Source organism: Somniosus microcephalus, chromosome 1 (genome assembly GCF_052327205.1).
Source record: "Somniosus microcephalus isolate GS21.2 chromosome 1, FLI_Smic_1.0, whole genome shotgun sequence".
Classification (NCBI taxonomy): domain Eukaryota; kingdom Metazoa; phylum Chordata; class Chondrichthyes; order Squaliformes; family Somniosidae; genus Somniosus; species Somniosus microcephalus.
The window spans coordinates 177,430,408-178,007,123 of record NC_140987.1 but is presented as its reverse complement, the minus strand read 5'-3'; the positions used below and the strand labels follow the sequence as shown (position 1 = coordinate 178,007,123).

Here is a 576,716-nt window from a genome sequence, read left to right as displayed (position 1 = left end):
GCGTTCGCTGGTGCTAATTAGCGCCGGGCGCTAAAGTTTGCGCCCAGGTGATGTTAGCGCCCCAAAATGGTCGATACCAAATTTTTCTCCCATGGTCTCTCTCTCAAGACTCTGTTGTCTTTGTGTTGCTGTTTCTCTCTCTGGATTTCCTCTTCTAATTATATCTCTTTTTCTATTCTGCTTCTGTTTCCTTGACTCCTCTTTTTGCTTCTCTCTTATCTTTTCCTCTTCTTTCCTTTCAGGTGAGCGGCCGTGGGTAGCATAGTAGGGAAAGGACTCTCCAATGGCTGCAGGTTGCATTTGAGATGGAGAATGCAGGGAAAACATGGTCCTGTTGAGATACCGCGGCAAACGTGGGAGTCGAGACCAGAGCTAGTAAAACACAACTGCTTTTATTCTACCTCATGGCAAAGAGAAACTGGAAAAGCCCACGCATCCACTTAAATACTCCCCAGACAGGAAGTGCTCCCGGCAGCCTGTCCCTGCGGGAAACAAGTTGCTGGAGGAAAGGGCCCCCGGCTGGGGGCGTCTGCTTAAACTGTCCGTGCCGCCGTGAGCGGATTATGTCCAGTGGTGGCGTGTCGCCACAGTCCTGAACAGCTCCCATTCCATCCCTTCCCTCACTCCCATCATGCCCCCTATCCTTCACTTTCCGCTCTTACCATCCCCTCACTCCCATCGCTAACCCTATCCCTTCCTCTTCAACTCCGCGCTCAGCTCTTGTAGCCTTTCCTCCCCCACATTCTGCTGTTACTCACCTCAATCTTAACTGTCCATCCATTTCCATCTCCCATTCTCACTCGCACCCTGCAAACTTGGGTGGCACGAGGCCGGAGATCCTCTCACTTCAACCTGTTTCCCTTCTCCTCCCATTCTCCCTTCCTAACTATTTTCCTCAAAGAGGCTTTGTTTGCTTTCAGAATTCACCTTACTAAGGTTTTTTTTACAAGAAATCAAATTAGAAATAGGAAAGACATTGCTTTCCTGTCCCCCTCTCTCTCTCTCTCGCTCTCTCATGAGTGCAAATTATTAGCAATGACCTTTTCTGTCAACAAAACATTAATTGGCTTCAAAAATCAACTGGTGTTTTAAAAAAAACTAAACTAAGGTTAACTTGAAGGAAGATACTTTGGGCTAATATTAACTCCACCAACCAGGCAGAAACTAGGTGGGGAGAGCATTTAAAATGGAGCAGGGGACTTGCCCACACTTTTTCTGCACCAATCTGGTCGAATGCAATTTTAAATTGCAGGTGGCAAGAACACCCGTCCCAAGCCGGCAGGGTGCTCTTTGAATATGCAGATTGGGCTCCGATGACATAATTGGGGCTGGACCTGTTAATTTTAATCTGAGGCTTGAACTGGCAAGCAGTGGTGGCTTCCTCGCCAGGCACAACCTGCCAGGAACAGCAGTCAGAGTCAGAGAGAGTAAGGTGAATTTTAAAAATAGTTTCCTTGTGGGCTAAGAGGAGCAGGAATTATGGCAGATGAGCGGGATAACTTGGAAATTTATCCACTTCTGCTCACTAATAATAGAAATGCAGGGAATTGCAGCCCTGAAAGAAAGTGGTACTCCCAATGACCATGTTTGGGCTGGGTGGAGGCTCTGCCCCAAACAAAGGCCTATGGAAGTTGTTGAAGAAGGTTGGGACCCAGCTTTTTGGCATCCTGGCATAGTTTCTGGCCTTTCTGCCACACTCTTGCCTGATTTACAGTAGGAGTGTGCCAAAATGGCCTGGATTTTTTGTCCGCAGTATGTTTGAGTACTATCTGCAAGCATGTAAAGCCCAGAGTAGACCCATAAATTATTATGTAGTTACCTAAGGGTAAAAAATAAAATCCCAGTGAGCGCACATGCTTTTAATTAAAAGCAGAGGAGAGGAATATTAAAGACTTTTTCTGTTTTGAACAGATTTTAATGACAATGGCACAATAGATCGTTCGGATCTGATCCAGTTCTTAACCATAATCACTGGAAATGAAGTTCACAGCATTCTTAATGATATGGAAATGAAGATGATTATTGACATGGTTTGTTATCTTGGATTACCTTATGGGGATTTGACTAATTTGTGTTTGACATATAAAAGATAACACTTATACAGGTCTGTGCGATCAAGCAAATAATGAAAACCATACAACAAAAAAGAAATTCAGAGGTTCAACTTGCAACAAATGTCTCAATTTTCCAATCGCCTTTTGATGTGAACTCGAATTAAATTTACACCTTGGGTTATTTTGAAGGGACATGGCCTCATTTACTTCTTTTTCACAGCTGGAGCAAATTCAGATTGCACCTTACTGATGTGAACTGAGTCCTTCATCTGGGAATTGTAATCCAATTATATGCAACAGGACAGCAGCTATAATTTGCAACAGACGCCTTAATTCCAAAATTGATCTAAATGTGTGGTGTCACTGAATCTTAACTACAGCAGAACAAATATTGAAATAGAAATTATTTTCAGTAAATAAACTAGAATATACCTGCATGTTATATGAATGATACTCACACTCATATCTTGTCCCTTTTAAGATCATAGAGGATATTGATATGGATGGCGATGAATGTATAAACCTTTCAGAATTCCATCATATTGCATCAAAAATGCCTGACTTTGCAGGGTAATACAATTAAAATGTTTTCATAAAATTCCTTTATAATTTTATGTTCTCTAATCTACTGACTGTCTACTCTCCCAATAATACAGGATAGATGTAAATTTAAGTGCAGCTTAAGATAAAATGCTTTTTTAATTGTTTGTCATTAATGACATTGTGGCTAGGTTCTGCTTTAAGTGTCTGTGGGACGAAAAGCAACTCTAACTTCTTTGAATGCAAGTATAGGCCTGATTTTATATTCTTTTTGATGGCCATTAACTCCCATTGGTGCTACATATAGGAATAAGGATTCTGCTTCTTGCTTTGTGTAAAGATGTAAATTCATTTGTGAAGATTTTGTCTGTATGATATTTTAAGCAAAATATAAATCTGTTCTTTTAGAACTTGTTCTAAGACTTAAGTAGAAATTCCAAATGGAGGAACTCTACATTAATGGGCTTACAACGCTCCTACACATAATGAACAGAGAACTTCTTTACACTTGGTGATGCACAGGAGTTTACTAGTGCTGCAGAATTATATTTATCTAAGTGCTGTCTGTGCTTGTGAGGTAGTAGAGCATTTAAAACTGTGTCAGAGGCAATATTAACAGCAGCGCGCCATGGATTATATATTTCCAGAGGATGTCAATATTGTGTCCCAACAGTGGATCTCAGCCACAGTATTGGCTCTGCACTACTTATTCATTTAAAAGTTAAAAAGTCTATAAAGGCAGGGGCATGATGATCAAGTATCTTCCAAAACAAAAGTAAAAGGATGTGCAGTGGTTTAAACAGTGATATTTTGATAGGCCTTGTGCCTCGCTTTTGAGCAAGCTGCTTCAGCTGTGGGATATGAGAAAACAACAACAACTTGCATTTATATAGCACCTTTAATGTAGTAAAATGTCCCAAGGCGCTTCACAAGAGCAATTATCAAACAGAATTTGCCACATAACGAGATATTAGGACAGAGGTAGGTTTTAAGGAGCATCTTAAAAGAGGAGAGGTAGAGAGATCTAGGGAGGGAATTCCAGAGCTTAGGGCCTTGGCAGCTGAAGGCACAGTTGCCAATGGTAGAGCAAAGAGGCAAGAATTGGAGGAGTGTAGAGTCTTGGCGGGTTGTAGGGCTGGATGAGGTTAAAACAAAGATCAAGCTCTGTGGATCTCCCATGGAAAATCAGAATGCATTTAAAAGCAGAGGTGTGAAATTGGGGGAGAATTTCCACAGCGTTCTTCCGATCCCTTGCTGTAACTTCGGTAAAATTCCATGGATTTCATAGGATATACGGCACAGAAACAGGCCATTTGGCCCAATCAGTCCATGCCGGCGTTTATGCTCCACTCGAGCCTCCTCCCGTCTTTCCTCATCAAAATCTATCAGCATAACACTCTATTCCCTTTTCTCTCATATGCTTGTCTAGCCTCCCCTTAACTGCATCTATACTATTTGCTTCAACCACTCCCCGTGGTAGCGAATTCCACATTCTCACTACTCTCTGGGTAAAGAAGTTTCTTCTGAATTCCCTATTGGATTTCTTGGTGACTATCTTATATTGATGGCCTCTAGTTATGCTCTTCCCCACAAGTGGAAACATTCTCTCTGTATCCACTCTATCAAAACCTTTCATAATTTTAAAGACCTCTATTAGGTCACCCCTCAGCCTTCTTTTTTCAAGAGAAACGAGACCCAGCCTGTTCATCCTTTCCTGATATGTATACCCTCAAATTTCTGGTATCATCCTTGTAAATCTTCTCTGCACCCTCTCCAGTGCCGCTATATTCTTTTTATAATATGGCGACCAGAACTGTACACAGTATTCTAAGTGTGGTCTAACCAAGGTTCGATACAGGTTTAGCATAACTTCCCTACTTTTCAATTCTATCCCTCTAGAAATAAACCCTAGTGCTTGGTTTGCTTTTTTTTATGGCCTTGCTAACCTGTGTTGCAACTTTTAGTGATTTGTGTATTTGTACTCCGAGATCCCTTTGTTCCTCTACCCCACCTAGACTCGCACCCTCCAATTAATAAGTGACCTCCCTATTCTTCCTACCAAAATGTAATACCTCACATTTATCTGTGTTGAATTCATTTGCCAATTATATGCCCATTCTGCAAGTTTATTATTGTCCTCCTGTAACTTGTTGCAGTCCTCCTCAGTATAGACTATCCCCCCCCAATTTGGTGTCATCCACAAATTTAGAAATTGTGTTTTTGATTCCAAAGTCTAAATCATTAATATAAATTGTGAACAACAGTGGTCCCAGCACTGATCCTTGTGCAACACCACTGCCCACCTTCTGCCACTGTGATTAACTACCCTTTACCCCTACTCTCTGCTTTCTGTCCTGAAGCCAGCCAGCAATCCATTCTGCTACTTGTCCCCTGACTCTGCATTCTCTGACCTTGTTCATCAGTCTATTATCAAAGGCCTTTTGAAAATCTAGATAAATTACAGCTACAGCATTACCATTGTCTACTCTCTCTGTTACCTTTTCAAAAAATTCAATGAGGTTGGGCAAGCAAGACTTTCCCTTTTGAAATCCATGCTAACTATTCATTACTATATTTTTGGTTTCTAGATGTTTTTCTATTTTCTCCTTTAGTAGGGATTCTATTATTTTTCCTGCCACCGATGTTAAGCTGGCTGCTCTAGAATTCCCTGGACATGTTCTATTCCCCCTTCTTAGATATAAGTATTATGTTAGCTATCCGCCAGTCCTCTGGCACTACTTCTTTTTCTAACAAATTATTAAATATGTGTAGTAATGCCTCTGCTTACTTTCCCTAGATTCTTTTAAAATGCGTTGATGCAATGCACCCAGACCAGGGGTTTTATCCTCTTTGAGTTTGATTAGTTTATTTAATATATCCCCTCTTTTTTATTTAAAATGCACTTATCTCATTACTAATCTCATCATCCAATGTCATGTCCACCTTTTCTATCTCCCTGGTAAATACAGAAGCAAAATAATTATTTAATATTTCTGCCACCTCTCTATCGTTACCTGTGGTATTATCCTATCTATCCTTTAATGGCCCTATTCCCATCCCAACCTTCTTTTATTGATGTGCCTGTAAAATATTTTACTATTTTGTTTTATGTTCCTTTGTAGGAACTGGGGATCCTAGCCGAAGAATTGAGATCGACTCAGAAAATCAAAAACAATAAAATTTAATGAACAAACGAAGCTGTACAGGAAACTGTAGGATACAATGCAAATAGGTCTGGTCTGTTTGAAAGCCTCTCTGGAAACTGCAAGAAGGTTCCGAGCTCAACTGCTAGCAGGTTCCGAGCTCAACTGCTAGCAGGTTCCGAGCTCAACTGCTAGAAGGTTCCGAGCTCTACTGCTAGAAGGTTCCGAGCTCTGACGTCATGACGTCATGACGTTCTTCCCGCCGTTGAGAGATCACGTGACGGACGGCATGACGTCATCACGCGGAGTACAGGAAAGAAGCCCTAGTACAGTTAACAGATACATTAAAGGTGCAGCCCCCAGCTATACTACATTGCTGTAAAAGGAATTATATACAATTGTCCGTAATCCTCTGGTGGTTCCGCCACATGCGCCCCCCCAGATTTGCTTTTAACAGAGAAGGTAAGGCGAGAAGGGGGTCTGACGAGTCTGTCCGACCGACTGCGATGCCCCAGCAGCTGGAACGGAGTGCTAGAAGATGAACTGGCCGTTGGCTGTGGTTGGGATGACGCCGCAGGCGGAGGAGAAGAAGAGGCCGGCTGTGGTCGACCCCCGGTGAGGCGGGCACTGGCGACTCGGCGGGTGACTGTGGCTGTACCGGACCGGCAGTCGACGGTGGACGACCACGACGAGGCGGCTGAGCGGTGATGACTGGTTCGCTCAGATCCAGATGCGCCGGTTTCAACCGGTCGATGGAGATTTGGTCAGGCTTACTGCCGACGTCGACTGTGAAGGACTTGTCACCAGACGAGATGACGCAGAATGAACCTGTGTAAGGCGGTTTGAGCGGGTTTTTGCGAGCATCCTGTCGAATGAACACGTATTCTGCGCTCGTAAGATCCACCGGGACATGGGAGCGCTGCAGGTCATGATGCGACGTAGGCACTGGGATGAAATTCCTAGCCGCTTCCTGGTGGCTGACGAGCTGCTGAGCTGGGGACCAGGGTTCCGTGTGAGGAGGAAGAAAATCGCCAGGCACTCTGAGAGGTTGGCCGTAAACCAGCTCTGCTGAAGAAGAATGCAGGTCATCCTTAGGCGCCGTGCGAAGACCTAGCAGCACCCAAGGGAGCCTGTCCACCCAACTAGGCCCACGGAGACTAGCACGCAGTGCGGCTTTAAGGGACCTGTGGAATCTTTCACACAGGCCGTTCGCCTGTGGATGGTAGGTGGTGGTACGATGAAGCTTGGTGCCCAAACCTTGAGCTACGGCGTTCCAAAGCTCAGAGGTAAATTGAGGCCCCCGGTCGGAGGAGATGTCAGCCGGTACCCCGAACCGAGCTACCCACGACGAGATGAAGGCTCTGGAGACGTCTGCCGCTGTGGTGGCAACCAAAGGAATTGCCTCTGGCCACCTGGTGGTGTGGTCTACCATGGTGAGGAGGTGAGTGTACCCGCGAGAGGAAGGGAGAGGACCAACCAGGTCCACGTGCACATGGTCGAATTGACGCTCCGGAACCGGAAAAGTGGCGACTGGGGCCTTAACATGGCGTTGTATCTTGGACTTCTGGCAACTCACGCAGGTATTGGTCCAGTCACGGACGTCGAGATGCATGCCCTTCCAGACGAATTTCTTTGCCATGAGTTGTTGTGACGCTCTCATGCCAGGGTGTGACAGCCCGTGGATAGTGTCGAAAATTCTCCTGCGCCATTCGACTGGAACGATTGGACGTGGGACGCCCATCGAGATGTCACACAGGAGTGTGGTCCCTGCGGCCTGGAAACTGACATCAGCCACTTGTAAGCTGGAAGGTGCGGTCCGGTATGCCTGCACTTCAGGGTCTGCCTTCTGTTCTTTTGCCAAACCAACATAGTCGACTCCCAGGTGTACTGCATGGAGCTGGGCGCAGGAGAGACAATCCGCCACCAGGTTGTCTTTGCCCGAGACATGTTGTATGTCGTTGTAAATTCAGATATGTACATAAGATGACGTTGTTGCCGTGCCGACCATGGTTCCGCTGTCTTGGCCATCGCAAAAGTAAGTGGCTTGTGGTCTACAAAAGCCGTGAATGGGCGTCCTTCCAGTAGGAAGCGAAAATGGCGGATGGCCAGAAACAATGCCAACAACTCCCTATCAAAAGTACTATACTTGCGTTCGTTCTTCCGCAATTGGCGGCTGAAGAAAGCCAGTGGTTGCCATGTGCCATCGACCCACTGCTCCTGTACTGCCCCGATGGCATAATCAGATGCGTCGGTGGTAAGGGCAATGGTTGCGCCCGGAAGGGGATGTGCCAACATGGTCGCAGCAGCCAAAGCGTTCTTAGTGTCGAGGAAAGGCTGGTCCATCTGGGGTGTCCAATCGATCGGGTCTTTGCCCGATTTACCTCTGAGGGCCTCGTACAAAGTTTGCATCAACAATGCCGCCTTGGGGACGAACCGATGATAAAAATTGACCATTCCCAGAAATTCTTGGAGGGCCCTGACGGTCTGAGGAAGAGGGAACGAGGTGACTGCTTCCACCTTCGTGGCCAGTGGGACGGCGCCTTCTGAGGTGATTCTGTGTCCCAGGAAATCAATGCTGTGCAACCCAAACTGGCACTTGGCCGGGTTGATAATAAGGCCATGTTGGCTGAGACGAGAAAAAAGGGTACGCAAGTGCGTAATGTGTTCTTTCATGCTGTTACTGGCAATAAGGATGTCGTCTAGGTAGACGAAGATGAATGGCAGATCGTGCAACACGGAATCCATGAGACGTTGGAAGGCTTGTGCTGCATTCTTCAGCCCAAACGGCATACGAAGGAACTCAAAGAGCCCGAAAGGTGTGATGACGGCAGTTTGGGGACGTCCTGAGGATGCACGGGCACTTGATGATAGCCTCGGATGAGGTCTACTTTGGAAAAGATGGAATTCCCTGCCAGATGGGCCGAAAAATCCTGAATGTGAGGGATTGGGTACCGATCCGGTGTGGTAGCCTCATTCAGGCGTCTGTAGTCGCCGCATGGTCGCCATCCGCCGCCCGGCTTAGGAACAATGTGTAATGGCGAGGACCAAGGACTATTCGAACGTCGAATAATACCCAGGCGTTCCATTGTATGGAACTCCGCCTTGGCGGCCGCGAGTTTACCGGGTTCCAGCCTTCGAGCTCTCGCATAAATGGGGGATCCTGTCGTGGTAAGTGGTGTGCCACACTGTGCCTCACGACTGAAGAAGAAAATGTGGGCCTGGTGAGCTCAGGGAACTCACTGAGAAGACGAGCGAACTCATTTGGAGATGGGACTGCACAGGCAACTGACCAAGACATCGCGGTGCTTCAGTGGCAGGGGACAGAGTGAAAAGTGGAGGCACTGATTAGCTGGCAGTGTCGGACGTTGACGAGAAACCCGTTTGCGCAGAAGAAATCTGCCCCCAGGATGGCCTGTGAGACTTTCGCCGTGATGAACTCCCAAACAAAACATTGGCCGCCAAAACTCAACTGGACCCTACGCTTTCCGAACGTGCGAATGGCCGCACCATTGGCTGCCTCGAGGGGGGGACCTTGACTGCCGGATTGATGATCTAGCTTCAATGCTGGTAGGACACTGCACTGGGAGCCAGTATCACAGAGAAAATGTCGCCCTGACAGGGAGTCTGTAATGTATAGGAGCTTCCCTGCAGGCCCGACGGCCATCGCAACTCCGGCGCGTCCCTTAGGCCTTATTGATCTTCTCAGAAACCGCTGGTTTGAGGTAGGTTTTTTTTTTGGTGAGAAACTGCAGGGCGGACGGCAATTTCTGGCCTTCGCGCTGAAACGAGCGTGGTATGCATACCAGCCTGCAGGAGGAGGAGTCGGATTCGCTCTTGTGGGGGAAGGGCACCTCGAGGCTGCACAACATGGCTGTGTGCAGGAGCATATTTTATCCGCTTCCGCGGCGAGTTCAGCAGAATCCGTGATCGCGGAATTGGCCAAGGCCATCTGTACTGGCTCTGGTAGTTGACAGAGAAACAGCTCGCGGAACAGAAAACATGCGATTCCGAGTCCAAAAGCGTGAGCATTTGGCTCATGATCTCTGAGGGTTTTCAGTCCCCGAGGCCGGGCATGGAGATAAGTCTGCGAGCGCGCTCCAACTTGGACAGACTGAAAATCTGCAGTAAACTTGCTTTTAAAGCTTCGTACTTGCCATCGTTCGGTGGACTCTCGAGGAGGCTGATGACCCGCGAGGCCGTGGTGCTGTCGAGGGCGGAGACCACGTAATAATAACGGGTCGAATCCGCTGCTACTCCCCAGATTGCAAATTGGGCTTCCGCCTGGAAAAACCACGAGGCTGGTTGTTGCTCCCAAAATTGCAGCAGTTTGAGGGTGACGGCGTTCGTGTCCATGATGTAACTTCAACGAAAATTGTTCAAAGAAATCAGGGTCACCAATGTAGGAACTGGGGTTCCTAGCCGAAGAATTGAGATCGACTCAGAAAATCAAAAACAATAAAATTTAATGAACAAACGAAGCTGTACAGGAAACTGTAGGATACAATGCAAATAGGTCTGGTCTGCTTGAAAGCCTCTCTGGAAACTGCTAGAAGGTTCCGAGCTCAACTGCTAGCAGGTTCCGAGCTCAACTGCTAGAAGGTTCCGAGCTCTGATGTCATGACGTTCTTCCCGCCGTTGAGAGATCACGTGACGGACGGCATGACGTCATCACGCGGAGTACAGGAAAGAAGCCCTAGTACAGTTAACAGATACATTAAAGGTGCAGCCCCCAGCTATACTACATTGCTGTAAAAGGAATTATATACAATTGTCCGTAATCCTCTGGTGGTTCCGCCACACCTTGATAATTTAATTTCATAGTTCCTCTTTGCCTTCCTAATTGTTTGTTGACTTCTCTCCTAATCTCTTTGTATTCTCCCTTATCATGCACTCCCCTGCTGTTTATGTACTTAATGTATGCCTCTTTCCTTACCCTCAATTGTTCCCTTGTGGCTTTATTTATCCATGGAGTCTCATTAGTGTTTAGTTTGTTCTTTCCTTTTTAGTGGAATATATTGTTGCTGCACTCTGTTGAACACTGTTTTAAATGTTTCCCATTGCTGTTCTACATCGTTGTTTGTCAATACTGTTGCCCATTTTATTTTCCCAAGTTCTATTCTCAGCCCCTCAAAATCAGCTTATCTCCAATCTATTACCCTGGTTTTTGTCATACTTATGCCCTCCTCAATTATCATCTTAAAGCGCTTTATATTATGGTCACTATTGCCTAGATGTTCCCCTACTTTTACTTCTCTTATCTGCTCTGGTTCATTCCCCATTACTAGATCCAACAGTGAATCCTCCCATGTTGGGCTTTTTATATATTGGGTTAGAAAGAAGTTCTGTACACATTTTTGGAACTCCATTCCCTTATCCCCTTTACCCACCTCTACTGTCCAATTAATATCGGGGTAGTTGAAATCCCCCATGATTATTATTCTATGTTTTTTACTCATTAACCTAATTCGTCTGCATATTTCTTCCTCCACCTCCCTTCCACTATTAGGTGGGCTGTAGACTACGCCTATTAGTGTGATTGATTCTTTATTATCTTTTATCTCTCACCATATGGATTCTATTTTTGTCTTGCTGATAGCAACATCACTTTTTTCTACTGCCATTATGTTATCCCTAATAAGTACAGCTACTCCACCTCCCCTTTCTCCCTCTCTATCTTTTCTAAATATGTTATACCCTGCAATGTTTTATTCCCTTGGATCCTTGAAGAAACAGTGTAAACAGCTGCTTTATCTTTTATATATATGCCTTTTCACCGGGGGGAGCCTCTGCGGAAATTCCAGATGCACATGCTCATCAAAGTAACATGCCAGTCGTGCACCTGAAAAACTGGTAAAGAGGATGCGGGGGCAGGAGTAGAGAATCTCGAAAGAACCCCGGCAACACCAAGCAGTGCAGAAACTTGAGAAACAGATATCATTTGCCAAGTGTTGCCCCTCTTACTGTCCATTATGACACCACAGCAGCATTTTAAAGGGAGTCTGGTGAGAGGATAAGAGAGGTTATGATTAGTGGTTGTGTTCATTTGAAATCTAAATCTATTTATTCATCTAAAATATTACATTAAAATCCATGAGTTTGTCATAATTGTGACAATTCATAACAATTTAGTAACACCTGAATAACACCCACATTCATTTCAATGCCTGCTATGCACACTTCCTCCACTGACATGTTGTTGTTCTTCTGTTCTGCACTGGAAGAAGCTGTTTGAAATATATTCCTGGCCAATTCCTAACTTTGCAGCTCATAGCTCCAGAAATTGAGGTATTTTGCTCCAACTTTTAAGTATTTGCCTATCAAACAAGTTGTACTATTTATACCTTCTGTTTTGCACCAGCTTGCAACTAAATAATTAAATGGCCAGTTTTCCCAGCCACCATCAGAAATAAATAAATACTCTCCCCACTTCCATTACATGTGCTAGATTATTGTTAAAAAATTAACTATAACGTATCAAAAGTCTCGCATTTAGTGCACATTTTATGTAACACATTCCTCATAACACTTAATTGATTTGACAGAATAAAATTTGACTTATTCAGTCACTGATCAGTAATTGATAGTACATTGTGCATTACATGGCATAATACCCTAATTATTATAAAACAGCAATTCTTCAACAATACCACAGATTTTCCAATAAACATTACTAACGGCACACTTCTAGTCATGTTATTTCCATAATATCACTGATCTTACTAACCTCTCATTGAATCCTTCACACTTGGTCTCCAAGGTAGGTGGTGCTGTTGCTTACTTATCTTTGAGCGCTCTGAGGTCCATCTCCAGCCTAGATGATGCTGGGATAAGGCATTTATGGTCTTCAGGTAAGTTTTGCTTCTATTCATTAAAAAAAAATTAATAATTTATTTAACAGCTTGCTTCCACTTCTATGAAGTGAGAGGATGGAGAACATTCAAGGCAGGTGGGGATATCAAATCAAGGGGCAGAATCTAGGATTTGGCAGTGCTGGGTTGCAAAGGGACATTGACCTTAGGTGTGTACTTAAGATTAGGGGGAAGCAGTAATTCTCTGTCTGGCTCATCTATTGACTCACCGAAGGGCAACTCCATGGCAGATCAACTATAATGCTTTTTTGTCACATTCCCTGTAGCACTTAATCATTGTGAGATTTTTCTAATCTACCCAAATCCCTTCTACTTACCTCTGACTCTATCACCTGATATACTCTGAGCCTTGGTCCTCCAACCGTGGAGTCCCACCTCTGTTCAGACAAAAAAACTTCATACTTCACAATTTAGTTTTTTGCATGAAATGGTAAGCATTTCTTCAATTGCAACATCTTGCATTTCTAAAGTGCTATGCCTCACATGAAAGACAAGCTCTCAGAGTGCTTTACAATAAGGAGGAAAGGGAAATAAAGCTAATTGTAGCTAGGATGGGGAACTAAATGTACAGTCAGGGAAGAGGGTTTTGAAAAAGTTTTTGAAAGGGGTGGCAAGGTAGAGGGAACTGGTGTGTAGTGCTTGAATAAGCTGTCATCAGTGGTGGAGCAGAGGGAGCAAGGGGCGTGGAGAAGTCTGATTAGTGGACGGAGGGTGTGTGTGTGTGTGTGTGGAGTGTAGGGCTGGAAGAGTTCATAAAGGTAGGTTTGGGTGAGGCTGTAGAGAGATTTGAAAACTACGACGAGAATTTTGAAATTGATGGGATCAAGGCCAGAATTGATGGGAGCAAAAGAGGATGGCTTCAGATTTGCTGATATTTAGCTGGAAGACATGTTAGGCAGGATTTTCATTGAGCCGTGGAGGTGGGATTGGAGGCGTGTGGGGGGTTAAAATACTGAAATCGGGGGGGGGGGCACGAACCCATCCCGCCCCCATGTCAGTTTCAAAGGAGGCGAGTACCCGACCTGCGCTGGGACCCGCCTCCCCGAGGCGGGAAGGGGATTAGTGCCAATTAACTGCCTATTAACAGGCAGTTTTTAGCCTAATCCCTATTTTCATAGCTGAAGTGTGGGATTCCCGACGGCTCCAAACCACGCCAAGTTAGCGAGGCGGGCCATCAGGCTGATGGGCTTGGAGGGGTCGAGATGTCTGGTGTTCAGGTGAGTGATGGGTGCATGAGTGCAGAGGTAAGTGTGTTTGGTGTGTTTAAAGTGTTTAAAGAAGTTTTACTTACCTTTACAGCCTTCCTTCCTTCAGGTCTCGGGAGTCCCTCATCTCACCGGCACAGAAAGCAGAATGACCGCGATCTGTCAAAAATTGCAGCATTCAGCTTTCTGTTCCGGGGAGATCTCCAAGTTAATTCTTTCCTCTCAGGATGATTTAGAGTACAGATTGTCAGTGTTTGACAGCTTCAAACAGCTGTGAAACACTGATATTTCATCTGTCAAAAGGTCTTGACAGATGAAATGTCAATCTGTGATGTCACCTGTTGCCAGGTGGCCCTTAATTGGCCTGCTGAGCCCGCTGGGCAGGCTCAACAAGGTCAATCAAGTCAAAATTGCGTGGGTTGGTTAGAACTCGATGGAGGCGGGACTACAACCCCGAAAGTTGTAGTCCCGCCTCCTACCTGCCTCCTCAATGAAAATCCAGCCTGTTAACTCATCAAGGTCTGAATATCAGACAGATACTTTATGAGTATGTGGCAAAAACCTTTGGGTCAATGGAGGAGGCAGTGAGATAGAGCTGGGTGTTGTGAGCATACATGCAGAAAGCTGACCTTATACTGTGAATGGCAAATCCTCCGCACTACACTCTGTACAGTGACACATATCTCAACTACTGAGTAAATGCCATCTTTCTTTCATCAATTCCTGCTACAAATGAGCCAGGCCCAGTCATGATATGTTGGCACACCCAAGCCCATTATTCTCTTTTCTCTTAATGTTGCTGAGTGCATTAGCAAGAACCCAACACTAAGCACAGCCCTGCCTGACTGCAGGATAGCACCCGCAAACTGCTTGCAGGAAACCAAGGCAATATTATACACAAATTGCACAATATTGCCCCAGCACTGGTGCCAACAACCTAGCTTAACACCGTGCAACGCACATCTTATAGACATGTCTGGATAGTAAAGAAAGAACTTGCATTTATATAGTGCCTTTATATAGCGACCTCAGAACATCCCAAAACACTTTACAGCTAATGAAGTGCTTTTGAACTTTAGTCACTTGTAATGTAGGAAATGCAGCAGCCAATATGCTCACAGCAAGTTCCCACAAACAGCAATGTGATAATGACCAGATAATCTGTTTGTGATGTTGGTTGAGGGATAAATAGTGACCAGGACATCTGGGATAACTCCACTGCTCTTCTTTGAAAATAGTGCCACAAGATCTTTTTAAGAGCTGGTAAGTGGGATTAGGCTGGAAGCTCTTTTTCAACCGGCGCAGACACAATGGGCTGAATGGCCTCCTTCTGTGCTGTAAATTTCTATGATTCTATGATTCTACGTCCACCTGAGAGATCAAACGGGACCTCGGTCTCTGTTTCGATCACTGCCCGTGGGTCTTAGGGTCTTTTACCATCCATCACCTTCTACAAGCAGAAACTCTACCTTTCCTTTTGGGCTAGTCAGAATACAATTACATACCATGATGGTAGAGTTAATATACCAGAGGGATGAGCCTCAGTGTGCCAAATTGGCTTTTTTTCATTCCTGACTTTTCTTACGTTCTTTTCTCTGGGGTTAATTGAATTGCAGATTTGTGCAAAGAAAATCCAAAACATGTCTACATAAAAAGGTACTTATTGCATTTAACCCATGAGAATGTTGGTGCAAAGTGCTCCACAGGTCACATGGTTCATTTTGTTTAACAGTAAAATGGCGACTGTAAAATCCCCAAAAAACAGCTGCTCTGCACTCAATACATACAACAGCACAATTATAAATGGGCCATAAACCCACAGCTGTCAGCCTTAGGTGACAACCTTGGCTCAATGGTAACACTCTTGCCTCCGAGTCAGAAGGTTGTGGGTTCAAGTCCCACTCCATAGACGTGAACACATAATCCAGGCTGATACACCAGTGCAGAACTGAGGGAGTGCTGCACTGTCGGAGGTGCTGTCTTTTGGATGAAATGTTAAACCAAGGTCCCATCTGACCTCTCAGAGGGCACTATTTTTAAGAAGAGCAGGGGAGTTCGCCAGTGTCCTGACCAATATTTATCCCTAAACCAGTATCACTAACACAGATGATCTGGTCATTATCACCTTGCTGTGTGCAATATGACTGTTGCATTTCCTACATTACAACGGTGACTACACTTCATAAATACTTCATTGGCTGTCAAGCACATTGGCATGTCCTGAGATCATGAAAGACACTATATAAATCTTTCCTTTCTTATAAATCATATATGATCTTTACTATTAATATCAGAAACATTTACTCTACCACAGAAGGCGGTTGAGGCCAAGTCTTTAAATATATTCAAGAAGGAGTTAGATATATTTCTTAGAGCTAAAGGTATCAAGGGATATGGGGAGAAGGCAGGTACGGGGTACTGAGTTTGGATGATCAGCCATGATCTCATCGAATGGCGGAGCAGTCTCGAGGGGCCGAATGGCCTACTCCTGCTCCTATCTTCTATGTTTCTATGTTTCTATTGTTAGAACTTCCAGTTTTTAAGTGATGTAATTATTTCAAACATAAAATTATCCAAATCTTTCAATAAACCTGTTGCCAAATGATTTTTTTCCCCTCTTAACAGCTACTTCACTATGACAGTCTATTAAGAAAGAACAAGTCAATCAGTTGGATCCATTACTGAAACTACACACTCATCAACTGCGATTGGATTCTGGACGAATCACATTTAAAACAGGTCAATAGCTGTATGCCACTTGAAATTCTCCTGAACACACATTATTAAGAGGGCTTGTCAGCACAAAAAAGAAACTTTTTAAGTGATGTAATTCTGTATCACATGCTTAATGCAATGAATTTACAGATTGTTTGCAATGAGAGCATATTGGAAATTTAAGCAGGTGTCGCGCGCATGATTTTTTCCGACCATCAATTTAAATGGTTGGAGAATCATGTGCAGCATATGGCTGAATTTCTGTTGTGTCGTATTTGGGTGAAGCTTTCCACTGGGATTCCAAGCTTTTTTCACTGGCAGTGCAAATCCAGAAAATTAGCTCTATAATTTTAACATAATGGTCAGAAAATTGAGGTAGTACACACCTGAATTGGGCAGACCATTTAAAATAGTCAGCAGGGCACCCTTATGGCAGTGGGGCCCATCGCCAGCATACATAAAAATAAAGTGAGTAGAATTTGAACCCTTTAGTGATGTAGTTTAAGAATACAACTTCTCCGCCTGCTCTTCAAGCGCAGTGTACGGCCAGATTTCCAATTTGAGCTGGCAGTGAGTGAAGCTCTGAACCAGCAGCTCTAAATCGGAAAAGTACCCTTCAACTACTTTCCCTTTCTCTGGCCAATAGGTATAATCCTGGTTTATTCTGGGGCTCACTGTTTTCTGACCCTTTTTATGTCTTCCCTTCCCCTGGGTACTAAAAGATTAATTTAGTTATATATTGCTTCCCATTGTTTAAACTATTGCATATTATTCATTTGTTTGTCAGCTTACTGATGTTTGCAATTTGCTTGTTATTCTTTAAAATAATAAAAAAAAATGTCTCCAGTCAGTTTTCTGTATTTGTTGTCACTCTCTGCCACATATTTTCCCCATAAAGGGGCAATGTTTGGTACCCTGCTCCTAAGCCTTCTTTCAATACAACTGTATAAAGTGGCATTGGAAGGTAGATAAGAATAGTCACCATATAATTCAAATATTTTAAATTTCCCCTCGAGTGTCAATGCCGCCAAATATCAAGCATAATATTCTAGGTTTGATTTTGGACTACTGAATAATTTCTAAGAGTTAGATTTCCATCATTCCCACTGCTAAGATCGGGAACTAGGCATGTGATGTGCATCCACAGACCATAGATATTGCAGCATCATTATTTACATTTCTAAATGATATTAAATGTAAAATGTACAAATGTTAAATGACTGTAATACAGAGAACTTCAGTCATTGTAAAAATCAATAGTTGGCACCAAGTGGATATTTCAAAGAGTAAAAACCAGCAATAATTCACAAAAGAACATTTCCACATCCAGCTCTATATAATGAGTTCACTTTAACCTTAGATCATGGTTCTGAGACGATAGGGTGTATTGAAGGGATGGATTACTGATAGAATTTACTGTGATAGAATTTAAAGCCCAACAGTTTTTTTTTACTTTTTATTCTTTGAAGTTATCTTTCAGAAGTTGAAGGTACTGCTTTTCTGGAATTGACAGCTTGAACGAGGAATGAAAAGCAGACTGCACATTCCACAACTGCAGGTTATCTTACAAGGACAGACACTTTACAGTATTTCAACCTTCAGCTCCCACTTGAAGGATGATCTTGTAAAAAAAAGCTCATATTTAGAAATGGCTAGTGAAATCTGAATCCATCAATAAAAGGATTTTAAATGTTCCAAGTAATTTTAGGTCTTTTCAAGACAAAAGCAAATGTAAAGCATGAGATGACTAGCTAAATCTGTAAAATATTAATGGAGGCACTACCCCAGAAATCCCAGAAACTTGTAGGCTAAATGTGGTCTTGGAACATATTTGACTTGCCATTCTAATGTGGACACAGACGACACATGTCATTCTTTGTCTAGACATTTAGAAATGTTGTCACCAGATGTTTAACCAGAAATTCTATTTCATTGAGATCCAGCTAAGGGAAATGATTCTGTTGACTGGCAAGTCTCAGCCTCTTGACTAGGGAATGATATGGAAGAGAGATAGAACATACTCACCATAATAAACTAATTTAACTAGAAATCAATTTTCATCAATTATAATTTACATCCCTAAGGTTGGATCAAAAGAGTTTTACACTTCATTTTACGCCACTGAAGATTTTTTTTTAAATGTTCATGAAAACTTATAAAGAATTGTAATTTGGATATTTATATTAAGTACTACATGGCTATTTAACATGGAGGTATTGATCATAGACATGTTCATATATATTTCAGTACTGTAAATACAGTGCTATATACAGAGTACATATCAACAATGAAAAATACCTTATCTATACAAGTTTTAATGAAGGAATTACAGACCTGATATTTAAAACTTTAAAAAAAAATTCAGCTTTATTACATCTTGTACCATGATGAGGAAATTTGTTTTTACAACAGGCCTGGTAATTTTGAAGAACCTGCAACAGCATCACGACATTCACTATAACGTGTACAGGGGTAATTTTCACTATTGTTGTCAAGTGAATAATGGGTAATAGCGACCCGGCAGCCCTTTTTACACTTCTCCCGATGTTCTTTTCCGCGACGTTAAATAACTCTTATTTGCCTGGCGATAAATGTGAAAATGACCCCCTATGTCTTTCATGGATGTAAACAGATTTTTCATTGTACAGAGGAACTTTTCTACACTTCTCTGCAGGGTTAAAATTAAGTCTTGTTGCCAGTGTTTCTAACTTGTAACTGTTTTAAGAGGTCAAACAGCTTTAATCTGTTATGCTACAATCTAGTATTTGAAGCAAAACTTTTCTGAAAATAGAAGAGGTGCAAAGGTCTGACAGAACTGTAAAGAAACACAATGGCAAAAGTGTCAAAAATTTCTGGTGAGGCTTGGGAAGCTGCTGTGAACTGAGAACAGAGCAAATCGCCCTCACAGAATTCGAAGTTGCAAATCAATTTGCCTGAATTATTTTGAAAAGATGTTTCCTGCATCATAAATTTCCAAGTTAAAATCACTTCCAATTAGTGTTACAAGTTTGTCAGCAAATGCAATACTTATTTTAAATCTACAAATGACAAATATTCATGAGAATTATTTGGTAGGTTAATGAGTGGTTCATTCACACAGGTTGGGTGATTGGGCAGATGCATGGCAAATGCAGTATAATGTGGATAAATGTGAGGTTATCCACTTCGGTGGCAAAAACAGGAAGACAGGTTATTATCTGAACGGCAATAGGTTGGGAAAGGGGGAAGTGCAACGAGACCTGGGTGTCCTTGTGCACCAGTCGCTGAAGGTAAGCATGCAGGTGCAGCAGGCGGTTAATAAGGCAAATGGTATGTTGGCCTTCATAGCGAGAGGATTCGAATACAGGAGCAAGGATGTCTTGCTGCAGTTGTACAGGGCCTTGGTGAGACCGCACCTTGAGTATTGTGTGCAGTTTTGGTCACCTTATCTGAGGAAGGATGTCCTTGCCATGGAGAGAGTGCAGCAAAGATTCACCAGACTGATACCTGGGATGGCAGGAATGACATATGAGGAGAGATTGGGTCAATTAGGCTTATATTCGCTAGAGTTTAGAAGAATGAGAGGGGATCTCATTGAAACTTATAAAATTCTAACAGGACTAGACAGACTAGAGGCAGGAAGGATGTTCCCGATGGCGGGGGAGTCCAGAACCAGGGGTCACAGTCTAAGGATAAGGGGTAAGCCATTTAGGACTGAGATGAGGAGGAATTTCTTCACCCAGAGAGTGGTGAACCTGTGGAATTCTCTACCACACAAGGCAGTTGAGGCCAATTCATTAAATATATTCAAGAAGGAGTTAGATATATTTCTTAAGGCTAAAGGGATCAAGGGATATGGGGAGAAAGCAGGGACAGGGTACTGAATTTGGATGATCAGCCATGATCTCATTAAATGGCGGAGTAGGCTCGAGCGGCTGAATGGCCTACTCCTGCTTCTATCTTCTATGTTTCTATTCAGAGTTGGTCCTTGGACTACAGTACTGTAGTGCACGGGTTCTCAGCTGGGGGTTCGCGGCCCCCTAGGGCTCTGCAACAAGGTTTCAAAGGGTCTGCCAAAAATGTGTAGAAAAAAAGATTGACATGATAATAGACCAGTCAGAATCAGAGTCTAGACAAGTGGTGGCTGAGATGCCTTGTCAATCAAGGGATGCCGCCCAATGAGAGTGAATCAGAGCTAGGGGTCTTTCTGTGTTTGCACAGGATTTCGTTGAACCGAAAGGAATAGAGAGAAAAAACCAAGCCGGTCCGTGCGTGAGGCAGCAGCGGTAGTTGGTGTTTGGACGCAGCGTGCGGAGGGAGACACCAGAGGGAGGGGGTAGGGCAAGGAGATAAGGCGCTGAGCTTTTGTCCAGCGAACAGCACTGAGAATCGGTGCTAGAGAGAGGCCGTGACTTAAAGCTTCATCTCGTTTCCCCAGTGATATGATGTGCGTCAAATCAGTTGGCAAAATTCTCCGTGTCCATGTTTTCTTCGCGCTTCTGATTTCTCCTTAGTTCCAGCCTGTGCGTGTGATTTCACTACCACCCCCCCCCTCACAATTGTTATTTTATGTTGTTCGTAAAGCAGAGCTGGCAAGGCTAGGCCTGTGCTGGGTGGTTACAGCCACTGCACGGAAGCCCAACATTTGGAAAAGTGTTTATATGTCTTTGGAGTCAGTGTATGTATGTGCCATTTGAGTGGAAAAACATTGGCCAAGACAGGGATTGTTTCAATTGCTGTGCAACTGAATTGTATTAACCTAAATCATTAATGCAGATATTGTATACGTATATTATGATTTTGTAATTCCATGAGTGAATTTACAAGAGTGGGACCGTTGCAACTGAGTTACTGTCTGCTGAACCATTGGGAAATAGAATTGCGCCCAGTACCATATTTGTACAGTATATGCATTTTAAAAAAATGCTTGTTTAAGGTACAAAGAACTTGCAAATTGAAAGGATAATTATGTGAGATGTCTCTGGTCAGTCGGAGTGTGGAGAAAAGAGAGAATCACAGCCCAAGAAGGGGAAAGACTGGAGGATAACAGTCAAGTTGTAAGTAAAACAATAATAATAAATTTGTATGTTTAATTGTATAACTCATTTTTATACAGAAAAAATACATGTGTTGTGTTATGGGGGGCCATGGAAGTTTTATAACACAGGAACACAGGAGGGGAGTCTCAGAAGCAAAAAGGTTGAGAACCCCTGCTGTAGTGGGTGGAAGGTTTCTTCAGCAATGGTGCCTGCTCTTTTTGGTAAGATTACTGTGCTCTTCTCACAAAGATCGACAGATTAGCTGGTTTAACTGCAGATTAACAGGATGGTGCCACCACAATGGTGAATTCAGAGATTTGCATTCTTTTTAAGCCACTGTTTAATTAGACCATGTGCGATAGTTTGCCGTGGTGGAATGCTAATTGGATGATCACCACATTTAATCAAGATTTCAGTGATCTGTGATATCAACAAACAAAAAAACACACATTAGTTTTTAAACTGAATTAGTTTTCTCCTGGAAATATTACTAATTTGATTTTCAGATAACAAAGCTATTTAATATTCAAGATGTAAAAAAAATAATTTAATTTAAACTCTAACAATTGGAGTTACTTTGCAATTTCATTACATACCTGCTGTGGTTCCATGCACTTCTGTAATAAGCAAGATTTATCTATACAATTTAATTTGGGTAAACACACAACCAGTTTACATAAAATAAGGATTTCTATAAACTTCAGAGAAAAATAGTCAATTAGTGAGGCTGTGGTACAAATACAGTTTTGGTACAACTAAAATCAAGAAAACAGAAAAATAATTAGCTTTTACATTGCTGACAGAATTAGTGAAATCCAACTGCTTTTCTTTCCTTCTTTAGCTGACTGTAAGCCCAGGCGTGGAAAATTAACCTGATCCAGTCTTTAATGTCAAAGCAGAAAGAGGGCTGGCTGAAGCCTGGGACCTAACAGTTGCTGAATAAGTAAACTGGTCAGTGGCACTCATAGGGTTAACACAAGTTATTTGTGATTATGAGTGAGCTAGTTCCAGCACATTCAAAACTCTGTTAAATTGCACCAACTGACCTACAAATTAATTGGTTTGATTTGGGGCTGAGAAGAAATTTCAGAGCATGTTGTCTTTAAAGAAGTTTTACTTCTGATTATCCACTTACCTCGATATTTAATGATGGAAGAGTCTATGACAGTGTAAACTGTGCACTGGCTGCAGAAGAAGTTGGTTTGATGAACCAACTTATTCGTTCTCATACCATACTTTATTATTTCACACAACTAGGAACAAAAAACAGCATCAGATAAAGTGGTTGCAGTCTGAGAGTCTGAATAGTTTGACTCACCTGCTGCCGACTGAACCAGCGGGCATCTACAATTTCCTCCTTGTCCACAGTAATTTCTGTTGATACAGCAATAGCTTGGCAACCAATCATGAGAGACGAAGGCATTGGCCAGGGCTGACTGGAAACATATTGAACATGCCCAACCTTGACCGCAGTTTCTTCTGCTACCTCTCTTCGAACAGCATCCTCTATTGTCTCCCCTTTTAAAACATAGAAATTAAAGTGCTTTACAAAGATATCACAAGGCATGCAATTTTTCCAATATCTCCCTCTGTTAATATTCAGGTTTACAAATTCAAAAAGAGAAAACCAGACATTGTCTACAACTGGAGATTTTGATACTAGATTGAGAGCTGGTGGATTTCTTCCAATCAAACTTGGAGACAGCCGAATGGATTATATATTATTTACTGGGCCTCTATTCCAGGATCATAAGAAAATGAACACAATTAGTAAAGCTGCTTTGATTGTTCTGCTCTTAAACCAATCCCTCTGTCACATCCTGAAATAAACATTAATGGATGTTCCACCAAATTTTGAGAATATAGAGTTGATGATAATTACAGTTAACAATTTAGAGTCCAAATATGTGTTGGCCATTGCCAACTAGTTTTGGACATGTAAATGAGAAACACTTCAGTAATAAAGAGTTTGTCAGTAACAGGAAACTGCTGGTACAATTTGTCTGCATTAGATTGTAACAATATTTCCCTTTACTATTATTACTATCTTCCATCCTCCATAAACTCAGCTCATCCAAAACTCTGCTGCCCATATTCTATCCTACACCAAATCTCACTTACTCATCACCTCTGTGCTTGCTGACCTACAGTGGCTCCTGGTCCACCAACACCTCGATTTTAAAATTCTCATCCTTTTGTTCAAAATCCCTCCATGGCCTCGCCCCGTCTCCTCTAGCCCAAAACCCTCCAAGAACTCTGCGTCCCTCCAACTCTATACTCTTATGCATCCCCCACACTCTTTGTCCCACCATTGGTGGCCATGCCATCAGCCGTCTAAGCCCTAAGCTCTGGAGTTCCCTCCCCAAACTTCTCCATCTCTTCACCTCCTCCTTTAAGAATGACTAAGCAACAGCCCAAACACATTCAGACTCAACGGTATTTTTGAAGTACTTTCCAGCATTGTAGTTCTTCTAATGACAAAACTAAGATAAAAAAGCATTTAAAATAAGTTTCAAAAACTGTGCTTATGCCTGACAGTAACTGCTTAAGCACACTGTATGCATGAGGTATGCCACTATATGTAGTTCAATTATATTTTAAAGCCTTTAAAAAAATGTTACTGGAGGGTGCAGAAGCCATAACTGGCTTTGACAAATCTCAGACCTAACCCCATGCTTATGCAGTCTACTGCAATCAGGGCAGGGAATGCCACTTACCTACACACTTGCAGGGTTGATGAGTTTTTGAACTTAACAGCAACAAGATGAATTCCCCAGCTATAATGCAATCTACCCCAACCTGCTGCCAACCCACCTCTTGGCAGCGTGTTGGCAGCCTGCCCCCCACCCCGTCCCGCCTGAGTGAAAGATGAAAGTGGACGGGCTGGGGTCGGGATTCACATTTTTTCAACTTTCACTTCCCTCCCCCCCACGCTCTTACCTCAGAAAATTTCGGCCCAGGTGTTATGTAAAATATCATAAACCAAAAAAGGGGGTCAATTTTATCTATCTCTAAAAAAAAATATTCATCTAGTGTTATATTGTTGATTTGAGAAGCTATTTTGCCGATAATTGTTCAAAAGATGCTTAAATTATGTCATGGCAGAAGTGGGGGACCGTGAGGTTGATTGAAGGCAGTTAGCCTGCTGGTGGCCATGTCTTTGGATGTAGATCATTTTACAACAGAGGTTATGACCATTTGGTCCATTGTGTCTGTGCTAGCTGGCTGAAAGATCAATCTACGTAGTCCCATTTCACAGCATTTTCCCCATACCCTTTAAGTTTTATGAAACATTTATCCACTTCCCTTTTAATAACCATAATTAGTTCTGCTTCCACCACTGTTTCGAGTAGGCCATCCTATGTCTTAACAACCCTCTGTTTAAAAAAATAATTCTCTTGACCTTTCCCTTTGTCCTCCAACTATTAGACTTTCTGACCAATGGAAATAGTTTCCCTCTACTTTTATGAACATCTTTCATAATTTTGCATACCGTTATCATTTCTTCTTTAAACCATCCTCATAACAAAGGCCTCTCATTCATAGTAAATCTCTTCTGTACCCTCTCCATGATGTTGACATACTTCCTAAATACTGCACCCAAAACTGGACACAATTTTCTAACTGTGGTATAACCAGTGATTTCTGCAGATTTTGCATTACCTCTTTGCTTTTGTATTCTATGCCCATGTTTATCAAACCAAGGAATCTACACTTTTTTCAAGGCTTTATCAACTTATCCTTCCACTTTTATAGATTTGTGTATTTGTACGTCTAAATCTACCTGCTCTTCTACTCCTTTTAAAGTTTCACCATTCAGTGTGTATTTCCTCTCCTTATTCTGCCTCCCAATATGTATCCCCTCACATTTCTCTGCATTAAGTTTCATCTGACATCTATTTGCCCAATCTACTAACCTGTCTATGTTCTTCTGAACACTTTTAACAGTCTTCTTCAGTTAACCAAGCTCTGGACTGAATTATATTTCATCACCTTGTTTCCACCCTAAAATGAGTGCTGTGTAAAAGACTGCAGAGTTCTGTTTTTATACTTTATTAGAAATGTAAGCTTTTGAGAAGTGAATTTCTGTGAAACACCATATTTGTTATAGGCTTTTATATCAAAGAACAAGCCTGGTAAATGTTTAAGGTTCTTTTTATGGAAAACAAATGTTGCTATCAGTTTATAGTGGTGGGAAATTAAAGTCAAAAGTTAGATCTGCTGCCATCAACTTTTGGACACTCACCAGAAACGGAGGAGTTAATTGCTTTTTTTCCAATAGCATCATTTAAAGTGGCAAACACGAGCTGAATCCCATTCTGACTACTAATGAGGTATAAACCCCTTCCTACATGATTTCTCTAAACTACTCTACCCCCTCCCACAAATATCTGCATTCTTTGTCAAACTTACACATGATCCAGATTCTCAAATATATTCCCTCAAATCATAATTTTAAGCAATAGTTTTGTGTCTACAGAATCACACTCATCACCAGGGGCATTTGTTTACAGTGAGTAAATAGGTCAAATTTACTATTCATTACATGGGATTCTGGGATTTATACTGATGTTTTGGAGGTTGCATTCAATGATTCTGTTTATTTTATTCTGTTAATATTGCAAACGAGTGACCTTGATTATGATGCATAAGCCTAGATTTTACATAGAATGTACAGCACAGAAACAGGCCATTCGGTCCAACTGGTCCGTGACGGTGCTTATGCAAGTTCCACATTCTATCCGCTCTCTGGGTAAAGAAGTTTCTCCTAAATTACCTATTGGATTTCTTGGTGACTATCTTATATTTATGGCCCCTAGTTCTGGTCTCCCCCATGAATGGAAACATCTTCTCTACATCTACACTTTCAAATCCTTTCATAATCTTAAAGACCTCGATCAGGTCACCCCTCAGTCGTCCCTTTTCTAGTGAAAAGAGCCCGAGCCTGTTTAATCTTTCCTGATAGGTATAACCTCTCAGTTCTGGTATCATCCTTGTAAATCATTTTTAGCACCTTCTCCACTGTCTCTATATCTTTTTTATACCATCGAGACCAGAACTGTGCAGGGTACTCCAAGTGTGGTCTAACCAAGGTTCTATAACATAACTTTTATGCTTTTCCATTCTATCCCCCTAGAAATAAACCCCAGTGTTTGGTTTGCAATTTTTATATCCTTATTACCCTGTGTCGCTACTTTTAGAGATTTGTGTATATTTTCTGACTGGCATTATTTTAATATTGGTGATTACTTGTTTAAAATAAATAGATTACTGCCAATGTTAAAGTGACATTGATTGGAAAACCTAGGACATTGATCATGTAAATTATATCGGTATTGGCTCAGTTAAGGGACCTATTTTCCTCGATCTGGATATTTCTGAGAAGCCTGTCATAATAATAAGACCTAGCGGTCAAATGCATCACTTTTTGAGCTTGTTAAACCATATTGCTTTTATAAAGACATCTCAAAATAAAACAGCAAAATTGATTTTCTCGCGACGTGAAACCTTCTCTCACCTGGTTCAATAAAGCCTGCCAGACAGGAAAACACTCCTGGAGGGTAACGCTTCTGTCGTCCAAGAAGGCAATTATTGCCATCAGGATGAATGACCAGCATTATTACAACTGGATCTGCAGAACATAAAAATACTCTTATAGTTTTATAAAGTGCATTCACACCTTAAAACTGATAAATGCTTTTAAATGATGTCTGTTATAAACCTGCACATTCAGGAGGATACATCAGAATACTGTATACGGTCAGTTGTACAATCCATCCTTTGTTCCATAAATTAAAATGACTGAAAATACGACAGAAGAAATTAAGAGAAGCTTAAGCTGGATAAACCACATATAGCTTGGCTAACTGGTAGCACTCTTGCCTCAGAGTGAGAAGATAGGGACTCGAGCTATACTTCAAGATTTGTGTACATAATTTAAACCGATACTCAAGTACAGGACAAGATGATGTTCTTTGGATGAGATAATAAAATGGATGAGATAATAAAATGGAGGTGCCATCTGCCTCGAGTGGTTCAGATGGATGCTAACATCTTTCGATCCATTATTTGAGTAATACCTAAAGGTAAATTCAGAAATCCCAAATTTCTAGAATTGAACCCTGCTCAAAAAGAGCATGGGTCAGAAACTAGGCTACAACACTGTAGCCTTAATTCTCTGACCTATGCTCTCTTGACATCGACCTGAAATGTTAACTCTGTTTCTCTCTCTACAGATGCTGCCTGACCTGCTGAGTGTGTCCAGCACTTTCTGTTTTTATTTCAGATTTTCAGCATCCACAGTTTTTTGCTTTTGTAATAGAAAATGAGGACCATGGTTTCTAAAGGTGTGCCCTGCTAAAATGGGTGTACAGAATTGTACGAAATATTCTACCTGCAGCGTAACCAATGTCTGGAGCAAATTTAAAATCACTTTTTGTGTATAAAACCAGGAATCCCATTTGCTTTTTCTTGTAAACGCCCTTTTCTACATGCACTATCATCTTTAAAGATCTATGTAGCTTCACCCTATATTTCTCTATTCCTGAACTTTGCAAAGGATCTGACCTTATAAGGGTATACCTCTCTTTCACTGTTCTTTTTCCCTTATATAATTCTCTGAATTGAACTACATCTACTGCCTATTTGTCCATTCCATGAACCTGTCTATGTCCTCATGCGATCCCAGTACTTGGATAGATCCGTTAGATTGGATGTACTACAGGGAGATCCATATCCTACTTCTATGGTGCCTACTTTACTAATGTGTGATACTTGCAGAAGTCTCGCATGGCAGTCAGTACATGTCAGCAAATCGCAGGCAAGCAGCCCATGATTTTCCAACCATTCATGTTGTTGGGACAGAAAATTTTGGACAGTGCACCTGTGATTTTGCAACACCTTCTGCCGATAGGTGAGGTAGTGCGCAGAGGTAAACTGGCCCTTATAACACAACACCCTACACACAGGGGAGTTAGGTACACATTTTGTAGGCGAGTTAAAACTGTACGATCATGTTTATTTAATTTTTTTTAAAGCAATTTGGGTGACTTTTTGTTGATTTTAAATGAGAAAATTTGTGGAACAAAAATGTATTGAATAGGTCAATTAACTTTTGTCATGTTCTGACGAAAGGTCATTGACCTGAAACGTTAACTGTTTCTCTCTCCACAGGTGCTGCCTGACCCGCTGAGAATTTCCAGCATTTCCTGTTTTTATGTTATATATGCAGAAGGTGTAACCATGTAGGCAACAATCTAACAGTTGGAGCCCACAGAATTCCACTGTGCTTCATCCATCCACAGCATTGTGATGCACACTGAAAATACTGACCTCCTGGGCGAGCGGACATAATTTGTGCATAGCACATGGATTGCTCCACTTTCTCTAAAATTTTGAGTACTGCTGCCGATTTGAAGATGCCACAAAACATTATCTAATACTCCTCACTCCCTTAATCAATGATCAGCATTATTGAGAATAAAAACTAATATTACTACTTAATTTTGATGATATGAAATCACTTTATTTGCTTCCCAGTCAAACGCTGATATTTCTGGGCTATGCAGCAACTCTGGCCATTCTGCTACCAGTGGCTCGATTTTAATAACGGAGGCGAGTTGAGGCCGGGCCCGCTGCTCGGCAGCTTTCGGACCCGCACCTGACTGCCGCCTCCCAGCACTTCCGATTTTAGCTTCATTGGCCTCGTTACGGCCAATGTGCGGGTCCCTCCAGGCAATTGCTTGGAGGCTGTCAGTTTCTCGTGTCTGATGACACGTTGTTTGTTTGAAAATTTAAAGGGGCCATATCATTGGGATGGCTTGGTGCTGTATTATCTAGAAAGGGGAGTTGACAGTGGCTGTTCTGAGCAAAATTTAATGAATGATATTGCTGGTCATATTATTCCAGAAAGAGATTCATGATTTTTTGATATATGACTTTATTATCTGACTAGAAACATAAAAAAATAGGAGCAGGAGTAGGCCATTCGGCCCTTTGAGCCTGCTCCGCCATTCAATATGATCATGGCTGATCCTCTATCTTAATACCATATTCCCGCTCTCTTCCCATACCCCTGGATGCCTTTTGCATCTGGAAATCTATCTATCTCCTTCTTAAATATATTCAGTGACTTGGCCTCCACAGCCTTCTGTGGTAGAGAATTCCACAGGTTCACCACCCTCTGAGTGAAGAAATTTCTCCTCATCTCAGTCCTAAATGTCCTACCCCGTATCCTGAGACTGTGACTCCTCATTCTAGACCCCCCCAGCCAGGGGAGACATCCTCCCTGCATCCAGTCTGTCTAGCCCTATGAAATGAAAAAGATGCCAGATGTGTTCCAATCATTTGCTTAGCAATATTAATGCTTTTTTCTCTTAAAGGTGCTGGGAGCTGCAGGAATGGCAGCCCCAATAACTAAGGCTGCACCCAGGTTCAATGAAGGCTCTCTCCATGTTCTTGTTGAGGGAGTTAGAGGATGTCAGGAGCTCCTCTTCCCTGGAAACAGCTTGGCTGCAAATTGCTGAGGTGAGCTCGAGGTCTGTGTGCAGACACACATGGGTTCAGTGTCGAAAAAGGTTTAATGATCTGCTGAGATCACCTAAAGTGTGGCCTCTGTGTTCTGGGAAATGGAAGTTCAAGAGTGAGGGCTCAGGGCGATTTCCATGTAGCATGTTGGTGGTGACACTGAGCGCAAACCACTGTTTATTGGACAGATGATGCCTGGGGGTTTGAGAATGTTGGACTTATATTCATCTCCATGTGCGAGCCACCTGTGGTTGAAGCGTTAGCTTATGCAAATCTGGCATGGATGAGTGCATCCCTTGCCTGACGGCCGTCAATGTGGTCGCCTGCTGCTGGATTGGCCACATCTGGCCCTGCAAGGCATCACTCCCCGTCCTCCTCCTCCTCCTCGTCCTCCTCCTCGTCCTCTTCATCTTCCTCCAAGGAGGCTGTGTGCTGAGCCACTTGTTCATCCAGCAGCACTAAGCCGCGCTGCTCTTCCTCCGAATCTGACGACCAGGATGAGAGGATGTAAATGGTTCCCATCCCGTTGTTATAGATTTCAGTTGAGGCAAGAAGCTTGCAAGCGCACACTCAAAGTGGCCTGAAATTATTCCATTCAGTTCAAACAGCAGATGTGTGTCAGCTTGACCAGTCACAAGGTCAGTAGATTTGCAAAATCTTATCCCAAACCTCCAACAACAAAGTTGTTGCATTTGAATGCCAGCCATGTTACAGGAGTGCTTTTAAAGTTCTGCACCAATAATGACTACAGATCATGTCCTCCACCAACTCGTCTCCTTGCAGCTGGACTGTTTCTGACAAGATGGGAAACAGGAGCCAGAGGCACGGAAATGAGGAACCTCTATCAAAATAGGATTATCAAGGCAGTTAACAGGCTCTTAATTGCCTTAACTACCTGTCCCACCGGTTAGAGTCGGGTCAGTTTGGGAGCAGCTGAACAGACACGAAAATCGGGTGGGGGCGGGATGGAGGCGGATTGGGTGTCTGAAGCCATTTTTTCCGATTTTCGCAGCTGACTTGCCTCCAAAGGGCTATTAAAATCGAGCCCCTGGCCTTTGCCAGTCCTGCTCTGACCCTGGTGTTAAGAAGTGTGCAAGTGCAGCCCACATGACTCTCCCTCTGATCCTCCCACAGAAGCCCTGCTGAGATTGGGAACTTTGTTGAGTGGGAGGAGAGAACAAAGCTTTTCTCTCTCTGCTCTGTGCCGCCCAACACTAGTTGTTCAATGTGCTAATCTACTGTTCTATGCTGAAAATTAACAATGTTAAATTTTATTGAAGTGCAGAATTAAGTTTATAACCTGACATAGTAAACTGAAACAAGATTGCCCGAGTAGTAATCTTTGAGCAAAACAAATATTCAGCTCAAAACTCTTGCTTTGCACATCTTTCTCGTACCTACACGTGGATAGCAAGTGTTATGAACTCCCTGTAGGCTTGGACAGTTTTCCTTCAAGCATATCCTCTTGTAACCACCATCTTTAACTTTTGTATCACTTCCACAGGTAGGACAGAACTTGTATCTACTGTGCCAGGCAAGAACTGACCTGGCCTGCGCCACCACACCTAAATAAAAAAAAGATCATTCAACCTTCGTCAACAAATATACTGTTTGAAACCAACATAAGCTCTACATAAAATGCATAATACTGCAGATGCTTGAAATCTGAAATAAAGACAGAAAATGCTGAAAACACTCAGCAGGTCTGTGGGGAAAAGAAAGTAGGGTTAGCATTCAGGTCTATGACCCTTCGTCAGAACCGTAAGAACATAAGAAATAGGAGCAGGAATAGGCCAATCGGCCCCCCGAGCCTGCTCCGCCACTCAATAAGATCATGGCCGATCTGATCCGAACCTCAAATCTACTTCCACTCTCCATCCCACCCGAACCCATGTAAGATGTTACAGATGAACAGCTTATAAAGAGGAACAGTGCAAGGGAAAAGGAGGTGGGGCAAATGAGCACATCGAGGGTTAATGTTTCAGGTCGATGGCTTTTCTTGAGAACTGGAAGATGTTACAGATGAACAGCTAATAAGTGGGTACAAGGACAGGGAAAAGGAGGCATGAAAAGAAAAAAGGAAGTCTGTGATTGGGTGGAGGACAAACGATTAACTGACAGAATTGATGATAGTAATCCCTGGCGTCTACCCACCTTTCTTCCGCCACATTCCTGGGCTATGGGAGCCTTCTCCGCTTTGCCAGATTTTCCATGCTTCCCTCCCACTCTGCTATTCTGCTGTAGCTATTCACACATCCTCTGGATACATCTTTTGTTTCTCTAATTTCTCTCGTTATCGCCTCCTTTTGCCTTGCACCCACACTACTTCTGTAATTTAATAATCTCTTGCCCTTCACCCAATCACAGACCTCTTCTGTTTTCCTTTCCCGTCCCCTTTTCCCTGGCCGTGCACCCGTAACATCTTACAGTTCTGACGAAGATCATCGACCTGAAACGTTAACCCTCTGTTTCTCTCTTCACAGATGCCACCTGACGTGTTGAGTGTTTCCAACGTTATCTGTTCTTATAAGCTTTACAGAAGGCCATCTTGGATCTAACTATAAACCAACAGTGAAAACTCACTTTTTAAATTTAAATGCCCAAGATGAAGGATGTTAATACTGATGGTGAAATTGGTCCTCGCCAGTAGCATGAAATGGACTCATAGCGAATTGGTTGTCCATTATGCACCGTGCCTGATTTTCTTTTCCATTGTCTTCATGATTGTGAGCCCATTATATCTGCCACTGTACCATGGGATGCCTGGGAAAGGATGCGAGAATGCAATGGCCCCTGGGGCAACAATGCTACTTATTTTAGGTTTTTTTAAGCGTTCATGCCTTATTGATCCTACTACTAACAACTTAGGTGTGCTACACCTTTAAAAAGCTATGGGCACCAAGATGCATTTAAGCAGAGGGAGTTCTGCAAAGAGCGTGTAATAGACCACTGAGCAGATTCCTAGTAAAGGAGACCGTTATGAATCAAGAACTGGATAAGACTGAACTTAAGCCATAAAACTAATCTTCAAAAGAGGGCCTTCAAAATTTATATGTTCTAAGTATAATATTAATAATTTACAAGGGCAGTGGATTGAATAAGGCCCATAAAAACTCTGTTAATGCACAACTTCAGACTATAAATGTAAAATGTTTCCATGAGTGTTCATGATCCCTCTTATTGAAGCAATCTTTATCCCATAACAATCACATGTAGTGGAAGTGAACTGGTTTTCATTAGCGAAAAGAGGAAATATGGGCCAGGTTTTGAAAATGTTGAACACAGATTGAAAAATAATTTCACTTAGACTGTGAATGCAGAACTGGAGGGCAAAAGTATAATGTGAACATGTCTTTAAAAACATCCAGATGAGAATCCCCTCCTCTGAGTTTTGTATATGTGGGAGATGGAATAAACTCCCAGATACAATAGTTAATCCTGTATCCATAAATGCCTTCAAATATCTGTTTAGGAATTAAGTTGAAGGTTATAAGAATAATAGAAACAAAGATAATCAATTAAGTTATAGAACATGTTGGGCCCTGGGTTTTGGGCCCATTGAAATGTCATACCAAGGAAGACAACTGGTTAATATATAACACAGAATTCAAGCTTCAAATAACTGGGGAGGGTCAGGGAGAAACTTTGCAGAACTTATCCTCAGGAGATTGAAATGGTTTGGGTTCATGGCCTTTACTTATTCTGTGCTTTTAATGTTCATAAATAAAGTTTTTTTTTGTTAATTTACAGATCAAACATAGACTCTAGACTGTAATTCAGTACTGAAATGCTTGAATACTCACCAGCTTCCTCTTCATTTAAGTTCAATAGATGTGGTATGAGTGGCTGGAGAAAGCAACAATCTGGGTATTTAACCCTAAATTTCTCTGTAGCAACACAATCTGCATTTAATGCAAACCAAGCAAGAAGCCCATCATCATCGGCGAAGGCATTGCCCACCACAGATTTAACACGAGACCCAGAATTGCTCCTCTGCAGCTCTGCTCCAAGGAAAATAGAAGTGACTTCTGGTTTGGCCAAGAGCTGCTCTACATCTTCGTACTGCAATCTACAGAGGTAGATGTCTGTTTTTCTGGAATCTTCAGATTTTGTTGAAATAACCAATGGATTTAAATTGGAAAACAAAATGTAGACCGTGGTTGGTTGAATCTGTTTGGTTTTTAACCAATTAGAATTGCTTCTTTTTTCACTTAGTCTATTGAGCAAAGTTCTGCTGAAATAGTTTTCACTCTCTTCTGGGCCATCATGCCACATCTGTGAACTAGCACCAGCTTTAGGATTTGCCAACAAATCAGCAACGTGTTTGTGTCCCCAGAATTTTGCAACATCCAGTGCTGTTTGTCCTGAATTATTTGAAATAGACCTGTCGCAGCTAGAGAAAAACAAAAAAGTGCACAAAATTAGATTTAGTATAGACAGGGCTCTGACCTTAAGTTTTCAAACCCTGTTATTTTAAAAAGTTACAAGCTAGCTTTCAACTAAAATGATGTTGCCAGCAGATTATTCAGTGGTTAACAACAGGAGATATACCAGATTTTTGCTGGTCACTGTTTAAAATGTTTTAACCTGGACTGCGTTATGCTGATTTGGTCAAAACAGCAAGGGACTATAAATCAATTAGTGTAAGCAATAATAGGTGTCTAGTCATAGAGTAGGTTGTGGGCTCCCCAATGGCTCAGCAAATTTATCTAATGAATAACAGTCTTACAAAGAAGGAAGTTCCTAGGTTTCATCCACAGTCCATGCTGAGTTAGCTGGTCTCTGCCAAGGTAGCAACAGGAGTGTTCGAATTGGCATCAGTGCACATGGGTTTGGCAGCAGCAAATTGCCCAGGGTTTCCACATTCTAATCTCTATAATGTGGAAATTTTCATTCATGGACTCAGCTGAAGACAGTGCAGCAATGTTCCCAAGACCAAATAAGCCGCCAACACTCACTGTCAAGCCTCACTCATGAATAATTGCGACCTAGGCAAGCTACTATACGGTGCTTGGCACTACTGGAAACATACCTAGTGAGAAATCAATGCCTTCAAGAGAAGAGAGAAAATTGCAAGTAAAAAAAACGCTAGGTTGTTGAAAGCAGGTTTGAAGGCCAAGATTCCAGGCAAAGCTTTATAATCAAGTTACTGTCCTGGATTACAACCTAATGTACAACTATATGCTCATTCCTGCAATTCAATTATCTTTTCAAAAATACATACCAATAGTTTGTAACTTTAAAAAAAGACAATTTTTGCATTTTATGCTCAGAGGTTGCAAGAAGCTCAGTAGGTTGTAAACTGCAGAACTGTGTACTGTAATATGATTAATATTGGATTTTTTCCAGTTTTCTTTTACATTACAAATGAGTTCCAGTACCATTAGTTAACTTGCTGCGTCAGGTTTCTGTTTATGGTTCTCTTCGCCCCTTTTCGTGCAGGTGACATTTCAGGCACTGTACAAGAACTCCATAGGAACTTCTAGGAATTAGAAAGTAAATTTCATGCTTGTGCACTCTTGGTGCAGAGCCCTGCTCTCTGGTAGCATGCATCAGAAAATTGTGCACACCTTGCCCACAAATTTTCTGTCCATTAATTTTAGTAGATGGAAAGTCATGGGCTGTGCAAACACAATTTGCCAATTTGTACTACAAACCAAGTAAAAGATTGACCATTAGATGCTGTTGCAGGATTCCTGTATCTTGATTTAATTATCACTGTCATAAAGTGAATTACAAAGTTATACAAAACCTGACTTCCTTTATCTAATGTGAATCAGCAAGCCTAGCTACCGCACACCTCTTATACTGTGTAGTGTCCGCGTATCAATAATACACGGACTGCAGGAGAACAATAATAACAGGTAATAACTGAACAGAGGGTAAGCTTAAACTGAAAGTACAGAAGCCTGCTATGGCTTTATAGACAGGTGTGGTCACTGCCGGTACTACAGTATAAAATCAGTTCTCTCTTAAAGGTACATACACAACAATTCCTCCCCTTTTAGATAAACAGTACATAACATTCATTTAACAATTAAATAATAACTAATTACAATTACAATTTTCTATGTACTATATACATCAACTGAAATAATCATTTATAAGTTCAGTCTTTGAGGAGGCTTCCTGATCCTGACTGGATAGTGCCTTTCTCGAGTATCCTGTTCTTGCGGCGGAGTCGATTCTGGCTCATTGTCATTGGTTGGTTCGTCAGCTTCCAATACCACTGATTCTGAGGTAGACGCAATCTGTACTTTGGGTTCATTACCAGGTGCACATGCTCGTGGTATGGGTTTGGCTTGTTCCTGTGACTCTAGAATCTGGTCAGCATGGCGTCTCACGATGCTCTCTCCAACGTCCACTGTGTACATTAGTGGTCCCTGCTGTGTGCATATCGTTCCTGGCTGCCATTTTTCTGTTCGGTAGTCGCGGGCCAAGACTGGTTGCCCTATCTTGAAGCTCCTGGTTGGCTTCTCATTGATGTGCTGGAATTGCTTATCCTCAACATCTCGTCTTATGTTTGGTTTGAGCAAATCCAGGCGACATCTTAGCCTTCGGTTGAAGAACATTATGGCTGGAGCTTGGTTGGTGACTGCATGTGTCGCATTCCGGTAAGCAAACAAGAAATTATCCACCTTGTGTTGTAGTGGTATGTCGTCGTTATACATCACCTTTATTGCCTTTTTAAAGGTCTGAACAAACCTCTCAGCCAATCCATTTGTGGCTGGATGATATGGGGCAGATGTGTAATGTTTCACCCCATTATTCCTCAGGAACCTCCGGAAATCCTCGGACACAAACTGTGGTCCATTGTCGGAGAAAATCTGTTCTGGCAAGCCATTCCTGGCGAAGATGGTCCGTAGGACTGCAATAGTTTTCTCCGTGGTGGTGGAGGACATTTTGATGACCTCTGGCCATTTCGAATGGGCATCCACGGCGATTAAAAACATTGAGTCCATAAATGGACCAGCAAAATCAATGTGTGCCCGTTGCCCTGGAGATCAGGGCCACTCCCATGGGTGTAGCGGGGCCTGTGGTGGAGCGTTTTGGACCTTCTGGCATCCTGTGCATCTCTTGGTCATAGCCTCGATTTCTTTATCGATTCCCAGCCACCACACAAACGCCCTGGCTAGGCTCTTCATTTTTACCCCTCCCAGATGACCCTCATGAAGCTCATTGAGCACTCTATCTCTCAACTTGGGTGGAATTACCACTCGGGATCCACACATCAAGGTCCCCCGGCACACTGACAGCTGTTCTCTCCTTGGCGAGAATGCTGGCAACAGTGAGTCACCATGTGCTGGCCATCCCTTCACCGTCAAATCATAGACCCGAGAGAGTGTCGGGTCATTTCGGGTTTCCTTCTCTATACTTGAGTTTGTAACAGGTAGACATTCGACTATGGTCGAATAGAATATCTCAACAGGGTCCACTGCAGGTGCTTCCTCCACCGTAGGCAACGGTAGGCGCGACAGCCCATCAGCGTTTCCATGCTGTTTCGTACCCCTGTACTCTATGTCGTACTGATGTGCCCCTAGAAAAAGTGACCATCTTTGCAGCCGTTGCGCCATCATCACCGGAACGCCCTTCTTTGGGTTAAAAATGGAGACCAGAGGCTGATGATCAGTCAGTAGGGTGAATTTCTGCCCGTGCAGATAGTGATTGAACTTCTTCACCCCCCACACCAGGCTGAGGGCCTCCCTGTCAATTTGGGCATAGTTACGCTCGGCTGAGGTTAACGAGCGTGACGCAAAGGCTATTGGCCTCTCTGAACCGTCATGGAATTTGTGTGACAGCACCGCTCCAATGCCGTAGGGAGACGCATCACATGCCAACCAAATTGGTAGTGTTGGATTGTAGTGGGCCAATACTTCTTTTGAAGTGATTAGGCATTTACATTTCTGAAAGGCACGCTTACACTCATCACTCCATTTCCATGTTACTCCAGTTTGCAGCAGGGCGTTCAGTGGGTGCAGAATTGTAGATAAATTCGGCAAGAACTTATGGTAGTAGTTCACCAACCCGAGGAACGACCTCAGTTGCGACACATTTTCCGGTGCTGGAGCCTTGACTACTGCCTCAATCTTGTCTGGGGACTTATGCAACCCTTCCTCATCAATCATGTGGCCACAATACGAGATTTGTCTCCTGAAGAACTCGCATTTGGGGCGGTTGGCTCGTAGCCCATATTCTTGTAATCTAGTGAGCACCTGCTCCAGGTTGGCAAGGTGTTCACTATCATTTTCGCCCGTAACCAGGATGTCGTCCAAATAACACTGGGTCCCCGGGATCCCTTGCAGGACTTGTTCCATCGCCCTCTGCCAAATAGCCGGAGCTGATGCTACCCCGAATACCAGTCGGTTGTACTGGTAAAGACCTTTGTGAGTGTTTATCGTGAGGTATTTCCTAGATGCTTCTTCCACCTCCATTTGTAGATACGCTTGGGCCAGAGCAATCTTTGTAAAGCGTTTCCCTCCAGATAGTGAGGTGAAAAAATCTTCTATCCGTGGAAGTGGATATTGTACTGTGTGCAGGACTGGGTTCACAGTTACCTTGAAGTCCCCACTGATGCGAACCTTCTTCAGCTCCCCAGGCGTGCTGCTCAATGATTTCTTCATTACAGGAACGATGGGTGTGGCCCACTCGCTCCAGTCCACCTTGGACAGCACACCCGAACGCTCCAGACTCTCCAGCTCTGCTTCAACGGCTGGGTGGATCGCGTACGGTACCGGTCTGGCCTTAAAAAATTTTGGATTTGCGTTATCTTCGATTTTTATCGTTGCCGTTACTCCTTTTAGAGTCCCAAGTCCTTGTTGGAACACCTCTTTCGCGTCAGTTAGAATTTTTGACAGTCGTCCAGGGGTGACGTCGTCATCCTTTTTGTCAGTCACAGTTAGCGCCTGAATGGAATGCCAATCCAATTGTATTTTTCGGATCCATTCATGTCCCAATACTGGTGGTCCTCCATCTTGTAGTATATATAGATACAGTTTCTGTGTTTCCTTGCCGTTGTATTTAACTGGCACCCTTATTTTTCCTCTGGTGTAGACTTTTTGCCCTGTGTATGTCTTCAATACAATGGACGTGTCCTTCAAGGGTATGTGTGAGAATAGCCGCTCATAGTCTCGTCGATTCATGACAGTTAGGGCTGATCCTGTGTCCAATTCCATCTTTACTTGGGACCCTGCTATCATGAGGGTGACCCAAATGGTTCGGTGATCCTCCTTTGCGATCACGTTGTGTAACTTTAGACAACTTAGTCTCCTGTTCCCGGAGTCATTATCACTCTCCTGATCATCTGAACTACTGTCTGTCATTTTTTTTACTTTCTTGTACTTTTCCTTAGTAGTTCTTTTAGTGTTGGTTTTCTTTCCCGACCTGCAGACTCTTGCTATGTGTCCCATTTTCCCACATTGCCTGCATACTTTGTCCTTAAACCAGCAGTCCTTCTGATCATGGGTTGTTCTGCCGCAGCGATAGCACTTTTCTGCTCCATATGCCATTTCGTTAGCGCTGTATTCTTGTGGTTTCTGTTGTATTTCCGCAGCTCCCCGTGCTGCTGCTTCGTAGGATACTGCCACGCTGAAAGCCTGTTCTAGCGTCAGGTCCTTTTCCAAAAGTAGTCGTTTCTGGGTTCCTTCACTCTGGAGCCCGCAGACAAACTTATTGTTGTGTATGTAATATGTGTGCTACTTTGAACCTATGGACAGGACTGCACTACTTGTTGGGCGTAGTGATACGCAGTACCACTCCTGGCCATAGGGGTATAAATAGTACTGTGGGTACTGATCTCCCCTCAGTTCCCGCCTGTGGGCATGAAGTAAAGACCTACGTATAGTCCCTACCTCCAACCAGTAAAGACCTGTTTTATTGTTACTGATTAAGTCTGAGTATTAATTACTTGAACAACTCACAGATTTAACACTGGCGACGAGTCTGATTCGGACCCTGCGGCAGTCACTCCACGGCAGCTTCGTCCACAGCCAGGACGTTGCAGAGAGGTTTCCACCCTCTCCACCCCACTGGAAGACATCCTGACCTCGGAGCCTCCATCGGCGACCGTCAGCTTCTTCTCCAGCTTGGTGGTGGGTAAGCCGTTGTCTGAGCCGGGCAGCGACGCGACAGGCAGTCGACCGCGTTGGCCGCACGAACGGGGCTGGGGGAGCTGGAGGAATAGGGCGCGAGAGCCGCTTCGAGCGGGAGGTGTTTCAACGGAGCGATCGCATCTCCTGATAAGAGCCGAGAGCCGCTTCGCGATCCAGCGATCGCATCCGCTGATAAGGGCCGCACTCGGGCGATCGCGGCGAAGATAAGGGCCGCACTCGGGGGGCTGAAGGGAGACGGCGTCGGGGGACGGGTGAAGACCGCCAAGCGCGGGAAAACCGCCATTTTGTGGGCGGAGGACGACGGCAAGAGCGGGAAGCCGCCATCTTTGATAACAAGTAAAGAAAAGAAAATCTGAGAAATTGCAAATCTACAATGCCTAAACACGGGAATATTAGCACCTTTGATAGTGACCTCGAAGATTGGGCCATATATGTTGAAAGAGTAAAAAATTATTGTAAGGCCAATAAAATTCGTGACCAAGATAAAGCTCTAACATTATTAAATTTAATGGGTGCGAAGACATACGGGCAATTGAAACACCTGTTATCACCAGATGAACCGGCAGATAAGACGTCCGATGAGATTGTTACTGTCCTGAAAGATCATCTAAACCCCACGCCGCTGATGCTAGCGGAACGATTTAAATTTTACGACAGAAGGCAGCTACAGCATGAAAGCAATGCTGATTATTTGCTGGAATTGCGTAAATTAGCGAAATATTGCCAGTTTGGAACGGGACTGACAGAGGCACTTCGAGACAAATTTGTGTGTGGTTTATTTAAACAGGATACACAAAAGCGACTGCTCGAGGAGAATGAGCTAACGCTTGAGAAGGCGGTCACTATGGCAGCAGCACACGAAGCCGCAGCGAGAGGCACGGCAGTAATGCAGCTACGGTCACCGGAGCTCAGTGCACACAAATTGGGTGTGAGTTCTGGCAAATGTTATCGTTGTGGAAAGACAACGCATGATCAGAACCAGTGTTGGTTTAAAAACCAAGAATGTAGAACTTGTGGTAGGCTTGGACATATAGCTAGAGTATGCAGGTCAGGGAAGAAGACCAGCAACAAGAAGTCACCGCAAGGAAAATACGCAAAGGTACACAAGGTGACCGAACAGGAGTCCGATTCAGACGCTAGCAGTAATGAACTGGCTAGCTTAAGCTGTAATGAACTGGCTAGCTTAAGAGTACTCAACGCTGGTAAGGGTGCAGACCTCCAGACAATTTGGGTCACTCTTCAGATAGAAGGAGTCCAAGTAAAACTGGAATTGGACACTGGATCGGCATTGACGGTCATAAATAAGAAAGATTACGGAAAGTTATTCCAACATATTCCCCTACAGGATACGGGGATTATATTGAAAACATACACGGGGCAAAGAGTGTACCCCATCGGGAAAATAGAGGTTGCAGTGGTCCACAAGGGCGAAGACAGTCAAATAATGGACTTATATGTGATATCTGAAGGAGGTTCTCCACTACTAGGACGGGAGTGGATTAGGAAAATGAATATGGACTGGCATTTCCTACAAACAATAACGAGTGAGAACTCAGTGAAGATAGTCGGCCCAGACTCTGGAACGGATGATGGTAAGCCCAACTCAGGTGCAAAAGACAAAGTTTCAGCACAGAATTCCACTGAGCAACAACAACATAGTTTAACTGTGGATTCTGAGTCTGGCAAGTCTACTGATGTGCCCATTTCTGAGGGACACCGGGCTCGAACTCAACTCCATTTCAAACTACAACAGCAATTAGAACAAATGCTTCGCCGTTGTGAGCAAGAGTTGAATGCAACGAAAGAGTTCTTTGATATAGAGTTGGAGAATCTGGAAAGACAACAGAAGCAGCTGATGGAGAAAATGGAGCAGGAGCACACAAAACGTCTGATGTCAGAGGAGTTAACGGTCAGCCAACTCCTGCATATGCTGAAGGACAGGACTCTGAAATGGGAAAAACTTGAACACGAACTTCAATATTCAAACGAAAGGGGTTCGGAGCTCTCAAAGGTTATTGGAAGAGCTGAGGTGGCAACACAGACTGAGATGACTGCAACAGAGCAGCCCTTGGATGCCAAAAGTACGCTGACTCACGTCAACGTAGAACAGACCGCTGAAACAGCTGCTCCGGTAGAGGGATTGAATAGTCCGATCAATCAATCTCCAAAAGAAGTTGAAGTAGTAAAATCTCAAATGAGGTCATTAGTAAACGACTTGCTGAAAGCCCAGAAAAAGCTGGATGAAGAGGTACGCATGAAGAAGTCTCTTCAGGAAAGATGTCTGGACTTGGAACAAAAGCTGGCTAACGCCCAGCTGGGTATGGAGGAAATAGAAGACCCTCTCGCTGGCCTAGATCAGGACGACACCGAATATTACTATGTCCTGTCCTGCCCAACTTGTAACTTCGACTCCCACCATACAGAAATCATGGAGGAGCACCGAAAGTCTACGGAACATCGGGAGAAGGTGGTTCTACTACGGAAAAAGGAGGGAGAGAAGGAGGAACTGCGCATGCAGCTGGCAGCTGACAGTGGAGCCCAGTCTCCAAGAAGCAGAAAAGGAAAAGTCGAAACAGAAGATGACCCATCTGAACCATTATTACCTCTACCAGATCACACACGTGGTCCCTCCGAACGGAGCCAATTCAGTTCGGAAGTTCAAACTGTTAAATCCATGGAAGGACTATTGAATGAGTCACTCCAGCAACGTGAACCGACTCCACCACAGAGATTGAATCTGTGAACTGTTTTCCGCAGAGACTGAATCTGTGATCTGTTTTGACATGAAGTTATCTATGTATCTATGTTATTCTGTTATGTAAACCTGATGTTATATATGTATATATGTTATTACGTTATGTTAAATGGGGAGATGACTGTAAAGCTAGGAAGGGAGGAATGTTGTGTATGTAATATGTGTGCTACTTTGAACCTATGGACAGGACTGCACTACTTGTTGGGCGTAGTGATACGCAGTACCACTCCTGGCCATAGGGGTATAAATAGTACTGTGGGTACTGATCTCCCCTCAGTTCCCGCCTGTGGGCATGAAGTAAAGACCTACGTATAGTCCCTACCTCCAACCAGTAAAGACCTGTTTTATTGTTACTGATTAAGTCTGAGTATTAATTACTTGAACAACTCACAGATTTAACACTTATCCCGCAAGGTGTCTGCCAGTCCTGCTCCGAACTGGCAGTGCCTCGACAACTTGCATAGTTCCGTAAGATAGTCAGCATTGCTCTCATCTTTGTGCTGGTTTCTTTTATGGAACTTGAATCTTTCTGCTATCAGCAGCGGTGTAGGGTTTAGGTGTTCCTGTTAGATATTAACAATCTCTTCAAAACTTTTCTCCCTTGGTTTAGCTGGGGTAATTAAATTTCGCAATAGGCCGTACGTTCTCGCGCCCATGAAATTTAATAATACCGACGCCTTCTTTCCATCGGCCACCTCATTTGCCTTGCAGTACACTTCAATTCTTTCCACATACGTGGTCCAGTCTTCTACCTCGTTGTCGAAAGTAGTGATACTGCCACTCTTCGGCATCTTGGGTGGTTTAAAATGGCGCCTCCCGCGCTTTTTCTTCTCCCCCAATGGATTAAAATGGCGCCTCCCGCGCTTTTCCTTCTTCCCCAATGGAATAAAATGGCGCCTCCCGCGCTTTTCCTTCTTCCCCTTGCTGCCACGCTGCTCCTAGCGTTCTACAGGGTAAGACAGCGACCCGCGGCTTCGGCGCGTCTCACTTTTCCTTCCCCTTGTTTTATTTTCCCTACGCTGCCCGGTTCTTGAGCACCGACCGCGCCCTGTGCGCTCCACCCTCTCTCTCTCTTTTTCTCCCGATGACGCTGCACGGCCCCTTTGCCGAGCCGCTCAATCGAGCTCGAGCCCGCCGCAGTCTGGAAGGGTCAGCGCACTACCTGCTACCAGCACGATTTGCTGGAACACCTCGACTGGGGAGCCAAGCCCAGCTCTCCACAGCCTCCCCTGCAAATCTCCGAACTCCGATGTATCCCTGGGCGGTTGCCCGCGGTCGACGCCCATTGCTCTGACTTCGACCTCCAAGAAGCTTCTTTTCAGGGAAAGATCCCCGTGAGGTGATGCAATACTGCAGGTGAGTTCGAACTTGCTCGTCGCCAGTGTAGTGTCCGCGTATCAATAATACATGGACTGCAGGAGAACAATAATAACAGGTATTTACTGAACAGAGGGTAAGCTTAAACTGAAAGTACAGAAGCCTGCTATGGCTTTATATACAGGTGTGGTCACTGCCGGTACTACAGTATAAAATCAGTTCTCTCTTAAAGGTACATACACAACACACTGTACTTAGCTATAATTCTGAGATATTACTCAAATTATTCATTAAAATTGCCTCTTTACCCTTTTTCAAGAAGCAGCTGAACCACCTCAAAATGGCCATTCCTGCTAGCGTACATCAAGGCGGTCCAGCCCTTCTCACCCACTTCATCGATGAGAGAGATAGAATAATTTAGCAGAGCAGACAATTTTGCTGCATCTCCTTCAGCTGCAGTCTTGTGGAACTGGGTGATCATTTCTTTCTTCGGATTGTTTTCAGCCTCCGCCATCTTTATTTTGTCTCACCTGGCAAAGTATACATAATGAGCAAATTACATTCAATACGGATAATGTAGACTGTTGTATATGAGGAATTAATGTGAGGAATATGGGAGTATTAAATACTTAAAAAATACAAAGGCTACCTTTTTTTGTTGCTGAGCAGTAATAATTATTTATAAAAAGAAAAACAGAAATGCTACAAATATGAATTAAAAGCTGAAAATGAGAAACACAAAGATAGGATATTTCAGGTGAGACCTTTCATCAGAACTATTCATCTCTAGTTATGATGACAGGTCACACACAAAGAGTTAACCTGCCCGTTCTCTTTCAAATATTGACTGACCAGCTGTGTATTTCCAGCATTTTCTATTTTTATTTCAGTAATACTCCTTGATGGGTGCTTTGTGCACGGGATGGTTTTAACACACAGACTCTGTCCTTTTTTTAAATTTTAAAACACTAATTACTAACAATGACTATTTTGCAGTTAACATTTGTAATTTGCCTAGGTGTCTGAATCAAAAGCTTTACAATAAATAGATACAAACCATCCATTAAAGACCAATATATTAAAGTATATAGAAAAACATTATAAATATCAATATTCTTTATATGGGTGACACTGTTATGGTCTCAATAAATAAATTATGTAATTTAAAAAATCTGCTGTACAAACAGAAAGCTTAGAAGAACAGGGATGTCACAACTTTAGTTACACTGGTGTGACAGGCTCCTGTAATTTGCTTACTACTTCATCACCTATGTTTTACCACTCATGCCATAAATAGCAAATGACCTCAAATATCCTTCTGGGTCAGTCAATGATTTACTTGTACTTCTTCCAACCTATTATACTGTATTCGCTGCTCGTGATGTGGTCTGCTCCACAGTGGGGTGACCAAACAAATTGGGTGACAGCTTTGCTGAACACCTCCGTTACATCTGCAAGTGCGACCCAGAGCCCCTGGTCGCTTGCCATTTTAATTATCCATCATACTGTCACTCTAAACTCTGTCCTTGGCCTTCTACACTGTTCCAATGAAGCTCGAGCAAGAGCACCTCATCCTTCTACTAGGCACGTTGCAATCTCTGGCCTTAATATTGACTTTAACAACTTCACACCTTAACCACAGTTCCCATTTTCTCTTGGAGAGCAGGGTAATGAAGGATGAGTGTATAGTGCTTTTAGGACTGATGGAAGTTGTGGGTTGGTGCATGGGATGGGGATCATTGTTCAGTATCTTACTCTACTATCACTTGTCATTTTATCATCTCTTGTTCTCACCTAATCACTTTACAGGTCATTATGTTTTGTGTATGTACTCATTTTCACCACATCCTTTCCCCTTGCCATCTTCCGGTTCTGACGAAGGGCCTGAAATGCTAATCCTAGTTTCCTTTCTCCACACATACTGCCTGACCTGCTAAGTGTTTCCAGTATTTTCTGTTTATACTTCAGACTTCCAGCATCTGCATTCATTGCCTTGAAGCCTCCTCTATTTACTCCATGTATGGGGTGGGAATGGAGAGTACAGTTTATTATCCTTCACCAGAGACATAAAAGCTGCCTGCTGGGAAGCTAAACAGAATTGAATCAGTGTTGTGTGTAATGGAGTAGGATGACAAGTTGAGTATACGATTCCCCACTTGATTCGATATGGAAGAAAAAGCCTTGCAATCACACCCACGTATTTCTATTAAAAAAAACACTTTGTTCATAATACAATTTGGCTCTTTATAGAGAAAAGGCCCGTGTCCTGCAATGCAGAAGCGATAGATGCCTTGCGTGCCGAGGATATCCTCGCCATCTCACCAATTGATTAAGTAACCCTAGTCTTAAAGGACTCCTGTTTTTATTTGATCAACCCATTTCTGCAACTCCCAAAACTTCACTGTTCCCCCCGCCGGGTTACTGGCGGTGGGATTGAATTCCTGGACTGTAATCACGCAGAAATAAGGTACTGTTTTAGCCCTCAGTCTGAGATGTTACCATCTGTGCCCTTCAAAACAATAAATAACTAACTGGCTAAAACCTAATCAAAGTGGCTCACTTGCCTTCAAGGGCACAGTGGGCAAATGGAACGCGGTCCCGGGACTGAGCCGGAGCACGAGCCGCGACTTGTTCAATGGTCACAGCTGCAAAACAAGGCGCGCACTTACGACCAAAAGCAGAACTGAAGCGTCAGGCTGGGGAGCGGTCGGTGTCAGTGTGAGACCAGCAGCTTCCCCGGGTCGCAGTTCGCAGCTCCAGGTCGGCGGACTTTGTGCATTTCGCAATAATATCTGCGGGCTGAAATTTAAAGCTTCTATTTAAATATAAAATATCGAGGTTCATCTGCACTAAACGCAGAAATAATTAAAAATCTTGTCCTCTGAAATGTAATCATTTACTACTGGGTGTTTCTCGGCCTCGTCAGTCTTTGCATTACGGGAGTTGTAGTTCTTACGATTGAACTTCCTCATTTCCATTGCTCACAGTAACAGAGACACCGGATTGCAAATTTAAAGACTAAGTTAACCTAATTTTTGAACAGTCACGTGCAATTCTTAGTATTTAGGTTAGCGGATGTCCTGCGACGTTGCTCACAGAGAGTTGAGGACAATCTATTCTATAATGTCCGGAGTGTTGTACCATGTAGCACACAATGTAGGTGTTTTTCAGTGGCATTGTTCATGGACCCCCAAAAACCTGTCTTGTTACAGCTTCTTTCCCACTCTGATTTTTTTTGTGGTACACAATGCTTTTCTTCCTTTACTTCCTTTAGAGTGCTGCGCTGTCGGAGGTGCTGTCTTTTGGATGAGACATTAAACGACTGCTCTCTCGGGTGGATGTAAAAGATCCCATGGCACTATTTCGAAGAAGAGCAGGGGAGTTATCTCCGGTGTCATAGCCAATATTTCTCCCTCAACCAACATAACAAAAACAGATTATCTGGGCATTTTCACATTGCTGTTTGTGGGAGCTTGCTGTGCACAAATTGGCTGCCGCGTTTCCCACATTACAACAGTGATTCCACTCAAAGTACTTCATTGGCTGTAAAGCGCTTTGAGACGTCTGGTGGTCGTGAAAGGCGCTATATAAATACAAGTCTTTCAAGTATTTCTTTTTACTTAATTTTCTGTTCTTTTGTTCTCGTCAGGGGAATAAAGGTGGTGTATCCCACCTTTTTTTTGGAAGGGTTGAAAGTGCTGGAAGCCTGCAAACTAAGCTGCTGGACAGAAATGAGATTGCAAACCTGTAGTAAAAACAGAAATTGCTGGAGACACTGGGCAGGTCAGGCAGCACCTGTGGAGAGAGACACTGGTAACGTTTCAGGTTGATTCTGCTTTCATCAGATCACATAGGAGTTGTTAATGTATTTTCAAATGTAATGTGACCCACCCGGCATTTTTAAAATGTGATCGTTATTAGAGCTGATTTCCCTGACTTGCAGGGTGCAGCTGGTCCTGCTCCTGTAGTAGGTGCGGGTCTATTGCTGAGATTCAAATGAGGCACACAGGATGTTCCTGGATTTGTGCCTCATTTTCCTGCAAGAACTTTCACTGAAGGCCCCTGTGTCCAGTGAAACATAGCACTGTGACTTTCCCCCAGCCCCCATTGACTGGAGGATCCACAGGAGTATGAAGACCAGCTGAAAATTGCCAGATATGTGTTTATTTTACATTTTTAATCCCCTCCAGGATATCAATAGGTAATTGCGACCTTCAGGCTGTGATCTCTATCAGCACGGGTCCCAACCTTGGAGGACCAACACACAGCCACAGACCTGCAACTGCACTTAAATATCCTGCTCTGTCTGCTGGCATTAGGCTCTGCTTGGGGTGACCCTGGGTTGCTGCTCTATTCAGCGCTGGGAAATGTGGGCAGGGACTGCAGGAAAATATGCCCTAGTTGATTCCATTTCAAGGCGACTGTGGTAAAGTGCCTTGGGAAACTTGTATTTATAGGCATGATGTTGTCATCGCCACTCATGGTCTTGTAGAATCATGTCATTTTTCTTTGGACTTGAAGTTGTCACAAAATATATTTTGCACCACTGAGCTGATTGCAGCATTTGAGTGCCAGCCAAAACCTCCTTGTGCTGGTGTGAAAATAATGAATTGCCCTGTTATTATTGCCTTATTACTTTACGCTAACTTCACAAGAACTTAAAGTTGTAAATGAGAAAAATTATTCATTCTGATTATACTTGAGCAATAAACATGCTCTGGTGTCCTGAGACTCTGAGGAGTTGCAAAGAAATAAACTTTACAAAATAAAAAGCAGGGTTTGACATGAACAGGTGCTACCATCCCTTAGGCACAAAGTACTCGAAACAGTTGCCTGACAGGCTGTCTTTATTCTTGTTCCCTTGGATGCCCAATGTGCCTGCATCCTGCTTTCATTCTCACAGGGAACAAGAAACAAGAATACTATTGGAGGTGGTGTTATTCCAGCCTGTCTTCTGCTGTCAAACCAGTAGTAGACTCTGCATCACTTTGAAGTGGTTTTGTGTTACTGAAGTGATTTGTTCATTGGAAATGGAGTCCAGTGTTGGATTAAATCACAGGGATATGAGTGGAATGGTGTTGGTAACCGGATGAAGCTGCTGACAGCCAAGTATTACTTCATCCCTTTCACTGGATTTTCAGCCCATCAGGATTCGGTGTGGAACAGCAGTCTCTACTCAGTCACTGCAGAGGTGTTAATGACTCGAGTCACTGATGGGCAGGTAGCAGTTTGCTGAAAAATCAATTATCTTGGAGGTTAATGGGACAAGGGAACAAGCTTGTTTTATGGCCCTCGCTAAAGGCAGCTGGCTGTGCACTGCCTAGGTTAATGCCAGGCATTTCTCTCTTGTATGACAAAGTCTGGACTGAAGGATGAGGTGGTGATCTGTAGAGACCAGAACACCATTGGTCAGAAGGCCAGGGGGTGTTAGCAAGGATTGGGACAAATCAGATGGTGTTTAGTACATCTTTTCACACTTTTTATTCCTTACCTCTCAGGTTGTGATGCAATTATTGTAAAACATCAATGTAGCACATTAATGGCCCACAGCTAACTAACTGCTCGCTGAAAGTCTTGAGTGCTCACATGGAATGGCTAAAATGCCAATATCGACTGCATGACTCGCTGTCTAAAGCCTGCATTCTTTACAAATCTGTCATGGCTCACTGCATTGCTAACAGGGCGGCAGTGGGGGCGGGGGGCGGTGGAAAAGGGTGAGGTGGGGAAGAGGACAATCCTTGTAAACCAAAGTAATAGTTTTAATTGAAGTGAAGGAAAATCAGAAATAATTTTGAAAGCTGGAAAGTTTCACCTCCGGTTAAATAGACGTTATCACAGGAAGAAAAAGTACTTCACTGCACATAGACCTTTCTAAAGGGCATTTTCATGAGTTAAATTTGTCCCTCTGACTTATGACAGAAGGCTCATGATCAGAGTTATGAAGAGTAAGTTTAGGAGAGACATCAGGAATTATTTCTTCACACGGGTGTTCACCATTATTGGAATGGGATGCTAAGGAAAAGTGATTGGCACTGAATGGGCCAAATCCACCTGTGTGATCTTATGATGCAAAGATTTGACTTTACAATCAATACTATAAACCCCACCTCGAGTCCAAACTAATGGCCTTCAATTTGTCTAAATGCAACATTACAAACTAGCTTTATCTTTTCATTAAAAGCAGCTGGTCCTTGCACGATGTACAGGATGCTTGTGATTATCTAAATTCATGAATACTACTTTTCGGTAAGTCCTAGAGTGGTTGGTAACTCACAACTATGCTTCCACTTCTTTCACCCCACTATGTTCTAGACTCTAAATCCAGTTTCAGTCCCATCAACAGTACTGAGAAGACACTGGTTATTTACAAACCAGCTCCTGTGCGACTGGGGCATTGATCTTGATGTCACTCTTCACCCTTTGTGACCTCTCTGCAGCCTTTGACACCATTGGCTTCTTCATCTCCCACATTATCTCCTCTGCAGTCCACTTCTTTCCTGGTTGAACTTATGCATGTCACAGCCTATGTCTCCTCCAGTGTCTGTACAGTAACCACTTGTGTACCACAGGACCCCATCCTTGGTTTCCTACTCTTCAATGTTTATATGCTACCTATCAATGACATCATCCAGAAGCATACGTCCAATTTCCACATGCATGCCAATGACACTCAGCTTTATCTCAGCACCTACTCTATTGATCCAAGGCTGTTGCTACATTCCAACTGCCTGTATGACATTAAATCCTCAATTATCTGAAGTTAACAAAACTGAAGCCATTCTCTTTGGATCCCACTAGCACCAAGGTAGCTCTCGTCTTGACTCCATCAACCTCCTCAGCTGCCATCTCAAACTAAGTCTGGAGGTGGAGGTATAAAACCTTGGAATAATACTAGATCCCAAGCTGAGCTTTCTTTCCTACACTCATTGCTAATACTGACTTCCACCACCTATGCAACATTACTCGCCTCCAACCCTCCTTTTCCTTTGCAGCCAAAACCTTAGTCAATATCTTTATTACCTTGCTGCTTGACTTCTCTTAACAATATCCTCCTCCGCCGGCATGCTTGAGGCCTTCTGAGACTGGTGGGCGCCGCGGGGACTGGAGTGCATCATCACCCTGGCCGGGGTGATTTTAATTTAATTTGATAAGTTTTAAATATTAATCTAGGGTCTTTTAAGCTTTTTTACAGTCCACTTGTTCGGTCGGGAGAGTGGGAGGCTCCGCTCGGCGATGCAGAGAGCCCTGCAGATGGAGAAGAATGTCAACCAGAGTCTGCCGGATCTGCATAAACCCTCCACTGGGAGCACTGACCCTCATCTGTGTGAATTCCTGGAGACCCATTATCCGGATGATCAAGTGAAGACGACCAAGAAGCTTGTAGAGACTGGGACCCCTGCCTTGTAGGCATGAGGGCTTGTGACTTTGTACAAAGAGCTGAGACTTGAGCTCTGTAAATGTGATTTACTGTAAAATGTTCAAATTTTAAATTAAAAAAACTGGAAAAAAAAACAATATTCTCCTCACCTCTACCCACCACAAATTATAACTCATTAACAATTGTAACAAGTTGAAGCAGGCCCGGATCCAGTGGTCCATTAGACATGCAGACCAGAGTTTAATGGTTAAAGCAAGTTAGGTTTATTCACCTACAGCACTTGTGTCTTTAAGTGCAGCAATAAACAAGACTCTATTCCCATATACATCTTCTCACTCTCAGTTCCTTCCTCTCCAAACTCCCCTGCTCAACCAAACCATTTCCCTGCCTTTTACCCTTGTTGATCCTGATTTTAGGCAATTAAGGTCAACAATTTCTTAAAATGATACCACCTTGCCTTTGGTTATTATGACATTTTATATGTTCTTAAAGTTGTACCCCTATTGCAGATACAGAGGTCTCAGAAGCGTATGACTCACATGTTGTCCCTCACTCTGTTACAAAATTTTGTGGATTGCTCAAAGTCCTGTACCCCTATCACCTTATCCTAGCCAAACTCCATGGGTACCCTGTGCAAGTGGAAGATTAACTGCCACATCTTCATTTATCTTTCAAATCCCTCCATTGTCTCCTTTCACTCTACTTCATCAGTCTTACCACCATATGGTCTAACATGCAGCTTCTCCCCCCTCGGACACTGAATTATTCCTTGTTCCTTGTGCCATATGCCCCACCAGAAGCAGCTACCCGTTCAGGCACTATGCCCCTGCCCTTTGGAACTCCCTCTCTAAGTTCTTTGCCACCTTCCATTTTCAAAAGCCTGTAAAAATGTTACTTCAACCATGCATTTGCTGTTCCAACCTTTTCACTACTTTTCCTTTTTGCCCTCTAAACTGCTCTGAGATGTCTCTCTGTACAAGAAGAGTGCTATGGAAATATGAATTGTTTTTGGGCTGTGTTATTCGAAACCTTTGCTTCAAAGCAAAGCGATTTTGTGAAAAGGCCAACTTGGCTCCCAGGTCCTGATCCACCTGAGTGCAATAAATCCTCCAGGAGGCTGCTTCCCATGGTTTGGGTTTGGTATGAAGTATAACTCCTGGGCACTTTATGCAGTTAATGTTCAGCGTTTTTATTGTTATGAAAGTGTCTGCTCCTGGACACACTCTTCTAACTTTAAAAATACAGCAGCCAGAAGAGTGGTACTCTGTGCACACGTCAGCCTGTATATGCAAACCTGTCAGGACAGTTTGCCGGAAATTTCCTTGGTGCTGTTCCCTCTTTGCCACTGTAACTTCACTGGAAGTGCAGCGGAAACACAATGCAGATGGGATTTCTACCGGACTTCTAGCGATGTTTTGGCAGTGGGCCGAGAGCAGTTCTGAGGAAATTCCCGGTCATGACTCCAGTCTTGCTAGTTACAGTTTGCACTTTGCACAAGTCTTCAGTTCGATTCACTCCATGTGATATCAAGAAACGGCTGAGCGCACTGGATACAGCAAAGGCTGTGGGCCCCAACAACATCCCAGCTATCGTGCTGAAGACTTGTGCTCCAGAACTAGCCGCGCCTCTAGCCAAGCTGTTCCAGTACAGCTACAACACTGGCATCTATCTGACTTTGTGGAAAATTGCCCAGGTATGTCCTGTCCACAAAAAGCAGGACAAATCCAATCCGGCCAATTACCACCCCATCAGTCTACTCTCAATCATCAGAAAAGTGATGGAAGGTGTCATTCAACAGCGCTATAAAGCGGCACTTACCAATAACCTGCTCACTGATGCCCAGTTTAGGTTCCGCCAAGACCACTCAGCTCCCGACCTCATTACAGCCTTGGTCCAAACATGGACAAAGGAGCTGAATTCCAGAGGTGAGGTGAGAGTGACTGCACTTGACATCAAGGCAGCATTTGACTGGGTGTGGCATCAAGGAGCCCTAGTAAAACTGAATTCAATGGGAATCGGGGGGAAACCTCTCCACTGGCTGGAGTCATACCTAGCGCAAAGGAAGATGGTTGTGGTGGTTGAAGGTCAATCATCACAGCCCCAGGACATTGCTGCAGGAGTTCTTCAGGGCAGTGTCCTAGGTCCAACCATCTTCAGCTGCTTCATCAATGACCTTCCCTCCAACATAAGGTCAGGAATGGAGATGTTTGCTGATGACTGCACAGTGTTCAGCACCATTCACAGCTCCTCAGATAATGAAGCAGTCCATGCCTGCATGCAACAAGACCTGGACAACGTTCAGGCTTGGGCTGATAAGTGGCAGGTAACATTTGCTCCACAGAAGTGCCAGGCAATAACTATCTCCAACAAGCGAGAGTCTAACCACTGCCCCTTGACATTGAACGCCATTACCATCGCCGAATCCCCCACCATCAACATCCTGATGGTCATCCTTGATCAGAAACTTAACTGGACCAGCCACATAAATATTGTGGCAACAAGAGCAGGTCAGAGGCTGGGTATTCTGCGGTGAGTGTCTCACCTCCTGACTCCCCAAAGCCTTTCTACCATCTACAAGGCACAAGTCAGGAGTGTGATGGAATACTCTCCACTTGCCTGGATGAGTGCAGCTCCAACAACACTCAAGAAGCTCGACACCATCCAGGGCAAAGCAGCCCGCTTGATTGGCACCCCATCCATCACCTTAAATGTTCACTCCCTCTACCACCGGCGTACCATGGCTGCAGTGTGTACCATGTACAAGATGCACTGCAGCAACTCACCAAGACTTCTTCAACAGCACCTCCCAAACCTGCAACCTCTTCCACCTAGAAGGACAAGGGCAGCAGGTGCATGGGAAGACCACCACCTCCAAGCTCTCCTCCAAGTCACACACCATCCTGACTTGGAAATATATTGCCGATCCTTCATTGTCGCTGGGTCAAAATCCTGGAACTCCCTACCTTACAGCACTGTGGGAGTACCATCACCACACGGACTGCAGCAGTTCAAGAAGGCGGCTCACCATCACCTTCTCAAGGGCAATTAGGGATGGGCAATAAATGCTGGCCTTGCCAGTGATGCCCACATCCCATAAACTAATAAAAAAATGATTCATTTAAGATTGGTGAAGTAAAATTTGCAATAAAAAAAAAACACTATGGTGTGACGTTTCTACTTTGGATGCAATTGACGCTATTTTTGAGAAGTATTTGTCCGCTCAAACTTATTTGCATATCACTGAACGTAAAATCTGCCATGAACCAACACAATGAGGCAGCATTTTAGAGCGTATATTTTTTAATTGTTTGCTTTAAAATATATTTCTTGATATATTTAAGAGTGGTAACTTGGTGCAGTTTGCATAATACAGCTGAAAATGGATTCATCACAAAAAATAAGCATTTTTAATCAGAGTAGCAATTCAACACCTCTGAGTAACACGATTTTAAATAATTGAAAATGACTTAAAAAACTATACAGAGCTATTTACTAGTTATATTGCTGTACGTTTGTCAGGTTCTCAGTAAATTAAAAAAATTATATTCCAAAGCTTTTAAAACGTGCCTATTCGTGTTCTTGCGTCCAAAAAAAAGCTTAATTTTAAGAGCCCCCTCAAAGGCACGCAAACGGGCACAATTAGCAGAAACTTGCAATGGTGATTAATTTGATCTGGGGGCATGGCCAGTTCTGTGCCGGCTTCCAGTGCGATGTCTTTTAAACCAGTGCAAAAGATCACGGAAACTCGATTTGTGCTGGAAGTAATTTGCACTTGAAATTCTGCAATTTTCTTTGCGCTGGTTTGGCCGATTTTGGGCAAAATACACTGAAAATACAGTGCAGCCTAATATGGCCAATAAGGTAATTCTCGTTTATATTGAGCTCTTGCTGCTGTACCTCTGGAGGTTTATCTGGTGGTTCTACTGAGCATGTGCCACTTAAGGCTACCAGATTATACTGGCAATTACATAAGAACAATGATCTTTCATAAATTGCAAAAGAAATGAAAATAGTTAATGGTGTCTATTCATTATTAATTTGGAAAGGTTATTCAGTCATTGGGAGTTGTTAGGGATTTGCCTGAGGGACAAGAACGCCAGAAGTTAATGTTCAGCTCGGTCCATATCGTACAGCGTTAAAACCACAAAGTGTTGGTTGACACTGTCTACATATAAACAGTGTTTTCTCTGATTATAGTTGTTGTGTAATGTATTCATATGTCTGTATGTCTTTTGCTGTTCAGCCACCGCTGCAACGTAACTAGTCAAATAGAAACACTCACAGCTTCCTCCAAATAGGCAATAGATTCAAAATATACAAACAACTGCAGTCACTGCCAAGGGGAAATAAATACTTATTTTAAAATGATTTTATTGCAAAGTGCTTCATCTTGAATGTTTTTCTGAGAATACAAAAATATGTCATGTAGGGAATTCATCCTCTCTCAGTACAAACTCACATTTATTGTTGGGTTTGAGCCTGTCAAAATTCAATTAACAACAAATATGAGCTTTCTTATATAAGTTTTTGAAGGCAACACAGTGCAGATTATTGGTGTGACTTTTGAAGAAAATGGGTGAATTAAACCTTTTTAATGAATCGTGTGATGAAGAAAACAGTGGATGAATGTCAATGAATGCCATTTTCATGCTGCATAATTTTGCTGAAATGTGTATTTTCTTTTGCTATTGGGATGACCTTCACAGTAGGCATTTGCAGCCATGTGTCGTGTGGGAATATCACATCTGAACAAACAGTTAGTTTTTAGAAAAACAAAAGCCAGTTGACCAATTGTGGAACTGCTTGAATTTGAACACTGTTTGTCTCAGGTCACTCACCAGCAAAGGTCTGTTTTCCAATGCAATGGGTGAGTGTCTATTCTTTGTTTTGGTTTCACTTGTTTGAAATCTCTTTCAGATAGCAAATAGTGATTTTAAGATTATAACGCTGTAGCTTGAGCTGTACTTTTGAATATAAATAATAACATTTCACAGAAAGTAATGCATTTAAATATGACTTTTACTGAGCGTTTAAGTTCAAGGAAAGGGCTGGTTTGCTTTCAGAACAGAGTTCACAGATGGTTCTGGATTAGAATGCTCTGCCTTGTGGTCTGTCTGATAATTACAACTGATAAACACGATATGATCAACTAAACAAAATGTCAATGATCTTGGATGTGTATCAAATGTCCACAACTCAAATCATATCTGTTCTATCTAGAAGCAATGTACTTCCTATGCTTCAGGAAAATTGCTTGCTGTCACCCTGACAGGTCCAAATTAGCTGGAAATGTTTTGTCCCTTGGCAGGCCATTATCTATTATAAATGACTGGTTCCTTTATTCCAGATTTATCCCAAAGCACTGGTCAAATCACTCCTATGGGTTGGCATCATGCTATGTAACATGATTTCATTTTAATTGGGTTACAGACATAATTTTAATAGCAGACATAGAAATTTCATACAACGGCAACAATTTGCAATTTTTTTATTCATTCCTGGGATGTGGGCGTGCTGGCAAGGCCCACATTTATTGCCCATCCCTAATTGCCCTGGAGAAGGTGGTGGTGAGCCGCCGCCTTGAACTGCTGCAGTCCGTGTGGTGAAGGTTCTCCCACGGTGCTGTTAGGGAGAGAGTTCCAGGATTTTGACCCAGCGACAATGAAGGATTGGCGATATACTTCCAAGTCAGGATGGTGTGTGACTTGGAGGGGAACTTGCAGGTGGTGATGTTCCCATGGGCCTACTGCCATTTTACGCTGTCATGGCAGATTTACAACGTCCGCTCGCAGAGGGAAGAGGAAGACACTGAAAAGGAAGACGCAGAAGAGGAAGACGCAGAAGAGGAGGAAGCAGATGAGGAGGGGCAGAAGGAAGGATGCAACCCAGACAGCCCCTTTCTGGCCAGGATATCTGGGATGGAATCATCCGCCTCCGGTCCCAGTGACCACAACCCCAATTTCCCTTTCAACATTACCACCACAAAGCAAACATTCCAATCCAACTTTATACTCTATCTATCCAATATGACATCAAGAAATCAACTCATCACCTTTATGTATTCCCTTAGTGACTGTCTTGTTTGTGCCTTTGCCTATCATGATGTCATGCAGTGCTACCCCAGTGGTTGCAGCATGGCTGGTGGAAGGCTGCTGACTTTCAGTGGGGGACACTGAAAATGGCTTTGCTGTTGACCTTGAGGAGCTGGTGGCTGGGAGTGTCAAATCGAGTAATGGTATTTCTTCTTCTTCACTCTCCGCTCCCTCTTCTTGGCCAACCAATGGCTGGGCAGGCTGCATTTCCTGGGTGTGTGAAATGAGGAAGGCACAAGGGTGGAGTTGTGAGGGGAGGGCGGGAAAGCAAGCGGTGCATGTGAGAAGGAGGATAATATATGAGGATACCAGCATCTTGTATCCTTTCTGCCCCGCTGCTGGCCAAGGGTTCAGCCATGCCCCTGCCAAGAATGGCCAGCACCATTTCCTCCAAGGGGGTGAGGTGAGGCTAGGAATGGGAGGTGCGCCTCGTGATTGGTACAGTTTATTGGTAGGTGCGTGATTGTGCCGGTGAGGGTCGGGGGTGGGGTGGGGGGAGTCATGAATTGAGCAGCCTGTGAGACTAGTGGTGCAGTTGGTAGGAGACAGCTTTTGAAGATACATTCACTGACCTTGACCACTGGTCTGAAGTTATGAAGCTTCTTTGGGCACTGGAGCCAGGTGGTGGGGGCAACACTGCTGGCAGTGACTGCCTCGGTAATGTGGTCCCACATCATTCTTTCTGGAGGGCCTCCTGGCCCCTGTGGATAGAGGACCTCTTTTGTAGTGTTGACCCCCTGCACAAAACTTGAGTGCTGCATGCGAGACCCTGGGTGCCCCTTCCCTGGCTTGCTGAGCTATTTATGTTAGTGCTGAAGCACTTTTCCCATTCCTTGAAGTTCGGAAGGGAATTCAGCTTTAAGAGCTGAAGACTTCCACATGGGACTTCTTTTAAATTTTTCTTAAAAAGGCAGTAAGGGCTGAAAACTATTTTTTCCACTTCATTTTAATTTTTATTAGTTCAGAAAGCATTGCCCTTTTAATTTCCCATAATGGCTAGTGAACTCTATTGCCTCGCTTCCAGAGGTTTTTAGAAGCTGGAACGCCACTTCTGGACGGCAACTTCGACTCCCATGCCTGCACTAAAACCAACAGGAGGGCGTTACATGGTAAGTTAGTGCTGGGCTAAAAATCTTTAGCCCCCCAGTGTGAATTTTTCGTCCATTTTCAGCGGCCATTAACCCGAGGCCGCGGTGACACCGGCAACTCTCGTGGCGGCCATGAATTTTTAGCCCGCTGGCTTAATTATATTTTTATATGGTCAGATCAAATATGATGCACAACAGCATAATAAGATTTTTTGAGATATATTGCTTGCTTAAGTATGAATAATGTTTTATATAAATATCACAATGTGTAGAGTTCCTTTATGAACTAGTGTATTTGTTTCCTTTAAACTGTTCTAAGATTGTATGCGTTAATGTTCATTGTCCTACCCAAAAGCACCACTGGCATTTTTTTTTTATTCGTTCATGGGATGAGGGCATCGCTGGCAAGGCCAGCATTTATTGTCCATCCCTAGTTACCCTTGAGAAGGTGGTGGTGAGCCACCTTCTTGAACCGCTGCAGTCCATGTGGTGCAGGTCCTCCCACACTGCTGTTAGGGAGGGAGTTCAAGGATTTTGACCCAGTGACTTTGAAGGAACAGTGATATATTTCCAAGTCAGGATGGTGTGTGACTTGGAGGTGTTCCCATGCGCCTGCTGCCCTTGTCCTTCTAAGTGGTAGAGGTCGCAGGTTTGGGAGGTGCTGTCGAAGAAGCCTTGGCAAGTTGCTGCCATGCATCTTGTAGATGGTACACACTGCAGCCACGGTACACCGGTGGTGGAGGGAGAGAATGTTTAAGGTTGTGGATGGGGTGCCAATCAAGCAGGCTGCTTTGTTCTAGGTGGTGCCAAGCTTCTTGAGTGCTGTTGGAGCTGCACTCATTCAGGCAAGTGGAGAGTATTTCATCACACTTCTGACTTGTGCCTTGTAGATGGTGGAAAGGCTTTGTGGAGTCAGGAGGTGAGACACTCGCCACAGAATACCCAGCTTCTGACCCGCTCTTGTAGCCACAGTATTTATGTGGCTGGTTCAGTTAAGTTTCTGGTTGTAAAGTCTGTGGGTTGTATAGCGAAGTAATACACAGACTACAAGAGTAACTTAAACAGGACTTTACTATTCGAAGGTCAGGGCGAATCTGCCCAATAAGTTCTGCCACAGCACTTATATACCGGTGTGGTCACCGTCGGTATTACAGTATACAGCAGCCAGGATAAAGTAGTGCCACACCTAAAATAGTTCTCTTAAAGGTGGACGGTTACATACAATAGTTCTCTTAAAGGTAGAACAGTTACATACACTACAATCCTCCCTTTTTAGCTTACAACATACTTATTCCCCATTAACATAACATCATAACATATCCAACTTCATGTTACAACAGTTCACAGAGGTAGTCTCTGCGGAAACAGTTCACAGATTCAGTCTCTGCGGGAAACAGTTCACAGATTCATTCTCTGATCTTCTTGACTCGGTCCGGACCACGCCTCCGTGGTGTAGTCGGGTCACCTTGCGAGAGGGACTCATCCCCTAGTCCTTCCCTAGACTTAACAGCTTTACTTCCATCACTTCTGAACCAGCATTGCTGACTTTTTAAAACAAACAAAAAACAGTTGGATTGCCTTGGGAAATTTTCCTACTTTCCAACTGATTTGGCTCCGTTCGGGGGACCACGTGTGTGATCTGGTAGAGGTAATAATGGTTCAGCTGGTTATCATCTTCTGCTTCGTCTTTTCCTTTTTTGCTTCTTGGAGACTCTCGGGGCTCCATTGTCAGCTGCCAGCTGTAACGCCACCATCTCCCTATGTTCCTTAGACTTTAAGTGATTCATCCTGATTTCGGCACTTTGGGAGTTCTCGGCACAAGCTGGGCAGACCAGGTCCTCGTAATATTCAGTGTCACTCAACAGATCATGGTAATATTCGGTGTCGTCCTGAGCTAGGCCAGCGAGAGGGTCTTCTATTTCCTCCTTACCCAGCTGGACGTTAGCCGACTTTTGTTCCAAATCCCGACATCTGTCCTGAAGAGACTTCATCATGCGTTCAGATTCATCCCGCTTTTTCTGGGCTTCCTGCAAGTCTTTTACTAATGACCTCATTTGTGATTTCAATACTTCAACTTCATTCGGAGGTTGATTGATCGGACTATTCAATCCCTCTACTGAAGTAGCTGTTTCAGTATTCTGTTGTCCCACATTGCCGTGCGTCAGCGTACGTTTGGCATCCAAGGGCTGTTCTGCTGCAGACTTCTCAGTCTGGGTTGCCACCTCAGCTCTTCCAATGACTTTTGAGAGCTCCGGCTGTTCTGCTGCAGACTTCTCAGTCTGGGTTGCCACCTCAGCTCTTCCAATGACTTTTGAGAGCTCCCTTCCCTTTGAAGATTGAGGCTCGTATTTAAGTTTTTCCCATTTTAGAGTTTTATCCCTCAGCATATGAATGAGTTGGTTGACTGTTAACTCTTCTGCCATCATCCCTTTTCCATTAACTACAGGGCTGTTTATAACCTTTCCCTGGAGGAGTTGGCTGACTGTTAACTCTCCTGTCCTCATCCCTTTTCCATTAGCTGCAGGGCTGTTTAGAACCTTGTCCTGGGGCTCCTTTGCTGCTTCTACTTCGCCATCATCCGCAGGCCCCATCCTTCGAATTTCCACAAATGAATCGTCTGGTGATGCTGCACCCAACTTCAGTAGGAGCTCGGAATTCATGGCGACCAAATCAGCCTTTTCTGCCTGCAACCTGCTAACAAGCGCCTTCAGTTGCTGAACATCTTGCTCCACCAGATTAGAGCACGCACCTTCAGAGACCGAATCAGCTTTGATTCGTTTGGCCTCCTCGTGCAGACGGTTTGTGTGCTCCTGCTCCATTTTCTCCCCCAACTGCTTCTGTTGTCTTTCCAGATTCTCCCACTCTGTGTCCAAGAACTTTTTCATTGCTGTTGTCTCTTGCTCAAGACGGCAACTCAATTGTTCTAATTGCTGTTGTAATTTGAAATAAAGTTGAGTTTGAGCTCGGTGTTCCTCAGTAATGTATATGTCTGTAAACTGGACAGACTCAGAATTCTCTGTCAAACTATGTTGTTGTTGTTCAGTGGAATTCTGTTCTGAAACTTTGTTCTCCTCTGGAGCATAAGCCTTTATGCACGCCTTCGTTTTTCCAACCTCAGTCAGCAAGTTCATTTTAGACTTGTCTTTCATACTTGGGCTGGTCTCATCGTCATCCGTTTCAGAGTCTGAGCTGATTGTCTGCACCGAGTCCTCACTCATTATTGCTTTTAGGTAGTGCCATTCCATGTCTATTTTCTTGATCCACTCCCGTCCTAGAAGTGGTGGTCCTCCCTCAGGTAGTACATATAAGTCCATTCCTGGGTGTTCTTTGCCCCTGTCTCTCACCTTGACTCTTATCTTCCTCATGGGGTATACTTTATGCCCCATGTATGTCTGCAATATGAACTTGGTATCTCTCAAGGGTATATGTGAGAATAGCCGGTTGTAATCCCTTCGATTTATGACTGATAGGGCTGATCCAGTGTCCAACTCCATTTTCACTTGGACTCCGGCTATTTTTAGCATGACCCAGATAGTTTGTAGGTCAGCTTTCTTACTCACATTGTGAATTCTCAGACTACCCAGTTCCTGGCCGTTTGGGTCTGAATCCGAATTCTGTTCGTCTGAACTCTTCTCAGCCACCTTGTGTACTTTGTTGTACTTTCCCTGTGATGGCTTTTTTTGGTTGTTGGTCTTCTTTCCTGACCGGCATACTTTAGCTATGTGACCCAGTTTGCCACATTTTCTACATTCCTGGTTTTTAAACCAGCATTGGTTCTGGTCGTGTGTTGTCTTCCCACAACGATAACATTTCGTTGTACCCGAAGTAATTTGATCCACACTGAGTACCGCTGCCTTTAGCTGCATTTCCGCAGTTCCTTTCGCTGCGGCTTCGTGCGATGCTGCAATAAGGACAGCCCTCTCAAGTGTAAGGTCGTTCTCTTCGAGTAGTCGCTTTTGCGTTCCTTCCTTCGACAGCCCGCACACGAACTTGTCTCGCAATGCCTCTGTCAGATTTCCTCCAAACTGGCAGTATTTCGCTAGTCTACGCAGTTCGACCAAGTATTCCGCGTTGCTTTCCTCTTTCCGTTGCGTTCTCGCATAAAATTTGAATCGTTCCGCCAACATCAGCGGTGTGGGGTTCAAGTGATCCTTCAGAACAGCAACAATATTATCGAAAGTCTGATCCGCCGGTTTAGCTGGTGATAGAAGATGCTTCAATAACCCGTATGTCTTCGCGCCCATCGAGTTTAGCAAGGTTATAGCTTTATCAGCATCTTCTATTTTATTGGCCTCACAATATATCTCGATACGTTCTACGTACATGGCCCAATCTTCCACCTCGGCATCGAAGTTGTTGATGTTACCATGCTTAGGCATCTTCACTATCTCTCACTATCTTTCTGCGAAACAACAGGATTTCTCTTTAACTTTTTAACTTTTTTTTTCCAAAAATGGCGGTTTCCCGCGCTTGTCTTCTTCCCCGCCTACTGGCAAAATGGCGGTTTCCCGTGCTTGTCTTCTTCCCCCCTACTGGCAAAATGGCGGTTTCCCGCTCCTGACTTCTTCCTCTGGTGGGAGGGGTAAGCTTTGCCCTCGGGCGATGACCGCTGGTTTACGGGGTTTGTAGCCTATGCGCCGGCTTCAGTTTATTCTGAAGCGCGCGCTAGAAAAGCCGATCGTGTTCCTTGTTCCCCCCCTTCTTCTTTTCGGCAGGGGCAACCGGCGCTGGGGACAACCAGTTGGCGTCGGACAGATCCAGCTCCTGGTCCGTCACGGCAGCTGCTGCAAGCCGCTGGCCGGAACCTCGCTCGGTCTCTCTCTCGGGCTCTGTCTCTCCCGCTCGCGCGGCTCTCGCTCGCTCGCTCTCTCTCGGGCTCTGTCTCTCCCGCTCGCTCGGCTCTCGCTCGCTCTCTCTCGGCTCTGTCTCTCCCGCTCGCGCGGCTCTCCCTCAGCGGCTTTAAACGCCTCTCCCAGACCTCCCGCAGTCCGGTCCTTTCCTCCCCGGCTGCGGCTGATTCTTCGCGGGTTATTTAGTTATTTATTTATTTATTTATTGCCTCCGCGCCTTATGATCCCGGTCGCAGCGCCTCGCGGCCTCGGTAGGTGCCCGGCCTTTTTCGCTCCAATCGCGCCCCCCAGCCCTCTCGCAGTCCGGTGCTTTCCTCCCCGGCTGCGGCTGAGTTCTCCGTGGCTTATTTATTTTTATATCTTCCCGCGCCTTACGATCCCGGTCACAGCGCCTCGTGGTCGCGGTAGTTGTCCGGCCTTTTTCGCCGTCGCGGTCTAGCCGTCTCACAACGCTCCCCAGCCCGCTTGTACCGCGGCTTCCGTGCTCCACGCTGCCCCGTCTCAGCGCCTCTGGGCCCGACTTCTGTCCGGCTCCTTTCCCCCTCGACCGTGGTCGAGTTCACTGCCCTTATCCTCCGTTTATTTTTTATTTTATTTTCCCTTTACTCACAGTCACCGTGGCCGACTTGCTTCTCGTGTTGATCGGCTCACTCACCACCGTGGCAGAAGGGACAATCCGTGCCTGTTGCTGATGGAAGACTTCGTGTTTGAAATCTTCCTCCTTTCTTGGTCTGCAGACTCGAGTTTTCTCTCAGCAAGACGACGAGGGCGGGTGCCTCTTCTCGACGCTCGTTTACTTCTTCAGAAGTATTGTTGCCGCAGGGTAAGATCGAACTCGTCGCCACTGTAAAGTCTGTGGGTTGTATAGCGAAGTAATACACAGACTACAAGAGTAACTTAAACAGGACTTTACTATTCGAAGGTCAGGGCGAATCTGCCCAATAAGTTCTGCCACAGCACTTGTATACCGGTGTGGTCACCGTCGGTATTACAGTATACAGCAGCCAGGATAAAGTAGTGCCACACCTAAAATAGTTCTCTTAAAGGTGGACGGTTACATACAATAGTTCTCTTAAAGGTAGAACAGTTACATACACTACACGGGTCAGTGGTGAGCCCCAGGATGTTGATGGTGGGGGATTCGGTGATAGTAATGCCATTGATTGTCAAGGGGTGGTGGTTAGACTCTCCCTTGTTGGACTCTCATTGCCTGGCACTTGTGTGGCACGAATATTACTTGCCGCTTATCAGCCCAAGCCTGAATGTCATCCAGGTCTTGCTGTATGCGGGAATGGAATACATAATTATCTGAAGAACTGAACACTGCAATCATCAGTGAACATCTCCACTTCTGACCCTATGATGGCGGGAAGATCATTGATGAAACAACTGAAGATGGTTGTGCCTAGGACACTGCTCTGAGAAACTCCTGCGGGGCTTTCCTGAAGCTGAGATGATTAGCCTCCAACAACCACAACCATCTTCCTTTGTGCTAGCTATAACCCCAGCTAGTGGAGAGCTTTCCTTCTGATTCCCATTGACTTCAATTTTACTAGGGCTCCTTGATGCCACTCAGTCAAATGCTGCCTTGATGTCAAAGGCAGTCACGCTCACCTACCCTTTGGAATTCAGCTCTTTTGTCCATGTTTGGACCAAGGCTGTAATGAGGTCTGGAGCTGAGTGATCCTGGCGGAACCCAAACTGAAAATCAGTGAGCAGGTTAATGGTGAGTAAGTGCTGATGATTGAGAGTGGGGTAGTAATTGGCCGGATTGGATTTGTATTGCTTTTTGTGGACAGGACACACCTGGGCAATTTTCCACATTGTCGGGTAGATGCCAGTGTTGTTGCTGTACTGGAACAGCTTGGCTAGAGGTGTGGCTAGTTCTGGAGCACAAGTCTTCAGCATGACAGCCCGGATGTTGTTGGGGCCCATAGCCTTTGCTGTATCCAGTGCGCTCAGCCGTTTCTTTATTTCACGTAGAGTGAATCAAATTGGCTTCTGTGATGGTGGAGACATCAGGAGGAGGCCGAGATGGATCACCCACTTGGCACTTCTGGCTGAAGATGGTTGCGAATGCTTCAGCCTTGTCTTTTGCACTCACATGCTGGGCTCTGCCATCATTGAGGATGGGGATGTTCATGGAACCTCCTTCTCCCATTAGTTGTTTAATTGTCCACCACCATTCACGACTGGACGTGACAGGACTGCAGAGCTTTGATCTGACCTGTTGGTTGTGGGATTGCTTAGCTGTGTCTATAGCATGCTGTTTCTGCTATTTAGCATGCATATAGTCCTGTGTTGTAGCTTCATCAGGTTGGCACTTCATTTTTAGATACGCCTGGTGCTACTCCTGGCATGCTCTTCTACACTGCTCATTGAACCAGGGTTACTCCCCTGGCTTGATGGCAATGGTAGAGTGAGGGATATGCCAGGCAATGAGGTTACAGATTGTGGTGGAATACAGTTCTGCTGCTACTGATGGCCCACAGCGCCTCATGGATGCCCAGTTTTGAGCTGCTAGATCTGTTCTGAATCTATCCCATTTAGCATGGTGGTAGTGCCACACAACACGATGAAGGGTGTCCTCCGTGTGAAGACGGGACTTCATGTCCACAAGGACTGTGTGGTGGTCACTCCTACCAATACTATCATGGACAGATGCATCTGCGGCAGGTAGATTGGTGAGGATGAGGTCAAGTAGATTTTTCCCTCATGTTGGTTCTCTTACCACCTGCCGCAGGCCCAGACTGGCAGCTATGTCCTTCAGGACTCAGCCAGCTTGATCAGTAGTGGTGCTACTTAGCTAATCTTGGTGATGGACATTGAAGTTCCCCACCCAGAGTACGTTCAATAAGTAGTTATCACTGTGACTTAATCAGTGTCCCTAATGAGATTTGCTAACTATTAACTAGAAAACTGCAAGAAACTCACGATGTAACTGAGCAGCAACTTAGCCCCGATTCTGACCTAACCTGCCCGGCGAGAATGGGCGAAACACCTGTTTAATCCCTCGTCCGATTTTACGACAAGCTATAAAATGAGCATCCAACCCAAACCACCAGTTGGACTAGGTTAAAATCGGGATTCCTGAATCTGACATGACCAGCTCACAATTGTCTAAAATCAGTCTTGCTTAAGAAAAACTAAACATTGAACCCACAGCTTGAGGCAGAAGGAACAGGAGAACATTTCTTCTGCAATGTGGTTGTAAGTGAGTTGAATTATGACAAATACACTACATAAATCCAGCTGTCCCATGGCTGCTTATATGAAAGGCAGCAGGAAACTTCAAACATTTATATTGCCTCCTCTTAAAAGCCATTCTTGATTAAATAGAGAGTACTTTATGGACAATCATGATATACCATTTGTATTCTATTATGGGTGAGGTGACCCAATAATTCATGAGTAGCATTAGTTTTCCACTCCAAAGAACTTCATTTATATTTATTAAGATTTATGATCAGTTTCTATCCATTGGTCTAGATTTTCCAATACCGTTATGCTCGATTTTCGAGTGAGCTTAATGGAAAAAGGGGCAGAGAGGTGTTATATCTGTTTCCCTACTTATGAAAATCATGCTAGCAAGATTCCATGGGAAGTAACTTTGACATCTCGTTTTACATCTTTCCTGATTTTTATTTCCATTGAAATAAATGGAGCGTTTTCCCCCATGTTACACACCATTTCAGCCAATAACCAATAAGGAGTAACGAGGGAAGTAAAGTACACACAATGATCAAGAAAATGGTACCATTTTACCAACAAATGCACAAAAACATTAAAGTATACGTGTATATGCCTTGCGAATATGAGCATTGAGATCACATGCCCAACAACAGTGCTTATTACTTTTTTTTTACTAATACAATTAACCACATGTGTGTAGTGGACAACCTCACAGTACCCTACGTGAACGACTATTCCAAGTGTTGATCACTTTTTGCGTGACTGCTTCTTGGACTTGTCTCCTACAATGACCTTTCAGCAGTTTTACCCTATGCCTCCTTATTCCTATATCCTGGCATACCTTGAAATAGGTTTTACTATGGCATTTAGTACCTTATATACAGTTTACTTTTCTAAGATGACCTCTCAGCCATCCTCTTTCAAGGTAAAAGAAACTCAGTTTTTCCAGGCTTTTCTTGTAACTCAGTTCTTTAACATTAGGCATCAGCCTGTGTCTCTTCCCTCTCTCACCCCCCCTTGTTTGAGCATTTTCTTGTTTCCCGGTGATCAAAAACAGTGCTTGATGTGTGTTCTAACTGGGGCACTTTACCGTTTCAGCATGAACTTTGTAGCAATTTGATTTAAGTATTTACTTATTGCTGGTTTGATGGGATCAATTTCAGTCCTTAGTGCTTCACACACCATAAATGCATATTGAGAAATGAGGTGTGTACTCTTGCAGTGTGGAGTGAAAATTTACTCCAACCTGTTAAGTACTAAATCTAAGATCACCCTAGATCCCTGTTCACGTCACCTTTAAGTATTCACTTGTAAAATCCATTTTTTCTTTTCTTTTGTAAGCTTCCTCCAACTTGACTACCTTCTCTATTTAGCAGCATTAATGAATTAGCCAACTGAATTGATCATTTGAACCTAACCTGTCTAACTGACTCAATCAGATCAGCTGCTTCTTTTACACTCCGCCTGATTTTACTTTACAATGAAGTCAATGGAGAGTAAAATCGGGCGGGGTGTAATACGGACGGACGGCCGACCTCATCCAGTCAGTTGCCCACCAGGCGGATTAGGTTAAAATTGCCCTCAAGTCAGTAGATAGCATCGAAACAGAAGCCCCAGTACTGATCCCTGGGGCACTTCTCTCACAACCTTTCCCCCTAACCCTGACATCATTCTGTACCTATTGCTTTCTTTTCTCCAGCTAAATCCTATTCACACCCAGGTTTATCTTGAATTACCACTAGTTTTCAGTTTCAGTAGTGAGGAACTTCATCAAAGGCTTTTCTCTCTTTTTTTCAAGAAAACATTTATGTTATAAATATGCTATTTCCAGTTTCTCAGTATTTTTGTTCACTACATTCCTCCACTTTTGCAGGTTTGTTTTCGGTAAAAGGAAAAGTTACGATAAATACACCACTAGGGGGCATGCAGCTACAGTGAATCAGGTCTTGCTGCTTTTAACATGGTATGGGGGAAGTAAATCTTATTTTATTGTTACATTTATATATAAGAGTTACAATTCCATAAGGCAGCAGCAAACAATCTTTCAGCCATTTCAAAGATTTTATCTTTTTTATACTCAATAAAATAGCAAATTCAACTTTACACCACTTTAAAGTAATCCTTTGATTATTTTAGTTATTAAAATTAAGACATTTCATCACATTTATTTACTTGATCTTGACAGTGATGTGGAGTGCAATGAGTTGTTTGTATATACTTTGAACCTGGGAAATCATTCCAGAAAATGGCTAGGCACCATTGAACAACAATAATGAATAAAACAAAGGGAGCGTGTTTTGACTCATTATCCTGAAAATTGTTTGATTTTTATTCATTGCACCACTGTCCTCTAGTGGAGACTAGCAGAGTTCAGTAACTATACATTGTACCGCTAGTGATGCTGTGTAATCAATTGTAAATCAACCACACCATCAAGCTAATGTTAAGTGATCTATATAAAATCATTAGTTATATATAGATCGCATTCATATGGATGTTACCATGGATGAACTAACTAAATTCTGCCTGCACAGCAAAAATACACTATACATCACTTCAGTTAACACCTGACAATATGACCTCATTGATCCAGAAATGGAGCTGTATCTGAGTAAAATTATTCTTGTATTAAACTCATGCATGTTTTTATTTGTTTTGTCAAAAATATTTCAATCAAACTCTCAAACATATAACAGTGATATAACCAAACATTTGCAGAATGGGCTTGGCAATAAATAAATTAATAAACACCTTTGCTTGTGGCGTCAGCATTCACAGAGACACTGCAAAACAAGGAATATACCGTGTTATCACTTCAGTGTTAATGTTCTTGGGATCTGTATAAAAGAATTGGAGTAACATAGAAACATAGAAACATAGAAGATAGGAGCAGGTGTAGGCCATTCGGCCCTTCGAGCCTGCTCCACCATTCAATGAGATCATGGCTGATCATCCAAATTCAGTATCCTGTCCGTGCCTTCTCCCCATATCCCTTGATCCCTTTAGCCTCAAGAAATATATCCAACTCTTTCTTGAATATGTTTAATGAACTGGCCTCCACCGCCCTCTGTGGCAGAGAATTCCACAGGTTCACCACTCTCTGGGTGAAGAAATTCCTCCTCATTTCAGTCCTAAATGGCTTACCCCTTATCCTTAGACTATGACCCCTGGTTCTGGACTCCCTGGCCATCAGAAACATCCTTTCTGCATCTAGTTTGTCCAGGCCTGACAGAATCTTATAGGTTTCGATGAGATCCCCTCTCAATCTTCTAAACTCCAGTGAGTATAAGCCCAATCGACACAATCTCTCCTCGTACGTCATTCCTGCCATCCCAGGTATCAGCCTGGTGAATCTTCGCTGCACTCCCTCCGTGGCAAGAACGTCCTTCCTCAGGTAAGGTGACCAAAACTGTACACAGTACTCAAGGTGCGGCCTCACCAAGGCCCTGTACAACTGCAGCAAGACATCCTTGTTCTTGTACTCGAACCCTCTCGCTACGAAGGCCAACATACCATTTGCCTTCTTAACCGCCTGCTGCACCTGCATGCTTACCTTCAGCGACTGGTGCACAATAACACCCAGGTCTCTTTGCACTTCCCCTTCTCCCAATCTATTGCCATTCAAATAATAATCTGCCTTCCTGTTTTTGCCACCAAAGTGGATAACCTCACATTTATCCACATTATAGTGCATTTGCCATATTTCTGCCCAATCACCCAACCTGTCCAAATCGTACTGGAGTTTCACGACATCCTCCTCACAGCTTACCCTCCCACCCAGCTTTGTGTCGTCTGCAAATTTGGAGATATTACATCCAATTCCCTCGTCCAGATCATTAATATATATTGTGAACAGCTGGGGTCCTAGGACCGATCCTTGCGGTACCCCACTAGTCACTGCCTGCCACTCGGAAAACGACCCGTTTATTCCAACTCTTTGCTTTCTGTCCGCCAACCAGTTCTCTATCCAAGTCAATACCTTGCCCCCAATACCATGTGCCTTAATTTTGCACGCTAATCTCTTATGTGGGACCTTATCGAAAGCCTTCTGAAAGTCCAAATACACCACATCCACTGGTTCTCCCTTATCTATTTTGGGTTTGGGTGGTTCAACACACACCCTTAATTGTGCAGCAGAATTATATGATATGTGCAACCAACCTTGCCACTGTCTCTCTCTTAGGCAGTCCCTTGGAACTGAGGATGACTTGCTTCCACATTAAAAATGAGTTCGCAGGTGACTGATGAGTCCAATGCGGGACCTACAGTCTCTGTCACAGGTGGGGCAGACGGTGGTTGAAGGGGCGGGTGAGTGGGGTGCTTGGGTTGACGTGAGCTCCTTGCGCTGCCTGCGCTTGGCTTCTGCTTGCTCCCGGCGAAGAGACTCGAGGTGTTCGGCGCCTTCCCAGATGCTTCTCCTCCACTTTGTGCAGTCTTGGGCCAGGGATTCCCAGGTGTCGGTGGGGATGTTACACTTTTTCAAGGAGGCTTTGAGGGTGTCCTTGAAGCGTTTCCTCTGCTCACCTGAGGCTCTCTTGCCGTGCCGGAGCTCCGAGTAAAGCGCTTATTTTGGGAGTCTCGTATCGGGCATGCAGACGATGTGACCCGTCCATCGGAGCTGATCGAGCGTGGTCAAAGCTTCGATGCTGGGGATGTTGGCCTGAGCAAGAACACTGACGTTGGTGCGCCTATCCTGCCAATGGATTTGCAGGATCTTGCAGAGGCAGCGTTGGTGGTACCTCTCCAGTGCTTTGAGGTGCCTGCTGTACCTGGTCCATGTCTCTGAGGCATACAGCAGGGCAGGTATCACTGCTACTCTGTAGACCATGAGCTTAGTGCCGGGTTTGAGGTCCTGGGCCTAGAAATTCAGTGCCCTTCGCACCGATTTTGCAGCGCTAGAGGGCCTAGCGCTGCAATTGGCGCCGGTTCCTAAATTGCCTGGGGCCCTTCCGCGGCGGTAGACCGGTAGCGCTGCGCCGGCACCGATGACGTCATCGGTGTGCGCAGCGTCCCGGTTGCCGTGGTAACCCGGCCCCAAGCCGAAATTCAGTTGCGGCCGCCTCGCCAGTGGCAGCCGCAACTAAGACTCCGGCAAACGAGTGTTGCCGGAGTCTGCGCCGGCGCTTTAAGGAGGCGCGGTGGCCGGCCGCTTTCCCGCCGGCCACCTGCCCGCAGCTCCCTCCCCGGACTTCTCCCCCCCCCCCCCGGAACAGATGCAAGCCCGGCACTTGTCCGAGGTGCCGGGCTCATTTTTGAGGAGATTTGCGCGGGCCGCGGCCGGGTGCAGGCAGCTCCTCCTTAACGGAAGGAGGAGGCCTGCACTTCCCGAGCCTGCCGCACCGCAGCGGGCGCCGCAGCGCCGGAATAGCGCCGCAATGCGGCGCGTTGCGCCAGTTTTCAGGCGCTAAAACCCTTCAGTAGCGACGGCAGCCGTTTGGGCGCGGCGCTACTGAATTTTTGGCGCGCGCAAAGGGACTTAGCGCCGGCGCTAACTTCCGGCGCTAAAGCCCTGGCACAGCGCAAACTCAATTTCTAGGCCCTGGTCTTTAAACACTCTCTTCCTCAGGTGACCGAAGGCTGCACTGGCACACTGAAGGCAGTGTTGGACTTCGTCGTCAATGTTTGCCTTTGTTGACAGTAGGCTCCTGAGGTATGGAAAGTGGTCCACGTTGTCCAAGGCCTTGTCATGGATTTTGATAATCGGGGCAGGTTGGTAGAGGACCTTTGTCTTACGGATGTTTAGTGTAAGGCCCATGTTCTCGTACGCTTCGGTAAAGGTGTTGACGATGGTTTGGAGTTCGACCTCCGAGTGAGCACAGACGCAAGCATCATCTGCATATTGGAGTTAGACGACAGAGGATGGGACGACCTTGGATCTGGACTGGAGGCGACGGAGGTTGAACAGTTTGCCGTTTGTTCTGTAAATTAGTTCCACTCCAGTGGGGAGCTTACTGAGGGTGAGATGGAGCATTGCAGCAAGGAAGATCGAGAAGAGCGGTGGTGCGATGACACAGCCTTGCTTGACCCTGGTTCGTACGTGAATTTGGTCTGTGGTGGAACCGTTGGGCAGGATCACGGCTTGTATGTCGTCGTGAAGCAGGCGGAGGATAGTGACAAACTTTTGAGGGCAGCCAAATTTGAGGAGGACACTCCATAATCCCTCATAATGCCACTGTACTAGCCTCAACAGTACCTCTCTTCACAGCTGTCATACCAATAACTCTTTTGCTTCCATCATGACCCTCAAATCCTAGAAATGCCACTGTGTGCCTCACCTATTCCCCACTCCTCTGGTCCCCTCATGCTCTGTGAATAACCTGGTGTCACATCTTCACTAACACTATCTAATTCCCCCTGGGTGAAAGTATCTGAGGTACTGCATGGGAGTGAAAAAGCAAGTGGTCCAGCAGGTGAGATAAAGGAAGTGGTAGCAGAGGAACACAGCAACAACAACTTGTATTTATATAGCGCCTTTGACGTAGTAAAACGTCCCAAGGCGCTTCACAGGAGCGTGATAAGACAAAAATTTGACACCGAGCCACTTAAGGAGAAATTAGGATAGATGACCAAAAGCTTGGTCAAAGAGGTAGGTTTTAAGGAGTGTCTTAAAGGAGGAAAGTGAGGTAGGGAGGTGGAGAGGTTTAGGGAGGGAATTCCAGAGTTTAGGGCCTAGACAGCTGAAGGCACGGCCAACAATGGTTCAGCAATTATAATCGGATGCCCAAGAGGGCAGAATTAGAGGAACGCAGATATCTTGGGGTGTGGTGGGGCTGGAGGAGATTACAGAGATAGGGAGGGGCGAAATCATGGAGGGATTTGAAAAGAAGGATGAGAATTTTGAAATTGAGGTGTTGCTTAACCGAGAGCCAATGTAGGTCAGCGAGCACAGGGGTGATGGGTGAATGGGACTTGGTGCGAGTTAGGACATGGGCAGCCGAGTTTTGGATGACTTCAAGTTTACATAGGTTAGAATGTGGGAGGCCAGCCAGGAGTGCATTGGAATAGTCAAGTCTAGAGGTAACAAAGGCATGGATGAGCTGAGGCAGGGGCAGAGTCCGGCGATGTTACGGAGGTGGAAATAGGCGGTCTTAGTAATGCTGCAGATGTGTGGTTGGAAGCTCATTTCAGGGTCAAATATGACACCAAGGTTGCGAACAGTGTGGTTCAGCCTCAGACAGATGTTAGGGAGAGGGATGGAGTCGGTGGCTAGGGAATGGAATTTGTGGCAGGGACCGAAGACTGGCTTCGGTCTTCCCAATATTTAATTGGAGAAATTTCCTGCTCATCTAGAACTGGATATTGGACAAGCAGTCTGACAATTTAGAGACTGTGGAGGGGTCGAGAGAAGAGGTAGTGAGGTAGAGCTGGGTGTCGTCAGCGTACATGTGGAAACTGATGCTGTGTTTTTGGATGATGTCGCCAAGGGGCAGCATGTAGGTGAGAGATAGGAGGGGGCCAAGGATCGATACTATATTCAAAGTCTAACGTTTTCATGCTCTTTCGGTCAACTTTTTCTATTATAAATTCCAATGTCCACATTTATAATGGAAACTGCAATAATGATACTTTCCCCCCAGTGGAAGGGTTCCTCTCGTGTGGAACCCAAAACTTCACACAGTACTCCAACTGTGGTTTTACTATGGTTTTATAGATTTCACCATTACATAGTTATCTATTAAATATCTCATAAACTTATCTTAGACAGAAGAATGGCATTAACTGGTGTGTAGGTGCCAGTGTAAAACTGTTAAAATGTTTTATTGAAGAACTTTTGTGATCTAAAAAGTCAGTTTTAAATTTGCAAGCTGTTGTTTGGCTTACAATTATATCCAAATTAGCAACAGTGCAGCAAATGATGTTACAGGGTAACAGAAGCCTTATAAAGCAGTATGGAGATAGGGGATATAATAATTCTGAAGCAGAAAAAATTATGCATTGCAGAAGATCATAGTAACCAAAAATTCACGTGTGATGTTATATTTGCAAAAGGAACTTTCTCTGGGATGTAACATTTCTTTGCAGTTTCTATCAAAGGTTTAAGGCACTAAGTAATCCTCATTTTCACATGCACTAATGTTATAAATCCTGGGCTTTACCTGCAGTGGATCATGGCACTCCTGCCCCTTCGCTTGGCAAATCCATTATATGGGCTGAAAAGCAGTCACATTGCATAAGATAGTATCACTGTTCCTTGTGATATTATTGAATAAAATTTATTCTCTTCTGCCAGCGATTACAGTGTGTAATGCATATACCTTTAAGGGGGGAACTATGTTTTACAGCTCATGTATACTGCAGTACCGGCAGTGACCACACCTGTATATAGCACTGAGTAGTAATCTGTACAGATCAGTTGCAGTGTGAGCCACGTTGAGTAAACACCTGTTGTACCATTCTCCGCAGTCTGTGTCTTATACACGGACGCAACATTGGCGACGAGGCAGGTTCGAACCTACCTGCCACTCTGCATCACCTCCCGGGGATTCGTTCCTGGAGATCAGTGGATTGGAGATCAAGGCCAGAGACTCGGGCGTCGACCACGGGCAACCGCACAGTCATCCAGCAGAGACTCGAGAATTGCAGGGGAGGCTGTCGAGAGCCAGGCTTGGCTTTCCAGTCGAGGTGGTCCAGCGAAACAGGCTGGCAACAGGTAGTGCGCAGACCCTTCCCAGACAGCGGCGGGCTAGAGCCCGACCGAGCGGCGCAGCAAAGGGCCGAGCAGCGTCGACGGGGGAGAGAGAGAGAGGGCAGAGTGCACAGGGCGCAGCCGGTGTTCAGGGGCCGAGCAGCGTCGGAGAGAGGGAGAGAGAGACGCGCAGAAACCCACGAGGCGCCGCCATTGCCACGAGGACCGCCGAGAGCGGCGTTGGCAGCAGCGCAGGAGAAGCGCACGAAACCTACAGGGCGCCGCCATTGCCACGAGAACCGCCGGGAGTGGCGTTGGCAGCAGCAGGGGAGGAAGGAAAGCGCGGGAGATGCCATTTTAAGCCATTGGGAGACGCCATTTTAAACCACACCCAAAATGCCGAAGAGTGGCAGTATCACCGCATTTGACAATGAAGTCGAAGATTGGACTACATATGTCGAACGAATAGAGGTGTACTGCAAGGCAAATGAGGTGTCAGATGACAAGAAAGCATCGGTATTGTTAAATTTAATGCGTGCAAAGACGTATGGTTTATTACGAAATCTAGTAACCCCAACGAAGCCAATGGAAAAGAGTTTTGAAGACATAGTAACGATACTAAAGGAACATTTAAACCCCACACCGCTGCTGATAGCAGAAAGATTCAAGTTTAACAAATGGAACCAGCATAAGGATGAAAGCAATGCTGATTATTTAACAGAACTGCGCAAACTATCGAAACACTGCCAGTTTGGAGTGGGACTGGCAGATACCTTAAGGGACAAGTTTGTGTGTGGGCTTCAAAGTGAAGGAACCCAGAAACGGCTTTTATCTGAAAAGGACCTTACGCTGGAAAAGGCTTTCAGCATTGCGGTATCATATGAAGCAGCAGCACGGGGCGCTGCAGAGATACAACAGAGACCGCAAGAATATGGCACAAACGAAATGTTATATGGAACAGAGAAGTGCTATCGCTGCGGCAGAATAACACACGACCAGAATGATTGCTGGTTCAAAGACAAAGGGCTGGATTTTGCTACGGGGGCGGGTTGGAGGTGGGAAACCCACATTCGGGCTTGTTGTCCCGCCTCCATGGAGATGTGGCCAACCCACTGGATTTTCCTCTGATTGACCTTGTTGAGCCCGCCCTGTGGGCTCAGCAGGCCAATTAAGGGCCACCCAGCAACAGGTGACGTCAGAGATTGACATTTCATCTGTCAAAAGCTTTTGGCAGATGAAATATCAGTGTTTAACAGCTGTTTGAAGCTGTCAAGCACTGAAAAACTGCTAATTCAGCCTCAGTCCTTTCTCAGGATAACTTTAAAATCATTTTGCTGCAGAAACCAAGAAGCTGATTTTTTTTTAAAAATCGGAGCTTCTGTGGTTCTTGCAGCCGACTCCCGACACCGGAATGCAGGACTCCTGTAAAGGTAAGTAAAAGTAAGTTAAACTTATTTAAACACTTTAAACACTTGCAAACACTTACCTTTGCACTCCTGCACCCCTCACTCCCCTGAACACTGGGCATCTCGACCCCTGCAAGACCTCAGACCCACGTCCCGCCTCGAAAACTTTTCGTGGTTTGGAGCTGTCGGGAAGCCCACAAACCAGCAATAAAAATCGCGAATAGGCAAAAAACTACCTGTTAACTACCTGTTAACAGGCAGTTTAATTGCCTTTAATCCCTTCCCGCCTCTGGGAGTCGGGTTCCAGCACTTGTCAGCAACCCGACTCCTATGAAATTGACATGGAGGCGGGTTGGAGGCGGGATGGGGTCGGGACCCCCGGATCTCTGATTTTTATCGCCCGCACGCCTCCAACCCAACTCCAGGGGCTTAGGAAAATCCAGCCCAAAGTGTGCAGACAGTGTGGAAAAGTAGGACACATAGCACGAGTCTGCAGGTCGGGAAAGAAAACCAGCAATAAGAAACCTACCAAAGGAAAGTACATAAGATGACGGAGAATAGTTCAGACGAACAAAAGAGTGATAACGACTCCGAAAGCAGGGAACTGAGTTGTCTGAAACTACATAATGTGATCACAACAGAGGATCACCGAACCATTTGGGTCACTCTCAAGTTAGCAGGAGTCCAGGTAAAGATGGAATTGGACACAGGATCAGCCCTAACAGTCATAAACCGACGGGACTACGAGTGGCTATTCTCACACATACCCTTGAGAGACACAAAAATTATTTTGAAGACGTACACGGGGCAAAAAGTCTACCCCAAAGGAAAAATAAGGGTGACCGTTATATATAACGGTAAGGAAACACCAAAACTAGACCTGTATGTATTGCAAGATGGAGGGCCACCATTACTGGGACGTGAATGGATCCGGAAAATACAACTGGATTGGCATTCCATACAGGTACTGACTGTGGCTGACAAAAAGGATGACGACGTCACACCTGGGCGACTGTCAAAGATCCTAACTGACGCGAAAGAAGTGTTTCAGCAAGGACTTGGAACACTAAAAGGCATGACAGCGATGATTAAGATTGAGGCAGTAGTCAAGGCTCCAGCCCGGAAAATGTGTCACAACTGAGGTCGTTCCTTGGGCTGGTAAACTACTACCATAAGTTCTTGCCAAACTTGTCGACAATACCACACCCACTGAACACCCTACTGCAAACTGGGGTGTCATGGAAGTGGAGTGACGAATGTAGACGAGCTTTCCAGAAGAGCAAAACACTAATCACATCGAAAGAGGTATTGGCCCATTACAACCCAGTATTACCAATTCGGTTGGCATGTGATGCGTCACCCTATGGCATTGGAGTGGTGCTGTCGCACAAATTCTCGGACAGCTCAGAGAGGCCAATAGCCTTTGCGTCACGATCACTAACCTCAGCCGAGCGTAACTACGCCCAGATTGACAGGGAGGCCCTCAGCCTAGTGTGGGGAGTGAAAAAGTTCAATCACTATCTGCACGGGCAGAAATTCACCTTGCTGACTGATCACCAGCCTCTTGTTTCCATTTTTAATCCGAAGAAGGGCGTTCCGGTGATGACTGCGCAATGACTACAAAAATGGTCTCTTTTTCTAGGGGCACACCACTATGAGATTGAATATAAGGGCACGAAACAGCATGGAAATGCTGATGGGCTATCACGCCTGCCACTGCCTACTGCGGAGGAAGCACCAGCAGTGGATCCTGTCGAAATATTCCATTCGACTATAGTTGAATACCTACCGGTAACTAACACTTGTATCGAAAAGGAAACCCGAAATGACCCGACACTGTCTCGGGTATATGATTTGACGGTGAAGGGATGGCCAGCACATGGCGACTCACTGTTGCCAGCATTCTCGACAAGGAGAGAACAGCTGTCAGTGTGCCGGGGGACCTTGATGTGTGGATCCCGAGTGGTAATTCCACCCAAGTTAAGGGATAGAGTGCTCAATGAGCTTCATGAGGGTCATGTGGGAAGGGTAAAAATGAAAAGCCTAGCCAGGGCTTATGTGTGGTGGCCGGGAATCGATAAACAAATCGAGGACCTGACCAAGAGCTGCTCAGGATGCCAGAAAGTCCAAAATGCACCACCACAGGCCCCTCTACACCCATGGGATTGGCCCTCATCTCCATGGCAATGGGTGCATATTGATTTTGCTGGTCCATTCATGGACTCAATGTTTTTAATAGCCGTGGATGCGCACTCGAAATGGCCTGAGGTCATCAAAATGTCCTCCACCACCACGGAGAAAACTATTGCAGTCCTATGGACCATTTTTGCCAGGAATGGCTTGCCAGAACAAATTTGCTCCGACAACAGACCACAGTTTGTGTCCGAAGAGTTCCGGAGGTTCTTGAAAAAGAATGGGGTAAGGCATTACACAACCGCCCCGTATCATCCAGCCACAAATGGATTGGCTGAGAGGTTCGTACAAACCTTTAAGAAGGCAATAAAGGCTATGTACAATGACAACATTCCGCTGCAGCACAAGGTGGACAATTTCCTGTTCGCCTACTGGAATGCGACACATGCAGTCACCAACCAGGCCCCAGCCATGATGTTCTTTAACCAAAGGTTAAGATCTCGCCTGGATTTGCTCAGACCAAACGTACAAAGAGATGTTGAGAGTAAGCAATTCCAGCACATCCATGAGAAGCCAACAAGGAGCTTCAATGTAGGGCAACCAGTCTTGGCCCGCGACTACCGAACAGAAAAATGGCAGCCAGGAACGATATGCACACGGCAGGGCCCACTAATGTACACAATGGACGTTGGGGAGAGCATCGTGAGACGCCATGCTGACCAGATCCTAGAGTCACAGGAACAAGTCAACCCCATGCCTCGCCCATACGTACCTGGTGATGAACCCGACGTACAGGTTGCATCTACCCCAGAAACAGTAGCATCGGAAGCTGATGAACCAACTGACGATAGGGGGCCAGAATCGCCTCCGCACCAAGAGCAAGACACTTGGGAAAGGCGCTATCCAGAAAGGATCAGGAAGCCTCCCCAAAGACTGAATATATAAATAGACTATTTTCAGCTAATGTTGCATGTTAAGAGTGTTAATTGTAATTAGTTTGATATTTAATTGTTAAATGAGTGTTATGGTACTGTTAATCTAAAAGGGGAGGAATTGTAATGTATATACCTTTAAGGGGGGAACTATGTTTTACAGCTCATGTATACTGCAGTACCGGCAGTGACCACACCTGTATATAGCACTGAGTAGTAATCTGTACAGATCAGTTGCAGTGTGAGCCCCGTTGAGTAAACACCTGTTGTACCGTTCTCCGCAGTCTGTGTCTTATTATACACGGATGCAACACAGTGGACAATATTTTTATCATTGCTTATACTCCAATATGTCCAAGTAAAGCATAATTAAGGACGTTTAGGGGTAAAAGTTGGTTATGGCCCATTTTCAGGTACATAACTGACGGTGCATGAAGGCTCATCCAAAATTGTGTCTTAGGCCTCATTTCAGTAATTTGGGCGAGCAGCTGGTGCCTTTCGTACCTCCAGAAGTGCTAGCCCATTGCCAGCATTCCAATTTTGGACCACCTGCCTCGCCGACAGTGACCCTCAGTTAGGTCCTGGAGGGTGAGATGATTGTGGGCTGGCAGCGGCCCTCAGAGCTGGGAGGAGCACTCCTACTTTTCCTGGCTCCGCAGGAACATTAAAAAAATTTGCCACCCATTTTTCAATCCACCCGATTTTCTTTTCCACAATGTAAAAGAGAATTGGGCCGAGGGTAAAACGATAGCTGATGTGTCTCTCTGTTTCGCGCCATTGCCCAAGACAAATTTAGAATCATAGAATCAGGCGGGGAGAAATTCGGTATCGCCCCGTTTGGGGCGCTAACTTTTAAAAGTTAAAAAAATAATGCTTTTCAACTTTTTAAAAATTTGGGGTTTGCGTACCAGGAAGGAACTGGAGTGCTAAATCAAGCGCTCCACTTCCTTCCTGGAGCGCAACAGGCAGCAGGCGGGGCGGTAGGTGAGTGGCGCTGCACACTGGGCCGCACTGCACACTGGGCCGCGCTGCACACTGGGCCGCGCTGCACACTGGGCCGCGCTGCGCACTGGGCCGCGCTGCGCACTGGGCCGCGCTGCACACTGGGCCGTGCTGCGCTGCCACGTTGGAAGGCTCCTTCCCTCCCTTAAAGGGAAGGGCCATCGCTGCAGGCTCTGCAAGGGGAAAACTTACCTGGTCCCTGACGGCAGCCACGATCCGGCCCGATCAGCCTGATGCACTGCAGCAGAGTGCTGCGCTGATCGATCACTGGTGAAGAGAAATGAAAAAAAAGATAAAGAGCATTTCAGAATTTTTTCCATTTACCTTGGCCACCTTGCCTTTAAATATCGCCCCCGAAGCGCATGGCCTCCTGATGAATGCCTTCTGCAGCTGTCGGTGTTGTCGCCCGGCGATGCTGCAGGGCGCGGAACCGAAGTTTGGGTCCGAGGCGCTACCGGGGTGATGAGCACGGCGATGATGTCACGATTTCTGGGCAAAGGAGATCGAGGCGCAATGCCATACCGCCGCCACAAAACTCCTGCCGAATATAGCGGGAGTCAATATTCTCGCCATGCCTGGTCATTAAGTGCTTAGTGCCCCGTTAGCGTGCCCTGGACGTGATAACAGGAGGTGCAAAGGTGCTTAATTTCTCCCCCATAGAATCATAGAATGATTACAGCATGGAAGAAGGTCATTCGGCTCGTCGAGCCCATGCCGGCACTCTGCAAGTGCACTTCAGCTAGACCCACTCCCCCGCCCTTTCCCCGTAGCCCTGCAAATTTTTTTCCTTCAGGTATTTATCCAACTCCCTTTTGAAAACTGTGATTGAGTCTGCCTCCACCACCCTTTCAGGTATTGCATTCCAGATCTTAACCACTCGCTCAGTAAAAAAGTTTTTCCTCATGTCGTCTTTGGTTCTTCTACCAATCACCTTGCAACTGTGTCCTCTGGTTCTCGACCTTTCTGCCAATGGGAACAGTTTCTCTCTATCTACCTTGTCCAGACCCCTCATGATTTTGAACACCTCGATCAAATCTCCTCTCAATCAAGTGTGGGCCTGAGCAGAAGCGGAGGCAGCGGCAGCAGCATAAAGGGAGCTGAGCGGCGATTCAAAAAAATACAAGGAGTGACGTCACAGGATAGCTGGTAACTGATTGATTGGTAAAGGTCACACCGTTTTTTTTCTCTTCAAGTTAGAGGCTGGGGTTAAATAGCTGCTTAGGGATAAAGCAGGAGCCTGGAGATTAGTAACTATTAATATTAAATTAGCAACTGTTAATACTATATTAGATGCACCTTAGTCTTAAGTTTCTGTAAAGTTAATTAATAGTCGAATAAATAAAGGCATGGCAGGGCAGCTCAGTCCAGCGGAATGCACATCCTGTGCCGTGTGGGAACTCCAGGACGTTTCCCATGTCCTGGACAACCGCATGTGCAGGAGGTGTCGTCGGCAGGAGGAGCTCAAACACTGGGTTTCGGAGCTTGAACAGCAGCTGGCTTCACTGCAGTGCATCCGCAAGGCTGAGAGCTACATGGATAGCATGTTTCAGGAGGTGGTCACCCCGCAACTAAGGAGTGTGCAGGCAGAGAGGGAATGGGTGACTGCCAGACAGAAGAGCAGGACCAAGCAGGTAGTGCAGGAGTCCCCTGAGTGCATCGTGCTCTCCAACCAGTATTCTGTTCTGAGTAGGGTTGCAAAATTCTGGGAATTTTTAAAAGAGGAAACTTTCCATGGGAATTTTCAGGAATTTATGGGAATTTTGGGAATTTATGGGAATTTTGAGTTTTTTTGCACACTGATGGTTTTTGTCTCTGACCCTTATATTATCTTTGTCGTCAAAATAGGCATACTGTTCCATACAAATAAAAACAGGCTTTCAAAACATTATTTAGGTTATAATTTTGAACTTTATTGAACCCCCACAAAAAAGACCCATCTAAGATAAAATAAAAAGAGCGTCAGCCTATTTAGCCTGTAATTTGTCCTTATTTTGTCCCTTTGAGTCTTCTACTCATGAGTCTTCTGAGTCTTCTACTCCTCATTGCTCCTCCTGATTCTCTGACTCTGGCTCTGACGTGTCCATTTCCTCCTCTGTGTCAGTGTCTAGCTGTGTGGTGGACACTTCTGTATCTGGCTCAATAAGTTGTAGGTTCACCCGGATAGCCACCAGTTTCTCCACTTTCTTGTTAGTCAGCCTGTTGTGCACCTTTGTATGCGTATTCCCAAAAAGTGACCAGTTTCGTTCAGAGGCCGCTGATGAAGGTGGGATTTGGAGTATCACCGATGCAATAGGTGACAGGGCCTCAGATGCACAAAGTCCCTTCCACCAGGTATGTGCACTGATATGCTTGCATGATTCCCATATCCCATCCCCATTCCAAAGACCTTGCTTGGTAGAGAACTTTGCCAGACTTCCCAGAACTTTGCCCACATCCAGATTGAGATGGTGTGAGAGGGTAGAAATCACACTGTAAGCGCTGTTGATCTGTTCTCCAGAAAGTATTGGTCTCCCAACATGCTTTGGGTCCAGCATGTATGCTGCAGCACGAATCGGCTTGACACAAAATTCTTGACGCCTCTGTATGAATTGAACAATTGCCTTCTCTGCTTTGAGCAGCAGGGATGTGGGTAGGGCAATGCTGATTTGTTCTTTTAAATCAGTAAAAAGCCTGAGAACATCTGACAAGAGAGCGTCATCTCCTTCAATCTGAGCAATTGCAGATGCTACTGGTGAGAGTAGTTTAAGGCTGCTAACCACTCTCTCCCAAAACACATCATCCAGCAGTATTTTCTTGATGGTGGTTTCCATATCCCCAGACTGGGATATTGCCATTTCTTGCAGCGACTCCTTACCCTCCAGAAGGCTGTTGTACATTATGACAACACCACCCCATCTAGTGTTGTTGGGCAGCTTCAGTGTGGTGTTCTTGTTCTTTGTCATTTGCTTGGAGTTGTAGGTTGCTGCAACTACCTGTTTTCCCCTGACATACTTAACAACTTGCTTGGCTCTCTTGTACAGTGCTTCCATGGTTCTCAAACCCATGATGTCCTTGAGGAGCAGGTTAAGCCCATGAGCTGCGCACCCAATAGACGTAATATGAGGGTAGGCCTTCTCCACTTGAGCCCAAGCAGCCTTCATATTCGCAGCATTGTCAGTAACTACTGCAAAGACCTTTTGTGATCCAAGATCGTTGATGACCGCTTTCAGCTCATCAGCAATGTATGTGCCTGTGTGTCTGTTGTCCTTCGTGTCTGTGCTCTTGAAGAACACTGGGAGAGGAGTGGAGACGACACAGTCTGCCATCGCTATCGTTTCTTTGAGCTTTCCTTGGACTCTGTTATACTCAGCCTCCAGCAAATAAGTAGACAAAGCATGTCTGGTGGGAGGACAGTATGCAGGGCGAATAACATTGAAAAATTTCTTCCAGTACACATTGGCTGTGAGCATGAGGGGTGAGCCTGTTGCATATACAGCTCGAGCAAGGCACTCATCTGCATTCTTCTGGCTATGGTTATCCATTGTATCAAAGAACCTTCCAAGTGGGCCAGGAGTTGCTGACGATAAGGAGCCTGTTGCTGAATGAGAACCATCATCTTCTTGAATGGAAGCAGAGGAACTCTGGGCTGACTGCTGTGAGCTTTGAGTGAAGTTGTTGCATTTGGATAAATGCTGCTGCATCTTTGTGGCATTCTTTACATATGGCTTTCTACAGTGTTTGCACATGTACACAGTCTTTCCATCTTTAATGCCTGGGGTAAAATGCTTCCACACATCCGACAGTAAACGTGGCATTGTTCTATGCAGAGAAATAAAGGGCATTCATCTCTGTGTCGAACTGCGGTCGATCAGCACGATTGCAACAGGGTGAGTACATTTTTGCTGATGCTCCATGTGATGGAAGCATGACCTGTACACACACGACGCTACATCACCAATAGTGTATTATTTTGTATATTTTAAATTGAAGGACAACAGAGTTCAACAAGTAACTGGTTTATTTGGTATAAAGTCTGATTTACTTACTGCATCATCACAGCATCAGCAGAAAACAAAATGACTTCCCTCAGGACCCCTAACCTGGATCTTAAAAAAACTATAGCAGTCTTACAGATGCCTGCAGGCCAATCACAATTCGATATGCAAATATTACAAATAGAGGGAGCTAATCGCTCATCCACTCATCCAACCAATTAGGACACATTTGTTCACAGCCACACACAAAACTTGTAATTATTAAAACAAGCCAAGTAAGAAGATAAACATATATTGATTAAGAAATTCCTTAATAATTAAGATTCCATCTCTGTTAGTAATTTTAAGAGAGGACCTGTGGGAAAAAAAAGAAAGAAATACAAAAAAAACAATATTATGCTAGCATGTGCTTTTTTGGGCAAAATTCCCAAAATTCCCAAGCTAAACTTCCCGTGGAAAATTTCCGGAAATTTACCGGAAATTTACCGGAAACTTTCCACCCCTTTGCAACCCTAGTTCTGAGTACTGGTGAGGGCAATGATTTCTCTGGGGAGTACAGCCAGAGCCAAGTCCATGGCACCATGGGCGGCTCAGCTGTACGGGGGGGAGGAAGAAGAGTGGGAGAGCAATGGTGGTAGGGAATTTGATAGTTAGGGGAGCAGACAGGCGTTTCTGCAGCCGCAAATATGACTCCAGGGTGGCATGTTGCCTCCCTGGTGCCAGGGTTAAGGATGTCACCGTGCAGCTGCAGAACATTCTGAGGGGGGAGGGTGAACAGCCAGAGGTCATGGTCCATATCGGTACCAACGACATAGGTAGAAAGAGGGATGAGGTCCTGCAGGCAGATTTCAGCGAGCTAGGAAAGAGATTAAAAAGCAGGACCTCAAAGGTAGTATTCTCTGGATTAATCCCTGTGCCACACGTTAGTGAGTATAGAGATAGGAGGATAGAGCAGATGAATGCGTGGCTGGCGAGATGGTGCAGGGCTTCAGATTCTTGGGGCATTGGGGCCGGTTCTGGGGGAGGTGGGACCTGTACAGGTCAGACAGGTTGCACCTCAACAGAGCCAGTACCAATATCCTCGCAGGGAGGTTTGCTAGTGCTGTTGGGGAGGGTTTAAACTAAGTTGGCAGGGGGATGGGCACCAGCGTGTAGCATTAGAAAGGAGAAACAAAGGGCACAAAGGATTGGGAGAAACAGATAGCACTAAAGCAAGAAATAGTAAGGTGTTAGGTGGGATCAGACTAAGAGGGAACACTGGATGGTCTAAGATAGGTTTAGAGTGCATGTATGTGAATGCACGAAGCATAGTAAACAAGGTTGGTGAGCTGCAGGCGCAAATAGCCACATGGGAATATGATGTCGTGGCAATGACGGAGACCTGACTCAAAAATGGACAGGATTGGGTATTAAATATTCCTGGATATAAGGTGTTCAGGAAAGATAGGGAAGGAAAGATCAGAGGTGGTGTGGCAGTATTGGTTAAGGAGAATGTTACAATGCTGGAGAAAGAGAGGATGTCCTGGAGGGGTCAAGGATAGAATCTATATGGCTAGAGTAAAGAAATAATAGAGGTGCCATTACACTGCTAGGTGTATTCTATAGGCCACCAACTAGTGGGAACAATATGGAGGAGCAAATTTGCAGAGAAATTACAGAGAGATGCAAGAACTATAGAGTAGTAATAATGGGGGATTTCAATTATCCAAATATAGACTGGGATCGTAATAGTGTTAAGGGTAGAGAGGCGGAAGAATTTCTGAAGTGTGTTGAGGAGAACTTTCTTGATCAGTATGTTTCTGGCCCAACGAGGAAGAAGGCATTGCTGGATCTGGTTCTGGGGAATGAGGTAGGTCAAGTGGAGTAAGTGTCAGTTAAGTGAACATTTAGGGTACAGTGATCATAGTATCATAAGGTTTAGATTAGCTTTGGAAAAGGACAGGGAGCAATCTAGAGTAAAAATACTTTATTGGAGGAAGGCCAATTTCAGTGGGATGAGAATGGATCTGGCCCAGGTAAATTGAAATCAAAGATTGGAACAATGGGCTGCCTTTAAAGAGGAAATAGTCCAGGTACAGTTGAGGTACGTTCCCGCTAGGGGAAAGGCAGGGCAACCAAAGCCAGAGCTCGCTGGATGACGAAAGAGGTAGAGAGTAAGGTAAAGCAGAAAAAGAGCGCATATGACAGATGTCAGGTCGAGAATACATCTGAGAATCAGGCTAAATATAGAATGTTCAGAGGAGAAGTGAAAAAGAAAATAAGAGGGGCAAAGAGAGGGTATGAGAATGGAATGGCAGCCAACATAAAAGGTAATCCAAAAGTGTTCTCTGAGCATATAAATAGTAAACGGGCAGTAAGAGGAGGGATGGGGCCGATTAGGGTCCAAAAAGGAGACCTATGCATGCAGGTAGAGGGTATGGCTGAGGTACTAAATGAGTACTTTGCATCTGTCTTCACCAAGGAAGAAGATGCTGCCATAGACTTAGTGAAGGAGGAGGTAGAGGAGATACTGAATGGGATAAAAATTGATAAAGAGGATGTCAGATCTGTGATTCTGAGGGTATGCTGTTATTGAATAACCACATGGATGCTGTAACTTAACAATATACAGGTATTTACTGGAGGAGGGTAGTCTCAAGACTGGGGGTACAGAGGCATGCGCAAAGCTTATATACAGGTGTGGTCACTGCCGGTACTACAGTATACAGGAGCTGTAAAAGTAGTTCTGTCTTAAAGGCACATACACTACAATTCCTCCCCTTTTAGATTAGTAGTACCCCTAATATTCAAATAACAATTAACACTTTAACATGTACATTAAACAACAATAGTCCATTTATAGATTCAGTCTTTGGGGCGGCTTCCTGACCCTTTCGGGATAGCGCCTTTCCGGAGGTTCTTGTTCTTGGTGCAGAGGCGATTCTGACCCCTTTTCATCGGGTAGTTCATCGGGTTCCACCGCTACTGGTTCTGAGGTAGATGCTACCGGTATGTCGGGTTCATCCCCAGGTACTCGAGGAATGGGGTTGACGCGTTCCTGTGACGCTAAGATCTGATCGACGTGGCGTCTCACAATGTTCTCCCCGACATCCACTGTGTACATTAATGGCCCCTGCCTTGTGCATATCGTTCCGGGTTGCCATTTCTCTGTTCGATAGTCACGGGCCAAGACTGGTTGCCCTACATTGAAGCTCCTTGTCGGCTTCTCATTGATGTGCTGGAATTGTTTGTCCTCAACATTTCTTCGCACATTTGGTCTGAGCAAGTCCAGACGAGATCTCAACCTTCGGTTAAAGAACATCATGGCCGGGGTCTGGTTGGTAACTGCATGTGTCGTGTTTTGGTAGGCTAATAAGAAATTGTCCATCTTATGCTGTAGTGGAATTTCATCGCCGCACATGGCCTTTATCAACTTCTTAAAGGTTTGTACGAACCTCTCAGCCAGTCCATTTGTGGCTGGATGATACGGGGCAGATGTTTAATGCCTTACCCCATTCCTTCTCATAAATTTTTGAAACTCTTCGGACACAAACTGTGGTCCATTATCAGAGCAAATCTGCTCTGGCAGACCGTTTCTGGCAAATATGGTCCGTAGGACTGCAATTGTTTTCTCTGTAGTGGGTGAAGACATTTTTATCACCTCAGGCCACTTTGAATGAGCATCCACTGCTATTAAGAACATTGAGTCCATGAAGGGACCAGCAAAATCAATATGCACCCATTGCCATGGAGAGGAGGGCCACTCCCATGGGTGTAGAGGGGCATGTGGTGGTGCATTTTGGACCTTCTGGCATCCTAAGCAGCTCTTAGTTAGGTCTTCGATTTGTTGATTCCACACCACACATAAGCCCTAGCAAGGCTTTTCATTTTCACTCCCCCCAGATGACCTTCATGTAGCTCATTTAGCACTCTCTCCCTTAACTTGGGTGGAATCACCACTCTGGATCCACACATCACTGTCCCCCTGGCATACTGACAGCTGTTCTCTTCTGGATGAGAATGCTGGCAACAGTGAGTCGCCATGTGTTGGCCATCCCCTCACCGTCAAATCATATACCCGAGACAGCGTCGAATCATTGCGGGTCTCCTTCTCTATATCCGCGTTCATTACTGGCAATCGTTCAATTATTGATGAATAAAATATCTCGATAGGGTCCACTGCTGGTGCTTCCTCCACAGTAGGCAGTGGCAGGCGCGATAGCCCATCAGCGTTCCCATGCTGTTTCGTGCCTTTATATTCTATTTCATATTGATTCGCCCCTAGAAACAGGGACCATCTCTGTAACCATTGTACCGTCATCACTGGAACGCCCTTCTTAGGATTAAAGATGGAGACAAGTGGTTGGTGGTCAAGTCAGGAAGGTGAACTTCTGCCCATGCAGATAGCGGTTGAATTTTTTTACTCCCCATACTAGGCTGAGGGCCTCCCTGTCAATCTGGGCGTAGTTGCGCTCGGCTGAGGTTATTGACCGAGACGCAAAGGCTACTGGCCTCTCCAACCCATCTGGGAATTTGTGCGACAGCACCGCTCCAATACCATAGGGTGATGCATCACATGCCAAACGAATTGGTAGTGCTGGGTTGAAATAGGCCAACACCTCTTTTGATGTGATCAATTCTTTACACTTCTGGAAAGCTCGTCTATGTTCGTCACCCCACTTCCATGGTACCCCTGTTTGCAGTAGGGTGTTCAGTGGGTCTAATACCGTGGACAAATTTGGTAAGAACTTGTGGTAGTAGTTTACCAGCCAGAGGAACGACCTCAGTTGTGACACATTTTCCGGTGCTGGAGCCTTGACTACTGCCTCACTTTCACCCTTATTTTTCCTTTGGGTAGACTTTTTGCCCCATATACGCCTTCAAGACAATCTCTGTAGCTTTCAAGGGTATATGTGAAAATAGCCGCTTGTAGTCCCTTTGGTTTATGACTGTTAGGGCTGATCCTGTGTCCAATTCCATTTTCACTTGGACTCCGTCTATCTTGAGTGTAACCCAGATAGTCTGGTGATCCTCCATTTCGGTTACCTTATGTAGTTTCAGACAACCCAGCTCCTTGCTTCCGGAGTCTGTGTCACTTTTCTGTTTGTCTGAACCACAGTCCATCACCTGGTGTACCTTTTTGTACTTCTCCTGTGGAGATTTCTTACTGTTGGTTTTCTTCCCAGACCTGCAGACTCTTGCTATGTGTCCTGCTTTCCCACGCTGTCTGCACACTTGGTCCTTGAACAAACAATCCTTCTGGTCATGTGTTGTTCTGCCGCAGCGATAGCATTTCCCTGTTCCATAGGACATTTCATTGGTGCCATATTCTTGCGGTCTCCGTTGTATCTCTGCAGCGCCCCTTGCGGCTGCTTCGTGTGATACTGCCATACTGAAAGCCTTGTCCAGCGTAAGATCCTTTTCTGATAGAAGCCGTTTCTGGGTTCCTTCACTTTGTAGCCCACACACAAACTTGTCCCTTAACGTATCTGCTAGTCGCACTCCAAACTGGCAGTGTTTCGATAGCTTGTGCAGTTCCATTAGGTACTCAGCATTGCTTTCGTCTTTGTGTTGGTTCCTTTTATGGAACTTAAATCGTTCTGCTATCAGCAGCGGTGTGGGGTTTAAGTGGTCCTGTAGGATTTCTACTATGCTTTCGAAATTCTTGTTCACCGGCTTCTCTGGGGTTATTAGGTTTCGCAGTAACCCATAAGTTTTTGCACCCGTGGAATTTAACAAAACCAGTGCTTTATTAGCATCTGGCACTTCATTCGCCCTGCAGTACACCTCAATACGTTCCACATATTTCGCCCAATCTTCGACTTCATTGTCGAACGTAGAGATACTGCCACTCTTCGGCATCCCTTGGTGTGATTTAACTGTCAAAAATGGCGTCTCCCGTGCTTCCCCTTCTTCTCCGCTGGCACAAAATGACGTCTCCCGCACTTTCCTTCCTTCCCGCGCTCGCCCTTCTTCGCTGCTGCGGCTTCTAAAAATGGCATCTCCCGCGCTCTTCCTTCTTCTCCGCGGCTCAATGGCATCTCCCGCGCTCTCCCTTCTTCTCCCCGCGGACCCTGTTCAGCCCGTGAGCCCTGGCTGTGCTCTGCGCGTTCTTCTTTTAATTTTTTTCTCGACGCTGCTCGGTCTTGAACCCGGCTGTTTCTCTACCCTCTCTCTCTTCGTTTTTTTTTTTTTTCTCGAGGTCGCTCGGTTTTCAACCCCCAGCTGCACCCTGTGTGCTTCACCATCTGTCTTACCCCGTCGACGCTGCTCGGCTTTCTCTCCGCCGTCGGTCGGCTCCAGCCGCCGCTGCCCGGGAAGGGTCTGCGCTGGACCTGTTGTCAGTCTCTTGCTGATCGTCGTGGCTGGGGAACCAAGCCCGGCTCACCACAGCCTCCCCTGCGATGTTCACTCTCTGCCTGACGACTGGGCGGTTGCTCGTGGTTGACGCCCGTGTTCCTGGCCTCGACTTTTTTTTTGTTGCAGGTAGATTCCAATCGACACTCGTTGCCACTGTTAGATCCATGATTCTGAGGGTATGCTGTTATTGAATAACCACATGGATGCTGTAACTTAACAATAAACAGGTATTTACTGGAGGAGGGTAGTCTCAAGACTGGGGGTACAGAGGCATGCGCAAAGCTTATATACAGGTGTGGTCACTGCCGGTACTACAGTATACAGGAGCTGTAAAAGTAGTTCTGTCTTAAAGGCACATACACTACAGAGGAGGTACTAGAAAAGCTGGCTGTACTTAAAGTAGATAAGTCACCAGGATCAGATGGGATGCATCCTAGGATGCTGAGGGAAGTGAAGGAAGAAATCGCAGGGCTACGGGCCATAATCTTCCAATCCGCCTTAGAAACGGAGGTGGTGCCAGAGGACTGGAGAATTGCATATTTAATTTCCACTTTTAACTAACTAGCACCTTCCACAGCCTCAAGATGTTCCAAAGCACTTCACAGGCAACAAGAGCTTTTGAAGTGTAGTCAGTGTTGTAATGTAGGCAAATACAGCATTCAATTTATCCACAGCAAGGCCCCACAAACAGCACTGAGATAAATGAGCAAATAATCTGCTTTAGAGGGATAAATCTTGGCCAGGACACTGGGAGAACTTCCCTGCTCTGCTTTGAATAATCCCATGGGATCTTTTATGTCCACCTGAGAGGACAGACAGGGTTTCAGTTTAACATCTGTTCATCCGAAAGACAGCACCTCCAACAGTGCAGCACTCCTTTAGTTGTGGACTACCATGTAATTAAGCTAAATGACAGACCACAATTATTTACGCAGTTCACCATTTACTTATGGCCTCAAAAGAAGTTCCAAAGGTAATGTAATGTACGTTCCCACAATCGATGTAATCACAAGTAATTATTTTAGCAGTAAAATACATTCATAGCATTTGTGAATGGCACATGTGCTGTAAAGTGTAGACTGATAAATTGTATGTTTTAAGTGGCACATCACTACCCTAGTATCATGAAGCACAAATATTTTTAACTTCTGACAAATATGAAATAGTTAATGCTAAAATTTAATTTTTCAGTATGTACTATGAATGGTGTGTTGTGATTATTATATGCAGTGTATCTATTTTAATAATAACATGGCTGTCATCATTATCAAGGCTGTTCAATGTGCATCCTGATTTTACTCATGCGCAGCCTGTACAGGTCTGGACCTGTTTTTTTGGTAAATACGGAAAGGGAAATTTCAGATTTTCCCAAATTCAGAAGTGAATCAGTTTTTACTGATTCACTACCGAAAAAAAATCTTTTAAATTATCAGCGGAAATGGGTAAAAACTGATCTTAAATGTCCCTAAACATAATGTGAAGTTATTTTAGTCCTGAAAGTTCAAGGTGTATAGAAGAAATTATTTTTGTTTTGGGAGTAAACACATGGATATGCACAGATGTATTTGCAGATTTTATTTTGTTTTAGTAATATGAAATAATCCCACAGCAAATCCATCCCAGTACAGAGTCTCCCATACCCTTGAAATAAACACTTCCAACAAAATAAAGTTCCTACCTTAATAAAGCCTATTCAAATCTAAACATAACTTAAGGAGATTTTATGTAAAATAAAATCACTAGGGGTAGTTCTATGTTGAGGTAGTTTTTTTTGTGATATCAGCTCTTTCATCAGGAGTGCAGCGGGCTGACACTTGCCTCCTGCTCCCAGCAGCTCTTCCCCTCTGGGTGGGACCTCTCGAGATGCCCTTGGGCCAATTGAGATTGGGAAGTGGGCTGAGGGATGGACACTTCATCTGTAACCTAACCTGAGGGATTCTGCTGAAATTCATAAACTGGCCAAGATTCACTCCAGGGGTTTATAATGTCATCTAAACTCCTCAGTTGGGTTATAGGTTTGTAGGTTATTCGCAGATTGAAGTTATTACCATTTGACATGTAGCAAAGGGTCGTATCGGTATGTGCCAAGGATTGGAGTTTAGGCAGCTGCACGAGTTGTCTGTAACATTTCCTAATATTTAAACTGCTTGTGAATGGATAAAAAGTGTAACACATTGTAAAGTTGTCAGGGTAAGGGATATGCCAAAAATCCACAAAATAGGAGCTGCATATAATTTCTTCGTGCAATCATTTGTTTAGAAGACTAATAGAGAATAACAGCTGCCTCCAGGAGGACAGGATATGAGAGAATTCATCTGGGGCTAATGTTTCTGCTTGTTTTAGCCCAGCCATAGACACTAAACCCAGTGGAGAACATCAAAAATTGGGAGGGGTGGGGGGCAGCAGCACTGCAGACGTTAGTTTGATTCACTGTTAGCTCCAATTTGAAGTTTAGGGTTTAATTTTCTGATTTGAGCTTGAAAGGTGGAGGGAAACTTTGTAATGCAGGCATTGCGCCCACCTGAGTTACGCATCTTCCGTATTGCAATATTGGCAAGGCCACATTTATTGCCCATCCATAATTACCCATTGTGTGAGCACCATCACCACAAAGTCTGCAAAAGTTCAAGCAGAAGGCCTTTTTTATCATTTAGAGTGAGATCCTGGTGTGTAATCTGCAAGTGATTGTGAGCTTGCTGTTTTGGCAGATTTCCAGGTCACCTTCCCTAGGGACAACATTCTGGAGTGCCTGGGAGGAGGTGGCACTATATGTCGATGGTGTGGCCCCTCGTAGAGGGCCTGATTCCTAATGAAAAGAAAGTTTGCAGACCTGAGAAAATCAACCTAGCTAAGGATACTCACAATAACCTCGCAGAAATTAGTTGGGCAAAGTATGGATGCATGACATTAAGTGTTTCCTCTCACTCAGACTACCTTACAGCCCTTTGAATGCTTATCATGCATGGCCATACTGCAACATGGAACAAATTGCAACTATAACTTTCACTGAAGCTCTTGACAAACTGACATTTTAAAAAGGCTTCACTCAAAATATCCTAGCTGCATGCTGCAGGCCCACATACTCACACCCATGCTTTCACCATCTCAGCCCTGCTTCTCTGCTTGCAGGACAAGATTGCACATAGTAGAAGGGAGAGGACCCATAACACTTGACTGAGTTTGAAGAGGCCATGCTGGAAATCATAGCCAGGGAGAAGAAGTGGGGGAGGGTGAAGGTGAAGGTACTCCTTAAACTGAAAGCAGGTACCATTCCTCCAGTATTCTTTCCTCATCCCTCATTCGCTGGTCCCGAGGCAAATATTTAAACACAACACCAGGTGGTGAATTTCCACAGGTTACAGAATTTTTATGGGGTTTCTGCAGCTCCTCCCCGGAGATGAGCAGGAGAACTCCTTCTTGGAAATTCATCCACTATGTTACATAATATATTGCCCTTGAATAATATTTGAAGGGGGGCCATGCAACCAGCATTCTAACAACTTTATTTAACTTATTCTCGGGACGTGAGCAATATTGGCAAGGCTACATTTATTGCCCATCTGTAGTTATCCACTGTGTGAGCACCATCACTAAAAGGACTGCAAAATTTCGAGGAAAAGACCCAGCACCACCTTCGCAGGACAGTGATTGCCCGCATCCTGGGAACAAATGCATTTAGAAAGAAACACCAGGGTAAAACACATTAAGCATACTTGTACTCAGCCCTTGACGGATAAAAATTTGGGTTTGTTTTGGTACTACTTTGTCCCAAGAGTTTCATTCTGCTGGCACAGAATAGGGGGGGCTAAAATTCCTTGGGGATTTTGCCGGTCTTCCGACAGGAGACCAGCAGACCCCACAAAAAAGGCAGAGACCTACTTGTGCCAGGCCTCTACCATTGTCGGGAGTCTGCTGTTTACCTTGTGATGGGGGTGGGGGATCTCTTTCTGTCCAGGAAAACGATGGCAAGGGGCAGAGCCAGGGATGGGAATTCTATTCACCTTTGCTCAGTTGGAACCTGGCGTATGTGTGAAGGCCAGTACACTGAGTAAGTTAAAGTGTACCACCCTTCAGAAGGGTGAATGTGGTCCCCACTGGAGGGAGGGAGGTGGGGGGCAGAGTCCAGGTCGAGGAACTAGCCTGGAACCTCCAAAGAAAAGGATTTTTTATTTTTGGAAACTGTTTTTAAAGATCAGCTCCTTTACATAGGGTTTGCCACAAAGATAATGGCTCGGGTTCGAAGCGGGGCAGGGTCCTTCTCCCCAAAAATGGGCAAGCACCAAATATTTTGGCCACTAAGGGCAGGCAACTGTTGGAGATGCACCCAAAGTGGCAAGTACACCCAACTGTCCCATTCTACATGAGGTGACTTCCCGCTGACCTCATAACTGCCAGGCTCACAACCTGCTGATGTTTGGCTTCCAAGTCTTTGAAATGGCTTAGCAAGCTACTCAGTTGTATAAGGTGGCTCCCAACTACCTTCTCAAGGGCAATTAGGGATGGGCAATAATTGCTGGCCTTGCCAGCGACACCCACATCCCGTGAATGAATTTTAAAAAGTATACTCTTTCATCTTGTACGACTTCAAGCATGAAATTACATAGAATTTACAGCACAGAAACAGGCCATTGGCCCAACAGCTTTATGCTGGTGTTTATGCTCCACACGAGCCTCCTCCCACCCTACTTCATCTCACCCTATCAACATATTCTTTTATTCCTTTCTACCTTATGCATTTATCTAGCTTCCCCTTAAATGCATCAATGCTATTCACCTAAATTACTCCTTGTAATGATTTCCACCTCTCTGACTAAAGAAGTTTCTCCTGAATTCCCTATTGGATTTATTAGTGACTATCTTATATTTATGGCCCCTAGTTTTGGACTCCCTCACAAGTGGAAACATCTTCTCCACATCTACTCTATCAAACCCTTTCATAGTTTTGAAAAACTCTATCAGGTTACTTCTTAGTTTTCCCTTAGAGAAAAGAGCGCCAGCCTGTTCAGTCTTTCCTGATAATTGTACCCTCTGAGTTCTGGTATCATCTTTGTAAATCTTTTTGGCACTTTCTCCAGTGCTTCTCTACTCAAATGCTGACATTGGGACACTTTTAAAGCAATCACACCAGCAATTTCACATTGACCTGCCAAATGTCACAGGATTCTGTAGTTTGCAGTTAGTTTCTTTGGGGCTCCCTGAGCTGGAATGAAAGTTGGTAATGTGGGAACATCTTACAGACCACAGCCTAATTATTTATGCTTTAGAGTCCTTTCAGGCTGTCATGAGAGGATTGGGGGAGTTAACAGGAGTGAACTGCTCCATGGTGCACTGAAGCATCCAAAATATCCCTGAGGTTCTGCTAAAGTACACACCTGGCTATTTGCACTTTGGTATGGAGCCACAGCAAGAGCAGAGTGCAGGCAGCAAGACTTCTTTAATATTGACAGTTTCCCAAGAATGCAGAGCATCATCGATCATACAAAGGTGCCTATTCAGGCTCCATTAGGCCAAGCAGTGTCCTACAAAAATAGGAAAGACTATTACTCCATCAGTGTACAGGCAGTGTGTGACGTCAATCTGAGCATTCTCCATGTTAATGCCAGATATCCAGGGGAGTTGCCATGACTCTTACTTCGTGCAACATTGAAGATCTGTACTAGGGAGATAGCAGGCTGAATGATGACTCCTGTGGGATCCTGGCTCTTCTCTTCAATCTTGAATAATGATACTAGGCACTGTGGAAACCAATATGATTGAGGAGAGCTACAATGAAGCCCATGCACAAAACCAGAGTGCTCATTGAGCAGTGTTTTAGAACCTTGAAGTAATGATTCTGTTATCTAGATCTACTTGGTGATAGAAGACAGAGAGTGGGGATAATGGGTAGGTACTCAAATTGGAAGGAAGTGACTAGAGGTGTCCCACAAGGATCTGTGCTGGGGCCTCAACTATTCACTATATTTATTAATGACTTAGATAACACAATAAAGAGCCATATATCAAAGTTTGCCGATGACAAAGATTGGTGGCATAGTGCGTAGTGTAGATGGGAGCATAAAATTACAAAGAGATATTGATAGATTAAGTGAGCAGGCAAAACTGTGGCAGATGGATTTCAACACAGGCATGTGTGAGGTCGTCCATTTTGGGCCAAAAGAGAATAGATCCAAGTATTTTTTAAAAGGTGAAAAGCTAGGAACAGTGGAGGTCCAAAGAGATTTAGGGATCCATGTACACAGATCACTAAAATATAGTAGTCAGGCACAAAAATAATCAAAAAGGCTAATGGAATGATAGCCTTTATAACTAGAGGGCTAGAATATAAAAAGGGAGGAAGTTTTGCTACGGCTATACAAAGCCCCGGTTAGACCACATCTGGAGTACTGTGTACAGTTCTGGGCACCACACCTTAGAGAGGATATATTGGCCTTGGAAGGAGTGCAGCGCAGATTCACCAGAATGTTACTGGGCTCCAAAAGTCAGATTAAGAAGCGAGATTATATAAACTAGGCTTGTATTCCCTGGAATATAGAAGATTAAGGGGTGATTTGATTGAGGGTTTTAGTATTTTGAAAAGAATTGATAGGGTAGATAGAGAGAAACGTTTTCCGCTGGTGGGGGATCTAGGACAAGGGGACATAACCTTAAAATCACAGCCAGGTCATTCAGGAGAGAAGTTAGGCAACACTTCTTCAAGCAAAGGGTGGTAGGAGTGTGGAACTCTCTCCCACAAAAAGTAGTAATGCTAGCTCAATTAAAAATTTTGAATCTGAGATCGAAAGAGTTTTGCTAGTCAAGGGTATTAAGGGATATGGAACCAAGGTGGGTGGATGGAATTAAGATGCAGATCAACCATGACCTAATTGAATGGCAGAACAGGCTCGAGGAGCTGAATGGTTCCTATGTTCCTATCACGTGCGGGGGGTGGGGGGGGTGGTGGCAGCAGGTGTGCTCCTTACTGTACACGTGAGAAGGTGTCCAAAATAGTGATGGTATGTTGTATGCTCCATAATATCATAATTGGGTGAAGCATCTATTGAAACTGATGAGCCTTCTTCAAAGAATGGGCAGGGTGATGTGTTAGAAAATATGCTTGATGTGGATGAGGAGTTTGGCCAGACAGCTAGCAGTATCAGCAGATCGTAGTCACATTCTTCAGGTGTGCTCCAGTATTATCACTATTGAAAGGCTGGTGGCAATGATAACTGTCCCTTCTGCTTGTACTTTATAGAAAAGATATGGTCCTTAGCTAGGGATGATGGCCATGTTGTTTCCCAAAAATCAAAAACAATATTTATCTTGCTGTACCTGGTTACGTGTTTGAGGCTAGTCACTCTGCACTATGGGAAAGTCAATATGTCTTTGTCACGCACAAAGCCTCATGCATGGTGACTATAGAGGACGTGTACGCTAAAGGGAGTGGGCACTACTGTCTAGAAATTCTCATGGAGGCCTTGTGGCAGACTGTTGGATCCGTGGTTCAGTGGATATGCTGTTATTAAATAATCACACGGATGCTGTGCATTAACAATAAACAGGTCTTTACTGGAGGAGGGTAGTCTCAAGACTGGGGGTACAGAGGCATGCGCAAAGCTTATATACAGGTGTGGTCACTGCCGGTACTACAGTATACAGGAGCTGTAAAAGTAGTTCTGACTTAAAGGCACATACACTACAATTCCTCCCCTTTTAGATTAGTAGTACCCCTAATATTCAAATAACAATTAACATTTCAACATGTACATTAAACAACAATAGTCCATTTATAGATTCAGTCTAAGGGGCGGCTTCCTGACCATTTCGGGATAGCGCCTTTCCGGAAGTTCTTGTTCTTGGTGCAGAGGCGATTCTGACCCCTTTTCATCGGGTAGTTCATCGGGTTCCACTGCTACTGGGTCTGAGGTAGATGCTACCGGTATGTCGGGTTCATCCCCAGGTACTCGGGACATGGGGTTGATGCGTTCCTGTGACGCTAAGATCTGATCTACGTGGCGTCTCACAATGTTCTCCCCGACATCCACTGTGTACATTAATGGCCCCTGCCTTGTACATATCGTTCCGGGTTGCCATTTCTCTGTTCGATAGTCACGGGCCAAGACTGGTTGCCCTACATTGAAGCTCCTAGTCGGCTTCTCATTGATGTGCTGGAATTGTTTGTCCTCAACATTTCTTCGCACATTTGGTCTGAGCAAGTCCAGACGAGATCTCAACCTTCGGTTAAAGAACATCATGGCCGGGGTCTGGTTGGTAACTGCATGTGTCGCGTTTCGGTAGGCTAATAAGAAATTGTCCATCTTATGCTGTAGTGGAATTTCATCGTCGCACATGGCCTTTATCGCCTTCTTAAAGGTTTGTAGGAACCTCTCAGCCAATCCATTTGTGGCTGGATGATACGGGGTGGATGTGTAATGCCTTACCCCATTCCTTCTCATAAATTTTTGGAACTCGTCGGACACAAACTGTGGTCCATTATCAGAGCAAATCTGCTCTGGCAAACCATTTCTGGAAAATATAGTCCATAGGATTGCAATCGTTTTCTCTGTAGTGGCTGAAGACATTTTTATCACCTCAGGCCACTTTGAATGAGCATCCACTGCTATTAAGAACATTGAGTCCATGAATGGACCAGCGAAATCAATATGCACCCGTTGCCATGGAGAGGAGGGCCACTCCCATGGGTGTAGAGGGGCATGTGGTGGTGCATTTTGGACCTTCTGGCATCCTAAGCAGCTCTTAGTGAGGTCTTCGATTTGTTGATCGATTCCCGGCCACCACACATAAGCCCTAGCAAGGCTTTTCATTTTCACTCCCCCCAGATGACCTTCATGTAGCTCATTTAGCACTCTCTCCCTTAACTTGGGTGGAATCACCACTCTGGATCCACACATCACTGTCCCCTGGCATACTGACAGCTGTTCTCTTCTGGATGAGAATGCTGGCAACAGTGAGTTGCCATGAGTTGGCCATCCCCTCACCGTCAATTCATATACCCGAGACAGCGTCGGATCATTGGGGGTCTCCTTCTCTATATCCGTGTTCGTTACTGGCAATCGTTCAATTATTGACGAATAAAATATCTCGATAGGGTCCACTGCTGGTGCTTCCTCCACAGTAGGCAGTGGCAGGCGCGATAGCCCATCAGCGTTCCCATGCTGTTTCGTGCCTTTATATTCTATTTCATATTGATTTGCCCCTAGAAACAGGGACCATCTTTGTAACCACTGTGCAGTCATCACTGGAACGCCCTTCTTAGGATTAAAGATGGAGACAAGTGGTTGGTGGTCAGTCAGCAAGGTGAACTTCTGCCCATGCAGATAGTGGTTGAATTTTTTTTACTCCCCATACTAGGCTGAGGGCCTCCCTGTCAATCTGGGCATAGTTGCGCTCGGCTGAGGTTAGTGACCGAGACGCAAAGGCTACTGGCCTCTTCAACCCGTCAGGGAATTTGTGCGACAGCACCACTCCAATACCATAGGGTGATGCATCACATGCCCAACGAATTGGTAGTGCTGGGTTGAAATGGGCCAACACCTCTTTTGATGTGATCAATTCTTTACACTTCTGGAAAACTCGTCTACGTTCATCATCCCACTTCCATGGTACCCCTGTTTGCAGTAGGGTGTTCAGTGGGTGTAATACCGTAGACAAATTTGGTAAGAACTTGTGGTAGTAGTTTACCAGCCCGAGGAACGACCTCAGTTGTGACACATTTTCCGGTGCTGGAGCCTTGACTACTGCCTCAATCTTGTCAGGGGACCTATGTAACCCCTCTTCATCGATGACGTGGCCACAATACGAGATCTGTTTCTGGAAAAACTCGCACTTGTGGCGATTAGCTCGTAGCCCATACTCCTTTAATCTGGTGAGCACCTTCTCCAAGTTGGCGAGGTGATCACCGTCATTTTCGCCCGTGACCAAGATGTCGTCCAAATAACACTGGGTCCCTGGAATCCCTTGCAGGACCTGATCCATCACCCTTTGCCAGATAGCCGGAGCCGAGGCTACTCCAACACCAGCCGGTTGTATTGATAGAGACCTTTATGAGTGTTGATTGTAAGGTATTGTTTCGAAGCTTCTTCTACCTCCATTTGCAAGTACGCCTGGGCTAGATCAATTTTGGTGAAGCGTTTACCTCCAGATAGCGAGGCGAAAATATGCTCAATTCGTGGAAGCGGATATTGTACCGTGTGAAGGACTGGGTTCACTGTCACCTTAAAATCCCCACAGATGCGGACCTTCTTTGGATCCCCAGGCGTATTACTCAACGACCTCTTCATTACAGGAACGATGGGTGTAGCCCACTCGCTCCAGTCCACTTTGGACAGTACTCCTGAACGTTCCAACCCTTCCAGCTCTGCTTCAACAGCTGGTCTGATCGCATAAGGCACTGGTCTGGCCTTCAGAAACTTTGGGCTTGCATTTTCCTCTATTTTAATCATTGCTGTTTTTCCTTTTACTGTTCCTAGTCCCTCCTGGAACACTTCTTTTGTGTCAGTTAGCATTTTTGACAGTCGTCCGGGTGTGACGTCATCATCCTTTTTGGCCTCAACCTTCAGTGCCTGTATGGAATGCCAATCTAATTGTATCTTCCGGATCCATTCACATCCTAGCAGTGGTGGTCCTCCATCTGGCAATACATATATATCCATTTTAGGTATTTCCTGGCCTTTATATGTCACTTTCACCCTTATTTTTCCTTTGGGGTAGACTTTTTGCCCCGTATACGTCTTCAAGACAATCTCTGTAGCTTTCAAGGGTATGTGTGAAAATAGCCGCTTGTAGTCTCTTTGATTTAGAGCTGACCCTGTGTCCAATTCCATTTTCACTTGGACTCCGTCTATCTTGAGTGTAACCCAGATAGTCTGGTGATCCTCCATTTCTGTTACCTTATGTAGTTTCAGACAACCCAGCTCCTTGATTCCGGAGTCTGTGTCACTTTTCTGTTCGTCTGAACCACTGTCCATCACCTGGTGTACCTTTTTGTACTTCTCCTGTGGAGATTTCTTACTGTTGGTTTTCTTCCCAGACCTGCAGACTCTTGCTATGTGTCCTGCTTTCCCACACTATCTGCACACTTGGTCCTTGAACCAACAATCTTTCTGGTCATGTGTTGTTCTGCCGCAGCGATAGCACTTCCCTGTTCCATAGGACATTTCATTGGTGCCATATTCTTGCGGTCTCCGTTGTATCTCTGCAGCGCCCCTTGCGGCTGCTTCATGTGATACTGCCATACTGAAAGCTTTGTCCAGCGTAAGGTCCTTTTCTGATAGAAGCCGTTTCTGGGTTCCTTCACTTTGTAGCCCACACACAAACTTGTCCCTTAACGTGTCTGCTAGTCCCGCTCCAAACTGGCAGTGTTTCGATAGCTTGCGCAGTTCCGTTAGGTACTCAGCATTGCTTTCGTCTTTGTGTTGGTTCCTTTTATGGAACTTAAATCGTTCTGCTATCAGCAGCGGTGTGGGGTTTAAGTGGTCCTGTAGGATTTCTACTATGCTTTCAAAATTCTTGTTTACCGGCTTCTCTGGGGTTATTAGATTTTGCAGTAACTCATAAGTTTTTGCACCCATAGAATTTAACAGAACCAGTGCTTTATTAGCATCTGGCACTTCATTCACCCTGCAGTACACCTCAATATGTTCCACATATGTCGCCCAATCTTCGATTTCATTGTCGAACGTAGAGATACTGCCACTCTTCGGCATCCTTGGGTGTGAGTTAACTGTCAAAAATGGCGCCTCCCGCGCTTCCCCTTCTTCTCCGCTGGCACAAAATGGCATCTCCCACGCTTTCCTTCCTTCCTGCGCTCGCCCTCCTTCTCCGCTGCGGCTTCTAAAAATGGCGTCTCCCGCGCTCTTTCTTCTTCTCCGCGGCTCAATGGCGTCTCCCGCGCTCCCCTTTCTTCGCCCCGTGGACCCTGTTCAGCCCGTGAGCCCTGGCTGTGCTCTGCGCGTTCTTCTTTTTATATTTTTCGACGCCGCTCAGTCTAGAACCCAGCTGTTTCTCTACCCTCTCTCTCTCTCCGGTTTGTTTTCTTTTTCTCGACGCCGCTCGATGTTCAACCCCCGGCTGCGCCCTGCGCTCTTCACCCTCTGTCTTACCCTGTCGACGCTGCTCGGCTTTCTCTCCGCCGTCGGTCGGCTCCAGCCGCCGCTGCTCGGGAAGGGTCTGCGCTGGACCTGTCGTCAGTCTCTTGCTGCTCGTCGTGGCTGGGGAACCAAGCCCGGCTCTCCACAGCCTCCCCTGCGAAGTTCAATCTCTGCCTGACTGCTGGGCGGTTGCTCGTGGTCGACGCCCGTGTTCCTGGCCTTGACTATTTAAAAAAAATTTTTTTATGTTGCAGGTAGATTCGAATCGACACTCGTCGCCACTGTTGGATCCGTGGTTCAGTGGATATGCTGTTATTAAATAATCACACAGATGCTGTACATTAACAATAAACAGGTCTTTACTGGAGGAGGGTAGTCTCAAGACTGGGGGTACAGAGGCATGCGCAAAGCTTATATACAGGTGTGGTCATTGCCGGTACTACAGTATACAGGAGCTGTAAAAGTAGTTCTGACTTAAAGGCACATACACTACACAGACGATTAGAGGCAGGATAGAACTTCAACCTTCCACATGGAGGCACCCCTGACCCTATCCCATGCCATGGATTCAGGGCAATGACAAGTCTCAGTGGGAATGGGGCTCTTGGCTCAGGTGGAAGAGAAGGAATTTCTTACAATCTTTGTCACAGTGTTAGTGGGCCTAATGTCCCACTCCAACAGGTTAAAAAAATTCCAGTGCTATCGCTTGACTTATACAATAATTTAAACTGTCTCGAAAATAATATCTGAAATCTGAGACAGAAGGGTAGATTTTTGTTTTCATCACTTGGATGGTAATCTGGTGGAATGAAAATTGGGTGGGTCCTGTAAAGGGCAGGCGACCTGTCAGATTAATGCTCATGTGATCAAGTCGAGTAGGGTGAGCCTTTGATCAACATAATGTAGGTATGCTCCTGCTCCACATAGTTCTGTCTCACCACACTGTATGGAAACAAGTGCTTGAAGCAAGGGTACTGTAGATCCAGGGAAACCAATTGCATTTCATTTGAAGCTGGCTGTGACACCTCAAATCAAAGAATTACATTCCCACTAGACAGGCAATTGTATTATTAATCAATTTTACCATACAGGTAGATTGCAGACTTCTGGGCCGGGAGATTGGATCCGTTTGCGCCGGCTGTTAAGGCTGTTTTGGAAGAAAAATGGCGGCCGCCTCGCTTCCGCCTACTTTCAGCAGATCCTGCAGTGGCCGCCATTTTGGGCAGGTTGGCAGCATTGCCGTTGCCTGTGCTCACTGCAGAAATGATCCTGGAGTAGTGAGTGGTTTTTGCAGAGGAGAATGAGGCCTGGTGGAGATTGATATGGTCCAGCCAGACCTGGCGATGAATGGCTAAACCAGTTGTGCGGCAGATATACTCATGTATCATATATTCTTTAACACTCTGCAACTTGCTGACAATTAATCATCATGATAGACACACAAGTGCCAAGTTTCAGCCAGGATATCAATACAATCCTCCATAATAAAGTCAAGGACCTTTCTGTGAATTAACAGATATTTTGGAGGCAAAAGCAGATTCTAGAATAAAAAGCTTGTACCAGTAATGGTGATCATGTAACTACCGGATTGTCATAAAAACACATCTGGTTCTCTAATGTCCTTTAGGGAAAGAAATCTGCCATCCTTATCCGGTCTGGCCTATATGTGACTCCAGACCCACAACAATGTGGCTCACTCTTAATTGCCCTTAAATGGCTTAGCAAGCCACTTAGTTGTACCTAACCCCTACGACTCACCACACAGACTGCAGCGGTTCAAGAAGGCTGCTCACCACCTTCCCAAGGGCAATTAGGGATGGGCAATAAATGCCAGCTTTGCCAGTGACACCCACATCCCATGAATGAATAAAACAAAACAGTCCAAAGTTAAAATCTGACGCTTGGTGGTGCAATGAAGCCAACTTGAAGAAAGTGTGGAGTCAGCTCGGAGTGCCTTAAACCAATATTAAGGTTCCGAGTCAGTTGTGGATAAGAGGTGGATCCAGGAGCTGTTCAAGGGGCACAGCATCGGTTGGTACATTGACAGAGCTTGTCCAGTGGAATCAGAGGGCCAAGGAAGAGCTGGCAGAGGTTTATCCTGGGGTCCAGTGAAAGTTCGTGGTGGCCTCAGATGTTAGCAGCACGCATCAGTGGATCCAGTGGATCAGCACAGGAGCAAGGAGTACATAGTAACATAGAAACAGGACCAATGTTCCCGTTAAGCTGCGTGGCCACATCTGGAGGTCCTGTGCAGGCCGCTTTCCGGCTTTACAATAGGAAAAACCACACATGCATGGAAATTTGAATCGGCCGCGCAGCCCATTATAGGAGCCGGCACCCAAAAAAAATATAAAGGGAACAATGAACAGGAGAAGGCCATTCAGCCCCTTGAGCCTGTCTGCCATTCAATTAGATCATGCCTAATCTTAACCCGCCTAGGTTCCGTAATCCTTTATATCCTTGCCTGACAAAATCCTATCAATCTCAGTTTTGAAATTTTCAATTGACCTAGTCTCAACAGTTTGTTGGGGGGGAGAGTTCCAAATTTTCACTTTCCTTTGTGTGAGGAAATGCTTTCTGACATCACCCCTGACCAGCCTAGCTCTAATTTTAAGGTTGTGCCCCCTTGTTCTTGAGTCTCCCACCAGAAGAAATAGTTTCTTTCAATCTACCCTATCAAATCCTTTAAAGATCTTAAACACTTCAAGTAGATCACCCCTTAATCTTCTATATTCAGACAGGCCAGGAAATGAACTACAAAAAATGTCTGGGTTGCTCACCATTTTTGTTACTATGCCGGGGGCGGGGGGCGGGTGGCGGTGGAGGAGTTCACTTTTTTTTAATAGCGGCTTGCAGTTTGGTCAATGGAAGCAGGTGGGGGGAGTTGAGCTCATATTTTTCCTTACGGGGTTCACATTTTTCTGTAATCCCCTTTCTCTCTGCTGTTAGAGGAAGAAGTGATGATTGTCGAACTGCCACCGTCTACCGATGAGACGGCGACAACAATAACGACTACGGCGTCGACCACCATGACGACAACACCTCAGCTGATCATCGAGGAGTTGACGATGGCCACCCCGCCGCCGTCGGCGAAAGAGGGCAACGCGAACGAAACGGGTGAGTCCATCGTGGTGGTCGAGGTGCCGGAGACCACGCCGCCACCGCCGCAGCAGCCTGACCAGGGCCAGCAGCAGCAGTTTGTCCCCAACAAGATAGAGCTGGGCGAAGCCAAAGACCAAAGCACCCCCAAGAAGAAGAATAAGAAGAAGCAGCCCAAGGACGGAGGCGAGCCCAAGAAGCCCAAGCCCGAATTCCCCACCCGGAAGCCCAAACCCACCGCTTCAATGAAAAAGCCCAAACCCAGAGCCCCCAAGGCCTCCAGCGCCTCGTTGCCCCCCGCTGGAGAAGCCACCACTGACTGGGCTGAGACGGAGCCCCCCCAAGTGTACCTGGTGATCAAGGAAAGTGACCCCAACTCCAGTGCGCACCAGAAGCAAACTGAGCTTCCAGTGGCTCTACAAATTATTAGCACCAAGGATCTGGACCTCAGCACCGAGATTACGGACGCCGGTGAGCAAGATACACGCATCAGCGTGAAAGATACAGAAACTAGCACCAAGTCGTCTGTCTCCAGCACCAAGGACACGGGCACGAACGTCAATAACACGGCCAATGAGATTGGCAACACAATCATTAGCGTCAATGACAAAGGCATAAGCGTTGAGGAAACAATTGATAAAAAATCGGCCACAGAACCACATTTCAGGGAAGTGTATTTTGATCAGGTTGTCGATCACTTCAGTTTCACCTCCCATCAAAAGACCTACCGCCCGCAATATCTCATAACAGCGATGGAGGCCACGACGACCCGCTGTAGCGCGGCGGCCGGCAGCTCCTCGGCGGGAGGCTCGGAGGTCGAACCGGCAGGAGGGGAGGCGGCCAGCGGACCGAGGGCGGGAAAAGCAAGCCCTGGAAGGTCGGACACCGCGGGAGACTCGGAGGTCAGACCGGGTGGTCCCTTTAAGAATGAGACCAAACGCGATGACGTCATCATGTTGATCACGTGATCGTCCAGTGGCGGGAAAACGTGATGACGTCATAACGTCAGGCTGGGGAGCCACCCTAGCCAGTCCTCGTGGAGCCAGCAAAGAGTACAGACCTGTAATGTAGTTCTCCTGTGTTTTCGTTTTAAACTCTGTTGATTAGCATTAAACATCGTTTGTTTGATAGACTGACTCGACCTCAGTCCTTTAGTTAGGAATCTAGCCATTCCTACAATGTGACAAATAAAATTGAAATTGAAATTGAAATTGAAATATTTAAGGGAATACAAGCCTTGCCTATGTAACCTGTCCTCAGAATTTAACCCTTTTAGCCCCATTATCATTCTGGTAAATCTGTGTTGCACCCCACCCAAGACCAGTATATCCTTTCAGAGTTGAGTAGTGGGAGTAAAACCCAACAACTAAAAGCAGTGTTTACAAGGGATTCAAGAAAGGGATCAGTACAGGTGAGTGAGCTCGTCTGAAGAGCAGCTGTCGTGTGGTGAGAAGCATACAAGATCAGCGGGAGCTCGAGGAGCCTGCCGAACCCAGCCCAATGAAGGGTGTTATAGGACTTCTAAAGATGGATGTAACAGAGTAGGGTCAGCGGCTACGAGAAGGAAGTGGATAGCAAAAATGCAGAGATTATTCAGCAGCATTGGAGCAGAATCCCAGGCAGGATGGGAACCAGCAGAAATGGATCAGAGCAAGCCCAATGTAACGTGAAAAACCCAAGCAGAGGAGCAGAAACTGAGCCCACAGAAACAGGCCAAGTAGTGGACTAGAGGCAGTTCAGCAGAGAACAGTCTCAGTAGAAAGCAATGGTGGTCAAAATAAAACGAAGAGTCATTGGAGAAATAGAATTTAGCCCAGGAGATAGTGGACTTCTGCCACAGGATCTGACATAGCGCAGAAGAAAGATAGTGATCATGATGCAAGACCAGCAGAATCAGAGTAGCCACTACAGGAAGCAACCTGGATTTGGATTCTTACATTGAGGCTTGCAAATCAATTGATATGAACTGTTCCCTGATGTCCCATTCTTTATACAAACTAACATACAAATGGAAATGTCCATCAGGTCCACCAAGCCCACCCCATCCTGTTAAGGGTGCCACCTTGTACAGCAAGGTTTTAACTAAAATTTAGCATGATATTGGCTTCTCCAAATTTGCCATGGTGCACAAGGAGCCAAAAACAGTTTCACTCACAAAAATCAAGGTCCAGCCCAATCCAATACAACCATCACAGAAGTAATTGACGTGTCTGAGACTGATGTCCAAAGGAAGGGCCAAGCCACTCATTTTACAGGATTTGTCTAAACATGCACTTGATTGTTAGTTCAAATTCAGCAGCCAGCCAGCTAATTCACTTTGGTTTCAATTTTATTGCTGCTGTTTTTGTTACAAAGGTAATAGTACAAATAAAACAATGACTGCAATTTTCATTTGATGTATTGTTTGCGCACTCTCCATTATAACTCTCTTGAAAGGTGTAAATGGGTTCTTCTGCTTGGTGCCACTTCCTTGTCCTGAGATGCTGCTTCTTGTTGAAGGCTGCATTTGTCTACAAGAGAACAACAATAAGCATTTAATGAGTGGATATCAGTATTGTTTTCCCATCCCATGCTCCCCAGTGGGTGCTTTCGCTCAGAGGGTGAGCATCTTCTCTTTCTCTCTTAATCCAATCTTTCTTTCCCTCTATTTATCTTTTCGTACATACTTTGAATAACTCACTCTATTTCCTTCTCCATTGTTCCTTTATTTCTTTCTCACACCTTAAATCTCATTGGTTAAAGAGATAGACTGCTTGTCCCGTTGTACTCCAAGGTCCCAGATTTTTTTTATTCGCTTATGGGATCTGGGCATCACTGACAAAGCCAGCATTTATTGCCCATCCCTAGCTGCCCTTGAGAAGGTGGTGGTGAGCCGCCTTCGTGAACCACTGCAGTCTGTGTGGTGAAGGCACTCCCACAGTGCTGTTAGGTAGGGAGTTCCAGGTTTTTGACCCAGCGACGATGAAGGATCGGCGATATACTTCTAAGTCAGGATGATGTGTGACTTGGAGGGGAACTTGGAGGTGGTGGTGTTCCCATGCGCCTGCTGCCCTTGTCCTTCTAGGTGGAAGAGGTCGCGGGTTTGGGAGGTGCTGCCGAAGAAGCATTGGCGAGTTGCTGCAGTGCATCTTGTAGATGGTACACACTACAGCTACGGTATGCCGGTGGTGGAGGGAGTGAATGTTTAAGGTGGTGGATGGGGTGCCAATCAAGTGGGCCTCTTTGTCCTGGATGGTGTCGAGCTGCTTGAGTGTTGTTGGAGCTGCACTCATCCAGGCAAGTGGAGAGTATTCCATCACACTCCTTACTTGTGCCTTGTAGATGGTGGAAAGGCTTTGGGGAGTCAGGAGGTGAGACACTCGCCACAGAATTCCTAGCCTCTGACCTGCTCTTGTTGCCACAGTATTTATATGGCTGGTCCAGTTAAGTTTCTGGTCAATGGTAACCCCCAGGATGTTGATGGTGGGGGATTTGACGAAGGTAATGCTGTTGAATGTCAAGGGGAGGTGGTTAGACTCTCGCTTGTTGGAGATAGTCATTGCCTGGTTCTTCTGTGGCGCGAATGTTACCTGCCACTTATCAGCCCAAGCCTGAACATCGTCCAGGTCTTGTTGCATGCGGGCATGGACTGCTTCATTATCTGAGGAGTTGTGAATGGCGCTGAACACTGTGCAGTCATCAGCGAACCTCCCCATTTCTGACATGTTGGAGGGAAGGTCATTGATGAAGCAGCTGAAGATGGTTGGGCCTAGTACACTGCCCTGAGGAACTCCTGTAGCGATGTCCTGGGGCTGTGATGATTGGCCTTCAACCACCACAACCATCTTCCTTTGTGCTAGGTATGACTCCAGCCAGTGGAGTGTTTTTCCCCTGATTCCCAATGACATCAGATGCCCCAATAACTTTTGCATCTTCCAGCAATTTGCGGTGCAGGGTCAGGGAAAAGGTTTAACTAATGGGGTACACCACGAGATGCCCCGCTCCTGCAAATTGTGCACTGCCTGAGTGACACACCACTCTTCTTCCTAAAGAAACAAAAAAGTCTGGCAGACATTTTCCTCAGTACACTGCCCCTTTAATTCAATACCAGGAATGTATTACATTTCATCATATAAATGGAACATTTTTGTTTCATGTACAAGAACAGAACTACATAAAGTAATTTCCTAATACTTTAGTTTGCCCCTGTTCTGCTGTTGTGAACCTAGGGCTCCTGGGCTAAATAGTTTTAAAATGATACTAGTTTACTGTCACAGCAAAATTGAAACATAAATAATCTAGCAGATACATTTTAGAGTAAATATCATCTCTAATCTTGGATCTCTATGGAATGTATTTTTATATTGTGTTTTGGGAAAATGCACATTATTTTATGAAGGTAGAGATTAGTTCCAATGACAGTATCAGACAAAGAGAATCTTTGTGAGTTTGAGAGGAGAAAAGGGGTAGATTAGCAGACATGGTGTGAGACAGACAAGGAAAGAGGGTAGATCAGCAATGTCGTGTGAATGTACTACAGACAGAAAGAGTGGTGGATTAGCCGAGGTGTGTGTGAGTCAGAGCGATAGATTACTAAAATTGTGAGATGGGGGAGCAACAGTTGCAGACTTGTCAAAGGTGAGACCGAGGCAGTGAAGGGAGGCACATTCACAGAAATATATGCAAGAAGGAGCAATACGTTTACAAGCAAAGATAGAATGAAGGAAATAAAGATACAGCTGCAAACTGCATCAAAGGAGGTCGCTACCTGAGTCTACACAATCATCCAGGTTCTTGGCTCCTGGCTGCAAATGAGGAAGAAGTTTGCTGGTACTATATTGGAAAGAAAGTGATGGCATGAGCCTAAGGTGGGAACCATTTGAGAGGAACCATTTCAAGCATTGTACAAAGCCATTGCCCTTTTAGACATACTCTTTCATTGTGCCAAAGCTATATGGAACTCTTACAGGTAAAATTGAGCAACTATACACCAAACAAATGCTCAGGCTTTCTGGATAATGAACATTGATATACATAATGATTTTGATGTGATCAGGTACCACCTGAGTGCTAATTGAGTGCAAACACTTTATTTGCTTGTAGGTTATAGAATTGATATGAAGAACTCTGATACACACACGGGTGCCATCTGTAGCACTTTGAGCTCATGGAAAGGGCATCCAGATGATATATCCATAGGGAAAATTATGAAGATGCTGTTCCTTGTGAAAGCAGCACTATTACTTACTTGATACAAGTGTGCAGTGCAGACTGCTTGATCTGTGGTGGCTCAGAAGAATGCGGAAGCATGAAATTTTCATGCTATGGTAACCGTCACTTCTACAAAAGAGCTGTTCCAGATGTTGTCTGCAAGTCATCCCACAGCAGTTGGTACAACTGTGTTGCAATTGCTCTTGTGAAGAGACATTGATGGAGACAGGTCTCCTGTGACATATGCAGGGACATGTGGAAGAGTCTATGAAACCGAGTCCCAGGGTCATGATGGATACAGATTTAATGCCTCGTGGATTGTTGTACCTCCATTTGGTGGCCCCTCATTAATTATTTTCCTCATCTGAAGCAATCAGCATATTCAGAAACTGGCAAGAAAATGCCCATGCTCATCACTTAATATGGTGCCATTTAAATACCTGTAGCAACCAAGAGCCTGAAGGAAAAACTTGGCAGCAAATAATCCTCAAAATGGCAGCACTCCTAGTAAGAACCATTAATGCATGAGACAAAATGTGGAAACATTGTACAGGAAATATATTTTTTTAAATGTTGAATACCATAACATCTACCTACCTTTAAGAAGCCTGTTTGAACATGCTAGACCCCAGGATTGTTGATGCTCCTAGCTGGGCTTGATACATGGCAAGGTGGGTCCTCATCCACAGTAGGGAATTTGGGTTATAATGGAGATTGGATAGAATTAAGAACATAAGAAATAGGAGCAGGAGTAGGCCATATGACCCTTCGAGCCTGCTCCGCCATACAGTAAGGTCATGGCTGATCTTTGACCTCAACTCCACTTTCCTGCCCGATCTCCATATCCCTTGATTCCCCTAGAGTCCAGAAATCTCTATCTCAGCCTTGAATATACTCAATGACTCAGCATCCACAGCCCTTTGGGGTAGAGAATTCTAAAGATTCACAACCCTCTGAGTGAAGAAATTCCTCCTCATCTCACTCTTAAATGGCCTACCCCTTATCCTGAGACTATTTCCCCTAGTTCTAAACTCTCCAGCCAGGGAAACAACCTCTCAGCATTTACCCTGTTAATCCCCCTCAAAATCTTAGATATTTCAATGAAATCACCTCTCATTCTTCTAAATTCCAGAGAGTATAGGCCCAATCTACTCAAACTTTCCTCAGAGGACACCCCTCTCATCCCAGGGATCAATCTAGTGAACCTTCGCTGCACCGCCTCTAAGGCATGTATATCCTTTCTCAGATAAGGAGACCAAAACTGTGCACAGTACTCCAGGTGTGGTCTCAGCAAAGCCCTGCACAATTGTAGTAAGATTTCCTTACTCTTGTACTCCAACCCCTTGCAATAAAGGCCAACATGCCATTTGCCTTCCTAATTGCTTGCTGTACCTGCATGTTAACTTTCTGTGTTTCCTATACGAGGGCACCTAAATCTCTCTGAACACCAACATTTAATAGCTTCACACCAGTTAAAAAATATTCTGTTTGTCTATTCTTCCTACCAAAGTGAATAACCTCCCATTTCCCCACATTATATCCATCTGCCACCTTATTGCCCACTTGTTGTGTATGTAACCTGTTCCACCTTAAGAGATGTACTACTTTCTCAGGCTGCTGTAGACGTAATACCGGGGGTGAACACACCGGTATATAAGCACTGTGCAGTAATCTTGTATTCAGTATAGTCCCTACCTCCAACCAGTAAAGACCTGTTTTTATTGTTACTCATTAGTCTGTGTTTTAATTAACTAAATAATTCACAGACTTAACACTGGCGACGAGTCAGGTTCTTACCCTGCGGCAGTTATTCCACAGCGGTTGAAGAGAGGTTTCAAACCTCACCACTCACCACCCCACTGGAAGCGACAGGCATTAGGACCCTGAAGCCTCCATCAGCTTGTGAACCGGAGTAGAAGACAGGACTGGGGAAGAGAGAGGTAGGGCGATAGCGATCGGCAGATAAGGGCCGGGCCGCTTTCAAGTGCGAGGCGCAGCCGGGCCATCGATCGCATCCGCTGATAAGGGCCGCACTCGGGCGATCGCGGCGAAGATAAGGGCCGCACTCGGGGGCTGAAGGGAGACGGCGTCGGGGGACGGGTGAAGACCGCCAAGCGCGGGAAAACCGCCATTTTGTGGGCGGAGGACGACGGCAAGAGCGGGAAGCCGCCATCTTTGATAACAAGTAAAGAAAATAAAATCTGAGAAATTGCAAATCTACAATGCCTAAACACGGGAATATTAGCACCTTTGATAGTGACCTCGAAGATTGGGCCATATATGTTGAAAGAGTAAAAAATTATTGTAAGGCCAATAAAATTCGTGACCAAGATAAAGCTCTAACATTATTAAATTTAATGGGTGCGAAGACATACGGGCAATTGAAACACCTGTTATCACCAGATGAACCGGCGGATAAGACGTTCGATGAGATTGTTACTGTCCTGAAAGATCATCTAAACCCCACGCCGCTGATGCTAGCGGAACGATTTAAATTTTACGACAGAAGGCAGCTACAGCATGAAAGCAATGCTGAATATTTGCTGGAATTGCGTAAATTAGTGAAATATTGTCAGTTTGGAACGGGACTGACAGATGCACTACGAGACAAATTTGTGTGTGGTTTATTTAAACAAGATACACAAAAGCAACTGCTCGAGGAGAATGAGCTGACGCTTGAGAAGGCAGTCACTATGGCAGCAGCACACGAAGCCGCAGCGAGAGGCACGGCAGTAATGCAGCTACGGTCACCGGAGCTCAGTGCACACAAATTGGGTGTGAGTTCTGGCAAATGTTATCGTTGTGGAAAGACAATGCATGATCAGAACCAGTGTTGGTTTAAAAACCAAGAATGTAGAACTTGTGGTAGGCTTGGACATATAGCTAGAGTATGCAGGTCAGCGAAGAAGACCAGCAACAAGAAGTCACCGCAAGGGAAATACGCAAAGGTACACAAGGTGGCCGAACAGGAGTCCAATTCAGACGCAAGCAGTATTGAACTGGCTAGCTTAAGGGTACTCAACGTTGGTAAGGGTGCAGACCTCCAGACAATTTGGGTTACTCTTCAGATAGAAGGAGTCCAAGTAAAAATGGAATTGGACACTGGATCGGCATTGTCGGTCATGAATAAGAAAGATTACAGAAGGTTATTCCAACATATTCCCCTACAGGATACGGAGATTATATTGACAACCTACACGGGGCAGAGAGTGTACCCCATCGGGACAATAAAGGTTGCAGTGGCCAACAAGGGCGAAGGAAGTCAAATAATGGACTTATATGTGCTACCGGAGGGAGGTCCACCACTACTAGGCCGGGAGTGGTTTAGAAACATAAATATGGACTGGCATTCGCTAAAAGCCATAAAGAGTGAGAACGCGGTGCAGATAATCAGCCCAGACTCTAGAACTGATGATGGTAAGACCAACCCATGTGCAAAAGACAAAGTTTCAGCACAGAATTCCACTGAGCAACAACAACATAGTTTAACAGAGAATTCTGAGTCTGTCAAGTCTACTGATATGCACATTTTTGAGGGACACTGGGCTCGAACTCAACTCCATTTCAAACTACAACAGCAATTAGAACAAATGATTCACCGTTTTGAGCAAGAGATGAATGAAATAAAAAAGTTCTTTGTTACAGAGTGGGAGAATCTGGAAAGTCAACAGAAGCAACTGATGGAGAAAATGGAGCAGGAGCACACCAACCATCTGCGCGAGGAGGCCGAACGAATCAAAGCTGATTCAGGTTCTGAAGGTGCGTGCCATAATCTGGTGTCAGAAGAGTTAACGGTCAGCCAACTCCTTCATATGCTGAGGGACAAGACTCTGAAATGGGAAAAACTTGAACACGAGCTGCGATCTTCAAAGGAAAAGGGTTCGGAGCTCTCAAAAGTCATTGAGATGGCTGATGTGACGACACAGACTGAAACGACTGCAACAGAGCAGCCATTGGATGCCAAAAGTACGCTGACTCACGTCAATGTAGAACAACAGACCGCTGAAACAGCTGCTCCGGTAGAGGGATTGCATAGTCCGAGCAATCAATCTCCAAAGGAAGTTGAAGTATTAAAATCACAAATGAGGTCACTAGTAAACGACTTGCTGAAAGCCCAGAAAAAGCTGGATGCAGAGGTACACATGAAGAAGTCTCTTCAGGAAAGATGTCTGGATTTGGAACAAGAGCTGGCTAACGTCCAGCTGGGTATGGAGGAAATAGACGACCCTCTCACTGGTCCAGCTCAGGACGACACCGAATATTACTATGACCTGGTGGACGACACCGAATATTACGATGTCCTGTCCTGCCCAGCTTGTAACTTCGACTCCCAAAGTGCAGAAATCATGGAGGAGCACCAAAAGTCTACGGAACATCGGGAGAAGCTGGCTCTACGACGGAAACAGGAGGAAGAGAAGGAGGAACTGCGCATGCAGCTGGCAGCTGTGGCAGCTGACAATGGAGCCCAGAGAGTCTCCAAGAAGCAGAAAAGGAAAAGTAAAAACAGAAGATGACCCATCTGAACCATTATCACCTCTACCAGATCACACACGTGGTCCCTCCGAACGGAGCCAAATCAGTTCGGAAGTTCAAGCTGTTAAATCCATGAAAGGACTATTGAATGAGTAACGTGAACCGACTACACCACAGAGATTGAATCTGTGAACTGTTTTCTGCAGAGACTGAATCTGTGATATGTTACGTTAAACATGAAGTTATATATGTATATATGTTATTACGTTATGTTAAATGGGGGGATGACTATAAAGCTAAGAAGGGAGGAGTGTTGTGTATGTAACCTGTTCCACCTTAAGAGAGCTTAAGCCTGTTCCACCTTAAGAGATGTACTACTTTCTCAGGCTGCTGTAGACGTAATACTGGGGGTGAACACACCGGTATATAAGCACTGTGCAGTAATCTTGTATTCAGTATAGTCCCTACCTCCAACCAGTAAAGACCTGTTTTTATTGTTACTCATTAGTCTGTGTTTTAATTAACTAAATAATTCACAGACTTAACACCACTCACTTAACCTGTCTATCTCCCTTTGCAGACTCTTTGGGCAGGATTTTCATTGGGCCGTGGAGGTGGGATTGGAGGCGTGTGGGTGGTTAAAATTGCAAAAACTGGTGGGCGGGCCTGACCCCGCCTCCATCCCGCCTCCACACAATTTTCAAAAATTCGTGTCTGATGGTCCCGTCTCGTCCCACCTCCAAGAGGCGGGATAGGCCATTAAGGCCCTTAACAAGCACTAAATAGCCTCTATAATGCCATTTTGAATGGCCATTGTGATTTTAACCCTTTTCCCATGTGAAACATGCCTGTTCTGAAACATGTGGTGAAACCTGACGGGAGCACAATTGGATTGCTGACTATCAGCTGCAGGTCAACCATTAAAGAGATTTGATCAGCCATCATTTGCAGGTGACAGGGCTTTGTAGTCTCAGGTCTGGGGGAACTTTTAGAAGGCATAACCACAGCTGTGAAAGTTTGGAGCCTGACACCCATCTCCAGTGTGACCTCCTGGGAAACCCCTCTCGCCACCTTCACTGAGCGCTTCCTCAACTGAGTCATCTACCAGAAGCATGGGAGCCATTTATTTCCTTCCCTTCTGGATATTAGATGAGGCCGAACAACAGCAGCAACAACAACAGCAGCCCCAACAGCAGCAGCAACAACAACAGCAGCCCCAATAGCAGCAGCAACAACAGGCGCGCCAAGCTGCTGCTCACCCACCTGAAGATGCACAGGCCAGAAGGGGCCAGCGCATGGAAGCCCGTCGGTGCAGGAGATACCCCCCAAACAGGGTCTACAGACACAGGGTCAGCTATCTCAACATGTCTGAGCAGCAGTGCCAAAGGCGGCTCCGACTTTCGCGATAGGTAGTGGGTGACATCTGCGCAATGCTGCAACAAGACCTGCAGGCCAGAGGACCAGGTGGACAACCCTTACCAGTGGCCGTCAAAGTTACCACTGCACTCAACTTTTTTGCCTCAGGCTCATGCAAAGGATCAGCAGCAGACATCCGTGACATCTCCCAGGTGGCCGCACATACTTGCATCGCGCAGGTAACCGATGCCCTCTTTGCCCTCGCACTCAATCACATCCATTTCACCAAGGATCGAGCAAGTGTCACGGTGCGTGCGGTTGGATTAGCTCATCTGGCAGGCTTTCCAAGGGTGCAGGGCGTCGTTGACTGCATACATGTGGCCCTTAAGGCACCTCATCGCAATCCAGGTATTTTTGTCAATCGCAAGGGCTTCCACTCCCTTAAAGTTCAGCTGGTGTGTGACCACAAGAAGGAAATTTTGCATGTTTGTGCCAAGTACCCTGGCAGTTGCCATGAATCCTTCATACTGCGCCAGTCGAGTGTGCCTCCGCTATTCAGTCTGCCAGACCAACTTAACGGATGGCTACTTGGAGACAAGGGCTATCCCCTGAGGACGTGGCTAATGACACTGTTGAGGAGACCATCCAATGAAGCTGAGGAGAGCTACAACTCCAGCCACATGTCCATCAGAGCCATAATCGAGCAAACCATTGGTTTGCTGAAGATGCGCTTCAGATGCCTGGATAGATCAGGTGGAGCCCTGCAGTACTCAGCAGCCAGGGTCTCCAGAATCGTCGTGGTTTGCTGTGCACTTCACAACATGGCACAGCGTCGTGGTTTGCAGATTCCTGAGGACCAAGTGGCTCCTCACATATCCTCCTCAGATGAGGAGGCGGAGGAGGAGGAGGAGGAGGAGAAGGAGGAGAGCGAAAACGAACATCCTGCAGAGGCCCATCAACCAGCGGCAGCAGTACACGAGAACATAGCTGTCCGGGATGCAAGGAATGCACTCATCTTGACCAGATTTGCTTAGCCTAGCCACTCAAGCACTTTTGCCTCGCATCTTCTTACCTGAGCATCGACAATGGCCAAACCCAGCTGATTCCTAGCAATTTGACCACCATACTGATAATTGCAAGTAATCCTAAGTCCTCAATGTGGAAGTCCCATTCGTGAAATGACACACGCCACAACTACAGCAGTAGCCATCAGATTTTTCATGTACATGATTCATATGATGGCTTTTACACATAAAACATCAAATGACTACCCTTGTGACTATTTGTGCAGTATCTTTCTCTTACGCGTGCTCCTACATGGTGCTTCCCCTGTGGCTTCAGCAGATGTGGAGGCCCCTTGATCAGTTTCTTGCTGCTCCTGTCTCGACACATTTGGCGGGCATCCTCTGGGGTGGCGAACCTGTGAGGGCTCGTCAACAGTCTGCTGCTCCTACGGCTGTGCAGGGGTTGAGACGCCGATCTCAGTTGGGTGTGGTCTCTGGTGGGGCTCTGACCGAGGGCTCTGCAGTGGCATGGAAGTGTGAGCGCTTGGAGAGGAGCCCCCACTTCCTTGATGTCTGCCACCAACTTCCCTCTCATGGGTCAGGTCCCCCTCAGCTCTTGCAAGTGGCTTGAGAGCACCTTGCTGCAAATCAGGGGGGCCATGGGGACCCGTATCTGCACTGGCAGTCATACTCAGAGGGATTGCCATGAAGGTCTGGTTTCTCTGTTCAATAGCTGACCATCATTCCTCCAGAGATGTCAGTCTATTCTGAACACTCACCATGTTTTCAACACTCTGGCGACTTAGCACCTCCATGGAGGTTGCCATCCTTTCCATGGTGATGCGTTCATGCGCCAATGACTCCACAAAAGCTCTGCTTATGTTAGCGAGGGACTCCTCCATTCGCTCCACACTCGCAGTGACCCTGGAGACAAAACCTGCCAGAGATTCCTGCATCTTTTCCTGGAGTGCCATCACCGCTGATACTGTGGATGGTCCCAGAGGCAAAGGGTCGACATGCAGCTGAGCCGAGCTGGCAGAGTCCTACGCCCTCCGACTAGGACTCTCCACTGCTGTCCCTGTCTCCACAATCTGCTGATGTTCACTTGTGAGCTGTGATACACCAGGTGACAACACTACTCTATGTCCCGAAGGTCCCACCGAGGTGTGAGTGTCTGCGCTGGTGCTGGGTGTGCTGAATTCTGCTGACGCTGCGCCCTCAGAGGTTGCAGCTTCCTCTGAGGAGTCTGGAGGCTCAGCCTGTTCCTCCTGGCTAGTGGGGATGGGTGCTTGCGATGGTCCTGTGGGGGAGTAAAGGAAAGAGTCAGAGATGTGATGCCAAGGTTACATGCACATTGCATATTGCAGATGATCATTAGTCCATCTGTTAGAGCTTCTGAAACATTATCAGCGACTCATGCAATGTCAATGAGAGAGGCTACTGATGGTGGCCCTCCTCCTGTCCTCGCTCGTTCTCTTTTATTGTGATCTCTCTTTTCCTACAATGAGGGAGACAAGTGGAGGTTGAGTGCGAATGAAGGAGTGAGTGTAGAGAATCCATAGCATAGATGCTTAGAAGGAGACAAAGATGGAGTGAGGTTGCAAGACCAAGACCCTGTGTGTTGTCAGTTGTTTTCATAGCATCAGAGTGATAGGGAGTGTGAGGGCTGCATAGTCGAATAATTAGGTGAATGTGACCATAGAGAGAGAGGGAATGGGTAAGCATGGATGTCAGTGTCAAGTGGAATGTGGAGGAAGAGATTGCTAAAGCTGAGTGCTGGTGAGGAAAGGCAATGGGGATCAGATTGAGAGTGATAGGAAATTCATACTCACTTTTCCAGTGCGCTGAAGCTCATGAAATCTCGTCCTGCACTGTATCCAGGTTCTGCGGGTTACCAATAAGGAGTTGACCTCCTCTGCCACTTGCAGCCACACAGCCTTTGTCTGCTGGGGAGGCATCTTCCTCCCTGATGAAGGGAAGAGCACCTTCTTGTGAGCTCTTGCTCCCTCCACTAAAGCCTGCAGGGCAACGTCGTCGAACCGGGGTGCAGACCTCGATCTTTCTCTGGCCATTCTGCTTCCAGCTCAGTGTATCAGCAAATGCCAAAAGGTTGGCAGTCTGCAGAAGAAGCAAGGCTTCTTGCAGACCTTAAATGCAGCAGCAATGATGATGTCATCGGAGGCGATTTTCAGACTGGAGAAACTCATTTGCCATGGGTTCCCACACGCTGGACCTCAATTGGGCAATTTAGCTTAAATAGCATCAATCTCCCACCTCGAATTAGATTCATGTGGATAACATGAAATGCGGATTACACGACACCAACCCACGCCTGAATGAAAATCCAACCCTTTGTGTTCTCCTCACAGCTTACATAGAAACATAGAAACATAGAAGATAGGAGCAGGAGTAGGCCATTCGGCCCCTCGAGTCTGCTCCGCCATTCAATACGATCATGGCTGATCATCCAAATTCAGTACCCTGCTTTCTCCCCATACCCCTTGATCCCTTTAGCCTTGAGAAATATATCCAACTCCTTCTTGAATATATTTAATGAATTGGCCTCTACTGCCTTCTGTGGTAGAGAATTCCACAGGTTCACCACTCTCTGGATGAAGAAATTCCTCCTCATTTCTGTTCTAAATGGCCTACCCCTTATCCTTAGACTGTGACCCCTGGTTCTGGACTCCCCGACCATCGGGATCATCCTTCCAGCATCTGGTCTGTCTAGTCCTGTTAGAATTTTATAAGTTTCGATGAGATCCCCTCTCATTCTTCTAAACTCCAGTGAGTACAAGCCCAATCGATCCAATCTCTCCTCATACGTCATTCCTGCCCTCCCAGGTATCAGCCTAGTGAATCTTCACTGAACTCCTTCCATGGCAAGAACATCCTTCCTCAGATAAGGCGACCAAAACTGCACACAATACTCAAGATGTGGTCTCAACAAAGCCCTGTACAACTGCAGCAAGACATCCTTGTTCCTGTACTCAAACGCTCTCGCTACGAAGGCCAACATGCCATTTGCCTTCTTAACCGCCTGCTGCACCTGCATGCTTACCTTCAGCGACTGGTGCACAAGGACACCCAGGTCTCGTTGCACTTCCCCTTCTCCCAATCTATTGCCATTCAGATAATAATCTGCCTTCCTGTTTTTGCTACCAAAGTGGATAACCTCACATTTATCCATGTTATATTGCATCTGCCATGCTTCTGCCCAATCACCCAACCTGTCCAAATCATCCTGGAGTTTCTCAGCATCCTCCTCACAGCACACACGCCCACCCAGCTTTGTGTCATCTGCAAATTTGGAGATATTACATCTAGTTCCCTTGTCCAGATCATTAATATATATTGTGAATAGCTGGGGTCCAAGGACCAATCCCTGCGGTACCCCACTAGTCACTGCCTGCCACTTGGAAAAAGATCCGTTTATTCCAACTCTTTGCTTTCTGTCTGCCAACCAGTTCTCTACCTAAGTCAGTACCTTGCCCCCAATCCTATGTTCCTTAACTTTACACGCTAATCTCTTATGCGGGACCTTATCGAAAGCCTTCTGAAAGTCCAAATACACTACATCCACTGGTTCTCCCTTATCTATTTTACCAGTTACATCCTCAAAAAATTCCAGTAGATTAGTCAAGCACGATTTGCCCTTTGTAAATCCATGTTGACTTTGTCCGATCCTGTCACTGTTTTCCAAGTGCTCTGCTATTACATCTTTTATAATGGACTCTAGCATTTTCCCCACTACCGATATCAGGCTTACCGGTCTGTAATTCCCCGTTTTCTCTCTACCACCTTTTTTGAACAGTGGGGTAACATTAGCTACCCTCCAATCCATGGGTACTTTCCCACCTAGCTTTGTATCGTTAGCAAACTTGGATACATTGCACTCAGTCCCATCATCTAAGTCATTATTATAGATTGTAAATAGAAACATAGAAACATAGAAGATAGGAGCAGCAGTAGGCCATTCGGCCCCTTGAGCCTGCTCCGCCATTCAATGCGATCATGGCTGATCATCCAAATTCAGTACCCGGTCCCTGCTGAGGCCCAAGCACTGATCCTTGTGACACCCCACTAGTTTACAGCCTGCCAACCAGAAAATGACCCGTTTATCCGTACTCTCTGTTTTCTGTCCGTTAACCAATCCTCTATCCATGCTAATATATTATCCCCAACCTAATGAGGCCTTATCTTGCATAACAATCTTTTATGTGGCAACTTATGGAATGCCTTTTGGAAATCCAAATATACTACATACACTGGTTCCTCTTTCTCTATCCTGCTAGTTACATCCGCAAAAAACTCTAATAAATTTGTCAAACATGATTTCCCTTTCATAAAATCATGTTGACTCTGCCTAATCACATTATGATTTTCTAAGTGCCCTGTTACCACTTCCTAAATAATGGATTCCAGCAATTTCCCGATGACTGATGTCAGGCTAACTGGCATGTTGTTCCCTGTTTTCTCTCTCCCTCCTTTCTTGAATAGCGGGGTTACATTTTCTACCTTCCAAACTGCTGGGACCGTTTTAGAATCTAAGGAATTTTGGAAGATCACAACCAATGCATCCTTATCTCTGCAGTCATCTCTTTTAGAACCCTAGGATGTAGGCCATCAGGTCCAGGGGATTTGTTGGCTTTTAGTCCCATTAGTTTCTCAAGTACTTTTTCACTACAGATATTAATTACTTTAAGTTACTCACTCTTATTAGCCCCTTGGTTCCCCACTATTTTTGGTAAGCTTTTTGTGTCTTCTACGTGAAGACAGATACAAAATATTTGTTTCAAGCCTCTGCCATTTCCTCATTTCCCATTATAATTTCACCTGTCTCAGCCTCTAAGGGACAAGCACTTACTTTTGCTGCTCTCTTCCTTTTTACATACTTGTAGAAGCTCTTACAATCTGTTTTTATATTTCTTTCTCGTTTACTCTCATTCTATTTTCTTCCTTTTTGTCAATCCTTTGGTCATCCTTTGCTGGTTTCTAAAGCTCTCCCAATCCTCAGGCTTACTACTGTTCTTCGCAACATTATAAGCCTCTTCTTTTAATCTAACCTTAACTTCTTTAGCTGGCCACGGATGGATCACTTTTCCCATGGAGTTTTTATTTCTCGATGGAATGTATATTCATTGTGAATTTTGGAATATTTTATCATGTTATGATCACTCTTCTCCAGAGGATCCTTTATTATGAGATTGTTAATTAATCCTGTCTCATTACACAATACAAGATCTAAAATAGGCTGTTCCCTGGTTGGTTCCACAACGTATTGTTCAAGCAAACTGTTTCGAAAGCATTTTATGAACTCGTCCTCCAGACTACCTTTGCCAATTTGATTTGCCCAGCCTATATGAAGATTAAAGTTCCCCATGATTTTGTATTACCTTTGTTACAAGCTCCTATTATTTGTTGATTAATACTCTGTCCGACGGTATAGCTACTGTTAGGGGGCCTATAAACTACTCCCACCAGTGTTTTTTGCCCCTTGTTATTTCTTCTCTCCACCCATATTGATTCTCCTTCTTGATCTTCTGAGCCAAGATCCTTTCTCTTTACTGTCCTTATGTCATCCTTCAATATCAGGGCTACCCCCTTCCTTTTCCATTTTGCCTGTCTTTTCTAAACATCAAGTTACCTGGAATATTTAGTTCCCTGGGCCTTATGCCAATTGATAATAGATAATAGAAGATTCTACAAAGAGCATATAAAATACAAGCTGATGAAAGCCCTGTGGTGTATGTGCCTTTAAGAGCCCCTGTGTACTGTAATGCCGGTAGTGGCCACTCGGGCTATATAAGCCTGTATAGTGTCTTGTATCTTTTAGTTCACCTCCAGACTTTGTTCAGTAAACACCTGTTAAACCAGCTCCTGCATTCCGTGTCTCCATTAACACACGGATACAACAGTGGCGACGAATTGGAAACGGACTTACCTGTAATTCGGCAGCACCTCAAGGAGATCGATTCCTCAGACAAAGGTCGAAGAAAAAAAAAGAAAAAACTCTGGTTTCACCAGCTAGCCGGGCTGGTGGCAGGTACTGCAATAATCCTTCCTGGGTGGCGGGCTGGGGCTCGATCGGCTGGCTCTGCAGCGGGGCCGAGCAGCGAAGGGGGAGGCAAACAGAGACGGAGGGTGGAGCACTCGGGAGACGGCCAGCGCTGCAAAGCAGGTTGGCGTTCGGACCAAGCAGAGGGAGGGAAAAGTCCCAGAGAGTCCTGCGGGAACGAGTCTCCAACTATTAAAAATATCTGTATAAATAAAAACCGCAGAGAACAGCATTGTCAGCAGCGGCAGCGGCGGGAAAGCGCGGGAGGCACCATTTTTTCTCGGCAGGGAAGAAAGGAAAGCGCGGGAGGCGCCATTTTTTTCAGGATGCCTAAGACTGGCAATATTATTGCTTTCGATAGTGATGTAGAGGATTGGACCACATATGTGGAAAGAGTGGAGGTATATTGCACAGCGAATGAAATAGAAGATGATAAAAAGGCATTGGCACTTCTAAATCTAATGGGCGCAAGGACATACGGGCTGTTACGAAACTTAATCACTCCAGCCAAACCGATGGACAAGAATTTTAAAGAGATTGTTGATACCCTACAGGAGCACTTAAACCCAACACCGCTGCTGATAGCGGAACGATTCAAATTCTTCAGGAGGAATCAGCACAAGAATGAAAGTAATGCTGATTACCTCACCGAATTAAGAAAGCTGTCAAAGCACTGCCAATTCGGGGCAGGACTGGCAGATTCTCTTCAAGACAAATTCGTCTGCGGTCTCCTAAGTGAAGGAACACAGAAAAGGCTACTTTCTGAGAAAGATTTAACACTGGACAAGGCTTTCAGTGTGGCTGTATCATACGAAGCAGCAGCAAGAGGAGCTGCAGAGATACAGCAAAAGCCACAGGACTTCGGCACCCATGAAATGACACAGGGTTTCGAGCGATGTTATCGCTGTGGCAGATCCACCCATGACCAGAGGGACTGCTGGTTCAAGGACAAAGCATGCAGGCAATGTGGAAAGATGGGACACATTGCACGTGTATGCCGATCTGGAAACAAAAAATCCACTGAGCGTAACTATGCCCAGATCGACAGGGAAGCACTCAGCCTGGTATGGGAAGTGAAGAAATTCAACCATTACCTACACGGACAAAAATTTACCTTGTTGACTGACCATCAACCCCTCGTCTCCATATTCAACCCTAAAAAGGGCGTTCCCATTATGACAGCGCAAAGGCTACAGAGGTGGTCCCTTTTCCTAGGGGCACACCAATATGACATAGAATACAAAGGATCAAAACAGCATGGAAATGCTGACGGTTTATCGCGTCTACCGTTGCCAACGGTAGAAGAGGCACCTGCAGTGGACCCAGTGGAGATGTTCCACTCAACCATAGTGGAATGTCTACCAGTAACAAATTCTACCATTGAAAAGGAAACGAGAAATGACCCGACTCTCTCACGAGTCTACAATTTAACGGTGAAGGGATGGCCAGCACATGGCGAACCATTGTTGCCAGCATTCTCGCAAAGAAGAGAACAGCTGTCAGTGTGCCGAGGAACCTTGATGTGTGGATCCAGAGTGGTGATTCCACCCAAACTCCAGGATAAAGTGCTAAAGGAGCTTCACGAGGGGCATCTGGGTGGAGTGAAAATGAAGAACCTAGCCAGAGCGTTTGTGTGGTGGCCAGGTATCGATGGAGACATCGAAGAAATGACCAAGGGCTGTCTAGGATGCCAGAAGGTCCAAAACGCCCCACCACAAGCCCCTCTACATCCATGGGAGTGGCCCTCATCTCCATGGCAAAGGGTACACATCGACTTTGCTGGTCCATTTATGGACTCAATGTTCTTAATCGCGGTTGATGCACACTCCAAGTGGCCAGAGGTAATAAAGATGTCCTCCACCACCACGGAAAAAACCATCACAGTATTAAGGACCATATTTGCCAGGAATGGGCTGCCTGAACAGATCTGTTCTGATAATGGACCGCAATTTGTGTCCGAAGAATTCAGGAAGTTCTTAAAAAGCAATGGGGTTAAGCACTACACGTCCGCCCCATACCATCCCGCCACCAATGGATTGGCTGAAAGGTTTGTCTAGACCTTCAAGAAGGCCATAAAGGCCATGGGTAATGAAGACATAAATCTACAGCATAAGGTAGATAACTTCTTGTTTGCATACAGGAATGCAACACATGTGGTTACAAACCAAACTCCCGCCATGATGTTTTTCAATAGAAGACTAAGATGCCGGCTGGATTTGATCAAGCCAAACATCAGAAGGGACGTAGAGAACCGGCAATTTCAAGGCATGAATGAAAGGCCAACTAGAACCTTCCAGATAGGTCAACAAGTTTTGGCCCGGGACTACCGTACCGAGAAATGGCAGCCTGGAACTATTTGCACACGACTAGGACCGCTGATGTATACCGTGGACATTGGAGAAAGCATAATAAGGCGCCATGCTGACCAGATCATAGAGTCATCCGAAAAGGGACAACCTACACCACAACTCTATACGCCTAATGATGAAGCAGAGATACCCATAGTATCTACCTCCGATCCGGTGATACTGGAACCAGATGAACCCGACACTGGCATTCAAGCCGAATCGACCTTGCCAAAAGAACCTACTACACCACCGAAAACTACTACACCACCGAGGTGTTATCCGGACTGAGTCAGGAAGCCTCCAGAGAGACTGACTTATAATTGATTAACTGCAGCAAATGTGTAGATTATTGTTCTTGTAAACATGTTAATTAATGATTACTTAAAATGTTATGTACTGGTTGTCTAAAAGGGGAGGAATTGTGGTGTATGTGCCTTTAAGAGCCCCTGTGTACTGTAATGCCGGTAGTGGCCACTCGGGCTATATAAGCCTGTATAGTGTCTTGTATCTTTTAGTTCACCTCCAGACTTTGTTCAGTAAACACCTGTTAAACCAGCTCCTGCATTCCGTGTCTCCATTAACACACGGATACAACAAGCCCACTGACCTGTTTGGGGTGAATTTTAACCTGGAGTGCGAGTGGGTTTGGGTGTAGGGTTAAAGGCGGCAAAAATGTCATCGCGTCGTAAGTCGGCTTCAACCCGACGACTTCCGCAATTGACTGGATGCGTTAGTCTGTGTGCGCACAACCCCCTCGGGAGAGGGGGTTACCAATCAACACATGAAAATTGCTCAATTAGTACGATATTGACCTACATTTTTGTAATTAATGTTGGGTCCACTGGTTTCCTGGGCTTCCTGTAACTTGCCAGTGAAAGCAAGGTGAGAACACAGTGGTAATTGAGGGGGCTGAATCAATTTCAGGGAAATATGCCAATAAATACTCAGTACTCACAGCTGCTTTCTTACCTGCTAGTGGGAAAGGGTGTGTTCACAGTACTTATAAATTGTAAATGGGTAGTAAGAGGAGGGGTGGGGCCAATTAGGGACCAAAAAGGTGACCTTTGCATGGAGGCAGAGGACATAGCTGAGGTGTTAAATGAATACTTTGCATCTGTTTTTACCAAGAAAGAAGATGCTGCCAAAGTCATAGTGAAAGAGGAGGTAGTTGAGATACTGGATGGGATAAAAATTGTTAAAGAAGAGGTACTAGAAAGGATGTCTGTACTTAAAGTAGATAAGTCACCAGGACCAGCTGGGATGCATCCTAGGATGCTGAGGGAAGTAAAGGTGGAAATTACGGAGGTACTGGCCATAATCTTCCAATCCTCCTTAGATACGGGGGTGGTGCCGAAGGACTGGGGAATTGCAAATGTTACACCCTTGTTCAAAAACTGGTGTAGGGATAAACCCAGCAACTACAGGCCAGTCAGTTTAACCTCGGTCGTGGGGAAGCATTTAGAAATGACAATCTGGAACAAAATTAACAGTCACTTGGACAAATGTGGATTAATTAAGGAAAGCCTGCATGGATTTGTTAAAGGCAAATTGTGTTTAACTAACTTGATCGAGTTTTTTGAAGAGGTAACAGAGAGGGTTGATGAGGGCAATGCGGTTGATGTGGTATACATGGACTTCCAAAAGGCGTTTGATAAAGTGCCACATAATAGGCTTGCCAGCAAAGTTGAAGCCCCTGGAATAAAAGGGACAGCGGCAGCATGGATATGAAATTGGCTAAGTGACAGGAAACAGAGAGTAGTGGTGAACGGTTGTTTTTCAGACTGGAGGGGGTTGGTATTAGGACCACTGCTTTTCTTGATATATATTAATGACTTGGACTTGGGTGTACAGGTTACAATTTCAAAATTTGCAGATAACACAAAACTTGGAGGTATAGTGAACAGTGAGGAGGATAGTGAAAGACTTCAAGAGGACATTGACAGGCTGGTGTAATGGGCGAACACGTGGCAGATGAAATTTAACGCAGAAAAGTGCAAAGTGATACATTTTGAGAGGAGATTTGATAGAGGTGTTCAAAATCATGAAGGGTCTAGACGGAGTAGGTAGAGAGAAACTGTTCCCATTGGCAGAAGGGTTGAGAACCAGAGGACATAGATTTAAGCTGATTGGCAGAAGAACTAACGGCGACATGAGGAAAAACTTTTTTACACAGCGAGTTGTTAGGATCTGGAATGCATTGCCTGAGAGGGTGGTGGACGCAGATTCAATCGTGGGTTTCAAAATGGAATTGGATAAGTACCTGAAGGAAAAAATTTGCAGATCTACGGGGAAAGGGTGGGGAGTGGGACTAGCTGAAGTGCTCTTGCAGAGAGCCAGCACGGGCTCGACGGGCTGAATGACCTCCTTCTGTGCTGTAACCTTTCTATGATTCTATGATTCTATACTTTTGCTGAACGGTTACTTTCTACACTGGAGGTTTGCTCTACACTTTGGACGTCTGATCTCTCAGATCACGATGGGTGCCAATTATGCTGCCTCAGATTGGACCTCAAATGAGGACCAAGATGACCAGCAGCAGCACCAGCAACAGCCTGCTGCTCACAGACCTGCATCTCCACAGGAGGGGAGCAGCAGAGAGGTGCAGTTCGCAGGAGACCATACCCAGCACACAGGGTCTACAGGCAGAGGATAAGCTTCTTTGACATGTCTGAACAGCAGTGTGTCAAGAGGCTCACGGTGTCATATCAAGTAGTGTCAGAAATTTGCAGCCAACTGGAGCAAGACCTGCTGCTAGCTGGACCTGGTGGCTGTCAAAGTCACCACCACTCTAAACATTTTTGAATCCTGGCTCCTTCCGGGAATCTACTGGAGACATTTGCAGGAAGTCCCAGTCGGTGGTCCACAAATGCATAAGACAGTGGACTGATGGCTTGTTCGCCAGGGTTGCCAATTATGTCAACTTTGCCCGCAATGATGCCAGTCAGAATGATCGGGCACTCTGGTTTGCAGCTCTAGTTGGCTTTCCACAGGTGCAGGGCGTCATCGACTGCACACACGTGGCAATTAGGGAACCCACAGATCACCCAGGAGTGTTCATCAATTGCAGGGGCTTCCACTCCATCAATGTGCAGCTGGTGTGCAACCACAAAAAGATCTTTTTGCAGGTGTGCGCACAATTCCTGGGCAGCTGTCATGATGCTTTCGTCCTGCGGCAGTCCACCCTCCCTGACGTCTTCGCACCTAGAAGTAGTTATCGGCTAGTTGCTAGGAGACAAGGGATACCCACTTAAAACATGGTTGATGACGCCCCTCAGAAACCTGAGGAATGAGGCCCAAGAATGCTGGTGCCTGGACAGGACTGGAGGCGCCCTTCATTACGCACCAGCCAGGGTCTCCAGAATGGTCGAGGTGTGCTGCGCTCTGCACAACATTGCACAGTAGTGAGGTTTGGACCTGCAGGAGGATCAAGGCGCAGAGCACAGAGCAGTAAACGGGTATAAACTGGAAGCTCTTTGAATGGAGTCCTCACTTCCATGTCCCCTTTCGTCATTATCCCTCTCATGGCCCAGCCACACTTCACTGCTACCATTGTGCTGGAGAGCACTTGGTGCAGATCAGTGGAGCGCTGCAAGGCCAAGGCTAGTGTATCGGTCATCCTATTTAAGGTGGCAAACCCTTGTTTAAGGCCTGCATGCACTCGTTCAATTGCCACATTAGCCACTCTATTCATGGAAGAAGACATCATCGCAATGACCTGCGACAGGAACCCACTCATGCTTGAGGCGACTCCTCCAGTCTCTGTGCAATCGTGGACAGTGTGCTAGGAATGCCCGTCAATGCATCGCACAATCTCTGCTGCTGCTCAAGGATTATCCTCTTTATCAACGGCCCCCGGATACAGCATCTGTGTCCAGCTGACCAGAGCTTGGAGAGGGCTGTGCCCTCCGATGTGGACTCTTCACTGTTGTCCCTGACTCTACCATCTGCTCTTGCTCACTTGTGAAGTGTGCGTCACCAGGTGAAAACCCAACTAACTCTCTAACTGGTCCTACTGAAGTGCGAGTATCTGAGCTGGTGCTTGGTCTGCATGAGTCCTGTGATGGTGCACCCTCAGAGGGATTGAGCTCTTCTAAGGAATCATCGTCGGTGACCTCGATCACCTCCTGCTGCATGCGAGAGAGCCCTGTGGAAGATAACACACAGGAATGAGTACTGTCCATGTAAGAATTTTGGAAATTATTATTATGCACATGATCATATTTCACTGGCTGCTGACATCAAGTCAACATGGCTGAGTGTTATATGCCATGTGGCTGTCTGATATTTAATTCTGTCACCAGGTATCGGGGAGGCCCCCATCTCCTCATCTCCGAAGGCCAGGTACACCGAGACTCTGCTGATCTGCAGTGCCTCCTCCTCTGCACTTGTGAGTTGTGAGATCTATGGAGGGCCACCTCCGGTTCTCTGCCTCTCCCTGGTGTTCTGTGCTCTCTTCTGCAAGGAGGGAAAGAACAGACCTATGTCTGAGTGTAATGGCATGTGTCCAACCGATGGATGCAGTGCATTTGGTGACGGTCACTATGAGGGACAGGCATTCAATTGCTTAACGATGAGAGTGAGTGGCAGTGGTGGATGGTCAGGTGGGGATGTGATTAAATGCATAGACAGAGAGGGATGGGTGCACCTGCAAGGTAAGTGGGCGTGAGGAGTGATGTGCTGGAGTAGGCTTGAGACGGCAGATTGAGGGGGTTGGGGTGATATACACATCAAGATATAAGTGAATGTGCAACTGTACTCACCTTTCCTGACCTGCTTAGGTCATTAAACTGCTTCCTGCACTGCATTCAGGGGTGTGTCACTACGCTCCTGCTGTTCACCTCCTCTGCCACCTCCACTCACGCCTTCTTGGTTTCTGCCGCAGGTTTTCTCCTCCCACTGCTGGGGAACAGTATCTCCCTCCTACTCACAGTCCCCAGCAGCACATCCAGGGAGGCCTCATTGAACCGGGGTGCAGCCTTTGCACCTCTCCCTTCCATTTTTCTCCTTCCTCCTTTCTTCCCCAGAACTCCAAATACCTCCAAATTGCATCTTTGGATTGCCCCTTTAAATACTGGAATTGCGATCACGTCATGCGGGTTGTCATCATGCCCGCTGCTGTTGATTGGGTGGGAAATGAGGAAGTAAAATAATAATGAGGTGGCTGGGTTAAAAAGCCACTGATAGACGTACTTAATACACTTGCGGAGATATACTATCGGGCACCCCAATCCCAGCGCATCTGCAAGTTAATATTGGGCCCTTAACTCTGTTTCTCTCTCCATGGATGCTGCCTGACCTGCTGAGTGTTTCCAGCATTTTCTGTTTTTATTTAAAATACAAGCCTCTGTACATCATATTTTCCCTTCTATTATTTCCTTTTGTTGAAAGGGATGTAAAGCTCTGGGAACTTTAGTTTATTTACTTCAGGCATGCAAAGATCTAAGTACACTGGGTAGTTTTAATTCCTGAGACTCATATCATCACAGAAACTGTACCTTTGGACCCAGTGCACTGATTGCTGTGTTTAACTCAAGAGGCTCATTATCTCCCTTGCAGCTAAACTGATTAATCACCTCTTCACGACAGTGCAGATGTACCTTAACCAAATGGAAATATGTAGGTTGCCCCATCCTGCTCTGAACAAAGCTGGAACATATGGGAAGTGGCACATTTAAAAACACATGTATTCTCTGTAGCTTGCCGATGGTAAGATTGAAAGAAAATTTGGAAGCCTATTGTATAATACTATGGGGATTTCAAATCCCTTTTGAAATAGCATGAATAATGGGACTGTTCATTTTTTCAAGTAGCTGGCAATGTTTATACTCAGACCTGCTCATGTTATGACTGACTTTAGAGAGAAGTGACCCCTTTTTGTACGTGCATTTGGGCATAGCAGACAGAATAAATGCAGGATTTCTGGTTCCGTGCAGCTTTGCGTAATATATATGGTTACCACTTTGTCTTGTCACAGTATCTCATTTGCAAGTTCAGATAGTGAATATCAATAGGATAAGTTAAAAAGCACCAACACACAAATGTTTGAACATAGGGTACCAGCAGGAGAATGTGATATTTAGATATTAACATTCCGCCTGTGATATTGTGGGAGGAAGATGGACTGCATGCCTGAAGCCCCATTATAATTCTGTTCTACTAATTCTTGCTTTATCATATACAGGTCATGATACATCCAACAATTTACTTTCAGGTTATCATATTGTACTTCAAAGTAATTTATGTGACCTATTTCTGTTTCATTTTATGTTTTTGTAATTACTCACAGGTAAAAGGACTGTAGTCTCATTCCTTCTGTCCTCATTGCTGTCGATTCTGATTTACTTGGCTCTGGAGAAATACAGGGCAAAACTGGTAGCTGACGAAGGACTGATTTTCTTCTCTGGCTTCGTGGGATCATATTTGTTTATTTTTTCACTGACTGTATCCTTTGCTGCATTAGCTGGACTAGCTTAATATGCTAATTATGTAGAACAATTATAAAATTATTAGAACCTAGTAAAATACAGTAATTTTTAAAATATGCTTTTTCCACAAGAAGACTACACAATAGTCTAGTTGCTGATATCAGTGGATTGGGGCTGAACATGTTTGTGTGACATTCTTCTATCTGCTATTTTAACACAGGTGTTTAATCTTTTGATCTTAAATAGGTTACTGCCTCTGCTATAAAAAGCAGGACAGAAGGATGTTGTGCAAATGCATTAGGTATTTGTCCACTAAAGTTGGCAACAGTAATTTCTAGGCTAATTAATTTCCCAGTAAATCACCCAACTTTCCCATGCAGCCTCCTGCCATGTGACATAGGACAAAACTTGCTAATCAGCCCAGAGTGGAACTGAGCCATACAGAACAGGAAGGTCCTAGCTTTGGTCCCCAGTCTGGGCTGAGTTAGCTGATTTCAGCAGAGTAGATGTAAAGTCACTAAATTGACTTCATGATATCTGGAATAATGGAATGGGAAAGCTGTTCCTCATCGCTATTCAGGAACTCTTGCTGGATCGTGTGCATGTGAATGCTAGGTGAGATCAGGGACAGACTCAGCTGTGGTTCCATTCATGGTTAAATATGCCTGTCCACATTCACTGCCTAGGCTCACACATGAGGAATGGCCACTTGTGTGAGCTAGTGGAGGTTGATGGCACCATTTATAATGGAACAGTAATAAAATGGAAAACCTTGAATGGGAACACTCAAAAACTAGATAAAAAGGAAAGTGATATACATATTAGAAAAAAATAAAAGATGGTTAGATTTTAGCCTGGACTGGGATTTGGGTGGATGGGGGCAGGGCAGGCGGCATGCCTGTATGATATCATCATTGTGAGCCCTGGTCGATTTTAACAGCTGGGCCTCATAATAATATGGTTGTTGGGCTGCCCACGTGATTGCATCGGTAATGAGCAGCCCACCCAGTTCCAGGGCGGGATTTCTGGCGAGCCGCCTGCAGAGGCTTATTTAAAGGGTGACTGCATCTCTTAAAAGGAGGTTACATTCAATTCCATGAAATTGTTGTGTACAATTGATGGAAAGAGGTGAAACTTCAAAAAGTCCCCAAGAAAAAGCCCCCAGATTCTCAGATACTTCTGTACTGGTTCTTGTTGGAGAGTTGAGGGCAAGGCGAGATCTCCTCTTCCTCCTCCTCTTCATGCAATCGCATTAAAGTAGCAACAATGGCAAGTAAGCTCTAAGTGCTTATGCAAAGTGTGTAAACAAAATAAATTTAGAAGAAAGCAATCTCCTAGGCAAAGTCCCTGGTAGAAATTCTAAAAGGCAAAACTGTTCCCTATGTAAATGCAATACCTATGATCTGAGTGCTTGCAGGTGAGTGCCACTTTAAGTACTGCTTGCAATTGCTCTTAGAAACCAATCATGCTAGGCTTTACTCAACAGGGTCAGCGCTGGGTTGGATTTCCAATTTTTTGAGTTAAAATAGCGTTGGGATCCTAATGACATCATGTATGTATTTGATGTGCCTTCAATAACCACAAAACTAGAAGTAATAGACTTTAACAAGTTGGCTTTTAATCACTAAGATCAGAGCTAACATCTCAACACACTGACTGGCTCGCAGGAATGAGCCATACAGGTTAGTCAGGAAAGAGGAAGTGAAACCATACACCGTGTGGGGGAGGGTAATATACATGAGTGCAAAACGAATACAGGCAAGAACAAACAGATTTCATTACATTCACCCCTTCTTTAGATTTAGTCCATCAGGGTGATGTTTCTTAAAAATTGGTATAAGTGAGCCTGTCAGGAGGTTTTGCGGTTCTCAGTGATCGGTGCAAAGCCGGTTGGGGTGCCTCTAGGGGGGTGGATTCTGGTTCCTCCGCTGTCCGGGCCTCCGCAGTGTCTTCCAGGTTATCTGCAGTGTCCTCCAGGTTAAAGTTGGGTATTGATAGCTCTGGGCGTCCTGTCTCTTTGTGTAGGTCTTCCTCGGGTAGTCTCTCATCATTCTCTCCGCTCCCCGAGGGAGCGAGGTCTTTTATGGAAACAGTGTCCTCTCGCCCGTCAGAGTATTCGATATAGGCGTACTGAGGGTTTGCATGGAGGAGCTGTACCTTTTCCACAAGGGGGTCTGTTTTATGGCCTCTCACGTGCTTCCGCAATAGTACTGTCCCCGGGGACGTCAGCCACGCGGGTAGAGATATGCCCGAGGTCGATTTCCGGGGGAAAACGAACATCTTTTCGTGAGGGGTAGCGTTAGTGGCTGTACATAACAGAGACCTTATGGAGTGGAGCACGTCTGGGAGGACTTCCTGCCAGCGGGAGGTCGGAAGGCCTTTTGACTTTAAGGCTAATGTGACAGCCTTCCAAACAGTAGCATTCTCCCTTTCCACTTGCCCATTACCCCGGGGGTTGTAGCTAGTGGTTCTGCTAGTGGCTATCCCCTTTGAGAGCAAGAACTGGCGCAGTTCGTCACTCATAAATGACGTCCCCCTATCGCTGTGTATGTAGTTCGGCATGCCAAATATGCAGAATAGATTACCGAGACACTTGATGACCGTAGCACTGGTCATGTCTGGGCAGGGAATGGCGAAGGGAAAGCGGGAATATTCATCAATGATATTGAGGAAGTATACGTTACGGTCGGCAGAGGGAAGGGGTCCCTTGAAGTCCAGACTTAGGCGCTCGAATGGCCGTGTGGCTTTGATAAGGTGTGCACGGTCAGGCCTGTAGAAACGAGGCTTGCATTCCGCACAGATGCGGCAGGCTCTGGTCATTGCCCTGACCTCCTCGATGGAGTGGGGCAGATTGCGGGACTTTATAAAATGGTATAGTCGGGTGACCCCTGGGTGACAGAGGTCATTGTGGAGACCCTGTAATTTGTCCGTATGAATGCTGGCACACATTCCCCGCGATAGGGCGTCTGGGGGTTCATTAAGGGCTCCCGGCCTGTACATAATATCACAGTCGAACGTGGATAGTTCGATCCTCCACCTGAGTATTTTGTCATTCTTGATTTTCCCCCTTTGTTTGTTATTAAACATGAAAGCCACCGACCGCTGGTCGGTGAGCAGGGTGAAACGTTTGCCGGCTAGGTAGTGTCTCCAGTGCCGCACTGCCTCCACTATAGCCTGTGCTCTTTCCTGACTAACCTGTATGGCTCATTCCTGCGAGCCAGTCAGTGTGTTGAGATGTTAGCTCTGATCTTAGTGATTAAAAGCCAACTTGTTAAAGTCTATTACTTCTAGTTTTGTGGTTATTGAAGGCACATCAATTTTAATCACTAAGATCAGAGCTAACATCTCAACACACTGACTGGCTCGCAGGAATGAGCCATACAGGTTAGTCAGGAAAGAGGAAGTGAAACCATACACCATGTGGGGGAGGGTAATATACATGAGTGCAAAACGAATACAGGCAAGAACAAACAGATTTCATTACAGTATTCTTGTAGGGTAGATGCCAGTGTTGTAGTTGTACTGAAACAGCTTCGCTAGTTCGAATTGGCTGAAGACTGGCATCTGTGATGGTGGGGCCCTCAGGAGGAGGCCGAGATGGATCATCCACTCAGCACTTCTGGCTGAAGATGGTTGCAAACGCTTCAGCCTTGTCTTTTGCACTCACGTGCTTGGCTCCGCCATCATTGAGGATGGCGAGTGGAAATCCTCCCCGTCTCACTCTTAGAACTACATTTTTGTGTCATCTAATCATCACTCCATGATTTACCTTCTCTTCGCTTTTATTTTTTCCAACCTTGGCAGTGTCCTCCCTTCAGCCCTTCATCTTGATTTCTCATTAAAAAAAGATTCAATGTTCTCCATCACGCTGTCACTCACATGAATAAATCTTAAAGCAAAGGCTACCATACCACTTTAGTGGTTGAGTACCAGAAACAAATGCCTGAGGTGATGCAGATTGATTTTTTTTATTCTTCTAAGATTTATATAAAATAACCCAGATAAACAAAGATGGAAATAAAGCACACTGGCACTAAATCAATAACATTTATGTATTATGATGAAAAGAATGAAACTTGCTATGCAAACAAAATAATTTAAATAAAGGAAAAAGCTACAATGGAATAATTTGTGCAATATGTCACAGTTGTGCCTTATTTTAGTGTATGACTCAGATAACTAACACCAACAGTTAAAGTTAGATTAAATGAGGTATATAGTTCAATATGTTGGGAAAAGTCAGTGCCAACATTCCTAGGAGAAAAAAAATCAATAGAAGTATTGGCAGGACAAGCTTAGCCAGACTATTTATACAAGACATTGATAGGAATGTCAATGTATTTGAGAATTCAGAACTCTGGATTCTCCATCTATTCTTTGGTTTACAAGCCTGAAAGTTCATTGCAACGTCAATCTCAATATAGCAATTTGTTCAGATCTTCTACAAATGCTGAAGCATTTCAAGTTTTATTTGATTATATTTTTTTAAAAAGCTGCAGTTTCATTAGGTTCATGCCATAGTTGATGAGTCCCGTGAGAAAAATATTTACTTTGGGAGCACACTTAACATCACCTTCCTCTTTATACCAGCAAACTTCTTCCTCATTTGCAGCCAAGTGCTAAGGATCTGGATGACAGCAAGGACTTGGTCAGTGATGTCCTTCGATGTAGTTTGCACCTGCGCTTTATGAAGGGTGGTCTTCAGCCCCAAGTTGGGTTACCCTTGTTTGGTGCACCACCTGCAGCAGGACCATCACTTCTTCAGCAGGAAAAGGAGCAGTGTTGCCCACATGTCTCCATCATACCATTTCGATAAATTACTACAATATTATGTCCACACCACAACTTGCCCTTTAGTGGCAGACCTTTATGAGTTGCTCCCTGCACTGGATTGATTTTTGGGATGATAGGGCTGCCCTATGAGGAAGGCTGGAGAGTCTAGAACTAGGGGTCATAGTCTTAGGATAAGGGTTCGGCCATTTAGGACTGAAATGAGCAGAAATATCTTCACTCAGAGGGTGGCGAATCTTTGGAATTCTCTACCCCAGAGGGTGTGGATGCTGAGTTGATGAATATATTCAAGACTGAGATCGATAGGTTTTTGAATATTAAGGTAATCAAGGGATATGGGCTAGTGCAGGAAAGTGGAGTTGAGGTTGAAGATCAGCCATGATCTTATTGAATGGCGGAGTAGGCTCAATGGGCCATATTGCCTACTCCTGCTCCTATTTCTTACGTTGCTTTGTTTATGATCCCCGCCAATTGTGGTGTAGGCTACGCTTTTCCTATGACTGTAGCCTATTCATTTAGGAAGAGGATATTCCATCAAAAAATTAGACCAGGCATGCCCTCTGTGCTGCAAGCACAAGTGAGCCTGCGAATTAGGCCAGCACAACTTAATTTTTACCGGCCTTGGAAAATTGGGACTAGTCACTTGCAGTCTTGAGATTTTCTGGGGGAAAAATTCAGTTGTTTGCGCTTCCCATTAGTGCCTTAAGAGGGCGCTAATGGGGCGCAAAGCAACTAGCGCCCGTGCGCGGCGATGTTTGCGCCGCTCACAAAATTAACTAGACAGCTTGTGGCGGCGCTAAACACTACCGCCACGATCTCCTGCGCCGGCAGATCGTGATGTCAGTCGAGTGCGCAACGCCCTGGTAGCGCCCCGGACCGGATATTGAGTGGTGCCCCCTGCCTTACTGCCTGCCGCTAGCAACGACAGGTTGAGGGGAGCGTTTTGCAGTCAGGAAGGGACTGGGGGAGCGCTATTTAAAGGCGACCGCTTCCTGCCTTTTTTTGTTGGTGACATTTTTGCACCACGCATTCTGAGAGAGAGAGAGAGACTTCTGGAGAGATTCAACACTGTGTGAAGGAGTTTTGCATACTGAGCAGCACTTTGCAGGTTCATTTTGATTTGCCCTTCCTTGTATCTATTTAGAAGAGACTGTGGGGGCTGCACTCTGAGCTCTTTCCCTGGGTCTCTCCATTGTTTTTTCCAGCAGGTTTGATGTACAGGTCTCTCCAGGCCGAGATTCAAGGCTGCAATAAGCAGGATGTGGATGGAGTGCAAAATCAACCCTCCCTTTTAAGGTAAAAACAGAAAAATGCTGGAGAAACTCAGCAGGTCAAGCAGCATCTGTGAAGAGAGAAACAGAGTTAATGTTTCAGGTCGATGACCTTTCCTCAGAACTCCCCTTTAAGAACTGGCCGGTGCCAGTGTGTCTGTGTTCCATTGCTGACTGACATCACATGAGCTTCGCCAGCGCTCTGAGTTAGCGTCTCGCTCCTTGGCCTTTGCGCCTTAAGACAGGTGTGAAGCGTCTGATTTAGCGCTCCAATCACCTCCAGGGGCGATAAAAGCCAAGTTTGCCGTTGGAGGCGATAATTAGCGCCAGGCGCTAAACTTTGCGCACGGCTACTAATGGCGCCCCAAATGGGGCGATACTGAATTTTTCCCCCTCTGTGTTTTTAAGTGCACTTAATATCTAGTGCACTTTTACAATAAAAAGGCAGAACTTTCATCACACTGCCTAGCATCTGGTTCTGCATTTCCATTTCCTGCAGGAGACTCAAAAATGGTGCATGACTTGTCTCCACCAGCAATCTCCAACAGCTCACGAATCAACTGAGACTTAAATTTGGCACCTTTGTCTGCATGTAAGAGTTCTGGAAATCCATATATACAAAATGTGTTATCCATATCTCGTGTGACACCTGCTTAGCAATCTGGCTAATATCTGATCCATCTTGATAACATAGTCCATTACTACAAGTAAATCCATGTTGTTGCTTCTGCTGTTTTCTACTGTCCAGATGTCCAAACAAACCACCTTCAGTGAGTAAATGGTTGTCGGGTGGAGTAGCATGTTCCTGGAAATGCATGCAAAAAAAAAGAAAAAAATTCTCATTTAATGCAATGAAATGAAAGGTGAAATATTGTTAGATCAGTTCCTGAAACAGGCCTAGGATGACAGCTCAACATGAATAATCTTTGTTTTGGTTCTTACATTTTTGTATTATCAAAAAATCTGCTCCATCTCGGGATTTATTTCTTTTATTTTGTTTATTCCTCTCATCCACCAAGCATTTCAAAATTAGCTCCTCCCCAGAGAGTGTACCATTCCCTTATCAAGAATGCAGGCAGGTTACTCATAATCTTGCTTTGTAATCAGCTTATTCACAAAAATCCATAGAGTAGAGCCAGTTTGATGCAGAGGACTGCACACTTCCAGCATGTATTAATGAAAGTTGGGATGGTTTTTGCTTAATTGTCTGATAGTAGGTTTGAATGGCTAAAGGAAGTATTTGCTTGCAATAGAGTTGTTCACTTGGAGATTAATTTATTAAATCATAATTTAAAAAAATTAACTTAGCAGAAATATACTAAACTGTCATAATACATTTATGCAGTGACAATTGCGAATGGTATTATAATCTAGGTTGAGTTACAGTGCAGTAAAGAATTGTAAAAACTTAATTAACTGCATATAAATGTATTCATATTCTTTGCTGATTGTACATAAATTAATGCAGTGACAATATGGTGACTCCTTGCTCATATGTCGATTGGAAATGGTGCCCATGTTGGTTATAATGAAAATAATTTCATCCCTCCACCAGCTCTTCGAGAAATTTGGGATTCAGATATTGTATCAGAGGATCTTGCTGCAGGTCAAACAGATTAAAAAAGAATCTTCTGCCGAATAGAGGCCTAGAGATGCTACAGCAGGGCACTAACTCACAGCTCAATAGTTGCAGATTTAAGTCCCTGGGGAAACCAACACTTCAACCTGTCTGTCATACACTGTATTACGATGAGCTTGTCAGCGCAAAGCTGTGATACATAGTAGAAAATCATAACTAGGACCAAACTGACATTATCCATGGGCAAGATACGTGAGAGCAGAAGCAGGAACCTTGATCCTTGCCAATCTGGAGCAATGCTATCTGAGCCAACTATGAATGCTCAGCAGAAGTGCTACTACCTTGGGTAAAAAGAAAATTTAAATGTCTACCGCTGATGAGCAAAATAGTGCATTTGCTGGAAATCTGAAACAAAAACAGGAAATGCTGGAAACACAGAGCAGATCGGTCAGCATCTGTGGAGACAACAGACATGTTAACATTTCAGCTGCAGACCCTTCTTCAGAACTGAAACTTAAGAGGCGGACAGACATATAAAAGGAGGGGTGAGAGAACTTTTATATATATTCACACTCACTGGAAGGAGACACCGCGGGACACACTCACTGGAAGGAGACACCGCGGGACACACTCACTGGAAGGAGATACCATGGGACACACTCACTGGAAGGAGACACTGCAGGACACACTCACTGGAAGGAGACACTGTAGTGTATGTAACCGTCCACCTTTAAGAGAACTATTTTAGGGGTTGCACTACTTTATCTTGGCTGCTGTATACTGTAATACCGGCGGTGACCACACCGGTATATAAGTGCTGTGTAATGATTTATTGGGCAGTTCCGCCCTGACCTTCGAATAGTAAAGTCCTGTTAAAGTTTACTCTTGTGGTCTGTGTAGTAATTCGCAATATAACACACAGACTTAACAGTGGTGACGAGTTCGATCTTACCCTGCGGCAGAGATACATCCGAAGCAGTTAACGAGCGTCGAGAAGAGGCATCCGCCCTCGTCATTCTGCTGAGAGAAGACTCGAGTCTGCAGAGCAAGGAAGAAGGAAGAATTCTGACACGAAGCCTTCCATCAGCAACAGGCAGTGATCGTCCCTTCTATCACGGTGGTGAGTGAGCCGATCAGCGACGAGAAGCAAGTCGGCCACGTTGACTGTGAGTAGGGGAGAAAATAAAAAGAAACGGAGGATATAAGGGCGGTGAACTCGACCACGGCCGGGGAAAGGAGCCGGACAGAAGTCGAGGCCAGAGGCGCTGAGACTGGGACAGCGTAGGGCACGGAAGCCGTGGTACAAGCGGGAATGCAGCCGGTGTGAGAGACCGGGCTACAAGCGGGAACGCAGCCGGTGTGAGAGACCGGGCTACAAGTGGGCTGGGAGACGCAACAGCGTCGTGAGACAGCTCGACCGCGACCGGTGAAAAAGGCCGGGCAGCTACCGAGGCCGCGAGGCGCTGCGACCGGGATCGTAAGGCGCGGGAGGTAATTAAAAAAAAATAATAAATAAATAAAACCGCGGAGAACTCAGCTGCAGCCGGGGGAGGAAAGGACCGGACTGCAAGAGGGCTGGGAGGCAAGATTGAAAACCGCTGAGGGAGAGACAGAGCCCGAGCGAGCGGGAGAGACAGAGCCCGAGCGAGCAGGAGAGCGAGGGAGACCGAGCGAGCGGGAGAGACAGAGTCCGAGCGAGGGGGGAACGGGACCGAGCAAGGGAGACCGAGCGAGATTTCTGCCCAGCGGCTTACAGCAGCTTTCCGCAAAGGACCAAGAGCTGGAACTGTCCGCCGCCAATTGGTTGTCCCCAGCGCCCGGTTGCCCCTGTCGGGAAAGGGAACAAGGAACTCAATCAGCTGTTCTCGCGCTTCAGAATAAACCGAAAGTCAGCGGTCGTCGCCCGAGGGCAAAGCTTACCCCTCCCGCCAGAGGAAGAAACGCGGGAAGCCGCCAGTTAGGCGGGGAAGAAGACAAGCGCGGGAAACCGCCATTCTCGGAGGCGGGGAAGAAGATAAGCGCGGGAAACCGCCATTTAAAAAAAAAGTTAAAGAAAAATTCGTTGTTGTTTCTCAGAAAGATTGTGAAGATGCCTAAGCGTGGTAACATCAACGATTTCGATTCCGATGTGGAAGATTGGGCCACGTATGTAGGACGCATTGAGGTATATTGTAAGGCCAATAAAATAGCAAATGATGATAAAGCTCTAACCTTACTAAACTCAATGGGTGCGAAGACATACGGGCTATTGAAGCATCTTCTATCACCAGCTAAACCGGCGGATCAGACTTTCGCTAATATTGTTGCTGTCCTGAAGGATCATTTGAACCCCACACCGCTGATGTTAGCGGAACGATTCAAATTTTATGCGAGAATGCAACTGAAAGAGGAAAGCAACGCGGAGTACTTGGTTGAACTGCGTAGACTAGCGAAATACTGTCAGTTTGGGGAAAATCTGACAGAGGCATTGAGAGACAAGTTCGTGTGCGGGTTGTCGAAGGAAGGAACACAAAAGCGACTGCTCAAAGAGAACGATCTTACACTTGATAAGGCTGTCCTTATTGCAGCATCGCACGAAGCCGCAGCGAGAGGCACTGCGGAAATGCAGCTGAAGGCAGCGGTACTCAACGTGGATCAAATGACTTCGGGTACAACGAAATGTTATCGTTGTGGGAAGACAACACACGACCAGAACCAATGCTGGTTTAAAAACCAGGAATGTAGAAAATGTGGCAAGCTTGGTCACATAGCTAAAGTATGCCAGTCAGGAAAGAAGACCAGCAACAAAAAAAAGTCACCGCCGGAAAAGTACAGCAAGGTACACAAGGTGGCTGAGAAGAGTTCGGATGAACAGAATTCGGATTCAGACTCCAACAGCAAGGAACTGGGTAGTCTGAGAATTCACAATATGAGTAAGGAAGCTGACCGACAAACTATCTGGGTCACACTGCAGATAGCAGGAGTCCATGTGAAAATGGACTTGGACACCGGAGCGGCGTTGATGGTCATGAATAAACAAGATTACAAAAAGTTATTCAAACATACTCCCCTACGGGACACGAAGATAGTATTGCAGACATACACGGGGCAAAAAGTATACCCTATCGGAAAGATAAAAGTCAAGGTGATACACAAGGGCAAAGAACACCAAGGAATGGAATTATATGTACTACCTGAGGGAGGTCCACCACTTCTGGGACGGGAGTGGATCAGGAAAATAAATATGGACTGGCACTCCCTAAAAGCAATAACGGTAGATTCCGGAAAGAAAAATGTCAAACCTGCACGATTGTCCAGAATACTGGATGAGGGCATATGCAACAGTGACAGGGACAAAGCAGAGAGTGAGAACTTGGTGAAGACAATCAGCTCAGACTCTGGAACTGATGATGGTAAGACCAGCCCATGTGCAAAAGACAAGTCTAAAATGGACTTGCAGACTAATGATGGAAAAACGAAGGAGTGCATAAATGCTTCAGAAGAGAGCAAAGTATCAGAACAGATTTCCACCGAACAACAACAACATAGGTTGACAGAGAATTCTGAGTCTGTCCAGTCTTCAGACATGCACATTTCTGAGGAACACCGGGCTCGAACTCAACTCCATTTCAAACTACAACAGCAATTAGAACAAATGATTCGCCGTCTTGAGCAAGAGATGAATGCAACGAAAAAGTTCTTTGACACAGAGTGGGAGAATCTGGAAAGACAACAGAAGCAGCTGATGGAGAAAATGGAGCAGGAGCACACAAACCGTCTGCGCGAGGAGGCCAAACGAATCAAAGCTGATTCGGTTTCTGAAGGTGCGTGCTCTAATCTGCTGGAGCAAGATGTTCAGCAACTGAAGGCGCTTGTTAGCAGGTTGCAGGCAGAAAAGGCTGATTTGGTTGCCATGAATTCTGAGCTCCTACTGAAGTTGGGTGCAGCATCACCGGATGATTCATTTGTTGAAATTCGAATGGTGGAGGCTGCGGATGATGCCGAATTAAAAGCAGCAAAGGAGCCCCAGTGCAAGGTTACAAACAGCCCTGCAGCCTATACGTCAATAACACATGATGACGATACTGGGAAACATCTGATGTCAGAAGAGTTAACGGTCAGCCAACTCCTTCATATGCTGAGGGACAAGACTCTGAAATGGGAAAAACTTGAACACGAGCTTCAATCTTCAAAGGGAAGGGGTTCGGAGCTCTCAAAAGTTATTGAAATAGCTGAGGTTGCAACACAGACTGAGAAGATTGCAACAGAGCAGCCCTTGGATGCCAAGAGTACGCTGACTCATGGCAATGTAGAACAACAGAATGCTGAAACAGCTGCTCCAGTAGAGGGATTGAATAGTCCGATCAATCAATCTCCGAATGAAGTTGAAGTATTGAAATCACAAATGATGTCATTGGTAAAAGACTTGCAGGAAGCCCAGAAAAAGCTGGATGAAGCTGAACGCCTGAAGAAGTCTCTTCAGGAGAGATGTCTGGATTTGGAACAAAAGCTGGCTAACATCCAGCTGGGCATGAAGGAAATAGAGGACCCTCTCACTGGCCTAGCTCAGGACGACACCGATTATTACCACTACCTGGACGACACCGAATATTACCACGACCTGTTCTGCCCAGCTTGTGGGGAAGTCTTCCAAAGTAAAAAAACCATGAAGAATCACGAAAAGTCTAAGAAACACCGGGAGATGGTGGCGCTGATACGGCAACAGGAGGAAGAGGAGGAGGAACTGTGCATGCAGCTGGGAGTGGAGCCCAGAGAGTCTCCAAGAAGCAGAAAAGGAAAAGACGAAGCAGAAGATGATGACCCATCTGAACCATTATCACCTCTACCAGGTCACGCACGTGGTCCCTCCGAACTGAGTCAAATCAGTTTGGAAGTAGGAAAACTTCCCAAGGTACTCGAGCCTTTAGAAGTCAGCAAGGCTGGTTCTGAAGTTATGGAAGTTCAAGCTGTTAAGTCCAGTGAAGGACTATTGGATGAGTCACCCCAGCAACGTGAACTACTACATCACCGAGGCGTTATCCCGACCGAGTCAGGAAGCGCAGGAGGCGCCTCTGCAGAGGCTGAATCTGTGAACTGTTTCCCACAGAGACTACATCTGTGAACTGTTTTTACATGAAGTTGAATATATGTTATGATGTTATGTTTAATGGGGAATAGGTATATTGTAAGCTAAAAAGGGAGGATTGTAGTGTATGTAACCGTTCTACCTTTAAGAGAACTATTGTATGTAACCGTCCACCTTTAAGAGAACTATTTTAGGTGTGGCACTACTTTAACCTGGCTGCTGTATACTGTAATACCGACGGTGACCACACCGGTATATAAGTGCTGTGGCAGAATTTATTGGGCAGATTCGCCCTGACCTTCGAATAGTAAAGTCCTGTTAAAGTTTACTCTTGTGGTCTGTGTAGTAATTCGCAATATAACACACAGACTTAACAGACACCATGGGACACACTCGCTGGAAGGAGACGCACCGCGGGACACACTCACTGGGAGGAGACACACCGCGGGACACACTCACTGGAAGGAGAGACAGCGGGACACACTCGCCGGAAGGAGACGCACCGTGGGACACACTCACTGGAAGGAGAGACCATGGGACACACTCACTGGAAGGAGACACCGCGGGACACACTCACTGGAAGGAGACGCACCGTGGGACACACTCACTGGGAGGAGACGCACCGCGGGACACACTCACTGGAAGGAGAGACCGCAGGACACACTCGCTGGAAGGAGACGCACCGCGGGACACACTCACTGGAAGGAGAGACCACGGGACACACTCACTGGAAGGAGACACTGCGGGACACATTCACTGGAAGGAGACACCGCGGGACACACTCGCTGGAAGGAGACGCACCGCGGGACACACTCACTGGAAGGAGAGACCACGGGACACACTCACTGGAAGGAGACACTGCGGGACACAGTCACTGGAAGGAGACACCACGGGACACACTCACTGGAAGGAGACACCGCGGGTCACACTCACTGGAAGGAGACACCATGGGACACACTCGCTGGAAGGAGACACCGCGGGACACACTCACTGGAAGGAGACACCGCGGGACACACTCGCTGGAAGGAGACACCGCGGGTCACACTCACTGGAAGGAGACACCGCGGGACACACTCACTGGAAGGAGAGACCACGGGACATACTCGCTCGAAGGAGACGCACCGCGGGACACACTCACTGGAAGGAGACACCGCGGGACACACTCACTGGAAGGAGACACCGTGGGACACACTCACTGGAAGGAGAGACCACGGGACATACTCGCTCGAAGGAGACGCACCGCGGGACACACTCACTGGAAGGAGACACCGCGGGACACACTCACTGGAAGGAGACACCGTGGGACACACTCACTCGAAGGAGAGACCACGGGACATACTCGCTCGAAGGAGACGCACCGCGGGACACACTCACTGGAAGGAGACACCGCGGGACACACTCACTCGAAGGAGAGACCACGGGACATACTCGCTCGAAGGAGACGCACCGCGGGACACACTCACTGGAAGGAGACACCGCGGGACACACTCACTGGAAGGAGACACCGTGGGACACACTCACTGGAAGGAGAGACCGCGGGACACACTCACTGGAAGGAGACACCACGGGACACACTCACTGGAAGGAGATGCACTGCGGGACACACTCACTGGAAGGAGAGACCACGGGACACACTCACTGGAAGGAGACACCGCGGGACACACTCACTGGAAGGAGAGACCGCGGGACACACTCACTGGAAGGAGACACCACGGGACACACTCACTGGAAGGAGAGACAGCGGGACACACTCACTGGAAGGAGACACCACGGGACACACTCACTGGAAGGAGACGCACTGCGGGACACACTCACTGGAAGGAGACACCGCGGGACACACTCACTGGAAGGAGAGACAGCGGGACACACTCACTGGAAGGAGACACCACGGGACACACTCACTGGAAGGAGAGACAGCGGGACACACTCACTGGAAGGAGACACCACGGGACACACTCACTGGAAGGAGACGCACTGCGGGACACACTCACTGGAAGGAGAGACCACGGGACACACTCACTGGAAGGAGACGCACCGCGGGACACACTCACTGGGAGGAGACGCACCGCGGGACACACTCACTGGAAGGAGACACCGCGGGACACACTCACTGGAAGGAGACACCACGGGACACACTCACTGGAAGGAGACGCACCGCGGGACACACTCACTGGGAGGAGACACCACGGGACACACTCACTGGAAGGAGACGCACCGCGGGACACACTCACTGGGAGGAGACGCACCGCGGGACACACTCACTGGAAGGAGACGCACCGCGGGACACACTCACTGGAAGGAGACACCACGGGACACACTCACTGGAAGGAGACGCACCGCGGGACACACTCACTGGGAGGAGACGCACCGCGGGACACACTCACTGGAAGGAGAGACCGCAGGACACACTCGCTGGAAGGAGAGACCATGGGACACACTCACTGGAAAGAGACGCACTGCGGGACACACTCACTGGAAGGAGAGACCACGGGACACACTCACTGGAAGGCCACACTGCGGGACACATTCACTGGAAGGAGACGCCATGGGACACACTCACTGGAAGGAGACACCGCGGGTCACACTCACTGGAAGGAGACACCATGGGCACACTCGCTGGAAGGAGACACCACGGGACACAGTCACTGGAAGGAGACACCGCGGGACACACTCGCTGGAAGGAGACACCGCGGGTCACACTCACTGGAAGGAGACACCGCAGGACACACTCACTGGAAGGAGACACACCGCGGGACGCACTCACTCGAAGGAGAGACCACGGGACATACTCGCTCGAAGGAGACGCACCGTGGGACACACTCACTGGAAGGAGACACCGCGGGACCCACTCACTGGAAGGAGACACCGCGGGACACACTCACTGGAAGGAGAGACCGCGGGACACACTCACTGGAAGGAGACACCACGGGACACACTCACTGGAAGGAGATGCACTGCGGGACACACTCACTGGAAGGAGACACCACGGGACACACTCACTGGAAGGAGACGCACCGTGGGACACACTCACTGGAAGGAGAGACCGTGGGACACACTCACTGGAAGGAGACACTGCGGGACACACTCACTGGAAGGAGAGACCGCGGGACACACTCGCTGGAAGGAGACACACCGCGGGTCACACTCACTGGAAGGAGACACCGCGGGTCACACTCACTGGAAGGAGACACTGTGGGACACAATCACTGGAAGGAAACACCACGGGACACACCCACTGGAAGGACACACCGTGGGTCACACTCACTGGAAGGACACACCGTGGGTCACACTCACTGGAAGGAGACACTGTGGGACACAATCACTGGAAGGAGAGACCACGGGACACACTCACTGGAAGGAGACACCGCGGGACACACCCACTGGAAGGAGAGACCGCGGGACACACTCACTGGAAGGAGACACCACGGGACACACTCACTGGAAGGAGATGCACTGCGGGACACACTCACTGGAAGGAGACACCACGGGACACACTCACTGGAAGGAGACGCACCGTGGGACACACTCACTGGAAGGAGAGACCGTGGGACACACTCACTGGAAGGAGACACCGCAGGACACACTCACTGGAAGGAGACACCGCGGGTCACACTCACTGGATGGACACACCGTGGGTCACACTCACTGGAAGGAGAGACCGTGGGACACACTCACTGGAAGGAGACACTGCGGGACACACTCACTGGAAGGAGACACCGCGGGTCACACTCACTGGATGGACACACCGTGGGTCACACTCACTGGAAGGAGAGACCGTGGGACACACTCACTGGAAGGAGACACTGCGGGACACACTCACTGGAAGGAGACACCGCGGGTCACACTCACTGGATGGACACACCGTGGGTCACACTCACTGGAAGGAGAGACCGTGGGACACACTCACTGGAAGGAGACACTGCGGGACACACTCACTGGAAGGAGACACCGCGGGACACACTCACTGGAAGGAGACACCGCGTGACACACTCACTGGAAGGAGACACCGCGGGTCACACTCACTGGAAGGAGACACCGCGGGTCACACTCACTGGAAGGAGACACCGCGGGTCACACTCACTGGAAGGAGACACCACGGGACACACTCACTGGAAGGAGACACCGCAGGACACACTCACTGGAAGGAGACACCACGGGACACACTCACTGGAAGGAGACACCGCGGGTCACACTCACTGGAAGGAGAGACCGCGGGACACACTCACTGGAAGGAGACACCACGGGACACACTCACTGGAAGGAGATGCACTGCGGGACACACTCACTGGAAGGAGACACCACGGGACACACTCACTGGAAGGAGACGCACCGTGGGACACACTCACTGGAAGGAGACGCACTGCGGGACACACTCACTGGAAGGAGACACCACGGGACACACTCACTGGAAGGAGAGACCGTGGGACACACTCACTGGAAGGAGACACTGCGGGACACACTCACTGGAAGGAGAGACCGCGGGACACACTCGCTGGAAGGAGACACACCGCGGGTCACACTCACTGGAAGGAGACACCGCGGGTCACACTCACTGGAAGGAGAGACCGCGGGACACACTCACTGGAAGGAGACACCGCGGGTCACACTCACTGGAAGGAGACACCGCGGGTCACACTCACTGGAAGGAGACACCGCGGGACACACTCACTGGAAGGAGACACCACGGGACACACTCACTGGAAGGAGACACCGCGGGTCACACTCACTGGAAGGAGACACCGCGGGACACACTCACTGGAAGGAGGCACCACGGGACACACTCACTGGAAGGAGACACCGCGTGACACACTCACTGGAAGGAGACACCGCGGGTCACACTCACTGGAAGGAGACACCGTGTGACACACTCACTGGAAGGAGACACCACGGGACACACTCACTGGAAGGAGACACCGCGGGTCACACTCACTGGAAGGAGACACCGCGGGACACACTCACTGGAAGGAGACACCGCAGGACACACTCACTGGAAGGAGACACCGCGGGTCACACTCACTGGAAGAAGACACCGTGGGACACACTCACTGGAAGGAGACACCGCAGGACACACTCACTGGAAGGAGACACCGCGGGTCACACTCACTGGAAGGAGACACCGCGGGACACACTCACTGGAAGGAGACACCGCAGGACACACTCACTGGAAGGAGACACCGCGGGTCACACTCACTGGAAGAAGACACCGTGGGACACACTCACTGGAAGGAGACACCGCAGGACACACTCACTGGAAGGAGACACCGCGGGTCACACTCACTGGAAGGAGACACCGCGTGACACACTCACTGGAAGGAGACACCGCAGGACACACTCACTGGAAGGAGACACCGCGGGACACACTCACTGGAAGGAGACACCGCGGGTCACACTCACTGGAAGGAGATACCGTGGGACACACTCGCTGGAAGGAGACACCGTGGGACACACTCACTGGAAGGAGACACCGCGTGACACACTCACTGGAAGGAGACACCGCAGGACACACTCACTGGAAGGAGACACCGCGGGTCACACTCACTGGAAGGAGATACCGTGGGACACACTCGCTGGAAGGAGACACCGTGGGACACACTCACTGGAAGGAGACACTGAGGTATCTTGAGGTGACCATAGATGGAGACGGACACCGGTTAACTCCTTAACATGGTTTAATCAACCCTTGCACATAAAAGCTTCTGCCAGGAGGCAGCAAAAACAAAGAGTACAACCAGTACAGATCAGACTTAACTCAGGAGAGCAATTACCACAGCACCACCTGGTGGATCAGGTTACTCATAACCTCCCAGGTTACTACGCTCCTCCCCACTTAAGATTGCCGTATGCAATTCTTAAACAATAACCCTTACTAGGTACTACGTTTTAATTAACCAGTATGCTCTAACCATGGTTAACCCCTGACTAATTTAACAGGTTTGTATAAGTCTTTCTGGTTGCTTGCGAATCCTTTGTGAATGTTTAATTCCACTTGTGGTGGATTCTCAGATTCATTCGCACTTGAGATTGGAGTAGTCTCTGATGTTGGTTTTACTCTGTCCCGCTGTGGCCTGGCAGTACCAGTGTCCACTGGCACCTTATAAGCCGTGCTGGGTCCTGGACCAGCCTCCTCTCCTGCCCTTTGTTCCATCTGAGGCAGTTCCCCCTGCTGCCGGCTGAAAAGCTGATCCACATGCCGACAAACCCCTCGACCATCCCCTAGTAACACGGAGTACGACACAGGTCCTGTAATGTCCTGGATTAGTCCTGGTATCCATTTAGGTCCATAACCGAAGTTCCGTGTGTACACAGAGTCCCCTATGGCGAAATGGCGAGTTTTAGTATGTTTGTCATGGTACGCTTTTTGGTTTGTTTGTTTTGTCTCAACCTTGCTTTTGAGATCTGGGTGTATCAGGTCTAACGTGCACCGCAACTTTCTCCCCATCATCAACTCAGCCGGAGAAAGCCCCGTGGTAGCTTGGGGTGTTATACGATAACTAAACAAGGCTCTATTGAGCTTGGTCTCCAGGGTGTCACCTGAGCTCTTCCTCATGAGCTCCTTAAAAGTCTGCACGGCTCGCTCGGCTAACCCATTTGAGGCTGGGTGATATGGAGCCGAGGTGACATGTGTGATTCCATTCCTTACCATGAATTCTTTGCTCCCTTCACTAACAAAACACTGTGCATTGTCGGATACAATCATTTCTGGAATACCATGCGTGCTGAAGCTGTTCCTGAGACAATTCAGTGTGGCATCAGTCGTTGCAGAGCTCACTGGATAAACATCGATCCACTTTGAGTGAGCATCCACCAGCACCAAAAACATTTTGCCCATAAAAGGTCCCGCATAGTCTATGTGAATTCTCCTCCAGGGTTTGCTGGGCCACTCACAGGGATGGAGTGGTGCCCCGGCAGGTGCTTTCCTCTGTTCCTGACATATAGTGCATGACTTTACCTTTGACTCAATGTCAGCATCCAAGTTAGGCCACCACAGGTAGCTCCTAGCCAGTCCTTTCATTCTAGTCATTCCTGGGTGCGATTGATGCAACTGTTCCATCAAAGTAGAGCGTCCCTGCTCTGGGACTATGATGCGTGCTCCCCATAGCACACATCCATCTTGGACACTGAGCTCGTGCTGTCTCTGTCTGAACGGCGCGAACTCCGGTCCCTCACGGTGATCTGGCCAGCCTTTCAACACATACTCACGGACCCTTGACAGAACGGGGTCCTTGGCTGTCCAGCCCTAGATTTGTGCTGAAGTCATCAGGGGACTGATCTCCTGATCCAGCATCAGGACGTGCTCCTGAGGGGAAGTACTGCGAGGAGATTTTGAGAGGGGCAGGCGGCTGAGAGCATCCGCGTTCCCGTTTTCCTTGCCGGCTCTGTACGTGATCACATATTCATAGGCTCTTAGTATTACTGCCCATCTCATTATTCTCTGTGATGCCATTTGAGGCACCGCTTTCATCTCATTCAGTAAGCTAATAAGAAGCTTGTGGTCAGTACTGATTATAAACTTCCTCCCATATATGTACTTATGGAATTTCTTTACTCCAAATATAATGGCCAACCCCTCTTTATCAAGCTGTGAATAGTTCTTTTCCGCAGCTGTGAGCGTGCGTGAAACAAACCCGATGGGCCTTTCTGCTCCATCTGGCATGCGGTGGGCCAACACTGCCCCCACTCCATAGGGTGATGCATCGCAGGACATTATCAGCTCCTTCTTCTCGTCGTAATGCACCAACACCCTGCTGGACTGAAGTAGCTCCTTTGACTGCTGAAACGCTTTCGCTTGCTCTGGCCCCCAATGCCATGGCTCCTCCTTTCTCAGCAGTTTGTGCAGGGGTGCCAGCAGCATCGATAAGTTTGGAAGAAACCGGTTATAATAATTCAGGAGCCCTAGATAGGCTTTCAGTTCAGTCACTGAGGTGGGTGCAGGTGCATCCTGCACTGCCCGCACTTTCCCTGGTAATAGATGGAAGCCTGTGGCATCCACCCGATGTCCCAGGAATGTAACTTCCTTCTCCATGAAACTACACTTACTCCATTTCAGGCATAGCCCCGCCTCTTCCAGCCGCTGTAGCACTTTGTCCAGTGTTTTTAAGTGATCCTGATCGTCACTTCCTGTTAGCAGAATATCAGCTAAGTACACAGCCACCTTTGGAATACCCTGCAGAATGCCCTCCATAGTCCGTTGGAATATTGCTGGGCTAGAACTGACACCAAATGGTAACCTGGCATACGTGAACAGCCCCTTGTGCGTGTTCACTGTGACAAACTTTTTTGATTCTTCATCTAACAATATCTGCTGATACGCATGACTCATGTCCAGTTTGCTGAATCTTTCTCCCCCAGCGAGCGATGTTAACATGTCCTCCATTCTCGGAATGGGGTACTGTTCCAGTGATGATACTCTGTTCACTGTTAACTTATAGTCACCACACACCCTTACGTTACCGTCGGGCTTCAATACCGGTACTATTGGTGACGCCCAGTCTGAAAATTTCACTGGTTCTATTACTTTGTCCCTTAGCAGGCGATCTAGTTCTGCCTCAACCTTGGTTTCCATTGCAAAAGGTACCGACCTTGGTTTAAAGAAACGAGGCGTGGCATCACTGGCTACATGAATCTTGGCTGTGGCTCCCCTTAAGGTGCCCAGTTCGTCCTTGAACACTAACTCATGCTTCATCTGCACTTCTTGCAGTGCCTCTGTACTGTCCTCCATTTTATTCATTGCCTGCCAGTACACACTCAACTCACTGATCCACCCTCGCCCTAACAGGTTTGACCCTGACCCTGCTACCACTACCACCGTAAGCTCTTTGGTGACTCCTTTGTGTTCCACTTGTACTTCGGCCGCCCCCAAAATGTCCACCTTCTGTCCTGTGTAGGTTTTGAGACTAATGGGGCATGTACCTAGCTCTGGTACTTTTGCTTCCCCCCATAGCTTGGCGTACTCAGTCTGCGACATTATGGTTACACTACATCTGGTGTCAATCTCAAACTTTACTTGACTTCCGTTCACTATCAAATACTGAGTGAGAGGGGGTACGTTGGGCCTTGAAGTGTCTATACTGTATACAGTGAAAACCTCCTCACTAGACTCACTAGACTCTTCCTCCTCTTGTATGTAATTTGCCCACTTTGTGTACTTCTCCCTCCCCCCTTTTGCATGCTATGCCCCTTTAGCACTGCTTCTCTCACTCACTGCCCTTTTACAGACTTTTTTTAAGTGCCCTATTTTTCCACAATTGTGGCACTTTGCCTTTGCAAACCTGCAGTCCTTTGCATAATGGCTCATCCCGCCACATCGGTAGCAATCCCCAACCCTGACTGGTGGACTTTTCGCGCCAGCTTCCATCTTGAAAACAGCTCCTCCCCCTGGTTTACTCCATTTCTCCTTGCTCATACTATTTAAGTCCTTAATGTCCTTGTTAGCTGTCTCCATGGCTTGTGCTTTTTTAAGTGCCGTCTCAAACGTTAATCCTTCTTCTGACAGCAACCTTTGCTGTATATTGTCGTCATTAACTCCGCATACTAGTCTGTCCCTTAACATGACTGTGAGCGCATTTCCAAAATTACAGTCCTGTGCGAGCTTCCGAAGCTCCTCCACATACTCGGTAACGCTTTCTTCCAGCCTCCTAATCCTCGAATTGAATTTCCATCTCTGTACTATTTCACTAGGTTTCGGATTGAAATGATTCTTTAGTAGACTCACCAACTCGTCAAAAGATTTTTCTCCTGGCCGCTCTGGGCTCAGCAGATTCCTCATCCGTGTATAGGTTTGCGCTCCCACACAACTCAGTAAAATGGCCCTTTTCTTTCCAGCACTGTCCACCTCATTTGCCATAAAGAAATGGCTCAGTATTTCAATATACTCCTCCCAAGACTGCGACTTGCTGTCAAAAGGTGCCACGGAGCCTACCATTCCTGCCATCCTTGGAGTCCGGTCACTTCAGTCAAAAAATCAAACTCGGTTTCGACTCCCGCAGCCTAGCCTCGTGCTTTTCCGACTAGTTTGCTAACCAACCCGAGCACCTCTTCCGAATACTCCCTAACTATGACTGATCCACCAAAACTTTTCCGTCCTTTATTCTCGTCGCCATATGTGGTATCTTGAGGTGGCCATAGATGGAGACGGACACCGGTTAACTCCTTAACATGGTTTAATCAACCCTTGCACATAAAAGCTTCTGCCATGAGGCAGCAAAAACAAAGAGTACAACAGTACAGATCAGACTTAACTCAGGAGGGCAATTGCCACAGCACCACCTGGTGGATCAGGTTACTCATAACCTCCCAGGTTACTACAGACACCATGGGACACACTCACTGGAAGGAGACACCACAGGACACACTCACTGGAAGGAGACACCGCGGGACACACTCACTGGAAGGAGAGACCACAGGACACACTCATTGGAAGGAGACACCGTGGGACACACTCACTGGAAGGAGACACCACAGGACACACTCACTGGAAGGAGACACCGCGGGCACACTCACTGGAAGAAGACACCGCGGGTCACACTCACTGGAAGGAGACACCGTGGGACACACTCACTGGAAGGAGAGACCACGGGACACACTCACTGGAAGGAGAGACCGCGGGACACACTCACTGGAAGGAGACACCACGGGACACACTCACTGGAAGGAGACACCACGGGACACACTCACTGGAAGAAGACACCGTGGGACACACTCAATGGAAGGAGAGACCACGGGACACACTCACTGGAAGGAGACACACCGCGGGACACACTCACTGGAAGGAGACACTGCGGGACACACTCACTGGAAGGAGAGACCGCGGGACACACTCACTGGAAGGAGAGACCACGGGACACACTCACTGGAAGGAGAGACCACGGGACACACTCACTGGAAGGAGACACCACGGGACACACTCACTGGAAGGAGAGACCACGGGACACACTCACTGGAAGGAGACACCACGGGACACACTCACTGGAAGGAGACACCACGGGACACACTCACTGGAAGAAGACACCGTGGGACACACTCACTGGAAGGAGAGACCGCGGGACACACTCACTGGAAGGAGAGACCACGGGACACACTCACTGGAAGGAGACGCACCGCGGGACACACTCACTGGAAGGAGAGACCGCGGGACACACTCACTGGAAGGAGACACACCGCGGGACACACTCACTGGAAGGAGAGACCGCGGGACACACTCACTGGAAGAAGACACCGCGGGACACACTCACTGGAAGGAGACACCGTGGGACACACCCACTGGAAGGAGGCACCGCGGGACACACTCACTGGAAGGAGACACCACGGGACACACTCACTGGAAGAAGACACCGTGGGACACACTCAATGGAAGGAGAGACCACGGGACACACTCACTGGAAGGAGACGCACCGCGGGACACACTCACTGGAAGGAGAGACCGCGGGACACACTCACTGGAAGGAGACACCGCGGGACACACTCACTGGAGGGAGAAACCTCGGGACACACTCACTGGAAGAAGACACTGTGGGACACACTCACCAGAAGGAGGCACCACGGGACACACTCACTGGAAGGAGACACCACAGGACACACTCACTGGAAGGAGACACCGCGGGACACACTCACTGGAAGAAGACACCGCAGGACACACTCACTGGAAGGAGACACCGCGGGACACACTCACTGGAAGGAGACACCGCGGGTCACACTCACTAGAAGGAGAGACCGCGGGTCACACTCACTGGAAGGAGAGACCGCGGGTCACAGTCACTGGAAGGTGACACTGCGGGACACACTCACTGGAAGGAGAGACCGCGGGTCACACTCACTGGAAGGAGAGACCGCGGGACACAGTCACTGGAAGGAGACACCGCGGGACACACTCACTGGAAGGAGACACCGCGGGACACACCCACTGGAAGGAGACACACCGCGGGACACACTCACTGGAAGGAGACACACTATAAGAAGATCAGGACCCAGGAGCGAGGTCGAGGCCTAGGAGTGGTGTCGGGACCCAGGAGTGAGGTCGGGACCCAGGAGCGAGGATGAGGCCCAGGGGTGAGGACGGGGCCCAGGAGCGAGGACGAGCCCAGCAGCGAGGTCGAGGCCCAGGAGCGAGGTCGGGACCCAGTAGCGAGGACGAGGCCCAGGTGCGAGGACAAGCCAAGCAGCGATGAACCCCAGGCAGAGAGGACCTGCGGGAAGGAGGGAGGAGGACAGTAGGAGTATGCTTGTGTGTGAGTGCTAGGCCAATGTAGCAGAGCCTGGTCTCCAATCATCTTGGATCCCCTTGCCATTAGACCAAGACCTGTCAAGCCCGTGTGGTAGCTGGTGTGCAACGGCCACTCCATGTTAAAAGAATTCACACACAGGCATCTTCCACCTCTTAAAATGAAGTTCGGGACCTGGAACATCAGGACCCTCATGGACCACCCCAACAGCGACAGACCGGAACGCTGTAGTGCTATCGTTGCCCGGGAGCTCAGACGTTTCGACATTGACATCGCTGCCCTAAGCGAGACCCGGCGAGCAGGTGAAGGCCAGCTCAAGGAGCAAGGCGGTGGTGACACCTTCTTCTGGAAAGGCAAACCTGAAGAAGAACGCCGCCTCCATGGGGTCGGCTTCGCCATAAAAAAGGAGCTGGTTGAACATCTCAGAGACTCCCCTTGTGGAATAAACGAACGCCTCATGACTCTACGGCTCACCCTAGCCCAGAACCAGTGCGCTACGGTCATCAGTGCGTACGCCCCAACACTGGAAGCCACAGCCGAGACCAAAGAGGAATTCTACTCCAGCCCTGAACAATCCCTATCCCGAGTCCCAATAGGCGACAAGCTGATCCTCCTTGGCGACTTTAACGCCAGAGTTGGAAAGGACACAGACCTCTGGGGAGGTGTGATCGGCAGAGAGGGGGTAGGGAAAGCCAATTCCAATGGTACCCTCCTCCTGACGAAATGCTTAGAACATGGCCTTGTCATAACCAACACCTTGTTCCGTCAGAGAGACAAGTACAAGGCTTCATGGCAACACCCTTGATCCAAGCACTGGCATCTGCTGGACTACATCATCGTCCGAGCGAGGGACCGCAAGGACGTCCGCATCACCCATGACAGGAGCTGACGACTGCTGGACAGACCACCGCCTTATCCGCTCTGTCATCTCCATCAATGTAGCCACAAAACAGGGGCATCAACAGAAGCAATGCCGCAGGAAAATCAACGCTGGAGCACTCAAAGACCCTGCTAAGAAAGCCCTATTCAGCCTGCGACTCACAACCAACTTGACGACTCCCAGTGATTCAGAGACACAGAGTGTCCACAGCGCCTGGTCTGCACTCAAGGCCTCCATAATCAGCACCTGTGAAGAGACGCTCGGACACTCGACCAGGAAACACCAAGACTGGTTCGACGAGAACGACCAGGAGATCCAGGAGCTAATAAGCCGCAAACGCAAGGCATTCCTGATCTGGAAACAGCAACAGAACTCAAGAGCAAGAAAGCAGCTCTACAGTCGCCTGAAGACCGAGGTCCAACAAAAAACTCGCGACCTAAAGAGCAGATAGTGGGTGGAGAAAGCGCAGGAGATCCAGCAGCTAGCCGACAACCACGACGTGCGTGGATTCTTTAGCACAGTCAAGACCACCTACGGCCCAAGCACCCAAGGCCCTACCCCACTGTGGGCCAAGAACGGAGAGGTATTCATCAAGGACAGAGAGGCAGTCAGTGCCCGCTGGAAGGAGCACTTCGAAGATCTCCTTAACCGAGACTGTCTTCGACGTGAGTGTCCTCAATTCCATCCCGCTGCATGCTACCCGCCACCACCTCAGCACAACCCCAGCCCAGCATGAGGTTGAAAAGGCCATCCGACATCTGAAGAACAACAAGGCCTCAGGAGCAGATGGAATCCCCGCCGAGGTGTTAAAACATGGTGGAGAAGCAGTATTGGCGTGAATACATGAACTCATTTCTCTTATTTGGAAGGAGGCGAGCATGCCAGGGGATCTCAGACATGCCGTAATCATAACGATCTTCAAGAAAGGTGACAAGTCCGATTGCGGTAATTACAGAGGAGTCTCCCTGCTGTCTGCCACAGGGAAAGTCATCGTAAGATTCCTCCTCAGTCGCCTTCTCCTAGTGGCTGAAGAGCTCCTCCCAGAGTCGCAATGCGGATTCCACCCACTGATCTTTACCGTGCGTCAACTACAAGAGAAATGCAGGGAACAGCACCAACCGCTGTACATGGCCTTCTTTGACCTCACAAAGGCCTTTGACACTGTCAACCATGAGAGATTATGGGGTGTCCTCCTCAAATTCAGCTGCCCTCAAAAGTTTGTCACCATCCTCCGCCTGCTTCACAACGACATGCAAGCCGTGATCCTGACCAACGCATCCACCACGGACCCAATTCACATACAGACCGGGGTCAAGCAAGGCTGTGTCATCGCACCAACGCTCTTCTCAATCTTCCTGGCTGCAATGCTCCATCTCACCCTCAGTAAGCTCCCCGCTGGAGTGGAGCTAATCTACTGAATAAACGGGAAACTGTTCAACCTCCGTCGCCTCCAGTCCAGATCCAAGGTTGTCCCATCCTCTGTCATCGAATTACAGTATGCAGACGACGCTTGCGTCTGCGCACACTCTGAGGCCGAACTCCAAACCATCATCAACACCTTCACCGCAGCGTACGAGAACATGGGCCTTACACTAAACATCCGTAAGACAAAGGCCCTCTACCAACCTGCCCCCGCCACATAGTACTGCTCCCCGATTATCAAAATCCATGACGAGGCCTTGGACAACGTGGACCACTTTCCATACATCAGGAGCCTACTGTCAACAAGGGCAGACATCGATGGCGAAGTCCAACACCGCCTTCAGTGTGCCAGTGCAGCCTTCGGTCGCCTGCGGAAGAGAGTGTTTGAAGACCAGGATCTCAAACCCAGCACCAAGCTCATAGTCTACAGAGCATTAGTGATACCCGCTCTCCTGTATGCTTCAGAGACATGGACCATGTACAGCAGGCACCTCAAAGCACTGGAGAGGTACCGCCAACGCTGCCTCCGCAAGATCCTGCAAATCCATTGGCAGGATAGGCGCACCAACGTCAGTGTTTTCACTCAGGCCAACATCCCCAGCATCGAAGCTTTGACCACGCTCGATCAGCTCCGATGGACGGGCCACATCGTCTGCATGCCCAATACAAAACTCCCAAAACAAGCGCTCTACTCGGAGCTCCGACACGGTAAGAGAGCCCCAGGTGGCCAAGGAAATACTTCAAGGACACCCTTAAAATCTCCTTGAAAAAGTGTAACATCCCCATCGACACCTGGGAAGCCCTGGCCCAAGACCGCACAAAGTGGAGGAGAAGCATCCGGGAAGGCGCCGAACACCTTGAGTCTCTTCGCCGGTAGCAAGCGGAAGCCAAGCGCAAACAGCGGAAGTAGCACACGTCAACCCAAGCACCCCACCCGCCCCTTCAAACACCGCCTGCCCCACCTGTGACAGAGACTGTAGGTCCTGCATTGGACTCATCAGTCACCTGAGAACTCATTTTTAGTGTGGAAGCAAGTCATCCTCGGTTCCGAGGGACTGCCTAAAAAGAAGAGATATTCTCCCCCTTTTCTAAGTGGAGAAATGGGATATCGTGGGGGGCAGTTCTTAATGAAAAGATTGAGAAAAGGAAAGAGGCCAGAAGAAGGAGTCTGGTTGGGTAGTGAATGCTGGAGACAGAAGAAAGGACCAGATGCACAAGGTGGGGGGGAGGGGAATCTCCTAGCCCAAAACAGAAGTACAGTGGCTGAGGTGGCAGAAAATGAGCTTGTTGAGGTGGGAGTGTAGGGGATTGAAACTGTGTCTCATGCTTGGGGTCAGAGAGGGGAAAGTTAGAAGGAACAGTGAAAATACAGAAAGGGGTAAAGTTAAAAGGAAAGATAGGATAAAAAGGAGATTCTGGGGAATTTGGAGGTAGGGTGGCATCAAAGAATTGTTTGAGTTTCCAGTCCTTGGTACCGGAAAGAAAAAAACCCAGATTTGTTAAACTGCTAGATGAGACAGAGGATGATATGGCACTTAGGACAAGGACACCTACAGAATAAAGTGAGTCATTGCTGCTGAAGTGATAAGTCAAGAGCAGGCATGGCAGCGAGGATGGATTTCAAGAAGTGGCAACAGCAGCGGTTTAACTTCACACCTGACCTCCAGGTTTTCCATGTTTTCCATTTCCCATTTTCTCGCATTTCTAGAGGACTCTCACTTCATTAGCTACTTACACCCCTGTTGATCCTTTAATGTCTTAATGCTTCACATCCAAAATGTTAACATGTCAGTTAGCTCTGCTGACTGGCCTGCTGTGTGTTGACAGCATTTTCTGTTTTGTTTTAAATATATATTGCCACTTAGTTGTGGAGATCTTTAGTTCCTACTGTGAGTTTTGCAGTTCAAGGTATAAAGCAAGATTCTTTATACCAAAAGAAATGTTTGGCAAACTTTTTGTTTTGCTTGAAAAGGGAGAAGAGCCATTTCCATGTTGAAGATGTCATTCACAATGGTCTCTGTGATGCATTTGAAGGGATTTATCTCATCTCATCATTTTCCTATATTAGAACAGTGACCACACGTCAGAACTGCTTCATTGGCTGTGAAAGGAAGTGGGACACCCAGCAGATTACCGCCCAGGTGATGAAGGAGAAAATTACCTCCGCTATATAAATGCAAGTTCCTTTTCCCTCACCATGTCCCTATAAACAAAAATTCTGGTTTACCAAACAATTTTTCATGAAAACACCATTCTTTAAATTACTTAAGTGAGAACCCTGTTATATACAGCATAAAAATCGATATTTTTTACATTGCTTATAATGAGCTCTGCTATTTGAGTGTTAGAACTTAAAGCACTACTTAAATGTATCATTTTCTATTATATATACTGTAAGCAGTTCTATTAGTTTAGTTATATGTACTTTAAATATTTATGTAATTTAATAAAATATAGCCAACTCTATAAATATTATATTCCCTCTATGTCTTTTTAATTGTATTAATTATATCCCCATATGATTCTCATCAGATTCTTTTCACATCCTAAGAATTTAATTCCCTCTATATTTTAATTATATTAATTATATCCTTATCAAATCATTTAGCCACTTAAGAGAATGCAGGGAAGAGACAGAAAAGTGGAGACTAATTTGATGGTTAGATTCAGCTGTTCTTTTTCAGTTTTATTTGACCCAACTCCTCTTTCATAATTCCTCTTCAATTTTAAGTACCGCACATTGCTCCTCAACTAAGAAACATAGAAAGATAGAAGATAGGAGCAGGAGTAGGCCATTTGGCCCATCTAGCCTATTCCACCATTTAATGAGATCATGGCTGATCATCCAAATTCAGTACCCTGTCCCTGCTTTCTCCCCATATCCCTTGGATCCCTTTAGCCTTGAGAAATATATTTAACTCCTTCTTGAATATATTGAATGAATTGGCCTGAACTGCCTTCTGTGGTAGAGAATTCCACAGGTTCACCACTCTCTGGGTGAAGAAATTCATCCTCATCTCAGTCCTAAATGGCTTGCCCCTTACCCTTAGACTGTGACCCCTGGTTCTGGACTCCCCACCATCGGGAACATCCTTCCTGCATCTAGTTTGTCTAGTCCTGTTAGAATTTTATAAGTTTCAATGAGATCCCCTCTCATTCTTCTAAATTCTAGCGAATGCAAACCCAATCGACCCAATCTGTCTTCATACGTCATTCTTGCCATCCCAGGTATCAGTCTGGTGAATCTTCGCTGCACTCTCTCCATGGCAAGAACATCCTTCCTCAGATAAGGCGACCAAAACTGCACACAATACTCAAGGTGTGGTCTCACCAAGGCCCTGTACAACTGCAGCAAGACATCCTTGTTCCTGTACTCAAACCCTCTCGCTACGAAGGCCAACATACCATTTGCCTTCTTAACCGCCTGCTGCATCTGCATGCTTACCTTCAGCGACTGGTGCACAAGGACACCCAGGTCTCGTTGCACTTCTCCTTTTCCCAATCTATTGCCGTTCAGATAATAATCTGCCTTCCTGTTTTTGCCACCAAAGTGGATAACCTCACATTTATGCACATCATACTGCATCTGCCATGCATCTGCCCCATCACCCAACCTGTCCAAATCATACTGGAGTTTCTCTGCATCCTCCTCACAGCACACACGCCCACCCAGCTTTGTGTCATCTGCAAACTTGGAGATATTACATCTAGTTCCCTCGTCTATATCATTAATATATATTGTGAATAGCTGGGGTCCTAGCACCGATCCCTGCGGTACCCCACTAGTCACTGCCTGCCACTCGGAAAAAGACCCGTTTATTCCAACTCTTTGCTTCCTGTCTGCCAACCAGTTCTCTATTCAAGTCAGTACCTTACCCCCAATCCCATGTGCTTTAACTTTACACGCTAATCTCTTATGCGGGACCTTATCGAAAGCCTTCTGAAAGTCCAAATACACCACATCCACTGGTTCTCCCTTATCTATTCTACCAGTTTCATCCTGGCCTAATTCCAGGTATCTATAAACATCTGCCAAGAGAGGCATGAAAGTGGCCTGAGTTGACTCACCCTCCGATTGTTCATTTCCTTCTTCTGTGGGTTTTTTTGAGAGTGACAACTCACCGTGTGGACAACTTTAGAAACAAATCCTAGTTCTACTACTTCATGGCAAAGCACACTGGTTCATGAACATACTGTGCAACCAGACTGCTGATACTGTGGAACAAACCACAGATTATTGGAGAAAAAGCAGGAGAGCTCAGTAGCTAAGTATAGGTGACTGACAGTATAATGAATCAAGAAAAATTAGGTAAAGTGAAAAATCAAGCTTCAAGGTGAAAAAAGAAACCACTTGCATTTATATAGCACTTTATCCCACATCCTCAAGATCAAAGGCACTTCACATCTGATTAATTACTTTTTGAAATGTAGTTATTGTCGTTATGTAAACAAACACAACAGCCAATTTGCACACAGCAAGATCTCGCAAATTAATCTTCAAATGACCTGCTCTTGTTTGAGTAGTGCCATGGAGTCTTTTACTTCCACTTGAACAGACAGTTGTTTCTTCATCCAAAAGGTGACACCTCTGACAACGTAGTACTCCCTTTGTACTGCACTCAAGTGTTAGCCAAAATTATGTATTCAAATCTGGGAGTGGGGCTTGAATCTTCATGACTCAGAGGCATGTGTGCTATCAACTGAGCCAAGTTTACACTTAAGGGGTAATTTACCAAGTTTATTCTCTCAGCAGGAAACCTCACTCACTGGGAGAACCTATTAGAAATGTGGCTGCAGCATACATAATTTGCTTATCATTTAAATTAATGGTTGAAAAACTGTCTATAGTGCATGCCAAAATCTCAATATTGTGGGTTATATGGATAAGTACAAGGAGAAATGATCAAATCTTGTATAGGACATGATGGTTCCTAAACTACAGGATGAATCACATCGGATGTCAAGTTAGATAGGTGTTTTGCTCAACTTACTACTACAGGAAGAAGACAGGTAAACATTTTGCAGAACTTTTTCTGAGTGTGATGAAATATGCCTTCATCAGACCTGCTTGTATTTTACCTGCTTGTATTGTGTGAACCACACCCTTTTGTTCCTATTGTGTGTATTGGCTACGCCCCTGTCTTTTGCCATATTAAGGTCTCAGGAGCTGTTTGAGTCACTCACTACCAGATGAACCCGATGTGGGAAGACCTGCTATGCTGCTATGTTCTTAGTGATTAAAAGCCTTCAGTTGAATCCTTGTCTTTGAGTCATTGATGGCATATCACTGAGAAGATGAAATGGATGGTGTAGAATCTTCGAAGGGTGGACTTTTTCAATATTGTTTTCAGAAATGAATCTTGTATTAACTCTAAGCCAAAATTAATACATTTGTAGAGTCAGATGCAATCAGTGACCCGATGTTAGATCATTGTAGTTTCTGCTAATTTGTCCCTCTTCTATGGACAAATATGATAAAGTATTTTTCAAGACAGATCACCGTGGCAACACTAACCCCTTAGTACTGAAGCACACTTACTACTTCTGGCTTCTGCCTGTGCCAAGTCACACACTTTCTTTTCATTTCAGAAATTATCCAATAGTCTGCAATTATTGAAACAATGGCATTTTTAGTCAAACCATCACTGATAACTTATTGCATTTTATGATGAATAGATTTCTGGACTGATAGTTAAGTTTTGCTTTTTCAGTTAAATTGGAAGATTTTCTGCTTATATGTCTAATCCCATCAAATGAGTGATATATTACCATTTTGTAAAAAGCAGAAATCTGCATTGTGATTCTTTTTTTTTACCACAGCAGGACATTCCCTTCGGAGTTCTGTTCTCATCTTATTTGCTGTGGCCTGTTGTAGGAACTCACTCACATCAATCCACAGCTTTCATCCCAAGTGCTTTTTTCATGTTATCAGCTTCTGCTAAAAATTTTTTCCTGAATTGCACTTGAATTGTGCCCTTTTAGATTTGGATCACAGATCACACACAGATTATCCAAAGGGTTTTAGGAGTCATAGGTCGCTTTATTAAGGAGCGGCAGTTTAAGTTAAGTACAACACGCAATCAAGATAGACATAGTAGACATACGACCGTGACAAGCAGCTGGTATCGGTCCCAATCGGACAGACGGCTGGCGTGCGCGAACAGCTCTTCCCTTCCCTCTGTGCTAAAAGCTCTTTAGATATCTTTTATGCTTTTTTTAGGGGTGGGCCTAGGGTAGATTATCAAAGATACAGTCAACAACCTTTCTAGCACACAAACAGCAGACAGCTAGTCTGGAAACAAGGTCACGTTGCAGAATGTTATAGCATCCGCAGGGAACATAAATAAATTCTAAGTGTCTCTCCAGTTATTCTAACACCAGCCTGAAGAGACTTTTTTGTCTCAAGTTATTTCTTCCAATTTGCAATTTCTTACAACTCCCCACCTTGAGAAGGAAGTATCCTTATTGACTTCTCACAATCCTCTTTTGACTAATCTAGCTAGTTCTAAGTTATCGGCCCATTGATACCATTCGTGCCCAGGGATGCTGGCTGGCATTATAAGCTACATCCCACCACTCGTAGTCCCCTAACTTGCTTATTACTTTCTCAACTTGGGTGGTAGTTAGTAGGGAGACTCAGAAATGAAGATTTCCCCCTCCTTACAGTCCATTCTTTTGAGGGGTAGGAACAACCTCCGACCCTTCACACAGATTCTGTTCACTATTCCGGTGTTCCAATTCTGCCCCACCTGGGAAATCCTCTGTTTCTTCTATATTTCCTGATCTTACCCCGCCTGGGGTCTCCTCTACATTGCTTCGGATCTTCTCTTTTGGTGTGCTCAATTAATTTGTTAGTGCTGGTTAGTCATAGGCATGAGTACAGAATTGGCTTATCCATCAAAGTCTTACTACACAGGTTATATATATCAAATACACTATCATTACAAGTTGGAGAATTACCAGAACATGTGAAATAATACGAACGTAAGAGTATGTTGATATATTAAGCCCAATATCCTACCGGCGTGGATTGTCCCCTATGCTGTCAATTTCAATACCTATTCTCGAGTTGCCTTGCTCCAAAATATAAAAATGCTTTAGGGAGGAGTTCAGTCGCATCACAAGCTCACTGAAGCCCTTAGACAATGGGGGAATGTCGTACCCAATTGTGCCACATAATTGTACAGTTCATACTTAAGTATCTCATTTACTGTCAGTTTCACATGAGCATAGGTTTTGTTATGGAGTAAAATGTGTTGGTTGCTGGGACAGGTCCTGTTGGACCCGTAAAGCATGGTAGTTGTGGTCGTAGTCACACAGGAGGCATCACAACCACCTCGTACTGGATTTGTACTGGCTTTTCCCACGCTTTGTTAGCTACAAAACACAATTATTGCAGTCACAGTTATAATTCAATCTTACAATCATTAGCAAGTCGATTTCAAGTGGCAATGATGCAGACAAAGAAAACAGACATTGTAAAGAAAGCCACAGTTTAACATCTAATCAACAAAGCATGGACTTAAAAGATTCTGCAGATCTCTCTTTTACTCGTATCCATCTTGTGGATAATTCTTACTAAATTTATTACTCCCTAACCTCAATTGACGCAATCCAAATTACATGTAACTCTCCACATCAACTTCAATTTCAATCCCCCTAACAGGTACCAGTGTATTTAACTCGGTTCTGATTGTTTCATTAATTAGATAGCTTCTCGATGGAGTATGTGTCAATGCTTTAAAAGTTGTCTCCTGAGCCGCATTAACCATTTCATGTCTTGCTGTTGTCATGGTGTGGAGATGCCGGAGTTGGACTGGGGTGGACAAATGTAAGAAGTCACACAACACCAGGTTATAGTCCAACAGCTTCATTTGAAATCACAAGCTTTCGGAGCGCTGCTCCTTCATCAGGTGAAGTGGAGAAATGCATAAAGACACAGCTTATATAGTCAGAGAATAATGTCAGATGTTTACAGGTAATCTTTCTGTGGTGTATGTAACCTGTTCCACCTTAAGAGAACTACCTTAAGAGATGTACTACTTTCTCTTGGCTGCTGTATACTGTAATACCGGTGGTGACCACACCGGTATATAAACGTTGTGTAGTGATTTGCTGGGCAGTTCAGCCCTGACCTCCGAATAGTAAAGACCTGTTAAAGTTATTCTTGTTGTCTGTGTCCAGTGATTTATAATAAGCATAACTGGGACACACAGACTCAACAGTGGCGACGAGTCCGATCTTACCCTGCGGCAGTTTTACATCCAAGGCAGCTTCGTCCTCAGAACGGGCATCGAGAAGAGGCATCTGCCCTCATCATCCTGCTGAGCACCACATCGCACGGGAGGCATCGAGAACCCGGAAAAAAAAAAAGAAAAAAAAAAAAGAAAAATTCTGACCACGAAGCCCTCCATCAGCAACAGGCAGTGATCATCCCTTCTACCACGGTGGTGGGTAAGCCGATCAGCGACACGAGCAGAAAGTCGGCCGCGTTGGCTGTGGAGTAGGGGAGGGAAAACGGAGGAAAAAGGGCGGAGAACTCGACCGCGGCCAGTGAAAAGGGCCGGGCTGCAATCGGGGCCGAGAGGTGCAGTGACTGGGGCAGCGTTAAGGCCACGAGAACCGCGGAGAACTCAACCGCAGCCGGTGTAAAGGACCGGCCTGCAAGTGGGGCTGAGAGGCGCAACAGCAGGGGAAGCGTGAATGCCCACGGGAACCGCGGGGGAGCAAAAAAGCAGCGTAGGGGAATTGAGAACCGCTGGGGAGGCGAGAACGGCAGCAGCACGGCAATCGCCATTGCAGCCAGCGGGGGGAAGAAGGCAAACGCGGGAAGCCGCCATTGTAGTTGGCGGGGGAAGAAGACGAGCGCGGGAAAAACCGCCAAGCGCGGGAAGCCGCCATTTTAGTAGGCAGGGGAAGAAGACAAGCACGGGAAGCCGCCATTTTGGGAAAAAGAAAATTTAAAGAAACTTGCAAGGATGCCTAAACATGGTAACATCAATGCTTTTGATAGCGATGTCGAAGATTGGGCCACGTATGTAGAACGCATGGAAGTTTATTGTAAAGCAAATGAGGTACCAGATGATAAGAAAGCACTAACCTTATTAAACTCAATGGGTGCGAAGACGTACGGGCTATTGAAGCACCTTGTATCACCAGATAAACTGGCGGATCAGACTTTCGCGAATATTGTTATTGTCCTGAAAAATCATTTAAACCCCACGCCGCTGCTGATAGCAGAACGATTTAAATTTTACAGAAGAACGCAGCTGAAAGAAGAAAGCAACGCTGAATTCTTAATTGAACCGCGTAAGCTATCAAAGTACTGTCAGTTTGGAACAGGACTAGCAGATGCGCTGAGAGATAAATTTGTGTGTGGATTGTTAAAAGAAGGAACACAATAGCGACTGCTAGAGGAGAATGATCTTACGCTTGATAAAGCTGTCACTATTGCAGCATCGCACGAAGCCGCAGCAAGAGGCACTGCGGAAATGCAGCTAAGGTCATCAGAACTCAGCACCAATCAAATGGCCTTGGGTGCAGTAAAGTGTTATCGTTGTGGAAAGACAACGCACGATCAGAACCAGTGCTGGTTCAAAAATCAGGAATGCAGAAAATGTGGCAGGCTTGGTCACATAGCTAAAGTATGCTGGTCAGGAAAGAAGACCAGCAACAAAAAGTCACCACAGGAAAAGTGCAGAAAGGTACACAAGGTGACAGAGAACAGTTTGGATGAACAGAAGTCAGATTCAGACTCCAGCAGTAAGGAACTGGGTTGTCTAAGAGTACACAATGTGGGTAATGAAGCAGACCTCCAAACTATCTGGGTCACACTTCAGATAGCAGGAGTCCAAGTGAAGATGGAATTGGACACTGGATCGGCATTGACGGTCATGAATAAGCAAGACTACAAAAGGTTATTCCCACATATTCCCCTACGGGATACGGAGGTTGTATTGAAAACATACACAGGGCAAAGAGTACACCCCATCGGAAAGATAAAGGTAAAGGTGGTCCACAAGGGCGAAGAAAGCCGAGGAATGGACTTATATGTGCTACCTGAGGGAGGTCCACCACTACTGGGACGGGAGTGGATCAGGAGAATAAATATGGACTGGCATTCCTTAAAAGCACTAACGGTAGATTCCGGTAAAAAAGATGTCAAACCTAAACGATTGTCCAGAATATTGGACGATGCTAAAGAGGTGTTCCAACAGGGACTGGGAACACTGAGAGGAATTACGGCAAACATCAAGGTTGAAGAACATGCAAACCCGAAATTTTTCAAAGCCAGACCTGCTGTGGAAGCTGAGCTGGAAGGGCTAGAACGTTCAGGAGTACTGTCTAAGGTGGACTGGAGTGAGTGGGCCACGCCCATTGTTCCCGTCATGAAGCGTTCATTGAGCAACAAGCCGGGGGAACCGGGGAAGGTTCGCATCTGTGGAGATTTCAAGATCACTGTTAATCCGGTGCTTCACACGGTGCAATATCCACTTCCGCAGATTGAGGATATCTTCGCTTCGTTGTCTGGCGGGAAACACTTCACCAAGATAGACCTGGCGCAGGCGTACTTACAGATGGAAGTTGAGGAAGAGTCACGCCAGTATCTCACGATCAACACGCATAGAGGCTTGTATCAGTATAATAGACTGGTTTTTGGAGTGGCATCGGCTCCAGCAATTTGGCAGAGGGCCATGGAGCAGGTATTACAGGGAATTCCAGGCACACAATGTTACCTGGACGATATTCTGATTACAGGAGATGATGATGAGGAACACCTTGCAAATTTGGAACTGCTGCTCACCAGATTGAAAGAATATGGACTTCGAGTTAATCGCCAGAAATGTGAGTTCTTTCAGAAGCGGATCTCGTACTGTGGTCATGTCATTGACCAGGAGGGGCTTCATAAGTCTCCTGACAAGATCGAAGCTGTTGTGAAGGCTCCCGCTCCGGATAATGTATCCCAGTTGAGGTCGTTCCTAGGGTTGATTAACTATTACCATAAGTTTCTGCCAAATTTACCCACGGTGCTGCACCCGCTGAACGCTCTTTTGGAGAAGGGAGTACCATGGAAGTGGAGCGAGGACTGTAAGAGGGCCTTTCGCAAAAGCAGGGCATTGATTACCTCAGAGGAAGTGTTGGCTCACTTTAACCCAACGCTGCCTATTCGTTTGGCTTGTGATGCTTCTCCATATGGTATTGGGGCAGTACTCTCACACAAGTTGCCAAATGGCTTGGAGAGGCCAGTCGCGTTCGCATCCAGATCATTGACCTCCGCTGAGCGCAACTATGCTCAGATAGATAGGGAGGCTCTCAGCCTTGTGTGGGGAGTAAAGAAGTTTAATCATTACCTGCAGGGCCAAAAGTTTACGCTTCTGACAGACCACCAGCCGTTGGTATCCATTTTTAACCCTAAGAAGGGTGTTTCGGTGATGACAGCACAGAGGCTCCAGAGATGGTCCCTTTTCCTAGGGGCACATCAATATCAGATTGAATTCAAAGGTACAAAGCAGCATGGTAATGCTGATGGGCTGTCGCGCCTGCCACTACCTACAGCGGAAGAGGCACCGACGGTTGACCCTGTTGAGTTATTTCACTCAACCATCATCGAATGTTTACCAGTCACCAATGCAAGTATTGAAAGAGAAACCAGGAACGACCCGACACTGTCCCGGGTCTACGAATTGACAGTGAAGGGATGGCCAGCACATGGTGATCCACTGTTACCGGCATTCTCAGCAAGAAGTGAACAGCTGTCCGTCTGTCAAGGAACATTGATGTATGGAACAAGGGTGATTATTCCTCCTAAGTTAAGAGAGAGAGTTCTAAAGGAACTGCATGAAGGTCATCTGGGGGGAGTCAAGATGAAAAGCCTTGCTAGGGCTTATGTGTGGTGGCCGGGTATCGACCAACAGATAGAGGATCTGATGAAAAGCTGCTCAGGGTGCCAAAAAGTGCAAAATGCACCTCCGATTGCACCGCTGCATCCATGGGAATGGCCTTCAACCCCATGGCAACGTGTACATATTGACTTTGTTGGTCCATTCATGGACTCCATGTTTTTAATTGCGGTGGACGCACATTCTAAATGGCCAGAAGTGATTAAGATGACTACCACTACCTCGGAAAAGACGATCGCGGTGCTAAGAACGATATTTGCAAGAAATGGATTGCCAGAACAAATATGTTCAGACAACGGACCGCAGTTCGTGTCAGAAGAATTCCAGAAATTCATGAAGAAGAATGGGGTGAAACATTATACCTCTGCCCCATATCATCCGGCTACAAACGGGTTGGCCGAGAGATTTGTACAAACGTTCAAAAAAGCAATAAAGGCCATGAGCGAAGATCAGATTCCACTACAACACAAGGTGGACAATTTCCTACTGGCATATCGAAACGCCACTCATGCAGTGACAAACCAAAGTCCTGCCATGATGTTCTATAACAGGAGGTTGCGGTCCAGGTTGGACTTGTTAAAACCAAATGAGCGGAGGGAAGTCGAAAACAAACAGTTCCAGCATATAAATAACAAGACCACTCGGAGTTTCGAAATAGGACAACCAGTGTTAGCCCGGGACTATAAAAGTGAGAAATGGCAATCTGGAACAATTCGGGCCAGACAAGGACCCCTGATGTACACGGTAGATATTGGTGAAAATGTAATATGACGTCATGCTGACCAACTGGTAGAATCGAGAACAAGGGTCGAACCCATGGTTACGGCAGAGACAACCGTGGAAGAAGTTAGTGAACCTGAAGCATCTACCTCAGAAGTGAATGTACCTGATGATGATGTCCAATCCATAAGAGATCAACTAGATGAGTCACCCCAGCAACGAGAATCAGAGACCCCTGAAAAGCGTTATCCAACTCAGATCAGGAGGCCTCCTCAGAGACTGAATCTTTGAACTGTTTTGCATGAAGTTGTATATATATCTATATGTTATTATGTTATGTTAAATGGGGATATACACTGTTAAGCTAAAAAGGGAGGATTGTGGTGTATGTAACCTGTTCCACCTTAAGAGAACTACCTTAAGAGATGTACTACTTTCTCTTGGCTGCTGTATACTGTAATACCGGTGGTGACCACACCGGTATATAAATGTTGTGTAGTGATTTGCTGGGCAGTTCAGCCCTGACCTCCGAATAGTAAAGACCTGTTAAAGTTATTCTTGTTGTCTGTGTCCAGTGATTTATAATAAGCATAACTGGGACACACAGACTCAACACTTTCCAACTGCCATTTATCACACCTCGGCAGAGAGATAATCACAGCAATCAAAGGACACCTTTGATTGCTGTGATTATCTCTCTGCCGAGGTGTGATAAATGGCAGTTGGAAAGATTACCTGTAAACATCTGACATGATTCTCTGACTATATAAGCTGTGTCTTTATGCATTTCTCCACTTCACCTGACGAAGGAGCAGCACTCCGAAAGCTTGTGGTTTCAAATAAAGCTGTTGAACTATAACCTGGTGTTGTGTGACTTCTTACATTTGCTGTTGTCAAGTAACTGAGCATGTCTGAGACCCGTTCTTCAGTGCAGATTTACCATGCATTGGTAATTGCTTCATACGTAACAAATCACATTTGCACACTCACACCATTATCTCAATATCATGCCACACATGACATCTGATGCAATCCATTCTCGGGCTTTCAGGTGATTTTATCAAAAGATTGTCTGGAGATCTTTGCTCATCTTGGCAGACAGGAAGCAGACAGGAAGCAAAGAGTTGGAATAAATGGGTCTTTTTCCGAGTGGCAGGCAGTGACTAGTGGGGTACCACAGGGATCATTGCTAGGACCCCAGTTATTCACAATATATATTAATAATCTAGATGAGGGAACTAGATGTAATATCTCCAAGTTTGCAGACGACACAAAGCTTGGGTGGGCGTGTGTGCTGTGAGGAGGATGCAGAGAAACTCCAGGATGATTTGGACAGGTTGGGTGATTGGGCAGATGCATGGCAGATGCAGTATAATGTGCATAAATGCGAGGTTATCCACTTTGGTGTCAAAAACAGGAGGGCAGATTATTATCTGAACGGCAATAGGTTGGGAAAGGGGGAAGTGCAACGAGACCTGGGTGTCCTTGTGCACCAGTCGCTGAAGGTAAGCATGCAGGTGCAGCAGGCGGTTAAGAAGGCAAGTGGTATGTTGGCCTTCGTAGTGAGAGGGTTCGAGTACAGGAACAAGGATGTCTTGCTGTAGTTGTACAGGGCCTTGGTGAGACCACACCTTGAGAATTGTGTGCAGTTTTGGTCGCCTTATCTGAGGAAGGATGTTCTTGCCATGGAGGGAGTGCAGCGAAGATTCACCAGACTGATACCTGGGATGGCAGGAATGACGTATGAGGAGAGATTGGGTCGATTGGGCTTATATTCGCTGGAGTTTAGGGGATCGCATAGAAACTTATAAAATTCTAACAGGACTAGACAGACTAGATGCAGGAAGGATGTTCCTGATGGCGGGGGAGTCCAGAACCAGGGGTCACAGTCTAAGGATAAGGGGTAAGCCATTTAGGACTGAGATGAGGAGGAATTTCTTCACCCAGAGAGTGGTGAACCTGTGGAATTCTCTACCACAGAAGGCAATTGGGGCCAATTGATTAAATATATTCAAGAAGGAGTTAGATATATTTTATAAGGCTAAAGGGATCAAGGGATATGGGGAGAAAGCAGGGACAGGGTACTGAATTTGGATGATCAGCCATGATCTCATTGAATGGCGGAACAGGCTCGAGGGGCCGAATGGCCCACTCCTGCTCCTATCTTCTATGTTTCTATCTTCCACCCGATGTATCGGTTAGTGGCCGGACTATCAAATTCAGGTTTCTTAAAAAGTCCATAGACAAGGGGCTATAAATTCAGTTTGGGGCGCCAAGCTCGCCTGGGCGCCGGAATTACCGCTGCGCGCGGAGCCACTTGCGCCATCGGGATATTCAGGTTCTGCGCCCCAAATGGAAGCCGGCCGCTAAACGAGGCTTCCCGCGCCCCGCTTGGGGCGCTGAAACTGAATATCGGCGCGCAAAGGGCCGCAGCGCCACCCGCTGCGGCACGGCACGCAGCGGTACTGCAGGCCTTCCTCCCACTGTTAAGGGGGAGGTGGCTGCAACAGCGCGATCCCCGCTCGCGAGTGCCGGCAAATGAGCCCGGCATCAAGGAGAAGTGCCGGGCTCTCGGGAAACAGCCGGCAATGCCGCGGGGGGGGGGTGGTGTAGGAGGCCGTGGACGGAGGTGCGGGCAGGCGGCCGCCGAAAAAGCGGCCGGCCGCACCTCCACCTTAACTCACTCCACTACCGCCACAGGTTGGCCCCTGTGTACCGGTCGCTATTTGCGGCCGGCGCGGAAGAGGCGGGTGCGACCTAATATGGTGTTCGGGGCGGTAGCGGGGCGCTGCGCACACCGATGACGTCATCGGTGGCGGCGCAGCGCTAGAGGCTAACGCCGCCATTAGCGCCCCGCTAAATATCGCGGTGGTTGTGGCCAGTGGCGCTAAAGCCTCTGAGTGGCCTCTTTGGGCGCAAACTGGTGGCGCAAGCAACTGAATTTCTAGGCCAAGGTCTCCAAGAGAAAGCTGTCAATTTACTATTCTCAACTGCACTTTCCTGACTTTCACTAGAATGAAAATTCCCATTTGGTGGTGTAATTTTCCTGTTTCTATCTGCATTGTAAGTGGGGCATCGCATTAATGACCATTCATATCTCATTCATGAGCCCTGGAGGAACTTTACTGTCCAATACAATATTAAAGATAGAAAACGTAAATCAAAGTTGTTTGGTGAACCAATTAAAAAAGAAACAGCTGCCAGTGGAAAGGGTTAACTCCTTTGCAGGTTTATAAGAAGGCGGAGAAAATATTGTCAGATGCTCGCAATTGCGTCACTTTACGTAAAAAAAAGTTAAGAAAACATTCCCGATCAAAACTTTTTTTCCCAAGTCTATGGCCTAGAAATTCAATATAGCCACTTTTGGGGCGGTAAAGTCGGGCGGCCGCTAAAGTTTGCGCCCCAAGAGGTTGCTGCTGCGCTAAAACAGGCGATGCACGACTATCTTTAGGCGCTAAGCCGGCGGGGCTGAGCGATACCCCCGAGGCCGGGCGCAGCGCAGGTGCGGCGACTTCTTGATTGACGGCAGGCACTCTGGCGCCGGTCATCTCTTAAAGGGGGAGGGTGGATTTGTTTGCCTGCCACGCCCTGCACACTGCAGCCCTCAACCTAGGCCTAACCACTTCAGCTTCACCTGTACAACACCCAGGACTATGGAGAAGGCCAGGGAGAGAGCGCAGCGCTTCAGCGGCGGAGACCTGAGGGAGCTGGTTGGCGGAGTGGAGCGCAGGCACCATGTTTTGTTCCCAGAAGGTGGCAAGAGGCCGCTGCCCAGCGCCTACTGGAAAGCCTGGAGGGAGGTGTCCAACAGGGTGTCTTCCAACAGCGTGGTTGCCAGGACTCCTGTGCAATGCCGGAAGAAGTTCAACGACCTCACTCGGGTTGTCAGGGTGAGTACCCTTTCCAGTGTCCTCCTCATCCTTGCATGTGCACCTCACATTATGGGCAAAGGGACCTGAAAGCCCTAATGGCCAGCCCTCATCCAGCAGCTATGGGACTGGCATGAAAATCAATTGCACATTCAGCACTTTACACACTGTCCAAGCTATTCGACCATGGGAGGCATTGCAGACAAGATCAGGGCTACACACTGTACAAGCTATTCGACCATGGGAGGCATTGCAGACAAGATCAGGGCTACACACTGTCCAAGCTATTCGACTATGGGAGGCAGTGCAGACAAGATGAGGGCTACACACTGTCCAAGCTATTCGACCATGGGAGGCAGTGCAGACAAGATCAGGGCTACACACTGTACTTAGAGGCCGTCCTTTCTCTTGCAGGCCAAGGTTGCGCACAACCGGCGCAACCAAACTGACACCGGCGGAGGCCGTCCTGACCTCAAAGAGCTCTCTGACCTCGACCAGCGTGTGGAGCGCATTATGGGAGGCCGGCTGATTGGCCCTGTCGCCAGTGGAGATGCTGACCCTGTTCTGGGCACCAATGGTAAGGGCATCACCTTTTGGACCTCTCTCGTTCCACTTGTGCATCAGATCAGTATCCTTTGCCACTGTCCGACCAATGCGGTGAATGGCACCACTCATGCCTCCCTCGCTGCCGCCCTGTCCTCACTCTAAAGCTACTCTTGTGCCTTCCTGCTTTCAGATGGTGAATCGCCAGGTGAGGAGGTGGGCCCTCAAGCTGCCACTGTCAGCCGTTCGGAAGACGAGGAGGAGGAAGAGGAAGCCGGCCCATCAGTGCCACCCTCAGCCGCGCCAGCCCATGGCGATGTAGGGGACACGTCTTCCCTGGAGGGGAGCCAGGGGGAAGGGTCGGAGGAGAGTGAGGCTCCGGGGCCCAGCGGCCTGCAGCAACGCGGGAGGGGTGGGGAAGCTCGGCGGACTTCTCCGCAGAGGGTGAGTGCGGCCTCCAGTCCTGCGACGGTGAGCGCAGAGGAGGTGCGCCTCCTAGAGGAAATGGCTGTCCAGGCTGAGCGCAGGCACACTGAGCTCATGGCTGCAGTGGCACGGATGCCTGACTCCATAGAGTCACTGGCAAGCAGTGTGCAGGAATTCGGGGCAGCACAGGCCAGGAGTCTGCAACAATTCAGTGCAGCACAGGCCAGGAGTCTGGAACTATTCAGTGCAGCACAGGCCAGGAGTCTGCAGGACTTCGCGGCAGCACAGTCGGCTTCTAGCCAAGTGCCCAGTCGTGCCGTCCATTCACTGGCTGGTGTCATGCGGACACAGACCAGGGCCACACGGGCACTAACTGCTGCCACCCTCGCTGGATCAGCCAAGCATCGCCAGGGCACTCGCCGTGCAGCAGCAGCCCAGCAGTCTGTCCTTCAGCTGTTTGCCGCGCATGCTGCAGTGCTGGCCCGTGCGAGTGCCAATGTGTCAGGCGACCAGCGAGCACCTGCGATCTGCCAGGTTGCCACCATTCCTGCAGCCGACACTGCCGCTCCGCCATTGCAGCTGCCACGAGCTGCTGGACAGACTGCTGCCGCCCAGCCAGAGTTGGAGCAGTCAGCGGCCGGCCACTCCAAGGCCAGAGCTGGTGCAGGCCGACCCCCAAGGGCATCTGCCGTCTCGCCATCTGCCCCTCAGCAGCCTTCCCCCAGCCTTGCTGCAGCCACTGGGCTCCCATTGAGGAGGAGCTGCAGGGCGGGCAGGGCCCAGGCAAGGATACGCAAGGCATCGCCCTCGCAGGGCAAAAAGTAGAGGCATGCACAAATGCCTGGTGCTTGTTGTAAGGCCGACACTGGTGCAGTTGTTTTTGTGTAAGGCCGAGATTGGTGTCTTTATTTCTTTATGTAAGGCCGAGACTGGTGTCTTTATTTCTTTATGTAAGGCCGAGACTGGTGTCTTTCTTTCTTTTTGTAAGGCCGAGACTGGTAGTTTTGTGTTTTTGGAGGGGGCTTCTCCACATGAGCATGTAATGTGGGAAGGGCAGAGGTTTTCAATAAATTATTGTTGTTAAATTGCAGTGTGCATGGTTTTTTGGTTAAGTCCTGGTTGCCCTGCTCGGCTGAGGGCTTGTGGAGCGGCTACATTCATCTGCTGACATTGGCACAAGCCAGTCCCTGAGAGGGGGCCTAGAACCGACGTTCAATAAGCCGGCGACGGGTGGCCCTTGCACTTTGTGCCTCCCAACTGTGCTGGTCCTCCTCCTCCTCCTCCTCCTCCTCCTCAGGTGGTCCTCCAATCTGTGGTGGCAGTGGCTGAGTCCTGCGGATAGCCAGGTTGTGCAGCATGCAGCAAGCGACCACGAAATGGGAGACTCGCTCCGGCGAATACTGTAGGGCTCCACCGGAACGGTCCAGACAGTGGAACCGTTGCTTCAGGACACCGATTGTTTGTTTGATGATGTTCCTGGTCGCTTGATGGCTCTCGTTGTATCTCTCTTCAGCAGGGGTGCTGGGCGCACGGAGCGGGGTCATCAGCCAGGTACACAAAGGATAGCCTTTGTCCCCGATAAGCCATCCGCGTGGGTGAGGCTGGGCCTGGAACATGTCTGCCACAGAAGTCTGTTGCAGGATGAAGGCATCGTGGCTGCTGCCTGGAAAGCGGGCATTGACAGCTAGGATGAGCTGCCTGTGGTCACACACCAGCTGGATGTTCAGCGAATGGTAGCCCTTCCGGTTGCGGTAATCCTCGGCATTCTCCAGAGGTGCCCGCAAAGCCACATGCGTGCAGTCAATGGCGCCCTGCACCATGGGGAAGCCCGCGAATGCTGCAAAGCCCATTGCACGCTGTTGCTGCTTGGCAAGGGCCATGGAGAAGGAGATGAACTGACGTCTCCTTTTGAAAAGGGCATTGGTCACCTGGCGGATGCAGCAATGCACAGCGAACTGGGAGATGTTGGCAATGTCCCCAGTAGCGGATTGGAAGGAGCCGGTGGCATAGAAGTTGAGAGCCACCGTCACCTTCACTGCCACCGACAGAGACGTCCTGCTCCTCAGCTGTGGCTGCAGATCACCGCCAAGCAGGTGGCAGATCTCTGTGACCACGTCCCTTCTGAATCGCAGCCTCCGAACACACTACTCCTCAGACATGTTGAGATAGGAGAACTGCTGGCGGTATACCCTGGGTGGGTAAGGCCTCCTTTGCCGACGCCTGTTGCCCCCTCTCCGTCTAGCCAGGGCTGCCACTCTCTCACGGCGTCTGTGAGCCCTTTGGATGTAATTGAGAAAGCCTGCGTTGACACCCATTGCAGCCCCCATAATATGCTGGCAAACAATGAGATGTCAATGAAGGCAAAGACTACTGGAAATCTGTGGCCTGAAGCCAGAAGTACCTGTCCGAGTGTTGGGCCAAAGCAGAAAGCTATCTACCTTGGTCTCTCTCCAAAGATCCGTTTCGCAAGAGGGAGTGCTGCGAAATGGCAGCCTTTTATATTGCAGGAGGAGTGCCCTTTAATTTGCGCCCCCCGCGCCCCGCATCGGCTGAGCACCGTTCCACTTAACAGTCGCTAGGGCCGCCAGGCGCACAATGGGGCGTTGCCACTGAAGTTCCGGTTGGGGGCGCACAAAGGGCGTTGCACGAGGAAATGACGTCATGATCTGCGCGCGCAGCTGAGCGCGCGCAAAGACTTTGCGCCGCCGCTAAATCTCTAGTGAAGTTGGGGCGAGGCGCAGTTCTCGCTGCGCCCGGGCGCTACCCGCCTAGCGCCCGACATCTACTCCTCCTAAGGCGCTAACGGCTGGCGCAACCAACTGAATTTCTAGGCCTATGTATCTTCAAAACTTCCTTAGGAACTAAAAATCCATTAAAACAGCAGAAATCATTAGTAACACTGTCATTATTAACTTTAAATAAAAATTCTTATCAGGGAAGACAGCATTTTAGATTGCAAAAACCCAGTAAATTACATCATATTTCTCTTTATTCTTTCTTCAGATGCCTTTTCAAATGACTGTAAAAATACTGAAAATAACTGGAGAAAAATTAGTTTTCACATTTAAATAAATCAAACCATACTGCTTTGGAAAATTCACGATAGCAACTGCAACTCCAAGGTTAAATCTTAGACTGAAACTTAATCTTTTGTTAAACAAACTTGTTGTTTTTCTCAGTTTTTCCACACCAGCTTAACTTAAATTGTAGCTCAAAGTTTTTTTTTCAATTCTGGGTGTACAATCTTATTTGCATATTCTTAAAACTTCCAAAATCCAAGACAAGACTACAAAGGGTTAAATGACTTTTAGCTCTATGTACAGAGAAGTGGGTGGAGCTAAAACAAACATAAAGACAGACTTTCAGACAAAAGGAATGCTGTAACTTCTTAAACATTTATAGAAGCTTTGTAAAAAGACATTAACATTCACACTGAAAACAAAAAAAACCTGTAGAAGAGCAGAAAAGGGACATGATCTTCCCTTTTTTCCTTTATTCCATCATAACTATTTTATCCTGTTTCCCATAAGCCAATTTCCAATTTCTGATGTTTTCTACTGAATCTCATTCTGTACTGATTACTGCCACTGGGAATCTAGAAGAGTAGGGTGGGTGTCTCCCGAACCACCGGGACACACGCGAGGGTGACTGAGTTGAGTTTGCAAGTCAAGAGTCAGTCACCAGCTGTCATCCGGTTTTCTAACCAGCCAAACTGGGGAGTTAGTCATGAACATGCCTTTGCAAACAACACCATGCTTTAACAATAACTCGATAGTGGCTCGAATATACGGTATACTCTCGGCTGGGTAAGAGTACTGCTTCACGGGAACATGTATCGGTCCGTTAATTTCATCAGGGGCGGTCATGCTTCCGCAATCATGTTTATGGGTTGCGAATACGCCCAGCACTGACTATAGCTGACCCTGTACCTCTGCGTCATTGGATTTAATTGTGAATACACCGGAGTAGGGGGTCCGTTTTTAAGGTTCCACCAGATACAATTGTTGGCATAATCAATTACTGCTCGATAACTTTTGAGCACATCACTTACCAGTAGTCCCTGCCCATTATGCATGGCCATATAGATGGGAGACCAGACCGTGACTTGAACCCCGTCATGTCCAGCTTCAAGGGAAGGGATCCTTGTATAGTTGTCTGGGTTGAATTGTCAAAGCCCGATAAAACTTGGGGCATGCCCTTCGTAGGGTTGGGGTGGGGGTCGTGAATGATGGTGGCTGAGGAGTCGGAGTCAACTAACATTAATTGTTGACGGCCTTCAGGATCAACAGTGCGGGCTACCAGTCTCCCTCCACTATCATATTGGAGAGGGGAAGTCATCTCTCCCTGAGAGGCCTGCAGGAATCATAGGGGAGGGGGAAGATCTGCCATTGGCTCAAGTTGTTGATGCACCGCAGCAACCAGCTGAGTCCCCTGACCAATCTGCATGGCCCCTATTGCTGCCTCCATTCTCTCTAGTCGCTGCTCGATCAAGTCGGGACCGGTCTGTCTCAGAGGAGTGCGGCATTGATGGTCATAGTGCCCTAGGTGGTTGCAAAGATAGCAGTTTACCAGGGCACTCTTCTCTGGCGCGGGGATTTTAGATGGCCCTGATCCCTGGTCTGGCAGCGGGTCCTTGACGGCCACTACTTTAACTTTAGTGGGTGCTCTAGGGATATTGGCACGGATCTGCTCCCAAGCAGTCCCGGAATGGTTGCTCAGTTGTTCCCAGGGTGTGTCTTTGCAGACGTAAATGCCCAGCACACTATGGACTAATGGTTGGAGGCCATTCAAAAAGAGGGTTTTGAAGCACGGGTAGTTAAAGTAGTCCCCTCTGCCATCCCTAGTGCGCTGGAAAATGTCATGGAGCTTATGTACGAAGGCATTTGGGCTTTCGGTAGGGTCCTGCTTGGTACTAGCCAGGAGCTGGAGGAAGTCAATGCCCTCCTCCCCTAGTGTCCATCTTGATATCCTGTATCGTGCTCCCACCCAGAATTTCCTCATTCACCTCTTGTTTTAATTTTTAGGAATATGCAGCTAGGAGGATCTGTTTAAGATCGACCCCTTCTAGTTCTGGATGAGTGGCCTTAAAAATCCTCCACCACTGCCTGAGGTCAAGGGGGCTGGTGTTCATGTCCACCATCCCTAGGTCATCCTTTAGTGCCCTGACCTCAACAGAGGTAAGGGGCCTATGCATGGTCACGTTGGTGGTTTCCAGCTCGTCACTAGTGGTCAAGGAGGGTTGGCTGCTGCCCGGCTCTTGGTCAGTCTGGCGCTTAGGCTGGCATGCAGCATTGGCTCGGGTGACCACACCCACTGGTATCGTCCTATTCGCCTAGCCATCCTTGTATGCTGGAGGAGAAACAGAGGGGGTGGGGTCTTCAACTATGTTGTCCCAACAAGGGCCGGGATATCTCGGTTTGATTTTGGAGACAGCATCCACCACTGTTCGCTGTTGGCCGCTCTGTGCTTGAAGCTGTCAGATTTTTCCTAAACATGGGGCGTGGTCTGCTTCGGGGGAGGCAATGGTTTGGCGCCAGTCTAACTACCTCAAAGCCCCCCTTGCAGACTCACCTAGCCTGGTATTCTCTGCCTGTAACTCGATATTTCATTCTAATATTTGTTCCAGCTGTTTATAATGTGCCTGGTCATGCCCCTTCTGTTCCCACCGCAACTGATTGTGCAGGACGGCAATGTTTTCCCGCCAACCTTCGCTTTCTTTCTGTAGCTTATCTGCCTGTTCTTTTAACCTTTTGGGGGAAAAATTTGGTTGATTAGTGCCTCCCATTAGCGCCCTAAGAGGGCACTAACGGGGCGCAAAGTAACTAGCACCCAGGCGCAGCGATGTTTGCGCCGTTCGTGAAATTGACCAGACATTTTGCAGCGCCGATAAACACTACCGCCACGATCTCCTGCGCCCGCAGATCGTGACGTCAGTTGAACATGCAACGCCCCAGTAGCGCCCTGGACCAGATATTGAGTGGCACCCCCTGCCTTTCCGCCTGCCGTTAGCAATGACAGATAGAGGGAAATGTTTCCAGTCAGGAAGGGACGGGGGAGTGCTATTTAAAGGCGACCGCGTCCTGCCTTTTTTTGTCGGCAACATTTTTGCACCACGCATTCTGAGAGAGAGAGAGAGACTCCTGGAGAGATTCAATGCTGTGTGAAGGAGTTTTGGGTACTGACCAGCACTTTGCAGGTTCATTTTGATTTGACCTTCCTTGCATCGATTTAGAAGAGACTGTGGGGGCTGCACTCTGAACTCTTTCCCTGGGTCTCTCCATTGTTCTTTCCAGCAGAATTGATGTACAGGTCTCTCCAGGCCGAGATTCAAGGCTGCAATGAGCAGGGCATGGCTGGAGAGCAAGATCGACCCTCCCCTTTAAGAACTGGCCGGCGCCAGTGTGTCTGTGTTCCACTGCTGACTGACATCACATGAGCTTCGCCAGCGCTCTGAGGTAGCACCTTGCTCCTCAGCGTTAGCGCCTTTAGAGAAGTGTGTAGCACCTGATTTACCGCTGAAATCACCTCCAGGGGTGATAGCGGGCAGGTTTGCAGTCGGAGGCGATAATTAGTGCCAGGCGCTGAACTTTGTGCCTGGCCGATAATTGTACCCCAAACGGGACGATACCGAATTTCTCCCCCTTTGTTTTTTTTGTTCAACTGCAAGGCACACAAGTGTGCTCAGTAGGCTAACTTATCTCGACCTTTTTTCAGCTTAAGCTTGCGTTTCTGGACATCCTCAGAGAGTCTGTCAAGAATGCAATTGTAGTTCCTGTCACACTCCTCTAGAATTTTTAGGATGTTTGTGGCCTCAGACGTGCCGGTTTTCTCTGTCAAGCTATCTATCAACTGTTCCCGGTGATATGCCACCGCCATTGTATCACTGGTTTCACTTATTTGACATGCTCCCTCTAACTCTCTTAGAGAGTTCCCTACCCAGTCTAAGTATCGATCAAGCGCGGTCAACCAAGTCTTCCTGGCTCTCACAACATCGAGGGCCGTATGACTCCCGCTTTGTTCTGACACCACTGTAAGATTTGGATCACAGGCCGCACGCAGATTATCCAAAGAGCCTTAGGAGTCATTGGTCGCTTTATTAAGGAGTAGCAGTTTAAGTTAAGTGCAACACGCAATCAAGATAGAAATAGTAGGCGTACGACCTTAACAAACAGCTGGTATCGGTCCCGATCGGAGAAACGGCTGGCGTGCGTGAACAGCTCTTCCTTTCCCTTCACCGTCTGTGCTAAAAGCTCTTTAGATATCTTTTACTTTCTTTTTAGGGGTGGGCCTAGGGTAGATTATCAAAGATACAGTCAACAACCTTTCTGGCACACAAACAGCAGACAGTTAATCTGGAAACAAGGTCACCGATACGGTGCAGAATGATGTAACATCCGCAGGGAACCAAGAACATAAGCAAATTCTAAGGGCTCGATTTTAACAGCCCTGAGGAGGTGGGTATGGAGACATGTCAGCTGGTAAAATTGGGAAAAATGGCTTCAGACACCCAACCCATCTCCATCCCGCCCCCACGCAATATTCCTGAGTGTCTGTTCAGCTGCTCCCAAACTGACCCAACTCCAACCGGTGGGGCAGGTAGTTAAGGCAGTTAAGAGCCTGTTAACTGCCTTGATAATCCTATTTTGACAGAGTGTAGGGGGGCATCTTTTCTGTGGTTTATGGTAATTTACCTGGTCAGCGGCCTTTGCCTGCACTGTGACCAATTCCAATCTTTTACCTGGTTTACGGTAATTTACCTGGTCAGACAGCTTTTGCAGTGCACTGTAAACCAATTTCCAAACAGCGGTTTCAAATCGCTAAACCCACCCTTCCAGTTCTGACTGAAGGACTTATAATTAATGATATATTAAATGGACAACTGGTCTGGATGTGAGAAAATCAACTTTTATTAAACTAAAGAAAACTACACCACACGATTTTAATAATCACTGTACAATTGCTTAAATGGGGGAAGACAGACGGCAAAAAACGAGGGATAAATGGCTACAATGTTAATTACACAATCTTAGCAATTTCCCCTAAATTACCACCCCCCTTTCACTCCTTACTAGATTGCCTTGCTGAGGAGTCAGAAACCTGCTCACCTGTGGTCCAAGGAAGTAAGAGCGAGATAGCTTCTCAGGAGCTATCTTTATATCCTGCCAGCTCCTGCTGTTTTGCGCTGAAAGGGTCTGTGTGCAAAATTCGCACCCAAAGTTTGAATACACAAGAGAAAGACCATGATTGGCTGACTCAAATGAAGCTTGGAGTGGTATGAATGTGTCTACGTTCTGGGGCCGAAATGTTCCCGCCCACACCCGGAGCTCCCTGGGCTGAACAAAAGGGAGTAATGGGTGATTCAAAACTCATCCATACTGATCTGTCCCCTATCAAAGTCTTTTCTGGAGTTTCGTTGTGTCTCAATGTGTGTAAGGGCTTTTCAATGGGCTGGATTGCTATGTAAACAGAGCCCTTTGTTCTGCAGTTTAGTCTCAAGTGGTTTAATCCCTTATGTCAATAAACAAACATCGATTGCCAGCAGAGACGAGAAACTCCCTTTGATGGGCAGGTCTGACGGCCACTGTATGATCCTCCCACTTACACAGACACATTACAAGCTGTACAAGCTGCTTTTGTCCTGGCCATTTTAACCCCTGTGTGATTTACACAGTTCAAACTCAAAAGTACAATTTTTTATTAATAAAATGTACTGTCTTAGAGTGTGTGAATTTTTCCATGAAGTTCCTCGATTCCGGTGCTGTCCATGCGCTGTCCATCTCAACGCAGCCTTTTTCAGTTCTGGGTATGCTTTTTAAAACATTTTCCAACCCAGGGACAATTCACATCACACAATTCTTCGTCCACGATGTGGACCAATATTTTTCTGATCTTCAGGGATTTAGGGGATTTTGCGAACCCCTACAAGAGGTTTCCCATTTTCGTGCCTCTGGCTCCTGTTTCCTGTCGTGCCAGAAACAGTCCTGCTGCAAGGAGATGAGTTGGTGGAGGACATGATCTGTAGTCATTATTGGTGCAGAACTTTAAAAGCACTCCTGTAACATGGCTGGCATTCAAACTTTGTTGTTGGAGATTTGGGACTGGTCAAGCTGACACACATCTGCTGTTTGAACTGATTGGAATAATTTCAGGCCACTTTGAGTGTGCGCTTGCAAGCTTCTTGCCTCAGCTGAAATCTACAACAATGGGATGGGAACCACTTACATCCTCTCATCCTGGTCGTCCGATTCGGAGGAAGAGCAGCGTGGCTTAGTGCTGCAGGATGAACAAGTGGCTCAGCACACAGCCTCCTTGGAGGAAGATGAAGAGGAAGATGAAGAGGATGATGAAGAGGATGAGGAGGAGGATGGGGAGTGATGCCTTGCAGGGTCGGATGTGGCCAATTCAGCAGCAGGCAACCACATTGATGGCCGTCAGGCAAGGGATGCACTCATCCATGCCAGATTTGCGTAAGCTTACACTTCAATCACAGGTGGCTGGCACATGGAAATTAATATAAATTTGACATTCTCAAAACCCCAGGCATCATCTGTCCAATAAACGATGGTTTGCGCTCAGTGTCACCACCAACATGCTACATGGAAATCGCCCTGAGTCCTCACTCTTGAACTTCCATTTCCCAGAACACAGAGGCTACACTTTAGGTGATTTCAGCAGATCATTAAACCTTTTTCCACACTGAACCCATGTGCGTCTGCACACAGACCTCGAGCTCACCTCCTCAGCAATTTGCAGCCAAGCTGCCTTGGTTTGCTGAGGCAGCCTCCTCCTTCCGTTTCCAGGGAAGAGGAGCTCCTGACGTCCTCTAACTCTCTCAACAAGAGCATGGAGAGAGCCCTCATTGAACCTGGGTGCAGCCTTAGTTATTGGGGCTGCCATTCCTGCAGCTCCCAGCACCATTAAGAGAAAAAAGCATTAATATTACTAAGCAAATGATTGGAACACATCTGGCATCTTTTTTATTTCATAGTCAGATAATAGATTGATATATAAAAAAATAAATATCTTTCTCAAATAATATGAACAGCAATTTCATTAATTAAATTTTGCTCAGAACAGATGCTGTCAACTCCCCTTTCTAGATAATACAGCACCAATCCATCCCATTGACATTTTTCAAAAAGGGGACATGGCCCCTTTAAACTTTCACCCAAACAACGCGTCATCAGACGTGAGAAATTGACAGCCTCCAAGGAATTACCTGGAGGGATCCGCATGTCGGCCGTAACGAGGCCAATCAAGGCAAAATAGTAACTGACGGGAGGCAGCAGCCGGGAGCGGTTTGGAAAGCCTCCGAGCAGCGGACCCGCACTCAAGCCGCCTCCATTAGTAAAATCATGGCCTAAGTGTCTATCCAGTTATTCTAACACCAGTCCGAAGAGACTTTTTTGTCTCAAGGTATTTCCTCCAATTCACAATTTCTTACAGCCCTTACACAAGTCTCTGTCTAAGAACTTCTTCCAAAACAAGCACAAGATTGGCAGTTTGTAGACAGCTTCCTCAGTTCAGCCAAAAACTGATTAAGAGAGTTATCGTTCTATTTTCTCTAGTGGAATTTGAAATGTTCAGCAACAACCAGAGGTTTTTGACTGACATGTTCTTTCTTCCATATTGTTGATTCATCAAATGTTTTTGACTTGGTTTAATTGTGAATTCTATGTTTCTCATTACACTGTAGAGTAAACTTACTCATCCCGTGTCCCCAATGGGGAGCCACAGTTAAAGGTATTTGGGTCAGAGAATCACACTATAGTGTTGTAACCCTATCGCTCACCTGCATTCCCTTTAAGCATGGGTCCTCCCTCCCCCACCCCCTGGGATTGTGGGATTTGCAAATTTGCCTTGATCTGTTTGATTCCCATGAACAGACAGGAGCATTTTTTTTAGCAGCATCTGTGATTTCATTTGCCACAAAATATTATTCCTGTCTTTTGACGCACTCAGCCAAGCGACAACCTCCTGGATATTCCTCAGTCTTTCCATATGTTGCCTTTCTGATTCAAATATGTATCTTTACTAACCCCACAGCACTTCAAATTTTCCTTTTTTGAAAAAAGATATCTTTGTCACTACTTTTTAATGCTTTTATAATTATTTTACTGAGAAGACATCCAAAACAGATTCTCCAAGCAGCAATTTATCTTCTAGATTGCCAAAATGGCATTCAAGACTAGCACTAAAGGCACAAAATTGGTCTCCAAGAAAGACCAATAGAACTCAATGTGCCCCCAGCGACATGAGTATAATTTGGTTAAATATCTTTTTAATTCAATCACTTTATCAAATGATGCAAGATTGGCAAACTTAACTAGTTAAAACAAGAGGCAATTGGAAAGGTCCTTGTAACAGTGTGGATCGTTTGCTTGTAGAGCAACAATTAACATAATTACTGCCATTTTCCATAAATTATTAAATGTATTTGTAATGCTTTACCACTCAATGGCTAAAACAGTAATTAAGTCAATTATTAAGGAGTGAACCTAATTAGCTTGTTATTTTCCACATGAAATACCCTTGTACTCCATTTATGCTACAAGTGTACTGTAGTAAATGTAATCCTTAGATTGCAAGCAAGTTTGGAGAAACTCATTTGTTCAGCTCATGGACTATGACAAAGATATCAATAATTTTACAGTTTTATTATTTCTTTTCCTTATTGTTTTATTTGACCTATTGTAATGTTGACTTTAATTTGACTCTTTTCTATCTAGTCCACCTCTATTCTACCTCCAATCTGCTTATTCTAATCCTTGTACTTAATATTTAAAGGCTCAAATAGTTTACTTAATTCTATCTCCTTCCTCTCACTAACCACTTTGGAGTTTTAGCATTGCTTTTGTAAAAAAGTTTTCATTGATTAAAATAGTCATGAAGAGGATGTTTTCCTCTTTCTAAGTTTAATAACTGTAGTTCTCTTTAGGGTTTAACAGTCAACATAGTGACTCTTATTTTCCTACAGGAAGTATAAATGCATTAACATGATTCTCAAGCAGCTAATTTGTCACTTACTAGGTATAACTGATGGAAAGTTTGTAAAATAGTAAAACAGACATGTGATGGCCCCGTGGAGGTAGAGGAAATGCAGATTCACCTAAAAGGCTCAGTCTTCCCAAAAAAGGATGTCTTAGGTCTAAAAGAAATTGGGACTGATGTTCCTCCCTGCCCGTTCCTCTGCCTGGGTGCTAGTCAGATGGAATGCACCACTCCCTGGATATTCACAGTCAAGTCATTTAAATTGGCTAGTTGTTCCCCTGGTGCAACCCACCACCTGGCAGGCTCTTGCATCTGAAAGTGGGGAAGGAGAGTCTGCTGATGCCACCGGCCTGAGAGGCATATATAGTTACCTCCTACCCACACAGTCTTAGAGTACTTTGATCCTACCCTGCACCCCAACATGCCCAAAAATGGACATGCCCGAATTTCTACGCCATGTTGTGAAGTCAGTGGACGGCAAGGTAAGTGGCTGTGCCTGTGCTCCCTTCCGAAAGGCTTAATGAAAAGAAAGTTGAAAGATTAACTTCAGAAAGGCTTCGTCTATGCGCAATCTAAAATTTGAAACAAGCAGGAGTGAAAGCGAATGTAATTTTCCCCTTTATTGATGAGATAGCTCATAGTTCTGGTTTACTTTCCCTGTATGATTTGTCACAGGAATGAGGTAGTTATACAATGTCTTCATTTTTACACTTGTCTGCTTTCTTCCTTGACTTGCTTTTCATTCAGGCTCTCAACAATCTAGAGAACATGGTGTTTGGAATGGGGTTTGAGTCGAGCTTTTTCCCTGAAGGTGAAAATGAGAAACACACAAGTCACTCAGCTCTTGCTACATTAATTTGTGTAAAGATGGTTTCTGAATAATTGCAGTGGAGTTCTGGATGTAGCAAAATTAATCTATTATAAAGAAGTTTGTAATGAAAAAAAATTATGATATATTAATCAGAAAATAGCTTGAGAAAAAGGGGGAGGGGGCAGAGAAATCCAGCCTTGTCAATATGAAGAAGAGAAAGATCAGTCTGTCAATGTGGGTGGAGGAGCGAGAAGACAGCTTTGTTAATATGGGAGGAAGAAAGCAAGAAGAGAGAGTACTGACTTATCAGTGTGGGAAGGGGAGAGAGGAAGGAGAGAGAGAAAAGCCTTGTTCACATGAGGGGACAGGGACAAGATGAAGATAAAAAAACAAAAACAGAAAATGTTCAAAATATGCAGTGGGTCAGTCAGCCTCTATAGAGAGAAAAGATTTTTTGCAGAATGCAAAACAAGATGGAAGGGAGGGGAAAAAAATAATTACAATCATGGAGAGGAAATTTATGGGTTAAATGGCCTGCAACCTGCTTAAAAGAGCAGGGGATAGTTTGATGATATTAAAGATTGCCTCAGTGAAGTAGTGAAAAGTTATTAAAAAAAACTAAGTATGCAAATAGCTGAAATGGTAAGAGGCAAGAAATGGGAGAAATTGGAGATTAAAAACCCACAAAGCATGCAGATGTAGGCCAAAAATGAAAATTCAATGCTGGAAACACACAGTAAGTATTGCCGTCCTGCAAGGTGTAAAAAAGGCCAACACCAAGAGCATAAACCTCGGAGAGCATAAACCTCGCCTGACCAACTGTGTTCTGACAAAGGTTCTGCACTTGAAAAGTTAAGCTACCTTCCCTCCCCCAGCCCCAGACAATGACAGGCCAATCCTTGCATAATGAAAATGGGGGATATAGGTAAGGTCTGAGGTTACTAACACCAACGTCAGAACAGAGGGCTACACAGTGCCTAGGAGAGGGAGAGGAGGCAGGAAGGAGAGAGATAGCAGCGTTGTCAATATGTGTGCCTGAGAGGAAGGGCTATGAGAGATCAAGCTTCTCAGTGTGGAAAGCCAATGTGGCATCAATATGAATTTGCCCCTCTAGAAGGGCACTATACCTGGAGCCATGACTGCATTGATACAACATCACTGTTGACTCTGGAAGGCAGAATCAAATTGCAGACAGCCTGGGAATGAAGCTCATGGTTATCTACATGACAGGCAGGCCCTCCACTAGATCATCTTCATTTTCTTTTATTTTTCAACTGCTTTATAGTCAACATTCCTTTTGTAACATCTTCTTCTCCTGCCAATTTTCTCCCCTCTTCTTCGCTCCTGAAGGTATTGATTCCTTTGGGGGTATAGGTTCCATGGGCTCCAGGTCATTATTCTTGTATAAGCCTTGTCACTGAGTGTTGACAGGCTATTCAGCTGCGGGGGCATCAATGCTGAGCCTGACCCTGTCCTGAGTTTGGCTGATTTGGCCCTCCCTAATCCAGCAGCACTGAGGCTAATTGTACTGCTCCTACTGCCTTCTCTGCTGAGACCAGCTAGTTCAGCCCAGACCAAGGATTACAGCTAGCACATGCCTTTTTGGTATGACTCTGCAACGTATTGGATAAACTCGGTGAGCCATTGGGCGAGCCTTTGGTTGACACTTCTGCTGTTAGCTTGGTGGACTGGGATGTTAGCGTGTGCAATTCAACAAATGTGCTGTATATTAAATAGGTGTCTATTTTCAGGACATTACTGTAATGTGTTGTCATTCTGAGTATTATAATGCTACAGCTGAATAAACATTTGGCACTGAATCTCATACAGCTTAATCTTAAATTTTTATCTGATAACAGACATGTGGAATAATGCTGATCTCATCTCAAGCGTAAAAGAATTGAACATTATTTCTCAGTTAAATGTCAGGATTTGACTGTCAGCAATGTGTTCTTCAAGTAGACACTCATTTTTCCATTTTCTCCCCAGTTTTGTCATGTTTTGTCCTTGCACTTTATACATCTTACCAAGTGCATCCTGTGTCATGTACTTCATGGTAGGTAACTTTTTGTTGCTATCTATCAGTCGATTCCTGTCAGGCAGCTGTGTGTGTATCCATTCTGTGTGACATGTTAACCATCTATACTGCAAATACCACTTTGTACTACAGAAACAATGTTCAGTTGTTTGAATTGGAATTCCTGCATATGCATACATGGAAATACATGAATGGAACAAGAAAAACTTCTAATAACATAAGAACATAAGAAGTAGGAGCAGGAGTAGGCCATACGGCCCCTCGGGCCTGCTCCGCCATTCAATAGGATCATGGCTGATCCGAACCTAGACTCACATCCACTTCCCTGCCCTCTCCCCGTAACCCCTACTTCCCTTATCAGCTAGGAAACTGTCTATCTCCGTTTTTAATTTATTTAATGTCGCAGCTTCCACAGCTCTCTGAGGTAGCAAATTCCATAGATTTACTACCCTCTGAGTGAAGAAGTTTCTCCTCATCTCAGTTTTGAAAGGGCAGCCCCTTATTCTAAGATTATGCCCCCTAGTTCTAGTCTCACCCTTCAGTGGAAACATCCTCACCGCATCCACCCGATCAAGCCCCCTCACAATCTTATATGTTTCGATAAGATCGTCTCTCATTCTTCTGAATTCCAATGCGTAGAGGCCCAACCTACTCAACCTTTCCTCATAAGTCAACCCCCTCATCTCCGGAATCAACCGAGTGAACCTTCTCTGAACTGCCTCGAGAGCAAGTATATCTTTTCTTAAATATGGAAACCAAAACTGTACGCAGTATTCCAGGTGTGGCCTCACCAGTACCCTGTATAACTGAAGCAAGATTTCCCTGCTTTTATACTCCATCCCCCTTGCAATAAAAGCCAAGATTCCATTGGCCTTCCTGATCACCTGCTGTACCTGCATACTAACCTTCTGTGTTTCATGCACCAGGACCCCCAGATCCCTTTGTACTGTAGCACTTTGCAGTTTCTCTCCATTTAGATAATAATTTGCTCTTTGATTTTTTCTGCCAAAGTGCATAACCTCACACTTTCCAACATTATATTCCATCTGCCAAATTTCTGCCCACTCACTTAGCCTGTCTATGTCCTTTTGCAGGTTTTTTATGTCCTCCTCACTCACTGCTTTCCCTCCCATCTTTGTATCGTCGGCAAACTTGGATATGTTGCACATGGTCCCTTCCTCCAAATCATTAATATAGATTGTAAAGAGTGGGGGTCCCAGCACTGACCCCTGCGGAACACCACTTTTACAAACATTGTAGGGGGTTTTGGTTTGGGGTTTGTGTCTGGCTAGTTAGTCGTGTCTGAGCTGCTCCAGCCCCGTGCGGTTCGAATCGCTTCCCCCTTTTTAGTTCTGAGCACCGGACTTATTTACGAGTAGTGATATAGACAAACGAGACCAGTGGTTTGGTGCAAGAAAACCAATGTTTATTAAAATAGAGAAATAATTATTATACCGAGAAAATCACTATGGATGCAACACAATTACACTTAGCGGGGGAGGAGAAACGGACACATCGAGGGAAAATGACTAAAATGACAATTTTAGCAATCCCCTTAACTCCCACCCTTTACACCTATCTAGATTGTCTTGTGATGGGCCAGAAAATTGATGCTCACCAGTCTAAGATGTTGGAATGCCTGCTCCGTGCCCCGTTGCCTGCCGATGTCTTTAGGGTTTTCACTGCCCAAAACAGAGATACCCCAGTGATTTAAATGTAACTGCGGGTATCCTGCTTCCCTGGATGGGCTCTTCATCGATGATCCTCTTGATGGTAAGACAGGGCACCGGAGTCGAGGCGGGAGAGAGAGAGAGAGAGATGGCTTCCCGAGGGACTAGTTATACTCCTCCTGGGAGTCCTTATCTCCCGCCAGATCAGCTTGTTCCTTTGCCTGACCTGGACGTGTTGAAGCTTATACAAAGGAAACCGATCTGGGCCCATCGACCTGGATTGCCAGATAATCGATTTTTGAACATCTCATAAGTGTTTCCCTTTGTCCCACTGGTTTCGTGATGGGGCCATTCCAGCTTGAATGCCCCGTTGATCGTTTGCAAACAGTGCTGATTGTCCTCTAACAAAGGTCTGAACGCAGCTATTACATATTGATTGACTGTGCAAACGGCCTTGATGGGTTTTAATCAGAGGCCCGAATGCCACTGGTTTGCTTCTCATGCATAAATGCAGAAGGTTTGTCTGCCTTCTAATTTCTGGAAAGTTCCTCCTTTGTCAGCCCAAACTGAAACTTACAGGCCTTGGCCATGAGGTTGACCGCAGCCATCTTGTTGAGCCCTGGAGCCCTGGATTTTAAACTCAGTCCAGCCAGGATTTCTCCAATAAGCCAAAAGTAAATCTTCGGGGGAGACATGACATTTGCGAATCCTTTCAGTCCCTACTAGGATACTGAAACTTGCTTGAAGTGTCCAATCAAGGTGCGCAAATTTCTGCCCCCCCACAAACAACCTTCCCCTATATTTATCTATCCACGATCCCTCGACACATATGTTCCCCTTACTTAGAGAAAACCGCAGTGCACAACAGGCATCTATCAATAGAAACAATGACTATCTGTTACAATAGTCCAAGCACGGAGGGGTCCAACACCCCTGCATGACTTGGGACATCATAAAACTTTAGTACAACACACAATCTTTGATAAAATTAAACATGAGGCCAAAAACATATTTATTAAAAATAACGAGCGGAAGGAACGAGCTTTATTAAAAATAACAAACGGATCTGCCATCACTCGGCAGTGATATGACACAAAGCTCACACGGGTGTTTCTTCTTCCACTCGGGCATACTGGTCCTTCCACAACCCTTTTGCTTTAAATTCTACCCCGGGACCCTTTCTCCTACACTGGACACAAACCAGGTAGAGGACGATCCTTAGCTGACAGACTACCAAGATGTGGGACGCCATTCGAATCCAGGGGGGGACCTGTATACTTTCAAAAATGTCCCACCAGGGCGGGGTCGTAATATCTAAAATGTCGGCCCCTATCTGTACAGTCTTCTGTTCCAAAGTGTAGAAGTGCTTTTGTGATACTAGAACGGCTTTTAATAATTTGGAAAGGTGCTCTGGGAGAGGGGGAATTGGGTAACCGAAGTGGGCGACATATTTCTGGAGGTGAGTGAAATTCTCCTCCACAGTGAGGTGAACAGTGGATGGTTCAGGAATGGGGACAATTTGTATCTGTGCCACTTGAACTTCTGCCTCGGGTTTGAAGCAGAAGCTGCTGTCACTCACCGCGCACCAGCTGTGCTGTCCATGCTGGTAGTGAGACGCTCCTGTGGTGACGCAATACGTCCCACCTCCTATATATGCTACCTGTGAGGGAACATGGCCTTGTGCCATGGCTTCCATGGTACAATTTATAGGTTTCGCGTCAGCAGCTCTGAACCCGCATTGTGGTTTCGAATAGGCATTCAAGTGCTGGGGACACAGGATGATGTGTGCTCCCCGGCTACAGCACCCCGAGAGGTCAGTACCCATCATAGCGTGCTCCCACTTTATGACATAGGGCGGGACCGCTGCAAAACGAATGTGTGCACCCCCTTGAATAATTCCAATGTTCCCCACCCTGTATACCGGTGTGGGTCGGGCCATCCCGCCCATGACCAGCATTCTTACAATTATCCCCATAATTGGTAAAATTCTCCTCTGCATCCCGTTCGCCGCTCCCATCGATCGCTATCGATGCTGTGTCTCTGGAGCACCCATAGAGGTGGGAATCCTCCACGTCACCTCTCCTTCTGGAGCTCAGTCCTATCAGGGCGAATAGGATTACGCCCCCCTTCATTCCATAAATTTTCCTGTAACAGATATAGAAGCACACAGCCAAGTTCCCTAGAGATTCGTTGGTTTGGGTGAAGCATGGTCGGGTCTTGCGACCTTGACTCAAATGTACACACTCTGAGCAGATTACTTAAAACTAACCATCACCTTAATTAGAATTAAATTAAACACCTTAAACTTAACACTATATAAACTTAAAATTAAACTACCTAAACTATACACATCCGCCGCCCGGAGACGGGCGGCCAGCCTAATCCCTGTTTGGGCTGTTGCAGGCTGCTCCCTACGGCGTGGCTGCACTGATCTCCACTTCTGGTCCCTCGCGGCTTATGGCTGCTGGCTGGAGACCTCTGTCTTTCAGCTTCTCCCTGACATGGGAGGCCGCCCTTTTTAACTGAAGAGCCGGTGACCATAATTTTCTGGGCTGGGGTGGCCGAGGGGACCTTCTAGGGAGGGCTATGGGTGGGGTTTTCTTGGCGGGTGGACCTTTGGCTCGGACCGCAGCCTTTGCTAGCGCGGTCTGTGGGTTTTCCATGACCGCTGGCTGGGGGTCCTCTCCCTCAGGTTTCACCTCTCCCAAACTTGGGCTGAGGGCAGGTAACCTTTCGCCGCCTGTTGCAGCAGGCTGTGAGTCTCCGCCCCCAGGTTCCAAACCTGGATCGGGGGCGGGATTCTCGCGCTCGGACTCCTCCCCATCTGAATCCCAGAGGATTGGGGGAGTGTCCTGAATGGTGGGCGGAATGGCTCCTCCCCTGACACAAGCCACAGCGCCTGCCTGTGCAGCCTGTGAGCTTGTACCAGCTGCGGGCTGAGGATCTCTATCCTCAGACCTTGTCCCAACTGGCTGCTCTTTCTTTTCGGGTTTAACCAACTTACATTGTTTAATATAACTAGCAGCCTGCCAGTAATCCTGTTCTAAATTCTTTCTCCTTAGCAGGGCGGCCTTAAAGGTGGAATCTTGGGCTTGGACCTGCTTTTGGTCCGGGGCCAAAGCTACCCCCTGTGTGCCTCCCTTGTCCCGGATTGCTGCTACCAGGCCTGCTCTACAGGGGTCCCAGAACTCTCCTTCCCTGTCCCCCTGCTTGGCCACCTCGTTGGTCTTGTGGTTACCCTCTCACGTGGTATGGAGGGATCCTAAACTTATGGCCAAAGGTTTTGACCTTTCCCCAGCCTACTCGTCCCCTGTGGATCCCATTAAGCTAAATGGGACCTTGTTAGACCGGGGTGAATTGGTCAGGTCTTCTGAATGGACCACCGTGCTGGAAGCTCCAGTGTCCACCGAATATCTCCCCTGCACCGTCTTCACCCCCATCTTAACATAGGGCCTGCTCCCCTCAGCATTTTCGCGGCGACACAGGACGACAGGCTGCGCTGGCTCTAGTCATTGCTGGGAGTGGGATGGGACAGACGGAGTTAAAGCACTGGTGGTGGCTGCTATTTTCCCCTGGCTGGCCAGGAGGAGAGATCGTAGGGACTGTAAAAATGACTCGATCGCAGCGCGAGCAATTTCCATCTCTGCCTTTTGGGCTGGGGCTGATGAATTCTTCCCCTTATTCTCCTTCCAGGGGTTCTTACAATCCTTGTGCCAGTGGCCCTCCTTCCCGCACCCGTAACAATTTAACTTAGTCTGGGAGGGACGGTTCCCCTCCTGGTGCCACTCTTTCTTATTCTGGCCCCCAGGTTTAACCTCATGGACTTTCCCCTTGGGTTGGGGCATCTCGATACCCCTTGTATTTTTAAATGCTATCGTGAGCTGGTGGATCACCGTTTCCTCGGTGGTCTGGGGGCTACTGGGGTCAAACCAGGCCGCAGCCTGGGCTCGGATTCAGGGCAGGCAGTTTGTCATTAGACAACGGAGCCAGTGGGTCAATTGGACTTGGTTCAGTAATGTCCGCGCTGGCATTCCCGGGCATGCGCTCCAGTAGACTTGCCACAGCCTGCCTGCGAACGCCTGCGGGGACTCCCCTGGAAGCTGTACAGTTTTTTCCACCCGGGCGAACGGACTAACGTCATTGAGTCCCATGGCTGCCAATATCTCGTTCCTCAAATCCTCATAATCTTTCTGCCCCTTTTTACATTCATCAGATAGGGTCTGGAGGAGATTACTCCCCAGAGAAAACAGCAGCATCTTAGCTTGCTCTGCGTCATCGCAGTCATTGACGCACGCTGCCTGTTCTATCTCCCTGAAGTGCAGAGAGGGGTCTCCCTTTTCGGTGAGCTTGGGGATGTGACTAACCATGGCCCTGAGCTGTTGGGTGCCATGCGGCACCACAAACTGATTTTGGATGGCCCCTGGGTCCTCGTCATCAACGGGCGGGCCGTACCTCCATTGTCGGAGGGATACACCGGTCCTGGCCCCGGCCTATCTAGCAGGGCCTGCTGTGTTTCCCCTCCCACCTCACCCTCCACCTCCCCTTGCTGCCAGCACTCCTGAAAACTCGGAGCTATGGGTGGCGGTCGTGGGACCTCTGATTCCCTAGCCAACTTTGTTCTGGGTGCTGCCTGTGGGACGGTTCTGTTTGGGTTGCCAGTAAAGTCCGACTGGCCCACCTTTGGGCTGATGAGGCATACCATGCCCTTTGCCCTCGATAAGGCCATGCCCAAGCTTTCTATCTCCTCCCTACAGGGCCCGTGATCTGCCTCCTCGAACCCCCGGTCGCAGGCTAGCTTGTATGCTGCCTTTACCTCCCTTACTTTCTCCTCCTGCTCTTTTAATTTTTGGTTGAGGTCACAAATCGTGTCCTGCAGCCTTATCTCACTGCCCCTCGCCTCTCTGACCTGGTATTCCAAGTGCTCCATCTTGCGCCTTGCGCTGGCTTTACTTTCAGCGGTCTCGTATTCCAGGCGCTATACCCTTGCCTAGTGTTCCCATTGCACCTCGAAGGCACGGGCCTCCAGGCACTCTACCTTTGCCTGGTGTTCCCGTTGCACTCCGAGGGCCCGGGCCTCCAGGCATTCTACATTTGCCTGGTGTTCCTTGGCCATCTGCGCTCTTTCTTGGCTTAATGCCTGAAGCGCCACTAGCACCTTCTCTTCCGCTGCAACCTTATCCTGCATTTCTAGGGCCAATTTCTTGAGCTTGGCAGCCTGTGCTGCTACAACACTGTCCAGCACTAGGACTTGTTTCTTCTAACACATTAACCAGACTGCCTTTTCAATTGCCCTCTTATGCTGTTCACTCGCCGTCCACTGGGCGGCGGCGTCTATGGGATGCTTGGCCTTTAACATAGCGTCCACCCATTTCTTGGCAATATTAACCTTTCTACACACATAAATGGACAACCTCTCTTCCATTGCGGTTTCTCCCTCCGCACCACTGTCTGTTATATCGCATACTGTCGCCGATGCTCCTACCTGGCTCGCCATTTCTGTAGGGGGTTTTGGTTTAGGGTTTGTGTCTGGCCAGTCAGTCATGTCTGAGCTGCTCCAGCCCCGTGCGGTTCGAATCGCTTCCCCCTTTTTAGTTCTGAGCACCGGACTTATTTACGAGTAGCAATATAAACAAACCAGACCAGTGGTTTGGTGCAAGAAAACCAATGTTTATTAAAATAGAGAAATAATTATTATACAGAGAAAATCACTATGGATGCAACACAATTACACTTAGCGGGGGAGGAGAAACGGACACATCGAGGGAAAATGACTAAAATGACAATTTTAGCAATCCCCTTAACTCCCACCCTTTACACCTATCTAGATTGTCTTGTGATGGGCCAGAAAATTGATGCTCACCAGTCTAAGATGTTGGAATGCCTGCTCCGTGTCCCGTTGCCTGCCGATGTCTTTAGGGTTTTCACCGCCCAAAACAGAGATACCCCAGTGATTTAAATGTAACTGCGGGTATCCTGCTTCCCTTGGACGGGCTCTTCGTCGATGATCCTCTTGATGGTAAGACAGGGCACCGGAGTCGAGGCGGGAGAGAGAGAGAGAGAGATGGCTTCCCGAGGGACTAGTTATACCCCTCCTGGGAGTCCTTATCTCCCGCCAGATCAGCTTGTTCCTTTGTCTGACCTGGATGTGTTGAAGCTTATACAAAGGAAACCGATCTGGGCCCATCGACCTGGATTGCCAGATAATCGATTTTTGAACATCTCATAAGTGTTTCCCTTTGTCCCACTGGTTTCGTGATGGGGCCATTCCAGCTTGAATGCCCCGTTGATCGTTTGCAAACAGTGCTGATTGTCCTCTAACAAAGGTCTGAACGCAGCTATTACATATTGATTGACTGTGCAAACGGCCTTGATGGGTTTTAATCAGAGGCCCGAATGCCACTGGTTTGCTTCTCATGCATAAATGCAGAAGGTTTGTCTACCTTCTAATTTCTGGAAAGTTCCTCCTTTGTCAGCCGAAACTGAAACTTACAGGCCTTGGCCATGAGGTTGACCACAGCCATCTTGTTGAGCCCTGGAGCCCTGGATTTTAAACTCAGTCCAGCCAGGATTTCTCCAATAAGCCAAAAGTAAATCTTCGGGGAAGACATGAAATTTACGAATCCTTTAAACATCCCTTAATGCAGATTTTTTAAAAGCTTTACAAAAAACAGCTCCATTCTATTTTTGCCTAGTTTCAGTGACTTTTATTTCTTACCCTTTGTTTTCCATGCATGTTCATGCATGAAGCCTTTCTTCCCCTTAGGTGGGTTGCTCTTACACAAACCACCAGCAACCAGCCACCACCAGTGGCTTTGGTGTTGAGCTGCCAGGAAACATGCAGGAGGGGCCAGGTGGAGACCTTGGGGCTGGTTTTAACCTGGCCAAATTGGTGGGAACGCGGTGATAACGGCCTCAAAATGGGGTCGGTGCACTTAATGACTCACTAATGCTGACAACAACAACTTGCATTTATATAGCACCTTTAACGTAAAATGCACCAAGGCGCTTCACAGGGGTATTATCAAACAACATTTGACACCGAGCCACATAAAGAGATATTAGGACAGGTGACCAAAAGTTTGGTCGAAGATGTAGGTTTTAGGGACTGACTTATAAGAGGAGAGAGAGGTGGAAACGTTTAGGGAGGGAATTCCAGAGCTTAGGGCCTTGGCAGCTAAAGCGACGGCTGCCAACGAGGGAGCGATACAAATCGAGGATGCGCAAGTGGCCATAATTGGAGGAGCGCAGAGATCTCGGAGGGTTGTAGGGCTGGAGGAGGTTACAGAGATAGGGAGGGGCAAGCCTATGGAGGGATTTGAACACGAAGGTGAGAATTTTAAAATCGAGGTGTTGCCACACCAGCAGCCACTGTGGGTCACCAAGCATAGGGGTGATGGCTGAAGAGGACTTGATGCAAGTTAGGATACTGGCTGCAGAGTTTTGGATGAGCGGAGGGTGGTAGGCAGGAGGCCAGCCAGGGAAGCATCGGAATAGTCGAGTCTGGAGGTAACAAAGGCGTGGATGACGGTCTGGCCACCGGCATTTGTAAATGAGCATACCACTGGGTAGCCGAAGTGTATGCATGTTTCAGGCAGTAGGTCCTTTTAATATGCACATTGGGTTCTGTAATGTACATAAATGGAGTTTCCACAGCTCTTCTGGTGAAGTTATGGTGGCAGAGCGGGACCAGCTCTGAGGAAACTTCCTCCCTAGTTCTACTGTGAGCACTGTATTAAATACCAGTACTGGTGTGAGCATTAGATTAAAATGCCAATACCGGAGCAGTATATTAAATACATGACTGATGTGGACACTATATTAAATACCAGGATGTGTAGGGGCAATATTAATAAATGTGAGTGAACATCAGTTATACTTCTCATATTCAGAGTATTTCACTAATTTATAATTATTCATATCTCTGACATATTTAATGATAAAAGCACAATTGTCATAACCAGAGGGAAAAAAATCGGTAGCATCAAGTTATAGTGGGGATATCTGACTTAATTGTAGCTTTGGTCCATCAGAGATTCTGCAGACTGAAAATAAACAATGACATTTAACAAGGGAATGTGGACTGGAATAGGCATGTACAAATATACACTGGTGTTATTTCCTCCTGTAACTCAGTTATCCAGTTACTTATTTATCAGCCCATCAAACCTCTTATGAGTTTAATAATAAACATCAATTGACAGGTGTCAATGATGAAAAAAAGAGAGAAATATTAAGAAAGTGATGTAATGGTGCTTAAATTTTGTACTGACTGTTGTTAGATTGGAAGCTTTGTTCTGAAAATTTTTAATATGGATACTTTTTTTGAAAACAAACTATCAGTCACTAAACCTGCAGCTCTACTGCAGCTATCTGTCTCAGACCAACATTTGTGGATTGTGATGCCATTTGCAGACTGGAGTTCTACTGCTGACTGTGTATGATTCCGATCATGCTGAGCTCACCCACAAAGGAGCTGTGTGCGTAGAAGTCCTCTCAGAGGATGACTAATTAATGTTAGGAGCGAATAGGCAGTAGCATCTATTTTCTTGTAACAAAGATTTTGTACAAATTTGTAAAGTTCCAGTTGGACTGCATGGAAACTTTTAAAATGCTTTTTTGCACTGAGCTGGTGTTCTACCGCTAGCTGTGCAAACTTGGACAAATAGGAGATGACCTCCTAGAGAGGACCCCATACCCTGTTAGTGTGTGCAGGCATAAGGTTGGGAACTGACTGTCAAGGTATACTTTTGAATTTTATTGCAATACTTCTGCTTTCACATTGTGTGTTTCTTTCACATTGATGCTAAAGTGGCAGTGTAATTGCAGACCAATTTTCACTTGAAATACTTGAACTCTTTTGTCTGGGCTGATAGAGTGATATTGGGTGTGCACCAAAACAAATACAATTACAAGTACCCAACCCCTGAGGAGGAGGGCCCCACGAGTGAGCATCTCAGTAAAGCATGCGTGTAATATTAAATGATAATTTGGTTGTCATCATCAATAAGGCAGATAATGTCCTGTGGTGCCCACAGCTCGCAGAAGACTTGGAGAAAACTGGTGGAGACCATGTGATTGTGCTCCATGGCCACCCAGATGCATACTAGGGCATAGAATAGCAGTGAGCAGTCGGGGAAACCTTTTCCCCATGATCGTATGTGGTCGGTGGATTTTGCCAGGCCCAGCAGCAGACCCACTAAGATGTCCTCTGACCTACTCAACCCTCTGTGCAGCGAGTGACCAAAGATAATGGCAAAAACAGTAGCCAGAAGTTGAGGAACAACTCTTTCAGGGTAATGGAAAAGGAGCTGCAACCTCTGGCACTGTACTTACTTAGGGAAAATGGATTTATCTTTGCTGCAAAATGAGAGCACGGACATCAGAGAAGTGGCTCAAATATAAGTTTGATGCCACTTTTTTATTTTCATTCGTTCATGGGATGTGGGTGTCGCTGACAAGGCCGCCACTTATTGCCTATCCTTAATTGCCCTTGAGAAGGTGGCAGTGAGCCGCCACCTTGAAAAGTAGAGGGCAGTTAAGAGTCAACCACATTGCTGTGGGTTTGGAGTCACATATAGGCCAGACCAGGTAAAGACGGCAGATTTCCTCCCCTAAAGGACATTAGTGAACCAGGTACGGTAGCATAGTAGTTATAGAAACATAGAAACATAGAAGATAGGAGCAGGAGTAGGCCATTCGGCCCCTCGAGCCTGCTCCGCCATTCAATGAGATCATGGCTGATCATCCAAATTCAGTACCCTGTTCCTACCTTCTCTCCATATCCCTTGATCCCTTTAGCCTTAAGAAATATATCCAACTCCTTCTTGAATATATTTAATGTATTGGCCTCTACTGCCTTCTTTGGTAGAGAATTCCACAGGTTCACCACTCTCTGGGTGAAGAAATTCCTCCTCATCTCTGTCCTAAAAGGCTTACCCCTTATCCTTAGACTGTGACCACTGGTTTTGGACTCCCCGACCATCGGGAACATTCTTCCAGCATCTAGTCTGTCTAGTCCTGTTAGAATTTTATAAGTTTCAATGAGATCCCCTCTCATTCTTCTAAACTCCAGCGAGTACAAGCCCAATCGACCCAATCTCTCCTCATACGTCATTTCTGCCATCCCAGGTATCAGCCTGGTGAATCTTCGCTGCACTCCTTACATGGCAAGAACATCCTTCCTCAGATTTGGCGACCAAAACTGCACACAGTACTCAAGATGTGGTCTCACCAAGGCCCTGTACAACTGCAGCAAGACATCCTTGTTCCTGTACTCAAACCCTCTCGCTACGAAGGCCAACATACCATTTGCCTTCTTAACCGCCTGCTGCACCTGCATGCTTACTTTCAGCGACTGGTGCACAAGGACGCCCAGATCTTGTTGCACTTCCCCTTCTCCCAATCTATTGCCATTCAGATAATAATCTGCCTTCCTGTTTTTGAAACCAAAGTGGAACCTCGCATTTATCCACGTTATATTGCATCTGCCATGCTTCTGCCCAATCACCCAACCTGTCCAAATCATACTGGAGTTTCTCGGCATCCTCCTCACAGCATACACGCCCACCCAACTTTGTGTCGTTACTGGACTAGTGGCTGGGGAATTTAAATTCAGTTAATTAAACCTGGAAAGAAAGCTAATATCAGTAATGGTGACCATGAACCTACCGGATTGTTGTTAAAAACCTATCTGGTTCACTAATGTCCTTTAGGGAAGGAAATCTGCATTCCTTACCTGGTCTAGCCTATGTGTGACTCCAGACCCATGTGGTTGACTCTCATTTGCATATTACTTGTCCATTAAGCTTGCCACAGAAATATAAGTCTAATAATTAATAGTGTAAGGACCCTTTTAACATAGTGATAATAGTTAATGACTGCAATCAACCTCTCTGGCCCAGAAAGTGAACAATTTAAACTGTGAAGTCTCATTCTTTCAGATTGTTGTTGGAGATTTAAAAATGTCAAATTTATTTATTTTTTCTTACTTTTCCTTTCTGTTCTTTTTCTCTTTATCTCTTAACCCAATATTTCTTTCCCTCTCTCTTTATTTTTCTTTCTGTACCTGCTTTGACATGGAATTCACCCACTCTAATTCACCCTCCTTCTCAGTCCTTTCTGTTTATTTCTCAATCCTTAAATCCCATTGGTTAAAGAGATACTCCGTTGGTCCCGCTGTTCACCAAGGTCCCAGATGCCCCGTTACCCTCACCACACTGTTCTCAGCTTACACTTCCAGCAATTAAAAGACCAAACATTTTTGAGCTGAAGGACGCAGAAAAAGTCTAACTAAGGGGGCATGCTATGAGATGCCCTGCTGCTGAAAATTCTGGCCTATTGTCTTTTTCTAAAGCATACAAATGCTGATATGGTGATTAATCCTGCATTTAATAATGTTACAAAAATATATATATGGCTCAAGGTGTGATAGACAGACCTAATGCGAAAAGCCCTTGTAATATTTCATAGCTTCATTATAGGATTTGCAATCTAGTCCATAGATTAAAATGGTTAAAATTCCTCAGCAGGAATCTGTAGTGTATCACTGTAGCTTTAAGTAAGAGATGACAGATCCATTCCTTTTTAAAATGTGACACAACTGAGAAAGACTAGCAAATCCAAGCAAATCAGTCAAAGTTGGTGCAAAAGTATGCTATCCAGGACATTCAGAGTTCACAGAGGATTACTGAGAAAGTAAAACAGATTATGTAATGGATTTGTACCATGAAATGCATAGTTCAACAGGTGTACTGGAATATTCCTGTAGTCTAATAGTGAGTTAATGATGTACTTAATCCTTAACAAGATGCTTAAACAATTCCATTCCCTAGTTTAACTTGTTCAAGCTACCATAGTGCTTGGACAGCTTAGAGCAGCCTGCCTTTTTTTCAGTTTTGAGCATACACAGAATCATTCATTTATTGTTTAAAGAATACTTTAAATTCTTCTGGGCTGCCCAGCAATGTTTTACCACAATAAACCTATCACAGACTCAATGGGGTTGTAAGATACAAGTGCAAGTCCCATAAACATTTTAATGCAAGTTGTCAGATTTAGCAGAATCCAAGAGGAAAGTAGAAATTCCTACAAACTTTTGTAAGGATTGGCAATATTACACAAAAGGTACCACATGCGGCAGAGAAGAAAAAAAGAGTGAAGATTCTATTGGTACAAACAACAATGAGATAAATGACCAGTTAATCTGTTTTGGTGGTGTTAGTTGAGAAATGAATGTTGCCCAGAATATTGGGAGAACTCCCTGTTCTTGTTTGAAAAAGTGCTGTAGGATCTTTATTTATCATGTTGCACCTTCACCACTCAATCCATATTGCACCCATTTTTATAATAGAGAAACCTTACTTTTTATAATAATATAATTTACATAAACCACTGATCCAGTAAAAACAGCTTTTATTTCTACCTATATTTACCTCCTCAATGTAAAACAATTCATAGTATCTGTCAAGAACTAATCTGCTTACTGGCTGATCTCAACACTGGAACTGGGCAATATCCAGAATTCTGCACTCTCCCCCCTCATTGGTAAGAACCTTTCCATTCTCAAACTCAGGAGCAAGAGTAAAGATTTAATTGTAATATTGGGTAATATAATATAATCTTTACCTCAGCTCTCTCGTTGAGCACACATTCACTCTTGCTGACGGTGGGGCTGGGAGCTAGAACTCACTGGCGGTGTAATTCGGTATCTTAACACTGGCTGTTAAGGACTGTTTTGGCAAAAAAAATGGCGGTTGTCTCGCTTCCGCCCACTTCCAACGTGTCCTACGCCAACTGCCATTTTGGGCAGGTCGGCAGTGCGGTCATTGCCTGCACTTGCTAGAAAAATGGTAATGAGGCAGATCGTGGTGTCAATCCGTGTGCAACACTGATTTGATGCACGACCTGCTTTTTTCAACACTGGCGCTCCATTCAATGCCCTCTCCAAAACACAAACAGCTGAACATGTGTTCAGCAGCACGAGGGAACTCTGCTGGCGCTATTTAAAGGGATCATCAACAACTTGTATGTTACTTATTTTTTGATTTCTACTGACTCTGTGTAAGTTTGTGCAACTGTTTGAAGATTTCTAGAGTTATTTAAAGTTGGTGAGGTGACCGGGAGTGATGTTGCAAGTGGAGAATGCCTTGCTTCTGATTTCAAGGATTCTGCTCAGACCACTTGCTCCCAGTCATGGGGGCTCTATTTGTAGTCCCCCCTCATGCGAGTATGACAGAGGGATGGAACAGAGGCAGCGAAGAAGAGGACAAGCTTCTCACAGAGGGAGGAGGAGGAGGGGCAGGAGGGCTCTCAGTAGGAGGTCTTACCCACCTAGGGTCTTCCAAGAGCACTTCTCCTACCTACACTTAAGCTAGGTGTATTAGGAGGCTCCTCTTCACCAAGGAGGTGGTCACAGAACTCTACCACCTCCTGGAACCAGACCTGCAGCCTCAGAGCAGGGCAATGACGCCACTGCCAGTGGCCTTCAAGGTCACCGTGGCCCACAAGTTTTTTGCCAGCGCATCCTTCCAGTCTGGAGCAGAGACATCGCTAATATCTCCCAGTTCACTGTCCATCGCTGCATCCGGGAGGTCACAAAGGCTCTATACTCCAGGGGAAGGGACTTCATTGACTTCTCTCCGAACAGAGAGAAGCAGGAGGAGCGCGTATGTGGCTTTGCCAGGAGATTGGGCTTCCCCATGGTGCAGGGCGCCATCGACTGCACACATGTGACTTTGCGGGCACTGCATATCAATCCTGAGATGTACCGCAACCGCAAAGACTACCATTCACTTAATGTGCAGTTGGTGTGCGACCACGCCAAGCACATTACGACGGTAAATGCCCGCTGTCCTGGCAGCAGTCATGATGCCTTCATCTTGCACCAGTCCAGTTGTGCCAGCAATCTTTCAGCCACCATGTTGAACCCAAGTGTGGCTGCTTGGAGACAAGGGCTATCTGCTCTACACCTGGCTGATGACTCCCCTCTACAACCCCACCACTCGTGGCCAACAATCATATAATGAGAGCCATGCTGCCACGAGGAACCTCATCGACCAGACCATTGGGGTGCTAAAGCAATGGTTCTGCTGCCTTGACCGCTCGGGAGGAGACCTCAAATACACACATGGTCTGCTGCATCCTCCACAACCTGGCCATAATGAGGACATCACCTTTGCCGCCACAGGTGACCACCTCCAGAGGAGGAGGAGGAGGAAGGGAGGTGGCAGGCAGCTGATCCCCGTTCTGGACAGGCTGTCCATGAGCACCTTATCAGAATCCAGTTCCCTTGAATGAAACCCCAGATCCCCAATGCTCACCACTTACCCACTTTACCATCTCTCTGTCACGGAACATCACAGGGCATAAAGCTGAAACGAAAGCTACCACAAAACAAACATTCAAAACATAATTTATAAATGAATCAATCCAATACTACATGACAAAGTCAACTAATCACCCTTGTGCATTCCCTTGCTGTCTGTCTTTCGTGTTTCTTTGCCTGCTCTAGCGCTCCTATGCGGTGCTACCCCAGTGGTTGCAGCATAGTAGCAGGACAGCAGGTTCTTGCTCCACGGAGCCACTGCCACTCTCCCAGGACGGCGTCTCAGCATTCCTAGCCATCTGTTGAAGCACAGATTGCTGGGCTGTTGTGAGACCCTGCAAGCCCCTTTCCACACTTGTAAACCCAACCACAATGGTATCAATCTGACCTTGCTTGACAGCAAACTGAGCCTGCATGAGAGCAGTCTGAGCTTCCACCGCAGCACTCAGACATTGGGTCACTTCCGCTTGTGCTGCAATGGAAGCTGCGACATTGCCTATCACACCCAGCATCATGGTTGGCTCCACAAGTATTCTAATGGAGTTGCCCATCATTTCCATCCTGGAAATCATGGGCTCCAAGCTCCGCGCAAAGCTCTCTGCAATGTTGGAGCCGTACTCCTCCATACTCCTTGACACTGACAAGAGGCTCTCTGGCTGGCTTGCCATTGCAAAAAGCATTTCTGTGTGCATGCCCATCACCTTTCTTCTGAAGGCCACCCCATCGAAGTCAGCATCAGTCCTGTGCAGCAGAACTTGTGTGCGAACCCGTCCTCCGAGGAGCTGGCATCCGTGAGATGTGAGTTTTGCAGCAGTGGTAAATGTGTGAAGGTGAAGTGAAGCTATGATTGTGAGGTATGAGTTGTGATTGCTAGAGATTGTTGGTAGGTGAGTGAGTGGGGGTGTGGTGCATTGAACAGTGTATGAGGCTAGTGGGATATGGCATTTGAAAATGCATTCACTCACCTTGACCACTCGTGTGAGGCCATTAAACTTCTTGTGGCACTAAATGCAGGTCCTGAGGGCAACACACGTGGCACTGACGACTTGTGCTATCTCCTCCCACTGCCTTCTGGCTTGCTGCCTGAAAGGGCTCCTGCCCCCCTGCGGGTAGAGGACCTGTCATTTTCTGTGTACCCCCAAGACCAAGGCCTCCAGTGCTGCATCTGAGAACATCCTTGCCTTCTCTTCCCTGTTAGGCCATCGCTTCAGAGTAACAATGAGGTGCTTCTGCAACGAAGCACCTCTCCTTTAAGTAGTGCAGAGAGCCTAGGCAAAATTATATTAGCCAGTAGATTGTACCCGCTGTTGCCCTGTTGCACACCCCCCCCCACCGTTGAGCGCTAAGCCAGCTAACCGTGTGTTTAGCACTGAGCTCAGCGCTCCAATCATGTAAATGAGCAGGCAGCATGAATTTAGCATGCTTCCTGCACAGCTTTGAACGGGCATGAGCAGATTGTTCTTGGTGCTCCCCATGCCCGTTTTTGAGCTTAATTGAATTTCACCTCATTTTTCTCTAGAATTGGGAACTTCTGTATGAACACAAAAGTTCTACCCATTATTCATCCCAGCATTCTAGTACTGACTGAGAGTGGGAGTGCTAATGTATTGCATGCCTGTATGTATTGTTGGGCTAAGCTATGCAACTTTCAATTATTCACTACCTTTGTGCTTCATTGACCCTCTGTCATTTCTGGACACTTTGAAGGCTACGTATGACATAATTCTCCTCAAAGTATCTATGTGCAACAGAGTCAGGGAAAATTAAATTGAGCAATCATTCATCTACTGTTCTTCAATTGTGATTAGGATAAGAAACTTTAAAAATTATTACTGTATATGGTGAAAACTAAACAGATTGAATCCATGCTTATATCAGCTGCTTCATCAATGACCTTTCCTCCAACATAAAGTCAGAAATGGGGATGTTCACTGATGACTGCACAGTGTTCAGCACCACTCGCAACTCCACAGATAATGAAGCAGTCCATGCCCGCAACAAGACCTGGACGACGTTCAGGCTTGGGCTGATAAATGGCAGGTAACATTAACGTCACAGAAGTGCCAGGCAATGACTATCTCCAACAAACGAGAGTCTAACCACCTCCCCTTTACGTTCAATGGCATTACCATCGCTGAATCCCCCACTATCAACATCCTGGGGGTCACCATTAACCAGTAACTTAACTGGACCAGCCACATAAATACTATGACAACAAGAGCAGGTCAGAGGCTAGGTATTCTGTGGCGAGTGTCTCTGCTCCTGACTCCCCAAAGCCTTTCCACCATCTACAAGGCACAAGTAAGGAGTGTGATGGAATACTTTCCACTTACCTGGATGAGTGCAACTCCAACAACACTCAAGAAGCTCGACACCATCCAGGGCAAAGCAGCCCGCTTGATTGGCACCCCATCCACCACTTTAAACATTCACTCCATCCACCACCGGCATACCATGGCTGCAGTGTGTACCATCTACAAGATGCACTGCAGCAACTCGCCAAGGCTTCTTCGGCAGCACCTCCCAAACCCGTGACCTCTTCCACCTAGAAGGAGAAGGGCAGCAGGCGCATGGGAACACCACCACCTCCAAGTTCCCCTCCAAGTCACACACATTCCTGACTTAGAAGTATATCGCCGATCCTTCATCGTCGCTGGGTCAAAATCCTGGAACTCCCTACCTAACAGCACTGTGGGAGTACCATCACCACATGGACTGCAGCGGTTCAAGAAGGCGGCTCACCACCACCTTCTCAAGGGTAACTAGGGATGGTCAATAAATGTTGGCATTGCCAGTGACGCCCTGATCCCATAAACAAATAAAAAAAAAGTTATCTACAGTTTTTTTTAAAATTCGCTTTTGGGATGTGGGCGTCGCTGGCAAGGCCAGCATTTATTGCCCATCCCTAGTTGCCCTCAAGAAGGTGGTGTTGAGCCGCCACCTTGAACCACTGCAGTCCGTGTGGTGAAGGTGCTCCCACAGTGCTGTTAGGGAGGGAGCTCCAGGATTTTGACCCATCGACGATGAAGGATCAGCGATATACTTTTAAATCAGGATGGTGTGTGATTTGGAGGGGAACTTGAAGGTGGTGGTGTTCCCATGCACCTGCTGTGCCTTGTCCTTCTAGGTGGAAGAGGTCACGAGTTTGGGAGGTGCTGCCGAAGCCTTGGCGAGTTGCTGCAGTGCATCTTGTAGATGGTACACACTGCAGCCACGGTATGCCGGTGGTGGAGGGAGTGAATGTTTAAGGTGGTGGATGGGGTGCTAATCAAATGGGCTGCTTTGTCCTAGATGGTGTCGAACCTCTTGAGTGTTGTTGTAGCTGCACTCATCCAGGCAAGTGGCGAGTATTCCATCACACTCCTTACCTGTGCCTTGTAGATGGTGGAAAGGCTTTGGGGAGTCAGGAGGGGAGACACTCACCGCAGAATACCTAGCCTCTGACCTGCTCTTGTTGCCACTGTATTTATGCATCTGGTCCAGTTGAGTTTCTGGCGTTGAATGTCAAGGGGAGGTGGTTAGACTCTCGCTTGTTGGAGGTAGTCATTGCCTGGCGCGAATGTTACCTGCCACTTATCAGCCCAAGCCTGAACATCATCCAGGTCTTGTTGCATGCGGGCATGGACTGCTTCATTATCTGAGGAGCTGTGAATGGCACTGAACACTGTGCAGTCATCAGCATACATCCCCATTTCTGACCTTATGTTGGAGGAAAGGTCATTGATGAAGCAGCTGAAGGTGGTTGGGCCTACGACACTGCCCTGAGAAAGTCCTGCAGCGATGGCCTGGGGCTGTGATGATTGACCGACAATCACCACAACCATCTTCCTTTGTGCTAGGTATGACTCCAGCCAGTGGAGCATTTTCCCCCTGATTCCCATTGACTTCAGTTTTACTAGGGCTCCTTGATGCCAGACTCGGTCAAATGCTGCCTTGATGTCAAGGGCAGTCACTCTCACCTCACCTCTGGAATTCAGCTCCTTTGTCCATGTTTGGACCAAGGCTGTAATGTGGTCGGGAGTCGAGTGGTCTTGGCAGAACCCAAACTGGGCATCAGTGAGCAGGTTATTGGTGAGTAAGTGCCGCTTGATAGCACTGCCAATGACGCCTTCCATCACTTTGCTGATGATTGAGAGTAGATTGATGAGGCGGTAATTGACCTGGTTGGATTTGTCCTGCTTTTTGTGGACAGGACATACCTGGGCAGTTTTCCACATTGTCGGATAGATGCCAGTGTTGTAGCTGTACTGGAACAGCTTGGCTAGATGCGCGGCTAGTTCTGGAGCACAAATCTTCAGCACGATAGCCGGGATATTGTCGGGACCCATAGCCTTTGCTGTGTCCAGTGCGCTCAGCCGTTTCTTGATATCATGAACATACGAACATATGAATTAGGAGCAGGAGTAGGCCACTTGGCCCTTCGAGCCTGCTCCGCCATTCAATAAGATCATGGCTGATCTGATTACTCCCCATTCCCGCCTACCCCTGATAACCTTGCACCCCCTTGCTTACCAAGAATCTATCTACCTCTGCCTTAAAAGTATTCAAAGACCCCGCTTCCACCGCCCTCTGAGGAAGAGAGTTCCAAAGACTCACGACCCCCTGAGAAAAAATTTCTCCTCATCTCTGTCTTAAATGGGCGACCCCTTATTTTTAAACAGTGACCCCTAGTTCTAGATTCTCCCACAAGAGGAAACATCCTCTTCACATCTACCCTGTCTAGACCCCTCAGGATCATATATGTTTCAATCAAGTCACCTCTTATTCTTATTCACGTGGAGTGAATCGAATTGGCTGAAGACTGGCTTCTGTGATGGTGGGGACCTCGGGAGTAGGCCGATATGGATCATCCACTTGGCACTTCTGGTTGAAGATGGTTGCAAACGCTTCAGCCTTGTCTTTTGCACTCACGTGTTGGGCTCCACCATCATTGAAGATGGGGATATTCATGGAGCCTCCTCCTCCCATTAGTTGTTTAATGGTCAACCACCATTCATGACTGGATGTGGCAGGACTGTAGATCTGATCCGTTGGTTATGGGATTGCTTAGCCCTGTCTATAGCATGCTGCTTCCGCTTTTTAGCGTGCATGTAGTCCTGTGTTGCAGCTTCCCCAGGTTGGCACCTCCTTTTTAGGTGTGCCTGGTGCTGCTCCCGGCATGCTCTTCTACACTCCTACAGTGAGCTTAGTCTGGCCTTATTTATATATCTGTTTAAAATGATCTCAGTAAAATCCCTTACAACAGCTGTATAAGTACACATAGCAGAATAAGAAAGACGTCTGAACCATGTGTTTTAGCTTCATCCAATTTTCTCACCTGCTCTGCTCAAGATCTGACTCATGCTGAGGTATTGTTCCATAGGTGCCAACCATCCTCGAGTACCTTGCATAAGTGGCCATTCTTCATGGGTGAGCCTTGACACTAGCAGGCTAATTGATTCGCAAATTAATAATTTTAAAAGGGAATTGGACAAGTACTTGAGGATGAGGAATTTACAGGGTTATGCACAAAAAGCAGGGATGTGGGACTAAGCATGACTGCTCTTTAAAAGATCCAGCACAGGCACGACGGGCCGAATGGCATCCTTCAATCTAAGTTTCTATGCTTCTATGACCTTGGGGGGCACCATAACCCAACATAATACTCAACATCCACACACGCACATTTTCCAACAGTATAGAGATCAGATATGGGAACCCTGGCTGATTTTTCACATAAGGAATAGGACAGTCTGCCAACCCTTTGTGTTATTCAGTACCGCTTGTGCTCATTAATTCACTTCTTAGCAAAGTGCCAGATAAAAGTTTAATATTTTAAACATTGTCCCAGTCTTAATGTCTTAGAGAAGATCTGAACATCGAGTTGCCTATTCTCTAAATAGGATTTTCTGATAACCTACACAACAAACTAATTCCTGCTGACCTTACGGATTTTTCTTCCATGAATCTACAGAATTCAAATTATTTCCCCCTTTCTTCTGCGAAGGGTTTTTATAATATCAGATGTTGTGGTGAAAATGTCAGTGAACTTCCTGAAGGCAGGACGTGGGACTCATTTTAATTTCAAACTATGTTAACTCTGAGTAGAATCACACCAATTCTAGCAGTTATGAAGGAGAGATATCTTTTATGAAGAATTAAACTTTTTGATAAGGGCACATTTAACAGTTTCTGCAATACAAGTGTACATAGTTGGTTTCACAAATATAATTGAATATACATATTTCTATGAGTAAATATGACCTTTACAAATCTTTAGTTAAAACAAATCTATCAGTCGTTTGAATGATCAGGCAGATGCAGGCTGTATCATTAAAGCCTGCATCCTCAATTAGGTTCCACTTAGATAACTGAATAATTTTGCTATTGAATTAACAAGTTTTACTGTCATTTCTGCTGGCTCCAAGCTGCCTTGCTTTGTGTTGGTTGCCAGTCGATTTGCGTACTTTTAAAGGGCACCCTTTGCCAAATATCATTCTACTGTCACCAGCAATCCATTAAATTCATTAATTTTGACAAGAGCAGAATCTGGTTCAAATACACGGTTTAGTGCAACCGTGCATCAATCGATGAGATGACGAACCTGGCACAGTGCATGCATTCATGTGTTGTAACAGCATTCTTAATAGATGGGCAAACACATTTGTTGTCCAAGGTGTTGTTGAATTCTATTTGTCATATATGGCACAGACATGAATTACTTCTGCATTTTTATCACTAATCAGTTACGTAGTGGGGACATTAGAATGAATACTTTGTCAGTCACAGGACTATGACAATATTTGAGGCACTTAGTAAAAACATTATGGAAAACAAGATTAATGACCAAAGAGCTTCCCATTAAGTGCTGCACATCCTTGACATGGCTTCAAGTGAAAATGTACTAATTTGATTATCAGCGATACATAGAGAAATTAATAGCTGAGGCAAGAAATTCTACATAAGATACCAATGAAAATGAACCCTTCCCAATGAAAAATTGCAGTTATGGGATGGGCAAATAACTGTTAAATTAACATGTGACAATTAATCAGCTCTGTCTAACACTTCTGTGCATCTATTTATTATATCTATAAAAATGTTACGGGAATTTTAACACCCTTACTACGGGCGGGAGAGGGTTGGGTGGGTGTGGTTAAATCTGTAAATATGTGAACCCTGACCCTAACCTGTCGTGAACACGCCTACTTCCATTTTAACCATGGCGGGTTTGGGGGCGTCCAAGTACCCTGCTCTGGAGAGGTGGGTCCATCATTATAATATGTTAATGAAGCTCATATCCTTAAATTTTATGGCTGGCTGGCTGGGTTTCCAAGAGCTCGGGTAACCCAGCAGCTAAAGGAAGGCGGAAGCAGCAGGATCCAGCTTTTTTAGAGCACTGCTTGTGGGCCAGGAGGAGCAGGAGTGCTTCCCCCACCCCCTCAAGCAAATCCTCTGCTGTGACACCCCCCAACCCCCGCCCCCGCTGTGGTGTATGTAACCTGTTCCACCTTAAGAGAACTGCCTTAAGAGATGTACTACTTTCTCTTGGCTGCTGTATACTGGAATACCGGTGGTGACCACACCGGTATATAAGTGTTGTGTAGGGATTTGCTGGGCAGTTCAGCCCTGACCTCCGAATAGTAAAGACCTGTTAAAGTTATTCTTGTGGTCTGTGTCCAGTGATTTATAATAAGCTTAACTGGGACACACAGACTTAACAGTGGCGACGAGTCCGATCTTACCCTGCGGCAGTTTTACATCCAAGGCAGCTTCGTCCTCAGAATGGGCGTCGAGAAGAGGCATCCGCCCTCATCATCCTGCTGAGCACCATCGCACGGGAGGCATCGAGAACCCGGGTTAAAAAGAAAATTCTGACTACGAAGCCCTCCATCAGCGACAGGCAGTGATCATCCCTTCTACCACGGTGGTGGGTAAGCCGATCAGCGACACGAGCAGAAAGTCGGCCGCGTTGACTGTGGAGTGGGGGAGGGAAAACGGAGGGAAATAAGGGCGGAGAACTCGACCACGGCCGGTAAAAAGGGCCGGGCTGCAATCGAGGCCGAGAGGCGCAGCGACTGGGGCAGCTTAAGGCATGAGAGCCGCGGAGAACTCAAACGCAGCCGGTGTAAAGGACTGGGCTGCAAGCGGGGCTGCGAGGCAAAGCAGCGTTGGGGAATTGAGAACCGCTGGGGAGGCGAGAACGGCAGCAGCACGGCAATCGTCATTGCAGCCAGCGGGGGAAGAAGGCAAATGCGGGAATCCGCCATTGTAGTCGGCGGGGGAAGAAGACGAGCGCGGGAAAGACCGCCAAGCACGGGAAGCCGCCATTTTATTAGGCGGGGGAAGAAGACAAGCGCGGGAAGCCGCCATTTTGAGAAAAAGAAAAATTTTAAAAACTTGCAAGGATGCCTAAACATGGGAACATTAATACCTTTGATAGCGATATCGAAGATTGGACCACGTATGTAGAATGCATGGAAGTTTATTGTAAAGCAAATAAGGTACCAGATGATGAGAAAGCACGAACCTTATTAAGCTCAATGGGTGCGAAGACATACGGGCTATTGAAGCACTTTCTATCACCAAATAAACCGACGGATCAGACTTTCGCGAATATTGTTACTGTCCTGAAAAATCATTTGAACCCCACGCAGCTGATGCTAGCGGAACGATTTAAATTTTACAGAAGAACGCAGCTGAAAGACGAAAGCAACGCTGAATTTTTAATTGAACTGCGTAAGCTATCAAAGCACTGTCAGTTTGGAACAGGACTAGCAGATGCGCTGAGAGATAAATTTGTGTGTGGATTGTTAAAAGAAGGAACACAAAAGCGACTGCTTGAGGAGAATGATCTTACGCTTGATAAAGCTGTCACTATTGCAGCATCGCACGAAGCCGCGGTGAGAGGCACGGCGGAAATGCAGCTACGGTCACCGGAACTCAGCACCAATCAAATGGTCTTGGGTACAGTAAAATGTTATCGTTGTGGAAAGACAACGCACGATCAGAACCAGTGCTGGTTCAAAAATCAGGAATGCAGAAAATGTGGCAGGCTTGGTCACATAGCTAAAGTATGCCGGTCAGGAAAGAAGACCAGCAACAAAAAGTCACCGCAGGAAAAGTACAGAAAGGTACACAAGGTGACAGAGAACAGTTTGAATGAACAGAAGTCAGATTCAGACTCCAGCAGTAATGAACTGGGTAGTCTAAGAGTACACAATGTTGGTAAGGAAACAGACCTCCAAACAAGTTGGGTCACACTTCAGATAGCAGGAGTCCAAGTGAAGATGGAATTGGACACTGGATCGGCATTGACGGTCATGAATAAGCAAGATTACAAAAGGTTATTCCCACATATTCCCCTACGGAATACGGAGATTGTATTGAAAACATACACGGGGCAAAGAGTATACCCCATCGGGAAGATAGAGGTAAAGGTGGTCCACAAGGACAAAGAAAGCCGAGGAATGGACTTATATGTGCTACCTGAGGGAGGTCCACCACTATTGGGACGGGAGTGGATTAGGAAAATAAATATGGACTGGCATTCCTTAAAAGCACTAACGGTAGATTCCGGTAAAAAAGATGTCAAACCTAAACGATTGTCCAGAATATTGGACGATGCTAAAGAGGTGTTCCAACAGGGACTGGGAACACTGAGAGGAATTACGGCAAACATCAAGGTTGAAGAACATGCAAACCCGAAATTTTTCAAAGCCAGACCGGTACCTTATGCGATACGACCTGCTGTGGAAGCTGAGCTGGAAGGGCTAGAACGTTCAGGAGTACTGTCTAAGGTAGACTGGAGTGAGTGGGCCATGCCCATTGTTGCCGTCATGAAGTGTTCATCGAGCAACAAGCCGGGGGAACTGGGGAAGGTTCGCATCTGTGGAGATTTCAAGATCACTGTTAATCCGGTGCTTCACATGGTGCAGTATCCGCTTCCGCGGATTGAGGATATCTTTGCTTCGTTGTCTGGCGGGAAACGCTTCACCAAGATAGACCTGGCACAGGCGTACTTACAGATGGAAGTTGAGGAAGAGTCACGCCAGTATCTCACGATCAACACGCATAGAGGCTTGTACCGGTATAATAGACTGGTTTTTGGAGTGGCATCGGCTCCAGTAATTTGGCAGAGGGCCATGGAGCAGGTATTACAGGGAATTCCAAGCACACAATGTTACCTGGACGATATTTTGATTACAGGAGATGATGACGAGGAACACCTTGCAAATTTGGAACTGGTGCTCACCAGATTGAAAGAATATGGACTTCGAGTTAATCGCCAGAAATGTGAGTTCTTTCAGAAGCGGATCTCGTACTGTGGTCATGTCATTGACCAGGAGGGGCTTCATAAGTCTCCTGACAAGATCGAAGCTGTTGTGAAGGCTCCCGCTCTGGATAATGTATCCCAGTTGAGGTTGTTCCTAGGGTTGATTAACTATTACCATAAGTTTCTGCCAAATTTTTCCACGGTGCTGCACCCGCTGAATGCTCTTTTGCAGAAGGGAGTACCATGGAAGTGGAGCGAGGACTGTAAGAGGGCCTTTCGCAAAAGCAAGGCATTGATCACCTCAGAGGAAGTGTTGGCTCACTTCAACCCAACGCTGCCTATTCGTTTGGCTTGTGATGCTTCTCCATATGGTATTGGGGCAGTACTCTCACACAAGTTGCCAAATGGCCTGGAGAGGCCAGTCGCGTTTGCATCCAGATCATTGACCTCCGCTGAGCGCAACTATGCTCAGATAGATAGGGAGGCTCTCAGCCTTGTGTGGGGAGTAAAGAAGTTTAATCATTACCTGCAGGGCCAAAAGTTTACGCTTCTGACAGACCACCAGCCGTTGGTATCCATTTTTAACCCTAAGAAGGGTGTTTCGGTGATGACAGCACAGAGACTCCAGAGATGGTCCCTTTTCCTAGGGGCACATCAATATCAGATTGAATTCAAAGGTACAAAGCAGCATGGTAATGCTGATGGGCTGTCGCGCCTGCCACTACCTACAGAGGAGGAGGCACCGACGGTTGACCCTGTTGAGTTATTTCACTCGACCATCATCGAATGTTTACCAGTCACCAATGCAAGTATTGAAAGAGAAACCAGGAACAACCCGACACTGTCCCGGGTCTACGAAGTGACAGTGAAGGGATGGCCAGCACATGGTGATCCACTGTTACCGGCATTCTCAGCAAGACAAGACCAGCTGTCCGTCTGTCAAGGAACATTGATGTATGGAACAAGGGTGATTATTCCTCCTAAGTTAAGAGAGAGAGTTCTAAAGGAACTGCATGAAGGTCATCTGGGGGGAGTCAAGATGAAAAGCCTTGCTAGGGCTTATGTGTGGTGGCCGGGTATCGACCAACAGATAGAGGATCTGACGAAAAGCTGCTCAGGGTGCCAAAAAGTGCAAAATGCACCTCCGATTGCACCGCTGCATCCATGGGAATGGCCTTCAACCCCATGGCAACGTGTACATATTGACTTTGCTGGTCCATTCATGGACTCCATGTTTTTAATTGCGGTGGACGCACATTCTAAATGGCCAGAAGTGATTAAGATGACTACCACTACCTCGGAAAAGACGATCGCGGTGCTAAGAACGATATTTGCAAGAAATGGATTGCCAGAACAAATATGTTCAGACAACGGACCGCAGTTCGTGTCAGAAGAATTCCAGAAATTCATGAAGAAGAATGGGGTGAAACATCATACCTCTGCACCATATCATCCGGCTACAAACGGGTTGGCCGAGAGATTTGTACAAACGTTCAAAAAAGCAATAAAGGCCATGAGCGAAGATCAGATCCCACTACAACACAAGGTGGACAAATTCCTACTGGCATATCGAAACGCCACTCATGCAGTGACAAACCAAAGTCCTGCCATGATGTTCTATAACAGGAGGTTGCGGTCCAGGTTGGACTTGTTAAAACCAAATGTGCGGAGGGAAGTTGAAAACAAACAGTCCCAGCATATAAATAACAAGACCACTCGGAGTTTCGAAATAGGACAAGCAGTGTTAGCCCGGGACTATAAAAATGAGAAATGGCAATCTGGAACAATTCGGGCCAGACAAGGACCCCTGATGTACACGGTAGATATTGGTGAAAATGTAATACGGCGTCATGCTGACCAACTGGTAGAATCGAGAACAAGGGTCGAACCTATGGTTACGGCAGAGACAACCGTGGAAGAAGTTAGTGAACCTGAAGCATCTACCTCAGAAGTGAATGTACCTGATGATGATGTCCAATCCATAAGAGACCAACTAGATGAGTCAACCCAGCAACGAGAATCAGAGACCCCTGAAAGGCGTTATCCAACTCGAATCAGGAGGCCTCCTCAGAGACTGAATCTTTGAACTGTTTTGCATGAAGTTGTATATATATATATATATGTTATTATGTTATGTTAAATGGGGATATAACTGCTAAGCTAAAAAGGGAGGATTGTGGTGTATGTAACCTGTTCCACCTTAAGAGAACTGCCTTAAGAGATGTACTACTTTCTCTTGGCTGCTGTATACTGTAATACCGGTGGTGACCACACCGGTATGTAAGTGTTGTGTAGAGATTTGCTGGGCAGTTCAGCCCTGACCTCCGAATAGTAAAGACCTGTTAAAGTTATTCTTGTGGTCTGTGTCCAGTGATTTATAATAAGCTTAACTGGGACACACAGACTTAACACCCGCCACCTCCAAAGCCGTGATCTCTCCCAGTTCCCCCTCCCTTCTGATTGCCGGTCCAAACTTTCCCCCTCCCCCCCGCCACCAACCCCACGATCCCGGTCCCCGGCTGCGTCCTTCTACTGCTGGCTTTCCCGCCTGGCAGCTGGCCAGCCTTTCAATCTGGTCGGCTGCTGAGCAGGAAACGGAGTAAAAAAATGATAATGAGATCCTGCCGTAAAATTTGGCAGGATCTCCACATTCCTGACATTTTTGGGTTTCCCGGCCACAAACAAGTGCCTTCGCTCTCTTCCTGCCTCTCTCTAAATATCGGGGCCGTTGTGTCTAGCACCTGTTTTTCTATCACACTCCAGACATCACACGTAAAGCCAGCCGATTAATGCTGGGTACTTCTGTCTCAACCCAAAACTGACAAGCATTTTCCAATCTGTACAGTTCCCTCAAAAAACAACAATTAACTGCTTATTGACCAGAGGCTGTACTTTACTTGTGTTTTCATTAGTTCTGGGAATGTGGGCAATGCTGGCAAGACTGCATTTATTATCCATCCTTTGCTGCCCTCGGAAGGTGGTGGTGGGCATTCTCCTTGAACTGCTGTAGTCCTTGTGCTGATAGTGTTTCCATAATGGTGTTATGTAGAGAATTCCAAGATTTAAATGCACTATTGATCCCTTGGGTTTGAGGTGGTTTTGTGTGTCCTTGTGCTGGGTCATGAGATAGCCCAACAACTCGTTTGCGGATGTGGGGCTGACTGCTCTGATCTATTTGTTGGTACATCTACTGTCATTGATTTGGAGGGGGTAGGGAGACTGTGGGATAGTGCCGATGCAGCATTATTCTGAATGACAGCACCTAATTTATTTATCCTTTGTTCTCAGCATACGGATGATGTTGGTAATGCTGCATTTATTGCCCATCTCTAGTTGCCCTGGGATGGTGGTGGTGGGCCATCTGCTTGAACTGATGATGATACTTCCACAATGATGTTACGTAAGGAATACGAGGATTTTGAACTGGGGCTGCGATGGCTGACCTGAGCCAACAGCATCCATCTTTCATTGTGTCAATTATGACTCCAGCCACTCGAAGGTTTTCCCCTTTTATGCCGATTAATCTCAGTTTTGCCTGGGCTCCTTGGTGCCATACTCAGTCAACTACTGCCTTGATGTTAAGGACAGCAGCTTTCACCTCTCCTCTGCCATTTAACTCTTGCGTCTCTGTCTGATTTGAGGTCTGAAGCTGAGTGGTTCTGACTGAACCCAAAATTGAACATCCATGACACATCGTGGGCGATCAGCAACAGCAGAATTGCATACCACCATAATCTAGACACTCACGGGGAGAAATTTGTGTGGTTTGCGCCACACGTTAGTGCCACGAGGTGGCGCTAAAATGCTGTTGAGAGCTTTAACGCCACCTGATGCCAGTTCCAGCGCCGCATGCCATATCGGTCCTGCTGGTAGCGCTGCCACTGAACGTGATTGCTGGGGACCTCGCCATCCTGGAGATCGTGATGTCAGTGAGTGTGCAACGTTCACTTAACGCCTGACCTCCCTACTTCGTTACAGCCAATTAACTTACTGGCTGGAGAAAACAACGACAGCTTCAGGTGGCAGCAGCAGCAGGAAGCTGGCTCCAGGGATGCTAATTAAAGGGAGCATCACTAATCACTTGGACCTGACAGGTTTTTGAAGTTTGAGCGGCTGTGCGCTACTTCCTGCTACTGGAAGAGTTTTCTTTAGTCATTTAGAGAATGTTCTGGCAAGTACAAAACTCCATAATTATTTTTGAAAAGCTTCAACCTACAACACTTGCTAAAAGTCATGGCGGCTGTACTGGCAGTGGAGCTGGCCCTCCATGATCTACGGCAGAGGGAGCGGAGGCAGTGAGAAAGACAGGAACATGTGCACAGAGGGATGAGGAGGGCCTTCAGGGCTCTCAACAGGAGGTCTTACCCTCCAAGGGTCATCCAACATCATTTCTCCTACCTTCAATTAAATGAGGAGCAGTGTATTAGGAGGCTCCGCTTCACCATGGAGGTGGTCACAGAACTCTTCCACCTCCTGCAACCAGACCTGCAGCCTCAGACCAGGGCGACCACAGCTCTCCCAGTGGCAGTCAAGGTCACCATGGCCCTCAATTTCTTTGCCAATGGATCCTTCCACTCTGCAGCAAGAGACATATCACACAGTTTGCCATCCATCGCTGCATCTGCGAGGTCATTGAGGCCCTCTACAGCAGGAGAAGGGACTACATTGGCTTCCCGATCACCAGAGAGAAGCAGGATGAGAATGCATGTGGCTTTGCCAGGATAGCAGGCTTCCCCATGGTGAAAGGTGTCATTGGTTGCACCCACGTGGCATGGCTTTGCGGGCACTGCATAACAATCCTGAGATCTTCTGTAACCGTAAAGGCTACCACTCAATTAATGTGCAAATAAGGTGTGTGACCACAGACAGCGGATCCTCAATGTCAATGCCCACTGTCCTGGCAGCAGCCATGATGCCTTCATCCTGCGCCAGCACTCTTCCAGCCACCATGTCAAGCTCGAGGGTGGCTGCTCGGAGACAAGGGCTATCCGCTCTCCACCTGGTTCATGACTCCCCTCTGCAACCCCAACACTCCTGCCCAGCACTCATATAATGAGAGCCATGCTGCGACCAGGAATATCATCGAGCAGACCATCGGCCTACTGAAGCAATGGTTCCGCTGCCTTGACCGCTCGGGAGGAGCCCGCCAGTACTCGCCGGAGTGGATTGTCCCATTTCCTGGTGGTCTGTCCACAACTTGGCCATGAGGGCCCAGCCCTTGCCAGCAGGGATTGCGGGACGACCTCAGGAGGAAGAAGAGGGAGTGGAGGATGAGGATGAGGAGGAGGACGAGGGAGAGGAGGAGGAGGACGAGGGAGAGGAGGAGGAGGAGGAGGAGGACGAGGGAGAGGAGGATGAGGAGGAGGAGGAGGAGGAGGAGGAGGATGAGGATGAGGAGGAAGAGGAACAGGAGGGCGGAGGCAGTGAAACAATCGGCCTTCCAGATCGACTGTCCGTGACCGGCTCATCAGACTCCAATTCGCATGAATGAGATCCCCGTAGCTCACCACATCCACATCATACAATCCCTGTCTCATGCCATATCACAGCATCATCCTGGGCACAAAGGTGAAAGGAGAGAGACCACAAAATATTCCAAACATAATTAATAAATTTATCTATAAACATATCACACATATCACATGAATTGTAATAACTAATGACCCTCGTTCCTGCCATAGTTGAATAGCTTTCATTGTGTGCAAGGTGTGAGATGTGGGTGTGAGTGTTGCAAGGTACAGATTGTTAGCGGGTGAGTGCTGGGGATGTGGTGCATTAAGCAGTGTGTGAAGCTTATGGTGCAGCTGGTGGTATGTAGCATTTGTTGAAGTCTTCACTCACCCTGACCACCCGTGTGAGGTCATTAAACTTCTTCCTGCACTGTGTGTGGGTCCTGGGGAGCACAGTGCTGCCCGCGACGTGGTGTGCCACCTCCCTCCATATAGTCCGGCAGACTTCGAGAGGGAGGAGGTACTAGCGGTTTTAGCAGGCTTAAAAGTGGATAAATCCCCAGGCCCAGACGAGATGTATCCCAGGCTACTATGTGAGGCAAAGGAGGAGATTGCAGGGGCTCTGACACAAATTGTCATAACCTCTCTGGCCACAGGGGATGTGCCAGAGGACTGGAGAACAGCTAACGTGGTACCATTATTCAAGAAGGGTAGTAGGGATAAACCAGGGAATTACAGGCCAGTGAGCCTAACATCAGTGGTAGGGAAATTATTGGAAAAAATTCTGAGGGACAGAATGGCCTAGAAATTCAGTATAGCCACTTTTGGGGCGGAAAAGTCGGGCGGCCGCTAAAGTTTGCGCCCGGCGCAAAGTCGCGCCCCATTCGGCGATATTCAGTCGCATCGCCCCAAGAGGTTGCTGCTGCGCTAAAACAGGCGATGCACGACTATCTTTAGGCGCTAAGCCGGCGGTGCTGAGCGATACCCCCGAGGCCGGGCGCAGCGCAGGTGCGGCGAGTTGTTGATTGACGGCAGACACTCTGGCGCCGGTCAGCTCTTAAAGGGGGAGGGTGGATTTGTTTGCCTGCCACGCCCTGCACACTGCAGCCCTCAACCTAGGCCTGACCACTTCAGCTTCACCTGCACAACGCCCAGGGCTATGGAGAAGGCCAGGGAGAGAGCGCAGCGCTTCAGCGAAGGTGACCTGAGGCTGCTGGTTGGCGGAGTGGAGCGCAGGCGCCATGTTCTGTTCCCAGAAGGTGGCAAGAGGCCGCTGCCCAGCGCCTACCGGAAAGCCTGGAGGGAGGTTTCAAACAGGGTGTCTTCCAACAGCGTGGTTGCCAGGACTCCTGTGCAATGCCGGAAGAAGTTCAACGACCTCACTCGGGTTGTCAGGGTGAGTACCCTTTCCAGTGTCCTCCTCATCCCTGCATGTGCACCTCACTTTATGGGCAAAGGGACCTGAAAGCCCTAATGGCCAGGCCTCATCCAGCAGCTATGGGACTGGCATGAAAATCACTTGCACATTCAGCACTTTACACACTGTTCAAGCTATTCGACAATGGGAGGCATTACAGACAAGATCAGGGCTTCACACTGTTCAAGCTATTCAACCATGGGAGGCATTGCAGACAAGATCAGGGCTTCACACTGTACTTAGAGGCCGTCCTTTCTCTTGCAGGCCAAGGTGGCGCACAACCGGCGCCAACGAATTGACACCGGCGGAGGCCGTCCTGACGTCAAAGAGCTCTCCGACCTCGACCAGCGTGTGGAGCGCATTATGGCAGTCCGGCTGATTGGACCCGTCGCCAGTGGAGATGCCGACCCTGTTCTGGGCACCAATGGTAAGGGCATCACCTTTTTGACTTCGCTCGTTCCACCGGCGCCTCAGATCAGCATCCTTTGCCACTGTCCGACCAATGCAGTGAATGGCACCACTCGTGCCTCCCTCGCTGCCGCCCTGTCCTCACTCTAAAGCTACTCTTGTGCCTCCCTGCTGTCAGATGGAGAATCGCCAGGTGAGGAGGCAGGCCCTCAAGCTGCCACTGTCAGCGATTCGGAAGACGAGGAGGAGGAAGAGGAAGCCGGCCCATCAGTGCCACCCTCAGCCGCGCCAGCCCATGGCGATGTAGGGGACACGTCTTCCCTGGAGGGGAGCCGGGGGGAAGGGTCGGAGGAGAGTGAAGCTCCGGGGCCCAGCGGCCTGCAGCAAGGCGGGAGGGGTGGGGAAGCTCGGCGGACTTCTCCCCAGAGGGTGAGTGTGGCCTCAAGTCCTGCGACGGTGAGCACAGAGGAGGTGCGCCTCCTAGAGGAAATGGCCGTCCAGGCTGAGCGCAGGCACACTGAGCTCATGGCTGCAGTGGCAAGGATGCCTGACTCCATAGAGTCTCTGTCAAGGAGTGTGCAGCAGTTCGGAGCAGCACAGGCCAGGAGTCTGCAACAATTCAGTGCAGCACAGGCCAGGAGTCTGGAACAATTCAGTGCAGCACAGGCCAGGAGTCTGCAGGACTTCGCGGCAGCACAGTCGGCATCTAGCCAAGTGCTCAGTCGTGCCGTCCATTCACTGGCTGGTGTCATGCGGACACAGACCAGGGCCACACGGGCACTAACTGCTGCCACCCTCGCTGGATCAGCCAGGCATCGCCAGGGCACTCGCCGCGCAGCAGCAGCCCAGCAGTCTGTTCTTCAGCTGTTTGCTGCGCATGCTGCAGTGCTGGCCCGTGCGAGTGCCACTGTATCAGGCGACCAGCGAGCACCTGCGATCTGCCAGGTTGGCACCATTCCTGCAGCCGACACTGCCACTCCGCCATTGCAGCTGCCACGAGCCGCTGGACAGACTGCTGCTGCCCAGCCAGAGTTGGAGCAGTCAGCAGCCGGCCACTCCAAGGCCAGAGCTGGTGCAGGCCGACCCCCAAGGGCATCTGCCGTCTCGCCATCTGCCCCTCAGCAGCCTTCCCCCAGCCTTGCTGCAGCCACTGGGCTTCCATTGAGGAGGAGCTGCAGGGCGGGCAGGGGCCAGGCAAGGATGCGCAAGGCATCGCCCTCGCAGGGCAAAAAGTAGAGGTATGCACAAATGCCTGGTGCTTGTTGTAAGGCCGAGACTGGTGCAGTTGTGTTTGTGTAAGGCCGAGACTGGTGTCTTTCTTTCTTTTTGTAAGGCCGAGACTGGTGTCTTTCTTACTTTTTGTAAGGCCGAGACTGGTAGTTTTGTGTTTTTGGAGGGGGCTTCTCCACATGAGGATGTAATGTGGGAAGGGCAGAGGTTTGCAATAAATTATTGTTGTTAAATTGCAGTGTGCATGGTTTTTTTGTCAAGTCCTGGTTGCCCTGCTCGGCTGAGGGCTTGTGGAGCGGCTACATTCATCTGCTGACATTGGCACAAGCCATTCCCTGAGAGGGGGCCTAGAAGCGACGTTCAATAAGCCGGCGACGGGCGGCCCTTGCACTTTCTGCCTCCCTCCTGTGCTGGTCCTCCTCCTCCTCCTCCTCCTCCTCCTCAGGTGGTCCTCCAATCTCTGGTGGCAGTGCCTGAGTCCTGCGGATAGCCAGGTTGTGCAGCAGCAGATGACCACGAAATGGGAGACTCGCTCCGGCGAATACTGTAGGGCTCCACCGGAACGATCCAGACAGCGGAACCGTTGCTTCAGGACGCCGATTGTTTGTTCGATGATGTTCCTGGTCGCTTGATGGCTCTCATTGTATCCCTCTTCAGCAGGGGTGCTGGGCGCACGGAGCGGGGTCATCAGCCAGGTACACAAAGGATAGCCTTTGTCCCCGATAAGCCATCCTCGTGGGTGAGGCTGTGCCTTGAACATGTCTGCCACAGAAGTCTGTCGCAGGATGAAGGCATCGTGGCTGCTGCCTGGAAAGCGGGCATTGACAGCTAGGATGAGCTGCCTGTGGTCACACACCAGCTGGATGTTCAGCGAATGGTAGCCCTTCCGGTTGCGATAATCCTCGGCATTCTCCAGAGGTGCCCGCAAAGCCACATGCGTGCAGTCAATGGCGCCCTGCACCATGGGGAAGCCCGCGAATGCTGCAAAGCCCATTGCACGCTGTTGCTGCTTTGCAAGGGCCATGGAGAAGGAGATGAACTGACGTCTCCTTTTGAAAAGGGCATTGGTCACCTGGCGGATGCAGCAATGCACGGCGAACTGGGAGATGTTGGCAATGTCCCCAGTAGCGGATTGGAAGGAGCCGGTGGCATAGAAGTTGAGAGCCACCTGATATGCCATCAATGACTCAAAGACAAGGATTCAACTGAAGGCTTTTAATCACTAAGAACATAGCAGCATAGCAGGTCTTCCCACATCGGGTTTGTCTGGTAGTGAATGACTCATACAGCTCCTGAGACCTTTATATGGCCAAAGACAGGGGCGTAGCCAATACACACAATAGGAACAAAAGGGTGCGGTTCACACATTACAAGCAGGTAAAATACAAGCAGGTCTGATGAAGGCATATTTCATCACATTCACCCCTTCTACAGATTTAGTCTGTCCAGGGGTGTGATAGTCCTTCCTGAACGTCGCAACAGTACCTCGGGTTCTGACCGGGAGTCCGTGGTGCCCTCCTGGGCATACCCATGTGCTGGGGGTGTTGCAGGTACTTCTGGGGGTGGTGAGGATACCTCTGGGGATGGTGGAGGTTCTTCTGGGGGTGCTGGTGATGGGTCATCGTCGTCGCTTCCTGCCGAGGCGATGTCCTTTATGGACACGGTGTCTTCACGCCCGTCGGCGTGCTTGACGTACGCGTACTGTGGGTTTGCGTGGAGTACGTGTACTGCCTCCACGAGGGGATCCGTTTTGTGGCCCCTCACATGCTTCCGTAACAGGACTGTCCCTGGGGTGGAGAGCCACGAGGGTAGGGATACTCCTGAGGTTGATTTGCGGGGAAAAACAAACATCTTCTCGTGAGGAGTGGCGTTAGTAGCAGTACACAGTAGCGACCTTATCGAGTGGAGTACGTCTGGGAGGACCTCCTGCCAGCGGGAGGTGGGGAGGCCTTTAGACCTTAGTGCTAAGGTGACCACCTTCCACACTGTCGCGTTCTCCCTCTCCACTTGCCCATTACCCCGGGGGTTATAACTAGTGGTCCGACTCGTGGCTATCCCCTTCGACAGCAGGTATTGGTGCAGTTCATCGCTCATGAACGACGCCCCCCTGTCAGTGTGGATGTAGTTAGGCATGCCGAACGTGCAAAACAGGTTGCCGAGGCACTTGATGACCGTGGCACTGGTCATATCTGGGCAGGGGTAGGCGAATGGGAAGCGGGAGTACTCGTCCACAATGTTGAGAAAGTACAAATTGCGGTCGGTGGAGGGGAGTGGTCCCTTGAAATCTAAGCTCAGGCGCTCGAATGGCCGTGTAGCTTTGATCAGGTGGGCTCGGTCGGGCCTGAAAAAACGGGGCTTGCATTCCGCACAGGTGCGGCAGTCCCTGGTCATAGACCGGACCTCCTCGATGGAATAGGGCAGGTTACGGGATTTTATAAAGTGGAATAGCCGGGTGACCCCCGGGTGGCAGAGGCCATTGTGGAGGCCCTGTAGCCTGTCCCCCTGGATGCTGGCACACATCCCTCGTGATAGGGCGTCGGGGGATTCGTTGAGGGCCCCCGGCCTATATATTATGTCGTACTCAAACGTGGAGAGTTCGATCCGCCACCTGAGAATTTTGTCGTTCTTGATCTTCCCCCTCTGTTTGTTGTTAAACATGAAGGCTACCGACCGCTGGTCGGTAAGCAGGGTGAAGCGTTTGCCGGCTAGGTAGTGCCTCCAGTGCCGCACTGCCTCCACTATGGCCTGGGCCTCCTTCTCTACCGAGGAGTGCCTGATCTCGGGCCCTTGGAGGGTTCTTGAGAAAAAGGCTACGGGCCGCCCATCCTGGTTGAGGGTGGCTGCTAAAGCGAAGTCGGACGCATCGCTTTCGACCTGGAAAGGGATGTTTTCGTCCACTGCCCGCAGCGCGGCCTTCTCAATGTTGTGGTTAATGCTGTTGAAGGCGGCGTGGGCCTCGGCTGTGAGCGGGAAGGACGTTGATTTCAGGAGGGGACGGGCCTTGTCGGAATAATTGGGACCCATTGGGCGTAATAGGAGAAGAACCCCAGGCACCTTTTCAGGGCCTTGGGAGTGTTTGGTAGGGGTAGCTCCCGTAGGGGGCGCAATCGGTCGGGGTCCGGACCGATTTCCCCGTTTTCCACCACGCAGCCCAGGATACAGAGGCGCATGGTGCTAAAGACACACTTATCCTCGTTGTAGGTGAGATTGAGTCTGAGGGCGGTTTTCAGAAATCTCGCGAGGTTCGAGTCGTGGTCTTGCTGGTCGTGGCCGCAGATGGTGACGTTGTCTAGGTATGGGCAGGTGGCTGTTAACTGGTTCTCATCGACCATGCGGTCCATCTCCCGCTGGAAGACCGAGACCCCGTTCGTTACCCCAAAGGGGACTCTGAGGAAGTGGTAGAGACGTCCGTTCGCCTCGAAGGCAGTGTATGGACGGTCCTCCGGCCTAATGGGGAGCTGGTGGTATGCCGATTTTAGGTCGATGGTGGAAAACACCCGGTATTGCGCGATTTGGTTAACCATATCCGCTATGCGGGGCAGAGGGTAGGCGTCTAGCTGGGTGTATAGATTAACCGTCTGGCTATAATCTATCACCATCCGCTTCTTTTTGCTACCCTTAACTACTACTATCTGGGCGTGCCACGGGCTGGTACTGCATTCGATGATACCCTCCCGCTTGAGTCTTTCTACTTCCGACGCAATGAACCGTCTATCCTCCCAGCTGTACCGCCTACTCTTGGTCGCTATGGGTCGACAGTTGGGTGCGAGGTTGGCGAACAGAGAGGGCGGCTTGACCTTCAGGGTAGCCAGACCGCACACTGTGAGGGGCGGCTGGGACCCACCGTAGGTATGCGTGATACTTTGGTGGTGGCACTGGAAGTCCAGACCCAAGATCACGCTCACACAGAGATCTGGCATTATCAATAGTTTAAAATCTCTGTAATCATTGCCTTTTACCGACAACAAAACCGCGCAGAAACCTGTAATTTTTGAGGTATGAGTCTTATCGGCCATGGCGATTTTGCCCTGTGTGGGGACTATCATTGGGGAAAGTCGTTTTACCAGGCTAGGATGAATAAAGCTTTCGGTGCTCCCGCAGTCAATCAAGCATTTAACCTTGTTCCCGTTTACCTCTATGTCCATCATTGATTTAGACAACAGATGTGGCCTGGATTGATCCACTGTGATCGAGGCCACCAGTGGGTCCTGGAGGTCCGTGTAGTCGGGGCAAGATGGTGGACTCCATGAGGGTGGACAAGATGGCTTCCAAGATGGCCGCTCCCACGGCGCGCACGCGGCGGTGGTGGAGTTGGAGGCGGGGTTCCCTCTGCAGACTTTGCTGAAATGTCCTTTCTTCCCGCATTTAAAACAGGTGGTGCCCTTCGCTGGGCACAGATGCCTGGAGTGTTTGTCCTGACCGCAGAAGTAGCATTTCGGGCCCCGATGCATCGCGGCAGTAGTGGGGCTCCTGGGTGGAGGCTGGGGCTCCGATGGTGCTGGGCTGGCCTGAGACCTGGGAGGTGAAGATGGCTTCCAAGGTGGCAGCCCCCACGGCGCGCACGAGGCGGAGTGGGCTGCGTGGCCTGGGGAACAGGATTCAGAGTTCCTCTGGGCCATATCCAGCGATCGCGCTATATCTATAGCCTGTTTTAAGTCCAGTCCCTCCTTTTCAAACAGTTTCTGCCGAATATAATTTGAACTGAGGCCCGCAATAAGGGAGCCTCGAATCAGCTCCTCCGTGTACACGATGGCAGACACAGCCTTACAGTTACAGTCTCTGCCCAGTACTTTTAGGTTTAGTATAAAGTCCTCTAGTGACTCACCATGCCGCTGCGTGCGAGTAGTCAGAAGATGCCTGGCGTACACCACGTTTATTGGCTGCGCGTAGTGGGCCTTCAGGATGGGGCAGGCATCCTCGTAGCTGGTGGCATCTTGGATGAGAGGGGAGACCCGATGGCTCACCCAGTTTCGCAGGATTCCCAGTTTCATGTCTCCGGTAGCGGTTTCGGCTGTGGCTATGGCAGTGGATGAGTTTGCAATGAAAAATTCGAAGCATTGGAACCAGTGTCCGAACTGTGTGGCTGCGTCTGCGGCATGGGGGTCCAGATCCAAGCGCTCTGGCTTCAGGAGTCGATCCATCTTGGTGTTTTAGTGATTAAAATTGATATGCCATCAATGACTCAAAGACAAGGATTCAACTGAAGGCTTTTAATCACTAAGAACATAGCAGCATAGCAGGTCTTCCCACATCGGGTTCGTCTGGTAGTGAATGACTCATACAGCTCCTGAGACCTTTATATGGCAAAAGACAGGGGCGTAGCCAATACACACAATAGGAACAAAAGGGTGCGGTTCACACAATACAAGCAGGTAAAATACAAGCAGGTCTGATGAAGGCATATTTCATCACACCACCGTCACCTTCACTGCCACCGACAGAGACGTCCTGCTCCTCAGCTGTGGCATCAGATCACCGCCAAGCAGGTGGCAGATCTCTGTGACCACCTCCCTTCTGAATCGCAGCCTCCGAACACACTGCTCCTCAGACATGTTGAGATAGGAGAACTGCTGGCGGTATACCCTGGGTGGGTAAGGCCTCCTTTCCCAACGCCTGTTGCCCCCTCTCCGTCTAGCCAGGGCTGCCACTCTCTCACGACGTCTGTGAGCCCTTTGGATGTAATTGAGAAAGCCAGCGTTGACACCCATTGCAGCCCCCATAATATGCTGGCAAACAATGAGATGTCAATGAAGGCAAAGACTAGTGGAAAGCTGTGGCCTGAAGCCAGAAGTACCTGTCCGAGTGTTGGGCCAAAGCAGAAACCTCTCTACCTTGGTCTCTCTCCAAAGATCCGTTTCTCAAGAAGGAGTGCTGCAAAATGGCAGCCTTTTATGGTGCAGGAGGAGTGCCCTTTAATTTGCGCCCCCCGCGCCCCACATCGGCTGAGCACCGTTCCACTCTAACAGTCGCTAGGGGCGCCAGGCGCACAATGGGGCGGCGCGACTGAAGGTCCGGTTGGGGGCGCACAAAGGGCGTTGCACGAGGAAATGACGTCATGATCTGCGCGCGCAGCTGAGCGCGCGCAAAGACTTTGCGCCGCCGCTAAATCTCTAGTGAAGTTGGGGCGAGGCGCAGATCGCGCTGCGCCCGGGCGCTAGCCGCCTAGCGCCCGACATCTACTCCTCCTAAGGCGCTAACGGCTGGCGCAACCAACTGAATTTCTAGGCCAATTAGTCTCCACTTGGAGAGGCATGGATTAATTAGGGATAGCCAGCATGGCTTTGTCAAGGGAAGATCATGTCTGACCAATTTGATTGAATTTTTCGAGGGGGTGACTAGGTGTGTGGATGAGGGTAGTGCAGTGGATGTGGTTTACATGGATTTCAGTAAGGCTTTTGATAAAGTCCTGCATAGGAGACTGGTCAGGAAGGTAAGAGCCCATGGGATCCAGGGTGCCTTGGCACATTGGATCCAAAACTGGCATAGTGGCAGAAGGCAGAGGGTGATGGTGGAAGGTTGTTTTTGTGACTGGAAGCCTGTGTCCAGTGGGGTACCACAGGGATCAGTGCTGGGTCCCTTGCTGTTTGTGGTCTACATTAATGATTTGGATGTGAATGTAAAAGGTATGATCAGTAAGTTCGCAGATGACACGAAAATTGGTGGGGTGGTAAATAGCGAGGAGGGAAGCCTCAGGCTACAGGACGATGTAGATGGGTTGGTCAGATGGGCGGAACAGTGGCAAATGGAATTTAACCCTGAAAAGTGTGAGGTGATGCATTTTGGACGGACTAACAAGGCAAGGGAATACACAATGAATGGTAAGACCCTAGGAAAGACAGAGGATCAGAGGGACCTTGGTGTGCATGTACATAGATCCCTGAAGGCAGCAGAACAGGTGGATAAGGTGGTTAAAAAGGCATATGGGATATATGCCTCCATTAGCCGAGGCATAGAATATAAGAGCAGGGAGGTTATGATGGAGCTGTACAAAACGCTGGTAAGGCCACAGCTGGATAACTGTGTGCAGTTCTGGTCACCACACTATAGGAAGGATGTGATTGCTTTGGAGAGGGTGCAGAGGAGATTTACCAGGATGTTACCTGGGCTGGAGCGCTTCAGCTATGAAGAAAGACTGGACAGGCTGGGGTTGTTTTCCTTGGAGCAGAGAAGGCTGAGGGGGGACCTGATTGAGGTGTACAAAATTATGAGGGGCATAGATAGGGTAGATAGAAAGGAACTTTTCCCCTTAGTAGAGGGGTCAATAACAAGGTGGCATAGATTCAAGGTAAGGGGCAGGAGGTTTAGAGGGGATTTGAGGAAAAACTTTTTCACCCAGAGGGTGGTTGGAATCTGGAACTCACTGCCTGAAAGGGTGGTAGAGGTAGGAACCCTCACAACATTCAAGAAGCATTTGGATGAGCACTTGAAATGCCATAGCATACAAGGCTACGGACCAAATGCTGGAAAATGGGATTAGATTAGACAGGGCTTGATGGCCGGCACGGACACGATGGGCCGAAGGGCCTCTTTCTGTGCTGTATAACTCTATGACTCTATGACTTGTGGCGATGGCCTCCTGGCAGTTGGCGGGTACAGGACCGCCCGCCTTCTCTCTACTGCTAAAACCAATGCCACTAAAGCTTCATCAGAAAACCTCTGGGCTCTCTCCCTGGGGCGGCAATCTGCCATCGGGGTTTGTAATTAAGTGCTCCTTCTCCTTGTCTTTCTTCTTATGGTTGTTGAGGCAGCTGCACACCCAACAATGCTGAGAGTGAGGTGTTGCAGCATCGATGAACCTCCCCTTTAATTAGTGAAAAAAACCTGTGGCAATCCTTACCTGCATTTAAACTGCCCCCGATATTGGTCCAGTTTTTCAGTGTAATGCCAATGAGCTTGGGTTTTTAGATGCGAATCATGACTGCAATCATTTTAATGAGGAGTGAGGACAAATTTTGCGTGCATCCTAGATGATTTCCAGGTGGTGCTACATAACCATTTTTAGTCTAAACACTGCCCATTTCTTGGCTAGAATGAATTTCTAGCCCTCAATCTCTGGGCTCACACCTCAAGGATAGTGACTTGAGTGAGGTCCTGGAGATTGCCCATAGGACAATACCCTGGCATGAGTCAGCATCTTCAGGATAAGAGTGGAGAAAGTTAAGAAAAAAAGGAAAGTTATTGTTTCAATGTACAGTGACAAATTCAAAAGTACAGTACAATATATACTGGGATATATAATTTGCCTGTAATTGATTGGGATAATTTCTTTGTAAACCTGAAATAATTGTCCCCAGTTCTTTTCTGGAGGCTGCGTCTGGCTGCAATGTCGATGCAGTGCACTGGAGGTATTTGAAACATAGAAACATAGAAGATAGGAGCAGGAGTAGGCCATTCGGCCCCTCGAGCCTGCTCCGCCATTCAATGAGATCATGGCTGATCATCCAAATTCAGTACCCTGTCCCTGCTTTCTCCCCATATCCCTTGATCCCTTTAGCCTTAAGAAATATATCTAACTCCTTGTTGAATATATTTAATGAATTGGCCTCAACTGCCTTTTGTGGTAGAGAATTCCATAGGTTCACCACTCTCTGGGTGAAGAAATTCCTCCTCATCTCTGTCCTAAAAGGCTTACCCCTTATCTTTAGACTGTGACCCCTGGTTCTGGACTCCCCCGCCATTGGGAACATCCTTCCTGCATCTAGTCTGTCTAGTCCTGTTAGAATTTTATAAGTTTCAATGAGATCCCCTCTCATTCTTCTAAACTCCAGCAAACATAAGCCCAATCGACCCAATCTCTCCTCATATGTCATTCTTGCCATCCCAGGTATCAGTCTGGTGAATCTTCGCTGCACTCCCTCCATGGCAAGAACATCCTTCCTCAGATAAGGCGACCAAAACTGCACACAATACTCAAGGTGTGGCCTCACCAAGGCCCTGTACAACTGTAGCAAGACATCCTTGCTCCTGTACTCGAATTCTCTTGCTACGAAGGCCAACTTACCATTTGCCTTCTTAACCGCCTGCTGCACCTGCATGCTTACCTTCAGCGACTGGTGCACAAGGACACCCAGGTCTCGTTGCACTTCCCCTTCTCCCAATCTATTGCTGTTCAGATAATAATCTGCCTTCCTGTTTTTGCCACCAAAGTGGATAACCTCGCATTTATGCACATTATTCTGCATCCGCCATGCATCTGCCCAATCACCCAAACTGTCCAAATCATATTGGAATTTCTTGGCATCCCCCTCACAACACACACGCCCACCCAGCTTTGTGTCATCTGCAAACTTGGAGATATTACATCTAGTTCCCTCGTCTAGATCATTAATATATATTGTAAATAACTGGGGTCCTAGCACCGGTCCCTGCGGTACCCCACTAGTCACTGCCTGCCACTCGGAAAAAGGCCCGTTTATTGCAACTCTTTTTTTTAATTCATTGATGGGATGTGGGCGTCGCTGGCTGGCTACGCCTGCATTTAGTGCCCATCCCTAATTGCCCTTGAGAAGATGGTGGTGAGCCGCCTTCTTGAACCGCTGCAGTCCATATGGTGTAGGTACACCCACAATGCTGTTAGGAAGGGAGTTCCAGGATTTTGGCCCAGCGACAGTGAAGGAACGGCGATACAGGTCCAAGTCAGGATGGTGAGTGGCTTGGAGGGGAAATTGTAGGTGGTGATGTTCCCATGCATCTGCTGCCCTTGTCCTTCTAAGTGGTAGAGGTCGCGAATTTGGAAGGTGCTGTTGAAGGAACTTTGGCGAGTTGCTGCAGTGCATCTTGTAGATGGTACACACTGCAGCCACAGTGCGCCGGTGGTGGAGGGAGTGAATGTTGAAGGTGGTGGATGGAGTGCCAATCAAGCGGGCTGCTTTATCCTGAATGATGTCGAGCTTCTTGAGCGTTGTTGGAGCTGCACTCATCCAGGCAAGTGGAGAGTATTCCATCACACTCCTGACTTGTGCCTTGTAGATGGTGGAAAGACTTTGGGGAGTCAGGAGGTGAGACACTCGCCGCAGAATTCCCAGCCTCTGGCCTGCTCTTGTAGCCACAGTATTTATATAGCTGGTCCAGTTCAGTTTCTGATCAATGGTAACCCCCAGGATGTTGATAGTGGGGGATTCTTTGCTTTCTGTCTGCCAACCAGTTCTCTATCCAAGTCAGTACCTTACCCCCAATCCCATGTGCTTTAACTTTATATGATAATCTCTTATGTGGGACCTTATCGAAAGCCTTTTGAAAGTCCAAATACACCACATCCACGGGTTCTCCCTTATCTATTCTACCAGTTACACCCTCAAAAAATTCCAGTAGATTAGTCAAGCACGATTTACCTTTTGTAAATCCATGTTGGTGAATTTTCAAATAAAATAATGTAGACATGTCTTAGGCACGTGAAGTACCTATGATTGGGTGCATTCCCATTCGGTGGGACGAGTTTCAGGTGTGCTGCAGGCCTTTATATCCTGCAGCACTTTGAAACCACAATGATTTGGTGGCTGGAACTTTTTGCTTCGTTGGGTGCAGTTGATCTTCAGTATCATCTTTCCTGCTCATCTTGACCTGCAGTAACATTATAGTTGTAAGAACTTTGTTTGGACTGCTTGTAAAGTGGCAGGGTTAAATTCTGAAGAAAGGATTGCAGGCAACATTAGAGAAAAAGAAACAAGATCTCCTGCTTTGATGGGAAAGGAACAGAGATATTGCCTGAGGAAATGGAGCAAAGGAAATGTTCTCTTCACTCACTGAGGCCATAGATTATCTAAAACTGTGGGACAACAAACTTGGCAGGAGGTTCCACACAGAGTCAAAAGGGCTGATTTTCTTTTTGGGGTCCCCCATGGCTCTTGACAGTTCTAATATACTGGAGTTGCTGGGCCTGTGAGGATAGATGCCTGCAATTTTCTTGCATGGCCCAGGCGCATAGCCACGAAGCCCCAAGACCCAAAGATCATCTTGGGGAGGAGGGGGATGGGACATTGATCTGTGTGGAAATCTTCTTTCTTTGGGCTTTCCAGAGATCCCTACAGACTTTCTGGTCTGCAGAAAGTCCCAACACAATCACCAGTGCCAGGTTTCTTTGGGCACCTCTTTGTTGGGGTGCACTGGGGCCAGATGCAGTAGCCTTTTTATTTCATCTCCCAGTTCGTCTAACTGCACACATGCCAAATTACAAAACTTTTAAAAACTGACACACAACTTCAAAAAACTCACTCTTGCCTCTGATTCAGAAGGCTCTGGCTAATCCAGATACTTGAACACATAATCTAGTTGACAAGTTAGTGCAGCAGTGAGGGAGTGCTGCACTGTGGAGATGTTGTCTTTTGGATGAGATATCAAGTAGATGCAAAAGATCCCATGGCACTATTCAAAGAAGAGCAGAGGAGTTGTACTGGTGACCATCAATCCCTCAACTTACATCACTAAAACAGATTATCTGGTCATTTATCTCATTCATGTTTGTGAGACATTGCAAGGAGGCTTCAAGGGGATATAGACAGGCTAAGTGAGTGGGCAAGAACATGGCAAATGGAATATAATGTGGAGAAATGTGAAGTTATCCACTTTGGCAGAGTATTTTTTAAATGGTGAGAGATTGGGAAATGTTGGTGTTCAGAGGGACCTGGGTGTCCTTGTACATGAATCACTGAAAGTTAACATGCAGGTACAGCAAGCAATTAGGAAAGCAAATGGTATGTTGGCCTTTATTACAAGAGTATAAGAGTAAAGACGTCTTACTGCAATTATATAGGGCCCTGGTGAGACCACACCTGGAGTATTGTGTACAGTTTTGGTCTCCTTACCTAAGGAAGGATATACTTGCCATAGATGGTCCTATGAGAACAGATTGAGTAGACTAGGCCTATATTCTCTAAAGTTTAGAAGAATGAGAGGTGATCTCATTGAAACATACAAAATTCTTACAGAGCTTGACAGAGTAGGTGCAGGGAGGATGTTTCCCCTGGCTGGGGAGTCGAGAACCAGGGGTCACAGTCTTAGGATTAGGGATCGGCCATTTAGGACTGAGATGAGGACAAAAAATTCTTCACTCAGAGGGTGGTGAATCTTTGCAATTCTCTACCCCAGAGGGCTGTGGACGCTCAGTCGTTGAGTATATTCAAGATAGAGATCGATAGATTTTTGGATATTAAGGGAATCATGGGATATGGGGATAGTGCAGGAAAGTGGAGATGAGGTAGAAGATCGCCCATGATCTTATTGAATGGCGGTGCAGGCTCGAGGGGCTAAATGGCCTACTCCTGCTCCTAGTTCGTATGTTCTTATGTGTGCATAGTGCCTGCTGTTTTTCCTATATTATATAATGGTGACAACACTTCAAAAGTACTTAATTGGCTGTGAAGTGCTTGGAACATCCTAAAGATTTGAAAGGAGCTATATAAATGCAAGTTCTATATTTAATTACTGTTTTTAACTAGTATGTGGGACAAATCAGATCCAAACTGAGAGCTCCTGACTCCTTTCTGTCTGCTTAATTTAATTGGGAGAATTTGAAAATATTTCAAGAAACTGAACCAGAGTTAAGCCACATATTATGGACACAGAGAAAATGAAACATGTGAGGGTATTTATTAAAGTACTGGAGGGCCAGCTATCTCATTAAAAATAAATCCAATTAGATTCCAAGTTTTACAGCAGAATCTGCATTTGATAGCTGAGTGATTTTCATCAACAAAACTGAAATTAAAATTCCAACTAAATGAAGCAAAAATGAAAATCAATCATGAAAGTTAAACTAAAACTGAAGAAACACATTGTCATTCCTGGCAATCAACTGATATGTGACAGAGCATAACTGTGTGTGCAGCAGACAGAAGGAAAGGCTGTAAGTAATCTAGACATAGGAGACTTGTTTGATAATGTAGGTAGACTTGAGTTTGATGTGATCAGACTCTGGTTGATGGTCCCTTACACTACTAAAGAGTCTTCTGGTTCTGATCACAAATCATCGAATTACATTAAAGGTTAAGGGTCAATTGAAAGAAAAGAGAGATAAAGGAAGGAAAGCATTAGAGAGAGAGAGACAGAGCGGGAGAAAGTGGGCTCTATAGCACCCATTTTTTAGGTGTTAATCGGCCTCCTAAAGGTCAAAAATTGGGTCCTAGATGCGCGGGCGCACTGGAAGTGTGCCGGACGGCAACTTAGTACAGAAGTTTGCATGCGTGCACCTAACGACCGCCGGCAGCATGCAGAGCAGGTAGATTATGATGTCAATCAGTGTGCAACACTGCTTTGACGCCAGCGCTGCCAATTTCGAACGCCACGCTCCACCCTCTCTTAACCTCCCACAGTTGAACACACGTTCAACGGCATGAAGAACCCCCCAACAGTGCTATTTAAAGGGATCATGAACTACTTACAGGTTAGTTGCTGGATTATTTCTTCTGACTGCTGGTGCAATTATACTCATTTTTGGAGCTTTCCTATACTTGTCTAAAGTTTCAGTAGTCTACAGGGAGTGGGCTGGCTGGTGCTGAAGTACTTTTTTGGTGGTTTGAAAGCTTGTACTGAAACAAGTAGCTTCCAGACATGGGTGGCCTGGTAGGCCATCCTCTTGGAATTGAGCATGACTGGGAGAATTGAAGAGAAGCCACGCAGAGCAGGACAAGCTGCTAGAAGAGAGAGGGGGGAGAAGGGCTCTCAGCTGGAGGCCATATCCGCCCAGGGTTTTTATGGTGCAATTTTCTTACATGAACTTCAGTGAGGACCAATACATGAGATGTCTTTGCTTCACTAAAAAGGTTGTGACTGAAATCTGCCAACTGCTGCAGCCACAACTGCAAATTGAAAGCAGGGCAAGGACAACATTGCCTGTGGCTGTCAAGGTGACCGTGGCTCTTAACTTTTATGCATCTGGCTCCCTCCAGGCTGCTGCTGGAGATATAAGCAACAACTCACAGTTTGCAGTACACTGCTGCATAAGGGAGGTCACCGAGGCTCTCTATACACAGAGACAAGCAGGTGGAGCGAGCACGAGGAAGAGGAGGAGGAGGAGGAAGACGAAGTGGAGGAGGAGCAAGTGCAACAGGAATTGGAGGAATAGGAAGAAGAAGGGTGGAAACAACATAGACAGCCCCTTTCTGCCTGGGCTTTATGTGATCAAATAATTCATGAATGACACCAGTAACTTCTGCCACAACTCTCCATTCACCAACAATCCCACACTCCTGACCTTTCCTCTATCATTGACCATCACATTGTCCTATTTCCGACAACACAAAAATAAAAGCCAGCAAAAAATGCACATTCCAATCCAAATTTATAAATTCAATCATGACATAATGCATACTAAAGTAAACTAATTACCCTTGTGAGTTCCCTTAGTGCCTCTCCTGTATGCCTTTGCCTCACCCAGTGCTCCTACGAGATTCTTCCCCAGTGGCTGCAGCATGGATGGTGGAAAGCTGCTGACCTTCGATTGAGAAGACTGCAGACGGCCATGGAGGACGAACTTGAGCAGCTCTGGGCCTAGAAGGCCCGGCTTCAGACTGCATCATCTTGGCTTGGGCTGCAGCAGTCTGGGCGGGCTGGCTGGCTGACAGGTAGCAGCTAGTTCACTGGTGAAGTAGTAGGGGTGGGAGCACGAATGCTGTCATCCTGAGAAAGGACAGCAGGTTCGTACATCATGGAACCACTGCCACTCTCCCAGGGTGGTGCCTCAGCAACCCTAGTAATCTGTTAGAGATCAGATAGATGGACTGTTGTGATGCTCTGAAAGCCTGTTTGAACACTAGTATCCAGAGACATGATGGCAGCAGTCTGAGCTTGCAAGGCAGAAGGCTGAGCTTCCACTGCAGCACTCAGACCTTTGGTGGAAGCTACTTGTGCTGCAATGGAAACGGAGACATCGGCCATTAGACACTGCATCTTGATGGGTTCAACAGGTGTGTTTATGGAGGTGACCACCCGTTATATGTTGGAAAGGATGGACTCCAAGCTCGGTGCAAAGCCCTGTGCCAAGTTGGTGCTGGACTCCTCCACGCTCCTTGACATCGAGCGCAGGCTTTCTGGCAGGCCTTACAGTGCACCAAGCATTTGGGTGTGTAGACCCATCAGCCTTCTTCAGTAACCTGGCCCATCAAAGTCCTCATCCAAGTCCTCTGCAGCAGAACTAGTGCAGATCCCTCCTCTATCCTTGCCTCTAAAATACGCAGTGTCAATATCTGAGCTGGTGGCTGTGAGTGTGAGATCGAATGACGGTGTCTCTTTATCTTCATTTTCTTCTTCCCCTTCCTCCATTGCCTGGGCAGGTTCCAGTTCTTGGATATCTGAAATGAAAAAGTGACAAGGGTAGGGTTGTGGTGAGGGGAGAGGAGAAATTAAGAAGTGCATGCTTACACCCTCTGCAGCCTCTCACTCAGAAGAGATTGAGGGATGAGGGAGAAGTGGGATGAGAGAAGGAGGATTAGGTATGCAGATGCCCTCATCATCAATCGTTTCAGCCCTGCCAGTGGCCACGGCCTCAGCGATGCCCCTTCCCATGATGGCCAGCACTGTCTCCTCCAGCGTGCTTGTCCTCCTCCAGTTCCTTGCTGCTGTCTGCTGTTATGCGCCACCTTCTCTTACAAGAAAGAGGGAAGTGTCAGTGAGTGTCCTGCAATATGTTTGGGTGATGTGGCTGTCATGGTTGAATAGCTGCCAGTGTGTGCAAGCTGTGAATTGTGGGTGTGAGACTTTTAACAGTGCTAAATGTGTGAGGGTGAAGTAAAGCATATGAATGATAGGGTAGGGTCCTAATTGATAGAGATTGTTGGTAGGCGAGTGACGGGGTGTAGTGAGCAGTGTGTGAGGCTAGTGGTGCAGTTGGTAGGATATGATGAAATCCTCACCTTGACAACTTGTCATTAAACTTCTTTCTGCACTGCCTCCATGTTTGACGAGCAACACTCATGGCATTGACATCCTCTGCTATTTCTTCCCACTGCCTCCTGAGCATCTGGAGGGCCTCCTGCCCCCCTGCCACCCTCTTATCCTTTCCACCTCTTCCATCAAGGCCTCCAGTGCATTTTCTGAAATTGTTGGTGCTTGCTCTCTCACATGTTCAGCCATTGCTCAAAGTATCACCGCATTGATTCAATTTTGAAAAATTCCCACCACTTGTTGCTGCCACAATACACCTCCCCTTTAAGAGGTGCAGGCTGCCTTTAAACAGCGCTGGACACTGGTGATATCGGGCCCTGTGCTGATCCGTGCAGCGAATGCGTGCAGCGATCCTTGTGCCTGTTTTCAGGTCTTATCCAAATTCTTCCCCAGAGCACTCTGGATGCAGCTTTCATATTCTGCAGCCGCCACTGTTGGGATTCTCCTGCATCCTTGATCTTCGTGCAGACACAGAGAGCCCTCAGAACTTGTGTTCATGCACAAGTGTCTGTGTACGCACACAATTTTTGGAGCACTCTGGAGCAAATCATAGCCTGGGCCAATGGAAGTCATTTTTTGCAAGGCCAAGTGTGGGTCCACGGAGAGCTCTTCAAAATCGTTGACTGTTCATGTCTAAATTATTGAAATGAGACCCAAGGCCCAATTATGGCCAGCATTGGGCCTGCTGGTTCATTCCTTCGGTTATGGACCCAAAACCAGCCATAATATTCCACCTGAAAGTATGACGAATTAGGCCTTAGACTGGTGCAAAACCTAATGGTAGAATCTCAAGATTACTTGCAGCGACACCTGCTGAACAAGTTAGGGAGGAGGAGATGAGATTTGATAATATGAAACTTTCAGACTCCTAAGACATTGGGACGAGTTTTGGGGCAGGGGAGAGGGCAAACAGAGCAGTTCTAGCAAGAGGAACATAAAAAGAAATGGAGGTAGAAAAGATACAGAAGCTGGATGTTATTGTACAGAGCAGGAGTTGGTCGATGATAGTTGAAGTGCAGACAATGATACAGCAGCTAAGTATGCAGAAAATAAGGATAAGAATGTGTGAGGAAATAATAAAATAAGTAGGCACATAAGTCTAGGGAGTGGGGAAAATGGATGACTCAAAATTATATATTTGAATGCTAAGAATATAAGAAAATGGGAGATTTGGAGGTATTTGCTGGAGAGGGAGCCTATAGTATTATAGCCATTACAGAGACCTGGTTCAACAATGACACGGGTTGGGTAAATGTACAAGGATACATACTACTTTATTGATATAGAAAAGACAAATTGGAGGAGAATGTAACTTTTTATGTGAATGAGAACTTAATTATAATAGAGATTAATACATTTAGTCCCAGTGGGGCTAGCAATATCAGTCATGTCCTTACCACTTGCTTTGAAGGAATGATTAGAAACAGGAGTAGCGCCTGAAAGTTGGAAAGTAGCTAATGTGACACCAATCTTTGAAAAGGCACAGAGGGACAACCAGGAAACTACAGCCAGTGAGCTTATCGGGTGTTGTGGGTAAAGTATTAGATGGCATTCTGAAAGAGGAGAGATTGAAACATCTGGCTAGGTATGGTAAGAGCAAGTTAGCATGGATCTATAGGAGAGAGGACTTGCCTGACATATTGACTGGAATTATTCAAAGACGTGACAAATGTTTTTGGCAATGGCAATTCTGTTGATGTGAGAAATTTAGATTTTAGCAAGCCTTTGGACACCATGCCACACAAGCAATTAGTACACAAGGCATTAAGACACGGAGCTCTTGCATTAGATAACCACTCGCCCATGCACAGTGTGACTAACCCATTTTCCAAACAGGGTATCTTTATCTGGCCTATCGGAGTGAAATTATTTAATTAGTACTAATGAGGGCTGAATCACATTTTTTCGCAATAGATTTGTGTTTAGTATTAATTACATCGAAAGCACCCACAACTTTTAACTTAGGACAGCCCTTTTCTTTAAATTCCGTCTCTTTGCCTTTCAAAACTGCTTCATTGACCCCTCCAACCCTCCTCCCTTCAAAAAGCCTACCTTTCAACTCTATGTTGTCTTCAACTACTGTCCAATCTCTGATGGGGTGAAATTTGATAACGCTAAAAAGCAGGCACGCACCTCAATGCGAGATATGCCCACGTCAATTTGGTGCTGCCTGCTAATTACCATGGTTGTAGCACACAACCGAACATGGAACATGCTGCTGACAGGCTGTGCACTCAGCAGGGGACCAAAGTTCACGTCGCTTGAGCGAGGTCTGTTCCTCTTCAAGGCAGTCTTAAAACTGAGCTGCTTTCGGCAGATAAAGAAATAAAATACCTTCAGCACTAGGCAGTCTTCAGCTCTTAAAGCTGAGCTGCCTTCTGCAGATAAAAAATGCTAAAAGTGCTTCAGCACTAACACAAATGGCTCAACAGGCCAGGGAAAGGGCACCCAGGGTCTCGGATGCAGCACTTGAGCTTTGTGCAGGGGTTCAAAACTGGAAGAGAGGTTCTCTACCCACAAGGGACCAGGAGGCCCTTCAGAAAGAAGGATGTGGGACCAGATCACCGAGACTTTCACTGCCAGCACTGTCACCCCAAGGACCTGGCTCCAGAGCCCAAAAAAGTTTCATGACCTCAGATGAGTGGTCAAGGTCAGTGAAGACATCTTCAAAAGCCGTCTCCTACCAACTGCACACTAGCCTCACACACTGCTCAATGTGTGACCCCCCCAATCACTCACTTACCAACAATCTCTACCAAACACGAGGCACATCTCATATTCATAGCTTCACCTCACACTTTGGAGGAGACGGTGCTGGCCATTCTTGGCAGGGGCATGGCTGAGCCCTTGGCCAATGATGGGACTGAAAGAATACAAGATGTTGGTATTCTCATACGTTATCCTCCTTCTCGCATACCACTTCCCCCTCATCCCACAATCTCTTCTGATTTACAAGTTGCACATTGTGTCAGCATGCAACTCTTGCTTTATCCCCCTCCCCTCACCACAACCCTACCCTTGTGCCTTCCTCATTTCAGACACCTAAGAAATCCAACCTGCTAGCCAAGGGTTGACCAAGAAGAGGGAGAGGAGAGTGAAGAAGAAGAAGAAGAAACACTGTCACTCAATTTCATACTCCCAGACACCAGCCCCTCGAGGTTGTCCTGCAAGGCCATCTGCAGTGTCCCCCATTGAGAGTCAGCAGCCTTCCACCAGCCATGCTGCTGCCACTGGGGTAGCACTGCATGACATAACTAGTGTAGGCAAAGGCACATGCAAGACCATCACTAAGGGAATGCACAAGGGTGATTAGTTGATTTTTTTGATGTAATATTAATGCATATATGGATAAAGTTGGATTGGAAAGTTTGCTTTGTGGTGGCTTTTATTTCAGCATTGTGCCCAAGAGGATGCTGTGATGGTCAGTAACAGATGGAAGGTAAGGTGTGGGACAAATGTTGATAAGGGAATTGGGGTTGTGTTCACTGGTACCACAGGATGATTTGATCCCAGATATTCTGGCCAGAAAGGGGATGTCTGGTTTGCCTCCTTCCTTCTGCTTCCTCCTCTTCTGCGTTTTCCTCCTCCTGTTTTTTCCTCTTCTGCTTCCTCCTCTTCTGCATCCTCCTCCCTCTGTGAGCAGCTTGTCCCCTTTGCTGCCTTTGCTTCATCGCCATGTGATGCTGCAGCCCAAGAGGGACTGCAATTCAAGCCCTCAGGACTGGGAGCAAGTGGTGTTCTCAGAGGTCTTCCTTTAAGAGACAATGCCTGGCAAACATTCAGCAACACTCCCTGCAGACTTTATCAACTTTTTAAATGTTTGCATCAAGCCACTACTCCAATAAAATGTAAAGAAACCAGTCCAAAAGCAAACATCTAACTTTACCTGAAAGTTGTGTGTGTCCCTTTAAGAAGTGCTGGCAGTGTATCTGTTGTACTGCTGCACGCATGTCCTTCTATGCGTGGTTTGGAGAGGGCATTATTAAGAGTGGCGACATCCAAAATATCGAATCATGCATCAATTCAGGTGTTGCATTGCAATTGACGTCACGATCTGGATCATTTAAATATGTGCAGGAAGCACAGGCAACAGCAGCGCTGCCGACCTGCCCAAATTGGTGGCTACCGAGTTCCGCGCTGGAAGAGGGTGGAAGCGATGCGGCAGCCATTTTTTTCATTCAAACCGGCCTTAATGGCCGTGCTAAAGGTTCCAATTTCGTGGCCTGAATTTCCTTCCTTCTCTAAGGCCCTCAAAAGTGTCATTGCATCAAACTTCATTTCCACTTCTCCATTCACTTATAAGAACATAAGAAATAGGAGCAGGAGTAGGTCATTCGGCCCTTCGAGCCTGCTTGAGACTTTATTCTCTGATGAAGAGCAGGATCAGGAGGTACTTCATAAAGATCTTTTACACAAATGGGGAATTTGAATCTAGGAAAGTTTGTTGGACACAGAATTCGAGAACTAGGGGACATAGCTTGAAGTTAAGGGTGTCAAAAGAAACTGTTCTGTTTGACCTGGATCTAAGCTTCAAACCCCATATCCATTTCATCTGCAGGACCACCTATTTCTACCTCCAAAACATCGCCCATCTCTGCCCTTACCTCATACCCACTACTGCTGAAACTTACATGTCTTTGCCAATTCCAAGCTTAGCTTCTCCAATACAAAAGCAAAATACTGCAGATGCTGGAAATCTGAAATAAGTAAAGGAAATGCTGGAAATACTCAACAGGTCAGGCAGCATCTGTGGAGAGAGAAACAGAGTTAACGTTTCAGGTCAATGACCCTTCATCAGAACTTCTCCAATGTTCTCCTCACCAGCCTCTTGAGTTATACCCTACAGCACGGTGGCATAGTGGTTAGCACTGTTGCCTCACAGCGCCAGGGACCCGGGTTCAAATCCGGCCTCAGGTGACTGTCTGTGTGGAGTTTGCACATTCTCCCCGTGTTTGCGTGGGTTTCCTCCGGGTGCTCCGGTTTCCTCCCACAGTCCAAAGATGTGCGGGTTAGGTTGATTGGCCATGATAAAAAAAAAAATTGGCCCTTAGTGTTAGGGGGGATTAAATACGTGGGGTTACGGGAATAGGGCTTGGGTGGGATGGCTGTCGGTGTAGGGACCGGGTGCTAGGGTTTGGATGATCAGCCATGATCTCGTTGAATGGCGGAGCAGGCTCGAAGGTCCGAATGGCCTACTCCTGCTCCTATCTTCTATGTTTCTATGTAACTGCAACTCATCCAAAACGGCACTGTCTGCATCCTATCCTGCAATAAGTCTAGCTCCCCATCACTCTTGTCCTCACAAAGTTCTAATTGCTTCCTATCCCCCCAAAGCATTCAATTCAAAATCCTCATTTTCATTTACTCATCTCTCCATGATCCATCGCCCTCTACCTCTGCAACATCTTCCAGTCCTACTGTCAGTACACATGTTTTGCTTTTCTGATTCTGAGCTCCATTTCGGACCCCTCACTTCACTTTCAGTGACAGAATCTTCAGCCATCAGCTCCACACACCTGATTGCTCTCCCTAAACTTCTCTACCTTACTACAGCTCTCCCCATCTTCAAAATCATCCTCAAATCCTGTCTTTTTGACAATGCCTTCAGTCACCTCCCCTAATTCTTCTCCTTTTACCAATTGGCATCTGTTGATGCCTCGTTGATGTGCCTTGGGATGTTTATTATGCTAAACTTACTGTACAAGCAGACTGTGTTATTGTTGTATAACAATCATCAGAGGGAAGATTTTCAATCCATCAATCTATGCTGGGTTCTAATCTGGGTCTTGGGAGTTGTTGGAGGGTCTCCTAAACCATTGTGCTAACCAATGCTGTATAAACAGATTTAAAGAATCCTGTCAAATCCTTTAAAAATGCTGTTGATATTCTGAGGAAGGCAATAACCAATATTATGCAGCCTTGACTCTTGGTAATCCACTCTGTACATTTTTTTTTGTTCTTAAGCTTGACCTACAAACAGAACGATGCCTGCGAGCAAGCTGAATGCAGTTGACAGCTGATGTCTGATCAAGGCTTTCTGTGTACATTTGTGTCATAAAGGTGACACATTTTAAATCTAGGGAGACAAGCAGTAGATTTCCTGTAAACATTATGGATGTGAGCTAAATATGTGACAAGAGCACAAAATAGCAAAACTTCCAGATTTGTACTTCTTACAGTAGTATTTCAATACAGTGTCACTAAATGTAACAACAGTTACCAGGATATATTAATATTTAAAGATGCTAAGTTATCAATAAAGATAATTCCATGGATCCAAATTTTTTACATAATGAAAAAGGATTCAGACAATGGCAGTGCTATAGGTTGTGCTGCACACTGGTAGAGTGTGGATTTGACAAGTTGTAGACCTTTGTTGTGGGACAGGCTGCATCATTCCTGGAGTGAAAGATGGGAAACTCAAAGGGAGAATAATTTTTTAGCCATTTGACATGCCTCCTAGCTGCAGGTTACAGAGTTAGAAGTAATGTAAAAAACTTAGATCAGCCCACATTCTTGTTGTCGTGGTCAGGAATACTTCGTGATGTGGGTAGACCTATAGAACACAAAAGAAAAGAGGGTAAAAAAAAATTGCCTGACAAAAACATTAACAACTGGAAAAAATGTTTGAATTACAATACAGTTACATAAAAGCTACATATCAGTTCACATATTTAATAATTTGTTAAAATAAGATGTAGCACCAGAGGAGTGGCGGATAGCTAATGTATTACCTATATTTAAGAAAGGAGATAGAACATGTCCAGGGAACTATAGACCAGCCAGCTTAACATTGACAGTAGGAAAAGTAATGGAATCCCTACTAAAGCATAAAATAGAAGAAAACCTAGAAACCAAAAATATAATAATGAATAGTCAGCATGGATTTCAAAAGGGAAATTCTTGGTTGACCAACATCACTGAATTCTTTTGAAGAGGTAACAGTGAGGGTAGACATGGATAATGCAGTAGATGTAATTTATCTAGATTTCCAAAAGGCCTTCGGTAAGGTACCACATAATAGACTAATGAATAAGGCCAGAGAATGCGGAGTCAGGGGACAAGTAGCAGAATGGATAACTAACATAGAAACATAGAAGGTAGGAGCAGGAGTAGGCCATTCGGCCCTTCGAGCCTGCTCCGCCATTCAATGAGATCATGGCTGATCATCCAAACCCTAGCACCCGGTCCCTACACCGACAGCCATCCCACCCAAGCCCTATCCCCGTAACCCCGTAACCCCACGTATTTAATCCCCCCTAACACTAAGGGTCAATTTTTATCATGGCCAATCAACCTAACCCGCACATCTTTGGACTGTGGGAGGAAACCGGAGCACCCGGAGAAAACCCACGCAAACACGGGGAGAATGTGCAAACTCCACACAGACAGTCACCCGAGGCCGGATTTTAACCACTATGCCACCGTGCTGCCCACTAGCTGGCTTCAAGACAGAAAGCAGAGAGTGGGAGTAAAGGGTAGCTATTCAGGGTGGCAGAAGGTGGGTAGTGGTATCCCACAAGGATCAGTGCTGGGACCACTGTTGTTCACAATTTATATTAACAATTTAGACTTTGGAATCAAAAACACAATTTCTAAATTTGCGGATGACACCAAATTGTGGGTATAGTCCATACTGAGGAGGACTGCAACAAATTAGAAGAAGAGATTAATAAACTTGCAGAATGGGCTTATAATTGGCAAATTAATTTCAACACATAAATGTGAGGTACTACATTTTGGTAAGAAAAATAAGGAGCTCACATGTTACTTGGAAAATAAGAATCTAAATGGGTAGAGGAGCAAAGGGATCTCTGAGTGCAAATATATTAATCATTAAAAGTAGCGACGCAGTTTAACAAGGCCATTAAAAAAAGCAATCCAAGCACTAGGGTTTATTTCTAGAGGGATAGAAGTTATGCTAAACTTGTATCGAACCTTGGTTAGAACATACTTGGAGTACTGTGTACAATTCTGGTCGCCATATTATAAAAAGGATATAGGGGCACAGGAGATGGTGCAGAGAAGATTTACAAGGATGATACCACAAATGCGAAGTTATACCTATCGGGAAAGGATGAACAGGCTGCGTCTCTTTTCTCTTGAAAAGAGAAGGCTGAGGGGGTGAGCTAATAGAGGTCTTTAAAATTATGAAAGGTTTTGATAGAGTAGACACAGAGAGCTGGATTTTGCCAGCTGAGGCAAGTTCGCGGCGGGAGAGGTAGTTGGCGGGTTCCGGTCTCGCTCCCGGTTGCAGCCGCTCTGCGCAAACAATTTTCCGTTGATTGGGCTTGTTAAGCCCGTTATGCACATTACTCGGCCCAATCACTAGGTGCAGGTCTGTTGAGCTCCTCTGATGATGCGTTTGCTGCCGGTGTATTTAAGGGGACCATGTCCCCATTTGCGCTCACTTCTGCTTCCACACTCCTGAGTGCTGCTTGATTGCAAAATGACTGCACAGTGACAAAGGGCTGTGCCAAGCTTCAACGATGACTCCCTCCATGTTCTTGTGGAGGGAGTCGGAGGACGCAGGGAGGTTCTATTCCCTGGGGATAGAAGGAGGAGACCTCCTCACCAGACAAAGGCAGCCTGGCTGCAAATAGCTGAGGAGGTGAATGCAAGGTGTGAATTTGCTCGCACCTGGGTGCAATGTAAGAAGAAGTTTAATGATCTCCTGTGTTCAGGAAAAGTGAGTATAAAAGCACGCTTACCTTAATTCTGCTGTGCCTGTCATCACATCCCCATCACTTTGCATTGCCATCCCTACTCCAGCACATCCTAACTCACCCCAACATCCCTTGCACCATCACTCATTCCTGTCTCCCTATCTACAGAATCACATCCCCATCTAACTATGCATCCCTCACACCCACCCTCAACATTATGCAATGACAACAACTAACAACTCAAAAGGAGGCAACTTGGTATTGGCACCCCACTCCATCATAGTCTCCCTCAACATCTATCCTATCCATTCTTTACACTCATTCCATCACTCTCACTGAAACTGCACCTCTTTCCCTCATTGCAGGAAAAGCGAGCCCACAATAAGAGGGAGAGGGAGAGAACAGGAGGAGGACCACCATCGCTGGCTGAGCTCACCAGCGCTGAGGAGGCAACTCTGGACATTGCAGGAGTAGGTGACCAGCCTGAAGTGGGGGACGGAGAGAGGGGCTCATTAGAACAACCTGGTGACAGAATTATTTTCCAGACATCTTATCACATGTCTAACTCATGTCTTTACTCTCCCACAGGACCATCAAGAGCCCGGCCCCCCACTGTCCAGGAGGAAGAACAGGAGCAGTCCTCAGAGGACACTCCAGCCTCTGAGGGAGCAGTGTCAGCAGAAATAAGCTCACCCAGCACCAGCACAGAGACGCACACCTCGGTGGGTCCTATGTGAGATAGAGTAGTGTTGTCACTATTACAAGTCACAAGTGATCAAGATCAGATGGTGGAGACAGGGACAGGAGTGGAGAGTCCTCGTCGGAGGCCGCAGGGTGCTCCTAGCTCTGCTCAGCTGCATGCAGATGCTGAGCCTCGGGGGCCATCCAGGAAGAGGACGATCCTAGAGCTTCAGGAACAAGTTCAGGAGGCTCTGACAGGGTTTGCAACCACGGTGACTGCGACTGTGCAAAGAATGGAGGAATCCATCTCAAATATGAGCAACGTCATGACGCACACACTGGCAACTGTAGGTTCCGCCATGGATAGGATGGCCACCTCCATGGAGGACAAAAATCACTAGACTCAGGAGAACATGGTAATACTTCTAAATAGATGTTCATCTATGGAGGATAGATGGGCATCTATTGAGGAGAAAAACCAGAGGTTCATGGACACCCTTGTTATGAGGAATGTCAGTATAGACATGGGCCCTCATGGCCTCACTGATGTGCAGCAAGGTGCTCTCCAGCTACTTGCTAGCAGAGCAGTGTGGGTGGCCCATGAGAGGGATGATGGTGGGAGGGGACATGGAAGTGGGGGCTCCTCTCCAAGCGCTCAAACTTCACCCCCTTGCCAACCCCTCAGTCAGAGCCCCAGATGCCTCACCGAACAGTGATGGCAGAGTCTGCCCCTGCACAGCTTCAGGAGGATCAGACTTTGGCGGGGCCACCACAGGCTCCAAAACCCAGAGGACCACCACCAAAGGCGTCTAAGCAGGCACAGCAGGGAAGTGAGCACGTTGCCTCTGCTTCTGCTGAAGCCACAGGGGTAGCACCACGTAGAAGCACGCATAAAGGTTAGCTCCCACAGAAATAGTCACAAGGGTAGTCACTTGGGTAAATTGCTACAAATGAGTGTTAAGATTCTGTTCTTTTATTTTGTTGTAATAAAGTAATGTTTTCTGAATGTTTGATTTTGTTGCCATATGTGTTTACAAATTGAAGTGGCACAGACAAGGGTAAGGGCACCTTTATTGTTCAGCAATGGTGGTGACTGTAGTGTCCGCGTATAAATAACACACGGACTGCAGGAGAACGGTAATAACAGGTGTTTACTGAACAGAGGGTATGCTGGAACTAACTGTACAAATTACTACACGGTGTTATATACAGGTGTGGTCACTACTGGTACTGCAGTATACAGGGGCTGTAAAAGATAGTTCCTCTCTTAAAGGTACATACATTACAATTCCTCCCCTTTTAGATAAACAGTACATAACATTCATTTAACAATTAATAAATAACTAATTACAATTACAATTTTCTTTGTACTATATACATCAGCTGAAAGTAATCATTTATAAATTCAGTCTTTGAGGAGGATTCCTGATCCTGTCAGGATAGCGCCTTTCTCGAGTATCCTGTTCTTGCGGTGGAGTCGATTCTGGCTCATTGTCATTGGTTGGTTCGTCAGCTTCCAATACCACTGATTCTGAGGTAGACGCAATCTGTACTTCGGGTTCATCACCAGGTGCATATGATCGTGGCATGGGTTTGACTTGTTCCTGTGACTCTAGAATCTGGTCAGCATGGCGTCTCACGATGCTCTCTCCAATGTCCACTGTGTACATTAGTGGTCCCTGCTGTGTGCATATCATTCCTGGCTGCCATTTTTCTGTTCGGTAGTCGCGGGCCAAGACTGGTTGCCCTATCTTGAAGCTCCTGGTTGGCTTCTCATTGATGTGCTGGAATTGCTTATTCTCAACATCTCGTCTTATGTTTGGTTTGAGCAAATCCAGGCGACATCTTAACCTTCAGTTAAAGAACATCATGGCTGGAGCTTGGTTGGTGACTGCATGTGTCGCATTCCGGTAAGCAAACAAGAAATTATCCACCTTGTGTTGCACTGGTATGTTGTCGTTATACATCGCCTTTATTGCTTTTTTAAAGGTTTGAACAAACCTCTCAGCCAATCCATTTGTGGCTGGATGATATGGGGCAGATGTGTAATGCTTTACCCCATTATTCCCCAAAAACATCTGGAAATCCTCGGACACAAACTGTGGTCCTTTGTCGGAGCAAATCTGTTCTGGCAAGCCATTCCTGGCGAAGATGGTCCGTAGGACTGCAATAGTTTTCTCCGTGGTGGTGGAGGACATTTTGATGAACTCTGGCCATTTCGAATGTGCATCCACGGCGATTAAAAACATTGAGTCCATAAATGGACCAGCAAAATCAATGTGTACCTGTTGCCATGGAGATGAGGGCCACTCCCATGGGTGTAGCGGGGCCTGTGGTGGAGCGTTTTGGACTTTCTGGCATCCTGTGCAGCTCTTGGTCATTTCCTCGATTTCTTTATCGATTCCCGGCCACCACACAAACGCCCTGGCTAGGCTCTTCATTTTTACCCCTCCCAGATGACCCTCATGAAGCTCATTGAGCACTCTATCTCTCAACTTGGGTGGAATTACCACTCGGGATCCACACATCAAGGTCCCCCAGCACACTGACAGCTGTTCTCTCCTTGGCGAGAATGCTGGCAACAGTGAGTCGCTATGTGCTGGCCATCCCTCACCGTCAAATCATAGACCAGAGAGAGTGTCGGGTCATTTTGGGTTTCCTTTTCTATACTTGAGTTTGTAACAGGTAGACATTTGACTATGGTCGAATGGAATATCTCAACAGGGTCCACTGCAGGTGCTTCCTGCACCATAGAATGCGGCAGGCGCGACAGCCCATCAGTTTTTCCATGCTGTTTCATGCCCTTATACTCTATTTCGTATTGATGTGCCCCTAGAAAAAGGGACCATCTTTGCAGCCGTTGCGCCGTCATCACCAGAACGCCCTTCTTTGGGTTAAAAATGGAGACAAGAGGCTGGTGATCAGTCAGTAAGGTGAATTTCTGCCCGTGCAGATAGTGATTGAACTTCTTCACCCCCCACACCAGGCTGAGGGCCTCCCTGTCAATCTGGATGTAGTTACGCTCGGCTGAGGTTAACGAGCGTGACGCAAAGGCTATTGGCCTCTCTGAACCATCACGGAATTTGTGTGACAGCACCGCTCCTATGCCGTAGGGAGATGCACCACATGCCAATCGAATCGGTAGTGTTGGATTGTAGTGGGCCAATACTTCTTTTGAAGTGATTAGGCATTTACATTTCTGAAAGGCACGCTTACACTCATCACTCCATTTCCATGCTACTCCAGTTTGCAGCAGGGCGTTCAGTGGGTGCAGAATTGTAGACAAATTTGGCAAGAACTTATGGTAGTAGTTCACCAACCCAAGGAACGACCTCAGTTGCGACATATTTTCCGGTGCTGGAGCCTTGACTACTGCCTCAATCTTGTCTGGGGACTTATGTAACCCCTCTTCATCAATCACGTGGCCACAATACGAGATTTGTTTCCTGAAAAACTCGCATTTGGGGCGGTTGGCTCGTAGCCCATTTTCTTGTAATCTAGTGAGCACCTGCTCCAGGTTGGCAAGGTGTTCACTGTCATTTTCGCCCGTAACCAGGATGTCGTCCAAGTAACACTGGGTCCCGGGGATCCCTTGCAGGACTTGTTCCATCGCCCTCTGCCAAATAGCCGGAGCTGATGCTACTCCGAATGCCAGTCGGTTGTACTGGTAAAGACCTTTGTGAGTGTTTATCATGAGGTATTTTCTAGATGCTTCTTCTACCTCCATTTGGGCCAGATCAATCTTTGTAAAGCATTTCCCTCCAGATAGTGAGGCGAAAATATCTTCTATCCACGGAAGTGGATATTGTACTGTGTGAAGGACTGGGTTCACAGTTACCTTAAAGTCCCCACAGATGCAAACCTTCTTCGGCTCCCCAGACATGCTGCTCAATGATTTCTTCATTACAGGAACGATGGGTGTGGCCCACTCGCTCCAGTCCACCTTGGACAACACACCCAAATGCTCCAGACACTCCAGCTCTGCTTCGACGGCTGGGTGGATCGCATACGGTACCGGTCTGGCCTTAAAAAAATTTGGGTTTGCGTTATCTTCAATTTTTATCATTGCCGTTACGCCTTTTAGAGTCCCAAGTCCTTGCTGGAACACTTCTTTCGCATCAGTTAGAATTTTTGACAGTCGTCCAGGTGTGACGTCGTCATCCTTTTTGTCAGCCACAGTTAGCGCCTGAATGGAATGTCAATCCAATTGTATTTTTCGGATCCATTCCCGTCCCAATAATGGTGGTCCTCCATCTTGTGGTATATATAGATACAGTTTCTGTGTTTCCTTGCCGTTGTATTTAACGGGCACCCTTATTTTTCCTCTGGGGTAGACTTTTTGCCCCGTAAACGTCTTCAAGACAATGAACGTGTCCTTCAAGGGTATGTGTGAGAATAGCCGCTCGTAGTCTCGTCGATTCATGACTGTTAGGGCTGATCCTGTGTCCAATTCCATCTTTACTTGGGACCCTGCTATCATGAGGGTGACCCAAATGGTTCGGTGATCCTCCTTTGCGAGCACGTTGTGTAACTTTAGACAACTTAGTCTCCTGCTCCCGGAGTCATTATCACTCTTCTGATCTTCATCTTTAGTACTTTCTTGTACTTTTCCTTAGTAGTTCTTTTAGTGTTGGTTTTCTTTCCCGACCTGCAGACTCGTGCTATGTGTCCCACTTTTCCACATTGCCTGCATACTTTGTCCTTAAACCAGCAATCCTTCTGGTCATGGGTTGTTCTGCTGCAGCGATAGCACTTTTCTGCTCCATATGCCATTTCATTGGTGCTATATTCTTGCGGTTTCTGTTGTATTTCCGCAGCTCCCCGTGCTGCTGCTTCGTAGGATACTGCAACGCTGAAAGCCTTTTCTAGCGTAAGGTCCTTTTCCGAAAGCACTCGTTTCTGGGTTCCTTCACTATGGAGCCCGCAGACAAACTTATCCCTTAAGGTATCTGCCAGTCCTGCTCCGAACTGGCAGTGTTTCGATAACTTGCGTAGTTCCGTAAGATAGTCAGCATTACTTTCGTCTTTGTGCTGGTTTCTTTTATGGAACTTGAATCTTTCTGCTATCAGCAGCGGTGTAGGGTTTAGATGTTCCTGTAAGATTTTGACAATCTCTTCAAAGCTTTTCTCCATTGGTTTACCTTTGGTAATTAAATTCCGCAATAGGCTGTACGTTCTCGCGCCCATCAAATTCAATAATACTGATGCCTTCTTTTCATCGGCCACCTCATTTGCCTTGCAGTACACTTCAATTCTTTCCACATACGTGGTCCAGTCTTCTGTTTCATTGTCGAAAGCAGTGATGCTGCCACTCTTCGGCATCTTGGGTGGTTTAAAATGGCGCCTCCCACGCTTTTCCTTCTTCCCCAATGGATTAAAATGGCACCTCCCGCGCTTTTCCTTCTTCCCCTGCTGCTGCCAACGCTGCTCCAGGCGTTCTAAATAGTAATGGCGGCGCCTCGCGGCTTTCTGCGCGTCTCTCTTTTGTTAATTAATTTTCTTAGTTTTATTCTTCTTCGACGCTGTCCACTGCGCGTCTCTTTTCCTTCCCCCTTTTTTATTTTCTTTAATGCTGCCCGGCTCTTGAGCACCGGCCGCGCCCTGTGCGCTCCACCCTCTCTCTCTCTTTTTTCTTCCCGACGACTCTGCTCGGCCCCCTTGCAGAGCCGCTCGATCGAGCTCTAGCCCGCCGCAGTCCGGGAAGGGTCAGCGCACTACCTGCTACCAGCCCGATTTGCTGGAACACCTTGACTGGAGAACCAAGCCCAACTCTCCACAGCCTCCCCTGTGATTCTCTGAACTCCGATGGATCACTGGGCGGTTGCCCGCGGTCGACACCCGTTGCTCTGGCTTCGACCTCCAAGAAGCTTTTTTTCAGGGATGGATCCCCGTGAGGTGATGCAGTACTGCAGGTGAGTTCGAACCTGCTCGTCGCCACTGTAGTGTCCGCGTATAAATAACACACAGACTGCAGGAGAACGGTAATAACAGGTGTTTACTGAACAGAGGGTATGCTGGAAATAACTGTACAAATTACTACACGGTGTTATATACAGGTGTGGTCACTACTGGTACTGCAGTATACAGGGGCTGTAAAAGATAGTTCCTCTCTTAAAGGTACATACATTACAGTGACAGTGCAAGGATTGAACAGTTCCTTGTAGAGATGCTCTATGGTGTTGCAGTGTGGTCATGCATGTGCATGTGGCAGCCACATGTCTATGCTGCATAAAGTTGAATCTGGCATTGATTAGGCTATCCCTGGCATCACGGGCAGCAATGTGCTCACGTGCTGGTCGTACTGGGTCAGCCGCCTCCTCCAGGACTTCCTCTTGCTGAACCCCATTCTGCTCATCCTCCTCCTCCTCCTCTGAAGAGGCTGTGCACTCCGCGCCTTCTTCCTCATGCAGCGCTAATCCTAGCTGCATTGCGACGTTGTGCAGGGCGCAGTAGACAATGACGATTCTCGAGCTCCTGACTGGTGTGTACTGAAGGGCATTTTGAGCAACCCTATTTGCTCTATGAGACTTCTGGTGGAAATATGGCTTTGATTTTAATGCTCCTCAGGCTCGTTTCATGGCCTCCTCAATGGTATCATTAGTTACGTCTTCAGGGGATAGCCCTTTTCTCCAAGGAGCCAGCCGTCAAGTTTGTTTGGTGGTGTGAATAGCTGAGGGACAGTGGACTGGCGCTGGATGTAAGAGTCATGGCAGCTGCCAGGGCATCTCGCGCAAACATGCATAATGCTCTTCCTATGGTTGCAGACCAGCTGCACATTAAGGGAGTGGAAGCCTTTGCAGTTGACAAATGCTGCTGGGTTCTGATGGGGTGCCCTTATGGCCAAATGTGTGCAGTCGATGATGCCCTGCACCCGTGGGAAGCCAGCCAGATTGATAAAGCCGAGCACCCACTCAGTAACACTGGCTTCATCAGTGGAAAAGTGGATGTAATTGGCGGACTTGTCAAAAAGGACATTGGTGACCTGCGTAATGCATCTGTGGGCGGCCGACTGGGAGATGTCGCTAATGTCTGCTGCGGATCTCTGGAAGGAGCCTGATGCAAAGAAGTTGAGGGCAGTGGTGACTTTGACAGATCTTGCTTGAGCATTGTGCAATTGTCTGTGCCTATCTGTATTGAAAGTCTCAGCCTCCTTTGGCACTGCTGTTCAGTCATGTTGAGGAAGCTCATCTTCGGCCTGTAAACCCTGTGTTGGGGGTATCTCCTGCGGTGCGGTGCAGCCCTGCGCTGATGGCCTCTGCCCTGTGCAGCAGCAGGTGGTTGAGGAGAAGGTTGGCGCTCTTGTTGTTGGTGCTGCTGGTGTGCCTGGTTCTGCTGCTGCTGCAGATGATGATCTTCCAATCCTGAGGACCAGGGTGAGAGAGTATAAATTGTTCCCATTCTGCTGTTATATATGGCAGTTGAGGATGAGATGGTAGAAGTAATCAGTCAATGGGGAGAGATGTTATTCCAAGGAGGTGACAGTGTATATAGAGTTTTCACCACACAGTTACAGCCTCAATACAGATGTGTCTTCCCAATCCTGAAATCAGCAACTTCTGACATTGCAAACTGAACAGATGTGAAAGATTAGATTTTATAATGCAGTTGCAGCTGGGAGCAATTCAGCTCGATTGAACTCCCGATATACTTACCTGACGTGATCTCCGAACGACGTGAACACCGTTGAAAATGTTGAAAAATAGAAAAAGGCTGGCAAAATAGTCTTTAACAAGCATTTAGCTATCCTATATGCCTCCCCCGCCACTTGGTGTCGAGTCTGTTCTGAAATCGCAGACCCGACACTTTGGAAACTTACATGGAGGCGGGCTCACAGCGGGTTCCCAACCCACCATCAATCATTGCGATTTTGACAATGGACCTGCCTCTGAACCCGCCCTCTGAGCGCCGGCAAAATAGCGGCCAGCAAGCGTATTTCCACTTGTAGGGAAGAGCAAAACTAGAGGCCATCATTAAAATGTAGTCACCAAGAAATCAAATAGGGAATTCAGAAGAAACTTATTTACCCAGAATGTGGAACTCGCTACCGCAGGGAGTGGTTGAAGCAAATAGTATAGTTGCATTTAAAGGGAAGCTAGATGAGCATATGAGGGACATATTGGATGAGAAAAAACGGGAGGAGGTTCAAGTGGAGCATAAACGCCAGCATAGACTAATTGGGCCGAACGGTCTGTTTCTGTGCTGTATATCCTATGTAGTCCTATGTACTGATAATCATTGATTGAGCTCCATTACTTCCTACACTTCCAAATTTTGTGCTTTAAATAAAAAATCCTCATAGGTGCAGTAACCCAGTGAACTGACTGCTAGAAAGTACAAGTTTCAATCTCCAATTTCCCTCCTCTTGTGATGGAATGTTAGGGATTGAATTTCCATGAAGGTTTTCCGGTCTTCTTCTATAACTTTGGCGGAAGAGCTGAGGAAACCCGGGAAAATGGCATAAATGATGTTTGCGCCATTTTTCCAGGGTTTCCGCAACTCTTCCAGTGAAGTTATGGTAGAAAAGCAGAAGAATCTCCTTGGACATTCACCCCATCTCCATTCTGCACAGCCAAGATTAGCAATTAGCAAATGTGGGGAAATCGAGCATGCAAACTGATTTCTTATCATTCTGACGCACAGCACACTGGTGCCCCAAGGCATTGGTGCACAGCAAAGAGCACTTTATAACATCATGTTTAACTACTTACTCTTATGTTTCCAAAAATGCAGCATGCTAGATATTTGTTACTCTGTGTAATGAAATTTCTTGTGCCTGGCCTAGAAATTGGGTTGGGGCGCAAAAGTCGGCGGAGCGCAGGATTTAGCGCAGCGATTGGAGTGATACCGATCGCCAGAAATTCAGTTTCAGTGCCCCTCGAGGGACACGGGGTGAGGCTCGAGGCGCTCCGCGTCCCTCTTAGGGCGCTGAAACTGATTATCGCAGTGCAACGTGCCGCAGCGCCACATGCTGCGGCACGGCACGCTGCGGTACTGCAGGCCTTCCTCCCACTGTTAAGGGGGAGGTGCCTGCAACAGCGCAATCCGCGATCGCGAGTGCCGGCAAATGAGCCTGGCACCAAGGAGAAGTGCCGGGCTCTCGGGAAACAGCTGGCAATGCCACGGGGGGGGGGGCGTTAGGAGGCCGGGGATGGAGGTGTTGGCAGGCGGCCGCCGAAAAGCGGGATCATAAGGCGCGGAGGCAATAAATAAATAAATAACGAAATAACCCGCGAAGAATCAGCCGCAGCCGGGGAGGAAAGGACCGGACTGCGGGAGGTCTGGGAGAGGCGTTTAAAGCCGCTGAGGGAGAGCCGCGCGAGCGGGAGAGACAGAGCCCGAGAGAGAGCGAGCGAGAGCCGAGCGAGCGGGAGAGACAGAGCCCGAGAGAGAGACCGAGCGAGGTTCCGGCCAGCGGCTTACAGCAGCTGCCGTGAAGGACCAGGAGCTGGATCTGTCCGACGCCAACTGGTTGTCCCCAGCGCCAGTTGCCCCTGCCGAAAAGAAGAAGGGAGGGGGGGGAACAAGGAACGCGATCGGCTTTTCTAGCGCGCGCTTCAGAATAAACTGAAGCCGGCGCACAGACCGCAAACCCTGTAAGCCAGCAGTCGTCGCCCGAGGACAAAGCTTACCCTCCCACCAGAGGAAGAAACGTGGGAAGCCGCCAGTTAGGCGGGGAAGAAGACAAGCACGAAACCGCCATCTTGAAAGTGGGCGGGGAAGAAGACAAGCGCGGGAAACCGCCATTTAAAAAAAAAAGGAGTTAAAAAAGTTAAAGAAAAACTTCGTTATTGTTTCTTAAAAAAAAAAAGATTGTGAAGATGCCTAAGCAGGGTAACATCAACAACTTTGATGCCGAGGTGGAAGATTGGGCCATGTACGTAGAACGTATCGAGATATATTGTGAGGCCAATAAAATAGAAGATGATGATAAAGCTATAACCTTGCTAAACTCAATGGGCGCGAAGACATATGGGTTATTGAAGCATCTTCTATCACCAGCTAAACCGGCGGATCAGACTTTCGATAATATTGTTGCTGTTCTGAAGGATCACTTGAACCCCACACCGCTGATGTTGGCGGAACGATTCAAATTTTATGCGAGAACGCAACGGAAAGAGGAAAGCAACGCGGAATACTTGGTCGAACTGCGTAGATTAGCGAAATACTGCCAGTTTGGAGGAAATCTGACAGAGGCATTGCGAGACAAGTTTGTGTGCGGGTTGTCGAAGGAAGGAACGCAAAAGCGACTGCTCGAAGAGAACGACCTTACACTTGAGAGGGCTATTCTTATTGCAGCATCACACGAAGCCGCAGCGAAAGGAACTGCGGAAAGGCAGCTAAAGGCAGCGGTACTCAGTGTGGATCAAATTACTTCGGGTACAACGAAATGTTATCGTTGTGGGAAGACAACACACGATCAGAACCAATGCTGGTTTAAAAACCAGGAATGTAGAAAATGTGGCAAACTGGGTCACATAGCTAAAGTATGCCGGTCAGGGAAGAAGACCAACAACCAAAGAAAACCATCACAGGAAAAGTACAACAAAGTACACAAGGTGGCTGAGAAGAGTTCAGATGAACCGAATTCGGATTCAGACCCAAACGGCCAGGAACTGGGTAGTCTGAGAATTCACAATGTGAGTAAGGAAGCTGACCTACAAACTATCTGGGTCATGCTAAAAATAGCCGGAGTCCAAGTAAAAATGGAGTTGAACACTGGATCAGCCCTATCAGTCATAAATCGAAGGGATTACAACCGGCTATTCTCACATATACCCTTGAGAGATACCAAGTTCGTATTGCAGACATACATGGGGCATAAAGTATACCCCATGGGAAAGATAAGAGTCAAGGTGAGAGACAGGGGCAAAGAACACCCAGGAATGGACTTATATGTACTACCTGAGGGAGGACCACCACTTCTAGGACGGGAGTGGATCAAGAAAATAGACATGGAATGGCACTACCTAAAAGCAATAACGAGTGAGGACTCGGTGCGGACAATCAGCTCAGACTCTGAAACGGATGACGATAAGTCCAGCCCAAGTATGAAAGACAAGGCTAAAATGGACTTGCTGACTAAGGTTGGAAAAATGAAGGCGTGCATAAAGGCTTATGCTCCAGAGGAGAACAAAGTTTCAGAACAGAACTCCACTGAACAACAACAACATAGTTTGACAGAGAATTCTGAGTCTGTTCAGTTTACAGACATATACATTACTGAGGAACACTGAGCTCGAACTCAAACTTATTTCAAATTACGACAGCAATTAGAGCAATTGAGTTGCCGTCTCGAACAAGAGATGAAAGCAATGAAAAAGTTCTATGACACCGAATGGGAGAATCTGGAAAGACAACAGAAGCAGCTGAGGGAGAAAAGGGAGCAGGAGCACACAAACCGTCTGCGAGAGGAGGCCAAACGAATCAAAGCTGATTCGGTTTCTGAAGGTGCATGCTCTAATCTGGTGGAACAAGATGTGCAGCAACTGAAGGCGCTTGTTAGCAGGTTGCAGGCAGAAAAGGCTGATTTGGTCGACATGACTTCCAAGCTCCTACTGAAGTTGGGTGCAGCATCACCGGACGATTCATTTGTGGAAATTCGAATGGTGGAGGCTGCGGATGATGGCAAAGTAGAAACAGCAAAGGAGCCCCAGGGCAAGTTTATAAACAGCCCTGCAGTTAATGGGAAACGGATGATGGCAGAAGAGTTAACAGTCAGCCAACTTCTTCATATGCTGAGGGACAAGACCCTGAAATGGGAAAAACTTGAACACGAGCCTCAATCTTCAAAGAAAAGGGGTTCGGAACTCTCAAAGGTTATTGAAATAGCTGAGGTGGCAACACAGACTGAGAAGACTGCAGCAGAGCCGCTCTTGGATGCCGAAAGTACGCTGCCTCACGTCAATGCAGAACAACAGAATGCTGAAACAGCTACTTCAGTAGAGGGATTGAATGGTCCGATCAATCAATCTCCGAATGAAGTTGAAGTATTGAAATCACAAATGAGGTCATTAGTAAAAGACTTGCAGGAAGCCCAGAAAAAGCGGGATGAAGCTGAACGCATGATGAAGTCTCTTCAGGGCAGATGTCGGGATTTAGAACAAAAGTCGGCTAACGTTCAGCTGGGCAAGGAGGAAATAGAAGACCCTTCCGCTGGCTTAGCTCAGGACGACACCGAATATTACCATGACCTGTTGAGCGACACCGAATATTACGAGGACCTGTTCTGCCCAGCTTGTGATGAAAACTCCCAAAGTGCAGAAACCTTGATGAATCACAAAAAGTCTAAGGAACATCGGGAGATGGTGGCGCTACTACGGGAGGAACTGTGCAGGCAGCTGGCAGCTGACAATGGAGCCCCGAGAGTCTCCAAGAAGCAGAAAAGGAAAAGACGAAGCAGAAGATGATAACCATCTGAACCACAGAAAAGGAAAAGACGAAGCAGACGATGATGATCATCTGGACCATCATCATCACTATTAGATCACGCACGGGGTCCCTGCGAACGGAGCCAAATCAGTTTGGAAGTAGAAAACTTCCCAAGGTACTCAAGTTTTACAAGCCAACAATGCTGGTTCAGAAGGACGGAAGTTCAAGCTGTTAAGTCCAGTGAAGGACTATTGGATGAGTCACTCCAGCAACGTGAACCGACTAGACCACGGGGAACTGCTGCACCACTGAGGCGTTGTCAGGACCGAGTCAAGAAGCACGGAAGGCGCATCCACCGAGATTGAATCTGTGAACTGTTTCCCGCAGAGACTAAATCTATGAACTGTTTCCCGCAGAGACTGAATCTGTGAACTGTTTCCGCAGAGATTACATCTGTGAACTGTTTTAACATAAAGTTGGATATATGTTAGGAGGTTATGTTTAATGGGGAATAAGTATGTTGTAAGCTAAAAAGGGAGGATTGTAGTGTATGTAACTGTTCTACCTTTAAGAGAACTATTGTATGTAACCGTCCACCTTTAAGAGAACTATTTTAGGTGTGGCACTACTTTATCCTGGCTGCTGTATACTGTAATACCGACGGTGACCACACCGGTATATAAGTGCTGTGGCAGAATTTATTGGGCAGATTCGCCCTGACCTTCGAATAGTAAAGTTCTGTTAAAGTTACTCTTGTAGTCTGTGTATTAATTCGTTATACAACCCACAGACTTTACAGAAACGTTTTACAAAGATTGATCTGGCCCAAGCGCATCTACAAATGGAGGTGGAAGAAGCATCTAGAAAATACCTCACAATAAACACTCACAAAGGCCTTTACCAGTACAATCGACTGGTATTTGGGGTAGCATCGGCCCCGGCTATTTGGCAGAGGGCAATGGAACAAGTCCTGCAAGGGATCCCGGGGACCCAATGTTATTTGGACGACATCCTGGTTACGGGCGAAAATGACAATGAACACCTTGCCAACCTGGAGCAGGTGCTCACGAGATTACAGGAATATGGGCTACGAGCCAACCGCCCCAAATGCGAGTTCTTCAGGAGACAAATCTCATATTGTGGCCACATGATTGATGAGAAGGGTTGCATAAGTCGCCGGACAAGATTGAGGCTGTAGTCAAGGCTCCAGCACCGGAAAATGTGTCGCAACTGAGGTCGTTCCTCGGGTTGGTGAACTACTACCATAAGTTCTTGCTGAATTTATCTACAATTCTGCACCCACTGAATGCCCTGCTGCAAACTGGAGTGACATGGAAATGGAGTGATGAGTGTAAGCGTGCCTTTCAGGAATGTAAATGCCTAATCACTTCAAAAGAAGTATTGGCCCACTACAACCCAACACTACCGATTCGGTTGGCATGTGATGCGTTACCCTACGGCATTGGAGCGGTGCTGTCACACAAATTCCGTGATGGTTCAGAGAGGCCAATAGCCTTTGCGTCACGCTCGCTAACCTCAGCCGAGCGTAACTACGCCCAGATTGACAGGGAGGCCCTCAGCCTGGTGTGGGGGGTGAAGAAGTTCAATCACTATCTACACGGGCAGAAATTCACCCTACTGACTGATCATCAGCCCCTGGTCTCCATATTTAACCCAAAGAAGGGCGTTCCAGTGATGACGGCACAACAGCTGCAAAGATGGTCACTTTTTCTAGGGGCACATCAGTACGACATAGAGTACAAGGGTACGAAACAGCATGGAAACGCTGATGGGCTGTCATGCCTACCGTTGCCTACGGTAGAAGAAACACCGGCAGTGGACCCTGTTGAGATATTCCATGCGACCAGAGTCGAATGTTTGCCTGTTACAAACTCGAGTATAGAGAAGGAAACCCGAAATAACCCGACACTCATCGGGTCTACGATTTGACGGTGAAGGGATGGCCAGCATATGGCGACTCACTGTTGCCAGCATTCTCGCCAAGGAGAGAACAGCTGTCAGTGTGCCGGGGAACCTTGATGTGTGGATCCCGAGTGGTAATTCCACCCAAGTTGAGAGATAGAGTGCTCAATGAGCTTCATGAGGGTCATCTGGGAGGGGTAAAAATGAAGAGCCTAGCCAGGGCGTTTGTGTGGTGGCCGGGAATCGATAAAGAAATCAAGGATATGACCAAGAGATGCACAGGATGCCAGAAGGTCCAAAACGCTCCACCACAGGCCCCGCTACATCCATGGGAGTGGCCCTCATCTCCATGGCAACAGGTACACATTGATTTTGCTGGTCCATTTATGGACTCAATGTTTCTAATCGCTGTGGGTGCCCATTCGAAATGGCCAGAGGTCATTAAAATGTCCTCCACCACCATGGAGAAAACTATTGCAGTCCTACGGACCATCTTCGCCAGGAATGGGTTGCCAGAACAGATTTGCTCCGAGAATGAGCCACAGTTTGTGTCTGAGGATTTCCGGAGGTTCCTGAAGAATAATGAGGTGAAACATTACACATCTGCCCCATATCATCCAGCCACAAATGGATTGGCTGAGAGGTTTGTTCAGACCTTTAAAAAGGCCATAAAGGCAATGTATAATGACGACATACCACTACAACACAAGGTGGATAGTTTCTTGTTTGCTTACCGGAATGCGACACATGCAGTAACCAACCAAGCTCCAGCCGTATTGTTCTTCAACCGAAGGCTAAGATGTCGCCTGGATTTGCTCAAACCAAACATAAAACGAGATGTTGAGGATAAGCAATTCCAGCACATAAATGAGAAGCCAACCCGGAGCTTCAAGGTAGGGCAACCAGTCTTGGCCCGCGATTACCGAACAGAAAAATGGCAGCCAGGAACGATATGCACACAGCAGGGACCACTAATGTACACAGTGGACGTTGGAGAGAGCATTGTGAGGCGCCATGCTGACCAGATTCTAGAGTCACAGGAACAAGCCAAACCCGTGCCACGAGAAGGTGCACCTGGTAATCAACCTGAAGTACAGATTGCGTCTACCTCAGAAGCAGTGGTATTGGAAGCTGATGAACCAACCAGTGACCATGAACCAGAATCAGCTTCGCCGCAAGAACAGGATACTCGAGAAAGGCGCTATCCAGTCAGGATCAGGAAGCCTCCTCAAAGACTGAACTTTTCAATGATTATTTCAGTTGATGTATATAATATCCAGAAAGTTGTAATTAGTTATTATTTAGTTGTTAAATGAATGTTATGTACTGTTTACCTAAAAGGGGAGGAATTGTTGTGTATGTACCGTTAAGGGAAGAACTGGTTTGAGACTGCAGTACCGGCAGTGACCACCCCTGTATAAAAGGCCCTAGTGGCGCTCTAATTTTAAGGTTATGTCCCCTTGTTCTGGACTCATAACACACTGTTCGCACATGAAGACTAGCCATTTGGGAGAAGTACTGGAGGGCTGCTCTCATCTGTGGAAATGCTCCCCTGTGTAAATCGTTGCCTTCAGGAGAGGATAGAGAAAGGGAGAAAATCAGAGGGTGAACTTTCCTGACCTTAGCACCTGGGAAACGTTGTTGCCTGGGGGCAAGCATTAGGAAAATCAACCCTGTTGTATTTTAAGTGGAGTCAAAGGAAACCCTCCCAATATTCAGCAAAGCATTGCTGACAAAGAAAACAAAATCATTCCAGGATTCAAGTGTTTGCAACAAGCCTTTGAAGCACACTGATTTTGTAGTTCAGCAGTTGTTACTACCAGCCTGCTTGAGGCAGCAAGGCCTATACTTATCCTTATTCATTATACAGGTAATGGAATTTCAGTTTCTATAATGTCAATATGTGTAACAGAATTACACAAATATTCTTGTGCAACTCCTACAGAAAAGACTAATTAATGTTTTGCTATTTCTGTGAAGGGCTTTGTTCAAGTGGCTTTGTTGAAAAGTTTTTTGTGCACTATACAGTGGATGTTGAAATATTGAAACAATGAACAATTCCTCAAATAGCCAATGAATGCTTTGAACCTGAATAACTTGTTTTTACTTATTTCCTTTTCTGCCATCATTCCCTGCTGACTTCCTTGTTTTTTCTTAGCATATATAAAACAATCCAAAAGGGATAATCCTGTCATATGAGAGCATTACTGGAGGGGTTGCAGGACTATGTGAGTGTATTATAATGTGCACAGCTAACATAGGCACAATAAAATCGTGGTAAAGTGAATAATTGCTTCCTTATTGGGGAAAAACAAGAAAAAGGATTATTTTCAGAGATTCTGACTGAGCCTGAGAAACAAGCGTTTCATCTCATCAAAATGGCCTCTTTCATGTGTTGTAAGTGTCCCACAAGCCCAGATGTTGTAAAAAGCAGCAGTCAATGGAAAATGCCCTCTGATTATAAAATATATGAATTCTGATAACGTTGGAGTCCTTCAGTGAAGGTTAGTAGTGATGTGCACTGAGCACCAATCATATGTCTGTGGAAATGCCAGCTACAATGAATCCACAAAAAAACTTAAAACTTGTTGCCCAACCCTGCAGCAGTGATGAAGTGGAGTGAATTTAAGAGGTCTTGGGTCGCATAATTTGTGGCTTCCGGATGGTAATACCTGTACTCTAACAAGATCAGAGAAGTGAATGGCTGAAAAGTGTTCAAATTAATATACCAGATTGAGCTTGCAGCATGTGGTCAATTTTGTTGTGAGCTAGTGATGTTGTAAAAAGGTCACAATGTCTCATGTTAAAGGCATTCTTGGACACTCTTGACAGTGTTTACTGTTGTTCACGCAATATATTCAGGCTTATCAGACCATATTGGGCACATGTGATTCCTCTTTCGAATAAGTAATTTTTGTTTCCCAATAAAATAGTTCTAAATGTAAATTGTGGTTCTGAAGGTTGCACTGTTCCTGTTACTATTTCGTCCAGGAATTGGTAGAAAGTTAGGAAATGGCCCCTGTGAGGACATTGCCTTTTGTTGATTGACTTTCAATTGGAATGACCTCATACATTATTTGGAAATAAATTATTTAAAAGTGACAAGGAAAGAAATAAAATCTGAACACAGTTGTTTCATTTATCAGCATTAATTGATTGTGTGCGTGAGAATTTTCCATATTGGATTAATGGATGATCTCTTACTGCTATTTAGTGCTTTCCTGCACTGCAAAAGAATGGCATTCTTAGGCATTTTTTGCTATTGTTATCATTTAAATTACCTGCATAGCACATGTAGAAGCAAAGACGGTTGGAGCTCCTTGTCGTGGAAGTTCTCTGAGTGTGCAAATGAACTAGAATATAAGATTTCTCTTTCCCTGTCATGCCAAAAGAAAAATGTTGCATCACAGTATTGAGAAGGATCAGCCACTCACCATCTTTACAAGTGCAAGGCAATTCTATATTGCTCTGCTCTCTGGCCCCTGGTCTTCCCAGGTAGACACCCACACTGGCTGAAAAAGTAAGGCCTCCAGGTCTTCACCAATGCTGTTCTAATGCAAAGGTGCATGACAGTTATCTATGTTGATAAATTTAATTTATTCTGTAGGCACCTGGCCTCTGCTCAACGCTTCCCCATGATGGCACAGCTGAGATCGATCAGTCAGGAATGAGCCATCTTTCCACCATTCAGTGGGATAGAATATTGATGCTCCAATGCAGTGCACAATCGCACCCATCCAATCTGTGTTTTTAAATTCCATGCATGTTGGTACTGGTCCAGTGAAGTCCACTGTACATTTTTATAAATATTTTGTTCTCGTTATTTGAAGAGGTGGGAGAATATGCTGATTTTGTTCTAATAATGTACTTTATCTCATCCCTTGGGATGTAGCACTAACTATTCAACCATAATCCCTGTCAGTCGGGTGGGAGCAGCGTATGTTGGCATGCTGAATGTAATTGCAAGTTTGAGACACTCTGGTGAAAGACAAAGGATATTAATCACTATTGTGATGTTTGAACCGAGGAGTCCTCAGTTACAAGGTTTTATGTGGCAATGGTTTAACTCTTTATTTTGTATAGTGGACCTGCTATGGGGTTACTGATAGGTAAAAATTGAATTGAGTGTTCTCTTCACCCACTGCAGGTAGACAAAGGAAGAAATAAATTGCCTCCCCACATACAACAGTGACATATATAAATCAGTCCAATGGCACAGCCTTCTGTAATCACATAAATAAAGAGTTGTGCACACTGTCCTCTCTCCTACCTGCAGGCTCCAGTTGCAACCGTTACTTAGAACACTGCAGTGTTTTTCCAAACAGTTATATACTGTGGTTCTGAAAGTAGACATGTCCATTGAGGATAGTAAGAGTTGTTTTTATAAAAGTTGCATAATCAATTCTTAAAAATTCTTAGCTGCAGAAATTGAAATTAACTAATTGTCCTGTGATTGATGATCTTAATAATTATCACCTGATTGCTCAGCATTTTTTTCTGCAAATAGCTGCTGATATGCCATTGTCATTTACAGCCATTGATTTATAGATTTACTGTATAGTTTACTGGCTAGCCAATGTTTTTCTGATATACAGTCCTGGTGCAATTTTGGTTAACTGTGGAATGACGAGATGATGCAATGCTCAATATGAAACTGAGGGAGAAGGAGAAGTAAACTAAGAAATATAAGGCCAATTCAGCCATCACACACTCCCAGCCAGAAGCCATGTTCAAAAGGAACACAGTTTGGAAATAAGGCTAGTGGCAATTCTCTATCTCATGCTCCCTTTGAGCGGCCTCGGTAGGTGCCTGGCCTTTTTCGCTCCAATCGCGCCTCCCAGCCCTCTCGCAGTCCGGTGCTTTCCTCCCCGGCTGCGGCTGAGTTCTCCGTGGCTTATTTATGTTTATATCTTCCCGTGCCTTACAATCCCGGTCGCAGCGCCTCGTGGTCACGGTATTTGTCCGGCCTTTTTCGCCGTCGCGGTCTAGTCGTCTCATGACGCTCCCCAGCCCGCTGGTACCGCGGCTTCTGCTCCACGCTGCCCCAGTCTCAGCGCCTCTGGGCCCGACTTCTGTCCGGCTCCTTTCCCCCTCGACCGTGGTCGAGTGCACCGCCCTTATCCTCCGTTTATTTGTTTCTATTTTCCCTTTACTCACAGTCACCGTGGCCGACTTGCTTCTCGTGTTGATCGGCTCACTCATCGCCGTGGCAGAAGGGACAATCCGTGCCTGTTGCTGATGGAAGACTTCGTGTTTGAAATCTTCCTCCTTTCTTGGTCTGCAAACTCGAGTTTTCTCTCAGCAAAACGACGAGGGCGGGTGCCTCTTCTCGACGCTCATTTACTTCTTCAGAAGTATTGTTGCCGCAGGGTAAGATCGAACTCGTCGCCACTGTAAAGTCTGTGGGTTGTATAACGAATTAATACACAGACTACAAGAGTAACTTTAACAGGACTTTACTATCCGAAGGTCAGGGCGAATCTGCCCAATAAATTCTGCCACAGCACTTATATACCGGTGTGGTCACCGTCGGTATTACAGTATACAGCAGCCAGGATAAAGTAGTGCCACACCTAAAATAGTTCTCTTAAAGGTGGACGGTTACATACAATAGTTCTCTTAAAGGTAGAACAGTTACATACACTACAGTTTCCCTCCAGATAGTGAGGCGAAAATATCTTCTATCCACGGAAGTGGATACTGTACTGTGTGCAGGACTGGGTTCACAGTCACCTTGAAGTCCCCACAGATGCGAACCTTCCTTGGCTCCCCAGGCGTGCTGCTCAATGCTTTCTTCATTACAAGAACAATGGGTGTGGCCCACTCGCTCCAGTCCACCTTGGACAGCACACCCGAACGCTCCAGATTCTCCAGTTCAGCTTCAACGGCTGGGCGGATCGCGTAGGGCACCGGTCTGGCCTTGAAAAATTTTGGTTTTGCGTTATCCTCAATCTTTATGGTTGCCTTTACTCCTTTTAGAGTCCCAAGTCCTTGTTGGAACACCTCTTCCGCGTCAGATAGAATTTGTGACAGACATCCAGGTGCGATGTCATCATCCTTTTTGTCAGTCACAGTTAGCGCCAGAATGGAATGCCAATCCAATTGTATTTTTTGGATCCATTCACGTCCCAATAATGGTGGTCCTCCATCTCATATTATATACATATATAGTTTCTGTGTTTCCTTGCCGTTATATTTAACTGGCACCCTTATTTTTCCTCTGGGGTAGACCTTTTGCCCTGTGTATGTCTTCAATACAATGGACGTGTCCTTAAAGGGTATGTGTGAGAATAGCCGCTCATAGTCCCGTCGATTCATGACAGTTAGGGCTGATCCTGTGTCCAATTCCATCTTTACTGGGGACCCTGCTATCATGAGGGTGACCCAAATGGTTCGGTGATCTTCCTTTGCGATCACGTTGTGTAACTTTAGATAACTTAGTCTCCTGCTCCTGGAGTCCTTATCACTCTCCTGATCTTCCGAACTACTGTCTGTCAGTTTCTTTACTTTCCTGTACTGTTCCTTAGTATTTCTTGTCGTGTTGGTTTTCTTTCCCGACCTGCAGACTCTTGCTATATGTCCCATTTTTCCACATTGCCTGCATACTTTGTCCTTAAACCAGCAGTCCTTCTGCTCATGGGTTGTTCTGCCGCAGCGATAGCACTTTTCTGCTCCATACGCCATTTCGTTAGCGCTGTATTCTTGTGGTTTCTGTTGTATTTCCGCAGCTCCCCGTGCTGCTGCTTCGTAGGATACTGCCACGCTGAAAGCCTGTTCTAGCGTCAGGTCCTTTTTCGAAAGTAGTTGGTTCTGGGTTCCTTCACTCTGGAGCCTGCAGACAAACTTATCCCGCAAGGTGTCTGCCAGTCCTGCTCCAAACTGGCAGTGCTTCGATAACTTGCGTAGTTCCGTAAGATAGTCAGCATTGCTCTCATCTTTGTGCTGGTTTCTTTTATGGAACTTGAATCTTTCTGCTATCAGCAGCAGTGTAGGGTTTAGGTGTTCCTGTAAGGTATTAACAATCTCCTCAAAACTTTTCTCCATTGGTTTAGCTGGGGTAATTAAATTCCGCAATAGGCCGTACGTACTCGCGCCCATCAAATTCAATAATACCGACGCCCTCTTTCCATCGGCCACCTCATTTGCCTTGCAGTACACTTCAATTCTTTCCACATACATGGTCCAGTCTTCTACCTCGTTGTCGAAAGCAGTGATACTGCCACTTTTCGGCATCTTGGGTGATTTAAAATGGCGCCTCCCGCGCTTTTTCTTCTTCCCCAATGAAATAAAACGGCGCCTCCCGCGCTTTTCCTTCTTCCCCAATGGGATAAAATGGCGCCTCCCGCACTTTTCCTTCTTCCCCTTGCTGCCGCGCTGCTCCTAGTGTTCTACGGGGTAATGGCAGCGACCCGCGGCTTCGGCGCATCTCACTTTCCTTCCCCCCTGTTTATTTTCTCTCCGCTGCCCGGTTCTTGAGCACCAACCGCGCCCTGTGCGCTCCACCCTCTCTCTTGTTTTCTTTTCCCGGCGACGCTGCGCGGCCCGTTTTATAGAGCCGCTCGATCGAGCTTGAGCCCGCCGCAGTCCGGAAGGGTCAGTGCACTACCTGCTACCAGCACGATTTGCTGGAACCCCTTAACTGGGGAGCCAAGCACAGCTCCACAGTCTCTCCCGCAATTCTCCGAACACCGATGAATTCTTTGGGCGGTTGCCCGCGGTCAACACCCGTTGCTCAGACTATGACCTCCATGAAATCTCCTCTCAGGGCGAGATCCCCGTGAGATGATGCCACACTGCAGGTGAGTTCGAGCTTACTCGTCGCCACTGTAAAGCCCGCGCCTCAATAATACACGGACTTCGGGAGAACAGTTTAACAGGTACTTTACTGAACAGGAGGGCAACGTCAGACTGAAATACAGAAGCCTGCTAGGGCCTTTTATACAGGGGTGGTCACTGCCGGTACAGCAGTCTCAAACCAGTTCTTCCCTTAAAGGTACATACACAACACTGAGCATATTCTGGAGACAGGGACAGCAGTGGAGAGTCCTCACCGGAGGGCGCAGGACTCTGCCAGCTCAGCTCAGCTGTGCTGCATGTTGACCCTCTGCCTCTGGGTCCATCCGCAAGAGAAGAGGTGATGGATCTCCATGCACAGATGCAGGAGTCTCTGGCAGGTTTTGTCTCCAGGGTCGCTGCGAGTGTGGAGCGAATGGAGGAGTCCATAGCGACCATGAGCAGAGCCTTTGTGGAGTCATTGGTGCATGAATGCATCACCATGGAAAGGTTGGCAACCTCCATGCAGGAGATAACTCGCCAGGGTACGGAAAACATGGTGAGTGCTCATAAGAGAATGACATCTCTTGAGGAGCATTGCCCATCTGTTGAACAGAGAAACCAGATCTTCATGGAAGTCCTTCTGAGTAGGACTGCCAGTGCAGAAATGGGTCCCACTGGCCCCCTAAAGCGCAGCAAGGTGCTCTCAAGCTTCTTCCAAGCGCTGGCCCCTTCTGGCCTGTGCAGCTTCAGGTGAGTGAGCAGCAGCCTAGTGCTCCTGGTGCTCATCCTGCTGTTCCTGGTTCTGCTGCTGCCGCCTCTGCTGTTGGAGATCCTCTAATGCCAGGAAGGGAAGGTACCAAAGGCCTCCCATGCTTCTGGCAGATGCCTCCGTTGAGGGGGCGCTGAGTTAAGGTGGTGAGAGGGGCTTCCCAGGAGCTCACACTGGAGAAGTGTGTGAGGCTCCAACTTTCTGCAGCTGCTCCTAAGGCTTCAAAAATTTCCCCCAAGCCTTGATCAACAAGGTCCTGCAGCCTGCAAATGCTGCCTATTTAAATCTCTTCAGCCCTCAGCGACCTGCTGCTGCAAGCAAGCAAGCCAGCTGTTTTCACACCAGCAATCATCGGCGGGGTTCCCCGCAGGCGTGTTTCATGTGGAGAAAGCCCCAAAGTCGCAACGGCCCCGGAAAATCTTCCTTAACAAGGTGATCATTGGTGATTAGTGCTCCGACGAGCAGCGGCGGCCGGGACTGAAGCGGGGCGCGTGGAAACGGCGGTCCGAAAGTCGGACGGGGCGGGGAATCAGGCGGGTGGGGGGGGTCCCGACTCACTTTTTCACCAATTTTTGGACCCCGGCCGCATGAAAAGCCGCCCGACGGCAGCCAGAAAATCGGGGCCCATAAGTGGAATTAAATATTTGCGTGAGTCACCACCTTGAAAGCCTGCTGCAACAAAACTCCCCTCTGCTCCCCTTCCCATCTGCCAGGAGAGGCTAGGAAGTACACCTTTAAGTGATCCTAAAGCCAGAGGATTTACTGGGATCAGGGGCACATCTCTGTGATGGGCTGAAGCTCTGCCTCACCGAAGATATGCCCAATGGAGCAACGGTGGAAGATACAGGCTATAAAATTGGTCGGCAAATCGAAATATTGTCATGGCTATAGTGAGGGAAAATCTTGACACAGAGGAGGGTGCTGGTGGTATCCAGCTAATGCTTGCTAATGTGACAATGTGGTATTTGTACTATAAAATTTAATGTTTTGTACAGGTTTGCTTGGACCATGACAACTCAGTGAAAAACCTCACATTGTGGAGTTTTTATCTAGTCATCTGTTTCCAATCCCAAACATTCTGTACCAGAAGGTTTCTAAAGCTCGGAAATGTAATTTGGAAATTAGGAGTAGATGCAGAGTTAAGAAAAAGCTATTTCACCCAAAGGATAATAGTCATATGGAATACATTACCAGGGAAGGCTATTGAAGCAAATAGGATAAATGTGTTCAATAGACAACTGGACATGTTTCTGGAGAAGGAGGTGATTGATGGATATGGGTGTGCAAGCTTGGCATTGAGATCAATCAAAATGAAGGTGGGCTTGTTGACAAAAGTGGCATTCTCCTGTTGCTAATAAATCTTATATTTCCCAATAAACATAATGATACCCCTGGTAATTAACTGTAGACTATCACTCAATAATTATAGCATGACCATTAATGCCTTAGTGTGAACATAAGAACATAAGAAATATGAGCAGGCGTAGGCCATTCGGCCCCTTGAGCCTGCTCCACCATTCAGTAAGATCATGGCTGATCTTCGACCTCAACTCCACTTTCCTGCACTATCCCCATATCCCTTGATTCCCTTAATATCCAAAAATCTATCGATCTCTGTCTTGGATATACTCAATGACTGAGTCTCCACAGCCCTCTGGGGTAGAGAATTCCAAAGATTCACCACCCTCTGAGTGGAGAAATGTCTCCTCATCTCAGTCCTAAATGGCCGGCCCCTTAATCTGAGACTGTGGCCCCTGGTTCTAGACTCCCCAGCCAGGGGAAACATCCTCCCTTCATCTACCCTGTCAAGCCCTTCAAGAATTTTGTATGTTTCAATGAGATCACCTCTCATTCTTCTAAACTCCAGAGAATATAGGCCTAGTCAACTCAATCTGTCCTCATAGGACAATCCCCCCATCCCAGGAATCAGTCTGGTGAATCTATGTTGCACTCCCTCTATGGCAAGTATATCCTTCCTTAGGTAAGGAGACCAAAAGTGTACACAATACTCCAGCTGTGGTCTCACCAGGGCCCTATATAATTGCAGTAAGATGTCTTTACTCTTATACTCAAATCCTCTTGTAATAAAGGCCAACATACCATTTGCTTTCCTAGGTTTAAACCCCAACAGGATACACTCCGGTTTGCATCCTTTGAAGTTGTACTAAATTATTATCACGTCTTAGGATATGGGGAGTAAATGGGAGAATGCAAGATCTGATATTAGAGTGTTGCTGTATCTTCTAGCTGCTTGGGAATGGAAACAAGGATCTGTGCTGCACTCAATAGACATTTTGAGGTGAATTTCTGCAGGGGTTCTCCTGCTCAGCGAACCAGAATTTCAGCAGAAGTGCCACGAAAACCCAAGAAAAGCCGTAGGAGAGCCCCCTTACAAATTCACTCCAACTCATACTTAATGACAACTGACTTCTATAACTTCCCTCTCAATTTATCAAAAATAGTCCATCAATTGAAACCAGCGCATATATGTAGAATCCTAATAAAAGGCAGTGCTAATTTGATAATTGATTGTACCTTAAAAATGATCAGGTTCATCTGTAGTCGAATAGTCTTTGAGTAATCAACGCGTATTCCAATCTTACTGGGAGCCAGCTGCTGCCTGACTAATGGGATGTGCATTGTACAAATGTGCATTTAATTGGCATGCATCTGTTTCTTAATGTACTTAATACACTGGTCAAGCATTTTCTACATTACTTTCACGAGTAACTTGTGTTGAGATTGATAAGATGCAATGAAGGGCTCTCCCTATGAGGCAAAATCTTTTACTGGGTTGCTTTTTATCTTTCACTTAATCTACCTTACAGGTATGTATGCACTGTAACAACTAATTGATTTTGACAATAGTCCAATCGATAATTCATCAAAGAACATGTTGTATGAAGTTACACCACCAGACTTAATGGAGGAAATAGCTTAGAATTTGGACAATGAAGTTTGGGGAAGGCGAGATGGAGAAGCAGAATAAATAGATTTATTAAAAGTATCTGAGGTACAGTATTGACATTTAGACTGCATTTCTCCTCCACAATCCTGCCTGATTTTGGGTGGAATTGCGGCAAAGAATGCAGGAAAATGCGGACAGTGATGCCTCCACTGCCTCACCTTTAATCATTATTTCCCTCTCCTTGTCCCCAATGGGACCATCGCCAGCCTCGCCTTCTCTGCCTGCAGCATGTAAATGTCAGCGGGAGCTGGGGACCTGGGTCCCAGGTGGATTTTCCTCTCTTTCGGCAGTCCTGCTCCAACGCTGCTGGGAATTTGTAGCAGGCAGTGGGAATCCCACTGGGAGCCTGCCATAGATGGGTGATGAACTCCAACCCAGTTTCTGGCAGTGTTGGGAGGAGCGGGGATGATGTGGGCAGAGAATCTACCCAGCCAGAACATCACTGCCGTGAGGACAATCATGACCTTAATGCAAGTTTGAAAAAAGAGAAATTCCAATGTTGTTTTTACGCACAGGTAGAATTCTATTTGCTATTCAAGTTTAAATTCTACTTCCAAAGTACAAATTTCAATTACATAAGAACATAAGAAATAGGAGCAGAAGTAGGTCATACGGCCCCTCGAGCCTGCTCTGCCATTCAATAAGATCATGGCTGATCATCGACCTCAACTCCACTTTCCCGCCCGATCTTCATATCCCTTGATTCCCCTAGAGTCCAAAAATCTATCTATCTCAGCCTTGAATATACTCAATGACTCAGCATTCACAGCCCTTTGGGACAGAGAATTCCAAAGATTCACAACCTTCTGAGTGAGGAAATTCCTCCTCATCTCGGTCTTAAATGGCCTACCCCTTATCCTGAGACTATGGCCCCTAGTTCTAGACTCTCCAGCCAGGGGACACAACCTCTCAGCATCTACCCTGTCAATCCCCTTCAGAATCTTGTGTTTCAATGAGATCACCTTTCATTCTTCTAAACTCCAGAGAGTATAGGCCCAATCTACACAATCTGTCATCATAGGACAGCCCTCTCATCCCAGGAATCAATCTAGTGAACCTTCGTTGCACCGCCTCCAAGGCAAGTTTATCCTTCCATAGATAAGGAGAGCAAAACTGTGCACAGTACTCCAGGTGTGGTCTCACCAAGGCCCTGTACAATTGTAGCAAGACTTCCTTACTCTTATACTCCAACCCCCTTGCAATAAAGGCCAACATGCCATTTTCCTTCCTTATTGCTTGCTATACCTGCATGCGAACTTCCTGGGTTTCTTGCACAAGGACACCAAAATCTCTCTGAACACCAACACTTAAAAGTTTCTCACCATTTAAAAAATATTCTGTTTTTCTATTCTTCCTACCAAAATGAATAACCTCACATTTCCCTACATTATACTCCATCTGACATCTTACTGCCCACTCACTTAGTCTATCTATATCCCTTTGCAGATTCTTTGTGTTCTCCTCACAGCTTACTGTCCCACCTAGCTTTGTATCGTAAGCAAACTTGGATACATTACACTCGGTCCCTTCATCGAGGTCATTAATATAGATTGTAAATAGCTGAGGCCGAGGCACTGATCCTTGCGGCACCCCACTAGTTACAGCCTGCCAAACTGAAACATATCCGTTTATCCCTACGCTCTGTTTTCTGTCCGTTAACCAATCCTCTATCCATGCTACTATAATGGGCCGGATATTCCGATCCCTATGGGTGGGTACGCGCTGTGTACCTACCTGTAGAGACATTGGAAATGCCAGTTTCAGGCATGCACTGCGCTGGCGCTGAAAACCGGCATTTCTGATCTGTCAAGAAAGCTCTTGACAGATCCTCCGTCTGCCCGGGAGAAGGGCCTCTGCGGGCGGATAGTTCCGCTTTTTGGAGACCCTCCGCCCACAGAAAACCCTTACAATTCTTGCGCCTGGTAAAAGCAGGCGTAAGGCCTGCTTTTACCAGGATAAGAGTTGAAAAAAGTTTTTTTTTTAAATTTCCACTGATTTTAAAATACTTTAAAAAAAGATAAGTTTATTTTTAGCCCTGTAAAAAACTTTAATTATTTTTTTGAAAAATTTGAAGTTTTGTTTAAAATAGTTAATTTATTGTACTTTCAAGTCATTTTAAAAATGTGATTATTAAATTTTTAAAAAAGTTTTACAGGAAACTTTGGTTTATCCGGAGGCTGTATGTCCGGAAACCTCGATCTACCGGCAGAAATCAGGAGCCGTTTTGTTAGGTTTTTTTTCTTCTCGTGGCTTTGTTTTCAACAGTCGGGCTCTGGAAAGTCTCTCTGAAGCTGTTGCTAAGCTACAGAGACGCTTCCAAGCTATGGGCCGACTGTTTACAAGCTGTTGCTAAGCAACAGTGTTTGTTGTCAGATACGGAGATGAAAACCTCCATATGCTTCAACATTAACTTTGTATGTCTGGCAGTTTTGATAGATCGGCAACAGCTCAGTCCTGTCGGTGCCGGATATAACAAAGTTTCCTGTACTATGTTTTGGGAATGATCTCCATTCATATATTTGACAGGTCTTTGCAGCTCATATCTTTGCTCACTTTCCTTCTGCTCCTGTCTCGACACCTTTGGCGGGCGTCCTCTGGGATGGCGAGCCTGTGAAGGCTCGCCAGCAGTCTGCTGCTCCTGCGGCTGTGCAGGGGTTGAGACCTCTATCTCCTTTGGGTGTGACTCCAGCGGGGCTCTGACCGAGGGCTCTGCAGTGGCATGGCAATGTGAGCGCTTGGAGAGGAGCCCCCACTTCCTTGAGGTCTGCCAACAACCTCCCTCTCATGGGTCAGGTCCCCCTCAGTGCCTGCAAGTGGTTTGAGAGCAGCTTGCTGCACATCAGGGGGGCCATGGGGACCCATTTCTACAATGGCAGTCCTAATGTAATGATCAGTAACATGTCATTCTAGAATGGTACACAAGGTGGGGCTGTATGTTTAGTGGTGGGCTACCCACAAGGCAGTAGTCAAGATGGATGCCTGTACACTAGTCCACATGGCTGAATAAATGACTAGCTCAAGCTAGCTGTTCAAAATGAAAACGTCTATTTATTTATGAACATAACATGGTACCAGAAGTGGTAATATCTGCTGAATATTGTGAAATGCGACATGGAGAATTTGAAGCCACCGGAGGGTTTGAAACTCACAGGGAATGTTGACTGCAATTGGCAGACTTTCAAACAACAATTTGAACTCTACATTGCTGCCATCGGGTTCGGTACGAAGCCAGACGCAAGGAAAATAGCGTTACTGCTCACGCTTGCAGGCCTGCAGGCGATAGAGGTATTTAATACATTTGTATTTGATCAAGAGGAGGACAGAGAAAAATGGACGAAGTGCTAAAGAAGTTTGATACACATTGTTCTCCCAAAAAGAACGAGACCTATGAGAGGTACGTGTTCCGTTCACGGACACAACAGCAAAATGAGACTTTTGATAGCTTTGTGACCGATCTGAAACTGAAAGCACAGACATGTAATTTCTCTGAACTGAAATCATCCATGATTCGAGACCAGATTGTGTTTGGTATTCATGATAAAAAGGTCAGGGAACGTTTGTTGAGAGAAACCGAACTAACATTGGAGGATGCTGTGAAAATATGCCATGCCAGTGAGCTAGCTCAACAGCACGCAAAGACTTTCAGTGAAATTAATAATGATACAACTGTAATGAGTGACTGTGCTGCTGTCGGTGCTGTGTCCTACAAAGGGAAGAAACGCGGGCAGAACAGAAATGCAAAGCAATTGGAGGATGGAATTTTTAATTGTAAACGCTGTGGTTACCAGCACCAGTCAAGACAATGCCCAGCATTTGGGAAAATGTGCACAAAATGTAATGGAAAGAATCACTTTGCCAAACAATGCTTTTCAAAAGTAAAAACAAAGAAAGGGCAACAAGTCAATGTGATTGAGGACACTGATTTAAGTGAGACATTTTTTGTAGGAATGGTGTCATATGACAATATCGAAAAGGATACAGAAAATGTGCAGCCCTCAGGAATGGACAATGCTGAACATAAAGTTAATGCAGTAAAAGAGGACAAATGGATAATGCCACTGCAGGTAAATGGAGCATTAGTTACATTGAAACTAGACACTGGGGCAAAAGCAAACTTAATCAGTATGAGTGACATTAAAAATATGAAAGAAAAGCCCAAAATACAGAAAAAGTCAGTACTACTGAAGAACTATAATGGACAGAAAATAGATAGCTTAGGTGTATGCAGACTTAAAGTGACAGTCAAAGACAAAGTGCATCATCTCATGTTTTCTGTTGTGGCTGAAGGACTTGATTCACTACTAGGTGACAAAGCTTGTGAGGACTTAGAACTGGTCAAGAGAGTCTACCGTATTAACTGTGCCATAAGCAGACCAGATGACTTGATGGATTCTGCAGTGAGTAATTTCCAGGATGTGTTCAAAGGATTTGGAGTTCTACCATTCACTTACAAGATCCAGCTAAAGGAGGATGCTCAGCCAGTGGTACATGCTCCATGGAGAGTTCCAGCACCCCTGCGTGACCGGCTTAAGAAAGAACTGGACAGAATGACCACACTAGGAGTCATCAGGAAAGTCGAAGAGCCAACAGACTGGGTTAACTCCATGGTATGTGTAAAGAAAAAGAACAATGATCTAAGAGTATGCATGGATCCAAAGGACTTAAATGCAAACATAAAACGTGAACACTACCAGATTCCCAAGCGAGAAGAAATCACCAGTGAAATGTCAGGTGCCAGATACTTCACAAAGCTCAATGCCTCACAAGGATTTTGGCAACTAAAACTGGATGAAGAGAGCACCAAATACTGTACCTTCAACACACCATTTGGCAGGTATTGTTTCCTCAGAATGCCTTTCGGGATAATATCTGCATCCGAAATCTTTCATAGCGCGATGGAACACATAATTGAAGGTCTGGAAGGAGTTCGGGTCTATGTTGATGACATCATCATCTGGGGCTCCACACTGAAAGAACACAATGAGAGACTGACTAAAGTGCTACAGAGCATACGCCGGAATGGACTGAAGCTCAACAAAGCCAAGTGTCAGTTTGGCATCCAGGAATTCACTTTCCTAGGAGATAATCTATCTGGTAAAGGAATAGAGCCAGATATGGAAAAAGTAAACGCCATATTCAAAATGCCCCGACCCACTGACAAAAAAGGAGTGCTACGCATCGTGGGGATGATAAACTTCATTGGAAAGTTCATTCCTAACTTGTCAGCCAAGACAGCCTGTCTGCGAGACCTGCTACATAAAACAAATGAGTTCGCATGGACAGAAAGACATGAACAAGAGTGGATGAACTTTAAAACAGTGCTGACAACCACACCTGTACTCACCTTCTTTGACCCAACAAAGAGAATCAAAGTGTCAACGGATGCATCAAAAGATGGCCTAGGCGTGGTCTTGCTATAAGCAGAGGGTGAAGATTGGAAGCCTGTTGCCTATGCCTCCAGGTCTATGACTGATTCTGAGTGTCGATACACCCAGGTTGAAAAGGAATGTCTAGGCTTGTTAGTTGGACTAGAAAAGTTCCATGGCTACATATATGGACTTCCCACCTTCACAGTTGAGACAGACCACTGCCCACTGGTTGCCATCATAAAAAAAAATCTGAATGAGATGTCTCCAAGGATTCAATGACTCATGATGAAGCTGCAAAGATATGACTTTGAACTGATCTACACACCAGGCAAATACATAGTGTTAGCAGATGCACTATCCCGAGCACCCACATTGAGTCATGTGCACTCTACTGAGGAGGACGTGGATGTTCATGTGAGTATGGTCACTGCTGCGCTGCCCGTGTCAGACACAAAATCAAAGCAAATAGCAGAAGAAACAGTAAAAGATACAGTGTTACAAGCAGTAATAGAGAACATTCATCATGGTTGGCCAAAAGGCTCCTGTCCAAAGTACTATCACATCAGGTCAGAGTTAAGTGTCGCAAGTGGACTATTACTAAAACAGAACAGAATAGTCATTCCACAGGCTCTACGTCGAGACATGCTCAAAAGGATTCTTGAGGGACACCTCAGAATTGAAAAATGCAAAAGGAGAGCAAGAGACACTGTTTATTGGCCTGGCATAAATAAGGACATTGAGAACATGATAGGCATATGTGAGACATGTCAGAAACACCAAAACAAACAAGCAAAGGAACCAATGATAGTAGCTGACTTACCAACAGCACCATGGCAAAAAGTTGGTATGGAGCTTTTTCATTTGAATGGTAAAGACTATCTGATAGTGATTGACTACTATTCTAACTATCCTGAGATGGTGCTGCTCTCAAGCACATCAGCAAGCAGTGTCATAATGCATGTTAAATCCATCTTCGCCAGACATGGAATTCCCAGGATTGCCGTTAGCGACAATGGTCCGTGCTTCAACTGTAAGGGGTGGCAACAGTTTGCAGCACATTATGACTTTCAACACATCACATCCAGTCCTCTGTATGCTCAGTCGAATAGTAAGGCAGAGAAAGGTGTTCAAGTTCTCAAACAGCTACTGAAGAAAGCAACAGAAAGCAAGTCTAATCCTTATCTCGCCCTGCTGAGCTACCGAGCCTCCCCTTTAGACTGTGATTCTTCACCTGCTGAACTCCTAATGGGTCGCAAGTTGCGCACCACTCTACCCTGCTGTGCAAAAGAAAAGCAGAGTAAGGAACTGAGACAGAGACTTCAACTGTTAAAGCTGAAACAGAAATCACACTATGACAAGTCATCCAAAACTCTGAAACCATTGACAAGGGATGATGTTGTCAGGATTGAGGATCCAGATGCATGGAACAGGAAAGCTACAGTTCTTGAGGAAGTAGGACCAAGGTCATACACTGTTAGAACTGAGGAAGGACAGATTCTCAGGAGGAACCACCGTTCCCTCCTGAAAACACAAGAAACTATCCAAGAGCAAATCGATGACAATGCCGCAACTGAATCTTGTCACTCACCACCAGAACAATCTAACACAAACATACATACAGGCTCTCATGCAAACACATCAGACTTACCTGTGCTGAGAAGATCCACACGTGAAGTAAAAAAGCCTGATAAACTTAATCTTTGAGCACAAAGAAAACTATAATAAAAGAATGAAAAGCTTAGAGTTCATAAAGTAAAGCTTTGAAAATGTGTTGACTGTTGTGAAGATGTTTATGTCGTTATGATTGATTGATATTGATTTTGTTTAAATTCTAAGGAAGGGGGATGTAATGATCAGTAACATGTCATTCTAGAATGGTACACTAGTTGGAGCTGTATGTTTAGTGGTGGGCTACCCAAAAGGCAGTAGTCAAGATGAATGCCTGTACACTAGTCCACATGGCTGAATAAATGACTAGCTCAAGCTAGCTGTTCATAATGAAAACGTCTATTTATTTATGAACATAACACTACTCAGAGGGCCTGCCATGAAGGTCTGGTTTCTCTGTTCAATGGCTGACCATCGCTCCTCCAGAGATGTCAGTCTATTCTGAACACTCACCATGTTTTCAACACTCTGGCGACTTAGCTCCTCCATGGCCGTAGCCATCCTCTCCTCTACTGTAGCCATCCTTTCCACGGAGTTTGCCATCCTTTCCGTGGAGATGTGTTCATGCGTCAATGACTCCACAAAGGCTCTGATCATGTTCGCTATGGACTCCTCCATTCGCTCCACACTTGCAGCGACCCTAGAGACAAAACCTTCCAGAGAGTCATGCATCTGTGCCTGGAGTTCTATCACCTCTGATCTTACGGATGGACCTAGAGGCAGAGGATCGACATGCAGCTGAGCCGAGCTGGCAGAGTCCTGTGCCCTCCGACGAGGACTCTCCACTGCTGTCCCTGTCTCCACAATCTGCTGATGCTCACTTGTGTGCTGTGATACACCAGGTGACAACTCTACTCTATGTCCCGAACGTCCCACCGAGGTGTGAGTGTCTGCGCTGGTGCTGGGTGCGCTTAATGCTGATGACGCTGCGCCCTCAGAGGTTGCAGATTCCTCTGAGGAGTTTGGCTGCTCAGGCTCTTCCTCCTGCAGAGTGGGGACGGGGGCTCTCGATGGTCCTGTGGGGGAGTCAAGGAAAAAGTTAGAGATGTGATGCCAAGGTTACATGCACATTGCGTTCTGCAGATGATCATAAGTCCATATGATGTAGCTTCAAAATCATTATCAGCGACTCATGCAATGTCAATCAGAGAGATAGAAAACTATTCTGTCACCAGCTTGCAGGGATGCTCCTGCCTGTCCTTCCCCAACGTCCACACCTCAGTCAGCCCCGGCAATCTCCAGGACGCCTTCCTCCCAGGGGGTGAGCTGGGCTAATGAGGGCGGCCCTCCTCCTGTCCTGGCTCGCTCTCTCCTGTTGTGAGCTCTCTTTTCCTGCAATGAGGGAGACAAGTGGAGGTTGAGTGAGAATGAAGCAGTGAATGCAGAGATTGCATAGCATAGATACTTAGAAGGAGACAAAGATGGAATGAGGTTGAAAGACCAAGGGCCCTCCCTGTGTGTTGTCAGTTGTGTTCAAAGCATCAGAGTGAGAGGGAGTGTGAGGGCTGCATGGTGGCATAGTTCTGTGAATGTGAGCATAGAGAGAGAGGGAATGGGTAAGGGTGCATGGATGTGAGTGTCTAGTGGGATGTGCAGGAAGAGATTGCTAAAGCTGAGTGCTGGTGAGGAAAGGCAATGGGGATCAGATTGAGGGTGATGGAAACATCATACAGTACTTACTTTTCCAGTGCGAAGAAGGTCATGGGATCTTTTCCTGCACTGCAACCACGTTCTTCGTGTTAGCCCCAAGGAGTTGACTTGACCTGCCACCTCTAGCCACACAGTCTTGGTCTGGCTGGGAGGCCTCTTCCTACCTGAAGAAGGGAAGAGGACCTCCCTGTGGGCCCTAGCACCATCCAATAATGCCTGTAGTGAAGCCTCATCAAATTTGGGCGCAGATCTGGCCCTCCCACTGGCCGTTCCTCCTGCAGGTTCCTGTGCCATCTTAATGTGGAAGTTTGGGAGCCTGCTTGCTGTGAACCTTAAAAGCAGCAGCAATGATGACGTCATATTCTGCGACTTTCTGATTGGAAATATTCAATTGCCAAGGCTTCCCACATGCTGGAAATCAATTGGCCAATTGTGTTAAATTTGCATCAGTGTTGTAGGGTTTTTTTTTCCTGCTCTCTTGCCCGTTCTGGCCCCCTGCCAGGCTTCGTGCAAGAATTACCCTTGAGTGGTTCGACCCACCCCCGCTACGGTTCTAGACCTTGGACTTAGATGCAGAGAACAGTAGTGCAGAGAAGAGGACTCAATAGACCAGGCTGAATAGCATGAAATGGATGCTTTTATTTTTGAAAAGTTTGAAGCATTACAAAATACATGTCATAGGCACAGATTAAAGTAACTACAATCATGCACAAATTTATGAACTTGACTCTATGGAAATGGGGAATACACGGCACATCGAAAAAGGGGAAACACATTACGATTTCCCTTAACTCCCTCCCCTATACCTAAACTAAGTTTCGACCTGGGGAACTTGGGATCATGCTCACCACTCTCGAAATCGCGAAAAGGGGCTCGCAGCCTTTTTGGCACCGCTTCCCGTCGTCACGTGGATTGGAAGCTTCTGGCGCAGTCGATATTCTCTCCTCCCTCGAGGCGGTGGGGTAGACCCAGCCTTGATGAGCGCTCGTCAAGGTTGAGATCCACTAGGCCTGTCGTGGATTTTTGTTCGTGGAGTAGACCTAGATGCAGGTTATGCACATGGGAGAATCTTGTGGCATCGATCGCCGGTTCTCCAGAGGGTTTCTTCTCCGTCGGCCTGGGTCGTCGATGATCTCCCGACCCCAGTACCCGGGCCACCCTTGTCGTCTTCTCGTCGTGGCCGAGCCTTGTTTGGCTGAACACCGGCCACGTTGTCCTTTTTCCGAAACCGTCCGTCTTTAAAAAAACGAAAACGTTTTCATCGATCTGCCGAAGTGGAAGAGGCGCCGATCCGGGCACCGTCCGCCCTTCGTTCGTTCCTCGTAGAAGAAAGTTCTTGAAGAAATGGAAGCCTGAAGTCGCCCAACAAGAAGCCGTAGCAGTGAAGAAGTAACTTAGATGGACTTTCAATCCATAGTTATACTCTTTTGGGACAGTCTTATCTCCCGCCAAATCATAGTCCTGTCTTTGTATTAATTTTGGCGGGCAGAGATCTCTGCAGGGGCGCTTTGTCTTGTAACGGAGCCGGTGATAACTTGAACTGGCCTTCCTGGCCGATAATGTCTGTTAATGTCCTTTGCATTGTCACCGCGGCTCGGTTCGCATATTGATCGGTCCGGACATGGCTGCTAAACGGTTTTTCCTTTGTACAATAAATGGGTATAAGTGTTTTTACATTGTCCGCCCATATCTTGATGGGCCCCATCCTGTACTTATAATCCATTGAATATGTATGCTGTTGCTCTGAGTTTCGGTTCCCAGATACTGGCTTTCGCGGGTTTACTGTCTTCAATCCACAAGCCTGTCTAGCTTGCAGTAACAGAAATAAACTGGTTCAGAAACTGATCACGGGGCCTGGCGGCCATTTTGTATGCCCTTTTATCAAAGGTTTTTCTGTGCAAGCTTACTTTGGTCAATAAACAGTCTTATTTTATCCAGTTTTCTTGCGTGATTTTTGCTGAAAATTTTCGAATCTTACAGGCCCCCCTGTGATACTGATAGCTTGCTTAAAGTATCAATCCTTGATGAGCAAATTTTCCCTGATTCCCCACATCCAAACATTCCTGGCACTTAACTATCTATGCCCCTCACGACACATGCAGTTCCCATTTCCGGAGAAAATGAAAATTACCTCATGCACATTTGGAATCATAGACAGCAAATCTTAAACTATAACACCTTCACCTGTCAGATGGGCAGGGGTTGATACCCTTTTGCGCCATCTGCATACACCTTTTATTAATCAAAACTTAATAACGACTAATAACATAACAATACTTAATTCCTTATAACCCAAACCAAACGCAAAAGAAAACACGGATGTTCAAAAGAGAAACAAAAACCAAAAAAAAAAAATCTTAAAATGGATGGACTCTAAATCTTCTACTAGCAGCTTAAAGTGGGGTGTCTTCTTCCCCCATTCGCACATAGCGTTCTTTCCATTCGCCCGCGTTCTCGTGCCTCTGGAGGCGTTTGCCTCTCTTACAATGCACGAAGAGCAAAAATATCACAATTAAAACCTGACATCCTACTAGGATATGGGATGCTATTCTAATCCAGGCTGGGATTTCTATGTTGGTGAACAAGTCCCACCATGGTGGGATGGTTATGTCCAATATGTCTTTTCCTATCTCTAAAGTCTTCTGCTCCAGTGTGTAGAAATGTTTCTGCGAAATTATAACGGCTTTTAAAATCTTGGTGAGGTGTTCGGGAAGAGGGGGAATGACATAACCAAAATGCGCGCCAAATCGTTGTAAGTCTGTGAAATTCTCTTTGATAGTGATGTGTACGGTGGAGGGCGCAGGAATGGGAACAATTCGTTGTTGTGCCACTTGAACCTCGGCCCTGGGTTTGAAACAGAAACTGCTATCACTGACCGAACACCACTCGTGTTGTCCATATCGGTACCGAGGCGCTGCAGTGGTGACGCAGTATGTCCCACCCCCGATATATGCTACCTGTGGGGGCACATGGTCCTCTGCCATTGCCTCCATGGTGCAATTCACCGGCTTCGCGCTAGCGGTTCTGAACCCGCACTGTGGTTTCAAAAAGGCATCCAAGTGCTGGGGACACAGGATGATGTGTGCTCCCCGGCTCCGACATCCCGAGAGGTCGGTGCCTGTCATCGTACGCTCCCATCTGATGACGTAAGGCGGGACCACTGCGTAACGAATGTGTGTGCCCCCCTGAATGACTCCAATGTTCTCCACTCTGTATACCGGGGCGGGCTTTGCTGCGGGACCCAACACCGGCATTCTTACTACTATTCCCATAATAGTGTGATTCGAATGTCCGCAGTCCACTGGAACTGGGTATGCTTCTGCGGCTAGCCTGAGCTGGCACGGGCTTAATGCATTCTCAAAAGGGTGGAGCGCTTGCAAGTGCTTGTTGCTGATCCAGGACGGGACCAAACCCTGTTTTAAATCCTCAAGATTACTGCGGCCCTCGCCCAATAACCACGCCCCGTACAGCACACAGGCCTCGTTTTGCGCAGCTTGATCGGACGCATTCCGATCCTCCTTAATGAGTGCATTTACCGTTCTCGCGTGTTTCTCCAGCTCAGCAATTATGTCCTTAAAGTGTAGTGTCATGGCCTGGTCCTCATGCAACTCAGAACCCACTACCTTGTTTTCGTCTGTCAATATGTTCCTTAACTGGGCTTTTAAACCGTTGATCTGTGTCTGCAGCTCCACGTTATCTAGAGCGTTGACAACAGATGTCCCGGTATTAAAAGCAGTGAATATGTCATTTACAGTACCCCTTCTTTGCCTCCCGACTCGATCCAAAACTTCTGGCGGTGTGGTGTATAATTTGTCTCTGTCGATGTCGGCAAAGTCAAATTCGTAAAATTGTCTAAACATACGGGTTAACAGGACCTGGTATAATTGTTCCGTTTCTTTGGGACACCACTCCGGCAATCTTACCTCAGTGAGATTTAAAATCACTGAGGCCACCGCGTAGTGTACCCCTTGGTACAGCACCTGACCGGTGGGTACCAATACTAAACCGTTCCCGGGTCCCTTGGTGGTGGTTGGGCACCCTCCTTTCTGGGCTAGTGCTACCGGAAGCGTGGGCAGGGGCTTGCGTGGGCGGGTGATGAGTTCAGTGGCGTTCACCGGAATAGGGGAGTATGGGGCTCCGCACGCTCGAGTGCTAACATCCCATCTCATCCCCTTCCCTTCATCCTGCCACTGCCTCTGGAAGAAGATGGACACACCCTTGGGGCAGACGTGTCTCGAACCCCACATACAGACATATATTCCCTCATCTGGTTCCCACCATTTGTCCCAACACACACGTAATTGTCCGTGAGTTCCCGTAATAGTCCGATGGGTATTATTACCCAGTCGCTCCCACTCGACCGTAGAGTTTCTCATGTCCTTTCCCAGCTTTCGTAGCCACCACCATCGCCTTGGTGGTACGTTCCCATTGCACACCAGACAAATCCTCTTTCCCACGGTAACGCTGACTCTGGGCGCTAGGATCCTCACTCGAGGGCACGTTAATGAAGTCTCTTGGTAGGCAAAACCGAAATTGCTGGAATATTCCGTAGAATTCGTTCCCAGCCAACCTGGCCATCTCCCTTGGTGGAAGTAGGTGGCGGTTTCCTCTACCTCTCGCTCCCCCGTCCCATCCGTTGCGATGGGGGCCGTGTCCCCGGAGCACCCGAAAATGATGACGTCCTTGGTGCGGCCTCGGTAGGCCCACCCGCACCCGATCGCCATGAACGCGACGACAATCCTTTCCATCGTATCCCAGGTTTCTGTAACCAACAAAATGATGTAGCCGGGCTCCCGATAGGTGCTGGCCTAAATTAATTGGACGCGCGGGTTCCTGGACCCCGCTCCCTAACAAACACACATACCGGGCAGACCTCAAAATTGTACTCTTAACACCATATACTTTACATTCCTTAAACTATGACCATAATTACCTAACTTAACTTATGTACAGCGCCGCCCTCCGTGGGGCAGCTTTCCGAATCCCTGTGAGGTCTGTCGTGTGCCACACCCTGCGGTGGGGCTGCATTGATCTTTGGCTTTGATCCCCCGCAGCCTGTCGCTGCTGAACGGGGATCATGTCTTCCTGGGGCTGCTTTAAACCGTGGTTGGGAAGGATGGGGAGAATCTGGCCAAAATTTTCTGGGCTGGGGCGCTCGAGCCGACCTACGAGGGGCTGCTTTGGGTTGGGCTCCCGGGGCCGATGGACCGGGGGTTGGGACTGTTACCGTTACAGCCTGTGGTGCCTCCACAGCTGCCGGCTCCAGCTCCCCTCCCTCAGGCTCCGCCCCCCCGGGGTCGGGATCTGTGGCTTCTGACTCCACCTCACCTGTCCCTACAGGTAACGAGTCTCCGCCCCCACTCCCTACCTCCCCCAAGCTTGAGTCGAGGGCGGGACTGCCGTCCTCTGACTCTTCCTCCTCCGTGATTGGGTCTAAAGCGAGGTTGAGCTGTTCGGGCTCTCCCCTGCCTAAATCCCATTCAAAAGATGAGACCTCCCACTCCAATGGGATGGCCTCTCACTTCACGCAGGCTACTGCTCCAGCCTGTGTGGTCTGTGACTCTGTTACAGGCTGAGGATCTTTGTTCTCAGACCTGGTCCCCTTTGGTGGCCCTTGTGTACCCGGTTTAAACAGTTTACACTGGTTGATGTGAAACCATTTGGTACGTCGGGGCGTTTTCACTGCATAAACCATGGGGCTGGCCTTGTCTACAATGCTGTATGGCCCCATGTACAGTGGTTCAAAACTCCCTACCCTGGCGTAGTTTTGGACCATGACCTGGTCTCCGACTACCCACTCTTGTTGTTTCCGAGGTTCCAACAACAGTTTATTTCCCTGGTGCTGTCTTCCCATGTTCCCAGCCGCCTGTCCATAAATCTGTCTCAGGCGCTCCAAGAGGGTTTGGGCGAATTTGTCCCGTTTCACCTCTCGGAGCTGGCCCTCAGTGAGCACCGGGGCTAGCACATGGGTGGGTGTTCGCATGATCCTTCCAGTCATTAACTCGTGCGGGGAATACCCCGTGCTTTTGGACTGGCTGGCTCGGATCCCCATGAGGACTAAAGGCAGGACCTCCGCCCATTTCTGGGGCGAGCCCATTGTCTCTTTCCTCAGCTTTTCCTTGAGGGTCCGATTCATACGCTCAACAATCCCGGATGACTGGGGATTGTATGCTACGTGCCACTTTCCCTCAATGCCCAAGAGCATGAGGGCGTTCTGCATTACTTGACCGGTGAACTGACTCCCTTGGTCGGACTCTACAAAACGGGGGAGTCCCCACCGTGAGAACACTTCCCGAATCAAGATCTTAGCAGTACCCAGTGCCGTAGCTGTTCTGCACGGGAAGGCTTCTACCCATTTGGTGAACACATCTACCAGGACAAGGCAGTACTTATAGCCTCCCTGGGCGGCGGGCAGGGGCCCTATGTAGTCGACCTGAATCGACTGCCATGGTCCCTCTACCCTCCTGATGTGCCCCATGGGCACCTTCCTTTTGTGGGGGTCTGGGTTGTTAGCAGCACACACAAGACAGCTTGCGCAGAACTCGCGGACATCGTCCCGAAGTCCCGGCCACCATCCCGCCTGCTCCACCCGTTGCCAGGTGACCTCAGGTCCGGGGTGTCCCGCTCCTGGACCCTCGTGGGCCAATTGCAGGAATTCCCTTCGGTGCTGCTGCGGCACAACCCACTGCTCCTCTCGGAACAGCATACCTTCTTTGACTGTGAGGGCTGCCGTACTGTACGGACCTTCTACCTGTTTGCCCTCTGTGATGGCTTTTAGGACTGCTTTTAGGGCGGGATCCAGGGTTTGGATGGTCTTTAGGTCTGGGGGCGGTGCCACCCCTGTGTTCCCGGGAATTCCCTCCCTGCCTTGGATCGCCGCCACGGGTCCGGGTTCGTATGGGTCCCAGAGAATGCCGTTGCGGGCACCCTCCCTGGCTAGTGCATCCGCCTGCTGATTGCCTTGACTGCGGGGTTCTGTAGTGGAGTGAGCCTTCACCTTATGGATGAACACCTCTCCTTTCTCCCCCACAGCTGCTAGGATCTTCTCCAGCAAGGGCTTAACTGTTAAAGGCCGCCCGTCCGCGGAGGTGTACCCGCGTCGGGACCAGATGGCGAGGTACTCTGTACACGAATTGCACGTGAACATGCTGTCTGAGCAAATCGTGTATGGGGTTGGGAAAATCTCGGGGTGGGTAACCACGTACGCCACCGCGGACAGTTCAGCCTGCTGCGCGCTCATAGTGCTGGGGAGCTTAATTGCCAGGGCAATGTTTGCCGCAGGGTCATAAACTCCACACCCTGTGAGTCGCTTGCCGTCAGCTACAGTGCTAGAACCGTCTACGTAGATCTCGCGGCCTGTGGGATGTATCCCGGCCCATAAACCTATGTTAATTTCCCATACCCCTTCTACGGAACATTGATGGGCTGTCCCGGGATATGCCATATTGGCTGCGAGCCTTGGCGCGCAGAGGCCTTTAACTTTGAGATCCATCTGGGAAAGGAGGAGGGTCCAGCGCGCAATCCGAGCGCTGCTTACGGTCCCATCCTTAATCCTCCCGTCCAGAAGCATCTTCGTGGGGGTGTGATGGGTGAGGAGCGTAATGGGAGAGGTCCCTGTGAAGATCACTGATCTGTTCACAGCCCAATCCGTGGCCAGGAGATGCCGTTCGCAATTGGAGAAACTCCTCTCCACATCCGTGAGCACCCTGGAGGAACAAACTACTGGTCTTAGCTTGCCGTGCCGCTCTTGGAGCAGCACTGCGCTCAGGCTGTCCCCACTAGCGGCTACCTCCAGAAAGAACTCCTCTCCCCCATCTATGGCCCCTAGGGCTGGCGCGGTCTGCAGATCTCTTTTCAACTTCTCGAATGCTGCCTGGCACCCCTCGTCCCAAGACCACTTGACTCCCTTGTGTAAGAGTCGAAGTAGCGGGGCCGCTGTGGCAGCATAGTCCTCGATGAAATCTCTGCAGTACCCGGTCAATCCCAAAAAGGACCTTACACCCGTTACTGTGTTGGGAATCGGCAGATCTTGTATAGATTCCCGTCTGGCCTTATCTATGGCTCTTTCCCCAGCGCGGATGGCCAGACCCAGGAATTTAACTTCCTGCTGGCCGATCTGGGCTTTCTTTGGGTTTACTTTGAAACCCTTCCTTTCTAACAGTCCCAACAATTCGGCTAACAGTGGGCCGTGCTGCTCCCTTGTATCTGTGAACAGGAGTAAGTCGTCCACATACTGCACTATCTGGTTGGGCTGGCTGAACTCTTTCAAACTCCCCGCCATGCACTGATGGAAAATGCTGGGGCTGTTGTGAAAACCCTGTGGTAAGCAGTTCCAAGTGTACTGTTGCCCTTTGAAAGTAAAGGCAAACTTGTACTGGTCCTCCCGCCGCAGCGGAATGGACCAAAAACCGTTCGAGATGTCCAGCACCGTGAATGTGGTCGCCGATGCTGGAATACTCCCTATTAAGTCTGCAACTGCTGCTACCGTGGGCGCGCAGGCTGGGATATTACTATTGAGGACTCTGTAGTCCACCGTGGCTCTCCACGAATTGTCCGGTTTCTTTACCGGCCATAATGGGGAGTTCACGTGGGTGGCTATCGTCCTCAACACGCCCTGCTGTACCAATGAAGATATTGCTGTCTCCATGTCGGGTCCTGCCTCCTTGGGGAAATTATACTGCTTTTGGGGTCGGATCATGGGGTCCCCGTCTACGCTGACTTCGAACCCAGTGACTCTCCCGCAGTCGTGCTTGTGGGTGGCGAACGCGGTCAGATTTTCTGACACACGCGCCTGCAAGTCCGTTGGGACGTTTGTTACCATGAGCTCGAGATCGTAACCTCCTGACGGCTTCATAGTGCACAGGGCCCCCTTTTCTTCCTTCCCCGGGATTACGACTACCTTACCTAAACCGCCCTCGGCTCCCCAGAGACAGTGATTTCTCAGGTCCACGAGGATCCCATGTTCCACCAAGAAATCAGCCCCGAGGATGCCTTTCCCCCCCCCCTCATTCCACTTCAATAGGATGCACGTCCATGTGGTGTGGAGCGCTCCCAACTGAATGGAGAGTGGGAGGGAGTACGCGCCAGCCTGTTCTCTACCTGTGAAACCCGCTACTAAATATGGAGCCTGGGCGGACAGAGGTGAGGCAAAAGGTTTGTCCGTGTGGATCATGGTACACGAAGCTCCCGTATCCAACAGGTAACTACCCCTTTGTTTCTCCACCTCCATCTCCACCACAGGTCTTCTCCAAGCGTCATAGCGGAGCGGACACAAGTAGACGGGCTGCGCGGGCATCAGTCATTTAGGTGTTTCGGCTGGGGTCTCGGGGGCGATAGGGCTGTTAGCAACCGCTACCTTCCCCTGCCAGGTCATCAGAGACCGCATAGTCTCCAAGACTGACTCGATCGCAGCGGGGTCCACAACCGCACCACCCCCTTTATTCGGGGCAGAGGCTACGGTTGGGTTCTGGGCTGGTGTTGGGGCAGCGGCCTGCACTTGTGGTTGCGCTGGTGTTGGGTAAACTCTCGGGCCGTTGGCGACTCGGGCTTGGGCTTGATCTTGGGCTGCGGCGAACGCTCTCTCCCTCTTATCCTTCCAAGGATTCCTACAGTCCTTGCGCCAATGACCCTCCTTCCCACACCCGTAACAACTGCTATTGGCTTGGGGATGGCGATTTCCCTCCTGACGCCATTCCTTTTTAGCAGAGGCTGCGGGTCTCACCTCATGCACCTTTCCTTTCACAACAGGCGTTTTCTTGCCCTTGTTGTTTCTATAACTGATCGTGAGCTGATCTAGTACTACTTCCTCCGTGGAGCGGGCGTTAGTGGGGTCAAACCATGCTTTGGCCTGTTCCTTCACTACTGGCAGGCAACCTGCTACCAGGCACCGAAGCCAGTGAGCCCTTTGTTCGCCATCCAGCCCGGCCCGGGCCGGCCCGCCCGGGCAGCTGCGCCGATACACTGGCCACAACCTGTCGGCGAAAACCCGTGGGGGTTCTCCCTCTAGCTGCACTGTCTTTTCTAAACGGAGGAACGGAGTTCCGTCCCCCTCTCCCATGATCTCCAGAATCTCATCCCGTAGCAACTCATAGTCCCTGTGCCCTCTCTTGCTCTCGTCAGGGAGACACTGGAGGAGCGAACTGTCCAGGGAGAACAGCAGCATTTTAGACTGTTCAACCCCGTCGCAGTCATTGACTGCTGCGGTCTGCTCCACGTCCCTGAAATGCACGGAGGGATCTCCTGACTCGGAGAGTTTTGGGATGTGACTTATCATCTCTCTTAGCTGTCGTGCGCTATGAGGCATTATGATCTGACTCTCAAGGGGTCCGTCATCGCCATTTTCTTCATTTGGACCGAGCCTCCGGTGTCTCGTTGGACACATCGGCGCCGGCCCCGACTCTACTGTCTGGGGTTGCTCTACCTCAGGGCTCTCTTCCTCTACCGTCTCCGTCTCCTGTCCCGGAGTCCAAGACTCCTCATAGGCAGGAGGCGCAGAGGGTTCGGGGGTTGGTACCCCAACTGCCTCTTGTGGAATCGGTCTTTTGGATTCCTTGGCTAGCAACAGCTGACTCGCTGGTGGATTTATGAGACACACCAACCCGTTTGCCTTCGCTAGGGCCTTTCTCAGGTCCTCTAGCTCCCGGCGGCAAGCGCTGTGGTCGGTGTTCTCAGATCTATCCTCCATGGCCATCTTATATGCTGCCCTGGCTCCCAGGAGCTTTTCCTCTTGGGCATCTACTTGTTTGGCTAGACGGAAACACCTCTCTCTCATTCTACCTTCACTGGCCTTGGCCTCAACGACCTGACATTTTAAATATTCTACCCGGGTTTCGTGGCAGCGAATTACAGAGCGGCGTTCCTGATTCAGCGCGTCAAGCGATTCAATCAGTTTTTGACCTCCCGCAACCTTTTCCTCTACGTCTTTAAGCAAGCCGTTGATCTGGACTGTCTGTGCTGCAACTACCTGGTCCAAAAGCTGGACTTGCTTCTTGTAGCACATCAGCCAGACCGCCTTTTCTACAGATTTCTTATGCTCTCTACCCGCTGTCCACTTGATGGCTGCGTCTAGCGGGCGCCTATCCCTTAGTAGATCAGATATCCATTGTTTTGTGAGGTTGACTTTTCCGAAAACATAATCTGCTATTCTTTCATCCATCACATTTCGTTTATTCAGATCTTGATCTAACACACTACTTTCCTGCTGCCAAGGTCCTGCCGCGGTCGCCATTCTGTAGGTTTTTTTTTTCCTGCTCTCTTGCCCGTTCTGGCCCCCTGCCAGGCTTCGTGCAAGAATTACCCTTGAGTGGTTCGACCCACCCCCCCTACGGTTCTAGACCTTGGACTTAGATGCAGAGAACAGTAGTGCAGAGAAGAGGACTCAATAGACCAGGCTGAATAGCACGAAATGGATGCTTTTATTTTTGAACAGTTTGAAGCATTACAAAATACATGTCATAGGCACAGATTAAAGTAACTACAATCATGCACAAATTTATGAACTTGACTCTATGGAAATGGGGAACACACGGCACATCGAAAAAGGGGAAACACATTACGATTCCCCTTAACTCCCTCCCCTATACCTAAACTAAGTTTCGACCTGGGGAACTTGGGATCATGCTCACCACTCTCGAAATCGCGAAAAGGGGTTCGCAGCCTTTTTGGCACCGCTTCCCGTCGTCACGTGGATTGGAAGCTTCTGGCGCAGTCGATATTCTCTCCTCCCTCGAGGCGGTGGGGTAGACCCAGCCTCGATGAGCGCTCGTCAAGGTTGAGATCCACTAGGCCTGTCGTGGATTTTTGTTCGTGGAGTAGACCTAGATGCAGGTTATGCACATGGGAGAATCTTGTGGCATCGATCGCCGGTTCTCCAGAGGGTTTCTTCTCCGTCGGCCTGGGTCATCGATGATCTCCCGACCCCAGTACCCGGGCCACCCTTGTCGTCTTCTCGTCGTGGCCGAGCCTTGTTTGGCTGAACACCGGCCACGTTGTCCTTTTTCCGAAACCGTCCGTCTTTAAAAAAACGAAAACGTTTTCATCGATCTGCCGAAGTGGAAGAGGCGCCGATCCGGGCACCGTCCGCCCTTCGTTCGTTCCTCGTAGAAGAAAGTTCTTGAAGAAATGGAAGCCTGAAGTCGCCCAACAAGAAGCCGTAGCAGTGAAGAAGTAACTTAGATGGACTTTCAATCCATAGTTATACTCTTTTGGGACAGTCTTATCTCCCGCCAAATCATAGTCCTGTCTTTGTATTAATTTTGGCGGGCAGAGATCTCTGCAGGGGCGCTTTGTCTTGTAACGGAGCCGGTGATAACTTGAACTGGCCTTCCTGGCCGATAATGTCTGTTAATGTCCTTTGCATTGTCACCGCGGCTCGGTTCGCATATTGATCGGTCCGGACATGGCTGCTAAACGGTTTTTCCTTTGTACAATAAATGGGTATAAGTGTTTTTACATTGTCCGCCCATATCTTGATGGGCCCCATCCTGTACTTATAATCCATTGAATATGTATGCTGTTGCTCTGAGTTTCGGTTCCCAGATACTGGCTTTCGCGGGTTTACTGTCTTCAATCCACAAGCCTGTCTAGCTTGCAGTAACAGAAATAAACTGGTTCAGAAACTGATCATGGGGCCTGGCGGCCATTTTGTATGCCCTTTTATCAAAGGTTTTTCTGTGCAAGCTTACTTTGGTCAATAAACAGTCTTATTTTATCCAGTTTTCTTGCGTGATTTTTGCTGAAAATTTTCGAATCTTACAGTGTCACAGACCCATTTACAATCGTGTCGGAATCACTAAATTCAGGGAAACCGCCAATTCCCCGCACCTGAACCAAAATCGACCCCCATGTCTTTGAGCATGTGAGGTGATGCTCCAAGTTTCCAATGAAGCTTGAGTGTAGGCTGTGTAATATGGCCAGGGAAATAAAGCTGCTTTTGGTTAATGTGCCTCGTTCAGAAGTATTGTAAATAAAACCAAAATGGGCCTCCATAATTAATGTAATAAGGAATGCACCACTGAATGATAGGATTTTGGCTGCCCTGTGATTTCCTATGTTTCCAATCTCAGCCAATTTGATTGGGAAACCAACCATGCACTTTCCCAGAGGATAAATCAGGGTGTGACCTAACCCAAATGACATTTATAACATGGAAAAGGGCAGGGATGAAAATATTAGAAAAAGAATAAAAAATTAAACTGATGAATTAAATCAATGTTGACTGATCAAATAGACTAAATAACTTGGAGAATAATTATTCTACCTGTATTGGCATTTAACTGAAAATAAATACTAATTCTATTTTACAGTGTAACTTGGTTCTGTGAATGTTTTCAATTACATTGTGCATGGATTGTAAGCTGAAGCCTTTTATATAACAGCAGGCCCTCATTCAATCTGCCTTTGAATTTTGAACTTTGCAGCAATTGTGAACTCCCCAGCGTTGAATTGGTTTCATATATTAAGCAATAAACGCTGGGACTTCAGGCGATAACTTCTCAGGAAGGAAAAATAAATCCATACTTGTTTACTCAGTCCACACTTCCTATTAGTGCTGGGCTCCTGAAACACAGTGTAATCAGCATCACTGTGAGTTGAAGCCATATATATATGGAACCAATTTCCCTTGACTTTATACAGTCACAGACTGTTTTAAGTTTGTAGGGGCAACAACATTAGGTAAAAAATTATACTAACTTTCAAAATTAACAAGAAGCCTAATTGAATGTCTGCAGAACCAATAAAAATGAAAAATAAATATAAATATATGTTCGAGCAATACTATAGATACTATACAGCTACAGTCAAGCCTGCTTGTGTGTAAGTCCAATTTCCAAAGCAAAACATTGCATTCAAGTTGGAGACATATCAATTTCCAATGATTTGTTCCCCATTCCCTGAGCTGCCTGGCTGCTGCTATCAGTTACCAGGGCTGGAATTCAGCACTATTCCTTTTCTTTCTCAAGAAGCAAACAATGTAGAGGAACGTTATTAGGAGATGGATGTTGTCCCCACCTCCATAATGTAACTTTAAAAAATCTCTACTATCTGTAATGTTATTGGACCCTTCTCATTCACAACAGGGAAGCTGTTGGTCATTAAGAGCAAGAGGATGAAAGAGCAATCCTAGTTCTTGGCCCCACAAACTTATAGTGGTAGCACAGGGTTTCAGAAAATACAGTGGAAATACTAAAGGCGGACTGGTGTGTGGAGTGGAAGCACAGAGGACAAACTGGCTAGGATGATGAATGGGAGGCAGATGCAGTTTACTTGTATAATTGCAGAATTTATATAAACAAAATCAAAAAATATACTGCAATTCATATTTCTATGAGAATGAAAAATTGTTGCACAGGATTTGTGTACAAGCAAGTTACATACAATTGAGCCTGACTATACAATCAAGGCATTATTTTATTTCAATATATGGTAGGTGAAGAGTCCTGACTTTTTTACAATAATATTTATATCATGCCTTTCATGTAACACACAATCCCAAGGTGCTTTACAAGGGAGGAGTGGACTGAGCAAGAAGTGGGAGAGAATTGAGGGGAACTGACCAAAAGCACAGCCAACGAGGTAGGTTATGAGGAAGTTTCTGAAAGTGGGGAAAGAGGTAACAAGGTGAAGAAGCTTTGGAAGAGGACCACAACATTCAGGGTGGCTCTGTGAGTTACAGTGGAGCAGGGGAACGAATGCATTTTAGGCCAGAGTTAGAAAATTAAGGAGTGCAAGCTGGGATGCAGTGCTTCAGAAGATTTCAGAGATAGAGTGGAGTGAGGCCATGGAGGAACTTGGAAATAAAAATAAGAACTTGGAAGTTGATACATTGGGGGCTATGTGGCATTGAAGGTTGATGAGGACAGAAGTGATGGGTGTGTGGGAATTTGTGCGGCATAGGATTAAAGGCACAAATTTATTGTGTTATAGCAATATTAGCTTGTTACTCAAGTAGGCTTTTGACTTTCTATGTAAAGACTATTCAGTGGAGGACTGGGAATATAGAAATTGCTTCATAAGTGTAGGACAATTGATAATCATAAGGGACAAAGTCATAAGTTGTCCTCATGCATGAAAACAATTTTTGTATTATACAGTTGCCCAATTAGTATTTGCTCTCGTCACTCATCTATAATTAGCCTGTGCATTGGGTATGGTGTGCGTCCATGGCAGCTGCGCTGCTCACCATGCTGTTCATGAGATATCTGCTGTCTGTTCACAGTTGCTGAAATTCACACTTCTCAGTTGTCTAATGACCAATTAGCAACTACCCTTCTTGAGAGAGTTAATTGGGGTCTTGTACAAGTTGAAGTGGCCCTAAAATGACAAGCCTGGCAATGGACGATTGCGACTGAGTTAACCCATTGTGGTAGTCTTGGTAATCTGATACCTGAGGCAGGCTAATCTGTAGTCCTTCAGGGCACTGTTACGAGTGATCTGGAGTAGGATTCTTCCCACTCGACTCCAACAACTTAACATGTTGGATGGTCCTGTTGGGAAGCTTGTCAGGGCTCAGTGCTGGTAAGCTGTATGGTTTTTGTTGAATCCGTGATTCTTAAAGTATGGTGTTTTCCAATAACTAGACGGAGGCTGTAAATTAACAATCAACAGGTGTTTACTGGAGGAGGGTAGTCTAAAGACTAATAGTACAGATGCCTGCTCAAGACTTATATACAGGTGTGGTCACTGCTGGTACTACAGTATACAGGAGCTGTAAAAGTAGTTCTCTCTTAAAGGTACATACACTACAATTCCTCCCCTTTTAGATTAACAGTACCCATAACATTCAAATAACAGTTAACACTTTAACATGCACATTTAACTGAAATAGTCCATTTATAGATTCAGTCTTTGGGGCGGCTTCCTGATCCTTTCTGGATAGCGCCTTTCCTGAGTGTCTTGTTCTTGGTACGGAGGCAATTCTGGTCCCCTTTCGTCGGTTAGTTCATCAGTTTCCGCTGCTACTGTTTCTGGGGTAGATGCTACCGGTATGTCGGGTTCATCCCCAGATACGCGAGCCATGGGGTTGACTCGTTCCTGTGACGCTAGGATCTGGTCGACGTGGCGTCTCACAATGTTCTCCCCGACATCCACTGTGTACATTAGCGGCCCCTGCCGTGTGCATATCGTTCCGGGTTGCCATTTCTCTGTTCGGTAGTCGCGAGCCAAGACTGGTTGTCCTACATTGAAGCTCCTTGTCGGCTTCTCATTGATGTGCTGGAATTGCTTATCCTCAACATTTCTTCGCACATTTGGCCTGAGCAAATCCAGACGAGATCTCAACCTTCAGTTAAAGAACATCATGGCCGGAGTCTGGTTGGTAACTGCATGTGTCGCATTTCTGTAGGCTAACAGGAAATAGTCCACCTTATGCTGTAGTGGAATGTCATCATCGCACATGGCCCTTACTGCCTTTTTAAAGGTTTGTACGAACCTCTCAGCCAATCCATTTGTGGCTGGGTGATACGGGGCGGATGTGTAATGCCTTACCCCATTCCTTCTCATAAATTTCCGAAACTCTTCAGACACACACTGTGGTCCGTTATCAGAGCAAATCTGCTCTGGCAAGCCGTTCCTGGCAAATATGGTCCGTAGGACTGCAATCGTTTTCTCTGCAGTGGTGGAGGACATTTTGATCACCTCAGGCCATTTTGAGTGCGCATCCACTGCTATTAAGAACATTGAGTCCATGAATGGACCAGCAAAATCAATATGCACCCGTTGCCATGGCGAGGAGGGCCATTCCCATGGGTGTAGGGGGGCATGTGGTGGTGCATTTTGGACCTTCTGGCACCCTGAGCAGCTCTTTGTTAGGTCCTCGATTTGTTGATCGATCCCCGGCCACCACACATAAGCCCTAGCAAGGCTTTTCATTTTCACCCCTCCCAGATGGCCTTCGTGAAGCTCATTGAGCACTCTCTCCCTTAACTTGGGTGGAATTTCCACTCGGGATCCACACATCACTGTCCCTTGGCATACTGACAGGTCTCTTCTGGATGAGAATGCTGGCAACAGTGAGCCGCCATGTGTTGGCCATTCCTTCACCGTCAAATCATATACCCGAGACAGTGTCAGATCATTTCGGGTCTCCTTCTCTATATCCGCGTTAGTTACTGGCAAGCGTTCAATTATCGATGAATAAAATATTTCAATAGGGTCCACTGCTGGTGCTTCCTCCGCAGTGGGCAGTGACAGGCGTGATAGCCCATCAGCGTTTCCATGCTGTTTCGTGCCCTTATACTCTATTTCATATAGGTTCGCCCCTAGAAAAAGGGACCATCTTTGTAGCCGTTGTGCAGTCATCACCGGAATGCCCTTCTTTGGATTAAAGATGGAGACAAGTGGTTGGTGGCCAGGCAGCAAGGTGAACTTCTGCCCATGCAGATAGTGGTTGAATTTTTTTACTCCCCATACTAGGCTGTGGGCCTCCCTGTCAATCTGGGCGTAGTTGCGCTCGGCTGTGGTTAGTGACCGAGACGCAAAGGCTACTGGCCTCTCCAACCCATCTGGGAATTTGTGCGACAGCACCGCTCCAATGCCGTAGGGTGATGCATCACACGCCAACCAAATTGGTAGTGCTGGGTTGAAATGGGCCAACACCTCTTTTAATGTGATCAATTCTTTGCACTTCTGGAAAGCTCGTTTACATTTGCCATTCCACTTCCATGGTACCCCCGTTTGCAGTAGGGTGTTCAGTGGATGTAATACTGTAGACAAATTTGGTAAGAACTTATGGTAGTAGTTCACCAGCCCGAGGAACGACCTCAGTTGTGACACATTTTCCGGTGCTGGAGCCTTGACTACTGCCTCAATCTTTTCAGGGGACTTATGTAACCCCTCTTCATCAATGACGTGGCCACAATATGAGATCTGCTTCTGGAAAAACTCGCACTTGTGGCGATTAGCTCGTAGCCCATATTCCTTTCATCTAGTGAGCACCTTCTCCAGGTTGGCGAGGTGATCACTGTCATTTTTGCCCGTGACCAGGATGTCGTCCAAATAACACTGGGTCCCTGGAATCCCCTGCAGGACTTGATCCATTGCCCTTTGCCAAATAGCCGGAGCCGATGCTACCCCGAACACCAGCCGATTGTATTGGTAGAGACCTTTATGAGTGTTGATCGTGAGGTATTGTTTCGAGGCTTCTTCTACCTCCATTTGCAGGTACGCCTGGGCCAGATCAATCTTAGTGAAGCGTTTATCTCCAGATAGTGAGGCGAAAATATCCTCAATCCATGGAAGCGGATATTGTACCGTGTGAAGGACTGGGTTCACTGTCACCTTAAAATCCCCACAGATGCGGACCTTCTTTGGTTCCCCAGGCGTATTACTCAATGACCTCTTCATTACAGGAACGATGGGTGTAGCCCACTCGCTCCAGTCCACTTTGGACAGTACTCCTGAACGTTCCAAACCTTCCAGCTCTGCTTCGACGGCTGGTCGGATCGCATAAGGCACCTGTCTGGCCTTAAAAAACTTTGGGCTTGCATTTTCCTTTATTTTAATCGTCGCTGTTATGCCTTTTAGTGTTCCGAGTCCCTCCTGGAACACTTCTTGTGCGTCAGTTAGCATTTTTGACAGTCGTCCAGGTGTGACGTCGTCATCCTTTTTGGCCTCAACCTTCAGTGCCTGTATGGAATGCCAATCTAATTGTATCTTCCGGATCCATTCACGTCCTAGTAGTGGTGGTCCTCCATCTGGCAATACATATAGGTCCATTTTGGGTATTTCCTGGCCTTTGTATATCACGTTCACCCTTATTTTTCCTTTGGGGTAGACTTTTTGCCCCGTGTACATCTTCAAGACAATCTCTGTAGCTTTCAAGGGTATATGTGAAAATAGCCGCTTGTAGTCCCTTCGGTTTATGACTGTTAGGGCTGATCCTGTGTCCAATTCCATTTTCACTTGGACTCCATCTATCTTGAGCATGACCCAGATAGTCTGGTGATCCTCCATTTTGATTACCTTATGTAGTTTCAGAAAACCCAGCTCCTTGCTTCCGGAGTCTGCATCACTTTTCTGTTCGTCTGAACTACTGTCCATCACCTTATGTACCTTTTTGTACTTCTCCTGTGGAGATTTCTTGCTGCTGGTTTTCTTCCCTGACCTGCAGACTCTTGCTATGTGTCCTGTTTTTCCACACTGTCTGCACACTTCGTCCTTGAACCAACAATCCTTCTGGTCGTGTGTTGTTCTGCCGCAGCGATAACACTTCCCTGCTCCATATGACATTTCATTGGTGCCATATTCTTGCGGTCTCCGTTGTATCTCTGCAGCGCCCCATGCGGCTGCTTCGTGTGATACTGCCATGCTGAAAGCCTTGTCCAGCGTAAGATCCTTTTCTGATAGAAGCCGTTTCTGGGTTCCTTCACTTTGAAGCCCACACACGAAGTTGTCCCTTAACGTATCTGCTAGTCCCAATCCAAACTGGCAGCGTTTCGATAGCTTGCGCAGTTCCGTTAAGTACTCAGCATTACTTTCGTCTTTATGCTGGTTCCTTTTGTGGAACTTAAATATTTCTGCTATCAGCAGCGGTGTGGGGTTTAAGTGGTCCTGTAGGATTTCCACTATGCTTTCGAAATCCTTATCCACTGGCTTCTCTGGGGCTATTAGGTTTCGCAGTAAGCCATAAGTTTTTGCACCCATGGAATTCAACAAAACCAGTGCTTTCCTAGCATCTGGCACTTCATTCGCCTTGCAGTACACCTCAATGCGTTCCACATATGTCACCCAATCTTCGACTTCATTGTCGAACGCAGTGACACTGCCACTCTTCGGCATCCCTGGGTGTAGTTAAACTGTCTAAAATGGCGTCTCCCGCGCTCTCCCTTCTTCTCCGCTGGCTCAAAATGGCATCTCCCGCGCTTTCCTTTCTTCCCGCGCTCGCCCTTCTTCTCCGCTGCGGCTTCTAAAATGGCGTCTCCCACGCTCTCCCTTCTTCTCCGCGGCTCAATGGCGTCTCCTGCACTTCCTTTCTTTCCCCGCGGACACCGCTCAGCCCTTGAGCCCTGGCTGCGCTCTGCGCGTTCTCCTGTGCGCCTCTCTCGTTGCCGCCGCTCGGTCCTGAACCCCGGCTGTGCTTTACCCTCTCTCTCTTTTTTGTTTTCCGTCGATGCTGCTCGGTCTTCAACCCCCGGCTGCGCCCTGTGTGCTTCACCCTCTCTCTTACCTCGTCGACGCTGCTCGGCCTTTTCTGTGCCGTCGGTCGGCTCCAGCCGCTGCTGTCCGGGAAGGGCCTGCGCTGTACCTGTTGCCAGTCTGTTGCTGGATCGTCGTGGCTGGAGAACCAAGCCCAGCTCTCAACAGCCTCCCCTGCGATGTTCACTCTCTGCCGGATGACTGGGCGGTTGCTCGTGGTCGACGCCCGTGCTTCTGGCCTCGACTTTCTTCCACCGTCCTCCCGGAGCGAATCCTTGAAAGGAAATGCAGAGTTGCAGGTAGATTCGAATCAACCTCGTCGCCACTGTTGAATCCGTGATTCTTAAAGCATGGTGTTTTCCAATAACTAGACGGAGGCTGTAAATTAACAATCAACAGGTGTTTACTGGAGGCGGGTAGTCTAAAGACTAACAGTACAGATGCCTGCTCAAGGCTTATATACAGGTGTGGTCACTGCCGGTACTACAGTATACAGGAGCTGTAACATTAGTTCTCTCTTAAAGGTACATACACTACAGTTTTAGCTGGTCAAACTCCAGCAATATTCTTGCACATCATTTGTGTTCCCTGAGCCTTGCCTTTCCCTTTTAAGTATTATACTAACATGCATGAGTGCATTCAGTTTGCTCTTATGATATAAGCAATAGCAGTCAGGTCAATTCAAGCAGATAGAAAGTGACTGCTTTAAGATGGTCCAGCTGCATTTATCCTATGATCACTTAAAAGGGCTGATTTCCTGATCGTGCACACCAGGCAAGAAGTAGTGCTTACAGTGGGTGCTGGTCAGGAAATCACAGGCCCACAGCCTCAGATTTTCTGACCATTTAAGTTACTCAGGGCTGTGGGCCTGGAAAGTTCCTGACCAGCACTCACTGTGAACATTGTTTCCCGCTGGAAGCGTTCGATCATGGAAAGAATAGATTTCTGAGAACTGGATCTCAAAATGTGTTTTTGGACAATTTGACAGTGTTTTGCATTTTTATTTGCCTGGATTCTTGATGGCAACATTCTGGAAAATTCAGTTGTCTGCTTGAGGCCTCAGAGAGGCCAGAGAGGGAATCCGTCCACAATTAGTAACAAAGCCCATATAAAAGTTAATACTGAATGACCTTGTGTTGGATGTAGTTTATGTAACAGTTGAGCATAGCTAATGCAACAGTTTGTTACTATAGGCTGACCATAGGTCCCCATTTTCCAGCCATAGGGGGAATTTTAACCTAAGTAAACAGGTGGGTTGGAGGCGTGGGGGTAGTTAAAGTGTTAAAAATTGGAATCCCGACCTGAACCCACCTCCAATCCACCCATTTCTGGTTTTAATGGAGGCGGGATGAGAGGTGGGACAGCGCGGGCAGCCAACCCGCTGTCAGGAGGTGGGCCATCTATTTAAATATTATAATGAGGCTGGAAGCCTCTTCTTTAGCCTCCATTTTGTGTTTAACTGTAGCTGATCGGGTTTTGCATACCTCGTAAAACTCACCAGCTACAGCAAGGCGAGGACTGCTGGATCCAGGAGGTAAGTGATTTTACACTGTCCTCCTGGAACCAGGGTCCCTTCCTAAGCCATTCCCCGCATTCGGAGACTCCCCCTAGGTCTCCAATTTCCCTTCCCCCAGGCTACCAATCACCCCCTAGGCCGCCAATCCCTCCACAAAGCGCCCCCCCCCCCCCTCTGCAGGCCTCCGATTTCACCCCCTCAGGCCACCAAATCCCCCCTCAGGCCTCCAATCCCTCCATGAGGCCTCCTCCTCCAGGCCTCCGATCCCCTCTCCTCTGGCCCCTGCTGCTCTTCCAGCCCCCAATCCTCTTCGGACCTCCCCCGCCCATCCTCCTCCGGCCCCCAACTCTCTTTGGACCCGTGCTGATCTGCTCCCAATCCATTTTGAATGCCACCCGATCTTCTCCCGGCCCTCGATCCACTTCAGAGACACCCCCGATCTTCTCCCAACCCTTGATCGCTCGATCTTCTCCCGGCACAACCCCCACATGATCCCTCACTCACTCCTCATGCGGCCTAGTGCCACAGGCATACCTGCCTGGAACCAGCCAGCCTCTCAACCTGGCTGGCTGCGGGTGGGAAACAGAGGCTTCCCATTCAAATCATACCCTGCTGTTAAAGTCAGCAGGGCCTGCGGAAAACCCATTCTCCCTGGTTTCCCGACCACCTTGGAGCCCCCCCAACCCCAACCCACCTTTCCCCATTAAAATTCAGCCCATAAAACTAGCAACTGTCTGAATCTAGACCCACGTTTAACTCAATACAAATGTTGAAGGTTATTTTTGCCAGTACAATTTGAGGAAGGAGCCAAGCTGCTTTCAAACAAACAAAATTTGTGTGATTTGTTCAGTTATTTATGTAACAGTTACTTCTGAATGTGTTCAAGTTATTCAAATCTGGCAAATCCCAATAACTTTTCTGGAGGGCTGGGGGGGTTGGTGGTGGTTGGGTGGGGGGCAGTCAGCGGGCACGATCAGTGGTGGATCGGGTAAGAATTTTTTTTTTTCCCCAGTGGGTCGGGACCCCGCTGTGAACCCGCCGCCACGCTCCTTTCCCCGATGTCGGGTCTGTTGCCACTGAGCAAACCTGGAAATGCAGCGGTGGGTTCACAGCGGGGGACCAATTAAGGTAATTAGTGGCTTGTTTAGAGCCACTTAAGAATACATTTCAGCTCACCTTCTGCATTAGACAGCTCGCCCATGGGGCCCACGCTGGTTGTGGACCACGTCTATCAAGCTGAGGCAGGAGTTCAGTGGCCATTGAATCAGCTGATGAGTTGACAGCTTTAAATGTACAGTAAAAGCACCCACCTTACAGAGATATCTTTCCTCAGCCATAAGCTCTTCCTCACTGCATTTCCACAACAGATTCAGGATGCTGCAAGTCTTTACATAAGTCTCCATCCAGTCTGACCTCATTACCTTTCTCACCATTGACAGGTCGCTTCTGTCATCTCTACTTCCCCTGCCATCTATTCCATTAGCATGGGTGCCCTTTATACTCTCTCACATTGGTCCTCAGAATCTCACCACAATCAGCCCCAACACCAGCAGCACCAGGTACACCAGCACCACCAACAACAACACCAACAACACCAACCTTCTCCACAATCACCTGATGCTACACAGGACAGAGGGCATCAGCACCCGACTGCATTGCTGCCCGGCAGGCCAGAGATGGCCTCACCATGGCCAGATTTACTTCACTTGACGCTGTACACCCTGGCTGCCACATGATGTGCCAGGTTGGCACCACCCCACAGCAACAGTATAAAGCATCCCTACAATGACCAAGCCATTCCTTTCACACTCCTCACCATTGCAGGGGTACTGTTATGTCTCACCATTCACTGCAACTCACTCAGCCACTTCCAAAGCTGCACACAAATCTGTCCAAGAACACAAAGTGTTGAAAATAAATGTTCCACATTAACAGAAACTTTAGGTGAACATTGCATAAATCACCCAAGTGCCTACCCTTGTGTGCTGTTAGTTGGTATGATTGCATTAGGATGAGGGTGAGCGTGAGGGGTGGCTAGTGAGATGGGAATGTGATAATACAGAGAGAGAGGGATGGGTGGAGGCCCAAGGTAAGTTGGTGTGAGTAAGGATGTGCAGGAGTAGGATAGGGAAGGCAGAGTGATGGGGATGTGATGTGAGGCACAGCAGAACGAGGTTGAGTGTGGCTTTGTTCTAATGTTTCGTGATCTACTGAGATCATTGAAAGGTTTACGCCACTGCAGCCAGGTCCTACTGAACACATCCCTGCTTGTGACCTCCTGTGCAATGTACAACCAGGCTGGTGGATCTCCTGGGGAGGTCTCTTCCACCCTGCGTGCTGTGACTCCCTCCATAAGCATATGGAAGGAGTCATGGGAGAGCCTTTGCGCAATGATTGTCAGTGTTTACAGCACCTCAATGCTGGCAGCACAAATGTCAAAATAAATTTGGACATGGTCCCTTTACGGAAACCGGCTGATGACTCATCATCAAATGATGTCATCAGACCCACTTCCTCTAATTGGCTGGGAAACGCATTGGGCGGGCTTAACAAGCCCCATCAGGGGAAATTCATTTCAGAGCGAGATGGAGCCAGCAGCCGAGGGGACCCGCCACCGACGTCGCCCACCATGGACCCGCTGAGGTTTGTAAAATCCCGGCCGAGATATTTAAGCAGCGGTAGCTATTCAGAGTTTTGAGTTTGAAATTTCTAAAGATATAGTTCAGATTAGCCTAGCTTCATCAGTGGTAAGAAATACAAGGAGAAAAGAAAGACAGCTTAATAAAAATTGTTTACAAAAAGGTAGCTTAGCATTTAGACTTTTTATTGTTTTCCTTTCATAAAGCCAGTTAGAAAGATTTATATATATATATTGCTGTAGTTTATTCATTTGGTCATCTTTTATTAAATTATTTTGTTTAATTGTTTAAACTTAAAACTAGATCTAATGTTGTGATGCTCTACTGCTTATTGCAGAAGGGAGAGAGATCTGTGGAGGCAAAAAAAACAATTATATAGCGCCTTTCACAACCACCGGATGTCTCAAAGCACTTTACAGCCATTGAAGTACTTTTGAAGTGTAGTCACTGTTGTAATGTAGGAAACGCGGCAGCCAATTTGCGCACAGCAAGCCCTCACAAACAGCAATGTGATAATGACCAGATAATTTGGTTTAGTGATGTTGATTGAGAGATAAATATTGGTCAGGCCATAGGAGAATTCAAGTCTGTTCATTATTCTGGGAACAATACTGAAAACTTATTTAGATATCAAAGTTATTAAAGACACAGCTGAATGCATAGAGAACTGAGATTCATCTAAGAGAGTATTCTAGGATATTGGAGCCGAAATCTAAAGTAAGGATAGAAAAGACCCAAAAGCGTAACACTGTGCAGCACCATTAGTTTTAAATAGGAAATGCCTATTATAATATCTGCACTGTACATGATCGCTCAATTAGTTTTCGCCCAATTTCCTCACTTTTATCTCTCCTCTTTTGAATGCCCTGTGTACTGGCCGCGCTAGACGTGCTCCTATCTAGTTATCCAGCAAGTTAAACATTCTATTCAAAATAATTCTTCGTGAAGCGGTTTGCTGTTTGAAGCCTTTACTTGAACAAATTTGTGAAACTGTAAACAAAGACAAAGTTTGTTTTGTACATAAACTGAGTACTACACATTCGATATTACACAAGATATAAACATATTTACAACAGTAGAATAGACTAATTGTATAACTAACTAACATTTGAACTAACTTCATTAACTATTAAATATTAACCTTTTACAAACATAGTATTATCAAAATATTACTCTGACAACATTGCTATTATGCTAAGAACTAAAGATACTCACAGATATTGCGTTTAGCCTAACATATGAAGTCAGATTACACTGGATTGAAAATCCCTCATGGAATTCTCCATTACTTAAGTCAGGTTCTTCCTGGTAAAACTGCTTCCTGGGGTCAACAGGAAGAAAGGTAAGAAGGTCAAATGACCTCTCACAGGAAGAAAGGAACAAAGGTCAAATGACCTCACACAGGAAGAAAGGAACAGATGACCTTTCCAGCTTACAAACTATTAACACAATAACCGCCACCAGAGGGTGCTATTGCATGTAAAAACATCCAGGATGTCACAATGTCCATCGGTCCAGAACACTCCCCGTCTGGGGTCATTAACGACTCCACATAGTCCGAATTCTACTTGTCACTGGAGTCCTCTGGCGACAAAAGAAGAACCACCTCGAAGACGGTCCGTCGGTGTCGATGATAGGATGCAGCTTCATTAGACTGCTGTGAGGGGGTAGGTTGCGTTCTGCTACGTACATTTCCCATCTGGGTATGGTGAGGTCTGGCTGGTGCGCCAACTTGCCTCTATCAAAGACAAAGCCGATTTTGCTTTGTCCTTCTTGAGTGGTGACCTTCAGATAAGCCACACTTGCAATGGCCTTAGTGGATGCGTCTGCAAAGACACAAAGCTCTTTGAATTGGGCATTTAAGGGAGAGAAAGACGAATAGCAGCGAGGTATTCGGATCTCCTGTAAGTCTTGGAGTGAGTCTCTCCATCTGTCCCACTCTGCTTCCATCTCTTCAGGGAGAGGTGAATCCCACTCTTCAGCGCGTGTGGAGAGCTCCCTGAGGAGCAGCCTGCCTTGTATGGTGACAGGGGCTAAGAAGCCGAGAGGGTCATATAGGCTGTTGACTGTAGAGAGCACTCCTCTACGTGTGAAGGGTTTCTTGGCGTCTAGGATTTGGAACGTGAACGTGTCTGTTGCTATGTTCCACAACACCCCTAGGCTACGCTGTAGGGGGAGGTCATCAGTGAAGAGGTCTAGGTCTTTGACGTCCTTAACACGATCTTCAGGGGGGAATGCCTCCATCACTGCTGGTCTGTTAGAGGCTGTCTTATGCAGCCTGAGGTTGGATAGTGCAAGTAGTTCCTGGGCTCGTCCGAGGGTACTGATGGCCTCTGCTTTGGTCGGGAATGACTTCAGTGCGTCGTCGACATAGAACTCTCGTTCGATGAACCCTCTCACATCACTGCCAAAGTCGTCGTCTTCTTCCTTGGCAGCCCTCCTTAGTCCGTATATGGCGACAGCAGGGGATGGGCTATTCCCAAAGACATAGACACGCATTCTGTAGCCCACAATGTCTCTATTAGGGTCATTGTCCCGATACCACAGGAAGTGGAGGAAGTCTCTGTGGTCTTCTTTCACCACGAAGCAATGAAACATGTGCTGGATATCGGCAGTGATGGCGACGGGCTCTTTCCTGCATCTCATGAGCACTCCCAAGAGGCTGTTGTTAAGATCGGGCCCTGTGAGGAGTACGTCGTTGAGAGAGATGCCCTGATATGGTGCACTGGAGTCAAACACCATGCGGATCTGTCTACTGCATGGGGTAAGGTAGCTTGGACAACCATTCTCCAAGATGGAAGTCTTGAGCGTGCTCACCTGAGATGGCTTGTTCTCTAGTGTGCGACGTCCTACGGGGTACACATTAACGAGGCATATCTTGGAGCACGCTCTTGCGCTCACTCCTTCTCCACACACCTCGGTGCACCTGGATGTAATCTCCGTACCAGCAGCTCCCTCTCTCTCCCCGCCGTGCTCTGATGCGGGAGGAGGCGTCTCTGACTTCCAAGGAGCTGGGCCTGGGTGTAATGCTGAAACGTGCCGATCGCTTTCACATTCAGTGCATTTTGCATCCACCTTGCAGTTCTTGGCGAGATGGCTCGTGGACGAGCAGCACCTGAAACATATAGAGTTCTCTTTAAGATATTGTTTCCGATCTTCCAGGGACATCTCCCTGAAGCCTCTGCACTTCTTTAAAGGATGGGGCTTGTTGTGGATAGGGCATTGTTTGCTCATATCCTCAGGTTTCTTCTGAATCTTTGTGTGCTCAGTTGAGGACACTTGCATTCTGTGGACAGATATTGGTGTCTTTCCATGTCTGTCGAACTTGTCTCTTCTGGCAAGTGCTGGGTGGGAGGAGAAGAAGTTGAAGCTGGGGTCGTTCCTGGCTTTGGCTTCTTTGATAAGGAGGCCGCGCTCTTCTCCTGCCGACAGGTCTAAGCCCGATGTGGCATCGTGGAAGCAGGACTTCCAAGCCCGATAATTCTTTCGCCTCTCATCGAACCTGGTTAACCCTGTAGTCACCAGCTGGGTGCGTGCTAGGTATTTGGTGAGGTCGTAGGTGCTGGGACCTTGGCCAGGGTTGCCTTGGCTGGGGGCTCTTTTGGGGGTCTCAAGGAACCGAGAGGGGATTTGCCTCCGACTTTCTCTATTCGGCGTCCTATTCCTTTGCACTGTGTCTTCAGTTCTGCTGGGGGAGACTCTGCGGCTTGAGGCACGCCGCCTGCTTTGACGTCGGTTGGCAACTTGTGGCATGTTATATGAAGTGTTTGCGTCTGTAGAGATGTGCGGGCCTCCATCCCTTTCTCCTGCAAACTGTATGTCGGCATGGTCGCTCACGTAATCTATGGTGCGCTGTCGTGGACTCTGCCACAGAACACGAATTAAAGGTTTGTAAGCTGTCTCGGGATCAGCTCCCTCCAAAATTGCCTCGAATACTTGTGACTCGGCTAATGCAGCATCTATCTCTTTTTGTTGCTGCAGAGCGTCTAATGTGGCTTGGAGACGGGCCTGTTCAGCCTTGCGTTCCACTTGGTGTCGGGCCTGTTCCGCTTGGGATTCAGCTTGGAGTCGGGCCTGTTCTGCTTGGAGCCGGGCCTGTTCTGCTTGGGGTTCAGCTTGGAGCTCAGCTTGGAGACGGGCCTGACTTACTTTTATTTCTATTTCACTGTCCGTATGCGCAGCTTTGGCTTGAGCTGCTACTAGTTTAGCCCGTGCTTTGGCGAGGGCTATGCTTACTCTAGAACCACCCGATGACCGTGAGACAACTTGCGACCTGTAGTAACCGGTGCTTATAGACCGATTGTCATGTTCTACAGTTTTGTCTGCCTGTTTAGGGTCTTCTACTTGCTGCAAAGCATTTTAGTTATTATCTTCTGACATGTTGATGTGAGGTAGATGTGCTCTACGAGGTTAAGGCTTACTCTGGGTTCCTCCCGCTCCGCTCTTCACAGCTAGCCGTATTGCTATCTGTTCACTGATATCTTTTCACTGTACTGGCTGCGCTAGACGTGCTCCTATCTAGTTATCCAGCAAGTTAAACATTCTATTCAAAATAATTCTTCGTGAGGCGCTTTGCTGTTTGAAGCCTTTACTTGAACAAATTTGTGAAACTGTAAACAAAGACAAAGTATATTTTGTACATAAACTGAGTACTACACATTCGATATTACACAAGATATAAACATATTTACAACAGTAGAATAGACTAATTGTATAACTAACTAACATTTGAACTAACTTCTGTAACTATTAAATATTAACCTTTTACAAACATAGTATTATCAAAATATTACTCTGACAACATTGCTATTATGCTAAGAACTAAAGATACTCACAGATATTGCGTTTGGCCTAACATATGAAGTCAGATTACACTGGATTGAAAATCCCTCATGGAATTCTCCATTACTTAAGTCAGGTTCTTCCTGGTAAAACTGCTTCCTGGGGTCAACAGGAAGAAAGGTAAGAAGGTCAAATGACCTCTCACAGGAAGAAAGGAACAAAGGTCAAATGACCTCACACAGGAAGAAAGGAACAGATGACCTTTCCAGCTTACAAACTGTTAACACAATAACCGCCACCAGAGGGTGCTATTGCATGTAAAAACATCCAGGATGTCACAATGTCCATCGGTCCAGAACACCCTGACTCTTGCTGGTTTACAGTTCCCTCAGTGTTGGAAGCGCTCTGGCCATGTGAGTCCTGACACTGACCATTAGAAAGTTAGTCAGTTGTGGAAGGCATCACATCAAAGTCCGATCCTGTATTTACTCAACATCTACATGTCAACTTTCCAGGAGGGTCCATTAGATAACAACCAGTAGCAAGGGTCTGGCTGATATCTTTCCCTCCATAACCAAAGGAGCTCCGCCCCTGCCTCAGTTCATCTGCTGCTGAAATCTGTAGTGTCCGCGTATCAATAACACACGGACTGCAGGAGAACGGTAATAACAGGTGTTTACTGAACAGAGGGTATGCTGGAACTGAAAGTACAGAAGCCTGCTATGGCTTTATATACAGGTGTGGTCACTGCCGGTACTACAGTATAAAAGCAGTTCTCTCTTAAAGGTCCATACACAACAATTCCTCCCCTTTTAGATAAACAGTACATAACATTCATTTAACAATTAAATAATAACTAATTACTGTAGTGTATGTACCTTTAAGAGCCCCTGTGTGCTGTAATACCGGTAGTGACCACTCGGGTATATAAGCCTGTATAGCGTCTTGTATCTTTTAGTTCACCTCCAGACTTTGTTCAGTAAACACCTGTTAAACCAACTCCTGCATTCCGTGTCTCCATTAACACACGGACACAACAGTGGCGACGAATTGGAAACGGACTTACCTGCAATTCAGCAGCACCTCAAGGAGATCGATTCCTCAGACGGAGGTCGAAAAAAAAACTAAAAAAAAAACTGTGGTTTCACCAGCTAGCCGGGCTGGTGGCAGGTACTGCACTAATCCTTCTTGGGCGGCGGGCTGGGGCTCGATCGGGTGGCTCTGCAGCGGGGCCGAGCAGCGAGTCGGAAGGCGGAGGCAAACAGAGACGGAGGGTGGAGCACTCGGGAGACGGTCGGCGCTGCAAAGCAGGTCGGCATTCGGACCAAGCAGAGGGAGGGAAAAGTCCCAGAGAGTCCGGCGGGAACGAGTCTCCAACTATTAAAAATATCTGTGTAAATAAAAACCGCGGAGAACAGCGTTGTCAGCAGCGGCAGCGGCGGGAAAGCGCGGGAGGCGCCATTTTTTCTCAGCAGGGAAGGAAGGAAAGCGCGGGAGGCGCCATTTTTGATTTTCAGGATGCCTAAGACTGGCAATATTACTGCTTTCGACAGTGATATAGAGGATTGGACCACATATGTGGAAAGAGTGGAGGTATATTGCACAGCGAATGAAGTAGAGGATGATAAAAAGGCATCGGTACTTCTAAATCTGATGGGCGCAAGGACATACGGGCTGTTACGAAACTTAATCACTCCAGCCAAACCGATGGACAAGAATTTTAAGGAGATTGTTGATACCCTACAGGAGCACTTAAACCCTGATAGCGGAACGATTCAAATTCTTCAGGAGGAATCAGCACAAGAATGAAAGTAACGCTGATTACCTCACCGAATTAAGAAAGCTGTCAAAGCACTGCCAATTCAGGGCAGGACTGGCAGATTCTCTACGAGACAAATTCGTCTGCGGTCTCCTAAGTGAAGGAACACAGAAAAGGCTACTTTCTGAGAAAGATTTGACACTGGACAAGGCTTTCAGTGTGGCTGTATCATATGAAGCAGCAGCAAGAGGAGCTGGAGAGATACAGCAAAAGCCACAGGACTTCGGCACCCATGAAATGACACGGGGTTTTGAGAGATGTTATCGCTGCGGCAGATCCACCCATGACCAGAGGGACTGCTGGTTCAAGGACAAAGCATGCAGGCAATGCGGAAAGATGGGACACATTGCACGTGTATGCCGATCTGGAAACAAAAAATCCACTGACAGAAAAAAAATCAATAAGCAAAAGTACAGAAAGGTACAAATGATGACGGACAGTAGCTCCGAAGACCAGAAGAGCGATAGCGACTCCGGAAACAAGAGACTAAGCTGTCTCAAATTACATAATGTAATTGGCAAAGAAGAATACCAGACCATTTGGGTTACCCTCACGATAGCGGGGTCCCCAGTTAAAATGGAGCTAGATACAGGATCAGCTCTGACCGTCATAAGTCGACGGGATTACGAGCGGCTATTTCCGCATATACCTTTGAAAGACACATCCATTATCTTGAAGACATATACGGGGCAGAAAGTATACCCCAGAGGGAAAATAAAGGTGCCTGTTGTATACAACGGCAAGGAAATACAGAAGTTGTATTTATACATTCTGCAAGATGGTGGTCCACCGTTGTTGGGACGTGAATGGATCAGGAAGATACGTTTAGACTGGCACTCCATTCAGGCACTGACGGTGACCAGTAAGAAAAAAAATGATGATGACGTCACAGCTGAACGATTAAAAGACATCTTGGCTAACGCCAAAGAAGTGTTTCAACAGGAACTAGGAACCTTGAAAGGCGTCACCGCCTCAATAAAAGTGGAAGATGCGGCAATTCCCAAGTTTTTAAGGCAAGGCCGGTGCCATACACAATTCGTCCAGCAGTCAAGGCAGAGCTGGAGAATTTGGAAAAAGCAGGCTTGTTATCCAAGGTAGATTGGAGCGAGTGGGCAACACCCATCATCCCAGTCATGAAGAAAACGTTGAATAATGATAAATCTGAAGAACAGAGAAAAATTTGCATCTGTGGGGACTTCAAGGTGACTGTAAACCCGGTCCTTCACACGATAGAGTATCCTCTTACAAGGATAGAAGATATTTTCGCCTCACTATCCGGAGGGAAACGTTTCACCAAAATTGACTTGGCACAGGCATATCTACAGATGGAGGTTGAGGAGGCCTCTAAAAAGTATCTCACGATAAACACACACAAAGGCCTGTACCAGTACAATCGACTGGTTTTCGGAGTAGCATCAGCTCCAGCTATCTGGCAAAGAGCTATGGAGCAAGTCCTGCAAGGGATTCTGGGGACTCAATGCTACCTAGACGACATCCTTGTAACAGGAGAAAACGACAACGAGCACCTTGCCAATTTGGAGCAGGTGCTCACTAGGCTGAGAGAACGGGCCCTATGAGCAAATCGCCCCAAGTGCGAATTTTTCCAGAAACAAATATCATATTGTGGCCATATAATTAACGAAGAAGGGTTGCATAAGTCACCTGAAAAAATTGAAGCGGTCATAAAAGCCCCAGCACCTGAAAATGTCTCACAATTAAGGTCGTTCCTGGGATTGATAAATTACTATCATAAATTTTTACCGAACTTGTCAACTGTTCTGCACCCTCTTAACGCACTGCTACAAACGGGAGTAATTTGGAAATGGAGCGAAGACTGTAAACGTGCCTTCCATAAATGCAAAGGCTTGATCACGTCCAAGGAAGTGTTGGCTCATTACAACCCATCACTGCCAATCAGACTGGCATGCGATGCATCCCCTTACAGCGTAGGAGCGGTATTATCGCATAGATTCCCTGATGGCTCGGAGCGGCCGATAGCTTTTGCGTCACGCTCATTGAACTCAGCTGAGCGTAACTATGCCCAGATCGACAGGGAAGCACTCAGCCTGGTGTGGGGAGTGAAGAAATTCAACCATTACCTACACGGACAAAAATTTACCTTGTTGACCGATCATCAACCCCTCGTCTCCATATTCAACCCTAAAAAGGGCGTTCCCATTATGACAGCGCAAAGGCTACAGAGGTGGTCCCTTTTCCTAGGGGCACACCAATATGACATAGAATACAAAGGATCAAAACAGCATGGGAATGCTGACGGTTTATCGCGCCTACCGTTGCCAACGGTAGAAGAGGCACCTACAGTGGACCCAGTGGAGATGTTCCACTCAACCATAGTAGAATGTATACCAGTAACAAATTCTACCATTGAAAAGGAAACGAGAAATGACCCGACTCTCTCACGAGTCTACGATTTAACGGTGAAGGGATGGCCAGCACATGGCGAACCACTGTTGCCAGCATTCTCGCAAAGAAGAGAACAGCTGTCAGTGTGCCGAGGAACCTTGATGTGTGGATCCAGAGTGGTGATTCCACCCAAACTCCAGGATAAAGTGCTAAAGGAGCTTCACAAGGGGCATCTGGGTGGAGTGAAAATGAAGAACCTAGCCAGAGCGTTTGTGTGGTGGCCAGGTATCGATGGAGACATCGAAGAAATGACCAAGAGCTGTCTAGGATGCCAGAAGGTCCAAAACGCCCCACCACAAGCCCCTCTACATCCATGGGAGTGGCCCTCATCTCCATGGCAAAGGTTACATATCGACTTTGCTGGTCCATTTATGGACTCAATGTTCTTAATCACGGTTGATGCACACTCCAAGTGGCCGGAGGTAATAAAGATGTCCTCCACCACCACGGAAAAAACCATCACAGTATTAAGGACCATATTTGCCAGGAATGGGCTGCCTGAACAGGTCTGTTCTGATAATGGACCGCAATTTGTGTCCGAAGAATTCAGGAAGTTCTTAAAAAACAATGGGGTTAAGCACTACATGTCCGCCCCATACCATCCCGCCACCAATGGATTAGCTGAAAGGTTTGTCCAGACCTTCAAGAAGGCCATAAAGGCCATGGGTAATGAAGACATAAATCTACAACATAAGGTAGATAACTTCTTGTTTGCATACAGGAATGCAACACATGTGGTTAGAAACCAAACTCCTGCCATGATGTTTTTCAATAGAAGACTAAGATGCCGGCTGGATTTGATCAAGCCAAACATCAGAAGGGACGTAGAGAACCGGCAATTTCAAGGCATGAATGAAAGGCCAACTAGAACCTTCCAGATAGGTCAACAAGTTTTGGCCCGGGACTATCGTACTGAGAAATGGCAGCCTGGAACTATTTGCACACGACTAGGACCGCTGATGTATACTGTGGACATTGGTGAAAGCATAATAAGGCGCCATGCTGACCAGATCATAGAGTCATCTGAAAAGGGACAACCTACACCACAACTCTATACGCCTAATGGTGAAGCAGAGACACCCATAGTATCTACCTCCGATCCGGTGATACTGGAACCAGATGAACCCGACACTGGCAATCAAGCCGAATCGATCTTGCCAAAAGAACCTACTACACCACCAAAAACTACTGCACCACCGAGGCGTTATCCAGACCGAGTCAGGAAGCCTCCAGAAAAACTGACTTATAATTGATTAACTGCAGCAAATGTGTAGATTATTGTTCTCGTAAACATGTTAATTAATGATTACTTAAAATGTTATGTACTAATTATCTAAAAGGGGTGGAATTGTAGTGTATGTACCTTTAAGAGCCCCTGTGTACTGTAATACCGGTAGTGACCACTTGGGTATATAAGCCTGTATAGCGTCTTGTATCTTTTAGTTCACCTCCAGACTTTGTTCAGTAAACACCTGTTAAACCAACTCCTGCATTCCGTGTCTCCATTAACACACGGATACAACAATTACAATTACAATTTTCTCTGTACTATATACATCAGCTGAAAGTAATCATTTATAAATTCAGTCTTTGAGGAGGCTTCCTGATCCTGTCTGGATAGCGCCTTTCTCGAGTATCCTGTTCTTGCGGCGGAGTCGATTCTGGCTCATTGTCATTGGTTGGTTCGTCAGCTTCCAATACCACTGATTCTGAGGTAGACGCAATCTGTACTTCAGGTTCATCACCAGGTGCGCATGCTTGTGGTATGGGTTTGACTTGTTCCTGTGACTCTAGAATCTGGTCAGCATGGAGTCTCACGATGCTCTCTCCAACGTCCACTGTGTACATTAGTGGTCCCTGCTGTGTGCATATCATTCCTGGTTGCCATTTTTCTGTTCGGTAGTCGCGGGCCAAGACTGGTTGCCCTATCTTGAAGCTCCTGGTTGGCTTCTCATTGATGTGCTGGAATTGCTTATCCTCAACATCTCATCTTATGTTTGGTTTGAGCAAATCCAGGCGACATCTTAACCTTTGGTTAAGGAACATCATGGCTGGAACTTGGTTGGTGACTGCATGTGTCGCATTCCGGTAAGCAAACAAGAAATTATCCACCTTGTGTTACAGTGGTATGTTGTCGTTATACATCGCCTTTATTGCTTTTTTAAAGGTCTGAACAAACCTCTCAGCCAATCCATTTGTGGCTGGATGATATGGGGCAGATGTGCAATGCTTTACCCCATTATTCCTCAAAAACCTCCGGAAGTCCTCGGACACAAACTGTGGTCCATTGTCAGAGCAAATCTGTTCTGGCAACCCATTCCTGGCGAAGATGGTCCGTAGGACTGCAATAGTTTTCTCCGTGGTGGTGGAGGACATTTTGATGACCTCTGGCCATTTCGAATGTGCATCCATGGCGATTAAAAACATTGAGTCCATAAATGGACCAGCAAAATCAATGTGTACCTGTTGCCATGGAGATGAGGGCCACTCCCATGGGTGTAGCGGGGCCTGTGGTGGAGCATTATGGACTTTCTGGCATCCTGTGCATCTCTTGGTCATTTCCTCGATTTCTTTATCGATTCCCGGCCACCACACAAACGCCCTGGCTAGGCTCTTCATTTTTACCCCTCCCAGATGACCCTCATGAAGCTCATTGAGCACTCTATCTCTCAACTTGGGTGGAATTACCACTCGGGATCCACACATCAAGGTCCCCCGGCACACTGACAGCTGTTCTCTCCTTGGCGAGAATGCTGGCAACAGTGAGTCGCCATGTGCTGGCCATCCCTTCACCGTCAAATCATAGACCCGAGAGAGTGTTGGGTCATTTCGGGTTTCCTTCTCTATACTTGAGTTTGTAACAGGTAGACATTCGACTATGGTCGAATGGAATATCTCAACAGGGTCCACTGCAGGTGCTTCCTCCACCGTAGGCAACGGCAGGCGCGACAGCCCATCAGCGTTTTCATGCTGTTTCGTGCCCTTATACTCTATGTCGTATTGATGTGCCCCTAGAAAAAGGGACCACCTTTGCAGCTGTTGCGCCGTCATCACCGGAACGCCCTTCTTTGGGTTAAAAATGGAGACAAGAGGCTGGTGATCAGTCAGTAAGGTGAATTTCTGCCGGTGCAGATAGTGATTGAACTTCTTCACCCCCCACACCAGGCTGAGGGCCTCCCTGTGAATCTGGGCGTAGTTACGCTCGGCTGAGGTTAACGAGCGCGACGCAAAGGCTATTGGCCTCTCTGAACTGTCAAGGAATTTGTGCAACAGCACCGCTCCAATGCCGTAGGGAGACGCATCACATGCCAACCGAATCCGTAGTGCTGGATTGTAGTGGGCCAATACTTCTTTTGAAGTGATTAGGCATTTACATTTCTGAAAGGCACGCTTACACTCATCACTCCATTTCCATGCTACTCCAGTTTGCAGCAGGGCATTCAGTGGGTGCAGAATTGTAGACAAATTTGGCAAGAACTTATGGTAGTAGTTCACCAACCCGAGGAACGACCTCAGTTGCGACACATTTTCCGGTGCTGGAGCCTTGACTACTGCCTCAATCTTGTCTGGGGACTTATGTAACCCCTATTCATCAATCACGTGGCCACAATACAAGATTTGTTTCCTGAAAAACTCGCATTTGGGGCGGTTGGCTCGTAGCCCATATTCTTGTAATCTAGTGAGCACCTGCTCCAGGTTGGCAAGGTGTTCACTGTCATTTTCGCCCGTAACCAGGATGTCGTCCAAATAACACTGGGTCCCCGGGATCCCTTGCAGGACTTGTTCCATTGCCCTCTGCCAAATAGCCGGAGCTGATGCTACCCCGAATACCAGTCGGTTGTACTGGTAAAGACCTTTGTGAGTGTTTATCGTGAGGTATTTTCTAGATGCTTCTTCTACCTCCATTTGTAGATATGCTTGGGCCAGATCAATCTTCGTAAAGCGTTTCCCTCCAGATAGTGAGGTGAAAATATCTTCGATCTGTGGAAGTGGATATTGTACTGTGTGCAGGACTGGGTTCACAGTTACCTTAAAGTCCCCACAGATGCGAACCTTCTTCAGCTCCCCAGGCATGCTGCTCAATGATTTCTTCATTACAGGAACGATGGGTGTGGCCCACTCGCTCCAGTCCACCTTAGACAGCACACCCAAATGCTCCAGACTCTCCAGCTCTGCTTTGACGGCTGGGCGGATCGCATACGGTACCGGTCTGGCCTTAAAAAATTTTGGGTTTGCGTTATCTTCAATTTTTATCATTGCCGTTACACCTTTTAGAGTCCCAAGTCCTTGCTGGAACACCTCTTTTGCGTCAGTTAGAATTTTTGACAGTCGTCCAGGTGTGACGTCGTCATCCTTTTTGTCAGCCACAGTTAGCGCCAGAATGGAATGCCAATCCAATTGTATTTTTCGGATCCATTCACGTCCCAATAATGGTGGTCCTCCATCTTGTAGTATATATAGATACAGTTTCTGTGTTTCCTTGCCGTTGTATTTAACGGGCACCCTTATTTTTCCTCTGGGGTAGACTTTTTGCCCCGTATATGTCTTCAAGACAATGGACGTGTCCTTCAAGGGTATGTGTGAGAATAGCCGCTCGTAGTCTCTCGTCGATTCATGACTGTTAGGGCTGATCCTGTGTCCAATTCCATCTTTACTTGGGACCCTGCTATCATGAGGGTGACCCAAATGGTTCGGTGATCCTCCTTTGCAATCACGTTGTGTAACTTTAGACAACTTAGTCTCCTGCTCCCGGAGTCATTATCACTCTTCTGATCTTCTGAACTACTGTCCGTCATCTTTTGTACTTTCTTGTACTTTTCCTTAGCCGTTCTTTTAGTGTTGGTTTTCTTTCCTGACCTGCAGACTCGTGCTATGTGTCCCACTTTTCCACAGTGCCTGCATACTTTGTCCTTAAACCAGCAATCCTTCTGGTTATGGGTTGTTCTGCCGCAGTGATAGCACTTTTCTGCTCCATATGCCATTTCATTGGTGCTATATTCTTGCAGCTTCTGTTGTATTCCCGCAGCTCCCCTGGCTGCTGCTTCATAGGATACTGCCACGCTGAAAGCCTTTTCTAGTGTAAGGTCCTTTTCCGAAAGTAGTCGTTTCTGGGTTCCTTCACTCTAGAGCCCGCAGACAAACTTATCCCTTAAGGTATCTGCCAGTCCTGCTCCGAACTGGCAGTGTTTCGATAACTTGCGTAGTTCCGTAAGATAGTCAGCATTACTCTCATCTTTGTGTTGGTTTCTTTTATGGAACTTGAATCTTTCTGCTATCAGCAGCGGTGTAGGGTTTAGATGTTCCTGTAAGATATTGACAATCTCTTCAAAGCTTTTCTTCTTTGGTTTAGCTGGGGTAATTAAATTCCGCAAAGGCCGTACGTTCTCGCGCCCATCAAATTCAATAATACCGATGCCTTCTTTTCATCGGCCACCTCATTTGCCTTGCAGTACACTTCAATTCTTTCCACATACGTGGTCCAGTCTTCTATTTCGTTGTCGAAAGCAGTGATGCTGCCACTCTTTGGCATCTTGGGTGGTTTAAAATGGCGCCTCCCGTGCTTTTCCTTCTTCCCCAATGGATTAAAATGGTGTCTCCCACGCTTTTCCTTCTTCCCCCTGCTGCCAATGCTGCTCCTAGCGTTCTAAATAGTAATGGCAGCGCCCTGCGGCTTCTGCGCGTCTCTCTTTTGTTAATTATTTTTCTTAGTTTTATTCTTCTTCGACGCTGTCCACTGCGCGCCTCTTTTCCTTCCCCTTTTTTATTTTCTTTAACGCTGCCTGGCTCTTGAGCACCGACCGTGCCCTATGCGCTCCACCCTCTCTCTCTCTCTTCCTTCCCGACGATGCTGCACGGCCCCCTTGCAGAGCCGCTCGATCGAGCTCTAGCCCGCCGCAGTCTGGAAGGGTCAGCGCACTACCTGCTACCAGCACGATTTGCTGGAACACCTTGACTGGAGAGCCAAGCCCAGCTCGCCACAGCTTCCCCTGCGATTCTTTGAACTCCGATGGATCACTGGGCAGTTGCCCACGGTCGACGCCCGTTGCTCTGGCTTCGACCTCCAAGAAGCTTCTTTTCAGGGATGGATCCCCGTGAGGTGATGCACTGCAGGTGAGATCGAACCTGCTCGTCGCCACTGTAGTGTCCGCGTATCAATACCACACGGACTGCAGGAGAATGGTAATAACAGGTGTTTACTGAACAGAGGGTATGCTGGAACTGAAAGTACAGAAGCCTGCTACGGCTTTATATACAGGTGTGGTCACTGCCGGTACTACAGTATAAAAGCAGTTCTCTCTTAAAGGTACATACACAACAAAATCCTCATCCATGCCTTTGTTGCCTCTAGACTCAACTATTCCAATGTTCTCCTAGCTGGCTTCCCATCTTGCACCCTCTGTAACTGGAGCTCATACAAAACTTTGCTGCCTGTATCCTAACTCACACCACGTCCCATTCACCCATCACCCCTGTACTCGCTGACTTACATTGTACCCGGTCCAACAATGCCTCGATTTTTAACATTCTCATCCTTTTTCAAATCTGTGCTCCTCCAATTCTGGCCTCTTGCACATCCCCGATTTTAATCGTTCCACCATTGGCGGCTGTGCTTTCAGCTGACTCGGCCCAAAACCTCTCTACCTCTCTCTCCTTTAAGACGCTCCTTAAAATGTACCTTGTTGACCAAACTTTTGATCATCTGTCCTAATATCTCCTTATGTGGCTTGTTGTCAAATTTTGTTTGATAATGCTCCTGTGCAGCGCCTTGGGACATTTTACTGCATTACAGGCGCAATATGAATGCAAGTTGTTGTTTTTGGCATTAAGACCAATTGTAGTATCCCTACTGTTGTTAACTGGTCAACTTACTCAGCACAGACTTGGGATCAAGACGGAGACCTGCCAGTCTGTATATAGCAATACACGAGCAAGTGCTTTTATCTATTATTGACGTAGCCCTGAAAATCTGTAGGACGGTGCACCTCAGCAAATGTATTGAGATGTGCCTGTTCCAACCTCTGTTGCTGATCCTGCCAAAGTTGACAGGTCATCTGAATTACCTGGCTGCAATAAACTGGGGACAGATCTGAACCACTCATCTGCTGAAGTGGCCAGAAAATCAGTCGAAGAGTCCTGGGCTGGGGAAGACTGTTATGTCTGACATTGGTGATAGGTACTCGATTGCCTTGGCCTGAGCACATGGAGTTTGATAGTGCTGTTATTGTTGTATTGTGTCTGACATTGGATATAGGTATTCGATTGCTTTTGCCTGTGAGAGTGTGTTTGGATCAGCCATTAAAAGCAACATGAATTGAGCTCTGCATACGGCCTCTGGATTATCTTTGCAAATGCAACAAAGGCCCTGTGATCTCTATGCAAAAGGGGCTGTGATGAAATATTTCCATTCATCAGTGCCTGTGACTGAGATCGGTTTCAGTGTCATTTCCCTTCCCCCAGACCTCATTGTATTGTGTACTGGAATGTGCTGTATTGTATACTGGAGTGTGCTGGAATGTGCTGTGTGTAGGGCTCCGCCCATACCTGGCCCCGTTTGTAAGCTAGCTTCAGTCTAGCCCCAATCTCCAGAAGGACGACATCTCTCTCGCTTACGTGTTTCGTTCTAAGTTAATAAAAGCCTTGTTTTGTTCTGCTACCTTCGAGTCTCGGAATTATTGAGGCACATCAATTTTATTAACTTATTTTTTCAACACTATGGATCAACTCCTGAAACCCGAACGTTTGGATTTGGATCAACATGCTCCGGACGCATCAGCACGCTTCAGACACTGGTTTGAGTGTATGGAATTCTTCCTGGACAATTCCGCAGCCGTCAAAGACGCTACGGACGCTGCAAGGATGAGACTCGGAATTCTGCGGAATTGGGTAAGCCACCGGGTTTACCCCCTCATCCAAGACGCCGAGACGTACCTGGCCGCCTGCGACATCTTAAAGGCGCATTACCAGCAGCCTACGAATGAGGTGTATGCTAGGCACCTGCTCGCCACCTGCGCACAGCGACCTGGGGAATCGGTGGAGGAGTTCCTAAGCACCCTGAAAATGCTTGGCAAAGACTGCAAGTGCCGAGATGTAAAAGCCGCGGTGTACACTGACGAGCTTGTTCGCGATGCCTTCATCACAGGCCTCAGCTCCACTTACATCCGGCAAAGACTGCTGGAAAAAACGGGGTTGGACCTGAAACAGGCTGCGGACACCGCGCGATCCCTGGATGTGGCCCAGAGAAACTCGGACGCCTACTCTTCAGCCCGCGCCGTCCACGCCGCCACGTGTGCACCGAGGGCGCTGCCATCTTGGAAGGCATCTTCCCCGCCCGACAGCCCGACACCGGCTGGGCCCCGCTCTCCCCCCAGAAGCCCTACGACAGCCGCGACGCGTCAGGAACCCAACTGCTACTTCTGCGGGCAGCCAAAGCACACCAGAAACCTGTGCCCGGCGAAAGGCACCACCTGCTTTAAGTGCGGTAAGAAGGGGCACTTCGGGAAGGTGTGCAGAGGGAACCCCACCGGAAAACCCGCCACCGCTGCATGTGCGCCGTGGGAGCGGCCATCTTGGACGCCATCTTGCCCGACCTCGTGGGGTCCGCCATCTTGTGAGCAGACAGCGTGGACGCCATCTTGTATCGATCAGGGCCCTACAGTGGCATCGGTCACAGTGGACCAGACCAGGCCGCACCCGCTATCCAGATCAATGGTGGACATCGAGGTAAACGGGTGCCGGGTTAAATGCTTAATTGACAGTGGAAGCACGGAGAGCTTTATCCACCCAGAACTGGCACAACAACTCTCCCTAAAGGTGGTCCCTACTCAGGGTACCATCTCTATGGCTGACAAAACCCAGACATCGACCATTCTGGGTTACTGCACGGTACAATTGTGCGTTAACGGAACTGTATATGATAATTTTAAAGTATTAATCATGAAGAACCTATGTGCGAGCGTGATCTTGGGCCTGGATTTCCAGTGCAACCACCAAAGCATCACGCTCAAGTACGGTGGGTCCCAGCCGCCCCTCACAGTGTGCGGTCTGGCTACCCTGAAGGTAAAGCAGCCTTCGCTATTCGCGAACCTTACCCCTAACTGTCGGCCAATAGCGACCAAAAGCAGGAGGTACAGCTGGGAGGACAGGCGGTTTATCGCGACCGAGGTAGACAGGCTCCTGAAAGAGCGCATTATTGAACGCAGCAACAGCCCGTGGCGCGCCCAAGTGGTAGTGGTAAGGGGTAGCGAGAAGAAACGGATGGTGATCGACTATAGTCAAACGATCAGACGCCTACCCGCTACCCCGCATATCAGAAATGGTGAACCAAATCGCCCAATACCGGGTGTTCTCCACCATCGACCTCAAGTCAGCGTACCACCAGCTCCCTATCAGACCAGAGGACCGCCCGTACACCACCTTCGAGGCGAACAGACGCCTCTACCAATTCCTCAGAGTCCCCTTTGGGGTGATGAATGGGGTCTCGGTCTTCCAGAGGGAGATGGACCGCATGGTCGATGACCACCACTTGCAGGCAACCTTCCCCTACCTCGACAACGTCACCATCTGCGGTCACAACCAGCAGGATCACGACTCGAACCTCAAGAGGTTCCTGAAAACCGCACAAAAACTCAACCTCACCTACAACGAGGACAAGTGCGTTTACAACACCACGCGCCTCTGCATACTAGGCAGCGTGGTGGAGAATGGGGAAATCGGACCAGACCCCGACCGATTGCGCCCCCTACGGGAGCTGCCCCTGCCCAACACTCCCAAAGCCCTGAAAAGATGCCTGGGGTTATTTTCTTATTATTCCCAATGGGTCCCCAACTACTCCGACAAAGCCCGCCCCCTCTTGAAAGCATCCTCTTTCCCGCTCTCTGCTGAGGCCCACGCCGCCTTCAAAAGCATTAAGCAGGATATTGAGCGGGCCACGCTACAGGCAGTGGACGAGAACACTCCATTTCAAGTGGAAAGTGATGCGTCTGACTTCGCCTTGGCGGCCACCCTCAACCAGGCGGGGCGGCCCGTAGCTTTCTTCTCGAGGACCCTCCAAGGGCCCGAGATCAGACACTCCTCCGTGGAAAAGGAGGCCCAAGCCATCGTGGAGGCAGTGCGCCACTGGCGCCACTACCTAGCCGGCAAACGCTTCACCCTACTTACCGACCAGCGGTCGGTAGCATTTATGTTCAATAATAAACAGAGGGGGAAGATTAAAAATGATAAGATTCTTAGGTGGCGGATCGAGCTCTCCACCTTCGAGTACGACATCATTTACCGGCCAGGGGCCCTTAACGAATCCCCTGACGCCCTCTCACGAGGGATGTGTGCCAGCGCCACCGGGGATCGGCTACAGACCCTCCACAACGACCTCTGCCACCCAGGGGTCACGCGGCTGTTCCACTTCATAAAGTCCCATAACTTACCCTACTCGATTGAGGAAGTTCGGTCCCTGACCAGGAACTGCCGCACTTGCGCTGAGTGCAAGCCTCGGTTCTACCGCCCAGATAGAGCCCACTTAATCAAAGCTACACGGCCCTTTGAGCAGCTCAGCTTAGATTTCAAGGGCCCCCTCCCGTCCGTCGACCGCAATGTTTACTTCCTGAACATTGTGGACGAATACTCCCGGTTCCCATTCGCCTTCCCCTGCCCAGACATGACCAGCGCCACGGTCATTAAATGCCTCAACAGCCTATTCTGCCTGTTCGGTATGCCGAGCTACATCCATACGGATAGGGGGGCGTCCTTCATGAGTGAAGAGCTACGCCAGTACATGCTGTCCAGGGGGATCGCCACGAGCCGTACCACCAGCTACAACCCCCGGGGTAACGGCCAAGTGGAGCGAGAGAACGGGACAGTATGGAAAGCAGTCACTCTAGCTCTAAGGACCAAGGGCCTCCCTATCTCCCGCTGGCAGGAAGTCCTCTCGGATGTGCTCCATTCGATACGGTCGCTATTGTGTACGGCCACTAATACCACGCCTCATGAACGAATGTTTGTCTTTCCCCGGAAATCCACCTCAGGCGTATCCATGCCGTCATGGCTCTCCACCCCAGGTCCGGTACTTGTGCGAAGGCATGTGAGGGGCCACAAGACGGACCCTCTCGTGGAGCCAGTACACCTACTCCACGCCAACCCCCAATACGCATATGTCCGGCACGCCGACGGAAGGGAGGACACCGTGTCCATAAAAGACGTCGCCCCAGCCGGCATCGACAACAACCACGGCAATAGCGGCAACGACGATCACAGCAACTCTTACCCACCCACTACTCTTTCATCACCCCCGGAAGAACACGGACCAACGGCACCCCCACCAACTACCCCTTCAACAGCCCTGGCGGCACCCCCGGCAGAGACCCAGGAGGCTACCGGGGACACCCAGCCGACACCCGCGGCACCGCAACAGCCACGTCGGTCGCAGAGGACTATCAAACCCCCGAACAGACTAAATCTATAGAAGGGGTGAATGTGATGAAATATTTCCATTCATCACTGCCTGTGACTGAGATCGGTTTCAGTGTCATTTCCTTTCCCCCAGACCTCATTGTATTGTGTACTGGAATGTGCTGTATTGTATACTGGAATGTGCTGGAATGTGCTGTGTGTAGGGCTCCGCCCATACCTGGCCCCGTTTGTAAGCTAGCTTCAGTCTAGCCCCAATCTCCAGAAGGACGACATCTCTCTCGCTTACGTGTTTCGTTCTAAGTTAATAAAAGCCTTGTTTTGTTCTGCTACCTTCGAGTCTCGGAATTATTGAGGCACATCAGGGGCCACCTCATAAACTTTGAGGGTCCAGGCTGTGATCCTGGCCCGAACACCCTCTACCCACCCCCCACCCCCCGTTGGTCAGCTTGTAAGCCTGGCCTCACTAGGCCTCCGACAATATGGTAGGTCGTTAGTAGGCCCAGGGTGCGGGAATGTTAACTTTTGGAATTCCCGTCACCAGCCTGGCCACCGTTTAGGCAACTGGTCTTGAAAAAGGCAGGTGGAGGCTCCGCCTGAACAAGGCCAAATATGAATCCCTGGCATTTACAGGTTCCGGTTTAGTTTCTGGCCATTCTGGCAGACTTCCGCTGGAGCGACTGCAGATTTTCATCCCCAAGAATACTGCTCAGTATACATTACTCCAAATCTTTACTGTATCACATCTTTGAAGACAGTATAATATTCAGTCTAGTTACTTATTTTATGTAATTTTTGTTGGTGAAAGGCACATGGTTTACAGAACAACATTAAAGCACATTATTTGGGCAATTATCTAGACAATGTTCTGTGTCTGCGGCTATCAACTGAATTAACTAAAGATAGTGAGCAAATAAGCAAATGGCTTTGTCCTTTATTGTATTCAACTATTTCAATATTTAAAAAAGTCAAATGAGTTAATAATGTTCTGATAGCACAAAAATAGATTGATTGGAAGTTACACCACATTAGAAGGAATATTCATATATCTTTAATGGATTTAATTTAATTTTACAATGGCTTCATTAGAGTTCAGTATATGATGATTCTGAAGAGTTTGTTTAATGAAACATGAAAGATGCAAAGTAAATTCTATAAAAGAAGTCTCAGCACCTGACAGCAGCATTTTTTCCACAGTTGTACTTCTTCCTCTGTTATGCCGTCTAGTTTAAATGTATCAAGGGCGGTTGTTCAAGGGCTCTCACATGTACATTTTTCAATGTCAAGAAATAACAAAAATCAACTCAGGATGACTTTTTAAATCAATCAGGTTAGCAGGTTTCTGGCCAAGTTCTCACTCCACAAACAGCCTGAATTGATTGAACGTAGTGTTGAATCCAGTGGGGTGAGCAATATGAGTCCAAAGCTTCAGATATGCCAACAAGTAAAGATCAATTGTGAATCAATAACAGCCAGATATTAAATTGAATGTTGTCACAGTTATCCTTGACTTTATGATAATTTATTATAGGATCATTTCATTTAGCTTAGCAAAATTTCAGTTAAATTGCCCATTTCTAATTTCATCAGAATAAAATGTACCCTGAACACCTAATGAGCGACATTTACGGCTCTGAAATTAACAGGTCTCTAATGCACCCTCTTTCATAGATAACCTTGACATAATGTTATGATATTAACATTGCAGGATAAAAGCAAGAACATTTCTGTTTTCTTGTTAGGTTAAGTGTCTGGTACTAATGGCTTACCGATTATACTTTTTTCATTGGTTATAGCCACTGGTTCCCTTCTTATTGTTTGAATGTTGCTCTTCTGAATATAGAACGACTTCTATGTACTGTTTCCTTTCCAACTCTAGGATCCTTGATATATTTACATTATTTATAAGTTTTGCTGACATTTCCCTAAAGTTACACATGTGAACAGTATTATGGCTTGAGGTACTTGTACTGCACCACTATGAAGAATTCACTTTATTTTCAGCACAATTCTAGCACTCTACCAAAGGTATTTTGTTGTTCTCCATTAGTCTGTCTTCCACTTCTTTTGACCTTAACTAACTGTCCATTGTTTTTTACTTTGCTACTCTGGCATTACATAGAATTACATAAAAATTATCAAACCCCTTCATAATTTTAAAGACCTCTATTAGGTTACCCCTCAGCCTTGTCTTTTCCAGAGAAAAGAGCCCCAGTCTGTTCAGTGTTTCTTGATAATTATAACCTTTCAGTTCTGGTATAATCCTTGTGAATCTTTTTGTACCTTCTCCAGTGCCCCCATATCCTTTTTGTAATATGGAGACCAGAACTGTGCACAGTACTCTAAGGGCTAGATTTTCAGTAGCTTGCGCCAGCAGTTAGCGCCTTAAGAGAAGTGATTTCCGGGCGCTATGCGTGTAGCGCCCGGGCGCAGCGCAGTTTGCGCCCCGCCCCAAATTAAGTTGCCCGTTAGCGCCGGCACAAAGTTTAGCGCCCGCCCGGATGCGCGTGCAGAAAATGACGTCACATCCTCGTGCAACGCCCTTTGGCCGCCCCGATTGCAAACTTCAGTCGGACCGCCCCATTGTGCGACGGGCGGCCGGAGCGTTTGGAAAAAGGAACGCAACACAACCAGCGCGGGCCCCGGGGGGCGCTAATTAAAGGGAACGTCCTCTCCAGTATAAAGGCCATCCTTTTTTCAGAAAACAGTCTTGTGCAACGCATTTCTGGAGACACATCAAGGAGGATAGCTAACTGGTTTCAAGCAGCAAGAGGCAGGTATTTTTGGACTCAGGCAATAGCGCTGCAAGTGGCCATTTGGAAATTAGACTGTTTGCCAGGATTTGATGGGGGCTGCATGGGGTGCCAACGCGCAGCTGCAGCGCCATGTCCGTAGGGCTCGCAGACGCATTGTGAGAGGGGCAGCCCTGGTTAGAGGCAGAGGGGGCTACAGGCGTCGGCCACATAGGCCTTACCCAGTCAGGCTATACCGCCAGCAGCGCTCCTACCTAAACATGAGTGCCGCGCGATGTGTTAGAAGGCTCCGATTCCGAAAGGAGTTGATTGCAGAGATCTGCCACCTGCTTCGCCGAGATCTGCGGCCAAAGCTCAGGTGCAGCACGTCTCTGTCGGTGGAAGTGAAGGTGACGGTGGCATTGAACTTCTATGCCACCGGCTCCTTCCAATACGCTGCTGGGGACATAGCAAACATCTCCCAGTATGGCGCGCATCGCTGCATCCGCCACGTGACCGAAGCACTGTTCAGAAGGAGAAGCCAATTCATCTCCTGCCCCATGGCCCTCGAGAGCCAGCATCAGCGCGCATTGGGATTTGCCAGACTCGGTGAATTCCCCTTGGTGCAGGGCGCCATTGACTGTACGCATGTGGCTTTGCGGGCCCCTCTGGAGCATGGCGAGCAGTATCGCAACAGGAAGGGCTACCATTCTCTGAATGTGCAGCTGGTATGTGACCACAAGCAGCGCATCATGGCAGTCAATGCCAGCTTCCCAGGCAGCAGCCACGATGCCTTTATCCTGCGGCAGAGTACTGTGCATGACATGTTCCAGGCACAGCCTTCCCCAAGAGGATGGCTCATCGGGGACAAAGGCTATCCTTTGTGCACCTGGCTCATGACCCCGCTCCGCGCGCCCAGGACCGCTGCTGAAGAGGCCTACAACGAGAGCCATCAAACCACCCGCAACATCATCGAGCTAACTTTTGGGGTCCTCAAGCAGCGGTTCCGCTGCCTTGATCGCTCCGGAGGAGCTCTCCAGTATTCGCCGGACCGGGTCTCCCAATTTGTGGTGGTTTGCTGCATGCTACACAACCTGGCTATCCGCAGGAGTCAGGCACTGCCACCTGACGTTGGACCAGCACCTCAGGAGGAGGAGCAGGAGGAGCATGAGGAGGAGGAGGAGGAGCAGGAGTACGTTCCCAGGAGGGAGCGACCAGGGCCAAGGGCCGCACGACGCCACCTTATTACACGGTACTTCTAAGCCCCCTGTCAGGGAATGGCCAGGGGCCATGAGGGAAGATGAATGCAGCCGCTCCGCAAGCCCTCAGCCGGCGAAGCCAACAAACACTAAGAAGAACAACCATGGAGACTGCATGAATAAAGATAATTTTTTATTGCACAAAAATGAAAAGCCCTTCCCACATGAATCCCCAAAAACAATAAACGGGCCCCACAAAAAGCCCAACAAACGACTCACTCGCACAAGCTGGGGAGGAGCCACTCCACCTTTATTCAAACCGGGCCTCAACGTCGGCCTAACGCAAAAAATAAGCCCTCCAAAAGCACAACCATGGGCAAAATAAAGATGGCCACCGCCATATTAAAGGAAAGCTGCCCACACCCTCTACTGAGTGGCCCGCGAGGGCGAGACCTTGGCCAGCATTTTGCCTCCCCTGCCCTGCCTGCTGCTCCTTCGCAAGCTCTGCCCAGTGGCTGCTGCGAGGCTGGGGGAAGGCGCCTGAGGCTCAGATGCCCTTCCGCCAGATGCCACTGGGGGGCGGCCTACACGGCGTTTGGGCCTCGAGGGGCCGTCTGCTGAGTGGCGCACCTGAGCCTGGCCACCATCAGCTGCAGCCGCTTGCCGTTGACGCCCCAGAGGGGGAATGGCGGCGACGGATGGAGCAATGTGGGCCAGCTGGCGTCTGGGATGCGCTGGCTGGTGCTGTGGCGCGGTGGCACTCGGCCGGGCCCGCACTGCAGGATCCGCAGCAATCAGCCGACGGGCGGCTTGCTGGGATGGTCCAGCGCGGCGCCTGCCCTGGCGATGCCTGCCTGAGACAGCGCGTGTGGCAGCAGTGAGTGGCCCTGTGGTCCTGGTGTGCGCGCGCATCACATCCGCCAGGGTCTTGACGGCATCAGTCAGCATGCGGCCAGTCGCGGCAGTTGCTGCCCCGAACTCGCGCACACTGGTCGCCAGCGACTCGATGGCCTCAGGCATGCGCCCCACCACGCTCATGAGCTCCGTGTGGCGCCGGTCCGAGTCGTCGGCCATCTTATCCAGCTTCCGCACCTCCTCCGAAGTGAAGGTGTCCGGACTGGAGTCGCGACTCTCCCGCTGGGGAGGAGGGGGCCGAACTAGGGGACCCTTGCCGCATTGGTGACGGCGAGTGTGCCGATCAGCAGCACTCCCCTCTGATCCTTGCCCCCTTTGGGGGGAAGGCCGCAGGCCATGCGCACGGCTGCTGGGTGGCTGGACGCCACTGGTCCCAGAAGCTGCATTGCCCTGCGACAGTTCCTCCAGGCACTCGTCCAGTGAGGAGGTGTCAAGCATTTCCTCCTCTCCTGCGGGACGTGACTCTTCCCCCGAAGGTCCGGCTTGCTCCTCCTCCTCCTCCTGGTCGGAGGTGCTGTCACTGGCAGCTTCAGGGTCCTGGTCGTCACCAGCTGAAAGCAGGAATGCACAAGAGTAGCTTCAGAGTGAGGAGACGGCATCAGCGAGGGAGTTAGGACTGGTGGGATTCAGCGCATTGGTGGGACAGTGGCAAAGGAGGTAGCTCGGATGGGCCAGTGCGACGCGAGAGGGCCAAAAGGCGAGGTCCTTACCATTGCCGGGCAGTGGAGGGTCGGATACACCGCACGCTGTGGGGACAATCACACGGGCTCCCATGAGCACACACACGCGCTCCTCCAGCCGAGTGAGCTTCTGCAGCTTGGCGCGGCCACCCCTGGCACGAGCCTGGCGATTAAACGCTACTTTAGCCTGCAAGAGAAAGGACGGGCTGTAAGTGCGCAGTGAAGCCCTGATGTAGTGTGCACTGCTTCCCATGGTGGAATAGCTTGGACAGAGTGAAGCCCTGATGTACTGTGCACTGCCTCCCATGGTGGAATAGCTTGGACAGAGTGAAGCCCTGATGTGGTGTGCACTGCCTCCTATGGTGGAATAGCTTGGACAGAGTGAAGCACTGATGTAGTGTGCACTGCCTCCCATGGTGGAATAGCTTGGACAGAGTGAAGCCCTGATGTACTGTGCACTGCCTCCCATGGTGGAATAGCTTGGACAGAGTGAAACCCTGATGTACTGTGCACTGCCTCCCATGGTGGAATAGCTTGGCCGAAGTGTAGAGTGCCGAATGGCCATTTGATGCTCATGACTGTCCCAATGCTGCTGGCTGAGGGCTGGCCAATAGGACTTTCAGGTCCCTTTGCCCATAATGTCAGGTGTACATGCAAGAATGAGGAGGAGACTGGAAAGGCTACTCACCTTCACAATCCTGGTCAGATCGTTGTATTTCTTACGGCATTGTTTGTGGGTCCTGGGGGCCTCGCCGGTGAACGTCACCCTCTGGGCGATCTACTTCCAGGCTTTGGTGTAGTCATGGTGGGTTGGATTCCTCCCACTCTCTGGAAACAAGATCTTGCGCCTCACCTCCAGAGCTGTGACCATTATGTCCAGATCACCCTCTGAGAAGCGCAGGGCACGCTGACGGGCCTTCTCTGGCGTTGCCATGACTCCCTGGGGCTGAGCAGCAGTGTTGAGGCCTCTTTGCAAGGCTGCAGTGTGCAGGGCGTGGCAGCAGACCAATTCGTCCCTTCCCCCTTTAAGAGCTGGTCGGCACCACGGGGTCTGCTGTCAGTGCAAAAATGACCGCACCCGTGCTGCGCCCCGCCTGGGCGCTATCCCTCTGGACCGCCGGCTTAGCGCCTAAAGATAGGAGTGGAACGCCTCTTTTAGCGCTCCACCACTCTCTTAGGGCGAAGCCACTGAATTTCCGGCAACGGGGCGCTACTTTGGGGCGGGCGCTAACTTCGGGCGGGCGCTAAGGTTAGCGCCTCAAAACTGTCTATACTGAAAATCTAGCCCTAAGTGTGGTCTAACCAAGGTCCTATGGTCGTGAAATTCGGCCCATTAGCACCAGCTGATAAGGCCGGTTTGAGTGAAAAAAGAACGGTTGCCTCACTTCCACCCACTTCTGGTGCAGAACACGGCAGCTGCCATTTTGAGCAGGTCAGCAGTGCTGCCGTTACCTGCACTCACTGCAGATATGGAAATTAGTCAGATCGTGACGTCAATCAGCGTGCTATTTTGGACGTCACCGCTCCTTTTAACGCCCTCTCCAAAACACGCACAGCAAAACGTGTGTTCAGCTGCTCGATTGACCCCCTACTAACACTTAAAGGGACACATGCAACTTTCAGGCAAGTTTAGATTTTTGCTTTTGGACTGGTTTCTTTACATTTTATTTGAGTGGTGGCTTGGTGTAAGACATTAAAAAAGTTGTTAAAGTGTGCAGGGAGTGCTTCTGGGTGTTTGCAAGGCTTTGCCTCTTAAAGGAAGGCCTCTGAGAAAACCACTTGCTCCCAGACCTGGCGGTTCTAGTTGCAGTCCCCCTTGTGCTGCAGCATGACATGGAGATGGAGCAGAGGCAGCAAAAGGGGACAAGCTGCTTGCAGAGGGAGGAGGAAGAGGAGGAGAAGGAAGAAGCAGAAGAGGAGGAAACATAAGAGCAGAAGAGGAGGAAGCGGAAGGAAGGAGGCAACCCAGACAGCCCCTTTTGGCCGGGATATCCAGGATCGAATCATTCGCCTGTGGTACCAGTGAGCACAACCCCAATTCCCCTTACAACATTTGTCCCATATCTTAACTTCCCTCTGTTACTGAACATCACAGCATCGTCTTGGCTAAAAAAATAAAAGCCACCACAAAGCAAACTTTCCAAATTAACTTCATCCAATATTACTTCAAAAAAATAAACTAATCACCCTTGTGCATTCCCTTAGTGACTGTCTTGCATGTGCCTTTGTCTATACTACTGCTGTCATGCAGTGCTACCCCAGTGGCAGCAGCATGACTGGTGGAAGGCTGCTGACTTTCAATGGGGGACACTGCGGATGGCCTTACAGGACGACCTCCAGGAGCTGGTGGCTGGGAGTGTGAAATCGAGTGATGGTGTTTCTTCTTCTTCACTTTCCTCCCCCTCTTCTCGTTGACCCACTGGCTGGGCAGGCTGGATTTCTTGGGTATCTAAAATGAGGAAGGCATAAAGGTAGGGTTGTGGTGAGGGGAGGAGGTTAAATCGAGAGGTGCATGCTTACACCACGTGCAGTTTGTAAATCAGAAGAGATTATGGGATGAGGGGGAAGTGGTATGTGAGAAGGAGGATAACATAGGAGGACACTGGCATCTGATATTCTTTCAGTCCTGCCACTGGCCAAGGGCTCAGCATTGCCCCTGCCAAGAATGGTCAGCACATCTCCTCCAAGGTGGTGAGATGAAGCTAGGAATGGGAGATGTGCCTCGTGTTTGGTAGAGATTGTTGGTAGGTGAGTGATGGTGGGGGGTCACATATTGAGCACACAATCTCCAATCTCAGAGGGAAAGAAGTAAAAAGTAATCGAAGTGCGACGTCACCAGAAAGCAGGTAAGTGATTGGTTGGTGAGTATTTCTCTCTTTATAAACTTTAACTCTGTGGTTTATAGTTTCTAAAGTCTCTGCGGTGTAGCGGGGACTGTTTATAAACCAGGGCCCTTAAATATACTATTTAACGGTAGTGTAATTGGTGGGATTGATTTGATTTAATTTAATTGCAATTAATTAAAGGGTAAGTCATGGCAGGAGAGCTCGGCCCCGTGGTATGCTCCTCCTGCGCTATGTGGGAACTCAGGGACACTTCCTGTGTCCCTGACACCTATGTGTGCAAGAAGTGTGTCCAGCTGCAGCTACTGGCAGACCGAATTGCAGCGCTGGAGCTGTGACTGGATTCATACTGGACCATTCGCAAGGCTGAGGAGGTCGTGAATAGCACGTTTGATCAGTTGGTCACAACGCAGGCAAAGGTTGGACAGGCAGAAAGGGAATGGGTGACCAACAGACAGAGTACTAGGCACAGGCAGGTAGTGCAGGGGTCCCCTGTGGACATCCCCCTCTCAAACAGATACACCACTTTGAGTACTGTTGGGGGGGATGGCTTACCAGAGGAAGGCAGCAGCAGCCAACTTCCTGACACCAGGATGGGAGGAAAAAGAGGGGGAGAGCTATAGTAATAGGGGATTCTATTGTAAGGGGAATAGATAGGCGTTTCTGTGGCCGCAAACGAGACTCCAGAATGATGCGTTGCTTCCCTGGTGCAAGGGTCAAGGATGTCTCAGAGCAGCTGCAGAACATCTTGGAAGGGGAGGGTGAACAGCCAGTTGTCATGGTGCATAGAGGCACCAACGATATAGGTAAAAAGCGGGATGAGGTCCTAAAAGCGGAATATAGGGAGTTAGGAGGTAAATTAAAAAAGAGGACCTCAAAGGTAGTAATCTCAGGATTTCTACCAGTGCCACATGCTAGTCAGAGTAGAAATAGAAGGATATTTCAGATGAATACGTGGCTAGAGGAATGGTGCAAGGGGGAGGGATTCAAGTTCCTGGGACAATGGAACCGGTTCTGGGGGAGGTGGGACCAGTTCAAACCAGATGGTTTGTACATGGGCAGGGCTGGAACTGTTGTCCTAGGGGGTGTGTTTGCTAGTGCTCTGGGGGAGGGTTTAAACTAAAATGGCAGGGGGTTGGGAACCTGAGCAGGGAGACAGAGGAAAGGGAAACAAGGATAAAAGCAAAAGATAGGAAGGAGAAAAACAAAAGTGGCAGTCAGAGAAATCAACGGTTTAAATCAAAAATAACAGAAAATGCTGGAAAAACTCAGCAGGCCAGGCAACATCCGTGGAGAGAAATTAGAGTTGAGGTTTCGGGTCGAAACCCTTTTTCAAAACTGGAAAGGAAATAAAATAGATCGAAGGCAGGGCTGCGATAGAACAAAAGAAGTAAAAGAGACATTAAGAGGTATTCAAAACCAGACGAGATGGTAATAGGACAGTGGAGACAAAAGACAGCACAGATTAGATGTGAAGTGTACTGGCAGGATGAAAGACTGCTGCCATGTGGGAGAGAGAAAAAAAGGAAAGGGTGGGGGGAAGGGAAGACCCAAAACAAAGGGGTGGAAAAAAATACAAGTAAAAATGTAATAGGGGCCGAGGTTATGATCTGAAATTGTTGAACTCGATATTGAGTCCAGAAGGCTGCAAAGTGCCTAATTGGAAGATAAATCAAACGTGGCCACAGTAAATAATAATTCGAATAGGTCTAAGAGCGTTAAAAAAACAAGCCTGTAGGCTTTGTGTCTTAATGCGAGGAGCATTCGTAATAAGGTGGATGAATTGGCTGCGCAAATAGAGGTAAACGAATATGATTTGGTTGGGATTACGGAAACGTGGCTTAAGGATGGCCAAGGCTGGGAACTCAACATCCAGGGGTATTCGATATTCAGGAAAGATAGGCAAAAAGGAAAGGGAGGTGGGGTAGCATTACTGGTTAAAGAAGGGATTAACACAATTGTAAGGAAGGATATTAACTCTGATGATGTGGAATCTGTATGGGTAGAATTGAGAAATACTAAGGGGCAGAAAATATTAGTGGGAGTGGTATACAGACCTCCAAACAGTAAGGTGGAGGTTGGGATGGCATTAAAAGGGAAATTAAAGAAGCATGCAGTAAGGGCACAGCAGTCATCATGGGTGACATTAACCTACATATAGATTGGGCTAATCAAATTAGTAACAATACTGTGGAGGAGGAATTCCTGGAGTGTTTACGGGATGGTTTCCTGGACCAATATGTCGAGGAACCAACCAGAGATCAGGCCATCTTAGACTGGGTATTACGTAACGAGAAGGGATTAATTAGCAATCTTGTTGTAAGAGGCCCCTTGGGTCGGAGCGATCATAATATGATCGAATTCTTCATTAAGATGGAGAATGAAGTAGTTGACTCAGAGACTAGGGTCCTAAATTTAAATAAAGGAAACTACGATGGTCTGAGGAGCGAGTTGGGTAGGATTGATTGGGGAATGTCACTCAAAGGGTTGACAGTGGATAGGCAATGGCAAACATTCAAAGACCGAATGGATGAACTACAGAATTTGTTCATCCCAGTTTGGCATAAAAATAAAACAAAAAAGGTGACTCAACCGCGGCTAACAAGGGAAATTAGGGATAGCATAAGATCCAAGGAGAGGACATATAAATTGGCCAGAAAAAGCAATAATCCTGAGGATTGGGAGCAGTTTAGGATTCAACAAAGGAGGACAAAGGGATTAATTAAGAAAGGGAAAACAGAATATGAGAGTAAGCTGGCAGGGAACATAAAAACTGACAGTAAAAGCTTTTGTAGATATGTGAAGCGAAAAAGATTGGTGAAGTCAAGCGTAGGTCCCATGCAGTCAGAATCAGGGGAATTTATAATGGGGAACAAAGAAATGGCTCACCAACTAAATACATATTTTGGTTCTGTCTTCACAAAGGAGGACACAAATAACCTCCCAGAGATGCCGGGGAACATAGGGTCTGATGAAAGGGTGGAACTGAAAGAAATCAGTATTTGTAGGGAAATGGTGTTAGGAAAATTGATGGGACTGAAGGCCGATAAGTCCCCAGGGCCTGATAATCTACATCCTAGGGTACTTAAGGAAGTGGCCATAGAAATAGTAGATGCATTGCTGGTCATCTTCCAGAACTCGATAGACTCTGGAACAGTACCCATGGATTGGAGGGTAGCTAATGTTACCCCACTATTCAAAAAAGGTGGTAGAGAAAAAGCGGGGAATTATAGACCAGTAAGCCTGACATCGGTTGTGGGGAAAATGCTACAGTCCATTATAAAGGATGTAATAGCAGAGCACCTGGTAAGCAGTGACAGGATCGGACAAAGTCAACATGGATTTACAAAAGGTAAATCACGCTTGACTAATCTACTGGAATTTTTTGAGGATGTAACTGGTAAAATAGATGAGGGAGAGCCAGTGGATGTGGTGTATTTGGACTTTCAGAAGTCTTTCGATAAGGTCCCGCATAAGAGATTAGCGTGCAAAATTAAGGCACATGGGATTGGGGGCAAGGTATTGACTTGGATAGAGAACTGGTTGGAGGATAGAAAGCAAATAGTTGGAATAAACGGATCGTTTTCCGAGTGGCAGGCAGTGACTAGTGGGGTACCGCAAGGATCGGTCCTTGGACCCCAGCTGTTCACAATATATATTAATGATCTGGACGAGGTAATTGGATGTAATGGCCTAGAAATTCAGTTCGAACGCTCTTGCGGCGCTAAAGTCGGGCGCTCGGCAAATTTAGCGGCCGCCGGAAAGTGCAGGCGACCTCGCCGAAATTCAGTAGATTTGGCCAACTTTTTGGCCGAGCGCTGCAATAGGCGTTGGAACCCTGTGTTCAGGCGCTAATCCGGCGATGCGGCCTGATAACGCCGATTCCGGGCGCAGCGCAGGTGCGATCATGTGGTGAGTGTCAGCAGACACCCTGACGCCGGCCAGCTCTTAAAGGGGGAAGGGTCAACTTTGACTGCAGCCACGGCCTGCATGCTGTAGCCCTGCAACTAGGCCTCAGGACTGGTTGTGTCCCAAATCAACGCCTGGAGGTAATGGAGAGGGCCCGTGAAAGAGCCCAGCGGTTCTCTGACCATGCGCTGGGTGTGCTCCTTCATGGGGTACGCAAGAGAAGACGGGTTGTGTGCCCGGCTAGTGCCAGGAAGACTCCCAGGAGCAAGTTCAGGGAGGCCTGGACCAAAATTGCCCGGAGGGTCTCCTCCAACTCCGATGTTCCCAGGAGTGCGGACCAGTGCCGCAAGAAATACAATGACCTATGTCGGCTGGTCAAGGTGAGTACCCTTTCCAGTGTCCCCCTCATCCTTGCATGTGCACCTCCCATTAGGGCCAAAGGGACATCAAAGGTCTAATGCCCAGCCCTCCTCCCGCTGCAATGGCACTTGCATGTTAATCAATAGCTCTCTCTGCACTTATCACACTGTCCAAGCTATTCCACCATGGGAGGCCTCACACACAGCAACAGGGCACCACACTGTCCAAGCTATTCCACCATGGGAGGCCTCACACACAGCAACAGGGCACCACACTGTCCAAGCTATTCCACCATGGGAGGCCTCACACACAGCAACAGGGCACCACACTGTCCAAGCTATTCCACCATGGGAGGCCTCACACACAGCAACAGGGCACCACACTGTCCAAGCTATTCCACCATGGGAGGCCTCACACACAGCAACAGGGCACCACACTGTCCAAGCTATTCCACCATGGGAGGACTCACACACAGCAACAGGGCACCACACTGTCCAAGCTATTCCACCATGGGAGGACTCACACACACCAACGGGGCACCACACTGTACTTAGACGCCCTCCTTTCTCTTGCAGGCCAAGCTGGCGAGGAACGCCAGGAGCCTGCGTGTCACTGGTGGAGGCCCTCGCGATTACCAGGAGCTAACGGTTCTGGAAGAGAGGGTGGCCCGACTCCTGCGTCACCCGGTGACTGGGCCTGTGGCGCTCGGCGACGCAGACCCTATACTGGAACCCACTGGTAAGGACAGGACCGGGTGCACCTCTCTCCTTGCCCTCGCGCATCAGATCTACATCCTTCCCCACTGGCCGAAAAATGCGCATAATGCACCAGTGCGGCCTCCCTCGCTGTCGGCCTGTCCTCACTCTAAAGCTACACTTGTGCCTTCCTGCTTTCAGCTGGTGAGGAGGAGGTGCTCCCTGAAGCCCACACAGCCAGGCCCTCGGAGGAGGAGGACGTCGAGGAGCAGCAGGAAGGCGCCACCTCGGGGGAACCCTCCTCCGCTCCAGGAGATGGCAATGAAGGGGAGACGTCTGGCGTGCCGGATAGCCAGGGGGAGGCGGGGGAGGGGAGCCCCGAACCTGGTCCCAGTGGCATGGACGCACACGGCAAGGCTCCGGCGGCACGCCAGCCTTCTGCCCAGAGGGGGGAGGCGCCCTCCAGTCCGGACTCGGACGTCGCCCAGGAGGTGCGCCTCCTGGACGAGATGTCGGCGGCGTCGGAGCGGCGGCACGTCGAATTCATGGAGGTGGTGGCACAGATGCCTCACGCCATCGAAAGCCTCGCACAAAGTGTGGTGGCTTTCGGCCAATCCCAGGCCAAGGGGCTGGAGCAAATCGCAGCAGCGCACGCCAGGGGGGTGGACCTCCTTGTGGCAGCGCATGAGAGGGGGGTGCAACAACTCGAGGCAGCGCAGCACGCCAGTCGCCAGCTGAGAGGTGCTGGGCAGACAATGGCACTGCAGATGCAGGCACATGCCGGCGCAGTTGGGGCACTGACTTCTGCCACCCTCGCACTGGCGCGGAGGCGTCGCCAGGCCAGCCGCCGCCCTGCTGCCGCACACCGGTCTGGCGACCAACAGTTTGGCGCGCTTGCTCCCCGGCCAGGCCGCCCGAGTGCACGTGTGTCCGGCGAGCAGCGCGCGCCTGGCATCACCCACCTTGTCCCCATTGGTGCAGGCGAGCCTGCCACTCCCCCAGCCAGGGTGCAAGGAGCTGCTGCAGGCAGTGAAGAGGGCCACCCACAGCTGCAGCAGCCACCAGCCGGCCCCTCCCGGGCCCGCCCTCGTGTTGGCCGACCCCCAAGGGCATCTGGCGAGACGCCTTGTCGCCCTGAAGATCCTTCCCCCAGCCTCGCCACAGCCTCACGGCCCAGCTTGAGGTGCAGCAGCAGGACGGGCCGGGGCAAAAGACGGCTGTCGACGGACTCGCCCTCTCGCCACACCGAATAGAGTGTGGTGAGCGAGGGTTTGGGTGATGCGGAGGCTTCTGTTCTGGGGGGCATTATGTTGTTTGGTTTTATGGGGGTGTTTGTGTTGTGGGGGGGGCTTGTTTTTGTTAGGCCAGTGAGGAAGGCCATTTGGATGTTGATGTTTTGTTAGTCCTCCCCAGGTTTTGGGAGTGACAGAAGTTTGTGACTGTTTTTTGGGGGTCTTCTCTGTTTTGCTCTTCCATGTGGGAAGGGCCCTGAGTTTTTGAAATAAAGATGTTTATTTATTCACCATGTGCAGGTGTCATGTTTCAAGTGGTTGTTGGGTTAACCGGCTGAGGGCTTGCGGAGCGGCTGCCTTCAGCTGCGTTCAGTGGCCCAGGCCATTCCCTGACAGGGGGCCTAGAAGTGTCGAGCAATAAGCCCCCGGCGGACGGCCCTTGGACCTTGTCGCTCCCTCCTGGCCTGGTGCTCCTCCTCCTCAGGGTCCTCCTGCTCGTCCTCCTGAGGTGGTGGGGCAATGTCAGGTGGCAGTGCCTGAGTCCTGCGGATAGCCAGGTTGTGGAGCATGCAGCACACCACGACGAACTGGGAGACTCTATCCGGCGAATACTGAAGAGACCCGCCCGAACGATCCAGGCAACGGAACCGTTGCTTGAGGACGCCTATCGTTTGCTCTATTAGGTTCCTTGTGGCTTGATGGCTTTCGTTGTATGCCAGCTCCGCTGGGGTCCTGGGCGCGCGGAGCGGGGTCATGAGCCATGTGCACAAAGGGTAGCCCTTGTCCCCGATAAGCCATCCCCTTGGTGGAGGCTGTGCCTGGAACATGTCAGCCACAGTAGTCTGGCGCAGGATAAAGGCATCGTGGCTGCTTCCTGGGAAGCGGGCATTGACATCTAGGATGCGCTGCCTGTGGTCACACACCAGCTGCACATTTAGGGAATGGTAGCCCTTCCGGTTGCGGTATTGCTCGGCATTGTGGATAGGTGCCCGCATAGCCACATGCGTGCAGTCAATGGCGCCCTGCACCATGGGGAAGGCCGCGATCCTGGCAAATCCGACTGGACGCTGCTCCTGCTTGTGTTGGGTCATGGGGAAGGAGATGAATTGGTGCCTCCTCGCGAAAAGTGCTTCGGTGACCTGTCGGATGCAGCGATGCGCGGCGAACTGGGAGATGTTCGCAATGTCCCCAGCAGCGGCTTGGAAGGAGCCGCTTGCATAAACGCTGAGAGCCACCGTGACCTTCACTTCCACCGAGAGAGACGTCCTGGACATGAGCTGTGGCTGCAAATCTGCGTGAAGCAGCTGGCAGATCTCTCCAACCACCTCCCTTCTGAAGCGCAGCCTCTTAACACAATGCGCCGCAGTCATGGTGAGATATGAGACCTGCTCCCGGTATTGCCTGACTGGGTAAGGCCTACGTTGGCGACGCCTAATGGCCCCTCTGCGTCTAGGCATGCCTGGCCCTCTCTCAAAGCGTCTGCGAGCCCTTCGCACAAAATGTAGCAACTGAGGGTTGGCCCCCCATGCAGCCCCCATTACAAAGTTCCAAACAGCAAAATCACAAGGATGCAAATGTCAAAGCACTGGCTAGAAGCCAAAAATACCTCTCCTATGGTGTCCGAAATCAGTAATCTCTGTGCCTTGCTCTCTGTGCAGAAATCCAAAGCAGTAAAGTCATTGCAGCGAAATGGCTGGCTTTTATGGGTGAGTGGATGTGCCCTTTAATTAGCGCTCCCTGAATCCCACAGGGCCTCTGTTGAGTTCCATTTCACAGTTCTTAGCAGCGCCACGCCCACATCGGCCGGGCGCCACTGAATTTCCAGTTTGGGGCGCACAAACGGCGTTGCACGACGAAATGACGTCATAAGATGCGCGCGCAGCTGAGCGGGCGCTAACACTTTGCGCCGGCGCTAAATCCCACCTGAATTTCGGCGTAGGCGCAGGTCCGGCGATGCCCGGGCGCTAAGTGGCTAGCGCCGGAAATCTGGCGCTAACGGCTGGCGCAAACAGCTGAATTTCTAGGCCAATATCTCCAAATTTGCAGACAACACAAAGCTGGGTGGGAGGGTATGCTGTGAGGAGGATGTCGTGAAACTCCAGTACGATTTGGACAGGTTGGGTGATTGGGCAGAAACATGGCAAATGCACTATAATGTGGATAAATGTGAGGTTATCCACTTTGGTGGCAAAAACAGGAAGGCAGATTATTATTTGAATGGCAATAGATTGGGAGAAGTGGAAGTGCAAAGAGACCTGGGTGTTCTTGTGCACCAGTCGCTGAAGGTAAGCATGCAGGTGCAGCAGGCGGTTAAGAAGGCAAATGGTATGTTGGCCTTCGTAGCAAGAGGGTTCGAGTACAGGAACAAGGATGTCTTGCTGCAGTTGTACAGGGCCTTGGTGAGACTGCACCTTGAGTATTGTGTGCAGTTTTGGTCGCCTTATCTGAGGAAGGACGTTCTTGCTGTGGAAGGAGTGCAGCGAAGATTCACCAGGCTGATACCTGGGATGGCAGGAATGACATATGAGGAGAGATTGTGTCGATTGGGCTTATACTTACTGGAGTTTAGAAGATTGAGAGGGGATCTCATCGAAACCTATAAAATTCTGTCAGGCCTGGACAGACTAGACGCAGGAAGGATGTTTCCGATGGCGGGGGAGTCCAGAACCAGGGGTCACAGTCTAAGGATAAGGGGTAGGCCATTTAGGACTGAGATGAGGAGGAATTTCTTCACCCAGAGAGTGGTGAACCTGTGGAATTCTCTGCCACAAAGGGCGGTGGAGACCAGTTCATTAAATATATTCAAGAAGGAGTTGGATATATTTCTTAAGGCTAAAGGGATCAAGGGATATGGGGAGAGGCAGGGACAGGGTACTGAGTTTGGATGATCAGCCATGATCTCATTGAATGGCGGAGCAGGCTCAAGGGGCCGAATGGCCGACTCCTGCTCCTATCTTCCATGTTTCTATGTTTCTATGAGCAGTTTGTAAGGCTGGTGGTGCAGTTGATAGGAGGCAGCTTTTGAAGATGCATTCTCTGACCTTGACCACTCGTCTGATGTGATGAAACTCCTTTGGGCAGTGGAGCCGGGTCATGGGGGCGACACTGCTGGCAGTGACAGCTTCGGTGATCTGGTCCCACGTCTTTCTTTCTGGAGGGCCTCCTAGACCCTGTGGGTAGAGGATCTCTCTTCCAGTGTTGACGCCCTGCACAAAGCTTGAATGCTGCATCCAAGACCCTGGATGCCCTTTCCATGACCTGTTGAGCCATGTGGATTAGTCCTGGAGCACTTTTACGATTTTTGATCTGCAGAAGACAGCTCACCTTTAAGAGGTGCAGACAGCCTTTAAGAGGCTAAAGCTAGCCTCGCTCAAACATCGCAGACTTCAGCCCCAGCTGAGTGCACAGCCTGTCAGCAGCGCAGTCAGCGCTGGGCTGTGCGCTACAATCATTATAATTAGTGGGCAGCATGAAGTTGACGTGCTGCCTGCGCTCCTTGTACAGCATATCGCGCATCGCGGTGCCCACGTCCTTTTTCAGTGCAATGGAATTTCACCCCTTATTACATCTGCTTCTTAGGCCCATTTTCAGCTCTTGCTTGGCTGTTTCCATGGGGGGAATTTCACATTAAAGGGGGGATTTTGCCAGCCCTGGGGAGGCGGGTATGGAGGCGAGACTGCCGGGAAAATGGCAGAAACTGGGAGCGGGTACTGAACCCGCTCCCAACCCGCCTCCGTGCCATCTTCCTGGGAGGCGGGTCCCTGACTCGCACAGGGACCCATCTCCTCGAGGCGAGAAGGGGATTACAGCTAATTAACTCCCCATTATCAGGTAGTTAACAGGCAGTTAAGAGGCTTATCCCCTTAAGTGCGGGCTTCCCGACAGCTGCGAACCTCGCCAGGGTCAGCGAGGTGAGCAGTGGGTCTGCGGGGGTCAGAGGGGTCCAAAGGTGCGCTGTGGAGGTGAGTGATGGGTGCAAGTGTGGACAGATAATTATGGGAGGTGAGTGTAAAGTGTCAGAAAAAGTTTCCTTACCGTTGCTTCTTCCTGCAGCCTTCAACCCTTGGGGATCCGGAGGTGCCTCATCTCAATGGCAGAGGTGACAGAATGGTTGCTGCATTCTCAGATGCAACAGCCATCTGATTTCTGCTAAAGAAAGAGGTTTGGTGAGTCTTCAGCACAAGGACTCACCAAAGAACAGAGATTGTCAGAGTTTGACAGCTTCTCCAAAGCAGGGCGGGCTTAACAAAGTCAATCAAGGGAAAATAGGGTTGGCTGGCCGGCATCATTGGGGGCGGGACTGAAACCGGACAACCAGCAGTCCCGCCCCCATTGATAAAATCCAGCCCCATATCTTTCCTGTTCCATGTTCCATCTTTTTGTGTATAAACTTCAAATCATCAAAGACTGCAGTTTTTATGTGCAAGATTACATTAAGGTTGTCATGCTTGGCTGCAGTTTTCTGAGAGGAAAAATAAATAAGACAACAATTTATTGGTTAATGGAAAAGCAAAATTATAATTAACTTCTGCTCGTCACTTACTTGTCAATTGAACTGAATAATTATTGCACCCTTGACTGATACATGACAAAAGCTTCCAGAGATCTCACAGGCCCAAACCAGTCTTGAATTTACAGCTGAACAGCTTTAATGTTAAAAAAATTCTTAGAGCTGTTTATTGAGATTACATTCATAATTTTCTTGCCTTTTTTAATTGAATAAAATAATCAATATCATAGTTATTGCCTGTCCTCTACTGGGTTTTTACATATTTAAGGGTGTCAGTCTTGGTTCAGTGATAGCATTCTCACCTCCAACTCAGAGGGTTCTAGCCCCATTGAAGAGACTTGAGCACATAATCTAGGCTGACACTTCAGTGCAGTACTGAGGGAGTGCTGCACTATTGGAGGTGCCGTCTTTCGGATGAGATGTTAAGCCAAGTCCCTCAGGTAGACATTAAGGATCCCATGCCATTATTTGAAGAAGAGCAGGGGTCCCAGAGTCCTGGCCAATATTTATCCCTCAACCTAAAAACAGATGGTCTGGTCATTTATTTTGTTGCTGTTTGTGGGAGCTTGCTGTGCGCAAATTGGTTGCTGTGTTTTCTACATTACAACAGTGACTACACTTCAAAAGTACTTCATTGGCTGTACACCACCTTGGGACATCCTGAGATCATGAGAGGAGCTATCTAAATGCAAGTTTGTGTTTTTCTTTCTTTCTGTCTTTCTTTCTTTCTTTAATATTAGTGTATTTCCTTTATTATGGTTTTATCCAGCAGTGTTCTTCTCACTGTTATTTCTAGTGCATTTCTATTTGGTTACCAACAAGACCTAAAATGTAGAATGTATAACATACCTCCTAAAGGCAAGGACATTGGGCCCAGCTAAATGAAGTGTTGATTATAATTTGCGTGAAAAATCCTATTTGGGCTCCTTTTAGAGGAATTCGATCTAAATTACATTTTTGGCTTAAAAGTTTAGCATGACTTTTTAAAAAGTATAAATGTTTAAAATGGAGTCTCACTATCAGAGTCACTCCATCAGGGGCCCGTATAGATCATGGGTCCCAGATTTGCTTTTATTAATGAGGCTCCTGGTGGCCACCAAAACTAACAGGTCTAGAAATTCGGTTCCACGGTGCCCGTTGTTTGGGTCTTATGGGTGCCAAATTGAGACCAAAATGGCTTCCGAGCAGCACAGGCACACCTCTGGTGCGAGCCGTGCAGCACACCATCATGGTGAGTGCAGTAGGGCGGCCGTTAGGAACATACGCTGGAAGTATAGTAAATAGGCAGATCGTGACGTCAATCAGCATGCAACGCCATTTTCATCACCATCGCTGGAGCTAATGCTCTGTCTTAACCTCACACAGCTGAACATGCGTTCAGCAGCAGGAAGAACCTCCCACCAGCGATATTTAAAGGGACCGTCAACAACTTTCAGGTAACTTGATTTTTGATTTCTACTGGCTCTGTGTAAGTTTGTGGAACTGTCTGGAGCTTTCTAGAGTAATTTAAAGTTGGTGAGGTGACAGGGACTGGTGCTGCAAGTGGAGAAGGCCTTGGTTCTGAATCCGATAGTTCTGGTCAGACCATTTGCTCCCAGTCATGGGTGCTCTAGTTGTCACCCCCCCTTGGCCTGGGAGATGGAGCAGAGGCAGCAAAGAAGAGGACAAGCTGCTCACAGAGGGAGGAGGAGGAGGGGCAGGTGGGCTCTCAGCAGGAGGCCTTACCCAACTAGGGTCATCTGAGAGCAATTCTCTTATCTCAGTCTGAGCCAGGAGCAGTGTGCGAGGCATCTGCAATTTACAAAGAACGTGCTCACAGAACTTTGCCACCTCTTGCAACCAGACCTGCAGCCTCACTCTAGGGCAAGAACAGCACTGCCAGTGGCTGTAAAGATGACCGTGACCCTGAATTTCTATGCGTCGGGATCCTTCCAGCCTGGAGCAGATGACATCTGTAACATTTCACAGTTCGCCGTCTACTGTTGCATAAGAGAGGTGACAGACGTTCTTTATGCCAGGAGAGGGGACTTCATTGACTTCTCTCTGATCTACAGAAAGGACCAGAGAGAAGACAACAGAGCGTGCACATGACTTTGCCAGGATAGCATACTTCCCCATGGTGCAGGAGGCCACTGATTGCACGCACATGCCTTTGCGGGCACAGTATATAGGTACTGCAACTGCAAAGGTTACCACTTGCTGAATGTGCAGTTGGTGTGCGACCAAGCTCAACACATCATGATGGTGAATGCCCAGTATCCTGGCAGCAGTCATGATGCTTTTATTCTGCACCAGTCTCTATTCCCTCAGTCTTTGAGTCACCAAGACAAACCAGACGGTGGCTATTGGGTGACAAAGGCTATCTCTTGACCACCTGGCTCATGACTCCGCTCTGCAATCTAACCACACGTGGGCAGCATGCTTACAACGAGAGCCATGCTGCCACATGAATCATCATAGAGCAGGCCATTGGCGTCTTTAAACAATGCTTCCGCTGCCTGGACCGCCCTGGGATCCTACAGAACTTACCGGAGCATGTGTCCTGATTCATCGTGTTCAGCTGTATCATCCACAACCTAGACATAATGAGGGAACCACCCTTGCCACAAGGGATATGGCCACCAGCTCAGGAACAGGAGGAGGAGGACGATGAGGAAGAAGAGGAGGAGGAGGAAGCGGAAGGAAAGAGGCAACCCAGACAACCCCTTTCTGGCCAGGATATCTAGGATCTAACCATCTGCCTGCGATACCATTTAACGCAACCCCTTTTCCCCATTCAACATTAGTCCCACATCTTCCCTTCTCTCTGTTACTGACCATCACAGTGTCACCTTGGCCACAATGCTTACATAAAAGCCACCATAAAGCAAACATTCCAATCAAACTTTATCCATATATCCATCCAATATTACATCGGAAATTTAACTTATCACCCCTTGTGCATTCCCTTAGTGACTGTCTTGTGTGTGCCTTTGCCTATCATACTGCTCCTATGCATTGCTACCCCAGTGGCTGCAGCATGGCTGGTGGAAGGCTGCTGACTTTCAGTGGTAGAGGTTTCAGATGGCCTTGCAGGATGACCCCGAGGATTTCTAGGCCTAGTAAGCCCAGCTTCGGACTACACTACCTCAGCATGTGCGCAGCAGTCTGGGCTGACTGGCTGGCAGACAACAGCAAGGGCACTGGCGGTGTCGGAGTGGTGGGAGGATGAATGCTGTCATCCTGAGAGAGGACAGCAAGGTCACCCTCCATGGATCCATTGCCACTCCCCAGGGGCAGTGCCTCAGCAATCCTAGTAATCTGCTGGAGTACAGACTGCTGGACTGCTGTGACACCCTGCAAGCCCTTTCAACACTGGTAAACCCAGTCTGTGCTTGCGTGGAAGCAAGCTGAGCTTACATGACTTCAGTCTGAGCTTTCATTACTGCACTCAGATGTTGGGTGGCTTGTGCTTGTACTGCAATGGAAGCTGAGACATTGGCCATCAGATGCTACATGATGGTTGGGTCCACAAGTGCACTAGCAGATCTGCCCACCACTTTCACGCTGGAAAGGATGGGCTCCAAGCTCTGCACAAAGCCCTGTGCAAGGCTGGAGCTGGACTCCTCCATGCTTCTTGACATTGCATTCAGGCTTTCTGGCAGGCCTGCCAATGCACGTAAGCATTTCATTGTGCATACCCATCAGCGTTCGTTTATAGGCTGCCCCATCGAGGTCTTCATCTGAGTCCTGAGCAGCAGAACTCATGTGTGATCTCGCCCTCCAGGGAGCTGGCACCGGCGCTACCCTTTCCCTATGCCGTGGCTGCAGGCCACTCCTGCCAGTGTCTCCCCATGTGCATCTAACCTAGCCTCTAAAGTACGTGGAGTGTCAATATCTGAGCTGCTGGCTGGGAGTGTGAAATTGAGTGATGGTATTTTTTCTTCTACTTCTTCAATCTCCTCTCCCTCTTGTTCTTTGACCACTGGCTGGGCAGGCTGCAATTCTTGAGTGTCTGAAATGAGAAAGGCCCAAGGGTAGGATTATGGTAAGGGGAAGGGGGAGAATTAAGAGGTTCATGCTTACACCATGTGCAGCTTGTAAATCGGAAGAGATTGTGGGATGAAGTGGAAGTGGGATGTGAGAAGGAGGATAACGTATGAGGATACCGGCATCTTGAATTCCTTCCGCCCCACCGCTGGCCATGGGCTCAGCCATGCCCCTGCCAAGGATGGCCTGCACAGTCTCCTCCAAGAGGGTGAGTCGATGCAGGCGAGCTCTGCTGTCTGTGGTTATGCACCACCTTTTCCAACAAGAGAAAGGGAAGTGTGTCAGTGAGTGTGGTGCAATGTGTTTAAATGATGTGCCTGTCATGGTTGAATAGCTGACAGTGTGTTGAAGCTGTGACATGTGGGTGTAAGTATCGTAGCAGTGGTAAGTGTGTGAGGATGAGGTGAAGCTATGCATGTTAGGTATATGAGTCATGATTGATCGAGATTGTTGGTAGGTGAGTGATGTGGGTGTGGTCCATTGAGCAATGTGTGAGGCTAGTGGTGCAGATGGTAGGATATGGCATTTGAAGATGAATTCACTCACCTTGACTACACATGTGAGGTCATTAAACTTCTTCCTGCACTGAGTCTAGGTCCTTGGGACTACACTGCTGGCATTGACCACATTGCTATCTGCTCTCACTGCACTCTGGTCTGTTGCTTGGAGGGCCTCCTGGACCCTGTGGGAAGAGTACCTCTGGCCTGGAGTTAACCTCCTGGACCAACACCTCCAGTGCTGCATCAGAGAATCTTGGTGCCCTTTCTGTGGCCTGTTGAGCCATTATTAATCTTGTTTTTCTGATAGCCTTCACAATCACTTCCACCACCTGTTGCAGGCAGAAGACACCTCCCCTATAAGATGTGCAGACTGCCTTTAAGTTGTGCAGGCTAGTTTTAATTGGTGCTAGCCTCGCACGAACTTGGGCCTCCTGCTGAGCGTTCAGCCACTCAGCAGTGCTTTCAGCACTCAGCTGACGGCTACAATCATGTAAAGCAGCAAGCAGTATGAATTTTGGGTGCTGCCTGCAGTCCTCCAAATGGGCACAGCTTCCTATCACAATGTGATCCACATGCCCGTTTTTGGGGGCTGCTGAATTTCTAGGCTACAGTGTTAAAGTTGCAGATCGATGGGAATGGAGTGGGAAATAGAGCCGCTCCATTTTAACTTCTGCCCCACTCCTTTCCCGACAATCAAGAAGAGTTAAAATCACCCCTTACCAGTCTGAAAGCTTCCCTCTACACCATCTCTAAAGCCATGCTTTGATGCATCTAATCTGGCGCTGGGAATATGACATCAAAAGTAATTTTGAGGTTATTATCCTTGAGGTTCTGTTGTTTAATCTACTACCTAACTCCTCAAACTTCCTTTGCAAGATCTCCATTCAGTCTTTACTACATCATTGTGCTCTCCTATGAAGAACAACCTCTGACTATTTTTTGTCCTTTTCTAAAAGCATTTCTAAGAGTATCCATTCCATCATGTCCTTTACTCTGGCACCTGGAGGGCATCATACCCTTCGGGACTCCCAGTCATGGCTGGAAAAAAGACCATTTATTTCTCTAAGCACAGAATCTGTGTTGAGTAAAGACCAGACATTACTCCACAGGGAGGTAAAATTAGAGGAAAAGTCACTCTCACACACTTCCTAGCAGCTAGTTTGAAAGGAACTTTGGTGGAGACTTGGGAGCCAGTTTACCACCCACACTCTCTGCTGGGAATGCAGGGCACAATGAAACCAATGAAGGCAGATTCTTTGGGGGGAATTTTGCCAGCCCTGGGGAGGCAGGTATGGAGGCGAGACTGCCGGGAAAATAGCAGAAACTGGGAGCGGGTACTGAACCCGCTCCCAACCCGCCTCCATGCCATCTTCCCGGGAGGCGGGACCCCATCTTGAGCAGGGCCCCGACTCCTCGAGGCGGGAAGGGGATTACAGCCAAGTAACTGCCTGTTAACAGGTAGTTAACAGGCAGTTAAGAGACTTACCCCATTTTACCCACACAAGTGCGGGTTTCCCGACGGCTGCGAACCTCGCCAGGGTCAGTGAGGCGAGCAGTGGGTCTGCGGGGGTCGGAGGAGTTGAAAGTTGCACAGTGGAGGTGAGTGATGGGTGCAAGTGTGGAGAGATAAGTATGGGAGGTGAGTGTAAAGTGTTAGAAAAAGTTTCCTTACCTTTGCTTCTTCCTGCAGCCTTCAACCCTTGGGGATCCGGAGGCTCCTCATCTCCACAGCAGAGATGATGGAATGGCTGCTGCATTCTCAGATGCAACAGCCATCTGATTTCTGCTCAGGAAATACATTTTGTGAGTCTTCAGTACAAGGACTCAACAAAGAACAGATATTGTCAGTATTCGACAGCTTCTCAAAAACTTTTGACAGATGAAACGTCATATGCTGACGTCCTCTGTCACCAGCTTTCCCTTAATTGGCCTGCTAAGCCCACAGGGCGGGCTTAACATGGCCAATCATGGGGAAAATAGCGTGGGTTGGCCAGACGTCATTGGAGGCGGGACTGAAACCTGACAACCAGCAGTCCCGCCCCCAATGCGCCCCCATTGATAAAATCAAATCAAATCAAATCAACTTTTATTGTCATTGTTAGTGCACAAGTGCAGTACAACGAAATGTAGGCTTGCGGCTCCCGAGAGTGTACATTTGGATTAAGACATTTAAACATTCAACATACATTTGGCTTGTAGTATATTAACATAAACATAACCATAATAAAGTGCATTGGCAGATGTGCAGGCTTTAGAGTTTATTTGTGGAGTTCAGTAGGATGGCAGCCCTGGGAAAGAAGCTGTTCCTAAATCTGGTCGTACGGGTGCGAATGCATCTGTAGCGTCTCCCAGATGGCAGGAGGGTGAACAGACTGTGGCTGGGGTGGGTAGGGTCTTTGATGATGGACCGTGACCTCCGTAGACAGCGTTTCTGGTATATGTGCTCTATGGTCGGTAGCCGGGTGCCGGTAATGCGTTGGGCAGTTTTGACTACCCGCTGCAGGGCTTTCCGGTCATAGTAGCTACAGCTGCCATACCATACTGTGATACAGTTTGTCAGGATGCTCTCTATAGTGCAGCGGTAAAAGTTAGAGAGGATCAGGGGTGACAGGTTACATCCCTTCAGCCTCCTTAGGAAATATAGGTGCTGCTGGGCCTTCTTCACCAGAGAGGAGGTGTTGAGGGACCAGGAGAGGTCTTCCGTGGTGTGGACTCCGAGGAACTTAAAGCTGTCCACCCTTTCCACCACAGCCCCATTGATGTGGATGGGGGTGTGACTTCCGCCTTTGGACTTCCTGAAGTCCACAATGATTTCTTTGGTTTTCTTGATGTTAAGGGCCAGGTTGTTATCGGCGCACCACTTCACGAGATGCTGGACCTCCTCCCTGTAGGCTGACTCATCGTTGTTGGTGATCTGGCCTACTACCGTGGTGTCATCCGCAAACTTGATGATGGTGTTGGAACCATTAACAGCCACACAGTCGTGGGTGAAGAGGGAGTAGAGGAGGGGGCTCAGCACACATCCTTGTGGGGCCCCCGTGTTCAGGGTCAGGGGGGGGTTGTTGCAGTTATACTATCACTTTCACATCATGAAGTGGTTTTGGTTGCACATCAAGACAAAAATGGTAGGATAACTGATTTGATTCCAGAATGGATTAATACCAAGTGGTGTGAGGTCTCTTTGGAGAGACCACCTTCAGACTGGTTGTGCTGGACACCAGGTGATGTATAACTTCAGTGTAGTGTGAAGCCAAGTTTAAAGAATGCTCAGGGAGTCCTTTGGATCTCCTGGACTTTTTTTTTTACAATTGTTGCACAATCTTTTTAATGTTATGAGAAAGCAAATACTCATTCATGCCTGTTCTTTCCTAACTTTAAAACATAACTGTTGGTAGAGTGGAGCGCTGGATATGTACGTAAACATGCATCTGCAGAGCTATCTCTTGGTAGGCAGGGTACAATTCTCAGCCCATAGCAAGTCATGGGTGCTGCTAATTGTCCTTTGCCTGCTACAGCATTGGTCTCAAGTTGGTAGTGGAGTGAACCTGCACCCACTGAGGCCAATTGTAGTGTTCCCACTGCTGCTTTGCCGAGATCAGAAAATTCACTACAGACTAGGAACCAAACTTAAAGCCTCTTGGGCTATCTGGCTGTGTACTACACTGTATGGTCTGTTTACCCACTGAGCCATCAGGAAATCTTTGGTTTGAATTTCCTGTACTGTATATTATGGCAAGCATTCAGAGGCTTAAAATAATCTGCCTGTGGGTCATTAAGCAAAGGCTGTACAGGTAGACTACCTTTTATCCGAACTTCCGAAAACCGAAACCCTCTAAAAACCGAAGGTTTTTTCGTTCAGCGTAAGTCGTGCGCACGACATGACCAGAGTGGTGCACGACCCCGACCCCCACCAACGACCCCCCGTGGACCCCCCCGCGGACCCCCGCCGACCCCCCCGCCGACCCCGACCCCCGCCGACTCCCCCGCGGACCCCCGCCGACCCCCCGCCGACCCCGACTCCCGCCGACCCCCCCGCCGACCCCCCCGTGGACCCCCGCGGACCCCCCGCCGACCCCGACTCCCGCCGACCCCCCCGCCGACCCCCCTGCGGAACCCCGCCAACCCCCGCCGACCCCCCCGCCGACCCCGACTCCCGCCGACCCCCCCGCCGACCCCCCCCGCGGACCCCCGCCGACCCCCCCGCCGATCCCGACTCCTGCCGACCCCCCCGCCGACCCCGACCCCCGCCGACCTCCCCGCCGACCCCCACCGCCGACCCCGACGACCCCCACCCCCGACCCCCCGCGGACCCCCGCCGACCCACCCCCGACAAATTTCCCAGTCTTATAAAATACCTTCCGAAATCCGAAATTTTCCGAAAACCGAAACACGGCTGGTCCCGAGGTTTTCGGATAAAGTATAGTCTACCTGTAATACCCTTTGCAATAGTGTGGGAATATGCTAATCAATTATACTACAACAGTGACTTTTTAGATTAAATTATATTTAGATCACAAAACCAGTCAACATTTCCAATAGAATTAGTTAACATTATACTGCATACTTGAAGAAGATAAGCACATGCCGAATATTCTGACTGCAGACACAAGTTAGCCCTGAGTATTGGTAAATTTTTGGCTTTGCAGTAATTTTACTGATTTTGGAGGAAGCACAGAGTTGGGCAAAACAATCCCTCCAGTTCTTTGGAGCTTAGCTGTAACATTCAAATGTGTTTTAGCTTCTGAAATAAAGGCTCATGACGCCACATGTGAAAATAAACAGATTGCTGTGATGTCGGCAAAGGAAGCAACTGGCACAAGCTGCAGCTGGCCACACTAGAAGGAAGCTTCCACATCCCACTTTCCCAGAGGCACCAGCACTTGTTTATTGCTGGCTTACTGAAAGGAAATAATTTTCACACAAATCTAGTATGAAACTTGACGTCAAAAAAGTTGGCTGCAAGAACTGTAATCTTTCTATTGTCCATTATTATTTTCTCACATTTTTTTCCAAAATATCAATGTGTAACACCAAGTACAAATATCATTTTTCACAGTTTGTCAAATCTCTTTACTAAAATGCTCCACCCTATCTGAAGACACTGGAGGTGATTTTTAACTTTACCACCTGGGCGGTCACCTTGCAGAATAGACCTGCCCGTGGTTGAACCGTCCGATGGGGCTCATTTTCAACTTCATTGACGGGGCAGTAACCTGGCAAAGCGAATCACCAATGGAATGGAAATCGGGCGGGTTCTACAAAGGGTGGGTGATCTGATCCGCCGGATTGGGGAAAGGTTGTTCCCACTAGTTGGTTATACAAGGACTAGGGGACACAGATTTATGGTTTTGGGTAAGAGATACAGGGGGATGTAAGGAAAAACTTTTACGCAACGAGTGGTGAGGACCTGGAACTCGCTACTGACAGAAGTGGTGGAAGCGGAGACACTCAGGTCTAAAAATTTGGTTGCTTTGCGCCTCCTGCGAAATTCAGCGGGAGGTTAGCGGCGGCGGTAACCGTTAGCGCCCTGCATCATTGCCGTGCGCAGCGCCCCACTTGTGCCCCGGCCGTGATCTTCGGTAGCACCCCCTGGCTTAGCGCCGGATGCTATGTCCGACGGGGTAAGGGGGGCCTTCCTGCGGCCGGGGCGGCACTAATTAAAGGGGAGGTGCCAGGCGGCCATTTTTGTTGCTGGTCGCCTGCTAGCACCTGCTCCCATTGCAGTCCCCGGCCTCCTGAGCAGCCCCCCCTGCGGAGTGATGCTGCGCTCCATGAGCCTGGCACTTCTCTTGAGTGCCGGGCTCTTTAGCCAGCACTCCGATCCCTGGTGGCCCAGCTGGGCCCTGGGTTGCGCTACTAAAGGCCCCTTCCCTTTAAGAAGGGGAGGAAGGCCTGCAGTACTGTGGCACATAGTGCCGCGATATTCACTCGCAGCGCCCCAAGAGGCAGGGTGCTTCCAGTAGCACCCCGCTTCCCTCTTGGGGCGCTACTGATGAATTTCGGCCATGGGGGGGGCGCTAACTTTTTTAGGGCGCTAAAAGTAGTGCCCCAGTGAGTTAGTGCCCCAAAGGGGGCACGACTCAATTATTCCCCCTCAATATTTTCAAGGGGAAACTGGATAGGCACTTGATGGAACTATACTTGCAGGGCTACAGGGATAGAGCGAGGGAATGGGACTGACTGGATTGCTCTACAGAGAGCCGGCACGGACTCGATGGGCCGAATGGCCTCCTTCTGTGCCATTATGACTCTATGGGGGAGAAATTCAGTATCGCCCTGCTTGGGGCGCGATTATCGGCCGGGCGCAAAGTTTAGCACCTGGCGCCAATTATCGCCTTCGACTGCAAACTTGGCTTTTATCGCCCCTGGAGGTGATTGGATGCTAAATCAGGCGCTGCACACCTGTCTTAAGGTGCAAAGGCCAAGGAGCGAGGCGCTACCTCAGAGCGCTGGCGAAGCTCATGTGATGTCAGTCAGCAAAGGAACACAGACACACTGGCGCCGGCCAGTTCTTAAAGGGGAGGGTCGATCTTGCTCTCCATCCACACCCTGCTCATTGCAGCCTTGAATCTCGGCCTGGAGAGACCTGTACATCAATTCTGCTGGAAAGAACAATGGAGAGACCCAGGGAAAGAGCTCAGAGTGCAGACCCCATAGTCTCTTCTAAATTGATGCAAGGAAGATCAAATCAGAAAGAACCTGCAAAGTGCTGCTCAGTACCCAAAACTCCTCAACACAGCTTTGAATATCTCCTGCAGTCTCTCTCCCTCACTCAGAATGCGTGGTGCAAAACTTTCGCCGACAAAAAAAGGCAGGAAGTGGTCGCCTTTAAATAACGCTCCCCCAGTCCCTTCCCGACTGCAAAACACTCCTCTCAGCCTGTCGTTGCTAGCAGCAGGCGGCAAGACAGGGAGCGCCACTCAATATCCGGTCCTGGGTGCTAACGGGGCGTTGCATGCTTGACTGATGTCACGATCTGCAGGCGCAGGAGATCGTGGCGGTGGTGTTTAGCGCCGCCGCAAAATGTCTAGTTAATTTTGTGAGCGGCACAAACATCACCGCGCACGGGCGCTAGTTGCTTTGCGCCCCATTAGCGCCCACTTATGGTGCTAACAGGAGGCGCAAACCAACAGAATTTTTCCCGCTATGACTCTATGACTGCCCAGGTGGTGATGGTAAAAATGACCTCCAAGTATTTCATAACTGCTGAGCATCATTAATTTAACAATTTTAAAATTGTCCAAAGAAGCACAGAAAGGAGAAAGGATTTCAAGAAGAGCATTAGAGGCCAGTGTCTTTTATTTATGTCTTTTATGTGCATTTTCCCCTCACTTCTGTTCCCGCACATGGCCCCAGACAGTGTACAGTACTAGTTTTTCCATTATCATTGCCAGTATTAATCTGGGATCTTGGATGCGGTGCAAGCTTCTCCAAGACTCATGGCAGTGCTGGTTTGGGACCTGCTGATATTGAAGTCGGGCTTGTGGCAAGACAAGATAGGTAACATCGCAGGTTTTGCTCTCCCTTTAGGTAGCATGTTCACTGCCACTAAACATCTCAACCTGACAAAGCTCTACACTCACACTCTCTAATTAACAAAGCCCTACGGAATGAAAGTGGCAGATTTAAGCATCAAGCTGCTGCAGACTCAAATCCTTATCCATTTAGCTGAAAGGTAATTATCTTCACAGCAATCCTTTTGGCTGTTACTGGTTTACCAGGGAAAGACGTTTTGAATTAAATTGGGTTTCAGATTCTGAGTTCAACTCTCAAAGTTTAGATTGTCCAAACAATTGCCAGTTTTTTGCATATTATTTAATTGATAGTTTTGGATAATTTAAGAATTCTCTGGGTCTGTTTTTAATACATGCTAAAAATGTGCACTAGTAATGCTGAGCAGAACACTGAGATTATATTGTTAGGGTTGATAAACTGGCAAAATTCTCTTTGCAACATGAGCTGTGTGACTTTAAGGAGGCAAAGCCGCAAATTTCCATTATTTTGCGTGTCACAACTACTTTATGTACAAACTGAATGAAAAATGAAGGCAAATTGACATCAGTGGTAGTGCACAGTAGACTGTTTATGGTGGTCTTTGGCAACTATATATAAAGCAGATTCAACACAGGGCATACTACAGGAAACTCTTGTTTGAACGGCACCTAAATATCCGGAATTCTCTATTAACTGGCAAAATTCTCACTCCGAAAACAACACCTCAATAACTGGCAATGTTGCCGAGTCTGAGTCCAAGTCTCCCGCGGTGGCCGAGTTAGTCAGTGGGGGTAGTTCTCCAAACTGCCACTACTCGGCTTCTTGGCGCTGTCGGAAGTCGGAACACCTCAATACCCCTGTAACAGGAGTCTGACTCTCCCGCGCTGCCGGTAGTCTCTTCTGATCCGCCATTTTACAGGGGTACTGTGTGTCTCTCACGCCGCTGGTAGTCATTGCATTGCATTACCCTCAACTGGCAGTACTGTACTTAATCAAGCATCTTCCACCATCCATTTAACACAACATTCTGTAGGTGAGTACCCAATTACTGTATACTGCACATTTCTTGATTTTTTAATTTTTCTTTGTTAAAAATAGCCTCGGTAGATAACATTCTCCGTCATCTGGAATTTTTGATCAACCGGCAACACGCCGGATCTGTCGGTGCCGGATACCAAAGAGTTTCCTGTATGTTGTTTATCTATAATAATGAGCTATGAACAGTGTACTTTATATCAGTGTGTTATTGTATAACCATGAAGAACTCATGGCACTGTTAATGAGTCATTGCTATGACAAATGTCCAGCTTCATGCCAGACCTTCCTATTTTAAAGCAGCCACGTGCTACCCTTTATCTGATATGTAGACAGCACCACAGGCCTGCCAGAAGACTATCAATGCAATCTAAAGTTGAATAATGCTATGCTTGATTGTCTTTGGAGGCCAAGGAAAAAGTTCACAGAGGTTCATCTGAGATTATTCTCTTTCTTTCCTCAGGAGATTAAATAATTTGAGTAGAGTCAATGATAGTACAAATTGCTTTGTGGAAGGAGCGGGCTTGATGGGACAAATGCACTTTTCTTGTTCCATGTTGTCTTCTCTCCTACTAGAATTCATGCCTCTCCTTTTGCCCCACCATTGACAGTTGTGCCTTCTCCTCCTTTAAAAACCCTACTTAAAACCCACCTCTTTGACCAAGCTATTGATCATCTTATCTCCATCTTAGGCTCAGTATCCTTTTTTTCCCCTTATGCCTCTGTGAAGCGGCTTGAAGTGAAAGGCATTTATAAATAAAGTTGTTGTTGAGTAGCTTGAACAGCATGTACTGTGAAGGAAGGCTATATTCGAGCTAGCCTCTTTTTCAAACTCTTTAAATCATTTTTAAAATACAGAATACTGCCAGCCATTTTACCGTCTGGCTACACATGTGTATGTTTACGAGAATAGAGACTATAAATATATGCATGAATCCTAAGGGTACATTTACACTTAAAGTTAAGCATTAGTGCAAAGCGATTTTCACTTTGCAGCAACACTAAACCTGCAGTGTAAATTTAGAGTGACTCCACAAAGGACAGGAGTGAGACTCCCCGGAGGCAGCAGTCTCACACTGCTTCAGTTTCACACCACATAGAATAAATCCAATGTGGTGTCAAAGCTGGTTTGCAAAGTGCTCAGCACCTTGGCTCAAATGTTCAGAGAGTAAATACTCTCCCCTCCCTGCTCGCTAAACATTTAAGTTTTTACCTTCTGGGAGAGCACTTTGCACATGACTGGATACAAACATGTGCAGCACTCTCTCTTAAACAAGACAGTTATGGTTCCAGTCGGGCAGGAGCCAAGTAAAGTAAACACTGGTCTGCTGGGCTGGAACCTGAACTGCTCTTAGACTGGCCATAGATGTATATATCTGACAAAAATGTGGATATAGTAATACAATCTTTACCTGCATATCAATACTGTTTTGAAACATAAATAGGGATATTGGAAAGAATATTAGGGATTCTAATTTTCTGTGGTAGTATACTGGTTATATTCATATACAATTACTTCATCTGCAATTGTAATGTTGTTGTTAGTGTGTTTATTTTAAATGGGCTAATGACTGCGCTAAAATAGTGCACAAAGGAATTTTATAGGAACAAGTTACCCAATGTGTTACTAGAGAAAAGTAAAACCCTCCTGCAAACATTTAAGAAAGCACAAATGTCTTCATAATTTACAATAAAGATTTGCTAAAGCAGTCTCCTGTAGCTTGTTGGGTCATTTTAACTGCAAGGAGCAGACCTTTGTATTAGGACTTGTAAAGCTGCTTATAATGTACAAGAGAAATTCTATAGATAAGAGAAAAAAGTTAACAGTCGTAGCAGCAGCAAAGGGCAGTTTTTACTTTACAGAAATTTGGTTAAAACTGTGTTTTTCTTTAGAAATTCTAATTTTATTTTCCATCATTCTTCCAATTTTTAAAATAAAATTCTATAAAAATTCAACAGCAAGAATTTTTCAACAGTTGTGAGAAATTAAAATTTGAAAATATTTTGAAATAAAATTGTTAAGTCTGTGTGTTCTAGTTATTGTTAATAAGAATCACTGCACACAGACCACAAGAGTAAATTCAACAGGTCTTTACTAGTCAGAGGTCAGGCTGAACTGCCCAATAAATCATTACACAGCACTTATATACCGGTGTGGTCACCACCGGTATTACAGTATATAGCAGCCAAGATATAGTGCATCTCTTAAAATAGTTCTCTTAAAGGTGGAACGGTTACATACACCACAATCCTCCCTTTTTAGCTTAACAGTATATATTCCCCATTAAACATAACATAATAACATATATACACAACTTCATGTAAAAACAGTTCATAGATTCAGTCTCTGAGGAGGCCTCCTGATCCGAAACGGATAACGCCTTTCAGGGGTCTCTGGTTCTCGTTGCTGGGGTGACTCATCTAGTTGATCCCCTATGGATAGGACATCATCATCAGGTATATTCACTTCTGAGGTAGATGGTTCAGGTTCACTAACTTCCTCCACGGTTGTCTCTGTCGTAACCATGGGCTCGACCCTTGTTCTCGATCCCACCAGTTGGTCAGCATGACGTCGCATTACATTTTCACCAACATCTACCGTGTACATCAGGGGTCCTTGTCTGGCCCGAATTGTTCCAGATTGCCATTTCTCGTTTTTATAGTCCCTGGCTAACACCGGTTGTCCTATTTCAAAACTCCGAGTGGGCTTGTTATTGATATGCTGGAACTGTTTGTTTTCGACTTCCCTCCGCACATTTGGTTTTGACAAGTCCAACCTGGACCGCAACCTCCTGTTATAGAACATCATGGCAGGACTTTGGTTTGTTGTTGCATGGGTGGCGTTTCGATATGCCAGTAGGAAATTGTCCACCTTGTGTTGCAGTGGAATCTGATCTTCGCTCATGGCCTTTATTGCCTTTTTGAATGTCTGTACAAACCTCTCGGCCAGCCCATTCGCAGCTGGATGATATGGGGCAGAGGTATAATGTTTCACCCCATTCTTCTTCAGGAATTTCTGGAATTCCTCTGACACGAACTGTGGTCCGTTGTCTGAACATACTTGCTCTGGCAATCCATTTCTTGCAAATATCGTTCTTAGCACCGCGATCGTCTTCTCCGAGGTAGTGGTAGTCATTTTAATCACTTCTGGCAATTTAGAATGTGCGTCCACCGCAATTAAAAACATGGAATCCATGAATGGACCAGCAAAGTCAATATGTACACGTTGCCATGGGGTTGAAGGCCATTCCCATGGATGCAGCGGTGCAATTGGAGGTGCATTTTGGACTTTTTGGCACCCTGAGCAGCTTTTCGTCAGATCCTCTATCTGTTGGTCGATACCCGGCCACCACACATAAGCCCTAGCAAGGCTTTTCATCTTGACTCCCCCCAGATGACCTTCATGTAGTTCTTTTAGAACTCTCTCTCTTAACTTAGGAGGGATAATCACCCTTGTTCCATACATCAATGTTCCCTGACAGATGGACAGCTGTTCTCGTCTTGCTGAGAATGCTGGTAACAGTGGATCACCATGGGCTGGCCATCCCTTTACTGTCAATTCGTAGACCCGGGACAGTGTCGGGTCATTCCTAGTCTCCCTTTCAATATTTGCATTGGTGACAGGGAAACATTCGATGATGGTCGAGTGAAATAACTCCACCGGGTCAACCGTCGGTGCCTCCTCCTCAGTAGGTAGTGGCAGGCGCGACAGCCCATCAGCATTACCATGCTGCTTTGTACCTTTGAATTCTATCTGATATTGATGTGCCCCTAGGAAAAGGGACCATCTCTGGAGCCTCTGTGCTGTCATCACCGAAACACCCTTCTTAGGGTTAAAAATGGATACCAACGGCTGGTGGTCTGTCAGCAGTGTAAACTTCTGGCCCTGCAGGTAATGATTAAACTTCTTTACTCCCCACACAAGGCTGAGAGCCTCCCTATCTATCTGAGCATAGTTGCGCTCAGCGGAGGTCAATGATCTGGATGCAAATGCGACTGGCCTTTCCAAGCCATTTGGCAACTTGTGTGAGAGTACTGCTCCAATACCATAAGGAGAAGCATCACAAGCTAAACGAATAGGTAGCGTTGGGTTGAAGTGAGCCAACACTTCCTCTGAGGTGATCAATGCCTTGCTTTTGCGAAAGGCCTTCTTACAGTCCTCGCTCCACTTCCATGGTACTTCTTTCTGCAAAAGAGCATTCAGCGGGTGTAGCACCGTGGATAGATTTGGCAGAAACTTATGGTAATAGTTAATCAACCCTAGGAACGACCTCAACTGGGATACATTTTCCGGAGCGGGAGCCTTCACAACAGCTTCGATCTTGTCAGGTGACTTGTGCAGCCCCTCCTGGTCAATGACATGACCACAGTACGAGATCCGTTTCTGAAAGAACTCACATTTCTGGCGATTAACTCGAAGTCCATATTCCTTCAATCTGGTGAGCACCAGTTTCAAATTTGCAAGGTGTTCCTCATCGTCATCTCCTGTAATCAGGATATCGTCCAAGTAACATTGAGTGCTTGGAATTCCCTGTAATACCTGCTCCATGGCCCTCTGCCAAATTGCTGGAGCCGAAGCCACTCCAAAAACCAGTCTATTATATCGATACAAGCCTCTGTGCGTGTTGATTGTGAGATACTGGCGCGACTCTTCCTCAACTTCCATCTGTAAGTACGCTTGCGCCAGGTCTATCTTGGTGAAGTGTTTCCCGCCAGACAATGAAGCAAAGATATCCTCAATCCGCGGAAGCGGATATTGCACCGTGTGAAGCACCGGATTAACCGTGATCTTGAAGTCTCCACAGATGCGGACCTTCCCCGGTTCCCCTGGCTTGTTACTCGATGAACGCTTTATGACGGGAACAATGGGTGTGGCCCACTCACTCCAGTCCACCTTAGACAGTACTCCTGAACGTTCTAGCCCTTCCAGCTCAGCTTCCACAGCAGGTCGTATCGCATAAGGTACCGGTCTGGCTTTGAAAAATTTTGGGTTTGCATGTTCTGCAATCTTGATTTTTGCCGTAATTCCTCTCAGTGTTCCCAGTCCCTGTTGGAACACCTCTTTAACCTCATCCAATATTCTGGACAATCGTTCAGGTTTGACATCTTTTTTTCCGGAATCTACCGTTATTGCTTTTAGGGAGTGCCAGTCCATATTTATTTTCCTGATCCACTCCCGTCCCAGAAGTGGTGGACCTCCCTCAGGTAGTACATATAAGTCCATTCCTTGGTGTTCTTTGCCCTTGTGTACCACCTTGACTTTTATCTTTCCGATGGGGTATACTCTTTGCCCCGTGTATGTCTGCAATACTATCTCCGTATCCCGTAGGGGAATATGTGTGAATAACCTTTTGTAATCTTGCTTATTCATGACCGTCAACGCCGATCCGGTGTCCAATTCCATCTTCACTTGGACTCCTGCTATCTGAAGTGTGACCCAGATAGTTTGTAGGTCAGCTTCCTTACTCACATTGTGAATTCTCAGACTACCCAGTTCCTTGCTGTTGGAGTCTGAATCCGAATTCTGTTCATCCAAACTCTTCTCAGCCACCTTATGTACCTTTCTGCACTTTTCCTGCGGTGACTTTTTGTTGCTGGTCTTCTTTCCTGACTGGCATACTTTAGCTATGTGACCAAGCTTGCCACATTTTCTACATCCCTGATTTTTAAACCAGCATTGGTTCTGATCGTGTGTTGTCTTTCCACAACGATAACATTTCGCTGTACCCAAAGCCATTTGATCTACGCTGAGTACCGCTGCCTTCAGCTGCATTTCCGCAGTGCCTCTCGCTGCGGCTTCGTGCGATGCTGCAATAGTGACAGCCTTATCAAGTGTAAGATCATTCTCTTCAAGCAGCCGCTTTTGTGTTCCTTCTTTCGACAATCCACACACGAATTTGTCTCTCAGTGCCTCTGTCAGTCTTTCCCCAAACTGACAGTATTTCACTAGCTTACGCAGTTCAATTAAATACTCCGCGTTGCTTTCCTCTTTCAGTTGCGTTCTCGCATAAAATTTAAATCGTTCCGCTAACATCAGCGGTGTGGGGTTCAAATGATTTCTCAGGACAGCAACAATATTAGCGAAAGCCTGATCCACCGGTTTAGCTGGTGATAGAAGATGCTTCAATAGCCCGTATGTCTTCGCACCCATTGAGTTTAGTAAGGTTAGTGCTTTATCTTCATCTGATATTTTATTTGCCTTACAATAAATCTCTATGCGTTCTACATACGTGGCCCAATCTTCAACATCGGGATCGAAATCATTGATGTTACCACGCTTAGGCATCCTCGCAATCTTCTTGAGAAACAAAAATAAAAATTTTTTTTCAAAATGGCGGTTTTCCGCGCTTGTCTTCTTCCCCCGCCTACGAAAATGGCGGCTTCCCGCGTTTGCCTTTCTCCCCCGCTGGCTGTAATGGCGATTGCCGTATTGCTGCGTTCGCCCTCCCCAGCGGTTCTCAAATCGTGACTCCCAGCCCCTCTTGCAGTCCGGTCCTTTCCCCCGGCTGCGGCTGAGTTCTCCGCGTTTTTTAAAAATTTTATCCCGCGCCTCGCGGCCTAGGTAGCTGCCCGGCCTTTTTCCCCGGTCGCGGTCGAGCTCTCTCTCGACGCTGTTGCGCCTCCCAGCCCGCTTGCAGCCCGGTCTTTTACACCGGCTGCGTTTGCATTCACCGCGGCTCCCGTGCCTTACGCTGCCCCAGTCTCAGCGCCTCTGGCCCTGACTTCTGTCTGGCTCTTTTCCCCGGCTGTGGTCGAGTTCTCCGCCCTTATATCCTCCGTTTTTCCCTCCCCTACTTCACAGCCAACGTGGCCGACTTGCTGCTCGTCGCTGATCGGCTTACCCACCACCGTGATAGAAGGGATGATCACTGCCTGTTGCTGATGGAAGGCTTCGTGTCAGGATTCTTCCTTGCTCTTCAGACCGAGTCTTTTCTCAGCAGGATGATGAGAGTGGATGCCTCTTCTCGATGCCCGTTAAACTGCCTTGGATATATCTCTGCCGCAGGGTAAGATCGTCATCGTCGCCACTGTTAAGTCTGTGTGTTCTAGTTATTGTTAATAAGAATCACTGCACACAGACCACAAGAGTAAATTCAACAGGTCTTTACTAGTCGGAGGTCAGGCTGAACTGCCCAATAAATCATTACACAGCACTGAAACACCGGTGTGGTCACCACCGGTATTACAGTATACAGCAGCCAAGATAAAGTAGTGCATCTCTTAAAATAGTTCTCTTAAAGGTGGAACGGTTACATACACCACAAAAATATGATATCTTCACAGAATGGTCAGGACACACTTGAAGTATTAGGGAGAATTTTAATGTAAAAACTGAAGTTTGGATTAAAAAGATGATGCATATAAATAGGAGAAATGTGTTTAATCTTCAAATGGCTAACTTTGCTATGGACAAATACACCTAAATGTAGCAATGCCAAGTAAATAGGCCAGCTGAAATTAGTGTCCTCTCCCAACCCTATAGGCACATAAGCCGCGATATTACGAACCTTGGTGGGTCCGTGACGGGTGACGTCGGTGGCGGGTCCTGACCTCGCTGCTGTCTCCATCCCGGCCTCTGAAATGAATTTCCCCTGATTGGGCTTGTTAAGCCCATCCAGCACGTTTTCCGGCCAATTAGAGGAAGCGGGTCTGGTGACGTCATTTGATGATGCGTCATCAGCTGGTTTCCTTAAAGGACCATGTCCAACTTTATTTTGACATTTGTGCTGTCAGTGTTCCACAGCATTGAGGTGCTGCAAACACTGCCAAGCACTGCTCAGAGGTGCACGGCTGCACCCAGGCTCTCCCATGACTCCCGTCACAGCACGCAGGGAGGTCCTCCTCCCTTCCCATGGGCGGAAGAGACCTCCCCTGGAGATCCACACAGCCTGGTTGCACATTGCAGAGGAGGGCACAAGCAGGGATGTGGTCAGGAGGACCTGGGTGCAGTGCCGCAACCGTTTCAATGATCTCAGTAGATCATGAAACGTTAGTACAATGCCACACTCAACCTCATCCTGCAGTGCCTCTCATCACATCCTCATCACTCTGCCTTCCCTACCCTACTCCTGCACATCCTTACACACACCAACTTACCTTGCACCTCCACCCATCCCTCTCTATCTATATTATCACATCTCCATCTCACTAGCCACCCCTCACACTCACCCTCATCCTAGTGCAATCATACAATCTAACAACACACAAGGGTAGGCAATTGGGTGTTTTATGCAATGTTCATCTAAAGTTTCTGTTAATGTGGTGCCAAACATTGAAACCTTTATTTTCAACACTTTGCATTCTTGGACAGATTTGTGTGCACCTTTGGAAGTGGCTTAGTGAGTTGCAGTGAATGGTGAGACATAACGGTGCCCTCCGCAATAGTGGTGAGTGTAAAAGGAATGGCTTGGGCATTGTAGGGATGCTTTATGTTGTTGGTGTGGGGTGGTGCCAACCTGGCACATCATGTGGCAGCCATATAGGTGTACAGCGCCAAGTGAAGTAAATCTGGCCATGGTGAGGCCATCCCTGGCCTGCCGGGCAGCAATGTGGTTGGGTACTGATACCCTGTGTCCTGTGCAGCATCAGTTGATTGCGGAGAAAGTTAGTGTTGTTGTTGGTGCTGCTGGTGTGCCTGCTGCTGCTGGTGTTGGGGCTGATCGTGGTGGGATTCTGAGGACCAAGGTGAGAGAGTATAAAGGGCACCCATGCTGATGGAATAGATGGCAGGTGAAGTACAGATGACAGAAGCAATCTGTCAATGGTGAGAGAGGTAATGAGTTCAGACTGGATGGAGACTTTTGTAAAGACTAGCAGCATGATGAATCTGTTGTGGAAATGCAGTGAGGAAGAGCTTGTGGCTGAGGGAAGATATCTCTAAGGTCGGAGCTTTTACTTTATATTTAAAGCTGTCAACTCAACAGCTGATTCAATGGCCACTGAACTCCCGCCTCAGCTTCACAGATGAGGTCCACGACCAGCGTGGACCCTGTGGGCGAGCTGTCTAATTCAGAAGGTGAGCTGAAATTCATTCTTAAGTGGCTCTAAACAAGTCACTAATTACCTGCTTAGCGCTGACAGACCTGACATCAGGGAAAGGCATGTGGCAGACCCGCTGGGGATAAAAAACATTTCCTACCCGACCCGCCACTGATCGCACCCGCTGCCCCCCCCGGGAAATCCAGCCCATAGGAACAGGAGCAGGCCATTCAGCCCCTCAAGCCTGTTCTGACATTCAATCATGGCTTATCTGTATCCTAACTTCATCCACACGCCTTGACTCCATATCCCTTAATACCCTTGTAAAGCAAAAATCTATTGATCTCAGAAATAAAATTAATTGAACTAGCATCTACTGCTTTTTGTGGGAAAGAGTTTCACACTTCTGCCACCCTTTGTGTAAAGAGGTGGTTCCTAACTTCTCTCCTGAATGGCCTGGCTCTGATTTTAAGGTTATGTTGACTTGAGCTGGGCTCCCCCACCAGCGGAAAAAGTTTCTCTCTATCTATCCTATCAATTCCTTTCAAAATACTAAAAAAACGCATTCAAATCACCCCTTAGCCTTCCATATTCCAGAGAATACAAGCCTATAGCAGCATATTTTAAAGTTTTACACAGTCATCAGGAGTAGCATGATACAAACATTAAAATCTTTTTGGCACTAACCCTGAATAAATGCTGCTGTAAAAAATAAAAAATGATCCTGCTCTGTTAAGAGACTTCGGCCTAGAAATTCAGTGCCCTTAGCGCCGATTTTGCGGCGCTAGAGGGCCTAGCGCTGCAATTGGCGCCGGCGCCTAAATTGTCTGGGGCCCTTCCGCCGCGGTAGACCGGTAGCGCTGCGCCGGCACCGATGACGTCATCGGTGTGCGCAGCGTCCCGGTTGCCATGGTAACCCGCCCGAACTGGGAAATTGACTTGCGGCCGCCTCGCCCGTGGCAGCCGCAAGCAACGTTCTGGCAGAGGTGCCTTGCACAAGTTTGCGCCGGCGCATTAAAGGCCCCGCGGCGGCCGGCCGCTTTCCCGCCGCCCGCCTGGCCGCAGCTCCCTCCCCGGACTTCCCCCCCCCCCCCCGGAACAGAAGCAAGCCCGGCACTTGTCCGAGGTGCCGGGCTCATTTTTAATAAGATTATCGCGGGCCGCGGCCGGGTGCAGGCAGGTCCTCCTTAAGGGAAGGAGGAGGCCTGCACTTCCCGAACCTGCCGCACCGCAGCGGGTGCCGCAGCGCCGGAATAGCGCCGAAATTCAGCGCATAGCGCCAGTTTTCAGGCGCTAACAGCTTTCAGCAGCGCCGGCAGCCGTTTGGGCGCAGAAGTAGTGAATTTTTGGCCCGACCAGCGCGACTTAGCTCCGGCACTAACTTCCGGCGCTAAAGCCGTTGCTGCGCCAAAACCCAATTTCTAGGCCTTCATTTCATACACAATTTTACTAATGCATATTTAAAAGAGCATTTATTCTATTTTCCAAACATTAAGGAATGCCATTTAAATTGATGTTTTGGGCAAATACTGTTGCAGAAGATTTTCTGCTTGACGGGTTGCTGCTACATTAATGACTATAGCTATTCTTCAGTTACATTAGTGCTGAATTCCATAGAGTTATAAATGCATCATCAGTATTCATGGCTGCAATGATTAAGTATGCAAACTATTTGGATATTAGCATTATTAGTGTCAGGTCATAATCCATAATGTAAGGACAGTCACTAAGAGTATAGGTTGCAGCCAGACTGAATGGGAAAAAGATTAAGATTTTTTACCCAAAGTGCTGCTGTTATCATCAGTCGCTCTTTTTAAAGGTTACAATGAATTTTCATTACCTTCAATATCCCTTTGTTTATTTTTGCCTTTTCAGTGACTTTGTTTGAACACATTTATTAAAACATTTGATATATTTTCTTGTGTATGAAGTGAAAAGTGTTTTTAAATTAAATTGTCATTATGAGCCAAATGAGAGTTCAGTAAAATAATTTTTCTTTAACATTACACAGAGGAAAATGAGTGTTGTTGAGTGATAGTTTCTGTACTCATTTGGAGGAGTTACTGAACCCAACAGTGTGAGGGAACTGAATTAACATCAGGAGGCTATACGTCATTAACCCAGGATACGTCAAATTTCAAGTGTGCATTTTCAGTCATATCTGTCATAATAATGGGCTGAATTATTCCCCCCCCCCAGAAAGAACCACAGAATTATATCATCAAGGCCCAGCATTTAAAGCAGCACTATCTTCACAAATAAATGTTACACACGCCTTTTTAAAATAAAAATATTCAAAAGAACAAATCAGCAGTGAAATATACATAAGTAAAAGGATCTTAATGATAATTCTTTGCAACTGTTTTAGTTTTAAAAGACACTGACGTGACAGCAGCACTTTGAAGAGGAATCTTGAAATAATTTCTCATACAGTACAATCCCGAAGAAGTACCTACAGTAGTTTTAAGAAGATTTACATTCATTTGTAAATAATGCCTGGTCAGGAATTTGCATGCTCTATTGTTGTGAAATATGTTTAATTGCGTCCAGCAGCTACTGTGGTCAAATCTAATGGTTCTAGCAATTAATAAAGTAAAAAACAACAAATCAAGAGCAATATCTGATCTGTGCTGATATATAACCGACTGACAAAATTGTTGTTCTGAATGACCTTGCATCCTTCAGCAGTTTTGCAGCATGTGCTTAAGTGGAAATGATTTATAATTACATTTAAATTTAGTTGTGAGATCAGATATTCTAATAACTCTTCCCTTTCTTATTCCTAAATACTTCCTCACTAATGAAGTTGAAGGAAAGACCTTAGGTGACCCGAGATAAATTAAGCTTCACACTGTTTCATGTTTAATATCATTAGTGCAGTACCATAGACTTTCAGATTCAATCTCATAACTGGCCGGCTCCACTCGGGTGTCCCATTGTTTGCTGCGGTCTACCAGCGGCCACCAACAAACAGATCAGTTTTTTTTTAAATTTAATTTAATGTGGAGCTGGAAGGCGTGAGAGTGATCGTCTCAGCTCCACAGCACTACTGCTAGCCCCCATCCCATTCTCCTCCCCCTCCTAGGACTTACCTGAGGGCCCATGCCGGTGAGGCAAGTGGCCGAAATTGGATCCCAATACACCAGCGAGCTGCCTTTAGAGGCGCGACAAGAACCGGCAGCTTGCCACTATTATTCCAATGAGGTCTGAGGCCGTATTTCTGTTGAGCCTCGGGCCTCCTGGTTTGGGTATGTGCTGGACGCACACCATCAATTACGTGTCCAAAAACGGGCCACAACGAGTTTTTACCGCACTGAATGAAGGAGATGTCAACCAGCTACAGAAGAATACAAAGGAATTTCCTTGGTGCTGCTCCCACTCTGCTGCGTTAACTTTGCATGTAAACAGGGTTCCTGCCACACAATCGTTGAAGTTTCGATGGCAGAGCGGGAGCAGCTCTGAGGAAATTCCCAGCCATTGTTTCTGGCCTAGAAATTCAGTTGTTAGCGCCAGCCGCTAGCGCCTTAGGAGGAGGAGAAGTGGGGCGCTAAGCGGCTAGAGCCCGGGCACGGCACGACCTGTGCCTCTCGCGAACTTCACTCAAGATTTAGCGGCGGCGCTAAACCGCAGCGCCCGCTCAGCTGCGCGCGCAGATCCTGACGACATCTCATGGTGCAACGCCCTTGGTGCGCCCCGAACCGGAACTTCAGTGGCGCCGCCCTTCTGTGCGCCTGGCGCCCTCAGCGACTGGTAGAGGGGAATGGTTCCCAGTCGCTGTGGGGCGCGGGGGGCGCTAATTAAAGGGGACTCCTCCTGCATTATAAGTGGCAGCCACTTTGTTCCACTCCTTCTGTGTGAGAGACGGATATTTGGAGAGAGACAAAGGCAGAGAGCTTTCTGGTTTGACTCAGTGCTCGCACAGGTACTTCTGGCTTCAGGCCAGAGCTTTTGCACTTGGAATTAACTTTCAGTGCCATAGCCTTGAGTCGCCACATATAATGGGGGCTGCAATGGGTGGAAACGTTGGCTTACTGCATTGCATTCAAAGGGCTCAGAGACGCCATGAGAGAGTGCCAGTCATGGCCAGACGGAGAAGGGCCAACAGGCGTTGGCACAGGAGGCCTTACCCACCCAGGGTATACCACCAGCAGTTCTCATATCTGAACATGTCTGAGGAGCAGTGTGTTTGGAGGCTGCGATTCAGAAGGGAGGTGGTCACTGAGATCTGCCACCTGCTTTGCAGAGATCTGCAGCCACAGCTGAGGAGCAGGACATCTCTGTCAGTGGCAGTGAAGGTGGCGGTGGCTCTCAACTTCTATGCCACCGGCTCCTTCCAATCCGCTACTGGGGACATTGCCAACATCTCCCAGTTCGCGGTACATTGCTGCATCTGCCAGGTGACCAATGCCCTTTTCAGAAGGAGACGTCAGTACATCTCCTTCCCCATGACCCTGGGCAAACAGCAAGAGTGCGCAATGGGATTTGCAACAATAGCGGGCTTCCCCATGGTCCAGGGCGCCATTGACTGCATGCATGTGGCTTTGCGGGTACCTCTACAGAATGCCGAGGATTACCACAACCGGAAGGGCTACCATTCGCTCAACGTGTAGTTGGTGTGTGACCACAGGCAGCTCATACTAGCTGTCAATACCCACTTTCCAGGCAACAGCCACGATGCCTTCATCCTGCGCCAGACTTCTGTGGCAGACATTTTCGAAGCCCAGGCTCACCCACGAGGATGGCTTCTCGGGGACAAAGGCTATCCTTTGTGCACCTGGCTGATGACCCTGCTCCGTGCGCCCAGCACCCCTGCTGAAGAGCGATACAATGACAGCCATCAAGCAACCAGGAACATCATTGAGCACACAATCGGCGTGCTCATGCAACGGTTCCGCTGTCTGGATTGTTCCGGGGGAGCCCAAGAGTACTCGCCTGAGCGAGTCTCCCATTTCGTTGTAGTATGCTGCATGCTGCACAACCTGGCTATCCTCAGGACTCAGCCACTGCCAGCAGACATTGGAGGACCACCAGAGGAGGAGGAGGAGGAGGAGGAGCACCAAGACGGGAGGGAGGCACAAAGTGTAAGGGCCGTCCGTCGGCGGCTTATTGCAACTCGGTTCTAGGCCCCCTCCCAGGGAATGGCTTGTGCCAATGAAAGAAGATGAATGGAGCCGCTCCGCAAGCCCTCAGCCGGCCAAGGCAACAAATAGTTCAAAAAGCAAACATGGACAATGCGATTAAAGAAATTTTTTTACTGTGCAAACTCTGTGCCCTTCCCGCATGACAAACGAATTCAGAGAACCCCCCAAAAAACAGTCAGAGACATCACTGGCTCTCACAACCTTCAGAAAATGAAAAAAGCAGTTAAACAAAAATGACCATGATCCTCGGCCTTTATAAAAAACAAACACAACAGTCTGGGCCTTCATATATCAAAAAACACAACAGTCTCGGCCTTCATATATAAAAAAACCTTCTCGGCCTCATATCTAAAAAAAATATTTGGCCACACCTTCTACTTTTTCCCCTGCGAGGGTGATATGCCTCGCTTCCGCGAGTGGCCCCTTCCCGCCCTGCAGTTCCTCCTCAATAGGACCCCAGTGGCTGCAGCAAGGCTGGGGGAAGGTTGCTGAGGGTCAGATGGTGAGATGGCAGATGCCCTTGGGGGATGGCCTGGACCAGCTCTGGGCCTGGAGGGGCCGGCTGCTGACTGCTCCAACTCTGCAGTGACAGGAATGCTGCCAACCTGACAGAGCACAGGCACTCCCTGGTCGGCTGATACACTGGCACTCGCACGGGCCAGCACTGCAGCATGCGCAGCAATCTGCTGAAGCACAGACTGCTGGGCTGCTGCGGCGAGGGCCCCGTCGATGCCTGGCCGATAGGGTGGCAGCAGTTAGTGCCCATGTGGCCCTGGTCTGTGTCTGCATCACACCAGCCAGTGAATGCATGGCACGACTGAGCACTTGGCTGGAAGCCGCCTGTGATGCAGTGAAGTCCTGCTGACTCCTAGCCTGTGCTGCCGCGAAGTCCTGCAGACTCCTGGCCTGTGCTGCCTCGAATTCCTGTACACTCCTTGCCAGTGACTCTATGGAGTCAGGCATCCTTGCCGCTGCAGCCATGAGCTCAGTGTGCCTGCGCTCAGCCTGGGCGCCCATTTCAGCAAGGACCCGCACCTCCTCTACGCTCACCGTAGCAGGACTCGAGGCCAGACTCTCCCTCTGGGGAGAAGGCCACTGAGCTTCCCCACCCCTCCCGCGTTGCTGCAGCCTGCTGGGCCCCGGAGCTTCACTCTCCTCAGACCCTTCCCCCCTGCTCCCCTCCAGGGAAGACGTGTCCCCATCATGGCCATGGGCTGCCTCAGCTGAGGGTGTCACTGATGGGCCGGCTTCCTCTTCCTCCTCCTCGATTTCAGAATCAGACACAGTGCCAGCTTGAGGGCCTGCCTCCTCACCTGGCGATTCAGCCTCTGAAAGCAGGGAGGCACAAGAGTTGCTTTAGAGTGAGGACAGTGCGGCAGCGAGGGAGGCATGAGTGCTGCTATGCACTGCATTGGTTCGATAGTGGCAAAGGATGCTGGTGTGAGGCGCAAGTGGAAAGAGAGAGGTCAAAAAGGTGATGACTTTACCATTGCTGCCCAGAACAGGGTCGGCATCTCCACTGGCGATGGGGCCAATCAGCTGGCCTGCCATAATGCGCTCCACACACTGCTCCAGGTCGCTGAGCTGTTTGAGGTCAGGACGGCCTCCCCCGGTCTGTCGCTGCTGCCTGCGGTTGTGGGCCAGCTTGCCCTGCAAGAGAAAGGACAGCCTCTAAGTACAGTGTCAAGCCCTGATCTTGCCTGCACTGCCTCCCATGGTGGAATAGCCCTGATAGTGTCAAGCCCTGATCTTGCCTGCACTGCCTCCCATGGTGGAATAGCCTTTACAGTGTCAAGCCCTGGTCTTGCCTGCACTGCCTCCCATGGTGGAATAGCCCTGACAGTGTCAAGCCCTCATCTTAGCTGCACTGCCTCCCATGGTGGAATAGCCCTGACAGTGTCAAGCCCTCATCGTGCCTGCCCTGCCTCCCATGGTGGAATAGCCCTGACAGTGTGTAAAGTGCTGAATGTGCAAGTGATTTTCATGACAGTCCCATAGCTGCTGGATGAGGGCTGGGCATTGGGGCTTTCAGGTCCCTTTGGCCATAAAGTGAGGTGCACATGCAGGGATGAGGGGGATACTGGAAAGGGTACTCACCCTGACAACCCGAGTGAGGTCATTGAACTTTTTTCTGCATTGCACAGGAGTCCTGCCAACCATGCTGTTGGAGGTCACCCTGTTTGCCACCTCCCTCCAGGCTTTTCTATACTCGCTGGGCAGCGGCATCCTGCCACTATCAGGGAAGAGGACAGGTCACCTGCGCTCCACTGCGCCAACCAGTACCTTCAGGGCACCCTCGCTGAAGCGCTGCGCTCGCTCCCTAGCCTTCTCCATAGTTGTGGGCGTTGAACTGTTGAAGCAGCTATGTTCAGGCCTTGATTCAGGGCTGCAGTGTGCAGGGCGTGGCAGCCAAACAAATCCACCCTCCCCCTTTAAGAGCTGACCGGCGCCAGCGTGTCTGCCTTCAATCAGCAACTCGCCGCACCTGCGCTGCGCCCGCCCTCGGTGGTAGCGCCCTGGCTCACCGGCTTTGCGCCTTATGATAGTCGTGCATCGCCTGCTTTAGTGCAGCAGCAACCTCTTGGGGCGATGCAACTGAATATCGGCGACGGTGGCACAAAATTGCACCGGGTGCTAAATTTAGCGACCGCCCGGCTGCAGCGCCCCAAACGTGGCTATACTAAATTTCTAGGCCACAATGTTCACCTACTTCATACAGAAAAACCTGTAAGAAAAATGCAGAGATAAATTGCACAGTCTGCATCATAAACTTAATCATGTTCTGGAAAGAGTGCAAATCCCAAATCTGGATATCAGAAAAAACAATGCCAGTCACTCCCTATTAAATGCACTGTAGACTACAAGGAATAGAGGTGCATCCCACTTGTTAAAACCTCTCTGAACCAAATAACAGTGAAAGGATCAGATTGTCTTTCTAAGTCCTCGGGGTCAATTTTAACTCAGGTATGGGGAATTGTCGAGTGCCCCGAATTTAGTGTTTCCTACACGAATCTAAATGGGTCTGTGAGATTGATGCAATTTTAACTCAATTGGCCAATTGATTTCCAACGTGTGGGAAGCCTTGGCAATTGAGTATTTCCAGTCAGAAAGTCGCAGAATATGACGTCATCATTGCTGCTTCTTTTAAGGTCCACAGCAAGCCTTGCTTCTTCTGCAGGCTTCCAAACTTTACCATTAAGATGGCACAGGAGCCTGCAGGAGCAACGGCCAGCGGGAGGGCAAGAGCTGCCCCAAAACTTGATGAGGCTTCACTCCAGGCATTGCTGGATGGTGCTAGGGCCCACAGGGAGGTCCTGTTGCCTTCTTCAGGGAGGAAGAGGCCTCAGACAGACCAAGGCTGTGTGGCTACAGGTGGCTGGGGAAGTCAACTCCTTGGGGCTCACATGGCGCACCTGGTTGCAGTGCAGGAAAAGATTCCATGACCTTCATCGCACTGGAAAAGTAAGTACTGTATGAAGTTTCCATCACCCTCAATCTGATCCCCATTGCCTTTCCTCACTAGCACTCAGCTTTAGCAATCTGTTCCTCCACATCCCACTTGACACTTACATCCATGCACCCTTACCCATTCCCTCTCTCCTATGCTCACATTCACATAACTATTCCACCATGCAGCCCTCACACTCCCTCTCACTCTGATGCTTTGAACACAACTGACAACACACAGGGAGGGCCCTTGGTCTTGCAACCTCACTCCATTTTGTCTCCTTCTAAGTATCTATGCTATGCAATCTCTGCACTCACTCCTTCATTCTCACTCAACCTCCACTTGTCTCCCTCATTGCAGGAAAAGAGAGCTCACATCAGGAGAGCGAGACAGGACAGGAGGAGGTCCGCCCTCATTAGCCCAGCTCACCCGCTGAGAGGAAGCCGTCCTGGAGATTGTCGGGGCTGACAGAGATGCGGAAGTTGGGGAAGGACAGACAGGTGCATCCCCGCAAGCTGGTGACAGAATAGTTTTCCATCTCTCTCATTGGCATTGCATGAGTCGCTGATAATGATTCTGAAGCTACATCATATGGAATTATGATCATCTGCAAAATGCAATGTGCATGTAACCTTGGCATCACTTCTCTAATTTTATCCTTCACTCCCCCACAGGACCATCGAGAGCCCCCGTCCCCACTGTGCAGGAGGAAGAGCCTGAGCAGCCAGACTCCTCAGAGGAATCTGCAACCTCTGAGGGCACAGCGTCAGCAGAAATAAGCGCACCCAGCACCAGCGCAGACACTCACACCTCGGTGGGACCTTCGGGACATAGAGTAGAGTTGTCACCTGGTGTATCACAGCTCACAAGAGAGCATCAGCAGATTGTGGAGACAGGGACAGCAGTGGAGAGTCCTCGTCGGAGGGCGCAGGACTCTGCCAGCTCGGCTCAGCTGCATGTCGACCCTCTGCCTCTGGGTCCATCCGTAAGATCAGAGGTGATGGAACTCCATGCACAGATGCAGGAGTCTCTGGCAGGTTTTGTCTCCAGGGTCGCTGCGAGTGTGGAGCGAATGGAGGAGTCCATAGCGAACATGAGCAGAGCCTTTGTGGAGTCAATGGCACATGAACGCATCAACCCGGAAAGGATGGCTACCTACGTGGAATTGATTGCTGCCTCCATGGTAAGGCTGGCTACCGTAGAGGAGAGGATGGCTATGGTAGAGGAGAGGAGGTTAGTCGCCAGGGTATGGAAAACATGGTGAGTGTTCAGAATAGAATGACATCTCTTGAGGAGCAATGGGCATCTATTGAACAGAGAAACCAGACCTTCATGGAAGTCCTTCTGCGTAGGACTGCTATTGCCGATACGGGTCCCCATGGCCCCCCTGATGTGCAGCAAGGTGCTATCAAGCCACTTGCAGGCACTGAGGGGGACCTGACCCATGAGAGGGAGGTTGGTGGCAGACCTCAAGGAAGTGGGGGCTCCTCTCCAAGCACTCACACTTCCATGCCACTGCAGAGCCCTCGGTCAGAGCCCTGCCGGAGTCCACACCCAACTGAGATAAACGTCTCAACTCCTGCACAGCCAAGGAGCAGCAGACTGCTGATGAGCCCTCACAGGCTCGCCACCCCAGAGGATGCCCGCCAAAGGTGTCGAGACAGGAGCAGCAGGAAAGTGAGCAAGGGGCCTCCACATCTGCTGAAGCCTCAGTGGAACCACTACGTAGGAGCACGCGTAAGAGGAAAATAAAGCACAAATAGTCACAAGGGTAGTCACTTGGGTGAAATGTTGTGTATTCTGTAAAAATGCCATCAGTTGTTTGTTTTGCATAAAAATTCTGATGGCAACTGCTGCAGTTCTGGCGTGTGTCATTTCGCGAATGGAGCTTTCATATTGAGGGCTTAGGATTACTTGCAGTTGTCAGGATGCTGGTCAAATAGCTCGGACTCCGCAGGGTTTGGCCATTGTCGATGCTCAGGTAAGAAGCTGCGAGGCAAAAGAGTTTGATTTGCTAGGCTAAGCAAATCTGGCCAGGATGAGTGCATTTCTTGCATCCCCGGGCAGCAATGTTTTCGATGTTTGCTGGGCCTCTGCAGGATGCTCGTTCTCGCCCTCCTCCTCCTCCTCCTCCTCATCATCATCTGAGGAGGGTATGTGAGGAGCCACTTGGTCCTCAGGAATCTGCAAGCCACGACGCTGTGCCATGTTGTCGAGTGCACAGCAAACCACGATGATTCTGGAGACCCTGGCTGCTGAGTACTGCAGGGCTCCACCTGATCTATCCAAATGTAAGAAGTCACACAACACCAGGTTATAGTCCAACAGCTTTATTTGAAATCACAAGCTTTCGGAGCGCTGCTCCTTCTTCAGGTGAAGTGGAGAAATGCATAAAGACACAGCTTATATAGTCAGAGAATCATGTCAGATGTTTACAGGTAACCTTTCCAACTGCCATTTATCACACCTCGGCAGAGAGATAATCACAGCAGTCAAAGGTGTGAATGCTGTGATTTCCAGCCAAAAAAAATGTTTTTTGTCTGTTTTTTTGTTTTTCATACAGACCCCAGCATCTGCAATATTTGACCCCTTGTGACCCCACCTCATTGTTCTTTGATGTAATGTTTCCCTAACTGACCTGTTTGGACACCATTCACACCTTTGACTGCTGTGATTATCTCTCTGCCGAGGTGTGATAAATGGCAGTTGGAAAGGTTACCTGTAAACATCTGACATGATTCTCTGACTATATAAGCTGTGTCTTTATGCATTTCTCCACTTCACCTGAAGAAGGAGCAGCGCTCCGAAAGCTTGTGATTTCAAATAAAGCTGTTGGACTATAACCTGGTGTTGTGTGACTTCTTACATTTGTCCACCCCAGTCCAACTCCGGCATCTCCACACCATGGCTACTATCGACACCACAAACTGCCGGCTCAAAGTGGAGAGGATCTCCAAGAAGATCGCGCATATCGACACAGACATCAAGTTTCTACAGAAATGCAAGAAAGCAGACAAGATCCTGAAAGGACTACAGATCACTAACCCACTCAAGTCGACCTACAACACAGACTACGCTGAGAGACTCTGCCGTCGTACCTCTCGCACACTCCTCAACCATCTCGTACACCAGCTCTACAGCAGACGCCGCAATCTCGAAACCGAGATGGAGTCCATGTTCTCAGCCTGTGCTCAGGACGCAGCAGACCAGCTACGAGACACCGCCAAACAAACAAGGCAACGGAACTACGCTACCTACATGCACACCAAGAACAGGAAGCTTGAGAAACTTGGCATCACCAGCATCAGCAACCAAGCCTCCCCCGGTACCACGGTTGAAACCACAGGGAAATCCATCGTCAACCTGTCCGACCACACCCTTCAACCAGACGAAATTGAAGTTCTCAGCCGAGGGCTCAATTTCTGCCCCACCACCAAAATGGACCCCATCGGTCTCGCGGCAGACACAGAGGAATTCATCAGGAGAATGAGGCTCCGGGAATTCTTCCACAAATCCCAAGATGTCAGCAGCGAACCCAATGAGACAATCAATGATCCGGAACAGCAGACAGAGGGATCCGCAGTGCAGCAACCGAAGAAGAAAGAGTCAAATTGGACTCCTCCGGAGGGTCGCTGCCCTAAGCTTGACATGTATGCTCAAGCTGTCAGGAGATGCATCAACGCCAAATTCATCAGCCGCACTCACAAGACAGTCCAGAATGTCACCCGAGCACAACGCAACGCCATCCACGCTCTCAAGACCAACCGCAACATCGTCATCAAACCAGTAGACAAAGGAGGTGCCATCGTCATACAGAACAGAACGGACTATTGCAAAAGTATACCGACAACTGGACAACCAGGAACACTACAGACAGTTACCCGCAGATCCGACCAAAGAACATACCCGCCAACTCAACAGACTGATCAAAACCTTCGATCCAGACCTTCAAAGCATCCTACATGCTCTCATCCCACGTACTCCCCGCGTGGGAGACTTCTACTGCCTCCCAAAGATACACAAAGCCAACACACCTGGACGTCCTATCGCATCAGGCAACGGAACCCTGTGTGAGAACCTCTCTGGATATGTCGAGGGCATCCTGAAACCCATCGTACAGGGAACCCCCAGCTTCTGTCGCGACACTACAGACTTCTTACAGAAGCTCAGCACCCACGGACCAGTTGAACCAGGAACACTCCTCGCCACGATGGACGTCTCGGCACTCTACACCAGTATCCCCCACGATGACGGCATCGCTGCGACAGCCTCAGTACTCAACACCAACAACAGCCAATCTCCAGACGCCATCCTACAACTCATCCGCTTCATCCTTGACCACAATGTCTTCACCTTCGACAACCAGTTCTTTACCCAAACACACGGAACAGCCATGGGGACCAAATTCGCACCCCAATACGCAAACATCTTCATGCACAAGTTCGAGCAAGACTTCTTCACTGCACAGGATCTCCAACCAACGCTATACACCAGATACATCGACGATATTTTCTTCCTATGGACCCACGGCGAAGAATCACTGAAAAGACGACACGATAACATCAACAAGTTCCATCCCACCATCAAACTCACCATGGACTACTCCTCAGAATCAGTCTCATTCCTGGACACACGAATCTCCATCAAAGGCGGACACCTCAGCACTTCACTCTACCGCAAGCCCACGGACAACCTCACGATGCTTCACTTCTCCAGCTTCCACCCTAACCACGTTAAAGAAGCCATCCCCTATGGACAAGCCCTGCGAATACACAGGATCTGCTCAGATGAGGAGGAACGCGATGGACACCTACAGACACTGAAAGACGCCCTTGTAAGAACGGGATATGACACTCGACTCGTCGATCGACAGTTCCGACGGGCCACAGCGAAAAATCGCATAGACCTCCTCAGAAGACAAACACGGGACACAACCAACAGAGTACCCTTCGTCGTCCAGTACTTCCCCGGAGCGGAGAAACTACACCATGTTCTTCGCAGCCTTCAACATGTCATCGATGACGACGAACACCTCGCTAAGGCCATCCCCACACCTCCACTACTCGCTTTCAAACAGCCGCCTAACCTCAAACAGACCATCGTTCGCAGCAAATTACCCAGCTTTCAGGAGAACAGCGACCACGACACCACACAACCCTGCCACAGCAACCTCTGCAAGACATGCCAGATCATCAACACAGATACCATCATCACACGTGAGGACACCACCCACCAGGTACATGGTACATACTCATGTGACTCGGCCAACGTTGCCTACCTCATACGTTGCAGGAAAGGATGCCCCGGAGCATGGTACATCGGCGAGACCATGCAGACACTGCGACAACGGATGAACGGACACCGTGCAACAATCACCAGGCAGGAGTGTTCCCTCCCAGTCGGGGAACACTTCAGCAGTCAAGGACATTCAGCCTCCGATCTTCGGGTAAGCATTCTCCAAGGTGGCCTTCGAGACACACGACAACGCAAAATCGTTGAGCAGAAACTGATAGCCAAGTTCCGCACCCATGAGGACGGCCTCAACCGAGATCTTTGGTTCATGTCACGATACATGTAACCCCACCTGATGCAGGGTCATCCAGACTCGAGTCGACATTGGCTTGTTCTCTCTACACAGATGTGGCCGGACCTGCTGTGATTTCCAGCCAAAAAAAATGTTTTTTGTCTGTTTTTTTGTTTTTCATACAGACCCCAGCATCTGCAATATTTGACCCCTTGTGACCCCACCTCATTGTTCTTTGATGTAATGTTTCCCTGACTGACCTGTTTGGACACCATTCACACCTTTGACTGCTGTGATTATCTCTCTGCCGAGGTGTGATAAATGGCAGTTGGAAAGGTTACCTGTAAACATCTGACATGATTCTCTGACTATATAAGCTGTGTCTTTATGCATTTCTCCACTTCACCTGAAGAAGGAGCAGCGCTCTGAAAGCTTGTGATTTCAAATAAAGCTGTTGGACTATAACCTGGTGTTGTGTGACTTCTTACATTTGTCCACCCCAGTCCAACTCCGGCAGCTCCACACCATAATCTATCCAGGCATCTGAAGCGCATCTTCAGCAAGCCGATGGTTTGCTCGATTATGGATCTAGTGGAAATGTGGCTGGAGTTGTAGCGCTCCTCAGCTTCGTTGGCTGGCCTCCTCAATAGCATCATTAGCCAAGTCCTCAGGGGATAGCCCTTGTCTCCAAGCAGCCATCCGTGAAGTTGGTCTGGCGGACTGAATAGTGGAGGCACAGTAGACTGGCGCAGTATGAAGGAGTCATGGCAACTGCCAGGGTACTTGGCACAAACATGCACAATCTCCTTCTTGCGGTCACACACCAGCTGAATGTTAAGGGAGTAGAAGCCCTTGCGGTTGACAAAAATAGCTGGATTGTGATGGGGTGCCCTAAGGGCCACATGCGTGCAGTCAATGATGCCCTGTACCCTTGGAAAGTCTGCCAGATGAGCTAATCCAACTGCTCGCGCCGTCACATTTGTGTGATCCCTGGTGAAATGGATGTGATTGTGCGCGAGGGCAAAGAGGGCATCAGTTACCTGTGTGATGCAAGTGTGTGCGGCCACCTGGGAGATGCCGCTGATGTCTGCTGCTGATCCCTGGAGTGAGCCTGAGGCAAAAAAGTTGAGTGCGGTGGTGACTTTGATGGCCACTGGTAAGGAGTGTCCACCTGGTCCTCTGGGCAGCAGGTCTTGCTGTATCATTGCGCAGATGTCAGCCACTACCTGTCGTGAAAGTCAGAGCCGCCTTTGGCACTGCTGCTCAGTCATGTTGAGGTAGCTGACCCTGTGTCTGTAGACCCTGTTTGGGGGGTATCTCCTGCACCGATGGGCTTCCATGCGCTGGCACGTTCTGGCCTGTGCTGCCTCAGGTGGGTGAGCAGCAGCCTGTCGCTCCTGCTCCTGCTGCTGCTGCTGCTGTTGCTGGTGCTGCTGTTGTTCCTGGTTCTGATGCTGCCGCGCCTGGTACTGGAGGTCCTCTAATGCCAAGAAGGGAAGGAAAAAAAGGCCTCCTATGCTTCTGGTAGATGCCTCAGTTGAGGAAGAGCTGAGTGAGGGTGGTGAGAGTGGTTTCGCAGGAGGTCACACTTGAGAAGTGTGTGAGGCTCCAACAGGTGTGGTTTAGCCTGGTAAAATTGTTGGCCCAGGCCTGAGACAACAAAGCCCTGCCACCTGCAAATGATGACTGATCAAATCTCCTCTTTAATGGTTGACCTGCAGCTGATAGTCAGCAAGCCAATAGTGCTCATGCTAGGTTTCACAGGCGTGATCCCCACCAGTGGGAAAAGGGTTAAAGAGGCAAGGGCCTGTTAAAATGGGATTATAAAGGCCAATTAGTGCTGTTTAAGGGCCCTAAAGATAAGTCCCGCCTGTTGCAGGCGGGACTGATTCGGGACCATCAGACACGCCTGGGTTAAAATGGCTAGGTGTCGGGAAACAGGTGGGGGGGGTCCCGACCCCCAGGTTTTGCGATTTTTAACCCCCCACACGCCTCAAAGCCCGCCTGACGGCTGGGTTAAAATTGAGCCCCTCGTGTTGATTTGGAGGTTCCTCACTAGTTTACTTGTTCGGAATGTTGTAACAGGTGCACCACCTTAACATCACAGGAATGTAGTTTTGCTGCACTTGTATGCCTAATAACAACTCTACAAGCTCCCCCAGTAGCTCAACAAGTTTATCCAGTGAGTAGGTGAACCATTCAAACCAAAAACTTCACAGGTTTGATGCTCAGTTTGTGCTGAATTAGCTGATCTTAGTGCTACAATAGATATCAGTCCCTTGCATTAGGGAAGGGAAGATCAGTGAAGGTTTTCATACCTGATCATTATCCAGTGCCCCCTATCTAATGCCATTGGGCCAATCAGGACTATACTGGTACATTCTATTCTGTCAAAGGTACTGCTGGAATGCAAACCCAATTCTCCTATTGATTAGAGAGGTACTTTAGGCTCTGCACTGCATATCAAGCCCTTAATGGGTGCTTGACTGAAGTACTGGAGAAGGGAGAAGGTAGTTTAATACTATTTCACCTCTGTTAAAATAGCTGAAGAAGGAAACTCATACTTTGTATCCCATACATAATACCCCATATAATTATATTGCATACGCTAGTATCGGTTATACTTATATCCTATACACTAGTGATCCATACCATGGTATCAGTTGCACACTATCCCAGACACTATGATATGGATTTTAATACTTTGGCGGGTTGGGAGTGGGTGGGGGGCTCGGAAGTGGTCGGGAAACCTGCTTCCGAGCCCCCCCAAATTTAATGGCAGGGCCTGCTTTGCATTTGAAACCTCTGTTTCCCACCCGCAGCCAGCCAGATGGAGAGACTGGCGGGGGTGGGGGTCTCTGATTGCTGGAGGTGGGTTAGGCAGGGACGCTGGAACCAGGAGGTAAGTGTAATGGCACTTAACTCCTGGATCCAGTAGACCTCGCCTTCCATTAGCTGGCGGGTTTCACAAGGCTTGCAAAACCCAACCAGCCACAGTTAAATTTTAAATGGTGGTTAAATACGAGGCACGCCAGCCTCATTATAATATTTAAATGGGTGACCCGCCTCCTGGGAGCGGGTTGGTTGCCCACCCCCATCTCGCCTCCGTTATTGGGCAGGTTGGAGTTGGATTCTGATCGGGATTCAGATTGTTCATACTTTAACTTCACACCCGACCCCAACTTATCCGTTTTTTAGGTTAAAATCCCCCCACCGCCCTATATCCAGGACACTTATATCCCATTCACTAATATCCCAAACACATATTCCATATACTAGTATCCCAAAGTGTTTTTTCAAGGTTAATTTTAATCACTAATGATTGTCAGTCCTTTGATCACTAGGTTCGTACTTCTGAGAACCTTGCAACAGAGACAGAATGAAAACAAGGCTTTTCCCTAAAAATTATTTCACAAACTGAACAGTTTTCTGTATGTTATCCCAATCTAGCTAATCTATGACTAATGATCACTACAGCAACAACAACATGCATTTATATAGCGCCTTTAGCGTAGTAAAATGTCCCAAGGCGCTTCACAAGAGTGTTATCGAACATAATGATCAGAGAATGTCAATGAATAGTTGGGGAAGAATGAAATTAAAGATTAACCTAGAATACACACACATAGGCTAGTCAGTTCTTTTCTATTTTTATAAATCTCACTGTTTAACTACACATGTATGGAGCTCTGTTTCCCCAGATTGAAAGTTGATGCAAGTGGGCACTAGAAAGCAATTCAGTTATTAACAAACAAGACTTCATCAGGATTGATAGTTAAGATACAAGCTGACGACCATGAAGCTGTGACACAAATAACCATACATAAGGGGAGGGTAATGAATGCTTATTCTCATTGGTACAAGTCTACAATGAGTCACTGTTTGAACTGCAGTAACATGCCATCAGGACTTTGGTCACTATAGACCTTATTGTTGAAGACCTCACAACAGAGACAGAATCAAACATTTTCCCATGAAACATAGTTGATATATTGTTCTGACCATCCTTTGAGATCTTATCCTAACACCACCAATCTATCACTAATGATCAGAGAATGCCAATTGATAATGGGGGAAGAACAAAAATTGCTCATACTGCAATTGCATATTTTCAGAATTTACTTCAAATACCCGAAACACTTCATTACTCTTTCTGTTTTTCTGTCACTTCCTCTGATTCAATCTGCCTCAGTTTATTTATTTTTTTAAGAACATAAGAAATAGGAGCAGGAGTAGACCATACGGCTCCTCGAGCCTGCTCCGCCATTCAATAAGATCATGGCTGATCATCGACCTCAACTCCACTTTCCTGCCCGATCTCCATATCCCTTGATTCCCCTAGAGTCCAAAAATCTATCTATCTCAGCCTTGAATATACTCAAAGACTCAGCATTCACAGCCCTCTGGGGCAGAAAATTCCAAAGATTCACAACCCTCTGAGTGAAGAAATTCCTCCTCACTTCGGTCTTAAATGGCCTACCCCTTATCCTGAGACTATGCCCCCTAATTCTAGACTCTCCAGCCAGGGGAAACAAGCTCTCAACATCTACCCTGTCAATCTCCTTCAGAATCTTGTATGTTTCAATGAGATCACCTCTCATTCTTCTAAACTCCAGAGAGTATAAGCCCATTCTACACAATCTCTCATCATAGGACAACCCTATCATCCCAGGAATCAATCTAGTGAACCTTTGTTGCACTGCCTCCAAGGCAAGTATATCCTTTCTTAGATAAGGAGACCAAAACTGTGCACAGTACTCCAGGCGTTGTCTCACCAAGGCCCTGTACAATTGTAGCAAGACTTCCTTACTCTTATACTCCAACCCCCTTGCAATAAAGGCCAACATGCCATTTGCCTTCCTTATTGCTTGCTGTACCTGCATGCGAGCTTCCTGTGTTTCTTGCATGAGGGCAAACAAATCTCTCTGAACACCAACATTTGAAAGTTTCTCACCATTTAAAAAATATTCTGTCTTTCTATTCTTCCTACCAAAGTGAACAACCTCACATTTCCCTACATTATACTCCATCTGCCACCTTACTGCCCACTCACTTAGTCTATCTATATCGCTTTGCAGACTCTTTGGGCTGGATTTTATCAATGGGGACACGTTGGGGGCGGGACTGCTGGTTTTCGGGTTTCAGTCCCGCCCCCATGACGTCCGGCCAACTCGCGCTATTTTCCCTTGATTGGCCTTGTTAAGCCCGCCCTGTGGGCTTAGCAGTCCAATTAAGGGAAAGCTGGTGACAGAGAACGTCAGCGTATGACGTTTCATCTTTATCATCATTTGCGAAGCTGTCAAACACTGACAATCTCTGTTCTTTGGTGAGTCCTTGTACTGAAGGCTCACCAAACCTCTTTCCTGAACAGAAATCAGATGGCTGTTGCATCTGAGAATGCAGCAGCCATTCCGTCATCTCTGCTGTGGAGATGAGGAGCCTCCGGATCCCCAATGATTGAAGCCTGCAGGAAGAAGCAAAGGTAAGGAAACTTTTTCTAACACTTTACACTCACCTCCCATACTTACCTCTCCACACTTGCACCCATCACTCACCTCCACAGCGCACTTTTCGATTCCTCTCACCCCCGCAGACCCACTGCTCACCTCGCTGACCCTGGCGAGGTTCACAGCCGTTGGGAAGCCCACACTTGTGTGGGTAAAATGGGGATAAGCCTCTTAATAGCCTGTTAACTACCTGTTAATAGGCAGTTAATTGGCTGCAATCCCCTTCCCGCCTCGAGGAGATGGGTCCCTGCGAGAGTCGGGCACCCGCCTCCCAGGAAGGTGGCACGGAGGCAGGTTGGGAGCGGGGCTGGTAGGTGTGGTACAAATCAAATAATCTTTGAAGATCAGTGGTTCACAGAAAAATAAATCTTTTCTCGACATCAGACTACATAACCAAGAGCCCAGAGCTATGCGAGCTCATGTCACTAGCGGGTTTATTTTTTTGTGTTTTCTCCATTGTTTATTCAATATATAAATCATGAGAGTGAAGGAAGAACAGCTGAAGCCCAACTTGGTCCCAATTAGCAAAGGTCTCCAGAATCAAAAATATGTGATTTTAATTTTTAATTTGAAGAATTTGTGGACACGCTCTATTCTCCAAATGTGCATTCATGGAAAATTTGCTTATGTGTGGAATTTGTACAGCTCATAACACTTCCTACTAATGTGGAAATATCTCATCACCGATTAGTGAGCAAGTGATATTCAGAAAGCATTATGGAGGCACAAATCAGCAATTTGCAGCAATTAGAATTAATGGAGCCTTTAGTTCTTGTTAATTTTCCACAAATAATATAAAAACCATATATCATTAATACCAATAATCTGTACCAATGGTCTGGCATAGAGAAGATGATAGCTTACATTTATATAGTACCCTTCACATAACAAAATGTACCAAGGTGCTTTACAAGGGGGAGCAGTGGACATCAAACATTGAATATGATAGAAGTTGCGAGAGATTACATAAAGCATGGTCGAAAAGTTAAGTTTCGAGGAGTCATTTGAAAGTGTAGAGAAAGTTAGCAAGATTAAGAGGATTATGAAGAGAATTCTGGAATGCACAGGCAAGATGGTTGATGGTTCTCCATGGATGGTGGTGCAGAGGGCGAAGGAATACACATTAGAACAGAGCCTGAGAAGAACCAATGGAGGATGCATGCTTGGCTGTAGGGCTGGAGAAGATTACAGAAATAAGGTGGAGTGAGATCACGTTGGAATTTGAATACAAGTACAAAGGTTTTGTTGTTAATATACTGGAGGAAAGGAACCAAGTGGAGCACAGAAGTGATGGTTGTGTGGTACTTTGTGCAAGATAGAATTTAGACACACATTTCTGGGAAAGGTAGTGTTTGTTTAGGGTGAAGCTGGAAAGCATGGGAAAGTGTTGGAAATATTAAGCTTTGAGATGACAAAAGAGTGGATAAGGTATTAGCAGTAGTAGGTTGAGATAGGGGGATTGGTAGTGATGTTCAAGAGTTGGAAATAAGTAGTCATAATATTGGACTCGATGTGGGGTTTGAAGTTCATCTTGGGGTTCATTGTTTATTTCTTCTAGGTGGGCAGTGCTTCTTTGATGACCTGATTTGGTCTGGACATGTCTGTTGACTTTTTCTTTGTGCATTACCTTAGACTGATCACAATGTTGCTTGATTCTGTGATGATATTTACAAATTTGCTGCCAAATAACTGGCCATGGAAGGTCCTGAGCTCAAAAATGAGGATACCCTGTCAGTTGCAAAAATTACCTCCTTCCTTCTGCATTAGCCAGCTGTATTTCATTTATGAGGTGCTAGGTGCTGTAAAGGGGAAAAAAGTAGACTTAATATTTTTTTTTATTCATTGATGGGATGTGGGCGTCGCTGGCTAGGCCTGCATTTAGTGCCCATCCCTAATTGCCCTTGAGAAGATGGTGGTGAGCCGCCTTCTTGAACTGCTGCAGTCCATATGGTGTAGGTACACCCACAATGCTGTTAGGAAGGGAGTTCCAGGATTTTGGCCCAGCGACAGTGAAGGAACGGCGATACAGGTCCAAGTCAGGATGGTGTGTGGCTTGGAGGGGAACTTGTAGGTGGTGATGTTCCCATGCATCTGCTGCCCTTGTCCTTCTAAGTGGTAGATGTCGCGGGTTTGGAAGGTGCTGTTGAAGGAGCTTTGGCAAGTTGCTGCAGTGCATCTTGTAGATGGTACACACTGCAGCCACAGTGCGCCGGTGGTGGAGGGAGTGAATGTTGAAGGTGGATGGAGTGCCAATCAAGCGGGCTGCTTTATCCTGAATGGTGTCGAGCTTCTTGAGTGTTGTTGGAGCTGCACTCACCCAGGCAAGTGGAGAGTATTCCATCACACTCCTGACTTGTGCCTTGTAGATGGTGGAAAGGCTTTGGGGAGTCAAGAGGTGAGACACTCGCCGCAGAATTCCCAGCCTCTGACCTGCTCTTGCAGCCATAGTATTTATATGGCTGGTCCAGTTCAGTTTCTGATCAATGGTAACCCCCAGGATGTTGATAGTGGGGGATTCAGCGATGGTAATGCCATTGAATGTCAAGGGGAGATGGTTAGAGTCTCGTTTGTTGGAGATGGTCATTGCCTGGCACTTGTGTGGTGCGAATGTTACTTGCCACTTGTCAGCCCAAGTCTGAATGTTGTATAGGCCTTGCTGCATATGGACACAGACTGCGTCAGTATCTGACGAGTCTTGAATGGTGCTGAACAGTGTGCAATCATCAGCGAACATCCTTATTACATCCATGAATGATTGAGACACAGACAGCAGGAGTTGAACAAAACAAGTCTTTACTGATGGAAGTCAATCGGGAAACTGAAAACAACAGCGGCTCACTAGCGCCTTTTATACAGGGGTGGTCACTGCCGGTACTGCAGTCTGAGACCAGTTATTCTCTTAAAGGTACATACACAACAATTCCTCCCCTTTTAGATAAACAGTACATAACATTCATTTAACAACGAAATGATAACTAATTACAATCACAATTACGGTTGCTAGATACATTGGTTAAGTTTAAGCAATTATAAGTTCAGTGTTTGAGGAGGCTTCCTGATTCTGTCTGGATAACGCCTCTTTGGGGTATCAGGTTCTTCTGGCAAGGTTGAGTCGGGATCAATGTCGTTGTTTGGTTCATCTGCTTCCAATATTACCGATTCTGCGGCAGCTGCAATTGGTACGTCGATTTCATTGCCAGGTGTATCAGATCGTGGTGTGGAGTTGACGTTTCCCAGTGACTCTAGAATCTGGTCAGCATGGCGTCTTACAATGCTCTCTCCAACGTCCACGGTACACATGAGAGGTCCTTGCCGTGTACAAATCGTTCCTGGCTGCCATTTCTCAGTGCGGTAGTCCCGGGCCAAAGCTGGTTGACCTATCTTAAAACTCCTGGTCGGTCTTTCATTCATATTCTGAAACTGCCTGTTCTCCACATCTCTTCGGACGTTTGGCTTAACCAAATCCAAGTGGCATCGTAGTCTTCGATTGATGAACATCATGGCTGGAGTTTGGTTGGTAACCGCATGTGTCGCATTCCGGTAGGCAAACAAGAAGTTGTCCACCTTGTGTTGTAGGGGTATATCTTCATTACACATTGCCTTGATAGCCTTCTTGAATGTTTGAACAAACCTCTCAGCCAATCCATTAGTGGCTGGATGATATGGGGCAGATGTGTAATGCTTAACACCATTGTTCTTTAAGAACCTCCGGAACTCTTCAGACACAAACTGTGGTCCATTGTCAGAGCAAATCTGTTCAGGCAGCCCATTCCTGGCGAATATGGTTCGTAAAACTGTGATAGTTTTTTCCGTGGTGGTTGAGGACATTTTTATTACCTCTGGCTACTTTGAATGTGCATCCACCGCAATTAAAAACATCGAGCCCATGAAGGGACCAGCAAAATCAATGTGCACCCTTTGCCATGGAGATGAGGGCCACTCCCATGGATGCAGAGGAGCTTGTGGTGGGGCGTTTTGGACCTTCTGGCATCCTGCACAGCTCTTGGTCATCTCTTCGATTTCTCTATCGATTCCCGGCCACCACACAAATGCTTTGGCTAAGTTCTTCATTTTTACCCCACCCAGATGACCCTCATGAAGCTCATTGAGCACTCTATCCGTCAACTTAGGTGGAATTACTACTCCGGATCCACACATCAAGGTTCCTCTGCACACTGACAGCTGTTCTCTTCTCGGCGAGAATGCTGGCAGCAGTGGTTCGCCATGTGCTGGCCATCCCTTCACCGTTAAATCATAGACCCGTGATAGTGTCGGGTCATTCTGTGTTTCCTTTTCTATGTTTGCATTCGTCACAGGGAGACATTCGACCATAGTCGAGTGGAATAACTCCATTGGATCCACTGCAAGGTCTTCTTCTTCCACCGTCGGCAACGGTAGGCGTGACAATCCATCAGCATTCCCATGCTGTTTAGTTCCTTTGTACTCGATGTCATATTGGTGTGCCCCTAGGAAAAGGGACCACCTCTGCAACCGTTGTGCTGTCATTATCGGTACGCCCTTCTGAGGGTTGAAAATGGAGACAAGAGGTTGATGATCGGTTTGTAGAGTAAATTTTTGACCGTGCAGGAAGTGATTGAACTTCTTCACCCCCCACACTAGGCTGATGGCCTCTCTGTCAATCTGGGCGTAGTTACGCTCGACAGAAGTTAACGAGCGTGACGCAAAAGCTATCGGCCTCTCTAAACCATCAAGGAATTTATGTGACAGTACCGCCCCAATGCCGTAGGGAGACGCATCACACGCCAGTCTGATCGGCAGTGCTGGGTTGTAGTGAGCCAATACTTCTCTTGAAGTGATTAAGTCCTTACTCTTCTGAAAGGCCCGCTTACAGTCATTGCTCCATTTCCATGCTACTCCCGTTCGTAGCAGGGCATTCAGTGGGTGCAGAATTGTCGACAAATTCGGCAAAAACTTATGGTAGTAATTCACCAATCCAAGGAATGACCTCAGTTGCGACACGTTTTCAGGCGCTGGGGCCTTAACAACCGCTTCAATTTTGTCAGGGGACTTATGTAACCCCTCTTCATCAATCACGTGGCCACAATACGATATCTGTTTCTTAAAAAACTCGCACTTGGGGCGGTTGGCTCGTAGCCCATGTTCCCGTAGTCTAGTGAGCACTTGTTCCAGGTTGTTAAGGTGTTCACTGTCATCTTCACCTGTCACAAGGATGTCGTCCAAGTAACACTGAGTCCCCGGAATCCCTTGCAGGACTTGTTCCATCGCTCTTTGCCATATCACCGGAGCCGATGCTACTCCAAATACCAATCGATGATACTGGTAAAGACCTTTGTGAGTGTTTATCGTGAGATACTTCCTAGAGGATTCTTCAACCTCCATCTGCAAATATGCTTGTGCTAGGTCAATTTTTGTAAAACGCTTCCCTCCAGACAGTGAGGCGAAGATGTCTTCTATCCTTGGAAGAGGATATTGTACTGTGTGAAGGATTGGGTTCACCGTCACCTTGAAATCCCCACAGATGCGAATCTTCCTTGGCTCCCCGGGCTTATTGCTTAATGTTTTCTTCATGACAGGAACGATGGGTGTCGCCCACTCGCTCCAGTCGACCTTAGACAACACGCCTGCCTTCTCCAGATTCTCCAGCTCTGCCTCGACGGCTGGGCGAATTGCATATGGTACCGGTCTTGCTTTGAAAAACTTGGGAACTGCATTCTCTTCTATTTTTATCGAGGCGGTTACACCTTTAAGCGTGCCCAGTTCTTGTTGAAATACCTCTTTGGCATTAGCTAAGATTGTTGACAATCGTCCAGGAGTGACGTCTTCATCTTTTTTACCGTCCACCGTCATTGCATGAATGGAGTGCCAATCTAAGTTTATCTTCCTGATCCATTCCCGTCCCAATAACGGTGGTCCACCATTTTGCAGTATGTAGAGATACAATTTCCGTATTTTCTTGCCGTTGTATTCGACAGGCACCCTTATTTTTCCTCTGGGGTATACTTTTTGCCCCGTATACGTCGTCAACACGATGGATGTCTCTCTCAAGGGTATGTGTGAAAATAGCCGCTCGTAGTCTCGTCGATTCATGATGGTTAGCGCTGATCCTGTATCCAATTCCATTTTAACTTGGGACGCTGCTATCATGAGGGTGACCCAAATGGTTCGGTGATCCTCTTTTGCGATTACATTGTGAAGTTTGAGACAGCTTAGTTTCCTGTTCCCGGATTCACTATCGCTCATCTGGTCTTCGGAACTACTGTCCGTCATCTTTTGTACTTTCTTGTACGGTTCCTTAGTAGCCTTTTTGTTGTCGCTGGTCTTCTTCCCAGACCTGCAAACTCGTGTGATGTGTCCCATCTTCCCGCATTGCCTGCATATTTTGTCTTTGGACCAGCAGTCCTTCTGGTCATGGTTAGTTCTGCCGCAGCGATAACATTTTGCAAATCCCCGTGTCATTTCGTGGGTGCCGTATTCCTGTGGTTTTTGTTGAATTTCTGCAGCTCCCCTGGCTGCTGCTTCATCCGATACTGCCTCGCTGAAAGCCTTATCTAGCGTCAGCTCTTTCTCTGAGAGTAACTTCTTCTGTGTTCCTTCACTCAGGAGTCCACAGACAAATTTGTCCCGTAGTGTATCTGCCAGTCCTGCTCCAAACTGGCAGTGCTTTGATAGCTTGCGTAGTTCCGTAAGGTACTCAGCATTGCTCTCATCTTTATGCTGAGTTCTCCTGTGGAATTTAAATCTTTCTGCTATCAACAGCGGTGCAGGGTTTAGGTGTTCCTGTAGGACAGCAACAATTTCGTTAAAACTCTTCGCCTTCGGTTTGGCCGGAGTAATCAGGTCCCGCAATAGGCCGTACGTTCTAGTGCCCATTAAGTTTAGCAATATCGATGCCTTTTTCTCCTCCGCTATTTCGTTTGCCTCGAAATATACCTCGACTCTTTCCACATACGTGGTCCAGTCCTCTATTGTATTATCAAAAGCAGTGATACAGCCAGTCTTCGGCATCTTGCAAATCTAAAATGGCGCCTCCCGCGCTTTGCCTTCTTCCCCGATTTAACAAAATGGTGCCTCCCGCGCTTTGCCTTCTTCCCCGCTGATTAAGATGGCGCCTCCTGCGCTTTGCCTTCTTCCCTGCTGTTGTTATCGCTGCTTTCCGCGGTTCCCGTTGCAACCTGCAGCCCCTCGCGGTTTCTTGCGCGTTTAATATTTCTTTTTTTATTATTTTCCCATCGTGGAACAACCCTGTGGGACTCTTGCCTCCCTCTTCGCGGGTCTATATGCAGCCCGGCTTCGTAGCACCGGCCGCGCCCTGTGTGCTCCACCCTCTCTCTCTCTACTTCCCGACAACGCTGCTCGGCCCCGTTGCAAACCACCCGCTCGAGTTCGCGACCGCCGCAGCCCAGGAAGGATCAGTGCACTACCTGCCACCAGCCCGATTAGCTGAAGCACCGTCGACAGGAACCAGGCCCCGCTTCCGACAGCTTCTCCAGCAATCTTCAACTCCGCAAACACAGGGGCGGATGCCCACGGTCGACGCCCGTTTCTACTGCCTCTTACTTTCTTTTCTTTCTGGCCTCGACCTCTGCTCACTTCGCTGTAGGAATGGATCCCAGGAGGTGGTGCAGACTGTAGGTAGGTTCGTATCTGCTCGTCGCCAGTATTACGTCCGTGAATGATTGAGACACGGACAGCAGGAGTTGAACAAAACAAGTCTTTACTGATGGAAGTCAATCGGGAAACTGAAAACAACAGAGGCTCACTAGCGCCTTTTATACAGGGGTGGTCACTGCCGGTACTGCAGTCTGAGACCAGTTATTCTCTTAAAGGTACATACACAACAATCCCCACTTCTGACCTTATGATGGAGGGAAGGTCATTGATGAAACAGCTGAAGATGGTTGGGCCTAGGACACCGCCCTGAGGAACTCCTGCAGTGATGTCATGTGATTGAGATGAATGACCTCCAACAACCACAGCCAACTTCCTTTGTGCTAGGTATGATTCCAACCAATGGAGAGTTTTCCCCTTGATTCCCATTGACTTCAGTTTTGCTAGGGCTCCTTGATGCCACACTCGATCAAATGCTGCCTTGATGTCAAGGGCAGTCACTCTCACCTCACCTCTTGAGTTCAGCTCTTTTGTCCATGTTTGGACCAAGGCTGTAATGAGGTCAGGAGCTGAGTGGCCCTGGCGGAACCCAAACTGGGCGTCAGTTAGCAGGTTATTAGTGAGTAAGTGCCGCTTGATAGCACTGTCGACGACACCTTCCATCACTTTGCTGATGATTGAGAGTAGACTGATGGGACGGTAATTGGCTGGGTTGTATTTGTCCTGCTTTTTGTAGACAGGACAATATGTTGCAGTATAAGATGAAATTTACAAAAGGGCAATCTACTCCAAGCCTATTTTGTGACCTCTGATGTATAGTCATGCACATTTTTATGGTTTTCTTCATAGTAGAGAAGCTATGTCATTCATATTCTAGCACACTTTTAGTATGGTTTACAAAGGCAAGATTCCCAAGGAAGCTTATTCTAACATACCAACTTGGTTCAGTTTGTAACTTCTGAGTTAGAAACTTGTAGGTTCAAGGCCCAATCCATGGACTTGAACAAATAATCTTGCCTGACTGCTGCACTGCCTTAGGTGCCACCCTTTGAATGAAACATTAAACTGAGGCTCTCTGCCTGTTTTTTTTTGTGTTTCGGCAAATTTGAGTAAGTGAACTGAATTCTCCTGGTCTTCTCTCCTGACCAACATTCCTCCCTCAACCAATACCAGCAAAAGCAGAATAACTGGCCAATCATATCATTGCTATTAGGGGGAACTTGTTGGGCACAAAATTGTTGTTGTGTTTGCCTACATGCCAACAGTCCATGTAATTCATTCTTTGTGTAGCTCTTTGTGATGCTCCGGAGAGACGTGATAAATTGTTCTATAAACGCAACTCTTCCTGTGGTATCAGGAATTTCAGTCTTTTTATTGTTCCATTGTGTTTACAAGTAATGCTAGCAGGTATCAAGAGACTAGGGCGGAGAAATTCGGTATCGCCCCGTTTGGGGCGCAATTATCGGCCGGGCGCAAAGTTTAGCACCTGGCGCTAATTTTTGCCTCCGACTGCCCCAGGAGGGAATTGGAGTGCTAAATCAGGCACTACACACCTATCTTAAGGCGCAAAGGCTGAGGAGCGAGGTGCTAACTCAGAGCGCGGGCGAAGCTCCGGTGATGTCAGTTAGCAATAGAGCACAGACACACTGGTGCCGGCCAGTTCTTAAAGGGAAGGGTCGATCTTGCTCTCCAGCCACACCCTGCTTATTGCAGCCTTGAATCTCGTCGTGGACAGACCTGTGCCTGAAATCTTCAACCAAGGACTATGGAGAGGGTCAGAGAACGAGTTCAGCGCTTCAGCGACTGGGCCTTGGAGGCTCTGGTTGGTGCAGTGGAGCGCCGAAGAGCTATACTGTACCCTGAGAGTGGCAGGAGGCCATTGCCGCGCGACTACAGAAGAGTGTGGAGGGAGGTGCCTCATCACGTCTCCTCCAGGAACATGGTGCCCAGGACCCATACGCAATGTCGAAAAAAGTTCAACGACCTCACTCGGGTCGTCAGGGTGAGTGGCTGTTTTCCAATACCTCTCCATCCCTCCATCTCAACCTCACTGTATGGCCAGAGGGTCTTAAAGCTCCAATGTCTAACACATCCAAGACCTATGGCCATCTCAGAAAACACACATGCGCATTCCACATCTTGCATATATTCAGGGCTATTCAACTATGGGAGGCACATCAGGCAAGCACATGGCTGCATACATTAAGGGCTATTCAACTATGGGAGGCACATCAGGCAAGACCATGGCTGCATACATTAAGGGCTATTCAACTATGGGAGACACATCAGACAAGACCATGGCTGCATATTTACTCAGACGCCGTCCTTTTTCTTGCAGGCCAAGCTATCTCACAACAGGAGACAGCAGCAACGGACTGGTGGAGGGCCGCCTTAGCTGCAACCCCTCAGCGATCTTGAGGCGTGCGTCCACAGGATTGTGGCAAGCCAGGTGATCGGTCCCGTCGCCCCTGGAAAGGCCGACCCCGTTTGGGACAGCAATGGTAAGGTCATCAGCTTTTCCTCCTCTCTCATTCCACTTGTCCCTCACAACACCAGCCTTTTACACTTTCAATCAAACTTACTAAATCGCTCCACTCCTTCCTCCCTTACTGCCCCCCTGTCCTCACACTAAAGCCACTCTTGTACCTCCCTGCTTTCAGGTGGTGATTCACCAGCTGAGGAGACGGGTCCTCAAGCAGCCAGTGGGAGTGAAGCCGCAGGCGAGGAGGAAGAGTAAGCCGGAGCCTCAGCGCCAGCGTCTCCCGAGGAAGCCCATGCCCACACTGGGACCACGTCTTCCCTGGAGAGGAGCAGGGGGGAAGGGTCTGATGAAGATGAAGCTCTGGGACCCAGCGGGCTGCAGCAACGCGATGGGGGCAGGGAAGCTCGGGGGCCTTCTCCCCAGAGGGAAAGTAGGCCAGCGAGTCCTGCTGCACTGGACGCAGAGGAGGAGTGGCCCATTGCTGAAATGAACACCCAGGCGGTGGACATGCACACGCAGCTCATGGGTGTCGTGGGAAAGGTGCCCAAAAGCATTGATGCACTGGTAAGGAGTGTGGAGCACTCCACTGCAGCACAGGCAGACGCAACGCAAATGCTTAGTGCTGCAATTCAGCCACTGGCTGCAATCCAATCTCAGACTGCTCTGATGCAGTCTCAGTTTGAGGCAACGCATGCACCGACTGCTGCCATCGTTGCTGGTTCGGTCACATTGCCCCTGGGCTCTCACGGCACCGCAGCAGGCCAGCAATCTGTGCTCCAGCAGATTGCCCCGGATGCTGAGGTGCTGCCCCGTGGGAGTGCCAGTGTGTCGGTCAAGCAGGGAGGTGCTGTCCTCTCTCAAGATGACAGCATTCCTGCTCCCACCACTGTCACTTCCCCATTGCACTTGCCACCGCCTGTAGCCCAGACTGCTGCCGCCCATGCAGAGTTGGTGCAGTCTGCAGCCGGGGCCTCCAGGCCCAGAGCTGGTCGAGGGCGTCCTTCAAGGGCATCTGAAGTCTCAGGACCTGACATTCACCAGCCTTGCTGCAGCCACTGGGGCCCCATTACGGAGGAGCAGTAGGTTGGGAAGGGGAAAGTGCGCAAGGGATGGAGATCACCCTCGAAGGGCAAAAAGTAGGAGGTCTCAGGAAATGTTGGGAATGTTTTTATTAAAGGCTGAGGTTCGTCTGATAACTTTTGTTTAGTGTTTTGGCCAATATCTCCAGGTTGTGAGAACCAGTTATGTTAATTAATGATTTTTTGTGTTTGTTTCTATTAGTTTGTCATGAATAAATGACACACACAGAGTTTGTAAAATAAAAAAGTTGTATTCAAAATGTACATGTTTGGCCTTTGGAATCATTGCTGCCTTGGTCGGCTATAGGGGTTGCGGGTTGCTTTCCATCATGTTGTTCTCCATGCCAGAAGCCATCTTCTGAGTAGGGGCCTAGAAGCAGCTTGTTATCAGCTGTTGACGGATGACCCTTGCAGTTTCAACATTGTGGGCCTCCTGTTGTGTCTCCTTGTGTTCTTATTACTATGTAATACAGACACTTTTAACTCATTTTAGTTTACGACTTTTACTCAGTTGTATTCTTGCTTTTATGATGTTGCTGCCACATGGTGCGGAGTGATACAAGATGTCCGACCTTGCACTGCACACTGCCTTTCACAGTGTGCCACATAGCAATATAAATACACTAACCAAAGTAGTTCCATATAACGATGTAACAAGTAGTTCCATTTAACGATGTAATAATATAACGATGTAACACCTCCCTCCCGCCTTGGTGCTGCTGCTGATCATCCTCCTTCTCTTCCTCCTCCGGTGGTGCACCAATCCTGGTGGCATTGGCTGGGTCCTGAGGATTGTAAGGTTATGAAGAATGCAGCAAACAACTATGAAGAGGGAGACTCACTCAGGCGAGTACTGCAGGGCTCATCCTGAGTGGTCCAGACAGCGGAACTGTTGCTTGAGCAAGCCGATCATCTGCTCAATGATGTTCCTGGTGGCAAGATGGCTCTCATTGTACCGGAGTTCAGCAGGGGTGTTGGGGTTATGGAGCGGTGTCATCAGCCAGGTGCAGAGTGGATAACCCTTGTCCCCGAGGAGCCAACCACTTGGCTGATGCGCTGCCTGGAAAAGCTCTGGCACACCAGTCTGGCGCAGGTTGAAAGCATTGACAGCGAGTATCAGCTGTCTGTGGTCACAGACCAACTGGACATTTAAGGAGTGGAACCCCTTGTGGTTTCGAAAAACCTCTGCATTCTCATGTGGTGCCCGCAATACCACATGCGTGCAGTCAATGGCGCCCTGCACCATGGGGAAGCCCGCTATCCTTGCAAAGCCCAATGCGCATTCATGCTGTTTGGCCCGGGTCATCGGGAAAGAGATGTACTGGCATCTCCTTTTATAGAAGGCATTTGTGACCTCCTGGATACAGCAATGGACTGGGAGATATTGGCGATGTCCCCAGTAGTTGCTTAAAAGGAGCTGGTGGGATAAAAATTCAGAGCCACTGTGACCTTCACTGCCACCGACAGAGACGTCCTGGTCCTCAGTTGAGGCTGCAGATCTGGCTGCAGCAGGTGACAGAGCTCAGTGACCACCTCCTTGCTGAAGCGCAGCCTGCGCAAACACTGCTCCTCAGACAAATGAATGTAGGAGAATTGTTCCCAGAATACCCTGGGAGGGTAAGGTCTCCTGTGCAGAGGCCTGTTGGTCCTCCTCCCTCTGGCCATGATTGCCACTCTCTCTCTACGTCTCTGATGCCTCTGATTCTGCAGGCGCAGGATGACGCTCTGAATCAGTGCAGCCCCCATAGTCTCTTGACAATCGAAATAATGAAGGTCAAATCCAAAAGAACCTGCTAAGTGCTGCTCAGTAACCAAAACTACTTCACACAGTGTTGACTCTCTGCAGAAGTCTCTCTCTCTCTCGCTCTCTCTCTCTCTCAGAATCTCTCTCTCTCTGTCAGAATGAATGGTGCAAAAATGTCTCCCACAAAAAAGGCAGGAAGAGGGTGCCTTTAAATAGCGCTCCCCAAGTCTCTTCCCAACTTCAAAACGTTCCACTCTCCCTGTTGTTGATTGCGGCAGGCGGAAAGGAAGGGGGTGCCACTCAATATCCGGTCCGGGGCGCCACTGCAGTGTTGCGACATGATCACTTTAGTCCTCTAGATATAAAGGCGCAGGAGATCGGGGCGGTAGAGTTTAGCACCGGTGCAAAACTCTGGTCAATTTCACGAGCGGCGTTAACATCACCGTGCCCAGGAGCTAGTTGCGTTGTGCCCCATTAGTGCCCTCTTAGGGCGCTACCGGGAGGTGCTAAGCAACCAAATTTTTCTCACTAGGCCTCTCAACATAGTCTTGCATTAGCAAACATACATGCTACAGATACTGTGATTATAGATGAGACAGTCCATTTGTCTATTGTTTATATCACAGTACTTGCTTCATCAATGTATAGCTGAATGACAGGAGACACAGAGTAGGGATAATGGACAGGTACTCAAATTGGCAGGAGGTGACTAGTGGTGTCCCGCAGGGATCTGTGTTAGGGCCTCAACTATTCACAGTATTTAATATTGACTTAGATGATGGCATAGAATGTCATATATCCAAATTTGCCAATGACACAAAGATAGGTGGCATTGTAGGCTGTGTAGATGAAAGCATAAAATGACAAAGGGATAGTGATAGATTAAGTGAATAGGCATAACTGTGGCAAATGGATTTCAATGTAAGCAAATGTGAGGTCATCCACTTTGGACCTAAAAAGGATACAACAGGGTACTTTCTAAATGGTGAAAAGCTAAAAACAGTGGATGTCCAAAGAGACTAGGGGGGGCTGGGGGGGATTCAGGTACATAGACAATTAAAATGTCATGAACAAGTACAGAAAATAATCAAAAAGCTTAATGTAATGCTGGCCTTTATATCTAGAGGACTAAAGTACAAGGGGGTAGAAGTTATGCTGCAGCTGTCCAAAACCCTGGTTAGGCCACACCTGGAGTACTGTGAGCAGTTCTGGGCACCACACCGTAGGAAGGATATATTGGCCTTGGAGGGAGTGCAGCGTAAGTTTACTAGAATGATACCTGGACTTCAAGGGTTAAGTTATGAGGAGAGATTACACAAATTAGGGTTGTATTCCCTAGAATTTAGAAGGTTAAGGGGTGATCTGATCAAAGTTTTCAGGATATTAAGGGGAACAGCTGGTTGGGGATTGTAGGACTAGGGGGCATATTCTAAAAATTAGAGCCAGACCTTTCAGGTATGAAATTAGGAAACACTTCTACACACAAAGGGTGGTAGAAGTTTGGAACTCTCTTCTGCAAATGGCAATTGATGCTAGATCAATTGTTCATTTTAAATTGGCGATTGATAGCTTTTTGTTAACCAAAGGTATTAAGGGATATGGGCCAAAGGCAGGTATATGGAGTTAGATCGCAGATCAGCCATGATCTCATTAAATGGCGGAATAGGCTTGAGGGGCTGAATGGCCTACTCCTGTTCCTATGTTACTATATCGCTGATCTGACGAGAATGCGAGTTATCCTTTATATTGAGCCCACAAGTTATTCTCTATAAACATAGGAATAGAAGTAGGCCATTCAGCCCCTTATTCTGCCATTCCATTAGGTCATGGCTGATCTATACCTCAATCTCATTTACCTGACTTTACTCCAAATCTGTTGCTACTCTTACCTAACAAAATTTGTCAATCTCAGTCTTGAAAGTTTTATTTGATCCAGCATCCATAGCCTTTTTGGGAGAGAGAGATCCAGATTTCTACTAATTTTTGTGTAAAGGAAGTGCTTCCTGATTTCACTTCTGAATGGCCGGCTCTAATTTTAAGATTATACCTCCTTGTTCTGGATTCTCCCACCAGAGGAAATAATTTCTCTGTATCTACCCTATCAAATCCCTTTATCATTTTATAAACCTCGATTACATCACCTCTCAATCTTCTATACTCAAGGGAATACAAGCTAAGTCTATGCAACTTGTCCTCATAAATTAAACCTTTAAGCCCCAGTATTCTTCTGGTGAATTTGCACTGTACCCCCTCCAAGGTCAGCGTATCCTCCCTGAGGTGCGGTGCCCCAAACTGAATGCAGTACTCCAGATGGGGTCTGACCAAGGCTCTATACAACTGAAATATAACTTCCTCCCTTTTGTATTCCAGCCCCTTGAGATAAAGTGTTGTTCAATTATGTGGATACTGAGACAGTATATTAGCAGAATTTCACGTTACTTTCCAATGAAGTGATTTGCGTAAATGTGTTAGAAATAACACTCACACATTAGGAGAATAAAAACCATCTGTAGTGCAGTAGGCAGAAATAGAGCGCATCTCCCTCCTGCCCAGTCTCTCACTGATAAATGACCTGGATCGACTTCAGAAGGCAGTTCTCTGGACTCTCTCGGTCTCTGGTTACCTCGCTTACAGTTAAAAGCTCTAACAAGATAAATGAATATGGGCTGACCAGAAGAACAGAAAACAAAGGAGCAGATACTACATTTGTACTATCTCCTGCTGCAGGCCATTGAACATCAAAAAGAAAAGAAATGTCTACTAATAGCTCCGGAGGATGTTAACAAAGCAACTGACTCATTTCAAGAAATTTGTAACCAGAACGTTGACATCAACAGCTGGTTGGTGTGCATGCTGAGAGGAAGTTAAGAAGCTTTCTACTTAAAAAAGGCAAAATTAAACTAATTTTAAAGGGACAGTAAATTGCAATAGTTTACTAACAGATACAATCCATGCCAACAATTCTGTCAAAATGCTACATAAAAAACATGCACTGTAGTAGAAAAATAATGCCTGGGGAAATACTGTCAGAGTCTGCAAAATGGACCTTGGTCATGAATTTTGACAAACAAGGTTTATTTTTTTGGAAATAGCTTGTTAAAGCAGGCTAGAAATCAAGAGGAGATAGTGAATTTAGCAACTGATTCTACATTGACTGTCTCCAACAATATCTAAAACCAACTAACATCTCCTTTCAGTCAAAATAAAGAAACAAATTGTCTGTGAGATACCTTCATGTGCAAATAAATACTCCATCCACTCCTTTATTTTTATATAATCTGATGGTTCAGTGGCATAAATGCTATAGTTCTAAAGTATGAGGGAATCATGAATGTCAGCAGAGCCCAAATCAATTAGACCTATTGGACTGAATGAAGATGGCCAACGCTAAGCCAGAGCCTGTTCTCTACAACCTCAAAGACATATGGGGGGAGGGGTCATTTCTGTCTTCATCGCTCGGGTGGTAAACCGATGGGGTGAATCTCCTATCCATAATAGAAACTGCCCGATTTTCGTTTTGATTGATTTCAATGGAAATGAATATTGGGCGGTTTCTGACAATGGGCGGGCATCACCTCAACAGTTTACTGCCCAAGTGGTGAAGTTGAAAATGACCCCCATGATCAGGCCTTCAGCTCTCTAAAAGATTACAACTGGTACAATACTAAAAAGAGTTACTGTTCGTTGTGCAAAGTTAATCATCATGTGCATGGCACAGTAGGAAAGCCTGGGCTTTCCCAACTGGTTCTCCATTACTAATTCCCCAGACCTCCTTGTATTCTCAGCAATCACCAGTGTCAATCTTACAAGTTCTGGCTAATGTTGACTCCAGCTATACCCTTTTGTTATGCCATTCATTATATACAGAATTAAAACATTTATAATTTGGTTAAGGATTTATTGATTTTGCAATATTGCGTTAATATTTATGACTCACAGGGATAGAAGAGAAAAATTCTCCTCCTCTCCCTTGTTTGCTTTTGAACAACAACAACTTGTATTTATATAGCGTACTTAATGTAGTGAAACGTCCCGAGGCACTTCACAGGAGTTTTATAAAACAAAATTTGACAACGAGTCACATAAGGAGAAATTATGGCAGATGAAAGAGGTAGGTATTAAGGAGCATCTTAAAGGAGGAAAGAGAGGTAGAGAGGCAGAGAGGTTTAGGCAGGGAATTCCAGAGCTTAGGTCCGAGGCAGCTGAAGGCACAGCCACCAATGGTTGAGCGATTAAAATCAGGGATGCTCAAGAGGGCAGAATTAGAGGAGCACAGATATCTCGGAGTGTTGTGGGGCTGGAGGAGATTACAGAGATAGGGAAGGATGAGGCTGTGGAGGAATTTGAAAACGAGGCTGAGAATTTTAAAATCAAGGCATTGCTTATCTGGGAGCTAATGTAGGTCAGCGCGCACAGGTGTGATCGGTGTGAGTTAGGACATGGGCAGCCGAGTTTTGGATGACCTCAAGTTTACGTAGGGTAGAACATGGGAGGCCAGACAGGAGTACCAGGAGTGCATGAGTTGGGGAGTTTATGTGGAGAAAGGGAGGATAGGAGGGCAGTCAACTCAGAGGAGAGAGAGCATAATGAATTATGATGGAGGTTGAAATCACCGTGGATGAGAAGTCGCTCGGTGCAGAGGCTGAGGGAGCAAAGCAGTGAAGATATCTCGTGATAACAATTTTATGGTACTTGGGTGGACGGTAGAATCACAGAATCACAGAATCACAGAATCACAGAAACCCCACAGTGCAGATAGAGGCCATTTCGGCCCATCGAGCCTGCACCGACACAATTTTAAGTGAAGTGAAGAACGAGAATTTTAAGTGAGAGGTGAGAGGGGTGGAACAAGGTGAGATGCTCAAAGGAGGAGAAAATGCCAGAGCAGTAGGGGCACAGAACAAGGTGTGATTTGTTGATGAGAGCCACATCGACACCACGGCGGGGCACGGTGGGGTGTAGCCAGCCAGGACGGCTTCATTTAGGGGTAGGGTGTCATCACCCCTCAGCCAGGTTTCCGTCAATGCCATGATGTCGATGCAATCATCCACGATAACCTCATGGATAGCAAAGGCCTTGTTCACAAGTGAACAGATATTCTGGAGGGAGATGGTAGTGATGGCTGATCCACTGCCAGAGTCCACAGGGTTAGCACTGGGAGGGGTGAGTTAGACGGGGAGGAGATTGACAAGATTTGCCCCCAGCAAGTGTGCTGGGCGGGAAGGTTGGCAAGAGAGTAGGATGGGACAGTTGGGAGTTGCTGCTCATGAGGAGGCAGTGACCAGTGCCTTGATAGGCCTTTCAGAGGAAGCCAAGAGAGGCACAGAGGGAAGCTGTGGGCTTATCTAAGAGGGGGTCAAGCCTGGGATGGAAGCAGGAGAGTAGGAAGGTCGAAGAGTAATGGATGGATGGGGTAGGGATTTGGGAGGGCAGAGTACCCAAGAGAGGAGAAATGAAAGGAGGCATGAGGACAGGAGAAAGCGGTCAAGGAGGGATCGAGAGAAAAGAAAAAAGTAGAAATAGAAGTGATTGGCTCGGGTTCGGAGCGGCAGCCAAAATGCACACGCAAATGGACACAGGGAAAATTCAAGTTACATAGGCCTGGTTATGTAGCAATTATTAGGAAACATATTTCCTGGTAGTAACAGGGAATAGACAGGAGACAATAGTAGGGAGTCCAGAATTAAAGTCAGAGGTCCCATGGAGAGATAAGTAAGTAGGGTGGAGTCGGCATGGAGCATTGACGAACCGTTGTCCAAGTTCAGAGACAGGTGTAGCGGGCAAGTGAAATCCAGAAGCTATTAGAAGGGTAGAGAATCGGAGGATGGAGGTTATTCCGTGGGAATGAGAATCCAGGAGATTTGCAGAATTGGTTGCGGTGCAGAAAGATGACGGCAAAGTTGGAGGTCACCGTAGATCAGAAGCGGCGGAGAAATGTAAACCGCTAGCCAGAAACCAACAAAGCTGAAAAATCTGTAGAATGAATCAGCCAGTCACAGGCTCAGCAGAGAATAGCAGCAGTGGGGGAAGGGCTGTTGCTGACCAAAGTTACTTTAATATTTTAGCAGCAGAGCAACAAATCAGAGACACAGCAGATGACTCTTACGGTGTAATCCAGCATGGTCCAGTGCAGAAGCGTAGTCTTGATGTCCAGAGAAGTCCAGGAATATGGAATCCAAATTTGAGAAGGGTTCCAGCAGTTCAGTGAGAGAAGCAGAGAGCAGGCATAGGGATTGGGGGATGGGTAATGACGGTTTAAAATAGCAGTTAACTTGTAGATAGGGCTAAAATGCACCAAATAATGGAGCCAGGGGAACTTGAACTGTGCTGTGGAGATGCCGGTGTTGGACTGGGGTGGACAAATGTAAGAAGTCACACAACACCAGGTTATAGTCCAACAGCTTTATTTGAAATCACAAGCTTTCGGAGCGCTGCTCCTTCATCAGGTGAAGTGGAGAAATGCATAAAGACACAACTTATATAGTCAGAGAATAATGTCAGATGTTTACAGGTAATCTTTCCAACTGCCTTTTATCACACCTTGGCAGAGAGATAATCACAGCAATCAAAGGTGTGAATGGTATCCAAACAGGTCAGTCAGGAAAACATTGCATCAAAGAACAAAGAAGTGGGGTCACAAGGGGTCAAATGTTGCAGATGCTGGGGTCTGTATGAAAAATGAAAAAACAGACAAAAAACATTTTTTTTGCTGGAAATCACAGCAGGTCCGGCCGCATCTGTGTAGAGAGAACAAGCCAACGACAACTCGAGTCTGGATGACCCTACATCAGGTGGGGTTACATCTAGCATGACATGAACCAAAGATCCCGGTTGAGGCCGTCCTCATGGGTGCGGAACTTGGCTATCAGTTTCTGCTCAACGATTTTGCGTTGTCATGTGTCTCGAAGGCCGCCTTGGAGAATGCTTACCCGAAGATCGGAGGCTGAATGTCCTTGACTGCTGAAGTGTTCCCCGACTGGGAGCGAACACTCCTGCCTGGCGATTGTTGCGCGGTGTCCGTTCATCCGTTGTCGCAGTGTCTGCTTGGTCTCGCTGATGTACCATGCTCCGGGGCATCCTTTCCTCCAACGTATGAGGTAGACAACGTTGGCCGAGTCACATGAGTATGTACCATGTACCTGGTGGGTGGTGTCCTCATGTGTGATGATGGTATCTGTGTTGATGATCTGGCATGTCTTGCAGAGGTTGCTGTGGCAGGGTTGTGTGGTGTCATGGTCGCTGTTCTCCTGAAAGCTGGGTAATTTGCTGCGAATGATGGTCTGTTTGAGGTTAGGCGGCTGTTTGAAGGTGAGTAGTGGAGGCGTGGGGATGGCCTTAGCGAGGTGTTCATCGTCATCGATGACATGTTGAAGGCTGTGAAGAACATGGCGTAGTTTCTCCGCTCTGGGGAAGTACTGGACGATGAAGGGTACTCTGTTGGTTGTGTCCCGTGTTTGTCTTCTGAGGAGGTCTATGCGATTTTTTACTGTGGCCCGTCGGAACTGTCGATCGACGAGTCGAGCGTCATATCCCGTTCTTACGAGGGCGTCTTTCAGCATCTGTAGGTGTCCATCGCGTTCCTCCTCATACATTGCAGGGAAGGATGCCCTGGAGCATGGTACATCGGCGAGACCATGCAGACACTGTGACAACAGATGAACGGACACCGCGCAACAATCGCCAGGCAGGAATGTTCCCTCCCAGTCGGGGAACACTTCAGCAGTCAAGGACATTCAGCCTCTGATCTTCGGGTAAGCATTCTCCAAGGCGGCCTTCGAGACACACAACGCAAAATCATCGAGCAGAAACTAATAGCCAAGTTCCGCACCCATGAGGACGGCCTCAACCGGGATCTTGGGTTCATGTCACGCTACATGTAACCCCACCTGACGTAAGGTCATCCAGACTCGAGTCGTCGTTGGCTTGTTCTCTCTACACAGATGCGGCCGGACCTGCTGTGATTTCCAGCAAAAAAAATGTTTTTTGTCTTTTTTTGTTTTTCATACAGACCCCAGCATCTGCAACATTTGACCCCTTGTGACCCTACTTCATTGTTCTTTGATGCAATGTTTTCCTGACTGACCTGTTTGGATACCATTCACACCTTTGATTGCTGTGATTATCTCTCTGCCGAGGTGTGATAAATGGCAGTTGGAAAGATTACCTGTAAACATCTGACATTATTCTCTGACTATATAAGCTGTGTCTTTATGCATTTCTCCACTTCACCTGATGAAGGAGCAGTGCTCCGAAAGCTTGTGATTTCAAATAAAGCTGTTGGAGTATAACCTGGTGTTGTGTGACTTCTTAAACTTGAACTGTGGAAGTGAGGAGATTTGGGAGAGAAAGGGCAACAGATGGCAGCAGATTCCCATGGATAGAGGTGAAGCAATGAGGGGCTCCCCATGGAACTGCCAGCTTAGCAGCAGCTAAATTTGAATTGCATGCATTAAAACAAATCAACAAATCATTAATAAAATTACGTGTTGGCAATGCTGTATTACATAAAATTTTCAGCTCAGAAACAGGCCATTCAGCCCAGCTGGTCTGTGCTGGTGTTTATGCTCCACATGAGCCTCCTCCCACCCTACTTCATCTAACCCTATCAACATACCCTTCTATTCCTTTCTCCCTCATGTACTTATCTAGCTTCCCCTTAAAGGCATCTATGCTATTTAATATATATAACTTTTTACATTGTTATTCATCTTGGATCCTTCAATTAAACATCATTTCAAATAGCAATGACACTGTTAATTGATTTCATAAATGATTTTTTTGAAACATCTTAATTTCATGTTTATTATTTATTATAGAATATAACCCACAGAAATTAAAACCTTGCTGCAAAATGTTGTGCCATGTATTTGCTTTTGCATGGTGATTAACAATGAGATGCATTTGAATTGTATAACCCTTATCTCAGGCACTTTGTGCAGTTTAAAACTGATGTAACAGCAGTATGCTTGCATATATATTTTGTTTTGTGGAAAGAAAGGCAATAGACACTTTGAAAACACTGGAATGAGGCAAGATTTACAATGAAGCTTTTGATTGGTGAACTGTATCGCAGCTTACATAGCCCACTTGGTTTCAAAGGGTAAGAAGACAATGGCTCAGAAATTCGGGTCTCCACGGGTGAGTACGCACGGGGTACTCACCCGTAGGCTGAATGGAAGTGCCGGTTTTCTGCATGCACTGCGCATGCACGGGAAACCGGCACTTCCGATCCTCTGAACGAAGGGGTTCAGAGGTCGAACGCGCGCGCAGGAGAGGCTGCGCGTGCGCTTTGAACTTAGGTTTTTTTTGCAGGTTTTCCCGGGATCGTAAGCCTGCAGTATTTAGAAATGTAAAAAGCAGGCGTAAGACCTGCTTTTTACAAGGTAAGTGGTCAATTAATTAAAATTAAAACATTTTTTCCACAGGTTTATTATTTTGAAATACTTTAAAGCAAGGTAAGTTTATTTTTAGTCCCGTTAGAATATAAAATTATTTTTTTCAAAAATTTAAATTATTGTTTAAAATAGTTATTTAATGTAATTTATAGTTTATTTAAAAAGTGTGATGTTTTTTAAAAAATTATTTGAAGGTTTACTGCTATTTTGGGGCCGTAGTATTCATAAGTTTTGACAGGTCTTCCTGTCAATCTTATGAATGGGCTTTTCCCTCCTCCAATTGGCTGCCCATGGCTCACGTGATCCCAGGGGACACATCGCACTAACTACGCCCCTGGGACATGCAAGCACAGCGCGCCGGCAGCTGGACCAGGCCCCAGAGCGGAATTCCACGGGGCCCTACAGCTCAACTGCCGGCACGCAAGGTAAGTGCAGGTCGGGGGCTTACACCCGCGGGAAGCCCCCGACCTGAATTTCTGGCCCATAGTCAATTGTATCTGAAAATCGGTAAAGATTCAACATAACTGAACAAACAACAACATTCTAAGGATACTGACATGAATCAACTGAGTGGCCTGTGGGTGGCGCTGTCCAGGGAGAGTATAAATGCTCGGGCACGGGCCCAGCTTGCGCAGGACATTCTTAACAGGAACTAGTGAAGGACACAACTAGACCTCCATGTTGTAAAACAGTTGATTAAAGCTTTGTTTAACGCTTAGACCAAGTACCTAGTAGTTTTCTTACATCAGATACATTTTAAATTCGCATATTTCAAATGAAAGCTGTAGAATGTAAAAAAGTAGCTTACGAAAAACAAATTCAAAAGCAGAACAAAATGTTCACTAAAAGAAATATAAAATGGCTCAAACTGAACTATATATGAATGGCTATACAGTGAATGATCCAGCTGGGTTTATGCTGGAATAGAGAATTTAAATACTCAGCTCTCAACCCAGTGTTTAATTGGCTCTCTGTCTTTCATTCCTGCATAAAACCTGCAGAGCCATTGACTATAGCCTTCCTACTGATTGAGAGCTTTTGGAGACAGAGTAGTATGTTATGTTAGAAAACACTGTTCCTTTATCTCTGGGACCTGGGTTCTGTCCTTTTGCCTCTGGGACTTCTGTTAAGGACAAACCCAAACAAGACGATTGAATTTCCTCTCTCTGAAAGCTACTTGGGCTCTCAATAAAATGACCCTGGATATTCTCTCAACTAGTTACTAGTGAATTAATAAACATGAACACCACCCTGAATTCTGGAACGAAAGTGACTTGAATTGGACAATTCAAACTAATTTGCCAAATTCCCAAATTTATCACAATTTAGCTTTAGATTTGCCTATCCCTTCACATAAACAATCCCAATACCCAGGCAGATGGCCAAAATGTTTCTTTGTGCCTGCGTATCATCATTTTACCTATCCTACCACTTCACAGAATAGTTGGTTTAAACCAAAGAAACAGGAAGAGGCATATAAAAGGTTTACCTGAATGAAGCTGCTCAGAATAGGTGAAACCACTTTGTTAAGCCATTTTGTCTGCACTAATGAGCATGCAATACTAAAGTGCTAATGGCAAATATTCTTATCCACAGACCTTTGGGGCTGAAATTCTGCACTGATACTGGTTAATGTGCTCATGTAAAATCCCTATTAAAATAAACGTGTTAACAATACTGTTAAAATAGTGCACATAGGATTGCTACATATATGGATTACTCAGTGGGTTAAAATATTTCAGCTGGATTTCTAAACTTTAATGCATATAAAACTACTCTATTGGGTATATTTTCTGATCAACAAAGTTCAGAGCCGAAAACTTTTGAGTTCACAACTCATTCCTGTGTTCGCTAATTTTAGGCAACTGTACTTGCTAGAAATAGTACACAGCAGAATGTAATATGAGTGCACAAAGTATTCAGGCCTGAACTTTACTGATAAGAAAACGTATTCCTATAATTTCTATACTAAGTAGCATGGGTAAGACATATCCTCCCTATGACTTAAAGGAATACTTCTATGTGAAAAGCGATTGGCAGACTTCTTATTGGCTTCCATCACCATGACATTATAGGCGTGATTTTGCGATCCACTGTTCACAGCGGGGAGCTGTGCTCAAAGAGACCTTTATGTCAGGAAATTGTGGACATGTAGCCATGATGTTCGGTCCATTATGGGTGTAAAGTTGTGGACTGCACATTTGCAGTTTCCCAAGATGTGCTGGCTGCAAGCGGTGTACCAGGCCTAGAGTAACATAAGCACTAGACTAATTGGAGATTGTGGAGGGAATGTTAACCCCAAAAAATAGGTGGGTTGGGTTCGGGTGGGAGGTTAAAGTGTTAAAAAATTGAATCCGACCACAAACTGCCTCCAACCCGTCCACTTCCGGTTTTAACGGAGGTTGGACAGGGGACGAACTGCCACCCCGCTCCCAGGAGGCGGGTCACCCATTTAAATTTTATAATGAGGCTGGCATGCCTCAGATTTAACCAGCATTACAAATAACTGGCTGGGTTTCACAGGCCTCAGGGAACCCACCAGCTAAAGTAAGGCGAGGACTACTGGATCCAGGAGGTAAGTGCCTTTACACTTACCTCCTGGATCCAGCGACCCTCCCTCACCCAATTCACAATTCAAATCGCTTTATTGGCATGATAAGTTACATCTTATGTTGCCAAAGCATCAAAATACATTTATGGTTTAGCACATAAACGCAGTTCTATTCATACAGTGTATAAACAGGTATATCCCTGAGTGTATAAATATACATTCGCATTGTTTATATATATTCTTTTCTTAGTTTACTGGTTGTTCCTCTGTTCGTGGCAAGCTGTAACATAGTGTGCCGCCAGTGTTATACAGCTTCTCTCCTCTCCCAGTAGGAATGGGAGTTTTTGGTTGTCATTCAGATTTCTGAAATCAGGGCATATTTGTGAGAATTTTTGGTAGAAATTCTCCCTGATGCCCTGATATTTTCCACAAGCTGTGAGGAAGTGCATCTCTGTCTCCACCACTCCCTGACTGCAGTGAGAGCATATCCTGTCCTCTCTTGGCAGCCTGGTCTGCCTGTGTCTGCCTTTTTCGATCGCTAGGCTATGTTCGCTAAGTCTGTACCTTGTCAAGGTTCTTCTCAGTTTGTTATCCTTTACCATGGTCAGGTAATCAGCTATGTTGTATTGTCTGTTTAGGGCCAAGTAGCAATTGAGTTTGCTTTGGGTTTTTGTTGTTTCTGCCCAATATGTCAGATATTTTTCCTTTTGCTTAGCGACGATTGTGTTGGGTCGAATTCTTTGTGTTACCCTGTCACTGTCCTGGGGCTGGTTATTGTTAGTATTGTTAGTAGTTACTTCACTGAGTCCCAGGACTAGTTGACTGAGGGTATTCTTCTTTATGGTCAGCTCTTGGCATTTCAGGGCGTCGTAGTGATAGCATTGGGGATTGCTCATTTGTAGGTGATTCCAAAATTTGGTGGCTCTTTTTTGGATAGTGATTATTAATGGATATTGGCCTAGTTCCGCCCTGCATGCATTGTTTACTGTTTTCCTTTGAGTCCGGAGGATACTTTTACAGAATTCTGCATGTAGGATCTCAATTGGGTGTTTGTCCCCTGTTATCAGAGACCCCCCACGAGGCCTCTAATTCCCCCCACCAGGCATCTGATCCCTCCCAGGCCTCTGATTTCTCCCCCCCCCCCCGACCCCCGACCAGGCCTCTGAGCGCCTTCCAGGACTCCCCCGCACCGATGATCCTCAGGCTGGCCCCGTTCCTCTCCCCGCCACCACCGCTGCTCTGGCCTCGATCTTCACTCCCTTCCCCCCGATGCACTGGCGCTGATATTCTCTCCCTCTCCCCATATGCCTCGGAGTCCGCTCCCAATCTTCTCTCCCTCTCCCCCGCCGATGCTCCGGCCCCAATCTTCTCTCCCCCGATGCTCTGGAGTCCGGCCCCAATGTTCTCCACCCCTACCCCCCCCCCCAATGCTCCGGCCCCGATGCTTCCCTCCCCCCCGATCCTCCTTCAGCCCCCAACCACCCCCCCGGCTCCCACCCGATCCCTCCTACCTGTGGCCTAGTGCCGCAGGCCTACCCCCCACAACCCCGCAGCCAGCCAGCCTCTCAATCTGGCTAGCTGCAGGTGGGAAACAAAGGTTGAAATGATAATCAGGCCCTGCCGTTAAATTCGGCAGGGCCTGCGAGAACTCCATTCCCCGGGTTTCCCAATCGCTTCCTAGCCCTCTCAACCCACCTCCCAATTAAAATTCTGGCCTGTGAGTGACATAACAGAAAGCAATTGGTCCTACATGTATGCAAGCACTAACCTCAGCTCAGGAGCATGCCATTAAGTGTGCAGTATTCAACTGTGATTAATGGCATGTTTTGTGGCTTCTTTTAAACAAATGGATTTTAAACAAAATGTGGGGCCTTAATTTAATGCGTAAGAAACTCATATCTTTATTTACTTTCCTTGTGACTAATTAGAAATAAAGTACAAAACTCATAATTGCAAACCAAATAAAACTTCTAGCTGGGCTAAGTTTATATTCCTTTACAATCACAGCTGAGGTCATTAACTGAGGTCACTGCCGCACAGATCATTAACACTGAAGTCTATTTTGAGAAACAATAGTGCTAGATTTCCTCTTTTTAAAAAAAAGACAAATGCTCATTTTTTAGCTTAATTTATGACCTGATAATAAAATCGTGGGAACCTGTAGTTTTGAAACATGCACTTCCTGAAAATGTGGTTTTATTAGCCACAATGAAAAATGAACAATGATTCTTTCATACTTGTACCTGTATTAATGATCCTTTAATGCTCCTAAAGCAACTAATGAGCCACAGGACTGGTATAACTGTTCAAAAGTTTACTATAACTGTGAAGTGCACAGTATTTATGGATAATGGCCATGTATGTCCTGATAACCTTTGCAATAGATTGTTGCATTCGGCTCTTTGAATGATATTAAGGAGGAAACAAGTGCGGTGATCTGTCTGTGAAAGAATAAAGTTATGGTAACTGCTCAGAGAATCTGGCAGGAGGTAAGGAATAAGTTGTGCAACTTAAAGAAGAGTACTGAGAAGGCACAACTATTGCCATAAAGCAGCAGCACAAGATATGAAGATAAGTAATAGTTATATATGCAAAAAGTGCTGTACTGGCATGGAGGAATGTTAGCACGGATACAGTAAGTAAACCAGTAGACATGAGAGTAGTGTGCAATAGATGGTGGAGCCCAGCTATTAAACAACTTACTACTCATGAGGAAGCAATAGTTGATTAATTCGGGATAGCTTATAACATTTACAGGAAGGATAGGGAATCTGGTTGAGGGGAAGGAGTAGCATTAGTGATTAAGGATTAAATTACTGCTATGATAAGAGATGATATAACGAGAGGTAAGCAGGCTTTTAGTGCAGAATTAAGAAATAGAAAAGGACTTAAGACTGTAGCGGGAGTTGTGTATAGGCCCTCTGGTAGCAGCTGTGAAGTGGCAGAATGTATTAATGCAGAGATTAGACAAGCATGTAGTAAAGGCAGTGTGGTTTTAATGGGAGATTTTAACTTCCATATAGATTGGAATAAGCAGACAAGCTCATGTCAGAAAAGTAGTGAATTTCTTGAGTGTGTTCAGGACAGTTTTCTGCAGCAATATGCCCTAGAAACAACAAGGGGGCAGGCCTTATTAGATTTAATAATGAGTAATGTGCCAGATTTAGTTAGCAGCCTAATGGTACGTGAACCTTTATCTAATAGTGATCATAACATGATCGAGTTCAAAGCTGTGTTTGAAAGGGAGAAACACAAAAACAGCTACTAAGATTCTAGATTTAGGATGCGACAGAGACTGTACACAGCAAACTGGGCAAATCTGTTAATGGGTAAAATGACAGAAGATCAGTGGGAGATATTCAAAAAAGAATTTAACTTGATACAGGAGCAATTTATACCCCTAAGGGGCAAAAGCTCTACTTGCCAAAAAAAAGCCATGGATGAATAAAGAGGTGAGACAACATAAAACTAAAAGAAAAAGCATACAAGAATGCAAAAAATAGCACAGCTCCTGCCGAATGGGAGAGATACAAAGAACAACAAAGGGTGACAAAAAACAGAAGGTAAGAGCTGCAAAAAGGGAATATGAAAAGAAGCTTGCAAGGGAGATCAAAATCAACACAAAAACTTTAACAATTATATAAGGAAAAAGAGGGTGGTCAGGAGCAATGTTGACCCCTTAAAAACTGATAATGATATTATAAATGAAAATAAGGAAATGGCGGACATGTTAAATAATTACTTTGCATCAGTATTTACAGTAGAGGAAGAGGATAGTATCCCAAGGAAACTAATATTGAGTCAGGGACAGGGACTCACATAAGCAAATTAACAGTAATGAAGACAATAATGGTACTCAAGGGTGACAAATCCCCAGGACCAGATGGTTTTCATCCCAGGGTTTTAAAGGAAGTAGGTGAGAACATTGCAGATGCCCTAACTATAATCTTCCAAAGTTCTCTCGATTCAGGAACCATTCCTTTAGATTGGAAAATTGCACATGTCACTGCTATTTAAGAAAAGTGAGTGAGGGAAACCAGGGAATTATAGATCGGTCAGCCTAACATCTGTTTTTAGAAAATTATAGAGTCTATAATTAAGGATGGAGTGACTGAACACCTTGAAAATTTCCAGCTGATCAGAGAGAGCCAGCATGGATTTGTAAAGGGTAGGTCATGCCTGATGAACCTGATTGAATTATTTGAGGAGATGACTAAAGTAGTGTACAGGGGAATGTCTATGGATGCTATTTATATGGGCTTCCAGAAGGCATTCCATAAAGTCCCTCATAAGAGACGGTTAGCTAAAGTTGAAGGTCATGGAATTGAGGGCAAATTATTGAGCTGGTTAGGTGATGGGCTGAGTGGCAGGAAACAGAGCATAGGGATCATGGGCAAGTATGCTAATTGGCAGGATGTGACTAGTGCCGTCCCACAGGGATCTGTGTTGGGGCCTCAACTATTCACTGTATTTATTAATGACTTAGATCATGGGATAAAGAACCACATATCCAAATTTCCCGATGATACAAAGATAGGCGGCATTATAAGCAGTGTAGATCGAAGCATAAATGGACCTAGTTCCCTTAGCAGAGAGGTCAATAACAATGGTGCATATATTTAAAGTAATTGGTGGAAGGATTAGAGGGGTGTTGAGGAGAACTTATCTCACCCAGAGGGTGGTGGGGGTCTGGAACTCACTGCTTCAAAGGGTGGTAGAAGCAGAAACCCTCAATGCATTTAAAAAGTACTTTAAAGTGTCATAACCTACAGGGCTATGGACCAAGAACTGGAAAGTGGGATTAGGCTGGATAGCTCTTTCGTGCGGCACAGACACGATAATGGCTTCCTTCTCTCCCATAAATTTCTATGATAAAATTACAAAGAGATATGAAGTGAATGGGCAAAACTGTGGCAAATGGATTTCAATATAGACAAGTGTGAGATCATCCACTTTGGACATAAAAAGGATAGATCAGAGTACGTTCTAAATGGTGAAAAGCTAGAAACAGTGGAAGTCCAAAGAGACTTGGGGTCAATGTACTTAGATCATTAAAATGTCATGAACAGGTACAGAAAATAATCAAAATGGCTAATGGAATGCTGGCCTTTATATCTAGAGGACTAGAATACAAGGGGGTAGAAGTTATGCTGCAGCTATACAAAACCCTAGTTAGACCACACCTGGAGTACTGTGAGCAGTTCTAGGCAGCACACCTTAGGAAGGATATATTGGCCTTGGAGGGAGTGCAGCGTCGATTTACTAGAATGATACCTGGACTCCAGGGGTTACATTATGAGGCGAGATTACTCAAATTAGGGTTATATTCCCAGGAATTTAGAAGATTAAGGGGTGATCTGATCGAAGTTTTCAAGATATTAAGGGGCACTGATAGGGTAGATAGAGAGAAACTATTTACGTTGGTTGGGGAGTCTAGGACTAGGGGACATAGCCTAAAAATTAGAGCCAGGCCTTTCAGGAGTGAAATTAGGAAACACTTCTACACACAAAGGGTAGTAAAAGTTTGGAACTCTCTTCCGCAAACTGCAGTTGATGCGAGGTCAATTGTTCATTTTAAATCTGAGATTGATAGATTTCTGGTAACCAAAGGTATTAAGGGATATGGGCCAAACGTGAGTATATGGAGTGAGGTCACAGATCAGCTATGATCTCATTGAATGGCGGAGCAGGCTCGAGGGGCTAAATGGCTTACTCCTGTTCCTATGTTCTTATGGAGCATTGAATTATTGGACAGATGCATGGAACTGGTGGTATGTAGCATATTAATCATATTAAATCATTTATGTGATATATTACAATGTGAATGATGCTTTCTCATGAACACTGATCATGCACAAATGCATAGAGCATGTAATGACGATACAATATCCAAAAGTGCTTATGCACAAGGGGCATATTTTGCAAGGCCCTGCACCATTGCTGGGTTCTCTTACAGTGGGCTGGAATCACAGGTTTTCTGAGCATTGATTCAACAGATAGAAAATGATTGGCAGCTCAGCCACAATTTTGGAATCGCTGCCCCCCTTGTGCGAGGCTTTGCTATTGGCGTGGGAGCTCACAATATTTCCCCCATACTGCACCATCTCATCTCAAATCTCTAAAGAAAAGAAAAACATTCTGCTGAAAATACATCTAACTGATGGGAGGCAATGCCAGGGGAACTCCTCGTGTTGTTATTTCCTGCCCCTCATATACCGCTGGCCTTGTAAGGGGCAGGCTGAGGTTCTACCCCTTTAGAAGGCCTTGTGGAATCCCCAACATAAGGCCCAGACCCAGTATATCTAGGTCTCAGCCTAATTTACAGGCCTGCCAGCACACTCCCACCAGAGCTATGATAGGAGTGCACCTGAAGCCGACAAATCCTCTGGACTTGATGGCCTACATCCCAGGGTTCTAAAAGAGGTGGCTGCAGAGGTAGTGGATGCATTGGTTGTGATCTTCCAAAATTCCCTAGATTCTTGAACGGTCCCAGCAGTTTGGAAGGTAGCAAATGTAAACCCGCTATTCAAGAAAGGAGGGAGAGAGAAAACAGGGAATTACAGGCCAGTTAACCTAACATCAGTCATCGGGAAAACGCTGGAATCCATTATTAAGGAAGTGATAACGGGGCACTTAGAAAATCATAATGTGATTAGGCAAATTCAACATGGTTTTATGAAAGGGAAATAATTTTTAACTAATTTATTATAGTTTTTTGAGGATGTAACTAACAGGGTAGATAGAGGGGAACCAGTGGATGTAGTATATTTGGATTTCCAAAAGGCATTCGATAAGGTGCCACATAAAAGGTTGCTATGCAAAATAAGGGCTCATGCGGTTGGGGGTAATATATTAGCATGGATAGAGGATTGGTTAATGGACAGAAAACAGAGAGTAGAGATAAACGGGTCATTTTCCAGTTGACAGGCTGTAACTAGTCGGGTGCCGCAAGGATCAGTGCTTGGGCCTCAGCTATTTACAATCTATATTAATGACTTAGATGAAGGGACTGACTGTAATGTGTCCAAGTTTGCTGATGATACAAAACTAGGTGGGAAAGTAAGCTGTGAGGAGGACACAAAGGGGGAAAAATTCGGTATCGCCCCGTTTGGGGCGCTAGTACTGGCGTTGCGCAAAGTTTAGCGCCAGGCGCGATTGATCGCCACCTCGAGCGATATTGGGTTGTAGCGCCCCTGAAGGTGATTGCGGCGCTAAATCAGGCACTGCACGGTAGTCTTAAGGTGCTAACCCGGCGGCGCAACACAATTTCCCCCCGGGCAGGCAGGTGCTGCCAATAATCGATTGGACCTAGACACGCTGGCGCCGGTCAGCCCTTAAAGGGGCGGATTGATTCTCATCTGCAGCCACACTCTGCGCCTTGTAGGCCTGAAACACGACGGCAACCTACCTGTGGCGGCCAAAACTTCAAGGACGTGGAGAGGGTCAGGGAGAGAGCGCAGCGCTTCAGCGAGGGGGCATTGGATGCTCTGGTTGGCGCGGTGGAGTGCCAGCGAGGTGTGCTGTACCCGGAGAATGGCAGGAGGCCTAATCAGACCGAATACCGCAGAGCTTGGAGGGAGGTTTCCCAAAGAGTCACCTCCAGCAGCATGGTGCCCAGGACTCCTGTGCAATGCAGGAAGAAGTTCAACGACCTCACTCGGGTCGTTAGGGTGAGTGCCTTTTTCAGATTTATCTTCATCCCTCCATTTGCACCTCACTTTATGGCCAGAGGGTGCGCAAAGCCCCAATGGCCAGCTGTCATCCAGCACCCATGGCCCTTTCTGGAAACACACACGCACATTCAGCTCAGTGAATAATGTAAGGGCTATTCTACCATGGGAGGCATGTGATGTCAGCTCAGGGCAGCATAATGTAAGGGCTATTCTACCATGGGAGGCATGTGAAGTCAGCTGAGGGCAGCATAATGTAAGGGCTATTCTACCATGGGAGGCATGTGATGTCAGTTCAGGGCAGCATAATGTATCATCACACACTGTCCTTTCTCTTGCAGGCCAAGCTGGCGAGTAACCGCAGGCAACAGCTTCGTACCGGAGGAGGCCGGCCTCACCTGCAGACCCTTACAGACCTGGAGGAGCGAGTCCACCAGATCGTTGCAAGCCGAATGAGTGGTCCCGTCGCCTCTGGAGCTGCCGACCCCATTGTGCACAGCGATGGTAAGGTCATCACCTTTTTGAACTCTCTCCTTCCACTTGCTCCCTCCACCAGCATGCTTTTCCACTCTGGACCCAAGTCAGAGCATTGCAGCACACATGCATCCCTTGCTGCCACCCTGTCTTTTCACTAAAGCCACTCTTCAACCTCCCTGCTTTCAGATGCTGCATCACCAGCTCGGGAGCCGGGCCCTCAAGCTGCCACTGCGACTGACTCGGGAGGCGACGAGCAGGAGGAAGCCGGACCATCCGAACAACCCTCAGGCGAGCCAGCCCATCTGCAGACTGGGGAGACTACTTCCCTGGAGGGGAGCGGGGGGGAATGCTCTGAGGAGGATCCAGCTCCAGGAACCAGCGGCCTGCAGCAACGCGAGGGGGGTAGGGAAGCTCGGGGGCCGTCTCCCCGGAGGGCGAGTCGGGCCCCGAGTGCTGCTGCACAGAGCGCAGAAGAGGTGCATGCCCTCGCAGAAATGAGCGCCCAGGCTGGGCTGAGGCACACTGAGCTCATGGCTGCAGTGGCAAGAATGCCTGAATCCATCGAGACACTGGCAAGGAGTGTCCAAGACTTCGGCGCAGCACAGGCCAGGAGTGCGCAGGACTTCGGGACAGCACAGGCCAGGAGTGCGCAGGACTTCGGCGCAGCACAGGCCAGGAGTGCGCAGGACTTCGGCGCAGCACAGGCCAGGAGTGCGCAGGACTTCGGCGCAGCACAGGCCAGGAGTGCGCAGGACTTCGGGACAGCACTGGAAAGGAGTGCGCAGGACTTTGGGACAGCACTGGAAAGGATTGTCCAGGGCTTCACCGAAGCACTGGCACCTGCCACGCAAGTGCTGAGCGCTGCCACGCAGTCACTCGCTGGTCTCATGCAGACGCAGATTGAGGCCACGCGAACACTGACTGCTGCCACCCTCGCTGGATCGGGCAGGATTACTCGGGGCCCTTGCAGCACCACAGCAGGCCAGCAATCTGTGGACCAGCCGATTGCTGCGCATGCTGCGGTGCTGCCCCGTCAGAGTGCCAGTGTGTCGGCCGACCAGGGAGCTGCTGTCTGCTCTCAGGATGACAGCATTCCTGATGCCACCACTGGCACGTCTCCACTGCAGCTGCCACCACCTGTAGGACAGACTGCTTCCACCCATGCAGAGTTGGAGCAGTCAGCAGCCGGGCCCTCCAAGCCCAGAGCTCGTCCAGGCCATCCCTCAGGGGCATCTGTGCTTTCGGACAGTCAGCAGGCCTCCCCCAGCCTTGCTGCAGCCACTGGGGTCCCATTACGGAGGAGCTGCAGGGAGGGAAGGGGCCAATCTCGCAAGCGAAGCAGATCACCATCGAGGGGGAGAAAGTAGAAGGTGCTGCTCTTACCTGTTATTTGTAGAATTCAAGGCCGAGGATGCTGGTCTGAATGTTAGTGATGTTTTGGACAGTCTCCCGGGCGTGCGAGTCACTTATGTGGCAGTCTGTTTGTTTAGCTTTTTGTTGCCATTGCTTTGTCATGCGGGAAGAAAGCATATTTTGTTAAATAAACAAATTTCTTTATTTACAATGGCCATGTCTGCTCTTTACATACATTTTGCCCTTCACAGGCTTTGGGGTATCAGAACGGTTCCATTCCTGTTCTTGGAATGGCAGCAAGCATTCCCTGAGAATGGCCTAGAAGCGACTTCTGATAAGTCTCTGACGGACGGCCCTTCCAGTTTCTGCCTCCCTCCCGTCTTGGTCCTCCTCCTCCTCCTCCTCCTCCGCCTCCTCTGCTGGTGCTTCAATGTCTGGTGGCATTGGCTGGGTCCTCAGGATGGCGAGGTTATGGAGCATGCAACACACAACCACGAAGTGGGAGACTCGCTCAGGTGAGTACTGAAGCGCCCCTCCGGAATGGTCCAGACAGTGGAACCGTTGCTTCAGCACGTGGATTGTGTGCTCAATAATGTTCCTGGTCGCTTGATGGCTCGCATTGTAGCGTTCTTCAGCAGGGGTGCTGGGCGAATGGAGCGGGGTCATCAGCCACGGGTACAGAGCATAGCCCTTGTCCCCGAGAAGCCAGCCTCCTGGGTGAGCCGGGTCCTCGAAAAGATCTGCCACAGAGGTCTGGCGCAAGATGAAGGCGTCGTGGCTGCTGCCTGGAAACTGGGCATTCACAGCGAGGATCAGCTGTCGGTGGTCACAGACCAGCTGTACATTCAATGAATGGAACCCCTTGCGGTTGCAGAACTCTTCTGCATTCTCTACAGGCGCCCGTAAAGCCACATGCGTGCAGTCAATGGCGCCCTGCACCATGGGGAAGTCTGCTATTGCTGCGAAGCCCTCTGCGTGCTCCCTCTGCTTGTCCGGGGTCATTGGGAAGGAGATGTATTGCCACCTCCTTTTAAAGAGGGCATCAGTCACTTGATGGATGCAGCAATGCACCGCGAACTGCGAGATGTTGGCTATGTCCCTAGTTGCGGCCTGAAAGGAGCCACTTGCATAGAAGTTAAGGGCAACAGTGATCTTCACAGCCACCGACAGAGATGTCCTGCACCTTAGCTGAGGCTGCAGATCTGGCTGAAGCAGGTGGCACAGCTCAGTCACCACCTCCCTACTAAAGCGCAGCCTTCGGAAACACTGCTCCTCCAACATGTTCAAATATGAAAATTGCTGTCGGAAAACCCTGGCAGTGTAAGGTCTCGTGTGGCGACGTCTGTTGGCCCTCCTCCGTCTGGCCATGCCTGCCCCTCTATCCCTGCGTCTCTGTGCCCTGTCAAGATGGTTCAGAAGCAGGACGTTCCCATCCAATGCAGCCCCCATATTAAGTGCGCACAGAAAGTTTTGCCGTTTCAGATGCTCACCAACAGCAAGGTAATGGTCAGAAGGCTGAAGTTCTTCTGCCAGCGCTGGCTCAATGTTGAAATGGCTCTCCGTCTGCAGCTGAGCAACTCTCTGTATCTCTCTAAGAAGTTGTGGTCCAAAAATGGCTGCCGCTTTTAAACCACACCAGTCCCCTTTAAAGAACGCCCCCCCAGCCCGACAGCGACTGGGAAACGTTCCAGGTAAGCTGTCCTTATTAGCGCCAGGCGGAACGGAGGGGGGCGCCACTGAATTTGTGGTCCGGGGCGCCCCAAAGGTGTTGCACACTGAAATGACATCATGATCTGCGTGCGCCGGCGAGCGGGCGCTACGGTTTAGCGCCGGCGCAAAATGTCCGCGCAATATGGGGAGAGGCGCAGGGTTCGCTGCGCCCGGGCGCTAGTTGGTTAGCGCCCCACTTGTCGGCCTCTTTAGGCGCTAACGGGTGGCGCAAACAACCGAATTTTTCCCCCAAAGAGCCTGCAAAGGGATATAGACAGGTTACGTGAGTGGGCACTAGGGGGGCAGATGGAGTATAATGTGGGGAAATGTGAGGTTATTCACTTTGGTAGGAAGAATAGACAAACAGAATATTTTTTAAATGGTGAGAAACTATTAAATGTTGGTGTTCAGAGAGATTTAAGTGTCCTTGTACAGGAAACACAGAAAGTTAGCATGCAGGTACAGCAAGCAATTAGGAAGGCAAATGGCATGTTGGCCTTTATTGCAAGGGGGTTGGAGTATAAGAGTAAGGAAGTCTTACTACAATTGTACAGGTCTTTGGTGAGACCACACCTGGAGTACTGTGCACAGTTTTGGTCTCCTTATCTGAGAAAGGACAGACATGCCTTAGAGGCGGTGCAACAAAGGTTCACTAGATTTGGCCATTGTCATTTAACTCTGTGCCTACATCTTCACCCTTCTCTGTTTGAATCTGACTTCTGACCTCCCAATAGCATTTGGACTACACTAATTAAAAGCGCCAATGACATCTTATGTGGCTCAAGCACAGTTCAATATTCTTTCTCATCCTCTTTGGCTTTTCCTACACTTTCAATAACATTGATATTTCAATTCTTCTTCACTGTTCTCCTGCAAGGTATATCTTCATGGCATTGCTCCCATGTTTCCATTCCTATTTTTCTAAAAACAGTTACTTCATCTCCTTCAACAGTTTCTCTCACCATGTTCAAATGGTCATCTGCAGTTTGTCCTCAAATTCTATCTTAGGTCCTCTTATATTTATCATGTAAATGTTATCCCTGAGTGAAACCGTCACACCACTAAGATCAATTTTGAGATGTATGCTGATAACATTCTTTTCTACCACTTTGACACCAACATTGCCGCCAAGGCTGCAACAGTACTACATGTAGTAGCTCTGGTTGGGTCACAATTTCCTCTAGCTGAATATTTACAAAACCGATGTCATCCTGGTAACTCCTGAGTACTTTTGATAATGTTTCCATCAACCTCCCTGTGCCCAGTGGATCAGGTGGTGTAAGTCCTCAGTGTCTGGTTCAACCTCAAACTAACCTTAAGTGTCAGCCTTGGCTCAGCTGGTAGCATTCTCGCCTCTGAGTCAGAAAGTCATGGGTCCAAGCCCTATTCTACAGACCTGAGCACATAATCTAGGCAGACATTTCAGTGCACTAGTGACGGAGCACTTCACTGTCAGAGGTGCCATCTTCAGATGAGATGTTAAATCGTGGCCCTGTCTTCCCTTTCAGGTGGTTTCCAATCCTCTACCCTTCACAAAGAGTTGGGATAAATGGTTCATTCTCAGACTGGCAATCAGTAACTAGTGGTGTTCCACAGGGGTCAGTGCTGGGTCCCCAACTCTTTACAATCTATATTAACGATTTGGAGGAGGGGACCGAGTGTAACATATCAAAGTTTGCAGATGATACTAAGATGGGAGGGAAAGTGGTGAGTGAGGAGGACATAAAAAACCTGCAAGGGGACATCGACAGGCTAAGTAAGTGGGCAGAGATTTGGCAGATGGAATACAATACTGGAAAGTGTGAGGTTATGCACTTTGGCAGGAAAAATCATAGAGCAAGTTATTATCTTAATGGCAAGAAACTGGAAAGTACTGAAGTACAAAGGGATCTGGGGGTCCTGGTGCACGAAACTCAAAAGGTTAGTGTAGTGTATGTAACCGTTCTACCTTTAAGAGAACTATTGTATGTAACCGTCCACCTTTAAGAGAACTATTTTAGGTGTTGCACTACTTTATCTTGGCTGCTGTATACTGTAATACCGGGAGTGACCACACCGGTATATAAGTGCTGTGTAAGGATTTATTGGGCAGATTCGCCCTGACCTTCGAATAGTAAAGTCCTGTTAAAGTTACTCTTGTAGTCTGTGTATTAATTCACCATATAACCCACAGACTTTACAGTGGCGACGGGTTCGATCTTACCCTGCGGCAGCGACACACCCGAAGCAGTTAACGAGCGTCGAGAAGAGGCACCCGCCCTCGTCGTTCGGCTGAAAGAAGACTCGAGTCTGCAGAGCAAGGAAGAAGGAAGGATTCAGACACGAAGCCTTCCATCAGCAACAGGCTGTTATTGTCCCTTCTGCCACGGCGGTGAGTGAGCCGATCAGCCAAGAGAAGCAAGTCGGCCACGTTGACTGTGAGTAGGGGGAAAATAAAAAGAAACGGAGGATAAGGGCGGTGAACTCGACCACGGTCGGGGGAAAGGAGCCGGACAGAAGTCGGGCCCAGAGGCGCTGAGACTGGGGCAGCGTAGGGCACGGAAGCCGCGGTACAAGCGGGAACGCAGCCGGTGTGAGAGACCGGGCTACAAGCGGGAACGCAGCCGGTGTGAGAGACCGGGCTACAAGCGGGCTGGGAGACGCAACAGCGTCATGAGACAGCTAGACCGCGACCGGCGAAAAAGACCGGGCAGCTACCGAGGCCACGAGGCGCTGTGACCGGGATCGTAAGGCGCGGGAAGATATAAAAATAAATAAAACCGCGGAGAACTCAGCCGCAGCCAGGGGAGGAAAGGACCGGACTGCGAGAGGGCTGGGAGGCGCGATTGGAAGCTGCTGAGGGAGAGACAGAGCCCGAGTGAAGGGGGAACGGGACCGAGCGAGGGAGACCGAGCGAGATTCCGCCCAGCGGCTGGAACTGTTCGCCGCCAACGGGTTGTCCCCAGCGCCGGTTGCCGGCCGAGAAAAGGGAACAAGGAACGCACTGAAGCCGGCGCACAGGCTGCGAACTCCGAAAGCCAGCGGTCGTCGCCCGAAGGAAAGCTTACCCCTCCCGCCAGGGGAAGAAACGCAGGAAGCCGCCAGTAGGCGGGGGAGAAGACAGAAGCGGGAAACCGCCATTTTGAAAGTGGGCGGGGAAGAAGACAAGCGCGGGAAACCGCTATTTTTGGAAAAAAAAAGTAACGAACAAATTCGTTGTGGTTTCTCAAAAAAGATAGTGAAGATGCCTAAGCATGGTAACATCAACAACTTCGATTCCGAGGTGGAAGATTGGGCCACGTACGTAGAACGCATCGAGATATATTGTGAGGCCAATAAAATAGCAGATGATGATAAAGCTCTCACCTTATTACACGCAATGGGGGCGAAGACATACGGGCTATTGAAGCATCTTCTATCACCAGCTAAACCGGCAGATCAGACTTTCACTGATATTGTTGCTGTCCTGAAGGATCATTTGAACCCCACACCGCTGATGTTGGCGGAACGATTCAAATTTTATGCGAGAACGCAACGGAAAGAGGAAAGCAACGCGGAATACTTGGTCGAACTGCGTAGACTAGCGAAATACTGCCAGTTTGGGGAAAATCTGACAGAGGCATTGAGAGACAAGTTCGTGTGCGGGTTGTCGAAGGAAGGAACACAAAAGCGACTGCTCGAAGGGAACGATCTTACACTTGACAAGGCTGTCCTTATTGCAGCATCACACGAAGCAGCCGCGAGAGGCACTGCGGAAATGCAGCTGAAGGCAGCGGTACTCAGCGTGGATCAAATGACTTCGGGTACAACAAAATGTTATCGTTGTGGGAAGACAACACACGACCAGAACCAATGCTGGTTTAAAAACCAGGAATGTAGAAAATGTGGCAAGCTTGGTCACATAGCTAAAGTATGCCGGTCAGGAAAGAAGACCAACAACAGAAAAAAGTCACCGCAGGAAAAGTACAGCAAGGTACACAAGGTGGCTGAGAAGAGTTCAGATGAACAGAATTCGGATTCAGACCCGAACGGCCAGGAACTGGGTAGTCTGAGAATTTACAATGTGAGTAAGGAAGCTGACCTACAAACTATCTGGGTCACACTAAAAGTAGCCGGAGTCCAAGTGAAAATGGAATTGGACACAGGATCAGCCCTATCAGTCGTAAATCGAAGGGATTACAACCGGCTATTCTCACATATACCTTTGAGAGATACCAAGATCGTATTGCAGACATACACGGGGCATAAAGTATACCCCATGGGAAAGATACAAGTCAAGGTGAGAGACAGGGGCAAAGAACACCAAGGAATGGACTTATATGTACTACCTGAGGGAGGTCCACCACTTCTGGGACGGGAGTGGATCAGGGAAATAAACATGGAATGGCACTACCTAAAAGCAATAACGAGTGAGAACTCGGTGAAGACAATCAGCTCAGACTCTGAAACGGATGACGACAAGACCAGCCCAGGTGCGAAAGACAAGTCTAAAATGGACTTGCTGACTAAGGTTGGAAAAACGAAGGAGTGCATAAATACTGATGCTTCAAAGGAGAACAAAGTTTCAGAACAGAATTCCACTGAACAACAACAACATAGTTTGGCAGAGAATTCTGAGTTTGTCCAGTTAACAGACATGCACAAGTCTGAGGAACACCGGGCTCGAACTCAACTCCATTTCAAATTACAACAGCAATTAGAACAATTGAGTTGCCGTCTCAAGCAAGAGATAAAAGCAATGAAAACGTTCTTTGACACAGAGTGGGAGAATCTGGAAAGACAACAGAAACAGCTGAGGGAGAAAAGGGAGCAGGAGCACACAAACCGTCTGCGCAAGGAGGCCAAACGAATCAAAGCTGATTCGGTTTCTGAAGGTGCGTGCTCTAATCTGGTGGAGCAAGATGTTCAGCAACTGAAGGCGCTTGTTAGCAGATTGCAGGCAGAAAAGGCTGAGTTGGTCGCCATGAATTCCGAGCTCCTACTGAAGTTGGGTGCAGCATCACCGGACGATTCATTTGTGGAAATTCGAATGGTGGAGGCTGCGGATGATGGCGAAGTAGAAACAGCAAAGGAGCCCCAGGGCAAGGTTATAAACAGCCCTGCAGCTACTGGGAAACGGATGAGGTCAGAAGAGTCAACGGTCAGCCAACTCCTTCATATGCTGAGGGACAAGACTCTGAAATGGGAACAATTTGGACATGAGTCTAAATCTTCAAAGGAGAGGGGTTTGGAGCTCCCAAAAGTTATTGGAATAGCTGAGGTTGCAACACAGACTGAGAAGATGGCAGCAGAGCAAACCTTGGATGCCAAAAGTACGCTGATTCACGTCAATGTTGAACAACAGAATGCTGAAACAGCTGCTCCAGTAGAGGGATTGAATAATACAATCAATCAATCTCCCAATGAAGTTGAAGTATTGAAATCACGAATGAGGTCAGTAGTAAAAGACTTGCAGGAAGCCCAGAAAAAGCTGGATGAAACTGAACGCATGAAGAAGTCTCTTCAGGAAAGATGTCTGGATTTGGAACAAAAGCTGGCTAACGTCCAGCTGGGTATGGAGGAAATAGAAGACCCTCTCGCTGGCCTAGCTCAGGACGACACTGAATAGTACCATGACCTGTTGGACGACACCGAATATTACGATGACCTGCTCTGCCCAGCTTGTGATGAAAACTCCCAAAGTGCAGAAACCATGAAGAATCACCTAAAGTCTAAGGAACATCGGGAGATGGTGGCGCTACTACGGAAAAAGGAGGACGAGAAGGAGGAACGGTGCATGCAGCTGGCAGCTGACAGTGGAGCCCAGAGAGTCTCCAAGAAGCAGAAAAGGAAAAGACGAAGCAGAAGATGATGACCATCTGAACCATTATCACCTCTACCAGGTCACGCACGTGTTCTCTCCGTACGGAGCCAAATCAGTTTGGAAGTAGAAAAACTTCCCAAGGTACTCAAGCTTTTAGAAGTCAACAATGCTGGTTCAGAAGTGACGGAAGTTCAAGCTGTTAAGTCCAGTGAAGGACTATTGGATGAGTCACTCCAGCAACGTGAACCAACTACACCGAGACTGAATCTGTGAACTGTTTTCCGCAGAGACTGAATCTGTGAACTGTTTCCCGCAGAGACTGAATCTGTGAACTGTTTCCGCAGAGACTACATCTGTGAACTGTTTTTACATGAAGTTGGATATATGTTATGTTTAATGGGGAATAAGTATGTTGTAAGCTAAAAAGGGAGGATTATAGTGTATGTAACTGTTCTACCTTTAAGAGAACTATTGTATGTAACCGTCCACCTTTAAGAGAACTATTTTAGGTGTTGCACTACTTTATCTTGGCTGCTGTATACTGTAACACCGGGAGTGACCACACCGGTATATAAGTGCTGTGTAAGGATTTATTGGGCAGATTCGCCCTGACCTTCGAATAGTAAAGTCCTGTTAAAGTTACTCTTGTAGTCTGTGTATTAATTCACCATATAACCCACAGACTTTACAGTTAGTATGCAGGTGCAGCAAGTGATTAAGAAGGCCAATGGAATGTTGGCTTTCATTGCTAGGGGGATAGAATATAAAAATAGGGAGGTATTGCTTCAGTTGTACAAGGTATTGGTGAGACTGCACCTGGAATACTGCGTACAGTTTTGGTGTCCATACTTAAGAAAGGACATACTTGCTCTCGAGTCAGTACAAAGAAGGTTCACTCAGTTAATCCCGGGGATGAGGGGATGGACATATGAGGAGAGGTTGAGTAGATTGGGACTCTACTCATTGGAGTTCAGAAGAATGAGAGGCGACCTTATTGAAACATATAAGATTGTGAAGGGGTTGGATCGGGTGGATGCGGGGAAGATGTTTCCGATGATGGGTGAAACTAGAACTAGGGGGCATAGTCTTAGAATAAGGGGCTGCTCTTTCAAAACTGAGATGAGGAGGAACTACTTCACTCAGAGGGTGGTAGGTCCATGGAATATGCTGCCCCAAAAAGCTGTAGAAGCTACATCATTACATAAATTTAAAACAGAAATAGACAGTTTCCTAGAAGTAAAGGGAATTAAGGGTTACGGGGAGCGGGCAGTGTTAAGTATGTGTATTGTATTGAACAATTAACACAAAGACTTAAACGTATAACTCAAACAGGTCTTTACTGGTTGGAGGTAGGGACTGCACGTAGGTCTTTACTTCAGGCCCACAGGCGGGAACTGAGGGGAGATCAGTACCCACAGCACTATTTATACCCCTATGGCCAGGAGTGGTACTGCGTATCACTACGCCCTACAAGTAGTGCAGTCCTGTCCATAGGTTCAAAGTAGCACACATATTACATACACAACATTCCTCCCTTCTTAGCTTTACAGTCATCTCCCCATTTAACATAACGTAATAACATATATACATATATAACTTCAGGTTTACATAACAGAATAACATAGATACATAGATAACTTCATGTCAAAACAGATCACAGATTCAGTCTCTGCGGAAAACAGTTCACAGATTCAATCTCTGTGGTGTAGTCGGTTCACGTTGCTGGAGTGACTCATTCAATAGTCCTTCCATGGATTTAACAGTTTGAACTTCCGAACTGAATTGGCTCCGTTCGGAGGGACCACGTGTGTGATCTGGTAGAGGTAATAATGGTTCAGATGGGTCATCTTCTGTTTCGACTTTTCCTTTTCTGCTTCTTGGAGACTCTCTGGGCTCCACTGTCAGCTGCCAGCTGCATGCGCAGTTCCTCCTTCTCTTCCTCCTTTTTCCGTAGTAGAGCCACCTTCTCCCGATGTTCCGTAGACTTTCGGTGCTCCTCCATGATTTCTGTATGGTGGGAGTCGAAGTTACAAGTTGGGCAGGACAGGACATAGTAATATTCGGTGTCGTCCTGATCTAGGCCAGCGAGAGGGTCTTCTATTTCCTCCATACCCAGCTGGGCGTTAGCCAGCTTTTGTTCCAAGTCCAGACATCTTTCCTGAAGAGACTTCTTCATGCGTACCTCTTCATCCAGCTTTTTCTGGGCTTTCAGCAAGTCGTTTACTAATGACCTCATTTGAGATTTTACTACTTCAACTTCTTTTGGAGATTGATTGATCGGACTATTCAATCCCTCTACCGGAGCAGCTGTTTCAGCGGTCTGTTGTTCTACGTTGACGTGAGTCAGCGTACTTTTGGCATCCAAGGGCTGCTCTGTTGCAGTCATCTCAGTCTGTGTTGCCACCTCAGCTCTTCCAATAACCTTTGAGAGCTCCGAACCCCTTTCGTTTGAATATTGAAGTTCGTGTTCAAGTTTTTCCCATTTCAGAGTCCTGTCCTTCAGCATATGCAGGAGTTGGCTGACCGTTAACTCCTCTGACATCAGACGTTTTGTGTGCTCCTGCTCCATTTTCTCCATCAGCTGCTTCTGTTGTCTTTCCAGATTCTCCAACTCTATATCAAAGAACTCTTTCGTTGCATTCAACTCTTGCTCAAAACGGCGAAGCATTTGTTCTAATTGCTGTTGTAGTTTGAAATGGAGTTGAGTTCGAGCCCGGTGTCCCTCAGCAATGGGCACATCAGTAGACTTGCCAGACTCAGAATCCACAGTTAAACTATGTTGTTGTTGCTCAGTGGAATTCTGTGCTGAAACTTTGGCCTAGAAATTGAGTTTTGGCTTAGCCAGGGCTTTAGCGCCGGAAGTTAGTGCTGGCGCTAAGTCCCCCTGCGCGCGCCAAAAATTCAGCAGGGCCGCGCCCAAACGGCTGCCGGCGCTACTGAAGGGTCTTTGCGGCGGTAAATCGGCGCTAACTGCCGTTTCGCGCCGCAATTCCGGCGCTGCGGCACCCGATGCGGTGCGGCAGGCTCGGGAAGTGCAGGCCTCCTCCTTCCCTTAAGGAGGAGCTGCCTGCACCCGATCGCGGCCCGCGAAAATCTTTTAAAAAATGAGCCCGGCACCTCGGACAAGTGCCGGGCTTGCTTCTGTTCCGGGGGGGGGGGGGAAGTCCGGGGGGGGAGCTGCGGCCAGGCGGCCGGCGGGAAAGCGGCCGGCCGCCGCGGGGCCTTTAATGCGCCGGCGCAAAGACTCGTAAGACTCTGTTGCCAGAGTCTTAGTTGCGGCTGTCACGGGCGAGGCGGCCGCAACTGAATTTCGGCGCTGGGGCCCGTCGGCATGGCAACCGGGACGCTGCGCACACTGATGACGTCATCGGTGCCGGCGCAGCGCTACCGGTCTACCGCGGCGTAAGGGCCCCAGGCAATTTCGGCGCCGGCGCCAAATGCAGCGCTAGGCCCTCTAGCGCCGCAAAATCGGCGCTAAGGGCACTCAATTTCTAGGCCTTTGTCTTTTGCACCTGAGTTGGGCTTACCATCATCCGTTCCAGAGTCTGGGCCGACTATCTTCACCGAGTTCTCACTCGTTATTGTTTGTAGGAAATGCCAGTCCATATTCATTTTCCTAATCCACTCCCGTCCTAGTAGTGGAGGACCTCCTTCAGATATCACATATAAGTCCATTATTTGACTGTCTTCGCCCTTGTGGACCACTGCAACCTCTATTTTCCCGATGGGGTACACTCTTTGCCCCGTGTATGTTTTCAATATAATCCCCATATCCTGTAGGGGAATATGTTGGAATAACTTTCCGTAATCTTTCTTATTTATGACCGTCAATGCCGATCCAGTGTCCAATTCCAGTTTTACTTGGACTCCTTCTATCTGAAGAGTGACCCAAATTGTCTGGAGGTCTGCACCCTTACCAGCATTGAGTACTCTTAAGCTAGCCAGTTCATTACAGCTTAAGCTAGCCAGTTCATTACTGCTAGCGTCTGAATCGGACTCCTGTTCGGTCACCTTGTGTACCTTTGCGTATTTTCCTTGCGGTGACTTCTTGTTGCTGGTCTTCTTCCCTGACCTGCATACTCTAGCTATATGTCCAAGCCTACCACAAGTTCTACATTCTTGGTTTTTAAACCAACACTGGTTCTGATCATGCGTTGTCTTTCCACAACGATAACATTTGCCAGAACTCACACCCAATTTGTGTGCACTGAGCTCCGGTGACCGTAGCTGCATTACTGCCGTGCCTCTCGCTGCGGCTTCATGTGCTGCTGCCATAGTGACCGCCTTCTCAAGCGTCAGCTCATTCTCCTCGAGCAGTCGCTTTTGTGTATCCTGTTTAAATAAACCACACACAAATTTGTCTCGTAGTGCATCTGTCAGTCCCGTTCCAAACTGGCAATATTTCGCTAATTTACGCAATTCCAGCAAATATTCAGCATTGCTTTCATGCTGTAGCTGCCTTCTGTCGTAAAATTTAAATCGTTCCACTAGCATCAGCGGCGTGGGGTTTAGATGATCTTTCAGGACAGTAACAATCTCATCGAACGTCTTATCCGCCGGTTCATCTGGTGATAACAGGTGTTTCAATTGCCCGTATGTCTTCGCACCCATTAAATTTAATAATGTTAGAGCTTTATCTTGGTCACGAATTTTATTGGCCTTACAATAATTTTTTACTCTTTCAACATATATGGCCCAATCTTCGAGGTCACTATCAAAGGTGCTAATATTCCCGTGTTTAGGCATTGTAGATTTGCAATTTCTCAGATTTTCTTTTCTTTACTTGTTATCAAAGATGGCGGCTTCCCGCTCTTGCCGTCGTCCTCCGCCCACAAAATGGCGGTTTTCCCGCGCTTGGCGGTCTTCACCCGTCCCCCGACGCCGTCTCCCTTCAGCCCCGAGTGCGGCCCTTATCTTCGCCGCGATCGCCCGAGTGCGGCCCTTATCTTTGGTCCCGATCGCTGGCCCGCGCTGCGCCTCGCACTTGAAGCGGCTCCCGGGCTCTGGCTCACCCGCTCGCGCGGCTCTTGCTCGCTCCCTCCCGGGCTCTGGCTTACCCACGAGGTTATGGAGGCTTCAGGGTCCTAATGCCTGTCGCTTCCAGTCGCTGGAAGCTGTCAGGATTTCTGCTGCCCTTCAGTTTTGAGTGGGGTGTTGAGGATTGAAACCTCTCTTCAACGTCCTGTCTTTGGACGAAGCCGCCGTGGAATAACTGCCGCAGGGTTCGAACGACTCATCGCCAGTGTTAAGTATGTGTATTGTATTGAACAATTAACACAAAGACTTAAACGTATAACTCAAACAGGTCTTTACTGGTTGGAGGTAGGGACTGCACGTAGGTCTTTACTTCATGCCCACAGGCGGGAACTGAGGGGAGATCAGTACCCACAGTACTATTTATACCCCTATGGCCAGGAGTGGTACTGCGTATCACTACGCCCTACAAGTAGTGCAGTCCTGTCCATAGGTTCAAAGTAGCACACATATTACATACACAACAGGCAGGAATTTGGACATGAGTCTAGGTTCGGATCGGTCATGGCCCTGTGGGCAGCGGAGCGGGCCCAGGGGCCGTGTAGCCTGATCCTGCTCCTATTTCGTGTGTCTAATTCTGTTAGATTCAGGAGATGGTTCTGTGATAGTGGATTGGCGGTTAGGATCAGATCAGCCATGATCTTATTGAATGGCGGAGCAGGCTCGAGGGGCTGATTGGCCTACTCCTGCTCCTATTTCTTATGTTCTTATGTTATGTTCAAACTCCAAATAATCCCAAACTCTGATGCCATTTTGCATACTAGATTGCATACTCTTATTAACCCACTTATGCCAAGCTCCACTGGCTCTGTCCCACAGCAAATCAATTTCAAGGTTCTGGCCTTGTTTTCAAATTCCTTCATGGCTTTGCCCCTTCCTATAGGAACATCTTCTCTAATTGTATGTACCTGTATATACCCTTCTACTCATCCAACCCTGGCTTACTATTTGTTCCTCACTCCTTCCACTTTACCATCAGTGGCTGATCCTTCAGTCTCTATGCTCGTACCCTCCGCAACTGTATCTTTAAACCAATCCACCGTACTATCTTTAAACCAATCCACCTTAACACTTCTCTCACTCCTATCAAAAGCCTTGTAAAAAGCTTGCTCTTTTTCCAGGCTTTCATTTTCTTCCTGCTTAATTTCACCAACATTTGGTATTTTCTTTCTTCTCATTGTTAAGCATCCTGAGACATGCTCCTGCATGAGGGGTGTTGTCAGTTGTTGTAAAGACTGGCTTTTTTTCACTTTCCAATTATAGTTGTTCATCCATTTTTGGAGGAGTGGGGATCCTTACATCAATGCTAAACATGGGTAAATAGTTCATTAGCACATTCTACCAAAATGACACCACTTTTCATTCATGTCTACTTTCTTGCTAAAATTAGCAAAGGCATTTGGACCCTTTTTTAACCTATTATTTCCCCTGCTTCCCCCTGTGAATATGTTCACCATACAGCAAGTTACAGAGTATCTACCAGGTTTAAAGATAGAGATGATTGTAGATTTCTTTTGTACAAGGTGCTCTGTGTGACCCTCCCTGCAGGCGAGATCTGTGACATCATCAGATCATAAGTAAACTGTCAAAATGTAGAACTCAAAGCAGATGTCTGAATGTAAAGGTTTGAGTTATTTTTATTATGTGTGCTGCAAAAAGATCCAGGCCTTCGTTTTCCCCTTGACGCAAAGGCACCAATGGATGGTTTGCATCAGTCACAACATCCCAGGAATTTTCTCCCACTACAGCATTTATAATACTTATACAATTTGGCCCATTTAATTGGAAATAATATACATTTAGATTAAATTCTGCTTAAAAAACCTCTCCACACATTCTCATAACTTAACCTTCAGTCTCCAAATATACTGGAAATATATCAGGAATTATACAGTGTATATTAAATGGATTGAGGTAAAATTGAATTTTAACAAGGCACAAGCCTCACGCTGCAAGTGATTTGTACCTTCTACTGAGGAACAAAGCAAGCTTGCTTTAGGTCAAGAGGTTGTAGTTATGCTGATGAAAATCCTGAGGAGATTGCATTACTCTAGAGTTCTTGTATGAAGCGAAGGTGTTATGGTAAATGTATGAGCCACTTAAAGGTGACTCAAGTTTCTGAGGAAGTCTGGCGATAGCACTGAGAGATGAAAGATTTAATGGAAATTTGCATTAATGGCACGTATGTGAAAAATAAATTAAAATAGAATATAAATCTCCCTTTCCCAAAAGGGTTTCTGTATTCAAGCCAAGAGCATTCCTTTCTCTTTGTTTAAGCTGTTTTATAATGCTGGTTTAACAGTCTTGTGTTTTCCTAAGTACTGGCGATTTGATTTGCTGCTATCAAATTCCCACGATGAAATTAGATACACCATTTACACATTCAACTATTACAGCTAATGACCAACCCTTGTACTTGAACTTAATCGCCATTCTGTAGTCAAATAAACAAGTGTTTGGAATGTTAATGATGTTTTACTAATCCCCCATCTGCACTGAGAGGTGTGAGTTCAACAGAATTACATTTGACTCTTTGATGCTACAATGTTTATGTTAAGGAGAAAATAGTTTACATTAGCAGTGTAAAAAGGCATCTTGCAACATAGTAAAGCAAGTCCCAGCAGTATCTAACTCCATTGGAATGCAGTGAGTGTGATGTGTAATTAATGAAAGGAGTTGTTGAACTTTTAATGATAACTTCTCTTTTACAGTTTAGTGTTCTCCTTGGTGGGACTGTACTTCATCAACAATCTTTCCAGAAAAACTTATCACATGTCAGAAGGTCCAGAAGCTACAAAAGAGCTTAACAGAAGGAAGAAGACCTGAAGCAAACCAACATTTTTTTGTGAAGTACAGAAAGTGTCAATAAAACTATTCACAGCATCCAAATTGAAAGCATGTCGAACGTGTTTTTCCAATGTACGTGAAGTAGGAGATAATGTAAGGGGAACTTATTGAATAGGGGTGGACCAGCAGCTGTAGGGGAAAAGCAATGGACTCTCAGTCTGGGAAGTCATAGTTTGAAATCCTGTTGTGTGATGAAATTGTTCGCATACACCACACTCGTATGCTGAATTTTTGTCTTGTCTGGGGACAGGAGTCAGGAGCTCGATTATGAGCATGATTTTATATGACAATAGACTTCACATAGATAAGCCCTGAGTGAGCAAGGTGTATCTTGTGTGCATCAAGTGACCACAGCTGAAAGACAAAAGTTGGTTTTGGGCAGAAAAGTGGCAATTCAACACCTCCTGCCTCCCCTCCAATGAATGCAATCAAATGTCCTGTACATGGGTAGCAACATTTGGGAAGCAACAAGAGTTACATATGGTTATAAGGCTGAAGCTAATTGCAAACCCATTTAAATTTTGAAGCATGATATTTCTAAACCAAAATAAATGAGTGACACTCCTAATGAATGAGACTCGACAGGGCAATTTGTGTACATCACAAATAAAAATAGAAAATACTGGAACTACTCAGCAGGTCAGGCAGCATCTGTGGAAAGAGAAACAGAGTTAACATTTCAGGTCAATGACCCTTTGTCAGAACTGGAAAACGTTAGAGATGTAACAGATTTTAAGCAGGTGCAGGGGCAGGGAAAGGGGGGAGGGGAGGAAAGAACAAAAGGAAAGTTCTGTGATAGGGTGGAAGGCAGGAGTGATTAAGTGAGAAAAGGTATGATTGTTCAGAGCAAAAGGAGATGGTAATGGGACAAGTAAAGAAACAAAAGATGGGTCTAGAAGAGGTGTAAATGGGTGTAGCAGAATAATCAACAACTGCCATCTGAAAAAAATATGGGCAGAGGTTATGGTCTGAAACTGTTGAACATGATGTTGAGTCTAGAAGGCTGTAAAGTGCCTAATAGAAAGATAAGGTGTTGTCCCTCGAGCTTACATTGAGCTTCGTTGGAACAGTGTAAGAGGCCGAGGGCGGAGAGGTCAGAGTGGGAGTGGGGCGGAGAATTAAGGTGACAGGTGACCGGACGTACATCACAATTTGTGAGGAAATCTTGAGCACCTGGAATTTCTGTGGTGGGTTGTCCCGACATCTGCTGTAACTTGAGTGGAAGATTGGTGGAAACCCCAGATAAACAGCGGTTTACCCCTCCTCTTGGGATTTCTGCCAAAGTTACTGATGTGCCAAATAACTGCCCGAATCCGAAGTTAAAGCTTAAGACTGAAGCCTTTTATTAGATAAGAATCATGGCAGAGTTAACAGAGTCCATCATCGACCAAGCCCTTGGTAGAACATACCAGAAGAGGGGCGGGGCCAGGGAGGAGCATTAGTGGTTCCCCCTAGTGGAACATTCCAGATATTACAAGTACAAATATCAGAACACAGTTATTTCATCACATTTACCCCCTGCTATAGATTCAGTCTGTCAGGTGGTCTGATAATCCTCTGGGAACGACGTAACTCTTGCTGAGGCTCCTCCCGGAGTACTAACTCCGGTTCATTCGAATTCACAGAATCATCAGTATTTTCCACACTGAGGGTTTGTGTCTCTGAAGGTCCAATACCACGATTGAAAACTCTACTCTCAGAGTCGAACTCTTTTCGAGCTCCAGCAGGTGCAAGATCTTTAATAGAGACCGTATCCTCTCGTCCATCCGAATATTGAAAATACGCATACTGGGGATTAGCATGGAGGAGTTGTACTTCCTCCACCAGTGGATCAGTCTTGTGGCTTCTCACATGTCTGCGCAACAACACAGGGCCCGTGGTCGTCAACCATGTGGGTAACGATACTCCATTAGTAGCTTTTCTTGGAAAACTAAACATCCTTTCATGAGGGGTGGCATTCGTCGCTGTACACAAAAGAGACCTTATGGAATGCAGCACGTCTGGCAGGACATCCTGCCAGCGAGAGGTCGGCAGGCCTCGTGACTTCAGAGACAGTACGATAGCCTTCCACACTGTCGCATTTTCTTTCTCGACCTGCCCATTACCACGAGGGTTATAGCTGGTAGTTCTACTCGTTGCAATCCCCTTCGATAGCAAAAACTGTCGTAATTCTTCGCTCATAAAGGAAGAACCCCTATCACTATGTATATAGTTAGGCATGCCGAACAAGGAAAACAGTTGGCAGAGGCATTTAATTACAACAGCGCTAGTCACATCCGGACAGGGGATAACAAAAGGGAACCGAGAGTACTCGTCTATAATATTAAGAAAATAGACATTACGGTCGCTCGATGGAAGGGGACCTTTAAAATCGAGACTCAAACGCTCAAATGGTCGAGTTGCTTTAATAAGATGAGCTGGCTCGGACGGCTTATAGAAGCGGGGTTTGCATTCAGCACAAACATGACAGATTCTGGTCATTGTCCGGACCTCCTCAATAGAGTAGGGTAGATTGTGGGACTTAATGAAGTGGTTCATTCTGGTAACCCCAGGGTGGCAGAGTGCGTCGTGGAGACTTTGAAGCTTATCTGTACCTAGACTAGCACATACTCCTCGTGACAAAGCATCCGATGGCTCATTAAATACTCCAGGCCTGTACTGAATATCATAGTCATATGTTGACAGTTCTATTCGCCATCTTAAAATCTTATCATTTTTGATCTTGCCTCTCTGCTTAGTGTTGAACATAAAGGCCACAGATCGCTGGTCAGTAATGAGCGTAAAACGTTGGCCAGCGAGATAATGTCTCCAATACCTGACTGCTTCAATAATTGCCTGTGCCTCCTTTTCCACTGAAGAATGTCGAACTTCTGGTCCTTGCAATGTATGAGAGAAGAAGGCTACTGGTCTACCAGCTTGGTTAAGAGTTGCTGCCAACGCAAAATCAGGTGCATCACTTTCCACTTGAAATGGGATCTTCTCATCCACGGCACATACCACTGCCTTCTCAATGTCCCGTTTGATATTAAGGAAAGCCTCCTGAGCTTCCGCCGATAGCGGAAAAGATGTCGACTTAATAAGAGGTCGGACTTTATCTGAGTAGCTAGCCACCCACTGGGCATAGTACGAGAAGAATCCCAGACACCTTCTTAAAGCTTTTACAGTGTGAGGTAAAGGTAATTCCTTAAGTGGGCGTAATCTTTCAGGGTCTGGCCCGATTACCCCATTCTCCACAACGCAACCAAGAATACACAAACATGTAGTATTGAAGGTACACTTGTTTTCGTTGTAGGTCAGGTTTAACCTCTTTGCAGTCTCTAGGAACTTCGCGAGATTTTGATCATGCTCCCGTTGGTCACGCCCACAGATGGTAACATTGTCCAGGTACGGGAATGTTGCTTCCAACGCGTATTCATCCACCATACGATCCATCTCCCGTTGGAAGATGGATACCCCATTCGTCACTCCAAAGGGCACCCGAAGGAATTGGAACAGGCGCCCATTAGCTTCGAAGGCCGTATAAGGTCGGTCTTCTATTTTGATGGGGAGTTGATGGTAGGCAGACTTTAAATCAATGGTGGAGAACACGCGGTACTGAGCTATCTGGTTCACCATCTCAGAAATACGAGGCAAAGGATAGGCGTCTAATTGGGTATACAAGTTTATAGTCTGGCTATAATCGACCACAAGTCTTTTCTTCTCATTAGTTTTAACCACCACCACCTGGGCACGCCACGGGCTACCACTGTGTTCGATGATTCCCTCCCGTTGAAGCCTTTCCACTTCCTCTTTTACAAATGTTTTATCTTCTGAACTATACCGTCGACTCTTAGTCGCTATAGGTCTACAATTAGGAGCAAGGTTCGCAAACAAAGAAGGTGGGCTTACGTTTAAAGTAGAAAGGCCGCAGACTGTGAGCGGAGGCTGGGATCCACCATACTTAAGGGTAACGCTCTCATGCTGACACTGGAAGTCCAAGCCTAATATTAAGTTCACACACAACTGAAGTAATATGAGGAGTTTAAAATCCTTATACTCCGTATCCTTAATGGTCAATGTGACTTTACAATATCCAGTTACCTCCGAAGTAAGGGATTTGGACGCCATCACAATTTCACTTCGAGTAGGATACACCTTCAATGAACAGGAGTTAACAAGGTTGGGGTGTATAAAACTTTCAGTACTGCCACAGTCTATCAAACACCCAGTAGGACGGCCATTAATCTTAATGTCCATCATAGATTTTGACAAGGAACATGGTATGGCCTGGTCAACCGTAGCCGAGGCTAGAGTAAAACGATAGGCGGCAGCAGAGAAGACATCGGGTACAGGATTACCCTTACACACTTTACTAAAATGTCCCTGTTTCTTACATTTAAAACAGGTAGCCTCTCTGGCTGGGCAACTTTGCCTGGGGTGTTTAGATTGGCCACAAAAATAACACTTAGAGCCATGGGGCACAGCCGCAACAATAGGATTAAGTGGGGGCTCCATTGGTGTTATGGATGCCTCCATACTCGGAACACACGAGGCTGAGAGAGATGCATGGGCTGATGCATACACTTCTGAATTCTTCTGGGCTACATCTAACGATCGAGCAGCAGCGACAACCGTTTTTAAAACTAACGAGTTGTTCTCGAGGAGTCTCTGTCTAATATAATTAGATCGGAGGCCAGATATGAAAGAATCGCGGATGGCTTCTTCCTGATACACTATGGCAGAGACAGCCTTGTAGTTGCAACCCTTAGCCAAAGCCTTAAGGTCCTGCAGGAAATCGTCCAGAGATTCCTCGGGTAATTGCCTGCGAGTAGACAGGAGATACCTGGCGTATACTTCGTTAACCGACTTAAGGTACTGGGCTTTAAGAGCTGCGAGGGCCTCTTCATATGTAGTAATATTTTCAATTATAGAGTAAGTTTGATGACTTACCAAGTTGGTTAGAAGACCCAACTTGTTAACCGTCGGATCGGTCGATGATGCGATGAAGTGTTCAAAACATCGGAGCCAATGCGTAAATTTCTTCGATGCATCTGCCGAATGGGGATCGATATCCAGACGCTCTGGTTTCAAAAATCGATCCATCTTCCAAAAGTAGTTATTTAATAAAATTGATGTGCCAAATAACTGCCCGAATCCGAAGTTAAAGCTTAAGACTGAAGCCTTTTATTAAATAAGAATCATGGCAGAGTTAACAGAGTCCATCATCGACCAAGCCCTTGGTAGAACATACCAGAAGAGGGGCGGGGCCAGGGAGGAGCATTAGTGGTTCCCCCTAGTGGAACATTCCAGACATTACAAGTGCAAGTACAAATATCAGAACACAGTTATTTCATCACAGTTACACAGGACAATTGGGAGAAACCCCCAAAACAATTCTAAACTGAGGGGAATATCAGTCGCAGTGCACCCACAGCCACATTGCCAACGGGCATGTGTCCATGTTGCAAAAGCTGCGTTTCATTGATGAAAAAACAATGTTGTCTTAACTGTTCATGAGCAGATTGGCGCTTTAACCCCCCAAAGTAATTCTGATTGAAGCAAAGCAAATAATGACCCAAGCTGCACAATAACAGTGTCAGTGCCCTTCGTTCGGTTACGTGTACGGAAGTGAAACTTGATGGTAAATAACCAGTTACTCAATGTATAATAGTCAAGGCCATTTTGTTTTGATTTTCACTGAAAAATGGATAGAACTGTGGATTGGATTCCCAAAATACCAATAAAAATCATACCCCATAATAAAATAAATAAATGCTGGAAACACTCAGCAGGTCAGGCAGCATCTGCGGCGAAGGGAACAGAGTTAACGTTTTAGTTTGATGACCTTTTGTCAGAACTCCATAGAAAACTCTGTAATCCCTTATAACGAAAAGGAAATTTGACTTCATAAAAAATGGGTCAAATTGTAAACAGACAGAATCAGGAAATGGGTTCCCAAAAATAATGGTTAAAAGTTTTGGAATAAAATTTAATAAAAATAAAATTTGAACACCATCACCATAAATTGTAACCTGATTATAGAAAGCAAGTGAGCAGTTATTGGCATTTATTACTCTGGAAAGACTTAGTTGGAGTGCCCACACCCATGGCTTTTGTCTTGCCTCCTAAATTTCACATGGGAACACGTCACTTCTTTATTGTGACAAGTTGTCAGAATAATTCTGCTGACAAATGCATCCTCTTTTATAGCATCACTTGCTCTGTTAAACAGCGTTTCTTTGTGTTCATTTCTAACAGGGTAAAACAAATAATGTGAGTTCATGTTTTTTTTGCTTTTGTGAATGAATACAATCAAATACTCTGTAGAAGATAGAGAGTGGGACTTAGAGGATATCAATAGGGAATAATGGAATGCTATGTCAGTTCTATAAATAAGCAAATCCTGACGAGTCAGACATTTACTGATCCCCTGTCCTATTCAATTATACAATATGTGTAGGGATATTTGATTTTAAAATAATGGACGTTACTTTTACTTATACAGTCAACTGTGGTTATAACAAGTATGGAAGGTGCTTTAAATAATACTCAGCATTCTGTGACATGAACTGTCATTCATGCCGAACAGGTAACTGTCACATTGAAAATGCCCTTAGTGGAGATTATAGGGGTGTATTTCCCTTTCCCCGATTATTGCCCATGTGGTGAAGACAAAGGTTTACCTTTTTGTCTTTGAATTGTTCAGAGCAATTGGTGAAATGGAGACAGTTTATAAAATTGAAATATAGATGGAAGTATCATGCTCATTGTTTTTTTATTCGTTTATGGGATGTGGGTGTCACTGGCAAGGCCAACATTTAATGCCCATCCCCAGTTGTCCTTGAGAAGGTGGTGGTGAGCCACCATCTTGAACCGCTGCAGTCTGTGTGGTGAAAGTACTCCCACAGTGCTGTTAGGGAGGGAGTTCCAGGATTTTGATTCAGTGACAATGAAGGATCAGCGATATACCTCTAAGTCAGGATGGTGTGTGACTTGGAGGGGAACTTGGAGGTGGTGGTGTTCCCATGCGCCTGCTACCCTTGTCCTTCTAGGTGGAAGAGGTCACAGGTTTGGGAGGTGCTGCCGAAGAAGCCTTGGCGAGTTGCTGCAGTGCGTCTTGTAGAAGGTACACACTGTAGCCACGGTATGCCGGTGGTGGAGGGAGTGAATGTTTAAGGTGGTAGATGGGGTGCCAATCAAGCGGGCTGCTTTGTTCTGGATGGTGTCGAGCCTCTTGAGTGTTGTTGGAGCTGCGCTCATCCAGGCAAGTGGAGAGTATTCCATCACACTCCTTACTTGTGCCTTGTAGATGGTGAAAGGCTTGCCGCAGAATACCTAACCTCTGACCTGCTTTTGTTGCCACAGTATTTATGTGGCTAGTCTAGTTAAGTTTCTGGTCAATGGTGACCCCCAGGATGTTGATGGTGGGGGATTCGGCGATGGTAATGCCATTGAATGTCAAAGGGCGGTGGTTAGACTCTCGGTTGTTGGAGATAGTCATGCCTGGCACATCTCTGGCGCAAATGTTACCTGACACTTATCAGCCCAAGCCTGAACGTCGTCCAGGTCTTGCTGCATGCGGGCATGGACTGCTTCATTATCTGAGGAGTTGTGAATGGCACTGAACACTGTGCAGTCATCAGCGAACTTCCCCATTTCTGACCTTATGTTGGAGGGAAGTTTATTGATGAAGCAGCTGAGGATGGTTGGGCCTAGGATACTGCCCTGAGGAACTCCTGCCATGATGTCCTGGGGCTGTGATGATTGACCAGCCAGTGGAGCGTTTTTCCCCTGATTCCCATTGACTTCAGTTTTACTAGGGCTCCTTGATGCCACACTCGGTCAAATGCTGCCTTGATGTCAAGGGCAGTCACTCTCTGAAGAGTAAAAGATTGGTGAAGTCAAGCGTAGGTCCCTTGCAGTCAGAATCATGGGAATTTATAATGGGGAAAAAAGAAATGGCAGACCAACTAAATACATATTTTGGTTCTGTCTTCACAAAGGAGGACACAAATAACCTCCCAGAGATGCCGCGGAACATAGGGTCTGATGAAAGGGTGGAACTGAAAGAAATCAGTATTTGTAGGGAAATGGTGTTAGGAAAATTGATGGGACTGAAGGCCGATAAATCCCCAGGGCCTGATAATCTACATCCCAGGGTACTTAAGGAAGTGGCCCTAGAAATAGTAGATGCATTGCTGGTCATCTTTCAGAACTCGATAGACTCTGGAACAGTACCCATGGATTGGAGGGTAGCTAATGTTACCCCACTATTCAAAAAAGGTGGTGGAGAAAAAGCAGGGAATTATAGACCGGTAAGCCTGACATCGGTAGTGGGGAAAATGCTAGAGTCCATTATAAAAGATGTAATAGCAGAGCACTTGGAAAGCACTGACAGGATCGGACAAAGTCAACATGGATTTACAAAAGGTAAATCATGCTTGACTAATCTACTGGAATTTTTTGAGGATGTAACTGGTAACATTGATAAGGGAGAACCAGTGGATGTGACGTATTTGGACTTTCAGAAGGCTTTCGATAAGGTCCCACATAAGAGATTAGCGTGCAAAATTAAGGCACATGGGATTGGGGGCAAGGTATTGACTTGGATAGAGAACTGGTTGGCGGACAGAAAGCAAAGAGTTGGAATAAACGGGTCATTTTCCGAGTGGCAGGCAGTGACTAGTGGGGTACCGCAAGGATTGGTCCTAGGACCCCAGCTGTTCACAATATATATTAATGATCTGGACGAGGGAATTGGATGTAATATCTCCAAATTTGCAGACGACACAAAGCTGGGTGGGAGGGTATGCTGTGAGGAGGTTGTCGTGAAACTCCAGTACGATTTGGACAGGTTGGGTGATTGGGCAGAAACATGGCAAATGCACTATAATGTGGGTAAATGTGAGGTTATCCACTTTGGTGGCAAAAACAGGAAGGCAGATTATTATTTGAATGGCAATAGATTGGGAGAAGGGGAAGTGCAAAGAGACCTGGGTGTTCTTGTGCACCAGTCGCTGAAGGTAAGCATGCAGGTGCAGCAGGTGGTTAAGAAGGCAAATGGTATGTTGGCCTTCATAGCAAGAGGGTTCGAGTACAGGAACAAGGATGTCTTGCTACAGTTGTACAGGGCATTGGTGAGACCACACCTTGAGTATTGTGTGCAGTTTTGGTCGCCTTATCTGAGGAAGGACGTTCTTGCCGTGGAAGGAGTGCAGCGAAGATTCACCAGGCTGATACCTGGGATGGCAGGAATGACGTATGAGGAGAGATTGTGTCGATTGGGCTTATACTCACTGGAGTTTAGAAGATTGAGAGGGGATCTCATCGAAACCTATAAAATTCTGTCAGGCCTGGACAGAATAGATGCAGGAAGGATGTTTCTGATGGCCAGGGAGTCCAGAACCAGGGGTCATAGTCTAAGGATAAGGGGTAAGCCATTTAGGACTGAAATGAGGAGGAATTTCTTCACCCAGGGAATGGTGAACCTGTGGAATTCTCTGCCACAGAGGGCGGTGGAGGCCAGTTCATTAAATATATTCAAGAAAGAGTTGGATATATTTCTTAAGGCTAAAGGGATCAAGGGATATGGGGAGAAGGCAGGGACAGGGTACTGAATTTGGATGATCAACCATGATCTCATTGAATGGCGGAGCAGGCTCGAAGGGCCGGATGGCCTACTCCTGCTCCTATCTTCTATGTTTCTATGTTTCAACTCACCTCTGGAATTCAGCTGCTTTGTCCATGTTTGGACCAAGGCTGTAATGAGGTCGGGAGCAGAGTGGTCTTGGCGGAACCCAAACTGGGCATCAGTGAGCAGATTATTGGTGAGTAAGTGCTGCTTGATAGCACCGTCAATGACACCTTCCATCACTTTGCTGATGATTGAGAGTGGACTGATGGGGCGGTAATTGGCCAGATTGGATTTGTCCTGCTTTTTGTGGACAGGATATACCTGGGCAGTTTTCCACATTGTCGGATAGATGCCAGTGTGCTGGAACAGCTTGGCTAGAGGCACGGCTAGTTTTGGAACACAAGTCTCCAGCACGATAGCCAGGACATCTCTTCATTAACCCCTTGGTGAAGAGTCAATTCTGCATATTCATCTGACATAGTTTACTATGGGCTCGCTTAGTTTACATTTAGAGATTAGTTTATTGTTCTTTCTATCATGCATGGAAGCTGTTTCAGCCATACTTGATTTGATTTTGAAATACAGTGGGGAAGGAATTCCCACAGGCCGTTAGGTAGTGACATAGTTAATCTGTTTGTGAAGATTTCTATTGAACTCATAAATACCTCAAACAGAGAAAATCATCACGAATACATTTACGATGGTGCTACTCAAAGGGGTTCGTATTGACAGGGAGAGACATTAAAATCTTTAAAAAAAATAAAGCAAAATGTAGTGGTGCATTTCAAGCTGAGCTGCAACAAATCTTGCATGAAAACTATTAAAAAGTTAATTTTTATGATGTTGGAAAATCTAGCATTAACAGATGTTGTTGTCAGGAAAAAAAGAGATATACATTCTCGGATTGTTAGAGATTTAAAATCTCTTCAGGTCTACAGCGGATCCCTCACCGACTAACAATTGGACTGCTGATCACAGCTGGATACATACTGTAAACACATTTATTAAATTCTCTGGGATTTTTTTGTGTTGTGGGCACTTCCCTCTCTTTTGATCTCCCCATGCTGCTCCTCATTTCCCAACTGAGAGGACAGGCTCCCTGACCTCTTTCAGTGTCACACTTCAGGTGGTGACTGGGAAGTGTGTAACTTGCTCTCTGATTTTCACCCCACTTCCTGTGGGGAAATGTCTCATCACATCTTGACAGGAGAGTTTGCAGACAGCACAATAGCAATTGAAAACTCCCCATTTGGGGAAAACACACGTGACACTGTAATAAATCTATTTTTAAGTTCCTGCATTAAAATTATGTTTTTTAAAACTGTTTTTCTTTCTCTTCTCTCCTAAACACAGTGGCCTAGAAATTCAGTTGCATTCGCCAGCCGTTAGCGCCATAAGAGGGGTAGATTTCGAGCGCTAGGCACTTAGCGCCCGGGCGCAGACCGATCTGCGCCTACGCCCAACTTCAGTTGACATTTAGCGCCGGCGCAAAGTGTTTGCGCCCGCTCAGCTGCGCGCGCAGCTTGTGACGTCATTTCGTCGTGCAACGCTGTTTGTGCGCCCCAAACCGGAAATTCAGTGGCGCCCGCCCAATGTGGGCGTGGCGCTGTTAAGAACTGTGAAGTGGAACGCAGCAGAGGCCCTGCGGGCCTCGGGGAGCGCTAATTAAAGGGCACTTAGACTGAACTATAAAGGCCAGCCATTTTGCTGCAATGACTTTAGTGCTTTGGATTTCTGGACAGAGACCAAGGAACAGACCTTACTGATTTGGGACAACATAGGAGAGGTATTTTTGGCTTCTGGCCAGAGCTTGGAAATTTGACTCATTGTGATTTCACTGTTTTCAAGTTTATTATGGGGGCTGCATGGGGTTCCAACCCTCAGTTCCAGCATTATGTGCGAAGGGCTCGCAGACGCCGTGTGAGAGGGCCAGCCATGCCTAGACGCAGAGGGGCCATCAGGCGTCGGCAACGTAGGCCTTACCCACTCAGGGAATACCGGCAGCAGGTGTCCTATCTCACCATGACTGCCGCGCATTGTGTTAAGAGGCTGCGCTTCAGAAGGGAGGTGGTTGCAGAGATCTGCCAGCTGCTTCACAGAGATCTGCGTCCACAGCTGATGTGCAGGACGTCTCTGTCGGTGGAAGTGAAGGTCACGGTGGCTCTGAACTTTTATGCAAGCGGATCCTTCCAAGCCGCTGCTGGGGACATAGCGAACATCTCCCAGTTCGCCGTGCATCGCTGCATCCGGCAGGTCACCGATGCCCTTTTCGCAAGGAGACACCAATTCATCTCCTTCCCCATGACCCTAGAGAGGCAGGAGCAGCGTGCAGTCGGATTTGCCAGGATCGCCGACTTCCCCATGGCGCAGGGCGCCATTGACTGCACGCATGTGGCTATGCGGGCACCTATCGACAATGCTGAGGATTACCGCAACCGGAAGGGCTACCATTCCCTCAATGTACAGCTGGTGTGTGACCACAGGCAGCGCATCCTAGCTGTCAATGCCCGCTTTCCAGGAAGCAGCCACGATGCATTTATCCTGTGCCAGACTACTGTGGCTGACATGTTCGAGGCACAGCCTCCACCAAGGGGATGACTTATTGGGGACAAGGGCTACCCTTTGTGTACATGGCTCATGACCCCGCTCCGCGCGCCCAGGACCCCTGCTGAGGAGGCATACAACGAAAGCCATCAAGCCACAAGGAACATCATAGAGCAAACGATTGGCGTCCTCAAGCAACGGTTCCGCTGCCTGGATCGTTCCGGCGGATCTCTACAGTATTCGCCGGATAGAGTCTCCCAGTTCGTCGTCGTATGCTGCATGCTGCACAACCTGGCTATCCGCAGGACTCAGGCACTGCCACCTCACGTTGGACCACCACCTCAGGAGGACGAGCAGGAGGACCATGAGGAGGAGGAGGAGGAGGAGGAGTACCAGCCCAGGAGGGAGCCACAAGGTCTAAGGGCCGTCCGCCGGCGGCTTATTGAACGACACTTCTAGGCCCCCTGTCAGGGAATGGCTTGTGGCAATGAACGCATCTGAATGCAGCCGCTCCGCAAGCCCTCAGCCGGTTAACGCAACAACCACTTGAAACATGACACCTGGACAAGCTGAATAAATAAAAAGCTTTATTTAACAAACTCAGGGCCCTTCCCACATGAAACAGAAAAACAGACAAGACCCCCAAAAAACAGTCAAAAACATATCTCACTCCCACAACCTGGGGAGGAATAACAAAACTTGTCCATCCAATTGGCCTTCATCCTCGGCCTAACCAAGACAAACCCCCCCATACAGAACACAAACACCCCCATATTAAAAAACAGTTGGCAACACACTCTACTTGGTGTGCCGAGAGGGCGAGACCTTGTGCAGGCTTCTCCGGCCCCTGCCCGACCTGTTGCTCCGCCTCAACCTGGGCCCTGTGGGTGTGGCAAGGCTGGGGGAAGGCTCCTGAGGGGCACAATGCGTGATGGCAGATGCCCTTGGGGGGTCGGCCTAGACGAAGTCCGGCCCTGGAGGGGCCGGCTGCTGACTGCTGCAGCTGTGGCTGGGCAGCATCAGTCTCACCAGCAGCTCGTCGCAGCTTGGCTGGGGGAGTGGCAGTGGCGGCTGCAGCAATGGGGGCAAGCTGGCTGATGCCAGGCGCTCACTGGTCGCCAGAGACACTGGCACTCGGCCGGGCTGGCACTGCAGCAAGCGCAGCAATCTGGTGAAGGCCAGACCGCTGTGCTGCAGCAGGGCGGCGGGTGCCCTGGCGATGCGTCCGTGACACAGCGAGTGTGGCAGAAGTGAGTGCCCGAACTGCCCTGGTCTGTGCCCGCATCAGACCAGCCAGTGTCTGCACGGCACCACTCAGGAACTCTCGACTCGCGTCCTGTGCTGCCGCGAGTTGGTCGACACCCCTGGCCTGTGAGTCCCCGAAACCGGCCACACTATGAGCCAGGGACTCAATGGCCTGAGGCAACTGTCTCACAACCCCCATGAACTCGGTGTGGCGCTGCTCCGAGTCCGCGGACATTTCATCAAGGAGGCGCACCTCCTGGGCGAGGACCGTCTCCGGACTGGAGGCCGGACTCTCCCTCTGGGGAGAAGGCCGCCGAGCTGCCCGACCCTTCCCGCGTGCCTGGACGCCACTGGGCCCAGCAACTGCCCTCCCCTGCAACACTTCCCCCCTCTGGGGAGAAGGCAGCCATGCTGCCCGACCCTTCCCGCATGCCTGGACGCCACTGGGCCCAGGAGTTACACCCCCCTGCAACACTTCCCCCTGGCTCTCCTCCAGGCAAGATGTGTCCCCTCCATTGCCATCCCCTGGTGTGGATGAGGGTTCCCCCGATGTGCCGCCTTCCTCTTGGTCCTCGTCGTCCTCCTCTTCCGAGGGACTGGCACTCTCAGCTTCAGGGACCTCCTCCTCACCAGCTGAAAGCAGGAAGGCACAAGAGTAGCTTTAGAGTGAGGACAGGGTGCCAGCGAGGGAGGCATGAGTGTTGGCATTATGCGCATTGGTGGGACAGTGGCAAAGGATGTAGATCTGAAGCGCAAGGGGAACGAGAGAGGTCCAAACGGTCATGTCCTTACCATTGGGGCCCAGCACAGGGTCGGCATCTCCAATAGCTACGGGGCCAACCACCCGGGCACGCATGAGTCGAGCCACGTGCTCCTCCAGGTCACTGAGCTCCTGGAACTGGACACGGCCTCCCCCGGTGACAGTCCGGCTCTTCAGATTCTGCGCCAGCTTGGCCTGCAAGAGAAAGGACGGCCTCTAAGTACAGTGTGGTGCCCTGTTGTTGTGTGCACTGCCTCCCATGGTCGAATAGCTTGGCCAGTGTGTAAAGTGCAGAAAGTGCTATTGATGATCATGCCAGTGCCATAGCTGCGGGAGGAGGGCTGGCCATTAGGCCTTTGAGGTCCCTTTGCCCATAATGTGAGGTGCACATGCAAGGATGAGGAGGACACTGGAAAGGGTACTCACCCTGACCAACCGAGTGAGGTCGTTGTACTTCTTGCGGCATTGGTCACCAGTCCTGGGGACATCGCTGTTGGCTGAGACCCTCTGGGCGATTTCCCTCCAGGCTCTCCTGTACTGCCTCCTGGGAGCCTTCTTGCCACTGTCCGGGCACAAGATCTCTCTTTTCTTTTCCAAACCCTTAAGCAGCACCCACAAAGCAGGCTCTGACAAGCGCTGCGCTCGTTCACGGGCCTTCTGCATGGCTTCAGGCGCTATTTGGGTCCACCAGCAGTGTTCAGGCCTAGCTGCAGGGCTCCACTATCCAGGGCGTGGCAGCAGACAAAGTCGACCCTTCCCCCTTTAAGAGCTGGCCGGCGTCAGGGTGTCTGCTGTCAATCAAAACATGACCGCACCTGCGCTGCGCCCGGCCTCGGCGTTATCAGTCCGCACCGCCGGCTTAGCGCCTGAAGATAGGAGTGCAACGTCAGTTTCAGCGCTCGCCCAAACTCCTTGGCCAAAGCTACTGAATATCGGCGAAGTGGCCTCCACTTTCCGGCGGGCGCTAACTTTAACGCCCGCCCGACTTTACCGCCCCAAAAGTGGCTATACTGAATTTCTAGGCCAGTGACTTATGCTGGGTTATATTCCACTGGGAGCCCTCCGGTACCTCACCACTGTAGTTTTTGCTCAGGTTTGAACCTAGACTGTGGTGTCAGTAGCTGCAATTATCCAGAATGATATTAAAATAATAATAAAATATATGTATATATTCAAAATATTTTTCATGAGACTTATATTAACTCAGCAGCTTTTTGTGAGACTCTTGATAGATGCCCTTTCACTTATTTTCATTGTCAACCTTTAGGGGGTGAAATTGGATTGGGCCCGAAAACGGGCGCGGGGATCACGATGCTCGATCTGCTGCGCCCATTGAAAGTGGCGCAGGAAACACACAAAATTCGTGCTGCCTGCTTATTAGCAGGATTGCAGTGATGAGCTCAGCGCTAAACATGCTGCTGGTTGGCTCAGCGCTCAACAGGGGGATCAATATCGGGTGAAGTCTGCTGTCCAAGTAAAGTTTGCCGGCAGAGTGAAAGGCTCTCTGCACTTCTTAAAGGGGAGGTTCTTTGTTGCAGAAATACCTCATTGTCACTGCAGCTGCAGCAATGTCACAACAGGGCACTTTGAGATAAAACGTCAGAATACAGTTGGAGGAGATAGCACAAGCCGTCAGTGCTACCAGTGTTCCCCCCAGGACCTGGATCCAGTGCCGCAACAAGTTTAATGAACTCACACGAGTGGTCAAGATCAAATGCCATATCCCGCCAACTGCACCACTAGCCTCACACATTGCTCAATGCATCACACCCCCTGCACAGAACTCAGATGATGACTTCGATGGGGTAGCCTTCAGAAGGAGGGTGATGGGCATGCACACAGAAATGTGAGGTGCAATAGTAAGCCTGCCAGAGAGCCTCTTGTCAGTGTCAAGGAGCATGGAGGAATTCGGCTACAACATTGCACGGGGCTTTGTGCGGAGCTTGGAGCCCACGATTTCCAGGATGGAAATGATGGGCAACTCCATTAGAGCACTTGTGGAACCAACCATGATGCAGAGTCTGATGGGCGATGTCGCAGCTTCCATTGCAGCACAAGCGGAAGTGACCCAATGTCTGAGTGCTGCAGTGAAAGCTCAGATTTCTGTCATCATGGCTTGATTTATGAGTGTGTAAAGGGACTTGCAGGGTCTCACAGCAGTCCAGCAATCTGTGCTCCAACAGATGGCTAGAAATGCTGAGGTACCGCCCGGGAGAGTGGCAGTGGCTCTGTGGAGCAAGAAGCTGCTGTCCTCTCTCAGGATGACAGCATTTGTACTCCCACCACTGACACTCTGTCATAAGAACATAAGAAATAGGAGCAGGAATAGGCCACTTGGCTCCTTGAGCCTGCTCCGCCATTCAATAAGATCATGGCTGATCTTGGGCTCAAAGCCAATTCCCTGCCCGATCCCCATAACCCTTCACTTCCTTATCTTGCAAAAATCTGTCTATCTCCACCTTAAATGTATTTAATGACTCAGCCTCCACAGCTCTCTGGGGCAGAGAATTCCACAGATTTACGACCCCCTGAGAGAAGAAATTCCTCCTCATCTCAGTTCTAAAAGGGCGGCCCTTTATTCTGAAACTATGCCCCCGAGTTCTAGATTTCCCCACGAGGGGAAACATCCTCTCTGCATCTACCTTGTCGAGCCCCCTCAATATCATATGTTTCAATAAGATCACCTCTCATTCTTCTAAATTCCAATGAGTATAGGCCCAACCTGCTCAACCTTTCCTGTCAGTGCCCTTGCTTCTGCCTGTCAGCCAGGCAGCCCAGACTGCAGCAAGTGAGCCCCCATGACTGGGAGCAAGTGGTCTGATCATAACCCTTGAATTCAGAAGCAAGGCCTTCTCCACTTGCAGCACCACTCCCTGTCACCTCACCAACTTTAAACAACTCTAGAAAGCTCCAATCAGTTCCACAAACTTATACAGAGCTTGTAGAAAGCAAAAAGCAAGTTCACAGAATCACAGAATCACAGAAACCCCACAGTGCAGATAGAGGCCATTTCGGCCCATCGAGCCTGCACCGATGTTACCTGAAAGTTGTCGATGATCCCATTAAATACCTCTGGTGGGGGGTCCCTTGTGCAGCTGAACGCATGTTCAGCTGTTCGTGTTTAGGAGAGGGCGCTGATTGGAATGGCGATGTCCAAAATGGCAGGTTGTACGTCATATCACTGTTGCATGTTGATTGACGTCACGATCTGCCTCATTTGAATTCTACCACTGCACACAGGCAATGGCCACGCTACCGACCTACCTAAAATGGCAAACGCCGCAGTCCACATCGGAAATGGCCGGAAGCGCGGCGGCCGCCAAGGTATTTACTGCTGTCAAATCAGCACAGGTATTCTTGTGGTATTTTCAAATTGATGGTTGAAGTAGTGTGCCAATATATTTTATGTAAAAACAATCCAATTGTAATAACTATTCACAAAAAGAATGTGGTGGAAGTTTCCCTTATTGTGCCATTCAAAGGAAATTGTTCAATCTGTGCAGATTAAGTCCTTTTATTGCAATTTAGTAATTCAAAACCTATGATCCCGAATCACTGGCTCAGTGAGTAAGTGTACAACAAGAACGGCACTGAGCAATGCAGGCTGAGAAGGTTCTAGATGCATGGTACTGAACAGTGCAGACGGAGGAAGGTCCTGGTTCCATTTTTAGTCTGTGCTGAGCCAATTGATCTCATCCTGGGGGAAAATGGAGGCCCTATGATTGGCCTCAGTGCCCTAAGCTGTGGTGGAAAAATCAGCCAGTGTTAGGCCCTGGGATTGCTACCTACTGATCTCTACTTGAAACTGAGCATGCACAGACTTCAGTGTAACACTTTGGGTTTCCTCACAGCACAATGCTACCCGTGCTCATGGTTAAAAGGTGGCTTACATAAGAAGAGCGAGTCTGTTATGAACCAATATCTGCATCTTTATACATGCTGTGAATGGGATTAACAATTACTCTGTAATTGCTATATCAACAACTGGAGCTCATGTGGGATGCCCACCAGAACTGATAATCAGATAATGACTGCCCAGTCTGCTGAAACACATCAGGCTGGATTTTGATACTGGAGGCGTGTAGGAGGCAGGACTACAACTTTTGGGGTTGTAGTCCCGCCTCCATCGAGTTGTGGCCAACCCACGCGATTTTCACTTGATTGACCTTGTTGAGCCCGCCCAGCGGGCTCTGCAGGCCAATTAAGGGCCACCCGGCAACAGGTGACGTCACAGATTGACATTTCATCTGTCAAGAGCTTTTGACAGAGGAAATATCAGCGTTTGACAGCTCTTTGAAGCTGTCAAACACTGACAATCCGTACACTAAGTTAATTCCTTCCTCTCAGGCTGATTTAGAGATCTCTCCAGAACAGAAAGCTGAATGCTGCAACTTTTGACAGCTCGTGGCCATTCTGCTTTCTGTGCTGGTGAGATGAGGGTCTCCCGAGACCTGAAGGAAGGAAGGCTGTAAAAGGAAGTAAAGGTAAGTAAAACTTCTTTAAACACTTTACACACACCAAACACACTTACCTCTGCACTCATGCACCCATCACTCACCTGAACACCGGACATCTCGACCCCTCCAAGCCCTTCAGCCCGACAGTCTGCTTCGCTAACTTGGCATGGTTTGGAGCCGTCGGGAATCCCACACTTCAGCAATAAAAATAGGGATTAGGCTAAAAACTGCAACTGCCAACAGGCAGTTAATTGGCACTAATCCCCTTCCCGCCTCGGGGAGGCGGGTCCCAGCACAGGTCGGGTAACCGCCTCCTTTGAAACTGGGCTGGGGGCGGGATGGGTTCGTGCCCCCCGATTTCGAGATTTTAACCCCCCACACGCCTCCAATCCCGCCTCCACGGCCCAATGAAAATCCTGCCCATCGGGTACCTGTCTCATCCATCACCGAGCGTGGGAACCTGAGTCCCGCAATGTGAGTAAGGTGCCTAGTGCACTCAATGCAGTGCAATAGCTGAAAGGGCACTGAGACACTGCATGTAAATTGTACATAAGGCTCATTCAGCCCCTGGAAAAAAATAATTAATAGATCTTCCCAATAATACAACTGAAGCGTCTTGGCAGTGCTCCAGCCACAGCTGTTCAAACCAGGCACTGATGGGGAGACACTAAAAAAATGTTTTTTAAGTCCCCTCATCACCCTTGCAAGTCCCTGCCCTTTCTGCTCAGGACTTCAATTCCCCTCCCCCATTGCTCCATGCCCTAGTCCCCCTCCATACTGGAAAATTCTGAGAGTGCTGTACAATTAGCCAGTGGCCCTCAACTGACTGTCAATCCTGGCCTCTGGCCTCTGGTATATCGTGAGCGACACTTGCTGAACACCAGAAAAACATTAAAATGAGCTCCGTTCTCGGCCTCTTACACTGTTCCAATGAAGCTCAACGTAAACTCGAGGAACAGCACCTTATCTTTCAATTAGGCACTTTATAGCCTTCTGGACTCAACATCGAGTTCAACAATTTCAGACTATAACCTCGGCCCCTGTATTTTCTTTTTTCTCTCACATGGCAGCTGTTGATGATTCTGCCAGTGCCATTTACACCTCATCTACAGTCATCTTTTGTTTCTTAACTTGCCCCATTACCATCTCCTTTTTAACAACAGAAAATGCTGGAAAAACTCAGCAGGTCAGGCAACATCCGTGGAGAGAAATTTGAGTTGACGTTTCGGGTTGAACCCTTCTTCAAAACTGGAAAGAAAACAAACTAGATCGAAGGCAGGGCTGCGATCGGACAAAAGAATAAAAGAAACAAAAGAAGTAAAAGAGATTAGAAGCTAGACGAGATGGTAATAGGCTGGGATTAGGTGTAAAGTGTACTGGCAGGGCAAAAGATAGCTGCCAGGTGTGAGAGAGAAACAAAAGGAAAGGGGGGGGGGAAAGGAGTGGAACAATTACAAGAGAAAATGAAATGGGGGCCGAGCTTATGATCTGAAATTGTTGAACTCGATATTGAGTCCGGAAGGCTGCAGAGTGCCTAATCGGAAGATGAGGTGCTGTCCCTCGAGTTTACGTTGAGCTTCCGTGGAACAATACAAGAGGCCGCGGACGGTGAGGTCCGAGTGGGAATGGAGCGGTGAATTAAAATGACAGGCGACCGGAAGCTCGGGATCACCCTTACGGACTGAACGGAGGTGTTCCGCAAAGCGGTCACCCAATCCTTTTGCCTTGCACCATCATCCCTTTTGTCTTTTAATCTCTCATGCCTTCCAGCCTATCACAGACCTTCCCTTTGTTCTTTCTTCCCCTCCTCCCTTTCCCTACCCCACACTTGCTTAAAAAACTGTTACTTCTCCAATTTTTTCCAGTTCTGATGAAGGGTCATCGACCTGAAACATTAACTCTGTTTCTCCCTCCACAATGCTGCCTGACCTGCTGAGTGTTTCCAGCATTTTCTGTTGTTGATTTAAATGAGCTGACCTTGTGATATCCGGCCAGCTCATTCCTGCTCAGGTGCATGGAGTACCTGAAGAGCACCAGCTTGTTCAGCATGGTGTGGAGGCTGCATCTGTAGAAAGGTATAAAATACTACACCATCAAAATAATGTGTACAGGCTAAAACTAATTGTCAGATTTATTTACAGGTTGAATAATACATGATGGCAGCAGATATTTCATGTCGTGCTAATGAGCAGCTGGCCACACATACGAACAGGAGTCATAGAGTCATAGAGCCATATGGCACAGAAGGAGGCCATTCGGCCCATCGAGTCTGTGCCGGCTCTCTATAGATCAATCCAGTCAGTCCCATTCCCCCACTCTATCCATGTATCCCTGCAAGTTTATTTCCCTCAAGGGTCTATCCAGTCTCCCCTTGAAAACATCGAGTGTCTCCACTTCCACCACTTCCGTCGGCAGCGAATTCCAGGCCATCACCACTCGCTGTGTAAAAAAGTTTTTCCTCACGTCCCCGCTGTATCTCTTGCCCAAAACCTTAAATCTATGTCCCCTAGTCCTTGTACTATCAACTAGTGGGAACAGTCTTTCCCCGTCTAGCCTATCCAAACCCGTCATAATCTTGTAAACCTCTATCAAATCACCCCTCAATCTCCTTTGCTCTAATGAAAACAAATCCAGCTTCTCCAACCTTTCCTTGTAGCTAAGATTCCCCATCCCCGGAACCATTCTAGTAAATCTCCTCTGCACCCTCTCAAGGGTCTTCACATCCTTCCTAAAGTGTGATGACCAGAACTGGATGCAATACTCCAGTTGTGGCTTAACCAGCGCTTTATAAAGGTTCAGCATAATGGAGAATGGAGTAGGCCATTCAGCCCCTGGAACCTGTTCCACTATTCAATTAGATCATGGCTGGTCTATATCTTAAATCCATTTACCTGCCTTGCTTCCATAACCATTGATACCCTTGCCTAGCAAAAATCTATCAGTCCCTGTTTTGAATTTTCAATTGACCTAGCCTCAACAGCATTTTGGGGAGAGAGTTCCAGATTTCCACTACCCTTTGTGTGAAGAAGTGCTTCCTGACATTACCCCTTGTACAGCCTAGCTCTAATTTTAAGGTTATGCCCCCTTGTTCTGGACTCTCCCACCAAAGGAAACAGATCTTTTCTACCTGTTAATGCCTTGACCACAGACAATTCAATATGTACCTAGAACAAACCCCCTGTACCCTGACTATTTTCCAGATGATCAACCCACTGAGAACCAGTCTCCCAGCCTCAATTTTGATATTTGGTAAAGGAAAACATCTTGCACTTTAATCCTAGCTAATTTAACACATGACATGAAATAAAGACAGAAAACCCTCCATCTTGTCTCAGACATGCAAGAACAGGATTATACTTGGCTGTTACGTCGCCTGTGGCTGACTAGTTCGGTGACACTGTCTTGGTTCATACACAAAGAATGATTAGTCCAAAGAAACACCACAGGGTTTTCAGTGCCTATAGAACTGTACTCCAACATGAATTGCTGGCAATGTTCCCTCTTATTTTATTTGGGTGCACGTCCCCTTTAAGGGGCAGCATGGCCCATTTAGTTTTGTGCATGCGCAAAATTTTACAATGAAAATGTCGGTCCCAGGCTGCGCGGGACTGGCAGAGAGTTGCGTGGCAGCACAGCTTGCAGGACGTTGATTAACGGGGGTGAAATATATCTTGGGTGGTAGTGCAAAAGGGATGATAGCAAATCGGCAGCCCGCTTTACACTCCACCCGATTTTCCTGTCCATGGAAAATAGGCTGCTGATTGGCTATCGCCCGTTTAGTGCTGCGTTCTGAGACGAATATCACCCCCACTGACTTCAGGAGAGGAGCGGAGAAAATTTAAAAACATTGTATTCAGCTGGTTAATTTGTCATTAATACCATGGGCCTTTGCCTCATTTAAAAGATTAACACATGGAACTTTTTCAAATGTCAACTCAAAATCTAAATAAATTATTCACCCACTAATTAATAAGCAGCTCAGTGAATTTTAATACATTTGTAAGGATGCCACCAAGATAATATGCTTGTCAACATCAAGGTCCCTAGGCCAATGAGAAGTTTGCTTGTTAAATTTCGAGGGCCGCAGTGTGATGCTTGAAAACTTACTAACGTGGTCAGGTATATTATTAAAGCACTAACTCTTGATTGGCTGAAGAATCAGCTACAGGAGTTGATTTTCAACCAATCAAAATCCAATTTTGGAAGGTATCAGCCAATGTTCCCCGCAAGCTGCGCTTTATTCTGCGTGGCCTGTTTCTTTTAATGCGAGGCCCCTTTAAATTTCGGTGCATGCTCAGTATTTACAATGTAAAACAGACCTTTACTGTGCGGCCGTGAGGGAACATTGGTATCAGCCTCATCCAGAGTGGATAGTGGGACTAAACAGATTCACAAAAACCAAGAAAAATTTACTTTTCCCAAGTTAAAATGTAATCCAACAATGAGAATATCATAGTAGAACAGTTCATATAAACAACACAGTAAAAATAGAGAATGGGCAACAAAGAAGTGGGAAGATGAGGTCAGCAGAAAATGTTTAAAACTTACAAAACTCCCAAGAGAGCCTCGAGTGTTGGCACACTGCCACAGTAATAAACTGCTCCATATTGAGTATTATAATATTGGAGTTTGTTTTAGCATCATGGTATGAGTTGAAATATTTAAAACACTTGCCAGCTCAAGTGGCCTTAAATTCATTGGAGCTGCCAGTTCTTTAAGAGTTAAAGGGGAAAAATTTGGTTGATTTGCGCCTCCCATTAGCGCCCTAAGAGGGCGCAAAGCAACTAGCGCCTGGGTGTGGTGCCGCTAACGCCCCCCGTGAAAGTCAGCGGGTGGTTAGTGGCGGCGGTGACCGTTAGCACCCCGCGGCGCTGCACCTCCGGCGATGATGTCATCACCGTGTGCAGCGCCCTGCTCGCGATCTTTGGTAGCGCCCCCTGACTTACTGCCGGACGCCATGTCCGACAGGGTGAAGGGGGCCTACTTGCGGCCGGGGCGGCGCAAATTAAAGGGGAGGTGCCGGGCGGCCATTTTTGTTGCTGGCCGCCTGCCAGCACCTGCCCCCGTTGCCGTCCCCGGCCTCCTCTGCAGCCCACCCGCAGAGTGCTGGCAGTGCTCTGTGAGCCCAGCACTTCTCTTTTGCCGGCACTCTGATCCCTGGTGGCCCAGCTGGGCCCTGGGTCACGCTGCGCTAGGACCCTCCCCTTTAATAAGGGGAGGAATGCCTGCAGTGCTGCGGCGCAATGTGCCACAATATCCACTCACAGCGCCCAAGAGGGAGGCAGGGTGCTTTCAGTAGCGCCCCGCCTCCCTCGGTGCACTACCAGTGAATTTTGGGTGCAGGGGCGCAACACAATTTTGCCCCCAAAGCATCTATTTGCTCTTTAACATCTGGCTCCTTTTTAGAAAATTCAGCAGTTGTTTACATCTCTACTGCTTCTCTGTGGAGATTCCTTTTTGCTTTTTTCTAATATTTCTTCAACTGAATTCTGTATGATCCCAGCCATCAGTGCTCTTTGATTCCTGATATCAATTAAATCAATTCTGTTTATCCTTTAGGTTGTGGTTGACCTCCTTATTTAGCCGCTGTAGTCCTGATTTTACTATGTTTTATTTTCTCACAGGGATATACTTACTTCCACTTAAAAAAAAGACTTTTCTATTATTTTCTAGTTCTGCATCCCACTTATTCCACCTGAAACTCTTATTTGTAAATCCATAGTTTTCTCTTTTAAAGTTATGTACGTTTGTATTGTTATTGTCCTTGTAGGAGAAATTTGGCATGTTAGATACAACAACAATATTAACTAATCACCCTTATACAAACACTTACTTCTATCTTTACAATCCCTTTCCCTAATCTACTGCTCCTATGCAGTCTGTGCCCACTCGCTGCAGCAGGGCTGGTGGAAGGCTGCTGAGTGTCAGTGCCAGAGACTACAGATGGTCTTGCAGGATGCCCTTGAGCAGCTCTGAGCCTGGAAAGCCCGACTGTAAACTGCACCACTTCAGGCTGGATGGTGGCCGTCTGGCCTGGCTGGATGACAGGCAGAGATAAGGGCAATGGCGGAGTGGCAGTGGTGGGAGCAGGAATGCTGTCATCCTGAGAGAGGACAGCAGGTTCCTGCTTGACTGACCCACTGCCACTGCCCCGGGGCAGCACCTAAGCATCCCTACCAATCTGCTGGAGCACAGATTGTTGGCCTGCTGCGACACCGTGAGCTCCCCGGTGGACTGTGGTGGACCCAGCGACGATGGCAGCAGTCAGAGCTTGCGCTGCCTCAAGCTGAGACTGCGTGAGGGCAGTCCGAGACTCGATGGCAGCAACCATTGACTGCATTACAGCACTGAGATGTTGCATGGCTTCTGCCTGTGTTGTAATGGATGCTGCCACATTGCCCATAACATGCGGCACGAGGTCTCTCAGGGAGTCCACCATCCTTGGCAGACGGCTCCATGGTGCGTGCAGAGCTCTGTGCAATGTTGGAGGCGGACTCCTCCACACTCCTTACCATTTCCGATAGGCTCTTGGGCATCCTTGCCATTGCACCTATCATCTCGGTGTGCATGCCCACCACCCTTCTTGTGAATGCCTCCCCATCGATGTCCTCAACTGAGTCATGTGCAGAACTTGTGCGCGAACTCGCCCTCCAGGGAGCTGGCTCCCGAGCTACCCTTTCCCTCTGGTCTTGCTGTAGCCCGTTCGTCCCAGGTGCATCACCCTCTACGAAACTTGCCTCTAAAGATCGCGTAGTACCAGTATCTGAGGTGGTGCCTGTGGGTGAGAGATGCAGTGATGCGGTGCTTTGCTCCTCCTCCTCCTCTTCTCCTGTCTCACTCTCAGTGGGAGGCTCAGGGACAGGCTGGTCAGCTGGTTGCTGATTACCTGAAAGCTTAAAGGCACAAGACTCGCATTAAGGTGAGGGAAGGGGGGCAGGAAGGGAGCAAGGGATGCAGACAGTATCAGGAGCTGGAAAGTGGGAAAGGCTTGTGGTGTGAAGGGGAAGTGGGATGAGAGAAGGAGAAGGGATGAACATACGATTGTTGTCCCCAAGGGGGTCAACGTTGCAGACAGCCACGGAGCCCATCGCCTGGTGCCCAATGACGCTCAGCACTCGCTCCTCCAGGTCTGTAAGCTGTTGGATTTCTGCTTCAGCCCGCCTGTTCATTTCTGCTCCCTCCTATTGTGGGCCAGCTTGGCCTGCAAGAGAAAGAGAAGTGTGTGAGTGAGTGTGCAGCTATGTGTTTGGGAGATGTCCCTGCCATAGTTGAATAGCAGTGGCTGTAGGCAAGGCGTGAGATGTGGATGTGAGTTTGAGTAGCTGGAGATGCTTGGTAGGTGAGTGGTGGGGGTGTGGGGGTTTGTGTACAGACTGAGGTTCAGATGCTGGCATGTAGGACTTGTTGAAGCATGTAATAACAACAGAAAATGCTGGAAATACTCAGCAGGCCAGGCAGCATCCGTGGAGAGAGAAACAGAGTTAACGTTTCAGGTCTGGGACCCTTCATCAGAACTGGAAAAAGCTGGAAATGTAACAGATATTAAGCAGGTGCAGAGGCAGGGGGGTTGGTGGGGGGGGGGGGGTTAGGAGGGGAGGAAGGAATTGAAAGAACATGCTGTGAAAATGTTGCAAATGGGAATGGCATGAAAAATGGGGGCAGGGATTATTATCTGAAATTGTTGAACTCTATGTTGAGTCCGGCAGGCTGTAAAGTGCCTAATCGAAAGATGAGGTGCTGTTCCTCGAGCTTACGTTGAGCTTCATTGGAACACAGTGTAATAGGCCGAGGACAGAGAGATCAGAGTGGGAGTGAAGTGGAGAATTAAAATGACAGGCGACCGGAAGCTCAGGGTCACTCTTACGGACTGAACGGAGGTGTTCCGCAAAGCGGTCACCCAATCTGCGTTTGGTCTCCCCAATGTAGAGGAGACCGCATCGTGAGCAGCGAATACTGTGATAAATCCATGTAGTGAGACAAGGACTCGAAGAGGCGATATCGTAGAATTAGCATGAGAACTTTATTAACAAACAGAGTAACAAACATCATGCCTGCATCCTGGCATTTCACCTTTGCTGACCTATACAGGAAGCAAACCTCTGACCTTAACAGGAAGCAAACCTCTGACCTTAGTAGCAGCATTGGCTACACCACCACCTGGTGGATAACCTTAATCATAACATCCCAGATTACTATATCCCTCACCCTTAAGATTTCAATATGAACTTCTTAACAAACAACCATTCCTGAGGGTCACATAAGGAGTCTCCATTCATCATGTTCCATACTTGACGAATCTAACAGTTCAGTATCAATCTCTCTAGAGGCTTGCGAGCCCTTTGTGAACGTCTAACAGTAAAGTCCCTGCTTGTTTGTGGTGAAGCCACCAGCTGCTCCTGAGCAGTGCTCAGAGTATCTGACTCTGCAACGATGGTTTCCTCTTGACGGATAGGTTCCTGTGGAATTATCTCTGTCCCTGGTGGTGGCACCACAGATGCACTTGGATAACTGGGGGCAACCCTGTCTTCAGTCATTGCATCTGGAACCTTCATTTCAATTTCCTCTTGTCTGGGAAGTATCTGATCTACATGTCTGCGTACTACCCTACTGTCTCCCAACATGACCTTGTATGATACTGGACCTGTCATTGAGTCTATGAAGCCAGGAATCCACTTTGGTCCATAACTGAAATTCCTGGTAAGGATCGCATCTCCTTCTCCAAAACTTTGGCTCTTTGTTCTTTTGTCATGGTTCTCTTTTTGTTTGTTTTGTCTGTTTTCCATTTTCCTTTTTAGGTCTGCGTGGACAAGGTCAAGAGTGGAGCGTAGTCTACGACCTAATAACATCTCAGCAGGAGAGAGTCCTGTGGTGGATTGAGGTGTTATTCTGTAGCTGAACAGAACCCATGACACTTTGGCTGCTAAACTCCCTTCTGCACTTTTTTTCATCATCTCCTTAAACGTTTGTACGGCTCTCTCCGCAAGTCCATTCGAGGACGGATGATATGGAGCCGAGGTCACCTGCACTATGCCATTTTTTCTCAAGAACTCTTTTGTCTCTGTACTCACAAAACAAGTGGCATTGTCACTCACCACGATCTCCGGTAGCCCTTGATTACTGAAGCTCCGACGCAGGCAGTCTATAGTAGTAGTGGCAGAAGCAGAATTTACAGGATAAACATCCATCCATTTGTAATGTGCATTAATGATTATGAGGAACATCTTCCCCATGAATGGACCCGCAATCTTCTCCATGGTTTATCCGGCCACTCCCAGGGGTGGAAAGGAGCCGCTGCTGGTGCCTTCCGGTGTTCCTGACAAGTGCTGCATGTCTTGACTAGATTTTCTATCTCCTCATCTAGCTTTGGCCACCACAAGTAACTCCTAGCCAAGGCTTTCATATGCAAGACCCCAGGATGACATTGATGTAGTTGCTCTAGGATAGACTGTCGTGCTGGCTGTGGAATAATCACCCATGCTCCCCACAACACACAACCATCCTGCACACTCAGCTCTGTTTTCCTGACACTGTAGGGTGTGAAGTCAGCCCCTTCCGGATGCTGTGGCCATCCCCTCACCACATATTATCGAACTCTAGACAGTACTGGATCTTTACCTGTCCATGTTCTTACTTGCTCTGCAGTCACAAGTGCCGTGTCAGTGTCCTCCAATATCAAAACTCTGTCCTCTGGAGCTGCACGGATAGGTGTGCCTGGCAGTGGAAGACGGCTCAAGGCATCTGCGTTCCCATGGTACTTGCCCGCCTTGTAGATGATGACATACTCATATGCCCTCAACGTCACTGCCCACCTCTGGATCCGGGGTGACACCATCTGTGGAACTGCTTTCATTTCGTTGAAAAGAGAGAGAAGAGGTTTATGATCGGTGCATATGGTAAACTTCCTGCCATATATATACTTGTGGAACGTCTGTAACCCAAACATTACTACTAACCCCTCTTTGTCTAACTGGGAATAGTTTTTCCACTGGTGTTAGAGTTCAGGACATAAACCCTATTGGTCTTTCAGTTCCATCTTCCATGCAGTGTGAAAGAACTGCCCCCACCCAGTAAGGTGAAGCATCACAAGAGAGAATTATGTCTTTCTCTGCATTGTAGTGAACCAGCACATCCGGCGACAGCATCAGTTTCTTGGACTGTTCAAATGAAACCCTCTGCTCCTCTCCCCGCTGCCACTGTGTCTCCTTGTGCAGTAGTTTGTGAAGAGGTGCTAACACAGTTGACAAGTTTGGTAAAAACCTGTTATAATAGTTCAGCAGTCCCAGGTAAGCTTTTAACTCAGCCACATTTGTAGGAGCAGGGGTGTCCTGCAGTGCTTGTACCTTCTCCTTGAGTGGATGGAGCCCGGTGGCATCCACTCTGTGTCCCAGGAACACTGCCTCATTCCCCAGGAAAGTGCACTTACTCCTCTTGAGCCGGAACCCTGCCCGCTCCAATCTCTGTAGTACCTCTCTCAGAGTGCTCAGATGCTCCTGGTCGGTTCTTCTCGTCACCAGAATGTCATCCAGATAGATGGAAACATGTGGAATCCCTTGCAGTACACCTTCGATTGTCCTCTGGAAGATAGCTGGACTAGATGAGACACCAAACAGTAAGCGGTTATATGTAAACAAGCCCTTGTGTGTATTTATGGTGACATACTTCTTTGATTCGTCATCCAGTGTAATCTACAAGTAGGCATGACTCATATCCAACTTTGTGAATTTCTTTCCTCCAGCCAGGTTTGCAAAGAGATCCTCTGTTTTGGGAATAGGATACTGCTCTAGTTTGGACACCCGATTGACTGTCAATTTATAGTCTCCACAGAGTCTTACCGAATTGTCCAGTTTTAAAACAGGTACTATGGGAGCTGCCCATTCCGAACATTTCACTGGCTCCAGTATGTTCTCTCTCAATAGACGGTCAAGCTCAGCCTCTACTTTTGGCTTCATGGCATAAGGCACAGGTCGTTGTTTAAAAAACCTTGGCGGTGCCTCCTTGTCTACATAAATCTTAGCTGGGGGGCCATTAAATGTGCCAAGTTCCTCCTTGAACACACTCTCATGTTCACTCAACACTTCTTGCAAAGTCAACTGTTTGCCCGCATCTATTTGATGTACTGCTCCCCAGTCTAATTTAAGTTCTTTTACCCAGCCCTGACCTAACAGGTTTGGTCCGGTACCCGATACTATAACTACAGGTAGCTGTTCCACTGTGTCCCTGTGTTGCACAGTGTAGAAGTGCCTTTTTTCTTAGCTCTGGGTAATTACTCAATACACTCTTGGATTCGTCAGACGGACAGGCCTTTTATTTCACTTGTAAGGGGAATCAGCACCTCTACTCAAGGGGTGAGGCTACTATTCCAATGATACAGCGTAAGCGTTCCATATTTATACAGTGTAACAAACAAGTTTAATTGACATTCCTTTGTTCCTCTATCAGGATACATTTTAGATTAATCATCAGGTATTAATGACATATTGACAGAAGGATCCTGGACACATAAGTCAACCGTTAATCTATAACAGGGCATGAATCGTGTAACCGGAGGTCCTCTTTAATCTGAATCATGTATTGGGAGGCTAGGTTTGCTTACGGTCACAAGTTGTCAGGTCACTGGTTACTTCAAAGGAACCCATTGTTTCATTTCTACATTCTCATTAGGTGGGCAGACATCTGTTCTTGGCTGTAATCTAAGTACGTGCAATAGCTCTAGTTACACATCGACTCTTGACCGGTGTCAAGTCTGAAAACTTTTACCCAGCAAGCACCTGAAATTAACCCCTTATAATATGTAGATTTCCTCATTCCCCCCTTTTGTCCCTTCTAAGGACAATCTATTTCGCTAAGTTTAAGAAATTCTACATCAAAGGTCTCATCCTTAATATCCTCATATTCAGACATCATTGGTACTGGAGGAGTTGACGTTAATAAGGAAAGGACTTTTGTACACAATAATTTTAAACAACCAATCAATAAACTAATTAGAATTATTATCATCACAATTGCGATTAAGGCTTCCAAAATTTGCTTTCCTAGTGCTCCTCCCCATCCTGAAATCCAATCCCACATGGACCACGGTTCAGGTTGACGTAGTTTCTCTACAGCCTCCTTTATGTGGTTTACCAGGTTGGTGATATTTTCTGAGCTATCTGGGATATAGGTGCAACATTCGGTTTTTATGATTGCACATGTGCCCCCTTCTTTTGCCAACAAATAGTCCAGAGCCATGCGGTTTTGTAAAGCAACAGTGCGCATAGCCACCATTTCTGCGTTTACATCACAAAGAGCATCAGCAGTATCATTGGCTATTTGTTCCAACACTGCTGCCATGTTTATAGATTCTCTTGCTAACTTCCCTGTTCCATACCAGGGAAATGCTATAGCAAAGAACCTTTCAGTTTCTGTAATGGCTCGTTTTACTCGTGTCCCATGGTGGCTATCCAAAGATGAAATATGATGTATATAGGGCACTACATATCCCAAATAACATGACCCAGTCCAATTTTGTGGTAACCAAGGGTATGCTCTATGCCCACAGATGAAATAGGTGTTAGTATAGGCTTCAAATTTGTTTCATATCTGGTGCATCATTCCTATTCCTTGTTCTCCTTTCCAGATTTTTTTTACTAGTCAAATTTTGTACTGTGGACAGGTTCCACCGTCCCCAATAGGGCCATTCGACTGCGCCCGGTGGTTTAGTAGTAGTTTTAGTCAAAGTGTAGTTACATTTGCACTTACTCCATCTATCTTCTTCTACTATCTTATCCTGCCTAATCCTAAGACTCAGGGGTTGATACGGGGGTACCTGCGTAGTGTGATCCTGAAGCTGAACCTTCATAGTCTCGTTATAGCATATAATATAAAAGAAATCACTGTTTAAAAGTACACATTCTTCTATGCATGGTTTGCCCTTCAGGGGATCTGGTAAATCAATATGGCAGTTTTAATTATCGTTAACAAAGGGAACAGTCTTATTAGAGTCCAAATCCAGTTCATCTTGGCAGTGTATCGTCTTCAACTGATGCCTTCTTACAATGGGACGCATGTATCCATGTTGGTCGCTCCTTTACTTTTACAGCGGTGTTTGTGGTCAGGAGTACTTGGAAGGGTCCCTCAAATCTGGGTTGAAGGCCATTCTTTCACTTGAAGATTTTTATGTAGACGTTATCTCCTGGCTCGAAAGTATGGCACTTTCCTTCAGCGGGAGCGACCTGGGCTTCCTTCACCTGTTGATGGAAACTAGAAATGCATTTGGTTAGTGCAATGCAATAACTCAACATATCTTCCTCCATTTTATGAATGTCCATTTGTTTAGCTGTTAAAGGTGCCGAAAAGGGCAATCTTTGTGGTCTTCCCATGACGATCTCGTGAGGCGACAATCCTGTAGTTCTGTTGGTAGCAGACTGCATTGTCATTAAAGCTATGGGTAACAAATCAACCCATTTAAGTCCAGTTTCTTTACACAGTTTTGCAGGCTTGTTTTTCAGCATCCCGTTATATCTTTCCACTAGTCCAGCCGACTGTGGATGATAACTGCAATGGAGGTGCTGGTTAATCTGTAAGGCTTTGCATAGTTCCTTAATCACTGTTCCCGTAAAATGGGACCCATTGTCACTTGACAGTTTTGCTGGTATCCCAAAGCGAGGTACAATGTCCTTCAATAAACATTTAGCAACAGTGGTGGCGTCACTCTTTCTACAAGGAAACGCTTCAATCCATCTTGAAAACATATCAACAATAACTAATACATATTTAAAGCTCATACACACAGGTAGTTCAATAAAATCCATTTGCAAGTGTACAAAAGGGCCCATGGGGTTTGGGTGGGATGCGAGCTGTACCTTCTTTATTTTCCCTGCATTCATGGTCTGGCAGATAGTACAATTTTCACATATTTGTTTTGCCAACTTTGAGATTCCTGGTGCATACCAGGTCTTGAGGATATAGTCCGCCATCCCCCCTTTGCCCGCATGGGTGAATTTATGGACACATCGGGCAATTGGTGATAGTAATGATTTGGGTGCCACCATGCCGCCGTCATGATGAACCCATAAGCCGTCAGTGTTTTTTAAAACAATGATTAACAACCCATTCCTTTACTTCATCAGAACTGGCCCTATCTTGATGGGTCAGCACATCATCTAAGGACGGGGGCTGCGGTATCTCTGGCTTTTCCCTTACAGGGAAGGCTGAAACTTGTCGTTCAGTACTTGATATAGCTACTGACTTAGCAGCGCTATCTGCAGCAGCGTTTCCAAGCGCAACCTTGTCCAAATGCCCCGTGTGCGCTTGGCACTTAATAATTGCAATCTGTTTACGTCTCTGAATAGCTAGTAAAAGATTTTGCACTTCTTGTGCATTTTTAATCTGGGTTCCCGAGGAAGTCAGGTAACCGCGAATTTTCCAAATTTGTCATGCTCATGTCTGGTTATTTCTGAATAGTTCAATATCCATTGTCTACAATAGCCAGTCATTCCTAGAAAATGCTTCATTTCTCTTTTAGTTTTTGGCAACAATATGTTGCAAACGACCTTTATTCTATCTGGCGTTAACTCCCTGTTTTAACAATGATTCCATCACTGGCTCAATTCCTTTTTCTGCTTTCTCTGACAATGGATACTGTGACCTTTTGGGTAATGGTGCAGCTGGATTAATTGTAACTTTATAGGGCTGTGCAGTCTAATAGTTAGGAGGTATTTTAAATTTAAAAACGGCTGATAATCTTGTCCTGTTTTGTCATAGCAGGCCGTGCAGTGCAATTTTGAATGCCATTTCCCTAGTTTCAGGGATTACTGGTATTGTTTTATGGAGCTTGTAACGAATCCTCACGCTCCTAACAGACTGACAAGTTTGGGACTCAAACTTGGGTCGGCAATTTCCCATGCGTAAAGAACAGGGTGTTCTGCCCTCGCAACGCGATTCTATGCAGAGCTAGACAGATAGCGAACAACTCGATATCTTCCAATAAAATCACAAGGCTTGACTTTTCTTGTAACGCTTTACTGAACGATTCTAATTGTAAAACTGAAATGCAACACAGAAATGGAAGGACACATTAGTATACAGACGCATAATTGATATGTATACACAAATTTAGGTACGTCTGGGCAACACAGTACATCTGGCAACGAATTACATTTAGCAAGCTGGAAGGCATTCTCTTTAAATTAGCCCTGTACATAGTGTATCAAATACGGCTGCTAGTTAACCAGCTAGACAGAAAAAGTTACAACTAAACATTTTCTACAACATACAGTGTACGCTAATCGTCTATAGCATTCTAAATACTCACAGACAAACAATTTCCAAGACTGAAGCATGGGGACAATACAACCGAGGAGCACCGTGGCGCAGGTCTTGTTCCGGCGGCAGCTCCACGAGGAATGAACTTGCAGTGCCGTGGGGAGCGTGATGACCTCATCACGCTCGGGGTCGTGACGTCGTCGCGTTTGCCGGTAGTTGCGTCGCTGGCCGTTGGGGCCTAAGTCGGGAGCAGGAGCTGGGGGCCAGGCTGGGCCGGTGCTTGCCGCGGGAGCGGAAGATAGCGGTGCTCCCGGCGGCTGCTCGATGCGGCCGAAGATGCTGGGCCGGGCTGTGCCGGCGGCCTTCTGGCGAGCCGGGTCGGGGCGGCAGCCGCCTGACGCACATCCCGTAGTACGTGACGTGACGTCATCACGCTCGGGCGTGTCTTAAAGGGGCAATGGCCCTAAAAGGCGAGTTAAAGGGGCAACGGCCCTAACAGGTAAGTCATGCATATATAAGTAGGTTATGTACATACAGTAAGGTTGGGTTAGAGGGAGAGACAGCACACTCCCCGCTTGGTACGATCCCATTCGTACCACTACAGACACAAAATAAACCTGAAGAGAACGTCCTTCGGCAGCGACATACTCGGAGTCCGTTCTCTAAGTTTCTTCGGAAAGGAGGACTACGATCTCTGAGACTGGCCTCAGAAACACTTTGACAGTCCCCTCCTTGACGATCTTCACCTCCACCTTGCGGACCCTCTTGTCCCTGCTCGGCAGAGTTTTGACGACCAGTCCCACTGGCCATTCGTTTCTGTGTGCTTGGCTGTCTTTCAGCAAGACGACATCTCTCACTTTGATGTTTGGCTTGTCTTCTGTCCATTTCCTACGGTTCTGTAGGGTGGACAAATGCTCTCCTCTCCATCTCTTCCAAAAAGTGTCTGCAAGGCACTGGACTTGCTTCCACTGCTTCCTGTGTAGCTCAGCCATGTCAAAGTTTCCGGGGGGGGCTGAAATAGCACTCATCTTTTGAGTCAGGAGCATCGCTGGGGTGAGGACTGCAGGCATGTCTGGGTCGGTGGACACCGGCACCAGGGGTCTTGCATTCATGATCGCCATGACTTCAGCCATGAGAGTGCTCAAGACGTCGTGTGTGAGACGAGTAGGTCCCGTCCGAAGCAGCATGGCATCCAGAATACGCCTGGCGACACCGATGAGCCTCTCCCATGAACCACCCATGTGGGATGAATGTGGGGGGTTAAACACCCACGTGCATCCTTTCTTTTGGAGGTAGCTTCCTACCGCTGCATCGTCCGTGTGGATGTCCAACTCCTTACAGGCACCCATGAAGTTAGTCCCTCTGTCAGAACGGAGAAGTTTGGCTGGACCACGGATAGAGAAAAACCTCCTCAGGGCATTGATAAAGCTGTCTGTTGACATGGATTCGAGCAGCTCGATGTGCACGGCTCTGGTAGACATGCACGTAAAGAGCACCGCCCAGCGCTTGCTGCCTGCGCTACCTCCTCTAGTGCGACGCGTCATGATGGTCCATGGCCCAAAGACGTCGAGGCCCACGCTGGTGAATGGAGGCTCTGGAGTGAGTCTGTCGGTGGGCAAGTCTGCCATCTTTTGGTCCTCTAACCTCCCTCGTAGCTTGCGGCAGGTAACACACTTGTGGATAACGGAAGAAACCAGGCGCTTGCTCCCGATTATCCAGTATCCGGCTGCTCGGATAGCTCCTTCTGTTATGTGTCGCCCTTGGTGAGCCACTTGCTCATGATAGTATCTCACAAGTAGTGTGGCAATGTGATGGGTGCGCGGGATGATCAGAGGGTGCTTTTCTTCTCTTGACAAGTCTGCGAATGATATGCGCCCTCCGACCCGGAGCAAGCCATCTTCGTCTGTAACTGGGTTGAGCTTTTTAAGTGGGCTCTGCTTGGGGAATGTCTGTCCCTCTTCACGGCGTTTGAGTTCCTCCTTGAAGACATCGTGCTGGGCAGAGCGAATGATCACATCTTTGGCTTGTGAAAGCTCACTTGTGCTGGGTGCTTCTTTAGAACATTTCCATCCCTTGCGTTCTATGTTGTCCGAATTCCCCTTGAAGGATGCTGCTACGTGAATGAGTCGGGCTGTGGTTCGGCAGAGTGTTCTCCAGCTTGAGAATCGCTCGAAGCGTTGTGAGCCCAACTGAGGTTCTGAGGCTTTGGTGGCCAGGGTCATGACTTCAGGCCGAATCTCGGTATCAGCTTCGGGCTCCACAAGGGTGAAGGGATTGGGCTCAGGAGTCTCCTCTGCGTTGGCATTAGACAGGAAAGCGGGGCCCGAGAACCAACTGCTTTGCTGTAGGTGTGCTGCTGGTATAGGCCTGGTGGCATGGTCTGCAGGGTTCAGGTCTGTGGGGACATAGCACCACTGGTCGGGGTGAGTGGATCGTCTGATACGAGTCACCCGGTTGGAAACATACACATAAAACCTTTTTGTGGAGTTGTGGATGTAACCAAGTACAATCTTGCTGTCCGTGAAGAACTTGGCAGCGCCCACATCGACGTCGATCTCGTCTCTGATCAACTCGTACAGTTGAACAGCCAACACAGCTGCACAAAGCTCGAGACGTGGAATGGTGTGGGCAGGCCGAGGGGCCAACTTGGACTTCCCCATAACGAATCCCACATGGTATTTCCCGTCGGTGTCAGCCGCTCTCAAGTAGGCCACAGCTCCTATCGCTACTGTGGACGTGTCTGAGAAGATGCACAGCTCTCTTCTCTGTGTTGAAGACAGCGAGCCTGGAATGTAGCACCTGTCTATGCGCAGGTCTTCGAGAGCCTTCAAGGACTCCTTCCATAGGTTCCATTTTGCTTCCTTTTCTGGGAGGAGTGGAGCATCCCACTCACTCTGATCCGATGAGAGTTCCCGTACTAATGCTTTTCCTTGCATTGTTATGGGAGCTACGAACCCCAAAGGGTCGTACAAACTGTTGACCGTGGACAGGACGCCTCTCCGCGTGAATGGCCTTTCTTCACGGGACACCAGGAATGTGAAGCTGTCTGTTTCTAGGTTCCAGGAGAGCCCCAGGCTCCGTTGAAGGGGGAGAGGATCTACCCCAAGGTGCAAATCCTTCAGATCCTTGGCACGGTCCTCTGCAGAGAAGGCTTCCATCACCCGTCCACTGTTTGATGCTACCTTGTGTAGTCTCAGGTTGGACTCTGCCAACATCGCTCTGGTTCTTGTCAGGAGGTCTATTGCTTCTTCAGGTGTGGTAACCGAGGTAAGACCATCGTCAACATAGAACTGTCTCTCAACAAAATGCTTCGCGTCGGAGCCATATTCTTGCTTGCCTTTCTGAGCGGCTCGCCTCATGCAGTAGATAGCCACAGCAGGTGAAGGGCTGTTTCCAAACACGTGGACCTTCATCCTGTACTCCACCACCTTCTTGTTGAAGTCGTTGTCCTCATACCACAGGTAGCGGAGATAGTCCCTGTGGTCCTCTCGGACGACGAAGCAATAAAACATTTGCTGCACGTCTGCTGTCAGGGCTACGGGTTCTTTCCTGAACCGCAGGAGAACTCCCAGCAAGGTGTTGTTCAAGTCTGGGCCGCTGAGGAGTACATCGTTCAGGGACACCCCTTTGCATTCAGCGCTTGAGTCGAACACAACTCGTACCTGGCCTGGCTTTTGTGGGTGATACACACCGAATGTTGGCAGGTACCAGTGTTCTTTACCTTCTTCCAGAGGTGGGGCAGGCTCGGCTTGGTCGTTGTCCAGCATCTTCTGCATGAACTCTATGTAATGGCCCTTCATCTCTAACCTTTTCTCCAGTGTTCTCCTGAGTGAGCAGAGGCGCTTCATGGCTTGTTCCCTGTTGCTCGGAAGGCGGCGCCTGGGAGAGCGAAATGGCAAGGGTGCCACCCAGCTGTGTCCATCGTCCTGGTAGACTTCCTCATCCATGATGGTTAGGAAGGCTTTGTCGTCCATGGATAGTGCTGGCTTGTCATCATCCTTGGACCTTTCGAACGCTGAGCATCCTAGGCTGTCTGTGCTCACGGTGAGGCCTGCCTCTTCCTCACAGGCAGAGGAGGTTGACCTATGATGCTGCGTCATGCCGTCGTAGTCTTCCTTTACCTGGATCCTGTTTGGGCATGGGCTGAGAAAGGATGTGCGACCATTGTGTAACACGTTCGTTTTATGGACGCTGACATCCGCTGGTTTGTGGACTGTTCCCAGGCAAACTCCACCCACGAGGACCCATCCCAGGTCAAGCCGCTGCGCATAAGGAGCGTTGTGGGGCCCGTTGATTTGCTCGCGCACCTTGTGCACCCTTAAGATGTCTCTTCCCAAGAGCAGGAGGATTGGAGCGTCCGGGTCCACAGCTGGAATCTTGTTGGCAACTGGCTGTAGGTGGGGCTGATAGCGTGCGACCTCTGGGGAGGGAATTTCCGTCCTATCGTCTGGCATCATGTCACACTCAATTAGGGTGGGGAGGGGAAGCTGTAGTTTCCCATCCATGGACTCGATCGTGAAGTTCCCGACTCTCCTACCCGTAGTCTCTGTTGTCCCTGCGCAGGTTTTTAGCGTGTACGGAGCTGCGCTGGCCTTGACTTCAAAGAGATTGAAGAATTCGGTCCTCGCTAGAGACTTGTTACTTTGCTTATCGAGCACTGCGTACATTTTGATTGCTTTCTCCTTTCTCCCTGCAGGATATGCTTTAACCAAGCAGATTTTGGAGCATGAGCGTGGGCTGCTTGCGTTTCCACAAACCTCTGTGCACTTGGAGGTGACCGAAGAAGATGTGCCTTCGCTTTGCTCCCCGCTATCCTCTTTGTCGACTGCAGCGCTCTCGGTGGTTGAAGGAGGAGGACCTGGATGCAGGGCCGCGATGTGTTTTTCGCTGTTGCACTCAAGGCACTTGATTGTCACCTTGCAGTCTTTTGCCATATGCATGGTCGACCCACAACACCTGAAGCAGATGCGATTCTCTTTCAGGTATAATTTGCGCTCATCAATAGGCTTGTCTCTAAAGCTCCGACACTTCTTGAGTGGGTGGGGCTTCTTGTGTATCGGACACTGACGGTCCGGGTCATCCACTTTGTTCTCAGCGGAACTGGATTGGTTGACTGAGGGTTCGGCTGGAACATCTGTTTTGTGCACACTCACAGAGGCTTTATTGCTGTACTTTGTGGGTTTCTCTGTTCTTGAAGGAGCGTAACTGCTGGAGGTGGAGAAAGTGAACCTTGGATCATTCCTCACCCTTGCCTGTTGTTGGACAAACCTGGAGAAGAGAGAGAAGGGGGGAAATGCCACTCCATTGTCCTCCTTGTACTTGGATCCCTTAGCTATCCATTTCTCTTGAAGATTGTGGGGGAGCTTTTCCACTATTGGGTTTACCCCACGAGCCGTATCCAAATACGAGAGGCCGGTCAGGTAACCTTCTCCCTTGGCACACTCCAGTTCGAGGAGAATGTCGCCCAGTTCTCTGAGCTCGACATTATCCTTGTTGGTTAGCTTCGGGAAGTCCTCAAGCTTCTTGAGCAGTGCGTGTTCGATGACTTCTGGTGTCCCATAACAGTCGTCGAGACGTTGCCAAACCAGGTCGAGGCCTGCTGTGGAATTGAGGACGTGCGCTGAGCGAATTCTCTTCGCCTGCCTTGACGACTCAGCTCCGAGCCACTTGATCATCAAGTCTAGTTCTTCTCTGGCTGACAGATTCAAGTCCTTGGTGGTACTCAGGAAGGATGCTCTCCATGACCAATAATTTTCAGGACGGTCATCGAATTCTAGGAGGCCTGAACTTAACAATTCTCGGCGAGTAAGGTACCTGGCGAAGTCTTGTGCGCCTTGCGGCTCGGGCGAGGACTGCTTAGCTGGATTGGCCGAGTGTTGTGGAGGTCTCTGCAGGTGAGTCTTACTCGTTTCTTCTCTTTTGAGCTCAGTGTCTCCGAAAACGGGCCGTTTGTTGCTGGGGTGAGTAGCTAGTTCTACGTCGAGATACCTGAATGTTTCCTTTGAGAACACTTTGGAGTGTTGTTGGACATACTCATTTGTACGTTGCACTGGACTGAGGGGCTGTTCCAGGTCATATGTTTCCTGGCTGGGCTCCCCGCGTTCGCTCTCCTCATCTTCTTCATAAGCTGCGGCTTCGGCTTTAGCGGCAGCGGCAGCTCTCTGGCTTTGGAGAATGTGGAGAATGGCAGCGAGATCAGCTCTCTGCTTTACAAGGTCGGCTTTCTGCTTCATCATACTAGCTTCGAGGTCAGCTCTCTGCTTCATCACACTAGCGTCGAGGTCGGCTCTCTGCTTCATGAGGTCAGCTTCTTTTTCAGCGAAGGACAATTGCGCCTGGGTGGCCTTTGCCTTGGCACGTGCTTTGGCGGCTGCAGAAGCTGTCGATGACGACGGTCTGCTGGACCGCCGAGATGACCTAGAGGATACTTTAGAGAACTGTGACTTGGCGTCGTTTGCTGGGAGAGCTGTCGGTGACGACGGTCTGCTGGACCGCCGAGATGTTCTAGAGGCTGCTTTAGAGGACTGTGACTTGGCCTCGTTTGCTGGGAGAGGCTCATTCTTCTCGATTGGCTGGTCGACTTCCTCTAGAGTATATTGTTTTCCTGAGCGTAGACTCATGGTAGCTGAGTGGTATCTTCCTGTGCTTGAGCCCGCTGTGCTGCTGTCTTTTTACTGTTCTGCCCTCGCAACGCGATTCTATGCAGAGCTAGACAGATAGCGAACAACTCGATATCTTCCAATAAAATCACAAGGCTTGACTTTTCTTGTAACGCTTTACTGAACGATTCTAATTGTAAAACTGAAATACAACACAGAAATGGAAGGACACATTAGTATACAGACGCATAATTGATATGTATACACAAATTTAGGTACGTCTGGGCAACACAGTACATCTGGCAACGAATTACATTTAGCAAGCTGGAAGGCATTCTCTTTAAATTAGCCCTGTACATAGTGTATCAAATACAGCTGCTAGTTAACCAGCTAGACAGAAAAAGTTACAACTAAACATTTTCTACAACATGCAGTGTACGCTAATCGTCTATAGCATTCTAAGTACTCACAGACAAACAATTTCCAAGACTGAAGCATGGGGACAATACAACCGAGGAGCACCGTGGCGCAGGTCTTGTTCCGGCGGCAGCTCCACGAGGAATGAACTTGCAGTGCCGTGGGGAGCGTGATGACCTCATCACGCTCGGGGTCGTGACGTCGTCGCGTTTGCCGGTAGTTGCGTCGCTGGCTGTTGGGGCCTAAGTCGGGAGCAGGAGCTGGGGGCCAGGCTGGGCCGGTGCTTGCCGCGGGAGCGGAAGATAGCGGTGCTCCTGGCGGCTGCTCGATGCGGCCGAAGATGCTGGGCCGGGCTGTGCCGGCGGCCTTCTGGCGAGCCGGGTCGGGGCGGTAGCCGCCTGACGCACGTCCCGTAGTACGTGACGTGACGTCATCATGCTCGGGCGCGTCTTAAAGGGGCAATGGCCCTAAAAGGCGAGTTAAAGGGGCAACGGCCCTAACAGGTAAGTCATGCATATATAAGTAGGTTATGTACATACAGTAAGGTTGGGTTAGAGGGAGAGACAGCACACAGGGTGTTTTATTTCTGTTACTGGGTACGCATATGCCTTATCTACTTGGATTTCTACCATTACTCCTGATGGGGAGCAAATAATTGTAGCATTCATTTTGCACAGCAAGTCTCTTCCACATAAATTCATAGAGACATCTCCTGATAACAGAAAGGAGTGTTCTTCCTCAAATTCTTCTACTTTTACTGTGAGGGGAGTCGATTGATTCAAGCGTTGTAGTATTCCAGCCAATCCAGCTATCGGGGTCTTTTTCCCATTAATAGGCATTCCTTCAGAATATCCTTTCCCTAACACCGAAAAGGTTGCTCCTGTATCTACTAAAATGACATAGGTCTCCCAGCTATTTGCTTTTTAATTTCAGGTTCGCTGCGTGAATTTAAAGAAACAATGGGCATTTGGTGGTCTGTGGCGCCTGGGGCTGCTAGTGTCAGTCAGTAATTCTGATCTCTATTTCTCCTAAATCCCTGTCCGTTTGTAGGGTAACCTCCTGACTGGTCCGAAAAAGGGTTATGGACAGTGAAATTAGGACCTTTATTCTCTAACGGAGGTCCATTATTGGAGGTTTGGTTCTGACGATTTTTCGCAGGGTATTGGTTTGCCCAATGTCCGGGTTGTCCGCAATTATAACAATTACCAGATCGTCCATACCCTCTTACTCTACCACGTCTTCCTCTATATTCCCCTCTCTTCATCCTTCTATAGTTGCCTTGTTATCCTACCATAATAGAGGAGAAAGGTATTTCTTCGGGGTAATCTTTTTTTTTCTGACTCAACAAACATAGAGGCAGTCTTTTTATCTGGCTGTTCTCTATTTCTCTCTTGTCCGTTAAACATTCCTTGAGGCAAGTAATTCTTTCTATGTTAAATGAACCATCTGAGGGAAAGGGTCTAGTCTTATTTACAGTCCATTTGGACCAATTTGGTAGGTGATCAATGGATAATTGACCACAGTTCTTTAACATAAAGGCTGCTGGCGTGCCTTTCTCGGGTGGCTTACTGGTGCTAGCACCCATTTTAGCAGCTTAAATCGTTCACTTAAAACAATCTAAACTCCCGTGACAATCCGTGATCTGCGTTGTACGCCCCTACAGATCAGATTAATAAACTATACATACGTATCAAAATTACAGTCACATCCAATCTTCTTGGTCTTTACTTCAAATCAGTGTCACAAAGTCCTTGACCATTTGTCACTCCGAGTGCCTTTAGAGTTTCGGCGCCTACTTTATGGTCCCGGCCTTCACGTGGGGCATTTGCCCTCTTAATAACCGGCCTGAGGCTAGGCGACTGAAACTCAGCACTTCCCAACTGAATTTAGTCAACTGACTGCAACAAGGTTTTTTTAAATATTTACAACACATTAAGACATATCCTTATGCTTTAAAACTCGAGGGTTCTCAACCCTCGTGGAAGGTATTTCTAACTGGGGAAAATACTGAATCCACAATAGCTTAGTGGATCATGTAAAAGACATCACTATTTTCTCAACAATACATTCCGCCGCGGGACTCACTTCCCCGGCTTGGGTCTTTTCCAACCCCTTCTGCAGTTTTTTTTTCAGCTTAAATATTTTAGTTAAAACATACAACAATTCCGTAATACTCTATGATCTGCGTGGGACGCCTCTACAGATCAGACATGACTAAACATTAATACATATGACAATAAACAATAAACAATACACTTGTTAAACAACAACCAAAGTGTTACTAAATCCCCAACCTATGCAGCCTTACTGGACAAAGTTGATTGATAATAACAAGTAGTTAAATACTCACTCTCATAAACATTAAACATTGACACTGTGTTTCAGACAATCGCCCACTCTTCTTCCCTCTACCTTACTCCCTTTAGCCAAATTTTTTAGCAAAAAGGGCCTTCAATTTGTCCCAACTAACTTCACCCACTCTCTCTCCTTCTACCCTACTCCCTTTATGGGACCTTGCTAGTTCAATTTCCAGTAAATCGCTAGCTCCTTAGTTAATCAAATTCCTGACTTAACCTTCTCTCTCTGGTACCTTTATACAGTCCTTTTCTGCACGATCCTGTTCGCGGGGCGTCAGCGCCTCATGGCTGGTCCTCTGTTCCGTTTCTGAAAGGGAAGCAGTCACAACGGCAGTTTAACCTCCGAACCTTGTGAGTCAATTACCCGATGGCAGTACTGTCCAATGGAATAAACAGACTATGCGCAGCTATGCTTCTGGCAGGAAAAGTCCCAAAAATGTGGCAAAACACCACCTTCGGCCGATGGGATTTTTCCTAACCGAGCAACGTACTCGGCGTCTGTTAACTCACCAATTGGTACAGCAAGCCATCTCGGTGGAACCTCCAAATTGTAGAAGTGCCTTTTTTCTTAGCCCTGGGTAATGACTCAATACACTCTTGGATTCGTCAGACGGACAGGCCTTTTATTTCCTTGCAAGGGGAATCAGCACCTCTACTCAAGGGGTGAGGCTACTATTCCAATGATACAGCGTAAGCGTTCCATATTTATACAGTGTAACAAACAAGTTTAATTGACATTCCTTTGTTCCTCTATCAGGATACATTTTAGATTAATTGTCAGGTATTAATGGCATATTGACAGAAGGATCCTGGACACATAAGTCAACCGTTAATCTATAACAGGGCATGAATCGTGTAACCGGAGGTCCTCTTTAATCTTAATCATGTATTGGGAGGCTAGGTTTGCTTACAGTCACAAGTTGTCAGGTCACTGGTTACTTCAAAGGAACCCATTGTTTCATTTCTACATTCTCATTAGGTGGGCAGACATCTGTTCTTGGCTGTAATCTAAGTACGTGCAATAGCTCTAGTTACACATCGACTCTTGACCGGTGTCAAGTCTGAAAACTTTTACCCAGCAAGCACCTGAAATTAACCCCTTATAATATGTAGATTTCCTCAACAGTTACCTTAGCTGTACCTAATGTCGCTACTCGTTCACCTGTATATGTTTTAAGATGCAGGGAGCAAGGCTTTAACTGTGGAACTTTTGCACGGTTCCACAATTTTGAGTACTCTGCCTTGTTCATTATGGTCACGCCGCACCCTGTATCCACTTCAAAGTTCACCTTAGAGTCATTTACTGTGAGTTGCAATGTGATCGGAGCCACTTTTGGAATGTTCTCTAACATGCTATACATTATGAACATGTCCTCTTCTTCCTCAGCTTCCCCGCTGATGTGGTGTGCTCCATGTTTTTTCATTTCTCTCCCTTGGTTTTGCTGTCCTCCTCCTTTTGGTTTGGATTCCTCCACAGGTGATTTCGCCCTGCAAGTTCGTTTTATGTGTTCTTGTTTCCCACACTTGTAGCACTTTTCCTCCAGAAACCGGCATTCACTCGCCAGGTGATCGCCCTTGCATCTATAACATGCCTTCACATGCTCACGTTGTGGTTTCTGACGCATGTTCAACTTGTGCAAAACAACCTGACCTGCAACTTGCATAGCATTAGCCGTGTCTGAACCCTGTATTTCTTTTACATCTCGGTTCGCTGTCTCTATGGCTTGAGCAAGTTCCAATGCTTTTTCATAAGTAAGCCCAGTCTCGGATAATAATCTACGCTGCATTCGGTCGTCCATAATTCCGCAAACTAGCCTAGCTCGTGGCATTTCCTTCAGGTTGCTCCCATAATTGCAATCTAGTGCTAATTTACGCAACACCGCTACATAGTCCATTACGCTCTCTTCCTCTTTCCTGTTCCTTGAATTAAACTTGAACTGCTGTACAATCTCATTAGGCTTAGAGTTGAAATGTTCTTTTAGCAAGGCCACTAATTCAACAAATGATTTGTCTCCAGGCTTTTCAGGACTGAGCAGATTCTTCATCAAACTGTAGTTTGGCTTCCCACTGAACTAAGCAGAATGGCTTTCCTTTTTGCGGCATCATTTATTTCATTTGCTTCGAAAAAATAACCCAACACTTCACAGTATTCCTCCCAGGTTTGTGCTTGTCTATCAAAAGCGGAAACCGTTCCTACCGTGGCAGCCATGCTCTCTTCCAACTGGTAGCTAACTGCAGCTCGTGATTTTGTTGTTTAAACGTCCTGGCAGACTTCTCTTCTTTATCCAGTGTTCTGTTTTACCTCGTTGCCAAATGTGATAAGTCCATGTAGTGAGACAAGGACTCGAAGAGGTGATATCGTAGAATTAGCACGAGTACTTTATTAACAAACAGAGTAACAAACATTATGCCTGCATCCTGGCATTTCACCTTTGCTGACCTATACAGGAAGCAAACCTCTGACCTTAACAGGAAGCAAACCTCTGACCTTAGTAGCAGCATTGGCTACAGCACCACCTGGTGGATAACCTTAATCATAACATCACAGATTACTATAAATACAGTATATTAAATTGCAAGAAGTACAAGTAAATCGCTGTTTCACCTGGAAGGGGTGTTTGGGGCCCTGGACAGTGGGAAGGGAGGAGGTAAAAGGGCATGTGTTGCATCTCCTGCGCTTGCACGGGAAGGTGCCAGGTGAAGGAGAAGGGCTGTTGGGGGTGATTTAGGAGTGGACTAGGGTGCTGCGGAGGGAGTGGTCCCTTCGGAATGCTGAAAGGGGAGGTGAGGGGAAGATGTGTTTAGTGGTGGGATCACGTTGGAGGTGGCGGAAATGGCGGAGGATGATCCATTGAATGTGGAGGCTGGTGGGGTGAGAGGTGAGGACAAGGGGAACCCTATTGTGGTTCTGGGAGGGAGGGGAAGGGGTGAGAGCAGAAGTGCGGGAAATAGAACGGACACGGTCAAGGGCCGTGTCAACCACAGTAGAGGGGAATCCTCGGTTGAGGAAAAAGGAAGACATGTCGGAAGCACTGGTATGGAAGGTGGCATCGTCAGAACAGACGCAGCGGAGACGGAGAAACTGGGAGAATGGAATAGAGTCCTTACAGGAAGCGGGGTGGGAGGAAGTGTAGTCCAGGTAACTGTGGGAGTCGGTGGGCTTGTAGTGGATGTTTGTCGAAAGCCGATCGCCAGAAATGGAGACGGAGAAGTCAAGGAAGGGAAGGGAAGAGTCGGAGATGGACCATGTGAAGGTGAGGGAAGGGTGGAAATTGGAAATAAAGTGAATGAACTTATCTAGTTCAGGGCGAGAGCAGGAAACAGCACCAATACAGTCATCGATATACTGGAAAAAGAGGTGATGGAGGGGACCTGAGTAGGACTGGAACAAAGAATGTTCCACATATCCCACGAACAGGCAGGCATAGATAGGGCCCATGTGGGTTCCTATAGCCTTTAATTTGGAGGAAGTGAGTGGAGTCAAAGGAGAAGTTGTTCAATGTGAGAACAAGTTCAGCCAGGCGGAGGAGGGTTGCGGTGGATGGGGATTGGTTGGGCCTCTGTTCAAGGAAGAAACGGAGCGCCCAAAGGCCGTCCTGGTGGGGGATGGAGGTGTAGAGGGATTGGACGTCCATAGTGAAAAGGAGACGGTTGGGGCCAGGAAACTGGAAACTGTTAAAATGACGGAGGGTGTCGGAAGAGTCGCGAATGCAGGTGGGAAGACACTGGACAAGGGGAGAAAAAATAGAGTCGAGATAGGAAGAGATAAGTTCCGTGGGGCAAGAACAGGCTGAAATGATTGGTCTACCAGGGCAGTCCTGTTTGTGGATCTTGGGAAGGAGGTAGAAGCGGGCTGCGCGGGGTTGGGGGACTATGAGGTTGGCGGCCATGGAGGGAAGACCTCCAGAGGAGATGAGGTCAGTGACACACTTGGTAACAATGGCTTGATGTTTGCTAGTGGGGTCATGGTCCAGGCGGAGGTAGGAGGAGGTGTTGGAGCGTTGGCGTTCAGCTTCCGCATGGTAGAGGTCGGTTTGCCAAACAACAACAGCACCACCCTTATCAGCAGGTTTAATGATAATGTTAGGGTTGGATCGGAGAGAACGGAGTGCTGCAAGTTCAGAGGGAGGTAGGTTGGAGTGAGAGAGGGGAGCAGAGAAATGGAGACGGCCGATGTCACGTCGGCAGTTAGCAATGAAAAGATCTAGAGAGGGTAAGAGGCCAGAGGGAGGGGTCCAAGTAGAACGAGAATTTAGAAAGTGGGAGAAAGGATCAGCCATGCGGGGCGAAGACTCCTGGCCAGAGAAGTGGGCACGGAGATGAAGGCGACAGAAGAAGAGCTCAGCGTCATGCCGAGCTCAAAATTCATTCAGATGGGGGCGTAAGGGGATGAAGCTCAGGCCTTTGCTGAGGACTGATCGTTCGGGGTCAGAGAGGGGAAGGTCAGAGAGGATAGTGAAAACACGGCAGGGGGTGAGATTGGAAGAAGGGATGGGATCAGAGGAAAGTAACTGGGAAGAAGGTTCTGGAGGGGCGTTAGTGTCCAAGAGTTGATGAAGCTTGCGATCCTTGACATCAGAAAGGAAGAAAAAAAGTTTTTTGTTGAAACGTCGGATGAGTCGAAGGATGAAATGGAAAGGTGGACCCGGACAGCTTTGAAATAGAGTGCGCCGGTGCTGCTGAAGAGCGAGGTCAAGGTTGTTCATGTGGCGGCGCATGGCGTTGAGCGTGGATCTCAAGATGCGGCGAGAGCTGTAGTTCGAGGAACGATGAATATCGAGGAGATATTTGTAATCCTGGGTGGATCCGAAACATGAATGGTGGAAGTTCAGTTGGAATCCACGTGGAATAACTCTGAACCTGCGACAGTTACTGAGGAAAGAGATGTGGCTGTGAAACCGAGGCTTGGCTGATACCTGATCAAACACGAGAAGGGAAACTGAAAGCAATGAAGATGAACAAGGTTGAATAGACCAACGGAAATCCCGTCGGAGAGAAGAGCAGAACTTCTTCAAGGTGCGCATTCCTAGAAGAGAATTCCATTTCTCTGCTCCCCTCTCTCACTCCAACCTACCTCCCTTTGAACTTGCAGCACTCCGTTCTCTCTGATCCAACCCTAACATTATCATTAAACCTGCTGATAAGGGTGGTATTTTTGTTGTTTGGCGAACCGACCTCTACCGTGCGGAAGCTGAACGCCAACTCTCCAACACTGCCTCCTACCTCTGCCTGGACCATGACCCCACTAGCAAACATCAGCCATTGTTTCCAAGTATGTCACTGACCTCATCTCCTCTGGAGATCTTCCCTCCATGGCCGCCAACCTCATAGTCCCCCAACCCCGCGCAGCCCGCTTCTACCTCCTTCCCAAGATCCACAAACAGGACTGCCCTGGTAGACCCATCGTTTCAGCCTGTTCTTGCCCCACGGAACTTATCTCTTCCTATCTCGACTCTATCTTTTCTCCCCTTGTCCAGTCTCTTCCCACCTACATTCGCGACTCTTCCGACGCCCTCCGTCACTTTAACAGTTTCCAGTTTCCTGGCCTCAACCGTCTCCTTTTCACTATGGACGTCCAATCCCTCTACACCTCCATCCCCCACCAGGACGGCCTTCAGGCACTCCGTTTCTTCCTTGAACAGAGGCCCAACCAGTCCCCATCTACCACCACCCTCCTCCGCCTGGCTGAACTTGTTCTCACATTGAACAACTTCTCCTTTGACTCCACTCACTTCCTCCAAATTAAAGGTGTTGCTATGGGAACCCGCATGGACCCTAGCTATGCCTGCCTGTTCATGGGATATGTGGAACATTCTTTGTTCCAGTCCTACTCAGGTCCCCTCCCTCACCTCTTTTTCCGGTACATCGATGACTGTATTGGTGCCGTTTCCTGCTCTCACCCTGAACTAGATAAGTTCATTCACTTTATTTCCAATTTCCACCCTTCCCTCACCTTCACATGGTCCATCTCCGACTCTTCCCTTCCCTTCCTTGACTTCTCGTCTCCATTTCTGGCGATCGGCTTTCGACAAACATCCACTACAAGCCCACCGACTCCCACAGCTACCTGGACTACACTTCCTCCCACCCCGCTTCCTGTAAGGACTCTATTCTATTCTCCCAGTTTCTCCGTCTCTGCCGCATCTGTTCTGATGATGCCACCTTCCACACCAGTGCTTCCGATATGTCTTCCTTTTTCCTCAACCGAGGATTCCCCTCTACTGTGGTTGACACGGCCCTTGACCGTGTCCGTTCTATTTCCCGCACTTCTGCTCTCACCCCTTCCCCTCCCTCCCAGAACCACAATAGGGTTCCCCTTGTCCTCACCTCTCACCCCACCAGCCTCCACATTCAATGGATCATCCTCCGCCATTTCCGCCACCTCCAACTAAACACATCTTCCCCTCACCTCCCCTTTCAGCATTCCGAAGGGACCACTCCCTCCGCAGCACCCTAGTCCACTCCTAAATCACCCCCAACAGCCCTTCTCCTTCACCTGGCACCTTCCCGTGCAAGCGCAGGAGATGCAACACATGCCCTTTTACCTCCTCCCTTCCCACTGTCCAGGGCCCCAAACACACCTTCCAGGTGAAACAGCGATTTACTTGTACTTCTTGCAATTTAGTATACTGTATTCGCTGCTCACGATGCGGTCTCCTCTACATTGGGGAGACCAAACGCAGATTGGGCGACTGCTTTGCGGAACACCTCCGTTCATTCCGTAAGAGTGACCCTGAGCTTCCGGTCGCCTGTCACTTTAATTCTCCACTTCACTCCCACTCTGATCTCTCTGTCCTCGGCCTAATACATTGTTCTAATGAAGCTCAACGTAAGCTCGAAGAACAGCACCTCATCTTTCGATTGGGTAATTTACAGCCTGCCGGACTCAAAATAGAGTTCAACAATTTCAGATAATAATCCCTGCCCCCATTTTTCATGCAGTATGATTTTGCCATTTCCATTTGCAACATTTTCACAGCATGTTCTTTCAATTCCTTCCTCCCCTCCTAAACGCACCCCCCCACCCCGTCTCTGCACCTGCTTAAAATCTGTTACATTTCCAGCTTTTTCCAGTTCTGATGAAGGGCCCCAGACCTGAAACGTTAACCCTGTTTCTCTCTCCACGGATGCTGCCTGGCCTGCTGAGTATTTCCAGCATTTTCTGTTGTTATTGCAGATTTTCAGCATCCGCAGTATTTTGCTATTATATTGTTGAAGCATGTACTCACCCTGACCACCCGAGTGAGGTCGTTGAATTTTTTACGGCACTGTGTGAGGGTTCTGATGCCCATACTGTTGGTCGAGATGTCCTGGGCCACTTCACTCCACATTGCCCTGAAGACCTGGGGCAATGGCCTCCTGCCAGTGGCCGGGAACAGAACTGTCCTCCTTCTTTCAATTGCTGTAACCAATGCCTCTAATGCCTCCAATGACTGGTTGCTGAAACGGCGAGCTCTCTCCTTGGGACTGGGATTAGCCATGAGGATAAGAGGAGTTCAGTTGCTTGGTGGTCGCCTTCACAGCCAGCAATGTTGAGAATTAGGTTGTGTAGAATGATTGAACCTCCCCTTTAAGAACTGGAAGGAGCCAGTGTGAATGATGAGCCCCGATTGGAGTGCACCTGAAATTGGTTATCGCTGTGCGGGTAGCGCCTCGCTCTCTGTGTTTAGCACCCTAAATTAGGTGGTTAGTGCTTGATTTAGCGCTCCAATTCTTTCTTGGAGCGCTAACAATCAATTTAGCGGAAGGTCAGAAGGATTAGCATCTGGCACTAATTCTACAACTTAAAAAAATTTATCGCCCCAGTCGGGGCGATTTCTAGCACCTTAGCCCTTGAGATGATGTTAAATCTAACTATGGCAACATTACTGATTGTCAGATTTGCAGGCCCAGAATTTGTGGTGAGTAATAACAGTGAACACTGTTCGTTCGCATGTTATTACCCCTTTGAAATTGACTACAACTTCAGGATTTAGCACATGCACATCCTAACGCAAAAATCCTGAAGTTACGGTCAGTCATTCATTGCTCCAACACTGGCTGCACCTTGGCTGCACTCCTCCCCCCATCACCCCACAGCCAGCAATCAGTGTAGTCAGTGAAATCAGGGAAAACAACAAAAACTTCGGTGCTGTTAAATGCCCCATTAAAAGTTAGACCCTTTTTGGATTAAGTGTAACTGGGGTTTTCACAGTGTATTGACTGCTCAACAAAGGTAATGGACCTGAAAAACGAATTTAAATTTTATGAAGTGTCAAATTTAACCATTTTAATAAAAAATTTAAATTTTAAGAACTTTAAAAAAAGTAATAAAAAAAAAGTTTTTAAATCTTTATTTCAGGTTTGCCTTTTCCCCATGTAAGAGCCACAATTTTGTTTTGCTCTCTCCAACATTTAAAAAAAGTTAGTATCAAAGGAGGTTACTCACTTCCTGGTTTGCTGTCTGTGAGAATTCTGCAATGTGATTGGCTGCTTAGACAGCTTGTTGACGTCACTTCAGCTTGCGCTATGGGATCCCCACTAAACTACGTTGATTTCAGCTGAATATCAGAAAAGCCAAACTTCTGGGCACAGATATCGCAAGATCTTTGTGGGAAGCTTACTTCGGGGCCAGCGACGAACACCTTTGCTTCGCCGCTGATCGCAAATTACAGGCAGCATTTCTCTTAATGATGCAGCAATGTATCTATAATAAAAACAGAAAATGCTGGAAATACTCAGCGGGTCAGGCAGCATCTGTGGAGGGAGAAACAGAGTTAACATTTCATGTCGCTGACCCTTCGTCAGAACTGATGTATCTAGAATGTATCTATAATCCTTGAAAGGAATTGGGAGAGGTGAGTCACTCTGTACCTTAGGGTGAGTAATGTGCAGCCACGATAAAGTTTCTGATCAGGTAGAAGCCAAAGATGCAAGGGCGAACTAGAAAAAGAATCTTGTGTATAAAGATGATCTTAAAAAGGACCCATAAATGCTCAGGATTATCAATGCAACAAGCATTTCACCTTATTTTTGACAAAAGTAAAGCTGTGTTGGGTTGGCTCAGTTAGCAGCACTCTTGACTTGGAGTTAGAAGACTATGGGCTCGATTTTCCTGCAGGTGTGGGGAATTGTTGGGTTCCCCGAATGTCAGGGTTCCAACATGAATCTAAACGGGTCTGCCAGATTGATGCAATTTTCCCTCAATTGGCCAATTCATTTCCAGCGTGTGGGAACCCTTGCTAATTGACTATTTCCAGTCAGAAAGTCGCACAGTATGATGTCATCATTCGTGGTGCTTTTAAGGTCCACAGCAAGCATTGCTTCCTCTGCAGGCTTCCAAACGAACCATACAGGATGGCAGAGGAGCCTGCAGCAGCTGTGGCCAGTGCCAGACCCCGAGCTGCCTCCAAATTCGACGAGGCTTCACTGCAGGCATTATTGAATGGGGTTAGGGCCCACAGGGAGGTCCTCTTCCCTACGTCAGGGAGGAAGAGGCCTCCCACTGAGACCAAGGCTGCATGGATGCAGGTGTCAGCAGATGTCAACTCGCTGGGAGTCACCAGAAGAACCTGGTTACAGTGTCAGAAACGATTCCATGACCTTCACCGTACAGGAAAAGTATGAAGTTTCCATCACCCTCAAACTGATCCCCATTGCCTTTCCCCACCAGCACTCAGCTTTCGCACTCTCTTCCTCCACATCCCACTGCACATTCACATCCATGCACCCTTACCCATTCCCTCTCTCTCTACGCTCACATTCATGTAACTATTCCACCATGCAGCCCTCACACTCCCTCTCACTCTGATGCTTTGAACACAACTGACAACACATATAAATTGGCCAGAAAAAGCAATAATCCTGAGGATTGGGAGCAGTTTAGGATTCAACAAAGGAGGACAAAGGGATTAATTAAGAAAGGGAAAATAGAATATGAGAGTAAGCTTGCAGCGAACATAAAAACTGACTGTAAAAGCTTTTATAGATATGTGAAGAGAAAAAGATTGGTGAAGTCAAGCGTAGGTCCCTTGCAGTCAGAATCAGGGGAATTTATAATGGGGAACAAAGAAATGGCAGACCAATTAAATACATATTTTGGTTCAGTCTTCACAAAGGAGGACACAAATAACCTCCCAGAGATGCCGGGGAACATAGGGTCTGATGAAAGGGTGGAACTGAAAGAAATCAGTATTTGTAGGGAAATGGTATTAGGAAAATTGATGGGACTGAAGGCCGATAAATCCCCAGGGCCTGCTAATCTACATCCTAGGGTACTTAAGGAAGTGGCCCTAGAAATAGTAGATGCATTGCTGGTCATCTTTCAGAACTCAATAGACTCTGGAACAGTACCCATAGATTGGAGGGTAGCTAATGTTACCCCACTATTCAAAAAAGGTGGTAGAGAAAAAGCGGGGAATTATAGACCGGCAAGCCTGACATCGGTAGTGGGGAAAATGCTAGGGTCCATTATAAAAGATGTAATAGCAGAGCACTTGGAAAGCAGTGACAGGATCGGACAAAGTCAACATGGATTTACAAAAGGTAAATCATGCTTGACTAATCTACTAGAATTTTTTGAGGATGTAACTGGTAAAATAGATAAGGGAGAACCAGTGGATGTGGTGTATTTGGACTTTCAGAAGGCTTTCGATAAGGTCCCGCATAAGAGATTAGCGTGCAAAATTAAGGCACATGGGATTGGGGGCAAGGTATTAACTTGGATAGAGAACTGGTTGGCGGACAGAAAGCAAAGAGTTGGAATAAACGGGTCATTTTCCGAGTGGCAGGCAGTGACTAGTGGGGTACCGCAAGGATCGGTCCTAGGACCCCAGCTGTTCACAATATATATTAATGATCTGGACGAGGGAATTGGATGTAATATCTCCAAATTTGCAGATGACACAAAACTGGGTGGGAGGGTATGCTGTGAGGAGGATGTCGTGAAACTCCAGTATGATTTGGACAGGTTGGGTGATTGGGCAGAAACATGGCAAATGCATTATAATGTGGATAAATGTGAGGTTATTCACTTTGGTGGCAAAAACAGGAAGGCAGATTATTATTTGAATGGCAATAGATTGGGAGAAGGGGAAGTGCAAAGAGACCTGGGTGTTCTTGTGCACCAGTCGCTGAAGGTAAGCATGTAGGTGCAGCAGGCGGTTAAGAAGGCAAATGGTATGTTGGCCTTCATAGCAAGAGGGTTCGAGTACAGGAACAAGGAAGTCTTGCTGCAGTTGTACAGGGCCTTGGTGAGATCGCACCTTGAGTATTGCGTGCAGTTTTGGTCGCCTTATCTGAGGAAGGATGTTCTTGCCATGGAAGGTGTGGTATCTTGAGGTGACCATAGATGGAGACAGACACAGGTTAACTCCTTAACATGGTTTAATCAACACTTGCACATAACAGCTTCTGCCAGGAGGCAGCAAAAACAAAGAGTACAACCAGTACAGATCAGACTTGACTCAGGAGAGCAATTGCCACAGCACCACCTGGTGGATCAGGTTACTCATAACCTCCCAGGTTACTACGCTCCTGCCCCCTTAAGATTGCCGTATGCAATTCTTAAATAATAACCCTTACTAGGTACTACGTTTTAATTAACCAGTATGCTCTAACCATGTTTAACCGCTGACTAATTTAACAGGTTTGTATAAGTCTTTCTGGTTGCTTGCGAATCCTTTGTGAACGTCTTAATTCCACTTGTGGTGGATTCTCAGATTCATTCGCACTTGAGATTGGAGTAGTCTCTGATGTTGGTTTTACTCTGTCCCGCTGTGGCCTGGCAGTACCAGTGTCCACTGGCACCTCATAAGCCGTGCTGGGTCCTGGAACAGCCTCCTCTACTGCCCTTTGTTCCATCTGAGGCAGTTCCCCCTGCTGCCGGCTGAAAAGCTGATCCACATGCTGACAAACCCCTCGACCATCCCCTAGTAACACGGAGTACGACACAGGTCCTGTAATGTCCTGGATTAGTCCTGGTATCCATTTAGGTCCATAACCGAAGTTCCGGGTGTACACAGAGTCCCCTATGGCGAAATGGCGAGCTTTAGTATGTTTGTCATGGTACGCTTTTTGGTTTGTTAGTTTTGTCTCAACCTTGCTTTTGTGATCTGGGTGTATCAGGTCTAACGTGCACCGCAACTTTCTCCCCATCATCAACTCAGCCGGAGAAAGCCCCATGGTAGCTTGGGGTGTTATACGATAACTAAACAAGGCTCTATTGAGCTTGGTCTCCAGGGTGTCACCTGAGCTCTTCCTCATGAGCTCCTTAAAAGTCTGCACGGCTCGCTCGGCTAACCCATTTGAGGTTGGGTGATATGGAGTCGAGGTGACATGTGTGATTCCATTCCTTACCATGAATTCTTTGCTCCCTTCACTAACAAAACACTGTGCATTGTCGGATACAATCATTTCTGAAATACCATGCGTGCTGAAGCTGTTCCTGAGACAATTCAGTGTGGCATCAGTCGTTGCAGAGCTCACTGGATAAATGTCGATCCACTTTGAGTGAGCGTCAACTAGCACCAAAAACATTTTGCTCATAAAAGGTCCCGCATAGTCTATGTGAATTCTCCTCCAGGGTTTGCTGGGCCACTCCCAGGGATGGAGTGGTGCCCCAGCAGGTGCTTTCCTCTGTTCCTGACATATAGTGCATGACTTTACCTTTGACTCAATTTCAGCATCCAAGTTAGGCCACCACAGGTAGCTCCTAGCCAGTCCTTTCATTCTAGTCATTCCTGGGTGCGATTGATGCAACTGTTCCATCAAAGTAGAGCGTCCCCGCTCTGGGACTATGATGCGTGCTCCCCATAGCACACATCCATCTTGGACACTGAGCTCGTGCTGTCTCTGTCTGTACGGCGCAAACTCCGGTCCCTCACGGTGATCTGGCCAGCCTTTCAACACATACTCACGGACCCTTGACAGAACGGGGTCCTTGGCTGTCCAGCCCTGGATTTGCGCTGAAGTCATCAGGGGACTGATCTCCTGATCCAGCATCAGGACGTGCTCCTCAGGGGAAGTACTGCGAGGAGATTTTGAGAGGGGCAGGTGGCTGAGAGCATCCGCGTTCCCGTTTTCCTTGCCGGCTCTGTACGTGATCACATATTCATAGGCTCTTAGTATTACTGCCCATCTCATTATTCTCTGCGATGCCATTTGAGGCACCGATTTCATCTCATTCAGTAAGCTAATAAGAGGCTTGTGGTCAGTACTGATTACAAACTTCCTCCCATATATGTACTTATGGAATTTCTTTACTCCAAATATAATGGCCAACCCCTCTTCATCAAGCTGTGAATAGTTCTTTTCCGCAGCTGTGAGCGTGCGTGAAACAAACCCGGTGGGCCTTTCCGTTCCATCTGGCATGCGGTGGGCCAACACTGCCCCCACTCCATAGGGTGATGCATCGCAGGACATTATCAGCTCCTTCTTCTTGTCGTAATGCACTAACACCCTGCTGGACTGAAGTAGTTCCTTTGACTGCTGAAACGCTTTCGCTTGCTCTGGCCCCCAACGCCATGGCTCCTCCTTTCTCAGCAGTTTGTGCAGGGGTGCCAGCAGCATCGATAAGTTTGGAAGAAACCGGTTATAATAATTCAGGAGCCCTGGGTAGGCTTTCAGTTCAGTCACTGAGGTGGGTGCCGGTGCATCCTGCACTGCCCGCACTTTCCCTGGTAATGGATGGAGGCCTGTGGCATCCACCCGATGTCCCAGGAATGTAATTTCCTTCTCCATGAAACTACACTTACTCCATTTCAGGCATAGCCCCGCCTCTTCCAGCCGCTGTAGCACTTTGTCCAGTGTTTTTAAGTGATCCTGATCGTCACTTCCTGTTAGCAGAATATCATCTAAGTACACGGCCACCTTTGGAATGCCCTGCAGAATGCCCTCCATAGTCCGTTGGAATATTGCTGGGCTAGAACTGACACCAAATGGTAACCTGGCATACGTGAACAGCCCCTTGTGCATGTTCACCGTGACAAACTTTTTTGATTCTTCATCTAGCAATATCTGCTGATACGCATGACTCATGTCCAGTTTGCTGAATCTTTCTCCCCCAGCGAGCGATGTTAACATGTCCTCCATTCACAGAATGGGGTACTGTTCCAGTGATGGTATTCTGTTCACTGTTAACTTATAGTCACCACACACCCTTACGTTACCGTCGGGCTTCAATACCGGGACTATTGGTGACGCCCAGTCTGAAAATTTCACTGGTTCTATTATTTTGTCCTTTAGCAGGTGATCTAGTTCTGCCTCAACCTTGGTTTTCATTGCAAAAGGTACCGACCTTGGTTTAAAGAAACGAGGCGTGGCATCACTGGCTACATGAATCTTGGCTGTGGCTCCCCTTAAGGTGCCCAGTTTGTCCTTGAACACTAACTCATGCTTCATCTGCACTTCTTGCAGTGCCTCTGTACTGTCCTCCATTTTATTCATTGCCTGCCAGTCCACACTCAACTCACTGGTCCACCCTCGCCCTAACAGGTTTGGCCCTGACCCTGCTACCACTACCACCGTAAGCTCTTTGGTGACTCCTTTGTGTTCCACTTGTACTTCGGCCACCCCCAAAATGTCCACCTTCTGTCCTGTGTAGGTTTTGAGACTAATGGGGCATGTACCTAGCTCTGGTACTTTTGCTTCCCCCCATAGCTTGGCATACTCAGTCTGCGACATTATGGTTACACTACATCCGGTGTCAATCTCAAACTTTACTTGGCCTCCGTTCACTATCAAATACTGAGTGAGAGGGGGTACGTTGGGCCTTGAAGTGTCTATACTGTATATAGTGAAAACCTCCTCACTAGACTCACTAGACTCTTCCTCTTGTATGTAATTTGCCCGCTTTGTGTACTTCTCCCTCCCCCCTTTTGCATGCTATGCCCCTTTAGCACTGCTTCTCTCACTCACTGCCCTTTTACAGACTTTCTTTAAGTGCCCTATTTTTCCACAATTGTGGCACTTTGTCTTTGCAAACCTGCAGTCCTTTGCATAATGGCTCATCCCGCCACATCGGTAGCAATCCCCAACCCCTACTGGTGGACTTTTCGCGCCAGCTTCCATCTTGAAAACAGCTCCTCCCACTGGTTTACTCCATTTCTCCTTGCTCATACTGTTTAAGTCCTTAATGCCCTTGTTGGCCATCTCCATGGCTTGTGCTTTTTTAAGTGCCGTCTCAAACGTTAATCCTTCTTCTGACAGCAACCTTTGCTGTATACTGTCATCGTTAACTCCGCATACTAATCTGTCCCTTAACATGACTGTGAGCGCATTTCCAAAATTGCAGTCCTGTGCGAGCTTCCGAAGCTCCTCCACATACTCAGTAACGCTTTCTTCTGGCCTCCTAATCCTCGAATTGAATTTCCAGCTCTGTACTATTTCACTAGGTTTCGGATTGAAATGATTCTTTAGTAGACTCACCAACTCGTCAAAAGATTTTTCTCCTGGCCGCTCCGGGCTCAGCAGATTCCTCATCCGTGTATAGGTTTGCGCTCCCACACAACTCAGTAAAATGCCCCTTTTCTTTTCAGCACTGTCCACCTCGTTTGCCATAAAGAAATGGCCCAGTATTTCACAATACTCCTCCCAAGACTGTGACTTGCTGTCAAAAGGTGCCACGGAGCCTACCGTTCCTGCCATCCTTGGAGTCCGGTCACTTCAGCCAAAAAATCAAACTCCGTTTCGACTCCCGCGGCCTAGCCTCGTGCTTTTCCGACTAGTTTGCTAACCAACCCGAGCACCTCTTCCGAATACTCCAAAACTCTTCCGTCCTTTATTCTCGTCGCCATATGTGGTATCTTGAGGTGACCATAGATGGAGACAGACACAGGTTAACTCCTTAACATGGTTTAATCAGCACTTGCACATAACAGCTTCTGCCATGAGGCAGCAAAAACAAAGAGTACAACCAGTACAGATCAGACTTAACTCAGGAGAGCAATTGCCACAGCACCACCTGGTGGATCAGGTTACTCATAACCTCCCAGGTTACTACAGAAGGAGTGCAGCGAAGATTCACCAGGCTGATACCTGGGATGGCAGGAATGACGTACGAGGAGAGATTGTGTCGATTGGGCTTATACTCACTGGAGTTTAGAAGATTGAGAGGGGATCTCATCAAAACCTATAAAATTCTGTCAGGCCTGGACAGACTAGATGCAGGAAGGATGTTTCTGATGGCCGGGGAGTCCAGAACCAGGGGTCATAGTCTAAGGCTAAGGGGTAAGCCATTTAGGACTGAAATGAGGAGGAATTTATTCACTCAGAGACTGGTGAACCTGTGGAATTCTCTGCCACAGAGGGCTGTGGAGGCCAGTTCATTAAATATATTCAAGAAGGAGTTGGATATATTTCTTAAGGCTAAAGGGATCAAGGGATATGGGGAGAAGGCAGGGACAGGGTACTGAATTTGGATGATCAGCCATAATCTCATTGAATGGCGGAGCAGGCTCGAAGGGCCGAATGGCCTACTCCTGCTCCTATCTTCTATGTTTCTATGTTTCTATGTTTCACACAGGGAGGGCCCTTGCACTTGCAGCCTCACACCATCTTTGTCTCCCTCTAAGTATCTATGCTGTGCAATCTCTACACACAGTCCTTCATTCTCACTCAACCTCCAGTTGTCTCCCTGATTGCAGGAAAAGAGAGCTCACAACAACAGAGAGCGAGCCAGGACTGGAGGAAGTCCACCCTCAATAGCCCACCTGACCCCCCGGGAGGAAGGAGTGCTGGAAATTGTCAGGGCTGATGTGGCTGCGGAAGCTGGGGAAGGAGAGACAGGGGCTGTCCCGCAAGCTGGTGACAGAATAGTTTTCCATCTCTCTCATTGACATAGCATGAGTCGCTGTTATGATTCTGAAGCTACATCATTTGGACTTATGAACATCTGCAAAATCCAATGTGCATGTAACCTTGGCATCACATCTCTAACTCTTTCCTTTACTCCCCCACAGGACCATCGAGAGCCCCCGTCCCCACTGTGGAGGAGGAAGAGGCTGAGCAGCCAGACTCCTCAGAGGAATCTGCAACCTCTGAGGGCACAGCGTCAGCAGAAGTAAGTGCACCCAGCACCAGCGCAGACACTCAGACCTCGGGGGGACCTTCGGGACATAGAGTAGTGTTGTCACCTGGTGTTTCACAGCTCACAAGTGAGCATCAGCAGATTGTGGAGACAGGGACAGCACTGGAGAGACCTCGTCGGAGGGCGCAGGACTCTGTCAGCTCAGCTCAGCTGCATGTCGACCCTGTGCCTCTGGGTCCATCCGCAAGAGAAGAGGTGATGGATCTCTATGCACAGATGCAGGACTCTCTGGCAGGTTTTGTCTCCAGGGTCGCTGCGAGTGTGGAGCGAATGGAGGAGTCCATAGCGAACATGAGCAGAGCCTTAGTGGAGTCATTGGCGCATGAACGCATCACCACAGAAAGGATAGCTACCTCCATGGTAAGGCTGGCTACCGTAGAGGAGAGGATGGCTGCGGTAGAGGAGAGGTGGGCTACGGCCGAGGAGAGGAGGGCTGCGGCCGAGGAGAGGAGGGCTGCGGCTGAGGAGAGGAGGGCTACGGCCAAGGAGAGGAGGGCTACGGCCATGGAGGAGCTTAGTCGCCAGGCTATGGAAAACATGGTGAGTGTTCAGAATAGAATGACATCTCTTGAGGAGCGATGGGCATCTATTGAACACAGAAACCAGACCTTCATGGAAGTCCTTCTGAGTAGGACTTCCAGTGCAGATACGGGTCCGCATGGCCCCCCTGATGTGCAGCAAGGTGCTCTCCAGCCACTTGCAGGCGCTGAGGGGGACCTGACCCATGAGAGGGAGGTTGTTGGCACACTTCAAGGAAGTGGGGGCTCCTCTCCACACGCTCACGCTTCCATGCCACTGCAGAGCCCTCGGTCAGAGCCCCGCCGGAGTACACACCCAATGGAGATAGGCGTCTCAACCCCTGCACAGCCGCAGGAGCAGCAGACTGCTGGCGAGCCCTCACAGGCTCGCCACCCCAGAGGACGCCCGCCAAAGGTGTCGAGACAGGAGCAGCAGGAAAGTCAGCAAGGGGCCTCCACATCTGCTGAAGCCACAGGGGAACCACTACGTAGGAGCACGCATAAGAGAAAAATAAAGCACCACTAATCACAAGGGTAGTCACTTGGGTGAAAAGTTTTGTATATAGTTATTATGTCATCAGTATCTTGTTTTTAAAAAATCTGATGGCAACTGCTGCAGTTGTGGCGTGTGTCATTTGGCGAATGGGGATTTCGCATTGAGGCCTTAGGATTACTTGCAGTTGTCAGGATGCTGGTCAAATAGGTAGGAATGCACAGGGTTTGGCCATTGTCCATGCTCAGGTAAGAAGCAGCGAGGCTACAGTGTTTGATGTACTAGGCTAAGCAAATCTGGACAGGATGAGTGCATTCCTTGCATCCCGGGCAGCAATGTTCTCGCGTAATGGTGCCGCTGGTTGATGGGCCTCTGCAGGATGGTCGTTTTCGCCCTCCTCCTCCTCCTCCTCCTCCTCCTCCTCAGCATCATCTTCATCCGAGGTGGGTCTGTGAGGAGCCACTTGGTCCTGAGGAATCTGCAAGCCACGACGCTGTGCCATGTTGTGAAGTATACAGCAAACCATGACGATTTTGGAGACCCTGGCTGCTGAGTACTATAGGCCTCCACCTGATCTATCCAGGCATCTGAAACGCATCTTCAGCAATCCGATGGTTTGCTCGATAATGCATCTGGTAGAAATGTGGCTGGAGTTGTAGTGCTCCTCAGCTTCGTTTGCTGGTCTCCTCAACGGCGTCATTAGCCAAGTCCGCAGGGGATATCCCTTGTCTCCAAGTAGCCATCCCTGAAGTTCGTTTGGCGGACTGAATAGCGGAGGCACAGTAGACTGGCGCAGTATGAAGGAGTCATGGCAGCTGCCAGGGTACTTAGCACAAACATGCAAAATCACCTTCTTGTGGTCACACACCAGCTGAACGTTAAGGGAGTGGAAGCCCTTGTGGTTGACAAAAACTCCTGGATTGCGATGGGGTGCCCTAAGGGCCACATGTGTGCAGTCAATGACGCCCTGCACCCTTGGAAAATCTGCCAGATGAGCTAATCCAAGCGCTCGCGCCCTCACACTTGTGCGATCCCTGGTGAAATGGATGTGATTGTGCGCGAGGGCAAAGGGGGCATCGGTTACCTGCGTGATGCAAGTGTGTGTGGCCGCCTGGGAGATGCCGCTGATGTCTGCTGCTGATCCCTGGAAGGAGCCTGAGGCAAAAAAGTTGAGTGCGGTGGTGACTTTGAGGGCCACTGGTAAGGAGTGTCGACCTGGTCCTCTGGGCAGCAGGTCTTGCTGGAGCATTGCACAGATGTCAGTCACTACCTCTCGCGAAAGTCGTAGCAGCCTTTGGCACTGCTGCTCAGTCATGTTGAGGTAGCTGACCCTGTGTCTGTAGACCCTGTTTGGGGGGTATCTCCTGCGCTGATGGCCTTCCATGCGCTGGCCCCTTCTGGCCTGTGCTGCCTCAGGTGGGTGAGCCGCAGCCTGTCGCTCCTGCTGCTGCTGCTGTTGCTGGTGCTGCTGTTGCTGGTGCTGCTGTTGTTGCTGGATCTGCTGCTGCCGCCTCTGCTGCTGGAGATCCTCTAATGACAAGAAGGGAAGGAAAGAAGGCCTCCCATGCTTCTGGTAGATGCCGCCGTTGAGGAAGCACTGAGTGAGGGTGGCGAGAGGGGCTTCCCAGGAGCTCACACTGGAGAAGTGTGTGAGGCTCCAACCTTCCACAGCTGTGCCTAAGCCTGGAACAAGTTGCCCCAAGCCTGAAACAACAAGGCCCTGCAACCTACAAATGATGTCTGATTAAATCTCTTCTTTCCAGATTGACCTGCAGCTGATAGTCATCAATCCGATATTGTTCACGCCAGGTTTCATCAGTGGGGTTCCCACTAGGCGTGTTTAACGTGGGAAAAGGCTGAAAATAGCAAGGGCCCCTTAAAATTGCATTATAGATGCCAATTATTGGTGATTAAGGTGCCTGAAGACCAGTCCCGCCTGCTGCGGGTGGGACTGATTCGGGTCGCACTAAAACGCCTGGGTGAAAATCGGACGGGGCGGGGAATCAGGCGGGGGGGGGGGTCGCGACCCCCTATTTTTGCGATTTCCCCCCCCCACACGCCTGAAAGCCTGCCTGACGGCTCCAGGAAAATCGCCCCCAATGGGTTCAAACTTTGCTCCAGATGTTGCATATATATGTTTACATAGGCTGACACTAAAGGGGGCTGCACTGTTGGAACTGCTGTCCTTCAGAGAAGATGTTAAACCAAGGTTCAAATTTTTTGTTAAGGTGAATGTAAAAGATCGCATTGGTAAGCGGGAGGCGGGGGTTTGCTGGGAGGAGGGGGGCAGAGTTTTGGACGTCCCTGCATGCTTCTTCTTCTTCTTCTTCTTCTATGGAGCTTTTACTCCATAGCATGCAACTTTTTTTAACAGGCTCCCCGGCCAGAAGTCAGCCTGATTGACAGGCTTGGCTTCCAGTCGGGCTCAGAGCACCCCAGAGCAGGCCGCAGCCACAGCCACAGTAAAGGAGCTTGCAGCTGCTAGTGGGAGTGTGGAGGAGTCTGATCCCCGATCCCAGGGGAGGGGGTCTGATCCCCAATCGGGGGTCTCTGTATGGGGGGGATGGTGGACTGATGGGGCGGGTGGGAGGTTTCAATCCAAGCGAAGAAGGTAAGCTTGGGAGACTGGGGTGGGGTGGGGGGGCGGGTTGGCTGGGGGGAAGCACTCCAGCTCTGCCTGGCCCACAAGCAGTTCTGCAAAGACACTTACCTTCTCCCCGAAGCTGTCCTTGCCTCCTTTGAGCTGCCGGTTTTCCCAAGGCCTGGGAAACCTGGCAGGCCAGGGTTAAACCTGTAAAAAAGGCTAAATCAGAGGCTGCCAGCCTCATTAAGTATTTAAATGGCCAACCCATCTCCTGGGAGCCAGTTGGCTGCCTGCCCCTTGTACTACCTCCATTAAACCCGGAGGTGGATGGGTTGGAGGCGGGTTGTGGTTGGGTTTGAGATGTAAAATTTATTAACATTTCACCCGACCCCAATCCACCCATTTTAGGGGGTTAAAATTCGTCCCATAGAATAGTACACCACAGAAGGAGGCCATTCGGTCCATCATGTCTGTGCCAGCTCTTTGGTGATGGTATCCAATTAGATCCACTGCCCTGCTCTTTTCCCATAGCCCTGTAAATGTTTTCCCTTCTAGTGCTTATCCAATTCTCTTTTGAATGTTACTATTGAATCTGCTACCGCCACCCTTTCAGGCAGTGCAATCCAGATCACAGTAACTTGCTGCGTTAAAAAATGTTTCCTCATGTCACCTCTGGTTCTTCTGCCAATCACCTTAAATCTGTTTCTTCTGGTTACTGACCCTTCTGCCACTGGAAACATTTTCTCCTTATTTACTTGATCAAAACTGTTTATGATTTTGGACATCTCTACTAAATCTCCTCTTAACCTTCTCTGCTCGAAGGAGAACAACCCCAGCTTCTCTACTCTCTCCACATAACTGAAGTCCCTCATCACTGGTACCATTCTAGTAAATCTCTTCTGCACCCCATCTAAGGCCTTGACATCGTTCCTAAAGTGTGGTGCCCAGAATTGAACACAATATTCCAGCTGAGGCTTAACCAGCATTTTATAAACATCTAGCATAACTTCCTTGCTTTTGTACTCTATTCCTCTATTAATAAAGCCAAGGATCCCATGCACTTTTTTAACAGCCTCCTCAACTTGTCCTGCCACCTTCAAAGATTTGTGTATATACACCCCAGGCCTCCTGCACCCCTTTAAAATTGTATCATTTAGTTTATATTGCCTCTCCTCATTCTTCCTACCAAAATGTATCACTTCACACTTCTCTGCAATTAATTGCCTCTGCCATTTGTCTGCCCATTTCACCAGTCTGTTTATGTCCTCCTGAAGTTACTATCCTCCTCATTGTTTACTACATTTCTGAGTTTTGTGTCATCTTCAAAGTTTGAAATTATGGTCATTAATATATATCAAAAAGAGCAGTTATCCGAATAATAACCCCTGGGGAACACCACTGTATATTTCCCTCCAGACTGAAAAACAACCATTCACCAGTATTCTCTGTTTTCTGTCCCTTAGCCAATTTTGTATCCATGCTGCCACTGACCCTTTACTCCCATGGCCTTTAATTTTGCTAACCGGTCTCTTATGTGATATTGTCAAATGCCTTTTGAAAGTCCATATACACATCAACTGCGCTTCCTTCATCAACCATCTTCCGTTACTTCATCAAAGAACTCGATCAAGTTAGTCAAACATGATTTACCTTTAAAAAATCCATGCTGAATTTCATTTATTAGCCCATACATTTCCAAATTCCAATTAATTTTGTTCCGGATAATTGTCTCTAATAGTTTCCCCACCACCGACGTTAGGCTGACTGGCCTGTAGTTGCCGGGTTTATCCCTCTATCCTTTTTTAAACAGGGGTTTGCAATCCTCCAGTTCTCTGGCACCATCCCCATATCCAAGGAGGATTGGAAGATTGCGGCCAGAGCCTCCGCAATTTCCACCCTTACTTCCCTCAGTAACCTAGGATGCTCCCATCCAGACCAGGTGACTTTTCTATATTGAGGACTGCCAACCTTTTAAGTACCTCCTCGTTATCTATTTTTATCCTATTCAATATCGCTACTGCCTCTTCCTTTATTGTTACATTGGCAGCATCCTCTTCTCTAGTGAAGACAGATGCAAAGTACTCATTTAATAACTCAGCCATGCCCTCTGCCTTTACAAGAATATTTCCTTTTTGGACCCTTCCTTTGATTACCCTTTCACTATTTATGTGTTTATAAAAGACTTTTGGGTGCCCTTTTATGTTAGCCGCTAATCTATTCTCATACACTCACTTTGCCCCTCTTATTACACCTGGAGTACTGTGTGCAGTTTTGGTCTCCTTACTTAAGAAACGTAGAGGGAGTGCAGCAAAGGTTCACCAGACTGATTCCTGCGATGGCAGGACTGTCGTATGAGGAGAGATTGGGTCAACTAGGCATGTATTCAAGTAGAGTTTAGAAGAATGAGAGGGGATCTCATTGAAACATATAAAATTCTGATAGGGCTAGACAGACTGGATGCAGGGAGGATGTTTCCCCTGGCTGGGGGGTCTAGAACGAGGGGTCACAGTCTTAGGATACAGGGTAAGACATTTAGGACTGAGATGAGGAGAAATTTCTTCATTCAGAGGGTGGTGAACCTGTGGAATTATCTACCACAGAACGCTGTGGAGGCTAAGTCACTGAGTATATTTAAGAAGGAGATAGATAGATTTCTAGACACAAAAGGCATCAAGGGTTATGGGGAGAGAGCAGGAATATGGTATTGAGATAGAGGATCAGCCATGATCGTGTTGAATGGCGGAGCAGGCTCGAAGGGCCAAACGGCCTACTCCTGCTCCTATTTTTCTATGTTTCTATTCCCTTCTTTAGCTCTTCTCTGTACTTTCTATATTCAGCTTGGTGCTGTACTGTGATATGAACCTTAAAGAACCTTTAAAGAACAGCAGCCAACATCTTACCCTCAAATGAAACAGGCTAACTGATTATTGCACTTTTCAGGCCAATCTACAGCAATTCAAACTTTTTCAGGCTGTATCCCACCCAAAAAGTCTCATAAACTCTCGCACCTCTCTGGCTTTGATTTTGCTACTGATAGATCTGCAAAAAAAATGTATCTCTCTCCTTCACTTCTATTTTTCTCCCTCTCTCTTTCTTCAGCCTGTTGAAAATGTGATTTTGTCTTTGATTTCACAGTATTCAGTTCTCTTACTACTTATATCCCATTACATGTTCTTTTATCTTCTTCCTTAGTATTATTCTTAACCCCCATTATTTCACCCATCCTCTTTTTCACTATTTAATTTTCTGTTTCACAGTATTTCTCCCTTTATCACTCTTGTCTCTTTCAGTATTTATCTTTGTTGCCGCAGGTTATTCACTCTCTGAACAGATGGTACTGAGGGTCAGTTCCCACTCCTTCCAAAGCCTGCCATTTTTTCTGCCAGTGTCACCTTGCATATGCCAACTGACTGAAACAGTTAGAAGCAGATTTAATGAGAGACTGATCTGATCTCCAGACTAACACTGACAACGATGCTCAGCTGTAAATGAAACAGCTGAAGCATGTGATCTGCTCCCATGTCCAAATCTTTCTTTTCTCTCAAGTGCTGCATGTGACAAGTTTCCTCCTCCTATAAATGCAGATCCTTCCCTGATTGATTATTTTCTAACGTAACGGCTACACTGTGCAAGCTTGTTCAGGGCTCCTAGCAACTGTCATCTTTTGCACTGCACACTGATTCCTATATATACACAGATTGTTTGCTTACATTGGGGTCCTTGTATTAGGTCTTGAAATGTGTGGAGTCAGTTGACCCAGAGATGACCATGAAGTATGGTTGACTCTTAATGCCCTCAGATTCACTGGGGATGGGCAATAAATACTACTGTGCCAGTGTTGCCTGTCTCCCAAAAGAAAAAGAAAAAACCCTAAACATTAAACTCATAAGGAAGAAGATCATTGTCAACTGACCTCATGGTCACAAAAGCCATATTCAATGTAAATGACACATTGAGACATTTTATTATAAAGATTGTCAAAGAGAAAATGACCCTATTTAAGTACTTACTGTTCACAATATTCAGTGTTATAAAATCCCACATTGCAAGATTCTAAGCTACTTTGTGATGTATTAAGGAAGCTACAACAGAAATATCACTATGAAATCACAAAGGAAATCTCATTCAACTTAGGTAGTAAACTTACGAACATACAAAACAGGAAAAGACCAGCTAGTCCATCCAGCATGTTCCATACAGTTTTGATGCCTTATGTATCACATCAAGATACATAAGAGACTAGAGGCAAGAGACTACTCCATTAGCGCCATGTAGTTTCCTGGGAGAGGCGAAAGACCAGATCAAAAATCCAAGGGCAATTTGGGGACAAAATATCTGGAAAATTCCCCTCCAATTGGTGATCAAAACTAGTTCAGGACACCTTGAATCTTAACTGTCCCTTTGCCAACAAAACACTGAATTCTCACAGATTAACTCAGATAAAAACTTTCACTGTTGTGTAAGATGTGTTGAATGCAATAATATCTCTTCAGGGGCATGTGAACTCAGATCACAAGGAAACTAAGGGCTGAATCATAACAGGGGCAGGCTGCGTAGGTGTGGGGTTGAAGTTTTTGTTGGGAAACCCAGAAGTTCGGGTTAACCCGCATGCTGTGCAGTTTTGATGATGCCACCTTCCATACCAGTGCTTCCGATATGTCTTCCTTTTTCCTCAACCGAGGATTCCCCTCCACCATGGTTAACAGGGCCCTCGATCATGCCTATTCCATTTCCTGCATTCTGCCCTTCCCCTCCCTCCCAGAACCATGGTAGAGTTCCCCTTGTCCTCACTTTTCACCCCATTAGCCTTCACATTCAATGGATCATCCTCCGCCATCTCCAGCGTGATCCCACCACTAAACACATCTCCCCCCCCTCCCCTTTTAGCATTCCAAAGTGACCCTTCCCTCGGCGACACCCTGGTCCACTCCTCAATCACCCCCAACAACCCCTCCCCTTCACATGGCACCTTCCCGTGCAAGTGCAGAACAGGCAACACCTGCCCTTTTAACTCCTCCCTTCCCACCATCCAGGGCCCCAAACATTCCTTCCAGGTGAAACAGCGATTTACTTATACTTCTTTAAATTTAGTATACTGTATTCGCTTCTCATGATGTGGTCGCCTCTACATTGTGGAGACCTCCGTTCAGTCCGCAAGCGTGACCCTGAACTTCCAGTCGCCTGTCACTTTAATTCTCCACTCCATGCCCACCCTGACATCTCTGTCCTCAGCCTCCTACAATATCCAATGAAGCTCAAAGTGAACTTGAGGAACAGCACCTTACCTTTCTATCAGGCACTTTATATTGAGTTCAACAATTTCAGATCATAACCTCTGCCCCCATTTTTTCAGACGGCAGCTGTTGATGATTCTGCTATTCCCATTTACAAATCCTCTAAACCCATCTTTTGTTTCTTTACTTGTCCCATTACCATCTCCTTTTTCCTTGCACTATCATCCCTTTTGTCATTTAATATTTCCTGCCTCCACCCTATCACAAACCTTCCCTTTTGTTCGTTCCTCCCCTCCCCCCACTTTCTCTGCCTCTGCACTTGCTTAAAGCCTGTTATATCTCTAACTTTGTCCAGTTCTGGCCTGAAACGTTAACTCTGTTTCTCTCTCCACAGATGCTGCCTGGCCTGCTGAGTATTTCCAGCATTTCCTGTTTTTATTTCAGATTTCCAGCATCTGCAGTATTTTGCTTTTGTATTAATTGTGCTGAATCAGTCTCCGCTCTCCTTTCATCACTTGTTGCCATTGCGATGTGGAATTTGCATCAATTCAAACTCACATTCAAATAGTGGACATCATTCCTAAGAAAGTTGTTCCCCATTAGTGTCAAATACAGTAGGTTGTATTCTCTCATTAGCCAGAAAGTTAATGGTCCAACACACATTATGTTGAAGAAGAGTAAGTATGTTATTTTCTCCAGCTAGTGTAGTCAGGTGTGTTAGTGGCCTCGGTTTTTCATTCCTTGAGTTGGAGAGAAAGTAAATTCCTTCAAATATAACCAGAGTTGGAGACTCCATATCCGAGTTTACATTAAAAATTCTGTTCAAAGTGAGCCCATATGATTTCAGCGCCAGGTTGAGAGACAGCCTTGCTTTGTGAGACAAACATCTCTATAAGATATGGACAGATTTAAAAGCATGAGCGTGTTGTGAGCAATAGCCATGACACTTGGATGGCCCTGCGAATCATAGTGTAAACCCTTCACACTGGAGTCATAGTAGTGCAAAATAACTCAACTTCCACTGACATGGATTTCATACCAGCATTACAATGGTTCAGTGTATAACAAGAGCATGATTACATGAGCCAGGAGTGACAGCAGAGTGCACTATTGATCTTCGCCTCTTGTCTCCAGGCAACAGGAAATGCCAGTATGGTGACGTGCTCTCGAAACACTGCCATCTGTCCTATGAATCTGCTTAGATGGATTCAAAAGGCTGTTGTCTCCCATACCTTAAGCAGTTCTCATCTCTCATTAACCAAAGTAGGAAGTAAAATTGAATTCCTTCTAAAGTTTGAGATAGGGGTCTCTTGAGTCAAATGTTTTACTTGATTGATTAAGCATTGTAGTTTAAATGAGATGGCTGCAAAATTTCTGCCTCATTAGATCTTTTTAAAAAAATCAATACTTTTGAACTCTACCTGCAGCCTTCTGTCTGTACATTTTGTTCCTGCAGGTAGGTTTTTGTGCTATTATTTGCGGGAAATAATCACCTGTATAATGCACAATTATATAATTATTCATCCTGCCTATTTCCATGCTTTCTAAGGTCAGGTACAGAGACAAATGCAGAAGTGAAGTAGTAAGACAATCATAGATGTGCATATACAGTAAACTACCCGTAATTTGGGCTGGGGTCAAAGGTCAGGGATCAGTTTCCAATATTGGATCAGCTCCAAACTGCTGATCTGAGTCAAAGATGAACAATATTATTAATTTAGCTTTTTTCAATGGGGTAAGTTTTTTTCTCTCATAGTTTGAATAGTCTGTGCTTACAAATTGTTTACAGCAGAATTACCATTAAAGTATTCTACTGTTAATGATACCACCTTGGTAGATCAGTTCCTTTAAATAAATTAAGGTTAATTAGTTAAATTACAAGTTAAACTCTGACACACAATGGGCTGGATTTTGCCAATGGGGGTCTTTTGGAGGCAGGACTCCCACTTGTCGGGTTTCAGTCCCGCCTCCATCAACTTCTGGCCAACCCACGCTATTTTCCCTTGAATGACCTCGTTAAGCCTGCCCAGCTCTGTGAAGCTGTCAAACACTGACATTTTCTATAGTTTGATGAGTTCTTGAATTCAAGACTCATCAAACCTCTTTCATTTGCAGAAATTAGATGGTTGCTGCATTGGAGAATGCAGCAGCCATCTGTCATCTCTGCCGCGGAGGTGCGAGACTCTCCGCATGCCCACTAATTGAAGCCTGCAGGAAGAAACAAAGGTAAGTAAACTTTTACTATCACTATCCACTTACCTCACATACTCACCTCTCCACACTTGCACCCGTCACTTACCTCCACAGTGCGCTTTTGGACCCCTTCAACCCCTGCAGACCCACTGCTTGCTTCGGTGACCCTGGCGGGGTTCAGAGCCTTCGGGAAGCCCGCACTTGTGTGGACAAAATGGGGACAATCCTCTTATCTGCCTGTTAAGTGGCACTAATCCCCTTCCTGCCTCCAAGGAGACGGGATCCGGCGCGGGTCAGCTACCCGCCTCCTGGCAAGATGGCACGGAGGTGGTTTGGGGGCGGGTTGGGCACTCGCCCCCAGATTCTGCCATTTTCCCGGCAGTCCCGCCTCCATACCCGCCTCCCCAGAGCTGGCAAGATCACGCCCAACGTGTCAGATGACTCAATCATTTGGTTTAACATGCTTTATATATTGTCAAAATGGGGATCAAGGTAAGTCTTTTTCTTCTCATGGGCAGAATGCCCACCCAATCCACTGAGGGGATTGAGTTTCTAACAGCTTGTTATCAGTTACCCTTATTATACACATTTAACTGAAGTATGCACTTCTAATCAGTGGAAGTATCTTAAATGTGGCTGTAAAATGAGGTTCAGCCCCGAAAGTATATATCCTTATGCAACAGCCTCACTGAAATAATATACAGTAGATTTAAATGGAATAGATTGAACTATGCCTTTTAATTTTTTTCCCATACTTTTTTTTAGATTGGTTGTTTAATATAACATTTTAATGGTAAGCCAGATCATTTTATATGTGTGAACATACAGTTATTCCATGCAAAATGGTTACAATAATCATTTGTCAATGCAGGTGCCTCATCCATAAAGAAACTGTCTGCACTGTCATCAAAGAGATGGAGAAAAGCATTAAAACTAACAAAGCAGAAAAGGCACAGAAATGAAGTCAGTTTGTAAAATGACAGTTTAATAAAAGTGACATGGAAACCCTATAGCTCTAATGGAAAACTTCTGTCACCCACAAATCCTGAATGATAGAACATGGTAGGTTTTAGAAATTTGTTTTGTAGCTCACGCAAGACAGTTTAGTTGATAAGAGGTCAAGCATAACCTGTCAATATTAACAATGCAGTCAACGAATAGTTGCAGCATTTAAAAAAACATTTGGTGCGTTAATGTGTTTTTTCTAATATTCAATGCTGATTTTGTGTTACTTTGTTAAGTAATACACTGTAGGTAATTATTGAAAGATTTTGCTTGCATTCATCAGTCATAACTAACCTTGATATGAGTATCCCATCCAGGGAAAGATTTCCTCTGTGCATCAGCTGTAGTGAACCTTAATCTGAAAAATAGATATATTAAAGATCTGGGAACCAAAAGCAGATAAAATATCTACAGACGCATTAGCACCAGTGGAACCATATGACTTAGCTGTGTTAAGCATGTGGTAATATTGTCACAAACATGGTAAGTCTAATCTTTACCCTGAGACTCTCTATTTCACACTATATTATGAAGTTATATAGTTATATGAAGTTATAAAGATCACTGCTATTCCTTTGTCGGAGTCCACTGTCATTTTTGCAGTTTTAAAGTAATCTTTTGTAGAAGTCAATATAATATTGTAGCAATGAATTTTATGTGAATGGTGCAGTTTGTGATACAGGTGGAGAATATCCACTGTGTGCTAGGTATAATAAAATTGAAAATCGCTTACAAATGTCTCTGGGCAGCACCTTAGGGAGAACTAGCTTTAAATCAAATGTTCCTGCTGTTCTTGTGTTACTAGGGGTCTTTCTCCTTTAGTAGCCAGATGTTGTTGCACATTCTCTTGACCTGATGCCTGCTGGTCATTGGTGAACTGCATATTTAGCCTCAATATTATCCCCCGCCCCCACCGCCCATGACTGGCATGAGAGACTGGGGGGCGGGTTAAAATGTGAAATCCGAGGAACCCGACCCCATCATGCCGCGCACACGCCTGCCAACTTTTAACGGCGGCAGCTATCGAGGTGTCCCAGTGCCCGCTGTGGAGAGGTGGGACACTTATTAACATATTTAAATCGGGCTCCTACAGTGCAATTGGGAGCCCTATTTGAAATTAACTGGTGCTGCATGGGTTTCCCAGGGATCAGGAAACTCGGCAGTGAAATGTAGGCGGGAGCTGTCGGCTCCCCAAGAGACGTGGCTCTCTCAGAACTCCTTGTGGGCCAGGAGGACCAGAAGTGCTCCTCCCAGGACCCTCATGGAAGCTTTCAGCCTCCTCCAGCCCTGATCCAGTAGCCCTTCCTCCTGTGGGCCAGGCTGTCTATTTAGCCAGTTGCCAGGTGGGAGGCAGACCTACAAGATGCAATGCGGCCCTGCCGTTAAGTTCAGGTTCTTCGGTTTTGGACCCACCTGCACTCTCCTCACCTCCCCATAAGCATCGGGGCCAATGTCTCTGTCAAAGGCAGTGTTGTGCAGTATGCAGTACACCATCACTATTTCAGCTGACATTTCAGGTGAATATATGTGGCAGCTGCCAGACTAGCTCAGGCACTTTATGAGCCGTTTCATCATGCCAAAGACCTGCTTGATCAGTGCTGTGGTCCAAGCCTCATTGGTGCCTCATTGTATTGCAGCTGAGTTCTGGTGTGTAGCTTGTGCACAGGCATCATCATCACTCATAGCTTGAAGAGCTGAATAATGTTGGATTGATGCAGGTTATGTGAATCATGGGTACTCTCAGCTAGGCATGATCCTCAATTAGAAGCCACATGCTACTTGCAAATTAAGAGTGTGAAAATCCTTTTGATTTATATATGGCAAGGCATTGGTAGATGGTGTCCAAGTAGCAACAATTGATTATTCATTGAACCCTAGGGAAATGCCTTTGGGAACTGCAGATGCTACACCATAGCAAAGTTGATGTACCAGTGGACATCACCAGACAGTGCATCATGTAATGATCAGTAACATGTCATTCTAGAATGGTGCACTAGGTGGTACCATGTTATGTTCATAATGAAAACGTCTATTTATTTATGAACATAACATGGTACCAGAAGTGGCAATATCTGCTGAATATTGCGAAACGTGATATGGAGAATTTGAAGCCACCGGAGGGTTTGAAACTCACGGGGAATGTCGACTGCAATTGGCGGACTTTCAAACAACAATTCAAACTCTACATTGCCGCCATCGGGTTCGGTACGATGCCAGACGCAAGGAAAATAGCGTTACTGCTCACGGTTGCAGGCCTGCAGGTGATAGAGGTACTTAATACGTTTGTATTTGATCAAGAGGAGGACAGAGAAAAAATGGACGATGTGCTAAAGAAGTTTGATACACATTGTTCTCCCAAAAAGAATGAGACCTATGAGAGGTACGTGTTCCGTTCACGGACACAGCAGCAAAATGAGACTTTTGATAGCTTTGTGACCGATCTGAAACTGAAAGCACAGATATGTAATTTCTCTGAATTGAAATCATCAATGATTCGTGACCAGATTATGTTTGGTATTCATGATAAAAAGGTCAGGGAATGTTTGTTGAGAGAAACTGAACTAACATTGGATGATGCTATGAAAATATGCCATGCCAGTGAGCTAGCTCAACAGCACACAAAGACTTTCAGTGAAATTAATAATAATGCGACTGTAATGAGTGACTGTGCTGCTGTCGGTGCTGTGTCCTACAAGGGGAAGAAACGTGGGCAGAACAGAAATGCAAAGCAATTGGAGCATGGAATTTTTAATTGTAAACGCTGTGGTTACTAGCACCAGTCAAGACAATGCCCAGCGTTTGGGAAAATGTGCACAAAATGTAATGGAAAGAATCACTTTGCCAAACAATGCTTTTCAAAAGTAAAAACAAAGAAAGGGCAACAAGTCAATGTGATTGAGGACATTGATTTAAGTGAGACATTTTTTGTAGGAATGGTGTCATGTGATAATATAGAAAAGGATACAGAAAATGTGCAGCCCTCAGGAATGGACAATGCTGAACATAAAGTTAATGCAGTAAAAGAGGACAAATGGATGATGCCACTGCAGGTAAATGGAGCATTAGTTACATTGAAACTAGACACTGGGGCAAAAGCAAACTTAATCAGTATGAGTGACATTAAAAATATGAAAGACAAGCCCAAAATACAGAAAAAGTCAGTACTACTGAAGAACTATAATGGACAGTTAAGGGTAAAAGGATAACTAGGGAAAAAATAGGGCCCATTAGGGACAAAAGTGGCAATCTGTGTGTGGAGCCGGAAGATGTAGGAGGGGTTCTAAATGAATTTTTTGCATCTGTTTTCACTATGGAGAAGGACGATGTAGACATAGAAATAGGGCGGGGGGACTGTGATATGCTCGAACATATTAACATCGAGAGGGAGGAGGTATTGGCGGTTTTAGCTGGCCTAAAAATGGATAAATCCCCAGGCCCCGATGAAATGTACCCCAGGCTGCTGTGTGAGGCAAAGGAGGAGATTGCGGGGGCTCTAACACATATATTCAGGACCTCTCTGGCCACAGGGGATGTGCCAGAGGACTGGAGAACCGCTAATGTAGTACCATTATTCAAGAAGGGTAGTAGGGAAAAACCGGGGAACTACAGGCCAGTGAGCCTAACATCAGTGGTAGGAAAATTACTGGAAAAAATCCTGAGGGACAAAATTTGTCTCCACTTGGAGAGGCAAGGATTAATCAGGGATAGTCAACATGGCTTTGTCAAGGGAAGATCATGTCTGACTAATTTGATTGAATTTTTTGAGGGGGTGACTAGGTGTGTGGATGAGGGTAACGCAGTGGATGTGGTATACATGGATTTCAGTAAGGCCTTCGATAAAGTCCCGCACAGGAGACTGGTCAAGAAGGTAAGAGCCCATGGAATCCAGGGTGCCTTGGCACATTGGATACAAAACTGGCTTAGTGGCAGAAGGCAGAGGGTGATGGTCGAAGGTTGTTTTTGTGACTGGAAACCTGTGGCCAGTGGGGTACCACAGGGATCGGTGCTGGGTCCCTTGCTGTTTGTGGTCTACATTAATGACTTGGATATGAATGTAAAGGGTATGATCAGTAAATTCGCGGATGATACTAAAATTGGTAGGGTGGTAAATAGCGAGGAGGGTAGCCTCAGTCTGCAGAACGATATAGATGGGTTGGTCAGATGGGCGGAACAGTGGCAAATGGAATTTAACCCGGAAAAGTGCGAGGTGATGCACTTTGGGGGGTCTAACAAGGCAAGGGAATACACAATGAATGGTAAGACCCTAGGCAAGACGGAGGGTCAGAGGGATCTGGGTGTGCAGGTACACAGATCCCTGAAGGCGGCGGAACAGGTGGATAAGGTGGTAAAAAAGGCATATGGGATACTTGCCTTCATTAGCCGAGGCATAGAATATAAGAGCAAGGAGGTTATGATGGAGCTGTATAAAACACTGGTTAGGCCACAGCTGGAATACTGTGTGCAGTTCTGGTCGCCACACTACAGGAAAGATGTGATCGCGTTAGAGAGGGTGCAGAGGAGGTTCACCAGGATGTTACCAGGGCTGGAGCGCTTCAGCTATGAAGAGAGACTGGGCAGATTGGGTTTGTTTTCCTTGGAGCAGAGGAGGCTGAGGGGGGACATGATTGAGGTGTACAAAATTGTGAGGGGCATAGATAGGATGGATGCTGAGGAGCTTTTCCCCTTAGTAGAGGGGTCAATAACTAGGGGGCATAGATTCAAGGTAAAGGGAGGGAGGTTTAGAGGGGATTTGAGAAAGAACTTTTTCACCCAGAGGGTGGTTGGAGTCTGGAACTCACTGCCTGAAAGGGTTGTGGAGGCAGAAACCCTCACAACATTTAAGAAGCATTTGGATGAGCATTTGAAATGCCATAGCATACAAGGCTACGGGCCAAATGCTGGAATATGGGATTAGATTAGACAGGGCTTGATGGCCGGCATGGACACGATGGGCCGAAGGGCCTCTATCTGTGCTGTATTACTCTATGACTCTATGACTCTATGACTCTATGACAGAAAATAGATAGCTTAGGTGTATGCAGACTTAAAGTGACAGTCAAAGACAAAGTGCATCATCTCATGTTTTCTGTTGTGGCTGAAGGACTTGATTCACTACTAGGTGACAAAGCTTGTGAGGACTTAGAACTGGTCAAGAGAGTCTACCGTATAAACTGTGCCATAAGCAGACCAGATGACTCAGTGGATTCTGTAGTGAGTAATTTCCAGGATGTGTTCAAAGGATTTGGAGTTCTACCATTCACTTACAAGATCCAGCTAAAGGAGGATGCTCAGCCAGTGGTACATGCTCCATGGAGAGTTCCAGCATCCCTGCATGACCGGCTCAAGAATGAACTGGACAGAATGACCACACTAGGAGTCATCAGGAAAGTCAAAGAGCCAACAGACTGGGTTAACTCCATGGTATGTGTAAAGAAAAAAAACAATGATCTAAGAGTATGCATGGATCCAAAGGACTTAAATGCAAACATAAAACATGAACACTACCAGATTCCCAAGCGAGAAGAAATCACCAGTGAAATGTCAGGTGCCAGATACTTCACAAAGCTCGATGCCTCACAAGGATTTTGGCAACTAAAACTGGATGAAGAGAGCACCAAATACTGTACCTTCAACACACCATTTGGCAGGTATTGTTTCCTCAGAATGCCTTTCGGGATAATGTCTGCATCTGGAATCTTTCATAGAGCGATGGAACACATAATTGAAGGTCTGGAAGGAGTTCGGGTCTATGTTGATGACATCATCATCTGGGGCTCCACACTGAAAGAACACAATGAGAGACTGACTAAAGTGCTACAGAGCATACGCCGGAATGGACTGAAGCTCAACAAAGCCAAGTGTCAGTTTGGCATCCAGGAAGTCACTTTCCTAGGAGATAATCTATCTGGTAAAGGAATAGAGCCAGATATGGAAAAAGTAAACGCCATACTCAACATGCCCCGACCCACTGACAAAAAAGGAGTGCTACGCATCATGGGGATGATAAACTTCAATGGAAAGTTCATTCCTAACTTGTCAGCCTGTCTGCGAGACCTGCTACATAAAACAAATGAGTTTGCATGGACAGAAAGACATGAACAAGAGTGGATGAACCTCAAAACAGTGCTGACAACCACACCTGTACTCACCTTCTTTGATCCAACAAAGAGAATCAAAGTGTCAATGGATGCATCAAAAGATGGCCTAGGCGCGGTCTTGCTACAAGCAGAGGGTGAAGATTGGAAGCCTGTTGCCTATGCCTCCAGGTCTATGACTGATTCTGAGTGTCAATACGCCCAGATTGAAAAGGAATGTCTGGGCTTGGTAGCTGGACTAGAAAAGTTCCATGGCTACATATATGGACTTCCCACCTTCACAGTTGAGACAGACCACTGCCCACTGGTTGCCGTCATAAAAAAAAATCTGAATGAGATGTCTCCAAGGATTCAACGACTCATGATGAAGCTGCAAATATATGACTTTGAACTGATCTACACACCAGGCAAACACATAGTGTTAGCAGATGCACTATCCTGAGCACCCACATTGAGTCATGTGCGCTCTACTGAGGAAGACGTGGATGTTCATATGAGTATGGTCACTGCTGCGCTGCCCGTGTCAGACACAAAATCAAAGCAAATAGCAGAAGAAACAGTAAAAGATACACTGTTACAAACAGTAACAGAGAACATTCATCATGGTTGGCCAAAAGGTTCCTGTCCAAAGTACTATCACATCAGGTCAGAGTTAAGTGTCGCAAGTGGACTATTACTAAAACAGAACAGAATAGTCATTCCACAGGCTCTACATCAAGACATGCTCAAAAGGATTCATGAGGGACACCTCGGAATTGAAAAATGCAAAAGGAGAGCAAGAGACACTGTTTATTGGCCTGGCATAAATAATGACATTGAGAACATGATAGGCATATGTGAGACATGTCAGAAACACCAAAACAAACAAGCAAAGGAACCAATGATTGTAGCTGACTTACCAACAGCACCATGGTAAAAGGTTGGTATGGACCTCTTTCATTTGAATGGTAAAGACTATCTAATAGTGATTGACTACTATTCTAACTATCCTGAGATGGCGCTGCTCTCAAGCACATCAGCAAGCAGTGTCATAATGCATGTTAAATCCATCTTCAGCAGACATGGAATTCCCAAGATTGCCGTTAGCGACAATGGTCCGTGCTTCAACTGTAAGGAGTGGCAACAGTTTGCAGCACATTATGACTTTCAATGCATCACATCCAGTCCTCTGTATGCTCAGTCGAATAGTAAGGCAGAGAAAGGTGTTCAAGTTCTCAAACAGCTACTGAAGAAAGCAACAGAAAGCAAGTCTGATCCTTATCTCGCCCTGCTGAGCTACCGAGCCTCCCCTTTAGAGTGTGGTTCTTCACCTGCTGAAATCCTAATGGGTTGCAAGTTGCACACCACGCTACCCTGCTGTGCAAAAGAAAAGCAGAGTAAGGAACTAAGACAGGGACTTCAACTGTTGAAGCTGAAACAGAAATCACACTATGACAAGTCATCCAAAACTCTGAAACCATTGACAAGGGATGATGTTGTCAGGATTGAGGATCCAAATGCATGGAGCAGGAAAGCTGCAGTTCTTGAGGAAGTAGGACCAAGGTCATACACCGTTAGAACTGAGGAAGGACAGAACCTCAGGAGGAACCGCCATTCCCTCCTGAAAACACAAGAAACTATCCAAGAGCAAATCGATGACAATGCCGCAACTGAATCTTTTCACTCACCACCAGAACAATCTAACACAAACACACATACAGGCTCTCATGAAAACACATCAGACTTACCTGTGCTGAGAAGATCCACATGTGAAGTAAAAAAGCCTGATAGACTTAATCTTTGAGTACAAAGAAAATTATAATAAAAAATGAAAAGCTTAGAGTTCATAAAGTAAATCTTTGAAAATGTGTTGACTGTTGTGAAGATGTTTATGTCGTTATGATTGATTGATATTGATTGATATTGATTTTGTTTAACCTCTAAGGTAGGGGGATGTAATGATCAGTAACATGTCATTCTAGAATGGTACACTAGGTTGAGCTGTATGTTTAGTGGTGGGCTATCCACAAGGCAGTAGTCAAGATGGATGCCTGTATACTAGTCCACATGGCTGAATAAATGACTAGCACAAGCTAGCTGTTCATAATGAAATCGTCTATTTATTTATGAGCATGACACATCAGTTACCTGTTTAATTTCTCTATATACCACATACCCTGTCGGGGCCTGGAAGCTGCCTGGCATAGAAACCTAGAGCTGCAATTACCTTAACTGCCATAGGAAAGGCAGTGGTGACTGATGATTGTATGAAACTAGTTGTTTAGGAGAAATCATTAATCAATAAACATCTTGATGAGCAGCCTCAACTTTTCTATGTACTGGTCTCCATTAGCAACTGGTCTGTACACACTGCCCTGGAAGTAGTCAGTATGGATGGTTGTGAATGTTCTGTGAACAGCTTTCTCCTAATCTGCAGTATGCAGTAAGTTTAGCAATCCTGGCTGTACAATAAATCCAAAGCAGTTCAGGAGTAACAGGCACCGGTGCCAGATTTATTACAATGAACAGAAAATAGCACCACTCGACATTAAGAGCCATTAACCAAGCTTTAGTTGGCATTATTAACGAGTCAGCATTCAAATATGAATGTTAGTGCTAACAAGTCTTTTTATCCTACAGGTCAGAAAACTCAGACTGGCAGTAAACATTCTGCTGACGCTGTTACTGCTTTTTCTTCCCAGTTTTTGGTTCCTCTTAAAATCAACTTCCATGGGTTTTAACAATGGAACACATATTCACTGATAACAACTGCAAGTTCACATTAACCAAACTTATCCCAGCTGTAACATATTAGCATGCACGGACTAAAACACCAATTATTAGGAGGCAGACCAGACGTTCCTGTATTAAATTATCTTTGCAATCATTTGCCTAATAAGCCATAATTGAATAGGTTTCAAACCAAACACCTGATATACGTTTTTTTCTTTTTTGAGTGCAGTTGTTTTCTCATTATCTCTGCAGTAGAAGCAGAACAAAGGGTACAGAGAATCTGGAGTGGAGAATGCTTCCCCCACCCCGCAGAGGTACAGACAAAAGAACTACAAAAAAAATTCATTGACATACCAGCAGCATTTGTGTTGGCTCCTTCTCAGCAGAGACTTTTTTTTAACTAATACTTGTCAAATATAAAAAGCTGACTGGGAGTCACCCTGCATAGCTTATAGCTATGAAGGTAACAGTGTCTATGAATATCTATACCACAGGCTCAATCCTGGCATCAACAGTAATTACACTAACCTTTTGCAGACAACCATGTGAAATTGATCCAGGAGGTCACTGATACAGTTGTCCAAATCTGAAGAACAAGAGGTTTCTTCACAGCACTGTTTCTACATTATTGTAGTCTCCACAGGCCTGGGAGGCACTGGGACCAATTGTAGTTCCACTCGTTCGGCCCTGATTGAGATCAACAGACTTTTCTGCATGATTCAATACCACAGAAAGTGAATTTGTGCATTGAGCTATCAAAGGAGCCAAAGACGTTTGGTCAAAACATATGCTTTGTAATAGATTTTCAAAAGTGGCACTGATGGTAAAACCACATCTTTAAATAATATATTAATAAGCCACTATAGGTCATGTTGCTCAGATTTCGCTAGATGTTTGAAAGATCGAACAAATAGGTTCGCAATTTTCCTTTTAGGGTCCAAATGTAAGTTTGGTCTGAACAAACACACAGGCAACAGATTTCGCGTACAAAGATTTATCTTTAATAAATGCTTAACAGACACCGTTCGCAGTTTAAAGTACAATTCCAAAATATAAGACTCACAACTTATAATGATATTACCCGATTTTGGTCCGAGATGATCAATCTCTGTCCAAACCTCTATGTAGGGTTTCTGCCCCCAGGTCCCTGCTGTCGAGTGTTGCTCCTAGGTCCTTGCTGCCAGGTTGTCGCTCCCAGGTTGTCGCTCTCTATCTGGGGTTTTTCCTCCTGCTTTATACTATCCTATAATCTGTCCCATCTCTTTGGTTACACATTTGTTACTGTCCCTGCATCCTGATGATTAGTTTACCCTATTCCACATCCTGTCTCATCTCCTTGATTAGTTTACGTCTTACTTCATCCATTTTCTCTAATTGACCCATTGTTTGCTAACTGGCTTCTGTAGTGACCTCACTCGTGTCTGACGAGGTTACCTATGAACCCTCTGTTTAGAACATTCCTGAACCTCTGCATTATTTATCCATTATCCCTTACACATGGTGACTCCTTCATTTTATTTCAGCTTTCTTAAATAGCTTCCATTACCACATTCCCCCCTTTGATCTTTATCATTTGACCAAATGATTTGATCACCATAAGGCTGTTTACCATCGTCGGGGTGTGTCCTTTGTCCTTTGTAAAGCCTGACACGCTTCCATTGATTCCACTCAAACCTTCAGCCTTTTCTCTAGTCTTTTCATGTTTACCCAGGTGAAGCATAGGCATATGAACACCAGCATGATCATAATTACAGTCAGGTGGGACACGAGTCTCACCCAGGGGTGTATGTTCACACTTTCACCCCAATTCCAAAGGTCGTCCCACCAAGTATTGATTTTGATTTGTTTAATATTTTGGTCAATGTCCTGGGTATTCATTTCCACCCTTTCGTAGACTTCGTGAACAAGATCAAGCTTATGTCTAATTTCCATTATATGTTCCTCCTCTAGCTGGATGTTGATGTCGATTTTTGTGAAATATTTTGTCAAGCAACTCTTCAGGTCTATTGACACATTAAGATTAACAGTTGCATGCCTCTGGATGTTGAAAATTTCCTCATTTCCTATTCTCATCGGTATCAGGGGGTGCGTGCAGAAGGTTGGGTTTTGGATAGGTTTGGAGAGCGTCAGCGGGCGAAATCTCAGCGGGAATCACGGAGCGGCGCCAGTACAAAAGGCTCCAAGAGACCAGGTAGGCCTCAGAGCGTCAATGGGCGAAATCTCGGCGGGAATCGTGGTGCGGCGGCAGTACAAAAGGCTCCAAGAGACCAGGTAGGCCTCAGAGCGTCAGCGGGCGAAATCTCGGCGGGAATCGCGGAGTGGCAGCAGTACAAAAGGCTCCAGAGACCAGGTAGGCCTCAGAGCGTCAGCGGGCGAAATCTCGGCGGGAATCGTGGAGCGGCGGCAGTACAAAAGGCTCCAGAGACCAGGTAGGCCTCAGAGCATACCAATCTCCAATCTCAGAGGGAAAGAAGTAAAATGTAATCGAAGTGTGACGTCACCAGAAAGCAGGTAAGTGATTGGTTGGTGAGTATTTCTCTCTTTATAAACTTTAACTCTGTGGTTTATAGTTTCTAAAATCTCTGTGGTGTAGCGTGGTTTATAAACCAGGGCCCTTAAATATACTATTTAACGGTAATGTAATTGGTGGGATTGATTTGATTTAATTTAATTGCAATTAATTAAAGGGTAAGCCATGGCAGGAGAGCCCGGTGCCATGGTATGCTCCTCCTGCGCTATGTGGGAACTCAGGGACACTTCCTGTGTCCCTGACAACTATGTGTGCAGGAAGTGTGTCCAGCTGCAGCTACTGGCAGACCGCATTGCGGCGCTGGAGCTGCAATTGGATTCATACTGGACCATTCGCGAGGCTGAGGAGGTCGTGAATAGCATGTTTGATCAGTTGGTCACACCGCAGGCAAAGGCTGGACAGGCAGAAAGGGAATGGGTGACCAACAGACAGAGTACTAGGCACAGGCAAGTAGTGCAGGGGTCCCCTGTGGACATCCCCCTCTCAAACAGATACACCACTTTGAGTACTGTTGGGGGGGATGGCTTACCAGAGGAAGGCAGCAGCAGCCAACTTCCTGGCACCAGGGGTGGCTTTGCTGCACAGGACAGGAGGAAAAAGAGAGGGAGAGCTATAGTAATAGGGGATTCTATTGTAAGGGGAATAGATAGGCGTTTCTGCGGTCGCAAATGAGACTCCAGGACGGTGTGTTGCCTCCCTGGTGCAAGGGTCAAGAATGACTCAGAGCGGCTGCAGAACATCTTGGAAGGGGAGGGTGAACAGCCAGTTGTCATCATGGTACATATAGGTACCAACGATATAGGTAAAAAGCGGGATGAGGCCCTAAAAGCGGAACATAGGGAGTTAGGAGGTAAATTAAAAAATAGGACCTCAAAGGTAGTAATCTCAGGATTGCTACCAGTGCCACGTGCTAGTCAGAGTAGAAATAGAAGGATATTTCAGATGAATATGTGGCTAGAGGAATGGTGCAAGGGGGAGGGATTCAAAATCCTGGGACATTGGAACCGGTTCTGGGGGAGGTGGGACCAGTTCAAACTGGACGGTTTGCACCTGGGCAGTGCCGGGACCAATGTCCTAGGGGGTGTGTTTGCTAGTGCTCTGGGGGAGGGTTTAAACTAAAATGGCAGGGGGTTGGGAACCTGAGCAAGGGGACAGAGGAAAGGGAAGCAAGGGTAAAAGCAAAAGACAGGAAGGAGAAAAACAAAAGTGGCAGTCAGAGAAATCAACAGCTTAAATCAAACATGGCCACAGTAAATAATAATTCTAATAGGTGTAAGAGCGTTAAAAAAACAAGCCTGAAGGCTTTGTGTCTTAATACGAGGAGCATTCGTAATAAGGTGGATGAATTCGCTGCGCAAATAGAGGTAAACGAATATGATTTGATTGGGATTACGGAAACATGGCTCCAGGGTGGCCAAGGCTGGGAACTCAACATCCAGGGGTATTCAATATTCAGGAAAGATAGGCAAAAAGGAAAGGGAGGTGGGGTAGCATTGCTGGTTAAAGAAGGGATTAACACAATTGTAAGGAAGGATATTAGCTCTGATGATATGGAATCTGTATGGGTAGAACTGAGAAATACCAAGGGGCAGAAAACATTAGTGGGAGTGGTATATAGACCTCCAAACAGTAATGCGGAGGTTGGGGATGGCATTAAAAGGGAAATTAGAGAAGCGTGCAATAAGGGCACAGCAGCCATCATGGGTGACTTTAATCTACATGTAGATTGGGCTAACCAAATTAGTAACAATACTGTGGAGGAGGAATTCCTGGAGTGTTTAAGGGATGGTTTCCTGGACCAATATGTCGAGGAACCAACCAGAGATCAGGCCATCTTAGACTGGGTATTATGTAACGAGAAAGGATTAATTAGCAATCTTGTTGTACGAGGCCCCTTGGGTCGGAGCAATTATAATATGATCGAATTCTTCATTAAGATGGAGAATGAAGTAGTCGATTCAGAGACTAGGGTCCTAAATTTAAATAAAGGAAACTACGATGGTCTGAGGCGCGAGTTGGGTAGGATTGATTGGGGAATGTCACTCAAAGGGTTGATGGTGGATAGGCAATGGCAAACATTCAAAGACCGCATGGATGAACTACAGAATTTGTTCATCCCAGTTTGGCATAAAAATAAAACTAAAAAGGTGACTCAACCGTGGCTAACAAGGGAAATTAGGGAGAGAATTAGATCCAATGAGAGGACTTATAAATTGGCCAGAAAAAGCAGTAAACCTGAGGATTGGGAGCAGTTTAGGATTCAACAAAGGAGGACAAAGGGATTAATTAAGAAAGGGAAAATAGAATATGAGAGTAAGCTTTCAGGGAACATAAAAACTGACTGTAAAAGCTTTTATAGATATGTGAAGAGAAAAAGATTGGTGAAGTCAAGCGTAGGTCCCTTGCAGTCAGAATCAGGGGAATTTATAATGGGGAACAAAGAAATGGCAGACCAATTAAATACATATTTTGGTTCTGTCTTCACAAAGGAGAACACAAATAACCTCCCAGAGATGCCGGGGAACATAGGGTCTGATGAAAGGGAGGAACTGAAAGAAATCAATATTTGTAGGGAAATGGTGTTAGGGAAATTAATGGGATTGAAGGCCAATAAATCCCCAGGGTCTGATAATCTACATCCTAGGGTACTTAAGGAAGTGGCCCTAGAAATAGTCGACGCTTTGCTGATCATCTTCTAGCATTCGATGGAATCTGGAACTGTACCCATGGATTGGAGGGTAGCTAATGTTACCCCACTATTCAAAAAAGGTGGTAGAGAGAAAACGGGGAATTACAGACCGGTAAGCCTGACATCAATAGTGGGGGAAATGCTAGAGTCCATTATAAAAGATGTAATAGCAGAGCACTTGGAAAAGTGACAGGATCGGACAAAGTCAACATGGATTTACAACAGGTAAATCGTGCTTGACTAATCTACTGGAATTTTTTGAGGATGTAACTGGTAAAATAGATAAGGGAGAACCAGTGGATGTGGTATATTTGGACTTTCAGAAGGCTTTTGATAAGGTCCCGCATAAGAGATTAGCGTGTAAAGTTAAGGCACATGGGATTGGGGGCAAGGTATTGACTTGGATAGAGAACTGGTTGGCAGACAGAAAGCAAAGAGTTGGAATAAACGGGTCTTTTTCCAAGTGGCAAGCAGTGACTAGTGGGGTACTGCAGGGATCATTCCTTGGGCCCCAGCTATTCGCAATATATATTAATGATCTAGACAAGGGAACTAGATGTAATATCTCCAAATTTGCTGATGACACAAAGCTGGGTGGGCGTGTGTGCTGTGAGGAGGATGCCGAGAAACTCCAGGATGATTTGGACAGGTTGGGTGATTGGGCAAAAGCATGGCAGATGCAATATAACGTGGATAAATGCGAGGTTATCCACTTTGGTGGCAAAAACAGGAAGGCAGATTATTATCTGAATGGCAATAGATTGGGAGAAGGGGAAGTGCAAAGAGACCTGGGTGTTCTTGTGCACCAGTCGCTGAAGGTAAGCATGCAGGTGCAGCAGGTGGTTAAGAAGGCAAATAGCATGTTGGCCTTCGTAGCGAGAGGGTTTGAGTACAGGAACAAGGATGTCTTGCTGCAGTTGTACAGGGCCTTGGTGAGACCACACCTTGAGTATTGTGTGCAGTTTTGGTCGCCTTATCTGAGGAAGGATGTTCTTGCTATGGAAGGAGTTCAGCGAAGATTCACCAGGCTGATACCTGGGATGGCAGGAATGACGAATGAGGAGAGATTGGGTCGATTGGGCTTGTACTCGCTGGAGTTTAGAAGATTGAGAGGGGATCTCATTGAAACTTATAAAATTCTGACAGGACTGGACAGACTAGATGCAGGAAGGATCTTCCCGATGGTTGGGGAGTCCAGAACCAGGGGTCACAGTCTAAGGATAAGGGGTAGGCCATTTAGGACAGAAATGAGGAGGAATTTCTTCACCCAGAGAGTGGTGAACCTGTGGAATTCTCTACCACAGAAGGCAGTAGAGGCCAATACATTAAATATATTCAAGAAGGAGTTGGATATGTTTCTTAAGGCTAAAGGGATCAAGGGGTATGGGGAGAAAGCAGGGACCGGGTACTGAATTTGGATGATCAGCCATGATCGCATTGAATGGCGGAGCAGGCTCAAGGGGCTGAATGGCCTACTCCTGCTCCTATCTTCTATGTTTCTATGTTTCTATGATAGGACAGTCCTTATTCCCATAATGGTAACTAGCTTCAGTGGTGGTAAAACAATATGTTCTGTCACCCATATAAACGCTTCGAGTGATAGGTTTGTGAATCGCGTTCTCCATGATCAAGGAGCAATTTATGGCCGTATTTCCCTTAAATCCACATCGCGCGGTGCGGGTCGGGGAAATTTTGTATGCGCATTATAGTGATCTGGGTTGTTATGGTTGGGGTTGTCCACCGGGTGGTGCTGTAGCCAATTCTGCTGCTAAAGTCAGGGGTTTTGCTTCCTGTATAGGTCAGCAAAGGTGGAAGGCTAGGATGCAGGCATGATATTTGTTACTCTGTTTAATAAAATACTCGTACTAGTTCTAAGATATCGCATCTTCGAGTTCTTGTTCCACTACATGGATTTATCACAGGTATATTACTGTTCTTTCCGTAGTGGCACATTGTCCCAATGCAGTTCCCACTAGAATGCTGTTCTGCTTCACAGCATATGGCCTCATTCCTGCCACAGCCACCCGTACTCCTTTTTGTATAGTGCCTATGGTTTGGACCTCAAATAATGGCATTCCTTCCTGGTGTCCTATCATGGGGGCTCCTATCACCATCCCTACAGCAGTACTTCCACGGGGGCCCGTACATTCCTCGTTGAACCATACCTGCTGAGTTTCCATAGTTCACAGTCACTGATAGTAGCGGGAACATTCTGCTTTATCAGACCCCAGATTTGAGTATTGTTGATCCAAGGGGGTACTTATTCACGTTTTGCCAGCATTGAGTTTTCTCTCAGCTGGTCCAGCATCCAATTGCCATATGTCATGCACAGTGTTTGTTGTTGGGTCCCATTCGCCGCCTTTTTGGCCGTGTTAATAAGTTGATTAATAGTCCGTGCATGCCCTTCTAAGACCTTCACCTGTTGTGTTTGGATCCCTATACTTTCTTCTCCTGCCTGTGACTCTTGTCTTTGATTATTATTCAGTTCCTCCAATAACGTTTTGACTTACTGGGTTAAAGTTTTAACCTTGGAGTTCAAATTAGTTATATCTAGAGTATTTACAGTGGCCATTCCTGCTCCATAGACTGTCCCTGCATCATTCAGTAACCCTCTCTTCCTCCTTTTCGTAGCTGTCTTTGTTTCACTTCCCTGCTTCCCTCCTATCTCTCCCTTGAGCAACATTGAAGTCAAGCCCTGATACAATCTTTTGGTTCCCTCCGGGCACCAATCGGGCAATTGTACATCGATTATATTCAGTACTATAGGTATTAATTCATATTGCGTATTATCATAAACAATTTTGGTCGTGTTTCTTAATATTACTCCTCCCTTGGGTCCCGGCCCGTGTTCGGGGCAGTCCCAAACTGGAACCGGGGTACTGATTAGGTTTCTTACAGTTGAATTGCTGCTACATCCCACCATAATCTGTAAGGAGGTGCTTGTCTTGCTTATGTTGCAACACAGTTGTTTATCTATCTTAGCACAATTCATCTCATACTCTGAACCAACAGGATTTGCCCCCGATAGAACCCTATGGGTACCCCTTGTGTTCTGTATAGCCATCCATAATATAGCCTTAACATCTTTTCCCGTACACACAATACACACAAAGTTCAGTTGAGTTTCAGTTGCCGTATCATAGCAGGTTTTTCCTTTGCTGCTACACCTGCACTCGTTGTTGCCATTTGTAGGTGCGTGAAAACCTGCATTGCTGTCTTGGGCACAGTTCTGACTGTTCCGTCCGTCTGCGGTAATAGTTATATCCGAGTTCTCAGCGAGGGTGATACAGCCAAACACCAGACCACAGTACCCCAGAAGGGTGGGTACTGGGGTTTCCAGGTGCAATAATCAGTTACCTAGAAAGAAAAAGAAAGATCAGGGTAGCAACTGCTCTTATTTACAGTTCTATCTTTTCTGATACCCGACGCAACCGTTTGGGTCACCCTGGACTGGGCAGGGGTAGAGGATGGTTTCTAGTCCAGTTGACGGGTCTGATTAAAGACTTGGGCCTAGAAATTCGGTGGCGCCCCATTTGGGGCGCCAAGCTCGCCTGGGCGCCGGAATTACCGCTGCAAACGGAGCTGCTTGCGCCCGCCGGAAATTCAGTTTGAGCGCCCCAAGAGGGACGCGGGGCGCTTCTCGAGGCGCTCCGCGTCCCTCTTGGGGCGCTCAAACTGAATACCGCAGCGCAACATGCCGCAGCGCCACACGCTGCGGCATGGCGCGCTGCGGTACTGCAGGCCGTCCTCCCCTTCTTAAGGGGGAGGGTCCTGCACCAGCGCGATGACCGATCGCGAGTGCCGGCAAAAGAGCCCGACACCGAGGAGAAGTGCCGGGCTCTCGGGACACAGCCAGCACTGCCCGGGGGGGGATCAGGAGGCCGGGGACGGCGGCACGAGGAGGTGCTGGCAGGCGGCCACTGAAAAAAATGGCCGTCCCGCATCTCCACCTTAATTTGCGCCACTACCGCCACAGGTAGGCCCCGTGAACCGGTTGCGATTTGCGACTGGCGTTACAACGGGGGGCGTGACCAAATATCGTGAATGGGGCGGTAACGGGGCGCTGCGCACACCGATGATGTCATCGGTGGCGGTGCAGCGCTACAGGCTAACGCCACCATTAGCGTTCCGCTAAATATCGCGGGAGGCATGGCCAGTGGCGCTAAAGCCACTGAGTGCCCTCTTTAGGCGCTAACTGGTGGCGCAGCCCACTGAATTTCTAGGCCTTGGTTCGATGGGCCACTCTAGGAGATTCCAAAAACAACCTCTGTAATCCCTGGGCAAGGTCTTCAGTCGGATCATCAGAGTCGGATCCCAATTGATTGGATCCCAATTCAGTGCTGGACCCCGTTTCCCCCTCTGCCTCTTCTGGGTCTGAGCCAGGCCTATTCATGTTTGCCGGTTCGAGAGCCCCTGGCACAGGGAGTCCGGCGGTGGCTGGGCCTTCAGTATCGTCCTCCCCCGCATCCAACATGACATGGTGCATGTGGAAGGAACCCTTTTTCCCAAAGGGTTTTAACTGATTAATATGGTGCCATCGGTATTTCCCTTGTCCATCCATAATCTTATACACTGAGGCGTTAGCTTTTTCCATGACGCTAAAGTTGTCCAGCGTATTTAGGGCTGAAAAAGGTTCCTTCCCTTTGGACCTTGACCATCACTTGATCCCCTATCTTTAATTCCCAAGGATGGGCCTTCCCATCAAAGTAGGCCTTGCTCTTCTGATGCCTATTTCCCATGTTTACTGCAGCCGTCATTTTGGCAACCTCCAAGTGTTTTACCAAATTGGACATGTATTTCTCGGAGAACAAGTAGGTTTTCTGAATTTCATTTAGGTCTAATCCCATGAAGGCTTCAACACCTCTCATAATTCTCCCAGTCATTAATTCATGTGGTGAATAACCGGTGGATGTGGCTACCATATTATGGATGACCATTAATACATAGGGGAGTGCCCGATTCCAGGAGATGTGATTTTGTTGGACCATTTTCCTTATCATGGTTTTTAGGGTTCTGTTCATTCTCTCCACTATTCCACTGGACTCTGGATGGTATGTGATGTGGAATTTCTGTTTTACCCTAGCCAACTGCATGACCATTTGCATAACCTTTCCCACAAAGTGGGTCCCCTGATCTGAATTGATACCTTCCGGCAATCCCCATCGGGAGAACACTTCCTCCATTAGGGTTTTTGCGGTGGTGGCAGCCGAATTGTTATTAGTTGGAAAGGCCTCAATCCATTTTGAAAACACGTCTACAATTACCAGGAGGTATTTCTTTCCTCTCGAGCAAATGGGCAATGGACCTATGTAATCTATCTGGAGTTGAGTCCAAGGGCCCTTTCCTTGTTGAGTGTGTCCAACTTGGCTTGGTTTTTGTACTTCCCCGGATTATTTTGCGCACAGATTAAACAATTCTTGACATACTTCTCTACATCTGGTTGTATCCCTGGCCAGCAACACACGTCCCTTATTTTGGCCACAGTCCTGCCTGTTCCCTGATGCCCTCCCACATCATGGAATTGGCAAATCATTTTGGCCCTTTCCATCTTTGGGACGACATATTTTCCCTCTTTCAGCACCACCCCTTGATGCAAAGTTAGACCTGTTCTATGGTGACTGTAGGGGTCAGGATAAGGTTTTCCCAACTGAATAGCCTTTAAGTCTGGATCTGTACCTTGACTTTCCTTTAGATCTATTACTGTTTTGGGGGATACCTTGACAGCCGAGAGAATTTCTGTTGGTATATTTGTGCTCCTTGGTAGGGGGTCCCATGGGTAGCCATCGATGGCTCCTTTCTTTGCTGTCTCGTCAGCTAACTGGTTCCCTAGCAGAGTAGTTTTTACATGAGCTTTCACCTTTTTGATTATATACTGCCCTTGGTTCTTGGTGGCTGCGTCAAAGATAACCTTGAGGAGTGGGCCAATTGTTAGTGGTTTTCCATCTGCCAAAGTAAAACCTCTGGCTTGCCAAATGGACAAAAAGTCTGTCAAACTGTTACAGGTGTAACTACTGTCCAAATGGATTACCACCGGTGGAGGAAATGATTTGGGGTGCATTACTACGTAGGCAATGGCACTTAATTCGGCTATTTGTGCTCCTTTGTGTCCTTCCAATTTTATAGGGGTCTGTTCTAGAACTCTTTTCCCATCCTCAGTCATAGTTACCACCCCAAATCCAGTACATTGTTGTCCATTAACCACAGTTGATGAACCATCCACATAAACGTGGGTTTTGATTTTCTGGTCACCGTCACCCTCCCTAAATTTTGTCTGAAAGGGGCCATCAAGTTCACTTGATGACAACATTTTACATTCGTGCGGGTCTCCTATGTACAGCATGTTCTGCGCTAAGTTCGTTAATTTAGGCTGATATTTAACATTGATATCCCTCCCTTGTAGGAGTAGTGTCCATCTGGCTATTCGTTGTGAACTGACCGAGCCATCTTTAAGGCTACCATCCATAAGCATTTTAATAGGTGTGTGTGTGGTTAGGATAATCAAAGGGTTAAGTCCGACGATTGGAGAGAATTTGTGCACAGCCCAAAACACACTGAGTAAATTTTTCTCACAGGGTGAGAATACTAACTCAACAGGGGTCAGAACTCTAGAAGCGTAACCAACAGGCTGGAGCTTCCCAGAGTGTTCCTGTAATAATACCGCTGATAGGCCGGCCTCACAAGCGGCAGTCTCCAGATAAAAACTCAGAGACCTGTCGGGGCTGTGTAGTGAAGGGGCTTGGGTCAAGGCTAATTTTAGCTGGTTAAAGGAATCCGTATGTTGTTGGGACCATTCCCATGTCACTCCCTTCTTTAGTAAGTTATATAAGGGTTTTGCCAGTAAAGAGTAGTCCTCAATGTGGTCCCGGCAATATCTGGTGATCCCTAAAAGGGACTGAAGGGATTTTACATCTGTGGGGGTAGACAACTTGGAGGCGGACCTTTTTCGCTCTTCCGTTACCTCCCTTAGTCCCTCTGTGACTTGCATTCCCAGGTAATGCACTGACCGTTTCGCAATCTGCGCCTTTTTAGGGTTTACCTTTACCCCAATCTTGTGGAGGGTTTTAAATAGTTCCTGTAACAGGACCTTATGCTCCTCCATGGTGTCAGTTTGGAGGAGGATATCATCTACATACTGAATGAGTGCTGAGGGCTGGGAAAATCCCTTCAAACTATTTGCCAGTATGTTTGAGAATATTGAGGGGCTGTTGTGGAAACGTTGAGGCAACCGGGTCCAAGTGTACTGCTGTCCCTTGTGAGTAAAAGCAAATTTGTACTGGCATTCTTTTGTTAAGGGTATGGACCAAAATCCGTTACTAATGTCCAGGACAGTAAAGATTTTCGCAGTTGGGGAAAGTTTTGAAGCGGTCTCTGGGGCAGTGGCAACAGTGGGTGCCACGGAAGGCGTAACCTTATTCAAGGCTCGGTAATCTATAGTCATTCTCCAGGACTTATTGGGTTTTTGAACGGGCCAAATGGGTGAGTTATTGGTAGAAGCAATGGGTCGGAGCATGCCTTGATTCAAGAGACTGTGAATAATATTGTCTAAGTCCTTTTCTGCCTCTACGGGAATGTTATACTGCTTCTGGGGCGGGGGATCGGGTCCGATGATTGAGACCGGTCCTGCCATACAGCCACACTCGTGTTTGTGGGTGGCGAAAACATTTGAGTTTTGGGTTAAAGTATCCTGTATTTCCGGGTCGTCTGTTATGGTAGAAGGAACAAAAGTAAAAGTTTTCATGCAGCATACGCGCGCGTCATACGTCCCCGTGGGTATTAACCCATCAACACAAGGTTCGCACATTCTCCAAATACATCGGTTTGCTGTGTCATAAGCCAAATTATATATTCTCATGAAGTCAACACCAATTATTGCCGATTCCCCCTGCATCTGTGGCACCGACAGGCAGGCATGCTCAAATTTGAAACTTCCCAATTGAATCTCCAATGGTTTAGTGATTGTAGCGGTCTGCCACTAAGGAGAATTTCTTGATTAGTTAAGTCGTTGTGCGAGAGAGGGTGCTGGTTTCCTAGACACGTTCTGGATCCGCCTGTGTCCCATAAAAATGTGGTGTCGCGACCTCCTTCGACACCTGAGACTATAGGCCGTCCATGATTGTCATATCCTGCCTTGCACACGACCTCCGAGGTCGGACCCAGCCATTGTTGGCCCCTGGGCTCGAGTGCCAGTTGCTCATGGAAGGGTACCATTCGCCCGGAGCATCCCACAGCGCTGGACTGGTTACTTCTTTTTGGCGCCTGACACTCCCTTTGCCAATGTCTCATCTTTCTGCAGTTATAACAGGCTCCCCTTAGTGGTCCATATCCCCTATCTCCCTGGTTTGCTACCAGATACCTTGGAGATCCCTCAGTCCTCCATGCTGGTGGGTCATTTCTATCTGGGCCTGAGCGGAAAGCGTGGATTTTATCTTTTGGTTGGGGAGGGGATTGATTTTGATCATCCTGCCAAGCCCTGGTCATACGCCTTAAGGTCCAGGCCTCATTATGAGTGTCATCGGTAGGGTCGAAGAGCTTACATGCCCTTTTACTGGAATCGGAAGCATGGGAAATGAGGGACTTAAACCATGTGGCACGAGGACCATCATCCAGATTGTCGCAGTTCAATGTTCCCATCAGGTTACAGAAAACCACCCACAAGCGTTCCGCATAAACGCGGGGGTATTCTTCGTCACCCTGTTTAAAGTTTATTAGTTCCATAACGGAATCCTTGCTGTTAACTCCTGCCGCCTTCTTAATGGCGATCCACATTTCAGCTATGGTGCCCTGCCCTGTTCTCTGGGGTTGGGGCATGGCCCCGAATATAACGGGTCCCAAACACAAAGTCACTAGTTTCCTCAGCTCTCCCTCATCTAGTCCCTGAGTCTCAGAGGCCTGGAGAACCGCGGCCTTCCATAATTCAAAATTAATCTCGCCATCGAACTTGGGTACGTTTTTGGCAATATCATTCAATTGGGAGAGACTAAAAGGGGTGGCATAATTGATGGGTCCATTGGGCACATCGCCTACCGCTTGACCATCAGTCCTTTCCTGTGTCCGAACAGTGACCATAGGGTTCATGGGTAGTGGAAGTGGCGGCTCCTCTGGGGTAGTAGGACCTTTATTATTTCTATAGGGTGGCGGGGAATCATACCATGACGGGTCAGGGGGGCCGTAGTCCCTTTCTCCTGATCGGTCCTTCTCATAGTTCTGGGCCGCCTCGGCCAGACTTGAGTAGTCGATACCCTCTCCGCCTCCGTCAGAGAAAGCGCATATTATGCCTCTGTGTGAGGATAATTGTGACTTTAATACTTCTATTTCTTGACGACAGTGGGTATGATCCGTTTTATCGTATTTTTCCCGCTGGTGTGACTGTTGTCGTGGTGCCCAGTCAGTTATGCCCCTGACTGCCTGTGAGCGGTTCGAATCGCTCCCACACCCCTGGGTTCTTGACACCGGACTTAGGTACAGGCGGCGATACAGAAAAACGAGTAGACAAGTGGTTTGGATGTGAGAAAACCAGGATAGATTTTATTAAAACAGAAGTAAGAATTACAAATACTGGAAAAAGTCACTATGTAGTTACAGGCTTATCAAAAGAATATACTCAAATGGGAATGGGGAACACACGGCACATCGAGGGAAAAAACAATTACATTCACAAATCCCTTAACCCTTATCCCACCTATAATGCCTAACTAGATTAAGCTATGAGGGGCCAGGAATTCATGCTCACCAAGTCAAAATCTGCTGAGTTATAACAGTTGTGGGGTTTTGGGGTTCGCTCTTTGTGCTCTCTGGAGCTTGCCGTCATCACGTGGTCTCAGGGCGCGGCAAGGGTGTTGTCCCGGTAAAGTACCCTGACATTAAAGTCTTTGCTTGGGTACTTTACCTCGCAGGGATGATGGTTCTTCTTCTTTGGGTTGCAGTTGAATATTGCATGAAGATAGCCGTACGTAAGCGGGATTGAAGGCCTGATTATTCGAAGCGTTCTTCAATCTTATTCGAAATCATTTCATCTGATTTCATCTCATCTCATCTCATCTCGTCTCATCTCATCTCGTCTTGTCGCCTGGCCCGGCCTGGTCTGCCCGCGTTCGTCTGGTGCTGTGCCGGCGTCCCTGATGGATTTGGGGAAAAGCCACGGGCAGTGGCTAGGTGACAAGCACAGGAGCACTAGCAAGCCAGCAAGCAAGATGAAGTGGCAGAAGGAGCGCCAAAAGCGAAGAGCAACGTGGCTACCAATGGGCCTATACTTATACTCCCATAGGAAAACCCTTATCTGCGCACCAAATCAGGTCAGTCTATTGTCCAACTTTTGGCGGGCTGTTTTAAATGATTATACCAATCTAAGTTAACTGGCTTTAGATGGCCGTTTATCGCACCTAATGGCCCCGATGTCTGGGCTGTATTGTCATTAATGCATTTTAATCGGCCTGTGCAGCTTTGGTGGCTTCCTTAAGCTGTTTCCGATTATTTATGTGGACAAACTAATGGCCTTATGCTTAGGCCTAACTGGGTTGATCTGTTTCGATCTGACGAAAATGCATATTCAATGTTTGCCTAGCTGTCTGGCTTTTCAAACACAAAGTCCTTTTCACAGAAATGCATTTTAAGTTTCGATTTCCCAAAGCTGCCTGTTCTGTGCTGCAGAGTCCAAGCTTGTACAATCTTACAGGCTTTTGGTCACGAGGTGCGGACGCCATCTTTTGGGTACCCTTTTTAAATTGTCCATACAGGGTCCCTTTTATTAATAACCTTGGGGGAATGTGGGAATTTTGAGAACCTTACATGTATGACCTTGAGGGCTGATTTTAAATCCTGACACTTTTCTTCTAGGGCACAGCGATCCCTTGTGGACTCGCCTAGTTGTTCCTGCATTCGGTGTAATTTTTGATTACTTGCTTCGACTGCAGTCATACTAGAGGCCATATGGAGAGTGTGCAATCTTTTATCACGATGTAATTCCTCATTTTCCTTTTGCAAATTTTTAACCTGATTCCGGAGCTGGTCTAAATCAGACTGCAGTTGGTTTTGGGTCTGACCCTGACTGTATGTTAATGCTTGCTCGCTCATTAGTTCGGAGTAACAGGCTGCCATCAGAAAATATTTACATTTTTTTCGTTTCATTTTTCCCTTTTTTTTATTTTGCTCAAAGAAGGTCTGACCTCCTTTGAAACTTGGACCGGTGATCGTCACCACCCAGTCCTTATATTTTCCTACCATTAACTGAATAAACTGTTCTTCCCAATCCTGGGAGGTCTCCCCTTTAGACGCGCCATGTTCCACCATAGTTACTGCTTTAAAACTTTATCCAACTCTAACAGATAGTCCTTATCCGACTCTAACAGATATTCCTTATCCAACTCTAACAGATATACCTTATCCGATTTTAACAGATATTCCTTATCCGACTCTAACAGATATTGTCTGTCGCTTGTTCAGCCCCTTACTGTGGTATATTTTGTCCAAAACAAAGTTCTAAAGTCCCATCTGGGTCGTCAATTGTTGCTCAGATTTCGCTAGATGTTTGAAAGATCGAACAAATAGGTTTGCAATTTTCCTTTTAGGGTTCAAATGTAAGTTTGGTCTGAACAAACACACAGGCAACAGATTTCGCGTACAAAGATTTATCTTTAATAAATGCTTAACAGACACCGTTCACAGTTTAAAGTACAATTCCAAAATATAAGACTCACAACTTATATTGATATTACCCGATTTTGGTCCGAGGTGATCAATCTCTGTCCAAACCTCTACGTACGGTTTCTGTCCCCAGGTCCCTGCTGTCAAGTGTTGCTCCTAGGTCCTCGCTGCCAGGTTGTCGCTCCCAGGTTGTCGCTCTCTATCTGGGGTTTTTCCTCCTGGTTTATACTATCCTATAACCTGTCCCATCTCTTTGGTTACACATTTGTTACTGTCCCTGCATCCTGATGATTAGTTTACCCTATTCCACATCCTGTCTCATCTCCTTGATTAGTTTACGTCTTACTTCATCCATTTTCTCGAATTGACCCATTGTTTGTTAACTGGCGTCTGTAGTGACCTCACTCGTGTCTGACGAGGTGACCTATGAGCCCTCTGTTTAGAACATTCCTGAACCTCTGCATTATTTATCCATTATCCCTTACACATGGTGACTCCTTCATTTTATTTCAGTTTTCTTACATAGCTTCCATTTCCACAATCAGTAGAAAACTATAAATGTAATTGCTTAAATCTATTATTGTTTTAACCTTAAATGTTTTATTGAATACGGGCTCTAGAATCATAATTAGCCTTGTTTGGTTAATAACCTTTAGTGGTTCCAAACGACAGAACAAACTATTAATAGCCCCCGTTTCATACAGCACCTTTAGGGTTGATTTATAAGGGGCGATTTTAATCCTACCAGGATGGCATTTAAGATTGCTCATTATATTTACACACTAAAAAGCCACCAGGAATCTGCCATCCACGATTTTAACCTGCTCTCCTGAGCAGGCAGCAAGGACACCTGCCCAAAGTCAGCAGGGCCCTTCTTTGCATATACATATCAGTACCCAATGACATCATCGGTACCAGACTGCAATTTTAACTCAGGTCTGCATGGGAAAGCCACAGTAACTTTCCTGCCAGGTCGGAAGAGGATCAGCCCCAGTAGAGACTGAAAAAGGTAAAAAAAAATGATATCCTTTGTGGAGCCAGGAGGAGCAGGAGTAGGAGTTCCTCTCACAATACATAATATTAGAAATTCGGGTCTCCACGGGTGAGTACGCATGGGGTACTCACCCGTAAGCCCAATGCACGTGCCGGTTTCCTGCATGCACTGCGCATGCGCGGGAAACTGGAACTTCCGTTCCCCTGAGCGAAGGGGTTCAGAGTTCGAACGCGTGTGCGGGAGAGGCTGCGCGTGCGCATCGAACTTAGTTTTTTTTTGCAGGTTTTCCCGGGAGGGTAAGTCTGCGGAATTTACACATTTAAAAAGCAGGTGTAAGGCCTGCTTTTTACAAGGTAAGTGGTGAATTAATTAAAATTAAAACATTTTTTCCACAGGTTTATTATTTTTAAATACTTTAAAGCAAGGTAAGTTTATTTTTAGCCCCGTTAGAAAATAAAATTATTTTTTTCAAAAATTTAAATTATTGTTTAAAACAGTTATTTCATGTAATTTATAGTTTATTTTAAAAATGTGGGCCTAGAAATTCAGTATAGCCACTTTTGGGGCGTTAAAGTCGGGCGGGCGCTAAAGTTTGCGCCCGCCGGAAAGTGGAGGCCACTTCGCCGATATTCAGTAACTTTGGCCAAGGAGTTTGCTCGAGCGCTAAAACTGGCGTTGCACGCCTATCTTTAGGCGCTAAGCCGGCGGTGCAGACTGATACCGCCGAGGCCGGGCGCAGCGCAGGTGCGGTCATGTTTTGATTGACAGCAGACACCCTGGCGCCGGCCAGCTCTTAAAGGGGGAAGGGTCTACTTGGTCTGCTGCCACGCCCTGGATACTGCAGCCCTCCAGCTAGGCCTAAACACTGCTGCTGGAGAGAAATAGCGCCAGCAAGGATGCAGAGGGCCCGTGAGCGAGCGCAGCGCTTCTCTGCCCATGATTTAAAGGTGCTGGTTAGGGCTTTGGAGAGGAGAAGCCATATCTTGTTCCCGGACAGTGGCAAGAAGCCTTCCAAGAGGGTGTACAGGAGAGCCTGGAGGGAAATCGCCCAGAGGGTCACAGCCAACAGCGATGTCCCCAGGACTGCTGACCAATGCCGGAAAAAGTTTAACGACCTCACTCGGGTTGTCAGGGTGAGTACCCTTTCCAGTGTCCTCCTCATCCTTGCATGTGCACCTCACATTATGGGCAAAGGGACCTCAAAGGCCTAATGGCCAGCCCTCATCCAGCAGCTATGGCACTGGCATGAACATCAATTGCACTTTCTGCACTTTACACACTGGCCAAGCTATTCGACCATGGGAGGCAGTGCACACAACAACAGGGCACCACACTGGCCAAGCTATTCGACCATGGGAGGCAGTGCACACAACAACAGGGCACCACACTGTACTTAGAGGCCGTCCTTTCTCTTGCAGGCCAAGCTGGCCCAGAATCTGAAGAGCCGGACTGACACCGGGGGAGGCCGTGCCCAGTTCCAGCAGCTCAGTGACCTGGAGGAGCGCGTGGGTCGACTCATGGGTGCCCGGGTGATTGGCCCCGTTGCAATTGGAGATTCCGACCCTGTGCTGGGCCCCAATGGTAAGGACATGACCGTTTGGACCTCTCTCGTTCCCCTTGCGCTTCAGATCTACATCCTTTGCCACTATCCGACCAATGCGCAGAATGCCACCACTCATGCCTCCCTCGCTGACGCCCTGTCCTCACTCTAAAGCTACTCTTGTGCCTTCCTGCTTTCAGCTGGTGAGGAGGAGGTCCCTGAAGCTGCGAGCGTCAGTCCCTCGGAAGAGGAGGACGAGGAGGAGCAAGAGGAAGGCGGCACATCGGGGGAACCCTCATCCGCGCCAGGGGATGTCAATGGAGGGGACACATCTTCCCTAGAGGAGAGCCAGGGGGAAGTGTTGCAGGGGGGTGTAGCTCCTGTGCCCAGTGGCGTCCAGCCACGCGGGAAGGGTCGGGCAGCTCGGCTGCCTTCTCCCCAGAGGGGGGAAGTGTTGCAGGGGAGTGTAGCTCCTGTGCCCAGTGGCGTCCAGCCACGCGGGAAGGGTCGGGCAGCTCGGCGGCCTTCTCCCCAGAGGGGGGAAGTGTTGCAGGGGAGTGTAGCTCCTGGGCCCAGTGGCGTGCAGCCACGTGGGAAGGGTCGGCCAGCTCGGCGGCCTTCTCCCCAGAGGGAGAGTCCAGCCTCCAGTCCGGAGACGGTCCTCGCCCAGGAGGTGCGCCTCCTTGATCAAATGTCCGCGGACTCGGATCGTCGGCACACCGAGTTCATGGGGGTTGTGGGACGGTTGCCTGAGGCCATTGAGTCCCTGGCTCATAGTGTGGCCAATTTCGGGGCCTCACAGGCCAGGGGTTTCGAACAACTCGCGGCAGCACAGGCCAGGGGTCTCGAACAATTCGGGGCATCACAGGACGCGAGTCGGGCACAATTCGGGGCATCACAGGACGCGAGTCGGGCCGAATTCAGGGCATCACAGGACGCGAGTCGGGCCGAATTCAGGGCAGCACAGGATGCGAGTCGGGACGACTTCAGGGCAGCACAGGCAGTGAGTGGAGAGTTGATCAGTGGTGCCGTGCAGTCACTGGCTGGTCTGATGCGGGCACAGACCAGGGCAGTACGGGCACTCACTGCTGCCACACTCGCTGTGTCACGCACGCATCGCCAGGGCACCCGCCGCGCTGCTGCAGCACAGCGGTCTGGCCTTCACCAGATTGCTTCGCTTGCTGCAGTGCCAGCCCGGCCGAGTGCCAGTGTCTCTGGCGGCCAGCGAGCGCCTGGCATCAGCCAGCTTGCCCCCATTGCTGCAGCCGCCACTGCCACTCCCCCAGCAAAGCTGCGATGAGCTGTTGGAGAGACTGATGCTGCCCAGCCACAGCTGCAGCAGTCAGCAGCCGGCCCCTCGAGGGCCGGAGCTCGTCTAGGCCGACCCCCAAGGGCATCTGCCCTCACGCATTGTGCCCCTCAGGAGCCTTCCCCCAGCCTTGCAACACCCACAGGGCCCAGGTTGAGGCGGAGCAGCAGGTCGGCCAGGGGCCGGAAAAGCCTGGACAAGGACTCGCCCTCTCGGCACACAAAGTAGAGTGTGTTGTTGCCAAATGTTTTTTTATCTGGGGGTGTTTGTGTTCTCTATGGGGGGGGTTTATTTTGGTAAGGCCGAGGATGAAGGCAAATGTTTTTTTATATGGGGGTGTTTGTGTTCTCTATGGGGGGGTTTATCTTGGTAAGGCCGAGGATGAAGGCCATTGTTTTTTTTTTGGGGGTGGTTGTGTTCTCTATGGGGGGGGGTTCTTTTGGTAAGGCCGAGGATGAAGGCCATTTGGATGGACAAGTTTTGTTATTCCTCCCCAGGTTGTGGGAGTGAGATATGTTTTTGACTGTTTTTTGGGGGTGTTGTCTGTTTTTGGGTTTCATGTGGGAAGGGCCCTGAGTTTGTTCAATAAAGCTTTTTATTTATTCAGCTTGTCCATGTGTGATGTTTCAAGTGGTTGTTGCGTTAACCGGCTGAGGGCTTGCGGAGCGGCTGCATTCATGTGCCTTCATTGCCGCAAGCCATTCCCTGACAGGGGGCCTAGAAGTGTCGTTCAATAAGCCGCCGACGGACGGCCCTTGGACCTTGTGGCTCCCTCCTGGGCTGGTACTCCTCCTCCTCCTCCTCCTCCTCATGGTCCTCCTGCTCATCCTCCTGAGGTGGTGGTCCAACGTGAGGTGGCAGTGCCTGAGTCCTGCGGATAGCCAGGTTGTGCAGCATGCAGCAAACGACGACGAACTGGGAGACTCTATCAGGCGAATACTGGAGAGATCCGCTGGAGTGATCCAGGCAGCGGAACTGCTGCTTGAGGACGCCAATCGTTTGCTCTATGATGTTCCTTGTGGCTTGATGGCTTTCGTTGTATGCCTCCTCAGCAGGGGTCCTGGGCGCGCGGAGCGGGGTCATGAGCCATGTACACAAAGGATAGCCTTTGTCCCCGATAAGCCATCCTCTTGGGGGAGGCTGTGCCTGGAACATGTCAGCCACAGTAGTCTGGCGCAGGATAAATGCATCGTGGCTGCTGCCTGGAAAGCGGGCATTGACAGCTAGGATGCGCTGCCTGTGGTCACACACCAGCTGTACATTGAGGGAATGGTAGCCCTTCCGGTTGCGGTAATCCTCGGCATTGTCGATAGGTGCCCGCATAGCCACATGCGTGCAGTCAATGGCGCCCTGCACCATGGGGAAGTCGGCGATCCTCACAAATCCGACTGCACGCTGCTCCTGCCTCTCTAGGGTCATGGGGAAGGAGATGAATTGGTGTCTCCTTGTGAAAAGGGCATCGGTGACCTGCCGGATGCAGCGATGCACGGCGAACTGGGAGATGTTCGCTATGTCCCCAGCAGCGGCTTGGAAGGAGCCGCTTGCATAAAAGTTCAGAGCCACCGTGACCTTCACTTCCACCGACAGAGACGTCCTGCACATCAGCTGTGGACGCAGATCTCTGTGAAGCAGCTGGCAGATCTCTGCAACCACCTCCCTTCTGAAGCGCAGCCTCTTAACACAATGCGCGGCAGTCATGGTGAGATAGGACACCTGCTGGCAGTATTCCCTGAGTGGGTAAGGCCTACGTTGCCGACGCCTGATGGCCCCTCTGCGTCTAGGCATGGCTGCCCCTCTCACACAGCGTCTGCGAGCCCTTCGCACATAATGCTGGAACTGAGGGTTGGAACCCCATGCAGCCCCCATAATATACTTGCAAACAATGAAATCACAATGAGTCAAATTTCCAAGCTCTGGCCAGAAGCCAAAAATACCTCTCCTATGTTGGCCCAAATCAGTAAGGTCTCTTCCTTGGTCTCTGTCCAGAAATCCGTAGCACTAAAGTCATTGCAGCAAAATGGCAGCCCTTTATAGTTCAGTCTAAGTGCCCTTTAATTAGCGCTCCCCGAGGCCTGCAGGGCCTCTGCTGCGTTCCACCTCACAGTTCTTAACAGCGCCACGCCCACATTGGGCGGGCGCCACTGAAGTTCCGGTTTGGGGCGCACAAATGGCGTTGCACGACGAAATGACGTCATAAGTTGCGCGCGCAGCTGAGCGCGCGCAAACACTTTGCGCCGGCGCTAAATGTCAACTGAAGTTGGGCGTAGGCGCAGATCGTTCTGCGCCCGGCCGCTAAGTGCCTAGCGCTCGAGATCTACTCCTCTTATGGCGCTAACGGCTGGCGAACGCAACTGAATTTCTAGGCCGTGATGTTTTTTAAAAATTTATTTGAAGATTTAGTGATGTTTTGGGACCCGTAGTATTTCAAACTTATGAATGGGCATTCCCTGCTCCGATTGGCTCCCCATGGCCCACATGATCCCAGGGGATGCATCGAACTAACTGCGCCCCTGGGATACGCAAGCACTGTGCGCCGGCAGCTTGGGCAGGCCCAGGATCGGAATTCCACGGGGGCCCACAGCTCAATGGCCGGCACGCAAGCTAAGTGCAGGTCGGGGGCTTACACCCGCGGGAAGCCCCCGACCTGAATTTCTGGGCCAGTAATTATAAATTATTAATTGGTGATTTCGGACAAATGGACAAAGCATGAATTTTGACCATTGATTCTTAGTTGCTGTAAATGGTTTTTCTGAGACTTGTGAAATGGTATTGAGCTTCCATTAAAGAATGCAGAGAAGATATTCATGAGTTGTGCTGTACCAGATGTGAACAAATTTTCAGCTCTAATCAACAGTGTACCATGTATAATATAATCAATGTTCTGCAGTCAGGTTGAAGGAAACCTTATATTGTCATGCACTTCAACCGGTCATATGAAGGAGAGTTTCAATCACCTACTTCACAAAGTTTTGTGACTTGCTTGTGCTAACTTAACATCATCTCAGGAGCCTGTGTATTTTAAGTAATTTATCAAATATAAATAAAACACATAAATAAATTGGAAAATTTTATGCACAGTGGAAAATGTTATATCTTATCCCATTAGAGCCAATGTATGGTAGATAATTAGTACCTTTGTATCTATCAGGTTCTCCATATTATTGTGCCTCCATCTCTGTCTTTCTTCTTGTCTCTCACTGCCTCTGGCCCTCCATCTCTGCCTCTCTGCTCCCTGCACTTACTGGTGCCACCACTTACACAAGGTCTTCGTGACTTGAGTGATCAGTGGGAGTTACAACCCATATGCTATAAATCACATCTCATCAGTATGTGAAATAAATGAAAGCACTTGCCTTCTGAATCCTTTATCCTCTATATACCTCTTTTACTGCTTTACAACATTAGTTTATTCAATTTTTCATGCGTACAAGTAACATTATTTATGTGTGATTGTGACTGTGGTTTGCTGTTGCTGCCTAGTTTTGTACCGCCTCTCTTCCATAGTCTATTACTGTTGTCTCGTGCCTTCACTTACATCTGTCCAATATCATCACTAACTTTCTTCAAATTGTCTTTACTTTTTTACCTGCACTGTCATCTCCAGAGCACTCCAAGGCCACATCCTTGGTCACCTCTGAACCACGTTGCATGTTAGTAATATCACCTGTGAGCATGTGGTCAGCTTCCACACATATGCTAGTAACACCCCATTCTACCTTTCCACCTCCACCACCAATTCCAAAGCTGGTGCTATATTTTCTGATTGTTTGCTCAACATCAAGTTCTGAGCAAGTTGAAATTTCCTTCAGCTCAAAGTTGGGAAAAGTGAAGCAATCTTTTTTGGTTCTCATCAGCGTCTATATACCTCTAGGTACATAGGTACAACTCCATCAACCACCCTGGCTGCCTCTCAGGCTAATTCCAGAGGTGCACAGTGTTGGTGTCCAATGTAAACCTGAGCTGAACTTTTTTAACCCCAAATCTGGTCCACTCCCAAAACAACTTTATTCCACCTTCAAAACATTGCCAGTGTACACTCCACTTCCCCCCCCATCCTGTGTTGCTGAAATCCTAATCCATGCCTTCACTTCTTGAAGTACAACCTGATCCTCACCAACCTCTCCATCTCTATCCTTCAGAAGTTTCAGCTATCTCCATTCTGTCCTATGCAAAGCCCTTTACTTGTACCATCCCATCCTTGCCAAGCTCCACTGAATCCTAGTATGCCAGTAAATTGACTTAAAAATATGCTCATCTGTAAATCTTTGCATAGCCTCTCTCTACTCTACCTGATAGATCACCTCCATCCATACATCCCTGAATGCATTCTCTGCTCTTCTGACATTGGATTACCTTTTGAATCTACGTCCTCTGCTCCATCGGAGGTCAAACATTTAGTCATTTTGTCCTTTCCTATGGTGTTCTCCCTCAAAGCTACTTTGCTTGCTACCTTTCAAGAAGAAGAAGACCCTTCAAAAGCTCCTAAAGATACATTTTAAATCTACATCTTTGGTCTCTTTCGCTGCATAGTGTCCACTTTGCCTTGTTAAGTGCTCTGAGATGTCTCCTTTACATGAAGGACGCTATATGAATGCAAGTTATTGTTGTCACAATCAATGTGGTGAAACATTAAGCAGTCATTTACATTTTTTTAAGCAGTGTCTGAGATGTGAAAAAAGCAATCAAGTTATTGGTTGTGACATAGAGCATATGGAAAGGACTTCAGGATGATTTATAAAGGGGGCCACTGGGCCACATTTTTCCTTCATCAGGAGGAGAAGTAGCGGCGACGTCCACCCCAGTCCAGGAATAACACACAGTATATTGTGACCTCTGAGGGCAGGCAGGTGCTATTTCTCTGGGGTTTCTGCCAATCTTCTGTGGAAAGTACAGCAAGAGATTGGGAAAGCTTCTGCTAAAAATTTCAGGCATGTGTGCATTTTAAAAGTTATTTACAAAGGATGAGCTTGGTTCTTAGAGTTATGGGGCAAGATTTTCATTGGGCCGTGGAGGCGGGATTGGAGGCATGTGGGGTGTTAAAATCCCGAAATGGGGGTCCCGACCCCATCCCGCCACCAACCCGCCTCCATGCCAGTTTCAAAGGAGGCGGGTACCCGCCCCGCACTGGGACCCGCCTCCCCGAGGCAGGAAGGGGATTGGTGCCAATTAACTGCCTGTTAACAGGTTGTTAACAGGTAGTTAACGGGCAGTTTTTAGCCTAATCCCTATTTTTAATGTTGAAGTGTGGGATTCGCGACGGCTCCAAACCACGCCAAGTTAGAGGAGGCGGACCGTTGGAATGTAGGGCTTTGAGGGGTCGAGATGTCCGGTGTTCAGGTGAGTGATGGGTGCATGAGTGCAAAGGTAAGTGTGTTTGGTGTGTCTAAAGTGATTAAAGAAGTTTTACATACCTTTACTTACCTTTACAGCCTTCCTTCCTTCAGGTCTCGGGAGTCCCTCATCTCACCGGCACAGAAAGCAGAATGGCTGCGAGCTGTCAAAAATTGCAGCATTCAGCTTTCTGTTCTGGGGAGATGTCTAAATCATCCTGAGAGGAAGGAATTAACTTAGAATACAGATTGTCAGTGTTTGACAGCTTCAAACAGCTGTGAAACGCTGATATTTCATCTGTCAAAAGGTCTTGACAGATGAAATATCAATCTGTTACATCACCTGTTGCCGCTGGGCGGGCTCAACAAGGTCAATCAAGTGAAAATCGCATGGGTTGGCTAGAACTCGATTGAGAACTTTCAGAAGGCTTTCGAAAAGGTCCCGCATAGGAGATTAGCGTGCAAAATTAAGGCACATGGGATTGGGGGCAAGGTATTGACTTGGATAGAGAACTGGTTGGCGGACAGAAAGCAAAGAGTTGGAATAAACGGGTCGTTTTCCAAGTGGCAGGCAGTGACTAGTGGGGTACCGCAAGGATCGGTCCTAGAACCCCAGCTGTTCACAATATATATTAATGATCTGGACGAGGGAATTGGATGTAATATCTCCAAATTTGCAGATGACACAAAGCTGGGGGGGAGGGTATGCTGTGAGGAGGATGTCGTGAAACTCCAGCACGATTTGGACAGGTTGGGCGATTGGGCAGAAACATGGCAAATGCACTATAATGTGGATAAATGTGAGGTTATCCACTTTGGTGGCAAAAACAGGAAAGCAGATTATTATTTGAATGGTAATAGATTGGGAGAAGGGGGAGTGCAAAGAGACCTGGGTGTTCTTGTACACCAGTCGCTGAAGGTAAGCATGCAGGTGCAGCAGGCGGTTAAGAAGGCAAATGTATGTTGGCCTTCGTAGCAAGAGAGTTCGAGTACAAGAACAAGGATGTCTTGCTGCAGTTGTACAGGGCCTTGGTGAGACCACACCTTGAGTATTGTGTGCAGTTTTGGTCGCCTTACCTGAGGAAGGACGTTCTTGCCATGGAAAGAGTGCAGCGAAGATTCACCAGGCTGATACCTGGGATGGCAGGAATGACGTATGAGGAGAGATTGTGTCGATTGGGCTTATACTCACTGGAGTTTAGAAGATTGAGAGGGGGTCTCATTGAAACCTATAAAATTCTGTCAGGCCTGGACAGACTAGATGCAGGAAGGATGTTTCTGATGGCTGGGGAGTCCAGAACCAGGGGTCATAGTCTAAGGATAAGGGGTAAGCCATTTAGGACTGAAATGAGGAGGAATTTCTTCACCCAGAGAGTGGTGAACCTGTGGAATTCTCTGCCACAGAGGGCGGTGGAGGCCAGTTCATTAAGTATATTCAAGAAAGAGTTGGATATATTTCTTAAGGCTAAAGGGATCAAGGGATATGGGGAGAAGGCAGGGACCGGGTACTGAATTTGGATGATCAGCCATGATCTCATTGAATGGCGGAACAGGCTCGAAGGGCCGAATGGCCTACTCCTGCTCCTATCTTCTATGTATGTATGTATCTATATAAGGTGGGACTACAACCCCGAAAGTTGTAGTCCCGCCTCCTACCCGACTCCTCAATGAAAATCCAGCCCATGATCTTTTTGTTATTTTATCCACTTGAAGAGTTAGGTGGAAGGTTATCTGTTGTAAATATACAGTAGCAGTTGATCTCCATGGCGTTGAACACAGGGTAATATTCAGGTCAAGCAAGGTTAGAGGGTGAAGGGGGCAGGCAGATAGGAGGGAGGAAATGGGGATAGAGGAGGAGGAAGGGGAAAAGGGAAGAGGAAGAGGATGCTGTGGATGTGAGAAACTAGACAGGGGAGAGGAAAGAGAGAACAGGCAAGGCGGAAGAGGAGAAGGGAGTGAGGAGGAGAGGGTGGAAGAGAGGAGAATGGAATAAAGGGATGGGAAACTACATCAACAGGGACAGGAAGACAAGCAAACTCTCAGCAAGAAGGGAGGAGACATGGGGAGGGGCGGGGTTGGGGAATGGACATTTGAATGCTCAGTGGAGGGAGGAACTCCACTTTCTTCCCAGAGTTATGGTGGGTAAACTGCAGAACCCTGTGGAATTTCAGGGCCATATCCTCACTGCAGGCCCCACTGTGTTTCTAAAGCAATTCTTTCCCACAGTCGGTTGGGCCTATTTTTCTGGCCTTAACACTCCAGGAGCACCTGTAACAGAGGTGCGGTAAAGTAGGAATGTGGATGGAGATTCATAATGCTGGGTCTCTGATCCTATAGCACTGCCCACAAAGTTCTTGGGGGAAAGATTCGGTTGGTTAGCGCCTCCCGTTAGTGCATCCGGGGGGCGCTAACGGGGCGCTAGAAACTTAGCGTCCGAGCGCGACGATTTTAGCGCCGCTTGCAAAATTGACCAGTCGTTTTGCGTTGCCGCTAAACACCACCACCACGATCTCCTGCGCCCACAGATCGTGACATCAGTCGAGCGTGCAATGTCCCGGTAGCGCCTCGGACCGGATATTGAGTTGCACCCCCTGCCTTAGTGCTTGCCGTTAGGAATGACAGGTAGAGGGGAACGTTTTCAAGTCGGGAAGGGGCTGGAGGAGCGCTATTTAAAGGCGGGCACTTCCTGCCTTTTCTTGTTGGCAACATTTTTGGTACACACAGGTTGAGAGGGAGAGAGACGTCTGGAGAGATTTAACACTGTCCTAAGGTGTTTTGGCTCTCGGCACCACTTATAAGGTTCCTAAGCACTGAGCTCTTTCCCTGGGCCTATCCATTAGTGCTTCCAACACAATTGCTTTAGAGGTCTCTCCAGGCCGAGATTCAAGGCTGCAAGGAGCAGGGTGTGGCTGGCCAGCAAGATGGCCCCTCCCCTTTAGGAACTGGATGGCGCCAGTCTGTCTGGCTTCCATGGGAACTGACATCGCCTGAGCTTCGGTAGTGTTCTGAGGTAGCACCTTGCTCCCCGAAGTTTGTGCCTTAAGAAAGGTGTGTAGCGCTTGACTTAGTGCTCGAATCACCTCCAGGGGTGATAAAGGCGAATTTTGCAGTCGGAGGCGATAATTAGCACCGGGTGCTAAACTTTGCACCCAACTGATATTAGCACCCAAAAATGGGCGATACCCAATTTTTCCCCCAATTACTTTATCCACAAACATCCCCAATTCTTGTTTCTGACGACATCATGACCTGTAACCTAATTTCATGGTCCTGCGTTGGTTGCAGGTCATTGGCAAGCAACCCACAATAAAAGAGCACACCATCATTTTTACAACAACTTTTTGGGCATTGTGAAGCCTGAGTAATCAGAAATTATGTAAGTTAGAGCAACTTTAACACAGAGATAAGAACCTTGCATTGTTGGAAATAGAACTATTATAGTGATTGTTTGTTCTACATGTTTGGCAGCTTAGATGACACGAGTATAAGCTTTGAATGAGGATGACCTTTTGAACCCCACCCCCCTTTACATGTGTTATCTGGAGGAAGATAAGCAGGGAAGCTGTGCTGGTGTCAATGTGACTCAGAGGTACTTGACTGAGTGTGTTTACAGACCCAAGTAAACATTTTAGAACCTTTCCAAGGAAGTATGTCATCAGAGGCTCTGGTTTAGCCGACAGTTTGTCCAAGACTCAGAAGACTAACCCTGGTTCAATTCGGAGTGTCGAAGGGCATGCCAGTAGTACCACCAGCCATACCGTAGAATTACATGCCAACCTAGTGAAACTAGAACACAGAACTACCCGCATTCTGAATGGCAAAAGCAGCAAGCTATAGGCCAAGCTAAGTTGTCCTACAACCAATAGATCAGAACAAAACTCTGTAGCCCGACCATATCCAGTTGAGAATGGTGCTGGACAACTTGGAACTAACTGGAGAAGAGGCTCCATAAACAACCCTGTTAGATCCGTGGGTCAGTGGATAAATAATTACACGGATGCTGTACATAAACAAACAACAGGTCTTTACTGGAGGAGGGTCATCTCTAGACTGAGGTACAGAGGCATGCGCACAGCTTATATACCGGTGTGGTTACTGCCGGTACTACAGTATACAGGAGCTGTAAAAAGTAGTTCTGACTTAAAGCACATACACTACAATTCCTCCCTTTTTAGATTAATAATACCCCCTTAATATTCAAATAACAATTACATTTTTACATGTACATTTAATAACAAAAGTCCATTTATAGATTCAGTCTTTGGGGCGGCTTCCTGACCCTTTCGGGATATCGCCTTTCCGGAGGTTCTTGTTCTTGGTGCAGAGGCGATTCTGACCACTTTTCATCGGGTAGTTCATCGGGTTCCACTGCTACTGGGTCTGAAGTAGATGCTACCGGTATGTCGGATTCATCCCCAGGTACTCGAGACATGGGGTTGACGCCTTCCTGTGACGCTAAGATTTGATCGACGTGGCGTCTCACAATGTTCTCCCTGACATCCACTGTGTACATTAATGGCCCCTGCCTTGTACATATCGTTCCGGGTTGCCACTTCTCTGTTCGATAGTCACGGGCCAAGACTGGTTGCCCTACATTGAAGCTTCTTGTCGGCTTCTCGTTGATGTGCTGGAATTGTTTGTCCTCAACATTTCTTCACACATTTGGTCTGAGCAAGTCCAGACGAGATCTCAACCTTCGGTTAAAGAACATCATGGCCGGGGTCTGGTTGGTAACTGCATGTGTTGCGTTTCGGTAGGCTAATAAGAAATTGTCCATCTTATGCTGTAGTGGAATTTCCTCATCGCACATGGCCTTTATCGCCTTCTTAAAGGTTTGTACGAACCTCTCAGCCAATCCATTGGTGGCTGGATGATACGGGGCGGATGTGTAATGCCTTACCCCATTCCTTTTCATGAATTTTTGGAACTCGTCGGACACAAACTGTGGTCCATTATCAGAGCAGATCTGCTCTGGCAAACCGTTTCTGGCAAATATGGTCCGTAGGACTGCAATCGTTTTCTCTGTAGTGGTTGAAGACATCTTTATCACCTCAGGCCACTTTGAATGAGCATCCACTGCTATTAAGAACATTGAGTCCATGAATGGACCAGCGAAATCAATGTGCACCCGTTGCCATGGAGAGGAGGGCCACTCCCATGGGTGTAGAGGGGCATGTGGTGGTGCATTTTGGACCTTCTGGCATCCTAAGCAGCTCTTAGTTAGGTCTTCGATTTGTTGATCGATTCCCGGCCACCACACATAAGCCCTAGCAAGGCTTTTCATTTTCACACCCCCCAGATGACCTCATGTAGCTCCTTTAGCACTCTCTCTCTTAACTTGGGTGGAATCACCACTCTGGATCCACACATCACTGTCCCCTGGCATACTGACAGCTGTTCTCTTCTGGATGAGAATGCTGGCAACAGTGAGTCGCCATGTGTTGGCCATCCCCTCACCGTCAATTCATATACCCGTGACAGCGTCGGATCATTGCGGGTCTCCTTCTCTATATCCGCGTTTGTTACTGGCAATTGTTCAATTATCGACGAATAAAATATCTCGATAGGGTCCACTGCTGGTGCTTCCTCCACTGTAGGCAGTGGCAGGCGCGATAGCCCATCAGCGTTCCCATGCTGTTTCGTGCCTTTATATTCTATTTCATATTGATTCGCCCCTAGAAACAGGGACCATCTTTGTAACCGCTGTGCAGTCATTACTGGCACGCCCTTCTTAGTATTAAAGATGGAGACAAGTGGTTGGTGGTCAGTCAGCAAGGTGAGCTTCTGCCCATGCAGATAATGGTTGAATTTTTTTACTCCCCATACTAGGCTGAGGGCCTCCCTGTCAATCTGGGCATAGTTGCGCTCGGCTGAGGCTACTGACCGAGACGCAAAGGCCACTGGCCTCTCCAACCCGTCTGGGAATTTGTGCGACAGCACCGCTCCAAAGCCGTAGGGTGATGCATCACATGCCAAATGAATTGGTAGTGCTGGGTTGAAATGGGCCAACACCTCTTTTGATGTGACCAATTCATTACACTTCTGGAAAGCTCATCTACGTTCGTCATCCCACTTCCATGGTACCCTTGTTTGCAGTAGGGCGTTCAGCGGGTGTAGTACCGTAGACAAATTTGGTAAGAACTTGTGGTAATAGTTTACCAGCCCGAGGAACGACCTCAGTTGTGACACATTTTCCGGTGCTGGAGCCTTGACTACTGCCTCAATCTTGTCAGGGGACTTATGTAACCCCTCTTCATCGATGACGTGGCCGCAATACGAGATCTGTTTCTGGAAAAACTCGCACTTGTGGCGATTAGCTCGTAGCCCATATTCCTTTAATCTGGCGAGCACCTTCTTTGGTTCCCCAGGCGTATTACTCAATGACCTCTTCATTACAGGGAGGATGGGTGTAGCCCACTCGCTCCAGTCGACTTTGGACAGTACTCCTGAACGTTCCAACCCTTCCAGCTCTGCTTCAACCACTGGTCTGATCGCATAAGGCACTGGTCTGGCCTTCAGAAACTTTGGGCTTGCATTATCCTCTATTTTAATTGTTGCTGTTATTCCTTTTAGTGTTCCTAGTCCCTCCTGGAACACTTCTTTTGCGTCAGTTAGCATTTTTGACAGTCGTCCAGGTGTGACGTCGTCATCCTTTTTGGTCTCCACCTTCAGTGCCTGTATGGAATGCCAATCTAAATGTATCTTCCGGATCCACTCACATCCTAGCAGTGGTGGTCCTCCATTTGGCAATACATATATATCCATTTTAGGTATTTCCTGACCTTTATATGTCACTTTCACCCTTATTTTTCCTTTGGGGTAGACTTTTTGCCCCATATACGTCTTCAAGACAATCTCTGTAGCTTTCAAGGGTATGTGTGAAAATAGCCGCTTGTAGTCTCTTTGATTTATGACTGTTAGAGCTGACCCTGTGTCCAATTCCATTTCCACTTGGAGTCCGTCTATCTTGAGTTTAACCCAGATAGTCTGGTGATCCTCTATTTCGGTTACATTATGTAGTTTCAGACAACCCAGCTCCTTGCTTCCAGAGTCTGTGTCACTTTTCTGTTCATCTGAACCACTGTCCATCACCTGGTGTACCTTTTTGTACTTCTCCTGTGGAGATTTCTTACTGTTGGTTTTCTTCCCAGACCTGCAGACTCTTGCTATGTGTCCTGCTTTCCCACACTGTCTGCACACTTGGTCCTTGAACCAACAATCTTTCTGGTCATGTGTTGTTCTGCCGCAGCGCTAGCACTTCCCTGTTCCATAGGTCATTTCGTTGGTGCCGTATTCTTGCGGTCTCCATTGTATCTCTGCAGCGCCCCTTGCGGCTGCTTCGTGTGATACTGCCATATTGAAAGTTTTGTCCAGCGTAAGGTCCTTTTCTGATAGAAGCCGTTTCTGAGTTCCTTCACTTTGTAGCCCACACACAAACTTGTCCCTTAACGTGTCTGCTAGTCCCGCTCCAAACTGGCAGTATTTCGATAGCTTGCGCAGTTCCGTTAGGTACTCAGCATTGCTTTCGTCTTTGTGTTGGTTCCTTTTATGGAACTTAAATCGTTCTGTTATCAGCAGCGGTGTGGGGCTTAAGTGGTCCTGTAGGATTTCTACTATGCTTCCAAAATCCTTGTTTACCAGCTTTTCTGGGGTTATTAGATTTCGCAGTAACCCATAAGTTTTTGCACCCATGGAATTTAACAGAACCAGTGCTTTATTAGCATCTGGCACTTCATTCGTCCTGCAGTACACCTCAATACGTTCCACATATGTCGCCCAATCTTCGACTTCATTGTCGAACGTAGAGATACTGCCACTCTTCGGCATCCTTGGTTGTGCGTTAACTATCCCCAATGGCGCCTCCCGCGCTTCCCCTTCTTCTCCGCTGGCACAAAATGGCGTCTCCCGCGCTTTCCTTCCTTCCCGCGCTCGCCCGTCTTCTCCGCTGTGGCTTCGCAAAATGGCATCTCCCGCGCTCTCCCTGCTTCTCCGTGGCTCAATGGCATCTCCCCTTGCTTCGCCCCGTGGACCCTGATCAGCCCGTGATCCCTGGCTGTGCTCTGCGTGTTCTTCTCATGATATTTGTCGACGCCGCTCAGTCTATAACCCGGCTGTTTCTTACCCTCTCTCTCTCCGGTTTGCAGTATTTTTTGTTCTCGACGCCGCTCGGTGATCAATCCCTGGCTGCGCCCTGCTCTCTTCACCCTCTTTCTTACCCCGTCGACGCTGCCCGGCTCTCTCTCTCTGCCGTCGGTCGGCTCCAGCCACCGCTGCTCGGGAAGGGTCTGCTCTGGACCTGTCGTCGGTCTCTTACTGCTCGTTGTGGCTGGGGAACCAAGCCCGGCTCTCCACAGCCTCCCCAGCGAAGTTGGATCTGTGCCTGACTGCTGGGCGGTTGCTCGCGGTCGACGCCCGTGTTCCTGGACTCGACTATTTTTTCTTTTTTTTTTATGTTGCAGGTAGATTCGCATCAACACTCATCGCCACTGTTAGATCCGTGGGTCAGTGGATAAATAATTACACGGATGCTGTACATAGACAAACAACAGGTCTTTACTGGAGGAGGGTCATCTCTAGACTGGGGTACAGAGGCATGCGCACAGCTTATATACCGGTGTGGTTACTGCCGGTACTACAGTATACAGGAGCAGTAAAAAGTAGTTCTGACTTAAAGCACATACACTACAAACCCCATCCTCAAACATGGTGGAGCTCAGCATGTGAGTACAAGCGTCAAGGCTGAAGTGTTTACAAGTTTCTTCAGTCAGAAGTGCTAAGTGAACAATCCTATTTGGCATTCTCCAGTGGTTCCCACCATCATAGATGCCAGTATCCAGCCACTTTGGTTCTCTTCATATGACATTAAGAAGTGGCTGAGTGCACCAGAGCAAGTTGTACCCTTAGCCAAGCTGGTCCAGTACAGCTATGATCCTGGTATCTACCTGATAATGTGGACAATTTTCTAGGTATATCCTACCCACAAAAAACAGGACGATGTAACCCGACCAATCACTGCCCTAGCATTCTTTTTCCAATTATCAGTAAAGTGATAAAAGGACTCACCAGTGGTGTCATCAAGCAACACCTGCTCACAAATAACCTGTTCACTAACACTCAGTTTGAGTTCCGCTAGAACCACTTAGCTAAAGATCTTATTACAGTTTTGATCCAGATGTGGAGACAAGAGCTGAAGACCAGAGGAGAAGCGAGAGTTCTTGCCCTCGACATCAAGGCAGCATTCAACCGAGTATGACATCACAGAGCATTAGCAAGCTAAGGTCAATGGGGGTCAAAGGGAAAACTCTCAAGTGGCTGGAGTCATACCTGGCACAAAGCAAGATGGTTGTGGTTATCGACAGCCAATCACCATAGCCCCGGGACATTGCTGCAGAAGTTTCTGAGAATCATCCTCAGTCGAACCATCTTTAGCTACTTCATCGATGGTCTTCCCTCCATCAGGTTCAGGAGTGGGGCTGTTCATTTAAAAGAAGTAATGAACTTAGATCTCATGAATGGTGCTCATTTGGGATTGCTGGTTGCTGTTTTAAAGGTAGAAAAAGCAGTAGCAAGATGGAGGGGTTTAGGGATGGACTTCCAGGAAATAGGCCTGAGGTGGCTAAAGCAGGTTGCAGGGCTGGGGGTGGCAAGGCCATGGCGGAATTTATAAATGAGGATAAGGATTAAACGAGATTCTTCTCCTACATCTGCTATCAATCTGCCTTATTTATGCACTCATAGCAAGGATAGAAAATATACTACCACTCAACAAGGGGATGATTTAACTTTGAAGGGATTTTTTTTTTAAAAAAGGTAAAATCTGCAAAGGTCCAAATTCTCCCAATTTGATCAAACTCCCCCTTCCTCCCAAATTCCTGTGAGCTTGGCTTGCAATTTGAATTCATGATCATCCCAACTTCACTTTCCCACGGATTTATCATTAAGCAAGCGCCACTGCTCATATCAGTACACAGTTACTTGTCTGACATGTAATGCTCTGGTGCACTCAGTACTTTGATTTACTGTCAAGATGATCGACAAAGAATAGGGAGAGAGCTCCATATTGAAAGTGACAAGGAGTCCAGCAAATGGCAAATTAATTAGATAAGGGACAATTGCAATATTAAAAATGTTTAATTAGACAACAATTAATTGCTCATTTAATATTAGAAGGATATGATTACGGACAACAGCATTGCACAGTAAGTGCCAGAAAACAAGTTATGCAAATATTTTGGGCAGGACATAAAAATTGTGTCATAGATAATTGGTTTCCCTTGACATTTTTATTGCATCGTGTCTGCTATTACTTAGTAAACATTGCTGGCAATTTGATGGTGTGCGAAACATACAAAAACATTATCTAGTATATGCACTCCTAATAATACGTCACTCTCCGAAATTAAACTGTTTATGATATATACTATTTCTCATAGTTGCCACAGGTAATGCTATGAACTTGCATAATACGGTGCAGCAAGGTACATTAGTGCACACAGCACAAGAGAATTATTGTTTCATTGGGTTTTCTTTGGTATTTTAAATCTCACAAGTTACTCAAGGCTTAGTTATACAATAAAAAGTAGAAAGAGCTGCAAATGCTGGAAATCTGAAATAAAAACAAAAAATGTTGGAAATACACAGCAGGTTAGTCAGCATTTGTAAAAGAGAAAATCACCTTATTGACCTTTGGGGTATGTCACCCTTCATCAGGTGTAGGGTAAGAACAACAACAGATACAGCACTACAATAGTAATAACAACAAGACAATCCAATTATATAGCACCTTTAATCTAGGCCAATTGAGGCCAATTCATTAAATATATTCAAGAAGGAATTGGATATATTTCTTGAGGCTAAAGGAATCAAGGGATATGGGGAGAAAGCAGGGACAGGGTACAGAAATTGGATGATCAGCCATGATCTCATTAAATGGCGGAGCGGGCTCGAGGGGCCGAATGGCCTACTCCTGCTCCTATCTTCTATGTAATAAGATCTGGCTTGTATTAGGGTTGCAGCCCTCCAGGAATATCCTGGTATCTTCAGGAATTAAAATTACTTTCCTGGACACTGCTGTGAGCAATCCAGGAGAAAAATTATTGGGGCATTAAAAAAATTGTGTGTATTTTTCATTTTCTTTGAACACTTTTGTGTATGAATATATTGGAGATGGCTGTTTGACTGCCAACGGTTGGCTGTGGGAGGTCATGTGATAAAACCTCCAGGAATATGTCCAACCAGAGTTGGCAACCCTAGTCTGTATACTCCAGAAAAAAAATAGACTCGGGCAATTTGATCGCGGTTTGTAAAATAATAAAGGGACTAAATTGTGTTTATGTGGGCCAATTATGTCAACTGGATAGGTTAGGGCGAACCAAGAGTTATACTTACAAATTATGTATGGCCAATTAGGTTGGACGTTAGGAGGTTCTTCTTTTCCCAGAGAATAGTGAACATGTGGAACAGGTTGTCGGCTTTTGTGGTGAATGTTGATTCGCTGACTTCCTTAAAGAGAGAGCAGGACCTGTTTCTTGTTGGGGTAGAGATCACTTTGTATAAGAGGTATATACCCTGTGATATAAATCTAGATCAATGTGATCTCCTAGACTAGTTTTGATCGCTTAAATGAATCAGGGAGAGATTTTCCAGATATTTTTTCTTTCATTGGCCTGGGTTTTTAATCTGTTTTTCTGCATCTCACAAGATGCATCTACATGGCTCTGGGTAAGTAGGGAGTGTCTGTATCATGATGTATAGGGCATCACAACTATATGGGACACACTAGATGGACTAGTGGGTCATTCCCTGTCTATCATTTTCATATGGTCGTAGAAAAACATCCCAAAACACTTCACACAGGATCATGGAACTGAGAGACGACAAGATGTTCAAGGGTCGTCTCGGTGAGCGTCCCTTTCAATGCCACTGGAAATCGGCACTTCCCAATTTGTACCGTCCATGTTTCATGGGCGAGTTGAGGAACTAGCAGTAGAAATGCAGATAGAGATGAAAATGGCATTAGGATCCTGACAATGTTATTTGAGCCCAATTCACATATATTAATGAGGCCGCCGCCTGTTTCTAATAGGAGCTCTGGCCACCTAAATTGAGGCATGCCTGAAATTCAGAATTGGTGGACTTCTAACTGGAAGTTGATGGTTCAGTTTCTTACACAATTGTGGCCCCCCTACCACCCTATTTTTAGGTGTATTTGGGGCAGTATGAAAATATAAATCAGCCCCTTTAAAACTTACACTGTGGGCCTGCTTATAAAAGCATCCTGAGATATTATGCAAGTCCAAAATCATACATTTGTAAAGTTAAGTATCATCGGGATGTCTGAATCTAAAACCTCAATCTTGATCAAAGTAATGATACCTCTGCTGAGATGAGGGATGAGAACAATCAGGATGAAAGAAAGTCTTGCATTTATATAGCACCTATCATAGCCAATCAAGTACTTTTGAAGTGTAGTCACTGTTGTAATGTAGGAAATGCGGCATCCAGCGAATTATAATGGAGAGCGCACCGCTGTCTCTACAGAAACATCATTGGGTCAAAGTGTGGCAATTGTATTGGATGGGTGGTGGGGGAGCCATCGCACTAATGCCCAATATCAGCAGCCTGAAGTCCAAACCATTTTCAAGTTCGGGCCTCATTTGCAGAGGGTCAGCGAGCTGCTGAGTGCCCATTCAGTGCTAACGGGCAGCTAGAGGGGTGGGAAATCTGGTGGCTCCATAGCAGAACCGAGCCAGCAAACAACTGTTAAAGGTGGCGTGGGGGGGGGGGGGACACATTCTGAGTCGCATTGAGCAGCTGGCGGTGGGTCACAGTATTTTTGTGGGCTAAGTGTTCCTCCTGACCCCATATGATTCCTTGAATGAGCACTGGTTAGGCTGCTCAATGCCTAGTGCCAATGGGCTGAGCGCGCAACTGGCATAGGATCCCGATTTGCATGGCGCCAGTTTCGGGGTGGGGGTTGGGGGAGCTCGCTTGAAAATGGCCTGAATCAGGCCTTAGGCACCCAAAGGGTGGGAAATCTGGCAGGCAGCATTTGAAAATTGCCCCATGATTTCCAAATAGTCAGAGGATGTTACTATTATTGAAGAATCCTCTAAACGCATCGTCTAGAAATGATCGCATTATGTCCTAAGCACATGAGGGGAAATATCAGTTACAGTGAACACCCTCTGCCAATACCTTTGATACATAAGGACCTCTTCAAGATCAGGGCTCTGGCAGTATGTTTGAAGTTGTGTACAAGGACACCCAGGCCCCTCTGAACACCAAAATTTCCCAATTTCTCACCATTTAAAAAATACTTTGTTTTTCTATTTTTCCTACCAAAGTGGATAACTTCACTTTTCTCCACATTATATTCCATTTGCCATGTTCTTGCCCACTCACTTAGCCTGTCTTTATCCCCTTGAAGCCTCCTTGCATCCTCCTCACAACTTACATTCCCACCCAGCTTTGTAGCCTTTACTTGTTTTTTTAAATTCGTTTATAGGATCTGGACGTCGTTGGCAAGGCCAGCATTTATTGCTGTTAGGGAGGGAGTTCCAGGGTTTTGACCCAGCGACGATGAAGAAATGGCGATATACTTCCAAGTCAGGATGGTCTGTGACTTGGAGGGGAACTTGGAGATGGTGGTGTTCCCATGTGCCTGCTGCCCTTCTCCTTCTAAGTCCTCGAGGTCGCAGGTTTGGGAGGTGCTGCCGATAAAGCCTTGGCGAGTTGCTGCATCTTGTAGATGGTAGACACTGCACCCACGGTATGCTGGTGGTGGAGGGAGTGAATGTTTAAGGTGGTGGATGGGGTGCCAATCAAGCGGGCTGCTTTGTCCTGGATGGTGTCGAGTTTCTTGAGTGTTGTTGGAGCTGCATTCATCCAGGCAAGTGGAGAGTATTCCGTCACACTCCTGACTTGTAGATGATGGAAAGGCTTTGGGGAGTCAGGAGGTGAGTCACTTGCTGCAGAATACCCAGCCTTTGACTTGCTCTTGTTGCCACAGCATTTATGTGGCTGGTCCAGTTAAGTTTCTGGTCAATGGTAACCCCCAGGATGTTGATGGTGGTGGATTTGGCGATGATAATGCCGTTGAATGTCAAGGGGCCTGTAATGATATCAGCAAATAGTGATGGTATTTGCCTGTTTGATTATGATGCCTTACCAGCATATTTGCCTGCTTGATTATTTATGCCTGACCAGCAGAGGGCATGTGAGAGAGGCAGTTTAGTTTAGTTTTAGTTTCATTTTAGATGGATCTCTAAGATGGTGTCTCCTGTAATGCTGTTAACTGAGTTGAACATACTTTAGATAAAAAGTCATTCTCTTTCATGAATGTGTCGTCATTGAATCCACATACAAATCAATACATGGTGTCAGAAGAAGTGATTGAAAGATGAAGAGGAAAAATCTGAAGTTAAATCAGCTCTCCACATATTAGCAAGCCAAAAGAGAACATCGTTACTTACCATTGGAGAATAGCTAACGAAGTGAAAAAATGGAAGGTTTACACCCACCGGCGAAGCTTCAGTTGACAGGTAATGTGGCTGAAAATTGGAGGAGGTTCAAACAACGTTTGGAGTTGTAATTATCAGCAATCGGAGCTGACGAGAAAAGTGATAAAATGAAATCGTCAGTGTTCTTACATGTCGTGGGTGATGAAGCGCTGGAGGTGTATAATAACTTCACATTCGCTGCTGATGGAGACAAAATGAAACTGGATAAAATAATGGAACAGTTTGAGGCCTACTGCATACCTAAACATAACGTGACGTTTGAGAGGCACAGATTTTTCACATGTGTACAGAAAACGGGTGAGACTATTGATCAGTATGTGACTGAACTGAGAAACAGAAGCAAAACGTGTGAATTTGGGGGACTGATAGACTCGCTGATAAAAGACAGACTGGTGTGTGGTATTCCAGATAATGGTCTAAGGGAAAGATTGCTAAGAGAGCAAAATCTAGACCTGGGAAAAGCCATAGCACTGTGTAGGGCTACAGAGACTGTGAAGTCGCAGGCAAAGGAGCTGTTCAGTGACAGTAGCTGCAACGTGGATGCAGCGAGAAAGAACGGACACAAACCGTTTAACAAAAAGAGCGCCAATGTGAAAAAGAGGCGTGGCCAGCGAACAAAAATGAAAGGGACAATCGAAAGTCATGTGGTCGATGCGGTACACAGCATCCACCAAAAAAGTGTCCAGCATATGGTAAAACATGCAATAGTTGCAACAAAAACAACCATTATGCCCGTTGCTGCAAGAACCAAGCGCAACAAAGCAAGGCCCATGCAGTAGATGAAAGCGAGGTAGAGGAGTTCTATGTAGATGTGTCTGAAAACAAAAAAGAAAAAAGAGACTGGATGTTGACACTAAAAGTGAATGACATACACATTCCATTTAAATTGGATACTGGAGCACAAGTTAATGTGATATCAGAGACTGATTTTAAGAAAATTAGACCCAGACCAAAGATACATGGAATAAAAGTGAATGTGACAGGATACTCAGGTACTGATATACCAGTGAAAGGAAGATGCATTGTCAAAGTGACACACAAGGACAGAGAGCACACGCTAGCATTAATCGTGGTGCCAAAGGATGTGCAAGCCATACTAGGTTTAATAGCCTGTGAGAGATTGAACCTGGTAAAGAGAGTCCTCGTTGTGGAAAGCGAAGGAGAGACAGTCTATGATGAACTCATGAAAGAGTACAACGACCTATTTCAGGATCTAGGCTGCCTTCCAGGAGAACACACGATCAGAGTAGATAAAAGTATGCCAACGGTCATACATCCATGCAGAAAAGTTCCGTTTGCTCTTCAAAAGTAACTGAAGGCAGAATTGGACAGGATGGAAAGCCTGAACGTGATTCAGAAGATAGATGAGCCAACAGAGTGGGTGAGTTCCCTCGTCGTTGTGGACAAAAAGAATGGAAAGCTCAGAATTTGCCTGGATCCAAGAGATCTAAACAGAGCAATAAAGAGAGAGCACTTCAAGCTTCCTACACGTGAGGAAATCATGTCACAGTTTGCAAATGCAAAGTATTTCAGCAAGTTAGATGCATCATCAGGATTTTGGCAGATGAAATTGGATGAGGCAAGTTCAAGACTGTGCACGTTCAACAGTCCATTTGGCAGATACAGATTCCTAAGGTTACCATTTGGCATTGCCTCAGCTCCTGAAGTGTATCACAAAACTATCCATATGATCTATGAGCACCTAGAGGGAGTTGGTACATCAATGGATGACATCATAGTATGGGGAACCACGAGAACTGAGCATGACGAGAGACTGAAAAAAGTGCTGGAAGCAACAAGGAAAACAAACCTGAAGCTGAATAGAGAGAAATGCCAGCTCGGGGTGACAGAACTGACATTCGTGGGAGACATCCTTAGCAGTGAGGGCATCAGGCCAGATCCCAGAAAGGTGTCCGCCATTGAGAATATGCCAAAGCCACAATGCAAAAAGGACGTGCAGAGGTTTAATGGAATGATCAACTACATGGGTAAATTCATATCCAACCTCTCAGAAAAGATGGCGCCACTGAGAAGACTAACTGAAAAGAACATAGAATGGGAATGGAATCATGAGCATGAGAAGTCATGGAGCGATCTAAAGAAACTGCTCACAGAGGAACCAGTTCTGAGGTTTTATGACCCAGCGAGACCCATCAAGATATCATCAGATGCATCACAGAATGGGCTCGGTGCCGTTCTTCTGCAAAAATATGACTACTGGCAACCTATTGCATATGCATCGCGCTCAATGACAGACGCGGAGACGCGATATGCTCAAATAGAAAAGGAGCTGCTCAGCATCACATACGCCTGTGAAAGATTTCACCAGTTTGTGGCAGGACAAGCAATCAGTGTAGAGACTGACCATAAGCCCTTGATTGCATTGTTCCAAAAGCCACTAAATAGCTGTCCACTTAGAATACAAAGAATGATGATCAGGCTGCAACGCTATACACTGAATGTTGCGTACACACCGGGTAAGCTGATGTATACAGCAGACATGTTGTCCAGAGCTGTTGACCCAAGTGAGCCCGCAAACACCAAAATGGATGAAAAAGTGAACGCCTACGTGGACATGATCACAAGTGCACTGCCCATAGCAGATGCAAAAATGGAGCTCATAAAGACTGAGACAAACAAAGATGAAACACTGAGACAACTGAGGAAAAGCATCTTGGATGGATGGCCCAACATGAAGCAAGACTGCTCACCTGACATGGCAGAGTACTGGAACTGCAGGGCGGAACTATCACTGGTCGAAGACATCATCTGCAAAGGAAGTAAAATAGTTATCCCAAAGAGTCTGAGAAAAGAGATGCTAAAAAGGATCCATGGAGGACATCTGGGAATCGAAAAGTGTAAGAAAAGAGCACGAGAGGTGATGTACTGGCCACGAATCAACCAAGATGTGACAAATGAGGTGTCAAACTGCACAATATGCCTGAAATATCGAGCAAGCAATCCGGTAGAACCACTAAAGCCACACCCAGCGCCAGACAGACCTTACCAGAAGGTAGGTGCTGACCTATTCATATGTCAAGGGAAGGACTATCTTGTAGTCACAGACTATTACTCCCTGTATCCAGAGGTTTGTAGACTGTACACCACCACTGCAGATGCTGTGATAACATGTATGAAAGCCATATTCTTCAGACATGGCGTGGCAAGCGAGGTCTTCACAGACAACGGACCCCAGTTTTACAATGCAAGTTTCCGACACTTTGCCAAAGAGTGGGACTTTGTCCACACAACGTCAAGTCCTCACTTTCCACAGTCCAATGGACTAGTGGAAAAATCGGTCCAGACAGTGAAAAGACTGATGTACAAGGCAAAAGACAGTGGAACTGACTTCTACCAAAGCATGCTTGTATACTGCACAACGCCGCTCGAGTGTGGTATGTCACCAGCCCAACTCCTTATGGGACATCGGCTAAGGTCAAACCTACCCATCCCGGAGAACCTCCTGAAAACAAAAGAGGGGGAGAAAGTGAGGAAGTTCAAAGAACAACAGAAAGAAAAGCAAAAGTACTACTATGACAGAGGAACACAAAACCTACCTGAACTCCACACTGGTGACCAAGTAAGGTTCAAAGACAAAACAAACATATGGACTCAGAAGGGAACTGTCCTGAGTGAAGTCCAACCAAGATCATACACCATTCAGACAGATGAGGGTGCTGTTCTGAGAAGAAATCGTCGAGATCTTCTCATGGAACCAGCCACAGCAGGTCAAAAGACTGATACTGTTGAACAACCTGATCACACAGCTGAGAAACCATCATCTGAGGCAACAACTCAGATTCAAGGACAATCAATCAGAAAATCCTCAAGACGCGTGAAGCCTCCTGAGAGACTCATTGAGCAAGTTTAAGGACTCTTGTTATAGAAGGAAGTAATGTTATCTTATTCTTTCTTCAAGTTCTAGGTATTTACATATTTCATGTGAACACACAAAACAAGGTTAAAAAACCTTGATCATGATAATGATAATGTAAGTTCATTAAGTGTTACAGTTAAAATGCAGAGTAATACAAAGAAAACATGTTGTTAGATAAAAGTAAAATACTTTTGTTTTAAGAAAGGGAGATGTAATGATATCAGCAAATAGTGATGGTATTTGCCTGTTTGATTATGATGCCTTACCAGCATATTTGCCTGCTTGATTATTTATGCCTGACCAGCAGAGGGCATGTGAGAGAGGCAGTTTAGTTTAGTTTTCGTTTCGTTTTAGATGGATCTCTAAGATGGTGTCTCCTGTAATGCTGTTAACTGAGTTGAACATACTTTAGATAAAAAGTCATTCTCTTTCATGAATGTGTCATCATTGAACCCACATACAAATCAATACAGGGCCGTGGTTAGACTCTCGCTTGTTGGAGATTGTCATTGCTTGGCACAAATGTTACCTGCCACTTATCAGCCCAAGCCTGAATGTCGTCAAGGTCTTGTTGAATGTGGGCATGGACTGCTTCATTATGTGAGGAGTTGCAAATGGCACTGAACACTGTTTCATCAGCAAACATCCCCATTTTTGACCTTATGATGTGCCTTAAATTAAAAAAAGCAGAAAATGCTGGAAGTACATAGGCCCTGATTTTCTGCCAGCCATCGGGCGGCTTTCCAGGCGGCCAGGGGCCGAAAATCGCTGAGAAAGTGGGTCGCGACCCCCCCCGCCTGATTCCCCGCCCCGTCCGACTTTCGGACTGCCGTTTCTCCGCGACCCGATTCAGTCCCGCCTGCCGCTGGCGGGACTGGCCGTCGGAACAGTAATGAGCAATTATCACTATGTTTAAGCCGATTTTAGGGTGCCCTTGTGATTTTCAGGGTTTCCCCACATTAAACACGCCTGCGGGGAACCCCGCTGATGAAACCTGGCGTGAAGCTTGCCGGCTTGCTTGCTGTCAGCTGCAGCTCATTTGGGAAAGCTGCGATTTAAAGGGACAGCATTTGTATGTTGAAGGACCTTGTTGTTGCAGGTTTGGGGCTACTTCTTCAAGGCTTAGGCACAGCTGTGGAAGGTTGGAGCCTGACACACTTCTCCAATGTGATCTCCTGGGAAGCCCCTCTCGCCACCCTCACTCAGCGCTTCCTCAGCGGAGGCATCTACCAGAAGCATGGGATGCCTTTTCTTCCTTCCCTTCTTGCCATTAGAGGATCTCCAGCAGCAGAGGCGGCAGCAGCAGAACCAGGAACAGCAGGATGAGCACCAGGAGCACCAGGCTGCTGCTCACTCACCTGAAGCTGCACAGGCCAGAAGGGGCCAGCGCTTGGAAGAAGCTTGAGCGCACCTTGCTGCGCTTTAGGGGGCCAGTGGGACCTGTATCTGCACTGGCAGTCCTACTCAGAAGGACTTCCATGAAGGTCTGGTTTCTCTGTTCAATAGATGGCCAACGCTCCTCAAGAGATGTCATTCTCTTATGAGCACTCACCATGTTTTCCGTACCCTGGTGAGTTATCTCCTCCATGGAGGTTGCCAACCTTTCCATGGTGATGCGTTCATGCACCAATGACTCCACAAAGGCTCTGCTCATGGTCGCTATGGACTCCTCCATTCGCTCCGCACTCGCAGCGACCCTGGAGACAAAACCTGCCAGAGACTCCTGCATCTGTGCATGGAGATCCATCACCTCTTCTCTTGCGGATGGACCCAGAGACACAGGGTCGACATGCAGCGCAGCTGAGCTGAGCTGGCAGAGTCCTGCACCCTCCGACGAGGACTCTCCACTGCTGTCCCTGTCTCCAGAATCTGCTGATGCTCACTTGTGAGCTGTGATACACCAGGTGACAACACTACTCTATGTCCCGAAGGTCCCCCCGAAGTGTGAGTGTCTGCGCTGGTGCTGGGTGCGCTTACCTGACGCTGCGCCCTCAGAGTTTGGAGCTTCCTCTGAGGAGTCTGGCTGCACAGCCTCTTCCTCCTCCACAGTGGGGATGGGGGCTCTGGATGGTCCTGTGGGGGAGTAAAGGAAGGAGTTAGAGATGTGATGCCAAGGTGACATGCACATTCGAGTTGACATCTGCTGACACCTGCATCCATGCAGCCTTGCTCTCAGTGGGAGGCCTCTTCCTGCCTGACCTAGGGAAGAGGACCTCCCTGTGGGCCCTAACCCCATCCAATAATGCCTGCAGGGAAGCTTCGTCGAATTTGGAGGCAGCTCGGGGTCTGGCACTGGCCACAGCTGCTGCAGGCTCCTCTGCCATCCTGTATGGTTCGTTTGGAAGCCAACAGAGGAAGAAATGCTTGCTGTGGACCTTGAAAGCACCACGAATGATGACATCATACTGTGGGGCTTCCTGACTGGAAATGGACAATTAGCAAGGCTGCCCACATGCTGGAAATGAATTGGCCACTTGAGGGAAAATTGCGTGGAGCTGGCTGACATTTTTTTGTGTATCAGAACCCCACATTCGGGGGAATCTGACCATTTCCCACACAATCCACAAAATCAGGCCCATAAAGTCAGCATTTGGGAAAAAAAAGACAAGATTGGTTATCTTTTGGGTAAAGACGCTTCATTAAAGCTCTTTCAGAGTTCTAATGAAGGACCTCAGAGGTTGACAGATCGGCTGTGTGTTTTTGGCATTTTCTGTTTTTATTCTAAACTGCAAGTATTTGCAGATTTTCTTTTTTTATCTCTGTAGACTCTTTTATTCTTTTTCCAAAGTCACTGGTCTTTGATGAATTTGGTGTCATTTTACATGAAAACCTGAGGCAGTTTTTGAATCAGGCAGAGTCCAACAAGCCCCAAAATCTATTTTACTTTCCTTATGAGATGCCCTTTTCCTGTAATATATAGGAATCTATAGATATGACAGTGTAAGCACTGTCTCCTCCATGTTGCCTTTATCAATTCCGTTTCCTAAATAAAATTATTTTTACATTCTAGAATACATTGGACAACTGTCGCAAATAATTTCATGAATTTACACAAAACAAATGAAGAAACATGCATCACTGCACATAGACAAAACAGAAGACTGCTGTTTTAGACAAAAATACACACACTATTTCAAACACAGCATCTGCATATCCTTCTGTTATGCCAAGTTGAATTATACGTTCTAGTTCATTAGGGACACTGACACCTAATGTTGTGAGGCAGCTGGAGGCTTTATGCACCCATTTCACAAAGCAGCTGGCACTGCTGTTAGTTTACGCTCTTTTAATCTCATAGCTCCACTGAAGATATATATCTTTATTTACCATTGTTTTATCTCGCACACAAAATATTGTATCTATTACAAACTAATCAGCTGCAATATGTTACAAACTGATGTAGAGCGCAAGTGCTCTCCCAGTGTGATGTGGAATTGTTGCAGAAAGTAAGATTATGTTGGCAGAGGCTACCTACTAAATCTGACTTGACTTTTGGATATGCAACATGTGCTGTTGTATTGATGCCAACAAAGATGCATCTTTATGTTTGATTTCCCCCCCTCTTCCTCCCATTGCAGTTACTCAACGTGATTGACATGAGAGCAAGTGGGCCGCAGGTCTCTGAAGTCTATACTATCCAGTGGCTCAGCTGATGAAACTGTAATTTTCATGATCTGAACTAAAACACCCATGATACAGGCTACAGAAACCTGAAACGGTGAAACCCTGGACTTCATCTCACAATTAAAGTATAAGGAATTTCTGACTTGCATCTTCAATTATACCTTAGTGTCTCCCAGAAGGCACTACCTGAAAACAGTGACCACCGCCTCTCTGTTCAATCTGCCCATCACGTTTTCTCAAAGAAGCCACTCCCACAAATTTTCTTCTGAAATCCATCTCTATGGTTACCATCAGAAGTAGAGCCAATTTACAGAATAGCCAAGCTCCTTGGCTCCGAAGTGATTAACTTTTTCTTGAGGTATTAACTCTCCCTTCCCCAGGGTTCCTCTGTTTTGTCTTTAATAGCATGTACTAGAGATTGATTTACATAATGTGAGTCTTGGAACAGTGATCTGTCTAGAGTTGGAATTAACCCCCAGCTTCCCACAACATTGGCCCAGAAATTCGGGTCTCCACGGGTGAGTACGCATGGGGTACTCACCCATAAGCCCAATGGAAGTGCCGGTTTCATGCATGCACTGCACATGCGCGGGAAACCGGCACTTCCGTTCCCCTGAAAGAAGGGGTTCAGAAGTCGAACGCGTGCACAGGAGAGGCAGCGCGTGCGCATCGAACTTATGTTTTTTTTGCAGGTTTTCCCGGGAGGGTAAGTCTCCAGAAGTTAGACATGTAAAAAGCAGTCGCAAGGCCTGCTTTTTACAAGGTAAGTGGTGAATTAATTAAAATTAAAACATTTTTTCCACAGGTTTATTATTTTTAATTACTTTAAAGAAAGGTAAGTTTATTTTTAGCCCCGTTAGAAAATGTAATTTTTTTTCAAAAATTTAAATTATTGTTTAAAATAGTTATTTCATGTAATTTATAGTTTATTTTAAAAATGTGATTTAAAAAACATTTATTTGAAGATTTAGTGCTGTTTTGGGGCTTATAGTATTTATAGGTTTGACAGGTCTGTCAAACTTATGAATGAAGCATTCCCTGCTACCATTGGCTCTCCATGGCCCACGTGATCCCAGGGGACGCATCGGACTAACTGCGCCCCTGGGATACGCAAGCACTGCGCGCTGGCAGTTGGAGAAGGCCCAGGATCGCAATTCCACGGGGGCCCACAGCTCAACGGCCGGCGCGCAAGGTAAGTACAGGTCGGAGGCTTGCACCCACGGGAAGCCCCCGACCCGAATTTCTGGGCCATTAACTTTTAACCCAGAGAACATCCAAGACTGTATCAAAAACTCTTTAAGAACCCTTAATTAGCGGGGTAAAAGCCTGAGAGTCTTTAAGATATTTTTAAATATTGCATTTCCTGAAATGTAGCATTTCTTTTCTATTTAGATTGCGAGATGAGGATTGATACCCAGCACAATACATTAACGTGATGTCAGCTCTCTAGTAATGCGCACTTAGTTATTCTTCCAACATTATAATGTGTGAAAATCATTTACATGAAATGCATTGGGGAAAATTTATATTTTTCATTGTAATTTATGACTCACTGACTCAATGGAATGATGGTTTTTCTAATATGCTCTTCCTCAGGCTTCAACATTTCCGGTGCTGAACTGTGTCCACCGGAAGCACAAGATCAGGAAATTGCACATCCCCAACCAATGAGTTTCAGGCCATTAATTTTAGTAGTTAGAAAATCATGGGCTGTGACTGCATAATATCTTGAAATGCATCCCTCGTGGGCACAGTTCCATGCCAGGACCCTTGAATTGGAAAGTTCATTCTGCGGTTTCATTAGCACCAATGAGTAAATAGTAATCAGCTACAATAATGACCTTTTCACATTCTTTAAGCTGCTAACAAGACACTTAAGGAAAAGAAAGGCCTTGCATTTATATAGCGCCTTTCATGACCTCAGGACGTCCCAAGGCACTTTGCAGCCAATGAAGTACCTTTGAAGATGTAGTCACTGTTGTAATGTAGGAAACATGGTAGCCAATTCTGCGCGCAGCAAGCTCCCACAAACGGCAATGAAATAAATTGACAAATAATCTGTTTTAGTGATGTTGGTTGAGGAATAAATATTGGCCAGGACACTAGGGAGAACACCCCTGCTCCTCTTCAAATATCGTTTACATCCGCCTGACCTCGGTTTAACATCTCATCCGAAAGATGATAAATCTATAATGAATTTACTCAGAAGTTAGAATCTTGAAGGCTTTGGAGCTATGTAGTTTGGATGAGTTCACAGAACTACGTATTATATTAATGATATATTCTCAATAGACTCGATGAGCCGAATGGCCTCCTTCTGTGCTGTACTATTCTATGATTCTGAGTCTGGATTTTCCTGCAAGCTGTGGAGTTTTAACTCCAAAGTGTGTGACTTTTGGCCCAGATAGGTTCCCCGCCCAGAGGTCAGCCTGATTGACAGGCTTGGCTTCCAGGCAGGTGCAGAGCACTCCGGAGGAGGCCGCTAGAACTGGTTAGGTCCGATCCCTGACCCCGGTGGGGGGTTCGATCCCGGGGGGGGGTGGTTTGTGTGGGAGGTGGGGGCGATTGATGGTGGGAGAGCCTGGGGAGCCTGGAGGAAGCACTCCTGCTCTTCCTGGTCCACTTGCCTTCTCCCCGTAGCTCCCCTCGCCTCGCTGCAGCTGCCGGGGCCCGGGAAACCCAACTGCCAATGATCCCGCGCAGCCAGCTCACTGGCTTTTAAATAGGAATAACCGCACATGCACGCTATTTTGAATGGGCCGCGCAGCCCCTTAAAGGGGCCGTGCACCCAAAAAAAACTAAAGGGAACATTTCTGGCTGCAAAGCAGGTTAAATCTGAGGCTTCCATCCTCCTTAACATATTTAAAATGCTAACCCGCCTCCTGGGAGCGGGTAGACTGCCCGCCCCTTGTCCTGCCTCAGTAAAACCCGGAGTCAACGGGGTTGGATTTGGCTTCACGACACGCTCAGAATTTTTTCCCATTTAACCCCTGACTCACACCCACTCCCACCCACTCACCCATGTTAAAAATCCCCCCCCAATGATTCTGTGATTGCATTAATGTTTCCACACAAATATTTGTGCACATGCGCATAAAAGTGAATGAAATGACAATACAGGGGATGAACTTTTGTGGGGCCTCTCCTGATCTCCTGCCCTAGCTCCAGGGGAAGATTGACTGAAATCTTGGAGAAACGGCACAAATAACCTTTTATGCTATTTCTCCAAGGTTGTGTTGATCTTCCATTGAAGTTACCGTAGGCGATCAGGAGAACTCTGTGAAAATTCTCCCCCACAGTAACCAAATGGATGAGTGATTATAGAAACATAGAAACATAGAAGATAGGAGCAGGAGTAGGCTATTCGACCCCTCGAGCCTGCTCCGCCATTCAATGCGATCATGGCTGATCATCCAAATTCAGTACCCTGACCCTGCTTTCTCCCCACATCCCTTGATCCCCTTAGCCTTAAGAAATATATCTAATTCCTTCTTGAATATATTTAATGAATTGGCCTCAACTGTCTTCTGTGGTAGAGAATTCCACAGGTTCACCATTCTCTGGGTGAAGAAATTCCTCCTCATCTCAGTCCTAAATGGCTTACCCCTTATCCTTAGACTGTGACCCCTGGTTCTGGACTCCCCCGCCATTGGGAACAGCCTTCCTGCATCTAGTCTGTCTAGTCCTGTTAGAATTTTTAAATTTCAATGAGATCCCCTCTCATTCTTCTAAACTCTAGTGAATATAAGACTAATCGACCCAATCTCTCTTCATACGTCATTCCTGCCATCCCAGGTATCAGTCTGGTGAATCTTTGCTGCACTCCCTCCATGGCAAGAACATTCTTCCTCAGATAAGGTGACCAAAACTGCACACAATACTCAAGGTGTGGTCTCACCAAGGCCCTGTACAACTGCAGCAAGACATCCTTGCTCCTGTACTCGAATCCTCTCGCTATGAAGGCCAGCGTACCATTTGCCTTCTTAACCGCCTGCTGCACCTGCATGCTTACCTTCAGTGACTGGTGCACAAGGACACCCAGGCCTCGTTGCACTTCCCCTTCTCCCAATCTATTGCCATTCAGATAATAATCTGCCTTCCTGTTTTTGCCACCAAAGTGGATAACCTCGCATTTATCCACATTATACTGCATCTGCCATGCATCTGCCCAATTGCCCAACCTGTCCAAATCGTACTGGAGTTTCTCGGCATCCTCCTCACAGCACACACGCCCACCCAGCTTTGTGTCGTCTGCAAACTTGGAGATATTACATCTAGTTCCCTCGTCTAGATCATTAATATATAATGTGAATAACTGGGGTCCTAGCACTGATCCTTGCGGTACCCCACTAGTCACTGCCTTCCACTCGGAAAAAGACCCGTTTATTCCAGCTCTTTGCTTCCTGTCTGCCAACCAGTTTTCTTTCCAAGTCAGTACCTTACCCCCAATCCCATGTGCTTTAACATTGCACGCTAGTCTCTTATGTGGGAATTTATCGAAAGCCTTCTGAAAGTCCAAATACACCACATCCACTGGTTCTCCCTTATCTATTCTACCAGTTATGTCCTCAAAAAATTCCAGTAGATTAGTCAAGCATGATTTACCTTTTGTAAATCCATGTTGACTTTGTCCAATCCTGTCACTGTTTTCCAAGTGCTCTGCTATTACATCTTTTATAATGGGCTCTAGCATTTTCCCCACTACCGATGTCAGGCTTACTGGTCTATAATTCCCCGTTTTTTCTCTACCACCTTTTTTAAATAGTGGGGGTACATTAGCTACCCTCCAATCCATGGGAACTGTTCCAGAGTCCATAGAATTTTAGAAGATGACCAGCAATGCATCTACTATTTCTAGGGCCACTTCCTTAAGTACCCTAGGATGTAGATTATCAGGTCCTGGGGATTTATCGGCCTTCAATCCCATCAATTTCCCTAACACCATTTCCCTAAAAATACTGATTTCATTCAGTTCCTCCCTCTCATTAGACCCGAGGTTCCCCGACATCTCTGGGAGTTTATTTGTGTCCTCCTTTGTGAAGACAGAACCAAAGTGACGTAATAAAACACACTA

The 576,716-nt window shown here is 47.2% G+C and overlaps 3 protein-coding genes across 8 annotated transcripts in view; 2 read left to right on the top strand and 1 right to left on the bottom strand.

The window, feature by feature from the left end:
- LOC147124476 (calcium and integrin-binding protein 1-like) overlaps window positions 1–17,372 on the top strand; it is a 160,042-nt gene extending 142,670 nt beyond the window's left edge. The window contains exons 5-7 of the mRNA XM_085987673.1: window positions 1,912–2,030; window positions 2,536–2,624; window positions 16,437–17,372. Coding sequence (XP_085843799.1) covers window positions 1,912–2,030; window positions 2,536–2,624; window positions 16,437–16,461 — 233 coding nt within the window. The 3' untranslated portion in view covers window positions 16,462–17,372. The remainder of the gene's footprint in view (window positions 1–1,911; window positions 2,031–2,535; window positions 2,625–16,436) is intronic.
- On the bottom strand, window positions 10,184–47,147 carry nudt12 (nudix (nucleoside diphosphate linked moiety X)-type motif 12). 6 transcript variants are annotated; one of them, XR_015078352.1, is made up of 8 exons: window positions 46,921–47,147; window positions 44,560–44,781; window positions 33,874–34,463; window positions 31,468–31,635; window positions 27,063–27,176; window positions 22,863–23,062; window positions 12,462–12,598; window positions 10,184–11,736 (listed from the first exon to the last, which is right to left on the bottom strand). XR_015078352.1 is itself a non-coding variant. In XM_085987653.1 (7 exons), the coding sequence occupies exons 2-7, from the start codon at window positions 44,763–44,765 to the stop codon at window positions 12,512–12,514; spliced, it is 1,365 nt and encodes a 454-aa protein (XP_085843779.1). In that variant the 5' UTR covers window positions 44,766–44,781; window positions 46,921–47,147; the 3' UTR covers window positions 10,184–12,511. The 6 variants fall into 6 exon arrangements, 5 of the variants coding, with proteins under 5 accessions (XP_085843779.1, XP_085843746.1, XP_085843757.1 ...); XM_085987653.1 differs by having other exon boundaries at window positions 10,184–12,598; XM_085987620.1 differs by lacking the exons at window positions 10,184–11,736; window positions 12,462–12,598 and adding an exon at window positions 21,582–21,964 and having other exon boundaries at window positions 46,921–47,143.
- An 85,336-nt stretch (window positions 47,148–132,483) lies between these two features.
- On the top strand, window positions 132,484–442,481 carry LOC147124474 (dolichyl-diphosphooligosaccharide--protein glycosyltransferase subunit KCP2-like). Its single transcript, XM_085977713.1, has 5 exons — window positions 132,484–132,493; window positions 133,164–133,318; window positions 190,725–190,788; window positions 192,778–192,844; window positions 442,318–442,481. The coding sequence occupies exons 1-5, from the start codon at window positions 132,484–132,486 to the stop codon at window positions 442,430–442,432; spliced, it is 411 nt and encodes a 136-aa protein (XP_085833839.1). The 3' UTR covers window positions 442,433–442,481.
- The last annotated feature ends 134,235 nt before the right edge of the window (window positions 442,482–576,716 follow it).

What these genes read in the sequence shown, in the direction of transcription:
- nudt12 (XM_085987620.1), bottom strand. Translation starts at nt 44,765, where the DNA reads ATGGCGGAGGCTGAAAACAATCCGAAGAAAGAAATGATCACCCAGTTC. An exon ending in CAGCTGCTTCTTGAAAAAGG is followed by an intron (nt 34,464 to 44,559) that starts GTAAAGAGGCAA and finishes GTTTTTCTCTAG; the next exon opens with CTGCGACAGGTCTATTTCAA. An exon ending in CTTAAATGAAGAGGAAGCTG is followed by an intron (nt 31,636 to 33,873) that starts GTGAGTATTCAA and finishes TTTTTTATTTAG; the next exon opens with GTGTGGTGGCGCAGGCCAGG.
- LOC147124474 (XM_085977713.1), top strand. An exon ending in TGTTTATTTTTTCACTGACT is followed by an intron (nt 133,319 to 190,724) that starts GTATCCTTTGCT and finishes CTTTTCATTCAG; the next exon opens with GCTCTCAACAATCTAGAGAA. An exon ending in GTCGAGCTTTTTCCCTGAAG is followed by an intron (nt 190,789 to 192,777) that starts GTGAAAATGAGA and finishes TTTTCTCCCCAG; the next exon opens with TTTTGTCATGTTTTGTCCTT.